At 35.7% G+C, this 576,716-nt stretch overlaps 32 protein-coding genes, 2 long non-coding RNA genes and 1 other non-coding gene across 67 annotated transcripts in view; 22 read left to right on the forward strand and 13 right to left on the reverse strand.

Annotated features, from left to right (window-relative positions):
* Positions 1-2,422: 2,422 nt before the first annotated feature.
* LOC126762452 (zinc finger MIZ domain-containing protein 2) lies at positions 2,423-67,444 on the forward strand. 4 transcript variants are annotated; one of them, XM_050479192.1, is made up of 12 exons: positions 2,423-4,973; positions 52,987-53,434; positions 53,961-54,227; positions 59,225-59,919; positions 60,100-60,218; positions 60,364-60,496; positions 60,568-60,781; positions 60,860-61,194; positions 61,273-61,848; positions 61,919-62,036; positions 62,133-62,474; positions 62,934-67,444. In XM_050479192.1, exons 2-12 carry the CDS (start codon positions 53,000-53,002, stop codon positions 63,063-63,065), a joined length of 3,366 nt encoding a protein of 1,121 aa, XP_050335149.1. In that variant the 5' UTR covers positions 2,423-4,973; positions 52,987-52,999; the 3' UTR covers positions 63,066-67,444. The 4 variants fall into 4 exon arrangements, with proteins under 4 accessions (XP_050335149.1, XP_050335148.1, XP_050335147.1 ...); XM_050479191.1 differs by having other exon boundaries at positions 2,423-4,493; XM_050479190.1 differs by lacking the exon at positions 2,423-4,973 and adding an exon at positions 9,760-10,077.
* Positions 5,765-9,634, forward strand: LOC126762453 (uncharacterized). The gene has a single exon (XM_050479194.1). The coding sequence runs from the start codon at positions 6,098-6,100 to the stop codon at positions 9,284-9,286; it is 3,189 nt and encodes a 1,062-aa protein (XP_050335151.1). The 5' UTR covers positions 5,765-6,097; the 3' UTR covers positions 9,287-9,634.
* A 6-nt stretch (positions 67,445-67,450) lies between the features above and the next one.
* On the reverse strand, positions 67,451-70,478 carry LOC126762455 (ATP-dependent RNA helicase DDX42). The gene is made up of 2 exons (XM_050479196.1): positions 69,052-70,478; positions 67,451-68,988 (listed from the first exon to the last, which is right to left on the reverse strand). Exons 1-2 carry the CDS (start codon positions 70,360-70,362, stop codon positions 67,930-67,932), a joined length of 2,370 nt encoding a protein of 789 aa, XP_050335153.1. The 5' UTR covers positions 70,363-70,478; the 3' UTR covers positions 67,451-67,929.
* An 86-nt stretch (positions 70,479-70,564) lies between these two features.
* Positions 70,565-71,607, forward strand: LOC126762462 (biogenesis of lysosome-related organelles complex 1 subunit 4). The gene is made up of 3 exons (XM_050479213.1): positions 70,565-70,702; positions 70,762-70,833; positions 70,892-71,607. The coding sequence occupies exons 1-3, from the start codon at positions 70,640-70,642 to the stop codon at positions 71,276-71,278; spliced, it is 522 nt and encodes a 173-aa protein (XP_050335170.1). The 5' UTR covers positions 70,565-70,639; the 3' UTR covers positions 71,279-71,607.
* Positions 71,608-72,092: 485 nt separating this feature from the next.
* Positions 72,093-73,818, forward strand: LOC126761582 (uncharacterized). The gene is made up of 4 exons (XM_050477890.1): positions 72,093-72,110; positions 72,232-72,408; positions 72,461-73,575; positions 73,646-73,818. The coding sequence occupies exons 1-4, from the start codon at positions 72,093-72,095 to the stop codon at positions 73,677-73,679; spliced, it is 1,344 nt and encodes a 447-aa protein (XP_050333847.1). The 3' UTR covers positions 73,680-73,818.
* Positions 73,819-74,926: 1,108 nt separating this feature from the next.
* LOC126762461 (selenoprotein F) lies at positions 74,927-75,768 on the forward strand. The gene is made up of 3 exons (XM_050479212.1): positions 74,927-75,047; positions 75,103-75,218; positions 75,278-75,768. The coding sequence occupies exons 1-3, from the start codon at positions 75,009-75,011 to the stop codon at positions 75,654-75,656; spliced, it is 534 nt and encodes a 177-aa protein (XP_050335169.1). The 5' UTR covers positions 74,927-75,008; the 3' UTR covers positions 75,657-75,768.
* A 13,826-nt stretch (positions 75,769-89,594) lies between these two features.
* LOC126762454 (myb-like protein I) lies at positions 89,595-108,148 on the reverse strand. Its single transcript, XM_050479195.1, has 2 exons — positions 107,719-108,148; positions 89,595-97,546 (listed from the first exon to the last, which is right to left on the reverse strand). The coding sequence occupies exon 2, from the start codon at positions 97,361-97,363 to the stop codon at positions 94,661-94,663; it is 2,703 nt and encodes a 900-aa protein (XP_050335152.1). The 5' UTR covers positions 97,364-97,546; positions 107,719-108,148; the 3' UTR covers positions 89,595-94,660.
* Positions 89,595-380,090, reverse strand: LOC126762465 (uncharacterized). 2 transcript variants are annotated; one of them, XR_007667462.1, is made up of 2 exons: positions 380,077-380,090; positions 89,595-93,518 (listed from the first exon to the last, which is right to left on the reverse strand). It is a non-coding gene; the product is annotated as an uncharacterized LOC126762465 (long non-coding RNA). The 2 variants fall into 2 exon arrangements; XR_007667461.1 differs by lacking the exon at positions 380,077-380,090 and adding an exon at positions 167,697-167,710.
* Positions 115,055-146,130, forward strand: LOC126762463 (uncharacterized). The gene is made up of 4 exons (XM_050479214.1): positions 115,055-115,156; positions 118,196-118,379; positions 122,845-122,993; positions 145,705-146,130. The coding sequence occupies exons 2-4, from the start codon at positions 118,211-118,213 to the stop codon at positions 145,885-145,887; spliced, it is 501 nt and encodes a 166-aa protein (XP_050335171.1). The 5' UTR covers positions 115,055-115,156; positions 118,196-118,210; the 3' UTR covers positions 145,888-146,130.
* Positions 162,777-295,338, forward strand: LOC126762456 (uncharacterized). 8 transcript variants are annotated; one of them, XM_050479205.1, is made up of 13 exons: positions 162,777-162,940; positions 165,540-166,753; positions 187,349-187,375; positions 224,227-224,298; positions 255,663-255,762; positions 256,008-256,029; positions 268,318-268,397; positions 275,089-275,233; positions 277,969-278,384; positions 280,072-280,227; positions 280,778-280,984; positions 290,105-290,187; positions 290,221-295,338. In XM_050479205.1, exons 5-13 carry the CDS (start codon positions 255,667-255,669, stop codon positions 291,317-291,319), a joined length of 2,304 nt encoding a protein of 767 aa, XP_050335162.1. In that variant the 5' UTR covers positions 162,777-162,940; positions 165,540-166,753; positions 187,349-187,375; positions 224,227-224,298; positions 255,663-255,666; the 3' UTR covers positions 291,320-295,338. The 8 variants fall into 8 exon arrangements, with proteins under 8 accessions (XP_050335162.1, XP_050335160.1, XP_050335155.1 ...); XM_050479203.1 differs by having other exon boundaries at positions 165,540-165,938; positions 166,512-166,753; positions 290,105-295,338; XM_050479198.1 differs by having other exon boundaries at positions 290,105-295,338.
* On the forward strand, positions 299,252-300,948 carry LOC126762459 (spermine oxidase-like). Its single transcript, XM_050479210.1, has one exon. It carries the CDS (start codon positions 299,381-299,383, stop codon positions 300,809-300,811), a length of 1,431 nt encoding a protein of 476 aa, XP_050335167.1. The 5' UTR covers positions 299,252-299,380; the 3' UTR covers positions 300,812-300,948.
* On the reverse strand, positions 311,970-335,076 carry LOC126762457 (adenosine deaminase 2-like). 2 transcript variants are annotated; one of them, XM_050479206.1, is made up of 4 exons: positions 334,739-335,076; positions 313,928-314,916; positions 313,560-313,742; positions 311,970-313,496 (listed from the first exon to the last, which is right to left on the reverse strand). In XM_050479206.1, exons 2-4 carry the CDS (start codon positions 314,750-314,752, stop codon positions 312,861-312,863), a joined length of 1,644 nt encoding a protein of 547 aa, XP_050335163.1. In that variant the 5' UTR covers positions 314,753-314,916; positions 334,739-335,076; the 3' UTR covers positions 311,970-312,860. The 2 variants fall into 2 exon arrangements, with proteins under 2 accessions (XP_050335163.1, XP_050335165.1); XM_050479208.1 differs by lacking the exon at positions 334,739-335,076 and adding an exon at positions 329,716-329,837.
* LOC126762458 (adenosine deaminase 2-A-like) lies at positions 316,007-318,014 on the reverse strand. The gene is made up of 3 exons (XM_050479209.1): positions 317,039-318,014; positions 316,795-316,977; positions 316,007-316,731 (listed from the first exon to the last, which is right to left on the reverse strand). Exons 1-3 carry the CDS (start codon positions 317,825-317,827, stop codon positions 316,138-316,140), a joined length of 1,566 nt encoding a protein of 521 aa, XP_050335166.1. The 5' UTR covers positions 317,828-318,014; the 3' UTR covers positions 316,007-316,137.
* LOC126762464 (uncharacterized) lies at positions 320,191-323,380 on the forward strand. Its single transcript, XM_050479216.1, has 17 exons — positions 320,191-320,340; positions 320,404-320,508; positions 320,571-320,654; positions 320,750-321,013; positions 321,169-321,222; positions 321,294-321,332; positions 321,400-321,492; positions 321,563-321,628; positions 321,699-321,752; positions 321,956-322,057; positions 322,132-322,167; positions 322,224-322,259; positions 322,334-322,450; positions 322,533-322,575; positions 322,638-322,950; positions 323,009-323,120; positions 323,175-323,380. The coding sequence occupies exons 1-17, from the start codon at positions 320,236-320,238 to the stop codon at positions 323,277-323,279; spliced, it is 1,728 nt and encodes a 575-aa protein (XP_050335173.1). The 5' UTR covers positions 320,191-320,235; the 3' UTR covers positions 323,280-323,380.
* Positions 323,862-327,787, forward strand: LOC126762460 (uncharacterized). Its single transcript, XM_050479211.1, has 8 exons — positions 323,862-324,270; positions 324,339-324,416; positions 324,503-324,613; positions 324,686-324,796; positions 324,880-325,117; positions 325,237-325,534; positions 325,601-325,703; positions 327,585-327,787. Exons 1-8 carry the CDS (start codon positions 324,262-324,264, stop codon positions 327,690-327,692), a joined length of 1,056 nt encoding a protein of 351 aa, XP_050335168.1. The 5' UTR covers positions 323,862-324,261; the 3' UTR covers positions 327,693-327,787.
* A 25,256-nt stretch (positions 380,091-405,346) lies between the features above and the next one.
* LOC126762420 (vanin-like protein 3) lies at positions 405,347-407,297 on the forward strand. Its single transcript, XM_050479141.1, has 4 exons — positions 405,347-405,482; positions 405,575-406,229; positions 406,287-406,998; positions 407,057-407,297. The coding sequence occupies exons 1-4, from the start codon at positions 405,411-405,413 to the stop codon at positions 407,268-407,270; spliced, it is 1,653 nt and encodes a 550-aa protein (XP_050335098.1). The 5' UTR covers positions 405,347-405,410; the 3' UTR covers positions 407,271-407,297.
* A 1,121-nt stretch (positions 407,298-408,418) lies between these two features.
* Positions 408,419-410,501, forward strand: LOC126761584 (elongation of very long chain fatty acids protein 4-like). Its single transcript, XM_050477893.1, has 5 exons — positions 408,419-408,585; positions 408,662-408,824; positions 408,897-409,068; positions 409,196-409,323; positions 410,334-410,501. The coding sequence occupies exons 1-5, from the start codon at positions 408,419-408,421 to the stop codon at positions 410,499-410,501; spliced, it is 798 nt and encodes a 265-aa protein (XP_050333850.1).
* Positions 410,502-414,629: 4,128 nt separating this feature from the next.
* LOC126762918 (telomere length and silencing protein 1 homolog) lies at positions 414,630-416,001 on the reverse strand. Its single transcript, XM_050479955.1, has 4 exons — positions 415,732-416,001; positions 415,559-415,673; positions 415,002-415,500; positions 414,630-414,905 (listed from the first exon to the last, which is right to left on the reverse strand). Exons 1-4 carry the CDS (start codon positions 415,887-415,889, stop codon positions 414,736-414,738), a joined length of 942 nt encoding a protein of 313 aa, XP_050335912.1. The 5' UTR covers positions 415,890-416,001; the 3' UTR covers positions 414,630-414,735.
* Positions 416,002-416,041: 40 nt separating this feature from the next.
* Positions 416,042-416,961, forward strand: LOC126762921 (39S ribosomal protein L12, mitochondrial). Its single transcript, XM_050479964.1, has 2 exons — positions 416,042-416,154; positions 416,216-416,961. The coding sequence occupies exon 2, from the start codon at positions 416,226-416,228 to the stop codon at positions 416,775-416,777; it is 552 nt and encodes a 183-aa protein (XP_050335921.1). The 5' UTR covers positions 416,042-416,154; positions 416,216-416,225; the 3' UTR covers positions 416,778-416,961.
* Positions 416,962-417,334: 373 nt separating this feature from the next.
* LOC126762917 (uncharacterized) lies at positions 417,335-420,287 on the forward strand. 2 transcript variants are annotated; one of them, XM_050479954.1, is made up of 4 exons: positions 417,335-418,782; positions 419,021-419,180; positions 419,245-419,332; positions 419,404-420,287. In XM_050479954.1, the coding sequence occupies exons 2-4, from the start codon at positions 419,054-419,056 to the stop codon at positions 420,185-420,187; spliced, it is 999 nt and encodes a 332-aa protein (XP_050335911.1). In that variant the 5' UTR covers positions 417,335-418,782; positions 419,021-419,053; the 3' UTR covers positions 420,188-420,287. The 2 variants fall into 2 exon arrangements, with proteins under 2 accessions (XP_050335911.1, XP_050335910.1); XM_050479953.1 differs by having other exon boundaries at positions 417,335-418,724.
* On the reverse strand, positions 420,272-423,873 carry LOC126762916 (valine--tRNA ligase). Its single transcript, XM_050479952.1, has 7 exons — positions 423,650-423,873; positions 423,151-423,590; positions 421,821-423,086; positions 421,313-421,762; positions 420,784-421,240; positions 420,533-420,711; positions 420,272-420,475 (listed from the first exon to the last, which is right to left on the reverse strand). Exons 1-7 carry the CDS (start codon positions 423,753-423,755, stop codon positions 420,425-420,427), a joined length of 2,949 nt encoding a protein of 982 aa, XP_050335909.1. The 5' UTR covers positions 423,756-423,873; the 3' UTR covers positions 420,272-420,424.
* A 277-nt stretch (positions 423,874-424,150) lies between these two features.
* On the forward strand, positions 424,151-461,133 carry LOC126762920 (protein boule). 7 transcript variants are annotated; one of them, XM_050479963.1, is made up of 10 exons: positions 428,709-428,854; positions 429,865-430,005; positions 438,653-439,218; positions 439,463-439,616; positions 443,266-443,325; positions 443,809-443,911; positions 444,013-444,095; positions 444,219-444,252; positions 444,725-453,333; positions 453,411-461,133. In XM_050479963.1, the coding sequence occupies exons 3-9, from the start codon at positions 439,103-439,105 to the stop codon at positions 444,739-444,741; spliced, it is 567 nt and encodes a 188-aa protein (XP_050335920.1). In that variant the 5' UTR covers positions 428,709-428,854; positions 429,865-430,005; positions 438,653-439,102; the 3' UTR covers positions 444,742-453,333; positions 453,411-461,133. The 7 variants fall into 7 exon arrangements, with proteins under 7 accessions (XP_050335918.1, XP_050335920.1, XP_050335919.1 ...); XM_050479962.1 differs by having other exon boundaries at positions 428,710-428,854; positions 444,010-444,095; XM_050479956.1 differs by having other exon boundaries at positions 428,711-428,854; positions 443,995-444,095.
* Positions 461,134-463,662: 2,529 nt separating this feature from the next.
* Positions 463,663-464,847, reverse strand: LOC126762641 (uncharacterized). Of its 2 annotated transcripts, none has more exons than XM_050479530.1 (2): positions 464,383-464,847; positions 463,663-464,319 (listed from the first exon to the last, which is right to left on the reverse strand). In XM_050479530.1, the coding sequence occupies exon 1, from the start codon at positions 464,711-464,713 to the stop codon at positions 464,489-464,491; it is 225 nt and encodes a 74-aa protein (XP_050335487.1). In that variant the 5' UTR covers positions 464,714-464,847; the 3' UTR covers positions 463,663-464,319; positions 464,383-464,488. The 2 variants fall into 2 exon arrangements, with proteins under 2 accessions (XP_050335487.1, XP_050335486.1); XM_050479529.1 differs by having other exon boundaries at positions 464,378-464,847.
* Positions 464,848-465,496: 649 nt separating this feature from the next.
* LOC126762642 (uncharacterized) lies at positions 465,497-467,067 on the reverse strand. The gene is made up of 3 exons (XR_007667495.1): positions 466,680-467,067; positions 466,279-466,404; positions 465,497-465,742 (listed from the first exon to the last, which is right to left on the reverse strand). It is a non-coding gene; the product is annotated as an uncharacterized LOC126762642 (long non-coding RNA).
* A 5,190-nt stretch (positions 467,068-472,257) lies between these two features.
* LOC126762640 (uncharacterized) lies at positions 472,258-478,097 on the reverse strand. Its single transcript, XM_050479528.1, has 4 exons — positions 477,621-478,097; positions 473,734-473,844; positions 472,668-473,051; positions 472,258-472,548 (listed from the first exon to the last, which is right to left on the reverse strand). The coding sequence occupies exons 1-4, from the start codon at positions 477,795-477,797 to the stop codon at positions 472,393-472,395; spliced, it is 828 nt and encodes a 275-aa protein (XP_050335485.1). The 5' UTR covers positions 477,798-478,097; the 3' UTR covers positions 472,258-472,392.
* A 957-nt stretch (positions 478,098-479,054) lies between these two features.
* On the reverse strand, positions 479,055-491,479 carry LOC126762636 (uncharacterized). Of its 3 annotated transcripts, XM_050479513.1 has the most exons (19): positions 491,147-491,479; positions 488,724-489,597; positions 487,835-488,023; positions 487,239-487,520; positions 486,942-487,169; positions 486,617-486,880; positions 485,725-485,979; positions 485,400-485,660; positions 484,894-485,340; positions 484,307-484,834; positions 484,055-484,240; positions 483,369-483,782; positions 481,792-482,231; positions 481,610-481,730; positions 480,721-481,112; positions 480,488-480,643; positions 479,635-480,430; positions 479,379-479,555; positions 479,055-479,309 (listed from the first exon to the last, which is right to left on the reverse strand). In XM_050479513.1, exons 1-19 carry the CDS (start codon positions 491,216-491,218, stop codon positions 479,170-479,172), a joined length of 6,222 nt encoding a protein of 2,073 aa, XP_050335470.1. In that variant the 5' UTR covers positions 491,219-491,479; the 3' UTR covers positions 479,055-479,169. The 3 variants fall into 3 exon arrangements, with proteins under 3 accessions (XP_050335470.1, XP_050335468.1, XP_050335469.1); XM_050479511.1 differs by having other exon boundaries at positions 481,792-483,782; XM_050479512.1 differs by lacking the exon at positions 487,835-488,023 and having other exon boundaries at positions 481,792-483,782.
* Positions 483,889-534,199, forward strand: LOC126762637 (arginine kinase). 8 transcript variants are annotated; one of them, XM_050479516.1, is made up of 4 exons: positions 506,070-506,184; positions 509,432-509,480; positions 515,120-515,560; positions 532,746-534,199. In XM_050479516.1, exons 2-4 carry the CDS (start codon positions 509,437-509,439, stop codon positions 533,827-533,829), a joined length of 1,569 nt encoding a protein of 522 aa, XP_050335473.1. In that variant the 5' UTR covers positions 506,070-506,184; positions 509,432-509,436; the 3' UTR covers positions 533,830-534,199. The 8 variants fall into 8 exon arrangements, with proteins under 8 accessions (XP_050335480.1, XP_050335473.1, XP_050335477.1 ...); XM_050479517.1 differs by lacking the exon at positions 506,070-506,184 and adding an exon at positions 506,473-506,768; XM_050479520.1 differs by lacking the exon at positions 515,120-515,560 and having other exon boundaries at positions 506,078-506,184.
* LOC126762639 (cytochrome c oxidase assembly protein COX18, mitochondrial) lies at positions 492,468-494,000 on the reverse strand. The gene is made up of 4 exons (XM_050479527.1): positions 493,408-494,000; positions 493,078-493,353; positions 492,909-493,019; positions 492,468-492,849 (listed from the first exon to the last, which is right to left on the reverse strand). Exons 1-4 carry the CDS (start codon positions 493,945-493,947, stop codon positions 492,622-492,624), a joined length of 1,155 nt encoding a protein of 384 aa, XP_050335484.1. The 5' UTR covers positions 493,948-494,000; the 3' UTR covers positions 492,468-492,621.
* LOC126762638 (F-box only protein 33) lies at positions 495,308-504,327 on the forward strand. Of its 2 annotated transcripts, none has more exons than XM_050479526.1 (10): positions 495,308-495,446; positions 495,740-495,986; positions 496,222-496,377; positions 496,461-496,565; positions 496,629-496,860; positions 496,937-497,209; positions 497,276-497,350; positions 497,408-497,644; positions 497,703-497,873; positions 497,945-504,327. In XM_050479526.1, the coding sequence occupies exons 2-9, from the start codon at positions 495,847-495,849 to the stop codon at positions 497,841-497,843; spliced, it is 1,359 nt and encodes a 452-aa protein (XP_050335483.1). In that variant the 5' UTR covers positions 495,308-495,446; positions 495,740-495,846; the 3' UTR covers positions 497,844-497,873; positions 497,945-504,327. The 2 variants fall into 2 exon arrangements, with proteins under 2 accessions (XP_050335483.1, XP_050335481.1); XM_050479524.1 differs by having other exon boundaries at positions 495,309-495,446; positions 497,934-504,327.
* Positions 534,200-534,952: 753 nt separating the features above from the next.
* On the forward strand, positions 534,953-538,556 carry LOC126761629 (nucleolar protein dao-5). Of its 2 annotated transcripts, XM_050477958.1 has the most exons (5): positions 534,953-535,165; positions 535,231-535,614; positions 535,672-536,751; positions 536,971-537,138; positions 538,155-538,556. In XM_050477958.1, exons 1-5 carry the CDS (start codon positions 535,067-535,069, stop codon positions 538,305-538,307), a joined length of 1,884 nt encoding a protein of 627 aa, XP_050333915.1. In that variant the 5' UTR covers positions 534,953-535,066; the 3' UTR covers positions 538,308-538,556. The 2 variants fall into 2 exon arrangements, with proteins under 2 accessions (XP_050333915.1, XP_050333914.1); XM_050477957.1 differs by lacking the exon at positions 536,971-537,138 and having other exon boundaries at positions 534,954-535,165; positions 537,561-538,198.
* Positions 538,557-544,434: 5,878 nt separating this feature from the next.
* Positions 544,435-557,149, forward strand: LOC126761340 (uncharacterized). Its single transcript, XM_050477405.1, has 5 exons — positions 544,435-544,833; positions 555,743-555,924; positions 555,991-556,148; positions 556,221-556,398; positions 556,746-557,149. The coding sequence occupies exons 1-5, from the start codon at positions 544,798-544,800 to the stop codon at positions 556,927-556,929; spliced, it is 738 nt and encodes a 245-aa protein (XP_050333362.1). The 5' UTR covers positions 544,435-544,797; the 3' UTR covers positions 556,930-557,149.
* A 1,707-nt stretch (positions 557,150-558,856) lies between these two features.
* On the forward strand, positions 558,857-565,155 carry LOC126761127 (serine/arginine repetitive matrix protein 1). 2 transcript variants are annotated; one of them, XM_050477073.1, is made up of 6 exons: positions 558,857-559,182; positions 559,235-559,345; positions 560,235-561,613; positions 562,065-562,562; positions 562,686-563,317; positions 563,374-565,155. In XM_050477073.1, exons 2-6 carry the CDS (start codon positions 559,334-559,336, stop codon positions 564,609-564,611), a joined length of 3,759 nt encoding a protein of 1,252 aa, XP_050333030.1. In that variant the 5' UTR covers positions 558,857-559,182; positions 559,235-559,333; the 3' UTR covers positions 564,612-565,155. The 2 variants fall into 2 exon arrangements, with proteins under 2 accessions (XP_050333030.1, XP_050333029.1); XM_050477072.1 differs by having other exon boundaries at positions 558,857-559,345.
* A 1,159-nt stretch (positions 565,156-566,314) lies between these two features.
* Positions 566,315-567,934, forward strand: LOC126761392 (40S ribosomal protein S4). Its single transcript, XM_050477506.1, has 5 exons — positions 566,315-566,383; positions 566,684-566,942; positions 567,002-567,099; positions 567,358-567,529; positions 567,590-567,934. The coding sequence occupies exons 1-5, from the start codon at positions 566,381-566,383 to the stop codon at positions 567,841-567,843; spliced, it is 786 nt and encodes a 261-aa protein (XP_050333463.1). The 5' UTR covers positions 566,315-566,380; the 3' UTR covers positions 567,844-567,934.
* On the forward strand, positions 567,137-567,281 carry LOC126763837 (small nucleolar RNA psi28S-3327). The gene has a single exon (XR_007667694.1). It is a non-coding gene; the product is annotated as a small nucleolar RNA psi28S-3327 (small nucleolar RNA).
* Positions 567,935-570,620: 2,686 nt separating the features above from the next.
* Positions 570,621-576,716, reverse strand: part of LOC126761586 (mucin-17) — an 8,995-nt gene continuing 2,899 nt past the window's right edge. The window contains exons 3-6 of the mRNA XM_050477895.1: positions 575,054-576,716; positions 573,242-574,897; positions 571,886-572,274; positions 570,621-571,816 (exon numbers count right to left, since the gene is read on the reverse strand). The exon at positions 575,054-576,716 is cut by the window's right edge and continues 767 nt beyond it. Coding sequence (XP_050333852.1) covers positions 571,574-571,816; positions 571,886-572,274; positions 573,242-574,897; positions 575,054-576,716 — 3,951 coding nt within the window. The 3' untranslated portion in view covers positions 570,621-571,573. The remainder of the gene's footprint in view (positions 571,817-571,885; positions 572,275-573,241; positions 574,898-575,053) is intronic.

The raw sequence follows: 576,716 nt of genomic DNA on the forward strand, positions 1-576,716 counted from the left end.
CACACACACACACCATAAGCGCGCGCACGAACCACAAACACACGTACGTGTGGGCATGCCAGTGTGGTTGTTGTAACAAAGTATGAGCGCCATCAAACCAAATGTATAAACCAACAAAGCCAACAACTTACAACACAGCCGAACAAAAAAACACACTAAAAGAACTACAAAAACAACAACGTGAATCAATGAAAAAGTGGCAACAATGTGCCACAAAAATGCTGACGAGAAATTCACCAAAGGTGCTGAGAGGAAGAGCACCATAATAGCACACCCATAGGTGAAGAACGGTCAGGGGAGGAAAGGGGCTGCGCACAGGGCTGGATAAACGTATACATAAATGCCAAAAATAGTAAGCATTACAGCCAAAGAATGCCATTTCAAGAAGAAAAACTGTCGTAATAAAAAAAGAAAATATCGAAAAAAATGAAGAGAGTAGTGGCAAGAGGCGTTCGGCTGGAGGCGCAGCCAGAGAAAATGTATGTGAGAGCCATTTAATGTGTCAAAAATAAAACCCAAACAAATAGACATATGCATGTGTAATTATTACATTAAGCAGAAATGGAAGTGACACGCTGTCGTCGATGAGCGAACGGTAGGGGTTAAACGGCCGAAAAGAGAGCGCGCAGCCAGAGTGTGAGCAGCCGAATTTTTGGAGCGACAGGAAGGCCAGTCGTTGGTAGCGCCGACAGGAGCGGTGACAATTGACAGAGACGATGTACTTACATATAATTTTATGCATGTTTGTGTGTGTACGATTGTAATTACAGTGTGTGTAATGGGGCGACGGATAAGCAACAAAAATTGTACGCAAACACACATATGCACATAAATACAACGAAATGCCGATAAGAAACTTGTCCAAGAGGGGCGCACGGTGGCTTAACACAAATATATACACGTATGTGGTTGTGTGCGAAGGTTTGATGACTGAGTAATGCTGCCGAAACGACGTTCGTGCGACTGAGTGGCTGACTGACTGCTAACGCCGCGCTGACAAAAGCGAAGAAGCAGAGCATAAAATATAAAAAGTCGTAAACAAAAACAACAACACAGGAAAGCATAATATGACGCCAACAACCAAACGTTTTCAAAATAAATCAACACAAGCAGCAAAGCAGAGGCGAACGCGCAGAAGACAAAAGAGCAGAACAAGCAGAAGTCGCGATATGAACAGCAGCAGCACAGCAAAAACAAAAAACCCAACATAGCACTGCGCTAATAAAATTCAACAAACAGCGACACAGCGCTGCCACCAGAAGGCGGCGCGGCGCGGCGCGTAGAGAGAATGTGTGCGCGCTCGTTGACAGCAGCCAGGCAAAAGTGTATGAAATATAAAAACCGAAATAAAAGCATGGCCAACGTAAAAGCCAGCGAAAAGTTATGAGGAGAAAAATGTAAAGCGCGTGTGGCCAGTAGCGGTGCGCTGTTGGGGGAGTGTATGCGCGCAGCAGTAACAGCAACAACGCCAATAATAGTGCCAGCGGCTAGAGGGTGGAAGGCGCTTACAGGTTTGCGACGCGCGCGCAACGCCAACAGCGCGGCAACGACGCAATAGCTATGTGTGCTCGACAACGTTGTGTTGCTCGCGAGTGCCGTCACTAGTGGCGCGGCGCGACGCAAGCATCGAAGTCACCATCGTCACAGGGCCAACGAACATTTAACATGGGAAATGAACATGAACAAGCACACGCACCTATATACATACATAGATATAGATATGCCAACGCAACAGCAGCGCTGACGACAAACACAAACGCATGCACGCGATAGCTGTCTGCGGCTGTATGGGCGCTTTACGCTCGTTAACCGACACACACACATGCTTACGGAATTTCGTTGAGCGCGTATAAAGGTAAACCAGCGGCGCGCGTGTGTGTGCATGAGAGCGCTCGGTATCTGTGAGAGGCGCACATCCAAAGTAAAACTCAAATCGTTTGCAACAACAAGCAGCGCGACGACGTACGCTCTCACAATATTTTTGTATTTTTAATTTTTTGTATTGCTTGTCTTCGCTGACGCTTCATCAAAAGGGGCGCTCAGCGTGCAGAAAGGTGCCAAGGGAGCGCGGTTAGCGGCTGTGACGCGCTGGCAGAGACAAATGTTACATTCAGTGCGCTCACACAGCGTAAAGCACATATAAATCTGTACATACATATGAAATATTATATATGTATGTATACATGAAAGTGTAGCGAGCGCTGCCGAGACGCGCAAACGAGCGAACAGCACCCCACAGCAGGCTACGTCCACACACACTTTCGTACCTTGATGGAGGCAGCTAGCCGTTGCGGCGGCGTAGCGCTGAGGCAGGCAACGAACAAACCGAACCGAACGAACGTACGAGCAAACGAACGTGTAGCGCACGAACGGGCTGCCAGCAGTACTACGGCCAAGCGTTTCATTTAGCAAAAGCAGTTTTTAGTTTCGAGTTTTGTGCTGTCGCTGTTAGTTCGGCCGCAAATTGAAGTTTAGTTCCTTTCTGGCTGCTGTCAAATGTCGTCATGTTTTCTTTAACGTACGCGCGACGCGGCAATAAACAACAAAACATAAAATCCATGCAATAATTTGCAAACAGCAAACAAGTAATTTGTGAAAGACGTGAAAGAGTGAAAAAATATAGAAATTCACAAAACAATAAATTAAATTAATTAATTGAAAAATTTGCAAATATTTGGAACAAACTAATAACAATTAAGTGAAACATTAAGACGCTCTGTCAACGCTAGCACATTGGATTACGGCGTTTGACTGATAAAAAAATAATAAAATAAAATTAACAGCAACAACAATTCAAGCATTGGTTAATTTAATTAAATGCCAAGCGATTTAAAATTAGTTAAGGAATTAATTCCAGCGATGCAAACAGCTGTAAGCAGCATTTCGAGTGAAGCGAGTGATAACGACATATTTTGGAAGCACTAAAAAATTTTCGAAAATTCATAAACTCTAGTGTGCAGTGCAAGGCAATTGAAGCAGAATAAACAAAACTAAATTGTGAAAGTTTTTTATGCACAAAACGGAGGAAAATTAATCCAAATTAAGTGCAAGTGACAAAAAAATTGCAGCAGTCAACAAAATTGTTACAAAAACAAATTAAATTTTTACAGCTAACCGGTTCGTGTTCGAGTGATTTGCACAACAAAACAAAAACGCAGCAACAACAACTGGTGTACTGTTTGTTTGTGTTGCAGCGGTGAAATTTTGTTTGACGAAAGCCAAGAAATCTAACAATAGCAAGAAAGCCAGTTGCCAAAAATTGGAGCAATGCAATAAAAAGTGCTGGCAACGCAACAAAAATATTTCACAAAACAACAGCAAACAGTGTGAAGTAGAAAAATTATTTAAACAAAAATTTTGCAATAATTTTTGCGAAAACATATAAATCAGAAATTATATGAAAAAAAAACACAACAACAACAACGCACAATTTACGCTGATAAGCCGCAATCTCTAACAAGGCACACGCCATACAAAATTAATAAGAATGTTAAGTGATTAAATATGAGCAAAAACTAGGCGAAAGCGAAGACAATTTTTAAACAAAAAATGCGCATAATTGAATTTGTGGCAAAATCAAAAATATTCAAATACAGGCACTAAAATTGTGAGTGAGCGCAAAAAATCGCAAAAGTGTGACAAAATATAATATTTTATACACAAAAACAAAAATTGTGAAAGAAAACAAATTTTCAAAAAATTAAACAAAATTTCTGCGCAAAAAATAAAATTGTGCTAGCAACAATAAAAACTCGTAAATTCGTTGTTGGACCAAGAAGTTGTGCGTGAGCAAAGTAAATGTGCAGCGTTTATGCCTTAAATGCAATTGCTGACTGCTAAAATTCCTCAACGAACGCCAGCACGCACCACAACGCTGAGCGCTCACACACACACACACATGCTCAAGTAGTGACTGTGTGAGCGATAAGTTGCAAGCAACAAAAGAACACGTGCAGCTGACTAGAGCGAGCAGCAACAGCAGCAGATAAGCCATAAAATGTAAACAGCAGCTAAGGCAACAACAAAAACAATAGCAAACAGCATTCGCAAAATAGTCCAGAAAGATTTAAGTGTGTGAATGTGAAAAGATAACGACGAAATCAACCTAAATTCCAAGTTCCTCAACTCAAATGTAATTCGAAAGGATTTTCAACACTTCAACAGTATTATTGCAAAACAAAACAAAACTTAAGTAATTACAACAACACATATTCCTAATAATTAAAAGTGTAAGCGAAAAGAAATTTTGTGCTGAAAACAAATTGCGAACAAAACAAACAAGAAAAGTCAACAGAACACACAGTATCGTCAAAAAATCCAACGACAACAAAGAAGGCAGTGTAAATTGTCGCAGGCATTTTCGGTGTGTTGATTGATTGGTGTAAGCGGCCGCAAGAAAGCCAGTGTTAATGTGTGTTTTTTCGAGCGATGCAACTGATTGTTGACAAAATTCCCATGTTTTCGAAACAAACAACGAAACGCAATTCCAAAAAGTAAGTTTGGCCCAACAAAATTGTTAATAATTTTATTGAATTAAAAATATATGAACGACTATCTATTACTGTGCCGTACGAAATACGAAATAAGTACTAATTCGTAAATCGAAAATAATCGAAATTCGAAAAAAGTATTTAAATACAAACACAAAAATAATAGCAATTGCTTGCAAAGCCGCCCTGAGGCAGCAAAAAATTCGCGCTCTCCATTTCCATGTGTGTGTGTAATTGGTGAAGTGACATTATTTGCACGAAAAGTACCGTAACAATATTTTGCACTTCAGAAACTAGTATGAAATACCAACAATAATAACAAAAGCAACAACAACAACAACTAAAACAACAAATCGTTACAACAACAATAAATTCAAATTTTGGCAATCAGCACAACAACAGCAGCTACTGCCATTTGCACAACAACAAAAACACAATTGCATTGATACTGCTCCTACCACGGATTTGTTAATTGAAATTTAGGTAATACACATTCATTGACTGAATTTGCAAACCTAAATAGCCGTCTTATATTCTTTTGAACTTTCTAAATGTCAGTTAAATTATTTGTTAAATTTAATTAACTTTTGTTGTTGTAATTTTTTAGTAAAATAATTTTTACTGCCTAATTTTTGGATGCTGCCAGATTGTTTTTCAAAATTTTTTTACCAATGAAACATTAAGCGTTTTCGTATAGTTGTTGTTGTGTATGTTTAAATATATCGATATTTCAGTCCTCACCAGTTTTATTAATTCGTTCGAAGTCCTCTACTTATTTGTAAGTAGTAAACTTTTTCATTATCGATTTCTTTATATAAAAATTTTTTGTGTTGTTTTCTTAATCGTGAATTAAAAAAAAACTTATTTATAAAAAAATAATTGTGCAATTTGTTGGAGTGAAGGAAATAAATTTTTACGCCTATTGTTGTTTGTTGTTTATTGATTTTTGTTGTTGTGAATATTATGTTGTAGTTGGCGTGTGTGGAATTTTTAATGAAAATTCAAAGATACATTTTTGTTTATAGGTTATATAAAAGCAAAATTTAAAAAATATCTGACCATGCACTTCTTACCAAATGAAAATTTTTACTTTGCATGAATCTTAACAAAATATTTTAAATATAATATTTTACAAAATATATACACTGAAAATACTTGATATAATTTTTTTATACATAAAAAAAATATTTTAATTTTTTTTTAAATCTTCTAAACTTCCATTGAAGTCTTTAAGAAAATATGCTTCCAAATATCAATAACTACACTCGTACCCCTGCCCACCTCCAATCGTATACATAGATCCCATACTCGCTATAACTGCAAAACACCTGCAAAGATTTTATTAGAATTTTACTAAATCAAATAGACAAAACGATTTGTTTTATTAGTCCTGACAGGTTTCATAAAAAATTCATTTCTTTTTCTCAAATTTAAAAATCAAAATCCTAAATTCTTAAAGGCCAATCACTTTTCATGACAACCCAAAGAACTTAAGCAAAGAAGTGGTGTTCGTGGCAAGAGCAAGAAGTCGAGTTTGTTTGCTTGCAAAATATCTCGAATAAAACGCTGCTCTCTGCAAAAATTACGGCAGTATAAAAAAGCCCACAATGGCGAAGTATTCTTGCCACGACACCCCCTTTCTATGTGAGTATTGTCAGGCGCGCGGTTTAAGCCCAATAAGAGTAGAAAACTCAAAACTAGAACTGTTGCGTGTCAAAGAACGTAAAGTCCTACGTATAAAATCCGAACTTCGCCCTTGTAATCACCCAAATAACAACAGCAAACACAATTTTGATCAAAAGGCAACTCAAACGCACAACAGGCTTAAGAGACCGAAAATCACAGCAAATATCACACATTTTCCGAATGGGAAGTATGAAAAGGAGATAAAGAAGCAAGAAACAGAACAAGAACCATCTACCTTAAAAGCGTATTCATTTAGAGAACGTACGGAACGAAAACAGCGCTATTTGCCAGAACAGGCGACTACGAGTAACAGAAATGAAAGAAATTCACCCAAATTATGGAGGCCTCTAAAGCGCACAGTTTCGAAAATTACTAAAGAGAGCGGCACAGACGATACAAGTAATACAAGAAACCTCCAAACGAGAGAGTCTAGTAAAAAGCGAAAAATAGCAAACCTTCCGGAACAATACCCTGACGAAACACATTTAGATAAAAGATCAGAGAGAGTTTATGTCGTTAATCAGTATGAAACCAATAATTCGACAACAGAAGAAACCACAAGCTCCTCAGAATACTCTCAAGAGCTAACGATATCTGTAATAAATGGAAAGAATGAAGACAGTGAGTTAGAACGCTGGTATAAATATAGAAAGCCTGAATCCAAATCAAAAGAAATAGGCACTAAACCTTCACGGATACCAGTGAGAAAACGTAGGCAAACAAGAAGAACGTCGGCAACAACAACCTCAAGCAGTCGTCAAGATATAGAAACTATTAAACCATTTAAAGAAAGTGCTTCAGAATACAAATTGTTAAGAGTTTCCCAAATAAGTCATTCAACAAGCACAAGTCCAAGTGGTATAGAAGAAAAGCATTCAGAACACGGTTCGGTTCAAGAAATTGAACATTCGAAAGATAGTGAAAAAGCATCACAGACAGACATTAAAGAATACATTTCAAAAACGAAAACTCCACCCCCGATAAAGCCGAAACCAAAACCTAACAAAATGAAAATTGAAGGAAATAAAGAGGACCATGAGAAATGCACTAATTATCCCCCGGGGCTAGAACTTCCCGAAAACATCATAACTAAAACCTCGGATTTCGAACGAAAGCATAGTACTAAAAAATCTATACGTCAGTCGACATTAGAACAATCTCTGAGTACAAGATCAATAATAATTATATCAAATCAAGAGAGTGACATTCATTCGCCGAAACCAGAGCACAGTATAGGAAGCATGAATTCCACTTCATATATATTACAGAGAAAATGTGAACTGTTTGAATCAAGTATCAAAATTAGTGTACCGAATTCTTCACAAGAAACTGCGGCAACACAATTATTCGAAGCACAAGGGCCGGTTAAAGACACTCAAATAACCACCAAATATTCTGACTGCCCTTGCGAAAGTTCTTCTCAAAAATCAGAATCTCTGCAGAAATATGGCATTACCAGAACTTCTGATAGCATTCAGGAGCTCGTCAATGACGAAACTTTGAATGAATGCTCTTATATTCCCATAATAAAAAGCGATTCATTTGAACCAATTCAGCAAGACTGCAGCATTGATATGGATCAAGAACGCTCGCCAGAAGTCGCTGAAAATGTGATAGATCGAGTTAACGGTCATGGCACAAGTATTGAGAGTAATTTATTCGAAGATTTGAAAGGTTATGAACGATTCAGAAACTATACCTCGATACCAAAACTTCGTCATCGGTCAAATGTACCAGTAATAGAAAACTCAGATGACCATCCTTTACCCTTAAAAAGACACGATGAACTAGAGAAACAAGTGTTAATTGAAAATAGTCAACAGCAATTAAGTAAGGTGTTACAAAGCGACAGTAATGAACCACAAGATTCTTTATCAAAGATATTCGAGCAAGCCAAAAAAAAATATAAGGACAGAAAATTGTTGGAAGAAACAGAACTATTTGAACAGAAAATGCAAAGTTTTCGCCTATATGAATATATACCCGATCTGGATGAAAAAAATTACCAATGTGAAGAAAATGGAAGTGGAAGATCTTATAGAAAGAGACCTTCTACATCTCAAAGTTTGAAGTCAATTGAAGGTCATCAAAGGTGCCGAAGTCCGGAGCTGAGTACTAATATTGAAAGTACCAACAATGAACAATTGCAAAATTTAGCACACAAAAGGCAAGAACATCATCAAGAAAGCACTGACTATGAAGCAATAAAGAGTGCTCGAGATGTAGCGAGAGCCACAGAGTTAAATGAATATAGACAAGGCAGTGATTTAGACAATCGACTTTTGAAGCCATTTAAGTATCCGACAAGCATATATGAAAGACAATCTAAATATCAGCCAATGACCGAACCGTCGACCACGCGAACAAAGTCGCTACGATCTAAGGAAACACAAACTTTACCGGAAGTGGAACATGCTCGCTGGGAAAATTTGAAAACAACAACACGTAACAGAGCAACACAAAAACAAAAGTCAATAAATAGTGTATCGGAAGAAAGCGAGCGATCACTAGAGAACATATCTGAAAAACAAAGGAGTTTGGCTGAAAAACAAGATCCATTAAGTGATCCAACTGGTAAGAATAAAACGATTGTAGAAGCGGCAACAGAGAATTTGTTAACAAACGACAATCAACCGTTCGATCTGGTAAGCCCCAAATCATCACAAGATCACACAGAATCTAGAAAAGATCTAGCTTTAAGACTGGAAGATGCGGGCATAAGTTTGGGTTCGCGAAACCGGAGAGAAAGTGTTACTTCAGAAAGCATTAATTTGGGAAACAACGTTACAAAGAAGGAGAGACCAAGTCTATATTGCAGGGATCCACCAAATAAGCTAACCAAAAGCAAAGAAAAGTATAAAAATCAAAAAGAAAACAAGATGCTTGAAAACAAAAAGCAAACCGATTGTGACTGTGTCCTGGAAAAGGCAGTTGAGGAGAGCACATTACTGAATAATGAAATGCGTGCAAAAGAGATGAAGGAAAGCATTGAAAAAGACACCTTGCTAAGAAGAAACAAAAAGAGTCCGTCTTCACGTACGACTAATGAAAAACAGATCGGCAGCAGAAAATTTGATTCGAAGGAAACAGGAAAAGAAGTTAAAAAATAAAACAGAGAACAGTTGCGACGAATGATGAAAAGGTTTGCGTCCAATGAAATACACGGACAATTGAAAAATGGTTTGAGCGAAGAAAATAAAGAGAGGTAGCAGGAATAAATTATAATAAGGAGAGCTATGAACGTTGAAAGAGCAAGCGGGCAAAATTGTATGCAATAACAGTTATCAGAACCAATAAAATGAAAACATAAACAGCTGACTACGAGCGTTCATATTCCTATAAAGAAACTACTGATATATTTAGTCGCTTGAAACTCAAGTACACAACACACAGACATACATTCGTTTGACTGTTCCCTCAAATTTCTTTTGTAGACATTTCGAACTAATTTTTTATTTAGGAAAAATTTGTCTTTCCAAACAACTTTCCTCTGTGAGATGACGACATAAAGTACTCCAAATAACCAAAACAAACTCGCTTAGCTGCTGCAAAGACACAACGTCGCGGTTTCAAATATTTTCGCTTTTGCTCCAAATTTCGAAAACAAAAAATTCGCAGTACCAAAAACACAAGAAAAAAATAAAGAGAGAAGAATTCTAAACCACAATATGCATACAAATTCGGTGACCTACATTGAATATGAAACGACAATAACCGAGTCTTGTTCTTGTACTTGCACTCGCATTGTGGATATGTGCGATGCGGAACTAGCGGCGAAAGGAGAGAAAGTCAAAAGGGCAAAAGGTGGCGCGGAGTTGCTCGAAAGGCGTTCGCGCAGCAAAAAAATTTCAAAGCTTTTCTATGCAACTGGTTTGCGGAAAATTAAAAGTTTATTTACGCGGTGAGTAGTGGGTGCGGAACGAAGGGGGAACTGGAAGGTGTGAACCAAGCGTCAAATCTATTTAAAAATGAAATTTTCATTTGTTATAAATTTTTATTGATGATTCTATTTTTACCCAAACTTGTTTGGCAAAAAAATCTCTATTAACGTTCAGCGCTTCGGCAAATCTATTTAAAAATGTTTTGCTTATGCTATTTACTTGGCCCATGTCATAAAATATTTTCGTACAATAAAAACAAGTCAATTGCTTTCGCGTTTTTCTGCTTTAAAACAAATTGAAAAGTTTCAAAGTTTCAAAGCTTTAATTTTTAAATTTTACTAAACCGAGAGCAAAAATTATTAATGCACATGGAAAAAATTCTATAAAAACGCCAAATTTTTGAGAAATATTTATTCAATAAGTATTGAATTTTTTAGAAAGGCAACCAATAACAATAAAAAAATTAAATATGAATTTCAAAAATACTAAAGGTTTAGTACTTTTAGCTTAATCTGTCAAAACTTAAAATCCTAAAAAATTCAAACTAAAACCCAAATTTGCATAAAATACCTTTTATTCCACGATTTTACAAATATTTCTACAAAAAGTTGTAAAACTTTTTTGTTTTTTTTTACCTCCAAATCGTGGCACGCCACCCACTAGCGTTTATAAATAGTTAACAAATATTTTTGTTTACAACTGTACTTTTTGTTGTTGTAAACGCATGTTGTTTTGCAAACTTTTAATGCACATGTGTATTTCTTTTTATTATTATCCTCAACACACACACACATATATCTATCTATCTACCTGTTACGCTGCCGCGTATTTCAATTGAATTGATAAAAGCAAAAAGTGTCTAAAAAAATCGAAAATTAACTGCCGACCACGCTTATCTACTGAATATTATTTCTTGTTGTCTTTTCACTAGTTTCTGTTTGTTGTTGTACTGTGTGCAAAACAGCGCACTGTGATAACTTTTTAGGTCAAATTTTACCTTCACATGTACCTGTATATAAGCATACGTACACACATAACCGTAAAATTGTTTACAGTTAAATGTGAGTGAGTATCTAACAGCGCTGGTGCGTTGCAAAATGTATGAAAAACGAAAAAGAGTTGAAAACAGAAATTTAATTCACCAGCAAGGGTATTCAGAGCAATAACAACAATTATATATGAATGTAGGTATACAAAACAATAACAATTTGTTGCTAACTTAGATAAAATGCTTTTGTATTTAAAACTATCGAAACATATTTCCTGTTACGCAGCACTGTTTTACGGGCGCCGAGGTGTTCAATGGTGCACGAATGCACGATTTCATTCATAATTGCGAGTTTGGATTAAATAGTTTTCCAAAGCTTGCCAACCTGACGTTACTTTTTGTCGATTTCGGAACATAAATCAAGTTAATGTATATATGGTCCACAGTTTTTGAGATATCGATCTGAAATTTTGTACACTCCCGTTTCTTTTGTCGGATGCTATACAAATTTATCGATCATTTGACATATCTTTACGAACTTCGGCATAGGTCATTGCCTTAAACAACGTTACAATCTCCGATCATATTGCTCAGGTCGCATCACTATATCATATAGCTGCCATACAAACTGATCGATGAAAACCAAATCCTTGTATGGAAAACTTTTACATTTCGCAGGATATCTGCACGAAATTTGTCATTGCTTATTATCTAAGGCAACGGTGCAATATCTGAAGAAATTGTTCCGATCGGTTGTCTATAGCATATAGCTGCCATGCAAATGTAAATATCAAAATCAAGAGTTTGTATGCAAATTTTTCTTGCAACAGCCTAAACAACATTTTCTATTTACATACATACATACGTATCTATTGTAAAAACGTACATCTTTTTATATACTTCAAAAACTGAGAACCCCTAACGGCATTAATTCAAAACTATTTACAAGCACAAACAAATATTCATATACATCTGTGTGTGTGTACAATGAGCTAGTATTCCATAACTTTTGCATTTGCATCAAAAGAGTTCGATTTTCGCTATTTTCACTGCGCAACCATCCAAACACAAAAAACTTAGACTAAAACCGAGTTGAAGAAAATTTCCACTACCCTCATTTCCCTGCGCGTCCGACATGCTCGCATGGTGTGGCAAGTCAGCAAGAATTTCTGCATTTTTCCTCATTCACTTCGAGTGAGTTGAGAGTTGAAAGAATTGTTATGATACTTGTTTTGCTTCTCTTTTGTTTTCCCCCTCTTGTCTCTGTGTTGTTGTTGTTGTATTACATTTCTATTGTAACTTCGCTAGTTGGGCATACTGGCAGCGCAATTCATTTGGCTGGCACTTTCTTTTGGATTTTCTCATGCCTCTGCATCTGTGTGTGGCAGCTGAAGCGGCAAGCGCGCAAACGAAACGACCGATTGGCAGATCATTCACATCACCAGCACCAACACACACACACACATACGCTGGTATTTTCTTAGATTTTCTTGTGTGTGCATTTTCCATGTTTAGGCATCACTGCTGTGCTCCCATGTCGATCAACTGCTATGTTTGTGCACACAAATGTACATCTATGCACGTGTATTTTTGTTTGTAATGCTGCTGTGGCTCACCAGTCGCTTGGGCATCGCTACTCGCGCAGCCATTAGACCATTTTCTTTCGAATGCGCGCCTCCCTTGCTGGAAGAGTTGACGGCTGCATGTGGGCATGCACACAAAGGCATGTCAGCGCATACACGTGTGTGTGTTTGTGCAGCGTCTTTATGCCTTCTCTGGCAGTTTCTTTAAGATGCATGTAATATGTGTTTGTACATATGTATGTGTGCTGCTTGCATTCTTTTTTAGGGCTTCCAAATATATTTTCGTGCATTTCGTTATTCATAGCTTCTTGTTCGATTGAAGAGGCTGCATACAGGCGCATGCATTCCTGTACACATACACACACAGTAGATAAGTGTGTATTTAGAAATGTATCTATGCAGTTGCGGTAACGATCATTCATGTATTTTGTATAATTTTGTAATTTTTTCAACATCTTGCCGCTTTTCGGCGTCTCTCCTTTCTCTCTGCGGCTTCTGGGTGACGCTGCGCTGGCAGTTTGTGTTTTTTGCCTTTTTGCAATTCCATCAAATCCATTGCCTTTCTTGGCTTAAGTACATATTTATGTGCATACCTTTGTACATACATATTTATATATATACATACATACATACATACATATATGTACCCATCAACCGTTTGTGTTTTGGACACTTTGGCCAAATAAAATATTTTTCCCAAGACCCAAAATAAATAAGGTGCATAACAATGAAAATATAGAAGGTAGTGGGTAACCACGAACACTCATGCATACACACATACACATATGTATCTATCTAATGTATCTGCTGTGTGTCGCTGTATTCTGCTTGAAATTGTAGAAAATTTCAACAGTCAGCTATTTCAGTTTTTTCTCAACTTCTTTTTACCTTTTTTTTGTTATTTTTTGGAAGTTTGCCGTTATCTAGGTCTTTGTAAAGACAATGCTCGTGTTGTTTTTGTTTTTGAAATTTTCTATTATTATTCGCTTGTTGGCGCATCTGCTGCTCACTGCCCACACTCATTTTCGTCTTGCTCGCTATTCGCTTCCAGCCAGAAGTAGTTAGATATAGATGTTTGCGTGTGTTTGTATGTATTTCTCTAGCTAGTCGAAACATCTCGTTGTTTGTAGAGCTGGAAGCGCAGCATTGGCATTGCGGTCGTTGTACTGTTATAGTACAATTGTTGCCACTTATTTTTATGTTTTTTCTTGTTTTGAAGCGCTTAAACTTTCATGGTCTAAACGGCTTAAATATTTATACTTTTTTACCAATTAATCTCAAAACAACTTTTTAGTCTCAGCTTTGTGGGTTTTATATGTACCATATATTTGTGCATATTTGCCGATTTAAAGCGATATACTTGTATGAAATCTCATCTAATGACCTTGAGAAATACATATTTGTACTAACACACTTTAATTTACACAGCTGATTTTGAAATAAATAATAAGTGAGAAACTCATAGTATTTTATTCTTACCACTTTATTTACTTTTTCTTCACATAAATACTTCTATAAAAATAGTTGTTGCTAATTTTTTCAAAAACTCACTTTGTAGTAACTAGTTGGGAACTGGTCCGTAAATAACCAGTTGTTAATTTTTTTTTTTTAAATTGGCATAAATGTGCATTTTTAAGATTTTCAACAAATAGCTGATTAGCAACTAGTTTAGTAACTAGTTTGATGATAGACTATGTGTCAATTTTAGTTCACTAACTAGTTTAATTAGTTCTAATATGTATGAAAGTTGTTTCTTAACCCAAAAATTTACTTATAAATGCAGTTTAATTATACAGTTCTACATGGTATGTATTATTGAATGTATACTGTATACACATATGTACATACATACATACACACATATGTAATTTCTGTAAACACATACTAACAGGAAGTTCATGCTGTGCCGCAGATTAGTCATCAATACCCACTAATATGTAAGCAGCCTGAATTTTCCAGAAAATTATCTATTCAAGCTGAGAGAGTTTGCTTCTTCTTCTGCCGCATATTTCTGCTTTCCATTCACTAAACCTCTTGCTGCTGGCATATGCAACAAGCAAAATACAGCTGCGTCTGCATTTTAGCACGTGCGTTCGTAGGCGTAGTGCCGCGATGCATTGGGCAGGCAGGTGAGCTGCCAACGGCACGAAAATGCATTGCTGCATACACACACATATAAATATATAACTTTGTATACATACCTATATAGATATATACATATATATGGTATATACCGTTGGGATATATGCGTGTACCTATTTTCGGGATAAGTAGTCTGTTTGTGGGCTGCTAATTGAGGAAATTATTATTTACACACACAAAATAAATGGGTTCATTTGGTCACGTGTGAGTGTGTGCGTGAATAAGCAGAAGGCAGCTGCAGCTATTCGTGGAGTTTTCGTTGTTTGTTGTATATCAAAGCATGCAGCTAAATAAATTTCGAACATACTTTAGAACACTGAACGAAAAAAATGGGTTTGAAGAAATTTTTCTTATTGAGCCGCTGAAAGTATGCTTCGTTTTAGTGGCAGAGGGATATAATATTTTTAGACTGCAAAGATATCACAATTGTTTGATTTTCTCCAATAAAAAGACAATCTCAAACCCTAAACTAGTGATTATTACAACAAAAAGAAACATTGTATAGGCATATGTGTACTTTGTACCTTTCTGGCTTGACCTCAAATGTCATCGAAAATCAAAATTCGAAAAGTTCTCAACAAATTCACGGCAACTACTGTACTTCCCACCTATCAGCGGTAGCGATCTGAAATTGCTCAGAAGCCGGAATTTCTATCAAAAAACCGAATCACAGCCAATGACTTGACGGAAACAATAGCAAAATGAAATATAAATACAGAAAAATACACTTAACAACAAACCGGCATTTACCAATGGCAACTTGTAGCTTCTTACGCTATTTGAATGCGCACAACAATTATGTGAGAATTATGCGACTTTTTGTCTGCTTATAACACTTAAACCGCTGATTTCTATCGCAAACCTCAGAGCGCGCAAGCACAAAGCAAGAAAGCAGCCAAATGAAGCAAAGTTCACACAGTCCTTTGCGTGTGCACACACAATCAACCACACATTCACACACAAATGTTTGTATGTGCGTTTTTTTATGGTTTCGAAAAGAATACAAAATTGTTTCACCCTTCAATTGAAATTATTTAAATGAAATGTGAAAAAATGCCAACCTTTAAATGTCGTCATGAGCCACTATTTTCATGTGTGCTTGTATATATGTACAATATTATTAAAGACGGAATATCAGAAATGAGAAAAGTACAGCCTCAATTAACTTTGTATGCCTTTAACACACTACAAAGCATTAATATGTATGTATGTGACCGGGGGTAAACAACAGTTTAACACTCATGTATGAACACGCTCACTTATGTAGATTGATATGCTTCAAATCCAATTTACCTGAGCAAGCAAATAAACAAATCATCAGCAGGCATTCAGCACGTCAGTACTGTGCGCGTGAGTGACGGAAACACACAGAACACATGAACATACTTAAAGCAAATGTGTGTTTAGATATTTTTATGAAATCAACTAGTTACACAACTAGTGTAAAATAAACTAGTTGCAAAGTAACTCATTTGGTAGCTAATTTGTAACTAGTTTAAATATTTATATGGCTAAGTTTGTTATTTTTAGCAATTATATTAACTACAGACGTACTTCGAAAAATATCGCTATTGCCAATTAGAACTTATTTGTAGCTGTATACACAGGTACATATTCACATATACATATACATATGTAAACATGCTGTAATCACCAAATTTCAACATCCCCAAATTGGTTGAGTTATCCTTGATCTTCTTTGGCTTTAAAGTGTACCGAGTCGATGATCCCTTTTACCTTCAATTAATTCAACAAAAATATTAACAAATGAAGCGCATAAACGCTCGCTACCTAGCAACACTTCGGCCAAATGCGCACCGCGCACATTTTCATGCGCATGTAACAACAATAGGAACAACAAAACACAGTAAATACCTAACTAGTATTATTAGACAGCCGTAAATATCCGCGAAAAGAAGCCTTCCGAGCACAAATATTGACTTGTTTCACACGGGAATTTCTCGCCAGCGTCACGGCCGAACATTCGTCAATCCACATCACAACCAAACATACATACATACCGATTTGTGAACATAGTACAAACACCGTAACCACCACCACCAACACACAAAAATCACCGTACATCAACCACTAGGCGGCACGGCATCACTTGCCACAAAGTAAGCAACCAGGCAATGACAAGCAGCAAACAACAAAACCATAAAACAGCAACAACAACAACAGCACAATAGCTTATAGCAATAAGAAACCCAACTCAACAATGCGGACAATGTTAACAATTGCCCATAATTCAAGAGAATCCCGGAAATCCCGACTGAGTGGCGGCACAGTCAAGTATTTAGACAACGCGCATTTGCATCGATAATTTTCCTTAAGTCTGTCTTCAGGCTAACAGATACCCATATGCATTTGTACCAAGAGAGTGCTATCATAGGCGGCAGGTACATTTCGAGTACACTTAATGAAACCAATTCTACCTATCGAATGTGTGTGGAAGGGCGCGCATCATACAAAGGCAGGCGTTCAACCCTTAAATATCCGTCAAATATTGTCGGATTGTCAGCTAGCGTCTGATGAGAAGCAGAATTGTATGCAGCGGTGTCGGAGTTAAGCAGCTCAGGCATAAGGGGTGATCTATCAGGAAAGTCGCTTGCAACATAATGCACTGCTCGTCGCTTTGTCTTTGCCACACCGTTAGCAGCACAATTTGTGGCCGCTTCAGGGGCATATCAGCGTGATTTCTGCACTACTCACATATACACTTGTGGAAGTCACTTAGGTTGGTTACAAGCGTTGTTGTCTGTCAGCACCGCTGTCAGGCTCACTGCGCTCACACTCGCGCGCTCTCTGTGCACTTCACTCTCATCAGCACGGAAAAATGTCAACAACTAAACTTCAAATGCGCTCTAATAATAACTAAGCAGTTCACAAGCGCCCGCTCTCACTCTCCATACAATGTCATACCCCCGTCAATATTTCTACTTCAAACCCTAATAATCGTATTTCACTTTTAAATACATTTTGCGTTATGACTATGACTTAAACGAGTGCGTCTGTTTGTATGTATGGATGTATGTTTTAACTTATTAATATGATTTTCAGTTATTATTACTTTTCATGTTTACGAGTGCACCAACTCGCCCAAATTCGCATATTAGTTCCGTCGCTATTGAAATACCGTTTGTAGACACAAAAAGTTCAGCAACAACCCTGTCAACCCCATTAAACTAATACGCTTTTATGTATTTGTATGTGTATACTCGGCGTGCTTAATAAAAACATCAAATAACAAATTTCAACCCTTCAGTCAAGCGTCAAGAAATCGCGCCGTAATGAGGGCGCGCTTCAGCTCTGATGCGTTACATATGTAACACCCTGTAACACCCCATTATTCACTTAGGCAAAAGTAATCGCTGGCGAGTTATTGCGGCTATAAGGGTTAAATATATGCATACTACGCACATACAATTAATAAATACGTAAAATATACATACAAAAACAAAAACAGGCTGGTTAACTTAAATACCTTAATTTCTACCACCTTTACGCCTTTCCTTTGTCCACTGTGTTATTTGTTTTGAAGGAGGACGGCGAGAAATATGTGTATATAATTTACACTCAATCCTCGAGGTAGTTGGAATGCAGCGAATTAATGGAAATGAAATTAATGTTATGAATGCTTGTTAGGGCGTGTTCACACTTGATAAATTAATTTACTTTTGGCATTAACTTTCCCTGTTTTAGTGATTTTTCGTTTAGAGTATACCAATTTATTGTTGAAATACAGCATACTTCCAGACATACATACATATATAAATATTTAAAAGAAAAATCTAAGTGTGAACTGTAAAATTGAAAATTAATTTATTAAGCCTTATTATAGTATAATTTTTTTATTTTCATGGATTATATATGTAGGTGAGAACACACCCTCATTGAACAGTACTTTTTATGTATATGGAAATTCTTCAAGATATACAGAAATAGACACAAAATTTTGAAATGCCTTTTTTGCTAGATGTGTACACACCCTTATGAAGTCTCCAAATTTCTCAACTTAATTAAAACAATTGAAGATTACAACTAACATTTGTTGTACAAATAAAATATTTTCAATAATTTTTTTCAAATCTACGCTTCATTTTTCCCGAGCGTACGTTCAGCCAACATTTGCTGGTTACAATTCCATTTTGAATTAATTAAGAGCGTACATCACGTACTTAAGCAATGAATTTCAGCTGTGGGACTTTTTTCGAGATACAAATACTTTTTTTCGTGAATTAAATGTGCTTTCATGCTGTAATCACTAATTATATTAACACTCGATACGCACACATAAATATATTTGTGCATTTAGTCAAGTGTTCAAAGTGTTTATGACATTTGACAGATTTGACAGTTCGTATTTGATTATGACCAAGATATGGTTGTGCATGCGGATTTCCGGATAGAGCAAAGTCACGTAAAACACAGCTGGATATCAGAAGGGAGATTTGTGGTTAATTTTATGAGCCAAGCCGACTGCTGCCAGCCATTGCCACAGCCATTGAAGAGGCTAAAGTCGAATTTAAATGCTTTGCTTGACTTTTAATTCAAAGACAGTTGCCGCATGACTTTTGAACGCACACATATGTGTACCCATAGACACATGTGTATGGTTTTAATTATATAAGCGTGCGCAAGTCATCAAACCATTAACGTGATTAAAGCGTAATTAAATTAATGATTTGTTTATTAGATGAAATGGGAAATGAACGAATGCCTAGAAGGCATGATTTCCACTTACAAACAGTTGTGCGTAGTATACACGAAAATGCTTAGTGAATATTACAGTTATAGTATATTAGTGAAAGCTTACAAAAATCTAAGTGGAAGTGGCATTGGAGCTTTTATCAGTAACATAGTAAGGTGTTAATATGATGGTTTTTGCCAATCAAATCGATATCGACTGATTTTGTGAAAGCTTCCATGTTTTACATAAGCAAATAAAATCCGTACTTTCATAACTGATTTTGGGGAAGCTTCAGTTTCTTAAGTTTCAATATTTCACATAAGCAATAAAAAGCTTGCTTTCTTAATTCATAAAAGTTTCTCAAAAGCTTTCGGACAATCTATTTCACTTTTATTAATGACTTTCTGAAAGCTTCAAAGTTTCACATAAGTAATAAAAAGTTTGCTTTCTTAACTTATGAAAGTTCTCAAAAGCTTTTGCACAATCTTAAGCTTTTGACTTAGCAGTGAAAGCTATTTAAGCTTAGTTCTTAGTGTTCCAATGTTTGGAGCTATTTGTATAAAAATTGTCTTAATTAAATTTAATTTATCTATAATTTAAAAAAACGTTCAAAGCTAACCCTTCAAACGCGTCAACTGTGTACGCCACGTCTAAGCAAAATTTCTCCAATTTAAGTGATCTGATGAAATGCCAGCCAATCTAATCGCAATCGATAAATAGTTGTTGATCAAATAATCAGCAAACTCTTAGAACCACTCCAAACTGGTTACCCAATCAAGTACGCATATCTATGTGCATTAGCAAGCAACAAAAATAACAAACTAGTAGAATCTGTATATAAAATGTATATTACTTATAATCGTATTAATAAAAATCATATGTCGCCATATAAATTTATTGTAAATATATTTATGAAGTATTACGGCTTTAACTCAATATTTCTATCTATCGATTGCGCGCTATCTAAGCGAAGCGGCCGAGCGCTGTAAGATAAACTTAGGAAAAATAATAAAATTTGATTTACAACTAAGTGATTTGTGCATGTATGCGCAACAACAACTATTCACGACAGGTTAGCCAACGGAAATGTTCGCAAATAGACGCGCACGTAGTGAGCGGCGAGCGTTTTGCGGGAGAAAAATCAGCGCGCGTCACCAATGATAACTAATTTGCACTCGGTGCGTTTGAAGATAGATGTGTGGGTTTGTAGGTAGATAGACAGCTAGAACGCGCCGTCTATTGCGGAAGAAAATGAAATTAACTACACTTGTCGGAATGTATGTAGAACAGATATATAAATATGTAGTATATTAGTTACATATAAATAAGCGCCCGTATAACTATGAATATTTGTGTGTATCGAACGCCCTTCACACTTTCAGCGCCTCCATTGTATTGGCCCAACACATTGCCTTGAAACATTTTCATATCTCCGAAGCAGTTGGTTGTGCCACTGTTAATGGAAAACGTTGCGTTACTAAGTAAATATGGTATATATGTACATACATACATACATACATGTACATATGCAAGTGCATGCAGTCGGTAACCACGTGATAAGCTATGAACTTATTTTAACAACCCAATTAATTACCGTTTTCTGTGCGTTTGTCACGGTATATTAAAGCGCATCGCTGTTTCGTTGGCGTTTATTATGTAAAGCTTATGGGTGTAAATGCAATATGGTATATATAAGTAGCACATAATATTTTCATACATATTTGTTCAAAGCTTTCAGCTTATTTCCCGTTTCAAATTATTTGAGTTAATATTTTGCAACAGTCAATAATAATGAACATAAAAACATAAAAGCTAAGTTTCCAAAGCTTAATGGGTTATGTAAAAGCTTCGAATGTGCTTAAATTATTATTGTGGTTTTTTGTTTTTGGCATATTTGCTGAATTTTCAATTGCGAAAGCGCGTATGTATGCTTTATAACTTGAGAAGATTCGAAAGCTTCAGTGAAAGCTGTACGGTGATAAAGTTTTTGTGCATTAAAAGAGCCGTTTTTTCGTGAGCGAGGTTCAAATACAAGAACATAAAAATTAATGATTTCTCTATTGGTTTCAAAAGCTTTTTCATTCATTAAAACATTCAGCAAGCTTTACAGCTTTCATTTTTATTAGCAAATGATCTCAATGTACTTTATAAAAAAGCACAAAGTAACGAACTTGCCACTAGTCCCAAAAGCTTTTTTACAACACTCGCCCCAAAAGTTTTTTTACAATACATTCAGCAAGCTTTAAAGCTTTTATTTTTATTCGAAAATGATTTTAATAGCGCCTAAACAGATTTGTATTTACTTTTATCAATAGTGGTGAAAGCTTCCCACAAGTCGCATAAAAGGTTTTGTAGCTTTTACTTTACTTTTACTAACCGTAATCAAAAGCTACACATCCTGCCTGCACTAGCTCATCTACTAATGAAAATTCCCATATTACGAATATGCGTAGATAACGGCAAAATAGCAAACATAATAAAACCAGTAAGCAGTTATATGCACACATATGTATACATATATACATACTGAAATGTATGCTAAGTAAATAAATATCAGCAGATAAATAGACTTTTTACATACGAGATAGCAATTTTTGGAATGCGGACACGAAACGTAGACTGCAAACAAATGAAAACATGTTAACGGCAATGGCGGTAACAGAACGAAAAACAAAAATAAAAACAAAAGCAAAATAACTTGGCAAATAAGAAGCCAATAACAAAAACGGAAAAGCTAGAACTATGTTGCAAGGAATATTAGCGACAGCGCAGACAGTCAAGTACAGACACACGGTTAACTAAATAAAGAAATAAACAAAATAAAGCAATGAAAAAGTAATATCAATCAGTTATTGATTGCCTAGAATCGAAGAGCGCGCTACGGAAGTTAGTTGTGGTGGGAGCTTTCCGATAGTTGAGTGCATTGGAGAAATGGTTGCAGAGCGTGTAGTTGGTTGAGGCGACTATAAGCACATTAAAGGGAAATGAATGATTGAATGTTTAAAAAAAAAAAAATTCAATTATTTTTTTATTAAATTTTTATATGAATAATTTTATTTTTTTTAATTTTTTTATAAAATTTTTTTTTATTTTCATTTTTTTTTTTAAATGTTTATAAATTTTTTATTGGAAGTGCTAAAACAAAAACATAAAACTTATAAAATTAATTATTTTTACATACATTTTCACGTCCACTCATACCAATTTTATTCTATGTATGCTCGATTTACAGCCCACTCGTAATCATATGACTGCGAATTCCTCAGCGTTCGCGTCATTTCGATTAGCGTTTGCTTTGTATTCATATTAAATATTGCCACTAATAATAATTATGAAATTGATTTGATAAAGATTTGACACGCTCACTTGTGTCAGCCATTCCCGCACCGGCGACCGTCACATACCCTGCTCATACCTAGATTTATGTACAGTTATGTGTGTGCGCATGCGATAGTAGCTTATTAAGTGTTGTCACTGCCAATTGGCTCTTACATAAAATAAAACTTTGCTAACATACAAACATTCCATACATACAAGCATGAATTTTTACTGATTTTAACCTTCATTAGCTTGGACTAACTGTCGCCTGTTCCAGCGCTTTTGTTATACGCTTTTATTGACAAAGTTCTACCTAATAACTAATAATGTTTTGGTTTTTACGAGCGCTCCCACATGCGCTGTCTCTCTCGCGCACCGGCAGTGCTTTATCTTATCAGCGCCACAAAATATTTGTACAGCCGTGCCGTACGCCATACAAATGGCTGTATATAAACGTTTAGAATTGGTATTATTTGAAAACTTCAGTAATTTTACAGCCCACTTATTTATATAAAAATAGCACAGCAAATAGGCTAATTCGCAGCACAAACTCTATAAATCGCTGAATGTACTATAAGTAGTGCTGCAAGTGCAAACAAGCGCGATTTCGATTGCTTTGTTTTGATTTTCGAATTTTCGGCGCGGTTCATAAAATCCTAGCGCTGCAGTGTTGTCAATAAATCAATATGTCATTATTTAGTAATTGGTTTAGTGGTGGCATACACAGTTATTGCGGCAATTAGCTACCATAAAAACCGGTTCCCACCATTAACCAATAATATTTATGATATTTACATGGGAACTTTGTTCAAAATTTCGGCGAAAATGAAGGCTTGCACAAAATTGTCACACGAATAATTGTTAAAAAGACAAAGCAGTAGCCTTTTCAGAACCACCCTAAATGACAAACTTTAAACTTATGAATAATCGCCATGCATTTCGAGCCACGCTAATCAATAAAGTGTCGTGAAATAAAAAGCACGCAAAAGCATTGAGAATATATTTTTCTTAGCAACAACAGCAATTATAATGCAAATCGCTTGCAGCTAATAATCCGCTATTTGTTTAATTAGTCAATTTTTATTTTTATTTACCTGCGATTGCTTAGCGATTGCGCCTGCAACCACCCGAAAACACCTAGTCATTTCATGTGACATTCACACGCTGCTTTTCCAACGCTTATTCTACATATACATATACATATATTGCATATACTAATACATATCTATTTCTCTATGGTCGAGCATTTTTATTACCCTGCGCCATTTCCAGTAATAATAAATCGCTTTTCGAAGCGAACTTTCTAGTGTGCAAGCGACGAGTGCAAATTATGCCAAGCGCAGCAGCAGTAACAGCCACAACAACAACTGCCAGACACAGTTTTTTTAATTGTTCTAGCCGTATTGTTTAATTTTTGCATTAGCACGCCACTACTACTTATCTAAGCATTGGCTGATAAGCGTCCAATAGACTTTTTATATCCGACATGCGGTTACGTATACGCCGTGGCGCACGTTGCATTTTGCGCTGTAAGTACACACTGCTGTCTGTTTGAGCCAGTCAAGTGACATGCGCTCATCAGTCACAAAGCCAACCAAGCGCACAGCTCATCTCCCACGTAATCAATGCAAGCAAAATGATTGAGTAATAATTTTATTTCATTGTTTACTTACTTACTTTACCAACAATAATACTTGAGCTATTGCGGCGTCAGGAAATAAATAACCGTGAACTAGTTGTTAGCGTTACACAATTAAAAATGCAAAAATTGAAAAAACACAAATTAAAATAAATAAAATTAATATAATACATCAAATAAAGGAATTCTTAGCTAAGGCTGCTGTTGTCGTGTGCAATAGAAACAACTGCACACGCGCGGTGTTTTGAGGAATAGCTCTGTGTCGTTGTTATTCAAATTATTAGATTTGTAGAATTTTTCAAGTCATTGCCAGTACAATAAATATATTTATTGCGAAAAAAGTAAGAGTTCACTAGAATAATTGAGTGAGACAATTGCATTTGTTGACTGCTGGAGCGGCTTGTGTTATCTGTCAATAATGTTTACAAATATAAATTTGGATTACTTCCCGGAATACATGAAATTAAATTACTTGAAATGTTCAGTACTTTTTGCTCATTATTGGAAAAATAATTAGTTGCGAAAACAAAGCCAATATATATTTCTTTGGATGAAAAAGTATAGTGATTAAAAGTTGAGATATATAAAAATCGCATAAAAATATTAATCAAACTTTATTGAGAAAAATATCGATAAATAAACTAATCAATATATCATTTTGCACACTAAATTATCGCTAAAAGTTATCGGTGCAAAAAAAATTAAAAGTAAAAGTTATATAAAATTAGTAACGTTAAACAGTAAGAATCGTTTCTCAGAATAGATGAAAGTAAATGGCTTATATATTTCAACATGAGATAAATGGGTTGCAAAAAAATGTTTTTATGCATGAAGTATGTATGTAGTTATTAAATACCGACAAAAACCAAAAATATTAATTACTTTTTTAATGCAAAATATATACAGACAAAATCAATAAATATAAAAATCGATATATTTAAAAATCGAAATCGTCGATAAAAGTTATCGGTTCAAAAATAAGTTACAGGACTTTTAAAAATAATAACCTTAAATAGTAAAAATATGAAGTTTAGTTACATATTTCACATTAAAAGCGAAATTAACTGTTTCTTCTATTAGTTCTAAACAAACCACAAATTTGTGTGTATGAAAATTATATTTATTAAATATCGATAAAAATGGAACACTATTTTAGTTCGAATTTAAGCGATAAATATTTTTAAAACATCGATAATCATAAAAAATTAATAACGCAAAACAATAAAAATCGATATAATCTTTCAAACTAGAGTTATCGATAAAAGTTATCGGAACTAAAATAATAAAAATAAGCAAACTAAAAAATGAATAACGCCAAAAAATATGGATTTTTCGATATGAATCAGTCTAGAAATCGATAAAAGCTTTCTTAATTATGAATAAATTTTATGGGTTAGGTTAGTCGGTTAGGCTACCAAACTTGATAACTATGTATGAAAAACTTCCAGGAAATTTTAAATACGAAAAAGTTTATTTTTGTGTTGAATTATGCTGCCATGAGGACTTCGAAGAATTATGTTTAATAAAAACACTCACCCTTTACTTTATTAACAACTGAGGCTGACATAACACAAATCACTCGTTAATATCATTGAGAAAAGTATAAAACTGAAATAAAACAACATGTAGTTACGCACATAAATTATGTGAAATAATTAATTCGATAAAATTAAACAATAAATTAATTGTTGAATAATTAAATTTCCCTGAACATAAATTAAATTAAACATATGCATATATATTACACTAATACAGATATACATATATGTAATATATATATAAAATTAAATCATGTAACCATTTTAAGCACACTTACGAACATCTGTGGTCCTTCTTGTAAATTCAATTCAAATTCGCCAGTCAAGCAAGCAGAACATAGCACACAACAACAAAAGTACAAATGAAATGAGACTGCAAGCTACTTACGCAAATTGTTGAAGAATTCGCAAAAACACACATACATATTTACCAATATACTTGCACACTCACCACTTAAGCGCTTACCGCAAATAATGCGTTTAGAATAATGGCACAAATTGAGGCATTTTACATTTTGAGGACAGACATTTCCGCGCAGACCGACACGCAATAAAAGCCAATACAAGTAAATCAGCCAATAATGCTTGTAAATATGTGAGGGTATGAGTGCGCCGCCAAAAAGTGCACACATACAAACAAGGCAGTACACAAAAAGCGGACAAATTGCCTTAAATATGAACAGGGTGATTTGGCGACGAACTCAAAGGAATTATTAGCAGTCCTCGGAAGGCTGGATTCGTGATCAGGGCAAGGGCGTACAAGCAAGGCAACCAAAAAAGAAAGAAATACTGTTTGTAATTCAATATAACAGCGCAGCGATTTGCTTACACACAAACATACATGCGCATGTAATTTATATGTGTGTGTGTGACGCAAAAGGCAACTCATGCTGAAAGCAGTTAGCAACACACACACACACACACAAACATGTAAATAACAACTGTCCTTGCTGTTCGTAGTCACGCCGAAATAGTCGCCCGTTTTTAGGCGCGCAGTTGCTTGCGCATGCAAATGGAAAGCAATGAACGAAAACTGAAAAAATTTGGCTGGAAAAAATGAAATGCACGAAAAAAGCTTTAAAAGACTACAGAAAAATTGTGTATAAAACCAAATGCTGAAAAAATGAAGTGAATGAATGCGCTGCTTCTGGCAGCGTCTACAACACATACATTTGTATATGTTGGTGTTGTAGTATACCAGCATATTGCACTGTGTCTATTTGTTTGCTGAAAAAATCAATGTTCAATATCACTAAAAATTTCAATATTTTCACTCACTGCACTACCAGCAAAAAATATTTTAATTCTTCCATTGCAATCGCATATGCATACCCTTGGCGCGCATTTGTAAATATGCAAAAAGAGTGAACCTAAAGAGTTTTTGCACGAAAAAACGTATGCAGCTCAAACATTTTTCCAACTATTTTCAACCTGCATAATTCACCCCTTCACTTACAACACACGCCAGCGAAAACAAGTTTTTCAAACATTACAAGGGAGTAGGGTGTAACTAGTTTGCAACTAGTTTTACACCTATTTTGTTGTATGAACTTTATTTTGTACAACAAAGCATTTTTGCAAACAAAGTTGTGAACTAGTGTATTTCGGACTAGTTTGTAACTAGTTTTGTGCGAGTATGAAAAACATGATTTGGTAAATTTTACTACATATTTACACGAAAACAGTTAAACGCAAACTTTTTTATATTTTAAATTATATTTTTAATGAATTTAATATATATTTTTTTTAATTTAGGAGTAAATATATTTCATTCTATTTCGCGTACTACTTTTGTTATTCTTCCTACACAATCGTTAGTAAAAGAAAGCTTATGGTATGAATTTATTTTTTTAAATACATATACTGATGTGAAAAGTACTTTTTCACATTTGTACGGATTTTATAATCACATAATTTCAAGTGTACTTCAACTTATACGAATCGTCATCGCCTAAAAATAGTCGAAGATACGAGTAGAGTTCAAATAACTTTCCTATAGACGTAAGCACTTATACATACATATCTACATCCAAATGTTTGTAAAACCTTTATATAATGTATACGAAATGAATATTCAGCCACCTAAGTACCCTTTGTTTATAATGACCTGTTTCGTTTATAAAATAAATAATTTGTTAAATATATATGCATCTAGGTTTATGTATATGTTTGTAATCATTTTGGAGAAAACAAACTAATTTTGAAAAATAATTTTTCATTGAAATACTTTTAACATATGTATATATCAACTATATTAAAAGGCGGAATAAAATAAGATGAAGTATACCTTAAGGCGCAAAACAAGTTTTCTTCTCGCTTTCAACACCAAAATCGCATTGTTGCTGAAACTTCAAAAATTGATATTTTCTGAGCTATACTTTAGTACTGAAAATCACAGTTATTAAAAAATTTTAAATGGAACTGAATGGAACAAGTTGGTTTTTTAATACAGAAAGCTTGTAGCTCATAAGGATGGTTTTCGCATAAATTCCTTTCCGCCAAATTTCCATTAGACAATATTTTTTTCATACCCCAATTCCATTTATTTCCGATATATTCACCTCGATCTAAGGCAAATGCGAAATAAATTCAGGAAACAAATAAAAGCAACAAAAAAGCAATCGAAAAGCGTTGAAAACTTTTCAGGCATTTTTTCAGCGAAAAAAGCAACCGTTGCATCGCATCCCCAATGAGCTGCGAATGAAAGCATTTTTGCGCATTTCGCGCTTTCAACGTAAGGTACAAGTTACTCTACTTCCTCAAAAAAACACACACACAAGCATACACACACATACACGACTATATTAAAAGCACTCAACTCAAACCACTTTGTTTTATGACGAAAGTGGAAAATGGGAATAATAAAAAGCAGCGAAATATGCGCTATTTCTGAACACTTTTTCTACTTTTTTCTACTTACTTACTTCCCTTTTCGCCAAACACAAAACAGCGGAAATTGTCACAAGTCGGCACAAAGCAAAAACAAAACAACACCAACAACAACAGTAAAATGCATGTAACACATAGTGCAGCGCCGCGGGTAAAGTGGTTGCGCCATGCAGCGCAGCTTAAACAACAACAACAACGATAACAGCTAAAGCAATGCAATATGTGCTTGCAATACAAGACCGAACCGAGCATGCCAACCACTCGGCACACGCGAACCGGCAGTGCACCCACCCACCCCACTGCCCAACGCCGATCAGCTCAAACGCAAACCCAACGCGACACAGCTCAGCGCAGCTCAACTCCACTCTACACAACTCAACTCAGCGCAGCGCAACGCAACAACTCAATTGCATCCGGATATGGATTGAACGATTTTTATTTGCATTGTTGCCCCGCCATTGTTAGCCGCTGCCGCGCGAGGGCTGTTTCAACCGCCTGACAGTTGTTGTTGCTGTTGCTATTTCCATTTTTACGATTTTTTTTTCATTTGGCGTGCATAAATTGAAAACTCACACAAAAAAGGCATAATAATAAAGAAAAAAGCAAATATCCTCTGCGAGCCTAGAAAAATCTGCGCTGAAAAAAGGCCGGAGTCGTCAACGATTTCCTTCCCTTAAAATGTCCAAATATGTTGCATGCATCACAGCACGCGGTGTGTATGTGACAAACACTAACATATTGACTACAAGTACACACGCACACAAACAAACAATGGTAATGCATTGTATGAGGCAGAAAGCGACTGCCAAACGCATTTATTGACCAGTTAAAGATTTTCGTTTTGTAAACGAGGACTTTTCTCTATTTGCTTGTGCCACACATATTGCTACACTCACACAACATGCATAAGCGTATTTGCGTTCGTATTCACCACTGTGGACTGTGCAGTGTGCGCCCCCTTTCGCCGCCTCTTGAAATTGGTATATTGCAGCATCATCTTTGCGACTGCTGCTTGTTGTTATTATTGTTGTCGGTTACTGCTAAAGGTCTCTCTACTCTGCTAGTTGTTGCCATTTGCTTTAGTTGTTGTTGCTATTCGTGATTACAATATTTGCAATTTTTTCCGTCAAACTTTTTTGAGTATTTGGTGTTGTTGTTTTCGTTTTAGGGGTAGCTTGCTTCACTAGTTTTGATCGATCACTGCGTTGCTTGATTAGTGTAAGCCGCTGCCGCCCAGCTTCTGGTTGGATTTTCTCTTTCTTTTTGTTGCCATTTTCCGCGAGCAATATTAGATTTATATTTCTGTTGTTGTTTTGCAGTTTCATTTTTTTTAATTTGGCTCAAATTTTGTAAGTAAAGTAATTTGGTGTGAAACTTGAATGAAGTAGCGCAGGTTCGCACCTTTAAGAAATGATCAGTAACTGTATTAAGAGTTGCAATTGTTTAGAGGCAAATTTTCCGATTTAATTAAAATTTAAAAAATATTTAAAAGTATTCTCTAAAATAGAAAATATTAATATAAAAATCTGTAAGTGCTTTCAACTTTATAAAAATCTGAAATATTTTTAAAATTAATCTGGAAAATATAAAATAAAAAATCTAAAAGAGTTTTCAATTATTAGAAATCTTAAAAAGATTTAGAATTAATTTAAAAAATGTGAAATTTTGATAAAAATACCTTTAAAGAAAATTCAAAAATTCAAAAATTTTTAAATTTTTTTTTAATTAATTTTAGTATTTAAATTTAAAACCATAGGGTTTAAAAACATGCAGTGAAAATTGTTTTTAAGTAAAAAATAATAATTAAAAAGATTTAGAAATATTAACAATATATGAAAAAAAATAATTTCAAATTTACTATTTTTTAAAATTCAGTTACGTAAGATTGATTTAAAGGATTTATAAGACGTGATAAGAAATATAGTACAAAGTTCAAAATTCCCCAAAAAAATATGAAGACAAGTATTTTGAAAGTCCACTTTTTCGGAATTTCGAAATTTTTTCTATATATTTTTCATGAAAACTATTTCAAAAATCATTTTTTTTTTAATTTTGAAATTTTTTCTATATTTTCTTTATAACACGCATTTTAAAAGTCCAATTTTCTTTAGAAATCTAATTTTTTTTTGATAAATTTTTAAAAGTAAATTTTTTAAGAACACTGAATATGTTTCTATTCAGTTTCGGGTTTTAAATGAAACATTTAAAGCTTTTCCCGTTAAATTTCGAAAACAAACAACTTTCCTACCTAACAATTGCTTTACAACAACACTTCGTGCTCATATGCATACTAAATATTTATTGCGATGCGACATTGTTGCGCACCAACAAGGCGAAATGCAGTGATGCGACATATTTTTAATTACCCAAACAATTTTTCCATTAAGTTTAAAGGCAAACAAATTAAAAAGGCAACAACAACTAAACGCAAGCAAGTACCTATAGTTGACGTAGAATATACAATTTAATGGAATAATTTACAGCAAAGCGCTAAATCAGTTGTTGTTCGGCAGTTAGCTAAATAGAGAGTAACAGCGGGTGTGTGTGTGTGCGTATGTGTGTGCCGTATGATGTTAGCGTAACGCTGAAATGGGCGATTTTGTTTAGCGCGAAAGTTTTCGCTTTTACGGTTATTATTTTTAATTTGATTTTACGCCGTTTTCAAGTTAAGTTTTTTCCAAACGAATTTTACTAGTTTTTATTAATGAAAACGCGACTCTCCAAATGCTGCAGGTATGCGCATAAAACGGTAATAAAACTTTTGCTTCTCGCTTTAAGCGCTAAACGTTTGCATATGCGGGGTTTGTATGCAAATATTTATATAAGTATGAGTGTATGTAAATATTTAAGTATGTGTGTGCAATTTTTATGCAGCAACAGTTTTTTGGTCTTTTCTGCGCGTTTTTGGCGTTTTGTTGCAGACACACTACAAAATTGTACAACAAAATGCACAGAAATTGTCGGAAAAAATAATTCGGGAAAATATGGCGTTGGCATTGTGTTGGCCGTAAACAAAATACAAAATAAATTTTATAGAAATTCATGTACCAGTGTCAGACATACATACATATGTTTGTGTGTATTTCTGCATGTGGGCTTGTTTTCACGTGTGTATATTTGTTTCCGCAGGCCAACAAACAATATTGCTTTATTTTTTTGTGGTTTTTCTGCGCTTTTATTATTTATGCTTTATTATTTATGTATGAAAAAATATATTTTTTGCAGAAAAAACTGCTAAAATTAAAAATTTGTAAAATATTCGAATTTTTTAATTCGTAAAAGTAAATTTGAATGAACTCGGCGCTTATATAGCGATAAGCCAACAATTTATATTTTAGTAAAGAAATTTTATTGGAAAAAAACAAATGAAGTGACGGCGCTTTGCGGCAGCAAACACATTAATGTCGCATATGTTGTAGCTTTTTCCAACTCACACATATTTTACAAAAATGCTAAACACATAAATTTTCAGCGGAATATGCGAAATGCGCTAATGTCGTGGAGTCCATCAATTTGCTGCATTTTGTATATATAATTTTTTTATTGCGCAACATTTTTGCATATTTAACACGAAAGAACATATTTTCCACATTTTTTAAGTGAAATAATTGCAAAAAGCGTTTAAAATGAAATGAAAAACAATATCCAGCGATTTATTTATTAAAGCGCCACAAAAGGAAGCGAACGGCAATGCGCTCACTCACACTTAAGTGGCTTCGTGTGTGTGTGTTTTCGCATTGTATGTATGTAGATAAACGACTGCATTTCGCGCCAGCTTTCATCAGCCATTGATGCTAAACGCTTGACTTGTCTACTTTTGTGTACACAGAAAATATATACATATGTATTTGGCGCTTTAATTACATTAAACAAACACACCGGACTCACAATGAGCCGGCGCGAAGACTGTCATCATCAGCCACATGCATGCATGCACTTAAGCACATACGCACACGTGCGTCCCTTTATCCGTTTCTGATTCTGTTCGTTTGCTCACCGCTTGGTCATTGCTATTGCCCGCTGTCGCTGACAGGATGACCAAATAAAATATATGTATGGGCGTGCGTGTGTGAGTGTTGACGTGGGTTACCAATAAATATGGGCAGACATTGGAAACGGGAAGCGTACGCGTTAAGCACAAGCGAACAAAAGTCAATGTCACAGACAGTCAGTCGAAGTTAAATGGAAAATTTAAAGGCGAATATTCGCATAAATAAGATTCAACACGCGTGTGCATTAAGGAATTTTTGCGGCATATACACCTACGTATTGAAAATTGTGGTTTATAAAAAGTACTTAAATAAAGGCAAAGGAAAAAATTCTCTGAATGCAACGCTGCTGTATTGTGCAGCTTTAATATTCGCGCTGATTTCACATTTAAAGCGAAATTCCCAAAAACAAGAAATACTTTCGTTTCCTACTAACTAATTTTTGCATAAAAAGCTAGTCCCGAAATTACGGGATTTTTGTATTTCATTTTCGTGATTTCAAATTATTTGTTTTCTTATAAATGATATCGTAAATCAGAATATAACCACGCTCTCAAAATCAATTAACAAACCCAACTAAGAGTTCTTGACGATACTCGTACTGAGATATCTCACCTAATATGCAAATATACATACATACATATGTACATATGTATGTATATACATAGTTCATATTGCTATGAAGCGTTAAAATATTAATTTTCCAACGAGCAAAATCAAATTGTTCAATTGTTGTAATAAACATTAAAATTTACAAACCAAAAAGGTATCACTGCCGAAATTTTCGGGATCTCGAAAAACTTGTGAAATATTAAATATACTGAACGAGCAAAATCAAATTATTAAATTTATTATTAAAAAAATTGCATGCCAAAAATATAATAATCCCGAAATTTTCGGGATCCCGAAAAACTTATAACATGCTAATATTGATACATATATTGAAATAAACAAGAAATTTTAAACATCAAGCAATATAATAATCCCGAAGATTTCGGGATCCCGAATAACTTACAAAGCAAACATTTAAATAAATTTATTGAAAATAAGAAACAAATTTTAAGCAAATGAGTTTCAGTTCACGGAGCATTTGACAATTAATTAATTGAAAAGTAATTTGAACTCCACCGCACTGTTGTGGCGCACTGGCAACTCCAAACAGCCAGCAATGTAGTATATTCACGTACATATATATGTATGTATATATAAATACCTGTGTATTCCACATATGTATAATCCACCACAAATCAGTTGAAACTTGTAAGTTCAATAAATTTTTTCACATTGCTACCAAATATTCGCTTACATACAGAGGCTTAAGCATATGTATGTATGTACATACTATACATACATATGTATGTATGTACATACTATACATACATCTGTATGTATTTATATTGTTTTTGTCGCTGACAATCACTCGCCGCGATCAGAGCTAAGCAAATGATATTAGAAAAAAAAATCGTCAAATACGGCGCTCCACAACACATCAAGGGCGGAAAAATTAATGCGAAAACAATAAAGACAAGCAAATAGACGGACAAGCACGCACACCCTCACACACACAACTACACACACAGGTCAGATCGCATATGCGATATAAAAAGCGAAAAATATTTGTGGACACTGGGGAAAGTATATTTAAATATGCACACACGCAAGCCTAGAAAAATAGTATAACTCGTAAACAAACACACATACACATACGCATACGCACATGCATTTATTCGCAGCCATAAAATCGACTTGCAATGTGAAGGCAGATGAAAATAGCCACACAGAAGCCTACGCATACAAGCATTTATAGAAATTTATAATTTTTTCATCGCAAATATAAAGGCAATGCACACCAACACACATCTATGTGTATATGTGTATGTGTGCGTGCACGGCAGCAGCAAAAACCGACCAACAAAAAACGCTAAGCGGTGGTTTGGGGCGGTTGAGTGGTTACATGGCTGATTGGACGCAAGCAAGGTGGCGCGCAAAACGCTCGACGGACAAGGGCGACAAAGTCCGACTAGTACGTGTGTGAGCGACGCGCATATGTATGTATGTATGTAAGCACGCGTGCAGTTGTTGGCTAACCGTCGTGTTCATTCTCGACTTTTAAAAGCGGTTGGGAGGGTTGTTTGCTGGGTTGGAAGTGCGGAGCTGGAATGTGACACGGCTGGGATGAGATGTTGTTGCTGCTGTTGTTGTCGTTGTTTTTGTTGTTGATGGCAGTGTGCAAATGCGGCACATTATCCGCTCTATAAAATAATTTTTCTACTTTTTTTTGCTTTGTTTTCACATTTGAACGTTTGGGCTAAGCGAGGTTTCGTGTTTTTGTTGTTGTTGCTTTTCTTACTTCTTTTTTTTTGCGCAAATGTTGAGTTGTGCGCTAACGGGGGTTTGACTTTCATTTCGTGCGATGGCGTGAAAGCTGCGAGCAATTGAAGCGGCAAAAGCGTCAAAGCCAACGGCAGCCGGCTAAGCTGATGCGGCTGGTGAGTGCGAGACACCAATCGAGTTGGTGTGGACAAAGAGTGGGTTGGGGCAGCGCTTAAAGCGGAGTTTATGTTCGCATTTGCTTATTTATATTCCGCTGAAATTCATTGTGGGTGCGCAAGCTAAGAAGTAGAAGAAATAAGAAAGCAAAAAATAAATACAACAAAATCAATAACAACCACTAGCAGCCGCATTTAAGTCTTCAACGCTGAGTCTGTGTGCCTTGGCAAAAGTCATCATCATTATCGGCTGCAAATCCGCTTCAATGAACACCACCGCCGCCACCGACACCGACTCCTCAGCAAGCAATTGCACGTCAAATAAACGGTATTCACACAAACATACATACATACATACATTGACACCGACAATTCGAAATTGAAATTGAAATTATAAAGGCGCATAAAAATTCAAACAAACAAAATATCGCATAAAATCATAAAACCCAATACCAACAATTAAGCGCGTTCGTCAAACACTTGGCTGGTTGATGAGGTGAAAGGTGGTCGATCGGTCGGTTGGTCGGTTGGTCGCTCAGCCGTGCCGCTGCTTCTGGTGGTTGCTGGCAAAGTTCGTGATGGCATAACGCCATTCAAGCGCGAAACTGCAACAACAAACAGCACGCAGCGCAGCCAATACAAAACCAACAAAACTGAGCTGTATAAATAAATAAAACTAAAAAGGCATACACGCACACACACATACACACCCATATTTAGTTGCATCAATCATCGCTTTCAAATGTAGCTCATCTTCTTCACTTCGATTGCCGACTTGGAAAGTGGTGAAATGTGAAATATGAATTTGCAATATACAACCACCACCAACAACAACAACAGTGGGCAACAATAATATTGCAAAACCAGTAATGAAGTAGAAAAGAAATTAAAAATTGAATAGCAATGAAACTGAGAGTGTCATTGCCTGCTGCCATCAACGATTTTCACAATTTAATTAAATCGCAAAACGTTGGATTTTTTCTGCTTTTGCTTCGCTTGTTTACGAATAGAAGAAAACCTGGCAAAAAAATATATGTATGTAGAATCATGCATATACAAGTACATATGTAGATATTTGTATGCAAATGACTGGAATTAGATATATCTATAACTGTTTAGTACAAAATTGTTAAAAAAAATATTCTGAAGAGTTTTGAAAAATGTTGAAAATAAAAATTTAAAACAAAAATTTAGAAAAAAAATTGTATGATAAATCTTGGAAATAAAAAAAATTGTCAAATAAATTTAAAAAAATTGAAACAAGTAATTGAAAAAATTGAAAAAAAAAAAATTGAAATATTTTGAAAAAAAAAATAAAAAAAAAAAGTGTTTTGAAGTAAATAAAACAAAAAGTGTTTACTGAAAATTTTTTAACCAACAATTTTGGAAAATAAATGTGGAAATGGAAATAAAAAATTTGAAAATAAATTTTTAAGCTAAAGCTTTGAAAACGAATTTCGAAACAAATATTTTGAAAATATTTTTAAACAAAAATTTTGAAACAAATATTTTCAAAATAAATTTTGAACCAAAAAATTAAAAAAAAAATTTCAAACAAAAATTTCAAAGCAAAAATTTTTAAAATAAATGTTGTACATAAAAAAATATGAAAATAAATTTAATCAAAATTAATAAAAAAATTAAATTAATTAAGGAAAATTAAAAATACACACTTTCTATAAAAATTTTAAAATATTATCTTGAAAAAATCCGCAAAAAGCACGCACACAGCGGGTGTGCAGTACAAGTACGAGGAGACTACCATCATCATAACAATGGCAACGTTATACATCTACCCTATCTTGCTGGCAATCTCATATCGACCAGATCTAAATCGAAAATTATTTGACACGTTTTTGTTTTTCATTAAAAAAATAACTTCCAATCTTTGATCTCTCAAACGCTACGCACAGTGAATTAAATACCGCTTAACAAATGTCAAAGGCTTTACATTTTACAAATGCTAAGCAACAACAACAAACAACCACCGGCATTGCTTGGTAATGATTTTATTTCATTTACACGGATTTACAGCTACATTCATATGTATTTGTGTATATGATTAACAACATTCGGCAAAACGTGCCGAATCGACACCTTGAGGCGCATCTCTCACCCCTTCCAGCCGAAATAATTACAATTACGCACTCACGCCAATGATTGTTTATTAAAAATAGATTTTCAGCTATGTAAGAGAGTTGCCACACGACGGCATTATTTTCATTTTTAATTTTTTTGTACAAAAGTATTTAATGTCACAATAACGGAAATGCGGAATGCAAGCAATATCGAACTGAAAAGTAAAAATCGGAACTCAATCAGCATCAATTCATCGCGTTGGGGATTTTTCCGAACACAAAACGTAAATTGGCAGTTAAAACGCACACGACAAACCGAAGTAAACACAATTAGCAACAATGTATGCATTCACACACACCCACCTTCATACTCAATTGACGGTAGATGTGAGCGCATTTGCAAATGTTTCCGTTATCATTATCTATTTCCTGCCTAAAACCTACATGCGCTACAAAAAGTTTACATACAATCGGCTTCGAGCTCATATGAGTCATTCATGGCAACAATTTAACAATTGCTGAAGAGTGTGGACAAGTTTAAGATAAAAGAAGCTTTGAATAACATAAGTGACTAAGATGTGCTAGCACAAGTGGCAACACAACAAATTCAAGTAAACTCAGTAGGAAATGATATAATGAATTTCCATAATGCTGTTAAACGCCTCGCCCTCTAATTTTCTCCTACATCAAAGCATTCCAACTCTCCCCTCTCTCCGCTGGCAACATGGCTGCTGGTTGCTGGCAGCCACGTGTTTACGCAATTACGCAATAAATGTGTGCTCGGCATTTGCACCCACTCCAGCTGCTTGCTCGCCCTTCCCAGCGTCACTTCCGCCCCGCCCGGTCTGCTACGCTGTCCTTTGCCGCCACTGTCTCCCACATGACGCTTTGTGGTGGGTTTTTAGGCGCGTGTTTGCTTCTTTTTATTTTCTTTTTTATTAAATTTGTTTTGCCATTTTTGCGCACAGTTTGCCGAAGGGATGAAATTTCGCCTGCGCTCGTGTGTAAATTAATTTGATTCTCAAAATATTTGCATATGTCATTATGTTCTTCTGGGTCCGCCGCGCATAAGGGTTGCGCACGCGTTTTGTTTGCTTTCTTTTGCTTTTCGAAAACTTGGCAGCAGCTGAAGTGTTTGTCAAACATATCAAACTTAACGGAGGTTAACTAAAATAAAATCAAATTGCATGTTAATATACTTAAAGTAATTGGCGGCGCCTCGAGTGCCTTAAATCAATATTGTGATAACGCAGGGTTGCTCAAGTGGTGTCTGATGTGATGTTAAACTAGCAGTTCAATTGTCAACTTGACGTGCTCAATTCAATTAAGCAGTAAAAGGAATTATAAAAGCCAAAACAAATCTTATGGTGAACGAGCTTTCTATATAAAAGACTATATAACATATTACATATAAATATTTATTAATTAATACCTGTCATATATGTAGTTTGTAATATACACTCTTCCAGTGTTTCATATGTTTGGTTTATCTGCCATTATCTATGGCAATAACTCAGTATGCATTTTTTTCTATCTGTGATTATACAAAATTTCGTTCAATTTGTTTGATTTGCGTCGCAATTTATCACGCAATATTTTTCCGCTATGCACACACACGCAGATAAATATTTCTGTACACACACGCATACATGCAAAACCCAGTAAAAACAATTAGATATCAAATAGCGCTGCTGCTGCTGTTGCTTCGCTGGGGACAACGGTGCGTATGAGCAACAAAACAATATTAATTTGCTCTGACACGCGTGTTTACAAAATCGACTTATGCTGTTGACTAAATAACAAAATTATTAACGCAATTTGAAAGTAACGATGTGAACATTTTTTGTGGTGACCTAAAAGATTTTTTCCAACAAGTAAATGTTAAATGTCATGAAATTTTGTATAATTAATAATATTATATAATTAGAAGAAAGGGATTGCTTAAAATTAAAACAAAAAAAGTAGTAAAACATTCGGAAACAAATATTAAAATAAAAATTTATTTATTATTTGGAATCTTTTTTCGAAATTTTTTTTTCCCAAAATTTTTAAAAAAATTTATAATTAGTTCTTTTTTGCATATGAAATTAAAAAAATAAATAAATTATTATACAATAAAAAAATATTATTTTTAAATTCTTATAAAATTTTCATAGAAAATCGAAAATTTCAAAATTGAAAAAAAAATAATTGTAGGAAAAAATTGTTGAGGAATTAAAAATAAATCAAAATTACAAATAAAACAAAAAAATATATTTTGTAGATTCAAGTAAAATATAACAATATTTCACCTCAAAATTTGCATTTTTACTCAGTTTCTAAATTGTTGCATCAAAAACTGACGACGGACGAAATTAAAACTTAAGCATTTTAGCAATTAAATTTCTACTATCAGTCTATATAATTTTGAAATAAGCTATTTCATACGATTCTTCTCATTTCAATTTTTATGTGCCTTCGCTTATATAAATATCACACCGGCAATCGGCTGAGCGGGCGCAAAGTGCTAATTGCTAATATTGACTTTGCAGTTATTTATATATTTATTTTGCTAAAATCACAAAATGCTGCAACAACAACTGCAATAAATCTAGCTAGCGACTAACGGCAAAGAAATTACAAAAAATCAAAAAAATATTTTTCATTTGATTTTCGCTTGGCAAAAAAAGCTTGAAATAAGTGAAATGTACATTGAAGCATGCAATATTTTTGTAGCGGCACATGCACAAACACACACGTACAAACGTTAATATATGTGTATATATGTATATACATACATAAAATCACATGTATAAATGCAGATGCACTGCTGTTATATATACATTTATTTGTGTGCGCGCATTCAGGCCACTTGTCGTCATTGCACCTACAGAATTATTTGTTCATGCAATAGATTTCACCTTCATATTAAGTTATCAGCGGGAACAACAGTTTTTTCTACCTTTATAAGCACACGAGTGTAAATATTTTTAATTTTGAATTTCGCTTCACTCATGTTTTCTTCACAACGAATGCTAATATTTGTTCGTCAATGGTTATATTTATAATAACAACCTGTACTAAGCAACCATAACTAGACTCATCTCGCACAAACACACGCATACTTATTTATGTACATATAAATACATTCAAACTTATTTGCAGGTACATTCCCTTATGTATTTATTTGTTTATTTATCTTTGTCGTCGGTTAAAATTTATCTAATCAATGAAGAAATTTATATCTAATCAAAAAAACCGTATGTATGTATGTACCTTCAGCGATGCCAGCTAATAACAACATGCAGGTGTTTGTGTGTGTGTGTGTGTTTTGGCTGTGAACGTCAGCGCGAACACCTTCGTCAGTTTTGCACATGAGCGCGTTACGTCGTCGCCGACGCTGTCATTTGGACTAGTTTAATGCGCCTTGATAGTTGATATAGTGTAAAAAGCCGGAAACTTTCGTGCCTTTTTTGTCGTAGTTGTAGTTTTCATGTTTTCTTTTTAAGTACGTATGAATTGCGCAAATACAGGTGAAAATACACGGGAAAAAAAATTAAGTAGAAAAAAATAAAATTTATTGTTATTGATAAAATGCGTTATTTTCATAAAAAAATAAAATTTTAGAATTTCTGTGCTTGGAAAAAACGCGAAAACGATTTTAAGTTTAAAAAGGACTTACAATTTTCGTAAAAGGGAAAATATTGTTTCTCTAACTAATTTTTTTATTTATGAATTATTTTGCGAAAAATATAAGGAAAAAAATTTAAGTAACAATATTAAAAAATTTCGTAAAAGAAAAGTTTCAGACATTTTTTTTTTACAATTTTAGTTGTTTTTTTTTGTGAAAACTTAAGACTAAAAAGTTTTAGTTAAAAACATTTTATTTTCTTACAAAATTAATAATTTATGAGGTATTCTTGTGAAGAAATAAGAAGCTTATTTTGGTTTAAAAAATTTTGAAATTTTCGTAAAAGCGATTTTATTGGTAAAATGATTAATTTTCTAAAAAAGTTAGTTAAAAGTAATAAAAAATTATTTAAATGAAATTAAAAAAAAAATAAATAAGTAATATAAATAATTAAAAGTTATTCGCACAAATTTTTTTAATTAATTGAAAATAATTAAAAATAATTAAGAGCAAAAAATTTTTAACCAGACTATTTTTTCAGTGTAAAGCGTTCCAGCAGTCTGTGCTAATTTAGCTCTTATCGGCGCATTTACTTTGTAACAAATAATATAATTAAATATATAAAGTAACTTTTTCCAAGAACTTTCTGAGCTACAAACACACCAAAAGCTCTCTTTCAAACACAATTTGGTTAATTCTGCGAATTCTCGACTAAAAGTATATAGCTTATCAAAAAAAGTGCTAACTAAATAAGGTTAGAAGTGCTTGCTTTATCGTACAACAAATATGTATACTTGCCACATTAAAAAAAAATAATTATGGAGTATACGTTTTTCTAGAAAATTTTGCTTCGACTATAAATAAATGGCTTTTTATTCCAAAATTTTTTTATTAAAACAATATTTTTTTTTCAAATAATCTATATTTTTATGTAGTGAATTGTGTGGTCGTAGAAATTTTATTTAGATTTTAAACATTGTTTTGTTTTTAAACATACATATACATATATATAAGCACATGCATATAAATAGCATATATTATATTATAATTGATAAACACAATTCAAACAAAAAATCACGACTTTTTAAGTAGCATATTATTTATACAACAAAAGAGCTTGGCACTATATTTATGTGATTTTTTTGTTGTTGTCTATAAGCTAACTCGCTGTTAATTCGCAAACTTTTTAAAGTTCGCACCTTGTTATATACTGTGTACATAATTATGTTTATATACTTTGATACATAGATAAATATATATGTACATACTCGTTTATATATAAGAGTTATAATTAAGTAAATACGTACAGACATCTGCTGAAATCTATGAACAAGAAAACATTTTGCGTTTTACTCTGCTTATTATTGCTTTCGTTCGCTTAGATTTGACTTTTTGTTGCTTAGTAGATTTTATTTGAGGTGAATTTGTTTATACTTAATAAGACGCAGCGGCGATGAAGTGTGCGATCACGTACACCGCTCGCTCGATCACCCCACCGCGTCACAAACATACAAACGTATAGGCGACCAATGAGAAAATAAAAAAGTACAAAAAGTTACCTCTATAATGATACATATATACATACATATGTATGTATGTAGATATATAAGTATATACATATGTGTGTATTGAGAAATATTAGCAGCTTCGGAGTCAGCGCGCCATTTGACATTGAAGCGCTGACAGCTATTCTACTTAGTCAGTGACTGACTGACTGATTGCTGATCTAACAGCCGCAATCTGCGCACTCGCAAGATCGACTTACATATATGTATATATATACAGCGGTAGACAATAGTCTGTATGTAAGTATGACTGGCTGTGTATTTGAGTCTAACTCACAGCGTTCTCGCGTGTATATTTGTCAAGGCGCTGATTTGTCGGCTTGGCGTTGTGTCAATCGGTGCGATCGTCGCTTTGTTTATGTTAATTATTCGCCAGCAATGATTTCGAATGTAAACACACACAAGCATACAAAAATTCTAAAGGTGTCTGTATGTATTCACACATTCGTATGTGTTATGGTATTTACTTTTTGATTTCTTATTCGCACTTTCAATAAATCAAAATCAAAACAACAACAAGCACTCAAGTACTACGAACATCTCCTAAAATTGATTTATTATTCCGTTTCCCAGGCTGTAGAATACATAACTACAAAAATGTGCGTAAATCAATTAATTTTGATAGCTTATGAATTTATAATTTCATGTCAAATTATTTTATTTGAAAATTGCTTGTGTTAATAACTTCGCATAACAACGCATTACTCAACATAATAGCCTCTACATGAGGTTAAGGTATTTTAGAGCATGTTTTACGAAATTTATTTTGCTTTACATTTTCATACAAGGTTGTTTAGGAGTATGCAACACATTTGAGGCTACACATACACTTCCGCCTAAAAGTTTTCAAAAAGCTAATGTAAAGCCCTTTTTCAAAAATATTGCTTACTTGTTGGTTATATTGTTATTAATACAAACTAAGCTAAGCTTCATATAGTTAGTTCTATTTTAAGCTTAGTGAAAGCTTAGAAGCTTAAAAGCTCTTATTAAATTTTTTTGTGAAAGCTTAGTAACATAAAAGCTCTTATTAAATTTTTGTTACGTTTTTCAATGAAAGCTTAAAATCTCAGGCACAAAAAAGCTTACTTCCTTATAACGTTCAACCAATTTTCTGGCTTAAGTTGGAAAAACACGTGATATAGTGAAAGCTTAAAAGTTTCAAATACACTTATATCAACGCGTAACTTTCATATATTTGCCGCTGGTTAATTCGTTCACAATTTTAAACGCGGTAGCATACGTTAGAGACGTTTTTCCGTGAAAGCTTAAAAGCTCAAAATATTAAAATAAATGAAAATTGCTATATTATTTGAATATACATAGAATACATAGCACAGCTTTTTATGAATAAGCTATTGTAGTGCAAAAACCTAAGAAGTAAAAGTTTAGAAGCTTAAAAGCTTGTAATAATACACTCAAAAATTACAATTACTTTCTCTTTTAATATAAAAATATATGTCATGTATACCGTGCACACTTTAAAAACGCCTTCATCCTAAAAGCGTGCTACGCTAGAGACATCTCTCAACCTAATGCATGCCTTAAGGTTAAGTGGGATGCATAAATGCAGTTAATTATCCATTTCTTAGCAATTGCAACTGCAAAAATGCAAACCAACAACAAAGCGCACAAGTGCAAAACAGCAGTAGCAAATGGCAAAGCAACCACAAATAAGGTCAATCGGCCATATGGCTTGCCATCCAGTCGGATTACTAGTGAAGCAGTCAATCATACATGCAGGCATTTGCATACTAGTGAGTGTATATACATAAGTACATTTGTAGTATATATGTATGTGTGTGCCTTTATTTAATTGAGCAAACTGCGGTTGACCAAATAAAGGCCATATAATTACTTGACAAGTGTGCGCGTACATACATATGTATGGACGTGCATTTATGAGTGCACATATAAAAAATCTTCATAAATAATATAAATAATATTAATTTTCAATTTATTGCAAAGCCAGTAGCATTCTGTTTGCCTAAGGGAGGTCGTTTGAGGCCGCAAGTGACAAGCGCATGCGCGCACACTCACCTCCATTTTAACCCCGGCCAAGCGGCCATTCACTTATGTCGTCTAAATACATATACTTAACATTTACATAGCTGTGTGTACGCATGCATCTACTTACTTATGTACATACATACCGACGTAGGTATGTGGCTTTGTCACAGCACATTTCGTACGTGTTGACTTGTCGACAGCGCAATAATATGGTAATGTATTGCAAAAAACGCTTCGAAAAAATCAAATCGATCACCAAAATGGGCAAACGTACGCAAGTGCCCATATATAAATGAACAATAAGCACACATACACACACGCATGCCAGCTGAAAGTGCTAAGTCACAGCACAGTAAGTGCTTGACAAAATATGTAAATAAGTAAGAACTAATTAGACGATTTGAAAAAGTTAATCTTTGGAAAAATTCTATTTGCTAGAAAATTTCAGAATATAAAAAGTGCTTGCAAATAGACAATTTTAATTTTATAAAATATTAAATTTCAAAATAGTTTTCAAAAAAAATAAAATTTTTTTGTAAATATTAAACATATTTTTATGTAATAATATTCCTTTTGTAAATAAAAAGATTAAGATTTTCTCAAAGTAAAAGTGATTATTTTATTGCATAAAATTTAATACTGTTTTTGTACATACATATGTATGTATTTATATCAAAAATATTTTAAACAACATAAATTCTTTAATGTCAAATATTTATATATTTATATTCACTGGCAGAAAAATTAATTATCTCTGCTATACAAACACATATACATATATATGTATATGTACATACATATACATACATACATACATGTACACGTCTTTATACAAATATAAAGCAAATATTTTTAGAAAAATTTATCTGATTTGAAAGCATTTTTTCATATCTGCAAGCATTTGTAGATAAAATTACGCTTTTGCATATATGTATGTATTGGAAATTTATTACATTTAATTTTATTTAATGTATGTATGTATTTATCTAGCCAAAAATCACAGCGCCATTGCATTTAAAACTATATAAAATCCTTAATTCACCTATGTACACAATCAGAGCTCGCAGTTAATCGATAAAAAAGTGCAACATACACACACATACACATAATAAATAAATATAAATACACAAATCAGTTGAAAGAGCTTATAAATGCCATTAAAGTGTATAAATTGAACGTGATATTTCTTTTGCAAATTTTTGTGCATTTTTAATTTCGCAAATATCTCCTAGAGTACAGAAAAGCACGCCCCAGTATAGATTATCAATTATTCTTTTATATATTTTTTTTTTTAATTTTTATTTTTTTATTAACTTGCTTATTATTTCTTAATTTTATTTAAATTTATTTATTTTTTTTTATAATTACCTCTTATTAATTTTTTAATAATTTATTAAATTATTTTGCGCATTTTCGTGTTTACACTCCGTCTGCCTGCTGATTAGTCATACGCAACGAATCTCGAGCTCTTCGCTATTTCGAGCATTTCAAGCATATCGCTGATTGTTCAACGCACATACGAAAATGCACACATGCATGCATACTTTGTTATAAATATGTATTTCACTTATGCGCCATAATTCAGTTCAATGCAGTTCACAGCAGTGTATTATGGGGCAAATACATTTTCGCCGTCGCCAAACGGCCAATCACTCCGCATTCATGAGATGTACAGCGCACGCATATTGAGCGTTATCGCTGCTTAAGTGCGGGCATGGACCCAACATAACGCCTTACGAGGCAGGCAGGCCAATGGTCTCTGTACACTTGTTGTTGCTGTTGTTGAAAAGCTGTGCTCAGCAATGCAACTTGCCTCACACTGCCCTTATTTGTTGTTGCTTACTGATTTTGCATACGCGTCACTTCGGCAGCCTGCGTGTGTTTGTTGTAATTGTATTGGCATTTGTTGTGTTTGTATTCGCATATAATTACACAGTTAAACGCTCCATTTTCAGCTTTATGGAGCGCACAGCTGCTCTATTTGCGGTTGACTGCTGCCAAAGCGCTTATGAATGCTTGCGCATCTGTATGTGTTTGTCCAATCATAGCTATTGTTGTTGCTGGTTTTCTGCAAATTTTTCTTATTGTTGCCGCTAGTTGCTTCTTTCTTTGCTTTATGGGCTTGCCGCTCACTTACTTACTTATTCCCTTACAGCAAAAATGACTAACTGTTGTTGTTTGTGCTTTCTTCATGTTAAGCGTTAAATAAACTCATATTTGCTTGCATTGCGGCTTACAGTTAGTTTGCCGAAGTCTCTTTTCGCAACACTGTCTTGACTTCAACCTCAACCTCTCCTCCTTCTCTACCTCTACTTCTTCTTCTACTACTTTTTCAAAAGCTTACTGAGTTTTCGCTGTTGTTGTTGCTGTTTTTGTTGTAATCGGTTGTACGCAATGCTTTTGTGCCGTCATTCCACACGCTTTCCGGCCTTATTTATATGTATTTCTTTTGCTATTTCATGGCATCTACATACATACATACATACATATGTATGTATGTGGCTTTTTATGAATGCGTGTGTGTGTGTACATCTAGAAGTATGCCGCCATTGCTTTCATTGTTTTTAATGCCGACTCGAAACAATTGGCAGTTTTATTGTTATTTTTCGTCACCATTTTAGTAGCCGCTTGTTATTGTTGTTGTTGTTGCTGCTTATGCTACAGCGCCGGTGCTCTCATTTGAGTCGTTGCTTTTTGCACACTCACACAAATGCGCATTCTGTTCATAAGCGAGCACAATTTTACATACATACATACAAACAAATACATATGTATGCAAAACGTGTGCAGATACTATGTATGGTTGTATGTCGTGTGCCCATTTCGCGCTCATTGCACAGCGTTTACAAACAGACTTATACATATTTCTCTTTGCTTCATAAAAGTTTTCATTTTTTTCTTTCACATATAATTTTTCTTATTTTTCTCAGTGTTTGGCTTTATGCTGCTACATATTTTTGTTGCAATATACATAAATATGTATTTTTGCACATACTTACAAATGTACCATATAAATATATGTATATGCATATATTCGCCTGCCAGTCTCATTGCTTTTGTTATACTTAATTATTTCTACCTTTGGTTCATACACCAGCCATCAGTGCAAATTTAACATACAAACACAAACTCTAACATACATACATATGTACGTATGTATGTATGTCGGTATTTGCATATGATATGGCGAAATCAGCGCTCAAATTTACTTGTCCGTTTGCGATCGTTTATCGGCTCACCGAACCTCACCACAACCCCATTACTCTCATTCAACACACACCACACAGTTTTCGTTATTGTTGTTGTCGCGTTTATTTATATTTTTGTGTACGTTTACGTTTGCTCGTTATACGTCAAATTAATTCGCCAACCATTTCTATATGTGTGCTTGTGCATTTGTATGTATATTTGCAAATTTATGCCCGCAAGTACTTGCAAGAATATAGTATGTCTTCGGTGTTCTGTGATTTGTTTCGGCTCGTTATCGTCGCCTTTGTCGTGGCGAGATGTGCTAATACATACATATATATTTTACCGTATGTGAGCGCGTTTAATTTTTCGCATTTTTTTATTGTCTTTGCTATTTGGTTAGCCTGCGACATTAAGGCTTTTCGCAGACATTTTTATGAAATAAAATAAGCTTTTGACTGCAATCGTAAATCTTCAATGCGCACATTCACATACATACATACATATACATAAATAAGAGTTTGCGGATTTGTTTGAGTTAAATTTTTGGTAGTGGATTATCTTAAGAGCCTGCTGAAACAATTTATTTTGCATTAATTTGTCTTAATTCCTTTTAAAATATATTGTAGACGGCTGCTCACTTAGTAATAGCAATTTTATAACAAAAACAATTTTTATTGATAATTATTTCTAATAATTTTTTTATTGTATAGCAAAAATTATTGGAATATTTATTTCAAAAAACTTTTCTTCAATAACTGAAGAAAATAATAAACGAAAAATAAAATTCAAACTTTTAAAAAATGTACAAAAAACTATTAGTGCAAAAACTATACAAAAAAATAATTTAAAAAATAATATAACAATAAATCTTAAAAATTCTAAAATAAAATAAATGTATTTCATAAAAAAAAAGGTGCCAAAAATTTATTTAAAAAAAATTTAAAAAAGTAGTTTTTATAACTATTAATATACAAAATAAAAAAAAAATATTTTTTTTCCAATATCGTTACCTTCTTTACCAGATTATACCAGCTAATAGTACTAAAAACTAGGCAGTACTAAATTTCCTCAATGAGAGTTGCATTTAAACATATGTAGGTATGTACATATGTGTGCATGTTGGTATGCAAATTTCACGCTTGACGCAAAGGCAAAGTGGTTTCGAAGTAAACACAGTTATTTTAAACAAAGCTACCAATAAATACTGATGTCAGCCACACACAACGCCATAGAGTACCGTTAAATCGAATGCATACATATGTATGTACATAAGTATATAATATATGTAGATAAATATACGTGCTTAAATTTTGCATATGTATCATTTTTGTTCTTGTTGTTGCCACCCACTCTTCTGCAGCAAACACTGTGCGCTTACTTATGACAGATATTTATGCAGTTATCAGTGGCAGTGCGCTGACTTTTCTGGCTTTCCAAGCATACATACTTATGCATACGCATATACATATATTTACATATGTATGTATTGGTTGTGTGTATGTATTGATGTCTTTATAAAAGTATGAAAATATGGCTACTAATGGCGGTAATACCAGTTGATCATGCTAATAATTACATACACATGTTCGTATACACATTTACAAGGCATATGTATTTTTGTATGTATGTACTTATATGCATACATATGGCACACAACCGCGAACTCAACGCTTTTAGTTTACTTTGCCTTTAATTGATTAATTTTCTTATATGCTGCACTCACACAGAATCACATGCACACACAAACACATATGTATACCACAAATATTTAAATATTTGGAAAATAACGTAATATGGAAATCGAAAGTAAAAATGATTATATTTCACTGGAAAATATAGTTTTAACAGTATTGGTGGCTTTCTGTACAACTTTGCCGTCATATAACTAAGTATTGCAGTTCCAAGCTATTGGCAATCATGAAGACGTTAGCTTTACACAACTGTAATCAATAGAATGCAACAACAATGACAACAGCAATGTCAGCAACGGCAAGCTGTCGGTGTCCTTATGACCTTTGCGACAGCATACGACACAAGCGCCCACAACAAGGCATACCTAAGTATACACAGACACATACATAAGTTGTTGCTGCTGCCACACTTCTATGTGGCGCTGAGCCATTTTTAAATGCCACTTGCCACCTCCTCCCGCTGCCATAATCACACAGTACATATGTTTGTGTATATATTTATGTATATACATACATATATATGTATGTATGTACGAGTATACAGTTTACACAAAAGACACAAATTATGTCAAGGTGGTCTCGCGCCAGCAAACTTTGCCACTGACTGACTGCCTGCCTGACTTTACCGCCCTCCCTCCGCCTGTCTCTCTTTCGCCAGTTAATGGACCCCGCTCACCAAACTAACTGACTATTTAACGGTTCACGTAAAGTGCGCGCTGGCGCCTTGGCTGCCTTGTTGCGCGCCACAAGCAAAATTGAATAAAAATGGAAATTCAAAGTCCGTCAAGCAAGGAGCTTTCTGCTGGCAAACGCCCACCGCCTTAAATAGCCGCGCCGCCGTTGACCTTCTCACCAACACATGCATGCTATGTTTGTGTTTGCTGGTGTTTGTATACTATATACTATGTGCGTATTTGGCATTTATTGTAGCAACGCAATCGACTGCCGTGAAGCTAGTTTAAAGAACGGCGAGCGAAATGCTTGTGGGTGGCAAAACAGCAAATCGAAAAAATAATAATTAAATTTTATGCTGGTGGCACAAAAAGGACTCGCTAAGTGTGTTGCATGCGTAGGTTTGATGGAATGCGTGGCACAAACAAATATAGTATGTTCATGGAAAAATTTATGTCAGATATACATATGTATGTATGTATGTATGTACTATTGTAATATTATTAGTTAAAATGTTTTATTTATACAACTTTGCCTGTACTATAAGTTCGAGAAAAGTTGCTTTGCTGTTGCATTTACTTACAATACGAACTGGTCCATTATGGAGTACCCCGGAACTAGTTGCATTTTCAAATTTAATGTGCGATTTTTAGTTTAATTAATAAATTAAAACACTAAGCACACAAAATCGTAACTAGTTAATTTTTCACTAGTTTGTAACTAGTTACTATTTTAACATTTAAACATTCCAATGCTTGAAATTATCATTTCTTCAAATTTCAAAAAAAAAGTAGCCGTCCAGTATTTTACCGTTAATTTGCGAAAGTTTTAAAGTTATTCATTATACTAACTAAAAATTATGCATTTATGTAGCTATGATTTAAAATTAACACAAAACTACAAATCATCTTCTTTTGCATTACACTTTGCTTTGAAATTATATTAAATTCCAAAAAATAAATATTTCTCACCACAAAGCTTACCAACGCATAATTTTGGGTTCACACAACAAGCAAAAAGCTAAGTTTCGCAGAAAAAACACCTTTTCCTGTAAACCAGACACATCTCTGCAGCTGCCATTTTTTGTTTTCCGTGAAGCAACCGCTTTGTGTGCTGGCGCTGATCCACATGTTTGCATGCTTAAGCCATAAAAGGAGCATGGACTTCCTGTGTGTGCACCTTTGCGCAGTCACTTGTATGCTTAAATATTTATGTATATATTTGTCATAAATAAATAAGTATACATGCATGTAAACGACAGCAGCGAGAATGCCAAAACACAGAAAATATTTCGCTTAGCCGCGAAGCAGATGCACAAGCAGCTCACCAACAGCCATATAGGCCGAATTTATTGCAATATCTAAAATATGTGGATGTACTAAACTGTTGTTGTATGTTTATATACATGTGTGTGTTTAAGTCGCTGTTGTCTCCTTCGCTGCCGCTGCCTCACTTGTTTGCTTTGTCAACAGCCACACGCGCCATTTATGTAGCCACACACAAGTGTCTACATGAGCGCAAGTACGCCTTTATACACCTGTATGTACATACGGACATACAGCTATTTACAAGTACAGCTTACACTCGGGTCTTTTTTTAGTTACTTCATATTTCTGCGCTTTGTTTTTGCTTCTCAATTTGGATACCTGCACCTACTTTCGGCTGTCTTTCGGTTGTCTTTCTGCTGGCTTATTCGTATTCATCCACCTTTGCCTTCTTGCTTCGACAATTTCATGCGATAACTCATCCTTGAGATAAATACCGTATACAGGCCAACAGAAAGGCGACATCAAGAAATTTTATAGCGAAACAAAAACAACAAAAATATATCCTAAACTTATACTCAGATGTCTGCTAATGAATTTTTCATACAAATATGTGTAGTATATCTACTTACATGCTAGTATATAGCATATATACATACATATATAGAAATATGTGTAACTATGTATGCAACATGCAGGAAACCCAGCGAAGGACAGGTGCTGTAGTACAGCCTGCTGGCCGCACGTGTGTGAACGCACCTTTATTTTTGTAGCCACAATTTTTTTATTTTTTTAGGCAGCTACACCTTTATGTATGTGCATAATATGCGTAAAAGCCTCATAAATAAAAAATATTTAATAGCAAGCTTGCTTCAGTTTCAAAATTCTAGACTAAAAAACAAAATTTTAATGAGTTCCAAGATGCATATATTCAAAATACGTCTTTTCAGCCTACAGGAAAATACCCTGTAGGAAACTTCATCCACTGATCTCTTTATCAACTGCTTAGGGTCTTATTTTAAGCATATGAAATGTCTATACTACTATTTTATATAAAAGTAATTTAATATGAAAAAAATTTATAAAATATTTATTATAAAATTTAAAAATATGAATTCTAAATTCAAAATAAACTTTAAAACTCACATGTGAATATTAAATCGAACTATTGTAAAGTTTTTGCGGGAATCAATCCATAAGCAATTGATTTCCTGCTGGGTGGCTACAATTTGGCAGCTATTTAGCAACTCAAATACTTGCTTCCTGTCAATGTCGCATGTCAATGCTAAGTTTTACGTCGTTAACGAATTTGCATAGGCTAAAAATAGAAAGTTTTTTATTCTCTTTACGCGGCTCGGCGGAAATGCGAAGACCTAGAAGTGCACAGCACGAGCAGCTTCGTCATCAACGTCGGTAGTGACAATGAAAACGTAACTCTTATATTGTTTTTAGTGATTTACGTTTTAAAGTTATGCCAAGCCGCATCTAAAAATATTCAAATTACATACATAGGTATTTAAAGTCACTCTCAAATATCGCAAATTTCTAACCTACAACTTCCTCTCCCTTCTTGTTTTGCAGAAAAAATGATGAAATGAACGCCGGCAACGGCTCCTCGAGGGCGCCAGCCTCCGGGAGCCAGATATCACCACAACTACCCGACGTACAAACGCAGCAGCAGCAGCAGCAACAACAACAACAACAACAGCAGCATCAACAGCAAGCGCAACAACAGCAGCTGCAGCATCAGCAACAACAATCTGTACAACAAAATAATAACACATACGGCAACTATCCACCCATATACAACTCGGCGGGCGCACAGAATGGCATCACACCACCAATCGGTCAGTACTCCATGGGTGAGCCCGATACATTGCGCACACTAAAGAATACATTTGGCCCGAATTCGGAATTTACGACAAGCGGCTACGGCAACTATAGTAATATGGTAACGGCTAATGGTGGTGGTCTGCAGCAGCAACAACAGATGGATAATATGAGCGGCATGGCCGGTGGATATGGGCAGGTAAGCAAGGAAGGCGTGGTCAGCCTGTGTGTGTGTGTAGAGAGTAAAAATATGCCAAGCTAAACGACAAGCGAAGGCTATGCTGATAGATTAGTTGACTTTGTTGAAAAGGCGTTGCGTGATTTTAGGCGCACGTGCACGTTAGAAAATAGGTTCTTCAATTCAGGGCAGCTCTATTTATCATTGTGTATAAAATTGTTTTGTATACAAATAGTTATCGTGAAAAATAGTTTAGTAAATATGAGCCTAAAAGTATGCCACCTTTTCGTTTTGTCACATTTCAATATGAAATGCTTGCTTTTAGGCGTTAAAGCTTGTCACAAGCAGGTTATACTATAAATGCAGTTACCGGACGAGGTAGAGCAACATGAAAATTTTAGATTTAATGATTTTACCAAGAAATTTACAAGCATATTTTTAATACTTGTCACCCAGTCAGAAAACATATAAATGAGAAATTACATTTTTAATGCATTTTCACTACTTTATCTCTCACACACAACTCTTTTCTCGCTTCCTCTTACAGATGAGTGCCAATCAAATGCATGGTGGCAATGTGCAAAATCTCTACATGAATGGCAACATCGGTGCAACCGGCAGCGGCAGTCCAAGTGCGACCAATATGAATAGCGCCGGCGGCATTGGCGGTGGCGCTGGTGCCTCCCAAGTGGCTGGCAATCCAAATGTTAACATGAATGCCGGCTCCAACATGCAAATGGGTCACATGAATGCATACAATGGCGGTGGTGGCGGCCCCAATGGCAATCCCAATATAGCGCCATCTAGGCATCAAGTAAGTGAAGTTTTTGCAAAAAAAGTATTGCTTTGACCCTTCCGAGTTTCACGGCCAAATGATTGTGTAGTTTAGCGCCATATTGAAGGCGCATAGGCGCCGGATGTGAGAGTAATAGCCAACCAACTAAGCTGCCAGCGCAGCATGTGGCCCGTAGTGGATGAGTTTAAGGCAGCCGTTTTGCTGTTGTTGTTTTCATTTTAATCTAAGTGGCGCTCTGCTAGACATTTTTATTATCCTTGAATGCGCATCAAAGCATGTGGCCTGCAGTATAATATTATATTAAGGTCACTTTACAATGTGGCCGCCTGAAAATCAATCACTTACTGTAAGCGCCTAAAAGTTGGCTTTTACATGTGGCAAATTCAATCAAAATTAGCGGAAGTGGCGCAATTTTTAATGTAATTTGATCAGTTATGATGCCTTTAAAGGTGAGCAATGATGCGTCAGTGCTAATGTGTGTCAATTCTCTGGTCAAGCGCTTTGCTAGCTTTAAAAAAAATAAAAAAAAATTGAATTTATGTGCAAAATTGTTGTGCATTTAATCATAGTAGATTTATTTGCTGTTTGCAACAACTCATCGCTGGAAGCTTCAACATCTCGGCGCACAATTAAAACGATCAATGACACAATTAATGAAAATAACACGAATATCAAACAGCAAAGCCGCAAGGCATCGCCAGCCAATGCTGTCATAATCCAACAACAATTTAACAAAAAAAAAAGAATAAAAACAAAAATATATTAAAATAGAAATCGAATTGTTCGAATCATTAACTGCTATAATAGATTGTGGCGGCAAATGCGTGATTACGGCCGCCATATGCACACATCACTAGCTAAAAGCGCTTGCATAACCCTTACATAACAGCGATTCCAAATCGATCAGACAATAACACAAGTGTGCGCGTACATTCGTGCTGTAAGTGCATGCACAGCGCGGCGTTGAGCCGAGCATTTCGTTTCCATGCAAATCGCTTCTGAGCACCACAATGCTTAAGGCGCCACAGGCTACGCTTTGGAGATTTGTTGATTTCTTGTTTTGTCTACAATTTGTAGTAAAATTAGTCGAATAATTGCTGTCATTATATTTGTTATATTTAACATTAATATTGTTGACACTCATTTCGACAACCGAAGTGACTGCATGTGCCACAGGCAATCAAACAGCATAATATTCTATATTTGCATGCATTTATGCGTGTGTGTGTGTGTGTGACATGCATTTAATACTGAATGCATTAAGATTTATTTTAAAAATATTGCGCAAACATACATGTTTACTGTCATTATTGCTTCTCACTCGTAAAGTAACGAAGCACACGCGGCAGATTTTCAATTGTTTCGCATTAATAACACGTGAATGCAAAAGTTGAAAAATCATGCTTGTAAAGTAATTTCAATAATAGCTGTAAATACAATCATGCCGTGTGTGTGTGCTGTGCCATAAAATATATATAAATATTTTGAGACTTGTGTAATGAGTGTAAAGATTAGTTGCTACATTTGGTCTTAAAAGGATTTGAGGGCACTAGAGAAGACTGAAGTGCGCGCAGTGAGTGTGGGCTGTGAGTTGAAGTAATATAGATAAAAATTTTATTGATAACATTTTTTTCTACTTTCTATTTTATTTTGTATGTATGTATTCATTTAACTATCATTATTTAAGTTATTTCTATCTTATTTATTTATTTTTAATTACACAGAGCGTAAATATTTTTTATGCCCTTTAGTAAAATTTATATTTTTTTATTTATTGTTTTAACATAATTTTTATTTTTAATAACTTTTTATTAATATTTTGTTTATAAATATATATTTTTTTAATTTTTTATTACATTCAGAAAAAGTTTTTGTGTTTCAAATATATAGTTTATTTATTTTTTACATAGTATTTGAAATTTTTTTTTTAAATTTTAAGTTAAATTAATGTTTTTATATAGTTTCCCATATATCATGTTTAATTATTATTATTTATTTTGCTTAGAAATAATTTTTTTTTCAATTTTTTTTACATAAAAAGCTTTTTAGTGCTTTCTACAATAATTAATTTATTTTACTTAGTTCCCCACAATTTTTTATTTTTAATTATATTATTTTTTTAATTATATTATAGTTAATTTAATTTTTTTTCTTTCTTCTAATTGGCTTTTCATGTATAATTTTTTGAGTTAATTAATTTTTGTATATTTTAATTTTTTCCTTTTTTTATATTAGTTTATTACAACATATTACTTTTTTTATGTACACATTAAAATATTGTATTTATTTCAACATTTTTTTATGTTCAATATTTTATTTTTTTTAATATCTGTTTTTTTATAATTATTATTTTTAAATAAAAAAAAATAATAGTTTTTTATACAACAAAATAATTGTAAAAATTCAGTTTTATTTATAATTTTTTTTATTACAATTATTCTAATTTTTCTTATTAAATTACTATTTTATGTTAAATATTTTTTTTATATAAATTAATGTATATTTTTTAGTTTTTTGTATACTTGTATGTATTTGTATATCTTAATTTTTACTTATATTTGATCTCTTTTTAATACATACATTTAATTTTATTATATATTTAACATTTTATTTTTCATTATTGTTTTTTGTAAATATCATTTTTATAGTTTTTTATGTGACATTAAATTTTTTGATTTCAAATATATAATATTTTATATAAATATATTTTTTTATATAATTTATATGTATGTCTTATATTTTAACACTTCCTCAAAATTTTATTTTATATTTTTTAACTGTGATTTTTTTCTAAATTACTTTATCTGCATTGCTTTTAATAGTTTACAATATTTTTATTTTTTTTTACGTAATTTAATTTTTATTATAATTATATTTTTATATAATTATAATTTTTGGAACTAAAATTATATGCTTTTATTAAATTAAGTTTTACTTATTTATTTTAGTTTCCTTAATTTCTTCTACATTTTAAAAATCTTCTAATTTTCACCACTCTCGCCCACTGTGCTCATCACCTCAACGCCTTGTAGTGCAAATAAACATGTGTACGCACGCACGTATTGGCAGGCAACTGCACTTCTCACCTTCCTATGCCAATATTTACATAGACTACTACTGTCATATTGTCGCATTGTAAAAACGTCCGATGAGTGCGAAGTGCATTTGTCGTAAGTTGAACTTCAGACGTCTCAACATTCCTGCATGCATTTCAACTTGCAAGCACACACACATGCACGCTGGATATGCAAATGACTTGTGTGTGAGCAGCAAAAAGCGCATATTGACTACAACTGCTCATGTAGATTTTTTTGCACCCATAATTGTTTGTGTTTTTGTAATTTTTAAATTTTATTACTAACTGCGTTGTATTGACTGACTGCATTTGAAGCAATGATTACCACCAAATCGCATGTCACAACGGCAATTGCTGTGCAGTGGCAACTTTTCTCAGGCAAACCGATTTGGATATTTCCCCCCCTCCTTTCTGCATATTATTCCCGTTTCGATGATTTTTTGTGCTTTCATTTTTGTTTTTATTTGGTTTTTCTATTCACTTATAATTTCAATAACAGATTTAATTGTTTTAAACGTCATATGCCGGACTGCGGCTGGTGAATGCAGTGACACGCAAGCGCTGGCTGGCCGCTCGCAGCAAGCGAAGATAATTAAATAAAAAGCATTAAATTCATTGCTGGAACAACAACAACAACAGCTTACATGCTTAGAAATATTCATACGAATATGTATATGTGTGTGTGTATATGCACATAATTCAACTTAGAGAAAGCAAAACGACAACGAACGCGTTGCTGGCAGCAAAAACAAAAAATACAACAATAAAAAAGTACAAACAAACTTTATAGCAAATAATCGCAATTAATAAAAGGGAAAATAAATCGCAAATGCTTTTGTTACAATGAAATAAGAGAAAATCGCAAAAAACGTGTGCGCATGCGCAGTTGCTGCGCCTTTGAAGAGCTACTGATGAGCAGCGCGATTTGCGGTGACACATTCGCCGGACAGTGAAGGTTATGTGGGCACTCACTGCAGCTGTCACGCGTTCATATCTATGTACCTTTGAGCCATGTAACGCAAGTACATATGTATCTATGAACCTAGGCAGATATGTAGGTACTTAGCAACGGCTGCTTTATAAATAGATAGTTACATCAGTTACAAAAGTATGCAACAGAAAAACAGTCCTATAATTTGCGCCTTGCTGCTGTGTCTAAGTTAGGCGCTTTCGAAAGCTTGAAATGGCCTCTATGAGGTCAAATTTATGCATTTAATCAATTGGAACAATGTTTTCACTTATCGATGCTGAAATACTTATGCAGAAATCTGCTGATTCAGCTGCTTCAGCAAATTCAGACCCTTGAGGTATTATCTAACCCTATAATAAGGTAGTTCTTCATTACTACTTGAACATTCGTTAAGCATAAACTCATTCTACATAAGTTATTTCAATTTCGAAGTTTTTCTAAGAATATTCACACACAAATATTTCAAGCATAGCATACAATTTGAGGTCGTCATATTTGTGAGTCAAAATTTGAAAGAACGTGCCAAATTTTCTACAATCTGAAATTTATAAGTGCATATTTGTGTTAAACTTTTTTGGAACCCGCAAACGCTTTTCGAGTCAACTTTTATAATGGCCAATGAGGCCGCTAAAATACCAACCGAGGCGCCTGTAAGCCCTCCGGAGGTTTCAGAACCGTTAGATGCTGTGCATGCTGGTCATAATCTGACGGAGATTCTAAGTGAGCCCGTTCCCTTTACTGAAGAATGTGATGGTACACATTGTAGTCACATGCGGCCCTGGTCCTCCGAACTTAACATTCCACTAAATCAGGCCGTTGCTAATGCTCAACCGCAGTACAAACAAATAAACAGTGAACATAGCTTCCGTGTAGGCATCCTTGAAACTAAGCCGCCTGACTTTAGTTCTATAAGATTTCACTGCACTTCATTTAAGTGATTTAAACTAAAATTTAAACTCTTCATTACAGATGAACCCAATGAATCAGATGCAGAACATGAGTATGGGTGGCGGTCCACAGATGACGCCACAGCAGCAGCAGCAGGCCATGAGCGGCCTTGGTCCTATGGCCAAAATGCAAGGCATGGCGAACGGTGGTTATGCGCGACGCAGCACACCATATCCCAGCGCACAAATGCATGCGGCGCAGAAGCGAGCCAGCTACACATCCATGGGTAATCCGTCGATGCAAAATGTTCCTCCGCAAATGAGCATGCAACACTATGGCCAACAGATGCATCCGCAAGCGGGTAGCGGCGTGCCAGTACCTATGCAAGCGGGCGCCTATGCCCGTGGCGGTCCAATGGGTGGCTATGCTCGAGCTAATGCAATGGGTCCAGTCGGTATGGGCCCCGGTGGCATGGGTCCGGGTGGGATGGGTCCAGGTGGTATGGGTCCTGGTGGCATGGGTCCAGGTGGCATGGGTCCCGGTGGCATGGGTCCTGGTGGAATGTGCCCAAGTGTTATGGGTCCAGGCGGTATGGGTCCTGGCGGTGTGAGCGCAATGCAACGTGGCATGCCACAAGGCCCAGGCGGTTATAGTGCCGCTATGGCGCATCAACAGAATCAATACTATCCAGGCGTAAATGGTGCTGGTGGTCCTGGCATGGGTCCGGCTGGTCCGGGCGCCCTAACGAATACCGGTTCCATGTACCAGAATCAAGGGTGAGTACAAATTATTATAATGTGTTATTATTCAATTTCCCTCAATCCTCTGATCCACAACCTTCGTCCCTTCTATATAGTCCAACGTTTAGTTATATGCCAAACTACCAATTCTCCCGCTATCCAGCCATAGCCTTGCAAGTTTATAAAGATTTATTGAATTCTTATTTCCCTGTGTAGTTTCCAGCAAAATTACCAACACAGCCCAGTTCCTGGTAATCCGACGCCGCCATTAACACCTGCCTGCAGCGTTCCATACATCAGTCCGAATCCAGACATCAAACCAATTATGGACAACTGTAAGTCGACAAAAGAAACACAAAGCACGTAGAGAATATTTCTCTAACGCATTTCTATTTCTCTTCACTTTTTTAAATCCTCCTCAAACACACACACACGCTCACTCATACCATCGCACAATCTACAATAATGTTGGATTTGTAGGCGAAGAGATGCGACTGACATTCCCCGTCCGTGATGGCATCATACTTCCACCGTTCCGCTTGCTGCACAATCTCTCCGTCAGCAATCACGTATTTCACTTGAAGCAGAATGTCTACAATACGCTCATGTGTCGGTAAGTCAATCTCCTCTGAACACATAAGCCCGCTTCAGAGCCTAATCGTCTATTTACTTCTTTGTTTTCAGCTCCGATCTTGAGCTGCAGTTGAAATGCTTCCACCAAGATGACCGACAGATGAACACAAATTGGCCGCACACGGTAACAGTATCTGCCAATGCTACGCCCCTCACCATTGAACGCTCCGAGAAGACGGGTCAAGCATTGCGGCCGCTATATCTCAAGGCGGTATGTCAACCCGGACGCAATACTCTGCAATTAACCGCTAGTTCCTGCTGTTGTGTAAGTATTCTACTTCTCCCTTCCAGTTTTTATATATGTTTGATTATATGTCTAATCGCTAATCTTCTTCGTTCACAGTCCCACTTGTTCGTGCTGCAGCTAGTCCATCGACCCTCTGTGCGGCATGTACTCCAAAGTCTGCACAAACGCAACTGCTTACCCGTAGATCATTGTGTGGCCAAAATCAAACGCAACTTCATGGTCTGCTCAACGACCAACGGCCCACTAGAACCCGGCGCTGGCAACATGGAAGCGACCAAATGCACCAAGATCTCATTGAAATGTCCGATCATGAAGTCTCGAATACGCATGCCTGCGCGAGGACACGAGTGCAAGCATATCCAGTGTTTCGATCTGGAGGCATATCTGCTTATGAATTGCGAACGTGGCGCCTGGCGGTGTCCAGAATGCAAGTGAGTATCTCATCATCTCCATCAAATACTTTTACAATTTATATTAGTTCGTTCGCTAAAACTTCATCTCCATTACAGTAAACCTGCGCTAACCGAAAGCTTAGAGATCGATCAGTATGTCTGGGCCATTTTGGATAAACTGAATGGCACGGATGTGGACGAGGTCATTGTCGATTCGAGTGGTAATTGGCGTGCGGCGCAAGGTATTCATCAAGGCTCTCCACTCACTGCGATGTCGGCGCAAATGCCCAGCCCAATGGCAGGACAGATGGTTGGTCAAGTGCCCGGCGGACAAATGCCAGGACAAATGGGCGGCCAGGCACCTAACCAAATGGGTGGACAGATGCCAGGGCAAATGGGCGCACAGATGCCCGGTCAAATGCCAAGTCAGATGCCAGGACAAATGGGTCAGATGGTGGGAAGCCAAATGCCCGGTCAAATGCCTAATCAAATGCCCGGACAAATGGGTGCTCAGATGGTAGGCCAGATGGCCGGTCAGCTGAGTGGCCCCAATGTACCCACCATTAAACAGGAAAACACATTTGACGATCAATCAAAAGTTATGTCACCATGGGACAACTCGCAGGCGATGAGTCCTTACATGCAACACGACATGAATGCGGGCACGCCCAATGTACCCGGCGCTGGTCAAATGTACGTTTCTTTGTTAAACGACTGAGTGTAACGGAGAAATCCTAACTTACAACCACTTTTAATCTTGCAGACGCAGTCCTTTTGATATGTATGGCGGTGGTGACGTTGGCGTCGCCGATCAGCATGCAGGTGACACAGCCAATTCTCTGGACCAGCTTAACGCCATGGAGAAAAGCTTAACAGATCAAGTGAGTATTGTATTGCATAACTATCAATGGAAGACAACAAATCAGTGTACAATAATTCATAACTCGATAACTAAACACTGCTTTCCTCTTACACAGATGCCTCACACGCCGCACACACCAATGCACCCGATGACGCCCGGCGGTCCACCAAGTGTCAGCTCGGCGCATAACGAGCCATCGACACCCAATGCGAATATTTCAAACTCCTCACCACAAACACCTGGCACACCCGGCCAACCCGGCGGCCCTGCATCCAATCGTGCGAATGAATCACACCAACAGCAACAACATTCACAACAGTCAGTCCAGCAATCGCAGCAAGAGCAAATAATAAATTCGCTAATCAACTCACAGCCGAACGGCTTGTCGAATCTCAACGAAACGGATTTGAATGCGGAATTGAATATGGACAACAATGACGGTTCCGGAGACTTGAATGTAAGTGGAATTACTTTCTATAAATAAAGTGCTATTAATGTTTAGATTTGGTAGTTGAGAATAAGTGAGCCTTGGTTCTTCTCACAATTTCGTGATATTTTACTGTGTAAAGGTTTTAAAAGATCTTCAACTATTTGTGTCACATAAAAAAATTTCAACTTGAACAACTTCCAGGAATTAATTAGATATTGAATAGCGTGAGAGTGTGAGAGCATCTGAGAGAGAGATCTGAGTTTAAACTGGCCTTTTTCTTTAAGAAAAGTCAAACCTTGTAAATATAGGCAAACATGACGGCATTAAAGCTGTATATATATAATAGCGATTCAGATATGTTTTACAAATTTTAGCTTAGGAATCTCAAAAATTACTTTCAGAAAGCTTACTTGTCTGTCAGATATATTGAAAAATATGACATTAAAAACAAAATAACTGAAAATCGTCATCTTTCAATACTTTCAGTTGCTGCCGGATGTTGATCCCATGGAAATTCTGTCGTACTTGGATCCACAACCCGATCTGAATACGCCACCATCGAGCGGTTCGAGCAACAACAACAACAATGACGACATACTTTCGACGTTATTCGATTGAGACCATCTACTGAAGGAGCTGTTGTAAACGAAATGTCAAACCGCAACAATCAACTAACAACAACAAAGCGAACTCTCTCGTAAAAGCGTTGAGGTGTGAGAACTTTAGCAACACAAACCACCAATGTGACACGTGTACATACATAAATACATAAGATGCAACAGGGTATCAAAAGAACGGCATAAGTCAATAAATCGGGCGGCAACTCGTCGTAACATTTCCACTTACGAAGAATAACAAAAACATACCTCGGCATACAGTTATACATATTGTACGAGAGTAATAAACAATATTTGGTGTTTCTTCGAAAACAGAGTATAATAAAATGAAAAAATTCAAAGTTTAAAAGTTTAGAGAGAAAAATGCAAAATTTTTTATGAAATTGCCATATTTATTTTTTTGTTTATAAACTTTCAACGAAAATCAAATTTTACCAAAATTAAGTAGAAATGAACTTGCAGTAGTTGCGCTTAGAGCAGTGTTTTATGAAACAACAAACACACCAACAAGCATATAGACGAAAATTACTAAAATGAAATTAAAAATATAGCAATTTCTTTGAAAGCTAACTTTCGAGCTGTATATACTTAGTATTATTAATGTTTTAACACACTTAAATGCAGCAAAAAAGCAATTGCAAAAATGAATATTCACGAACTTTGCGGTGACAAGTCTATAGAACCCTTTAGCGCGCTTTTTTGGTAGGCAACCTTGTACAGTGACTGCACCTTTTCGCCAAAATTTCCCTTAAAAACAATGTTTGCATGAAGTTTGAATTATGAAAGCTCCAATAGTGAAAGCTCCAGGAGTGAAAGCTTTCGATGCATGAATGCTCCAACAGTGAAAGCTTTCGATGCATGAAAGCTTAAAGCTCACTTTGCCTGCTTAAAAAAGAAACAATGCTTTGGTGTGAAAAATGTAAAAAGAAATAATTAAAGTTACAACAAATACACGCATAAATTAATGCTAAAATAATTCAAAAACAATGAAATGTGATTTTAAACCGTAAAAAAAACTACTTCGTTATAAATTTTAAATGTACAAAGTTTCATGCTTTACAAATGACGGATTTACTAAAAAAAAGTTGACAGCGCCTGACAAAAAAATAGTTACTTTGAGCAGGAAAATGTTATTTTACACAAAAGCAACTGTTTTTTTTGCCTGCATTAAGTTTAAATATTTTTTTTTATACACATGTAATTGTTGAACAGTATATACAAATTTGAGTTTTTTATACGCGTGTTTCCAACAAAAATTGCGCTTTTAAATTATTTTTTTACACAAAATCTTTACGTCTTTGACATTCATATAAAATTGCGAACGGAAAATAGTGATGTTTCATGTAAGAAATATGTAAGAATGTGTTAGGGCAAACATTTTTCAATGTTTCCATTGTACAAAGTATTAAAATAAAATAAAATTTAAATAAAGAAATAAATAAAAAGTAACTATTATAAAAAAATATTAATTTACGTGTATATTATAAAAAAAAAAAATAAATTTAAATATAAAATAAATAAAAAATGTGCAGACACTATGCAAGCAGCATAATTACACACATACTTATGTATATACACATTTGTAGGTGTGTGTTTATATATTTAAATAAGCTTAATAACTTTACATTTAACAATTTGCTGTGTGTTAGTGTGAGCGCGTGCGAAAATTGAGAAGCGTGTGTGTCGTAGCGTAGGTGACAAAGTATAAAAGAAACAAAAACAAAAGCAAAAAAGAAAAATTAAAATTCAATTGTTGCATAATTTTAATAAACATTTTTTTAATTAATTGTAGCATTAAAAATTATATACACACATACATGCTTATATAAAAGATAACGCATACATATGTAAATAGTTACTTAAAACGGTAAATAAGTAGTAAGGAGCACATCACTAATTTGTATGTATGTGTGTATCTATGTAAATACTGATATATGCTTCTATATACATCTACACATATACAAACATACATACATATATGATTGCTGAAATTAAAACTCTAAGTGTGCGTATATACATACATAAACAATATGTGCATAAATATATATGTATGCATTTTAGTTTTACTTAAAATCCTAACAATCAAGCAGAATTAAAAACTATCATCTAAGCAAACGGAAAAAATCATAAAATAAAATAAAAAATTTTAAAAATCATAAAATCCCTACAACAACAAAAAGTATGCAAAAGAATATTGAATTTAATTTGTGCTAGACATTAAGCAGCAGAAAATCTTATTCTAATTGATAAGTTACACAAATGTATGTGTGTAAAAAATATAAGCAGTAAGAAATATATATACATACATACATATACATATATGTATATATATATTTAACCTTAAAATCGTAGTGACAAAGTAAAACTATCTAATAAAACTTAAATAATATGCTTAAAGTATTTAAATACATATTATGTGCATGTAGCTATACATACATACATACAGCGGTATTTGATGAAAACATAAATATTGTAAATACATACATAAATAATTTTGCGTGAAAAAATGATGGCATATAAATATATTTAAAAAAAAAAGTGAATTGAAATTGATACAAAGTACACAAAAATAAAAAAGTATTAAAAACAACAACAAATTGTGATTTTTCTTTTCATTTGCACTTATGTTTTAACAACAAATCGGAACAGAAACACTTGACAGGCGGATTTTATACGAGTTATTGCGCGCACTTTTGAAATATTCTTAAATTTTGCTTACAAGCCAAGCAAAACAAATAAAAACAAATTATTTTAGATGAAACAACAATAAAAATGTCCGAAGCAGAACAGCAAAAACACTAAAAGGCCGCGTTGTGGTTGTTGTATGTTGGTCTGGCATAATTCGTATGCTTATAACAACAACACTGATTATTTTTTAGTAGTCCCGCTGTATAATTTTCAGAAAATTTCGAATTTTACTGTATAACTATAAAATTATTAAATTTGCCTGCAAATTTCATTTTTATTCAATATTTAATTTTTCATTTATATTTTTAATTGAAAATCTGACAAATTTCTTCTTTATATGCGAAAACTTACATAATTAATAAAAAAAAGTTTTGGTAAAAGCGAAATATGTATTTTGATATTTTTAAAAACGAATACGTGAACTTTTTAATGAATGAAAAACCGAATTTAGTAAACAAAAAATATTAAAATACCCTTTATTAGTTATTTTTTTAATTATTACTAATTTTCCGATTCTTTAGCGGGCGGCAAATGGTAAAAATAATAATATTTTTGTCATCCAGTTGTTTAAGAAAAAAAATATTTCTTGTAAATAATTTGGTTTTACTTGAACATTCACAAAAACGAAAGATTTCACAGCAAAATAACAAAAAAAAATATGGTAAAATAAATTTAATTAAAAAATAATAATAATGAGAAAGCATACATAATTACTCTTCTCTAGTTAAATGAATCTTAACTTTTCCCTCAAAATGAAAAAAAAAAACTAGTGATTGTGAGCGGAGCATAAAAATAATAATAAATTAAATATATAAAATTATATAATGTTTGAATATATTTAAAATATAAAATCAATAAAAAAAAACTCAACAGAATTACAAAAATACATAAAAAAAGAATCTATTAAAAGTTCACATACAAATTATTAAAAACAGATAAAAAAAATGATAAAAATGCATAAGAAATAATTTCAACAAAAAATTATAATTTCATGAACGTTTAAGAAATCTTAAACACATAATAACACAAAGATATTTAATGAAAATTTAGTAGTGGTTTCAATGTAAAACAAAACTGAAAAACTCAAAAAATGTAATAAGCATAGCAAAAAAATAAGACAAAAATAAAATGAAATTAAATAAAATAAAAAAGTTAAGAAAAAAATTAATTAAAAAATAAAATAATGCTAAATAAATCAAGTAATTTTAGTAACATATAGTTATGCTAAAATCTGCTTGCCACAATCTTAGCACAAGGTTTATTATTTGCTCGGTGAAAAGGATCCATTATATATATGTATGTTTGTTTATAGAAGCAAATTACAATAAAAATGAAAAAGAGAAAAAAAATACAATTCAAAATATTTAAATAAGAATTAAGTAACAAAAATGCGCAAAATGTGATTTTTATTATAAATAAAAATGCACAGAGATTTCGAGCAATATGCCGATTTACAAAATTTATGTTAAAAAATAACAAGAAAGTAATGAGAAAAACAAAACAAAAAATAAACGAATAAGTATTTAAAACATATTTGTGTACATATTAAAAAAACTAAAAATATTTAAATAAATTAAATTTAGCGTAAGCGAGCATATGGTCAGTGGCAGCGTGTTGATTATTGCGCAGAATGCGAGTCGATATATTAAGAATGACATGAGATGAAAATAAAAGAATTACGGAAAAAAGTTATGAACGTATTTTTCTTTTCTCCAAATTTTATTGGCATTACAGCGTAAGGTAGGTAGAAAGTGGTTGCTTATAAATGCACTTAAGCCGAAATCGAACGTGGTAAGCATTTAACGGCATTTATATAAATAAACCTATAGAATATACACACACTCTTATGCACATCCGATGAGTAGTTCACATTTATTCTTTAGTATCAGGATTGACTGTTTACAGCTTGTTGCGTACACATAATTATTATTATGCCAATAGAGAATAAATACATAGAAGACCAAAAGAGTAGGGTGCTGCAACTTTACGCAACCAATAACAGCTATTTTATAGTGAATCATTTTTTATTTGAATGTATTTAGCATTACTTTGCAAAAATGTGAATGTGCAAAATGATTTAAATGTAATACCAGCGGACGCCAACTCTTCAATCAATGTCTTTATGCCAAGTACGAATATTTATATGCAATTGGTGCTTCATCGCTTTCGCACCAGTTTTAGTTCCAACGACTCTTCTTCTTGCGTGGTTTTCCACTGTCATCACCAGCATTAGACGCTGTTGAGTTGCCACTCGACGTTGAGGACGTTGGCTGCATTGAGGGCAACACAGGCGCCGGTGCTGCGAAAACGCCTGCCTCAGGCACAGTCTTTTCCCATGTGCGATCAGTGGAAGCCCGAAATTGCGACATGTATTGTGCTTTGTATGCCTCGCGCATGGCCGCGTACCGATCGGTTGCTGGACCCGCAGCCGATATTGACTTATTTATGGATGCGAACGAGGAGGACTCATTTGCTGAGTTCGATTTTATGCTGCTGGTGCCGCTACTGCGTTCACGATAGCCTAAACCGGTGCCACCAATGGCAATTTTCTTGCCCTTGCCCTGTTTGAAGCGCGAACTGCGGAACCACGAGCTCTTCATGGCCAATTCCATTAAGTCGTCAGGTACTTGTTGATCGGCACCCTCTAGATTGCGCACCAGATGACCGGCGAACTCTTTGTCTTTGTCGGTGACCAAGGTGTAGGCAGTACCTTTTTCACCCGCACGGCCGGTACGACCAATGCGGTGCGTATGTGTGTCGATGTCGCGTGCGATATCATAATTAATAACGTTGCGTATATGTGGTATATCCAAGCCACGTGCAGCCACATCAGTGGCAACTAGTATGTCGCATTCCTTTTTCTTAAATTGTGTTATGACTTTGTTACGATCGGCTTGATCTAGATCACCGTGCAGGAGCAAACAGTTGTATTCTTTTACCATGAGGTTATTGGCCACAGTCTCGGCGTCAGCTTTTTTGGTGACAAACACCAATACACTGCCTTCCGATAGGAACTTAACCAAATGACAGAGCAGCCAGTTCCACTTCTGCAGTGGATTGGGGAACACATACACATACTGCGTAATGTCTTGGTTGGCTTCATTGAGGTCGCCTTGCACAATGCGCACGGGATCGGTGAGTACATCGCGTGCCAAACGTTCGATACGTTTTTTGAATGTGGCCGAGAATAGCAAAGTTTGACGATCAGGACGCACGTGATTGCAGATGGACCGAACCTAGAATAAAAAAGGATGTGCAAATAAAATTTAGACCTTACTTTTTCCAACTTTGTTGCAAACCTGTGGCTCAAAGCCCATGTGGAACATGCGATCTGCCTCATCTAGCACTAGAAATGTTACCCTGCGCAAATTTGTCGCTTTCATTTTTACCATATCGATCATTCGACCAGGCGTAGCCACAACAATCTCGGCGCCCTGCTCAAGTGCTTTACTTTGCTCCCATTTCGAGCCACCACCATAACAACATACCACATTAATATTGTAGACTTTTCCGAACTTTTTAGCTTCATTGTATATTTGAAGCGATAATTCACGCGTGGGTGCTAGAATGAGACCAATGGGACCATCACCTGTGCGCAGCTCACGCTGATCCATTATGTGCACAAGCATAGGCCAAACAAAAGCTGCAGTCTTTCCAGAACCGGTTTTTGCAATGCCTATAATGTCGCGCCCTGCTAGGGCTGTAGGCACTGCCTGCGCTTGTATGGGCGTCGGTTGGGTATATTCTGCTCGGCGAATTGATTTCATTAGGCTTTCATCGAAACCAAAATGCGCAAACGAGGACACTGGTTTTGGTGGTTCTGGCCCAGTCACTTTGACGCCCAACGTTTTCCGCAGCTCTCGGACCTGCTCTTCTGACAGCTTGGAAATTTCTTCATGTTGCGTGTAGAAATTCTTTTCAAATGACTCATATTCAATTTCAGAGTGGTATATAGGTGGTAAAGGATCAATGTCTTTCTTTTTGGGTGGCGCTATTGGATTGCCATCTTCGTCATATTCTATTTCGATATCAGAACCATCATCGCGAAGACCTGCATTAGGATTTTCTTCCATATACCGATAATAACTTTCTTCGTCGTCTTCGTCATCTATATCTCCGCGCACGCCTTTTGCATTTTTTGGTCCGGGAATTTCTTCTACTGGAGAAATTACTGCATGTTCCTTTCGTACTTTTTCCTTCTGTACTTGCTGTTCTATGCCAGCCATAAACTGATCAAGAGGATCTTCATCGGAATCACTTTCTGCCTTGTTTTTATTCACATAGCCGGGTGAGCCTGGTGCAGGAATATAGGCTTGTTCTGGGGTCTGCTCCTCATCATCATCAAAATATTCATCTTCTGTATGTGCTTTGCGTTTACCAATGAGATTTTGAGAAGCTGTGAACTGGCTTATCGAATCCAGTGATGTATAACCGTACTTAGTAGCTCCAGTGGTTCCAGCGACGCCGCGCACTCCCCCACCCCCTCTCTGAGGTCCACGATTATTAAGCGATGAAGGTGGAGGTACTGCATTCATAGATGCTCCAACATTGCGGTTCTGGTTCACTTTATATGGAAAGCCTCCACCGCCAATTCCTCGGTAATTACTCATTATCTTTAGAACAATTTAACTCTTCAAATTTACTTGGCACAAATCAGTTTATGAAAATATATTTTTTTCGCTTAAAATATACACAGCCGTCAAACAAGTCAAATCGATGAGAAATTTAATGTCAAACAAACATTCACGTTTAGATATGTTTAGTGGATAGAATATTGCAATCTGCCGTGTGTGCTAAAGAAACACATCCGCTGTGAAACAGCTGTTTGGTTTTCACTTCGCCTTGCTGATAAGATAAAAATATTTGTTGACAACTAAAAAGGAAATTATGGTTGAACAGGCTGCGGAGGGCTATGCAAAAATTTTGCAAAGCATTAATTTGGAACGAGAGGTGAGCTAAAATATCGTGCATAATGCTTCATCGTAAATTTATATCTCAAAATCCCACAGATTAATCCAATTTGTATGAGTATTGAGGATATGCTAGCACGACTGGACGAATTCGAAACCCTACTTTCTAGTGTAAGTAAATTAAATTGAATGTAATAATGAATATAAAAATTATTGAGTTTATTCACAGGTGCGTGCCGAAAATAACAGCATTTTGGAGAATCACGTCAGTGGCATACTTGCTTTTAGCGATGGTTTTCAGAAACTACGCGAACGCATAGATAAATTGGAACAGTTTGTAGATAAGGTAAACACTAACGTCAATGAGGTGGAAAAGTCACTCGATGTTGCGGAGCTTGAGTTGAATGTTACAGATTATAGTTTAAAGGGTTTACTTATTAAACCACTCCTGGCCAAAGCCAAGTCATCGAGTATTTCTTCTGAGACACCGGAGCAGCCTCAAAGTAATTTAAAAGATGGAGAATTTCAACCGGTACAAGTATTTCAAACAAGTGCACACTTTGATAACAACCAAATTAGTTATAGTGAAGAGGCACAAGAATATGAAGCTAGCTAGTAGTGGCTTAAATCTAAGTTATTAAATGTTAAATACATAAAGTTTTAGTCAATTGGACAATGTGGTTAAATGGAGGCCTCTATATGTACTAGATAGTATAATCATTATTCAAAACACTTTAAAAGTTGCAATATAAAATATTTAATTTGTTATTTTATATATAGTGTCAATGTGTAACAAGTGTAAAGTTATGCCACGGATTATTTAAGAACTCAGAAAATTGTACATGCACTAGTTGCTTTCAAGTCCACATACATAAGAACATATTTTATATATTTATCAGTGGAAAATATTTTAACAATATTAAAGGTCAATGAATTCATTATTAATGTATGTTTTTTATATTATTATTATTATTATAGACGTATTTTATGAGAATTTAGAGTTTCAATTTATATTTACTGTCCGTTAAAAACATTCCTTTTCAGCGCTTCCGAGTAATTATATTTATTAAATTTCTTTATTTTACACTTATTTGTGGTTTTAAAATGTAAACAGTGACATCTTGTTCCTTATCGATTTTATTGTTTTCTCAGCGTCACAATCGTAAACGTCGAACCATTTGGAATAATTTTTTTATCAATTACACACTAATTGGTGATTCATTGCATAACCGATTGTTAAAATGAAGCAAATTCGTAAATACATAAATAGTACACACTTACAAATTAGAGATGAAGATAAATAAGTTGAGCGGCTTGCTAATTTTTTATTTATGGACCGAACAATCCATACAAAACCGGGCGGACGGGTTATCTGTACATTTTTCATTAAAAATAGGTCAAAATGAAAATGTTTGCATTGAGTCGCTAATATGACTATCTGTGATGTGGTGAGGATTCGCATTACTTTCCAAAATATAGCTTAAATTGATAACTGCTCTGTTTTGTGATTCACATTCGCTTTAATTAGCACAAATTATCGAAAAGTTAACAATTCCTGTAAACATTTAGCCGACAGTGCACAAACATTTTCTCACTTCAATCTTCTTTTATTTATTTTTCTCATTTTCAATTTTCCATATTAACTGTGTGTTTATGTATAAAAGCCATAAATATAATGGTTACAAGAGTAGTGTTGGTTCATATTTCAAAGGTTCATGCAGCAAATATAAAACGATGCGACAGATTGTGAGTAAATACATATATTATATAACACCAGGCTAATTATATTTTCTTGAAGATAATATTGGCTAGTTTGGTGGCTTGCTGCGTTGCGGCTCCTACATCACAACTAACTTCTATGGTAGTTAAAGGCCACGATTTACCGCTAGAGCGTCCTAGTCCTATTAATCCGGATGTACCCAGTGATCCTAAGCCTGCTGAAAAGATCACCAAGATCACCGACCCGAAAGAGATTGTGAAACATAAACGTGAAGCTGAGGACAACCCTTATGATCATATAATACGTTTTGCGCCAACTGCGCTACCTGTCAGACAAAACGAAAATAAACATTCACAAGAGTCAAGCGAGCACAGTCTGGAGGCTGATTCGACTCACCATCGTCAAAAGCGAGAAAAGAGGCAAAATAAAGAAACCAGAAAATCTTCAAAAGTATCTGAGCCTACACCTGTACCATCCCGCAAGACCCATCCTGGCCCAGCGCCTGCTCGCGATTTACCCAAATCTCGACAACGTCGTCAAGTAGATCCCCATCTAATTGGAGCATCTACAGTACCAGTGGCACCACTTCTTTATATTGATGAAAAAAATAAATCAACTGAAGAAGAGGTTCAACATGAAACAAATTCTGAAGATCCAGTTTTATCAGAAGTTGGTGACCACACTGAAGCTCACGAATCAGAGAGCGCAGATGTAGCAACACCAGTAAAACGTGATATACCAGTTCCATTAGTGCCAAAATATCACCATCCTGAGGAATCACCAAAGAGCGGTGACAAGACAGAGAAAAAACAGAAAAATAGTAGTGAGGAGGATAGTGAGTCAAAAGAAAGTAGTGAAAGTAATGAAAGCCATGCAGACTCTAAGGAAAAAAAACCAGTGATCCAATCTCAAAATCTGCCCATAGATCATCAGCAAGATCCACATATCCCAGCACAAGCTTCACACACCACGATTAACAAAGAAGAGCTAGAGGAACACACTACACCAGTTTTAGAGCAAAGCAAACCTGCTGAGGTACAAAACATTACATCTGCTATAGAGCATGTAAATGAACCACTCGTGGAACAGCTAGCCGACGTTTTGCCAACTGAGGTCATCGCTTATGAAACTCCTGCTAGCAAAGAGACTGTCACAATTAAACATCCTGTACCTGTTGCAGAGCTGTTTTCAAAGTAATATACAAGATATGCACATATTTGAATATAATTGCAAATTAATAAATATTTTATTTATCTTTTGTAGTCATAAACCGGCACAAACTCACCTTGCTCGCTAAATTTGGAAATTATAATATAATTTATCAAATTCTTTCTTAATTTACACTTTAGTTGTTAACAGTTTTGTTTTTACACTTTAAAACCAATAACACATTTTGTTTATACACGATTATAAATAAAACAGATATTTAACGATTATTACACTTAATTTTCACTTCCGCTGCATCAGGTTCCGAGCTGTTGGCGTTACAAAAATTGAAAGCTTGTCGCATTGATGCTTTATTAAATAAAATAACCCTGGAAATATATATGTATGTATGTATATATGTTTACTCCGATTCTCATTAAGCGCGAACAGCTATGTAGGTCCGTTATTTAAACAAGGTGGCTAAATAACTCATACTATCAATATTTTAATATTTACAGTATTGATACTCTAGTACTTTTATTAACTTGAATAGCATTCATAAAAATAAATAATAGATTAATATGAAATAAATATTTTTATGCGTTCTGAATTCTATGTAGAAAGTGTGGGTTTTATAAACGGATTTAAATTCCCTACGTAATAAATAGTTTCACCCAAAGGAAGGGAGGAGCGGAATTCGCTGTTTCTGCTATTACGCATTTGACCATTTTTTGTAGTTAAGTTGAATATTATATATGTATATTTGAATGTTACATAATAAGTTTGATTATATCTTAAGTGTATTGGATTGTGAATCGGCTTTTACGCGCAGTAAAATAATTTAATATATGTGCATAATTTACTTAGGTATATGGCTCTCTATGCAGCTTGCCTATGAACGTACGTACATATATTCATATATTAAACCACCGAGGCACAGATTAGTATTAACATTTTTATTAGGGTAAGTCCAACAAGTTTTATTTCTATGTATGTAGTAAATATGCACTTATATTAAGCATATTTGAATTGCAAAATAAGCAAACCTAAAAGGTTCGTCCCATACATCTCCCAACTGTCATTTCCGAATTACTCAGAATTTACGAAGGAAATTAATTGCACTGCAGTATCGACAAACCGTTTGTGAATTGTTGGGCATAATAATGGGTTTTGTTATTTAAAAGCTAAATTTGTCTTAAAAATATAAATTCCGAAAAAATGCCTTAAAGTATAAAATATATCTTCAGTGCTCACGTGCAAGTGCATTAATAAGATGCGAATACCGAGTAATCTACCAAAAAATATTTAATTGAAATATAAGGTCTTGCTAGTTTCAATAATTCGGCGCCCTGTGATATTTGCGTAAGTACTGTCAAATGAAAGCTGTGTTTAATAAACATTATTCTACTGCCATAATTTAATAACAAATTGTACGTGTCTTTTATGTTTACTCGGTTAAATACTTACCAAAATTATAGAAATGTTAAAGTATATTGCATTGTTACTGGCTTTATATGTTGTAAGTATTGTTTATTAGCAACAAATATATATTTCAATAATACGAAACATTTCAGTGCGGCATATTTGCTGAGTTCACAGCACAGGACTGCCGAGAACTTGGCTTTAACAAAGCCCAACTAATGTGTTCATCCTGTGAAAAATTAAATGATTTCGGTTTGGATTCGATAAAGTAAGTATATTTTTCCTTATAGGTTTTAAGTCATTGAACTTGTCTACTTTTTCTTAAAGACCACATTGCAAGGAGTGTTGTACGCCTGATAAACAGCCGGCTGCACAACGGCGTTGGCCGAAAGCCATACTCGAAGTATGCACATGCAAATTTCGTGCTTATCCACAAATTGAAGCATTCATAAAGAGTGGTAGACCGGCGAAATATTCGAATTTACAAATTAAATACATGCGTGGCCTTGATCCGACTGTCAAATTACTAGACGCTCGCGGTAATGTGCAGGAGACGTTATCCATAACCAAATGGAATACAGACACCGTCGATGAGTTCTTCGATACGCATTTAGAGAAACCAGCTGGCAAAAATAGCGGCAAATCTGCTTATAGCGTGGTGGAAGAGGAAGACAGTGACGATTACCTTGAAACAAATAGAATTTAGTAGCAACTTGTAACATAGCATATTTAGCAAATTATTCAAATTAATTTGTGTATTAGCTAAGTTAAATGTGTTTATTTTAATAGTTAAGTAAAATTACAAAAATATCTACTTACGTGTACTCGAGTCAAAGTTGAATAGAGCATTATATAGATAATAGGTTCGTACAATGCAATAGAGTCGCCGCTGTAGTAGCAGTGCCAATAGATTTTGTTCTGTGTATTTTTAGAAAATGTAAATGTTTTTAATTATGGATTTTTTTTGTAAACCTTACTCAAATTTCGTGTTTTTTTATTAAATGTCAAATCTATTTCATTTCAAAACCAAAGATTTCTCGTATTTCTAGGGTTTCTCTTTTAAGCCTACTAAATTGAATAAAAGTCAACTTTTTGCTTTGTTGTTTGTAGATTTACATATCTTCAGTTTTTAATATTGCACAGAGCTTTTAAATAAATCCGGTACAAAAGTGATAAAAAAAACTGTTTGTTTGTATAAAAAATATGTTGTTATAAATAAAAAATATGAGAGATTATGAATTGAATTATGGTGTTAATTAACGTATCCCGCACTTACATATGCAAACTCAAGAAATTGCTTATAATCAGCACATAAAAATATTTATTTTATGAGAAAACTTACAATCAAGAGAGGCGCGGCTGTTCAAGGGAAGTGATAACAGTGACTGGTATTTTTATATATGAATATATTAAATTTACAATCTATCAATTTGTTTACTAAAGTACTTTGAAGGCTTTCATTAGGGTGGTTAGAAGTACGTTGAAACTCAGGATGATGTAAATATTTTTGTTTTGAATGAAAAGCTGTCAATTCAGCAGTTTTGCTCAACAAATTCTTACCTAAATATGTATCACTTGTATGAGGTGGTTATATAATTTTGTAGAATAAGCTGGCGTTTTAACTTTATTCGCTGTGTTTTGTATTTATTACCATCCTAACGTGTGCGCATTTACATATTTATTTTCGTCATCTCATTCATGACATGCCATCTATAAACAGTAAATCTATCAGTTCTTATCAGGCAGATAGGCTTTTTGAAAGGAGGCAGGCCTTGCTTTGTGCCGTTGCACCCCACATGGCTACGCCAAATGCACACGGATCATTTGATTTGCGTGGAACAATAAAATCTGCTGATTGTGTGCTACTAACTTTACACATGCTTGTTGTTTTTGTTGTAAATGTGTCCCCGCAGGAGAGATACGCACGTATGAGTACATAAAAATCATTTGTTACAGAGATGAAGGTGTTATAGTAGGTATGTACATATGTACGTTTATTTTAATTGCTGAACTTTCTGCTTCCATTTGTTCTCGAACTTTTTAGTGTGTAATTTCATATTGACAAATTATTTGTATGACATTTCAATATTTGCCAAATGCAAAGTAGCTTGCTAGTTAATCATTGAGCTTTCGATGAGCGGACAATTACAACTTATTTTCATATTGCTAAGTTCAAGACTCTTCATTGGGGATCTACTATGCCATTTGCATACTGGGCTAAGAGCACTGTTAAAAAAAAAATCAAAAAAGGAAAAAAAAAACAATTAATATAACGCTATGACAGATTTTGTTGGAAATACTGTTTACTGAATTTTGCTAAGAAATTAGACGATTTTTCCATAGATGATTACAGTTTTCATTTAAGTTTAGAAGGCTGTCACCAGGGTTTCAAACATTTCATTAAAAAAGTTGAATTTACGTTTAAATTATTATTTTTATTTATAAATCCCGAAAATCTCAATTAAAACTAATTTTAAAAATTTTAATTCCAAATATCTGATCGAAAAAGAATTCAACACAAATATCGAATTGAAAAATAAAAAAATAATATTGATTAAAGTGAAAAAACATTTTTAATTTAAATGTAAGGTTAACATGTTTAAAATTTAATTTTTTCTTAAATAAAAAGCGAAAATCTAATTTTTGTTCCAAAATGTTTGAATTAAAAAATTTGCAACACTGGTTGTAACCAGAAAATTTTTTTCAAATATTCTTTTAATATTTTAGTATGTTACTTTTTTAATGTATAGACTAACAAGATATGCAAAAAAATTTTTTTTTTGGAATTTGACACTAGGTGTGCCCCTTAGGCACTCACTCAAGTCATTTCACTGTTTATATTTCCTGGTAAATGCGCTCATAATTTAACTAATTGATTTTAGACAACAATAATATTGACATAAGTATGTACATATGGTATACATCCATGAGGGGTATTTTCGCATTAATTTAGAAAATATATGTAATTGTGTGTGTATGCATACCTATGCAATTACCCACAAGCCCATAGAACACTGATGAGCTTTACTGTGAATCAATAATCATAATTTGCAGCTTTTCGCACCTAAAATAATATATGAATATATGTATGTATGTACACATATGGACAAAATAATAGGTGTATTACATTTTACCAAAATATCGTGAAATCATATGCAATTAAAACAAATTTTTCTTTAGTAATAAAAGTATTTCTCTTTATTAAACAGAAATACTTTGCAATTTTCTTACTGTAAGCTTTAAAACAAAAAATTCAATTATAAAAACATATTTCCCTGGACAAAATAATAGGTGTAAAAAAGTTTTTTCAAAATAAAAAAAAAAAAATCAGTATATTATTTCCTTAGCCTATAAGTTTTTAATAGCCAGTATATCCTCCCTTGTTTTGGATAAGTTTTGCTATTCTCTTGGGCATAGACTGTACTAGCTTTTGACAAGTCTCCAAGGGAGTTGCATCCCACAATTCCTTAGTTTTTTGCCACAATTGCTCCTTGTTTCGAAAAGAAAAGCCTGCCAATCTCCTTTTGAGGTCACTCCACAAGTTCTCAATCGGATTGAGGTCAGGAGATTGACTTGGCCATTTCATACAGGTTACATTTGAATTTATGAGCCACTCAGATACCAACCTCGAGGTATGCTTCGGATCGTTATCTTGTTGATAACACCAGCGCAGAGGCATATTTTCTTCCGCATATGGTAGCATAATATTTTGTAATATTTCCCTGTACTCAACAGCGGTCATTGTATCCTTTATCCAAAATAATGGACCAACACCTTGCCAGGAGAAACATCCCCACACCATAACATTTCCGCCCCCATGCTTAACTGTCTTTTTGGTGTATCTGGAATCGAATTCCTTGCCTTTCGGACGGCGTACGCTTCTCATGGAATCATTTCCGCAAAGATTTATCTTCACTTCATCACTAAATAAAATATTTCGCCACCTTTTTTCTCCAGTGGGACCACACCAATCTTTATGTTCAGTAGCGAAAGTTTTCCTCTTCTGGATATTGTTCTTTCGTAGCAGAGGAATTTTTCTGGCCGTTCGCCCTGGTAGTTTAGCTTCCACCAAACGACGCTGAATTGTCCGCGAGCTTATATTAAGTCCCACCTCCGCTTCAATTTGTCGCGAAGAGATAAAAGGGTCTTTTTTTGCCATAAGTACTATACGATGGTCATCAATTGGGCAGGTTAATTTTGGACGGCCACGAGTTTCCTTCCCTTTTTTCCTTTTAGAGCATTAGTGACAAAATTTTCTGATCGCTCTAACGTATTGGCTATGAATTTATATGTTTTCCCTTCACCACGTAGTTTTTTAACCAATTGGCGTTCTATTTCGGTGCAGTGTCTCTTGCGACCCATTCTGAAAATTTTTTGTTTGTCAGTTTGTGATATTTAAACTAATATAAATTTGGAAATACTCAAATGCTTACTTTGGTATGGTAAATAGTACGAATTAACAACTTCTTTACGAAAAATATGAACTACACCTATTTTAATGGCCAAGCAAAATTAAATGAACAATGATCACTCGTCACTAAAAAGCAAAATCACCGAATGAGTAATGCAAACTGTTGACACCACCATGCTACTAAAACGCGTCCATCATAAAAACATAGCGGTATTAAAAATAAAAAACAGTTACAACACTTTTTTACAAAAAAATGGCACCACGCATAGGCACACCTATTATTTTGTCCATATGTGTATGTATGTATGTATATGTATACACACACATCCATTCTGCCGCACATATGTAAATACCTTTTGTTTGCACATAACACTTTTGTATTTGCATATGTAATCAATTTATATGGATTCCCAGAACTTAATCACGGTTTCCTTTCGCCCGCGTCCAACGTAGCGCAGCTGCTTTGTTTATCGGCTATCGGCCGGAGCGTTTGCGCATTTTCGCATGCGCTCATATCTATGTTTGAGCCTGCGCAGTGGATTGCATGACAAAGCTGACTCTTTGTGTGCGTTTTGTATATGGATTAGTCGTAGGCTCGATTTCTGGTATTCGCCGCGGCTGTCACGTAATCCCTACTTATTTATAGAATATGGTGCAAAATACTAAGGTGACACGAGGCTGCGTTTGGAACGAAAAGCGTATTTTCTACAGCATTAACAAATTTGGTTTGACAGTATTGTAAAAATTCCCCGAATTAGACCGTTAGTCATCCGAAAACTCAGCACGCCTCAAAAGCCCTAGCAATTCTCAAGAGTTAGTGCGATATCGAAAGCAACAAACAAATTTGTTGTTGCATATTTACTCATCATCGCTGTTCATTGTTGTTGACTTCCTCTAGCACTGTTGTTGCTGTGCACATTTTTTATGGTTGGTTATGCAAATGCTATTTTTTAATATATGTATATGTATGTATGTACATACATATTCATACGTATGTACATATGTGCGTGTGTGTGTGCGAGTGCGCGTAATTTGTTGCTGTGCATTTGCATTCGATTTCTATAATTAGAAAATCAGCGTTGACACACCCATGGAAATGCGCGTATTGCCAAATAATCATCGGTGCGGAGACAAAACAAAATTCGCGAGTAAATTTGTATTAAATATGTATTATTTATATATACTATATATGCACTGATAACTGAGTGCATACGTAGTAAAAGGAAATGTTTAAATTTTTTGGTTTCTGTTTCTCTTCTGCACGGTTGAGTGGAGAGAGAGCAAGCCGAGAGCGAAAATGCTAATGAGAGTACGTAAGTATGTAAGTAACGGCACTGTTTTTTAATTAAAGTATATTTTTAAATGCATTAAAATGTATTAATAAATATCCGCAAAGTGTTTAATATGCATGCCTTAGCATTCCATACACTTCAGAGTAAACTCCATCGTAGCAGCACTCAAATTCCAGAGCTTCTGAAACCTTAATTTTGCGTTTGACATTTGCACATTTACTCACGAACTGTTGATCTACATCGTGAGATAAAAATCGGAAAAAATCGCACACCACGGAAGTGATATTTTCGGAATGACATTCAACTGATAGCTGTACCTGGTCGATATTTTGGGATGGAAAGGAGCAACATAGCGAAGCCGTCATACTTACAGAATAATTGAAAACAAATACATACATATGTATATTTTATACTTAATAATCATAAGTCAATTTTTCGGTTAAACACACTCCAGACAGTGTTGAAGAAGGTTGGAGAATTATACTAGAGAACCTCGATTTGAGGTCAGTTTCGAAAAAAACAATTTTCCTTTTCGGTCGTTCGTCCCTTTTGTCGTTGGGAGGTATTTAGCTAAGGTATGCATTTTTAGTTGGATGTTCGTCGCTCCTCAATAGCACTGCATTCAAATAAGAAGTCTTATCAATTACTTATCGACTTGTCAACCGATCAGTGCAGAGAATTAGCGTGCCTGGGAGCCCCCAAATAGCACAGTCTTCAGCGGAACTAACGGATATTTGGCGCCCCTTGTAATGTGATACAAATAAAAGCCTTATTTGCGTAGCGGGTGCTATGCGCAAGCTGGCCCTACACTCGTGGGTCCAAAATATGAATCAGTATAATAAAAACAGTAAAGAGTTAAAGGAGTCTGGATCTCTTGAAGAAAAAAACCGGAAGAAACTAGTTGTTCCCAGAAAAGAGCGGCTTGTGTTACGCGCTCGAAAGACGGTATAAAAACAGGAGGTAAGCTTGTTCTTAGTGCAAGGTTGGCATGGTCCAGGTCAAGGTACTCGGAACCAAACGCGGTAGCCAAGTATGGCTACAAAGAAGGGAGGGAGAGGAGAAGATGCCAACAGTGTAGCTGCCAGTAGTGCATCTGCCAAAGAATTACCTATTTTAAAGGTCGATGTCTCAGGTGTACGGAGAAGTGTCGTGCCGCCTTCCTGCTCAGTAGGGTACAGCTGCAACCACCAACCAAGCAGGAGCTTACAAAGAAGGATTTCATTGATTGCATGAAAGCGCTTCAACCCAATTTTAAGCTTCAACCGACTGCAATGACTGCCAAGAGGCCCGTTCCCACGACAGTCGGTCCTACGTAATCGGAACGGACCCGGATTTTTATTTGGCCAAGGACTGTCAACTCGGCAGAATTCGGTCGCTACGACAACAACAACTGCTAAGAGACAGAATTAAACAGAAGAAGCTAAGATGTCAACCCAAAGGTCGAAGACAAAGAGTGTGACACCCGCTAAATCATTTGTTGATGTGACCCCGAACCTCATTATCATTAGTATGCTGAATGAAAGAGATCCAGAAGGAAAAATTCCGCGAGGCCAATGGAAATGGGGGTCGTTTTCTGCAAAAAAATTTACAGTTCAGAGTGGCTTAAAAATCGAAATTATTAACAAAAATCTTATGCTTCGATCGCTGTTGTGCGTATATAAAAAGAATCGATTTTTTGAAGTTCACAAGTAGATATATATAACCTCTTGAGGATTATTGGGTGTAAAATATTCCGTGTTACATACAAACGATCTGGGTCAATGGTATACTCTTAATGAGGATGAAGGCAAAAACTATAAAGGAAAAGTTCATAAAGTTGGTGTGGTTCAAGTTCAATTAAGTTCCACACCAAATAAGAGATAGAGAGAGATTTGGCTTGATTCAATTTGAAAGTGGTATCGACCGTTTCGTAAGAAAATTTTACAGAAAGACGTTTTTGAATAACAGATGTAAAGGATGATAAAAGCTTTTGAAACATTTGATTTCTTTTTAGGGTTCCAAACAATATAGGGCTTAGGATAGTATCATCAAGGCTTCATTTGTAATTGAAAAGTTCTCCGAAAATATGGTTTAGACCCCGACTCTAATATAGGTGTGCAGATATTTTCAGACACGGTCGAATTGTAGGCGATAAGTTTTTTAGGTGAAGCGTAGTTTTTCTAACGAAGATACGCTCCTCATTTGAGTGCTGGAAACTTTCACTATTGAAATGGATTCTACAAACAAAAGTCTGAGAAAGTTTTCATGCACTCAGAAAAATCTAATCTCTAATGAATTTTCTAGTACTACTTGCAATAACATGTATAATGTACATATGTATATATAATATATGTATATATATGTATGTGTGCGAGTGTATATGCTCCGGGCCATTAACCAGTGATCCTATTCGAGTACATCTAAAATTCAAAGTGCTTCGCTTGCTATCAACTCATAGTTATTTTTAAATATAATAATTAATATACATATACATATGTATATACATGTATTTATTATTATACTTACATACGCCTTGAAGCGATAATTAAATTACAACGGTAGTACGCGTTATGAATAAATAGTAAATGCCGATTACTCGCAACAATACATAATTATACACTTTGAATGACGACTAAAGTTCATATATGTATATGCTTGTTTATGTATGAGGAAGTTTTTAAAACATATTAGTAGTTTTAAAGTTGCAAAGAACATCACAATAAATATTATTTGTTATTGTAAATTTTATTTTTACACTGAATCAATGTCGCATTTGACAGCAAAAGAAACAAAAACAAAAATATTCTAATTTTCCCCAAGCGAGTCTTTGCTTCAATATGTTAGTTGGTTCCGTTGATCGGCTGGATACTAAATGCGTGTAACCCAGTGCCTCATATTTTCAAGCAATATAATTAGTTTGCTCAGGCGACTATCAAGAAACTATCAATGCCCTGAGGGTCGAAAAATCTCAATCAAATTCCAGCTTTCCCAAATCATTCATCGCTCATGCGAAGAATTGTCCGTTGGTAATTCATTTGAGAGATTGTCAACTAATTGCGACTAGCACCAATATTCGCCTAACGGCACATTATAAAGGCAGGTCATAGACGTCACTGATAAGTGCACGTCTAATTGGTATAAAATTAATGATTTTACTTGTGATTTAAATTATAAACAGCTCATATGTGCACGTATTTCTCGCACAGTGGTCCATTTAAGTCGGTTTGTGTACAAAAATAAAGTTAATTCCTGAAAAAATATTACTTGCTTTAAAATTTCGGTGCATTGAATCTTGGGTGGTTTGTTAGACAGGAACATGCAGCTCTTCAGAAACAATTGTTCTATATTGAAGTGGCTTAAAATATGAAAGAGAGTGAAAATCGTTCGCGACATGAGTAAATATCCAGTTGGGAAGTTTAATTTATCTACCATGTTTTTTTCTTCCTCCAAAGAACAGAAAATGTTTGCCCCCTCAAATCTCAGCGTTCTCTTTCCCGATTTTTTGACTTACCGGGGGCTCTCTCTCTCGAAATATGATAGCTTTTATTTAATAATGTGAAATCTTGATGTGCTTCTTCAAAATAATCAAAATGTTGGTCTGATTATATCTAAAGCGCAGCATCCAGAAGTAATTATAATGAACTTGACTAAATTTTCTCTTCAGCATTCAACTTTAAGTCGAAACCTCTTGGAAAGAACATTTTGAATATTGAGACAATCATTGTACCGATTTCATCGAATTGTACAACTGATTGTTATTGGGGCAGTTGTGTGAGTTGTGTTTGGGTTGGTCGTGCGATTTCAAACGATTTCGCCATTTTATTTCGGCTGTTGAAGAGAGCGCGTCATATATAATAAGTAAAGCAACAACTTCCGAACACATGTTTAAGCAACGAAGTGAATATTCAAAATGAAGTTGGCCTCAAAATTGTATTAAAAGTTGTGTCGCATGTAGCGACAAGGGCAATTTCTAGCCCAACTCAATCAACCAACTAATTGTTGTGTGGATGCCTTCCATAATATCGCTTGTTTACCCATTGTTCTTTAAACAAATTCTTGAAACAGCTGTTTCATTTGCCAACAACTCTCTCTACTTCTCATGCTCTCTTCGATTAGGTCTTTCGGTGAAGGAACTCTTTAGTTGGCAGTTAAGAAACAAAAGCGACAAAAATACAGTAAAAAGTCTTTTAGCTTTGCTTGATCAAAAGATTAGATCTAACTCACTTGAAGTGCTGTTATAGCTAAGATAAATCACCGTGACTGGCATGCTTTCCTCAATTTCGGAATTTCCTAACAGATGATAGTACGGAAGTGTATAGCAGCGCCCGGTACCGATTGGCAGACTCCTCAACACAATTATTGATTCGTAAAAATCGCTAATTATGTATTTGTAATGTGTTGTTTTTGTTTTATATAGTATAGTGTGTTTTCTAGCCCGAACCTTGCCTCGTTGCCTCGTTGTTCGCTTTGAAAAGTGAATCTGTTTTGTTGTTGCCTATATCTTTTTTGGAGTGGTGTGTTTTGATTGCTGAGTGGCTGGAACACCTGTTGTAGTTTGTAGCAGCCGATACAGTGTTATTTCTATATGAAATTGAAGCAACAAAAACACAAAGAATTGTTATTTATGGTTGTGGCCAGCTAAAAATGGAGATTTTAAAAATAAATGAATTAATTTGAAGTGTTTCACCTTTTTAAATACACAGGTCTAATCTACTACGTTAGATAACATGCAAGAAACAGTGAAGAAATTTTCTACTGCGATCATCTTGGAGCCAAAATATAAAAGTGATTGATGGCCAAATATTTCGGGAGTGCTCACTATGCCCCTTAAGAAATACTAAGCTAATCATTGACTTGCGGCTATTTTCCTACTAAAAAAAAGCAGAGAAGCTTCAAGTTCAATGAGGAGCGTTTATTATCATTCGAAAGAAGTTTCTTTGGCAATTATTTTTTAGAGATCACGGATGGTCCATCCGTTGAGTCCAAATTTCTTTGACTCGTTCCAGCATTTGGACTGGTACCTGGTGAACAACACGTGTGATTTTTCGCTCCAAGACCTGAATCGAAGCGGGCTTGTCCGTATAGACTTTAGATTTTACGAATCCCCATAGGAAAAGTTTAACAGTGTTATATCATACGATCCAAAACGTGAAACGAGCTTCAATTTCAGGCATCAAATCGTCGGTTATAATGGCGCGATAACAGCCGTCATTGACGGTTTCGTTATCATCGAAATCATTTTTGAACAGATATGGACCGATGATTCCACCGCACCACAAACCACACAAAATGTAGCTTTTTCTGGATGAAATGGAAGCTGTTGAATCTCTTCAGATTGCTCTTCGTCCCAAATGTGGCAATTTTGTTTCTTTAGTTCTTGCAAACATATATTCTGTACCCTTTGAATTGAAGAAATCGAAGTTAAATGCGTCAAGTCGTTCCATACGTCAGTCTCAGTTGCTGCGAACGGTGTCGAATCGTCTCACGGTCTTCGTCTTCATAGCTGCGGTTGCTATATTTTCTTCACTGCGTACTAGACGTGGTCTATTCGGTCGAATAGTACGCGCAGTAGGACGATTATGTTGACATAAGTTGAGCGAAGCGCGCGAAAGACATTCTTTACCGAACGTCATGATCATGAACTTACACCTATTTATACGAGTATATATACGTTTTTCTTCTCTTTTCACTACTAAGCTCACAATTTATATCTTCTTGAAATCAAAATTGTTGTGCTTCAAAAACCAATTAATGCCCGCTGAGATCCCAAGATCACTGATTTTTAGTTTTTGAATCAAGAAACAAGAAATTATTCTTCTGAAATTACAATCAAGCTCCTATGAAGTTAATAATAAAAAGCGGAAGAAAAATCCAAGTCTTAAGCGCGTTAGTTAGTACAAAATGCATATTACTCTGTGAAATCCGAGCCATATAACATTCAAGCACTTCTCAGGTCCGATCTAGCGGACTGATCACTTTTAATTCTAACTGATTGATACTAATCGAATTTTTAAATATTCCGTATAACTTGAGTAAGATATTTTCTTGACCGCCTTTCCTTAAAGAGGGCTGATATAAGGTCTTTTTGAGCAGATTTTTTTGAGAGCGATTGATTTAAGTTATTTGTCTCGAATATACATAATCTGCTAAAAACACGTGATAAATGAATATTACTGAAAGGAATTCACAACCACCTTTTCTTCTTTGAGTCTAGTTCCACTGACGAATCTCCATCATTCACGTTTGAAGCATAAACACGCGCGACTTTTGCTTTTCAAATTTAATGAGCCACCGCGCCTGGCTGGCAACTGGTTTGAGCGAAGTTCAGCGCTAATTTTTGAGTTTGCTCACTTTTAACTGTACTTAATAGTTATACAACTGGCTTAACGATGATCATCTGCTTGAAACTGTGCTGATTTCAAATCAAATTATTTCGTTTAACCTTTGTCAATGCTTTTATGCTCTTACGCTGAAGCAGAGCGATCTTCAAACTAGTTTTGAATACTCAGTGAACATTTTTACTAGCAATCGCTTGCTTGTGTATATGTTTTATGACATACATGTTTTTGTATAAGCACTTATATGCTTATATAATTATATACTTACATTTTTATAGTTATATGCACCTGATTTCGGCGCGTGAAGAATTCGCAGTTGAAGCTTCATTCAAATTTATTAAGAATTTTTGACGAAGCTTCCACTTTGGTTATAGCGTCTAAGCAGAATTTTAGTGTTTTTTGTACAATATGTGCTATATAATAAAAAGTTTAATATCGTATTTAATGTACATATATGTAAGTAGTAAATATAATCTGGGTGGGCCTATATACCATACATATACAAATGAATATATTGATATACACAAATATAATATTCGAATACTGAAAATATTAAAAAAATTCATAATTAATGTTTTTGCTAATTCAATATGAGACTTCATACACGTACATTTAATTACAGTTATAGATATGTATGCACCCAAATAAATATGCCAATTCTTATTGTTTATCTATGCAGTTAATGTAATTTTCCGCTTCCCTGTTCCTCCCATAGGGCATGACGGTACAAATAAGTATTTTGATTAATTTTCAATTCTTTTGTGTGCTAGTCATAGCTTATAAGCAAAATTCCACATATAACCAGCTGTTTTTGTACGAGTGTGCACAGATTAGTTTTCTAACAACGCCCCCTTCGGCGGATGCGAGGGTAATCGCAAAAATTCAGAAAAATCACGTTTTTGCCCGCTATGGCGCCTCAACACAGATGTCGTTGCATACATATGCATATGTATATGTGTAAATATTTACTTGCTTTTATTACAAATAATAAAATTCTAGCACATTATAACCCTTATGACTCTGGGCCAAGCTTATTCCACAATTTTTTAATTAAACTGGTGGACCATAAAATTCTTGCCTTTTATACCAGCATATCTGTTTATATGTAAGTATATAATAATTTTATACTTTCATTTTATAAATAAATATACGCATCAGCACCCTTTCAAATCTGTCTGGCTGACTACTCTCTTTTATATTCTATCATAACGATGGGTTCAGTTTAAAAAAAATTCATTTAAAAAAAAGTTGGATTAAGATTGATTGCTGTAATATCACAATTTTGTTGATGCCAGCGAAGTATAAGAGTAAATTTTGTATTATTCGCTCACCAATACGGCATTTTTGCTGGCTTACGCCTGGCCGGTGGTCAATATTCCTCACAGCTAACTCTCTAAAAATGTCTTCAACTTCAGCAACGACACCCTATATATGTGTATATTTACTAAAGAAACCCTTTTCAACATATATACAAATATGTAAGAGGTAAACCACATAACTTAAAAAAGTCAACTAAAACCAATAACTATAATTACTCTATTATCTTATACATGTGTGCATATCAGCAAGTTAATTACGCTCATTGTATTGCGGTGGCATTTATTGTGCATTTTTGGTTTTTACAATACACTCGTAAATTAAGTGGGCATTAGCTCAATTCAGAGCGCGAGTGTAGGTTGACTGATTGGGTGCGCGTGGCGTATGAGCAACCAAAAATCGATCGAGTGAAATTATTAACGCCCACTCAGTGTATTAACGCCCACCATGTGAATTAATAAAATAACAATTTAAATAATTAATAAGTGGTATGCACCAGATCTCAGATATCATGCGCACTAGAACGGCGGCTTCTCTGCGCCTAATTGCTCACCTACATATATTTATACATATAAATGACGGTGAAAAATTTAATTACAATTTCATTGTTATCGTCCAACTTACCAAAACCATTGGAAATAAGAGAAGTGAGCACAACTGATTTACATTTAGATTTTTTGTTTAAATATAATTAAAGATTTATTTGAAACAAATAACGGTGTGTTATTACATTTACATTTAAGGGTTTATATCATAAATTTAGACTTTGCTTCTTAAAGAGTTCAGTTTTTTTGTTTAATTTTTAATTTTATAAATTTATTATATATGTATATACATATATATATATCTTTTATTATATACATACGCACATATTTATTTCAAGTATACATATATGCATGTCCATCGACATATGTAAATATATTCAGCATTGGCCCTACTCTTCATTTATTCATTTAACAGATCAGTTTCCATTTAACATTTACACTCACATAACTGTTTTATTTAATTAGCAACACTCACTTTTTATCCGCATACCCAAGCTATGTGCCTTCGGTTTGCGCCACAATTTTACATTAAACATATGTATTTGATTTTTTTGTGAGTCAAAATTTATATTACTATAATTTTTAAGATTTTAAATGTAATTTAATGCTAGGTACATCAATTGATTTGGGTCTCAACTCGTTCTTGCTTCGTTTGTATAATTAATAAAAAAATTTAAAAGTCGCTTATAAGTTTTATATAATTACAATAATGTGTATATGTATATATTAATTAGTCATAAATTAACTTCAGGCTTTCTTAAATTTTATTTTTTTTTGATTTTTTTTAAATTTTTTCTTACATTTTACTTAGAGAAATTGGGTGCAAGCTAAGGTTTGGACAACATATGCCAGCAGTAAATACAAGTATATATAATAAAAGAAATGCAATAAAAAACTCAAAATAAAAAAGCAAAGTGTGTCTTAATAAAGAATTTCCTCCAAAAAAAGTGAATATATAAATATATATGTGACCTGGTCTACGGAAAGGGGGCTTAGGTGTCAAAATTAATGAGATAACGAGAAACTGACGAAACGAGTTGTTTATTTTTAACAGCTGCTTCCCAGAAAACTAGTTTTCGCACGTTAGCTCCCTTTTCGTAGACCAGGTCACATATAGTGATAGAAATAAACATTTTTAGCATAAAAATTTAAAGGCACAGTGGGCCATAATAAAAAATGTTCGCATAAAATTTTAAGGGAACAGTGGGCCATAATAAGGAATTTCGACCCAAAAATAAACCAAACTTAGTAAAACTCACCATTATACGTAGAAAACTGGTTTTAGGACTAGCTTAAATATATATATGACACTTAAAAAAAAACCTTTTTGCCGTATTATTTTCCGCAAAATTTGTGCCTTTATTTTTTATATTTTTTATATGTACTTTTATTATATTGTATTATTATACATTACATAGGACTAGAACGTTCAAAAAATAATTTTTGCATTTTTTGGAGTGAAATTTGAAAAATTTGCTGTAATATTTTAGTGTGAAATTAAATTTTTTTATAATAAAAATTGTTATAAAAAAACTACTATGACAGCTGTCACAGTATAATCGACGAGTGTCAAAGTATGGCTATTTTTATCATTAAACAATTAACAATCTGAATTCAATTAAAATGTGAGTATTAAAAAATAATATTTGCGAAATAATTTCAATTTAAGGAAGGTGAAATTTTACAAAGAAAAATTTATCAATAAAATGAAATTTACAAAATTTTTTCACAATGTCAACTTGGTTCGATTCAAAAAATAGCAATTTTACAAAAACAATAAAAAAATGTTCGCGCTGTCAAATGTTGTTCAAACTTTAGTAAAGTAGTCAAATATGCTTAAAAATTACATTTTCTAAAAATTAGCTTTTTAAACCTATTACTGCATATACATTTTGAATTACACTGTATTAAGTAGTATATTAACTAGTTTATAGAAGAACAAACGAAAAAAATATCGAAAATTGCAACAAAAATACTTCACTACAAAGTTATTTGAGTGAATTCACGCTGTACATGTGTGTGCGTGTGTGTGTGTGACTTAGGAAAATTACTGACCTAACACTTACGCGTGCACTGTATATGACATTTGTGAAATACGAACAATTTTTGCAAAAAGTAATTATTTCATTGTTTGCAACGACATGTTAGACTATATATTTAGTATGCTTAACAAAGATTCCCGTATGTATGTGTGTGAGTGTATACATCTATGCAAGTATGTGTGTATTTGCGCGATTTGGGTACGAAGTTTAACGTCTTTTGCTTTAAATATAAACTCCGTAAGTTTCATTTTATTTTTATTTTTTCTTCTTCTTCTTCTTCCTCTTCTTAATTAAGTGTAGTTAAAACGAAAAGCTTTGGCGCTAAACGCCAACTCACAGTTATTTCCTATTACTTGTTGGTAATTACTTTTTGTTGCTGCATTTTTAGTTGAAATACATACATATGTATAATTGAGCGCGGAGAAGCGGGGAGCAGAGTAGTAGATAGGCACAATAAACATGCTTTAATTAAATGACTTCAATTATTGTAATTATGCAATTAGAATTGTGCACCGATTCGAAATTTATACTCATCAATATGTGTGTGTGTATAGTAGAGGGCATATTTTTACATATTTACTAATAATTATTGTTTTTGTAAGTGCTGGATTTCTTTTTTTGGGTTATTTGCTCAACGGCGAGAGTCTTAAATTGATTTTTTCGTGATATTTGGTAAATATTGTAAGTTCTGATCTGATTTTTACGCTATATATATATTTATATGTACACTTTTTGATACTTGGGTATGCTGTATATGAATTGTTGTTGTCTGTCAGATACATATTTTATTTTGTTTTAACCGCTTTTGAGGTTAGACTTATTGATATTTACTTTCGCATTTTCCGCTTTTCACTTATTCCTCCAGTACAGTTAATTTCACACATTCATTCATGCCACAATTCACCGTTATTTAGCAATTACACTTGTAAGCAATTGATTAATTCAAAAATATTGTGCAATATTTACTTAAACTCTCTTGCGTTTAATGCTTTTTGTTGTTGCATATTCGGAAATACTTAAACTTTGACACTTTAAGTGAATTTCTAGTCAAACAAAAACACTTACGCACTACGCTTGCATTGCTTACACGCACGAAAATGAAAAGTAGAAAAACGAAATTAAATCTAGAAGATAAATGACAATTATTTGTAATCGTAAGTGTACAACGATATATTTTATTGTATTGTGTGTGTGTGTGAAAGGAAGTGTACACCATAAGCGTCGTGTGTTTGTATTGCCCTCAGCAGGCGTCTGCAGTCGTAAAAGTAAAATGGAAACGTAAATCGGCACAGAACAAAATATTATTATTTATTACATAAACTACACTTAAGGGAGCTTGTCGGGAGCATCCGGACGAGTGAGCGGTCGAATTGAGTTGCACGACTAATTGAGTTTCCGGTTTCTTTCATGTGCCTATGCTTCCTTACTTCCCCATCGCCCGTTGTCAGCTGTCACGGCGCGCGTGTATGACAGCCAATTGTTGTGCTCGAACGCATTTGCAACATCCTGCAGCCGGAGCACACACATACACTTGCACATGAGAACACTATACGCATACTAGCCATGTAAGTACTGTTAATTCATGTAAATTTGTTTTGGTGGTTATGTGCGGCTGCTTGGCGAGCCTGCAAGGATGCGTGTGCGCTGGACAATTTCCGCTTTGATTGACGTTTACTTACAACAAAACAACAAAAATTATAATAATTGTGGTAAAACCGAGTGCTTGGTGTTGAGCGTCAATTGGGTGCTTTGTATTAAGATAATTTAGAGCGATCTTTAAGAGCTGACTTCAAAATATTTTCGTTGATGTCGCTGGCTCTAGAGATTTATAAATATAGATTTTTGTTCTCTCTTCGAATCTGAGCGTATATTGGGCGCATTCTTTGAATACACTATAAAAATATTTTTGAGAATTAGCTTCAAAATATTGTTTTTTTCAATACGCTGGCTTTACTCTTGTGTTTTTATTGTTGCAATCATGCAAACTGTCCCGCAGTTCTCTGTGTTTTAGACTTTGACTAATTTAATAAGAAATTTAGACCCAATCAGTACGTTTTTATTACTTAGTGACGAAAGATGTAATAAACTCTTTTGTTGCAGATATTTACGCCAATACGCGTGCCATTATGTTATCCATACCTCTATTTGGAAAATTGCCGCGAAATATTGAGAGATGAAGTAAACGAAAAATGTTTGTTTCTATGCGCGCAACCCTTCAAAGCACTTATTCGAATTCACGAACTTGTTTAATTTTCTATCACCTCAACCTCATACCCATTTGCTAGTAAAAGCTTCAAGTTGACAGCAAACACAACTGACGTGTCACATGTCAAGCGTCAACGCTAAAGAGAATTCGAATGCAACTAATTTAGTCTATAAATTATAACAGTTGTTAGCTTTGACTAGCTAAGTGACAGTTGTGAAAGCTTTGGAATATGTTGACTTTTATGTAAATTGGATTTGAGCGGCAATTAAAACTAAGAACTCTCACAAAATTTTTGAAAAATATATTATGAAATGTTGCTGCAGGCCCCTAACTACTTTGAAATCAACTTTGAACGGTGATCTGGACTGCAGTATCCAAAAAACATTAGGCTTGTTGGTGACCTGAAATGATCTGAACGATTCAGCAGTTATTTTCCAGCTAGTCCGAAGTAGTCACAAACCAACAGCGATCTCACAGTTTTCGTTGAACTCGATTTAAGCGCTTTTAATAGGTGAGAAAGAAAGGAAAACACTTTTGATTCGAAAACGCCAAAATGCCAACTGCTGCTATCTTTATGTTAAAATGTTTGAAGTAATAATTTAATAAAACCGTTAAGTGAGCATAAAAGCCCATTAGGAGCGATAAATGTGTAACACGCAATCAAACGTAGACCGTCTGCGCTACTTCTTAAGCCACTTTAACTTTCAACTTTAAAAAGCAACCACTCCAGCTAAGCAAATAGAATTATGTAACTCAATTTTGTCTACAACTCAATTTGCACTTGCTTTGTCTTCAACAAATGCTCCGCAACCAATATAACTGTTACTTTACATATGTATGTAAACATTCTTTGTTTGTATGTATATGTATATATATATATATTTTTTTTAGGTATTTACGTTTGTATATTTCATTTAAGAGTCCTAACTACTGGTTAGAGATTTAAAAGCTGTTGCTACCACTGTTGCTTGCGCGTGTACTTCAGATCCAACTCGTACAAACATACTGCTGGCTACATAAATATTTCTATGTATGGCTGCTTGTATGTAGGCTTGAGCGTGTTTTGTGTTTAACTGTGTGCGTCATTCCAGCCAACCGCTGACGGCGTCATTTCATGCGAAAGACGCTGAAAACAGTTGTGTTAGTCGGCGCCCCTGCCCACCTTCGTGACGAGCCACCGTCGCTCAAACTAGCGTAATTTAGAAGAAGAAATCCTCCACATCACCATTGTTCTCAACGCTGCCGCCGTCTATGCCCAAGCCAATACCGATACCGAGACCGATACTTATGTTGTCGTCGACATTGTTCAGGTCGTCTTCGACATTCTCTTGGCCGCTTATGTTGAGTGTGATGGGTAGAGTGTTGCTTGCGTCCTCGTCGGTGGTCGCTGTTGCCGTTGCTGTCGTAGCAGTTGCTGTATTTGTGGCTGTGTCGGTTGTGTCGTCCTCTGTTTTGCACTTTGTTGTATCCGCCAGCGGATTGCCCAGTACCTCAGTGACGTCGACTATGGGCCCCAGCGGATCGAAGGAGTCGTCGAGCAGTACGCCGCTCTCAATAGCCGCAACAGCTTCCTCATAGTATCAGTTAAGGTCTTTGCGAAAACTATCCTCGATGCTTGGATCGGCAATCATGATCGAGTTCTGATCCGCTAGCAGATCTAGCGCAGTCTCGTCCATTTGACTCAAATCCAGATCGAGCGAGTCGAAGATCTCACGCGACGAATAGTCGGAGAAGATGATTGCCGGTATATTGGTGTTGGTTGGCGTATTAGCGTGGTTCTGTGCATGGTGATGATGATGCTGTTGATGGTGGTGGTGTTGATGATGTTGTTGCTGGTGGTGTTGCGTCGTCTGCTGATGTTGGTTGTGAAGCGTGGATGCATTATTTGTGCCGTTGCCACCAACATGTGGCGCAGTCGAGACTCCACCCGTCAGCGTTGTTATGCCCGGCGAGGAGGATGACAGTGGGGAGGCATGGTGCGGCGAATGCAGGGGCGAATGGTGCGGTGATGGTTGTGCTGAATGCGAGTGCAGCGACAGCGACAATTGTTGGTGCTGATGATGCGGCGATTGCGCATTTATAGGAATCGGTAAGGGTGAAGACGGTGACGGCAGGCAGCCCAACGGTGAGGGTATGGGTGAAGAGTTCACTTCATTCGCTTGCGTCAGATTCACATTGTTGTTGCTGATGCGACAGGGACCGTTTGTTGTGGCGTTACTATTCGCGTTGCTGCCAGCCCCGGCACCATTGTTATTCAGCATTTGATGTGTGAGTATGCGTGTACCTTGGTGTGTGTTGTTGTTATTGCTGGTGTTGCCGCTGTTGTTGGTGTTACACGAGCCACCTCTACTACTTTGCGTCGTTGCCGTCACCGCTGAGCCGGACTCGCCCGTCAGATCGCTAAAGTCCAATTGTTTGCTCTGTGTTAGGGGCTGTGAATAAGGCGATCCATTGCCGAAGACATCGAAATCTAATGTGGTAAAGCTATTCTGTTGCTGCTGTTGCTGGCGCTGCTGCTGAAAGTGTTGCTGCAACTGCTGCTGCTGCTCAGGAGAGGAATTGCTGTCGCCTAGCGTGAACTGCTCAAAGTGATTATGGAACGAGGAGTTGAGACTGTTGAAGCCAGTATTTTCTGGCGCAGCTCCAGCTATTGCAGGTGAGTAGCGATCGAAGGCCTGCATGTTCTTTTCATTATAGGCCTGCATACTGGATCCGATCATGCCGGCCTGCGGATGCCGAATTGGACTGGCTGGCGCGCTGATGTGTACCACATCATTGCTCGAGACGGACGTTAGCAGACCGGGTGAGGAGCCTGGACTGGGTGGATTCAATGGCTGCCGATATTCGGTAAGATTGCCCGTCGAACTGGCGGCGCCCAGGGTAGGCAGGTTGGTGAATGTACCGGTTTGTGCGGTATTTTGTGTATTGGAGCCGTTGCCGGTTGGTGACTGAACGGCGAGATTTGTGAATGATAAATGCGGCGATGTTTGCGCTGCTGTAGGTGTGTTGGCGGCTGACGTGGGCGAGTGCTGTTGCTGCTGATAAGGCGACGGTGGACCACCGCCTATGCCATTGCCATTGCCACCAGCCGGACTGAAGGGACTTGAGGACTGATCGCGCTCGCGGCCATTGTTGTGCGGTGACAGGATGGGCGAGAGCGTTTGCTGTTGTTGCTGCTGCTGGTGCATTAGTTGTTGTTGTGCGGGCGAGTAATGCAATGACGTTAGGTCCGGCAACGAACCGGTATTGGCGAGCGCCAGTGTTTGCTCTTGCAGCGATTTGAATAGACTATTTATTGGCATATTGCAGTTAGTATATTTGGCATTGAATTGTTGCGGATGTTGCTGTTGGCTAACGCTACTCGCTGGCTGTTGTGCATGGTGCTGCTGGACATGTTGCTGTTGTGCTTGTTGTTGATGCATATGCTGTTGTTGCTGCTGCTGCTGAAAGTGTTGCTGCAACTGTTGATGTTGCTGCTGCAAGTGCAGATGCTGTTGACTGTGGTGCAGGTGTTGTTGCTGCTGCTGCTGCTGTTGCTGCTGATGTAGCATCTGACCTTTCCGTCTTTGTGCTTGTGGACTGAAGCTGCGGCCAATATTTGGCGAATGAGATCGTTGATTGTGGTGCTGGTAATTGGCGTGCAGCGCATTCATATCCCCCATACCGCCCATGCCACCACCCGGCCCGAAACCGCCCTCTGCCGCTACTGCCATATTCAGCGTTTGATGAAGTGCCGAGTCAGAGTTGGAGCGCCGCCAACTGCTATCCATCGGCGGACTAAGATATGCGTTGTTGCTCATGCCCGCATTCATGCCGGTTGCGACGGCAGCACTGCTGCCATATGGCGAACGATCTTGTTTGCGCTCGGAGGGACGTCGCATCGGTCCGACGCCGACGCTGCGACCCCGTGACTCACGCGAATTGCTATTATGTGTGCCGTCCGGAGAGGCTCCACCACTGCCGCTGTTGGTGGTATTTGTTGCGCCGCCGCTATTGCCGGCACCACCGCCGTCCGCAGTGTTACCCACAACGCCTCCTCCACCTCCGCCGCCACTGCCGCCTCCTCCTATACCAGCGCCACTTACCAAACTGGCATTTGTGGCGTGATTGCTGCCGACGTCAGTATTTACCAAACAGCATTCCAATATCTTCTGATTCGCTTGAGTCTCATCCATTTTAGTTGCGTAAACCTCTTTCATAATACGCTCGAACTCAGCGGTGCCCTCTTGCTGGCGCTGCTTCTGTAATGCGATTTTCTCACTAAATTTGCGCGGATTTGCCATGATTTCAGTTCTTCGCTCGCTGCTGATTCGTCGTCGTTGTCTCTTCTGCCGGTGTTAGCTCGGCGGATTTTGTTACTGCAGCTGCTGTTGCTGTTGTTTCGTTACCGCTATGGGACAAACTCGTGCGTGTGTCGTGTGCCGCGTCCCTCTATTGGATTGCGTCTACTTGTCTGCGCTGTTGTACTGCTTGTGAAAACGTCAATACCAGACGTGCGGAAGCCGGCATAACATTCGCCGAATTGAATTTGTTTTGTTACGGTGGCAGCAGGCAGCAGGCGAACAATGACCGAACGACGACGCCGCGAAAACACATCCGTACCGAGCGACAACAACCGACGCATTGATAACAAAAACGACCAAACGGTTCGGTATGCGCGAAGAGTCAATGAAAATTTGCGAAGCACGCAAAGCGGAGAATCCACGAATATCGACGTTGTATTGGTGTGTTAGCGGGAGTTGTGTGCGGGGGCGTCGCCAAATGTATGCGGCGTTGGCGGCGGCATAAATTTTCACCAAACATCCATATGAATATGATTATTGTTTTCATTGGTGTTGTTGTGGTTTGATTTGCATTTCCATTGTTTAATAAATTTTTTATATTCGTCGTTAATATTGCGAAGAGTGTTGATAAAGATGAAAGAGAGAAAACGAAAACAAATAATATTAATAATATTAGACAAAGAATGCAAAAGCTTTTCGTGAATATGGTGATGAAGGGATGGAGGCAAGAGTGATATGAGTAATGCAAGCGATGAATAAAATGTGGAAGCGCAGCGTCAATTAAACCCAATATGGTTGAGGCCGTGTCGGGAATCTTAAATTTTTAATAGGTTACAATACTTATAATTAATTTTCTGTGTCTGTAAAAGGCTTGCGGGGGAGAATGGTGGCGTAATGACATAATTGTGACTATTTTTGGATAATATATGTAAATATATATGACTATTTTGTGATAAAAACGGCAAAGAATATATTCGTGTTTTCATTAAATGACGTTTTAATGAAAAATATTTATTGAAGTCGCGAGTTTTTTCACAAGCCAACATAGTTTGAAACTGGTATCTACGTTATTTGACTGCGTGGTTGTATACACACATAAGTTGTGACAAAAAAGTACACGGAAATTGTAAATAAATACCTCGGATAAATGATATTTCAAAAACACGTACAGACAGAGCTCGATATCTCGCGACTCCGTTCATAAGATTTTGGTGAATATTTTGAGTATGAGACGCGTTCTTGTTCTACTCGTCCCGATAGCGCTGAATTTTTTTCAAAAAGAGTACGATAAACAAGTTTCGTTGGACATGCTTGTTCGTTAGAATTCTGATCCCACATATAATCATAGGATGGAACCCGTTTTCAGTCGACAAAATTCCTAAAAGTATGAAGGCCATCCCAAAAGTGGAATAAAAATTGTTGGCATAATATTTCAATGGGATGACTTTGAAAGCATCATAAGAATTGAAATTAAATATTTTGCGTCTTATTTACAATTGGTCAATGTTTAAAAATTTAAAGCGTTTCGGTTTCTTTAATTTTGATTTTTTTTGTTGATTGTTTTTGTTGGCGTGTGCCCCTGACAATTGGTATCTACGTCGGCGGGTACTATCCATATTCCAAGCGAAGCCAGGTTTCCACTTGGTCCCAACGGGAGGGGAGGTCTTCCTCTCTCTGACTTAATTCGCGTGGTTGTATATTCGCCGTGGCAAATATATAACTATTTTGTGATAAAATACAGGACAAAAATTCGTGTTTTCCTATTAAATGTTGGCACGTTTTAATGAAAAATATTTATTAAGTCACTACCAGACATACACCTAGAGAAAGATATTTCAAAAACATGGTATTTTCTGCAGCTCGATAAATGGTTGTAACAAAAGTTGACAAAAAAACGATTGTGTATTCACGTGTTGTTCAATAAACAGCCGTTTCCACAGTAAATGATATTTCAAAACATGTATTTTGATAAATCTGCTTGCACCTTAATCAGTTTGTTTTGGGCTTTAAACACAATAAGAACGCGATTGAGGAGGCTAATCTCTTTGTTTACTGCAGCTGCTTAAGTTCCATACACCTCAGAGAGCTCGCAATTTTTACAATGGAAAAAAATTCGAAAAAAAACGTCTAATCAAAGAAGTGCCAGGTAGCTCGGAACTTAACCATTTTTCGTAGAATTTTCGAGCATTACCCGTCGCGACTCAGTCAATCAGACATTTGTTTCGTCAAGGCTGAATTTACCGACCGTAGTGCTCACCCTGGCGTTAAAGTCGCCAAGCGATGGCGGGGGCAGCTTCAGATCTTTGAAGCATGCCTCGTTCTAGACGACATTCACCGGAGTGATGCAAATATTAAAAAAGTAAAGAATATGGAAATCGACAGGGAAGTTTTAGAGAGATGGCAAGAAAGCTTGATATTTCGCGACTCCGTTCATAAGATTTTGGTGAATATTTTGAGTATGAGGCGCGCTCTTGTTCTACTCGTCCCGATAGCGCTGAATATTTTCAAAAAGAGTACGATAAACAAGTTTCGTTGGACATGCTTGTTCGTTAGAATTCTGATCCCACATTCATGGAGAGCAGTATAACTGCCGGTGAGACATGGGCTTATGAGTGGAGTGGAACCCGTTTTCAGCCGATCGAAGAGATAAAACAAAATTCGCTGAAGGAGCTGAAGGCCATCCCAAAAAGTGCTTATGAAAAGTGTTTCGAGAATTGGAAAAATTGTTGGCATAACAGTACTACATCAAGTGGGGATTACTGTGAAAGCATCGAAATAAGAATTGAAGAATAATTAAATATTTTGCGTCTTATTTACAATTGTTCAATGTTGAAAAATTTAAAGCGTTTCGGTTTCTTTAATTTTGATTTTTTTTGTTGATTGTTTTTGTTGGAGGTAACCTACGTGTGCCCCTTAATAGTATTAAATATAGTAAGAGAAGTCCGAAATATCTCCATTCGAAATGATCCTTTCTCCCCAGAAGGACCCAAACAATCTCACTTCGTTATCCAACTTCCGAGTTCTTCGCCATTCACTTTCTCCCACAGATTTCAGTGAGTAAAAATAGTTAATGAAAGAAATGGGCAGACATCAGATTTTAAAGAATGAAATTATAGCCTCGAAACTCCGCCACAAAGCAAATGCTTTTAGATACAAACTTGAAAAAGGAAAAAGCAAAAATACAAACCAATCGATTCCTTATTTCTCAACTTCAAATTGTAAAGAACTATACAAATCTATGCATGCATGTATGTATGTATGTATGCGTTGGTGAGCACATAGAATTTACACACAAAAGGTTAGTCAACCCTGTGTAAACTATATTTAGATTTGTGCACATCTTCAAAATTCTAAGTATGCGCTACACACACACACACACCCAAATTCAAAGTAAGGAAAATAAACACACACACATAAGCGCATTTCTCGATCTCTTGAATGGAATTTTCGCCTGCACAGATTTGGCACACATTTGCCGTGTGAGGCACAACTCCCACAACGCCAATGCATTCGCTCTACGCACGCGAGGCCAAAAGCTTTGCGCTGCCTGGGGCTCTGACTATGCCAACGGCTGCGGAAATGGTCGTGGTCATGGGATTGTGTGCGTTGACTATGTCACTGCGGCACTCTGGCCGCCATCGAGCGATCCAACTGGCAGCGCGGCGCATAAATGCCACAAATATTTCGCGTTGCTGAGAAATTCAGACAGCGCAAGTGTTGTCTTCACATTCCTGCTGCCACAATATTTACATACAATCTTATATAATATATTATATATATATATATATATGTGTGTATATGTGTAACGTATATTGAAGAATTGGTTAGAATTTCAGCTGATTGATTTTTTGGATTTTATTTTACTGTATATAATTTCTTTGTTTGCTGTGTGGCAGACAAGTCGGCTGCCGCTTGAGAGCGGAACATTTGCTTGCTGCACAGACATTCACACATTCATGTTTATGTTTATGCATGTGGTGGTATATACATACGTGAAGCTCAAACATTTGACAAATGTGCGCCGTGTTTGTGCAAGGATTAGCTACAAGGTTAATCTTTTCGCAGCTTTTATCATTGAATTGATAAGATTTTACGCTGAGGCTGTATTCCTAATTAAAAGTGTTTGAAAAGCTGTGGCAGTCAAATGCGAAATATACTGAAAATTTGGTTTGATAAGAACGGGTACTCATGTGCCTGCATATTTTTTGTGCGGTTAAAGTGTTCCTAACTAAGCACTGTCTCTTAATTTGCTGCACTCAAAGAGTACTAAGGAATTATTTCATTAATCCAAACCAATTTTAATGGAGTCGTTATAGGAATCCAACGTGTGCTTCCAGTTCCGAGCTACCTTTTGTGAAAGATCGGGTGTGATGGCTTATTAATAAGTTTTACTGAAAGTCCGATTGCCTAGCATCAATATAACTTAATATATATCTCTTGATTTTTGGTGATAAGTATCAGCCGATAATATTTAAGGTCATGATACCGACCTGCACATTGATCGACTGCATGTCAAGAATGGGACCCGCAAATGGATTTGATTCATCATACCAAATGCTTCAGTAATGGATCCATACCTTCTGGAATAGTTGCTTTGAAAAGTGTGAATTTCGTCTTACCTTTATATAAAAAGTCTACGGTCTTAGTAATTTGAAGCTTTTCCATCTACTTACAATAATATTTAATTAAACAATTATCTATACTTTTACCTAAACTTTCCGCAGCGGGTCTAAAACTTAAATATTTTGTTCAATACATAAAATCATAACCGTTGGAGGGTTCTCTTAATCTAATCATTCGACAATGTGATTTCAGATACACTACTTTTCACCTCAGATGTGCAACAAACATACTGATAGATAAACGAGTGTGCTTTGTATACATAAATACTTAGTATATGTATTTCATTTTACTGTTATAATGTCGACTCACTTTGATAAACCGTAACACAGATAAGCAGATGAGTCAAATGGAACAATTAATTAAAGCAAATGCGTATTTTTGGAGGGAAACGTACGAATATCTATACAGATACGAATACTATGTGTGGGCAATGAAATTATTTCCTGGCTTTGTTGTCTAAACTCGATCTTATCATTCGCCTACTGGAGTATTCATATGGGCAACGCTTACATATGAGGCGTATTATATTCGAATATGTACATGTTAGTATAATTTAAGGGCTGTGGCTACTCTAAATAATGTGTGCATCAGTCTATTTCAAGATTTAGTTTTGGAAAATCTGTTTTTTATAGTTTCCAAAGACATTAGAAGCTCTAAGCCAGAATCAAAGGCTTTTACTGAATATCAAAAGTTGAATTATCTGAAAGAAAACACTTTTTGCCAATTTCGGGGTTCCTTGAAGTAATCTACCGTTGGATCTAGAAAATGAGCTGTTTACACAGAATGGGAGCATACAAAAGAATTTCAGATAAGCTGGATTAAGCGACATGCAAAGAGGTGGTTAATATTGGGTAGTCGAAAAAGTCTTTTCGTATTTCTAATCAAACTTCAACTTCTTTTTTTAATAAACAATATTTACAATTTTGGTCGACCACTTTTTGCCATTTTTCCGCTAGAAACATTATTCCATCACTTTTATCAGTGTAAGTCAAAAATTTCGAAATTTTCAGAACGGAATTGAGCGAACCATTGTTGCACTACACGAACTGATACAGCATTGTCTCCGTAAACTTCACAAGTTTCATTGGTGGATCACTTTAGTTTATGGAAGCAAATCTGAGATCTTCGTTTCTAACGACTGCCCTTTTTAGCTTAAAAAAAATACAAGCTTGAAGAGAATTACAAGTCCAGTTTTTTATGCGGAGAGCGGTATGTTATTCATAATTATTTTCATGCATTAAATGTATTTTCTATATTTGATTCTTAAAAAATTTCTTTCCCGACTTCAAACTTTTTCATTATGATATAATTTCTGCCCACTTCTCTTTCTTTCCAACATTTTTGCATTAATTGTATCAAAACAGACTCGCCAATATTTAAATTCCTGGAATTGGAATGAAATATGTGTTTTCAGTCTACAGCGCGCCATTTGCGCTAGATTTACATTTTTAGAAACTGGTTCAGAAATAAGTTTCTACTGAATTACTAAACTTCGGTTGCTAAACAAAAGTTACTGAAGCCAAAATATTAGTAGACACACTCCGCCACCTACAGCAGCACCAAATATCGAATACCATTCAAGAAGTATAAGTAGAAGAAGAAGACGCTTGACGTCATGGAAATAAGCTGTTAAGAAATTCAAATACTTTGCGGCACACTTGTTTGAACTACTATTCCAATGTGCAGACATCAAAGAAAAAATCGAACACAAACGAGACAAATAAGGCAGAATCAAGCGCGGGTACTGTCGAGCACTATACATATAGTGCCGCAATTTAAAATTTGTTGGTATTTTGAACCGATTACAAGGCAGAAGGAAGATATAGATCGATATCTTACAATCGAAATGTGCTAAAAAAAATATCATAGTGAAATATGTTCCATTTTAATCAATATATATGGTATATTGATGGATATCAGTATACTGTATATGGGTGCTGGAGGAGAGGACTATATAGACGTATACTTATGATCAATTTTCAGTATCAAAGCGTCTTCTCATTAATTAACATATATGGTGTAAAATAACCAGGGAAAATCGTATTAGGCATTGAAATCTGAGATATGAGATCTCTTTTAAGAGAGGGAGGTACTACGGCCATTATACAACTTGAGATAGATCGACATTAGAACCTACTGTATGTGCAGTCCAATTTAAAGGTATTGTTTAAACGTAAGGCACTTTACCCTCTCTAACCAAGTTTGATTCTCAAAATTGTAATTGGAGGTCGTGACCACACTCACCTTCCAAAACTTTTGAAACCACATATGACCCTCCTTACTATAACTGCCTGACAGCGCTCTTAATTCGGAATACTTGTGGCGCCTAGCTCTGCAGTTTTTAATTCATTCATTTTTATTAGCAGCAAATATAATAGCAAATATGAAACAACTGCAATAACAACAACAGCATACTTCGAAAAAAAAACAGTTAAAAAGAACAATGGCAACAACAACAAGAGCAATATTATCAGTGTCAAAGTAATTTCATTTAAATAAACACGAAATGGCGCGCGAACGCGATTCAACACTGTGCCGAAAGATCAACGGCGGGCGTCGAGCTGAGCGGAGCAGCGCAACGTTTACATTCCGCTTTTGCCAATGCTGTTGCCCTGTACCTGCATGCCAGCGTGTATATGTACGTATGTATGCGCGGAGTTAAGGCCCTCGGCTGGGCGCGATAAACAAATCGGCGAGAAGCCAATTTTAGTTTTTGCCACAAGCGAGTTAGCTAAATTTAGATAGGCTTGCTATTTGATAGATGGATTTGGGTAAAAATAAGCGCATTACTTTTAGCGAACTCGCTCACTCGTGCCGACTTGATAACGAAAAGAGAAAGGGTGAAGGCGGTAAGCGGTCTGTGCATGGTGAACGGTGTGTAAGAAATCATAAAAATTCTTCTAATTTTGTTGTTGTAAAATGGCTTTTGCTGATTGCACAAATAAAAATGTGTTAAGTACATCAATGCAAACAGGGTGTTTCATAAGGTTGTTTCGCCTTTATTTAATGAAGAGAAACGTTAAGAGGGCTATTTTTGTGGGGGATCCCCAGCTGGCTTCGCAATAGAATCAGATTTACTTAAACTCAAAGATCGTAAAAGTTAATGGCTAATTCGTATAACTGCGGCTCACATAAAGCCACTCAAATAGCTTTAAATTGTGCTGGAATATATGTATCTATTATTGTGCAACGTGACATCGGACCAACAACACAAATAAATTTCTTTTATTTTCAGCTAAACAATTTTCAGAAATTTCCCATTCACACCAAATTATTAGTTTCAGCAGAAATATGGACTGAAATAATGCCACCGTTTGGAAATCCACACTAATAATTACTCTCCTGATCCCGTAATAGCTTTCCGATGCTCACCCTTGTATCTTCGTTTGCTAACATAGTCCAAAGTGAAAATCTACTTCGTTTGACAAGTTTAGTTTTCGAAAAATCTTTCTCTTCAAAAGCTGTTGAAACATAAAGCGATTAATTTCATTCCACGAGGATGATGATGAGTCGCTTTGAAACAACATATACGATATTTTTCACCCAACCGATACATACAATTTATGACGGATATATTTGTTAATCCGTTTTCGAATTTCAATTTGTAAAACTCCTCTCCACAATTTGCACTCCGTGTGATTATTTCATTTATTATTGCGTTTCAAAAGCATTAAATTATAAATTCTAAACAAAAGTACGATCGTTGTAAAAATGGGGGACTTTCATGAGTAAGCTTGCATCAGAGGTTTTAAAGGTACAGAATTCCCGCACTAATATTCTACTGCGTGCGCCATTAAAACTTGATAAGATTTGACACAAAACCACGAGTTCATTACAGTATGAACCTAAATGTTAGCAACAGTAATCCCCAAATATTTTTTCGCGTTACTAATATGTAACGTTTCTTTATTTCGTTGGTTTTGTGGTTTGTTGTTAAAAAAATATCAACCAACCACTTTCGATAGATATTTTATCCCAATTATGACTTGTATGACATTGTTAGACAAATGCCTTGATTCTAGATCGTGATTAGTGCAACCACACACGTTGTGTTTGAACAATTTTTGTTAGGGCTAGTCAAAAACCGATGTTGTTTCAGAATCTACTGAAACTATCATGAATCTATAAATATATTTTGCAAAATTGAGATGGAGACGGTGAGATTATTGTATGTTTCAACATTATTTTCAGTCACATGTGAACTATAGGGTAGAGGACTGGGCTCTTTTAAAGCAGTCAAAAAGTACGACTTTCGAAAAGTGGCCGTAGAAATTTACCGAATGATCAATATACAAATGTATTCAAATAAAAATGTTGCATGTTATATTCAGCTTATAAAAGAACTATCTTGAATTCTTTGATATCTTCGTTTTATAAAAAGTTACAGATCAAGAACAAATCACAATTCAGCCCACTCCGGCTGCTCAGTCAAAGGCTACGAAAATTTCGACATTTTCTACATTAAGAAGAATTCAAGAAGATCTATCGTATTGTCTTAAAAAAATCTCTATAAGACCTATGGCAGAGTATGAATAAAGAACCCATGCAAAAAAAGCTGAAACTAAGTAAAACAACTCGACAGATCTTTCAGCGAACGCCACTTTGTTGTCTATTTTCGGGTTTTTTGGCCGTAGTATATTAGATATGTTAATACCAAGAGCGCTACTTGTATTTCTAAGAAGATTACTGTTTCACCCTGCTTTGCTTCTTAAGGTCCGTATCCAGCTCTTAAGTAATTGCTCCAGAAAAAAAAATCCTTATTTCTTGAGCTGTAGTCAAGTACCTGGTTACGCATTGTGAAGGATTCACATTAGAAGAGCAAGAGGAAATAAACAAAGAAAATAAACTTATATGTGTAAGTATATAAAGATTGGTAAGTTTTATACAAAATTTTCGAAATGAACTGTATTTCTTACTAATGATTTTAAGTAATTTTAGGATGAATTTAATGATAACTTTGAATTTCTTTCAAGAAACAATTGTTGATTTCATGTTTCTTCGCAAAACCAGCATTGCCAAATTCGCATTTTCTTGAAAAAATGTATTAAAAATTAGCACTAGATATCTTGAAAACTGCACACTAGAACCAGAAAATTTTCCGCAGGAAATTTTCTTAACCACTTCTTAAACTTTTTTTTATATGAAGTTTTTACAATACTTGAGAGCTGGGTACTAAGTTTTACTCTGAGAGGCTTCTGAGTTGGAAAGATTTGAGTGGAGTGTACGGTACATACAGAATGAACTGTGCAGTTCCCCAGCTGAGCATTCTTTTGTCACACAAGCTTCAACATTCTGCTACAGCATCTCATGGGCGTGGCTCTCAACCAGCTGCAGAACTTCACCACCATTATTATCAGTTTTTTCCGAATTATCTAACTTTTATATCTTCTCATCGATTTTTATTATCTCCTATTTTTGCCTGTATGTTGACTTTGACTATTAGCACTTTTCAAGGCAAAACTTGAAAAAATGTAAAGAAATGGATCTTTGGAATAAGGCTGAAATTGTAGATCACGTTTTCTGAAATAATATCTGAAGCAGGGTGACTGAGTCATAAAGCGATTGAATGCTTTACTGAGCAATTAGGAAAACACATTTCACTAAGAACAACTAACAAATTAGACGTACGGCTATTGAAATTAATGATGCGTGGGTGAAAAAGCAAAAGCGGGGTGATGACTGCCAAAGCTGTTAATATGCTAACGAATATGTAGTCACACAATAATACTCACATGGAAGCCTTCGACTTCAAAAGCACTGGTACACTTTAAATATGAATATTCTTAGAAGTGTTACTTTTACGGCGATGACAACTGTTGATACGATAAGTTTGTTTTATGCTGGTAGTTAAATATTGAAATTCCGTTGTGTGCTCTCCTTCTTTTCCGTCTTTAATTTTCAAAAAGTTTTTTTTTTCCACAAATTGGCGCGCGCGCTTTTTCCACACCAACGCTTGGCGACACGAACGGCGTCAAAAGGCAAAACGTGCAAAAAATGCGCCGTGCGTATGTGTGTGTGTGTGTGTGCGAAAACACACGTACGCAGTTAAGAAGTAAAACAAACCTAAGCGCAAGCAATAATGTATTTATTAAATATAAGAATCAAATGTTAAGCGACAACACGACACGACGCCGACTGGGTGATACGGAACGCGGCGCGAGGCGTCGAGGCGTTGATATGCGACGCGCTGGAGCGCGCTGTGCTCTAGGGTTGGTGTTGGTGTTAGGTATGGCGCTTTGTATGCGCGCGGGTGTGTGTGTTGCGCTGTTAGGTACTGGTGTGTTTCAATGCGGTATTTGGCGTTTACGCGCGGCACGCGGTAGGTGGACGCGCAGGTGTCGCGGTGCGGTGTGTGGTGACTGATAAAACAAGATTGTTTTCTGCTACTTTTTTCTTGGTATTGTATTTGTATTTTTTATATATTACTTTACATTCGAACTGCTTGTCCGATCACTTGCTTGTTGATTATTATTATTGTTTTAGTTGGTAATATTTATGCTGCTGCTGCGCTATTGTTGTTATTCGTAAGTTGCTGTATTTTTCTGCGCTTCACGGTTACGTGTTCACTTGTTTGTTGTATGCGGTTATTTGTTGGTATGTATGTATGTATGTATGTGTATAAGTAGTTGTTTGATTTGATTCGTGATTTTTCACTTATAATGGCTTATAATAGCAATTGTTGTACTTAGCGGTAATTTGTTGTTTAGTTTTAAATCGTTTATTCATAATCTTCCAAGTATTTTTAGCTGAAAATAAGTGTTTGCTTTAATCATTTCGTTTACAGCAACCGCAAAGACATTTTTCACTTGAATTCTCATGCGCCTTGGTCGCTGATGATGCCTGCGCTTTTGTTGTCAAACCTGCTTTTTATAATTAAATAAAATAAATTAATTTCGATTTCGTTTTAAACTCACTTTCGCGCTGATTTTTTGATGAAAAATTAAACCCTATAACACTTTTAGATGGAAATATTCATAAAAACACAAAATACAAACATAAATAGTTTTTTTTTTAATTTGTTTTTAATATTGCTAGGTGTTGCTGTGGTATTTTTCTGATAACTGTAGGATTTGTATACGATTTTTTTATAAAAATATGTAATTTTATTTTTTTAATCACACATAATCGAATTTACAGAAGCCCTCTTCAACAACTAATCGAAATTTATTCACTTTCTTGAATATTTTTTTAACTTTATTACTTATTAACATTTTAATATATATTTTAATATTTTTTTAATTTTTATTTTAATTTTTTCATTTATTTATTTTTTTATTTGTACAGCGTACTTATTGAAATTTAATTATCGCTAATTTTTATGAAAATTGTTCACCCTTTTGTGTTCAATTTAATTGTTCTTTCGTGATTTTTATTTACATATGCTCATTTGTGTAGCTTAAAATGTTTTGCGCTTTGCCTTTTACACTCTTCTGTGTTATTTATTTATTTTGCTTTTGCGCACTTTTGTGTTTCTCCGTTGCTTTTGTTTCGCTACAATCACTGCTTTGTTTACCAGTTTACCTGTAATAGCAACAATTGTACATTTTCGAATTCTTCTTTGCACTCTATTTGTTACTTTGCACCTGCCCGAGCCATTACAATAACTAACCCGCACTCATACATTAAGCGAGTGTATGTGTGTGCGTGTATGTGTAGTCTTTACAGCACACTTCAAAATTTTTTATGATTTTGAAATTGTCTTCTTTCGCCGAGCCTCATGAACACTTTCGTGTCCGAAAGCTCCTGTGACCTCCTTCTGCCGCAGTGCCGACGATGACGACGCCGCCGTTGACGAAGCTCTCAGCCCGCCACGCAACGAAATACCTATAGCAATGCGTTGCTTCGCACACACTGCAATGCAGCGAAGGAGGAAGGAGAAGACGGCGCAGGAGAAGCAGAAGACAATGCATCTTCTTGCTCTTATACCGAATTTTCGTGGCGACGTAAGCGACGTTAACGCACACGCAGTCGCCTTCATAAATGCAATTGTGGTTGGCGGCGTCGACGCTGACGCAGACGTGACGTTAACGCCACTTGTTCGTCTGTGCGTTCGTGTGCTCGCTCGCCAGTGGGTCGCTGTTTATTGCGTTGCGCCAGAAGACTGCACTTTCATATTTAAAAATGTATAACAGCAACAACAACAACATAACAACTTATTGGCAGCAACAGTGGCGGCGTAATGACAACAACAACAGCAAAGGCAGCAACGATAATAATAATAACAAAAACGAGAAGAATGAAGGCGAAAGACGCAACAAATACAGCAATCGCCAGTGTAATGCGTTCGCTTTTATTAGCGTTGCTGTTGTTGTTGCTGTTCTTGCAGTTGCGTTATTTATAAAAATAACAGCGGGCAGTGGCGCAGACCATCGGAGCGACACGGGCAGCCACTGCGCGACCGGCCGATCACTCCACACGGTCGGCCCGACCCGCCTACCACACGGCCGGGCGAGCGTTTTTGGTCGCGCGTTTGAGCAACAGTGCGTCTAAATGCTAAACGGTGTGGCGACCCCGTTTTTGCCGTTCACACGACACAGCCTAACAGCAGCACATACAGACGCGCACACATACAACGACAGCTTGCTTAGCGTGTGTGTTTGTTTAAAGTGATGTTGACTGCTTTCGCCCGTCGAGTTTGAGTTTTTGTTTTTGGCCCGCGGCTATTGCTGCGGATGGCTATGGCCTGTGCCAACAATTCATGCTTGATTTGGTTGCAGCTACTTGCTGCCTAAATTGTTTTTATTGTAGTTGACTGTGAATGTAATTGTTCTTGCATTCCTCACACGTACAGCCATGCCAAACATATGCGCAGCCACAGAAAGCTACGTGCGCGCGTGTGTTTGTGTGTAATGGGGAATGCACATCCCCATATGCAGGCATACGGCACTTTTCTCGAGCAGAAACTGTTGTCGACGTTTTGTGCTGCTGGCACTGCGGCTGTGCTTCTTCTATCGCCTATTCATCTACCTATACCCACACTTGCACCTCGCCCCCCTTTGCCCTTCTGCCGTTCAATGTGATAACTTTACGACCACTGCAGTTATTCGCTGTTGTTGTTATTGTGTTGCGAGCCCCCAAAACATATTTGCCCCAAACGCGTTTGGCAACGTTCGCCTTGCCGTCGATTATAACGCATTTAACTGTTAATAGTTGAGTTGGAAACTTAGGAAACTAGTTTCACTTGCGTTTTCATATTTTAGAAATTTCAGATATTTATTTTCTTTTACTATTTTTTCTTGCTCTCACTTTGTTTCACTTCACTTCACTTAGTCTCTTGTTCTGGTTGGTCTTGTTCTTCTTCGTGTGCTACTGCTACTTATTTGGTCGACTTCGTTTTCACCGAATTACCTATAGAGGCACTTCTAAATGCTCGCTGGCCAGAACTCTATTTTCTATAATTCACAAATCTTCACATGCACTGCGGATCGTGGTGGAAATTCTTTAGAATTTCTTAACTAACTGCTGTTGCGTTATTTTCCATCGTTTCATTTTTCCTCTTCTCTCGTCACTTATGTCGTATTTTCTTGATTTCTTATGTATTTTTGTGTGTCTTATGCTTTGGAATTCACAGAACACTTCGTTTTTCGATGGGGTACTGAACTAGCACTGCGTCAAAGTGACAGCTCAGTGCTGGCGCCATTGCCGACCGCGCACTGCTTAGTCGACATTATTTGCTTTATCATTGGCTTTATGGCTTTTGCTCCAACTGTTATGGCGCTGTCAGTGGGGAATCCGTTATGCGCTTCCGTTCGGCCATTGAACTGTGTGCGCGCTGAAGTTGGCTGTGCATGTAAACGGTTGTTGTCGCGGCTAATTGACCTGTGAAATCCAATGTAGCGGTTGCGTGATTTGCTAAATTATTGGATATTTTTTTGACATTTTTTATAATTAGCATTTGTGTATATAATTTCGAAAGTGGTTGGGGTAAGATAACACTTTCTGAGAATGAAATGTATTGAATATTATTTGGCAGAGTACATAGACAATTTTTACCCTTTAATTTCAAGCTACCAAATGGAGTAATAATGCGGTTTACATAGTTTAGTCTTACTGATTTTATATTAGAATATTGGTAGAGATAACTAAAGGCGCCTTATTGCTTTATTCATATTTTTTCTCATCAAATGCGTAAAATTTCAAAATATACATATTTAATTTTTCCGCTAGTTTTCTTACTTTTTTGTGCAACAATATAAAATCATAATTAATTTAAATTAATATTTTGGATTTGTATATAATATTGATTTTATTATTCATTTAAATGTCTTTAATAATAAATTTATAACAATTATGTAATATACATATATTTGTGTTTGAATGTATATTAGAGCGGGTCGATTTTTTACTATAAAATCGCATATGCAGGAAATGTTCTACGAGTTATCCTGAACAGTTTTGCCTAAGAGACCAAGGGTCTAAATCGGTTGCGAGCCAGCGAATTTTAAGGCGAAGTTTAAAAAATCTGAATAATCGGTTCTATAAGAGATATGTGATAAAGTTGGGCGATGTTACATTTCGTTGGGATATCTAAACAACGGACGAATACATTTTTGTAAACCCTAAAAACTTTGCCTTAAAAAGCATTGGAAAATGGTTTTAGACCATAGCCCCTAAAGTAGAAGTGCTCAGAATGAACATTTACCGCCCGCAGGCGAGATTTTTTCGTTTCTTGGCTTCCTGTAAATCGACTCACTCCAATATACCTATGTACATATACGATACGTATAATTTGAACTAAACGTTAATGTGCAGTTAGCTATTTCCGGCGCTTTTGGTATAACTATAACTTATACATTGTATTTACTAAATTCACATAATATATATACAAACCCAAACATCAAAAAGCTGTTCACCGATGCCGCTTAAGTCCTTAAATTAGTCTCTATTGCCTATGATCTATGCGGTCAACCAAATTGTATGCCTATATACACATGTCCATGTAAATATATTTGTATATATACATGTGTAGCTCAATGCAAATTATATATTGTGGTTGTAATGAAATATGCTCGCTGTTTTTTACCACGAATGGGCTGACCACAGAAACCATATATATGAATATATATTGATTGTGTTCCCTTCTGCCGCCTGTCATTTATTACTTTTCTCAATTAATGTCAGCATGAAGTATTAATCGATATGACTCTTGGTGGAAGTGTTTAATAACTGTCATTTATCCACAGCGTACTTAATGGGATATATTTTTATCACTAGAGAATTAAAAGAGTATAATTTACCAAGAAAGTATTTATTGAACAATAAGAAAAAAATTAAATTATACAAAATTTATACCTAAAAATAAATATACATTATTTCTTTTTAAGAAAAACTTAAAAATTAGTATATATTTTATTACATTTTATTTGAAATTTTAATTTTTTCAATTTCAATTTTTACTTCGGTCAATTAGTGAGATATTAATTTCGGTCACTTTCCTTTTGTCTTCCCATTATTTGTATTTCTTTTTGTATATAGTACCGTGCTACGGAGGGTATACGTAATATTTCGTTGCATGCTAAGGACTTTACTGGTCACTCATACGCCCTGCTTCACTTTAGTTCCTGGAAACAATAAAAGTTTTTTTTTATCTGAAATGTTGTGTATTAAAATATTTTAGATAACTAATTACACTGGTTAATAAAATTTTAACTTTTTTTAACACATGAAAACTCTTAAAAAATTGTGAATGATTTTATATTTATTTTTTGTCTTCTGGAAGGTCCTTTTTAAGTTCTCAATAATAAACTGTTAATATTCTTGCACCTCATTTCCATTTCATTGACAGCGTTTCTTCATCAAGCTTTCGTCTTGTTAGTCACTCACAGCCCTAATTTTTCACATGAGAGTCTAGCACTAGTATTTTTAAGAAGTTATTATTATGCAAAATTTATTGAAATTGAAAATAATTGTTTCTCGATTATGTCATACCTGTATATAAACGCAATGATACGCCTATTAAACATATATTTTAAAAATTTTCTTAGCAATTGCCTTGTTTTCTAAAATTTTGTATTTTTGGATGGTCGTAATACAATATGTCACAGATACACTTTCAAATAAAGTGTGACCAAAAGCATAAATTATAATTAAAATCCAAGGGTAAATGATATTTCAAAAACAAAATTTGCCATGTTGGTACTGTCCTTAATTACTATGCAAAAAAAGATTGAGATCTGTCAAACAGTTAAGCAGCAGCTACTTAAGATCTCTCGCGAGTCCGTTCGATTAATTTTGGTAGATATACATAATGTTTTGTTTATAGAACGCGCTCTTGCTTGACCCGATAAAGCTGCATTTTTCGTAAACAGATATCTCTGCAGAAGGTTCATCGTGCGAGTTCCGATACCACATTCACGAAGAACATTATAATTGCCGATAGGTCATGGTCTTACGAATTTGGTATGCAAACAAGTCACCAATTATCAGAATGGAGGGAAAAAAATGTGCCGAAATCAAAACCATCATGCGAAATCCGCTCGGATCTCGCTTTTTTATCACAATATGTGTGATAGCTAGGACCTCTCTTTTTTAAATTTTATTTGTAAATTTAATGTATTCCTTAACAAAATCAGTATTCTCCCATAAATAAATGTAAAGATGTGAAAAAAATTTAATAAAATAAAGTGTTATTAGAACAAAATCAGATAATAAGATCAAACAGGGAATTTTAGTAAGGTATTTATATAATTTATAGACACACCCGTTATTATCAACAAATGTATATATCATAGGGAGACACGCGCGGATACACTCTGTCTAATTGCTTTATACTTTCTGCAAACTTAATTTCTTTATACTAGCTCTATGCAATTTTTGGCATTCCATTTAACATATTGTCAACAACAACACGCGCCCAGGGCCATAAGAAGTATTGATCTTTTTTTTGTTTTCGTGCAATGAAGAAGCATGAAATCATATCATTATTACCGCCTAATTGTTATCAGCGTCCGTTGTGTGACTTTGATTGCTATGTTGTCCCTGTGATATACTTAAATTTGTTATTTTTGTTGTAGAAAAACAATTACTTTTCTTGTATAGCGAAGCGAATCGGCCACTCAGTCTGTTAAGTGAAGTTGAAGTAAGTTGATGTTGCCACCAAAAGTCGCGTGAGATTTTTAAAAAGTGCTGAATCTAATTAAGTAATTTACAGTTTCACAAGTAATATAAAAGGTAATGAAAAATATGTAATTGCTTTGTAAAAAATGTTGTCCAAGAAATGTCTGAGTTTTGTGATAAGAAAAATCAGTTGATTGCGTTGTTAACAAATTTGATACACGCTCATAAATAGGCGTTTTTTGTTTTAATTCTAATTTTCTTTAAGGTCAATCAAGTAGCACTGTGTTTTTTTGTGCTATAAAGTCGAAGGTTCCCTCAGCAGGACTTTATTCGAACAATTATTAAATAAATCTTTAAATTAAGAAGCTTCAATGTGTATTAAAACCTTGAGAAATGTAGACCATGATACAACCATGATTATACCTTAAAAAGAACATACTAAAATTTTAAACCAATATCTCAAATAGTTGTTGAGTTACAGCTTATAAAGTGTGGTTTGGCATTTCAATCAGCTCTATCAGTTTCTTTTTAAAGGTGCTTCTTTCGAAACTACATTTTTCAAACTTGCATGAGTATTTACTCGGAAGCAGATGATCCGATCACTATTCGATTTATTTTCAGGTTTTATATAGTTCTCAATGCAATATCTTACCACTTCTTAACCTGATCAAAATCGAGCTTTAGCAAGCCAAACCGAACAAAATTTTGTAAGATTCAACATTTTTACCGCAAGATATAGCTTAAAAGGTCTTGAATGAAAATTATGTGTTCATTTTATTTGTAAAAACGTCTAAAATAATTTTTGAAAAATTTTGGAAAAAAAAAAATTTGGTTTTTTTTTCGTAATACCCATTTTGGAGTTTTGATTTTTACATCAAGTTTGCCACTAAATTTGCAACAGGCAGAAGGAAACGTAGGAGACCTTATAATAAGTAAATAGAAATAATTGGCATGATGAGCTGAGTCGGTTTAGCCATGTACATTTGTCAGCCCGTCCATGCGTCCATGCGAACAATGTAGTCCCACAATTTATGCAACATTGATCTGAAAATTGCTCAAGTCTTTTTCTCTCTAAGAAGCTGCTCATTTGTTGGCTGTGGCTTTGAAGCACCCGGAAATTTTAACTAAACTTCCCGGGTGAATGAAATTTCAAAAATATGTATTTTGTTAAGGTAGGACTATTCTTAATTACTATGCCAAATGGGAGGCGATCTGTCAACCAGTTTGTTTACAGCAGCTGTTAAGGTCGGTACACCTCAGTAGTGCGTTGCGATTTTTACAGTGGATAAAAATATCGAACAAAGAGTCTGTCTCAAATTTTGTATTTCTTGTAAATGTTGGAAAAGGCTTACCATGATTCACTTTTATCAAAAACCGTCCTAAGGTCGAACGATCATTGAAGACAAGCATTTTTCAGGATGATCTTCGACCTCTTCAACTAATGAAAATATTAAAAAAGTTAAGGATATGGTGCTGGAGGGCAAGCCCAAACTCAGGGCTCAGGCAAATATTAAAGAGATGGCAAGTGAGCTCGACATCTCAAAGCGAGTTCATTCGATTGATGTTGGTGACTCGTACCGAAAAGCTGAACTGTTCAAAAAGAATACCGTAATTACCAAAAGCCAAAAATGCAATGAATATCATCGCTCAACCACCGTATTCTCCAGATTTGGCTCCATGTGATTTATTCTTGTTCCCCAAACTGAAATTGGCGCTCCGTGAAACCCGTTTTCAGTCGAGCTGAAGGCCATCCCAGATAGCGCTCATGGAAAATGTTTTGAGGACTGGAAATATCTTTGGCATAAGGGTATTACATCTGGAGGAGATTACTTTGAAGGCGACAAAATAAATAATTATGCATAATTAACTATTTAAGTTTTTATTTACAATTTCCTGCTACTTTTCTACTTCGTAGATTTACCCAAATACCTCAGTGCGTATAAATATATTTACATATATATAACATAAATATGTTGTTTTGCTAGTGAACTGCTTCGGTATTCATTTAATTATAAACAGCTATGCAATTGTCTCTTACATTTATGGAATTTCTGAAAATAACTAATAGCTAATTTTAGGGACAGAACAAGGAAAATAGTCTAGAGCAGAGTTTTCAGGAACAGAGTTCTCCATGGATTGATTTCATTGTGAGAGTCCCTTCTTTAATCATATGATTTATATGTGTATGCACTCTTTTAATATAATTTAATTATTTTTATAATTTATTACAATTTAATTTAATTTAATATAATTCACGGACTACAATGTTATTTACATAACAACATGCGCTCCCATATTGTGTCACAAGCAGTCATGCTGTACGCACTGGCTTTTGTTCTCTGTACCTCTACCTCTACCTCTCACATTCAAACTTCAACTCCTCTCAATTTTCAAACCCTTTAATTCAAATCGAGCTCACGTACATTGACGATTTCACAGTTTTCAAATTGCGTACAATGTTGCATTGCATCCACGAAACGCATGCAAACGAACAACAACAACGACTGCAAGGTAGCAAAAAGCATTTAATCCTTACAATCACTTAGTGAAAGCAAATCAAGTTGCATTGACGTTTCGACGTTGCTGATTACTTGAGAAACGAACGCTTTCATTGCACGGGAACAAATGCGCAGCTCGAAGATTGACTGAGTTTACGTGGAACGGCTACCTTTGCAGGCAATTTCCACGTTGCGAACACCGTTGTTGGCAGGCAGTGATTGTTGTTGGCACAACAATGCCAGTCTGCTCGTTCGATTAGCTGTAATTTCTGAAGAGTAGCACTTGTAGACGCCACTTTAACTGTCGAGGATAATGCGAACGTCAAGGAGCTCAGTGCTTGACACCCGGAAGCTCCATTTTTTTTTTAATAATAATACTAATATTGGTAGAAATGTTTTTCAATTATTATAAAAAATTAATTGAAAAATGCCAGCTCTGCAGCTTCTACGCAATTAAATTCAATCAGTATTTGATTGCAGAAACACATACTTATAAACATGCACTAGATTTCTATATGAAATTTCTTAATTATAAGGCAATTGTTTTAGCATTACGATTTCATTATAAAATGCTTAAATCCGCTTAATTCTAAACGATCGACTTAAATAAAACAAAAAATTGCTCACATTTTGTGTTTTTTTTTCTTTTATGCAGCTAACAACAACCGAAATGTTCACCAAGGTTGCCATACCATCTGCATTATCCTTGCGGTATTTCTTTGCATTCGCTCTACTCGTATTCGTCGCGTCGCCAGCCACACCAGCTAAAATACCGATAGCAGAGAATGACGGGGCTGGGCTGCGAGGTCAAGCCGTCATTGATGCGGTGCCCCTGGCAGGTAAGCGCCGCTGATTCGATGGCATTCAGTTAATCCAATTAAGTGATTTAGAAGTGATTTTGAAATGATTTATTGCGATTAAATATTTATGGAATTTGTTTGGCGTGGAGTCAACGATTGCATGGTGAGAGTAGGTGATGGACAAATTTCGAGAAAGCGTTAGTGTGTGTTGAGAAAAAATGCGTGAGGAATTAATGAAATATTTCGCAGATTACGGTTTAATTTAATTAAATATTTGCATTTATATCATCAATTTCTGGTTTGCTCTAATTATTTTCCTTTCTCTTGTAATGAAAAAATTATGTCATTAGAAATAAAAAAATCTGCAATAATTGATTTTATTGAGCAGAAAGTATTTGTATTGCCACCCAACGAGAAGCAGAAGAAAAGGCTTTTCATTACATTTCTGCTGTGGTATCAGTGAAGCGTGCAATCGCTCAAATGTGGAGCATTTATTTAAAAACTATTTATTTGAAAATGGTTGTTAACAATGTTCTTAGTTTCTACATAAATTTGGGAAGCCGATTGTGTCGTGAAAAAGCATTCTCGTGATGACTATTCGTCTTATAGTAACAATGTTAAGATTTTTCTACTCTTGTAACATGTTGATAGCCGACTATTTGATGCCTGAAATTGTAGCTCGTTATCTCGGCGACATTTGGTTTCAACAAGACGGCACCACTTGCCACACATGGCATCAATGAATGGATTTATTGAGAGAACTCTTCAGTGAGCAGATAATTTAACGTTTTGGGCCAGTCGATTGGTCACCAAGGTCGTATGATATCACACTGACAGACTTTTTCCTGTGGGAATGTGTAAAGTGTAAAGTCTATACGGTTTTGTTCCGTGCCAATCTCCAGTTGCCAGTCAAAATGCTCGAACGAGCCATCGAAATTTTGATTCAAGGAATGGGCCATCAGAGATGTAGCCGCGGCATGTTTTTTCTTTAAATTAGTAGGGAACCTCAAAATGGATCACCCTTTAAGTGAGTCACCTTGATGAAGCCTTGAGAACATTTTGCCATATCAATTGTATCTTGTCTGGGTTAAAAAAATATATATAAACCTTTTATGTGGCTTAGCGCTGAATTAGAACGAAATTGGCCTAAGCCTCATAAACCTATTGTAATGAATTACGACCCCCTGGTTGACGTTTTCCACATCAATTCAATAAGTTAAATTTAGCCTCTTCGGTCGGGTTAATATCACATATTTCACTTAAAGACGTTTTTAATATAATTTAAGCTGTCGCGAACTAAAATATAGCAATAAAACTAAGTCTATGTTTATGGATTTAAATATAAGTCAAGAAGATACCAAATTTGATGGTATTTTTCACGATTTCATAGGATAGTGGATGTCTAACAGTAACAGGCTTTCATTTTGCTGTAAAGTTTTGCCAGCACCTGAAGGAATTTTGCCGGTTTTGATGGATCTAATGAACGAAGAAGACGGTCTTTTATTGGAAACTGCTCACTAATTTGTATTATTGGGAAGCCTTTCGCTATATTTTTGGACGGTTTCCATCCTGATCGGAGAGCTTTCAGTTAGAATTCCTACAACAATTTAAATGTGGCCAAAAAGCGAAGAGTTCACTAGACCTCCTACGATTTACTCTGGGTCAGAAACACATTGCAAATGCAGAACTGTTGGTATCTGACCAATGCTTGCAGAGCTGATCTGAGGCCCCACAGTCCAGTAGTGAACCACAAGACGCCAACGAACTCCTACACGTTTACATTTCGCAGTTATTAAGACTAAGCATTTGTCCTAGCAAGCTCACCAGCCTTACAGTTTCGTGCAATTCCAATGTGGCCGATGGTAGAAGTAAGGATTCTATACATCCTCTCACTTCGTCGCTCTTTCTTTACTTCAACAAATACCCAAATAATAATTAAAATTGTTTAAGCTAAGCAGAATACGAAACTAAAATAATAAAATAAATGGAGCTTTAGATGTCTATCAACGTCGTAGTTGACGTCGAAGCAGAAGATTTATCTATCAAAAATGCTAAAAGTTTCTACGGAGGCGCAGCTCTCTGACGCGGAGAAGTACGCAACTCTTGGCTTGCCGTTATGTCCCCTTGTGTTTTATAGCGGACTTCACTCTGCCTACAGTCAAAAACAGCAACTACCAACACAATTGAGGAATTGCATTTTCCAGTCTCCAAAAAAGAATATGACACGCTCTTCAATGTACTTAGTAATTTAAAAGATTCTTCGCTGAAATACAAATATTTTATTTTCGCTTGAATAGCAACTGTTTTTGCATAAATTTCGAGTGTCGACACTTCAGCGTGCACGGCGAGCAGTTTCCTCACCACTTGTAGCAAGCTTTTAAATCAGTTAAGTTGTATAACGGTTTCTCAACAATTTCAGCGCGTAATAAAATCAACTTGAGCGGCGAAAATTATGCGCGCCGCTTTGCTGCTGAAAATGTACCGTTAATGTTAAAGTCATTAGTGAAAACTGAATTGTCACATCAAACCGTTATGCGAGCTGTCACACTTGAGATGCCATTGTGCGTATCGCAGCCACTACAGCAGCGCGGGCACTAGACAAGCGAAGATGCTAACGATGCGCGATCTTGCAGCGCCTTCCCTGCGCTCGTGCACATTTCAACTCAATCACTTCGGCAACAACAACAAGTTTCATGCTTGCCAACACTTTCGCTCGCGCCGCTGCTTTTACGGCTGTTTGATGGCGGGTCGCACACACACACACACACACATACGTGCTTGTTCTTGCTAACAAAATTATAACGGCAGGAAGCGCGTGCTTCTTTTCACCCAAAACCCTCCCGTCGCACGGCGCTTCTTGATGTCTCACTTTTGCAACATTCAAGTGCAATCCCGCTTCGTGCGGTGGCAGCGGCAGCGGCACCGGCATCACATCTTCAGATTTTATGTCACTGCCGTCAGCAAAATGACACGCCCCACACATTTGACTTGCTTTCGCGCACACATAGCTAGTTGTGAAGCGCGTATGTCAACTCTTCGTGGTTATGGCGCAAACACTCCAACAACAACCACAAACACAAGCACTGTCGATGAACAACTTTTGTTTAGTGTGCCATATGTATTCATATGCAAGTGTTGTTGGTAGAGTGTAGCTACAGTTACAATGTCATCTGTCGGCTGTCAGTCGTGTGTCGTTGCGGTCGTCACGTTGTTGTCAGCATGTGTGGCAAGTGTGGCAAAGTGCAACTATTATTTTTGCCACGCATGTTTATTGCTCATGTTGCACATGTTTTGTCAGCGTCAACAACAGCAGCAACAACAACCGCAACTCAACAAGTTGATGGTTTCTTCTTTCTCTTGTGCGCATCTTCTTCTTCTTTTTCATTTTCAAGCACGAAGAGAATTTATATTTTTACTCAAGTTCACTCTTGGCATCATTACACGAGCAAATTGCCACATATTTCAACACGTTTTGTGCAGTCATTAAAATATTTATATACATCTTCATAGCTTTGCTTCTGAGTTCGCACACACGCCCTATTGGGGTGCGCAGTCAAGAGAAGAAAGTGATTTGTAGCAAAGATTCGTACTTTCTTGGCAGTTTTTAGGTCAAAATATGCTTAAGAGACTTTGAGTGTCCAAAAATAAAAGTTGTTAGTAGTTTGACGGCGTGCCTCAAGAATGGAAGAAGATTTTTTGCTATTCCTAGTTATTATAAGAAAACCATAATAAAGTTTAAAATGATACCTTTTCAGAAAAAAACGTTTCGTTTAAACCACGATTTAAGCCAATTCAAAGACTTTGATTAAAATTTTGAGAGGGATCGCCTTGCTCCCCTGTGCCCTTTTGTACTCTTGTAAGTTAATGTTTAATGTACATATCTCCAAAACTATTCAAGCTATAATAATAAAAAATTTGTAAAAAACTATTAAAAATGTGACACAAAAGGGCTTTATAGAAGCCTAGGTCAAAATGCACTGACCTACTTGTACAATTTCAACCAATTTCGGTACATGCCATTATCTTGACGATTTATGTTACATTGTGCAAACAGGCCCAATAGGACTACAGCCACGCCTACTTCCCATACGAATAATTCTCCCACTTTTGTACAAAGAGTTTATATCTAAAATTTGTCAAAATCGGATCATATGTGTTCAAGGTCCCATAAATCGAATATGACCACCCCACTGCTTGTTACTCTGTGAGATATACTATTGCAATTCGGTGAAAGTCACTTTCCGATAATAGTATGTCTGTATGTCAAATATGGGTTGAATCGGATCAATAATTCCATTAGCACCATATAACTAATGAATGATCTTTGAACTTACTGTTGACTTTATACCGCTTCTATTGGCAAATATGTGAATTATCGTGATAAAATTGAAGAATATCTCCGTAACTAAAAACTGAAACGATTTTCCTAAAAACATTGATTTGTAATTCAGTTAACATATATATTTTCTGTTGATTAAATCAAATCTATATTTATTTTTTGTAGAACGCGCCGCATTCATTCGCTACAATCTGGCTAAGGCAGTGAGTCGTTTTAACTCCACAGATAACAATGCCACCGGCCGCAGTGTCGAACCACGTCTATTTTTGCAACCCAGTGCTTTGCTGAGTCCGACACAATTGCTGGAATTCGAGGTAAGTAGAACAAGTTTCTTGCGTGATATAAAATATTACGCATAAAATTCATTGTCCAGCTTCACCACTTTGCATATATGTACATTAATACCTTTGACAGTCGTACTTATGTAAGTCATTCTGTTCCACTACAAATTTGTACAAGAAAGATGGTTACTTTGGTGCCCCCTGGCGTATACGTAATTTATTGTGCCAATTGAATGCACTAAAGCACTCGCAAATAAGCATCCACTGTCGCTTTTGTATAAGAGGCAGACCTGAGAGGCAGGAAAAAATATTAAAATTTGCATGAAGTAACAAAATGGTTGATTTCAATAACACACACTGCTAACGGCTTTTATCGTAGACAGAGGTAGGGATTATTAAATGACTTGAATAGTTTGAAAAGCAGCAAAGTTTTGTATATTATTCAATTGCGCACAGTTGGAAAATTTTACTAAAAAGTACTAACTACAAGTGTAATCAGTTGAAGTTAATAAATCACTGACACATTTCAAACTGTCTGCGAAAATAGTGCCGAAACTTTACTAAGTCTACGAAGTTTTTCGCTCACAAAGACATAATGTGACAGCAGCCCGCTTTGGCTTTAGGCGCCACTAGTAAGTGAAGGGTAACGAAAATTCACAGTCAAAAATATTTACGAAAATAATTGGGAAACTAGTAAATGGATATTTCTTGTTTTCTTATTACAGGTTTGGCTTTTATATTTTTTTGAATACGTTGGATATATTTATATATTAATATTGGAAGTCGAAAAAAAATGTTGGTATATTTATATTGAACTTTAATGAACTAAATATATACCATTTTGGTCGACTACTTATTGCCATATTTTCGCTAGAGACATTATTGAATCAGTGTAAAACTCTTCTGGTTTCTCGGCGGGAGTTCTGCATTGACCGAAACAAATGGTAGTGCAATGGTGCAAGGTCGGGGCTAAGCTTCCCAGCCAAGCTCTCCCAGTCTTTGGCGAGTCATCAAAGATGTGTGTGGTCTAGCGTTGTCCTGATTGAGGACGAAGCCCTTTCTTCAGTCGATTACTTGCTTCAATCTCATCAATTGTTGACAGCTGGAGCAGCTCATAGCGGGTGATTACTTTCCAATCCTACCAAACACTCAGCATAACCTTTCGAGACGTCAATCCTGGCTTTGCGACCATTTGTTAAGCTTCATCACGCTTGGACCATGATCTTTTTCGCAACTTATTGTCGTATTGGATCCGCTTTTCGTCTCCTGTTACCATTTGCTTCAGAACTCGGTCCATTAAATTTTTCACAGACAATTCATTTGGTACGCAAACGTCGAGCTTCTTTTTGTAGCCAAGTTATTTTAAATGGTTCAAAACCGTTTGATGATGAATGTTAAGTCCCTTAGCGATGTCATGACTGCTGGGACGGTCCTGGTCAATCTTTTCCATAATTTCATCGACTTTTTCAACGATATTGTTGTGCTACTCGAGCTGATACAGCATCGTCTCCGTAAACTCCACAATTTTCATTTTGTGGCTATGCCACCCAAGCCCTTTTTTATAAAAAAAATTCAAAATATAGCGAATTTCTTCATTATTTTCACTCATTTTTGTAAAAGCTGTGACTTTTTTTCAACTTTCCTGAACTAAATTTTTTCTTGGTTATACGAAACATAAGATACAAATAATTTAAAATTTAAGCAAAAGTGTATGAAGAAATGCCTCTTAAAATGCAAAATATTCCTCCATGAAATTTGTATTCCTTCTAAGAAATGTATATTGGTTTTCAACACTGCCGCTGACCATAAAACGGAGGCAATTTGCTTGTCAATTTAGAAAATTGACCATTATGCGCCTAAATGTTGTGCGCAAAAAACGAAATTTATGCAACACCTTTTCAACTGCTTCACACGCATGCTTCTCTGCACGTGTATGTGTGTGAGAGTGATATGCACGAAAAAGCAATTTACTTTCTTCTGTTAGTATATATGCATGTATGTGTGTTGACACTTTCTACGACAGTTTTCTAAAATAAAATGCTTTCTTCAAAACTAATCTTTGACCAATTCTCGAATAACACACTAACACACACACATGTCACGTATTTGTATGTACTATTTGTGTAGTTGTTGAGTTAACATATGTACATTTGTTGCTGGCTGTGTTGTGTCAAACATTGTGGTGGGCGTATGCGCCTTGGATTACACACAGAATACCAAATCAACCAGGCTGACACACACACACACACATACACCTACGTACATACAGTGAGTTCGCCCCAGAAATGTCGCCACGAGCAAGACGCTTAACGTAAGGATACAATTTCACTCAGCGGCTGGCATGCGGCTCTGTCTCCCGGAGACACGTGCAGATTAGCAAAGGCGCCTGACGCAAAACACACTCACACACACACACAAGCACACAAGCCTAAAGCATTGACGCACAAAATTTACATGATGTAGCTACAAGTTATACAAGTTGTATGACAACATCGCCGAAGGAGCGTCCGCCCAAGGGTGCAGACAGGAATCGGTGGCAAACTAAACCAGGCAAGGGGCGGGAAGTGAGGACAGAATTAGCAAAAAGGATATCTCCACATCCTTCGGCCATCATAAAGTTATTGGGCAGCGAGCGCTTGGGTGGAGTCATAAAAGGCTAGACACATAAAATATTGTACGGCGAGCGTGGTCAAGCGCAGTACGAAAGCAAGAGAAAAAGGGCAACCAAAATGTCATAAAAAATGTGCGTGAATTTGCCAAAGCAACACGCTGGTGTGGGAGCACTTTAATTTCCCGTTGCTTTCATAAAATTCACACTTGACCTAAAATTTAAATATTTTTACATTTAGCGGGCGAAACTCCCATAGGCCTCATATACATACGCATATAAGCTTAAACGGCGAAAGAGAGCGCTCATAACGAAAGTGTCAGACTTCGCAGTGGTCAGTGTTGTAAAGTGGAGTTTTAAAGCTCTTGAATGCAGAGTTTCGGTTGATTTGCTGGCCTTCCAGGGTAGGTGTGCACGGTTGCACATTTAAAGTCACTGTAATCTGTTTGGTGTAAAATATAATAAACGACAATCCACAATGACTTCTTACAATGAATTTTTACCAGCGCCACCACTTAAGCTCTCGAAAATGTGTTGTAGCAAACGAGGAAAATAGCAGAAACAATAAAATGCCGTTATTATCACAGCAGTAGGAAGGGGGAAGTAGTTAGCGCTGCTGCAAAGCTGCAAATAAATAATTCACTTAGATAGCAATCAGTTTGCTTTGTAATTGTAGCAAATATTCGCAAAATAATTGCTCTTCTGAAGAAAGTTGCAACAAATAATTTAAATAAAAATTCACACAATGAAAGATTCGAAAAGAAAAGCAAAACTTATTGGATAAAGAGCAGATAAGGGAGGAAATAAATTTAATTTAGAATGCCTTAGGGCTGAATGTAGCGTGTGCTTTATTGAAAGGAGCCTTGTGATTTCGTTCAATAAAGTTAATTAAGAAATATGGGCGAAAGTTTGCATATGAATTTAGCAAAGAAACAAAATTTATTTGCTTATTTTTTTCACGGGAGATGTTGCTTTCAGGGAAATATTGTAAGAAAACAAACAGAAGGTACTCTGTTATTAAAGTTTAATTAAAGTTTACTGGAAAGTCTGCTAAAAGAGCTGATTTAACTCTCAGTTGTGTTCTTAGTTAAAATGTGCTTCAAGTAATCAATACTTTGTGGAAGTATAGTTCTTTTATGTTCATTAAAGTGAAAGAGAAACATTTAATTAGAATTGTCGACATCGCATATAGTCGTGAACGGAACATTTCTTTATTTGAAAAACTGTCTTTTATGATGTTTGTCTTTTATATTTTGGGATTAGAGAACAAAAACAAATAAAGGGGCTTTCAATAGGGACGCTATAAAAGTAGGCCGATAAGGACAACAACAACCCTATATTTCTCTCACTCATTTGACATTCTCTTCAGTAAGATTTGCCATTTTATCATGGAAAGATATACAATTCAACAACGAGTCGAAATGATTAAAATTTACAACAGAAATTCGGAGTCAGTGGCCTCAACTTTAAGAGTTATTTATCATCGAAACTCGCTTTATTATTTTTCAAAATATTCTCCATTTAGATCAATACATTTTTGAATGAGGTTGAACTAATTGTCGCAGTTGTTTTGATACTGATTGAAGTACTCCCTACTCAGTTGCCAAAAAACGCTAACCTTTTAGTTTATTTGCTACGTACGGGAATAAAAAGAAGTCATTTGGTGCCATGTCAAGACTACATGGTGGGTGATGAGTCATAGAATAGACTTTTCAGTGCTCTGAAATGCAATTGTTTGAGTCAATGTGTGAGAGTTCGCTTTGTAGTGTTGAAGATTGATCTGTCTGCTTCGTGCGTGAACAACTTTTTTTGGATTCGGCTCATCTGGAAATACCAATACAATCGACTGCTTTTCTCGCGTTTTATCACGAATCATCACCTATCACAATGTCAAAGACGTGTTTCGAAGCACCGCTATCACATTTCTTAACATTTATCTAAGATGCATGTTTTAAGCTACTGTAAACAACAAATGTCACTCGTGTGCACAAACGTGCTGAGTATGTATAATAACAAAAATGTGAAACTAGTATAAAATGTAATTTACGTATGAAAATATGTGTGTGGCAAAGAATCGCATAGTGACGTCACATATCAACATTATTTCTATACGACGACAATTTGAAGGGCAAAATCTGTGTTTCATTAGAAATAAATAGCTCAAGTCTCAAAAGTAGTTCTTAAAAAGCTAACAGTACATACTTTACCTAATATTATTGAAGGCAATCAGTTCATACTTTCTCCTAAGCAAAGCTTAAAAAAATTTTAAACTCATGCACTCAACAATGCCACAAAGCAGTTTGATGCTAAAAATAGATACTTCCATATAGTACCTTCACGTAGTATTTGCACCGCATCCCCCTCGACACTTTTCGAAAAAAATTCTGAAGCTCCTGCTAAAAATATAAAATGTAGCCTAAAAATATCAGCCCTTAATGTATAATATACTTTCTTAAAAAAGCGCTTACTTAGCTATTCCGTCAAACACACATACATATGTGTATATATATACAACATCCTATTGAAATCTTTTAAGAGGCGACGCGACTGCATTACGCTGATTACCAGTTGCATTTGCTTAAGCCACGGCAGCGGTGTTGTTTTCCGCCGTCAATCCTTATCGCCACGCTTCATCACTCACCGAAGGCAACTGAGCACTGGAGACGTTATGCTTCATTAACAATAGAAGTGATGTGAGCAGAGCGCTCAGTCAATGAAAGTGCTATCATTTAAAATAAGAGGCAGGAATGTATGGGTATGTGTGTATGTGCATGGAAGCTATAGGAAAAATGCCGTCAGCGCAGCGCAATAGTCTGTCGGCGGCAGCATGAAGCGAACTTTAAGGCGTCAATTCTTAGTATCAACACGCTGGGCGTTAGGCATTGTCGCGCTTAGGTGTTGCCTCTTTGTGCCTCTTTCTCACCTTCTTACTAAATCGACTTCTGTTCTGATTTCTCTTCATCTGCTTTATTCTCGATATTTCCTCCTCCAAGCCTGTGTGTGGACTACTTGCCTTCGTTTCTTTTTGTTCTTGGCTACTCTTGCGTAAGATTGTTTTGCCACATCGCCCACTATCGTCTCACACTCGGTGTGCGAACGCTACGATGTGGTTGTGTGCGTGTCTAATATAAGTATTTTTGCCGGTGTGCTCCAACAATGTACTTGCGGCGTTGGTAGTCTTCGAAAAAATCCCCAAATGAATTGCGCAAGACAGCCAACGGTAAGAATAATAATTTCAAAAAAGAAAAGACTCTATATACATATGTATGTATAGTATCAGTATGTATGTCTACTTTGAAGAAAGAGAACAAAAACAAAATACATTTTTGTGCAATCGAGGAGTTTCTCAAGAACATTCATATAGGCGCTTCGAGCCTGCTGAAACAGTACCCCGTCGAAAGAAGCTGGTGTAAAAAAATCAGAATCGCTTAAAATTGCTGCTATGGAGTTACAATTTTGTTTGGCATGAAGATTTTGAAAGAGCCGGTTTTTTCTATTACAGATTATGGTAATTAAAGTTTAAAAAATAATAATTACGTAATTTTTTTGAATGATGGTAATCTTGTTAACTTTTTTGGTTCTGTTTTGTTCAAGATTATAAATGCGCTTGCCGTGTGTTATATTATCTTACTTTTGTCTTTTTTTTTTGCAAAATTATACGACAATGTGCTATATTTCGAAAAAACATAGCTTAACTTTACATATTTTATATAAAGATACTTAAGAATCATAGATTCAGAGTTTTAAAAATAACTGTGGATGTTGCAAGTGAACAATTTACCGTTATTTGGAACGGTGCTCCATTTATCTATCGTTCTATTTCTTAATAAATTATTAAAAAAGTGCTCACATTTTGGAATTACCTTATCGGACATCGACATAACCTCAAAACCATATTTTTTACTTAGGTACATGCAAATTCTTTCAGTTTTGCCTTCCAGCAAAAGTAATCGCACATTATAGCCAACGACTCGGTTGAGTAAAGCTTGTGTAGCGAAGCGACCAATGTTGGCGAAAATCAATGTTGCATAACTGATTACTCGTACCGCCAGGCACGGGCTCTTTCACCGTGGCGCACACTTCAATGTCTGGCAATAGCTTTTCAATTTCGCTAAAAAGCATTGGCACACCGTCAGATTGGCAGACTGACGCGCCAACACACACACTGCCAAGCGTCGTGTGTCTGCATGCATTTACACCTTCGGTGGTTCCGGTTCCCAGCAGAGTGCGCTTTCAAAATATATATTAGAGTGTGTGGCACTTAAGTGCGTCTTCTACATCTTTACCCCATTTAACGCTTAGTCGGCGAGGCATTCATCCCTTTAGCTAGCCGTCTTCGTAAGCTGTCGAGTATTTGTTACTCTTCTGCATTTTTAATCTTTATAAATTTTCCCTTGCAAACCATTTCGGTGCTTTTCATTTAGGATATTTGGGATTTGATTTTTACTGCTGCGTGCTGGCGCGTGCATACGAATGTATATGTGTGTGTGTTTGTGTATATTTGTAATGCCCGAAATAATTTCATTTGCTCTGCTCCCCACCTCACTCACCCGTCGATGGCTTCACTCACACATTTTTAGCTCTTTTTTGCTGGTTCTGCTTTTTTTTCTCAGGTTAAGGTGTTAACGGTTGCTTTTGATATTTTTGGTACGTACGTGCCGCCATTACCGTTTTTGTGATTTTTTACGCGTGTGAATGAAAAATTGCGCCTTAACGAGACACATTTTTCATTTCGCTCAAATTGACAGTGAACTCAAGAGCCGACTGAAGATTTTGAAAGGAACAGTTTGAAAATTGTTATTTTCCCTTAATTGTTTGACTTAGTTAGTGCGAAGCTCGAATGCGAAGAAAATTTTTACCATAGAGAGACTTAACAAGCATACGGGCTGATCGCTTGAGCGGGTGATATATATGCATATAAGGGTCCCTTGCGGTATTGGTTGAGAGTGTAATATTAAGTAGAACTATATTGTCGAGTTTCTTGAACAATTTTATATTTTTACTCGAAACGTTAGACCTTTGTCTTAGTGTAATTCGATTTCATCCATGCCTTGTAACACTGAGGATGTTGTACCTCTCCTCGAAAACCTTAACAAGAATTCAAGAAATCCTTGAACTTCAAATCAGTGAACGAATTCGATGTGTTAAATTAAAAAAATATAAACAGCTTGAGTATTTATATCTATAACATCTAACATAAAAAAAGTTTTGCTCTGACCCCACTGTTCTGTTTACCATAATTCCCTAGCAGAAAAAAAATATTTGCTGAAGCGGTTAACAAGAAAAATGCACATAGAACGGCGTGGAGTGTCCTTACCAGGCCAGTAACCAAGAAAAAATGCGGAAAAATTAAACAGGAACAGTAAAACAACACCAACACACTTAGCAAGACAAATATGAAGCTGTTGAAGAAAAATGCGAATTGCTTGAAATTCTCGTTACGTACTTGCAACATTCGAGCTAAGCTGGCTGAGCAAATAGCAATAACAACATAGCAACACCAATAACAACAGCAACAAACAGAGCAGTGAGTGGCAGAGGAGCAATGGTTTGAGGGCCGACGCTGCTCGCAGCAATGCGTCCGCGTTAGTTGAGCGAATGAACACATTAAGTGGGAAATATGCCAGGAATTTGAGGCATGTAGCACATGCTACACTTTCGCCGCTTGCGCTGTTGCACTGTAACCAAGCGACATGGCAGGGAGAAACGGTTTAAAAATTAATTTGCAAGGCGTACAATTGTTAAGTGTTTGAAGGTCTTGCTGCGAACTTCAATGGGGTGCAGTAGGTCTATGGGTATATGTGCATGTGGTATGTACATATATGTGCTGTGTACACTTGACTGGTAAGCAGCTTGTATTAGATTAAATTACTTAATCATCTTGTGGTATTGTTTTTTCGGTGATATTTTTGTTGTTGTTATATGGCCGCAGATATTGTTTGCTTAGGTTACATTAGCCAAGGAAAAAATAAGGTTTTACAACTGATACCAGTGGATAGTCAGACTTTGAAAATTTTGGAAGTCAAAAATTTCAAGTAATGCGGAATTCCCTATCACAAAACAACAAGCCTTTTTAAATTTCAAGATCACGGTAAGTTCGAATTTATAAATTTTGGAATTTCGGAGCTTAGAAATTTTATTCGGGATTCGGAAATTATTAGTTATTGGTGCACGATACTATAGTATACTGTATTTAATATGTATGGCTGATTTTTCAGTTCAAGCAGTTATATTACAAACATAATTTAATTAAATAGTTATGTTTGGAACCACTTTTATTGGAAACACTCTCTACTTTTGTGGCTGGGTCTGATCTAAACTTCGCCTAGGGTTTCTTCTAAATACATACGCATTTATATGTGTTTGTTTGTGTTTTCCTTCGCGCGGTTTTTCGCTTGTGGCTTCAGGAAGTGTGAAACTGTAAATAAATTGTTGACGCATATTATTTGCTCGCGACTTTTGTTGTTGTTGGTAATAAATGTCGCATAAATGCTAGACTTGAGAAACAAGAAAAATCTGAGAACATTTAATATGTTCATAATATATTTTTTTTATATTCTTGCAACATTTTGTAGTTTTGTTCACCTAACGGTTGTATGTATTATCCAGAACCAAGCAAGATAGATATACATATATATGTGATCAAGATGGTTTGAGATACGGGTGACTGTCTGTCTCTCCGTCCGCTCAAGCTGTAATTAAGATATAAAACTCTGATTTGGTACATGCTATCACTGTAGCAAGGGCACTTGGGGGCAAAAAATTTTGAAAAGTGGTTGTGGCTCCACCCTATAATAGGTTTAATGGTCCTATCTCCTAAATCACTAAAGCTAAAACCACCAAATTTGCTCAGCACAAATATTATAAGAATTCCTACCGACAATGCCAAAATTAATGAAATCGGATGGTAACCCCTCTCACTCCCATATAGTAAAAGCGCGACAAATAATGGTTGACAGGGCTTCAATGGTCCAAACTTCACGATGGGTGTGGCACCGCCCACTTTTCAATGAAAACACATATTTCGAGACCCTCCAGACCGATTTCAACCAAATTGGGTATGTGGCATTCAGGGTTAATTTTTTTAGTATGCAGCATATTAATAGCATGTGGTATTTGCAAAAGTAGATAAAATCGGATCGATACTTTGCCACATCCTGAAGGAATTTTTTTTTCTGACATTTCCTTCCGGGTGTTACACCGTGCTGAGATACTGAGGCTTTCTGCTGGAAACTCTATGAGATCGTCTATTTTTTCGTTGTTTTACATCTCAAACAATAAGCAAATACGACAGCAACACAAAATTAATTAAATGATTAAATCAACTCCAAAAAAATCAAAAAAAAAAAACTGGAGAATACCGTCAGAAAAAAAAATATTTCCACATACATAGTATAAATTGAGAAAGTGTGCCAAGACAACTAGTATATAGTATATTTTTGGAATATAAAATATATTACCGAATTCAGCATTCAAAGCATAAACTCTTAGTCATTTCTGCTGCAACCATTACTCAGAAATCAAAGAGAGGGCAGATATTCTTCTCAGCTACTCAAGCAACGGTTCTTGTTGCTTCTGTCACTGTGATATGTCGGCATTTGTGCCTTATAGCGCTGGTATTTATTATTACCTAACTGTTGCCAACAATGATTACAACACAGCAAGTGCACGAACACTCGCAGCTACTCGTCCTTTGTGAATTTATGGTTGCCAGCGAGCAACTGCAGCAATTTTTATTATTTCCTGATGTTGATGACGTTTTCTGAAGCTCTTGCGTCATTTATGCTGTGCGATAAATTCTCATAAGAAGTGCTTGCTGTGGTTGTTGCCTTTATAACTGTTGCCAAGTTGAATGCAGTGAGCGCTCATAAATACCTACATACATATAAATAAATAGCAAAATACAAATAAAATATTAGGTAAAGTCTGTTGATATTGTTGCTTTGACTGTGAACGCTGCTTCTTCCTTTTTTGGTATGATAGAGCTTGTGAAAATTTTTAATTGTCTTTAGTCAGCGATTTTTTGTGTCACTTCTGGTAATTAATATGTCAAGTTGATAAATTTCCACTTCGCCGATGTTGTGGTTGGAGTATAAGCAAGCTTAAGAACACTATTTTTCTTGTATTATTTTTATTGTTTTCATTTTCGTAAATTCAAAGATAAGCTAAATTGGTTCACTAAGGGTGTCCTTATTTTAATTTAAACAAAGTGTAAATATGAAGACGATGGCTTATATTTGCTTAGAGTGTAAGAGCATAAAACTTACATTTAAACTTTTATTTTGTGTTCATTATTCGAATTGAAATGTATCTGAGGATGTATTCAACAGAAGCTCTAAGTGACTATATTACCGGATGCGGATGATTTTTATATTCCTTATTCGTGACCCAATGCCACCCCTTAAATACCCACAATTGCTTTACTTAAACTACCCACTTTTATTACATTCATACTCCTCTCACCACAATGCACTCAGCCTTATGCCAGTAAACTAGTTTTGATTATTCGCTAGTGCTAGAGCAAAAATCATCACTTAAGCTTGAAGAAAAATTAAAATCTCTTCAAAAAATATTTTTTTTCTACTTATATTTTTTATAAATGCATTTTTAACAGATTTTCAAATCAAAAAGCAGTAAGCATTTTCAGCTCTATTCACCAAAATTGTTGTCTAATACTCGAATAAACTTTTCGAGGGTACTCCAAGCTAAAGTTTGCACACAAAATTGTCCTGAGCGTTTACTTTCGCAGTCGTAATTAAAATATTAACGAATTTTACTCTCGAAAAGTTAAAAAACTATTCGCACACTCATATATCTAATAGGCAAATACTCGCATACATACATATATATCCGGCGACTTTGGCCGACCTGCAATTGCAGCAGACATGTCACATAGCACCGTTGGTCACTTGCCACTCAAGCCAGTCCATAAAAGAGTCGGGGAAGAGGAAGCAGAACAAAGCCCGGCTGCACGCCGCCGTGCCAAATGACCTTTGTGCCGAAGCGCAGTTTACCAACTAATTATGAAAATGACTCAACTTAATTGAAACTTTTATGCAGCAGCGGCACACAACGAAAAAGCGAGAGAAAAAACGAAATGAAATGCCAGAAATGTCAAACAAAACAGAGCGAAAGTCTAATTTGAAAGTTGGCAAATGGCATAAAATCGCAAATAGAGAAGTTACTTGAATGACAAGCGGAAGTGAGTAGTTGTTGGTTATTTCATGACTGCAAAAATGCAGCCGGGAGGTAGTGGAGGAAAATAAAAATGCATAAATGTGCTTCGTACCATAGGTGGGGGTGTGTGTCTGTGTGTAGGAATTATTTGAAAAGAGTTTTTATGAGTTCTCTTTTGCTGCTTTGTTGACTGTGTCAATAATATTTGATAAAGTACGCTGCCTTTTTGTTATTATTGCTGCTTGTTTAATTGTTTGATTGCATGTGATTGCTTGGAAATTATTCGAATAAAGTTGGCAAGAAATGAAACAAATAAAATTGGTGAGTTTGGTAGACAAGTAGGAAAAATATTACATAAAAAATATAAGAAAATTAATATACAAGTATAATGTACGCTTACAGAATGTAAGGTACATTCCAGTAGAACCTCTGAAAAATATAGATTTTGCTCCGTAATTTTTTCTCAAAACTAAAAACGAAACAGTTTTGTTGTTACTGTAGGTGTGCCTGGATCAAAATGCACTGGTTAAAATTTTAAGTTTTGATAAAATGGTGGCTTCTAAGAAAAAAATTCTTTTGGAAAAAAATATACACTCAAAAATAGCTTAAAAAATGGAAATTATAATCAAAAATCTTGTTTCTTCAACTATTATCTTTAATATGTCGTGTTAATACTTCAAATCGATCGGTCAAGCTGGGAATTTTCTTCACCGCCACTTAAAACAGCATTAAAAGATGATTAGATTGGGTAAGTCTGGTAGGCTCCTTAGCCACGCAGAGATCAGTATTCGTCCTTAGCGATGCCAAATGGAGTGCCGTTACGTAGTTCATAAGAAGTAGTCAACACTCAAGATTGAATTTCAATAGGTTCTGCGAACTCACTATCGACACCTGTTCCAGTAAAGGCAACGCCTGGGTTTAGCAATGTCGGTCACGTTATCCGATGACCATTTTTGGCAATCTCATCCACCATCTTGTTGCTATCGAATCTTTGGTAACCTGACATCCAGAGGAAGAGAAATCACTTACTTCTAGCGACACTCTCCACTCATGCCCTGCTTTCCAAGACGCTTCTGGCCAATATGCGATACGTGCCTTGATTGCTGCTTGGTTGCAGTTGTCTGCTAATACATTTGAAGCTTGCTTTGCAGGTTTTAAGAAAACGCGATTTGCCGAATTTAACTTAGTATAATATTCCCAAATTGTATATATGTACATACATATATATGCAAATCAAAAAATCGATTCTTTGAAATTCACAAGAAAGCCAATTTATATTGATGATTCGATGAAATAAAAATTTAAAGTGGAAGAAATAGTTGGAAGAAACTTTCAAAATTTTTTTTGGAATGTCTTCAATTTGGAAAATTCTGTTACACAGTTACCACCTATCAAAAACAAATCTCTTAAAAATATTAAACGTTTCAAATACAAACTAAATTAAAATCGATGGCAAATGTCGAAATGTAGGTTCCATATTTTTTTTATTCCTCGGAATTACCCATATTTCTTGAAAAATATTTCTTGCAGTATTTAAGTTTTTGTGACATTTAATGAAATTATTAAAGAATTCTTTCTTGATAAATTAATTGCTTATTTGTCCATGTGCTGCTTTTAAATGTACCTTTAGCAGAATGAAATGATAACAGCGATCTAATTAACACTTAAAAAGTGTCAGACTTTAAAAAAAACAAATTGGACGTTATCAGTTGGAAAAGCATAATGCAAGCTTCCATTAACATACTTAAATATTTTGAAAGCTATATAAATACCTCTGTACTTGAGCTTTTGCAAACACGCAAGCAAATTTGTGGCACAACAATGTAAGTGTTTGTGTATGTGTGCTCACGTTCTCATAAATTTCTCCACTTTGCACGTAAATTTCACACTCAAGCAGAAATGAACTTAATTAAAATGCAATAAAATGTTTATCGTTGCCAATAACGGTAAAAAAATGTACAAAAATAACAAAAAAAAATTTCTTGGCCAAAATGGTTCGCGGTAACTGTGTGTTTATGAGCAAAACCTGTCCAACTTGATGAAGAGAAAAGTATGGAGCATAAACACATTATGCTAAACAGAAGCCAAGTGGAATACATATATGAAGTGGGGAGAGAGTCCTTTGTATAAAATAATGAATCTTACTTGAACGAGGGTCGTCATTTATACTGTTAATTCCAAATAATGCAAAAGTGTCCAAACTCGATTTGACGAACAAGCTACACACCTCCCAAGCAACTCTATATCTGAATTCCTCGAAAGAAAGAGAGATAAGTAAGTGGGGATGAAGATTCGTCAGGACTTCATTACTATACAAGGTGCATTCTAAAGTAAAAAAGACTTTTTGAATGTCTAACGCCCCTGGTGGTGCCATCTATATGTCGACTGGGGCGTTAGAATCTGCTATCTTTATCGATTGTCCAGTGAGAATTTCATTTCATCGATTGGAAGTGAAGTTATTGCGTTTTAAGTTTCAGTATGTTTGTGTTATCAGTGCGAACATAGAGCCAACATTAAATTTTGTTTTAAAATTGGTAAAACTTTTACCGAAACGTTGCAATTGATGAAACAAGTTTTGGCTTACGAAAGATGTGTGCACGGTTTGTTCCGCACAAATTGACTGACGATGAAAAATTGCTCAGAATCCAACATTCGAAGGACATCATGTGTCCGATTATTTGACCAAAAATCACATTTTAACCATTAACCATTCGCCGTATTCACCTGATATGGCACCGTGCGACTTCTTCCTTTTCGGAAAATGCATTTTCCCATGAAAGGAAAGCGTTATGCAAACGTAGAGGCCATTTAAAAGGCTTGCACTGGCATACTGGCGGCTATACCGGCCAACGAGCTAAAACACTCCTTCGACATGCTTTTGGACCGTGCAAAAAGCTGTATTGAAGCAGAAGGCTACTATTTTGATTAAAATAAATTGATTTTGCCGAAAAAAACATTTTTTCTGTTTTTTTGTCTTGTTTACTTTGGAAAACTTTTTAAAGAAGACTTCTAGGTGTGTTGGACTACATATAGCACTGAACAATGCCGTTCTCTCCTCTGCTGACATTTTTACTTTTCTACTATATATTCCGAACAGGCGTCGCCGAAGGTTTTCAGGTTTGTTCTTCTGGCTCCACAACCCAAAATCTAACTAATAGAGACAAAAATTAGAGAAAGTTAAGATAAAAGAAGTAAGGAAGGGCTAAGTTCGGGTGTCACCGAACATCTTATACTCTCGCATGATAAATTTACATACATTTTTTTTTATTTTGCTGTAAAATTAATTAGATTAGATCAATTTGTGTACTTTGAGCATTGAATTGTATTTTCATTTCCTAATGTATATATTATACAGAGAAGGCATCAGATGGAATTCAAAATAGCGTTATATGGGAAGAAGGCGTGGTTGTAAACCGATTTCACCCATATTTCGTACATGTCATCAGGGTGTTAAGAAAATATTATGTACCGAATTTCATTGAAATCGGTTTAGTAGTTCCTGAGATATGGTTTTTGGTCCATAAGTGGGCGGCGCCACGCCCATTTTCAATTTAAAAAAAAGCCTGAGTGCAGCTTCCTTCTGCCATTTCTTCTGTAAAATTTGGTGTTTCTGACGTTTTTTGTTAGTCGGTTAACGCACTTTTAGTGATTTTCAACATAACCTTTGTATGGGAGGTGGGCGTGGTTATTATCCGATTTCTTCCATTTTTGAACTGTATATTTAAATGCCTGAAGGAAACGACTCTATAGAGTTTGGTTGACATAGCTATAGTAGTTTCTGAGATATGTACAAAAAACTTAGTAGGGGGCGGGGCCACGCCCACTTTTCCAAAAAAATTACTTCCAAATATGTCCCTCCCTAATGCGATCCTTTGTGCCAAATTTCACTTTAATATCTTTATTTATGGCTTAGTTATGACACTTTATAGGTTTTCGGTTTCCGCCATTTTGTGGGCGTGGCAGTGGTCCGATTTTTCCCATCTTCGAACTTGACCTTCTTATGGAGCCAAGGAATACGTGTACCAAGTTTCATCATGATATCTCAATTTTTACTCAAGTTACAGCTTGCACGGACAGACGGACGGACGGACAGACAGACATCCGGATTTTAACTCTACTCGTCACTCTGATCACTTTGGTATATATAACCCTTTAACTGACTCTTTTAGTTTTAGGACTTACAAACAACCGTTATGTGAACAAAACTATAATACTCCCCTTAGCAACTTTGTTGCGAGAGTATAAAAATATATATAATATTGTCATTCAAAATGCAAAATAACGTTACATCACTTTTATTATGTTTACAGGCGAAGGAAAAACAATATAATAGAAACCACTCTAATTGAAACAAGATTTGAGTTTTGGTTATAAAGTGGTTATAAAAAGTTATAAAGTGGTTATATATTGGTTATCATACATTCATATTGAAACAAATTTTTGAGTTTTGGTTATAAAATGGTTATATAATGGTTATTATATCTGACAGCGATTTTCGATATTTCTTGATGATACGTTGTTTTGCATTTTAGGTGACGGTAAAATCATATTTTTACTTAACCATTAATATTAAAACATGAATTATCATTTTAGAAATTATTGCCGTATATTTACTGGAAATTCAGAATGCATAGCCACTTGAGATATTCAGCTTATTTCCAATAGAATAAGAGGAAATCGCTATATACGGGTATGTAGTCTGCTTAACATTATTAGACAATGTCCAGGCCCTAAATTAAATCAATGGCGGCCAATGAAACATGATGTTTCGACGGCGGTGGTAAGAACGTGGTTTGAGTCAACCGGGCACTCGTTGTACCCAGGACATAAATTTTGTGTGTCGGGTGGATTCTGAATAGGTAGAAGTTTTTTCTTGTAGAGAATGAAGAATGAAGTGGTACAAGAGTCACTCTAGAATCGCGAGGCAACTCGAGCTCTTCTTCTGCTGCCGGTGGTGGTTTGACTCCAAGAACGCAATTCATGGGAAATGAGTTGAACGTTTTTTGATGCTCCTCGGAGGCAGCGGCAGCTCCAATTCAAGGAGATAACTGAAAGGATGGTTTCTGTTTTCTGAATCCTTGTAGAAATTGCCAGTCTCATGTCACACAAAAATTTTTCGGAATTTTAGTGCAATCGACAGCAGTATAAAGATCCAGTTTGTACCATACTCCTTCGTTCAGTTTGTGGTTCTTATACAAGGTGTATTAAGACGAAGATTAATGATCAGCGTACAAGCTGAGCCGATTTAGCCATGTCCGTCTGTCTATCCGTCTGTATATACGCAAGCTAGTCCTTCAGTTTCTAAGATATCGATCTGAAATTTTTCACACGATCTTTTCTCTCCAAGAAACTGCCCATATGTCGGACCACTATAACGCATATCTGTCATACAAACTGAACGATCGGAATCAAGTTTCTGTAGGAAATCCGTTGTTTTTCTGTTTTTTGTTTAAGTTTGTATCGTTGATTGACTGATACCTGTTTTTGTATTATACTTACTTGCAATAATGCATTTTCCTGCTAGTTGGCAACTCTATTTATTCTATGACACATAAACATAAATTTTAATTATTTCTAAAAAACTTTGAACTGTGTATCTGCTTTCCACGAATTTACGGCCAAACTCTGGAGGTCGGTGCACATGTTAATGAGATTTTGTTGCAAAAAGTAGATTAATTCTACAAGTACGGATTACTCTCGTATTATAAAAAAAAAAATATTTTAAATACCTATGTGTATATATGTATGTATGTATGTGTATGACAAGCTCAAATGTCGTCGGCTAATTTCCGCATTCGAAATGAGTTCAGCTGAGTGGCTACGTGTCACGATTAACTGTAGCGAACAATTTCCGCATTTCGATTGAACGCCATCAGTGACACTCGTAGTATATGCTCCATGCACATACATATGTCTGTTATAACATTAAAGATATATATATGTATGTATAAATAAACTGAAGGAAGGCAAGCGATTTGTTGTGCGACACATTTCATGATCGAGATTGAACAGTCGTGAGCTATTTCCCAAGAGCGCCATCAAATTTACTTGCAACACATATCGTTTTCGCTCATTACATTACACTCCAGTTATATTGAACTGTCAACTTTATGAATGAAGTCGTGTCGGTAAATTGTCATTATAATCAGCATGACCTCCTGCTCTTCAGATATGTACGTATGTGTGTAGGTATGTATGTATGATTGCGAGTTTCATTGTAGTGCTTGCCTTACTGATGACCTTTGTGCACTTGCCGTCGTTAAGCTTTCGCAAATGGACAAGCGTAGAAATTAAATGTCAACTCAGCGTCGTCAAGCAGTTAAAGAGACCACAGCGTACTTACATATATATGTACCTACATAGCTACCGAGGTATTATTCGCAACCTGTTCAGTTAAGAATTTCATATAATCAGCTTTACTTACTACTTGAGTTATTTGCCGTGAGTTGTTTGCGACGCTTTACACACTTACACACCGGGCCACTTGAGTGGTGCTGCCGCAGTACCGGCAATCATTTGCTGCTCGAGCAATCATGCATCCACGCACACATACTTATAACTAGATATACTATAGATGTGTATATTCACACTTTGATGAGTTCGCGCGCGCAATGTGTCAGCAGTTGCTTTCTTGAATTCCAGCATTCCTGCGGCACCAGCACTCGGTGACATCTGCGTTTTCGTGTTTTTCATGGCATCAGCAGTTACTCCACATTCTCTGCGTATCTGCTCTATTTGTGGCAACATCATCATCCTCCTGGTGATGGCTTCATGCTTCAGCACATTGGCGCCTTCGGTAGTTGCGGATGGCCCTTCACCGCGCCGCAAAAGCTCATTTCGGCACTTGATATCTTTTCATTTTGCTCACCGTCATTATTGTCATCTCGACGTCATCGGCAGCTTCTCCATTGCTACAGCGCCGGAAATGTATCAAATTACGCAGACATTGAGAAATTCCGCTTCCGCTCGATATCTACATGCACACGCAACACGTACACACATATATGTGTGTAAGTATGGCACTGTGATTTTGATGCTGTTGTTATTGTTACTATTGTCATCGCGCTACCGTAGTTAATGATACGCCAGCTTCAGTGCTGCCTTGGCTTCGTCGTACATATGAAGGTGAAAATGCAAGCTTCAGCCATCCCGCACACTGCCTCCTTCTTCCTACGCGACCACTCTCTGCTTTAGCAAGGCTTACTGTTTTATTGCTTGTCGTCAAGCGTCGCATAGCAGGTTGCCATTAAATTGAGAAATTACTCAGCGCTCCTCGCTACCTATGCAACTGTGTCTGTGTGTGAGTATGGGTATGTTTGTGTGTGTGGCATGGCAACGTCTGCCTCGTTTACATCCTCTTCGCTTTCCTGTCTGCGCTGCTTCGCTGCCTTTGTGCGGCAGTGCTCATCTCATAGTTACTCTTAATTGAATTTAATTCTCTGCAATCCCCAGCTACCGTTCAGCAGCCACTTACCTGCCTCGTTTGTTTGTGCGCCTTTGACTGTTAAATGAGCGCGAATTTTGTATTAATGATTTGTTATTCTTCACTTTTGTTCTCAGTGACAACACTTAAGAACACGTGCAAAGCGAATAAATATTAAGGAAACGGAGAGGAATGTTGTTTGTTTTGACTTACGGTACATTTTTGGTAATAAAGTCATTTTATGGATTTAGGTTCACGGGAAAATCAATTATATTCAAAGCATGTGGGCACCTATTAATTTCGGAAGAATTAATTCAAAGGCTCACATAAATCCAATGAAATATATCGAGATATATTTTGGAAATGTATTACATATTCAGTTCGAAAGAACGAAAACCCTAAAATACCTCGGTGTAAGAATGGATAATACATTGACGTAGTGGCATGCTGCTAAAATGTCAGCCAATATGACCATGTCGCTATCAAGACTTATGGAAAATAACGTACTGCCTGCAAATAAAATAAAACTGCTTATGGACACACCACAAATGTGGATCGACTCATTAAACAAGAAACATAAACGGAAAGTACACGCTAAAGCACTAAGAAAAGCAGCTCTGAGAGTCGCCTTGGCGTATCGTATTTTTCCGAATCAGCAGTCCTAGAGATAAATGTCTTCATTCCAATAGATCTAATTGAAAAGGATTATGGAAGAGAACGAAATTTATATTTGACCAAAAGACAATACTAAGGCTTTTTAATTTCAATTTTGTACGAGAACTCATTTGTCGAAATATTTTTTCTATTTTTATATGACTTTCAGTGACATCTATGCCCAATGTCATATCAAAATAGTCATTATTTTGAATTACATAAAGTGTAAGTCATTAAAAGAGGATCGAGATCGCGTTGACTAGGAACCACGTCCAGGACGGCCATCAACATCAAGTGATGATCAACACGTCAATAAATAAATGAATTTGTGCTTAAAAATCGACGATTAGAAGTCATAGATCTTGCTAGTATCGTTGGAATATCGGAAAGATCAGTAAAAACCATTTTGAAAGATTATTTGGGCCTAATAAAAGTGAGAGCACGATTGTTTGTAAAATTACTAAATTTTTTAGAAAAACAACGTCGCGTTAACGTCTGTGAAACAATGCTTTCCGACTAACAGCATATGTTGAAACGTATTATTACTGGCGATGACTCTTGGAAACAGACGATTAATCGGCCGAATAACATGACAAAGGTCAGCTGAAGCCGAAAAAACCATGTCAAAGCAGTTCAAAAATCAAGGTTATGTTTACAGTTTTCTTCGATTAACGAGGTGTGGTACACTCCGATATCCTTTCGACCGGACAAAATGTCAACAAGAAGGGGGAGGGAGACGAAATAGATTTTGAAGAATAAATTAACATTTAGAAAATTTTGAAACATGGATAACAATTTTTTGCTCTGGCACAGTAGGAAACACGATGAGGTAGACTACTACTTAATACAGATGCTCTCCGGTGATGAGTATTTCCGAAAATATCGGTACAACATGGTGAAAGCAGAAAGTTCTGCATATATTTAAAAAGATGAAGCGATAAACCATACCTTTTTCAAGTGCTATCAAAGGAGACATGCTCGGAGAATATTCGAAGACATGTTTGGGTAACTCATTACGGAAGATTTAGTTGAGAAAATTGAGAACCAATGATGAAAATTGGCATCAAATAGCCTTATATATAGAATATATATTATGCATAAAATATAGGGAGATGGAACTCCCTGTCCGGAGAATTCGAGTCATTAGAAGGTGAGTTGACTAGATTGATGCTGGCTGGAAAGCTGTAGGCATCCCTGGACGCAGGGAGAGTAGGAACTGACTTGAAATAGATCCATCTTGGAAACCTTGTCCTGAAGTATTGCGAAAGTGGTTTCAGGGCAAGGGAAAAATCTATGTTAAAGTAGGATAACGGTTTTTGTGGGTTCGAGGGTCTTTTAAACTCTCCTTATGGCCTTAAAAGTGGTGTTCAGTATTATTTTATGAACCGGATACTATTACTAGTTCAAATTTTAATAATTTATATTTGGCTATATAAGTGCCAACCGCCTAAAATAAATAGCCTTCTTCGGGGATTAGTGAAGAATTTTTTGGAAAAAGTGAATATTAAAGCTGATTTCCTCATATTCGATACCTAGTTAATAAGCCCCGATACTAGCCGACAGCTGAGACAATACTCGAAACAGACACAATAAACCTTAAAGGAAGAGTTCCTTTTATTCAGTATTTGTGGACTAGGTAAAGGCATGGTCTACCTTTTTCCATTTCAGTTATCAAATTTATTTATTTTAATGAAAATGTTCTCAATTTTTCATAATGTAGCTCTTCACATTTAGTCGAAATGTAACCGGAAAAATCTAGATATTTAAACTCTGTACAATGAAAATAAATTAGTAAAAATAACTCTCCACAACATTCGGCCGCAGTGTCCCTAATGAAACTGAAAATAAAGGACACTACGATTGCGTATAAAAATGTACTCATATATATATATTAGCACTACATGCCTAACATCTATTACACTCAAACTTTGGTTCGCCATGCCGTATACGTAACTATACGCAATTAACTATAGGGTTCGAGTAGATGGTGCGTAGACGATTTATGCGTTTAACTAACGTGATTTGCGCCACTTCCACATCCAATAAGTAGACATTACCTTTAGCAGTTGATTTGTTGTACTTGTCGCCTCCAACAACAAATGATCTCATAAATATTCATAACCATGCGTGAGCGAAGCCTTCTCCGGCCAATGGATGCCTGTGAAAGGGTGGATGTGTTTGTATATGTAGATATATGTAATATGGATGCGCATTTCAGCAACACGACTTTAATAATCCAAACCTAGGAGACACACATAAAATATATTTGTATTTATGTACGTGTATGTGGAATATTTGCAGGTATGCAGGTGGGTTGGTGCTTAGAATGTCTATACGCCATTTTCGAATTAATCACTTGCTCATTCCTTAACTAATCTACGCCTGCAGCATTTCATAGAGCAATTTAAGTCTGTGATTTATCACGTTTATTTAATTAAATCAACTTCAGAAGCAAGCAATATCTAGCTGGCTGGAGACAGTTATTCATTGACGCGTGTGACAAATGCAAATTAGGCAACTTGATTTTCTAACTTCAATTCTACACACTTTTTATATGCATATTAGATTTCTCTGTTCTTCATATACCATTTGAGTATATTTATAACACATATGTATGTATGATTAAATTAAGAAATGCTTTTGTTGTTTTATTATGTCTGCAAAATTTAAGTTAGTTTCTTACTTTATAATTTGGCGACAAAAACATCAAAAATTTTTCATGACTGTGCTAAAGAGTATGTGTACGTGAATCAAATATATAATTGTTATTTGTCGGCTCAGCAAAATTTTATAATCATCAACGGCTTTCCAATTCATTGCTTTAGCTTTAGCTTTATATAAATAAATTTCTTCTGAATAAAGAATTTTATTTTTATTCGTAGAACATTCCCACCTATCCGGAATTCGGCGAAGATGTATTCTATTGGCTGCGCGATACTCTCGAGGTGACTGAGGATAACTTATACTCACTTTTAAATACTCGCTCTGGAGGGTTTCTATTGTGCACCGAGGATGGTATTTGTTATGACGCACCAAATTTAGGTGCGATCTGCTGCCCTTTCTGAGGAACCCTTTAAGGAGCCAATGAAGGATCAATGGAACCTGGAGGAGAAATGGAAAATGTATGGAATATGACTTGAAAAATTCACAAATAATATAAATAATGCAAAAGAAAATTGTAAAATTAAAATATATATTAAAAACTCTTTGCATTGTAAAACAAAGCGGTCTGGCAACGCCTTGCTTATATATTGCTACTACTTTTATCATAAAATTATAAAATAAAACTTTATCGATCATAACATAATTTCGTTTCATATTAAGCTATAACGCCTAAATGTAGGCTAAATTTCGTAATTTTTAAACCTAAATGTCGGCTGTGTATAGCGTCAGCAGTAATTTAGTGATTACTAAAAAGGAATTTTTTGCTCAGTGCTTACTCAAAAACTGAAACGAAAAGACATTCGTATTCCGTCAAAATATTCAGACAATTGTTTGATTCTGTTAAATTTCAATTTCAGTGGAAAGCTCAATAAAAAAAATATAGTTTTCGGGATTCCAGCGTGCTTACAGTTGTTAACATTTCAAACAGGTTTTTCGTTCTACCGCGTAAACTACTGTTATTGTTGTTTCTGTTTTTCTGCTGCATCACATTGCGGTATTTATGCCCAGTCGGACCGAAGTCACACGCTTCTTTTGGCTGTTTTTGTTTAATTTTGCTTTTGTGCCTGTTCATTGCCACCGCTGTACTATTTACATCATTGCGGTTTACCGATGGCATCAACAGCAAATGACGTATTGCCACCTGACATTTAATGTCCCACACGTAAACACTCCACGCGACGGTCACACCCCACACGCGCCAACCTACCGCGCGCACTCAAATTATTTACGAGCTTTAAGTGATGTGTGATGGACATTTGCATGCGAAGTGTCATTGTATGCGTGCGTGTGAGTGTGTGTAGTAGAAAAACAGTAGCATTTTAGCAAAGCGAAAAAACTTTGCAAATAAAGCGGGGGGAAAAGCTAGGGATGAGTGGCGGAAAAATGCACTACAAAAACAAAAAAAAATATTTAAATGCCAGTTGAGTTTTCAGTGCATTATTTACACACATATATATGTCGGTGTGTGTGCTTTGAGTTTATTTACTTGAGCGTTGCCAAACACTATGTCAAATTAATGCCTCTCAGTTGAAGCTAAATAAGCAATTGCATGTGTGTGTATTGCATAAATGAAATATACATATGTGTGTTTATAGGTGATGTGTTTATTATTACGCTGGGTATTGCTTCTGGTGTCAATGCTAATACTGCGTCTCCATTAGCGGTGAATACGTTATGCTATACGCTGGTGTTTTTATACGCGACAAAGAGTTTATTTTTATTTTTTTCGTTTTAAAAAGTGCGAAATTTTGTGTAATTCTTTAATAACTGTGTACATGAAATATTTACCTTTAGCTTAAATATTCAAAAAACATTATTTTTTATTTTTAAATATTTTTTTTTTTCAAATAAGAATTCATTTTCAATTATTCCAAAAAATTTATGAGGCTTACAAATATTACACGCTTGTTGGACTTAAACTCAAAATCCGATTAATCGCTGACCACTGAACAACAAATAATGAATAATAATAATAAATATAACAAATAGCAAGAATAAAAAACTGAAAGTTCGCTTAAGAACTTATTTTAATAGAGAAGCTTTTATTCAATATTGCTATAAAAAGTAGACGGTTTTTCAAGTTTGTTTATGTTATAATCATTTAAAAATAACATTTTTTATTTAAGAGTTGATTATTGTTTTGGCTTTGGAGAACCATACATCGTTTTTTAGTAGTCTTTTAAGGTATTATATTTAATACCACGCAGATCTGATAATACATATATATTTGAAGTGAACTGTGTGCTTATTCTTCATAAGTTCCACTGCATTGGGATTTTGGTAACGCAGTGCCTTTGAAAATCGCACTTTGCCTTTGATTTGGGTGAACCAGATCTTAGAAAAGGCTCAAGTTAGAGTCAACATGTTGTACAAAATTTAAATTAATGAAAGTACTTCGGAGGACATTTGTATATCAAAACTGGTGATATAACTTTGACATTTAATTACATGAAACTGAAATATATGTATTATATTTTCACTGAGTATTCAATTAGTAAATTGGTTTTCTCTACAAACAAAAAAATAATACCCCCCACTTAGACTCTTTTTCATGGTTTTGGATCTATTTGTTCTGTTTTCCCACGAATCCCTCTTTAAACGCTGCACAAAAAAGGTTGCTTTTGTAACAATTTGTGACTGGTAATAAAAATATTTATCTATTACGCGAACCCTAAATACAAACCAGTAAGTTCGGATGCAATCGAACCAGGGAGTAAGGTATAAAAGAAAACACATATAGTAAAGTCAGCCGGATGTTCAAAAATTCTGATATTAATTACATAGTGCTAGGCCAAATTTTTACTCAAATTTATCTATTTTTAGCACAAAGATACATTGTTTTGAGTAAAACACGCTCTCTTATTTTCATTGGGATAACTCACATATTGGCCGATATGTGCGGAACAAGGTTACCCGGAAGTTTGAAAATCTTATATCAAGTATATGGAGGCTAGGGTAAAAACTGGTCCGATTCCACCCATTTTTTACATACAGACATACCATTATAAGAGAAGGATTATCCATGAATTTCAGACATTGACCGACATTTTCGATCAAAAGCCAACTATAAGTACCGGGACCTAGGAGCTTGAACAGTTTTTATTAGATTTAAACAATTTACAAGGCGGCACACACTAAAAACAGTATTCGTGCAAAGTTTTATCCCGTTATATTAATTGCTTTTTGATTTGTGAACTGGAAGCTGAACGATTCAAGTGGAATTTAAAATTGAGCTATGTGGGAAGTAGGCGTGGTTGTTTTCCGATTTCATCCATTTTCACAATACGACATAAAAATGTATAAAGAATGCCACGTACTAAATGTTGTCGAAATCGAGATATGGGATTTCCTCAAAAAGTGGGCGGTGCCACGTACATCGTCTAATTTCCACACCAACTGTTATAAGACTCTCTCCTACCATCTCGGTAATAAAATGTAATATCTCTGGGTTATTTAGTTATTGATTTATATTGCTTTTATTGTTTTTAACAGTGCCATTATATGGGGAGTGAGCGGGGTTATCTTCCGATTTCATCCATTTTCACGCTATCGGTTGAAGTTCTTAAAAGATTTGTACTCAACAAATTTGGTTGCTGTAGCTTAAGTGGTTTAGAAGATAAGTACACTAAACATATTAGGCGATTTAGGGGCGTGGCAGTTCTCCGATTGCGCCCATCTACGAGTTTAAAATTGTTTTTATACTAAGGAACCCACTTACCAAGTTGCATCAAGATATCTACATTTTTACTCCAGTTACAGCTTGCACGGACGGACGGACAGACAGTCCGTCAAATGGATTTCAACTTTTCTCGTCATCCTGATCATTTATATATTTATAACCCTATATCAATCCTGATTAGTTTTAGGTGAACAAAACTATAATATTTTGTAACAACTGGTTGTTGAAGAAGAATTGTTTTTGTACAAGATAAAAACAAAAAAACCAAAAATTTTAATATTCAAAATTTTCAACTAAAATTTGAGGGAATTATACCCTGAACAGGGTATATTAAGTTTGTCAAGAAGTTTGTAACACCCAGAAGGAAGCGTCGGAGACCCTATAAAGTGTATATATATAAAAGATCAGTATGTTGAGCTCAGTCGATTTAGCCATGTCCGTCTGTCTGTCTGTCCGTCCGTTAGTCTGTCTGTCCATCTATATATATACGAAGTAGTGCCTCAGTTTTTAAGATATCGTTTTGAAATTTTGCAAACGTCAATCTGTCTTCAAGAAGCTGCTCATTTGTCGGAGCTGCCATATAAACTGAACGATCGGAATCAAGTTCTTGTATGGAAAACTTTCACATTTGACAATGTATCTTCACAAAATTCGGTATAGACTATTTTCTAACACAACAATGTAATTTCCGAAGAAATTGTTCAGATCGGTTAACTATAGCATATAGCTGCCATAAAAACTGAATGATCGGAATAAAATGCTTGCATGGGAAACTTCCTCGTTTGACGATATATCTTCACGAAACTTGGTATCAGTTATTGTTCATAGAAGTAATGTAATATCGGAAGAAATTGTTCAGATCGGCTCACTATAGCATATAGCTGCCATACAAACCAAACGATCGGAATCTAGTGCTGGTGTGGAAAACTTTTGCATTTGACGTGGTATCTTCACGAAATTTGACATGGATTACTGCTTAAGATAATAATATAATCTTCGAAAAAATAGTTCATATCGGATTACTATTGTGTATAGCTTCCATACAAACTGAACACATAGTTACTAAAAGAATTGCGCCTGTGAAAGGTATATTAGCTTCGGTGCAGCCGAAGTTAACGTGTTTTCTTGTTTAAAAATAGTGTTAATACAAAATTTTAGTTCTTTTTACTACCTACCACTTTCTCATATAACTTTTTCTCTACGACTAGTAGTTTTGCCTGAAATTAAGCTGTGCTTTTTCCTACAATTATTAAAAATTCTACACGTCCAATCTCTTCTTCTTCCTTACATAAGATGGTCCGTAAACTATTTTTTCCTTAATTTTTCATATTTTATCTTTCATGTCCAATGAGCTTCATACTAATCTAAGTGTTTTTGTGCTTTAAAGAATTATCTTCCCTAGTCTATACTTGTTTATGTATTCAAAATGCTCGTATACACACCAACTTTTTAAAGTAAATATCTCACACACTTACATATTACATAGTTATATAATAAGATTATTAAGTTGACAGTAAGTTGACACTACTGTTTTTCACTCCTTCTTTAAAGAAGGCGTGTGAGGGGAAAGACCAAAGTTCCGAGCGAGCACGTGGTCGATCGCTGAAAACAAAAATGAATATTAAAATAAAACGAGTCGAGCATTAAAGCTGACAGCTAGCTGACAAAAAAGACAGCCCATCAAAGAACCGGCGACTGACGGCCAACTTGTCATGTCAAATAGTTAGCGGTTGATTTGCGTATGGTAAGCTGACACACAGACACACAACCAAGCACAAGTGACAGCGCTGCCAAAAAGTTTCTGACAGCCATTAACCTTAAGCAAATGCCAAACATTAATGCGGACAGATGAAGTGAACCACCTATTTTCCACAAAAGTAAAAACAAAAGCGAAAAAAGCGAAAGAAAAGCAAATAAAACGTTTCAAAATGGCGAAAGGCTAGTCAAAAGTTGGCGAAGCGCAGAAAAGTGTCCAAAGCAGCGCAAGTGTGCAGTGTGTGCGTGTGTAGCGAAAAGGCCAACTGTTGTCTGTCACTTGAAAACAATATGTGGCATTAGAAGCGCAACAACAAAATGGTCGAAAATGGAAAAAAAAGCTGACAGCGCTCTAATGTATACAAATATTTGTCAGTCGTGAGGTTGTCAAAAACCAACGGTCTCGCCCTGTGCACACATACATACATGCGCGCTTGTGCAGACGATGACCTTTTTTGCGACGAAAGAAAGCAAAAAATAAAGGTTTCAAGTTTAACCTTTTTTTGTAGCATGCGCTGCATATTATTTTGCTGGAAGACTCTGTGCTTGGATTCGTGTGACTGTGTGCGCTAGCATTTGCTAACTGCTATTCTATTTTAGCTTTTAGTAATCCAATACAAATATTATGTGCACGCTCGCTTTGTTTTGACTAACATTGGCCACACCGCAAGTAGACACCCCGGCGTATACGTGTTATTTAAAAGTAATGTATTTCCTGGCAACTTCTCTTCGCATGCGTGCATGTATGTGTGCTTGGATGTAAATATGTTAGCGGAGAGCAATCACTTTTTGAGTTTTTCACTTGATGCTGTCATTGCTTACACTTCAGGATGCACACACACACACTCATATAAGATCTCTTATGACAAGGCAGTTGCTGCATGCTTGCCTTTTTCCAAATCATAAGCAAATGCGTATGTATATATGCTCATATACGTACACATTTTTCCAAATCCTTATTTGTCTACATATATATTTATATATATCACTTATCCTTTACATACTAACAAATTGCTAGAAAACAGGATCAGTCACTGGGCATTAAGCAATTTTCTGCTGACATTTTTCGGTTCGCCATCCTTTGGTATTAGTTTATTTTTTCTTTCTGATATTTAAGCTTGTTTATACATGCTTTTTGCTCACTTTGCCCTTTGCGTTTTAAAATGTTTCCCTCTAAAGCTTCTCAGCTGTATTTGTATTAAAATATTTGCTTTGTCTTAATATGTGTGAGGACGGTTTTTGCGTTTTTTTTGTTTTTGACGAGCGTGACCGCTTTAGCAACTACTCTAATAATTTAATATATTAATACGTGCTTGAGGTATGTGAGTATTTTAGTACTACTGACCATTATTGTTTTATTCCATACGATCTTTTATTTATTGAGAATTAGACCATTATAATTTTTAATAAGAATCCGTTGTGCACTAAAATGAAGTTCTCTTTCAGGCCTCAAAAGTGCCTAATCGAGTGAATTTGATCACAGAGCTTGTCTATTTCAGAAGAAACTTCGAAGACCTTTTAAAATATACTTATATATCTAACTGATCATCGGGACGAGCTTAGTCGATTTATCCATGTTCATTTGCCTGTTTGTCTGTCTGTATATACGCGAAATAGTCCTTCAGTTTTTAAGTCATCGAATTTTTTTTCATTTGACGAGATGACTTCACGAAATTTAGGTAAAGCCATATCCGAATAAATTTTTCATATCCGATAATTCATTTTCGAGACACGGAATCAGACGCGACCTTGTTAATGAACTCGGGTTAAGCTGGCACTGCGACCGCGTAAAGGAGACCTTCGAGGTGCTAAACATATATTTTTCTTTCCTTAGTATAAAAGATTGGGCCAGTGCTTCTGTGATCGAAAATCTAATCTCAAACAGGAACACTAGCAGGCTTCTTCTGTAGTATTCCACACACAAAAGGCAAGTAGTTTCAAACTAAATGACCACAAGTCTTTCAGGTCGATATTGTGGGTATAATAGAAGATGCCAAATGGGTTTCTGCTGTAACCAAGAAGTCCATAAACATTCTAGAGAATATCCAAGCGAAAATTAGGGCCATCCGTAGCACCAATACTAAGGGCTCACAGCGTTAGATCATGAATGCAGGCAATAACTAGACTTTGAGCAGGTAACTCGGTTAACATCATTTGGGTACCCGGCCATATAGAATTAGAAGGAAATGCGCAAGCGTACGAGTTGGCCTGCTTGGGAGCTGCTGGAGATTCCGCTAACCAGCATGGGCACTTCGTTCAAGGAATGTTTTAAGCAAGAGACCCTAAATGAACATTCAACACTTGGAACAAAACAGCACAAGCATACCACAAAGTAACTTTGGGATTGTGTTGTTAATGAGCATACAAAAAACTCCTACTTATATGTAAATGGGAGCTTATTAATATCGTAGAGGTCCGCACAGGTTACCTGTCCCTAAGATACCTCCATCAGAAAATATAAAAAGTGATTTCGACGAAATGCAGAACATTTGATGAAGACAATGGGACGCTGGACCATTATGGCCAATGCCCAGCTTTCAGCCGGATGAGAAGGGACATAGTATTCCCCAATACTCCAACTTAAGAGATATTGGGTAGCCGGGATGGTTTTTTTTACCAAATACGCTGAATTTCTGAATACGTCTTAAATTGGTTACCACCGGGGAGTGCAATCGGTCTAATGACGGCTCAAGTTATGCGTACTTCTAACGCAGTAAAAAACACTCCATCCTTTGCTAGTAGAAAAAGAATAAGTTTGTCCTCCTTTCAAAATTTGCTTGAGCCGAAATGTATTTTATTTCGCTTCTTAGGAGATATACTACAAACTAATAAATTGTGTATATAACATTTATGGTAAAACATTCTAGAGTCAATGGATATCTCATTTAAAAATTGATATAAAAATTAAGAAATAAAATAATTTAATATTCAAACATTTAACGCAAATGAAATTGGTTCCAGAATACATATGTCTCATAATTGTTCACGGCAATAAAATGTAATTCCTTTCCTCGATGCGATCTATTTATCCGCTCGTCTTGTGCTCCACCCTCCTCTTAGAACGACATAATGCATGGCTTGGACTTTCTGCTGGCAATGAGGTTCCGGAACTTTATTCATAGCCAATATATATTTATGTTTTCAGCTACTTCACTTACGCACACACACACACATCTACCATATATGGCTGTGTATTGCTTTTTGTATGCTTACACTTTAATTTATTTATTGCATAATCAACATAATCGGATCTAGTGATGACAGCGCGGTTTTACCTGGTCTCAAACAAACAAGTGAATGGGGAAGCAACGGAGCGTATAACCCAAACAACCAGTCAACAACAATTCATGCAACAACTACAACTACAGCAGCTACCAGCGCCAGCAATATGTCCAATCCGCAAGGCAACTGTTAGGTTGAAATGCGAAAAGCAACCGCACACTCGCTGCTGTGGCTAGAAGCAGGCTGCAAGTGGTAGCGTTGAGTTGGCAGCACCGGAAACGAAGAAGTGAAAGCTTTAAAAATAGTTGAGCTGCGTAGCGGCGTACTCGTATAACCGTAGAATATCAAGATGCCAGCATAAGATACTCACAATTGTTGGCATATAAATTTGTTGCCTAGTAAGTGCCTGCATAACTTATGTGTGGCACATTATGCAGCACACACACACACACCCACTTAGATGTATGCTTATGAGGGTATGCATTTAGATGAGTTTATGTATGTGGGTGCAGGTGTTTGCGCTAGTCTATTTGCTGATGCGGTGCGTCAGCGCTCGGTGAGTGAGACACGCAGGCTACCGTCTGCACACACTCTCGTGTGTTCACATGCTGTTTCTCTTACCGTTAGGTGCGTGGGACTCTGCTGCCATCACTATGTACATACATGTGCCTAAGTGTGTGTTTGTAGGTGTACGAGTGTTTGCTTGGCTTGTGTATGTCTGAAATTAAATCACGTATGTTCGTGGCTTTCCTGCCATTCCCTCCGCTTGCAAACCATATCCGTGTGTGGTCATGTGATATGCACAAATCCAAACACTCTCACACATACATTCACAAATATCACACATGCTCACACTTCTTTGGATACCGCTAAAGTTTACGTTCTCCCAACTCTAACGGAAATAATAAACTCGAATTTATGCTAAAAAGTTAATAACAATTTATAAGCGTTGGCGCAAGCAGAAATTCTTTGGTGCGACTCCTAGTTGCATAGTTTTTTGTGGAACTTTATTATATTAGTCGAAAATTTACTTTATGTTAGGTATTAATGAGAGATTATTTGGATAAACACGCGATTTAGCGAAAGATTTACACCTCAACTCTCTTCAGAAGATAGACTGTTTTTTGATGTGAAAGCTCCTGCCAGATCTGTCGCCACTTAGGTATATTACTTTGTATTGAAGAGACATAAAATTGTCACTTAAGTCATGGGTGGGCAGAAAATACTGTTAAACGCACTTGACGGCTTAGAGAAATCAGTTTTCCAAGTCTTTTATGGTTTTCACAGACACACACATACATGACGGTAAAGCTCTTCTCATCTATAAACACATGTGTGAGTGCAACTCTAACGGTACAGCTGAGTCATTTGCCTGCAGAGTTTGCATAAATTTATAGCACTCCTGGGATGCTGCCAAAGCGGCCTTTCAACACAAAAAGTGTGTGGCAAAAAAAGAATGCAAATAAATTGAAGGTGCTCCCAATTCTCCAGTTTATATGTGGTTACATATACATATACAAGTATGTGTATGCGTTAATTTTTAGAACTCTTTATTTTTTTTACTGATTTAGAAAGTACGTATATAATATTTGCAGAAAGATATTCGTGTTTTTGTTCAGGTGTATGTACATATAGGGAGGCTGTGCGAGTACTAAGTACGAGAAGATTTCTTAACATGGCTTCAGGTATTCGATAGTTAAATTTAGGACATGTGTATTGGTCTTGTCTTGGTCCTGGGTGCTGGAATTTTTATTGATATTAGTATTGGTATTGGTATTGATAATGGTGTTGGTATTGGGATTGATATTGATATTGGTATTGTTACTGGGATTAGTATTGGTATTGAAATTGGTACTGGTTTTGGTATTGGCAATGGTGTGGGTATTGGTATTGGTATTTCGTATTGGTACTGGTATTGGCATTGGTAATGGTGTTGGTATTGCTAGTGGTATTGATATTAGTATTGGCCGTTGGAATTTATATTGGTACTGGTAGTGGTATATTTTTTAGTACTGGTATTGGTTTTATTATTGTTCCATTGGTATTGAAGTTGGTACTGGTATTGGCGTTGGTATTGGTAATGGTATTTGTATTGGTAATTACACCCAACTCTTTTTTTACACGGTAGATACGTTCCTCAGAAAACCGTGTAAAAAAAGAGGCGTTTCCTATAGTAAAATGGGATACGTTCCATGTCATCTGAAAACCGTGCAAAATGAAATAAAGAACTATAATTGAAAACTATAAAATTTCAGATATACATACAAATAATATATTTATATGGCATTTTATTGAGCATTAAAACTTAAAATACATAATTAATGCAGGTGAAAAATTGGTAGATTAAGCAAAAAACAAAAGAAATCTGTTAATCCAGAATTAAGAACAGAAAAATTATAATAGAAATAAAGAAAAAAATATTTACATAGCTACATAATTATTCGTCGCTACTTGATAACAAGCGCAATTGTTTGCGACGAACTGGACTAAAGTCGGTATCATCACTGGAGATATCCATTTCAGCAATGTAAATATCATGCGAACAAAATGTGTAGGTAAAAGGTATCGAATAAAGGGATTTCCCAGTCACAACTATATATGTTCATTTCAGCAATGGTGCTAAGTGTGGTAAAAACAAACATAATTACAAGAAAGTGATTTTGAAACTGTACTAGATTAAAACTTTTTTACAAACATTTTTTTTTTCAACCGTGTAACTTCAAATCCGTGTAAAAAGAAACCGTGTAAAAAAAGAGTTGGGTGTTTATTGGTTTTAGAAAACAGATTCAGAACAAACATAACATAGGAAAGCATTTTTTCTAAATTTTCTATAAAACTTCAATACAACGATAATTGATTGAGATTATTTAAAGACAGCTAATATGGCTTTGAAGCTTGGGAACTCATAAGACTATATGAAAAGAAAAATCATGCCTCATGAGAACAGTTTGCCAATAAGTCGAAAAATTCCTAGGAAAAAGCAAAGCTGTGCAGTACCAACGTGACTACCTAAGCATCGATGAGCCAGCAATATTTCGCATCAATAATTTTAGACTCAATAACCAGCATACCTTGACATAAAGGAGCGGGCAGACACACTTGTAGCCATAACCACAATAGACAACTGTACACAGCTGTGCCGCAAAGGCGTTCAATACACATACATACATAGTTTCAGATAGAACTAACCTTACCGGCATAGTCAAATGGGAATTGATGTGGGCGGCCAAGATGGGCTGCTGGTCTGCTGGTCTCGGCTTGTTTACCTGCACACAACTGTTGGCTGCAAAGCAAAATTTGTATGCCTAAGTGACTCAGCACATTTTACAGGCTATTTTACGCAATCAGTAAACGACCTATCACCATCATCATCATCAGCGGCCAATGGGAAATACGTAGAACCGCCGCTCTTACCATGAAGTCCTTAACGAAAGGTGATTGTGCACAGCATACCCTCGGGTTTGTTGTAGTAAACAGTGGTATTGTAATGAAGTTTATGCCACTTTTGTAAGCATAAGTGACCAAAGTGGCCGATACAACCTAACTAGGCCTAAAGAAGCATATTCGAAGGCAGGGACCACTAGTTGTGGAGGGAATTCTGAATGAAGATAAAAGAATGAAAGGTAATTCAAACTTACGCAAACACACTGCAATGATTTTATTTATATTTATTATGACACCTTTTTGAGGGTGACCGTGCGGGGGTCAATTGCCGGGCGAAATGTTTGTCAGGGCACTAATAAATAAATTGAACACTGGCTTGGGTAAAATAATAAATGCGGCGTAATAAAACGAAATCTAGGCAAATAGGCGAGAGCGACGTGTGTGTGTGCATGCAGGGCAGACACAGCAACGCCTTAAATTATGCAATTAAAATGTCTTAAGCAGTTAACGGTTAGTCACTGAAGCTAAATGGGTCCCTAAAGTGATATTTTGTTATTGAACAGTTAAGAACATTATTTTTTCTTTGTAATTGTTGTTATAATGTTATTCTTAATCCAACACAAGCATTAGCTATTTAAGCATGCAATTAACATGCTTTACCACGTTCAGGCGTAACTTCGTGTTAACAGCAGTTAAAGTATACTTTTTGGGACAAACCGGTGTTTGATTGCCGTTATTTAAAAGTTATTCGTTGACACCGGCTCTAAATAGCACAAATTATTACAAATATTAACTTTGTTAAAATGTTAATGAAATATTTGGTTTTATGCAAAAATGCATAATTAATCGCCAAACAAATACCGAGAAAGCTTCGCTTAAATATTTGGCGCATAAAAAGGCCTTTTAATTGAATTGTAAAATCACAGCCCTACAGCATTATGTTCAGAATGGGATTGCCAAATTATTTACATATTTGCTTATACATACGCATATACATATGAATATATATGTATATCAAAATATATGTACATATATTTATATACATATATTAAGGTGGGCCAAAAAAAAATTTTTGTAATATAAGATGAAAAATTGTGGAAATCATTTTTTATAATTTTTTGTTGGACTTTAACTACGAATAACTTTGAATGAGTTGACTCAGCCAAAAAATGTCCTAGACCTTTTATGTAGATCGGCAAATTTCCTATTACATTACATTAAAAATCCAAACAAAAAAACCAAATTACCTGTGTTATTTATATGGGAAATCGAAAATGTCGATGAGGCAAATCTTAATATTAATATTAAGAGCTAAGGTTTTACCAGAACTTGTTTTTAGTCATGTCGGATGAGATTTTCATGGTAACTAAGGAGAACAAAATAAAAACCTTTTTTTGGCCCACCTTAACATATATACAAACGCTTGCCGTTGTTCGTCGCAGCAAAAATATTCAAAATATGCAAGCCGGAAAACCCAATTAAAATATCAATTTTGTTGAGATTAAAAGCAACTAAGTTGGTCGTCGATCACCCGGCATACAACCGGTCGTCGGCTCATGCCAATTAGGCAGCTAACGGTATTGCTGCCCATTGCCATGTGGGCGCTGTATGCGGCTAACAAATCGAATGGGCTGCTCTTTACATTATATTCAATACTTGCTGCAGCTTTCCAAAAAGCTCGGAAGTTGGCCGTTCCGGCTTTTGCACGCTTTTCTCTTGTGAAATACATACATATTTATTATGCCGGAAATTATATAAATACAGACATACATATGCTTACATTAAAAGTATCATTTCACGGTTTCGTCAGCGTACTCTTAACTGTCTCGCCATTTGGTTCAGTGCTGTAAGAAATTTGTAATTAAAATGATCCAAATTTAAATTTAATTTGAATCAAGCTACGAAGTATATTTACGTGCTTCCCCTCCAGCGAGTAGTAATTGGTTAAAGAGAGCTTCATTTTTATATTTTGTACTATGATGGAAAGGAATGTTATATTTATTTTGCTTGGCGGGACTTTTACCCATAAAAAGCAGTAAAAATTGTGAGATTGGCATAAAATTTGGAATAAATTAGATATTCTTCGATACTAAGTATTGACTTTGTGAATGGTTATGTTCAGTTTCAGGTCCAGAACTCATAATTGACACAAATATTTACACAATTTGTGTTAAATATGGTGACTATCTGGTATCAAAAGTATTAAAAATTTAACCGCCCTTCCTTTAATTGAATGAAAATATCTCAAATAGGTTAGCTCAATGAAATTGAATAGTAACATTTAATTTCTCTAAGTCTAGGAATAGAAAATACTACCATTGTAATAAATTTGACTCAGACTGCACAAAAGAAATGAAATTTTATGTTTCCAAAAGAAGTATTTTGGGCCAAAGCCAAACTGCGTTGAAGACACTGAGGGCTATCTCAGCTTATACTTACAAAATTACTGTGGAACGATTTTTTCGACGTTGGCATGCTTATTTTGAAGGCGATAATAATAATTTATAATAATGCAGTTGAAAGTTTATTTTATTATTAGGTTGTAATTCAAAACTGAAAATTTGCTCATATCTCGGTAAGTTTTACTAGCTTTTGATTCTTATAACTAGCGATGGTGTTTAACTTCGATGTAAGGATCATCACTTTTTCTAAATTTTTAATTGATTATTATTTTTTCAGAATTTTCAAAATTTAGATTTTGGATTACATATACTAAATTTTCTTAAAATTTTCAGTAAAATGTTAAATTTTAACAAAAATTGTAATATTTGAAGGATACAACATTCCAGTATTGATTAACGTGCTTTTTTCAAATTCAACAGTAATTGACACTTTTTGCATATCACCCTTTTTCTTTGTCGTATTCGCCCACACACATTCCCTTTAACCAAACGCAAAGACGGACTTGTTAATTAATGCACCGTTAATAACCGAACACCGCAAAGGCAGCTAGCTGTTTGAGTTCAAAGCCAGTGAGTACTTCGTGTGTTTTCTTAATGCTGCGGCCACTTCAGAAAATATCAAATGCAACTCTAATTAAGCGTGGTTTATCCGTTTAGCCAACCTCAGTTGCTGAGTTACGAGTACCTCTGCTGTACTTAGAAGCAAAAAAAAAAATATTGACTCATCACAAAACGTTGCGGTGTGGGCAGGTTTTCAATTACGTAGCCGGTATGTATTAGTAGGTTATGTACGCGTGTGTGTGTAAATCACTTACCAGGAGCAACCTTTTGATGGTAATTGCATAGTAGCTGAAGTAGAGAAGAACAGATCTGCATTTGTTTTTAGTAACATGGTTGAATTGCTGGTACCAGATCTGTCGAGAGAACGTTCTCTGGCCTTCGACAGGCAAAGACTTTAGAATTACATAGAACCAAGCACCAAGTTGAGGCATAAATTGTTAAATATATAACTAAACATAATCAAAATAACACAATGCCGTTAATAGTACTTTGTTATTACACTGCTCAAAAAGAGAATTTGCGAATCATTAGGAGGGGTAAAATTACTTTTACAGTGCCTTGTAAATATTTACTAAGTTCATACCTACATGTCGATATGTATTTCAATTTCCTTGAGACAACAATTCTATTTTTACGATTTCAAAATAAAACACTTAACCCTGAATTGTTTACTTCTCGGACACTTATTTGCTAAATGGATGACCAACTCAATTTGATTTTATTGCCTGCATTAGCTCACTTCAATGACACTTTATCAGATTTCTCATGAGATTTGAAACGGTGAAATAGAAATAAAGAAGTGAAATGAGCAACACATTGTTAGTTTATTAAAAGGCTTACCTGACGGAAAGCTCAACTGGGAAACTAACTGTGATTCATGCATATATGTGGGAATGCATGTGTGTGTTATTGCGGGTGCTTGAGGGACAACAGCAGTACCCTTAAGTTCTCGTCAAGTGCCCGAAGAGGTAAAAATCCACAAGATAGATAACTCACTAAAGCGTTCAAATATCTAAAGAAAAGGTGCCTTTAAGGAGATGGGGAAGTGACGAATGTCGCGCGTAAGCAATGTCAACCGCAGCAGTGACCGATTGGTAACAGTGGTGACGGCATTAGGACGATGTTATTGTTTCTGCTGCTGTTTTGGTAAAACGGAAATGACAATGAAAGTGCCATAATGAGCTTAATGGATTATTGAAGGGATCAATTGGTCGAATGGAGAGGCAGAAAAAAAAATTGTAGTAATGTGTAGTTGTGAACGGAGTAATGAATAAAGTGAATTTAAGTAAGGTTTGGGGGAAGGATATAGCCCTGATTTAATACCAATAAAAAGATATTAATTTTTTTTTCAATAGTTTTTTTAAGCAAGTGACAACTCTTTCTAAATAATTTTTTATATATAAATTTGTATTTCTTTAGTTTCGATGACCATATCAAGATATTAAATTAATTTTATTTATTTGAAATAAAATTTGCAAAAAGTGGCAACACTTCCAAAACACATTTCGAACAAAATGTATTTTATGATGGCGGGATCATAATACTTAATATATTTTATCAATAAAGTTGCATAAAAAAAATTTAAAAAGGTGGCAACATTTATCAAATTTAATTATTATCAGCTGCTTGCTTTCTTACATCTCTTTTCTTTTATTTCTACATGGTAAAAATTATATATATTGAAAACATTCATACAGTTCAAATTTGTAACAGGTGGCAACGCTTTTAAAAAAAATCAATTTTAACTCATTCTGGTTGTTTCAGACTATAGATGGCAGCATTTTATTATTCCTTTCAACATATTTCACTACAAGTTTTTAAACAGGTGGCAACATTGTTTAAATTAGATTCAACATTATAAGTTGGAGCACTGTTGCTTATAGATTATTAACATGATTGAAAATCAGGGACTGAATTATTAATTTTCTATTAATAAAATTATAATTCGAATAAATAACATAAATAAATATTTTACAAATATTTCAAAAGTTTAAAAAATCAACCAAAAATAAAAACAAAAATAAATCAAAATTGACCTAACAACAAAAAATGTTTTGAAGAGAATCACAAAAATCCAAAAATTAAGAGCGCACTCAACCATTGACGCCACAACTCCGAAAGCATTTCGGACTACAGTGAAGCGCCATGCGAAAAGAAAGCTTTTCATTCAACAAATTTCTAAGAAGCTTGGCGCATGCGCAGCAAACGCAAAACATCAACGACTCGGCATGGCACGACTGGCCACTACTTGTAGTGGCGGCAAAATACAACGCTTTCGAAACGGCATGTGGCAGGTTTGTGGCACGGCAAATGAATGCGAATTCAGTTTTGTTTCGACCATCGTGCGGTAAGGAAGTTCTAACGGAAAAACAACTAGTCAAATCTAAAAAAACCAGAAAAGTGTGGTAAACACTTGAAGCAGCTTGAAACTTGTAGCGTGTGTTAAGCAAAGTATAAAAAGATAAAAAACAAAAAAATTTAATATAAAAACAAAAAAAAATTTTCGGTGAAAAAATAAAATGACTCAAATTAAATTATTTAAATATTTTAACAAAACTTAAATTGCGATTATTACTTTAAACAGTTTAAAGCAGCAATGTTGCTCATATATTTAGTGCCATAAAATGCAGTTGGTAATAAAAACGTTTTGTGAGGAATTAGGTTAATTGGCCTATACGCGCCAGCCACTACACTCGCGTATTAAATATAATACACCCAAGTGCAGTTACACGCGCAGGAATCTGTACGCGAGCGCCACTTGACAAGCGCACACAGTCAGCGAGTCAGCGCCACGTGCGGTCTTACTGGAAGTTGTGTGTGTGTGTTTGTGTGTGAGTGCGCGCGTGGGGGCAGGTGGACAACGCAGACTGAGCAGCGCGTGTGCCGCGTAGGACTATTAGCATACGGGGTCCTGCACATTAAATGGACACAAGTGGGCTGCATATGCAAATTAGAGCAGTAATGTGCGCACATATCAAATTAAGTATTCCGTTTTGCATTAAAATGTAGGTGCGCTTATTCGCTAGACTGCGGAGATGAAAGTAGAAAGCGTGTGTGAAAAATAACATTTTTTGCGATGGGCTAACTAATTTATGAAATAATCTTCAGAGACATTTACAGACAGAAAGAGTCTTATGGGTGCTCATATATTTCTCTTGAGCTCAAGATTATCAATAAACCAGAATTTGAAAATCATAGTATTGGGTAGTATTGGGTAGAGGCACTTAACCGCAGAGTTGCCACTAAAAAGTTTTCCAAAATCATGGCTGAGGTTGTCTGAACTCACTTTTGTATATTTTTTTAAGTAAATTGTCTAAATATGTTCATTTCATTTGAGTTATGTACCGCGATTGCAAAAAATTTACTTACTCTTTGAAATTTCACCTTTTATCCGTAATTTAATTATTTATTGAAAATAAAACAGTTGGTTCAAGATTGCATTCAAATTCTGATTCATTAAATTTGAGAATATTTTGACTTCGAAGCTTTAAGTATGAGAAATATTGAGTTTACCCCTAACAGATTTGTAAAAACATGTTATCACTTATTCAATGAAAAATAGTAGAAGAAATCCTTACTGAAAAATAAAATTCAATACATGTGATTTCACTGCGTTTCTCTACACCGATGTTACTCATACGCCCCATGCACTCCATTGCTTTTCCGGTAGGAAAGTATAGAATTATTTTAAATTGTTTACAATAATGAATTTGTTTGCAATAAAAAATGACAAATGACACATTACTTTTAATTTTACATTTGAACACACATATTTTCTAATGCATTTTGGTGATGTGTTGGGCGATTCAATAATGATGGGACTGAAATGACATATTTAGAACACTTTAACAGCAAGTTTAGAAAATGTATTCTAGAGTTTTAAACTAGTTTACGGTGTTTTAAATGTCAGATTATACTTTTGGACAAATATATAATATCGTTTGAATATCGTAGTCACTAAGAATTTTAGGAAAGTTGAGTATGCACCAGTGTCTGCTGAATAAAACATAATGAGAAGCCAGAGAATCAAGAAATTAATAATTGAGCCGAATCTTAGTAACCGTACTCATCACGGCATATATGTTTTGCATTTAATTTTCTTTATTTAATTTGAATTTTTTCTTACCTTCAACTAATTTAGAATATATTTAAATATACAATAAATCTAAACTGAGTCCAACAAACGCAGCGAAGTTAAGAGCTCATCTGAAACTTGTTAAGATTTCTCTGACGTTTGAAACTACGGCTGAGGAGCTTGAACTCAATTTTTACTCGATTTCTTCACTATATAATATAATTTCAATATATATTCTAGTGGTCAAATGTTAGGGAAATATTGGGTTGTCGAAAAAGTAATTTCGTATTTTCACTCATTTTTTAAGAGCTGTAACTTTTTTTCAACTTTCCCGAATTTAATTTTTCTTTGGTTTAATGAAGCTTAAAATCTCACCCAATATATTGTTAGTGCTGAAATCAGTCTTTAGCCCTTAATAGCCGTCGCTTTCATTTTTTAATTAATTTTGGAGTAAAATCGCTTTAAGGTTAGTTGATGAACCGTTTAAGAAGAACGAAGAAATGTATACTGCGTATGTAACAATAAAACGTGGAATATATGGTTGGACTAAAAGCATGGTTAACTCGCGTCAGTTGAATAAAGAAGAAGAGATGAACTGTTAGATACGAAGGTTTCACTTTGAATAATTGTAGAAAAAAATTAAAAAAAAAAAATAAAATTAGTTATTAGTTGCTCTATAGTAAAAAATAACAGCAACTTAAAAAAATTAGTTACATCAGTTTGAAAGAAATCGTTAATATTTAGGTCTAAGATGAGAAACGTTATCGAACACACAAAAGTAGAAAATACTTGAATCGGACGCCTTTCAGATTGCCATTTGAAAGGCCTTAAACCGAATTTTCTATAAAACATAAATAGCACCTATATTTTCCTTTCTGCTGTTCATCTACTATTAAAAAAAGCTTCTTCTTAATAAGCGGAAAATAAACCTAAAACGCGCTAACAATTAAAAAATATAATTTCATATTCTTGCAGTGATAAAAACTAACTGAATGCATGCCTGCATGTAATGAGTTAGAAACTCCAATAAAAAATGAAAGAAACTACTTAAGCGTTAAGTTCGTAATAGCCGCGGGAGGCACACACCTTCCGTATTTAATTCTATTAGCGCTCGGCAATTGAATATTTGCATAAAAGCCTTTTTATGAACACGACGCACAGGAAGTGTGCAAGCAATAAGTAAATGTGCAAAATAAAGAATAATACAAAAACAAGTGCACAAACAAAATAAAACTTTAAAACCGCCGTCAATAAAGTGTTTTCGGGGACGCACACGCTCGTGAAAACTCAACTACATTAAAAATACAAATAAAAAAGTTTATGGCAAAAACAAAAACAACGCAGAGTCGGAGTGTAAAAGCGCGAAGGAGTGACGTAAGCAAAGAAAATAAAGCAAAACACAACGTCAGCCAGTCAGCGTTGCAGGAGTCACGCTCCGGCGCCACGGCCACCCATTAGGCGTGTTAATCCTTCGACAGCGACAGAGCAGCTGAGTTAAGTGACAGAAAGCAGCGGCTTTTAATGGCACGTAAATAATGAAAGAGACCTATGTGTATTTATATAAATGCAAAAGTTAAGCGATAAAAGAATAAAATCCACAAAGCTGCAAGAAGTAAAAAGTTCCGCTCTCCGCAGTAAAAGCGCGCAAATAAAAATGACACAAACAAAATCATATTAAATCCAATAAAAAATTGTAATTTCCCGGAAATAAAATTTACAAAAGCTAAAAGTCACAACAGCATGAGTGCAAACCGTTAATAAATGGTCCGGCTGCGGATTTTCCGTTTTCGCGCGCTTATTTTGTTGGCCGCTGCTCGCAATTAAAAATGGCTTAACACAGCAGTCAGCGCTTGCACGTGTGTGGGTGTGTATGTTGGTGTTTATCGAATTTTCATGTTCGCTGAGCGCCACCCGCTTATTGTGTCTGCTGTTGTAATTATCGAATAGTTTGTGACATTTCGAAAAAGTTGTGAATCATAGACACAAAGTGCTGCGAAAAGCAACAAAAAGTAAACACAAAAACAAAAATATAAAATTACGAAAACAAAACTGCTGTGAATGAAAATGTGAATGCACACAGTGAGAAAGGTGTAAAAATAAAATAAAAAAACTACACAAATGTTGCTCAGCTGTAATCAGTGTAAAAGTTTTTAGTTTCGCAAAAAAGAGACCAGCTGGAAGACACATATGTAAGTAGCACAAGCATTTGTTTAACTTTTCTCTAGTTTTGTCTATGCGGGAAATTATAAATCTGACACGCAAATATTTAAGAAATTTAAGTTCAGTTTATGTTTCATTCAAAAATGCTCGGGAGGTCTGTTAAGATAGCCTCTTATCCATTTGTGAATTTCAAAAAATGTATTATTTTCTATACATAGGTATATAGAGAGTACATATATATGTGAATATGCTACAAAAATTAGAAGTTGACTCAGCAATAGCTCTTAACACAACCTCCGTAGGTTCTTTGTTAAATAATGATCAAACTAGTTTTTAGATGAAAATTTATTTTTTCAGTTCTGAAGAATAATTTTTATTCAGAAAAAAAACGATTTTTTTGGAATCCGCCATTTTGTCAAAAATACTCTGTGATCAAACTGAATTTTGTCCATTTCATCTTCCTCAAAGTAATCCTTCTTCTTCTTCTTTACTGGCGTAGAATCCGCTTACGTGCTTATAGCCGAGTTAACAACAGCGCGCCAGTTGTTTCTTCTTTTCGCAAGGTGGCGCCAATTGGAGATTCCAAGCGATGTCAGGTATTTCTCTACTTGGTCTTTCCAACGGGGTGGAGGTCTTCCTCTTCCTCTGCTTCCTCCGGCGGGTACTGCGTCGAATACTTTCAGGGCTGAAGAGTTTTCGTCCATTCGGACAACATGACATAGCCGTCGTAGCCGCTGTCCTTTAATTCGCTTGACTATGTCAATGTCGTCGTATATCTCATACAGCTCATCGTTCTATCGATTGCGATATTCGCCGTGGCCAACGCACAAAGGACTATAAATCTTTCGCAGAACTCTTCAGATGTTGTCATTTTCCATGCCTCTGCACCATATAGCAGGACGGGAATAATGAGCGACTTATAGAGTTTTGTTTTTGTTCGTCGAGCGAGGACTTTACTTTTCAATTGCCTACTTAGTCCGAAGTAGCTCCTGTTGACAAGAGATATCTTGCGTTGGATTTCGAGGCTGTTATCGTTGTTGGTGTTGATGCTGGTTCTAAGACAGACGAAATTATCCACAACTTCGAAGTTATGACTGTCAACAGCGACGTGGGTGCCTAGTCGCGAGTGCGACGACTGTTTGTTTGATGACAGGAGATATTCCGTCTTGCCCTCATTCACCACTAGACTCATTTTCTTCGCTTCCTTATCCATTCTGGAGAAAGCAGAACTAGCGGTGTGATTGTTAAGGCCAATGCAGCTGTACACTTTTATAGAAGATGGTACCTTCTCTATTTAGCGCTGCAGCTTAAATTATTTGCTCCAAAAGCATGTTGAAGAAGTCACACGAAAGAGAGTCGCCTTGTCTGAAACCTCGTTTGGTATCGAACGGCTCGGAGAGGGTCTTTCCGATCTTGACGGAGCTTTTAGTGTTGCTCAACGTCAGTTTACACAGCCTATTAGTTCTGCGGGGATACCAAATTCAGACATCGCGTAATAAAGGCAGCTCCTTTTCGTACTGTGAAAAGCAGCTTTGAAACCAGTGGAGAGGTGGTGTGTGTCGATTCTCTTTTCACGGGTCTTTTCCAAGAGCACACTTAAATTCCAATCGTTGAGCATGCTTTCGTCCGACCATATTTTACAAAGAAGCTGGTGCATACCCCTCATCAGTTCTTCGCCATCATGTTTGAATAGCTCGGCCGGCAATCCATCGGCCCCCGCCGCTTTGTTGTTCTTCAGACGGGTAACTGCTATTCGAACTTCTTCAAGTTTGGGCAATGGACCATCCGCTCCATCGTGATCGATTGGAAACTGCTCCCTCCGTAATTTTAGTATGCTCACTTTACGTGGCGGGCCCTCAACCTACTTGGGAGGGATGGTTCGCCTTCTGACTTCGGCTCGCCTTCAAACGGATGTTCTTTGGCTACCCAGCGGATACTTGGTCTAATACCGGAAGTCGGGAGCTGCTTGGGCCATAAACGAATAGTTTCTGGCCACTCACAAGTAAATGGCGATGCTACAACGACTCCATCCTCCAATATTTTATTATAAAGGTTTACTTACATCTCAAGGTCTTTGACCTTTTCAAATTGCAAATATATAAAATGTTCGGTTACACCCGTACTTAGCCCTTTTCTTACTTGTTGTTTGTATATTGATTAAAAATAAAATATCTATTCAAAAGAATTAAAAAAATCGCATAAGGTGGATATAACTCCTAATCCAATCTATAAATAGGATAAAAGGCTTAGACGTACCCTTAAGTTTCAAGAGTACCAGCCATGTTTATCCTTTTGTTTATTTATTTTTTTGACAAAAAAGTCGAAAGGTCTAAAAATTCAATTCATTCTAAGAGCTGAATGCAGTGCTCTATACTCATATATTGTATTAATGTACAATACTTATGCAAAAAATATTTTAATGCGCACTCTTAAAAAAGATATAGCAACAATAAATATATTTGATGATAGACAACACACAAAATTTATATTCGAGTTATCTAACTTTTAATAATAAAATAAGACATATCAGTTGCATTTCTTCTTCTTATTTAATTGAGTTAATTTCCAAATATTGCTACTGTTTTATATACCTTTATTTGTAATATGACAACTGTCAGTAATAAAAGTCTCTCTCAAAATTATATAAGCGCCCAAAAGCATACCACTTGCAAGCTTAGTCAATTCCCATGTTGTAAAAAGTTTTAAGAAATACACATTAAATGTAAATATTAAATTTCTATTTTACGTTTCCAATGCACTCATTAAAAATAAAATTTTGAAATGTATAAATTTGATATTTAATACGTAACAACTTTAGCTTTGATAAATTGACGTGAAAAGAACATAACTTCACTAAGGGTTCAAGTATGAAATTATTAGTGTACAAAAATAACGTAAATAAAATGAGCGTGACCCCATTTGCGGTGCTTCACAAAACCAAAAAGCTACGGTGGAGTATGGAACAGAACTGCGGTACACCACTGCGTATGCGGCAGCAAAAGCTCGGTTTTCGTAACTGCACACACATGTATACATTTTAATTGAAGCAAAGGAACGATTTGAGGAGGATATGTGTGTATATATATGCGTAAGAGCAAATATATCTACATATGTACGTATAGAGAGACACATATTGAAGAATTATGTTTCTAATATTATAAAGATATTTTACAGTTATACATATTTATATACTATATTATATATACATATTCATACAAATTTTTGTGAGCAATAATTGCCGGATTCTCCCGCTTGACTTTTTTTAAAAAGTTAATGTGTCTAAATTTGCTTTGCGGCAACGAATTACGTAACATGTGAGTGGAAGGCGCAAAAACCTACAAGCACTTAAGAGCTACCCTGGCTATGTACCGCAGTCGAAGTCCTTATAAACATACGAAAATGTATAAAATTTCGCCAGCTCTCCAATGCCCTGAAGCTAACGCTTTTTACAGCACATATCCGGCTCACACGCCAACACATACATAAATACTTATACACACACACACACTGAAATGCTTGCTTGCACTCTCAGTTTTTTCGTCGTAACCTAATGTGTTCTTTGGTGTGTTGACAAAATGTTATACCATCGCTCCCACACTTGTTTGCCTGCGGTTTGACGAAATTTCTCGCTCAAGGACCCACTTTTCTTTACTAGACATTTTACGCTTTGTGTGCTTTGGAGTGGTGCACAGGAGTGCCAGCTCCGCTTTCCATTGCATTGTTTCACATTTTTTGTTCACATTTAAACGCTTCATGTTTTTCTTTTTCACCCAAATGCTCACATGCACATAAACCAATACAACTGCATGTGTGGTGGTATGAGTGCTCATGTGTTCAGAAGTTTTGTTGGCCGCTGGCGTGTTTTTATGCTGCAGCTGCTCGAGCTGCGGACACATTTAGTGATATAATTGCTCTTAGATTACACCTACATGGATTTGTGAGTATAATATGGATTTCTTTGCGAATTCAAATGAGCGCTCGAGGCAGGAAATTTTATTTCACGATTTTCTCAACAGATACGGAGTAAATTCAGAGCATTAAATTTTTGTTAAAAAATAGATACGTTTAAAGGAAATTCAATAAAATATCTGTCTGGTTGATTTAATCTAATTTTTGACAGGGTGCTTATGATTCAAAAAATAAGTCTGTTTAAGTTATATAAGCTCTGCCAGATAATCGTGACAGATTTGGAAATTTTCACAAGTTTTCCAGTATAATCTGCTTTTAACTGTGATTAATAATAAATTAGTGTATTTTCTGCCTCACAAATATGTAAAGAGCTTTCTAACTTTGATAATATTTTCTGCTAAGCGAATGTAGACAATTTCTTACCCTAAATATCAACGATACTGTAAGAAAAATAGAATTGAGTTTAGTGAGGTTACCGTATGATCACTATACTTTTTTATATTTGTGAATATAATCCTGAGAAAATATTCAAAATTCTCTTTAAATAATGACAACCATAAGAAAGAATGAAGTACGATCTAAATCGGTTTAATGGCCGAATACCTGTTGGTGATTCGTCAAGGTCTATGAAAAAAATATTTCCTTATACTTGAAAAACTCAAAAGAAATTTCAAAATTGAGATACAGAATGTGCCTTAAAAGTATTTTTCTGAAAATGAGAAAATAATATACTTTCACTCACTTATACTCACTTATTTATGTACATATGGACATGTCGAATATTGAACATTTTTAGCAAAATTTATGATTCGCTAAATTCAATAGCCTGTTATTCGAATATTTTTTTAGTTTTATTTATTTAGTTTGAAGCTTAACATTCCTACTCAAGTAAATAACCACTCTAAAGTTATTGTTTATTTGCTTTGTAAAATAGTGTGAAATTTTTTTAAGAAAGGCGTTCAACTCTGGTTAGAATTTCAGCCACACCGAGGTGTCCAGTTGAAAAACCATAATTTTTCAAAGCAAATATTTAATTACCTGTGAGCCCTGCGGCCAACAACTTGGCCAAAACCATTTTGAAAACCAAAACACAAAAAGTAAATTATGAAATAAATAATTACATCAAGGCATACCCTACACAAGCAGATCCCCTCTGTCACTTTGTCGCCCCTCTATCTCACTATAATTTTTGCTTGCTTGCTGCGCTCAAGCTCAAGCTCAAAGTGAGCTACGCGCTCGCTTTGTATGTGCTTAAGTTCATGACAAATTGTGCTTAGTCGACAGTTGGCTCGCTTTGCTTTTTAATTCGATGTTTGTTTTGAACTTCTCTCTTTTCGGTGTGTTGACTCCCCTTCGCCGCTAAACTAATAGCAAATTCCCCAAAAACTATTTTGCCAAAGCAACGCCAGCGCAGTGGGGCAATGTGCGGCTACATGTTGAGAACTGTTTTTGTTTTTGCTTTTGCTTTCTGCGTGGTTTTCGAAAAACTTTCTCAGCATACAGCTGCGGTTGCCGCTTTTAATTGGAAGGAAAAATTCAGCATTTCATTTGTTTGCTGCTTGTGTTGCTAAATAAGCAGAGAATAATATGTGCGGTTATGTGAGTATGTGTGGGTGTGTTGTGTGCATTATCAGGAAACTATGTTCAAATGAACTCTTGCGTTAATAAAACATATATTTGTGTAATTACTTTTTATTCTCAGTGCAATAATGTTTTTGCTACCTACCTATGCTGTGAAACGTATGTATATATTGTAATGAATTTAATTTTCTTGCTCAAAATATGAATCTCACCATTTCCTTTTTTAAGTATGTGTTTTTTCCTCATTATTCATAGCACGTCGAAATTTCTCTCTATCTGCCCCCTGGGCATACTCATTTCCTTCCATTTTCAGACATCTTGCTTTGATCTGCTTCAGCTCTTCCGGCGTTCTTCTTTTCGCTGTTTCACACGCTTGTTTTATTAAAGTTTATGGCATTTCCTTCATGCTTTTTATCCCCATGGAACCAATAGTGTTGTGATTCGAATTATCAAATATATAATTCCGTTCAATTGAATCTATTAAGAATTTTAAAAGTGAGTCTATGGTAGGGTTCAACGTTTAAAAACTATCGATTTGGTGAAATTTTCACAGCTAAGGTTTTGTAGACCTTTTTCCTCTTATAAAAAAGAAGACAGATATTATGTTTAGAAATCCCAGAAATATTTTTATGTAAAATATTATTTGTTAGACTTTTATTAACGCTATATAATATGAAATATAATTTTTATTCAGCGGAATTGTGTTAGCATTTCAATAAGTGTGTACACGAGTATAAATTACTTAGTTCTGCCATAAACTCTGTTTCAAGTTTATGTCGCTTTAAAAATGAAACTGCAATACATTTTATAATAAATTTATTTTTATTAAATAAGACAGTTTTAAGATGAGCGATCTATAAACTTCTATTAGATATGGTAACATTTTAAATTCGCATAAGCACTCAACCGATTCGGGCATTATTCAATAGCAGCACACACAGCTTGTATTGGTATTTACGATGCTGCAGAAACCAAAAATTATTCATAGCTCTTTGTAGCCCTATGGTGTATTCGATAGGCCTCGTTTCCCAACTCTTACCACATACCGTAGTCCAATGGTTCCAAATCAGGACTAATAGACGGCCAATCATTTGCAGCTTCAAATCATCAATATTGCTTTTAAGCCACTGCTGGATGGTTTTTCACCGTGCCATCTAAAACAACTATTGCTCCAGTTTTAACCCCTTTTTTTCACTGGAGTGAACTGGTGTTACACCTTCAAAGGAGACTTTGCTCCAAACCATTAAGCAACTGGATAGTGATTGTTATATGAGATGTATGGGTGGAAAGGAATTTTATCAATATTAGAATTTAAACCAATAGTATTATTTAAACCTATTTGGTGAAGGAATTATAAGTGAACTAGAATTATTTCTAGGCTTAGTAGACCCTTAAAAATATTTGAATAAAACATTACGGCTATTTTGTACACATTGTAAACTTTGTAGCAGTATTTAAGGCCAGACTAAGGCTGAATTTCATGCCCACCTACATGGTGAAAGTTTTCTCAGAACTAAGGGACGTCTCTGCCAAAGAGGATTATAGAAAAATAGATCAAAAGCGTGTTAACATTCTCAAATTGAGAAAACCAGCGATTTTTATATCGAGTAGTCAAAAAAGTATTTCCATATTTTGTCAATAGATGTCGTTGCAGTCGTATATCTCCAGTGCTACCAATCACATTGTGTCATACCATATAGTGTTTAAAAGATGAGATTTTAAGATTCATTAAAAAAAAATTAATTCGTGGAAGTTGAAAAAAAGTTACATAAATTCGTAATATTTTAAAATTTTTGTATAAAAAAGGGAAGAACGCCACGCAAGCCACCAATGAAATTTATGAAAGGTACGGAGATGATCGCACGCTTACGTTCTGGAAATTTCGATGTGAAAGACGCATCTCGCTCTGGTCGACCTGTCGTTGAAAAAGTCTATGAAATTATGGAAAAGATTGACTAGGACCGTTAAATAAGCAGCCATATCATCGATAAGGAACTTAAAATTCATCATCAAACGGTTCTGAACCATTTTCAAAAGGCTGACTACAAAAAGAAACTCGATGTTTGGGTACCACACGAATTGTCCGCGAAAAATTTAATGGACCGAATTAACATATGCGATTCTTTGCTAAAACGAAATGAAATCGAAGCATTTCTGAAACAGATGGTAACAGGAGACAAAGATTGGATTAAATATGACAATAATGTGAGAAAACTATCATGGTCCAAGCGTGGTGAAGCTCAACAAATGGTCGCAAAGCCAGGATTGACGCCTCGAAAGGTTATGCTGAGTGTTTGGTGGGATTGGAAACGAATTATCCACTATGAGCTGCCTCAGCCTGGTGGAACGATTGATTCTACATTTTACTGTCAACAACTGATGAGATTGAAGCAAACAATCGAAAAGAACGGTCAGAACTGATCAACAGAAAGGGCTTCGTCTTCCATCAGGACAAAGCTAGATCACACACATCTTTCATGACTCGACAAAAACTAGGAGAACTCGGCTGGGACGTTTTGATACATCCACCAAATACCTCTGACATAGCACCATCGAACTACCATTTGTTTCGGTCAATGCAGAACTCTCTTAATGGAGTAAAGTTGGCTTCAAGAGAAGCCTGTGAAAATTACTTGTCGCAGTTTTTCGCCGAGAAACCACAAAAGTTCTATATTGATGGATAATGTCTCTAGCAGAAAAATGGAATAAAGTGGTCGACAAAAATGGTATATATTTGGTTCATTAAAATTTAGTAAAAATATAAAAAAAAAGTTTAAGTTAAATACGAAAAGACTTTCTCGACTGCTTACTATAATTTTGCTGAAGTTTAAAATGGTTGAACATAAACCTCCACATCAGGTTGTTATTCGATATCGGAATATAAAGAGAAAATAGATGTTATAAGTAACTTATTGTACTCCTTTTTACGAAGCTTAAATTTTAGGCGTCTAATTGTACTTTAATATAATATTATTTTCAAGGAGACGAGATAGCGAAGAATAATATGACAGGTGTTATTTTGCGTACGAAATGCTCTTTATATTTGACTTTCATTAAAGCTCCTACAACAAGTAAAATTCAGTTTTGCCACTTCTTCATAAAAAAGGCTGCCACAGTCACTAAACAAAATACAAACAAAACAATAATCCGTTGCAACAATGGCAATAAAATGCGACAGTTGCGACAGCACCACAAGGTAACAAGACAAGGTTTGGAGAAGCTCGCAACTCAGCCACAGAGGAAAGGAAATGTAGAAAGCATAAAAAACAATAAAAATAATAAAATAAAGTATTTACACACTTTTATATAAGCATATAAGAAATATTTATAGCCATGCGTATGAAGAAGAGTGGCAGAAGGTGTATGCTGCTTCGAAAAAACTCTCCAGCCAAGGTGCCACCTCTGCATTGTTTGCATGGCGCCTTCGTGCGGTATTGCCTTTGCCACCTTTTCCCTTACAGTTAAGCTTTTTTGAAATTTCATAAATAGTTTAGCAGATATTAAATTTTTCCTCTGAATTTGCAATGCGCGACTTCGCCCTTTTGTATATTCACTGCCGTGTCTCTGGTGGCGTGCTTGTCTCCCAGCGGAATGACACTGAGCCACTGCACAATGCAGCTGTGGCGTAGTTTCCATGCAACTAACTGCCACTACACAATTACAAAAGCGAAGGCGATTACTGCAACTAAATAAGTATAAAGAGGAAATGTCAAGGTAAAAAGTTTTAGCAGCGAATGTGTGGGTCATAAGTGCGGAGGAGTGGGCAGCAAGTGCTGACAGTGTGTCCGATGATGTGAGTTAGCTGAGTAGTCCGCATAATAAAGCTTGACTCGTGTAGGTAATTACTTCATTATATTTTTATGGTTACTAGGTGCTCTTTAGGTGCAGAATTAGCTCTTATACTCCCGGTTGTGGCCTTTGTTCTCTTAGGCATACCAGTTTTAGTCGATATACTGCATTTATACCCTGAATATACCTTAGTATACAGTTTGCCATGAACATCTAGAACGAAACGCCATAGACCCATAAATAAATATACGAAGTATTTTCAAAAATAAGGAGTATTTTTGTTTTTTCTGAAAAAAAGTATTAATTCATTTGTCTACATTAATGCTGTCGCCTTCCGAATAGTCCCCACTCGATTTTATGCACTTATGTCAGAGTTTCTTCCAATCATCGAAACACTTTTGAAATTTCATTTTTAGAATGGCCTTTAGAACTTCTATCTTGTGACAAGAGGGCCGTCGATCTCTTATTTTTGGAAATAGGAAAAAGTCTCATGGTGCCATGTCTTGCGAATTTTGATGTTGAGACATCGTTACAGTATTGGTTTTGACCAAGAATTCATGAACAAGAAACGAAGTGCGTGCCAAGCTCATTAATCCTTAGCGACTGCCACAGGCAAAGTAAGCAATGAATGCAGCTGGAAATGTTGTCAATTGGACTTTCCAAGTCACTGAAATTTTATATTCAAAAATTCCCGTTCCTGAACATACCTCGAATAGAAAATGATCAGCGAGTCAAACCAAACGCGAACTGTTCTCCCTGTACATAAGATATCGATCTGAGATTTTGAATACGTACTCCCTCAAAAAGCTCCTAATTTGATGGAAACGCCGATTTCGGCCACTACAAGATATAGCTGTCATAAAAACTGATTCACGATCAAAATCAAGTATTTGTATGAAAACTTTTCTATTTGTGAAGGCTACTGTAGCTTCGATGCAACCAAAGTTAATCTATTTTCTTGTTTCTATATTCAAGTGTATAGTCAAATCAATATTAAAACCTAGATATCATACCCATATGAGCACTTATATTTTGATTTATCTTCATTACTATTCGTTGAGTCCCCTCCGTTTGCAATTAAACATTTCTTATTTGCTCATAAAGAGAATTTCACATGCTCTAGACGCCCCACCGCGTCACTAATGATGTTGACATGGCTTGGTTGTCACATCACCTGACTGGCTTCACTCTCGGCTAAGGTCGGCTTATAACATCAACATCAACGTCAACAACACAGCCAGCCACTCAGTCTTAAGCAGTCACTGAGGACGTCTCACTTCTAGTTTATAGCGCATGAAATGTAGACTTGGCATTATTGTTGCTTTATTCAGTGTCAGCATTATTATTGTTTTGTCACTGTTGCGGAGATTTACCCAGCTCTTCTGCTGCTAAGCGAAACCATGTCGCTAATTAGTATGTCCTTTCTATGCCTTGCTTATGCGCCTACAGCTATGCTTATGCAGAAATATGTCGAAATGTATTATTAAAGGTGATACACACACACACGCACATTTATACATGGTTATGTGGAACACACCTTCAGCGTCTGTCAAGGCGGTTTGCAGTCTGAATATGAAAGTACCGCTACACACATACATACCTATGCACAGTTATTATGCTGTGTCAGCAAGTCTGTGTGCATGCAACTAAATACAGTTACTTAATGACATACCAAAGTTGACATTTACTGCGCCCTTAGTTGCTAATGATGATGTTGTTACTGTTGTTGCTTTATTAACCGAGACATTTGCGTTGGTGTTGACACCATTGCGCGTTGGGAGAATTTAGTTTTCAAAGCCATCGTCGCTTCTGCTTCGTTGCAACTGCCATATTCGCCCGCAAAGTAGCTACTTTCTTCACCTTCACACACCCACACACGCGCGCATATACAAGCACACAAAATGTCATAATTCTTGCATTTATATTAGCCATGCAGTCGTCGCTTGCTGGTGTGATTGCCCTGCAGGAGCATTTAGTCGGAAATTATAATTAAAATATGCCGCTCGCACTGCAAATATGTGCATGTGTGTGTGCATGTTTTACGTGCTGGTATCCATTAACACTCTAGTGAGTCTCGTATTCCCAAGTAGCTGCGCAGCATTTCAGCAGTCCAAGTGCAACGCCACAGCCACTTCGCATTGTTTTTGCTGAGCATAACTGAGGTGTAAATGCTACACTGCACTCTCGCAAATGAAGCCAAATTAGTGCACTTTGAGTTGTTGTTGTGCATTAAGTACGCTTGTTTGTAATTGCAGCGATTAGTTGACGGCCTTTGGCTGGTTGCCTGAGAAGCCAAGCGTTTTGGTAGCGAAATCTGTCACTTAACTCGGATATCTCTTTGATCGATGTACTTACCTGGAAGTGTGTGTTGTTGCAAGTGGCATGTTACATATTATTGCAAAGCCTTGGTGTTGATTTCAGAGAAGATGAACTGATCTCCCATTAAGCTATTTAATGCGTGTAGTCTTACGGTAATGGAATGTCAATTCAAAGCCAATCCATCCAGCATTACTTGGTCGCGATTAAGACAAACCGTTGCTTTGGATATACGCAACCTAATGTAATTACAGAGATCACATATATGTTAAATATTGAAAAAAGGAATGTAAAAACATAAAAAGTAACAGGTTAAAGTTGAAAAAGTTATTTATAGCGTTGCCACCTATTATTTGTTATCTAATAAAATGTTAACTAAATACAATTTATACAATATTGGCTTACAAAAAAAGAAATTTGTGAAGATATACAGCTCAATACTTTAGAGGATTATAACCTTCTTCTTCGCTTACGTGGTTATAGCCAAGTTAACAACAGCGCGCCAGTTGTTTCTCCTCTTTGCTATGTGACGCCAATTGAAGATTCCAAGCGCATCCAGGTCCTTTTCTACCAGGTCCTTCCAACGGAGTGGAGGTCTTCCTCTTCCTCTGCTTCGTCCGGCGAGTATTGTGTTGAAAACTTTTCAAACTTTCGGACGACCTGACCTAGCCAGCGGAGCCGCTGTCTTTTAATTCGCTGAATTATGTCAAAGTCGTCGTATATCTCATACAGCTTAGCGTATCATCGAATGCGATATTCGCGGTGGTCAATGCACAAAGAACCATAAATATTTCGCAGAACCTTTCTCTCGAAAACTTCTAACGTCGACTCATTAGATGTTGTCATCGCCCAAGCCTCTGCACCATATAGCAGGATGGGAATTATGAGCGACTTATACAGTTTAGCTTTTGTTCGTCGAGAGAGGACTTTACTTCTTAATTGCCTACTCAGCCCTAAGTAGCCCCTGTTGGCAAGAGTTATTCTGCGTTGGATTTCGAGGCCGACATTGTTGTTGGCGTTGATGCTGGTTCCTACATAAATGGACGAAATTATCTTCAACTTCGAAGTTATGACTGTCAACGGTCTTTCCCTCGTTCACTACAAGACCCAGACCAGACCAGAACAAAAATTTATGCAAAATTTTGATGGGGTAAAGTCATCATCAAATATCAATGAACAAGAAATGAAAAAAGACTTCTGTTGGCCAATTTTTGTCAGAATTGCCATCTGCTTCAAAGTTGAAATTAAAATTCAAATATTAAACACCTGTTAACCAAACAAATTTCTGGATTTTCGTAACACAATTTAAATGCATATTGATTCTGCACACACTATTGTAGCACAAAACCATTAAACCCTTGAATTTCTGGTATTTTTCCCATTTTCTCAGCCATGAAATTCACATTTATAATTGTAATTTTTTTATTAAACACACAAAACAAGTACAGTGCCTTCAATTTCTATGCAAGCAATTCACCTCGAAAATGATATCATAATAACGGTGCATTGGCACGTGAGCACGTGTGCGCTTGTGTTTGCCTTTCGCCTCTAGCGATGTGAACTTGCCGCACTATGAAGTCATTTTCAACTTGGCTGAGTGCGCACACACACACACATGCGACTATGTAGACGGAGCGGAACAAAGCACACTCCTCGACAGTTGCGCCATTCAAACACACATGCGCCACTACTCACACACACATACAGTACCGGCACTATTTTGAACCACTTTTATGTATATTTACATGGTTGCATTTTTTGCATTTGTTTTCTTGTAGCAACTACTACAATATTATAAAAGTTATAAAAGTGCAGCGTCGTAAGTAGTTTTAGTTGGGCAAATTCCGCTGCGCCGCTGGCGAATCATCAGCGCGCCAAGACCAAGTTGCCAGCAAAGAAAGAATAATATTAACACACACATGAAGTGCCGCGACGGACATGAATGCGAATGTGTGAGAATGCAATTGAAGCTGGCGCGTTGGCGTTGCGCTGTCGCTGCGCTGCCGTGACAAAGTTTATTGTGTGGAAAAGTTGCACGGCGGCATGCGGCTTCAGCGGCACTGGTGCTTGGTGCTAAGAAAGCCCACAAACACACGCACACACCTACTTGCAGCTGTTGTGTATTATCAAAAGACGTGCGACGCGACGCTGGCTGTTGCTTCTTACAATCGCACAGCGCACACACACAGCTGCGCTTCTGAAATTTTTATACTTCCTTTCACAAGAATGTAAGGTAGAACAATTTCGCTTTGAATAATTTACGCACAGCACGACGCAAGGACTCGTGTCACGAGCGAAAACTTTCATTCAGCATATATTGTGCCAATATATGCTCGTGTGTGTGTGTGTGTCGCCATAATACTGCCACTTTTGCATTGCCGTGCACTGACAGCTGTGTCCTTGCCGCTGTGAAAACAATAAATAAATAAGTGCGCGTGTACGCAAAAGGAAAAGCAGAAGCAAAAAACAATAGCAGCATTTCGGGCGCATAGCCATTTAGTCTATCAGACGCGCGCATTGTCAATTGTCATGAGATTTTTTTATTAACACAGATTTAATAAACTACGAAATTGCATAACTTTAAATTTCCAATAAAGAATTTTCACTATCTCACTATTAATTTATTGCCTTTTTTGCAACATAAATATTTAATATTTGCAATTTTCCGCTTGTTAGCAAATTGCCTGTTATGAAATGCTTCCTAAATTGTTTTTACTTTTTTATGGTAGTGTGTTTGTGTGCGGAATTAAAAATTCCATTGCATATTTTTAGGCGTTCGAACATTGATGAGAGACACGTATAGTTGAGAATTAATATATTTTTTAGTACAAAAGTGAGGAAAATATCACTGAAAATTGCTCGATAGAAACACATAAACTTTTAGTGGAAAAATAATAAAATATTTATACAAAAAAAAATTGTTAGTAAAATTGAAATATAAATATTTATTGTTTCATTTCACAATATGTGTATTTATATTATCTAAGTCACTAACTGCTTTAGTTAATTGCTTTGAATATTTTCTTGAAGTAGAAAAAGAAGTTATGTTTTAAGTCTTTCGTAAAAATCCTTTTGCTTGAGTTTCCTTTGCGTAGTTAACTGGTTCCAGATATTAAAAAAATATTTAAATAAAATAGTAAAATTTTAAAAGTTTAATCTTTTAGTTATATTTTCGTGAAGTTTATCTTAAAAAATTTAAAATTTGTAAGAGAACAAGATGTTCAATAATATTATTTAAAGTATTGTGCATCAGAACCTATGATATTCTTTATCAATCCGTTGCAAAAACGATTTTTTTTTTGTAGTGAGCAAAAAGCATTTATGATGGAAATACCGTTTTCAACACCTCCTTGAATGTCTATTAAGTAGCAAATAATGTCTGCGATTCAAATTAATAGAAATTGTTTATATAATATGTAAGTTGTGGAAAGGGCTCTTACAATAATTGGAAAAAAGTTAATGTATTGCGAATATAAGTAAATGGTTGGATGCTTGAAATATCATAGAAATAGTGCATGCTTAATATATTTTTGGCCAAGGGTTTTCAAAAAATTAGCAACATTTTTGGCAAAAGTAAGTTTTGATTTTCTGGTAAAAGATTGATGAGTTAATTCAGCTATTTCCTTTCACAAGGAGATCAAATTGCATGCAATTACAAATATGGTAACTATATGTATACCAAAGTTTAAAAAAAAATTACTGACTTAGAGTCCATTTTTGGAAACGTTTAAATTTTTTTTTTTAAACGAGAAAATTGAAATTTTGAGTCCGATGAACTCTGCTTCTAACTCTTTGTGCACATATGGGCTAGATTTGCTATTCTACCTTCAGTCTAGTGTTTGCTTTTTTATTTTCGCGCATCGCAATTTAGGTTGTCTGAAATTTGCATTTTTGCACAGACACACAAAAAACAACAAGTTATCATCGAATAGGTGCAAAAAGCAAATGGAAAAAATTCTAACAAATTTTCGGTGTCAGAAAATATTGAATGGAAGCCAAAAATAAATAAAAACAGAAGCCAAATAATACTGGGGTGATCGAATAGCAAAAGTTTTGTATCCATATTCGTTGAAATATTTGCGGCAAAAGGCAAAGCCATTTTTGTTTGTTTTAATTTTATGCTTGTGTGAAAATACTGTTAAAGAGAGTATACTTTTTTCATTTATTGCCATTCATTAAACACCAGTCGACCCACATTTTGTGCTTGGTATTAGTGTGTTTCAATCAATTCCCGCGATGATGAAAATTAGCTTTGTTTTTAATTTTTTATGTAGACATACTTTTACAACACACTGTTAAAACAAAATATGAATGCCTATGTGTGCGCAAATATTTCGCATATTGCGTCTTTTAGTCTGCGCGCAGTCTGCTTTTAGGCGCCGGAATGCATTCAAGCGTTTGATTAAGCTGTTAGCCTTGTTTTATGTTTTATTTTTAGGTGGCTTCTAAAGGAAAACTTATGTATGTGTATTTGAAAACATCACCGGCAGACACAGACAGATTTTCCACGAAAAAATATATTCATCTGCCTCTATTCATGCGCATAAATGGGAATACTTAATACCTCTAAGTTCCAATGAAAAATGCAGCTGATGAAAAAGCGATATTTGCTTTAAAGAATTAGGTATGAGAAAACCGAAAAATAAGTGTTGCGTTACAAAGCTACATATGAGCAAATAACATAATAAATGAAGAAACAAAAACAATGAAGTTAATGAATATATTCACGAAATGCTTATTTGCTTCTTCTGATGAGGTTGTGCTAGGCGCAAGTAGGTGTATAACTCCTGCCACGTTTAGTTCGATAGAAAAGCGGCAGATAATAAATCGTTGCGCCGTGGGAAGCGACATCCAAATATTTGCGGTTAGACAGTAAATTATCGCCATTGCGGCACATGACTACATATATGTATTTTATGCAAGCGTCAGCATACGTTAACATCGCTTCGCTAAAAATTGCTTGGTAAATTACTTAAGTCACTGGGGATTCATGCCTGGTTGGCCTTGATGATAAAGTAGGAAAGTCAGAAAAAATTCATTTGCTTTAAAGATGAAATAAAATACTTACATTTTCTATAGAGTAATATGATAACATTTTTAGACAATAGTAATTTTATTAGTATTTTTTTTTTAGAAAGAGTGGAAATTATCTCCATAAAAACTCTCTCTGGAAGGTTCGGAGCGACAAGTTTTGAAATTTTCATTTCATTTATACCATATCATATCATCACTTAACATAATATGATCGACTTCATAGATTTCAACAAAGTAGGAACTTTTCGTTTTTAAATTGAGGAATCGAATATTGAGCCTTTTTCGCATTTGATATCGAAGTTTTCAAATTTCTAAGTTGGATAGGGGAACTACTTGCTTTAGAGGCTTCAAAAACTCGACTCGAAAAAAGGTGCACAATTGTGCAATTTTTTTAAAATTGGAAAAAGTGGTTTTTGACCAAAAAAAACCTACTTTACTTTAGTTTGTTGTTTAAAAATATGTTCAAACTTGACTTAATGCCAAAGGTAATAAACGACGTTTAGTTTTTTTCCATCCTGCCCGCCAATTATGAAAACTCGTAAAAATGAAAAACCGAGAAATCGCGCGTCAAAGTATTCGCTTTCTGCCCAAGCGCTCATATGTCTGCTAGACGCTCGGTCACTATTTCCCTTTTAGCTTCGACAATATTTCCAATTCCCATCTATAACTTTAGGGACATATTCTAAGATAAATTTTAAAGAGATATGAGCAAAACAAAAAATTTTAATTTTTTGAAGATTCCAAAGCAGCGAAGGAAATGAGTTTTTTCTTTTTAAGTTGTTTAAAACAAATTTATTTATAAACATATGTATGTTTGTAAAAAGTACCTTAAAACTAATAAAACAGTTCCACATTAGCGCTCATTGCACTCACCACTCCTATCCACCGCAAGCGTCGAAAGTGTCACACCTGCGCAACCCACATCACTTCGCCTAACCGACATTGCAATGAGACATCAACATATGTATACCCAATGCGCGTGACCCCAATATGTAAGCGTATTTCCTTTAATTTTAACTTGTCAAATTGGTTTGTCGATAAATCAAAATTAGTTAAAAATAACGCATACGCCGTGGCTGTCCCAAAGCGCACGACGCAGGGCCCAAGCAAATATTATATATACACAACCACGCACATCTGCATAGCCTTTTTTTTTTTTTTTTTTTTTTTTTTTTTTTTTTTTTTTTTTTTTTTTTTTTCGAAGGGGGAATCTTTCATAGATACGCGCGTGTGTACTGTGTGTAATAAATAATATCTAAAGCATTGATACCTTAAACACGTCCCGCCAAGAGGGAGCGAACGGCGCAAGTAAGGGCAAAAGCAAGAACAAAAAGAAAATCAATACAATACAACCACTTATAAAAGTGCGCACTACACTCTCAGTTAACTACATACTCACACATGCATGCAAGAGTGTACGTGTGTTGGTGCTTCTGTTGTTCGTAGGCATTCAAATGCAAAACAATCAACCGCAAGCTTTTAACAATATCGCCAAACAAATAACCGAACGCTCACTTGACTACAAACTAGCTGGCTTTAAGCTTATATACATATATGTATGCTTGCATACAAGTGTGTCTATGTGTGCGTGATGGCATTTTGCTTTTATGGCCTTTCTGAACGCATCAGCGTCGTTATCCTTTCACACAGTGCCTCAATGGGTTTTTATGGCAAATCAAAAAAGCTTTTCAAATCAAGACGCTCAAAGAAATAAAGAAGTGTTGAGTGAATAGCAATTTGAATATGATGATGGCGGCGATGATGATGTAAGGTAGCGAGTTCATATATTATGCGATTGTATGAATAAAATCGATGAAGCCTATTTGGAGCGTGCATTGAGCTCATGGCAAGCGATACCTCACCCTGCCGGCATGTTGTTACATATGCAGCCATAAATACGGTTTGTATATGGATATCAACACATTACCGAAGGCAATAGTTTGGGAAATACATTTACATATTTTAGTAGCATTGTAGACGCGCATAGTGAAAGGAAACCCGCCATTGCTTACAAGCATTTTATTGGCTTCTAAATTGAATGTTTCAATAGTAAAATTGATCAAGCGATTTGTATATCTCTAGGAACAAGAAAACTCTAGCTAGTTTACACGTTTTGAAACTGAGCTTTTACACACTTTTCTTGGATACTTATATTTTTGTAAAAATGTTTTTAAGCTTATGATCCTATCTTGTAGGTATATAATATATGTACACACATACATATTCATTCTTTGAGCTGCTTTTTTGCCACTATAAGCATTTCCAATTTTTATTTTTATTATACCCCGAATAGAGTAGATTAAGTATGCCACGATGTTTGTCCTAAACGGAAACGTCGGAGATCTAATAAAACATATATATGTACAAGTTGTATATATCTAAATGATTACTAATTCGATTCAGCCATATCCCTAAGCCTGTCTTTATATACAAGGTGCTTTCCAAAGTAAACAAGACGCTTTGAATCTAGCGCCTCCTGGTGGCGCCATCTATATGTCAACTGGTGGAATCTGATATCTTTATCGATTGTCTAGTGAGAATTTCATAACATTTCAGCGATTGGAAGTGAAGCTATTGCGTTTTAAGTGTCAGTATGTTTGTGTTATCGATGCAAAAATGAGCTTCGAACAAAGAGCCAACATTAAATTTTGTTTTTAAATTGGTAAAACTTTCACCGAAATGTTTCCAGTAATGAAACAAGTTTATGGCAATGTTTGCCTATTCCGTAGCAGAGTGCACGAGTGATGCACAGTAGGCCAATAAAATCCGTGATCATCGGAGATTCCGTCGAAACTTTGCGTGAATTCATCAAAAATCAGCTGAAGTCATCATTGAAATTCATGGATATGGAATTGAACATCTCCAAAACATCGATTTATCCCATTTTGACCGAACATTTGGGCTTACGAAAGGTGTGTGCACGGTTTGTTCCGCACAAATTTACTGACGACCAAAAATTGCTCAGAATCCAACATTCGAAAATTTATTTGCCAATTAAAGGAAAGCGTTCTACAGACCTAGAGGCCATTCAAAAGGCTTGCACCGGCATACTAGCGAGCATACCGGCCATCGAGCTAAAACACTTGTTCGACATGCTTTTGGACCGTGCTATATTGCTGTATTGAAGCAGGAAGAGACTATTTTGAATAAAATAAATTGATTTTGCCGAAAAAGCCATTTGTACTGTTTTTTTTTAAGTCCTGTTTACTTTGGAACGCCTTTTGTATGTACACGAACTAGTCTCTCTGGTTTTAACATATTGATGTAAGCTTCATCTTCATCTTTATTTTTAACTTTTTCTTTTTTTTTATCTTATACTTATTCTTATTCTTATACTTATACTTTTACATACTTATACTTATACTTATACTTATACTTATACTTATACTTATACTTATACTTATACTTATACTTATACTTATACTTATACTTATACTTATACTTATACTTATACTTATACTTATACTTATACTTATACTTATACTTATACTTATACTTATACTTATACTTATACTTATACTTATACTTATACTTATACTTATACTTATACTTATACTTATACTTATACTTATACTTATACTTATACTTATACTTATACTTATACTTATACTTATACTTATACTTATACTTATACTTATACTTATACTTATACTTATACTTATACTTATACTTATACTTATACTTATACTTATACTTATACTTATACTTATACTTATACTTATACTTATACTTATACTTATACTTATACTTATACTTATACTTATACTTATACTTATACTTATACTTATACTTATACTTATACTTATACTTATACTTATACTTATACTTATACTTATACTTATACTTATACTTATACTTATACTTATACTTATACTTATACTTATACTTTACATATACTTATTTACTTATGGTCTTTATCGTTATTGTCCTATTTTACAAGAGTTTACAACTACTTTTCTTCAAGCCCATTCAATAATTTTTTTTTTCATTTCCAGCTCCTCACTGACGAAGGATAAAAAGAGGTAAGACCACAACGCGTCAATACTATTAGTATTTTCTTGCAATAATTCAAAATTTCTTTAAAGTTTTGCTCTCGCTAGCCTTGAGTAATATATAAATTTAACTTTTTCAAGTTGAAACTAGCCGATTGCTCATCGATACTTTTGATATCGATTGCATTTGAACCGGATGTATGTATGTTCGCATATTAAATCTATGTACAGAACAAATACACACACATAAATATTTGCATAAATAACCGCAAGGCAGCAGCGGTACCAAGCGCCAACTGCCGCGGACTGTCGGTGTTGACTGGCAGACAAGAATCAGTCGTGTTGGCATGTTTACCATTTAAGGATAATGTCGATGTCGACAACATTACCGCATTACGCAAACACCGTCAAGCACACACACACACTCATACACATATGCAAACATGCGATTACCTATTTACATGCAGATGCGGCTATTTGAGCCTACAGCTGTAAGCCTGAGCTTCTGCAACATTTGTATGCAAGCGAGTGTGCTTGTGTGGATTGTGTACTCATATGCAAATTTATGAGGCAATTGCTCCGAACTACCCCGCCAGCCTTTGTAGTTGTTTACAAACCCAAATACATGACATTATACGCACGCGGCCGTGCCACTCTTCTATGTGCGTGTGTGTTTGTGTGCGCCAGTGTTTATGTAGTTGTTAGCCGCAGCCGTTGCGTGTAGCAAATAAAAACAATGAGCGGTACACGAATATACACACACACAAAGTGCATGCACAGTCACATGTGTGGTATCTGCTGCGAGGGCGTGACGGCTTTTTGTGTCTGTCCGAAGCAGACACGTAGGATATTTGTTGCCAAACCAAAGGAATAACAGTAAGTGTGTAGCGAAGAAATTCGGCTGTGTTCGCTCACTTTGTGGGAGTTTATTTGTCTTTTGCAATAATACACATTTGCGTTTAAGTCTATGAGTGCGTATGTGTGCGTGCGTTTATGAAAATGTAGCTATTATCAATAACACACAACAGTTTGTCTACTTTGTATGCAAGTCCCGCGCAGGGAAGCATTTAATATTTGCTCTCGCAGAGTGCAAAGTTATGACGCCAAACATTATTGCAAATTGTGGATGTTTATTTAGTAAAATGGCGTTCCATACTCGTAACTAACTTAGACGAAGCTTTTAAAGACCTGTGTGTTCAGTTAAATAACAAGTGCAAAATTATGGTTTTCATGTAATGGACACGGTTAAATATATTTCGTTATTATATTTCCGAAGACTAGTACTTTCAAACTTTATGTAGATAAGTACAATATTTTGTTTATTTATTGGCGCTATGCCAAAACAAAAAAGAAATCATAGTGGCAGGAACCCCATGGAAGCGGCAAATAAAATAACAGAAATAAAGGAAATTTAAGGGAGATCTGAGTTCGTCAAGAAGATAAGGAACGTGTTTTAATTTGTAAAAGATAAAACGGCTTATCTCGATTACCGGCAAAACATGAATTTTATAGAAAAAGTTATATTGAAAAGTTGTAAGCAATTAAAAAATCTACGACTTTTGCAAAAACAGCTTTTCCACATAACTTCAAAATTTATATGAAATATTCAAAAGTCTACGGTTTTGGTAATTTTATTTTTATCTTCTACAAGAAAGTTCTTTTACGGAGTTTGGTTTAAAGTTACTTTAATATGTCCCAAAAGATTGTATTTTTAATTAAAAATATTAAGGAGTCAACTTTGACTTAAAATCTATGCAAAAATAAAATAATTCCGAGGGGTCACCGGAAATGGCGTCTCAATGGCAGAGTTTAAAATATTTTTTTCCTAAAATTTCAGAATTTCTTTATTAATAGTGTATGTTTGTAACAATAAAAAATTCTAATAAAATATTTAATTTTTTATAAGAAAAAAATGCTGAAAAAAGGCTGTTATTTACCCGAGGAAACTCTTGAAACCTCTTGAAGATACTCAAAACTCCAATGCCTCAAAGCTTTCAAGAGCTGTGAATGTTTCAACTATTTGAAATTTCTCAGTACTGGAATATATAAATATGTAAAGCTCTTGCTTTTTACCTTTTCGCTTACGCTCTAATATTTATTTGACTACTTCTCAGTCACTTGAGGTGCTTTATCCGCTGTTGCAATTGCAGCTGCTGCCGATATAATTACTTTAGACGCTGGATCAATGAAGAAGTATCTAGAACATCACAATTTCAATTTTTTAAATGTATATATGAGTAGCTTAAGCAAATTTATGGCTGTTGATTGACGGTGCATTGTTGGTACCTGAAATAGAAATTTTTTTCTCAACTTCCACAAAATACTTGTTTTGGCGCTGCAAGTGTTCATCTCAACTTAGGAACGAACCAAACAACCTAAATTAGCATCTAATCTCTCATATTGAATGTTGACTTTATAAATTTCGCTAAACTGAAGTTTTTCAAGCGGTTTAGGGAGGGTAATGGATTTGAATAAAAAGAGCGAGCAATATTGAATGTTAGAAGAATATATTAACGCCATAAAATAGGTTTGAAGAATTGAATATTTATGCAGCATTATTAAAATGGTGTAAAGACTAAAAATCTACTTACTTAAATGACAGTTTAAACTAAACTACCTCAACCTAAGTTCTGGAGTATAGCAACTGTGGACATTTATAAGACAAAAAAAGATTATACTAACATGAACCTACAAATAAAGTTTAAATTGGTGTTAACCCTTTGTAATAGAAAAATATTGCAAACTTCAAATCTTGAATACCCGTTTTGCCTATGTAATATAATGTAATTTGTAATTTATGTTTATTTAGAGAGTTTCTATATAATATTCCATCTGAAGATGGCTTCCTTATTCGTTTTTCCTAACCCTGGTTGAAAATCATAGTTGTAGTCACATTTACTCCAATAAACCACCATAAGATAATGTCAGTACCTGTATTGTCATCGTCCACGGAACTTAAAGACTGAAGCAATTTCGAAATAATTGCAATACTATATTCACTTACTTCCAATTTACTTTGGCATTCCACTTTGGCTTTGTTTTACTTACTTTCCTCTTTGCAGATTTCATTTCTGTTAATGTACTTCCAAGTTTCTTCAATTTCCGGTAGATCCGCATATATGTATGCTGGCTAATGCTTGTGCCACTTTAATAATTCGACTACCTTTCCTATTCAACTCTATACTCTGTGCTTCTTTTACGACCTCTATGTTGCACATATAAAGTTTTATGCCACATCTAGCATTTATTTCCTGTTTATTGCACCCACGCGCCCAACTAACAATGTGGACAGCGCAAACCGGAAGTGTCGTACAATGAACTGTACCCCCTCACCTACACACTTCCAAGCAAGTAGCTAGTAGTTCGGACATTCGGGGCGCTCTTGATTCATCATAAAAATATGGAAGTACACCTATATGTATTGGTGTATAAGTGTAAAGCAAAAGTGTGTCTGCAAATTACTTTTCTCGCATCAAAGTATATTATTCGGTCTTTATCACACCAAAGCCCGGCATCATTTTGCATATGTTCCGCATTTACTCCTTTCATTTGCAAACTGTGAATATACCATAAGATCATGTTTATATATACTATGTACATAAATATTTTGGAAATGTATCCTCATTTCCTTCATCTGCTGCTTGCGTCTGGGCTGATACGGTTTGATGAACCCATAAAATTTTTTACACACTGTTGCTTTGCACAGTTTTCTCGCTCATTTCTCAAGCTTTTCGTGCGTTGCCAGTATAACAAATAGTTTGCGAAAATGTTGAAAAATATAAAGCTTTGAAATAGGGTTGCCATGTATCGAATAAAGTAGATTTGGAAAAAAATGGTTCATAATTCTTTCAGGGCGTTTACGAAAGATTTTCATAAAGAAATCGAAACCTTATTTTAAACATATTTTTGAAAATTCTTCTTCTTTATAGTAACTACGCCTTACGTGGGCTTCTAATAAACATAATAGCTTGCGAACTCGTCCTAGATCCCATTTAACTAACATGCCTTATGTTATGTTATGAAGCCTTCCTGGCTTCAATATAAATTAGCATAGGTGTAAGAGTATAAATTATTCGGTTACACCCGAACTTTGCACTTCCTTGCATGTTTTATTTAAAAATTTTCCAAAATATTTTGCCCTCCTGGGTCATTAATTTGTCGCACAGTGTTATTCTTTTGTTTATTGTTTGAGAATTTACACTTTTCTTCGAGGCCGTCTACAAGCGGGATATTCCTTTTCTGCTATTTTGTGGCTACGCGAACGCGTCACTTGCATTCGTTTACACATTAACGGGTTAATGACTCGGAAGTTCTTGCCTCACTTACACTGAATCCCATTGCGTGCCACAACCTCAACCACAAACACAAGCGCACACATGCACACACCTACAAAGGCACAAAGGGCATATGTGTCGTTCAGGAATATTTGCGCATATAAAAGTGGCTTTTACATAAAGTTTCTCCGGCAGGCTTTGCTGTCAACGCATTTGCTACCACGTACATACGTACAAACATACGCATAGGCATATATGTATGTATATTATACGTATATATTTATGTATGGCCGGCTTTGTGTCATGTACGTGTGCTGTGAGGATGTGTTTGTGTCTGTGCAGGTCTTTCCGGCTCGTGTAAATGCGTCGCTTAATCCGCCTTTCGCACATAAATCTTGATTTTCCTTGCACTTCCTTTTCACTTTGGCATATTTACAACAGTTTAAAGGCTTACTAGGCGAAAAGGGCCAAGCCAATGTGCTGGTGATTTGTTGCTTCCGCTTACCCCCGCTCACCTTGCCACTCACCATTGGGCGCTTGTTGGCTCTGTCTACGCTGTCGCTGGCGCTTTGATATTTGGCATTAATTCTTATCGATACATTTATCAATTTTATGTTCGTTTCGGGTGTATTTTTCCTTTCGGCTGCCCGTATCTGTCCTCCGTTGTATTTGTATTTCGCTTTAATGGCTAATTTTTAATTTGTTGCTTTCACTGTGTGTGCGTGCAAATTGTCGCTTGTTGTTGTGTTGGTGTATTGCTGTGTTGTTTGGCGTCTGCAGTGTCAGCCATATCTATTATTTATGTCAATTTACGGTCGACCATGATGAATTGGCAATTTTCAATTGTAGGACGCATTCAACTGGTTGCTTAGCATTTTTATCTGCTTAACGGTACAAGTGGCTGGTTGCTATATAAAATAAATACGTTGCTCAGATAGCAATGAATTGTGTGTTTTCGTTTCCCTGCCACATAAATACTCTACAATTTGTTTGCGGGAGGGCCTTGGCGTATGAGTAACTTTTATGTTTTGAATGAAAGAGTGCGCGTGTGTTGGTGGTAATAAGTGTTTGGAATTCTTTGTAATGAAATAGAGTTTTTTGAAGGAAATGGGTATAAGCTTAAGTAGGTTTGATGAAGAAGCTCTTTTTAAAAGAGATATTCAATAATATTATATTTCCCCATAAGCTCGTTATGGAAATACTAAATTGGGAGCTTTTAATAAATAAGAAACTATGTTGGCATTATAAATTTCCAAAAAAACTAAAATAATCATATCAAACTGAATATATTTCAGAAAGTCTAGAATTGAGAGCAATTTCGGAGGAGTGAGATTGGCTGGCAGCCTAAAAATGTAAATTCATTAAAAGATATTTCATGTAGTATCAATAAGGAACAGTTGCCTAAATAAAGACAAATGAAAAGGTGTATATTACTTTGAAAGTGTGTTGTCATCTATTTGAAATGATTCTGGAATTACAAAAAGCTCAAATTTGTATAAATCGATTTTATTAAAAAAAAATTTTGACTTTAAGCATATTTTGTTTCCATTTTAAACAATTACAGATATTTACTGGCGGAATTTCGATAACTTAATACAAAATAATTTATCGATTAATCGTGTATATCGAATAATTAAAAAATCGATTTCGATTAATCTCGCCAAGCTATTTGTAATATTATAAAAAATATTCAGAAAGCATGAGATGTTTATTCAAATCAATCTCACATGTTGCAAATACATAATTTAGAACGTGTCATTCTCAAATTTTTTAATACCTTTTCTATTCTTCCAATTCTTCTGATTTTCCTTACAGAATAGGATGTATTTTAGAACCCATTTATATTCCCGACATTTATTTCCGCGAAGAACACATGTATTTTTAAGTGCAATTAAGCGGAATTCTGCCAAAATTAGCTATTATATTTCGCCATAGAAAGCGCAGCTGTAATTTAGTAGCTAAAGCGAAACGAATAGCTGTCACCCTCAAGCATTTGTATATAATTAATGATACTCAGCTGTTTTATAATTATATTAAAGTCGTAAAAGCGACAAAATTAGTATCCGTAGCGCACATGTAACTCAATTACTATGAGAAACGAAATAACAAAAAAGGAAATTAAGGAAAAAATCACAGCCACACAAAGACATGACGTGCATCTGTGCCCGAATCAAGCCAAAGCGCGCGCATATCACGCACACAGCCGCAAGCCGGCAACATCACATATGCTAATACTATATATATACACACTCATACATATAAATAAGTATTTGTTTGACTACATAAGCCATCAAAACCACGAGCCACATATCAACGCCTCTCAAATTGTGCGTACGTGTCGGAGCTACTGGCAATAAAAAGGCAACCATCTGCATATGGTAGCAAATAATTAGGTGTATACACATATTTACGCACAAACGGTGTATTTGTTTGTGTGCGAAAGCTAATTTAATTTTTGTGAGCCTATAAAATGTAAGAAAATTTGTGAAATGCGTCAGTGGCGCAGACAAGCTGGCGTGACTTAGTTGTGGGGCACTGCAAGCCTTAAGCAAATGCCACTCGGTGGTGTCGATTAAAACGCTGATGTTCGTTACAAGCTCTTGTTGTTGTTGCGGTTTAGTACATGTGCAACGTGCGAGGAGTTTAGTGACCCTGCGTTGGGGTGATGTGGAATGCTACATACTTCAATCGCCTTTTGGTTTAATTCAGTTCCTTACCACATGTTTGTGATGTTGTTTGTTGTTGTTTTTGTTATTTATTGGGAAGACTGTTGCGGACGCACTGAAGCGTGAGTTCAACTTTAGGTTAATTTGTACGGTGTAGTGGAAGGGCGCCATTACGTATACGCAACCTTTTATATTTTCACTTTAAATTCCACACACTCTGATACGCATATCTATTAATATATACTCATAGAAATTATGTACACTCATATAAAATTTCTTTTATTTGTGGGCATGGCTTTCTTCCCTCTGACATTTTATTTCCACTACTTAATTCGTACAAATTTTTGCGGTTTCTTCTTTTACGCTTCATTGACAATTCAATCGCATTTAGATCTGCCAACACATTTATTCTAACGTCTATGCTCGTACTTTTGAACTTGAGCATTATTTATTTATTTATCGTCTTCGCTTGTTGCTAAGCCCGCTGTGCATTTTACTTATTCCATTTATTTTTGTTTTACTTCGTTTTATTTGAGTTTTATTTGAATGACAGACCGTATAATTTGATTTGATGACAAATCGAAATGTTTCGAGAAAGTGGAATTTATTATCTTTACATGCGCGCAAATTCAGCTGAATATGCGTGTGTGTGTGGTATTGATTTTAGTAGTATTATATATACGACAAATGTAGGGTATCAAAAGGTCATCAGAAAGCTTGCCACGCGCAATGCACATCCAAAATTAAAAACAAAAAAATTAAACAAAACTGAATTTGAAATTGGCTCGTGTCAACTTGACGACTCGAATTGTGTACAACAATTGCATACATTTTTTTGTTTAAATTTTACAAAACAAAATTTTTAATAACTCCAGATTTGAAAAATTTTATCTGTCCTATATCTTATATGGAGAAGTTCACCTACCATATCTTCTCCGATATAATTATAAATAATATATGGTAGTTGAAAAAGTCGTTTCGTATTTCTAATGGAACCTCAAGTTATCGTCTTTATATTTATAATGAACTTTAATAAACTTAATATGTACCATTTTAGTCGACCACTTTTTGCCAATTTTCCGCTAGAGACATTATTACATCAGTGTAAACTTTTGTGGTTTCTTGGCCAAAAACTGCGACAAGTAATTTCTCTTCTCTCTTGAAGCCAACTTTACTCCATTAAGGCAGTTCTGCATTGACCGAAAAAAATGGTAGTCCGATGGTGTAATTTCAGACCAATATGGTGGATGCATCAAAACTTCCCATCTAAACTCTCCGAGTTTTTGCCGGAATATCAAAGATGTGCGTGGTCTAGCGCTGTCCGGATGGAAGACGAAGGCCTTCTTGTTGATCACTTCTAGCCGATTTTTTCGATTACTTGCTTCAATCTCATCAGTTGTTGACAGGAAAATGTAGAATCAATCGTTCCACCAGGCTGAGGCAGCTCATAGTGGATGATTACTTTCCAATCCCACCAAACACTCAGCATAACCTTTCGAGACGTCAATCCTGACTTAACTTTGCTTGAGCTCCACCATGATAGTTTTCGCACATTATTGTCGTATTTAATCCACTTTTCGTCTCCTGTTACCATTTGCTCCAGAAATGGTTCGATTTCATTTCGTTTTTGCAAAGAATCGCATATGTTAATTCGGTCCATTAAATTTTTCACAGACGATTCATTTGGTACACAAACGTCGAGCTTCTTTTTGTATCCAGGCTTTTTAAAATGATCCAAAACCGTTTGATGATTAATGTTAAGTCCTTTAGCGATATCATGACTGCTGGGATGATCCTGGTCAATATTTTTCATAATTCAATCGACTTTTCAACGATAGGTCGACCAGAGCATGCTGCATCTTTCAAATCGAAATTTCCAGAACGGAAACGAGAGAATCATTGTTGTGCTACTCGAGCTAATACAGGATCGTCTCCGTAAACTTCACAATTTTCATTGGTGGCTTACGTGGCGTTCTTCCCTTTCTTATCCAAAACTTCCAAAATAAAGCGAATTTTTTCATTATTTTCACTCATTTTTGAACCGCTGTAACTTTTTTTCAACTTTCCCGAACTAAATTTTTTTTGGTTATATGAAGCATAAGATCTCACCTATCTACCCGTATATGGTATGACACAATGTGGTTGGTAGTATACGACTGCAACGACGTCTATTGACAAAATACGAAAAGACTTTTTCGACTGCCGAATATAATACATATATAGACATTCGTAAATATCCGGTTTGCCAAATATTCTCATCTTCGTAAACAAAAACCGCAGCATAAACCGGAATGCGAAAAAGAAAGAACTAGCCTATATTTAGACACAATTTACTAAAACGTATGAGTAGTGTGTTATGGGATCATGCTTGGAATGTCTGCAAACCTTGACTGGCATTACGTTGGAGCCGAACTATATTTTTGTCCTAGCAAAAAATTAGTCTTTCGCTTTTTGGAAATATTTCCCGTCGAGTTTTGAAAACACCATTTTTAATAATATTGTGCAAGCTCCAAAAAAAATTAAAAATATTTCATGGCAGAGACGCTCTCTTGTTATGTTTTGGATAAATTTGTGAAAAATTTGTAGTTTTCATACTTAATACATATGTACATAGGAAGCTCTACCTCAGATTCTTACAATAATATTTGAGAAAAAAACATTTAATATATGCTTTTATTGAAAATATTTGGTTAAAAACATAGAACACTGGCCTATTGCCTATTGTGGGCGTAAATTGAATGGATAAACATTTTTAATATTCTTATGAAGTTTGATCTCTATATATCGAATATTTCATGTTTTGCAACTATTTGCTTATGGCAGGCAAAGCCTTAACTTTATATTATTAACTGTTGAAAATGTTTCAGAGGAGTTTGGGTAACCCACTTTATCTTAAAAACTAGTATTTCATTGGAACAAAAAATACGGTAAATCTCGTGAAGTCATTCAAAACTTTCCTCTTGCAAGCCGTTTATTAACCTCTACGAGTATTAAGAACGACATCTTCGAAAAATCTATTACTTCTTCAAAATCGTCCTATTAGCATCAGGGAGTTGGCATAGGATCTCAACATCCTTTATAGTTACACTCAAGATGTTTTAGTTAATGTTTTGGGTATGAAGCGTGCCAATGCTAGACTCCTACCAAAATATTTGAAAACAAAAGGTTTTAACTCTTTCAGTGAAATTCAATAAAATTGGCTAGAAATCGGTACAAAGTTCGACGGAATTATTCAGAGATTTTTTTAGGCAGAATTACAAATTTTATTCCCTCGAAATTTAAAGAGAATACGGTCTTCAAATATCAAATATTTTCTTAGATAAAATCCAGAAATATGTTCCATCACCTTCAGTTCCAAATATTAAGTTCAAATAATTCGAAATTTTAATGATCTAATTTCTGAAATAAAGTTCCTATCTCCTATTATTTCTATAATTTAACAAGATTTAGTTGTGTATTAAGGCCAATTCTTATGCAGGTCTTGCTTGCTCTCGAGCGACGTTTTTTTGCAATACATATATAAAAGCAGCACTTCATTCTTCGCTTTATCGCATTTTAACGCAATACAACGCGAGGACACAAGTATCTACAAGAGCCATTGCAGCTGAGTATCGTGCGAATCAATTAAGTATTCAAGGTGCGAAATGTTTGCATTAATTTTCGGTGGTGAAAAATGTCCTTGTATTCCGCTTTGCAAAACCACTGCGTTTAATCTTAGCGCACTTCCGTGTACAGTTAACCGCATTTGTTTCACACTCACACACACACACCACCTTACACATACAAGCACGTTCGTAAGCACACTTTTGCTGCACTCAAGTCGCGATACCGTTATTAAAACAGTGGAAGGACATTTTGCAAATGAAGTGCCGACGACAATGGCGAGTGCCACTCGAATTTGGAATGCAGAAACGGCGCTGGACAAAAACACTTATGAATACATAAACACGTAGCATGTACAAGAGATACAACAACAATGTAAGCATTATATACGAAAAATAAAATTACATTAAAAGCCAGATAAAGAACGGGGAGAAAGAGACGGCAGGAAAGCAGCTGGTTAAGAGGCAAAAGACAAGCATTTATTTTAGGACCAAAGCGGAGCTGCTGCACATATTTATGACCGTGTTGTTAACGGGAATGGCAGTCGTTATAGCACGACGCAAAACGTTCGGAACTGAGCTGGCGAGTCGGAAAGGAAGGGAAATTAAGAGTCTAGTGCCACTAAAGCCACAAATACACCTATTACATGGAAAAGTTGGTTAAAATGTTTTGGCGTTGTCGTTGTTGTTGTTGCTGTAAGACATAACAGCGGCACGCTATGGGTACACTTGCAACGGCACTTAGAGGTGCTTAGCGGCTACAGTTGGCTGGTTGCTGCGTTTTGCCGGTTGCTATTAACCGCAGATGTATGTATGTGTGCGTGTGTAAGTGTATGTGTGCATACTCGTACGCAATTTTATGGCTCGCAACGGCAGCACGGTGTCAAGCGCATTGTACTCTCATGCAGCAACTTAATTAGTTTGTATTTATATATTATTTATGAGTGGTGCCGCACAACAACAACAACAACGAGGACTCGAAGCATGTGCACAAGTATGTGTGAAGCAGGTGGGTTCAGCGCCGGTAATTAAGTGTTAGCTATCTGCAATAATAGCACTTCCATCTATATGTATATCAAGAGTGTGTGTGCGAGAGAGCGAAGTGACCTTCCACCACTCATGGAGTGGTATGCGCCGAATGACAGTTTTTGTTGACTTTCGGGAGAAAAGCAGCTGCAGCATTCACTTATGTAACACCACACTAGTTGCTGAGATGTATGAAATTTTCTTTTTTTCGTAGATTTTGTGACCTTACCAAGCGGAGGGTCAACGAGACACAAACAATAGTATTTTCTGCGAACCTTTTCTGCACACACACGCATAAATTATTTATATGTGCCGCATGTTTGACATGCTTTTGAGAGCTTACAGTTATTTGACTTGCAGTAAGCTTTGTTTGTTTAATTTATCATTTTTGTTTTGTTTTGTTTTGCGACCAAAAAGGACATGCGGCAGTTCACATGAACACACGATCAAAAACGTACTTATATAATAATTTTGTAACTCAGCAGCTGACATTATTCGCACACTTACACTTTTTGTGAATTATACCACAGGTGCGCCATTTATTTCACTTTCATAGGTGAATATAGACATTCAAATGTATAATATGGTATATAATAATTTATTCATACAAGTTTGTATTCGAGTAATTAATTCCATTTCTGGCCTGTAGATTCTCTTCTGGGCGTTTAATTATTTTATTATGAAAGCCCAAGTCCTAACATCTAAGTTTAGAAAAGATCATTACAAATGAAGACAATTCATATATATTGGGTAGTCGAAAAAGTCTTTTCGTATTTTGTCAATAGATGCCGTTGCAGTCGTATCCAGTGCTCCAAACACATTGCGTCATACCATGACATTTTCGACTACCCAATATTTTATTACAGCTACAGATATCGCATGTTGAACGTTTGGAGACATAATATACCTACTCCGAAAGTTAGGAACATTTTAAACCACAATTTAGTTGGAAAATTGTATAACATTTATAATTTGAATGGAATTTCGACACACGGCGATAATATTAGAAGCCATTAGCTGCACAGACCACTGATTTGGTTCAACTTACAAAACCGGAACAAAGTAAGAGTTTCATGGGCTGTTTGGCTTCCTGAACTATACTGTTGGGCTAACACGAATGCCTGAATACTAATTGTGAAGATATAATTCAAATTATAACATATTTTTATTTCTAAATACTACTCTAGATATAATGGGTTGTCAAAAAAGTCGTGCGGCATTTTGATTGAATTTTTTTTTATTGAAATGGAAATGAATTTTTGATGACTCATGCTCAGCTCTTGACCGATACTACGGCTGCTACTATGCCGGTCTCTTTCGACCAATTCAGCGATTTTATCGCAATTTTCGACGACAGGCCTTCCGGAGCGTGGCGCATCTTCGACCACCTCTACACCAGAACGAAAACGTTGAAACCATCGTTGTGCGGTGGAAATGGAAACTGTATCGGGTCCATAAACTGCACAAATTTTATTGGCGGCTTGAGATGCATTTTTTCCTTTATCGTAGTAGTACTATAAAATATGCCGTATTTTCTCTTTATTTTGCTCCATGTTTGCGACGCTATAACTCACGAACGACTTAAAAGAAACGACAATCAATCAAACACGTGTTAACGTGAAATGAGCTTTCCAAAAAGGTATAGCGACGAATAAAACTAGAACTACGCGCTTTCAGCGCCAACCAGCGAAAATACCGCTAGACTTTTTTGACAACCCAATATATAAAGATTCAAGACAATCTTATATTAGAAAGTCGTAAATAATTTTTCTAGTGTTTCCATCACCAATTTTCTTGCATTTATAGATTACATACTTTACCAACAATAAAAACTATTCAAAGGGTCAATGTTAAGTTATGTTAATGACATGAAATCCAAAAAAAATCTATAATACCGTTATTCTTCTAACACTAGTTGTGTTCGCACTTCTACTAAAATCAATTTATAATTTCTTTGCGCTGCTCTGTTTGCTTCTCACGTCTTAAAGGTATTCCCATAGATTTAGCAACCCTAAATAGTTCTTAAGTCAAATAAAAAATAGTTTTTTTTTTCAAGTTTTCCATGAAAAACCATTTAACGGTATTTCTTGTAAACGGTGTTTATGACACCACTTCAGTCAGCCGCTTATAATTCGTGCTCCTTTCACTTTGACGGGAAGCATTTCTCAGCTGGTCTTCTGCCACAAAATCGAAAACTCGCTTATCAATCTTCCGCTCTTTTTCGCATTAATTTTTCATAAATCGAAATTTCACTTTGCAAGCTTGTAAACAATCCGCTGGCAGCGCCGTCAAAACCAAACACCGTGGCCTTCGGTCGCCTATGAAAAATGCATGCAATCAAAAAAGAAGAAGAAGCATGTGAGAAATTAGCAAAAATAACTTGCAACTTAGCGCACAACTTCGGTGTGATTTTTTACGACTTCCCATAGGAAATTGGCGAAAATGTGCATATAAATAATTTCGCAATTCAATTACCGGCTGGTCGTATTCCCCGCTGGATGAAAACCACATTTTTGACGAATTGGTTTTGGAGCATTTTTTATTTGTCACACACACACACACACACTTGCCTGTACTAATATATTTTTGTAGAGCCAGAAAAACCAAAAAAATTGTGTGTATGTGCATACTAACATATGTGGCTGTGTGTGTGTGTGGGAGGCAGATGCTTGTTACCCCCTCACTAAAAGTATTGTCTGAAAGTTTTCGCAGCTGTTGTTGCTGCATTAATATAAAGTTCGCCGCTTAGCCAGTATACTAGCAGCGTGTTGGCAATAGTATAGCAACAACATTTGACTGCGCATAAAGTCCCATTTCATTGTGATTCACCGCAGAAGTTTGGAACAATTCACCAGCAGGAAATATGCGCTGACTTTGGCACCAATGTCGAAAGTACAACTCGCATCCGTATTAATCTATATCATACTGTATATGTGTGTGTTGGTTGATATTTGTGTCGCTCACTGCCAGAGTGTGCGCCGTTGTGCGAGGCAAAGTTGTAGCCAATTTCGTTGTTGCAGCTGATAGAACTCTCGTTGTTAGTTATGTCGTGCGCTTCGTTGGTGTCTGTTAGTTCAACGCTTTCGCTTCGCATTCCAGATTAGCTGCGGTTGCTGGACTCAAGCGAAATATGTTTGAAATTGCAGAAATAACGATGGGTGAGTGGTAATGGATACAACTTTAATGGCAATTTGAGGCAATAGCTTCTTTTTACTCGGCAGTTTCTCTAAATTTTATTTACTGGGCAAAGTGCTTGGTACTTGCAGCAGAAATCTTTATGAAGAGAGTTAAACAGTTTGGTGAATTTAAGTTGGGCCTGATGTTTGAACTATCTTATTGATGAACGTAGTTTTAAATTGTTTGAGAAGCAAATGTTTCTTTCATTAGATGGCTGTAGATTAGAAAGAACTATAGTTGGTCTCTCTATGATGGGTATACTCTCGCTTGGGAAGTATGACATTCAAAATAATGAATATGTAATTTGATCTTTACCATAAATTTTCTAAGAAATATCGCTAAAATTTTTAGAAGGCATGTTATGGCTGCAGGGTAAAGAAAACCTATTCGAGAACAAAATACCTATTTAGTAGGCTAAATTAAGAGTGGTATGAGTTACTTTACTTCAGAGAGTTGGAGATATCGAAAGAGGTCAAATTCCTTGGCCTCACACTAGACTCACCCGTACGGTGGATTAGGCATGTGGATATAGCTCACCATGACATGCAGACGCCTGACCGGCATTTCCTGGGGATGCAAGGTATGCAGGTATCATTAGAGGGCTGTATATCATGATTGTAAGACCAATTGTCACCTCTGGAACGTTTGCTTGGGCTGCCAACGCAATGCAGTCTTCGATGCAGCGCTTGAAGTGATGCTGGAGCTCATCCTGCTATTGTCAGCAGAGAGTTTCGGTAAAGGGAAGATAATTTTGTCTCAACAGATGAAGGCCCTAGGGGAAAGCAGACCACTGGCCCTTCTTCCAACGGACGGCGTTACAAAGAGGAATAACTTCACAAAGAATTTTAGAGTTACTATCGGCAGCAAAACAGAGTGGAATGACGTATCACGCTTGATATACTGCTGAGAGACAGTACTACCCAGTGGTACACTGACGGCTCGAAAACACTGGAAGGAATTGGAGCAGGGATAGTGGGACCACATATGAAGCTATCCATACCAACGGGACATTTTCCAAGCATTTTTCAAGCAGAAATTTTTGCTATTAGTTAGTAGAACTCAATCTCCACCGCATCTATTGCAACCAGCGTATCGCCATTCTTAGCGACAGTCAAAACACACTAAATGCGACCTCAGCATAAGAGATTAAATCGCTTTTAGTAGACGAATGCATAGAAAGGCTGAACCGCCTATCAGTGTGCAACCGGGTACACCTAATCTGGGTGCCAGGGCATAAAGGGGTAGCCGGAAATGGACAAGCCAACGAATTTGCCCGCTCTGCGGCAACGTCCATGATGGCGGGACCAGAATCATGCATCGCAGTAAGGCCCCACACTTTTAAGGAGCTTCGCACGGAGGAGAGAGTGGAGCCCTTTCCAACAGCACTGGCAACAAACAGCAGAAATGCGCCATGCCTGCTTCTAGAAGGGTACAACTTCTCAAGGTATAAGGGAATAAACAACCTCGCGATAAATCCCGGTCCTCGTCGCGCTTTACACAGGGTACTGCAGACCCCGGAAGCACTTGTTCAACATGGACATAGTCTCTTGAGCAAACTGCCGGTTCTGCGACATGGAAGAAATTTTACATTGTAATTGTACTCAAAATATTATTTTTTCCATATAAACGGCTTTTATAATTTTTCAACATGGCAGCACAACCATAAACCAACAAAAACCGGCAGCCTTGCGGTTCAGAGTACATATGTATTCAAATTGCTTCAATGACATGCAATACAGCCACTTCAGAGTTCACAAAGTGATCAATATTTGTCGAACAAGTGCGTACAAGTTTTTATGTCCCGTTGTCCTCCCTGCAACACACACACTTTTACAGAGCGCTTAGCTTATTCGCAAACATATTTATATTTCCAAGAACACTTATAAGCTTGTTAATCAATAGTCTTCACTCCCATCCACAATCTGACGTCTTGCGGCTTTGGCTTGTCATTAGCACTACAAAGCAAGCGATACAACAACAAAAACAAAATGTGAACTTACAATGTTGACAATAACAAGCAAACTGCCAACGAATTTCTCCCAATTTTTCTTCTATTTCACTCTACTTTATTTATTGCGACTTTCTTGGTTTTGTTGTTGTACAAGTTGTCCTTTTATTCCACTTTAGTAGCCATGCAATCTGCCATGAAATGTTCAAAAATTACTTGAAAACTTTTAGGCAGCCGAAAGCGGTGCTTGTGGACCAGAGAGAGCCCACAAGCTCGCACACACTCGCACTCACACTCACACAAGTAGTACAAGTGTCGCAGTGGGAAGTTTTGTCCCGTCATTATCATTAGCATTACAAGCAGAAACAACAACAACAATATCAACGGCAACCACTTTTTCAGCTGGCGACTGAGCAGCGAATGAATTGATTTTATGGTGATTTCATAAACACTGGCTTGTATGTGTGCGTCCGTGTAAGTGTGTATGTGTGCGCACCAAGCACCTAGAAAGTATGGGCCCTTGCTGTTAAATGTGCTAGTGGTTGCCACAGCGTGAATGTGAGGTGAGCGGCATGTGTGTATGTATATATGTGTGTGTGTCGGTGTGTGTCGTTTGAAAAGCGAAAGTTATTCCGACGTCAAGTCAACAGCAGCGAGTCAACCGCAAAGTGATGATGTCAAAGTTCCAGTTACGCTCGCGCAAGCGGTCCGGGTAAATAATTGTGTGAGTGTGCTTGTTGGTGGTTAGATTATTCGAGATTGGTGTATCCATGGCTTGTCTGTGTTTGTGTGTGTGTGTGGGCGACTCTGATTTTCAAAGGCTCACACCAACTTTAGCTAATATTTGCAAATAAATAACGGGCAGTTCAAAGGGAATTTAAATTAGCCATCAACATGCCGCGTTGTAATAACAACAACAACATGAGCACTAAAAACCACGACGTGCGGTTGCTATGCACAGTTATGGTGTGACTATAATTTAAAGAGGATTTGATGTGACTTCGCTTTGAGTAACGATTTTAACTGAGTTGTTAATTTAAATTTGAATTTCAAAGTGTCGCACACACTTTTTTCTTGTTTTATTCACGGCATATTGAGTTGTATGGTTTAAGTTGATATCATTGAATGAATTGACTTAAAAAATTAGTAATGAAATTTTTGAATAATGGGCTAAAGTAAAAATGCGCAAAAACACTGCCAACAAAAAACCATTTTGGCTGCACCAAAGCTATAATACCATACACAGAAACATTTCTTAAAGTATACTTACATATTTTACAGGTAAATTGAAAAGTACCCGGCCTACCATAGTATAACACATTTATTTGGCAAAATTCGTTTTGCTTTTTGTTCAACATAGTTCCCTGCAAGGGTAATACGGCGACACTCCAACTCCAACTTTTCGATAGTATTTTTGAAAAGATGTGGTCAACACACTGAATGCGGAAGCAATTCGAATACCAATTCATGGGTCTTTGTCATCGTCTTGTGACTCGGTGCACTGTTTATTTTTCTTCAAATGCGGCCATTTTGTGGCGATTTCGTCCACCAAACGCTGCAATATGTACGCTATATAATAATCGCTGTTGTCCTTTCTTTTTCAAGGTAGTCAGTAAAAATAATTACAATCTTAACCCAAAATACAAACGCCATAACCTTACTAGACGACTGTTGCGTTTTCCCATGCTTTGGAGTAGGTTCATCGTATGCAATCCCCGCAGATGATTGTCGATTGGACTCCGGAGTGAAACGATGGAGCCATGTTTCATCCATCATCACATATCGATGCAAAACATTGGGTTTATTGCGCTTGAACATCTCCAAACACTGCTCCGAATCATCAACTCGTCGCTGCTTGAGCCACATGTAAAATAATCAGTTCTGGCCACTTCCAAGTAAATGAAAGATCAAAGCCCATCGTCAACAAACTGATTGGACCTTATCAGAGTGTGGCTTTAGACCGGGAAGATCAACAACTGATCAGAAATCTTGGAAAAGATCTATGAATAAAGGATCAACACACGCCACCAGTTCTTCGATTTCAAAGCTGCTTTTGACAGCACGAAAAGGAGCTGCCTTTATGCCACAATGTCTGAATTTGGTATCCCCGCAAAACCAATACGGCTGCGTAAACTAATGTTGAGAAATACCAAAAGCTCCCTCGGGATCAGGAAGGTTCTTTTCGACCCGTTCGATACCAAACGAGGTTTCAAACAAGGCGGCTCCCCTCCGTGCGACTTTTTCAATCTAGAAGGAGAAGGACCTGGCTTCGTTTGAAATCTGCAATTTCCGCCACATAGCAAAACGGAAAAACGATTGGCGCGCTGTTGTTAACTCGGCTATAACCGCGTAAGTGGTGTCTACGCCGATAAAGAAGAAAAAGAAGAACTCGCGTGGCACCCACTTTGCACAGAGCTCTCCCATACTCAAATATTTGTTAATGATGTACACATCCAGTTGATATCTCGAACAACTTCACTTTCATCCAAAATAATTTAGTGGTGTTTTTGGTTTTGTCATCGGTAACAACCTATTGTGGGCGACCACCGTCTTCGGTGCTCGTTTCACCCCGTTTAAACCTAGCATACGAGTCCTTGATGCTTGATTCTCATGAGGACAACTGTATTGTTTCGATCAAAAAGTCATATTTTACGCGCGAAAGTTCTTTTTATCATTGTAGTCTATAGCTGGTAAGCAAACTGGAAAATTTGTAAATATGACGATAACCGGGGTGTTTTAGACAATAAAAATGCGGTGAAGATAAAAGTTTTCAGGAACTGTAGCTCTCGGATTACTGGTTCGATATGCTTCTGGGAAGGTAATTTAAGTACCTGATAATCTAAATATTTGGTTTTCTTATGAAATTATTCATTATTTCTAATTATTTTTCTACAACATTTCTTCGGAAAACTTTAAACGTTAGAAGAAAAAATCATTCTTATATTCGTTTTTATAAATCTACCATACTTTCTAGCTTCGATTTGACTTATCCTAAAAATTTTCAAGTGCTTTGCAGCAAATAAGTTAAAGTAAAATTCCACGAAGCGATTAAAACATAGCAACAACTTATCAGTCATCCATCAGCACATGTACAGCTTTGCCACTTGTTTTAATATCGATCAACTCATGTGTGCTTAAGCAACTTCAGCTACTTAACGAACTTATCTTTCCACTTTACTTGATTCGCTTTCGTTGTTTTTCGCCAAATATACCACACTACACACACAACATCAGCACATCCACGCAGGTATAAGTGTGCATCGCTAATACAGGCTTCAGAAATGTGAATTAAAAATTAAAATAATGGCAGCTAAGCAGCTGAAGATCTTAGACAATGACGTGCTAAAGCACAATAATCCACATTAAATTTCGCACACACTTTAAAGAGTCTGCACGGGAAATGCTAATTATGGTTAAGCAGCATGCGTAAAGTACTAAGAGTGAGAGTGTGTATGTAGCTCATTTTGATTAGACAATTTCGCTTCTCTGACTTCATTTGGCTTTTCAAGTTCATTAATAAAATAAACTAGTGAAGTGAATTTATTTATACACACATACACTGAAACATTTACAGTTTAAGATTAGCTAGCATATACGCCGCTTTTGTCTCAAAAGCTTTTTAAGTATATACGAGCTTTTTAACATTTATATATCCACATATACTATATTATGTAAATATATTTCACACATCCATAAAACAGGATTTTCCCACAGCTATTCTGTGGCTTTTCCTTTCATTGTGGCATGCACGGCATATTAAATGCGCATAAATATCGAGTTTCCTAGATTAAAGCGCACTTTTTGGCATAATCAGTACTCAGTCAGCGAAATTTGGCAAGTCTACTTTTGCTATCGCTTTTATTTTGACCCAGTAGGAATGAAAGTTGTACACCAGAAACTACCCTGCTGGTATTTATCTGGAATGAAGCTTCATATTTTAGTCTGCTCAAAACTCATTGTCATCTAATAATACAAGTAGTTTGGCATAGAATATTTTACGAAAACAAAAATTTTCTTTTGAACTGGAGATGATAACTTATGCACTGCCAAATGTATACTACACTTTAGTGTTATTTATTTTTTATCAATGATTATTTTCGAATAATAAAGTTAAACATTTTTTCAATGAACTTATGATTCATATTTAATAAAAAAATGAATTAATTAAAACATTTAATTAAATGGAAGTTTTTTATAACATAATAATAATTTTTTTCGCTACCCACTCACTTAAAAAACACAAAAGCTTATAATAATAATAATAGCAGACTATTTTCCGTAGACTTAAAATCGAAATATTCTAAACACGTTCGCGAAACACAAATCTCACCACCCTAATGCACAAATGAACTTACTAATCGGCAACACAGCCCCAACTTTCGCGCGCGGCACGCTAATAGCTCCAGCTGAAGTCGATAAAAGGAAAGTAATAATCACCGGCTGAGCTGGTTTACATGAGCATAAAATAGCGGCACAATAGCGGCAGCAACAACAACAGCAATAACCGGCATATTTGTATGTTAAACACTGCGAGAATAGGCAGCAAACTGAGCAACAACAAAACCTGAAATTAGTTTCTAAGTTACTTGGCAGCCAAGTTGCTGGCATTCGCTTTCATTTGCGCCCAAACACCCACTACCCGCGCATACACATACACACGCACACACATACAGAGACGCCTGCACACCCAGCCGCATTTTCCTCGTTGCTTGATAATGACGTCGCCGATTTTAATGTTATTTATGATGATTACTTCTATGCTGTTTTTGTTATTGCTTACTTTCTAGTTGTTCTTGTTGTTATTGCTGTGGCAGTTTTGTTGATGTTTACTGGGTCAATTTGCTTAATTAATAACGATATTAGACGTCGCCGTAGAATTCCCAGGCCGCAACCGCAGCTGCCAACCACGGGCGCCCACAGCTGGTCAGAAAAGTAAACTTGAATTAAGTTTTGTTGTTGTTGATTGAGCGAAAATACCCCGCTGGCTTGCGCAAAGTTACTGACGCATTTGAAATATTTCTGCTTTTGCTTGCGTCCCTCTATACAGACCTTAAGGTCTATATTTCAGCATTTTTCACTTCTCTTTTGCTTTCCACTTTCTTTTCTACTTTTTGGGTAATTTTTTAAGCCCCGTTACACTTTAATACTTCGTTAATTTTATTGATTGCTTTCTCGAGCATGCTTAAGTAGCAAAAGCGTTGAAAAAAAGAAAAAGAAAATCGAAAACAAAAGCTCGAAATGATGTTAACAACACATTAATGGCCAAAGCGTGAGTCATTAATACTTTGCGCAGCATTTTTCCCATTCAGAAGCACTCTAACACCACTTATCTACTTTTAGGCGCCACACCACACACAAAGCAAATTAGAGTGCGTGAACAAAGCTTCATTTACGCATGCTCTTTAATCATTCCCCAAAAAAAATTTATGTATGTGTGTACTTGTGGAGGTTAATGCACGTGTTCGCTGTCGGCTGAAAGGAAATCAAGAAGTTTGCTTAATTAAAATCGCACAATTATTCCATAAAACACTCGCAGCCGGCACTTCACCGCTGATTACTTAATCAATCGCTGTGGCAGTGCGAAGCTCATTGATGATTTGCCGTGCGGAATTATAACTGTATTTATAGATATGTGGAGGTGTGTGTGAGTGGAGGTGAAACTGAGCTGGATCCAATGCGAAATATATAAGTCAATATTAATTAAGCAGCTGCTTAGGTATTTTTGGAAAAGCAATAATCCAAATGTGTTCTATATAGGTATGTATGCGCATATATATTCATAAATGTGATACTAATTAATATTGAATGCTTAATTATAATCACAATGCAGCAGAAAGGAGTTTTTTTTTTTGTTTTGTTTGTTTGTTTATTTAGTTTGGTTGATTTCTAAGAACGCTATATGAGGTTGATTCCTTACAAATCCAGATAATGGCATTTTGCTAGACTATTTCGTGACCTTTTTCTATTTTAAGTCATAGTTAGTTTCTAAGTGTCGTTGTATATTTGCAATCGCTATTCTCGTTTAAACCTCAAGACTCTGCCCTGGTAAGCTGCGGCAATAATTTCAGTTTTGTACAAATCAGACGTTGTTCTTTCTGGAAGCAAAAACAACTGCAATTTCTATGACATCTGTGGACACCATTTAGGACTACTTTCAGTACCAAGAAAAAAGTATTGATCTATGCTTTATTTGGCTTTAGTTTTACTCTTATTCTGCTTGTGTATGTAAATATATTTGTTAACAGTTTTCTTCTCTACGAGCTTTTATGCAAATAGTGGCTATATTGTAATCGTAATACTAAAAAAGTTCAACACATCCAAATCTCCGTGAAGCTCCGAATAAGCTACTATATTATTATATTCTACAATTTACTTTTTAATAGAATGTTATTGAATGCAACCATCCTTATTTGACAGCGGACAGTCTTATTTGGAAACTATCTTAGTAGAGCCGCCGTAGTGTTTTCATTAGCAAGATCTCAATGCTCAATTTCAGGGAAGATTCTGAAATATTCATGTCATTGGGTCATTCACTAAGTATTTTTTTGATGACAAGGGCTAATCTTAGCGAATTTTTTCGCAACCAACTTTACACCTAACTGTTTTGCCGTTATATATTTGAACAGCTGATATAGTAAGGTTTGTTTGTAGACAATTTTCATTAAGTTTTTGAAAAGTTTTTCGTCTGGTGCTGTATCGAAGACGAGATCAAGCAAGTCGAAAATTATGTTCTGGCTAATTTCGATCCTGAGTATACACCACGACCTGAGAGAACTATTGAATCCGATGTGAATAAAGCCATTGGCCGATGCATATCGTCAAATAATCTCGAGCAACTCGAGATTGCTCCAAGATTAAATTTTGCCAAAAAATGTGTTACGCGATAATAAATTGTGTTTAAAATTAACAAAAACAAGAAAAAACGTTAACTTCGGTTGCACCGAAGCTAAATACCCTTCACAGGTGCAGGGTCCGATATCGGCAGTTCCGACAAATGAGCACCTTCTTGAAGAGAAAATTACGTTTGCAAAATTTCAAAAGCATATCTTAGAAACTGAGGGACCAGTTCGTATATATACAGACAGACGGACATGGCTAAATCGACTCAGCTCAACATACTGATCATTTATATAATGTATATACTCTTTAAGGTCTCCGACGCTTCCTTCTGGGTGTTACAGACTTCGTGACAAACTTAATATACCCTGTTCAGGGTATAAAAATTAATACTAGTGCTGAAAGAATAAAATATTTCTTTAGCATCTTCTTATTTTTACTTTTTTATTAAAAAAAAATAATATAGACCAAAACCATCGGGTGCGACCTTTACATTACTAAACTATCTCTAGTTTAAATGACATTTTACTTTCCAAACAAACAAAATTTTTATTGATAAAATGGAATGATTATTATAAAATGTCTTAAACGAAGATTATTACAAAAATTTTATAAATCCTTCAATATACACATTTTAGATTTAATCAATTCGAGTTAAAAAGGGAAAATATTTGGAATATTGGAAAATGAAATATTCAATGAAAATCATGTGTAGTTCACCTTGAAGCATTTAGAAATATTCACATTTTAACCTAAATTCCAATTAAATCGCAATAAAGCGAGCGAGACAAATGGCGCTGCGCCGCGCAAAAATTTGTGCCATTAAAATTGGAGCCAATTAAATATTTATAGTCATTTAAAAGTGTAAATGGACTTGCATAAATATTTAAGGACACGAGTATAAATCATCAAAAATGTTTACGCGCTCCAAACTGCCGACAATTACGGCTGCTGCGCCCAAAAAAATCGCCGAAAAATGCGGAAAAGTAACAAAGTCATAAAAACGAAAAGGCGGAACATAACACGGAACAACAACAACAGAAATACTGCCAACATTAATGACAAGCAAAAGCAAAATAAAATGAAAATTACATCAGGGGATAAAAAAGCGAAAACAGGCGTGTATTATATAATACGCGCTGCTAACTGTTACAAGCGGGCGCGATTTATGGGAAACAGCAAAAATAAAAACATAAACAAATGTAAGATAAAACTGCGTGCAGCACAGTGAAAAGCTGCTAAAGAAGGCAAATCTGCTTAATAGTGATAAGTGGGCGGACATTGGATAAAATTTAAATCTACGAATGCGCTCATGTTTACAGTGCCGTTGGCTCTCAAGTGGTAGTCGTGTCATTCGTTTCCTTCTGTCTCGCACATTGAAGCCAAATTTAAATTTAAATAAATGCGTGGTGTCGCATGCAAAAAATGCTAGAATGAAAAGGCGGTAGAAGAGCGTGTATTTGTGGGCAGAAAGCTAGGCTACTTTATGTAATATTATACTAATTTTGGCATTTTTGTTTTCAACGTAGCCGTGATTTATTACAAAAAAGTGACAGAAATACCTTCATTTGACTAGATTGGATGGTGTCAATGTCTGCTTTTTCTTATATATGTTTAGTGAATTTACGTTTTTTTATTTCGGATTTTATGAGTGGAAGATTATTAGGAAAAAATATGCAAGTATATAGTATATCCCTAATGAAGTGCAGTCTTTGGCATTTGTATCATACTGACGTTATTTGTTTTGACACCTTTTGTGAAATAAATAAACGATTTTTGGCCGAATAATCATCATTTGGAGAAGTATTGATTTTCTTCTATCAGCCAAAGAAATCGGCGACACATCGTGAACTTCAAAAGGGTTACGATCGTTTCGTTTTTTTGGCAGCCGACAAATGCGCAGCTTCTTAGAAGACGCGTGGAAAATTTCAGATCGATAAAACTGAGTGACTACTACCATATATAGACTTAATATACCCAGTTCAGGATATAATTCAAAAATTTATGTTTTTATAATTTTTACATATTTTTTTACATTACAATTTTCGTGTGACTAAATTAAATTCAAAAAGAAATGGAGATCCTCTTAAAGTATCGTTATCGAAGTTTCTAAAAGCGTGTGTTTCATATCATTTGTATGTCTTATACACATCACATTTAAACATAACAACATTTACAGTAACAACTTGTTAACTTTAAGCGCAAACAAAATTCGTTCACCTTCGGCAATGCTGCTCAGCCTCAAATGCTTTAATTTTGACATTGCATTATCCAATTATGAATTCAAAGAGCAGCAAGCATGTTGAATATAAGGATTTTTTCTCCCATACCCTAAAAACAGCAGACAATTCTCTTGATATTCTCGTCTGAAATGTTGTTGCTAATTTCTGCCATTTATATCCTGCTGCACAACGGCGGCCTTTTACTAAAGAAGTCAAATTTTTGTTATTGCCTACCGCATCATACTTTCAGCGCACGTACTATATGCCTGCCTCCGCTGCCCACCCCCTTTTTCCTCTCGTCGGTATCTCCTTACAGATGTCCGCTCATTAAATTCATGTAACACATGGCGGCGCAGAGCAAGAATCACTTGCCGAGCACGTTCTTCACAACAAACTCCAAATTTTTTCTGAGGGCGTTGCGGCCAATGCGAGTTTCCACCATTTCCGCGTGCATTTCCACTTATCCCTCCACCTTTGCTTTTGTTTTTTTTTATTTATTTTTATGTTTATGTTAACACATCGTACACATTTTCATGGTCCGCTGTTCAACACGGCGTATGAGTGCTGTCTAATAGAAAAATCACGCAGCCTCATTGGCACACACAGAAACACGCATACGTGTTTACATACACACACACATCCGTTTGTACGTGCAAACACGCCATACTTGGGGAGCCGGCCGAAGTATGTGTGAAAACAATCAACAGTCGAGAAAACACCTTGCGGCCATTGTAATGAATATAATAAATGTTGTGATGAAGCAACAACAACCACATTGTTAACAGCAAACAGCACACTTCGCGTTCGCATATACGCTGAATTGTGAATAACATTCGCACCCATACAGCTGCTCTTAATTGAGATAATAAAACTATAAAAGATAGTGGCGAAAAAATTTGATTGAAATATTTTTCTCTTCCTGAAAAAATTATGATACGTTACATATTTCACATAGTTTTTTCACTTTTTATAATACGTATATTTATCACGTAATATTTATTGGAGGATGGAGTCATGCGTAGAAGTTCACGCAAGTGGGGAAAGTTCGCCATTCACTTGGGAGTGGCCAGAAACGATTCTTTTCCCCATGGCTCAAGCAGCTCACGACTTCCGGTCTTTGACCAAGTGTTCTAAGAGTAGTCTAAGAACATCCGTTTGAAGGGGAGCTAAAGTGAGAAGGCGAAACATCCCCTCCATAGGGTTAAGCGCTGGGTTTGGGATCGTCATGTAAAACACACAACCAATGAAAAAGCGTAAACAGCCTTTATGAGAGACCCCCCTTTTGATGATGACCATGGCAAACGAAATAAGGACTACGATTTGAGGGCATGCACTTGGAATGTCCGGTCCCTTAATTGGGAAGGTGCCGCTGCCCAGCTGGTTGATGTTCTCGCGAAAATAAAGGCTGACATCACCGCCGCCCAAGAAATGCGATGGACGGGACAAGCACTGAGGCGAGTAGGTCCTTGTGGCATTTACTACAGTGTCCATATAAAGGAGCGCAAATTTGGTGTGGAATTCGTGGTGGGAAAGAGACTCCGTCGCCGAGTACTATCATTCACTCCGGTAAATGAACGTCTAGCCACAATCCGCATCAAAGCGAGGTTCTTCAACATATCGCTGATTTGCGCCAACGCCCCCATGGAAGGGAAGGACGATGTGACCAAAGATGCCTTCTATGAGCGCTTGGAGCGCGCTTATGAGAGCTGCCCCCGCCACAATGTCAAAATCGCGCTTGGCGACTTTAACGCCAGGGTGGGCAAAGAAGGTATATTTGGCACTACGGTCAGTAAATTCAGCCTCCACGACGAAACATCCCCAAATGGGTTGAGGCTGATTGACTTCGCCGGGGCCCGAAATATGGTTATCTGTGGTACTAGATTCCAGCACAAGAAGATACTTCAAGCTACCTGGCTCTCTCCGGATCGAAAAGCCACCAACCAGATCGATCATGTTGTGATAGATGGAAGACACGTCTCCAGTGTTTTAGATGTGCGTGCGCTCCGAGGTCCTAACATCGACTCGGACCACTATCTTGTTGCAGCTAAGATTCGCACTCGCCTCTGTGCAGCAAAAAACGCACGCCAACAAACACAAGGAAGGTTCGACGTCGAGAAGCTGCAATCACAACAGACAGCCGAACGATTTTCTACTCGGCTTGCACTCCTGCTCTCTGAGAGCACTAGTCAACAACTCGGTATAAAGGAACTGTGGGACGGCATTTCAAATTCCTTACGTACAGCTGCAACCGAAACCATTGGTTTTCGGAAAAAGCAAAAGAACAGCTGGTACGACGAGGAGTGCCGTGTCGCAGCGGAGAGAAAACAGGCTGCCTACCTCGCAACGTTACGATCGACCACTACACGTGCGGGACGGGATAGATACCGAGAGTTGAAGAGGAAAGCGAGACGCATTTGCAGACAGAAGAAGAAAGAGGCCAAAATGCCTGAGTACGAAGAACTTGATAAGCTGGCCGACAGGGGTAACGCTCCAAAATTCTACGAAAAAGTGCGGCGGCTTACAGAAGGTTTCAAGACCGGAGCATACTCTTGTAGAACCCCCAAAGTGATCTAGTGACCGATGCCCAGAGCATACTTAGATTATGGAGGGAACACTTCTCCAGCCTGCTGAATGGCAGTGAAAGTACAACGCCAGGAGAAGGTGAACCCGATTCCCCAATCGATGACGATGAAGCAGACGTTCCATTGCCCGACCATGAAGAAGTTCGAATAGCAATTACCCGCCTGAAGAACAACAAAGCAGCGGGGGCGATGGATTGCGGGCCGAGCTATTCAAACACGGCGTCGAAGAATTGATAAGGAGCATGCATCAGCTTCTTTGTAAAATATGGTCGGACGAAATCATGGCCAACGATTGGAATTTAAGTGGACTTTGCCCAATCCATAAAAAGGGAGACCAAGTAATCTGCTTCAACTATCGTGGGATAAGCCTCCTCAACATCGCATATAAGGTTCTATCGAGCGTATTGTGTGAAAGATTAAAGACCACCGTCAACGAACTGATTGGACCTTATCAGTGTGACTTTAGACCTGGCAAATCAACAACCGACCAGATATTCACCATGCCCCAAATCTTTGAAAAGACCGGTGAAAGGAGAAGCGACACACCACCGCTTCGTCGATTTCAAAGCTGCTTTCGACAGTACGAAAATGAGCTACCTTTATTACGAGCTGCAGAACTTAATCTAGCTGGTACAATATTTTATAAGAGTGTACAGTTGCTGGCGTATGCCGAGGATATTGATATCATAAGGCTTGGACCATGATCTTTTTCGCACATTATTGTCGTATTTGATCCACTTGTCTTCTCCTGTTACAATTCATTAAATTTTCACAGCCAATTCATGTGGTACCCAAACATTGAAACCTTTTTTAAATAATTCAAAACTATTTGATTTCCGGAACGGAAGGGAGCGAACCATTGTTGTGATACTGATGCAGTATCATCTCTGTAAATTTCACAAATTTCATTGGTGGCTTGCGTGGTAATTTTCACTTTTTATAAAAAAATTTCAAAATATAGCGAATTTTTTCATTATTTTCACTCGTTTTTGAACAGCTGTTACTTTTGTTCAACTTCGCCGAACTTAATTTTTTTGGTTAAATGAAGCTTAAGATCTCACCTTTCTAATACTATGCCGTATGACACAATGTGATTAGTAGCACTGGAGATATACGACTGCAACGACATCTATTGTCAAAATACGAAAAGACTTTTTCGACTACCCAATATTTATGAACAATGCGTGGTATTGTCGGAGAGAAACTCAAAATAAACGATCACTTTGAAATTCTATCAAACAAGCCACATTACCTTTTTTAGTGACTATCGGCCTTTGAAGTGGTTTAAGCTGGTTCAGCCTTTTAGACCATGATCTCTCACTATTTACTTTCTTGTAAGTAACCCATTTTTTATCGTCAGCAACAATTTGCTTCAAAAATCGATCACTTCATTGACTTTTGATAAACAAATCTCAGACGTTATTGCGACGCAGCAAATTTCGTTCTGTAAAACATGAGCAACCCATATATCAAGCTTCGAAAATGCTGATTTCGATCTTCCATCTTCGAAAGAGCAGAAAACAAAAGTATTTCTAACAAGAAAAAACGTTAACTTCGCCTGCACCGAAGCTAATATACCCTTCACAGGTGAATTTCTTTTAGTAACTATGAGTCCAGTTTGTATGGATGCTATATGCTATAGTAATCCGATCTGAACAATTTTTTCGAAGATTATGTTACTACTTTAAACAGTAATCCTTGTCAAATTTCGTGAAGATACCACGTCAAACGAAGAAGTTTCCCATGCAAGCATTTGATTCCGATACTTCAGTTTAAATGGCAGCTAATGCTATAGTAAGCCGATGTGAACAATTTGTTCGCATATTACATTATTATCTTAGAAAATAACCTGCGCCAACTTTCGTGAAGATACATTGTCAAATGTGAAAGTTTTCCATACAATAACATTAGTCCAATCATTCAGTTTGTATGGCAGCTATATGTTATAGTGGTCTGATATCGGCGGTTACGACAAATGAGCAGCTTCTTGAAGAGAAAATGACGTTAGCAAAATTTCAAAACGATATCTTAAAAACTGAGGGACTAGTTCGTATATATACAGACAGACGGACAGACAGACAGACGGACATGGCTAAATTAACTCAGCTCAACATACTGATCATTTATATACATACTTTAAAAGGTCTCCGACGCTTCCTTCTGAGTGCTACAAACGTCGTGACAAACTTAATATACCCTATTCAGGGTATAATAAAAATTTAAGATTTTTTTTACAAGCAAGCCTTATTAATATCAGCTGTTCAAATATATAATGGCTGTTATATTTAACGGTACAATAAGGTCAGCTGTTGTCATTAAACACAATTACTTAGTGAACGACGCTATATATAAATGATCAGTTTTTAGCTACAAGCCCCAAATCCGAAAAAAGAGTTATTGATCTGAAATTTTGTTCATTCTTTTCTATCCAAAAAGCTAGCCGTTTGTCGGAACCGCCAAATTCAGGCAACTATAATATACAGCTGTCTTACAAACTGATAGATTAAAATCAAAATAAATTTAACTATGTTGAATATTATAGCTTCGGCGAAACCAAGGTTGACATTTATTACGCAAGAAATTTCCAATTTGCTAACAAATTCCAATCCCCAACTACGCTGGCTACAATATTAGATTTATATCAATACATAATATTTAATACCAGAAGTTAAACATATTTACCTAATTCCTTGTTTACTTCATTGCATAAGTTTATTTCCTTACATTATTAATTTATAACCGATTTAAACATTTATGCTTTTCACACTAACCCATATTTCAATAGAATTATTTTATAATCCTCAGCGAACACAAACAAAGCACATGCCACAAATTGTTGTTAGTACATTTAATATTAAACACAGGCCAAAGCTTGCCACATTGACCGCTTAATGACCAATATGACAAAATCTGAACACACAACCGCAAACACGAATTTTCCAATCAATCAGCTTCATTTAGACATAGCAGTTACTTAGGGGGTCTTCCGTGACACACACATACATACTAAGGGAGTTATATGAATATATAGGTGAGCAAAGCAAACAATGGCAAAAATCTATACATATACATAGCAACTAGTTATAGGTGACTCAGCAAAGTGAGCAAGGAGCAACAACAAAGTCAGCAAAAATCTATCGCAAAATATTTAATCAATCGAGCGCAACGGAGAAGCGCAAAAGTGAATGCAAACAAAGGCCCGTGGAAGGGGCGTGGGAGTGAGGGACGTCAAAGTACTCTGAGTGTGAGTGTATGTGTGCATTTAAGTAAATATCGCTTGTTGGTAAGAGTGGCAGATTCGAATTCTTAAATAAAGTTCTGAGCTCTAAAAAGTAAAGAAGAGTTCCCACCTCACTTACATTCACCGTCAGCCCAGCCGCTCCGCAGTCGATTATTAGACAGACAGTTGCCGTGGAGAGAGTGAAATTTAAACTGGTGTTCACTGCTGAAGGTCGCTCCATAAGGTGCAAGTGTGGCTGTGGGTGTGCGAACGGGATGCAACGTGGCAGAGACATTGATAATTATTGGAGCAGAAGTAATTAATGCATACTTTCCGGCGCACTGACACGTAGCACGGCAGCAATGCAGCAATGCAATTATGTAGCAGCAGCAGTTGCTTTTTATTTTATTTAAGAGTTGAAAACATTGCAAGGCAACAACAAAGCGTGAAATATTCAATGCGCTCGGGTTAATATATTAACACCGGCGCCAGCGACAAGACAAGCCAAATCGATTAAGCTAAATAATTTAAAATGAAAGCGAGCACAGGTTGTTGCCGAACTACACGCACACACTAATGCACCTATTTATATATGTATGAGTGTGTTCTGGTTGTTGCATGGGTAATTTATGTGCACGTGTTGCGTAGCAGGAAAGCAATTGCATGTCGAATTATATTAAATAAAGTCTACGCGGGTTAAATGCTGTTCTACGCTATGACCTTTCAGCAGCAGCAGCCGAGCTAAGTGAATTCGCTTGTAGTTATTCACGTAAGTGATTGTGTTTTACTTGAGACAAAGTGCTGCTTATTGTCTTAAGCGAAACTAGGAGAAGAAACAGTTTGGATGCTTAGAAAACAGAGTAGATATATTCCATATAAAAATTTATTTATTTGTTTTTTTTTTTGTGGAGAGAATTTCAGTAAAATATTTTAAATCTCAAAATTTTTTTATTTGAAAATATTCTCAAAAAAGTTTTGAAAACAAAAGCAACAATTAAAAAAAGCGGAACGAAATCCATTTACAAGTGATCTGAGGGTGAGAAAAGGAAGGGAGGTTTGTTGAACGATTAAAAACGGTTTATTTCGATTTCCGGAAAAATTACGAGTCCTAAAGAAATAATTTTATGATAATATTGTAGGTAATGAAAAAAGCTTTTGTTTTAATAAAATGTATGTGAAAACTTAAATAACTCATTTTGGAAGTTTTTATTTTTGTCATAAAAGAAAATATTCTCTTCTATGTTACAAATACACTGTATTTTTATATTTAAAATATTTGTTTTTTTCTCCGTATATCCTAATCCTAATTTTCAATCAAAAAATGAAGACTTAATTAAAAGGCCTCTTAAAAATAGGTCACTTAAAAAAATTAAGATATTTTTGTATTCACAAAATTAGTTTATTTTTCAATAATTTTATCAATATATCTGCTCACAAACTACACTCTCGAGCTTTAAGTAAACACTTCCCAGCCAAAAATTTGCTTAATACATTTTCGAAATGCGCATAAACCTGAGCTAATCTGCTGGCTTACAATTGTGCGCGTATTTGCTGCGTGTAAACCAACAAACTGTTATTTCATTTTATTTATTTTTCAATTACAAAAGAATTACCCATGAAAAAATGCTCACAATAAATAAATAAATAGAAAACGAACTGAACGCCAAAGCGCGCAATTGAATGAGTATTGCTCAACTAGTCGTCTCACTCTTTGCCGGTATGTTGCAACAATAGCTAACGGCACTTGTTTGTGCAGCATTTCAAATCCGCACGCGTGTGGTACAAAACCCCAAACGTGCATTAATAAAAAAAACATACAAAAAAGTATATATTTATATTTATTTCTATGCATGCAGCGCGCAGAACATCGCAGGATGCATTAAACAAAGGATTGCTTTTGTTATAGAACATATACTATACATGTGCTTGCTCCTGTTTGTATGCAACAACTTAAACGTGCGCCATTGTGCACTCAATTGCAGGCACTCGTTCGCATTAGTGCGTGTTTTCTGTATCATCGTTGTTTACTAAGCACTCGAAGAAACATTAATTTACCGCATGTTGCAGTTGCAAGTACAATTGACAGTTTTTTTATTTTATTTTCCAATAAATTTTGTTCATTTCAAGTTTTCTTTGAACGTTTTGTGTAGCATTTGATATTTTCGAGAGCACTTTTTCCAATTCTTATCATTTTTAGTAAATAATTTGTATGCCGAATGCAATTCAACATTAAATTTTAATTTCATACTGCCCAATTTTTGAGAAACTTAGTTATTGGTTTAAGTCATGCGAGTCAGAAAAAAAGCATTTTTCTTAAATTTTTTGTATGCGCAATTCATTTGTTAAAGAAAAACATGCACATTTACAGAATTTAATGTAATTTAGTAATCGGCAATTATTTTGCACAATTTTGGATCACATTATTTCCAAATCCAATATTTAGTAGCAATTCTGAAAGAAGTAGGCGGCGGTGGGGGAATATTTTTCAGCTAAAATTATCTGACATCCAAAAATAAAAAATGGTTTATTATTATAAATGAACACAAGTAAATATGGAAATACTAGTCAAGATTTTGAAGTTTGGCCAAATCGAGGATTTCTAAAAATTAACAAAGAAATTTAGATTGGGGAAAAGCTTAATAAGTCGCAATCATTGTCAAATAAATTATTTCTTCAATCATCGTTTGATAAAAATATCTGAGAGGACAGTGTTAAACTATCAAGTCAAGAAAGTTCAATTATTCAACAAAGAAATTTCATAAATTTTTTTTTTTTTTGGAATCAAATTTCTGGTGCCGAAGCATACATACATAATGGTGAAAAAGGCCCTCGGAGATAATTGTTTTTTACTGATACGTATTTTTGATTGATACGAATTATTCATAGAGGGTCGAGAACGCGTTGACAGCTATCAACATCAACTGTTCATCGACACGTCAATAAAATGAAGGAATTGGTGTTTGATAATCGACGATTAGCACTCAGAAATCTTAATGGCATCTTTCGAATATCGGTAGAATCAGTGAAAAAAGGAATGAAAGCACGATTGGTTCCAAAATCACTTGGTTTTTTCGAAAACAGCGTCGCGTTACCGTCTGCGAAACAATATTTTCCGACTACCAGGATGTCATTATTCTTACTGGTGATAGCTCTATGTGACTTTTGGCTATTCAGGAAAGTCAAAGGACCGTTCCGGGGAAACCATTTTGAGTCAATTGAAGGCATTAAAAGTGAATCGCTTCGCATTGATGACTATTGACATTAACAAGTGTTTCGGGGATTAGAAAAAAAGTTGGCACGAGTGCATGGGAGCCAAGGGGATGACTTTGAATGGGACGACATAAACGCCACTCTTATAGAAAGCTATTGTGGAAAAAATCTTTTTTACAAGCTTTTCTTATGGAAAGTTTTTCATTTGCAAACTCATTGATCATAGACTGCAAGAGATAGTAATCACTTGGTGCCAAGTCTGGTATATAAGGTGGATGCAAAAGAAACTCTCAATCAAGCTTCCGGAAATTCTGGTGAATCACTGACGTTGCATGTGGCCTGATGGAGTACAATTCCTCATTTAATATAAAAAACTGACCGATTCAAGGCGATTGCTACCTTCGGACGGACTAAGTGCGGACAGTAATGGTTGAATTAATTAAGAGTTTAATCGAGCCGCCTATGACTTCTTTTGGATTTCACAAATTTAATAGAAAAACTTTCCTGACGCTTTATCCTGGCTTATCTACAGTATTCTACAGCTTACCATGACCACTAACGTTATCATAAGTAACCCACTCTTCAGTACCAGCAACTATCCGCTTCAGAAAGTGGTCGATTTTCATCTGTGATTTGCAGATTGAAACGCAGTCGTCGAGGTTTTTTCATTACTTATATGGCACCCATATATCGGGCATGATTTTATATCGAATATTATTTACCAAATTGTTTTATGGTCCATATTTAGGTCCAAGGTAATGATAAAGGTGCTTACATGATAGTCATTCGACAATTAGTCTGCCAGAGGGCAGTGCGTCTTAGAAAACTATAGAATATGACGTAATTACTTTTTGCAGGTGCTTATCCTTAACGCATGTTCAATCAATGCTGAATCTAGCAGTCATAAAACAACCTGAAAATTTTCTTAATACGAAATCTTTACTTGCGATTTTGTAACACGATCGCACTTATGACTATAGCGCGAGTTGCAGATTACTAAAGACATATATTAGAAAAACAATTAATTTATTACTAAAAGATATAAAATAATCTAATAACAAACCTTTTTTACTTGAAACTGAGTTGATAGTGTTAGGGTTCGTAAAAATCCAGATTGATGCAGAAACCATAATAGAAACAGAATTAAAGCAGCTTAAGCAGGCTTAATTACTAAGAAACATATTCTCAATAAAATCGTGTGTCTTTAATGACACAATTTGAAATGAATCTATTCTCCTTCAGTTTGCTACTGATGCAATTTGCTGAACTCTAAGTAAATGAATTAAATTATTCTGATATTTTGCAGATAAAGACTTCATTTGAATAAAAGCAAGATTAAAAATATATTTTCAACAATAATACCTGCATGCTAATGCGATAAACCGCTACTGTAGACAAGTCGCTCTCAATTTCATTAAAAATATGTAAATTTGTTGTAACTTTATGCAAAATGATTTCATACCGAAATTAGGGCACTCCATTCAATTTAATCCAACTGAGTAAGGCACCGAGTTAATTTGCCTTAATTCCATTTTGCTAATACATGCGTGAGCTATTTCACACACACACATACACATTTACCGCCAACAAAAGGTTTAAAATTGTATGCAAATGTGTTGTGACTACCGTCCTCTCCGCCATCGAGACAATATTCCACCTCCGCACTTTGTAAAGAAAGACTCATATATCATTTTGATCACACTTACACACACACACATACACACACCGGTGCACCGACTTGAACTCAGCCCTGCCACATCCTTTGACTGTCACAATGCAAAGGTAATGAATGAGATTACAACTTTTCAAATGAATTTTATTATCCTCGCCCATGTTGTGCCATTAAATGTTACATAAAAACTCATTAGTGGGCTTAGAAGATTGCGCATCAGCACACAGCAAGTGGGTGTATCCACACACACATGCAAGCATAAATACTGTTGCATAAATTAAATGCATTGCAGAAATGTGCGGAAATATTCGAATTATCTCTGTTGCATAGTAAGTTTAACATGAACTATTTCAATTTCTATTTTAATCATAAATTGTCGGCATTCCACATCTCCATATAATTACATACTCACTCACCTCTCTTTATCTCTCTCCAATTTTTTCAGCGCTGAGTGTTCAGTCGACTATTCCCATGCAAACTTCATCACGAGGACACCGACTAACGGACAAACTACAACGTAAGTGATAAAACAGCAAAAAGCTATTTATTTAATTATATTTCACGCAGGCTGAATTATATAAAGGCTTACTTAGTTATTTGCCCGTTTGCATTACAAAAACCGTTACATGGAACCATTGCAAAAAACCACAGATTTTATATAAACTGATTAATGCTGGTGGGTCAATAGGATATATGCAAAAAAAGTTTCGTAATAATTAATTCAAAATGCTTTTATAATAATAAAGCGTTTTATAATTTTCTCATTTAATTAAAATAAATAGCCTTAGCGTTTAACAATTAAGGCACATGAAAAGTGTTAGAAAAAGAAGGAAAAAACACAGGCTTCACAGGTGCATCTTTTATAGCATTAAGTTTAAAAAGATCTTTATTTTGATAGGTATATGCCAGTTACATATCTGCTATCAAGGATCCGATCTAAGGAATTTATTCGGATATTAAAGTGATGCATTGAACAAATGTGGACTGAAGTTCTGAGAGGTCTGTGGGGTATTTAAGGTGATCTGATTACAAATTTGAGTCCAAAAATGTTACATCGTCATTTAAGTAAATTGTGATTCTTGACTCGGAAGCATGCCCAACGATTGGAATTTAAGTGTTCTTTGCCCAATCCACAAAAAGAGAGACCCCACAATCTGCATCAACTGATGTGGATCCCAAACATCGCGTATAAGGCTCTATCGAACGTATTGTGTGAAAGATTAATGCCCACCGTCAACAAACTGACTGAACCTTATCAGTGTGGCTTTAGACCTGGAAAATCAACAACCGACTAGGTATTCACCATGCGCCAAACCTTGGAAAAGACCCGTGAAAAGAGAATAGACACACATCATCTCTTTGCCAATTTCAAAGCTGCTTTCGATAGTACGAAAAGGTGCTGCCTGAGCAAAACCAAAAGCTACGTCAGATATTGATATCATTGGCCTCAACAACCGCGCCGTTAGTACTGCTTTCTCCAGGCTGGAAAAGGAAGCACAGAAAATGGGTCTGGCATTGAACGAGGTCAAGACAAAATATCTCCTGTCACCAAATAAACAGTCGACACGTCACTGTTGATAGTCATAACTTTGAAGTGGTAGGTAATTTCGTCTATCTTGAAACCAGCCACCACCTACAACGTCAGCTTCGAAATCCAACGCAGAATAACTTTTGCTAACAGGTGCTACTTTGGTCAAAATAGGCAATTGAGAAGTGAAGTCCTCTCTCGACGAACACAAAACCGAACTCTATAAGTCACTCATAATTCCCCCGTCCTGCTATATGGTGCAGAGGCATGGACGATGACTGCAACTGATGAGTCAACATTGCGAGTTTTAGATAGAATAGTTCTGCGAAAGATTTAAGGTCATTTGCGCGTTGGGCACAACGCAGTACCCGCCGGGGAAGCAGACGCCTACGCGTTGAGAATTTTTACTATATACATACGTAGCAACTTAAAATTAGGGAGAAAAACAGTTTTCAGACGCTGCATAGCTGCAAAATAACTGTAAACTAATATGCGAAATCTAATCCATATATCGTCAATATATCTTTTAAATTAAAATAGTATTCTAACCAAAGGCTTGTGTTCGATTGGCCAGTTTGAATAGTAGCTGCACTCAATTATGATCCGATCTAAGCAATTCTTCGGTGACGGCACTAATATCTTAGATAGTGGTCAGATATCGACGATCACAACGGCAGTGTCTTGCGAAGAAAAGTGCAAAATTTGAGATCAATTTTAAATCGATTCAGCTAGTCATGCTGATCTTATACCCATTTATTTTATAGTGTCTTTCCTTCTGGGTATTACAAAATATTTGGCGAACTTAATATACCTTGTTCAGGGTATAGAAAATCAAATACAAGTACCTATGCAAAAAGAAAAAAAAAAAACAAACACATCGTTGACCACGATTCTGGCCAAGTATCGTTTGCTATTAATTTTAATAAAATAAATTCAATGTAATTTATATAAATAAAAAATTAGAGATTGGTATTTTTGGTTGGCAAACAACCTGTTTTACATATTTTTTTAGGCGCAAAGAGTCTACTTAACGCATGAAAGTAGCACGCTGGTCAGAGTTATGTGTTTGAATCGGAGCTGGCGCAATAATTTTTAGAAAGACTATTCAGTGGTTGTTTATGTGGCAATAAACAGAGTGGGCTGGCAGGTGTACATAGTCGAATAAACAGTAACAAGAAAGTTGTAATGTGACATCCGACACGCGACAAATAAACGAAACAATTTGTGATGGCATCTAACAAATTTCACTTCAATAAAATGCACCTGAGACAGGAGGCTGAAATTTAATTTTGAACTGCACAGAAGTATTTAACCAAGGTGACCAGACTCAACCCCATTGCAAACACGGCATCTTAATGAGTATTGCTACAGAACTTTGGCTTCCCTAACAATGTGACAGGGAAAAGAAAAAATGGATGAACATCGATGTCACAAAACAAGCAAAGTTCTTACATATAGGTATATAGCTATATGCTAACCGGTATCTGATAGCTAGATAGCTCAATATCATTGGAATAATAGAACACAGCAAGTGATCGAATATACATACATTTTTGGGCATAAAACATTTATTTTCAAAAGTACTTTACATTAAAATTTCAATATGATCTTTTTCGTACATTATTCCTATTTGATCCACACAGAAATAGTCCGATTTCATTTCGTTTCAGCAAAGAATCGCAGATGTTAATTCGGTCCAAACCTTTTTTAAATGATTCAAAACCGTTTGATGATTAATGTTAAGTTCCTTAGCGATGTCATGGCTGCTTACGTGACGGTCCTGGTCAGCCTTTTCCATAATTTTATCGACTTTTTCTACGATAGCTCGTCGCGAGATGCATATTTCACATCGAAATTTCCAGAAGGGAACCAAGAGAACCATTGTTGCTACACGAACTGATTCAGGATCGTCTCCGGAAACTTTACAAATTTCATTGGTGGCATTCCTTCCTTTTTTATACAAAAATTTCAAGATATATGATTTTTTTATTGTTTTCACTCATTTTTGAACAGTTGTAACTTTTTTTCAACATCCTAGATTCGGGTTTTTGGTTAAATGAAGCTCAAGACCTCATCTTTCCAAGACTATGTGGTATGACACAATGCGATTAGTAGCATTGGAGATATATGACTGCAACGACATCTATTGACTAAATACGAAAAGATTTTTTCGACTACCATATTATTTTGAATCGAATAACCTGCATTACATATATCGAACTAAAAACACGTGCAACTGTCATATCCAACGTGCTATATGTAAGCATCATAAGCCCAAACTCGCCCTTCATTTACCCCAAAAAATGTTGAACAAACTCAGTACAAATAAGAGCTACAAACCCCAAGTGATTGTGCCCGCCTTGACCATTTATATGAATATAATTAAAGCCTTAACCTCACATTTCTAGACGCTAAATCATAGCGAGCGCACACTCCAAACCACATCTGCATGCCGACTGCAGCTATTTGGTGAAAAAAAATTCGTTTTCATAACAGTTCTCCGTTTGCCGTGCGCGCTCGTTTCACGCTGTTATGCTTCGCAGTGCATTTTACTGTTATTTGCTGGCTGCGGGCCATTAGATTGGCAGGGGCACAGAAAAAATTGCAACTCACGCTTGCATGAGTCCAGCTGACTTTGGGCGCTGCTGTCCGTTTTTTGCCGCCTATCCCGTCCCTTCTCTCAGCTTTTTTCCATTACACACACACACATGCATATGCGTGCATATGCAAATGCCTGCGTTTTTTGTTTACCCCTTCGTCTGTGCACTTGTTTGTTTATTTGCACAATGGTGCTGTTGTTGTTGTTGTTGCTTTTGTGCTTATTTTTATGGTCGCGCTTGTTTGCTTGTTTACTTACATCATTTCAACTCAGTCATTCGTTTCTATTTTTAAACAGCGCCGCAACATGCCACGGCTTTACATGGAATTTGCGTGTGTGCATATGTGTCTGTGTGTCTGTCCAGGCGTGTAGCCATGTGTGTTTATGGCTCAATCTTTTTTCCGTTTCTCGCTATCTCCGCTGCAACATCTGTTGGTAAACATTTTCGTTACGGTATTTCTATTTGTTTAGCTCCGCTTGAGCGCAATGCTGCTATTTGACAAAACAAAAGCAAGACACTCGAATGCCAGCAAAGTGGAAAATAAAAATGTAGCGCATGCTTGGTTTGCGGTGTGCGGCCGACTGGTAATTTCCACACAACTGCATATTTTTACAGATTTCTATCCGCCTAATTTATTTATTTGTGATGCTGTGATATTTTGTAATTGAGTTTCGCTTATCCTTTCGTGCTTTGAGCAAACATTTAACACACCACTGCGGTTCGTTCTGTATTCTAACGGTGTGTTGAGTATAAATACAAATGTACAGCCATATCTGGCGAGCCATTTCTAGCGTGCTTTCAAATTCGTGTGTACCATTTTGTAACTTTCAGCTTAATTTTGCTGTGTGCAGTCTACGATTTCGCCATACGGCTTCTAATTTCATTTCGTCGCGTTGACACTTTTATTTTGCACCCAACGCTGCCACCGCACACACGCGGTATTTCAATGTCACTCATACGTCGTGGCGCACCCTGCGGCTGTACGCACAAATTCACTAAATATCGTGCCATATCGTGCAAGTTAAAATAATTTTTCCTCTTCCCACTCGCATAACAATATCTTCAACTGTTTTTATTGCTTCTGCTGTTAGTTGAGATTTTTTTTCATGTAAAACAACTTTGTTTCGAAAGTGAGCCATAAAATAAAAAAAAATTATTTAGTATTAAATAATTTAAATAATACTCTTGGGCCTCAGTTTAATTTATTAGATATGTTATAAACCTGAGTACCTACTCTCACCCAAAATAACTTTCTCTTAATAGGAATCCGCTTTGGTCAGCCTTGCCAACATTACAAATGTTTTTCCTCCTTGAAAAACTGTAAAATCCATTAGCCCATCGATCAATAAGTCAACACTTCATAACACATCTGAGAAGTATTTCTTTATATTTTCCTTTAAGTTATTCTCCTTTTCAGCTTCTGACCATGATCCACGACCGCGTTTTACCCGTAATGAAGCCGAGGGAACATTTTTTAGTATGTCATGATAATATGTAGTTAATAAAGACAATCGGTTCGATATGTCCCCAACTCCCATATACCAAATATAATGACTTTCGTTTTTCTAGCCAGTGATGAGGTATAGTATATATAAAATTGATTGGACTCCGATCCTCTTGTTGACGTTTTACAACTTAAGGGGGGAGCCTGCTTTAGAAGCTTAAAAAAATCGATTTGGTTTTTTTGCTTAAATCTCTTTAAAAATAATCTAAGAATATGTCCCCAAAATTATAGATTCGAATTCGAAATATTTTCGAAGCTAGAAGGGAAATAGTCTAGCGTCTAGCAGATACATGAGCGCTTGGGCAGAAAATGAAAACTTTGATGTGCAATTTCTCTGTTTTTCATTTTTACGATTCTTCTTAATAGGCGGGCAGGATAGAAAAAAAACTAAATGTATGGAATTGAGGCAAAGCTTATTATCTTTGGAATTAAATTATCTTGTATTTCAACTAAAAAAAACTAAGAAAAGTCAAGTTTGAACATATTTTTAAACAACATAAAATAAAAATTTTTTAGTCAAAAACCACTTTTTTTCAATTTTTAAAAAAATTGTAAAAGTTTACACTTTTTTGTGTTATTTTTTTAGTTTAACTAGAAGATATGTAAATTATTAGAATTTATGAATCTCTTTGAAGTTTCTGTTTCCGATAGAAATTGCGAACTGCATCCTGCCCGCCGTCGGACAAATACACATGCGAGTTACATCGGGCAATTGTTTTCCAAAGGCAGAATCTCAAAGATTTCATATCCAAAAAATTTGTTATTGATGTTTAAATATATATGTAACTATAAGCCCTAGAAATTTCGCTTTTATCAGTTAATTCTTTCTCAACCAAAAAAATCCTCAAAGAAATCGAGTTTTTGAAGCCTCTAAAGCAGACTCCCCCCTTAAGGAATTTCTCTGGCTTTGATTCCTGCAAGTTTCAAGAGTACAAAATTTTCGGTTGCATCCCTTAGTTAGTTGTTTTACTAAGTTTCATGTTTTGGGGAGTCTTCATTTCCACGAACACAAGTCATATATGTAGATAACAGAGGACATCACTTATGGGTCGTCTATTTTTGTTGTTGTAACGGCAGAAAATATTCCTGAAGTACTTGAGCGGATAAAAATTCGTACGTTCCGGTTACTTAGGCCCCACACTTGGACGAAACGGTCTTATGAATTATCTCAACCTTTTCGGTTAATGTCTTGGGTATGAAGAGTGTCAGTGTACTAAAATACATACATAGCTTGTTTTTTGTCATTTCGGGTCACAGTTAATCAGATGGATATAATACCTCCTTTTGGCTTGAACGTCACATAAATATTCATAAACTAAAGGTTTTGAATTCGGTTTGTGAGTTGCACCATCAAGTTATGCTTGAATCAGTGCAAATATTGAAAACAACCTTGAAATCCCACGTAGAATTACATTTACCAGGCATATCAGCAGCTGACCGAATTAAAAGGGAAGGCCTTCAACCTTTATATATATGCTTTGCTTCCTTAATTCAGTACTTTGGCAATTAGTTCAAATTAAATACCTTTATGCAAAATTTTTAGTTCAAAAATAAATTCTTCTTCCTTCGCACGTTGTGCTTTTCGCAATAAAGACCACACACATCAAATTTGCTGAGACAAGCACTTAAAGAAACTTGCTGAATTGGATTAATATTCATATATTCAACAAACTAAAAGTATGCTGTTATCTAAATAAAGTTTCAGTTGAGAAAGCTTTTTCTTAAATTTTAAATCCAAATAAAATTTTCTTCTTGTTTAAAATTCCAATTAACTAATGGCCGAAATAAATCCGCATTTAATTTGCCAAGTAAAATATTTATTAATTATTACAAAATCACCAAAAAATTCCAGAGGCACTTAAAATAATATGCATTGCACTGCAACCTTGCAACAGCAATAATAACAAAAAAAAGTCCGAAAAAAGTCCTTTGAGCAAATTAATTAAAATTGTTTGTGCTAATCCTTGCAAAGGAATGCTGTGGAAAAAAGAAAATATGTAAGCAGAGATTTAAAACCGAAAGCCGCAATAATTTCACGAGGCGAGCAAAAAGCAACAACAAGGAAAAGTAATAAAAAGCAAATACCAATACCTTGCGCTTTTTCGGCATTTAAATTGATCCCGTAATATTTTTTGCAAGTTGATGGTGCCATCAACGCACAGCCACCGAATCGCACTGAGTAATCGAACTCCATACATCATTCACAAATCATTTTCTGCGCCGCGATAAAAGTCCACAGCAATGAACACACAACCGCGGACGTGTATTGGCACGATGAATAGACCTGACAGCGCTGGCAATCAGATAAATATGCATATTGGCAACTACATTGCGCGCATAAATATACATCAAAACCTACACACACATAAATATATAATTGTTGTTGTATTCATCAATAATTTCAGCACAAAAAATATTTCATGATTGCGCATTCATAACTTTGGCTCTGGCTGCGTCTACACAGAAGCGCGTAAGGAACATTTGTGAGCCTGTATATATATATGTGTGTGTATGTGTACACGTGTAGGCGCTTTTGCGCTCCCTGGCTGCCTATAACGCAAGCACATTCGTCAAAGTGAAATCGCTTGCCTCAAGTACTTCATATGGCAGTGAATAATTCACATGCATTACAATACACGCACATACACACACTCACACGCACACTAGGCCGCACAGAAACTCGCGTTTTGATCGCACGCACACACCATCATAAATAAATTGACAATCAATCAATTATTCAAACGCAATAACGAAGGCGCGACACGTCTGCCTCCGGTATAGCGGGCGATTGACTGGTTAAGATGGCGGTCACACGCACAGGCACCCACACAAGCACGCACTTGCCATGTGGCTGGTGGTGGCAAATCGATAAAATCGTCTGTAATAGTAGTTTTATGGAGGAAACTACTGGATGGCAGCAAGAGACGATTGATCAATACAGTGGTGTATATGTATGTTTGTGGGTTAATGGAAGACATCAGTCAGTTGGGACATAATATCTTAAGCCGTTACGTTCAGAACGACGCTTGAGGAATTCTTAAAATTAGGTGATCTTTGCTTGCAATCAATTAGCCTTCATATAAATGATGACCAAAATGTTTCTGCAGAGCTGCATACATATACATACATATCTAGCCCAAAAACTGCTGCTTGCTGAAATCAAAATTCAAAGCATAAAGTTCGACTTGTACAGCGTATCCTACAACAGATTAAACCAAGCCGTAAGCCATGAAGGAATTTAGTCACGAGAAGATGTTGGAGAGCAACTCAGATATCAATTTTTACTTTAGGCTATTTTTAAGCTGTTACTTAGCTGCAACCAAAAATTTTTAGAAGTTGGAAGTTTAAATAAAACAGAGATTTTCATATGTGCAAGTTTGCTTAGGAAGAACATGCAAAAATTGTCGAAAGGTTCCAACGAAACGATGGGTCATTCCACGCCAATTGTATCATGTGGGTATTAATGTATAAATACCAGGTTGTTCGATAAGTTTTATTGTTCGATAAGAGAGGGCGTAGCCACTATTCTTCATATGAACGTATGTGAAGTTTCATTTCAATCTGTTAATTCATTCTTTGTTTACACGCTATTTAGTGTTGCAGTGGCACATTATTTTTTTTTATTATTTTTACAATGGAAAAAATTGAAAATCATGTACTGATAAAATTCTTATTTTTAGAAGGTGTAGTAATAAAAGGTATTCACGAACGAATGTCAAAAGTGTATAATGATTGTTCACCTACAATTAGAACAGTAGAAAGATAGGTTGCTGAATTTAAACGTAGTCGTACAAGCCTTGAAGACGATTCACGTGAAGGCAACACCAGAAATCATAGCCAAAATACAGGACATGGTTTTGGAAGATCGTCGATTGACTGAGAGAGATTTAGTATAGACTCTACACATCTCATTAGGCAGTGAGTGCCATATTTTAGTTGAAATTTTGAGTTTTAGAAAGCTGTGTGCACATTTGGTGCCGCATTCGCTGAAAATACATTCGAATGCGACTTTGTCAGCAACATTTGGAGCGTTTTAAAAAGGATAAGGTGGATTTTGTGCAACGTTTCATTATTATGGATGAGACTTGGATCTATCACAATGATATTGAGTCAAAAAAAGAGACTAAAGAGAGGTGTGGACGAGTTCGTGTCCGGATTTTGGCCAAGAAGCTTATGGCATCAGTTTTTTGGGATGTGAGAGAAATTTTGTTAATGGATTACTTGATAACTGGTAAAACAATTAATTCTGAATATTATTTCAACCTTTTGGATCAGTTGAAGGAAAAAATTAATGAAAAAATACCCGATTTGCAGAAGAATAAAATCCTCTTTCAACAGGACAATGTACCGTCTCACAAGAGCATTTTGATAATGGCTAAAATCCAGGAATTAAAGTTCGAATTGTTGGAGCATCTATCGTAGTCACCAGATTCGACCAGCGACTTCTATTTATTTTCAGAACGCAAAAAATTTATGCGTGGCAAGCGTTTTTCATCAAATGAAAAGGTCATAACGGCTGTTGAAGCCATCATATTTTGCAGACCTTCCGGAATCTCACTTCAGGGATGGAGTCCACAGATTGGTGGGCCGTTGGGGCAAGTGTATTAATTTCAAGAAGATTATACTGAATAACAAAGTGTATTTTGAAACATATATAAAATCATGTTTTATCAAACTTATCAAACGACAAACTATATTCAACAACCTGGTAAAAGAACATATATTTTGACTACTAAAAAAAGTATTTCAAACATATATTAAATAAATACAATATTATTTATAAATATATCTTTGTCACCTGCAAAGCAAATAAACTATTTTTAACAATATGATTTTGCATTTCCGTCTCAATTTGCCTAGCATAACCCTTAAGAGCACACCAAATGACTGATTGGGCTTCAGATAGGAAACGGCTTTCAACTTGGTAGCTGCAGCCATTAAAGGAACCTCTTAAAAGTCTTTAAGCACATGTGTGTGTATGTATACGCGTGATTGTGCCATATAATGGTACTGTGCTACCAATACAAGCATACGCAAACGAGTGGTGTATGGCGAAACTTTTGTCAACGAATTGATGCCAACAACAGACTTCTTCGGCACGACAAATGAAGATTGAGCGTTTCCAAGTTTCAACTCCAACAGTCAGTTACTTCCTTTTCACTTTCTAAGGCAAAGGACATTATTGCCTTGCCTACGGGGTGGAGACTCGAGCTCCCACAACAACACAACGCCTACCCGAACTTCGGCAACTCGCATTTATTTTCACTTCAGCACAGTCTAGCTTCGCTCATGATGAGGTTATTCATATGCCCTCGATGTCAGCGCTCACTTAACCCTTTACAATGTATTCACACTCTGTGTTTTTATAGATATATGTGTGTGTGCAAATAGGTGTGTTTGTATATGGGAGGGGAATGCGTGAAAAAATGAAAAATTATGCGAAATATTGAGAGTTCATTAAATGCGAAGGTGAGGATATTTGAGTAAATTAAACGCTTACAAGTTATCAAGCCACCGCACACACGCACATAACTACACGTGAAACTTAATCAACACATTCCGGCACACGCTAATTCGTATTAAAAGGCTTTCGCTGCTGTTACAAAAGCCACTCGAAGGCAAATTGAACGTGGACTTTCAAGTACTCTCCAAGTATGTATATGTATGCATGTGCGCGCCTGTATGTGTGCGACGAGTTTGAAGAGCTGTGCGGCGACGGTGGCACATGAGGCGGCACTTCAACTCGCACACACACACACACATACACTTTTGCATAGCTACAAGCATGTGTGTCAAATGCTTGGCTTTTCATTAGAAGAAAGAAAATGAAGTGGCGGGCAACCACACACACACTCACTCACGCACATACATTCGGAGCCGATAGCAGTTTTATTGCTTTGCTTTGATCGGAATGCGGAAGAAGTGCTACTCAAAGCTAATACGCGCCGCTACATGCTCGCATATGGAAAGTTATTGCATTGGCTTGTAGTTGTTGTAGTTGCTGTAGTTGCTGTCGTTCTTAATGCCAAGCGAGACTGCTGACTGCTGATTGAGTGTGGTTAGTGGGTGGATGAAGGGTTGGATTTGCTGAACGGCTCTTAAGCGTTTGAAGTGGCGCCTGAATTGACAAAGCTGACAAAGTCAAGTGGCACATTGAGGTCGATTTTATGCGAAATGAAATGCAATGCAGAGCACGACGTAGAGGGGCGACTAATCATTGAGAGAAAAATTACACAAAGCCAATTGATTAAAGTGAGCTCTTTTGATTGGAAATCGCATTCGCATGCCAAAATGAGCATGATCGGCATATGTGCAGAAATAGAAAAATGTATGTGTGTGTATGTGTCTGCTGGAAAATAATAAATAAGGGAGTGAATTCTCCAGATTGCACATGACGAAACTGAGTCGAGATGTGTACAGCTATTTGTTTATTTTGTATATAGTACTGAAACCTGGCCAATGATCACTAGATAATTGTTTATACTTATGTATATAGTATATATTCCTCTCTTTAGTTAATGTTGAACCTTCTGAAATATTGTTTTCTTCTCTTTGCTTAATTAGTTGAAAGCAGGCATTACCATATGTTTGAAAATTGACTTAAAGTAAAAGAAATTAAGAAAGCTTACAGTAGAAAGCACTTTGAGAAGAATTACTAGTTGCAAAATGAACCTCTAGCTAAAGATTTTTAGTAGGGCTTAAAGTTCAATTGGAGCGTTGAGAGCAGCGTTGCCATTTTGTTTTATAATTTAAAAAAATCAGTGAAGCAATATAAAATACACAATAGAAAGGGTTGATTCATCGTGAGAAAAAAAAACCGGAAAAATCACGTATGCGGGAAATGCTCGAGGGCTCAACCTGAGCAATTTTGGCTAAGAAATTATGGGTCTAAAACCGGTTTCGAGTCAGCAATTTTTAAGGTGAAAATTTTCAGGGATCATTAAACTTTTCTCATGAGATATTAAACTTAATAGAAAGGAAACGCTTAAAACATTTTGGGACCTCATGATATGATACATTTAAAAAGGCATCATTATTCAGGCCACAGAACACACAAGCCTTTGAATGGCTCAAAACAGTCAGTAGAAGTCGTGAAGTCATAAAAACTTTCCTCATGCGAGTTGTCCATCAACCTCTATTAATGAAATTAACTTAGAAACGATTACAGAAATTGTACTTGGAAATTTCCGTGTTGGCATCAGAGTAATGGCAGATAATCGCAATACCCCACATAGATCGATACCACACATATATTGGCGAGGAGACGTAGATTTATGAATACGGCATTGATATTGTACAACAATGCTCCAAAAATGAGCACAGAGCAGAAAAGATTGTATTAAAATATGAGAAGTTTTAGTTTTTTATAAGAAGTCTGGCTAAATTTTGACACAAAGCTTTACAATTATTTTCAAACAAGCGGAAACTATTGTCCATTGTATCAATTTTATAAAAGTAAATCCTCAACGGCTTGTGTGTATTTTTCACATATGTTTATTTTAATTAGCGCCCAAATTTTGTAGTAAATAAAATTAAATTATTATTAATTAATTATTATTTTTTTAAATTTTTTTTATTATTTTTTTATATATTTATTCACTCGGCCGCATTAATGTTGGCGGTTTAAAAAAATCCCCATTCGATATTAGTCACTTACGACAGCGTTTTTTCCAATCGTGAGAAGACTTCTCAGACTTTTCCAGCGATATTCATCTATCTTGTGGAACAAGAGCTGTTCATAATTCACTTTAATATTGGAAAGAGCAAAAAATAATACGGACTTCGTTTCAGTTTTGTTTTTGGCCTATAATGCACGAACAAGCAACGAAATGTATTAACAAAATTAAAACACTTCTAACCTAGCGACTGCTACAGACCAAGTACAACCGGTAATTCTATCGTATTTCAGGGCATGTAGTAGATCAAGAACATAATTAGTTACAGCGAAAGCTATAATACGCTTCACAAATACAAGAGATTCCTCACAAGAACTTGATACCGATCTTTTAGCTTGTATTGCTACAAGCAGTAGTTATCCACTCTGAATAATTTCTTTGAAAATTGCACCACTGTATTAAACAATAATCGATGCAAAATTTCGAGGAGAAATCTCGTCAAATGTCATAGCCTCTTCTTGAGAAAAAAAGATGTGTGCAAAAATTCAGATCAATAGCTTAAGAATTGAAGAGCCAGTTCGCATATATACAGACAGTTGGGCAGACGAGCGGACAGGCAGACAGTCGAGCATGCCAAATCCTACTCAGCTCTTCATGTTAATCATTTGTAAATATGTTTAGGATTATATGTATAGGGTCTCCTTTTGGATGTTACAAACTTAATCTAAAACTTAGTAATATACCTACCATGCTCAAGACATTAAAATATTGCAAATTGGACTCACTAAACTTTCGAAATTTTGTATTTAAAAAATTCCTTTATTTTCAGCCCACTTTTCGTTTGTATCTGCGTATACAAAATTCAATTGAAGGACACCATTTTATAATTTTTGCCATTCTTTCTCTATTTTATTTCACCTTATTAAAAAAAGTCGATTTTGATGATATTTAACTGTTTTAAATTCGCTGACAAAATATTAGCATTTTAGAACATTGTTAATTTGCTAATAGACACTAAATACGGACGGATCTTCAAATACTTTGCACATTGGCACATCACAAACAAAAAATAAAACACAACAAAAAAGCAATAATTAAGCGCTCACCAAAAGGTCAACCGAAAGTGTCAACAGAAAAAGGACAAAAGAAATATTCACCATACCACTGTTAACTGGTAGGGACTACTGAAAAGATAAACACCGAAAACATTAAATGAAAACAGTGTAATTAAGTATTTTTTCCTTCTCCATTTTTGGCTCAACTCTGCTTATTTGTATCGGGTGATTTTTTAAGAGCTTGATAACTTTTTTTTAAAAAAAAACGCATAAAGTTTGCAAAATCTCATCGGTTCTTTATTTGAAACGTTAGATTGGTTCATGACATTTACTTTTTAAAGATAATTTCATTTAAATGCTTATTTGTATTAGTAAACTGTCGCATTTTTGGTAAGCTTAATAGTTGCTGGCATTTCCTTTAGGTCTAAAGGCGTTAAATCGGGATCTTGGTGGCCAACTTACGGGTCCATTTCTTGAGATGAATTGTTCTCCGAAGTTTTCCCTCAAAATGGCCATAGAATCGCGAGCTGTGTGGCATGTAGCGCCATCTTGTTGAAACCACATGTCAACCAAGTTCAGTTCTTCCATTTTTGGCAACAAAAAGTTTGTTAGCATCGAACGATAGCGATCGCCATTCACCGTAACGTTTGATTGCCATGATTCCACCAGCGTTTTGGACACCAAACAGTGCATTTTTCGCGACTTGAACTCACTTCACACACACATTCAACAGATTTGAACCGATAAAAAAGCGGATTTTCGCCAACTTTCGGGTTCACAGTTGTGGCAGATCGTTCGGCTTCAGTTCTTGCAACATTTTATACGGTTTTACATCTTTGTCTTCCATGTGGTCGCACAAACCCAATTGTTGCGAACGGCGACGAATCGACATTTCACGGTCTTCAGCCACACTTCACACGCACTGTACGCATTCGTGTGGTTGGTTTAATGTCCAATAAAGTAAACTGAGTGCGAAACTTGGTCACAATCGCATTAATTGTTTGCTAAAATTCAATGATTTGCAAGCGTTGCTCGTTAGTTTGTTGGAGCATCTTTCTCTTTGACACCATGTCTGAAATTGAGAATCAGAAAATCGATATTAGTAATGTCGAGGCCAATGGGTCGAATACTGCTGGCGATTACGGCTTCGGCAAAGCCTTGTGCTCACGCGACCCTCAGCGTTTGATTGCCATCCTTTTGGACGTGTTGCGCGACTTCTCACTCACACACACATACAGATTTGAACCACACGCCATTTCGCGTTCACAGACTGCCTTGAACACATGTCTCGCCCACCAAACGGCACAAAGCACCTTGACGGCTATCCTTTTCGTTGTTGGCTGTCGGCTTGTCTGTCTGTTTGTTGGAGCACCTTGAGAATCAGTCGGAGGCCAAAGTATAGTCTGAAAATTAACATGCACTGTAGCAAACACCTACACATGCATTACATATTGATTGCGTGTTGGCGTCACTGCCTCTTTGTTAACAGGCTAAGGTTGTATGTATAGAATGCATTTTTAAATACGTTTTAATGCTCAATCTATTTGTTCAGAATTTTTTAACTCCCCTCGTTCAATATACTGAGTTTGTATATAAAATCTTATATGTATATATGACCTTCATATATAGTTACATGTATATGTAGTAGATGGCACTTGCTCACCTGTCAGACACAGTGACTTTAATTGGCGAAGAATGCCAGAAAGCCGTTATTGTGTCGTTGCCATGGCACTTGCCGAAAAAGCTGCCAATACACAAAGAAAAGTTCGGAAAAATTAAAAAAACCAAAAAAGTTGGAATGTAACAAAAGGCTGCAACAATTAAACATTTTCAAGCGAACAAAGGGCCAGCGAACTCGTTTGGCGGCACACAGCCTACAATGTAGGTCAATTATTGGACACCAATAAAGTCCCAAAAGTTGAAGGCGACAAGAGCAAAACCCTGCAAAGTTAAAAACAGTGAAATTGCAATGAAAAACAACAACAGCAATATGCAGGTGTGAAGAAAGAGCAAGTGTCCACTTTCAACAGTTAGATAATTGAAATTGATGACAATTTCCGATCATTTCAACACAAGGCCATTAAGGGAATAAATGAAATGTGAAATAAAAATTTCAATTCACAAAATATTTTTAAAATACTTTTACTAAAATGCTACAGAGTTCTTTAACTAATTTCGAATTTTTATTGCATAACGGTATAATCACATTAGCGTCCTAATTTCTTACTTAATTGAAAACAAAGTGGTGCAGCGCCTACAAATAGGCAATATTTTTTTCGGCTGCATTACTTACTTCGCTTAACTTGAGCAACGGTTAAAAATGTAGCACAAAAATCACTCAGAACACTTTTGCCTTGCTTAACTGAAAAATCTTAACCCAAAAAATATTTTACCACTTGAGGGCAAGTAACAGTTTTATAGATTAAAAGGTTAACTGTTTGTTTATGTTTTGCTTACGTTCAAGTATCCTGTTCGCAAAGTTCAAAAAGTTCATAACAATAACTGCAAATATGTTTGTATGTGTGTGTGTGTGTGGAGACTCAAAAATGCTTTCTATTGACCCAAATTCTGCTTGCGCTCTGAAAAGTAAACCGCAAGAATTGTGCGCATACCTTTTGCGGTGGCTTGCGGTTTTGCTCCTTTAAATATATATTCATCTCAATTTTTTGCACTTTTTAATCTTTTCGTTCTTTTGGTATTTTCTACTTGCGACTCGCTAATAACAGCTTCCACTGATGATGATAAATTGCGCAGAGTTCTGTCAAATTTTAATATGTTCTTGCAAATGATTAATCATCTGCAGAAATGAATGTGTTTATGAAGTCTGAAAAAAATTTTGAAAAATCGGAGTTTACTAATGATGTGATTATTTTGCAATTGCCGAAAATTTTAAAAGAAGAATATGGTTTTAGAGCCTTTCCTTAATTTCTAAAAATAAATATTAAACTAAATAAAATATGCACTTCGATTTAACGTTAGTCTCCTATCAGTTTTAATTTATTTTACCACAATTTAAAAAAATATATACATGTATAAAATTTATTAATATTTCAAACAAATGTGACTCTTGAGGGAATAAGTAGTCATAAAAATTAAATAAAAGAGCTGAAGTTAGATCGGAATAGACATTATTTCTCATAGAGTTACGATCTTGCAGAAGAACTGCAATTGTAAAAAAAGAGATCTGAGATAGCCCTCCAGTAAGTATTCGAGGAATTCTTAAGCGGATATGGTAGTCTAGAGGCCCGAATTTGGAGGTTTTGGATAGAAAAAAGCATTTAACATTTTCACTCTCCATTTTCGTTCTTTACTTATATTTAAAGGATACACATAAAATAAATTATGAAAATAAACCTTTTTTCTTTGAGTTAAGCGTATGCCTTGAAGTAGAAAAATTTGCAAAAGGTCATGTTTTCGTCGCTATTATTTCTACTCTAGTGGTCATCTGAAAAATAAAACAATGGTGGATTACTGATTAGTACAAATGAGGATATCACAAGAAGCTGCAAAACTGAAAAAAAAAATTTATAAAATAAAAAAATCAGGCAGATGTTTTCACACATTGTGTCTTTAACTTTGTCGAACTTTTAAAAATATTACAAATTTCAAATTTTCATTTTTTGTTGCTTAATGTGATAGAGAGATATGTAAAGGATATTCATGATATATTTGAAGTAAGTCGGCTGATTAGAACTTGAGATAACACAAGGACCGATTCAAAAAAGTTGTTCTAAGTTTCGTCCATAACTCAAAGCGGTTCACAAATGGTTTTGAATATTACTAAAAAATTAGGAGATATAGAGAATATGTACAAAATAAGTATAAAAAATTCAAAGCGTTCATAATATTCGAGAGTCAACGGTATCTGATTTAAAACTGAATTTGATTTGAGAAAAATGCGTTTAAAAATAAAGCAATAAAGCTAATTGAACTGAGCGGCTTCATTTTGCAATGCTGTAACTAAAACATATTTGAAATATTCGTTTAAAATTTTAATAAATTTAGTTTAAAAGTATTTATAGACTATCGAAAAATGAGAAAAACTTCCGTTTTTAAAATTTAGAGACTTGAACACCCACTTAATTAAAACTTATTCTCGCACAGAAAATACAAATTTTGGTTTATTCTTCAAAAGGCATCAAAATAATTAAAAAATAAAATATGAAAAGATGTTATGAATATTTCCCCAAATTATTTCTAGCTTAGACACTGGTTATTTTGGCTTGATTATACTACAGTGTTCAGATTTACGCCCAGTTTTGAAATATTGAACAAATTTGCGACAACTGCAGACCTTATTTTCCTTCACTTCTACCTGCATATAGAACATATGTATATTCGTTAAAATATATTCCGTAAAATAATTGTGTTCTGCTGCTTAGCCAAATGTGATGTAGCTTCCAATACAGATCCAGAAACTGGTACTACAGTCATCGAGCTTTTGTAAAAGAATTTTGGTTTAGATGTTATTTATTTTTACAAATGATAAAATATTCTTAACGTATTTTGTATACCCCGATACAATACAAATCCTGTGGGAGCGTCTGTCAACCGCCGGGCATGTGTGTGACATAAAGCCTTATTTAAAGCCTAACAAATTTATATTTCACTTTTATTTTTACGTTCAACTGATAATGGCAAATAAGCCTTCGTGGCTTTTAAGGACTTAAAGCTCATATATATTCGTGTGTACACAAAAACTGAAAAGTCAAAATTTAGCCGCCAGCAACTGAGTGTGAGTGTATATGATTTATCTGAAAAGATCTAAGCATGCTTACAGACACTCACAAAACCGTGAACTTTTATATTTCCGTATAAGTTTGTATTGTGCCTTTAAAATCAGCTTGTATTGAGCTGTTTTGTTCAAGTGTTTGCACTATATTTTTATTTTTTAGTAAGCCACTTAAAGTGGAACATAAATTTCCTGCATCCGCCGTGAACACTTTGATTTTTCGCGCATGTAGATATGTATACGCGCGGGTGTTTCCGTCGCTCTTTCGTTCCATTGCGTAACTTTTTATGCATTTTGCACAAAAATATTTGAGTAAAGGCGACGAAAAAGGCAAGACAAGCAGTTATTGAAACCGCAGGAGGCTTAAAATAGCGGCGAGGCAAATCTTAGTCGAATATTTTTCGAAGCTGGCATATCGCTTATTTACGTAATTTTTTTTAGAAATTTTTACGCTTGTTGTTGTTAATTTAAATCTACGAATAACAATATTGACAGCATTCAAATAGATCTAAATTAATTTGAAAATAAAAAAAAATCTTAAAGACTTAAAGCAAATTTAAAAAAGCGAACCAAATTTTAACTAAAAATCGAATCATTATATATTTCAATAAAAAAAGATATATAATTAATGTAAAATTGAAATATAATAACAAATTTTTCATACTATTTATCCTTATTTTCACATAGCATTAATCTTATTTCACACAAATACAAACAACTTTAACATTTTCCCAACACAACACTGAAAAATCCAACAAAATTCACGAAACACAAAAAAACCCTGCGTACTTTAAGGCGTGCTCGTCCTCAAGCGCACGCATACAAACATGCACACACTTCAGCCCTCACATACTTGTGTGTCGCGCTCGCACGCAAGCATACATATTTCAATATTGGCATAACGGGACTATGCGACTATGCTTTATGGTCGCTACACATGACTTAAAAGCCACGAGAGGGAAAAAAGTGATGAAAAAATGTGAAATCGGCAAAAAAATTCTATCAGAGCCAGCGCACTGCTACCGAAATTGGCAAGCGGGCATTCGCAGAGGCAAGCACAAAAAGGAGATAATAAAAAGCAAAAGTAAACTCCGCACACAGTTGCCCATTTGCAGCCAAAATAAGCATAAAATACATTTCAATTTCTATTTAATACGGGTTTACGCTTAGTGATTTAGAAGGGAGCGGGGGCAAACAAGGGTCAAATATGAAGTGAAATAAAAATGTGCGGAAAATAAATTTAAGGTAAGCTGCACACACACACATGTACAAGAGCGGAAAGATATGTTCTACAAATTTGTGAGCCACGACCAAGATGTAAATCGACAAAATACAAATCCTTGTTATCCTCGATGCTAACGCCGGCAACGATCATAGTTGGCTTTCGGTCGCTCATGAGTGCAGTTTCTGTTCGCGATTTATTGCTTCGACTATTTTTGTTTGCTTTTCTTTCTCGGTTACCAAACATACTTGAAATATTTGACTATTCAAATATAAATAAATAAATCGTAGAAAAAGTCGAAGTCAAGAAGGGAGTCAAATATATTAGCTTAAGAGGAAAGCGCAAATATCGAAAAAAATTCTTTAATTTTAAAGTGGATTCCTCAAGTAGTGAAGTTTATTGAAATCCACAAGGAAACATGTTGTTTCTAGGGGGAATATTTGTAAAGCAAACTTTCTCCGTTATCTTATTAACTTCCATAAACGTCGCTCCTGCGGGGCGTCAGGGGCTTTTTGGTAATTTAACCTCGAAAATGAAAGTTAGTGATCATGACACTTCGAAAGCCAAAGTCTCAAAAATTCGATTGTGTTCTTAGCTGAAAAGGCTCCTCTTTCGGGAAATTTTAATTTATTTTGTTTTTGAGAACCGATTTATCCATTGAAAAACTAGTTTTTTTGACTTATTGGTGTATATTTTTGTGGAGTAGCACCTAAAATAGTCTTTTGGACTCAGAAAATGTTTTGTAACGTAATCTAACGGTACACTTTTCAACATGAACGATTATTACTCGTCGTAGTTTGTGCTAACATTCGCTAGAGTTTATTTTTGGTGTGCAGGAAAGGTAAATAATCGCTTTCTTTTTATCTGCATGGTTTTAACTCTGCTAATGCTAAGTATAGTACCATATAATCAAAAACAAAAGAACCAAACCACCAAGCTCATAGTGACCGTGTGACCGAGCTCATGGTGATACTTACCACGTTAGTCAAGGAAAACGATAATCATCACTTTTTTTTTATTTTTGACCGACTTTGAGTTGGTTTTTCTATTCGCTAGATTGTTGGATAGTTTTGACGTGATATTCATAAACCCACTCTTATTACCAGCAATGAAACGTTTCAAGAATGATTGTCGCACATCTCTTTTCCGAATTGTACTCCACATCGCTTTCGCTAAAGAGTCAAGTATTCAGCCTTAACTCAAACAAACACCGCAACATTAACCAAAACATGTTGAGTCGATCCATAAAATATACGTAAGAGTTGAGGTTCTTACTGTTTCTTTAACTGTTCCAATGAATGGATCAGCGAATCGAATGAGGCCAGATTTCGATGACTTCATGACCTTCATTGAATGCTTTGTTCAACTCAAAAACTCTCTAAAATACTTCTGTAACATTGTCTGTAATTCTGTAGCCGAGATTCCCATGGGAACGAGGAATCCAACAATCTCTTTGTTAAACTTATTTTTATAGTAAGAGTTGAAGTTTCTTATTCATAACTAGGTTTGTTGAATCATAACCCAGACTAGACATATCTTAGAAACAATTTGAACCGGTGCCGGCGGTTGAATAATTTGTATTTCATATGTATTTAATGTCTACATTAATTGAATTTAAGGTTTATTATAAATGGTAATTATAAAAAATATAAATTTATATTTGGAGACGATGGCGGCATACGGAGAGTAGTGGATGTAAGTCGCAACCCGGACCGTTGAGTGATCAGAGTGTGCCGAGATGGGTCTCAAATCCCAGCGCGCAAGATCGCTTGACATGGCACCGTGTAGAATTGAAAATATGAAGCGCGCTTGATCGCTATCGGATGGAAAAGGGTTGCGATATCATGCCGATCGATATACAGCAATGATGTTTTCCAATTTGTTCCCAAGTGTGGTGTATTCTTGATCCTGGTGTATGGCGGTACATATTACTCAGAGTGTGCCGTTTTCATGCCCGAAAGGCTGTATTTTGAGGGAAACTTAATTCATTTACACAGTGATATTTATGGCATCAATGTCGCTAAACTTTGCAAACGGAAGAAGCTTCGCTTCAGTAAGCCCCTCACATCTTAGAGCAACTTGAAAGGAGTTTGGATGGAAATCAAATTTCGCTTAAAGAGTCAACATCCTTCCTCAATCCACTAAAGATTTCCTTTCCAAGTCTAATTTTATTGCTTACTAAGAATTCATTGATCATTTAAGATACGATTCTTAACATTACTTATATGCAAAAGTTCCACTAAATTAGTAGCCAAATACACCATAAGCAAATGTAGGAAATAAATATCAACAATATGTTATATGACTGAAGTCATTTATACGAATTAAATTGTTTGCATAAACACATAAATACCTAAACATAAATATGCAACAAGCATCGGCAAGTGCGAATATTATGTAATCACACATAAATTACATGCATTTGTGAATTTATGTTACAAAACTGTAATCAAAAAGTAATTAAGGAAAGTGCATCAAGTGTGCAACTGTTGTAGAATGGAGTGCCTTAAAGACAGTGATACATAGTGTACATATAGTACATAGTGTGGGTTAAGTGTGTATATTAATATGCCAAGTGCTGCTTTCGTTAACATTATGCTGCTCAGCAACTACTCAGCTAGATATACTTAGGCGAATATAATATGAAGAGCAATGCAAATAAAAGTAATTAATACATTGAGGCTTGCGCACAAACGCAAGTGTATCCGAGCAACAAGTAAAGCAATTTATTTGCCATTGAAAGTAGAGACGCGCTGTTGTAATAATATCTAGATTTCAGTAATCAAACATCGCACAAATATAAGCAAGTATAATTACATCTGTATGTGTGCAATTATTTGCTCGAAATTTGTATTTTAATGATCATTCGATTATTTACGCTCAAAGTGTGGAAAAGTGCAACAATAACAACAGCAACCATAGCAAGTTGCTTGAATTCGCTTTGCTTATGGGTATTATGGAAGCATGTGTGTATTTGTGCAACAAATGTATAATGTGAGAGTGTGTATGTGTATATTGGTGGGTGTGATGTGTGTATGAGTGGATTTGGTTGTACCCAGCAAACACTGAAATAAAATATACGTATCTTTATGCATACGTTATCTTTATCGCATTGCTATTTTTGGAGGATCGCTCTCCAGGTTTAAGGGAGATTCTAAACTAGAAATGAAAAAAGAACTTTTTATATTTTCAAAGCTTAATTCTTTATGAATATGTCTATAAGAGAATTTTTCCATATTAAAATTGTTCTCAGAGAGATATGTAAGTATTTGGCTGATCTGGCATTCAAACTGGTTCGACCGAAACTAAAATTATAAACGCGATTTTTCGACACTGTCTTTTTCAAAAGGATACCCACGATTTCTAGGGGCCTACCACACTGATTTATCTGAAAGCTTTAGATAGTTTTTTCTTTCGACTTGTCTATGTTTGGAACTATTCATAGCCATAATGTTCAATTACCTTTTTTTTAATTTCAAACAGTCAAGAAAAGTAGTACAAAATTTTTATTTTCAGTTTCACATTGCTAGAAGGTTTGACATCGTATGTAAATATGGTTACGTGCCAATTTTTTTGAGATCCCCACTTTATGAACTGCTAATTTTTTTAAATTTTAACTTTTTTTATTTTTTGATTTTTTCGTGTTTTGTGTTAAACATTGACAAATGAAATAAAAACTTTTTTCCATAAGTCATCCATCTAGTGCAAATGGCATTGATACTAAAATCTTTGTGCGAAATATCATCTCCGTCGTGATTTTCCAGTCATCATAGCACTTGGAAATATCCTCCGTCGTGATGGCCATCACGCCTTCTTCGATCCAGCTTCTATTTCCTCAATTGAGTCGAAACGGTGTCCTCGGAGTGGTCATCTTAATTTGCTGAATAGCCAGAAGTTAAGCGAATGCGGTGGTTGCGGAACGATATTAGTTGAAAATGTGGCGAAATGATCACGACTAGCCAATGCAGTATGAGATGGTGCATTATCGCACATCTTTGTTCAATAAAATTAGACAAAGTAAAAATCGAATTAATTTTTAGAACCTCACAAAACGACGCGTATCTCAAATGCTAATGAATATTTTGACATGAAATATACCATAGATGTCACTAACAGTACTACCAACATTCGGAATAAAAATTTACCAATTCGAAAAACAGGCGAAGTAAAAATTAAAAATTCACCTTTCAATTTGATCACAGTAGTAGAGGTCTTATGACAGCATTTGAGTAGAGAACCAAGGCTCTTCCGAACCATATGTTGAATGACTCCACATTGAATTAGTCTGTTTGAAGTTTGGCACGCATTTATCAATCAAATGTATTCATGGAATATTATTTTCAAGCCTTAAAGCTTTTATTTAGTTATAGTTGTAGAGTCAAGCATTTGATAATATCGCCGTGAGCAAAATATCTGTTATAAGCTGCATTATAAATTTGTAAATTCACTCATTTTCCAATAACACATTTTCAAATCATTTCGTGAGTTTGTTAACTGGGTATTTGCTTACAGACCCACAATATATTTATTTGCGAATATTTACACATACTGTATATTGCATTAATTTTTAGCGTGCTCGAAATCGTAAAATCATTAATTTTAATGAGTCACCACGACAGACATTGACAGCGAGGGAATGTACGCTAAAGACTGTGAGCAGCGCAGATGGCCGACGGCATTAATGCCAGATTTAATGTTGTAAAGCTTTTCATTGCAGTTCAGCCCGGCAGTTCGGTTCGTTTTCATGTCGAACAAGCGCGTCTTTTCATAGCCTTTAGACAAATATCTGCATGTCGCGCGTGATTATATTTTTTCACTTCATCTCTCGGTGCCGGAAGCGGCTGTGCGCTAACGAAAACCTCGCGGCCACAGCAGCTGTCATTGGTCGCCAAGCCATTAGTCAATGAAACTAGAGGCAAAACAGAAACAAAAACAGAAAAACAAAATGCATATAAAAAGTACATTACCAAAGCAAAGCAGCGGCGGGGGAGTGCAAGTCAAGGGGCATTCGATGGCAACCTACGCCTAGTGGCGACTCATTACGCCAACAGCCACAAAGCGCTGAGCATGAGAAGGAACCAAGTAAACAAGTGAAGAGGAAGAAAAGCGAAAATAGTTGTATAATATAACTGTTTGCAAAACGACTATGAATGTATATGTTTTTGTACGTGTGTGTGTGTGTGTACATGTAACTATTTGAAGCGCCGCTAAGCCATTTGCTTTAAATAGCGCAGCAAACAGCAATAAACAAAGTCTCCCTTTGCAGCACAGCTTCACACAAATATCTAGCGATATTATATTTCCCGTTGTTGCCTTTCTTGAATATATGCTGAAGAGCTTAGCAAGACATGAAAAGCGTTAATATTGATGTTGCCACTGCAGCAGCTCACAATGACAGACAATTACAACTACAACCATTCACCGAGTTGTAATTATAGTTCGTAAGCATTCTTCGCCACACACAAATAAACAGACATAATAGCGGTTAAACAATAAGAACAACAACACTAGCCATACTGAGCAGCTCATATAAAAATTACCACATTTTTCCATGCTAAAAAACTCGAAAAAAGTGGAAAAGGAAGGAAGAGTAAACACTCATAACGATGATAGTAGTGGATAACAATTAACTTTACTGGCGCAGCTGTGCCGCACGCTCCACTGGCAAGTTGATTAAAAAACACTCATCCGCAATGGTGCACCCCACAAAGCGAGCGAGCACTTGTTGGAGGAAATGAATTGTGCTGGCAGCAAAAAATGCTGAGTGAATGCACATACAAAGGGAATTTGTTTACCTTAAATGGTTTATAGTTTTTTAAACTGCAATTAGTGGTGATTTCAGTTAATGAAAAAATACATACAACTGTATGTGTATCGGTAGTTTTCACATTTGCATTTGAACCTCTTTGTTTGCGAGAATGCAAATTGTATGTGACGGGTCTTTGATTGCCAAAATTTTTACGTGTTTACATTGTGTTAACAATTTAAGGAATGTTGAACTTAAAAAGTAACTAAGGAGCACACAAATTTGTCTATATATTTTTTGAAAAAAATATAGAGTATACATATTGTTTTAAAATTTTAATTTAGGAACACACAATTCATTTTCTATTGAAAAAAATTTAATGCTTTAACAAGTTACACGCAATCAACGCCGGGGCCAAAAGAAAGGTGTTACATTGATGCAGTGATTCGCGCCTTCTCCGAGGATGAAACCTAAAAACATTCTTTCCATTGTTCTTTATTGTTCGTAATGACCAGTTGTCGAAAAAAATCAAAAATTGGCAAAATGAAGGCGTAAAAAACTATAATCTTACCCAAAATTTTGATAGTTTTTAGCCTAACATCCATGATCAGATCAAAAAACTGGTGCGCCATTGAATGAAGAAATTTTCGAACCTAAAGAAAACATATGATAGTGGTCGGAATTTTTTCTGAATAATGACTCCAGCCAATTTGACAAAAATTGTTACTAAAAAAGCTCATTTGAAGATCATCAGATGGAGCTGATTCAACTTACCGGTTACATTTTAGAAAGCTATAACTCAAAAACTATTTGAGATATTCAACAAAAACTTTTCAAAAAATTTTAAAAAATAATTTTTTCAAAAATTTAAATAATAATTTTTTTCAAAATTTTCCAAAAAAATTAATTTTTCAAAAATATTTAAAGAATTAATTTTTCAAAAATTTTTCAAAGAATAAAATAATTAATTATTTTTTTTGAAATTTTCAAAAAATTAAAAAAAAATTTCAACATTTTTCAAAAAAATTAAGAAACTATTTATTCTAAAATTTTGAAATTATTAGTTTTTCAAAATTTCACGCTCAGGTTTCCCCTTAAAGTGAAATTCTTAAACATTCTTTTTCAAATCACATATTCACATATTCCTTGTTTACATTATTTCATTATTTTCGCATTACTTGTACCAAACGTAGACTGACTCAGTCAAACTCAATTGCAGAATTTAATTTATTTTATTATTTTAACAAATTCTCTTTGCGCAGTCAGAAATAGCACTTTGAGTCTTTAAATTAACGCCTGATTTGCTAAAAGGCACATAAAACAGGTAAAAATCCTCAAATAGCAGATGGGAAATCTCTGATAAATATTAAAAGAATTTACTGATAAATGTTAAAAATCTAATGTTAGATTAAAAATGTTGCCTACAGTTAGGAGCAAACTGAGGAAGCTAGTGAGCTATGGTCAATGACCAAATTTTCAACGCTTCTTAAACCGCGTAAAATGCATTTTGTCTATCACAATATGATCAATTTGATTATGGGATTCTTCTCCCAAAATCTGGTGCTACAAACAACCACCTTTGCAATGAGATAATAGACAAGACATTAAATTACAGAAGTATATGCGAGCACATACTTCAAATTCATATATAAACGCAAATCATCAGCTCATGAAGTCATATGCTTAAGTTCGCCAAACAATTTGCGGAAGCCCATATTTAGGATCCTTATAAATGCCACTGAAAGGCAAAAGCCCCACAATTGCACGCGAAGAGTGAAGCATTTGTTATGAGCGCAGTAATTGCGGTAATTTGCGTCAACAGACTGACAATTACGGCGCACTTTTTCGTTAAACTCATTTCACATGACGACGTTAACGCGCTGCTGCAGGTGGACTTGTAATTTAACAGTTATCAACAACAACAGTGAACATTTGCTTTTGTGTGTGTTGAGTGCTTGTTGGCTACGTTCATTTCATGTAATTATTTTTTAAATACTTTGTTAACTCGGCGCAATTATTTATTGACAACTGTACATATGGACTCTGGCTGGTACTTTTGCGCTTAATTATGAATGTGCGTGTCGATGAAGTATGCTCTCAATAGCATTTAAATGAGCACCAGAGTGGAGCATTTATTGAAGGGACTATATATATTAAGAGTGCGTTTGAGACACAAAGACATTGAATATAAAAAGTGTATAAAAAGAACACTTCTGAAAGTTTTCGTTTCAGCTTTCTAATGATCATTCGAAGTGAGGAGCAGAAACAAATTTTTTTCAGGAAAATGACAGTATTTGAAATTATATTATGGAAATATTGAGTAGTCAAAAAAGACTTTTCGTATTTCTAATGAAACCTCAACTTATTTTTTTATTTATAATTAACTTTAATGAACCAAATATGTACTATTTTGTTCGACCACTTTTTGCCATTTTTCCGCTAGAGCCATTATGCCATCGGTGTAAAACTTTTCTTGTTTCTCGGCGAAAAACTGCGACAACTAATCTTCACAGGTTTCTCTTGAAGTCAACTTTACACCATTAAAGGAGTTCTGCATCGATCGAAACAAATGATAGTCCAATGGTGCAAGGTCAGAGCATCAAAACTTCCCAGCCAAGCTCTGCCAGTTTTTTCCGAGTCATCAAAGATGTGTGTGGTCTAGCGTTGTCCTGATGGAAGACGAAAGCTTTCCTGTTGATCACTTCCGGCCGATTTTTCGATTACTCGCTTCAATCTCATCAGTTGTTGACAGGAAAATGTACAATCAATCGTTCGACCAGGCTGGAGCAGCTCTTAGTGGATAATTCCTTTCCAACCCCACCAAACACTCAGCATAACCTTCCAAAGCGTCAATCCTGGCTTTGCGACCATTTGTTGAGCTTCACCACGTTTAGGCCATGATCTTTTTCTCACATTATTGTCGTATTTGATCTACTTTTTATCTCCTGTTACTATTCGCATTAGAAATTCATGTGTGTTTTGTAGCACGGACATACTGAAGACATTTCCCTTATTTTTACTACTACTTTAAACTCAAAGCCAATTAAAACCTAAGCTTAAATTAAATCCAGGTATTAAAAACGCGAAGATCTAACCCTTAATTTCCCTCTCTCTTCTTTACTCAGAAGTAAATTTCAACTTTTGAAGAAAAACAAAAGAATTGCTTCACCATTTCTGCTCTCTCATAAAGCTTTGTGAAAAGCTTCTAAGATATTTATATTAATATAAGCAATTATGTATATTAAATCAAAGCTTTATAAAAATTTTCCACGAAAAATAACAACGTGCACCACAAAGAGCTCTACTACAAAATGTCAAACCGGACACCCGGGCGTATGAGTAACATGGCGGATGAGCAAAGCATGCCGTTTACACACTGAACTTTCCACGTCATCCAACCAATGATTGCAGCAACTCTTTTACGCATAACAGCTGATAGACCAAAAAATATTACTATTTTATTATTGCGCAGACGGATCCTATTTATATACATATGCATATATATCATATGCACAGTTGTGTGTAAAAGCTCTCAATCGACCAGCCAACACATTCACATCGAAAATGTAATTACTGCCTGTGTTCATATGCAATTAACAACCAAAGTACCAGGACGTGGTCCTTCATGCATTGCAGACCATACCACGCCAATAACGGTTCAATTAATTTTCGTTCAACACACACATATATATATATATATGCTTGTTTTTGCAGTGCTTTCCACGAGACAATTAAATAAAAATTGCATATTAAATTCCTTTAAAGAACCTTTTTCGCTCACAATGGAAATATCTGTAAGCGCTTACAAAAACAATGTTGTGGATGAAGCGTGTGTTTATGGAATTCGCGTTGCGTGGAATTTTCATACTTAAAAAACGATCGGCAGCGAATGTGTAATGTTGCGGTTAAGCATTGATGCCCAAACCAAGGAGAATATTTTTATGAAATTTCTGCAAAATGACTTAAAGCAGCGCTGGGAAACGAGCAGCCTGCGCATATTATGCCTTTTATGCTTTTAATGTTTTTTCGGTTTTCACGCGTGCCTGAGCTTCTGCTTCCGCTATTGAATTCTTGCTTCGTCTTCTTCTTCTTTTGCCAACAACATGCCAACTTGCAAGAGTGTAGAGGCCAATAAATGTTTCAGCGCCATGATGAAAAAAGGCACGCAAAACCCTTTAATAAAGTTGAAAGGCAATGTCAGTATGACAAAACGAGGTCGAAAAGTCCGCACAAAGGCCAACCGAGAAAGGGCAAATGGGCTTTATGGCAGCAGAGAAAAGCGCCGAAGCGTTTTAGTACTTTTGTTGCAGCTGTCAAAGAATATCATAATAAGCGTTATTATTGTTTTTATTATTTTTTATTTCTTATTTTTGCACATTTATTATTATGGCGGTTGTTGGGCGCTTGTTTGCGTTTAAAATCTTAATTTGTTTTCAGTGCTGGCCTTTAGTGAAGCTTTCCTTTTTAATAAATATATTAATTTTGGATTAAAAAACGGGTTAACCCGAACAAGACAAACCCTTTCAAGCGAAAAAGATTAAATTTGAAAATACAACATTTGTTAAAAGCAGTCAGCATAGCAGAGCTTTTATAAATAAATGATGCTTCGTTTTAAAAAAAATCGGGAAATTGATTCCGTTATCACTACTAAAAGTATTACTATAGTCAACAGGAATTACTGTAGGAACTTGATAAGACTCTTCACAACTAAAGAGTGAGGACGTTGTCCCAGATCTTCAGTATTGACAGGAGACCAGCAACTTCATTACTTAGGACCTAGGTTTCGCTAATTATAAGAATAGTTAGCTAGAAGCATAGTTGGAATATAGCGAGAGCCACCAGTAAAGTCAGACCAGATAATTTCATTAAGACTGAAAGCAAGAATCTTGAAAAATACATTAAAAAACTTTTACTTCGGTTGCTTCGAGACTACAATACGCTTCACAAAAAAAATCCTTCCAATAATTGTGATCTGTTGTTGAGCTTCACCACACTTGAACCATGATCTTTTTCACACATTATTGTCGTATTTGATCCACTTTTCATCTCCTGTTAGCATTCGCTTCAAAAATGGTTCGATTGCGCGAACTGATTCAGCATCGTCTCCGTAAACTTCACAAATTTTATTGGAGGCTTGCGTGGCATTCTTCCCTTTTTTGTACAAAAATTTCTTCATTATTTTAATTCATTTTTGAAAAGCTGCAACTTTTTTTCAATTTCCTTTTTTTAGCCAAATGAAGCTTAAATTCTCACCTTTCCAACACTATATGGTATGACACAAAATACGAAAAAACTTTTTCGACTACCCAATTTACAAATTAAGACCGATAATAAAAAACAGTCACGACCTCGGAAATATATGCAGACAATAAAAACTGCTCTTTCCAAACAAATATAACAGACATAGGCAACTCCACCATAAATAATTTTTTCACTCAATGTCTGAAAATGTCAAAACGCACGCACACATACATACACTCACATTTATACACCTGGGCAGACACTAAAATTGCCTTAATTTAATACACAATATAAATAAATTGCAACAAAAAACAAAAATGTGCAACAAAAACCATTGAAGAAATGTGTTTAACTTTTTCACACCCCACCGACATGACATTAGCAAAAAAATAACATTTTACGAGCGCAACACAAAGGTTGGCTTGACCCTTTTCGCCCAACACTGACACAATAACAAGCGGCGACTAAATGATTCACCTGCTTGCCACACACGCCACCTGACAGACATACACAGACACATTTTTTATTGCTGCACATTATATTTATATGCGAACACACTCACACACTCACACACATTTATTTGTACATAACGGTTGCAATTTTTTCACTGGAATTTCCGTTTTTGCTTGTGTTTTAGGAAAATGCTGATATTGCTGCCGCTGTTGGGTGTGTTGTTCAACGGTCTCACAACAGCGCATGTTGAGGCGAATTTAAGCTTGGAATTTAAGGCTACAAAGGTGAGTCAGCAAGCAAATTTTATTCACTTCCGCATGAAATTTGTGCCACAAAAAGTAAATTATGTAAAGAAATACGAAGGGAGCAGTGCTGAAAAAACGCTTGGTTGTGTGTGTGTGTTTGAGTGATGTTTATTATGGCCTAATAAGTTACAAAGTCAGCTTTTATAAAAATAAATGTACTAATTTACTCTTTTTTTCATTTTATACGCTGCTTTCACTCGGTGCTTTGGGAATTTTCAACGCAGCTTTTGAGGCAACACAATCCTGGTAAGTCACGAAAATTATTATATATTCATATATACATATTTATGGTACTTATATATTTATTTATTTGTTTATGAAACACTTGCTGCATATATATTTTCATATTTAATAATCAAAGGATTAACTCAAGAGTAAAACAAAAATTATGAGTAATTTATTAGTTTGCAGATTATAACTTGAAACTAATCCAGCTTAACGCAAATGAATATATTATATAGAAAAAAATATAGGCTAGGTTAGGTTAGTCTGGTAGAAATGTCAGATGGAGTGCCGTTACATAGCTCATGAGAAGTAGCCATCATTTAGAATGTCAGCGCTTGGCGTGAGTTTCAATGTTCGAAGTTTTTCATACCTGGCCCCTCAATGCCTTGCTAATGCAAAGCAAGTGCACAAGAGATGCTTTATTGTTTCCCTGATAATTTTTTTTTGATATTTCCTACAGTTTTCTCGATCTCTCAGAACTATTCTGAATTCTTGAATTTTGATTTCAATCAAGTTCTTACAACACTTAATTTCAAAAATGAGCAAAACTTTTCACATTTTTGGCCTACCGCTTTCCATTTTAACCTTTCTTGATGACGTGGCACTCAGTAGAATTAAAGTCGCTTGTTCCTGGCGACACTATCCATTGCTGTCCTGCTTCCAAAGGCTCTTCTAGCTGATGTTGGAAACGAGGTTATGGACTTGATTGCTGCTTGGTTACTTACGTAGATGTTAAGGTGCTGGTCCCACTATCAGTATAATAGTTGCGGGTGGATACTCCTCTCTCCAATGTGTTCTACTACTGGATAGGCAGTGAGCTCTTTACTCTTAGTATAGGCCCTTGCCCTATCTGACATATACGCTAAAATTCCGGTAAATCACTTAATAAATATATTTGACCCACAATAGTCACCTCTCAAAAAGATAAATAGTCAAGTGGATTTGATAAGCTCTTCTCCGAGCCTTCGCTTTCTTTCCCACTTCCGTCATTCCCCTAGACATATTGATTTAGCTAAACAACTCAACACCAGCGCATAGACATTCCAAGAGCACCAATAATGGCACTCAATGCCAATGTAATTCACTTCACTTCAACATACTCGTATTCATATTCCGCATCCGCATATTTTGGATAGTTGCACACGAAAAGTTTTCGGCATCATTTTTACTTTTTAGAAGGCGATGCAAAACATAGAAACTAAATATAACAGTGAGCTAGGCAACCATCAACAGCCCTGCCGTGGTATATATTTATTTTTTTGGTAGCAAATATACAGCAACAATCAGCGTTGCTTTCAGCTAGAGATTTAGACTTGAGCCTTGACCTGAATTGAGAGTGTACGCGAGCTGAGCAACAGCCCACCGGAAGGGGAACGCCGTTACCCGGCTCGAGCGCTCGAGTATCGTGTACATAAATTCAAATATTTTCAGGCAAAGTAAATGCAATTCAACTTGCTTAGTTGCATTTGATGTTTGAGGAAGTTTTTGGGGAAAAACTTTCCAATTTCGGTTATGTAAACTTGGTACGCGCTCACTGCACATACAAAGCCAGGTATGTGAGGTATGAAATACTAACATTATAAATATGGAAATCTAAGATTTTGTTTTGCTAAATTCGTGTAATTTCAGCAACATTTGGTATAATCCACATGTGTGTAGTTGCGTAATGAGTAGTTATGAGCTTAATTGGCTTTGCTTTTGCTAGGTTAGATGCTTCGTCAGACATCCACTCTACCTACTTACCCAGTAGTTTATTTGAGTGTGTGTTAGTTCATAGGAGGAAACTATTTTGTTGGTATTTGCGATGTTTTAGATGTTTTGGTTCTTTGAGTATACATGTGTAAATAGGTAAATCCCCAAAGGTCGCCGTAAGTACAGCTAAAATGTTACTCATACGCCCCAGTGGTCATAAATTTTGCTAAATTATAAGTACTTAAATTCGGCACGAGTATCATATTTATGTTTTACAGAAAACATTCATAGCAGTAGAATAGTTGGAATTTCTTTATTTTTTGTTTTAGAAATATTTTATTAAACTACACAATTTTAAACTCAACTGGCAAAATTTTTTCGTTTAAAAAAATAATAATATAATATTTATAACATAACACACATTAAAACTATTAAAGTTAGTAATAAAACAACATAACACCGCGATACTTAAAATCTAAACCGCCCACAATCAGTGTCATGTATCAACAAATAAATGGCAAATAAATGAAAATAGTTGACGAGCCAGCCATAATTTTATTATAGCCGCTAACAGTGCTCGTATAAATATTTATGACATTTATGATGGAGAAAAACAGCAATAAATCACGTTTTATTATAACAAATATAAATATTTACGGCTTCTCGCTCGTCAGCGAATTTATATAATAATAAAAGCCATATAAGTTCTGCCCGTGGTTGCAACAAAGTTCTTTTACTGCCGCAGAAACCAAGCATATTGCAACTTTAGTGCCAGTTATAATTTCAAATATTTGTTTTGGCGAGAAATGTGCCCACACGTGTGAGGTCTGCGAGAATAATCATATCTGGTTTATTTGAGACAGAGAAGCTATCAAATTTTTGTACTGTTATAATTTGGAAACGGCTTTGCGAAAGCCAAATCAGTGAAAGCACGGTTTCTGAATGTAAATATCGTTATTGAAATTCAAGTCTATAGACAAATGTGTGTTGAAAACCAATTTAATTACATTTATAGTTTATAAGATATATTTATAACTTATTTGTTTTCGATGGCCTTTAAAATATATCTAAGTTTTCTCTGTGCTAATTCATGCTATTTGCAATGGAGTTCTTTAGACTAATATATTCCGATTTACATTTTTCCTGTTTGGCTTCACTGTCGCGTATATTTGTCTAGTTAACTTTCGAATTCTTAAACGCATGACTAGACATGGCATTACCGTTATTTGCATATGAGACAACTTCCAAAAGTATATACTTAAATATTTTTTCATTCCTCTTCACATCTTTGTCTCAACTTGTCAGCACCGCTTCAGCATTTTGCGGATTTTTTTCATTCTTCGAATGTACTGTACGTTGACGAGTTTTTTCGATATTCATTTTCCACTTCCTTTATTTCTTTATATTCCCATTCTACTTGATTACTCCCACGTTCGGTGTAGTAATGCAGACTTAGATTTGTACACTAACTTTTTTCTTTACATACTATACTTCGCAGTAACTTGTGTCTTGGTTGTCAAATAATTTCCAATTCCATAAAAGATCAGCTATAAATGCAGAAGAGAACACTGAGTATAGTCTATACACATGTGTCTATCTAACAGTTATATTTTCACCGTTATATACAAGCCTTTATAATTTTTTATTAAACAATTATATATTTCATTCGGAGAATATGAAGATTTCTCACTACGACACAAAATATACAAAACGATCCATCAAACTCAAGTCCTTGTATGGAAAACTTTTTTATTTAACGAAATTTTGCAAGGATTATTATTCAAGGCAACTATACAGTTTCCGAATCATTTGTTAAGATCGACCACTACTGCATATAGTTGCCATAAAACTGAGAGCGCAAAGTCAAAGAAGTATAAACTTCAACCTAAAATAAATCCAGTTGCATAACGATTAAAGCCTTGCACCTCCACACAGTCAGTATGTAAATTCTAAATTTCAGATCACCCTAATTGTATGTAACTATGTGTAAGAGCTACATATTCAAATAAATCATTCTGCTGTCCAACTCAATTAATTACGCAAAATTAATGCATAAGTACAACAGAAATCTCTTCAAAAATCACCAGTAATCCATCCATGTATCATCAAACAAAATTCCTATTAATTCAGTGTATATCATTTAAATCTTATTGAGTATCCTTGAAATCAATGCCAATCAAATATATACAAAATCATCTTGACTTCGCGAGTGTGTTGACATTTGCGAAGAGGATTATGATTGTAATCGCTTTTCACCAATACATACGCAAGCTTGTCTAACTGCGACAGCAAATGTACTTTCATGCAAAATGCAGAGTGTGTAGATGTGAGTGTTGAAAGACGAACAGACGGATTAAGTCATCTGCTGACCACGAGTTGTCCGCAGGCAATAAGAACTGACGTCGTTAAGCAGCACAGAGATCAAACACAGTCAAGTGTATGGATTGAGAATAGCACAAGTGAAAGAATAATATTATCTTTCTTTGAAATTTTCATAAATAATTTGATTTCAAGAGCTGCAGAGTTCAGCAACCGAAGGTGGGGAGAGAGTGTAAGAAGGAAAAGCAGCTCGATGTTTTGCATATAAGGAAAATAATAATATTAATAAAGCTCTTGACAGTAAGACGAATATGCTGAAGATATTGGAAAATAAGTATAAGTATATTATGCAATAAGTGTATGTTTGTGTATGCTTATGCTAGAAATTGTAAAGGTCAAGTAATCGAATTGAATATGGAAAATGCTGAGCTGCGCAGTACTACTCAATGCATCTGCAAATATTAAAATGTACAAACAAATACACCCTCTACTGAATCCCTGTACTTATGTCTCCCTTTGGATCCCCAGCAATATTTACTTATGCTGATAGCAACAAAGTGATTTAAAACTGACTTGACTTGACTAGCGCAAACAGTTATAAATATTTACATTTCAACAAAATTTTGATTTGGGTCCAGTAAGTTCAGTTTGATAGTCTGGCAGCGGCAGCAGCAGCTAAGCAAGCAGCCAAGATAAGCCATTGCAAAATGCATAAATTAAAATGCAAAGTCGCAATGGAAAATTGTCGAATTAGCTAAGCAAAACAGAACATAATTCTTCCCCAACCTAAAGTGAAATACGTGCATCCTAGAAGTATGCTACGCCAGCAAGACAGAACACGCAGACGGTAGTTGCAAGTTGTTGCTTAGTTCGTCTTGCTTGGTTGTTGTTGCTCTGTGCTAGTGAAGCAAAGTGAAGAGTAATGAAAATACATAATTTATTTGCTGAATATTTTATTGCAACAACACAGAAAGGGTCAGATGTTTACTCTACCGCACTTAGAGAGGAAGCAAGCAGTGAATTAGAAGGGAGGGCATTGTATAAACGTGATAACAGCAGATCTTTCACGTGCGCCTGTGTATGGGGTTAAATGTTGTTTCATTTAAGAAAAATATTTACGAGATTTTAGTTGGCTACAATAGTTAACGCATGTGTGTAAAATAGCTGCCGTGTTTGCCGATAACCATCCTACTGTTAAGTCAAACAGTTTGGCCAAAGGTCAATTCATGATTTCGTTTTTCTTAAAAAGTTAAAGTTTCAAACTTGTAAAAAATATACAGTTATGCAAATTTTCTTAAATGTAATCAAATCTCAGTCACGGGTGCAACCTTTTAATTTGTTTTTTTTTGTTTGTGTAATCCCAAATACCTTGATTAAAAATCCCAGTTACCGGTTAAAATGTTAAAAATAAATTTTTTGTTCAAATACCGGATTGAAATAATGTGTCCCAAATTAGCCATAAAACAACTTTCAATTTCAATTTTCAAAAATTTCAATTTTTTTACTAAATCAGAATTAAAAATCGAAAATTTTATTTTTAATCCAAAACTGTTCAAGTAAAAAATTCGCAACCCTGTCTCCAAATTTCGAAATTGAGATTTTCTTAATTAATTCCAAATATTTTTTTCAAAATTAAAAAGAGAATTTTTATTCCCAAAAATTTGTCTCATTTTTACGACTTAAACTTTCAGAAAGAAACAATTTTTTCAACGCAAAAGTCGAAAATAAATTAAATTATAAATTTAAACTCTTCCGAAAAACATAAAATTTTAAATTCTTTCCAAATAACGGTTTGAAAAAATAAAAAAAAAGAATTCTGTACATAAATTAAATTTTTAATTAAAGTTTTTTCTTAAATCGTATTTAAAATCATCATAGTTAAAAATATTTAATCCCGATTAATTTAGTGCAAAGTTTTTAAGATAATAAATTTGCAACCCACATCTCAACTGGAGACAATAATTTACTTTAAACTTTTAGGACCCTAAATGAAGGCAATGTTTTGTTATATTTTTGTAACAACCAGAAACAACAACTATATCTCGAAGCAATTGGCTCTGTACAATGTCTTCAGGGTCACATATTCTCTCAAATTCGTTTTTTTTTTTGCTTACTTTCACTCTAAAGATTATACGTGCAAAGAACACTCAGTTTAATTCCAAACTAGTCCAATCCCATCAGAGATAGTTATGCAAAGTAGCAATTCCTTGACGACTCACATGAATTTCCTTTGCAATTTTTACCCTAAAGCACTGAGAACACTTTCAAATATTCTTTTCCCCATATTCTATGCACACGTTCTTCCACAACTTTTAGCAAGAAATGTTTGAAAGAATAACTTTTGGTCACACAAATAATATTTCTGGCGCACATCTACTCGGTCATCATCATCGTCATGGTCATGAATGTACCGTAAACCACAAAATTCTAAATAATATTAATAACAACTTTCATAAATTGTCTAAGTTAAAAGTCAAATTGTAAAGTGCACTTTTTAGTGTCCAGGCGCACGTGACCGAAGAAGCAGCTGCGAAAGCATGTAATGGAAAAGTTTGTGAGAACAATTGAAACTGCGGAGCATCGGTGCAATAAGCGGCGCCCAGCAACAATGCTACGGATGCGAATATGCAAGCACATGAGCACAACACATACAGAGACACATAAACAAACACACTCACTCACGCACTGTGTGTGTACGAGTATGTGACTTCATAAGAAGACACGCATGAATACCTTTGAGGCGCAAAACTTTCGTGCTCCAGCAGGAAGGCGCTTGTTAAAGTTGACGGAATTTGTTGAACAATTTCATGTGATATTATAGAAATATATAAATGTGTATCGAAATATTTAATTTTAATAGATTTGGAATGTTAAAATATAGAAATTAAATTAAAGCTTAGTAAATGGAAATATTACTAAAACTCAGATTTGTGACATTTAAGAAATTATAAAACCAAATTTTTTGGCAGTTGATAGGACCATTAACGTACTGCATAATATTTTGCATATTTTTCTAATTACTTAAGTTCGATTAGGAGTATTGAAGCGTTAAAAGATATTCCGCTTACGTAGATTCTAGTGAAACTGATACATCAAACTTGTGTATAAGATATTTTGGAAGTTAAGTTCTGTGATTTATCTCAAAGCTGCCCCAAATATTCCTTTCTTTAGCATCAAGTCATTTAAGATCGTTATACATATAAACCATGTTACCTCGAAATTTTTCTGATAAATTTAACGGAAATATTTGTTTTATGAATCTTAACCCATCAACCATTTAATGTATGTGTATTTTATAAGTATTCCACACTCTAAAATAAGTAAGAAGCAACAATTTATTTTCAAAGTTACTCATACGCACTGCACCCACATGTTAACGTATAGCCAGCAAAACGCGTTCAGGCGTTGGCTTATTTAAAAGTACTCGTGACTTATTTACACAAAAGCAAGACCGTTATTTTTAAACGCCTTGCATATTTCGAAGTGTTTTTGAGGGCCACTAAGTACTGCCGAAACTTTAAGCAAAATATTTATATATAACTAGGCAGCTATTTGCTGGCGCATATGTAAAAAAGACCTACATCTACATACATTAATATTAAGTTGTGAATATATGTGTACCCACATAAACACACATAAATAACTGTGCTTTTAAAATACTGCTTTTTGCACCGGATATATGCGGCAGCACATGACCCAACCATTCGAGGCTCGAGTGGTTGAATATTTTCCTTTCTTTTTTCGTTCATTTTCTCTTTTTTTTTTGTTTTGTACTTGCACAGTTACCTCAATGTACTCACCACTCATGATGGGCATGACATGTCAATGTCAACGGAAGTCTATTTGTGTAATAGTGTAAGTGGCAGCCAGCCAAGCAGGCAGTAAGTCAACTAGCCAGAACAAGTAGTGAACTAAAGCTTAGACAAAAAGCGAAGGGAAAAAATCAACTCGAAAACTTATGTGAGCCTGCATGCACGCCACGAGTGGAATAGAGAAAGATGGAAATTGTTAAGAAAAAAATATGAAATGCCAATAAGGTAATGGTTGAGTGAAGCCACGAGTATGAGGAACTCGTAAGGAGCACATATTTCTCACATATTTCTGTCTGCTTGGGCAAACAGCAGAAAAAGGGAAGGTAGCATGCCGTGTCTGCAGGCAATTATACTTGTATGTGTGTGTTATGTGTTAGGATGGATGTGAGTCGAAAAGGATAATGGCTTTGCTTGGTGTAAAGTTAAAAGGGTTTTCTACTTAATACTTAAAACTACGGTGTTTTCACTTTGGGCTTATAAAAGCAAATAGTGAGTGTAATGCTAGCTGTAATAATAATAATGCGAGTTTGGTTTGGCACATTTATTGTTAGAATACAAGTATTCCTTTCTAAAATAATGAAAATAGTAGCTGGTTGGCTTGGAGGTGTAACATTAAAAAAAAAAAATAAATTATTATAAATGTAAAAATATAAACTGAACATAAGTAATTATTGTTATTATTGTTATTATTACTCTATATTTTTGAAAAAAAATTTTTCTTGTGTTGCGTTAATAATCACAAAAATAAATTTTTTTGGAAAAAAAAATTTTGTTCATAATTGAATTTTGGAAATTAAAGTCACAATTTATTATACTAACACATTCTCTTTTTTTGTGCACTAAACATCTCTAAGCAGCTCTAAAGTTCAATAGAATAAAAGATATTTCGCGCAAAACAGCCTACAATTTCCTATGGATCCTTTGAATTCAGAATCCTTTACCGGCCTCTCACGCTCTCTAAAGCACTACTAAGTACAATCTCATATCAATCTCATATTTTTACTTAAAACCAAATGCATATAGATTTCTAAGTAATAATATTTTACCTTGACATATTGCCAACCATATACACAGATAATGCACATATGTGTATGTGTGCGGTGTGTCTGTGAAAGCAACGCAAATGGTAGAAAGAAGGGGAAATAGAACAAAACCGACTAAAATAAGAAAAGTGAAAGTAATTGGTTAGAAAAGACCTTTGGCATGCATTTGGAAAATTGCACATTTGTTGAAGTAAGCATTAAGCCATGCCGTTGCACACACTCACACACCCATGTGCGCTTCTTAATGTCTCTGTGTTTGTGTGGAAATGTGCGAAGCGTGTGGAAGAGCAATGAGCTGGCGAAGGTGTCGGCAAATGTCGCTTTGACCGGCAATGACAAGCGCATGCGAGAATATTGCAGATTGCGCAATGTAAGTGCTTGCACGCGCACACATACACACACATGTGAGTGAGGGAATGTGTATGTGTATAGAGTTGCATGTACTTGATGCTGCACATTAGTTACGCATACGCCGTGTCGACTGCTGAAATGGCAAACCAAATTTATGGGCATTAGTGTAATGAGATTTTCAGCTATTCAATTTCGCAAAGCATAACGGTAAAATGGCAAATTATTGATTATACGTGCAAAATGACAAATGTACAGAGTCTGACCTGGTGGTGTCGTGTCATATGACAAACGTTATGCTCATAGAGATGGATAGGTATACAAAAGTGATTTCATTTTAAGTGTTTTTTTTTTAATTTTTGGCTTGTTTTATGTATTAGCTATGCATAAGTTTAAACTATTTTTTTTTATATTAGATATTTATTTGAATGATTTTTTCCGGAATAAGTGACATAATTTTGAAAATTTTTCGAAAATTTAGCAAAATATCAAAAATTCGTCGAGGTACTGTATTCGTCAGCTTTCGAATCGAGTAATTACCTTCCAACTTTGCTTTATATACTTTTTCCTCTGAACTTGCTGCACTCAAAGTCAACGCTATGAAATTAAAAAAATCACAGGCTGTAGTTACAACTAACAACAATTTTTTCAGTTTCTGCTTCAAAAGCAACACATAATTTTTAAACATTTCTTGTTTTTTTTTTTTCAAAACACTAGTTGACTGTGTACATAAAGTGACAGGGTACTTAAAAAGTATTTAGTGCGACTTACACTTGTGCTTAATTAAACGCGCATTAAACTTTGGCTAAAACAGAACAAAAACACAAACACAAAAGGCAGAAAAGGCAGAAAAGCAGAAAGGGTGAATGCAGCGCAAGCTGAACAGGCACACAACTTAAAGTCGCACATGTGTGTGTGTGTTACAGAAACACAGTTAAGCACTTGTACAGTACAAGCTCGAAAAGTTTCAAACAGATTATAGCTAAATACGTTTGCTTACCGTTACACTTGTTTAATTCTACAACTCTAAATAGATTTAGCTGCTAATAAGTAAGCTAACTAACTATGTACCGAATGGATGGTTATTGCGTGCAGTATCAGGCTTTAAACAGCAATCAGGCTCAACAACGGCACAGAGGATTTGAAGTTAACAGAGTAGCATTTATCTTAAGCATTTATTTTCTGCAGATTATATAATTAAAACATAATTGTTTGAAAAAGAAATAATAATTCTACTAGGAAGTCAGAGAGACCTGTCCATAGTATCAATTTCATCCAATTTGCCGGGTACGCAAAAAATATGGAAACAGAACAGCTTCAACCAGCAATCGGCGCGATGTGAGCCTTGCTAGCAGCTTGTAGCTCGATAGACCTTTTACGTTTCATTCTAAGCCAGCAGGCTTTCGTTTGCAGAGCTCGCGCGAGGCCCATAGATCCAGCGGCCGTATGCATGAAGACAGAGAAACAGCTGCTCGTTCCCATCGTGGCGGATGCATTTTCTGGCAAGCTCATCGGCTTAAAAATTTTCGACGACTCCGCTGTAGCCAGGCACCCAATGAAGTCTAATATGGAAGTAGCTTGATATCACTGCTAGTGAGAACATTCACACCGCTGACAGTGAGCTCAAAGCTTTCCTAGGTATGTCAATTTGAAACAAGATTTCATTGAGATCTTCCAACAGAATATTCTCCCTCCAAGCTTTCCTTAAGCTTCAATCCATCCATAAAAAAGTTCAATGCGCCTCTTCTCCAACGGCTGCGCCCTACCCACTTATGGTATCTGTTGGAGGTATATGCGCGGATAAGATGCCGCCAGGAGTAGATACCGCCGTCCAAGTTTTCAGGGATGTAGTCGAAGTGAGAACCAGAAACTAAAAATGTCTTGCCAAGTAGATAGAATAAATGTTGACGAACAATACAAATAAAATTAGATTAATTTATATCCTTATAAAATTACAAAAACAAGTTCCACAGTTTTTAAGATATTGTTCTTAAATTTTTTATACGCCCTTTGTCCCCAAGAAACTTCTCATTTGTCAAAACCTCTAAATTCGGATCAATCAGCTTCAGCTTCATACAAACTGAGCAATCCAAATCAAAATAAAAATCATTTTTAGCCATCATTGCTGTGAGAACTGCACCTGCGAAGGATATTATAGCTTCGGTGCAGTCGAAGTTAAGGTTTTTTCTTATTTATTGGTTAAAATTTTATTAATTTCGGAAAGGAAACATCGCATTAATAGTTTTAAATAACTTTGTGCCTTATGCTTAATACTAAGTAGTACAAGGGTATGTACGTATTTAAAGTAAAATATTCCAAAATGTGCCACTTAATGTGGCTAAAGTGTTGCACTGCCACAGTCTTCTGTGTACTGAGTACACAAATAAATAGAGAACTTTTTACTTACATACAAAGCTTAGACATCCACAAAAATAAATACTATATACATACATATGTATATCTAATTCCTCTTACAACTCTATTTTACTAAAAATACTAACATTTGAGCGCTAAAACTAATACAAACTCGTTCCACGACTCCCTTGGCAGGGCGATGTGATAAATAATGGACCACCGCTTGTGGGGCTCCAAGCCATGCGCAGCCAACTTGGATAAATAAAGTAGCAGTGCAACAAAAACAACTGCCATACAATTTCAATTCATTTCGTTTCATTTGAGTTTAGCAACAAAGCAACAACACAACAACAATGCAGCAACAGTGGCCAACAGCTATTTACGTTGTTTTGTCGATTCCTCTGTTGGCTTATGTTATCAAACATGCTGGCAGCACTGTAAACATAGTAAAGTTGTAAATCGAGCAAAATGCACACAAAACCCAAAAGCAAAAACAACAATATTTTCAATTGCATATATCTTCATTTGGTGTTATAAATTTCCTCAATTTTCTCTCTTCTTCTCTTTTTTGCATTCTCCCACTCAACAACTCGCCTGAACCGCCTGAACTGTGCCGCCCGCAACGCAATCGCATCAACGTCATCAACATATCAACACCATTTTTGCTGGCAACAATCAACCGGCAACCCGACTTGTGGCCAACCCGTGTTTGTTGCAACATCTGTGCAACACTGCTGCAGCTAACTGTACAGTTGGCAATACAACATATGCACATGGACAGACATTTAAATTGGATTGTAAAACACAATGTGTCTGTGAGGTAAGTTGACAAAAAGAAGAGGTGGCGTAAGTGTACCAGAAAGATGAGCGGGTTAAGCGCTCTGATGCAGTTGTAGTTGTAGTTGTACGACAAAGAGTTGTTGCACGTGCCAATTTGGCCGCACCTACACATGCTTAGTCGAGGGATTTGAGCAAATTTATATATTTGTCTATTTGTATTCAAACCTACTCCAGCACACATTCATACATAAACATATGCAATGTCATTGTGGCCCTCTCCCTTCATCCGGTATTATTGTTGGCACTTTTATTATTTCAATGGCACAATTTCTACACTTCTTTCCATTTACTTCTGCTTTTTCTTGTTTTGATTATTCTGTCTCTGATTTTTTCTCTATCAATTTCCTCTTTAAATAGATATGTATTTTTCTATTTGGTGTGTAGTTTGTAAGGGCCCTCTAGGAAAAATCAACAGCCTCTAAAGAAGTATTTACACACTGAATTAGTTATACGTATTTAACCTACTAAGGTTTTATATACTCTTATTCTTTGTAAAAAAGATTTCCGAAGTTGTTTTATATACCCTGAACGAGGTACATGATTGCGCCTCGAAATTTGTAACACCCAGAAGGAAACCTGGGAGACCCGATAATTATAAATAAAACTCAAATATTTAATTATTCATCTACTTTTATTTGACCGCCTTCAAAGTAAACCCTACCAGATGTAATACACTTACAACGATCCTCAGTCCTCAAAACTCTTTCCATAAGCACTTTTTTGGGTGACCTTCAGCTCCTTCAACTAATTTTGTTTTATCTCTTCGATCGACTGAAAACAGGAGTGACAATTTTAGTTTTTGGAGCAAGAAAAAATTATACGGAACCAAATCTGGTGAATACAGTGGTTGATTTCACTGTGTTTTTGTCTTTAAATTTGGTCAAAATCGGACTGTTTTTGCTGTTTTTGTATCCACCAAAATCCTTGGAACGAACTCGCGAGAGATATCTTGGCATCACTCTAACAGTTGTCTGACAATTTTCAAGCAGCATATCCTTCACTTTTGTAATATTTTCTCCTGTTGAAGATGTCGAAGGTAATCCAGAACGAGGTATGTCTTCAACGATCTCTCGATTGTCTTTGAAGGTTTTGTATACCTCGTAGGCTTGTGTTTTTGATTAAACTGAATCACTGTAACCATTTTCCAAAATTCGAAATTTTGCACTTGTCTCTTTCTCACCAAGAAGCTGCTCATTTGCGGGAACGACCAATGTGAAAGCATTATAGCATAAAGCTGTCATACAAACTGAACAATCGGAATCAAGTGCTTGTATGGAAAACTTTTTCAATTGAAGAGATATCTTCACAAAATTTGACGCGAGTTGATGTCTAAGACAATAATGCAATGTCCAAAGAAATTGTTTAGATCGGATCAATATAACATATAGCTGTCGGTCGGAATCAAGTTCGTGTAAGAATTTGTTTGTATTTGTGTAAGAGATTCCCGTCGACGCTTTATTAATTATTACACAATTTTTTACGTAATAACTGCCAGAATTATTGTGATTGGTCTGGGTCGTCATATAAGCCTACTTTTACAAAATCCTGTCAATATATCCGCTATGAACACATAAAAAGATTTAATTTAATTTAATTTTGTGAAAATTAAATAAAAATAAAATATAAATTTATAAATTCTATTATGACTTCGGTTAACGGAAATATGATCGGCTATCCTACATATCGCCTGTTTTCAAACCCTATCTCTAAATCAAGGATCCTATTAAAGTGGAAAATGTCAGCCGCTACCTACGAAATCTTGTCCAAATAGGACCGTTCTATGAGAACTACAACTAATTTCCCACTATATTCATACATACATACATATTCGAACTTAAACGAATAACGAAAGTGTACACGATTGTATATTTATATGTACATACATACCTGTATGTGAAGTACTTTATGCCACATCGTCAATGCAACAAATGCCAAAGCGTATTAGAGTAAATTGAATTTATGTGGCAATAGGATTTGCCTGGCATGATGAGATGAGGTGTTCGAGGCACCGCTTGGCTAGAAAAAATGCAGGCGAGTATTACAGGTGTATAACGGTACATGGAAAATAAAATTGTATTCAATTGAGAAATGGTTAAATTCTATCAGGGTAATGAAAAAATACCAAGCTAGCGCTATATGTCCTTGGCATTTGTGTTGCCTTTGAGTGGCAATTTGAGCAGGCAACACGTTTCTAAATTGTCAAGCAATATTGCAACACGTGCGACAAGCAACGAAGTAACTGCATTTAATAAATAAGAATCACAACGGTGTATTCGCTTATTTGAATAAACATTTGAAAGCCCGTGTGCATGTGTATGTATGCATGCATATTCATGAGCTTGTTTCTAGGAATTGCCACACATTAGACGGCTTGTCATTTAGCATTAGCAGCGGCACTTCCAGTGTCAGATCGCTGTCAACACACTCAGCCTTGCTGAAGTAAGGCCCCGTGGCCACTATATTATAATGGGCGGTGGTTGTAGTTGTTGTTGCTCGTGAACAGACATTTTCAATTAACTCGGAATTATATTTTGCCAACTGATTGCAAATTTCGATTAGCCACTCTAGGCTGACCAATGACATCCAGCACTTATGCAGACACACATACATGCATTTGTACATATGTGTATGCCTTACTTAAGCCTACAAAGATAAAAAAAACGTATTTGAATTCAGAGATGTCCTTAATTATTACAATTTTTAATTGTGTACGATTTTTAACTGGTACGACTACCTGTTGACTAACAGATAGATGTCAAGCGTTTTGTGTCATGTCCGTAAACAAGATTTCTTAATTAAAAATCTTTGCATGCGAAACAACTGCTCTGAGCTTCTGAGTTCTTTTCTAAAAATGTTGAAAAGTGTTTTTGTAAACAACTTTCTTTTTTTTTTACTAAAATGCAATAAATCTGCTTCTTTCTACGATAAGCTCAATTTGTGTGGCATTGCTGTCAGGAAAAGTTCTTATGAACCAATTTTTTCTATCGAATCAATGGAAGAAAAAATATTTCAATGAGCCTAGAAATCTTTCTTTAGTTTCTGAATGTCTGGATTTTCCTTCCTCTTTCACTTTTGCTATTCCATTTCCAAAGTTTAATACTAATTATAGGTAGGTAGGTAGGAGTGCTGCACTCAAACCATTGGCGCTCTCAAAGAAACTTCTTATGTCCGCTATGCTTTTTATGGGCAGCCATTCCAGGTATGGTACTTGATATATTTCAAGTCTTCTATATTTATCTAATATTTATAGCGAGTTACTAACTATGTAAAACAACTGGATAACTGACCTGTAAGCACCGATATCCACATAATGGAAATCGTAGTCAACATGAATGATTTAAATTTTTTAACTTACCTATTTTAAATTAACTAACAACATTGTTCAAAACTTAGGTTCAAGGTTGCCTCTCGGCTACAACGTTCGTTTGGAGCCATATACTACTGTGATCAAATTGAGAGGTGAATCATTTATACTTCGCGTGTTTTTCAAATCGGTAATTTTTATACTCTCGCAACAATGTTGCTAAGGAGGGTATTATAGTTTTGTTCACATAACGGTTGTTTGTAAAACTAAAAGAGTCAGATATAGGGTTATATCTACCAAAGTGATCAGGGCGACGAGTAGAGTCGAAATCCGGATGTCTGTCGTCTGTCCGTCCGTCCGTCTGTCCGTCCGTCCGTCCGTCCGTCCGTGCAAGCTGTAACTTGAGTAAAAATTGAGATATCATGATCAAACTTGGTACACGTATTCCTTGGCTCCATAAGAAGGTTAAGTTCGAAAATGGGCAAAATCGGCCTACTGCCACGCCCACAAAATGGCGGAAACCGAAAACCTATAAAGTGTCATAACTAAGCCATAAATAAAGATATTAAAGTGAAATTTGGCATAAAGGATCGCATTAGGGAGGGACATATTTGGACGCAACTGTTTTGGAAAAGTGGGAGTGGCCCCGCCCCTACTAAGTTTTTTGTACATATCTCGGAAACTACTATAGCTATGTCAACCAAACTCTACAGAGTCGTTTTCTTCAGGCATTTCCATATACAGTTCAAAAATGGAAGAAATCGGATAATAACCACGCCCACCTCCCATACAAAGGTTATGTTGAAAATCACTAAAAGTGCGTTAACGGACTAACAAAAAACGTCAGAAACACTAAATTTTACGGAAGAAATTGCAGAAGAAAGCTGCACCCAGGCTTTTTTTAAAAATGGAAAATGGGCGTGGCCTCGCCCACTTATGGACCAAAAACCATATCTCAGGAACTACTCAACCGATTTCAATGAAATTCGATATATAATATTTTCTTAACACCCTGATGACATGTACGAAATATAGATGAAATCGGTTCACAACCACGCATTCTTCCAATATAACGCTATTTTGAATTCCATCTGATGCCTTCTCTGTATAATATATAGTACATTAGGAACCAATGATGTTAGCGGAATAAAACTTTACACAAATACGGTATTTGAAAAATATGTAAATGACGTATAATGAAATCTCGATTATCACTTTATCATGCGAGAGTATAAAATGTTCGGTGACACCCGAACTTAGCCCTTCCTTACTTGTTTTCTGTAAGTTTGTAGTACTGTTAGTGGCATCTATGCTAAATTTTGATATTCATTAGTATTTGAGCTATGCGTCGTTTTGTGAGGTTCTAAAAGTGAATTCTTCGATTTTTAGTATCTCTGAAGTTATGAACAAAGAAGTGTGATAATGCACCATCTCATACTGCATTGGTTATTCGTAACATTTCGCTACATTTTCAATTAATATCATGCCGCAAATTCTCATGACCATTCCGATGACAGCGTTTTGACTCATTTGAGGATATAAAAGCAGAATCGAAGAAGGCGTGATGGCTATCACGACGGAGGATTTTTCCAAGTGCTATGATGACTGGAAAGTTCGTTCGGGACGGGATTACTTTGAAGGAGATGAAATGGACAAAATGGACAAAATTCACCTTTCAATTTGATCACAGTAGTAAAATAGGGGTGTAAGTTAAAGGAGGTTACATACCAAATTTTCGATGCACGCCCTTATACAAATTGTTCACCAAAATGATATTATTTTCTTCGCAGATAATTACAAAGTCGACAGAAAAGCAGAATGTAAAGCTAATGCTGTTTTGCACCCCAACACATAAAGGGTCGACCATCATGTTAAAACGAAATGGAACACAAAGTTGTATCACAATGAGTCTTGTGTTTTTTTGTTTTTGTTACACAGATCAATTTAAGCCATTTATGACTTCAACAAAATGTCGGCCAAATGTCCACTACCGCTTCGTTTTCATATCTCCACCTGTTTTCACCAACTTTCGATGACTCAAAGCAGCATTTCCGGTATAGCACGCTGAATGTTATCTCAAGATCCTCGAGCATTACTGGTTGATCGGCGTAAAGTTTTCATTTAACATTCCCTCAGATAAAATAATCTAGAGACGTTAAAGTTCATGATCTTGCCAGCCAATTAACTTAACAATTTTTCGAAGTTAAAGAGAATTTGACTCATCTCAATATCAAACATTTTTTTGACGAAGACATTAAGCTAAAAATGGGTCTCACATTAGTAAACCATGTTTTGCGCGAAGATCTCTTACAGTAGCTGCCGAAGAACGTGAAATTGCACAATAGTTTTGGACAGTGTTTCTAGTTGTATCAAAATGAAACGTAACATTATGAATATCAACCTTTTCCCAAATATATGTATATGTAGATATTCGAATAATGCACACAATCTTTTGTGTTCTGACCGGATTACAGCTTCATGCGGTTAACTGGAGTATCAGATAAAAATATGATGAGCATAATTAGGTCATGTCATTGAAATACGCTCATTTCTTCATCAATTATTTTTTTAAATAAAGCATAAAAACTTATTTGAGGTGTACAAATTTTAGTAATTGAAGCAAAGCTCTAGATAGTAAAGTAATTTCAAAAAATCGCTTCTAATCAATGTTTAATGCTAACTCCGTCAAGAAAAGAATATCACCATATAATCATTTTTATTGTTAAAACCACGCAACTGAAATGTCGTTAACGCCTTCCCGTTCACATTAAATTATTTATTATGCAATTTTTACATATTAACCGCACAACCAAACGCACTTATTGCAGTTCCCATATGTTTACCCGCTTTTACGCAATTCGTTATTTATTTTGCCGAAGCTGTTTGCATTGTCTGTTAATTTGCGTTTGTGGCAGCCACCGCACTTTCCTCTTAATTCTCTGGTGACTTTAACCCCCGCTGGCAATGCAGAATTTATATTTTTGTTATAAATTTCCTACTTACACGTCATACACGACTTATTTTCCATTTTTTCGCATTACACAAAGAACATACTCCCACACACACATACACAAACACATACGTTGCTTTTGTGCGCGCGTCCATTGCGAAATTTCTTTGTTTCAGCGCAAAGAGAATTTATTTATTTGACTATCCCTTGTTACATGCATTACCCGCACTCGTAACCTTGGTTCTTGGCTCTTTTTTCCACTGCGCTTTTTCAACATTTCACTATTTTCTCATTACTGCCTGCGTGAGATAATTATTGTGTTTCCTTATTATTATTATTTCTCTTTGTTTTACATCCTGCAATTGCTTTCGTTCGTCTGCAGACTTTAAGAGCTTCCGTTGTTTTCCACTTTTGCAGAACGGACGTCATGCCTGCTCGTCGCTCTGTCCGAAGGAGCAATTGCCAGCGCCGGAGGACACGATTTCCTGCAGATCGCCTCGCCTGGTGGAGGTGCCGGGACACTGCTGCAAAATGTGGCTGTGTGAGAATCCCACAGCTGATGGTAAGAACTTTGTGGACTGTGAAGGCAATGTTCATGGAAGGTGGTACACTGTAAAAATGCTCTTTAGCTGTGTTTGAAAATTAATCTGTTTTTAAAATGGAAGCAATGAAATAAGTTTGTTTTGACAAGCAGAGAGGAATAACTGACGAATTCGCCCTAAACTTTATATTCGAGGTTCAGATAGTCAGCTATATGCAGAAAAAAGTATTTTAAATGTTATACGAGTATACGCATATTTTAAACCGGTAATTTATACAAGCAAGAAACAAAGCGAAAACCAATTCAGGAACATCAAAAAACGAAATTGATCCCAACAAACCTCAAGACAGCTAGAACAATTTTTCTGAAAAAAACTTTTTAATCAAAATTGCTAAAGCAGTGTTCATATTTTGGTCATATGTATATCAATGAGTAAATTCTCAGAATAATGTCTTAGGAAACTTCCGCCAGGTGTAAGAAAAGTGAAAATAGCTCCGTAAATATAATAGAGACCGGACTTTATTGTTTATTTAAGCAATATTTTAGCATAGGTTAGGTAAGGTTAAAAGAAGGACTCTATTACAATCTCCAACAGCGACCTGACCCGAATAGCCTAGGATAGCCCGAACCATTGTTATGCCTAAACCTCCCCTATAATAATTATAAAAACCCTTATAACTCGACAAAGCTCTTTAAGCGTCTTACAAACTTCTTGAGACGGCTAATATCAGTTTCGGCTATCTCTCCTTGGTTCGCATAATATGTGACTGCCGAGATGTTTTAACTTCAGTCTTGAAAAGGCTAGGCAATGTTTTTTGCATTACAGTCCTTAAGTCTATAAATTCCCGGAAAAACATGTGTACTTTAAATTTAGTCAACTTCAGCACTTTTAACAGAACTGCATATCTTATATAGTTACATATTGAAAAAAGAGAGCATATTAATAGCAAATTCGAGAAATATTATCCACCTTTTTTTGAACTTGGTGATATTAGCCTCTTATCAAACTTACTTGTATGTATAGGCAAACCTTCTTCCAAAACCTCACCAAACACAGTCTTCACATATACGTAGTACCTCACCAAGTATTATAGTGCCTATTTCTGTCATTCCCCACTAATCAGTTTTGGCGATATTCAACAATTTCTCCCAGTATAAATCATATTTACTTGCATAAGTGGTGATTACATTCAACGCGGCACGTGCCTTTGCGTCGTGCTCCGGCTTTTCGGCAAGCAAACGCACTTGTACAAATAAAAGAAACAAGAGGGACAGCGAGAAGAACGTACTCAGCCTTGTCTGCAGTCTGGTAATATTCATTTGCCATGACCATTGGCTAAGTAAACGCCAAGGCATTTCCCATTGTGGGCGCAACAGAAACACAGCAGCGTAGCCGAGAGCTTGAGGCAGGCTACTGGCCGGCCACAGTCGGATGGGCGGCATGTTGACCAAGGTGCCAGGGCTGTGGCTGTGGCAGTGCCTGCGGCTGTGAAACTTAATGATTTTTAAGGCGAATTAACAAGAAATATTTATGAGCACAAGGCACATGCAAGCAATTTTCGGCAAGACAAAGCGGCTCACGTTGGCAGTGCCCGTGTGTGGTAGTGGGTGAGCGTGTGTAGGATGGCCGAGACAATGATAAAGGAGACGTAATTACTCATGCAAGGATAAGGCAATGAAACATTGCCTTGTGATAAAAGTAGGAAAGAAACGAAAGAAGTAGGAATTATTAAAGGCATAAGAGTGAAATATGGTTGTGAAGTGCATGGTCAATAGCTTCTTTGCTTGCCACTTAGAATGTGACGTTTTAAATTTTTTAAAAGGGGTCTTACTTTGACCAACTTGCGGCATTGCTTAATGGTCCTGATAAAGATAAATTTTGGGCATGGAATTTATGCTGCATTCGGTTATAAAGCATAAGGTCGTAGATATATGGAAGGTAGCACATAATGTAATTTTCAGTGTTAGATATAAATATTCCTTTGCCCAAATGTCAGTGTGTATGGAAATATTATAATAAACTCAGAAGATTTCAAGAGTATTTAGAACTATCGAATTCTTAAAAATAATTTCTAGGAGAATACATTATCACTCAGTACATTGGATTGGTCAAATAGAGCTTGGAAGTGTATTTTATTCTATAATCTCAACTTAAGACAAGTTCTAGATAGTGCTGGACAGAGGCATTGGGGGTGTTACAGCGTCTCTCTCATGCCTATTTCTTTGAACATTCTGCATGTATTGTCCTTACTTATAGCCATCTGGCACGCATGTACCGCCAATAGGTTGTGGACTGTCAAGAGGCCAATAACCGTCCGGCAATCCTTTCGAGGGTTGTGTGAGTAGAAAGCATACGATCTTTCCTAAGGTGCTCTTGCACATTTTCTTATGGAATTCCCTCTCGTCCCGATCCGACAAAGCAAAGACACTTACCAGCACGCAACTGACCTCAGCTAGATTTTTTACAAGCTCTAAAATGAGAAAGAATCATTCCTTAAATAGTTTCGAGGGTCCGAATAGCAGAACTAATCAAGCCCTCAGCAAAATTATAATAAACCTGCTCGTTCGCATTGAATTTTCATTGTACATTAAAATCGTATAACCTGGTACTCATAAACTTGTACGCTGCAAAATGCTAGTTAAACAGTGAGCCTTCCTACGCTGCCGCTTAATGACTAAATTAAATTTAATTACATTGTACTTAAAGACTTATTTTGTTGCTATTTTATTTTTTGTTTTTGCATATTTCTTTGCAGTATACGCCACCTGCCACAATGCCTCGACCAGCCCGTGGACGCCGTGCTCGCAGCCCTGTGGCCTTGGCATTTCGACGCGCTTCGCCAGCACGAACGCTGGCTGCCGGCAATTGAGCAGCTTGCGATTGTGTGAAAATCGCAAATGTGATCAGGACAATAACAATGGCAACATCAACAACAAAAACTATTTACTACCGCCACAAGAGGCGCAGCAGTTGGTGCAAAAAGCCACAGCACAACAGCAGCAACAACAACTGCCGCCAAAGCATGCGCACGCAGAGCAGCAACAGCAACAAAAACAATTAATTAGCCATAATGTGGCAAACAATTTAGTTGTAAGTGAGCCTAAGGACATTAAGGATATAACAGATTACCATGCCACATTGTTCGCGGCGCATGAAGAGCATCGAATACGCGTAAGTTGCGAAACAATGAGCTGGAAGTGGCTTTGATTAGTTTGCTTTCAAAAAGTGTTGCGAACATAAAAAAACAGTTTTATTAACCGTAAAGAAAAGTAAATAATATATATTTTCATTTTTTGTGGTTTCTTTATATAATCTGCATCAGTCGCCAGTGTTTCAAACTTTCGCTTGATTGTTTTCAACTTTCCCCCTGTTCCCTAGTTTTTTATTTATTTGTTTTTTTTTTTTTAATTTATAACTAAACTTGCAAATTCAAACAAACAAACACCAACAATAATAAGAATAACAAAGGAAACCGCAAACTAACGACCCAAAGCAGACAATTGAATTTCTTAACTTAACCGAAAAGAGACAAATAGTACTTACATACTTACAAACATACATTTATTATATGTTTACGAGCACTTCCGCTTCCGCATTAATCCCGGCACAGCAGTGCGCCTCGGCTGCAGCGTGTCATTGTTCTACTTGCCACTCACCAACAGCTTAAAAATCTCAAAATCTTTCCACTTTATTACCAGCAAACATATTTGCACACAGATATATGTATGTATATTTACTAGATTCTTTGGATGGCTTTAGACTTATGTATATATACATACATATGCATATTTGTAGATGTTTGTGTGCTTTAAGCTTTGATGAAAGTTTTATATTCTCCCTCTGCAGGAATAAAGTTTATCCCTCTGCGAAAAGAAAGTGGTTTAAGCAGCCACATCTTGTCTGTTGTAGTCTTGCGTTTCCGGTTTTCTTCTTCTTAAAAATAGCTTTAAAGTAAATTAGTATTTTAAAGCTGAAAGTATTTTCCCTTCGTCTCTAAATAAAATTCCCTGTAAAAACTTCAGCTTTTTTGCTGCCGTCCCGTGCTTCATTCCCGTACCGCAGATATTTCCAAAGGTCCCGAACACTCATGAACCTAGCAGAAGCTCCCCTCTTCGTGATAGCGATTCCGCCTCGCACATCATCCCTACTTACATTGTGAGTTTCTTCGTTTCTCCCGACTCCCACTGGTTTACCATCCACTTGCAGTAGCCGAGATTTCCAAAGGGTTTTTTACTATCTTTAGCGGAGGACGATTTCGGTGCCCCAGTCAATGACTCACCCAACACTGTCAGTTTTTGAGATCGGTTTGAACCAAATTCTACCCACGTCCGTTTCATTGTAATGATTTATATTTTAAGGGTACTCATTTATTGCCCTTATCCATCCCGCGGAAGGTAATCGCCTTTAATGGTCTTAAGGTTATCTCTGTTAAGAAATATTGCCCTTATACGGCTAAATGCTCAGAGCTGACCAACTCAAAAAGGGAATCCTCTTAACCGACATCTACAACGATAATCAAAGCCTGTCATCGTTTCAAGGAGACGGAAGCAGTCTTGACCTTAACTCACCAGCCATTACTGCATGGTGTCATCCTTGCTCACTCCTGTGGCAGTATACATAGACTACTAGCCCAATGTTCATAATTTCATTCTTAAGCATATTCCGTGTCAAATGCGAGATAACATAGTCACACTGGAACTTTTTCGCTAATTTATAGGGTCTTAGAGAAAACTCACCATTCCATCTTGCCAGGAGCCAGAAGTTCTTTCAATTATTATCAAGAACTCCAAATATGAATGAATAATTTAAAGGTTTTCAGAAATTTCCAATTAGTTTACTTAAAAACTTTGATTCACAGAAAGGACACGAGTGCCGCAGCTTACAGCGCCTCGGACCGGCACGCATACGTTTGGGCGCTTGCATTTCACGAAAGCTTTATCGACCGAAGCTATGTGGACTTTGTCATCAGCATTCTGGCAAATGCTGTCGGCCATCGGTCTCAACAACTATACAGGTATGTAAACACATTTAACTATGCTTGATCTCATAATGTGCCAGGGGTTCTCAACTGCTTGCTAGCAATCTTGAATGTTCAATAGAACTGCAACAAGAGTTTGAAGAAACTAATGGCACTCATTTATACATAAATGAAATTAAATTACTATTAGGTAGACTAATTTTTTAAAAGCGCCATATATGAACTTTACAAAACGGTGGAACACAACAAAAGTCATTACCATTAGCATTGCTAGATGGTATAAAAAACAAACTGTCTAACCAAACTTTTCAAATTAAATAGTCGTCTAAATAATGTCCATTAATATAGTCGATGATTTTAACTAAAACTACAGGAAAAAACAAAAACAACTTCCACCTACATAAACACACATTGGCTCTAAAACTTTAGCAATCAATTCATTACGTAATGCATTTGCATTTGCTCTTAGCCATTAGGGGCGCACAAAGTGAAAAACTTTCGTTTGCAAAAATTTACAACAAACTTTTAATAAAACATGGAAAAAATGTAAAAAATAAAATCGCTTTTGCTTTATTTGCTTTCACAGGTGGAACTGCTGTGTCCATTGAACGCTGAGGATCCCATCAGCATTGCCGAACAACAGCAGCCGCCGAAAGGGCGAGCGCCACTGCAACTCTGGGACACTGTGTCGCTGGAGCCAATCGATCAGGAATTCCTGCAATCACATCAAATACAAATCGAAAATAAATTCATTGCAGTCGAATGGATTCTAAAGTGCGAGTGCGGCAAATATGTGAGTAGAAAATGTGACAAGCAGTGTCCTTTTATACACATTTCTTTTGGATTTGATTTCACAAAATTCGCTAGTGAGTTCTTCAGTTGGCTATATCGACCATTTTAGGCAATTTAATACTCGTAGCAGCTGAGTGATATAGTAAAATGAAATATCCAGAGTCATGCTTTCTTACAAATTTTGAACTAAAATTCTATATAAATTTATGGTCAAGATATCAGTAATTAATTTTGGAAAAATTTTTCTCCCTCAATTTGGTGAAATTCCCTTTGTTGTTTTTAATATTGCATAAAACGTATTGTATTACTAACTTAAAGTTATATATTAATTAGAGTTTAGAACCATCGCAGATGAAGTCATCACTTCAAAATGAGTCCAAAAAGCTTCATCTCTGAAAAGATTCCATACGACTCTTATTCGCTATTTTAGAAGAGCATGTTAGACTTTTCTTCATTGTAAAGATCAACGTTATCTATCTTTGGTATCGTAGAAGAGATCATGTTTTAGAAAACTTAACTTTTGCAATGAGTTCCAAGATTAACGTTGCTGTCGACTAGACCGAATACCCTTAACGAATTCATTCCGTATAAATTTGTTACATGGAAAGGTGTAAAAAGATCGTATATTTGTTTGACAGCTAAATGCGTAAAAAACTTCAGAGATTGTACAATTAGGATTGCCTTGTACAATAATCTCCGCCGAGTTTCGGGAAGTCACTTTTGTCAAATAAAACATTTTCATACAAACACTTGTTTCCGATCGTTCACTTTGTATGGCCACCATATGCTTTAGTGATCTGATCTGAATAGTTTCTATGGAGATTCCATTATTGCCTTAGCCAAAAACACATGCCAAATTTTTTTGAAGATACCTCGTCAAATAAGAATAGTTTTCCTTACACGTACCTTATTTTGATCGTTTGTTTGATAGCTATATGCCATAGTGGTTCGATATTGCGGTTCTGTCAAATAAGTAGCGTCTTGGGAAGAAAATGAAATGCTGATCAATTATAAACTACTGTGATTAAATTTAAAAGTGAATTTTTAATTTTTACTTCGCGTGTTTTTCTAATCGGTATTTTTTTCTGTAAGTTGGTAGTACTGTTAGTGGCATCTATTCCAAATTTCACGTCAAAATATTACTTAGTATTTGATATACGAGTCATTTGTGAGGTTCTAAAAGGAAATTCTTCAATTTTCACAATGTCTGAATTTATGGAACAAAGAAGTGCGATAATGGACCATCTCATACCGCATTGGTTAGCCGTGATCATTTCTCCACATTTTCAACTAATATCGTTCCGCAACCATCACATTCGCCTGATTTACTTACGTGTAACTTCTGGCTATTCAGCAAATTCAGATGACCATTCCGAGGACACCGTTTTGACTCAATTGAGGATATAGAAGCTGTATCGAAGAAGGCGACGGAGGATTTTTCCAAGTGCTATGATGACTGGAAAATTCGTTGGCATAAGTGTGTTGGGAGGAGATTACTTTGAAGGAGATTAAATGGACAAAATTCACCTTTCAATTTGATCACAGTAGTATATATATATATATTTTCGCTTGGAATATCCAATTGGCGCCACGTAGCAGAAAGAAGAAACGACTGGCGCACTGTTGTTAACTCCGCTATAATTGCGTATAATTGCGTAAGCGGTGTCTACGCTAGTAAAGAAGAAGAAGAAGAAGTATGTATATATATTATAGGGTCTCGCTGTTTAAGTTAGTTCTAAACTTGTATGACAATTATATAAAATAACAGTTGGGTCCTCAAAAAATATATATCATCTGTCTCATGAACGTGGTCGAGAAATGTTCAACATCAATGAAGTAACCGGAAAATGTAGATTCTGCCATATTTCTATTTCTTAGTTTCGAAGGTATATGAATTTCGATTTCGGAAGCTTACATCGTAAAGGTCACTTTGCCACATAGTGTAATTGCAGGATTCAGTAATATCTGAGGAACAGGATTAAGGGAAATCTGAATCAAATAACTATTGTCATTCCCTAGAACAGTTAGTCTTTCTTAAGCGACAGCCTCCATTTTAAGCATAACTAAGGACATTAGCTTCGTCAAACACCAGTGATTCAGGTAAGAATAGAGCAATCACTAACAGCAATATCCCACTAATAAACATGTAGTCTCAAACCGATTGAAATTTGTTATTAAGATTAATTTGCAACATTAAAAACAGCATTACACCAAATGCTCCATAAAAGGACAATACAATGACATCACCGCAGCTTAATTGCCATATTTATTGCACATTAAAATTCCGTAAAAAGCATAAAAATCGCAAAATTATGAAAGCAGGTTGAAGACATACGAACACTAAGACATTAAACGAAGCAACAACAGCAACGAGAAATGACCGTTGGAACATTCTTGATTAAGCATAATAAATTTTAATAAAAAGAAAGAACACTGAAAAGAAACACATAAAACAAATTGCCACAAGATCAATGAAACCTCAATAAAAAATTGCCAACATAAATAAAATGACCGTCTACACCCACTAGAAAGTGCAAATTAATATGCATATGAATGATTGTGTAGTATATATAAATGTGTATGTATGTGAGCGACAGCAGTGGTTTATAAGAACCTCATAAAAATCACTTTCTCAGACCTCTAACCACATGTTCGCCGGCTTCTTAAGGGTCTTCGTGGCGACTGACGAAACTTAGGCAGTACCGTTAAGGCTTTGCGAGGACAAAGGCTTGCTGCCTGTGTAAAAATTCAATCTTGGCAACTGCAATAAAATTAAAATGAGATAAAAAAGGAAACAACAAAAATGCATGAAAAACAAATAACCACAACAAAAAAAGGAAAACATGTAATAACGGTAAAAAATCCCTTGCCATACTTATTAGAGAAGCAGGCAAGTAAAATGAAAATCTCATCAATTCAAACACAAATCGGCAAATCGGCAAAAGCAATACAATTTCGCATTGTTTAGAGCAATTCAAGGTATTGTATGGAAATGTTGAAAGTTCAATTGAATGGACGCGTATGGATGGAGGAATTTCCAAGGAGAAAGCATTGCTTGCATAAGAGAGGGTCAAGTAAATGCGATTAAAATGACAAGTGAAAACAATTTCCGTTACAATGCTTGAATAAAGGAGGATATGAGGCCACACTCAAGGATGTTACGTACTATACAGACGTACTTACTTAAACTGCTCGCTATACTGAAAGCAATAGCAACGAAGGAGAAGAGGCAAAACGTTAAGGAAATTGCTAAGAAGCAGTTTGTAAATGAATGAATAAACATTTGTGAAAGCCGAGAGAAGAGTCATCAGTAAATTGAAAAGCGCAGACAAACATACACATAATACATTGATTTAAGTGATAGATATGTTTGTTTTGGTGGGCAATTACAGCCATAATCGCTGGCATTGGAAAGCAGAGGGTCTTCGAAAAACCTACCGAAATGATTTTTTGTCGAAATTGATTTGTAGATGCCGCTTTATTAAATTTATACTTTGAAATGCAGTATTTGGTTAGAAAATTTACGGAATCGAACTCGGTATCGGTTCGAATCAGGTCTAATTTCCACACAAAACAATTTCAAATTCCATCAGATTCTTTTATTCCAAAAATCAGTAAAGATATTGGAATACAACTTATCACAAAAGTGCTTCTAATACACGCCAACTTTTAACCAAAAATTAACGGAATCCGACTACCATATTTGATTATTTTGAAGTTGCCAGCCAGTATTATGACCTCAGTGGCTATGCCTAACATTACAGCGAAAATATCGGTTAATTTTTGATATATTTAAATGCAAGTAAGTGGAAAAAATGTATTGAACTAGTTCTTAGTGAACTTATTATAATAGTTTTCGTTATTTAGGTTGACTTTATAACATATATAGTGGAGAGTATATAAGAAATCTTAAGAAAAATTAGTAAACCTAAATACCTACGTACATACTGTTGTTTAATCCCACAAACGGGGTAAATCGGAATGTGAGTAATTCCATATAAGAACCTCCCAGTTGACCTCATGCTGAATATATATCAATGTGTGATGTGATTACTTCCAAAAGGAGACGAAATTTGTACACACCATTTCCTTATTAATACTTACGAAAACGTCAATCGAGTCGAATCTACAATCAACAATTTTACCGTCTCTTTACAGTAATATCACGTATGTATGTATATGAAGGTATAACAATAAATTGATAATCGATTTCAAAACAAATTACGTCTTCATTATAATATTCCAGGAATTTATTGCTCTCGCAAATTCCAGCAAAAATTCTCTTCAAATGTGCAAACACAGAAAGACAAAAGCAATTTTCTACAAGTAATAATTGGCAAGAACCAGTTATTTAGCTCTATTTGTAACTAAGCTCATCAAGCTTTCAAAATATTCTGGTGAAAGTGAAATTAATTGCACAACCAATAATATTTAATAAACGAACGCTCATACTTGTATGTTTATTCCAGTCAAATATTAATGGGAATATTACACAAATTTAGTTAGTCACATTGCACAGGTTTTTTCTGAAGAGTTTGTTTTTTTTTATTTATGTGAACTATATAAGGTCCTCTTTGAATGTCTTTAGCACATAAACATAATCTAAAACAAAATTTTATATAAAGCAATATAGAACTAGTTGCGGATTAGTTAAATATTAGTTCAGAAATATTTTCGGACTGCTATGCTCTTAACTACTTAGGACTACCTGAGTCCTAGCTGAGGATATAAAATATATTAGTCAGAACATAGTTCACTCAGTATACATATGTGCATATGTTGCCTTTTATATTTTGTGATCTGGCAGCCTTAGTGTTGCAATCTGGCGACTCACAAGTTTATCTTATAGTTAGACATTTTCCATGTTATACACACTCAGAACGCTTTGACGGACGAGCGCTATTTGTGCTGTTCACAGTAACCTAAAATATTCTTCTGAACATATCAGGGAATTAAATAGCGAACATTTTAGCGCGATTTTTTTACGCATTATGGATTATGTCAGCAACAATGCATAGATGAACTTAATTCAATTTTTGACGATGAAACTTCTTCAAAGACCAGTGTGTGTATCTCGATGGTATAGTGAATGCAATCGAGGCCACATCAAAACGAATTTCGTGAAAGTCGTTCAAAATCAGTTGTTGTTGTTCCGGAAACTTTTGATGCTGTGTACAAACTAATATTGCATAATCGGCACGTGACCTATGCTGAGGTAGAGACAACTATAGGTATTAATCGGACCAGCGTAAATTCAATGTTGCAAAAACATTTGACTATAAAAAACTATTGTCCACGCAGGATCCCAGGCAGTAAGTCAATCACTCAAAACAAGGCTATTGTCGATTGGTAAACAGAAATGCTAAAAAAAGTACCGTCCGGTGCTTCGAAGCCCAAAAATTAATAGCAGTCGACGACAGTTGTTCGCACACGAAGCACTTCCAACCCAATGGTTGCCTATTTTTTATTTGGAAATACTGGACATGTCGCAACCATACATTTAGAGTATACACAACCATTTCTTTGTCGAGCCGGATCACTTTTCACCACGACAATGAGAGCTTTCATATATCGACTAAAAGAACTGCATTTTTGAGCATACAAAACATCGATTTGAAGAGTCAGCCACTATGACTCATCTTGACGTGGCATCGAACGACTTCTTTTTATTCTCATTTTTAAAAAATAAGCACAGAGGTCAACGTTTTTCGGGAAGCGGTTAATGCATTCAGAACGCATGTTTCGGAGATACTTCAATCAGAGTCTCAACAGTCTTCGACAATTGATTCAATCGCATGCCAAAGTGTGTAGATCTAAATGGAGATTATTTTGAAAAACAATAAATCGATTTTCGGTGAATAATATTGTTCTCTAATGCTAAGTACTAATCCCCAACATCGAAACTCAAATAATGTTGAGCACTTGGATGCTTACAAAAACACTCGAATGAATAGAAGCCGAAAGGTCAAAATTTATGCGCTTCTTTGTTATTGTGTATGATTATATGTAAATATCTCAGCTCTCACCACACACAGACACAACTTATTGCAAATTTAATACAGTTTTGTATTTGTACACATTTATATGAGTGGCACGTTCACTACATATGAGCAGACGGCAAAGGCGAGAGCGTTTCAGGAAATTGTAAATCTGCTGTCATTCATTAGTTGATCCGTTGCAAATTACAAAATGTTGCTAATTTGCAAAATCCCACAGATTTATGAGCTGCATAATTCGACTGCTAATCACACCGAAGATAACTAAATTAACAGGATTTCAAAGTGTGGAGAGTCATGTGGTTGCAACCACATACATATGTACATACATACATATGTATATATGTGTATATGTGTTCTCATCAAGTCAGAGCAAACAAATGTGCATGCAAATTAGTAAATCTGGATTTTGATTGAATATACGCACACCAACACACAAATGTACATTTGCATGTGTGCGGAATGTTATCAGCATGCAGACAGTACGGAAGTAATTAATATTAATTTTGAGGATCATTTGCGATTACTCTTACGTGTAACAATATGTTGAGCTTTCAATTCTAATTCAGTCAAAGTTTGTTTTGCAAATACTCACAAGTTCAATTTAATGCAGGTGATATAATCTTCTTAATATGCGCACAATTAGGAACGTACACATATACAAAGCCTAACCTGGTCTTAATGAAAATGTATTGTAATGCACTGGTAAATGTAATTAAAAGATTCGGTTAACCTTACCACAAATGTTGTTGAATTTATCACTGCAAAGATTCTTCTGAACGTTTCAGTCAATTTCTTCGAATTATTGATTGACGCTGTCAAATTGTAAGAGTCTACTTATTTGTAAAGGTGAAGGTGTGTTGGTAGATAATGTATCCACTATAAGTGTACACCAGAAACTAAATTTAAATAAGTTCAACAATGGTACGAATCGACAGCTTAATTGGAACTTCGCATTTTTTTTTAGAAAGTACTTAGTAGATTATTAGTATGATCGTATTCTGCTGAAAAAAACTTTGTTCATATTAATGACAGCCAATCTAATCAAAAATACAAAATATGACAAAAAAGTAAGACTTTCCTAAGAAGTCAGATTACAGTAGAGGCCCGCTAATCCGGACATGGCCTAATCCGGATTCCACTGTAATCCGGACAGGGTTAAAAAACTCAAAATTTCTATTATGTCCCTTGTAATCCGGACCGACATTCTCTATCCGTATTCTCTAGTCCGGATCACATGTTTATTATTCACTATATTCGCTTTAATGCTTTATTGGTTTAAGTTTTTTTTGTTTTTTTGGAACATGTGTATTATTTGTTATAATAAACAAACAGAAATTTATAAATATTTTTTCATAACACATAGTTCTGATATGTCTTTGATAATCCGGATTTCCTTATATTCCGGGTAGGGGCCGGTTTTAATTGATCCGGATTATCGGGCCTCTACTGTACTACAATTCTTAATTGCATTTTTAAAAGTCCACTTCCACCTACCGTATGCCAAATATATTTTCTCTCGATACTTTGAATATCATGTCTGTTCTCAATCCCATAGCGGAGCACTGTTAGAAGTACAATAGTATATATATTCTTCACTACCGTGTCAAAAATCGAAGGAATAATTAATAAGTAGATACTATGAGTAAAAATAGTAAGACTTTGTCATAATTTTAAAATCATCACCCTTAAAATAATCCCCCTTGGCCCCAATACACTTGTGCCAACATTTTCTTCCAATCCCCGAAACAGTTGTTATGGGGTTACATGGGTTGCCTCGGATAAAAAACAGCATTTTTTCAACAATGTTTTTACATATAAAAAATTAAATATTTTATTTGAATTTTATATTGTTACTATCATACATTATTAACAAAGAAATTCTGAAATTTTTGGAAAAAATATTTTGAACTCGGCCATTGGGACGCCATTTCCAGAGATCCCTCGTAAAACAGATTGGCCTGCGTTGGCAAGATATCTTCTTATAAAATCATCTAAAATTAAAAAAAAATACGACTCTTCGTTAAAATCTTAACTTAGAACTTGGAGACGGTTTCCCTAAAGCGGGCGATTGAGTTTGCTGAATAGCCAGAAGTCAAATTTGGTGAAAAACTCACGAAGACTCAATGCAGTATGGGACGGTGCATTATCTTTTTTGACATTTTGGCCGGTCGGAAGGAATTCGGAGTGCATTACCCAAACCTGTCAACTCAACCTTGATTTTTAACCGGTTTTGACGTATTTTTTTCGACTTCGACTCATCGTTAGTTTCATGACATCCTGATAACCGAAGAGCATTGTTTCGCAATTGTTAACGAGATTCTCTTTTCCGAAAAACTTGAGTGATTTTGGAACCAATCATTTTTCCAACTTTCTTAGGCCCAATCGATCTTTCAAAATGGTTTTTACTGATCCTTCCGATATTCAACAAATGGGCTTTAGCGCAAAATTTAAATTAAAAAGTCTTATTATTTTTTGCCAGCTAAAAATTATATACAATATCGATAGTCTTTTAGATTTTATATATATACATATGTATAGAAGCATAACGAATTACATGACAAAAAAAATTTAGAATTTCAACGCGGCGTGTCAAAAGAAGCCTTTGCAATTGACAACAATTATCAATATTTGAGTCAAACAATATTATTTACGAATCCAGTCAGCAGCGAACTGGTTTCAAAAGTCATAAAATGGCAAATCCTTTACCCCTTTAATACTTAAAAACAAGAAGGACAAATGCTTATAGCAAAAAACAAGACTATAAAGCGCTTTGGACTTCCTATTCTTCCCGCCTAGTCTCAAATTTTACGGCCAATCAATTTTTATGATTAATATTAATGACAGAAAAAGCCAAATAGAGCAAGTACATATTAAAACCCACTGATATAAGTACACATATACGTATATATGTACACACAGGCATATATATTCGATTGTATTTGCTGACGAAAATTATTTAGTCGATTTAGCCGATTGAAGCTATAAAAATGTTATTCTCCTTTTTTCGATTACTCGCTGCTGAAATTAAACACAATGGCAAACACAATTTTAACTGTCTATTCTCTCTTTCTTCTCTTCTTCTCTTCATTGCCGCCCATTGTTGCCACAATTCGGTTGAATAGGAAAATTGCAACAACCTGCACAAATACACGACAACAATGCACAATGGCACCAGCAATAGCCACAAAAGCGCACAACAAGGCAGCAGCAGCAGCAGCAGCAGCAACAACAATAGCGACAGCAGCAACAGAAATACCGTTAATAGCTGGCGCGCAAGTGCCACTCTTAGTGACCGCAAAAATAATAAAAATGTGGCGACAAATATTATCAGTGAAACGGCACGCAATAACAATGACTATGCGTACAACAGCAACAACAATAATGGCAATAACAAGAGCAACAACAAGAATAACAATGCCAACGTAAGTGGCGGTGGCAATAACATGGGAAACATGGCAAACAGCGACGAGCAAAACATTGCGACGGACAATGACAGTGATAATCGCTATGTACAACAACAACAACAACAAGAGAAACTACAGCAACAAAAGAAACAGCAGGAAGAGGAAGAAACCCCCCAACAAGGGCATTTATTGTCGTCGTCGGGTGAACTGCAACCAGACATTATACCGTATCCGGCCATGTTGCCGCCACACCGCAGCAATCCAGTGGAAAAAAGCGGCCAGAGAGACGATGCGAACAATAACAACAATAGCAATGACATTAACAGCAACTATGCAGAGGGACAGGGTGGGGAGGGCGGCAATATGGACACAATTGACAGCAAGCGTGCGAACAGTGAACTCAACAGCAACAACAATGACAATATGCGAGTTGCGGAAAGTGTTGCTGGACCGAATAAAAGTAAAGCTGTTGCCGGTTTTGGTTTTTATAGCCGTGACGACGATGGAAGCGACGATAATAGTGCCGTTATTCAGAGTAAGCGCGTCGAAAAGCCGAACGAGCGCGATGTAGAGCAACAGAACGCACTTCGAGAGGAGCAACAACAAGAAGATCAACAACTGATGCAGTGGAAGTTTGAGAAAAATTTGCATTATCAGCAGCGGCAGTTTACAGTGCCAACAGAGCCAGACGCACATTGGTCACCACATTACACACATCATCACCACCAACCGAACCATCGTCAGCATCATCACCATCACCATCACCATCAGCATCAACACCAACATCATCTGCACCATCAGCAGCATCATCAACAGCAGGAGACGCATTCGCAGCCCCAGCTGCAGCAACATCTTTGGCTGGAACAGCTGGGCGAACAGCAGCACCAACAACAACAACCGGAGTTGCACAAGCTACGCCAACGCAGCACATAACAACGCAGACGAGCACCACAAATGCACCGTCAACGGTGGCCGCCACGCAAAGGACGCGGCAAGAGGAAAAAGGCCAACCAGGGAGCGAAACGACGCAGCCACAGCGGGACAATAACGGCGAGGGATGTAGCTGGTGGTGTGCTTGCGATGGGCACACAAGTGGGCACTTCATAAATAAATTGCGGCGGCAAACTGATAAACCGGTGTAAAAACAACAAAATTATGCGACGCGTTGCAAGCAAAAAGTGCTGGAGACTCTTTACAGCAAATGAATGAAAAAACAACAACAACAAATAAGCAATGAAATATGGGAGCGTTTGTATGTGGGTGTGTATGTGACACGAATATCGAACGAAAGGCACATAAAGGACGAAGGGGCAACAAAAGCACCAACAGCACGCACCAGCCAACAACCGGTGAGTTAGTAGAGTGCATTGGCAGGATAAAGCGAGCAAAGAACGCATACCGACAGACAGACAGACTGTGATACAGCGACGCACCGGCGGATGAACACTCAAAGCGACCGGCAACAACCGTTGCAATTTTCGCATATCACAAAGCAAATAAATTTTTAATTTCCCGCGCCTCACCAAAAAAATGGCATGCAATTTTTTTCGGAAAAAGTGTAAAAACCCAGTTGCAGCAACAATAATAACAAACAGTTTTGGAAAAGAGAGAGAAGTAAAACGAAAGGGAACAAGTTATCGTGTAAAAGTTGTCGCAACAACGGACAGACAACACAACCGAACACCAAAGCAAATAAATTGACGAAATCACAGAAAAAAGAGCGAGAAGTAAGCCGTGTGCTCAGCGTTAAGTTTACATCTGTTCTTTGTCACCTCTTTTTCTGTTTTAAACTTTCAGTGTTTTATGAAGTTCGTTTTGTGTTGTAGAACGACATATATATTTATTATAAAAAAATTGTGGAAAGCGGGAATTTCGGAGATTACATAGCAAATTGATAGAGGGTTACCAAAATATCCATAAGCCAAAAAGCCACAGCGTCGTTCTAGTGGTAATATTAATATCATGAACACGGATATAAATCTGACATCTATCAGCTCAGCACACATTCCATTTAGCGAACTAAAACATCTAAAATAAAATCTAGTTCTAGGACTATGCAACCCCGTCAGCATCGAATATGTTGAGCATATCTTAAATGAGTGATGGAATTAGTTTCCATCTTAGACTTGTGAATACTCAGCGAGTTTTGAGTTTTGGTAAAAAATATCACAAACTTTAGTCACCAACTTTTTCTTTCCACTTCCGTTTCCTTCTTACACAGTCTGTAATTATATTCTTCATTCGACCTCAATAAGAAACATATCCTCCACCAAAAGCAGAAACTTACATATCTTAACTGCTAACTGTGAGTTTTTTTATACAAATTACATTTATAGAAAATTATATGTACTTTTTTCTTTTAACTTATGAGTAATATTATGGCAATTTTCTTCCGCGTTATACATTGTGACATAAAAAGAACCCGGAAATTGTAAATAAAACACAAAATATTTAATTATTCATCATTATTTACTTTTCTGCCCTAAACTTAATCCCCACCAGATGTAATACACTTATGCCAACGATTTTACCATTCCTCGAACCACCTTCCATAAGCACTTTTCAGGATGGCTCTCTGCTCCTTTAGCGAACTTTGTTTTACATCTTCGATCGACTGAAGACGGATTCGATTCCGCAGATTGCTGACTTGTTTACACGTCGAACTCAGAAACCCATGTCTCATCAGCAGTTGTAATGCTCTCCATGAACGTGAGATTGGAATTCGCACGATCAAGCATATCCAAAGAGACATGTTTACTGTACTCTCGTAGGTTTGTGTTTTTGATAAAACTGAATCACCGTAAGACCTTTCCAACATTTGCAAGGTTTCCATAATCGAAATTTGGTTAGAAATGCAAAATTTGAGGTAATTTCTTGGCTCGATATTTTTTTCCATTGTAAAAATTACATCGCACTACTAAGGAGTACCGACTTAAGCAGCTGCTGTAAACTAACTGGTTAACAGATCGCACTCATATTTGGCATAATAATATTTTTTGAATTAACATTTACCCGGTGAATTCCATTATAATTTCCGGGTGCTTATTTGTCTCAATGTAAATGGAGAGGCCTTTAAAGACAGAGAGAGAGAGAGATAAAGAGACATGAATATGAGCGAAACCTTGAAATAATACATTTTAAGTCTCTAAAAAGGTTGGTTTTCAACTCGGATATTGTAGTTTTTTGTGATCATAAACGCTGATCAAAAAATAATCACACTACGTTGCTTGTTCGTAAATTCTTGTCCAAAACCAATACTGTAACGATGCCACAGCCTCTATACAGTCAGACTTGGCGCCGTGTGACTTTTTCTATTTTCAAAATTAAAGAGAACCTTAAAGGGCCGTCGTTTCACACGATAGATGAAAATCGCTGAACAGCTGAAGACTATCCCAAAGTGTTTCTACGATTGGAAAAAGCTCTATCATAAATGCATAATATGTATCGAACGGGCACTATTTGAAGGCGGCAACATTAATTTAAACGAAGAAATTTTTTTTTTAAGAAAACTCCCGTAATATTTTAAACACACCTCTTATGTTATATATACAGAAGCATTTCGAGTATATGCGCTCTCCCGCGACATGCGACAGAATGTGCTCATCCTGTTTTTTCATGAATTAAGCGCAAAATGAGGAAATGATTCATTGTTGGATCTGAATATATATAGAATGAAAGCAGAAATCGGTTGGGTGAATATGAAAATAAGCTAATTTACTACAAATACACAAATAACTGTATTTTGTTACACATGTGTGTACGTGATAATTCGAAAATTTATATAAAAACATAAGTGCTAAGCGAAGATGTATAAACATTAATTGAAAAAAAATTAAAAAATTATGAAAGAAAGTAATATTATTTTTAAGTGGAAAAGCAACTAAAAAACTAAAAAATAATAATAAAATGCACAAAACAACTAAAAAAGAAGTAAATATTTTTGCGAGCAAGCCTATACATAAACAATTGAAACACTAACAACACTAAGCTAATTAAATTAATATAAGCAAAACAAATAAATCCAAAAGCAGCAAATTTAAAATAACGTCAAAATAAGAAAAAAACTAAAGCAAAATTATGTAGTTGCAAGTTAAGAAATAAATCTAAGATAACTGTAAAAATGAGTAGTGATAAGTGAGAATATTGAAAACTAAAATTTAATTAGATTCGGTAAACACACACACATCAATTAGAAAAGGAGAAACCAAATGGAATTTTCTCTTAGAACCAGCCGAGAGTTGTTGGCCTGCAATTTGAGCGTAAACTGATCTAAATTGTCTAAACGAAAATTGTAAATGCATTATAAGAGCAACAACAATTGCTATTGAATATGAATTGTATAAACGTTAATTATATATTTGTATGTATGTATAAGCATTATATGTATTTATATTGTACATGTATTGGCAATGTATTCAACGTATACACTTACATACATAGGCAACTGAATTTGCGAAGCTGCTGCTTGTGGTCAAACAGAAAGAAAGTGAGAATTTTCAAAATCATGTAACCAAAAGACGGAAATGGCGAATAGGCAAAACAAAAAAAAAATTGAATTTGAAAACAAAACCGGGCACTCCAGTGTGTATTTTTTGCGGTTGTCCACGCAGCTGCTTATGCCGAATGAAATCTAAACTACTACATATCTACATATACATATTCTATATCTGTGTATCTATGTGTACTAATAGGATGCCTGGCATCCGCAAAACGATTAGCAAGTGCTTAGTTGTAAGCATTTATTATTAGTTTTTCGGTTTCGAAACTCAAATAATTCCTTCAGTGCAGCGTCTTAGTTCACTCATCAACTTTATTGATGAAGCGTATTTGTGTAGCACACATATCAGCTTTTCCTTTTAACCGTTATTCACTAAGTCTTTACGTTCGATATAACGCAAAATATTGTTCAATTCAATAAAAGGCGAATGTATATTTTAAACAAAAAACGTGGACATTTTGTTTTCATTGAATAATATGTACATATGTTCAAATGTAAGTATTTATGATTATACATGTTGGAATAAAGATTTAACGAATTTACAGCAGGACACATTTCCAGAAATTCATCGTAAGTATTCAGTTCCTTTAAAGAGTTCTAGAGGGTGTTTACAAAAGAACGGTACAAAAATAGACCGATAGTGACAGCGAACGATGCCATGTTTTTTCTCCCTCTTTTGACATTTCTCTTAAGTAAGGTTTGCATTTTATCATGGAAATATATGCGATCCAACAACGAGTTCTAGATTATCAAAATTTACTACCGAAATTCGGAATCAGTGGCCACAGCTTTAAGAGCGCTACGTCCAATCTATGGTTGTCATAATCGTCCCGCCAGATCAACCATTGAGTGTCTAGTGGAAAAATTTGAAATCACATTCACAGTAAAAATTGTCGAGAATATTGCTGCTGCTAGCGCATCGATTGAGAAAGACCCAAATCAGTCTCTCACTCGTCGTTCTCAAGGGTTCATCATCTCTGTGACGTCGTTGTGGCAAATTTTGCGAAAAGTCTACATCCTTAGAAGATGAAATTAACGCATGAACTGAAGTCGCTTGACCACCAGCATCGTTATATGTTCGTGAATTGGGCTGAGCAACAACTTGAAAATGACCCGGGTTTTCATCGAAAAATCATCTTTAGCGTCTAGGATAATTTTTGAATGCCTTCATCAATAAGCAAAATATTGGTCAGGCAACAATCCACACGTACTCCATGAGTCACCATTGCATCACGAATAAATTACAGTTAAGCGTGGTTTATGGGCTTCTTCCGGGTACTTCTACCGTGATGATCAAGACCGGCACGTTACTGTGAATAGGAATCGCTAACGCTCAGCGTGCCCGTGGTGGCCATGCAAAAGAAGTCGAGTTCCATACATAATGGCATCGAATGTACTTTTACAGGAATAAAGAATTTCATTGATATCCCAAACCGTTTTATTTAAAAAAAAAACTTTTGTAGAGCTCTTATTGAAAAACCCGTTATTAGTACCACTAGAGTGGGGTCATTCTTATTCGAAGGGACTGTATGTTTAATAACTAATACGATAGCAGCATTTGACGAGACTTATGGAAGCAAAGGATATTTTGAAATGGCAAATATAATCATCATCTCATCAAATTTGACCTCAACTCGAATTTAGGAGGAAAAGTTGATGGCAGAATTTGCTGTAAAGTTATCTCCTTTAGTCTTAGCTTTAGGCTATCGAACCACTGTAATATTTTTCAGGCAGAAGTGGCTGCTATTAAGATGGAGGTAAACATACCAACGCTAAGCTTGCTAACTGTGTACTCAAAGCTAGTCAGGTGGTGTCTGTCATCACTAGATTCAGCATCAATCTACTTCATCATCAGACTTGTTTGAGTGCCTCGTCATAGCGAAATTGCTGACAGCTGCAAATTTTATTAACTAGACAGAGTAGGCACCCCTGCCCCGCCAACATCGAAATGGGATCGCTTGGATCGTCATTAGGCGATTCTAGTCGATGACTGTCTCACGTTTTTTGGTCGCAACCTGGAAGATACTTTCAGCCTAGCAGTGAACTACTTGCCCTTAGCAAAGTTCATCTTGCCGCAATCGCTAATTGCCAACATTGTGTGGAGGAGGATGGGGTGGAAATTTCCATTAAATTTCTTCTACTTTGTCCAGCATTTGCAAGATTGAGGTTGAAACATAATCCTATATATAACAATAAACAGTTTTAGATACCACTACGGAACGGCGCTCTAAGCTGTCCAAGAATGATCCCTATTAGGATCGACCTCTTAACTTAACCCCAACCTAACCTCGACTGGGCCTTCATAGTAGGCCCTTGAGCCAATGCAAGCATGCCAACACTTACTTACTAAACCTCATCTGGGCAGCCTTCAGCGAATTTTGGTTAATTTCACTTTAGGTTATTTTTTTGGAGCACCATTCCTTAGATTGTTTGACAGTTTCGACGTCATATTCATAAGCAAACGTCTTGTCAACAGTAATGGTGCGAATGACGAGTGTACGGTCCTCAGCTACGTTGTCAAGCACTTGTTTGGAGACCTCTACTCTAAGTGGATTTTGCAAAAGATTTGGGTATTTTATTGAGTTTCTCGGCCATCTTTCTGATCCCAACAAGACGATTTTCAAGTACTGTTTCTTTAACTATTTCGATGTTATCGCCATCAACAGAGGTGGTTGGACTCGCATGAGACAAGTTTTTGACGACTTCCCGAACTCCATTGAATGCTTTGTGCCACTCAAATAGTAAAGCTAAGTACTTTTGTTATAAATACTTCTACAGTCATTTGCTAACAATGAATTATTCCCCGAAAAACTCTAATCTTCCTGCCTCCTCATCTAAATTGAATTCTTCCCTTCATTTTCCCTTCAATTAAATGCATTTGGAATAATGCTAATAATTTCTATATTTCTTTCTGAATAACCTTCTCATATTTCGTTCTTTTCTCTAATTTAATTCGTATTTGCTTTGCTCTATGTATGTACTATATGTCACGTATATACTCACAGTGCGTTGACCGACGGCTTCGCCGAATGTCTGTGATAATTTCTTGTCAAAACTCATGAATTATTAACAGCCTTATGGCTTTGTTCCTGCTTCGTCCACCTGCCCGCCACTACGGGCCATCAACAAGCATTTTGTCGTTGCGCTTGTCAATCATTTGCCATCTTCTGTGTCTTCTGTTATTATTCACTTGAACAACCTTAACGTCCACATCCTTTGTGTCAACTCAGCTCTGTCTGGCTATCTGCTGGTATCTAATCATTTTTGTCGGTAAATCATTTCACTACACACTTATGACATTTACATTTAAGTGGCTGTGTGTGTGCATTCCTTCACCAGCTGACTCTTGTCATTGAGTGGGTAAATAAAATCCTTGGAATTGTTGATTCAGGAAAAATTCGAGTATTTGTCGACGTAGCTGCTTATTTGACCCTCGTATGACCATCGCTCGCATAGTAACTGTATATTTGTATGTATGTACGCTACGCTGAGTGACAGCCGGAAAGTGGGTTTATTGAGTGAATGATTGTGACATGCATGACAGCCAATGCAGCAAGTGATTATGGTAGTAGTTGCAGCAACGTCCGCTTTCCTCCATTATTCTCGAGTTTCTGCAGCGATCCATCAAAGCATACGCACTCGCTGTTATTAATACTCGATCAGTCATTCATTTGCTTACTCTGCTTTGGCAGGTTTACATATCATTGTTTGCTAATAAAATCAGCACATCTTCAAATGATTTTTCATTAACTCGTGGAGGCTGTTGGGTTTAGCTAATATAACCTCAAAATTTCAGAGGAAAAATCGAAGTTTTTTATTTTTGATTTTATATACGGCTTTAAATTCCTTGATTTAAATGCTGAAAACTCATGTTGACAAAATCTCAAAAATATGAACCTTCTTACAAATATATTTGAATATTTAAAAATGAAATTACTCATCATCACTCTGACCCTGAGTGAGAGAATGAAAGCCATCGGAAACCAAAGATTACTTAACTATTTTGACTTTAGGTGTTTTGATTGAAAATTAATGACCACTTCATTACCTACAACTTTGCCGGAGTGTATGGCATATTTACATAGTACATACTGAAGAGAGTTGCCAGTTAAATAAACAAATTACCGTTGCAAGTTTTTATATCAATTTTTAAACTAAATATTAAACTAATTTATATATATTATTCCTTATCAGCCATTTTTACACACATTCAAGCATAGGTATTTACTAGTAATTCTCTCACGATCTCTCACACTATAAGTGGCGAGCTAAAACAAATCATTACCACCCCGATATTCATTATCAAAGTACGACAAGCGTTAAGGTGACTACTTCAACAACTGAACAGCGTCGCCTAAAGTTAGTTGTTCAGTGGGTGCTGAACTGAAAGCGCGTGAATTGAAACCATCAGTGTAGCTCGTTACCTCCTAAGTTCCATAATCGTATAACGATCGGTTTTAACGGTAACAAACGGTAGGTCAACGAAAACGAAAGTTATGAAATCCAAGCGTATTGTGATTATCGGTGCAGGCGCAGCTGGCATAGCTGCAGCTACACGCCTCTTGGAGTCCGGCTTCGAAAATGTTTTGCTGCTTGAGGCTGAGAATCGTTTTGGTGGGCGCATACACACCGTGCCCTTTGCGGACAATGTCGTGGATTTGGGCGCACAGTGGTGTCACGGCGAGCAGGGCAATGCAATCTACGAGCTAACGCGCGATTTGGATATGCTGCAGCCCACGGATGAAATTGAAGGAGGCTTCGAGTGCATACGCTCCAATAAAGAAGTAGTCGCCCATGCTGTGATCGATAGACTCAGAGCAGTTGTCTCCAATTTAGAGCCAGCACAACAAGTGGGCTTGAAAGATTATGAGGGTTCACTAGGCGCGTACGTCACGGATGCATTTTGGCGCAATCTGCAGACGATGCCTGATATCGACAGGGTAATAGCGCGTGAATTTTTTGAGAACTGCAAGAAAAAGCTAAGTTCAATGGATGGTGCCGATCATCTGTTCGAGGTATCCGGTAAGGGTCAACACGAGTATCGGGATTGTGAGGGCGATCTACATCTAAATTGGAAAGATAAAGGTTTTTGCAGCTTTCTGCGTTTCTTAATGAAAGCGGATCGGGAAGACGCATCCGATCTAGGACTCTTAAATGAACGTATACAATACAACGCGCGCGTTGAACACATTCAATGGCAGTCATCGACAAGCGAAATCCGCATACGCCTTTGGAATGGCGAACTCATCTTAGCGAATCATGTCATCTGCACCGTTTCGTTGGGTGTGCTCAAGGAGATCCATCATAAGTTATTCACACCAGCACTGCCACTGGCTAAATGTCGAGCAATTGACGGCCTCAAACTGGGTACAGTGAACAAAATTTACCTCGAGTTCAAAGAACCATTCGTACCGCTAGATTGGCCTGGTTTCTCGCTGCTGTGGCGTGAGGAAGATTTGGCGGAGCTACGTAATACGGAGTACCATTGGCTCGAGGGTATCATTAACTTTCATCGCGTTTCGTGTCAACCTCGCCTACTGCAAGGTTGGATAATTGGTCAACATGCACGACACATGGAAACTCTACCCGAAACTGAGGTGTTCGACGCTTTACTGTGGCTTTTTAAGAAATTCTTAAAACCGGAAGTGCCTACACCGATAAGATTTCTGCGCACACGCTGGCACAGTAACCCCAATTTTCGTGGCAGTTATTCCTTCCGCTCCGTGTATACTGACGAAGTAAGAACTAGCAGCTCGGACTTGGCGACGCCAATCCTCGATGAAAGAGACGGCAAGCCGCTATTGCAATTCGCCGGCGAAGCAACGCATCCACACTTTTATTCGACGGTTCATGGTGCGGTAGAGAGCGGTTGGCGAGAGGCGCAACGCTTGATTGCGCACTATCTGGAACACAACCCGCTCTTGTGAAAATAGTTTGATAGCCCTGAAAGCACGTGCAGGGGCTACCGTAGCGATAGTTTAGATGGCGAGTGCGATAATTATTATGATTGCTATTGTAATCAATAAGCTGATAAATAGTTGCTCAATAGTGATAAGTAGTTTCTATTTTCAAAGAGAAATTATTTACTTTGGTCAATAGTTTTGATAATTCTGAAAATTATTGTCAACATTGAGACCAAAATCAGTTTCTTATCTTGTTCGATTATAAAACTACTTTGTTAAAAAACATTTTTTTACGTTTATTTATGTCTATGCCCAGTCACAGCGGATTCACCGGAAACTGCAAAGTTTATGAACCTGCTAGGAAGGGTACCCTTGCCCTATTTTCATCCGATTGGAAACGTGTCGGTCTTCCGATCTCCTCTTGCGTTCTGGCGTTGAACTTTTGGACATCTACGGAGCTCAGCTCGCGCTAGTCAACAACCAGTATTTGTGCGACTGTGAGATCCTTATGTCTGAGAGTAAACCTTAAGAGGTGCTTCGAACGATTGACTCTTAGCGAAGACAATCTCGCCTCATTCATAAGCGGTCTGACTATTTAATAGGTTTACCCACAGTGCAGCTGAATATTCTGTTGGACGCTCTTCTTGATATAGCTTTAGCAATAATATGGAGAAAGGCGAGGTGGAATCATTTTGTCACTTCCTCCTGGCTTTTGCCAAACTGAGATTGAAATTTCTCACCTTGGCGAACCTATTGAGCTCGTTGATATCAACCGCTTCAATAAATTTGTGTTTAGCTCAAACCGCTTCGTCGCTTCGTGAGGATCGTGATGGTAAGAGTTTATGAGCAACGCAAAGGACGATATCTGTCCAAGCGAGATCCATAGATTTTGGATCAATCCTACAACTTATCCCAACCTAACCTTGCGTAGTAACTAAAAAACTGGGACACAGGTTCGGAACTGTAAAACTTCAAAGCTTTCACAGCAGAAAATTTAATTAAGTTAAATTCTCTTGTGACTAATGAAACACAATTGCATCGCCAAAAATTTACCGTTTGGTGCGGATTGGAGGCCTTATTATTAAATTGGACAGGAAATGCCGCAACTTCCAATATCGAGCGTTTTTATATTGATTGATTTTTTTCCTCAGAAAATGAATTTGATGAAATCAACGCGGACAAACTCTATTTACACCGCCTCATGTTTCACGTCTAAATAAGTACATATTGCTCTCAAAGTTTGGCGCCTTGTTTATTTTAAGAGATGGTGCAGTAAAATGGACGCCGAGATCACGTGAGATAACGTCTCAAGAGTAGTTTCCCTGAGGTTATGTTAAATCAAAGGTTCACGCCAATCAACCAGCAACGCTGGAGGAGCTCGAAGACAACATTCAATGCGCTACAGTCGAAGTGGTGCACTGGGTCATCGAAAATTGGAATAGACGGGTGGAGATATGCAATTGGAGCGATGGTGGACACTTGACCGACGTTTTGTTCGGCATTAGAACAAAAGAAAAAGACAACACATGTTGATAAAATTTTAGTGTTTTCTTTCACATCATAATTTTCTTATTGGTAGGTTGTTTATATAGATGATTTACAAAAAAATCACGAAAATTTTATTGCCCGCTTCCTCGCTTTGACCTGTAACTTTTGTTAACATGTTATGCAATAGCAATGAGTGAGGTATGGAAGGATCCATACTAAAATCTTAAAGTAATATGTTGGCATTCTAACGGCCGCCCGTATGGGTGAATTTACAGATTTTTTGATAGAAGGTTATCCCTAACAACCGGTTGGTATTATTGGGATTTAATTTGATCGAAATTTGTATTTATTTCTTTTTAAAGTGAAAGGAAAACAGTTTTAATACACAGGAAAAACTGCAACAAATAACTTGAAGGGAAGTAAAGGTGATATTTCATCAAACAACTCATTATTTTCTAGCATCGTACTTTTGTGCGATCACTCCTTCAAGCATTTACTTGTTAGCTTCCAAATCAAGCATGTAATCATTAAATCGTAAACAGAAAATAAAGGTAAAATCAATAAATGCACAAAGTACAATCAAATAAAAATTAGTCATCAAAAATGCATGACCTCCATCATTAAAAAGGTGTACACAAGTAGTGCTCTGGGGCCTCAAATATTGGTGCTTCAGCGATGAATGAATGACTGCACATAACGAGTGTTGAAATGTCATAAAAATAAAGAGCAAAGTATAAATAATAATAACCGGTTTGTTTGGGGTCATTTTCCGCCTGATAAGTGCCACAATCATTGGGCCACTAAATATCAAGAGAGCCATATAATTTGTTGCAGCGTTTATTTGCTTTTTCGTTCGCTGCTGCTACACACATACTCGTACATACATGCGGGTACATTTCTGGCATTTCGATTTAAGCGTCTGCCACACACATACACACAGACATTAATGTCGCGAACATTAAATCAGCCATTCGGCTGCAAAGTGCGGCGCACATAAAGCTCAACATTGGCGGAAGCAGGCAAACAACGAAGCGGACATGCAACAGCAAACGGAAACCGACGAAAGTGCGACAGTACATGCGGTTTTTATGGAGAAATCTACATACAGGCATGCGTTGGTGAGCCGGTTTTACGACAAACGAGAAATTTATGTACAAATGCATGAGCAACAGCTGCGTCGTAGCAGCACCCTGTTGAGGAACAAACATAAAATTGCGGCTGTGAAAGCACGTCGCCTCCAGTGGTTTTCACTTCCGCCTCAGAGAGTTTGGAGATAAGGCTGCAACGAATAATTTGGTGAATTTCGGGCCTCTCACACTTCGAGCAGGTGCAGTTTGGAATTTTAAAGAGATCATAGGAAGAGCCGATTGGATAATTCTGTGTGGAAACTATTGGTCACTGGAGGACTTTTTGTTCATGGCAAAGTTCGGAGATTAATACATTTCTGTTGAACTCAAACAATTTTCCTGAGATCCGTCAGAGAATGATTTATGTGGATGAAGCTTAGTATTCCTGGTGTCAATGCCCTCAGAGGAACAAGAGCGCACATCTATATTCAGTTCCTAATTGTAATATCTTTTTGTGAGTCCTATGTTCCTAGCGCAAAGAAATCTCGTCTAGACTTACTAAAGAACTAATTTACTAAAGTTTATGAAACTTGGCTGGATTTAACGGATTATAATACAGTTTAAAGCTGAAACTATCGGAGGCAGCCAAATATAATATTTCGTATCCGTTAATCGTAATCCGCTAGCGTTCAATTTTTTTTCAAATGCTACCTCATATCAACCAGAACCATTCTGAAACACAATTTCTTTCTTGTTTTTGATGACCTCATTAATAGCAGCGCTAGATAATCAAGCCATACTCATTAAGTCGCTCAAATATTTGCGTTTAAATACGCGAAGTGTCAAACAAACAGCATTAGCGCTTCAATTTCAGATTTTGTTTACATTCTGGCTAATTCGTTTACAATTATTGGTAATTTTTATGTTTGGAAACAACAATTTGTATGACATTAAATTTATTAGCCAAATAAAAGAGGAGAAGAAAAGCAAACTGAAATTATATACACACCATCATAAACAACAGTTAAGCGCAATTCACCTGACCAAGGCATATTTATGTCCATCATTAGTGTCAACAAAACAGCTGCCACTGATACGCTCCTTCCTCCCCATTCGCTCACGCTTTTCGATTTTCATTCTGGCATTCATTGGCTTTCGCAGGAAATCCGCTCTGCCATGACATTTGCTCATTTGACACCCTCAGTGTCTACGCTTCGGCGACATTCGCGGACTGTAAATTTGAAATATCCAACGACCATTAGGCACAGTGGGCAAAAATGGCCGACAACTAGCTGAAATAGGTTTTGACCTATGCAGGAATTAAATACAGCGCCTTCTATTGCTTTCATAGGGAAGCTTGTTGGCCCGAGCACACTGTTTATTGCCGTCGTCTAACGGTTTTTACAAGCGCCGCCGCGTCTCGCCAAACGCTGTGTACTTAAATTACCGGAATTGAGCGTGGCATTTACACGCCAGTTGACATTGCGATGCGGCATCATTATTTGCTCTACGCAATCGACAGCGCTGGTTGGCGTTACTGTTGTTTTTCGGCTACTGGTTATGTGCGTGAATTCAATTACAGCGCTACATTTGTGTATAGAGATTTGCACTTGCAGTCAATGACGCCACATTTGTCCCGAAATGTCAGCAGTCAACATTATGTATTTTGGGTTTGCCACATCACATTCCATTGCTGTTGCCATTCTCGATAATGGAAGTCATTGCCAATAAATCCCTCTGGAAACTCTTGGCATTTTGAAATAGTAGTTCACTGTTGAGCGCATTAATGAAGGTCATTTATCCATTTCAGAACATTCGGTGTAAATTTTCAAAGTGTAATGTGAAAGCTAAGTCGATTTCGACGTTTATCCTCCGAAAGACCTACATTGTAGGCGTGGTAATAGCATCTACTTGTTACCCATGATTCCACATCGAATTAGCGTATGAAGTGAGCGTTAAGATACAAATGTGTTGGTAGGAGGCATTTTGTTTTGAACGAGCCCTATTTTTTATGTTGGGTTGGCTTGTCATCTGTCAAACATAGTCAATAAATTTTGTCATTGAGCAAACATCATCATATTTTTTCATTGTGTTGAAAATGTCAAATTTTGTGTCGAAAAGTGATGATTTGCGGAAAGCATTAATTTTTTGTTTCCATTTGAAGAAAAGTGCTGCAGAGTCGCATCGAATGCTTGTCGAGGCATATGTTGATCATGTTCTATCTGAAACAACATGCAAAATATGGTTTTATCGGTTCAGAGATAATGACTTTGATGTGAAAATGAAGAATGTTGAAGACCAGAAAAAAGTTTGAAGACGCCGAACTGCAAGCAATATTGGATGAAGATGATACTTTGAGTCAAAAGTAAATGGCAGCAATGTTAAATGTTGCACAACAAACAATTTCAAACCGTTTGAAAACTATGCTGAAGAAGCATTAAAAATCGCTGCCAAATAAATTGAATGAAATACAAATGAAAACCCGAAAGAAAACTTGTGACTTCAAAGACACGAAAGAAAATCAGTTTTACATCGAATTGTTGCTTGGGATGAAAATTGATTTATTTTAAGAACCTTAAACAGAGCAAAATCATGGGTTAATCCGGGGCAACCAACAACATCGACTGCAAAAATAGATCTATTCGGTAAGAAGGCAATGCTCTGTGTATGGTGCGATCAGAAGGCTGTGGTATATCATGAACTTCTAAAAACTGGTGAAGCTATTAGTACCAATCGCTACAGACAATAAATGATCAATTTGAATCATGCTCTGATCGAAAAACTACCACAAGAAGCCAGAAGACTCGGCAAAATAGTTTTGTTACAGGACAATACAACTGCACACAAAGCAAAATCGATTGAGGAACAATCAAAGTACTTACCTGGGAGCTGCTACCCCACCGGCGGTATTCACCAGTTTTGACCCTTTCTTTTTACCATTTGTTTACATTGGTGGGTCACCCATTGGCTGAGCAGCACTCCAATCCCAACGCTGAAGTCAAAAATTGGGTGTCTGATTTGTTTGCTATTACACCAAAAATGTATATATCTTAACAAAATATATTTTAATTAATAATACATGTATAGATTTGGTAGTCGAAAATGTCTCTTCGTATTTCTAATCAAACTTCAACTTATTTTTTTTATATACGAGTATGTACTAATAAATAAATAAACTAATATGTACCATTTTGGTCGACCACTTTTTGCTATTTTTCCGTTAGAGACATTATTCCATCAGTGTAAATCGAGATTTCCAGAGCGGAAGAGAGGGAACCATTGTTGTGCTATACAAACTGATACAGCATCGTCTCCGTAAACTTCACAAATTTCATTGGCTTGCCTGACGTTCTTCCTGTTTTATACAAAAATTTAAAAATATAGCGAATCATTATTTTCACACATTTTTGAACAGCTGTAACTTTTTTTCAACTTCCCGGCATTTTTTTTTTGGTCAAATGAAGCTTAAAATCTCATCTTTCCATCAATATATAGTATGACACACACTGGAGATATACGACTGCAACTACATCTAATGACAAAATACGAAAAGACTTTTTCGACTACCATAAAGGTGTTATAAAGTGTCTCTATAAATATATATATTTCATATTTATAAGTTAAACACAGAATTATCTCAAATATAAAATTCCATATATGCGCATATGCAATAAATTTGGTTCACACAACAACCAAACATCCGTGTAACGGAGCACATATCAGTTGAACTTCACTGATTGACAGTGATATGCAACACTTAAATACGGTAATTTTATCATCGACAACATTATTATCATTACCGAGCACATTAAAATAATGATTAACCAATGCAGCGCAGGCTTACGACCTTCCCATACGCACATAGACACACACACACTTACATGGAAAAATCATGGAGTTGCGTTTATGGCTTCACGCATGATTTACAACATTGTTATTGCACGCACGTGGGCCTGTGCGACACCAAAAGCGATTCCATGATGCGATAAACGTAAAATCGTTCGTAGCGGTTTAATTAAACCGCGATTAAATGACAGTTCGGTAATGATCGTTGTCACAGACGATGCGTCCAATGAATGGATTGATGTAACCCAATTAAGCATGCAGGCACATTAGGGTGCTGCGGTTTGTAATGAGTTTAATAATCTCAAGATCTAAAGGAATTTTGGATTTCTAAAGCGTTGAAGGAAATTTTCATATCAAAAAATATTATAGTATTTGAGCAGCAATATACAGGTGTTATACTCGTATATAAATTTCTATTGGAAAATAAATGTTTAATTAAAAACTTTGTATTTAGTCTTCCCGTGTTTAATGTTATACTCGTATATAAATTTCTATTGGAAAATAAATGTTTAATTAAAAACTTTGTATTTAGTATTTTAGTATATTAAACATAATATCGTTATGAATGGGGTTTGAAATCTGAATTAATTTAATCTGAAAACATTTCTTTACTTTTCTGAAAACATTTGCATAAAATATTTTTCTTTCGTTTTTACTTAAAATGTGCTTACCCTAATGTTCAAATATTTAAGCAGTATTAATTATTGCGTAAAATGCAAAGGCGTTATGGTTGCATAAAAGGTAGTACAGAAGCTTTGAATTCATTTTAGCGGGCGTGTATACAAATATGTATATAAATATGTATATAAATATGTATATAGGAATTAAATATGTATACTGGTTTCAAAATATTACGTATACGCCGTGGCACTTTGTCAAATAAATGTAATCTGAAGTTATTAATCGCAGTTAATTTGTAAATATTTAAAATCATAATTCAGAATTAAAGCATTTGATGTGTATTTAAAAAAATTTCCTCTTTTTTTCTAAACTAATAGTTATAATAATATGCATTTTTTAACAGAGCGCCTAATCCAAAGGTAATTTATCAGCACAGAAAGTGCAATCAACGCATGGAGGATATTCTCTTGAATAAAAAGAACGCATCAGCAAGAGTATATATACATAAGTGGATATCCAAAGGAGCTTAAATCTCTTCATCTGGCTTATAATCAACATTTACTTGTTATAGGACATAATCAGAAAGATAATTAATTTTTCTTTCATTATTTAAAAAAATAAACTTTACCACGATTGTTTCCTGACAGAATTTGAAAGTTTAAGAGTATTTTTAGAAGGGAAATTGTATTATTAACAGAAAGGTAGTCGTTTTTATTTTTATTAATTAATAGTAGTATTTCTGCATAAAACTGCAAATAACAGAAATAAAACAGAATAACTTAGAAACAGAAAACTACCAAATTCTGTTTCATTAGAAACAGAATTGCGATTTCGGTTTTTGTTGTAAGCATTTCATATGAATGTTTATGCATAATTAAAAATAAAACCTGTCAGCACAATTATGGACTCTATTGCTCAGTTAAATTGATTATCCGAAATAATTTCACTCCTAACTTCAATTCCGATTTCTTATCAACGTACTTGATAAACAGAATGGTCTATGTGTTCTACTTAATTTATGCAAATGCTTTATAGCTAGAAACCTAAATGAGTTGAGATTTCATAGCAACTATGTCACCCTAATAGATTCTGCCCCCGGTCAGTTAATGGAATTTCATATTCTCCAAAATGTATATCATCCAATTGGTTGGAAATGTTTCACTTCAAATAAACTCAAGTATAATTGCAAACTGAACTAAAAAACTAGCTACTTTACCGTAATTCACCCCAGAAACCGCATTGACCAATTGAAATGTGATTAATATTGCAAATAGAAAACAGAAAAAATTATCTGATCTCCCAATAATTTTTCGAATTTCACAGAACTTTGAAATATTTTCATTTTTCCCCACAGTCAAACGCATCCGCATCTCTGAGTATGGAAGAGGCAGTGGTTCAGCTGTTCAGCTAAGTTTAGATAGAAATTTTAAATAACCAAATGAATTTCAGCACATTCTCCTACACACACAAGCATACATAAAAAAGGTATATGTGCATGTGTATAGGTTGTTACATAAGTAATAGTAGACGCTTCGCATTTATCGTTCACATGGCATATGGACTTAAAGGCAGAACCATCACGACGTCTCGTTGACTTCCAATGTCGAATGCTTGAAAATGCCTCCATATGTGTGATAGCGATACATAAATATATGTGTATGTTGATTATATGTACAGTTAAGTGTTGGCAAAATAGTCGCCTGAAGATACCAGCATTTTGCATATCAAACACTTTTCCCCACACACACACACACTAGTAAATATTTTTCTTTGCTTGCACGCAGACCAGCCGAAATTTGCACTCTCGATCCGGCCGAGCTCCATTTATTTTCCTACCGGTAGAAAAGCTGTCAGTAACACAACATTTGCCATCGGCGGGACTTTAGTTCAGCTTTCTCAATTACAATAAATATGCCTACGGTATATTGAAAAGTTGAACAAATAATTATATAAATACAAACTGGCTCACTTTAGTCAATTGCCTCAACAACTAAAGGTGAGAAAGCAGCGAAAAAATCAGTAAAATCATATTAAGTAGAAAAATTTTTAAACTGTAGATTTTTCCTACCGGTACACATGCACATCTACAGCTGAGGAGTGCGGCTACTCGTTCAAAAAGTGTAAATAAGTCGGACAAGTACTCACCACAGCTGTGTGGTCAATCGGCCGCAACGACTCGACTACTTCCCAGCTCAAAGGCCATGCCAAACGATGGAGAGGTCAATGTTGAAAATTTTGAGGAAGGAAAGCAAAACTGCTAATTCCTTCAGAGCGCTTAAGTGCTGCTGTGCGTGTGGGCAGAAATTGCAATTTATGGATTTTCGTTGTCGAATGCATTCAATTAAATTGCTTCGAAGCCGATGCAAGGTTCCTCTTAAGTAGCAACCGAAAGATAGTTACTTCTGACGATTAAACACATAGAAATATTTGAAAATTGTATAAATAATTTACAATAGGCGGAAAAAGAAAAAAAATATAAAAAAACACGTGGAAACAATCTTAATATGCTCGTTGCTAAGTAAATAATCAATATTGCAAGCATTTACAGGCTTAATTGCTGATAACATTTATATAGTAAATTTATAATCGTTATTTTCTATTTAATATGTATAATCCCCTGCAAAGTTCCTCCAATATGTCGCCACTAAATCTCTAAATCAGTATTTGCTAATCAGCTTATCAACAGCTGTTGGCCTTTTCGAAATAAAAAGTAGACTCCTTGAATGTGAGATAAGACTGGCTGATTTACGGCTATTACCATTGTGACAATTATATATGCCTATATACAATATAACTAGATTTACTACAAGTTTAGCCTCTCATATTTGCTGTAAAATTTTCGTAGAAAATTTCTGTCTCAAATTTACAACAAAAACTACTAGAGTTTCACTACCGGATATACAGCTGTAGATAAGCTTTCAGTGGACGAAAAGAGTTTCCTCTCTTTTCCTCTTAAAAAAGTTATATCGACTAATCGAATTGGCATCACTTTTCAAAACGATGAATGAAGTGGTAGATTAAATATAGTATTACATTTTTTGTTTCCCCTATTTTCTTATAGAGTTTCAATTAGCTTAGTTGAATTCCTTTGTCTCAAGATAAACGTATTAAATTCCGAACATCATTGATTCCTAGCAAGTTGAGAAAACCTCTTAATTGCGAAATCTACAGCGGTCGCTTTCACTAACTGAGTGAAACTACTCAAAATTTAATCGAACATATAGAGAACAGCGTTAACCGACTCCGCCTATAAATAACTCGAAAACAATCTGCATTACATCGTTTGAACACATTCTTTATTCTATATACGATTGCAAAACAAAGGACTGAGATTAGAAATTATTTTCAAAATTAATTGTTGGCAACAGATGCCAACTTCCTTCTGAATGTTTCTTATGTTCCATCAATCCTTGAGATCTTGTTAAAACTCCTGCTTAAATATAATTAATCTTCCCTGAACAGGGTATATCAAGTTTGTCACGATGTTTGTAATACCCATAAGGAAACGTGGAAACCCTCTAAAATATATATTGGGTAGTCGAAAAAGTCTTTTCGTATTTCTAATCAAACTTCAACTAATTTTTTTTTTGTTTATACTAATAAATAAATAAACAAATATAATATGTACCATTTTATCGACCTCTTTTAGCCATTTCTCCGATAGAGACATTATTACATCAGGGTAAAACTTTCATGAGTGTAAATCGAAATTTCCAGAACGGAAGCGAGCGAACCATTGTTGTGCTACACGAACTGATACAGCATCGTCTCCGTTAACTTCACAAGTTTCATTGGTGGCTTGCGTGGCATTCTTCCTTTTTTAGACAAAAATTTCAAAATGGGCGTATTTCTTCATTATTTTCACTCATTTTAGAATAGCTGTAACTACTTTCAACTTCCCCAAATTTAATTTTGGAGACATAGTATGACTGCAACGACATATATTGACAAAATACGAAAAGACTTTACATAAATTATCAGCGGGACGAGATGAGTCGATTTAGCCCTATCCGTCGATCTGTCCGTATATATCGGACCACTATAGCATCTTGTAAACAAAACTTTTTTAATTTAATAAGATATCTTCACAAAATTAGAGTAAGCCAACTGATTTCGAAACTCGACTTGTTTCAATCAATAAAAGAAAGAAACACAAATAGTTTAATTTCAATTCTAAAATATATTTTTATTAAATGTATGATTGTGAGTTCCCTGTTAGGATCGGACTCCTAACCTATGATTGTCTTAAACTACATGTACATATACCATGCAATCTAACTTTAATTTTATGAGTTTTTATTCACTATTTTAAAAAACTCTACTATTGAAAAATATATATATATGTATGCGGAAATGCTGTGAAAGGCACCCATTGTCAATATATAATATTTATAAATAATTATAATACAATATTATTTTTCTAATCAAGAAAATAAAAATGTCAATACTTATAAAAATGCTTAGCTTAATATACTTTACAATTAACTTTTACGCTTTCTTAATTTTAACTCCCTGTTCATAGTTGAAAATCTTTAAATAATGCAAAGCTCGCTAGCAAATTAAAAATTTTAAGTGTATACAGACTATCTACAGCTAACTGCTTTCCCTAATAACGTATAGTATATATAAGTATATATAGAAATAATTATTTTCATTGGAATGTCACCCTAATACTCAACGCTTTAACTTTTGTAATGTTTCCAAGCTTCGAGGCCACGAGTTCCATGCAAATAAAAAACTAACTAACTTGAACAGCAGTCCCCGATATCAGACATAATGCCTTTGTGCTAAATCTAAATTTTGTAACGCTTTAGAATCTCTTCATGACTTAAAAATAATTACTTTGCAATAAACATACACATGTATATGAATATATACACACATGTTTAAGAACCGACTGACGTTATTGTTACCACTACACATGCGCTTCACTTTCCTCATCATTCTGTCACTCTTCTTTGCCGCTCAACATACGACAAATCTTACAGCCGACCCATCAAACGCATGCGCACAGCGGGCAACAATATGAACGCCGCCACCACCCGTGCTAGTCAATCGATCCGATTCGTCTGCAACCGACCAGCAGCGCCATCGGTATCGCCCTGGATGATCTTCTCAATGAATTCATCCCATTGCAATTGCCACTTCTGTAGCGCTACCTCTTTTTGCTGCTCACTTAAGGCGCTATACACCAGCGAGTTAATCGCCAATTTCTTTAGTAAACGCATGTCAGCATGCGCCGACGCGATACCTAGGAAGGCAATATAGAAATCGTGCGAGAGTGGTGTGGCACGCCAAAATGATGGATCATCTGAGGAGATTACAACGGTAAAGTTGTCAGAAAACAAATGTGAGCAGGGATGATTGCGATAGTCGCTGACCAGTTGCAAGACTTGATTGGATATGGGGTTGATCTCGACGGGAATGTTGCGCTCCTTTAGCGCTTGCAAGACGAGCGGATGTTTGGTGAGCGCGAAGCCGTGTCCAATACGTTTAGTACCCAGTAAGACAGCGTCAATTAGGTTTTCATCAACGGCAGAACCATACCAGTTCGTTTCTCCGGCGTGGAAGTAGAAATCAATATCGGCCGGCACGCTAAGTAATTGCGGTATGAAGTCTTTTAGTGGGCGGCCGAGCTCTTCTTGACCAACTAAATCGAAGCCAGCTACGAAATCGGGATACGTGGCCTAAAAGTGACGAGATTTTTTCTTTTTAATTTATAAAAAGTGAAAAGGTTCCAAGAGTCTTACCTTGATCTCGACGCAGATGCGAATATATTGCTCAACCGTTTCGGGACTTACATTTCTTATGGGCGCATATATCATTTTCGAGCCGATGAAGTCCGGATATTCCTTCATAAATTTTTCCAACGTTTCTTTGTAGATGCGCACTGTGTCGAGTTCAGTATATTCTCCGCCATCTAGATCATAAAGCTGTTAAACAAAACATTGTAAAAAGCATTATTAGATCAGAGTTTAATGAAATAGATAAGCTATATATTACTTTAATTAATACGAACTACTCAAAGAAATACTTGGTTATCATAAGTTTTCATAAAAAATAACCAAAATTCTATTCTTCTGTCGAATCGGAGACAATCTTGCAAATAAACACAAACCTGTGGCAGTGTGCTGCGGAATTCCAGGTATTGCACGCCGTCCGCACGAAATTCCTTCAACGCATTATAGTAGTAATCCGCCCAAACCGGGGCATAAGTAATCATATTATCCACCAAGGAAAATATCTCCGTAAAACTCGCCCATGCCTCATTATTGTCCAAGAACTTCTCTTTCGGGTACAGAGTGAGATGTTCGCGCAAAAAGTCGTCCACCGCTGCAGCGCCATGCCTAGCACGTATCTCTGCTAACAGCGTCCAAACACAATCCGAACCGTCGACCGCAAGTGTCGGCTTAGTTTTGGCAAAACGCAAAGACACCACCTCCAAACTGCCGCTACTTTCACAAGCCCACAAATTCTCACGATACGTGAGCGTGATCAAAAAATCTGTGCTGCACAAAGCTGTATCGTGTGCATGTAGCACACCTCCTTTCGGCATCGCCTGCAGGTACCCAAATAGCGGTGTCTTAGCTATGTCCTCCAATACACTGAAGAAGTGTTTGGAGGGTTTGAAGAGATGTGGCGTCACAATTCCTTCTTCATACTCGTATGTCTTGGCTGCCATAATGACTTGATTGGCAAGCAGTTCGCGATCATTCAACTCAATCTCTGCTCCCAGTCCCCTAGACTCTTCATAGCGGAAGAATGTGTTGCGTTCAGCATTGTAAGCCTCTGGTGTCGGACGATTATTGCGTGTATTGCCGTCAGGCCTATAAGCATAGGCTGCCATATGCGAGGCGGCCAATTGGCTGCGAGTATGGAAGCGCGCCAAAACGACGCTACAGAGACACACGACAAGCGCTAAGCGCAAACAAATTCGAAACATCGCGACAGCTGGCCTCAAATAAAACTGCTACAAGGCCAGTCAATTGTTTTATGGAGCACTTCCCGTAATTGACGTCCACGTTGCACGTCTTTCGAACACGTACTGAGAAGTTATCGCCAAGGGCGCTAGTAATTTAAGACGTCCGTTTGAAGTACGACGGTAATCTATAAATGAAAGAATTTAGGTAGTTTTTTAGTTCAGGTTTATGCAGGCTTATCGGCCAGTTTACATATATATGTGTATATATATGTGTGTACACTTTTGAAAACTACTTCGAGGGTCGATGATAAATACTGGTAGGCAAAGCAGAATATATTACTTGTCGATAAGATAAACATTGCTGTAATAAGTACTTTCTTATGTATTAAGTAAGCTTATATAACAAGATTAGATTGTGGCTAATAAGCCTTTCAGCCAAAAGTTCGACGAAAAATGTCCCCAAGAAAGAAATTTTCATTGATGAGCTTTATTTTGATGAATTAGTTGATTTGGCAACAATTTGGCTTTATCAATACTGTAACTATTAGGGAAGTCACACAATTTTAGAGAGGGTCAAACGGTTATGACTTAATCACATCACTAAAAATATTTTATTTCGGCTATTTTTAAAACAAAAACAATACCTACAAAATAATTTTGGTATTATATAAAATTATATACATATAATATTTGATTGCTTTGTAAAATATAGCACCTATGAACTGATAAACACGTGAGAAAAATATCAACTCCTAAAATTTGATTCGATAAATTCCATAATCAATGGTTTAGTTAAGTATTAGATCATAAGATGCGACTTCATTTAGCAATATAGTTTTCCCACAATATCTTTAATCACATCAAACCATTTGCAATAATTTTTATACCATCATGTGATAACACATCATTATATAATGTGTCTTTATAAGTACATCACATCAAAAAATCGGAAAATATTATCAGAGGCATTATAGATAGCACATTTCCATCACACCATATGGGTAATTCAGAAATTATAATTATATGTATTTTCTAACGTCAAATATTGAAAAGTCACTAGATACCAAAAAATACAGCCAATATGTAATGGCACATATGAGATTAACAACATATACAGCATTACAACGAACAGCAAAATACTAAGTGACGCCATATTCTCACATCCTAATCATATCAAGTTATTTGTATCACATAATGTTAAATCACATCACCTTATAAGATATTGAAACATCGCATTACGCTATATAATATCTATTGAATGAAAAAACACAACACTTAGCATATAAGACCCAAAAGAGCCAAGTGGCTCGGTCAAAATCTCACCACTTCATTTTTATTTTTTGTCACCACGAACATTTACGATTTTTCAATTTTTACATAACAAATTTTACTAATACATCCACTCATTAAAATTGCGAATTTATATCGTCAATCCAATGGTTCCAACGCTTATACCATTTTTCGAAAGCTGCCTCGCGCTCACTGCCACTGAAGGCACCGTAAGTAATCGAGTTCGAAGCTAGCTGTTTCAACAGGCCAAGGTCTGCTTTTCGCGACGCGATGACCATAAACGCCATATAAAAATCGTGTGTCAGCGGAGTGGCTTTCCAAAATGAGGGATCATCTGAGGCAATGACCACAGGATAATTAACGGCAAAGAGCACAGCGGCGGGATGTGTGCGCAAATCGCCAATGTATTGCAGTACTTGATTGGATATTGGATTTATTTCAATTGCAATGTTTCGTAAACGCGCCAATTGCAATACTTCGGGATGCTTGAGCAGCGCCAAACCATGTCCAATGCGTTTCGTGCCGAGAAGTACGGCGTCGAGCAGATTTTCATCGGTGTTGGTACCATACCAATTCGTTTCGCCGGCATGAAAATAAAAATTGATTTCGTCTTGCAGAGCAAGCAGCTCGCGAGTGTAGTCATGTAAGGGGCGACCCTCATCTTCCCAACCCACCAAATCGAAGCCAGCGAAGTAATCGGGGAAGTGGGACTACGGAGAAGCAAAGTAAAGCGCTTAAATAGCGATGTGGCGTTAAAAATGTATATTCCCTACCTTCAGCAGCAACGCATTGCCCAAATATTCTACGAAACGAGCATCGGACACTTTTCTTGTCGGTGCGTAAATCAGGCGTGAACCAATCCAGTCTGGATACGAAGCGCGAAATCGCAAATCAGCATCGCGCATTGCACGTGTCGTATTCAAAAGGGTGTAGTTACCGCCACTCAAGTCATACAGCTGATGAGAGAAAACAAAAGCTACATAGAAGCAGTAAAGCGATTAACGGTAACACACTCACTATCGGCAAGACGGAACGAATTTCCAAATATTGCACGCCATCTGCATAGAACTCCTCCAACGCTTTATAAATGTAGTCGCCCCACACTGGCGCATATGTCAGCAGCCCCACCACAAGCCGAAATATGCTACGGAAACGCTTCCAGACCCCATCCTCGCTTGGAAAATGCTCTAGCGGAAACATAGTCAACTGCGCCAGCAACTTCTTATCGACAACATCGCTGAGCACACTTTTTCGCAATTCGCTCAGCAATGACCAGTCGCACGACTCTTCGTTCTGCGGCTGCAGCAAAGAGAAGCGTAACATCTTATACTCTTGCGTCTCACTCTTTGCAACACAAATCCACAAATGCTCACGATAGGTCAACGATAGCAGATACTGACTGCTACACAACGCCATATCATGCGCATGCAAGACGCCACCTTTTGGCATCGTTTTAAGGTAACGAAAGAGCGTCGTATTGCCAATTTTCTCAAATGAGCGGAAAAAATGCTGCGCCACCTGAAAGTGGCTTATGTTTTTCAAACCCAACTCCAGTTCGTGCTGCTTCTCCAGCATGATCAACTCATTGACGACGCGTTCATTGGCGTTGAGCAACACGCGTCCGCCAAGTTGATTATTTGACTCCTTCTCCAAGATATTGGCGCGCATCGTTTCATAGATGCGCACTCGTTCGGCAAGTTGCGCGTAGCCATGCAAAGCCGGCAAGTCCAGCAACAGCGCGAACACCAAAAAATTGCTCAGTATGAGGAATATGGCGAGATTTCTAATCCACCGCAAGTTCGCCATGGTCACAGTTGCTCAAACGATGCTCACAAACTAACTGAGTTTCGGCGAATGAGTTGAGTTTGCCGCGTAAGCTCACTCTTATAACTTTGGCTAGTGCGCTAGTTCGTTTACTTAAACTCTCACTAATCAGACCGAGCTCAAATTTAAAACAAATGTTGTTGTCACTGATAAGTGGAAGCAGAGCTATGCTATTTAATGCGCAACATTTAAATTCACAATATTTTTTTTTTTGTTTTAAACGACTTATAATTTCCTTTCTTTAATTTTTAATTTTTTTTCGATAAATTTTCTCGTATTTCTTGCAGAATGAATTAAATTACATTTGAAAAGACCTTTGATGACAGCGAAAACAATGTGTACATCATTTCATTTTTTAGACGTGGGGAAATTGTAAGAGACTGACACGGTCAAACGTTGCATAAGTAGTTATAAGTGCTATAACAACGTAGTAAACAGAATACCATGATATCTTTACTATGGTATTGTTACTACATGACTGTCACGGGTATAATGGGGATTGTGATGCAATTCCAGGGTAAAATCGACTTTGGGATTTGTAAAGAGTGACACACAGAAACTTCAAGTTCAATGGGGAATGTTTATTATCATTCGAAAGAACATTCTTTGGGAATTATTTTTTGAAGATTATCTCTTACAAATGTTGGTCACGGCTACGTCTTAGATGGTGCATCCGTTGAGTTAAATTTTTGATGACTTGTTCCAGCATTTCGACTGGTAACTGGCGAATGACACGCGTAATGTTTGTCAACAAGGCCTGAATCGAAGCGGTATTGACCTTAAACTTTACATATCCCCGCAGAAAAAAGTTTAATACTATATTCGGACCGGCAACGAAAACATGTGTTCGTGGGAAAAACTGGTTTTTGGAAGACGGGATTCTCTTTGTTTACATTCCATATACAAAGCATATTAGCGGGATTCTCTTGCTTTTGCAAAACCTTGCACGGTGCAGAAATCGCAGGATTTTCCTCTTGTTGCAACGGCACAACAACAAACACACGCAGACAATTATTTGCAATGGCTGTAAAATATGTCAGACAAGAACCCATGTTTATTTTCGTGCCAGATTCTGCAATGGGTGCTCTCTTGGCCTTGCATATTTCGGTATAGGATTTTTGCATTTTGTGTCATCATGCAATCTTGCAAGAGCAAAAGAATGCCGCTATTGATAGTTGTCAGTGAAAACTCATCGAAAACACACATTGTCGGTCCGAACGACTTAGATTCCACAACATACAAATGTGTTTTCAAAATATTTTCAATGTCAGTCCCAACATAGTATAACGGTATGATATCACACGATCTTGGTAGCCATCGACCGATATATCAGCAGCTTCTATGGCTTCCAATTATAGAAAACATCGCCATGGTATATATGGCAAACTGCTAGCTTAATTCTATGACAACCTACTGAGGAATACAATAGCTAGTCGCAGATATTAAAGTAATTTGTACTGAAGGATACTCAAATTCTATTGATATCTTTCATTCAGGTGCTATTTTTTTAATATGTATCTCGAATGTAAATATATTCTAAAATATTCTTAAAAGATCTGAAGCTTAACTGGAAAATAGTTTTGAAGATATGAGCGTATTGGTAAGAATTTTTTAACTAAGTGCAAACTTTACTTAGAATGCTTTTCTCGAAAAGCTGTTTTGAGAGTAGGTAAGGAAAATGTTCAGAAAGGGCTTGACCGATCGTCTGGAACCATATGACTTTCTTATACATATTTGTCAAGTACAGAGCGAAGAAATAAGAATTTTGAAAGAAGTTTTGTTTTTTTTCCAAGCCAGTACAAAGTTTAAATGAATGAAATCATATATAATATTTGTTTTGGTTTCTGTGTTTGAGGTATAGAGACATATCAATTGACCTAAGCTCCATGACATCTCGAAATCAATAACCAAGGATTAAATCATAGAAATGTACTGGACGATATCTAAGTAATGAGTGACCTTTACCTGGCAATCCAACTTAAATTACGTCTATCTCTCTTCAAACCACGATTCACATTCTGGACTAGAACGTAAACTTTCTCAAGCTATTTCAAACCAATTTACATTATTTAAATCCCGTACGAACCCAACAATTTGTAGAAATATTACACGAAAGAGAAGTTGCAATAGTAAAAAATATACACTGACAGTGAAATTTACATTTCAATTTTTTTTTTAAATAAACGTTATTTTCACAAAATATAAACGCCTTTCGAAAACTTTTATATATTTTTATAATCGAACATTTTATCACATTTCCACCCACACCGGCTTCGAAACTTCAGTTTTAGATTGATTTAAGGGCATTTATAAAATAACACGTTTTTATAAAATCCTCGGCTAGAATTGTTTTCAAAGAGTGCTAGTGAAACCACAAACAACGAAGGCGCATGCGACGTACTCCGCAGCAACGAGAATTACAGGCTTTAGATCTGAACACGTACAATATGAACGTTGGTACACAACATCAACAACAACCACAACAACTTGACAAGGTTGAAATTTGAATTTGGAGTATGAGTGGAGCGATAAATATTTTTTTCCAACGTCTTTGACAGTATTCAGTCACACCGAACCAGAGGCCGGGAAAACCAACCGTCACAGGCTTACAGCAAATGGCGATGACGAGAACTCAACCAATGACACTAGAAAAACCAAACTCGGTAAAAAGAAAAAATATGCATGCAAATATGATATTAAATGCAAAATATTTTTGCTTTATTAGAGTTCCGAGCAAAGCATGAATCAGGGCCTTACTCGAAGTTTGAGCATGGTTGATTTGCCTTCGCAGCGTGGGAAGCTGTTGAGGGTATTTTTTATACTTAAAATTATAAAATTCTCTACTTTTCTTAAAGTAAAATTTCGTGAATATAATTAAAATAATTAAAACCATTTGAATTTCAGCTGCGCGCTGGTTATGATCATTTGAACGGCGAAGAGGATGAATTGAAAAAATTTTGTGAATCGGTGGATCCAAATATAGTTTTCGATGAACTGCAGCCGGAGCCACCGCGTCCAACGCAGCGGCAAACAGCTCGCTTGCGCGCTGGTTCACCAAACAATTACTCGTGTCCGCCGCCAACACCTTGTCCTTGTCCCGACTCTTTCAACAGACAGACAGAGCAATCATCGCGGATACAGAATTTTTCGTCATTCTGTCCGCCAGGGGTGAGCTCAATACCTCAATATCTCCTCTGAATTTTTCACGATCTTGAAGATTGTTAGCGCGACAAAACTCTTCATAAATCTCTAATGGGACTTATAGGAACGTGAAAATTTCAAAAATTCGAATCGTAACTTTTTTTACCTTTTTCCATATACAGCATAATACCGGTGTTACGAGTAGCCCATATTCACAGTCAACACGATGTCGTTCGGTAAATGATTCATAGAATTTAACTTATAGAAAACTGCGAATTTTTCTCATATTTATATTTATAAATTTCAGTCTTATGATGAGTACCCCAGCATACCGTCACGCCACCAGGTAACCACATATATTACTAATAAAACACTTACTGACGCCATTTCTGCAATACATAATATTTCTTTAGACAACCAGGGATCCGACAATGTCAATGTGGTCGCCGCCGATACCGCAGCCATCACCAATGAGGCAGTCCACCAGGCCATCGACATCGACTAGGGTATGTATCTTCGGCATTTGTTGTGGCTTAATTAATATGTAGGTGTGACTCAATTCATGCGTCTTTATAGTACTCACAAGATACATCTAAAGTGCTGTACGAATCCCCGCGACGCAGCCACTATTCACCAACAAATGTGAGTGTTTTAATTTTGGACTTAATTTCAAATACAAATGCTCCCACAAATACCCTTCTAAATCTTCCAGCGAATGAACAGCACACCCTACATGGGCCTGGCAGGACAACCCTTCAATGTAACGGTAATTTAAAACAATACTGCAAACTGTAATCTAAATAGCACTACAAGCTCTAAGCTGTCCTCGATTCGCCATTTGTCTAATCGCTATCTTTGCGCGTTATAGTATGTTCGATTCACTACTCTGCAAAGCTTGGCGAATCGGAGACAGCTAGGAACAGATATGCTGAATATTTCATTGTGTATTAAATATTACTGATCGCCTAGAGACAGCCGCAAATGATGGCCACGAAATGGATTACGCCACCGGGCCGCATGCCGTCGTCTTTCATGCAAGATTCCACACTAAATCACTCCGCGCTGCCAACGGTATGTAAGATAAAGATTTTCAATATAAAAAAATCATGAAATAATTTCCCCTTCTAACCATATAAATTACCCAGATGCGAGAAGCTTGGACACCGCCATCATGTCCAACGGTATTTTCAATTTATTGAGTAATTTTATTAGAAAGTTCAATTTTTTTTATTTTTAGGATATTGATGATTCACTCATATGCCACACGGCGGAGGTAAAAAAATTGTTTCTACATTTAAAAAGCTTACATTCATTTTTCTGGTTTTATTATCATTTTTGTATTCATAGACCACCGATGAATGTCCCAATAAAATGAAGAATATTCCCTGTGAGGGTTGTGAAACTAACGAGAAGACTTATCCGCCGCCACCGCGCTGCAAGCCATTACACCCGGATATAGCTAAGGTGAACGGGTGCTTTGTTTGATGGAGTTGCCAGCATGTCGGTACAATTTAATTTTTAAATTTCTGCACACTCTTTTTTCTAGAAATTATGCGGTGACTTGCCACTTTTTAAAATACCACGACGCAGTAATTATTCGCTGATTGCATTACATTAACCACAATTACACGCTAAACAAGTTTATTTGCAGTGGAGGACGATTTCATTTGCATTAAACGCCGCGAGCAATGGGAACAACTGGTCAGGGATCAAACTTGTCCGGGCGCCATACAGTCGACAATCGATGGTTCGGTTGATTTCAATGCGCTCGCTTTTAATATATTCTTCGGCGAGCAACGCTTGCCCGACTGCTTGCCGCGCATTGAGCCGATCACGCTGCTCGAGGCGTTCTTTATAAGAGTCAATTACGAGCGTTGCCAGATAAAGAAGTTGGAGGACTTAACATATGCCAGGGACCACCCAGAGGAAGAGGAGACACATGCACCGCCGCCACCGAGTGATGAGTGCGTTTGTCATGCTTAGTTCATTAATTTAAACAATATTTAATATCTATCACGCTAGTTGTACGCTAATTGAAAAATGCTTCAAACGCAAATTCGACACCGATCTGAATGCGGCATTGGAGAAGCTCTTCAAAGCAGAAAAGGGTTTCACGTTCCTATCCCCACAGGCGGTAAAGAAATGATAAAATATTGACTTAAATATATTTAAGCTCTTTTTTTCGCAGGAACAACCACTAATGAGTATGACAATGGAAAGCACAAGTACCGATTTGCCGGGCATACCAATCTCCATAAAGGCCTTCACAGGCACAACCAAGCCAAGAGAATGAGCTCATATGTTCGAAGAATGACACAGAGAACCGATAAGAAATGTAATAGATGCTCAATTTATGAATATGTAAACTTATTTACATAAATAAATAAAATAGAATTATTGTATCCAATCTTAAAAGTCGACAAAACGCCTTAAGACCAAAGCAAATCTGCTTAACCCACCAGCTCAGTGGAATAACTGAAAATGTGAACTTTCTAAAATTGAAGTATAGATCTCACAGGGGTGGGATAATCAAGAAACAGGTGTTAGGCTGTTACCACCTCTGCGACTGTCATACGATAAGATTTTCAACCTTACAGTTTGGACTCCGAAACGGCAGCGACCTGTTAGAGCACCCTTAACTAGGGAGAGGCTAACTTTTTTGAGAGCAAAAATCTTACGGGATCTCTTACTATCGACCTTGGACCAAAAGAATTTTTAGACAGCGAAAGAACCGATGGACGCCGATACGGTAGCGACCTATTAAAGCACCCACAGCTAAGGAGGGGCTAGCCTTTCTGCGAACTAAAATATCACTGGATCTCTTACAATCAAGCTTTGGCCCAAAAGATTTGGAGAGCGAAAGAACCGATGATATCCCAGCGCTAATCAAGCTCCCGCGAAGGCCAACTATACAGTAGTAAAACACACGAAGAAACCGAAGCCCATTGCCATTCTATTTTTAGGGAGCTAGGGTGCTCTTCTTTGCCAGCTCGTCAGTTCTACGGTTAGCTGCGGTTCCGCAAACTCCTCGATACTCCTCAAAATTCTTCATTCAAATCACATAACTTGAAGACAAAAACTTCTCACAAATTCAAATTTTTTATACAGTTCTCAACACTTTTCAAAAAATTTCGAAAATGCAAATTAAATAAACACTTTCCAAAACATGTTTGACATATACATAATTATGTAAATAAGTAAAACAACAATAGTTTAATGAAATTTTTGTGGAATAAAAGGCGAAAATTCAAACAAAATTCTAAATTCCAAGTAGAATGGTGGAAGTAAGTGTAGAACTTAGTGAACACAGCTGCAAAAGCCGATTAAATATACCGTTTTAATATTGCACTAGAATTACTTCAATACAGGAAGCTCAAGTCGGAGTTTCCGAAGCAACAGCAGTCAGCGAGGATTTGATTGCAGACCCCAGGTACGTGATGTATGTGTACGCACCAGTACACCTTACGGCATACATACATATACATGTATTTAAATTTGCCACCTTCTCTTCCACAGTTCCGACAGCAAAAGTCAGCATCACTACGAAACAGCTGTGAACCCTCCACATCAGCGGCGGCGGCGGCCGTACGTGCGAGCTACGACAACTGCGGCTGCCCGACCCGCAAGGTGAGTGCGTGTCACAACGCATAATCAGTACACTTGATTATCAATCCGCTTTAATACCGTACACGCACACAGCTATCAAACTCAGCCTCCTCATCGCCGACACGTTTCAACGCGAGCACAATGCCGAAAATATGCTCGAACGACTTGGACACCGGCGCAGGCATGCTATCATCAACGCCACAGGTGAGCTAGAAACAACAAAAAAACACGCTTTGCAAATATGAGCAGCAATCTTGACAAAGCAATGAACCCTTCCTTAAACTTAGTCTGCATACGGGATGTCTCGCAACAGCTGTGGCCATTCGGCTGCATCCCTGGTACAAGATTCTTGCAACAATCTAAGCAAAGCTTCAACTGCATCGTGTTGTTGCTGTTGCCCACATTGCGGCAAACCGCAGGACCCAACGCAAACAACAACGGCCACAACAGCAACATGTCCGCCACCCAAGCCCCCACTGCCATGCAGGCCGAAGCCGCAACCGCCGAAGGAGGAGACGCCATCACGTAAGTTGCTACTACATAGACTGATACATGAGTGTGTGGGTGCTGTGGTTAATTAGTCCACAAACATATTTCCACATCTGTATGTGTGCTGGTACGTATCTTTGGTGTTTGTTTTGCAGCCGAGGTGGAGTTCAAATGTCGCATGCGGAAATTGCAGTTGGAAAATTTGGTTAAAGATCAGTACTGCCCAGGTGCCATACAGAGTACAATTGACTGTGAGCAGGACTTCAATGAAGCGTCCTTTCGTCTGGTATTCGGTTGTGATCCATTGCCCTGCACGCTACCCACCGTGGAGCCCATCTCACTTTTGGAAGCGTTTGCAATGCGTGTTGAGTTGGAGCGTTGTCTTCTCGCCGAGGAAACAAACTATGCCGAGCAGAGAAGGTCATCGCGACGTGGTTCAAACGAGTTGGACGAGTGAGTGTTGAACTTGTTTAAGAACAAATAATGTTGCTCATGCGTTTCTGGCTATTTTTTATACAGAGTCGACGAATATTTCGGTAAAAAGTACAAGACGGCGCTTAACGAAGCGCTGGCGAGCTTCTTGAAGGCGGAGAGGTGTTACTATCTGGAGAATCCAGATATGGTGAGAGTACTTATTCTCCTTTTAAAACTATCATGTTGCAGTGACAAAAAAATATTGTCCCCTAACGGTTTCTTGTGAAATCTGAAATTAGTGCAGATAAAGATTTGTTGGTCCGTCCATCCATACATCTGCCATGAAACTTGCTGAACCTCTTTAACCAATTGAAATTTCAGAATTAGCCCTGAAGGTGCGAAAAGTATGGGTAGTTTTGTAATTAATTAAGGGTTGCTGCAACTCCAAGCAGATTGAAGGAACTAATCGTATAAACTATCAAAATTATCTGATCAAAAATTAATAGGATCATTGGCTTCACATCCACCCTCTTAATGACGGTATTAGTGTTGCAATCTGTCAATTCTCAGATATATCGTAAATATGACATTTTTAGTTTTATACAGGGTTTGTCCGGAAAGTAATAGGACTGATTTCCCTCCGCTGTGACTCTACTTCGGTGCGTGCGCGCACCGACTGAATTCGGTAGAGGGCGTTCTTACCTAACGAACGAGCGGCTAGTCAATTATCTCCGAGCACCTGAAGAGTCAGGACAAATATTTTCGGGCGACGTGTTTCTGTGAGTGCAAGCCGTAAAGGCAACGTTCGTTAGAGCAGAAGCACGCGATTAAATTCTGTTTGAAAGGCGGTAAATCTGCGAGTTTAATATGATCAAGCAGGCTTACCCAGATGTTGCTTTAGCAAGAAGTGGTGCGTTTCGTTGGCACCAGGTCTTTTTGGAGGGCAGGGAAGAGGTCGCTGATGAAGACCGTGCTGGGAGACCTGCGACTTCGACAAACCGAAAATGTGACTCGTGTGCGCAAAGTCTTAAACTCAGACCGTCGGCTAAGTACTCGTTTAATTGTCCAGATGTTAAATTTATCAAAATCTGTGGTTCATGATATTGTGAAGGAGCACTTGACTATGCGCTGGGTGTGCGCGAAGATGGTGCCAAAAGTGCTCACTGACAACCAGAAATTTGCGGCGAGTGGAAGAGTGCCAAGAAAATTTGAACACGTGTGAAAGTGACCCCTAATTTTTGAATAACGTAATCAGAGGGGAAGAGTCATGAATTTTGAGTATCCTCGTTTGAAAATGCCGATGAAAGGCAAGCATTTTGAGACGACAGAGGGGATCCAAGCAACATGCCCTTCGGCTCTCAAGACTATTCCAGATAATGCCTTCCGTGGCGCTTTCAATGCTTGGACATGGCGCTGGCAGCGCTGCATATACGCTGAAGGAACATATTTTGAAAGTTTTTAAAAAATTGGAACGATTGGTTAAACATTTTTTTAAATCGACTCTGTCCTACTACTTTCCGGACAAACCCTAAGAAGGTTTGACATACGAGCACACTAAAGAGGCGGTTGATGCATTCAGAACGCATGTTTTGGAGAAACCTCATTCAGAGTGGCAAAAGTCTTCGACACTTGGTTCAAACGCATGCATTTTGAAAAATAATAAATCGATTTTCGATGATTAATCCCTTTTCGCTTTTGTTCTCTTTACTCAAAATACGAAAGACAACTCTCGTATTATTAGCATGACACTAAATTGATATATTCTTAACATCGCATTAAAACCATATCTTCAATCCATAGAATTTCTTTTTGAATGGCACTTTGTAATAGATAGCTCAAGCAATAATCCAGATGTCGAAACTCAACTCATAACAAATGGTAGTCTATGAAATGTAACAACTCTGTTCTAAAAACTCTAAGAGAAATCCATTCCCATTTACCAAAATAAAGGCTTTCGTTTCCCAATAGTACTGAAAATAATTTTTCTTCCTCACTGACTTTATATTCAATATATTATTAAGTGGCGGAGTTTACAATACTGATGAAGTATTTGGATATAATATTTTAATTTAAGTGACTCTCATTACAGAACGCGCTCAGCATGGATGCACAAATCAATAAGACCTGCACGTGCCTGCCAAGCAGTTCTTTCAAAATTACCGCCTACACGGGGAATACGAGACCCAATATGCAGTAGAATGCTATCATTTTCTTTTTGTGTTAATTGAGAAATATGTATTGAATATTGAAAATTCTTATTTGTTGTAAAATTTTATGTATGAAATAATAAAAGGCGTGAGCAATACGAAAACAGCCAGAATTCCTTTTGAAAGATTAAACTGAAGATAACAAAAGACAACATGACGTGATCTATTCACCATATGCCCGACATCATGCAAATATAAAGATATCTAAGGACAGCAAGATATTTCTAAAAACTATATGTATTAGAAGCCTACAATAAAAATGATTGAAAATAACAAAAATGGGTTGTAAAAGGCGCTTGGAAATATTGCAAAAGGTTTAGCGAACAAACGACCACCAAGCGAGCTCGTGCACTGAAATCAACAATTATGCGATACAACTACCAATATAGTATATGGTATACAGAGTCATAATCTGCGCCTTGTATGCACCGTTATGTAGACGAAGCGAATTGAATTTAAATTTGCCATCGCTTATAACTCATTGATTTACGGGCGGCTTGACGACCAGCTGTTGATCGGTTTAATTGCGTGTGAAATTGCTGTTCGTCACCGCAGTCGCATACAATAACAACAAACATAACATTTCCAATCATTTGACCAGAGCAAATAAATAAATAGCACACCTATACATGCACACATACATATGCACATATGTGTGTATGTATGTACATGAAACGGAAAAATATGAGCATAACAATAAATAACTGTATGAGCGACGGCGTGTGTGCTGGTAGGTGCAATTTTAAATTTGCATAAAAAAATTGGAAATATTTCCATGCATTAACAGGTTTCAATTATAGTACAAAAAATTTTATGATAATTGTTATTTTTTATTATTGTCAAGTGCAATTAATATTAATTACAAGAATCTACAAAATGGTGACTTTTATGAGTTATAAATTTTTACTTCAATCGTGCTACAGTGGGCGGTCTTAAAGCTAAGTGCTTAAAAATATGTATAAATCATTTTTGTTCAAAGCACATACAACAACAACAACAACATCTCGAATAATCCGCGGTATAGAGGGATATCGAGAATAAATTCATTTCATTATTTTCCTCATTTTTATATCGAATTACAATATTTTATTTGCTGCTGATTAGAAAGCAAAACGAGCTGTAAGGGTAGAATCACGAACGGCCTCATTACATAGTACGCTGCTAATAACGCTGGAACAATAAGCATCGGTTATGAAAACAAGAAAAAACGCTAACTTCGTTTGCACCGAAACTTTAATAATATCGTTCACAAATACAAGAGATTCCTACACGAAGTTGGTCAGCTTGTGTGCCAACTATTTGCAATAAAGGCTCGATTGAACAAATTCTTCGAAGATTGCACTGTTGCTTTAGACAATTACCAAAGCCAAATTTGGTGAAGATACCTCATCAAATGAAAAAGTTCTCCATACATGTACTTGATTCCGATCGTTTTGTCTAACAGCTAAGTATATGCTATAGTGGTCCGATATAGATTTTTCAGACAAATGATTCTTAGAGATTAAAAGTCGTGGTCAAAATTACGGGCCGATATCTCAAAAATTGAGAGACAGATAGACGGGCATGTCTAAATCGACTAAGCCGGGGTTTTCATGATGAGATTGTATGAAAATAATTTCCCAAAGCGACATTAAAAAGAATTCACATGTGTACATATGTATATGCTTCGGAGCGTTTCTCAAGTTAAATACGTTTTTTGAGTTTGGGTCATTCTGGAAATCGAGTGTTATTTAGTGATACAAAGTAATCAGGTACCGTTTTAAGCTTCAACTAAAATTATGTAACACTGATTTTTTAGTTCATCCAACACTTTTCCTCGTCGATCCATTGCTTTTCATAAACACTGTGTTATCGCGTATTTCCCATAAATCAGAGCATAGTATAGCGTTACTGTTATCTAATAATTTCATTTATATTTATGCTATACGTATGTATATGGAACCGTTTCTACTTTCGCATTAAACCACATATTTTTTTGTGAACCCGCTTTTACTGGAAACACACCATACTCACTCATACTTAGTGGTATATGACTCAATTACGTTATATTATGACTTCAACTCAGTTCTTCACCAGTACTCATTTCACCATTGCGTATACATATGTACATATACACAAATTATATGTCCATCATTTTAATATTTATGACTTGACCTTTAATCTCATAACAAACCACCAATAAAAAGTCTCATTCCAAACTGTTGATGTGAATCCCAAAAATACAATTTCATTTAATGAATAAGAGTATCTTTGCTTTTATACTTTCTCTATGATTTAATGCATTCAATCAGCCAAATAATTGTTATTATCGGTTCATGCACTTACCTTATCAATGTTAAATACACACAAAAACAAAAGCAAATACATTGTATTTTCAGTTGAGTGTGTGTCTGAAGTATACATTTGTTACGAAGCACTTCAGTTGATAAAGAAAAATTACACGCAATAAATCTAAGCGCACTAATATCACTGCAATTTATTTTATATTTATATTTTATAGCATTCAGCTCGATTTATGAAGCAAGCGACAAATTTGATTATCGTTACACGCGTCTAGACAATTGATTTTATAACTGCTACCTCAACTACATATGTAAGTACTACAGTACTATATATACGTTTCAATTCAGTATGTTGTAATATAGATCAATTGAGTCCCAAAAAACTTGGAAAATACAAACACAAAATTAAATCATACTATTGGAATAGTAGACAAACCCAAAAACGGTATGAAACCGATTTCGAGGCAATAATTTTGAAGGCCAATTTTTTCAGTGATTATAAACATTTCTTCGTCAGCTTTTGAGATATCCCAATGAAATTTAATTTAATACGCAGGTGCATTTTGATATACTATTGATCATTTTGAGAAATCGGTCGGATCATACAGCGATAACATATTTATACATCCCATACAAGCGACAATTCAGAGTATTTATACTTTTGCCTTAAAAATCACCGACTCGAAGCGGTTTTAGACCCATGGTCTCTTAAGCAAAGTTGTAAAACATATTCCGCATACTCGCTTTTATAGAAAAAGTCGGCCCGCTCTAATATATATGTATATATCAAATATTAAAACAGATCAAAGCGGTCATATCACAAGAAAAGTATTTTTTGTCATATTCTGAATATAGGGCCATTTAGCCATACGAACATTCTTCTGGTTTCCAAAAGCTTACAAAAAAACAGAATATAGCATAATTGCTTTATAACATATGTATATGCAAATCAAAATACTAACCTTATAATAAAAGAAAAAATAGAAATAAATATTTTTGATTAAAAATCCAACAACTTTTTCAAAACTTTATTCTTGTCATCTAGTGATTAATAAGAATTCACTGAACGCTTTAAATTAGCTAATAATTTATAAAAAAATTTTGTTTTGCATTTTTGTAAAGCTCTAAATAATTGGCATTCAACAAGTGAAAGCAAATTTGAAAAATGTTTTTACGGCTTAGGTAGATACTCATATAAGCAATAAAATATAGCTCAGACTGGTCGTGAGGACAGAAATGACGATCAACATGTAAGCCAATCAAAATTCCATCGAAACTGTGCGTGAATTCATCAAAAATCAGCCGCAATCGTCATTGAAATTCATGAAATGGGAATTGAACATCTCCAAAACATTGATTTATCGCATTTTGACAGAACATTTGGGCTTACGAAAGGTGTGTGAACGATTTGTTCCGCACAAATTGACTGACGACCAAAAATTGCTCAGAATCCGTCTCATCGATCGACGCTTGTGACCGATTATTTGACCAAAAATCACACTTTAACCATTAACCACTCTCCGTATTCTCCTGATATGGCACCGTGCGGCTTTTTCCTTTTCGGAAAAATGCATTTGCCCATGAAAGGAAAGCGTTATGCAGACGTAGAGTCCATTCAAAAGGCTTGCATCTGCATACTGGCGGTCATACCGGCCAATGAGCTAAAACAATCGTTCGACATGCTTTTGGACAGTGCAAAAAGCTGTATTCAAGCAGAAGGAGACTATTTTGAATAAAATAAATTGATTTCGTCGAAAAAACCATTTGTTCTGCTTTATTTTAAAACTCGTGTTTACTTTGGTACATACCTTGTATATTAAAAACAATTCTGCTATTTTTATAGTCGAAATCACATTTGATTTATCACTCATAACTCCAACCATTTCATATAAGCTTAGTATATGTCTATAGAGAGTGCGTACAACGCACATGTGCATATATGCATGTATGTATATGTGTATGTTCAACCGCCAAACCACTTGATTATTTGTCCATTTTAAACCGGCCAGAAGTGTTATAAATATTTATCTATACAGTTATGTACATAAGCAGATCGGTATATTTGTTAAGACGCACACATACACACGAATGTGCACTTAAAAAATTAACACCTATACTTGTAGACAATTATATTTTCATTGATAATAAATGTGGAATAGTTAACAAGTGGTTCACTGCTCGCGATGAACAGTTTGAGGAGGAGTAAGAGGAAAACGTAAAAGAGCGCTTAACAACAAGGCGGTAAATGACTGATTAACTCGGTCTACAAAAGCCCATTAATCACTTTACATACTTGCAGTGCGAGATTATTTGGGACCATATTTAATGGAATTTACAATTGTGCTATATGGGAAGTAGGCGTGGTTGTTGTCCGACTTCTACCATTTGTGCACTCTTACTTAAGAATATAAAAAGAATTCCACGTACTAAGTTTTGTCGAATTGACCGAAACAAATGGTAGCCCGATGCATCAAAACTTCCCAGCCAAACTCTCACAGTTTTGGCCTAGCGTTGTCCTGATGGAAGAGGAAGCCCTTTTGTTGATCAGTTCTGGCTGTTTTTATTCGATTGCTTGCTTCAACAACAGATGAGTGTTGACAGTAAAATGTAGAATCAATCGTTCGACCAGGCTGGAGCAGCCAAAGAATCGAAGATGTTAATTCGGTCTATTAATTTTTTCACAGAGTATCCAAACATCGAGCTTCTTTTTGTAGCCAGCCTATTTTAAATTATTCAAAACCATTTGATGATGAATGTTAAGTTCCTTAGCGATGTCATGGCTGCTTATGTGACAGTCCAGGTTAATCTTTTCCAATATTTCATCGACTTTTGCAACGAGATCGTCTAGAGCAAGGTGCATCTTTCTCATCGAAATTTCCAGAGCGAAAGCGAGCGTACCATTGTTGTGCTAAATATGTAGGTATACGAACTGATAAAGCATACCCAACCCAACATACATACATACATATATACATATTTACTTTATAGGGTCCCTTTTTCTTCTGAATGTTACAAAATTCGTGGCAAATTATCAAGTTTGTGGTTATAGAGGCAGAGAACCATCCCCCAATAATTAGAATAATGTTACCGGACTCTTGGTGTGGTTCAATTCCAAATTAATTCCGGTTACACAGACCTGACTGATAGACCCTGTGATAAAAGACACTTGACCTGATAAATAAGTCTACGAATTGTACTGTGGTACGAATAAAAGTACCTATACAAGTAAAAATTCGGAGTTAAAATATCAGAATGAATATTAATATTTTACGAAGCATGGTGCTGATATATATCTACCACACCTACAAATATCATTGTTGAAGTTGAGACCTCACAGAGAAAAAGCAAACCAACTAAATTTCAATTACTCTACAGACAAGTAAAAAATCGATGAAAACAGAAATAAAGCACACATGGTCATACTACTACTACAGGCAGATAATACTATATTAAAGTAAAAGAAACTGTGGCAAATGCAACATGAGTATGCCACACAATTCAAGCACTCGCTTGCAAATGCACTGCACCGATGAAGTGTATATGCTATACACACATATGACTCAATGCAGCGTTTTTGTTTTTGCTTCTTTATCAACCGCCAACAGCTGTTGTTGATAAAAAAACGAGCAATGCAAAGCAGCAACAGAGAACACAAATACGAAGTTCATTGTTCAACTGACTGATTATTGAAGACATGATTAAACACACCAATATCTACATACGGAACAATCAACAAAGAGAAGCAACTTTGAGGGCTAACGAAACAAAGAGAGACACAGAATTAAAAGTGAATATGTGTGTATGTGTGGTAAGGAAGCCAAATAGCAATTTTGAGCGCTAATACCTTCAGCCAGCTGAAGAACCAAGCAGCTTGCGGGAGAACATTTCAAAAATCTTTTTGCGAACTTGAAATACTAGATCAACACCCAGTCACACATACATAACTATACATATGGTATGTACAGTATGTATACATTACATACATACTATATATTGTACATATGAGCGAGCGTTATCAGCCATAAACAACACATTTCGAATGTTATAAACAAGGTACATATGTATATACAAATTGTAGCATTTCAATATTTTAAAACACACACAGACAATTTCATAATTTTTAGTTAATATTTTGCGTTTTTAAGTGTTAACAATTTAGAAAAAATAACAAAAACAAAGTGAAACATTTATAAATAGTCCGAAGCCAGTTCGAACGCTGTGCACTGAAGCGTTGAAGCGCGTAATAATTTTTGCTGAGCAATGTGTGTTTGTTTTTGCTTTTGCTAACTAAGGCAAATAATTGTTGGCAAACTTTTGTTTTTAACCGTTAATACACTGTTAGTTGCATGTTTTTTTTGGTAGGAAAAGTGTACGATTTATGTATATTAATTATTTTTCTGAGTATATATGTATAATGTTATATATACATACATACATATAACAGCTGGTATATCTAGGGGATACATATTTGCACTTTTTAATTAAAATTAACTTTTTAATTTTCCTTTTATTTTAAATTAATATTTTACAAAGTCTTTCGTGCAGGCGTGCTAACGGAGTCGATTTTAAGCTTACCAAAAGCTGTGCAAACAATATCTTTTTTTTTTTTAATTTTTAAACAAATTTAATAAATAGACACATAAATACATATATACATAAAATATTTGTATAAACATAATGAAAGCATTTTAAAGTTTTTTTTTAAATATAATTTTTATATCCATTATTATTTTCCAACAAACTACCCAACTTACTCTCAAACTCGTTCTTCTTAATTAATTTTTTTTTTGTTATATTTTCAGTATCACAGACTATTTCAAAAAACCACTTTTAACAATAATATATATATTAAGTTCTTGTGTCGCTTTGTTGTTGCTTTTAATTTCATTTGTTTGTCATTAACAGCCGCTTTTATTTAAATTGTATTATGTTATGTTTTTTCAGTTACGCCACATATACACATGCATTCATCTACACACAATGTTTTGTTGTGATCGGCAACGATTTGGTTTCTTTCTTTCTTTTCAAAAGAACGGAATTCTAGCGCCAAGGCGATCGCGCAAAACACATTTTCATGCTCAGAAGTCAGCAGTAAAACTGAAAGTGACTGACTGTGAAACCAGCGACGCCACTTAGCCGCGCTCGTTGTGGCTGCAATGTCAGAATATCTGCAGATGCACTGAGAGAAATATGTGGAAATATTCAAACAAAACCCCAGTTTTTTATAATATCATAAAAAAATATCGCAAAAGCACCAAACATTCGAACGTGTCTAGGAAAAAGGTAGGTATAAGGTGACCTTCATTTCTTAGAACACTTTAATGGAAAAATCTGCAAAATAAGAATTCTTCACAAATTTTAAAATAGATAATCAGATATCCAGCGACAACCCGGAAATTATGTACTAAATATCAAAAGGATGGGTGGAGTAAAATGGGAGTTATGAAAACATGAGTTATGGATAACGCTTTGAAGTTTTCTGCACTAAAAAATCGAATGTAAAAATTACAGAAATTACAAAAATTCGCCCCTCATAAATTATGCTCCATCTGATTTGAATAGAATGTTCTGAAAATATCACAAATTCAATTAATTATTTAATCAAAATAGAAAAAACACAAATAATAAAATGATAAAGGGAGCCGTCGCATTGACAGCCGATGTTCTTACAGTACAGGAATCATAAGAAGTAAAAAAGAAAAACTACGTGTTAAATTAAGACCATAAACTAGGCATTGGACAAAGGAAAAAGGGAAAATGGTTTTCTTGGCACATGCAAAAAAAATATTCCTGCGTCAAGACCTTTCATTACGATCGTTTGAGTAGTTCGCGACAAATCTTGAAAAACGAGTTTGGAAAGTTAAGATACCACCTTAGTCCCTGGTCTAGAAGCATGAATTTCAGGTAATTTTTAAAGTGTCGTATAAAAAACGCAATTAATATTTTTACCATCCACTTTTTTATTAGTTATTTGTTAATTTTAGAATAGTACAGAAAAAAACTAAAAACTTAAAGAAGTAAAAAATTTCAAAAATGATGAGCTGACGAAGTGGGGGGTCTCTAAAAAATTCCACGTGACCATACCCATGATTTCAACCCTCCTAGTTATCTGAAACCAAAAAAAAAAATTATTAATCTAGAATAATGTCGCAATGGCCGGAACTACCGAAAAGTGGGAAACGTTTTTTTGGATCACTTTTCTGACTATTTCGAATTTTTTTAAAAATAATAAAAATAAAAATTTGGGGATGGGGCTAGTTCCAACCATAGACAAGCCTATTTCAAGTAAATCGGTCAAATAGAACCTGAGAAATCGTGAGTATCGTTCCGAAAAAGTCAGTTTTGAGAAAAAAGCGTTTAAAGTTTAGGAGACAATTCTAGTGAACACGGACGCCACGTCCGGCTGTATCTCCGAAAAATAAGTCGAATTTTGAAAAATCCTTCCAAGGTCATATTTTTGGAAGTGCATTAAGAGCACTTGAGCATTAAGAACAGTAATCTAAAGATATTATGGAATTAAATAAGACCATAAATCGATTAAATCGTTTTTTTGAAGCCGTGAAACCCATATAAGCTCTTAAATTTTCTTGCTCTCATTTTAAATATTACAACAAATTTTACCGTGTATTTATCTGATGAGCCAGTCTCTTCTAAATTAAAAAGTCGCGATCATTTGGCTGTGTGTTCTCCACGCTCTATACAAAATCGAAAATACACACACACCCATACTATAAATGTACACCCATATGTTTCATCTACATTATGATGCCAGAAACAGCAGCAAAAACAGCAAATTCGACGTCACACAACAAAGTTCCCCAATTAATTGATTAATGCTAATAGAATGATTTGTCGTGACACACATAAAAATATGCGCTTGAATAGATGTTTGCTATGCAGGCACTGGTACATTTTTTCAGTTCAACATACAGCTATCTGCTTGGATACTATGTACATATTAATTTAAGGTGTGCGAAACCATTCACGTTATTTATGTACATTCTACTTATGCGAATGTGTATGTATGTAATGAGTTCTGCTGTCAAAGTGATGGCACGCGCCGCGATCACTTGCCCGCCACACAGATTCTAAAAGCCAACAAGCTTACAAACATATGTATGTATACGAATAGAAGCATACAGACACACACACACACACACAACCATTAACACTTTTAGAGAGAGTGCAGTAGAGAGCCCCTTATTCAAATTAACAATCTCAGAGAATGCCTTTAGTAGTGGCTCTCTGATAATTAAGTGAGATAAGCAATAAAGAGAAATCGGACGCAAATCAGACAAACATACGAACATACAAATATACATAAATATCAACTTTTTTTGTTGTGTTCAATAGTATCTTTTGTTTGTTTTAATTTTGACAAGTAGTCGCGAGTTGAACTCCATTTGCTTATAATGCATTTTTTGCTATTGGAAGAAATTTAATGCATTCAACGCAAATACTTTTCGATGCATACGTGTGTGTGTGTATGAACCCAAAGTGGCCCGCATGTGCATATCCATATTTGTATACAGACATTTATGAGAGTACGGTAAATGAAATAATTGTATTTATTGAAAGTAGTCAAGTCTTCGATTTTTTATCTTTTTCGTTATCTATTTATTTATATTTTGATGAAGGGCCTTGTAACTAGCAAAGCTCAAAGCCAGGGCTGTAATAACTTCAGGTGCTGAAAAAACTTGGAAACAACCGAGAAAAAACGTTAACTTAACAGCAATAACAATGTCAGCCTCGAAATCCAACGCAGTATAACTCTTGCCAACAGGTTAACTTCGGCACTGAGTAGGCAATTGATGAATTAAAGTCCTCTCTCGATCGAATAAAAACCTCCTGTCATCAAACTCTAGATAAGTCGCTCATAACAATCCCTTCTGCTATATGGTGCAGAGGCTTGGGCGATGACAGCAACCGATGAGTCGACGTTGCGAGTATTCGAGAGAAAAGGGTCTGCGGAAGATTTATGGTGCTTTGCGCGTTGGCCACGGCGAATATTGCATTCGATGGAACGATGACCTGTATGAGATATCCAACGACATTGACATAGTTCAGCGAATTAAGAGATAGCGGCTGCGCTGGCTAGGTCATGTCGTACGTATGAACGAAGTCACTCCAGCTCTGAAAATATTCGTCGCAATACCGGCCAGGGGAAGTAGAGGAAGAGGAAGACCTCCATTCCGTTGGAAAGGTCAGGTGACGAAGGGCCTGACTTCGCTTGGAATTTTGAATTGGCGCCACGTTGCGACAAAAAGAAACGACTGACGATAATAATAATAATTTTATATTTTTTTGAATTTGAGATAATTTAAGCAGACAAATCTTCCTCACTATCAGACACCTTTTTCCGGAAATCCTCCAGGAGATGAGTACTAGATCAAAAGAATCCAAAGTTTTTTCAACACGAATCATCGATTATTAAAATACATTAATTTTTGTAAAGGTGCTTTTGTTTTGTTTATTTATAAAAAATAATGCTTCTAAGAAAAAAGTTCACAAAAATACTATTTATTTGCTGACTTACGAGTGGACGCAATCTTCCACTGTTATCCAGTTCGGTTATAGTATAACCTCTTGAATAACCGACGCTAGCAAGTCAATTTGTGGTTACATTATTCCGTTATGATTAGTAACTGTATAACTATATATTATTATGTGTGTGTGTGTATGTGTCTCCTGACTCTAATACAATTATACGACTAGAATATCGAGTTTCAAACATTTTGATGAGGGCACCGATGTTAATGGTGCACGCACCTCCTTTCTTGTGTAATAAGCTAAATTAGCGATTGACGGCGTACGCACAAATACATACACACAGCCATTATTATGTTCGCCGGCGATGGCTGTGTGTTAGAGATAACTGCCAATTTTAACTAAATGTCATGTATCGACGATGCACCAGCAAAGCCACAAAACCAGCAACAACAACACATAATACACACGTAGCGGTAAGCGGCGCTGACATTTGACACTTATTCTTGTATGTATGTGTGTGTGCTTGTTCATGGATGCTGATAATTTCGATTTGTTGACAATTGAAGGATTTTCACATTAATTGCTTTCATAATTAAATTGTAACCAAATGTTGTGTATTTGCAACAAACAACAACAACAAGAACAGCAAATGAGTAAGTTTTGGCGCAATTACAAAATGCAATGTCAGTAACACAATTGTATCGTCATTACGCGCAACAATGTTAATAATGCCTAGAATTATTGCAACAACAATAACAAACGGGGCTTCTGCCTAAATACACCCAATTAGACATTGGCAAACATGCAAATCGCCAAATTGCAATATTCGTGTAAACACGATTATATATACTTATGTACTTGTGTCGGCTGCATATCACTCAACCGCATCTGCATCTAATTATACCGCAAATGCATAAATCGACGCCTGATTGAGCCACTTCCATGTGTGCATGTCTACGCACATATTTGCTTTGAAATATATGCGCAAATAAATTTGTGAATTTATCGGATAACAAGGGTATGAAATACAGATTAAATGGAGCTTCCTAAAACAAAGTAATAATGTGCATATTTCTTTACCAAAATACCCCAGTCTCCCTTTTATATGATGACTTGATTGGGATGTTAAGAGTACAAAGCGATGATTGGCCAATTGGACTTTGGTGAGATCTCAGAATATCCATTTGCTGTCTTCCCAAAAAATATCTCCCGAAATTAACGCTCAGTACCTGAGAAACATTCGACATTGTCCGATAGATATCCACGCGGTAAGGCTTAAAGTATGCAAATTGGTAAAGTTGTTAGGAAGAAGGGAAGGTAGAAACATTCAATCACATTCTTTTCAATTATAAGCTTTTGCAAGAAGGAAACTAAAACATCTCGGCAGTCATACTCTCGACGAACTGGAAGAGATGGTCGAAAGTGATATTAACCGCCTCCAGAAATTTGCGATAGGCTCAAAGCCCTTTGTCGAATTATTAGGGTCTTTATGATCATTATATGGGAGTTTTAGGCACCACAACGGAGCGACATTCTACGTTATTCAGATAACATCTCTGGTTAGCATTTGTAGCATAAGCGGCCTTTTAGTCTAACCTAACCTCAATTGTTAGACATTTTTCATTCGCACATTTATTCTTACATCCACAAAAAACGCAAAACTCGTGGTCAGGTCAGTAGTTCTTATCATACCGATAGCTTCTTGATATTCGCTGAAACCAAATGGTTTTGTCAGCATTGCAGCTCATACAGCCGGAAGTTAAACTTATCTTATTTAGTGGTAGTAATATTGCAAACATCACTCTCAGAGGACCCACTAACGGGCTTTTTGGTATTACTAGACTTATGAAACATTAGCCGGCAAAACAAAGACAACCAACCCGAGGTCGGGTCTATGTATTCTGTTTATCATAAAAACCAAGCGTTACTTTAACTTTTTACGACATCTAGTTATATACGTAATGACCCATATCGGTTGCAATATTTTTTGTATCTAATGGAATCCTTTCAACGGATGTTCAATATCCAACGACCTATGTTATTAATTCTAGTCCAGTGGCCAAAGGCTATCCAGGCGCAGAAATATATGAGGCGTCGTTATTGGCATATAAGGTTGTCAAATATCTCCCTTCCGCTTTTTTGCTCTTTATTCAATGCTTTATAAAAAGTGTTACAGTGATCGGATTTAGTTCAAATATGCGTCGTTTCGTTTCCCCCCCTCATAATACTCCTCTCGTAGAAGCCCCCCTCTTTATTTGCGAAGAACTCCGACAGCCACTTTTCACAAGCCTCTTTTGAGTTCAACTTTACATCAATAAGGGCGTTCGCCATGGACAGGAACAGGTAGTAATCACTTGTCGCTATTTCCGGGTTATATGGTGGATGCAATAAAACCTCCCATCCGAGCTCCCGTAGCTTTTGACGAGTCATCAATGAAGTGTGTGGTCTGACGTTGTCCTAGTTGAACACTACACCCTTCCTGTTGGCCAATTCTGGACGCTTCTGGTCGATCGCCTGCTTCAAGCGGTCCAGTTGTTCACAGTTCTTGTAGATAGTAGAATGAAGCGTCTGGCTATATGGAAGCAGCTTATAGTGGATGATCCCCTTTCAATCCCACTAAACACACAGCAAAACCTTCCTGGTCGTCAATCCCGGCTTGGCCACTGTTTGGGACAATTCACCGGCCTTCGACCACAACCGTTTTCGCTTGATATTGTCGTATGTGATCCATCGTCACCAGTTACCATCCGCATCGAAAATGGGTCGAGTTCGTTCCGTTTCAGCAGCATATCGCAGGCGTTGATTCGGTCCATAATGTTTTTTTGCGTAAAATCATGGGGCACCCAAACATCAAGCTTTTTTGTGTATCCAGCCTTCTGCAGATGCTTTAAAATGGTTTGGTGACTAACTCCCATCTTCTGGTCGATGTTACGAGATGTCACATGCCGATCTAACTGGATGTTTTCTATGATTTGATCGGTATGCGTAGTTACAAGTCTTCCGCCGGCCTCGTTTATCCATGGTGTCGTTTTCACCCGCTCTGAATCTTCGAAACCATTCCTCCGCAGTTCGAAGTGATTGAGTACCATCAAATTTCGGCGTTAGTGAGCTCCATGTTTACACGTCTATAACTGTTGAACGCAATATCCAAACTAATCATGCAAAGCGTCGTTTTGTCGGTTATGTCAAGACCTTTCGAAGATGTACATATATTATTGCCAGATACGAGCTCTGTAGCGTTTTATACATAGCCGCGAAATTCAAAAGACAAAAAGGAGGAAGGAAGATATATGATCCCAACGTTATTCAATTTCATTGCTCATAGAAACTAATTAAAATGGTTTTGAAGAACCAAAGGTGCCAAAGACACACGTAAATATGGCACACACTTTTTCCAGAATATTGAGTCATAGTTAAGAGTATGGAATTTTCGAATTTAGCAAACAAATTTTATTAATAATTAGCAAATAATTCTGTATTAGAGCGAATACTTTAAATGTTACACATTTATATCTCGATTTGATAGCTGCTTCTTAGCTCAATTTAAAGGCAGACACTAGCGGCCTTGTACAACATTAGTATCCTAAACCAAATAGATGTATGTAGTCCTTTTCTTATAGCTCTGTCATCGTCAGCTTGGTCTGAAAGGTCCACATTTGGTAAGCTCAATACGACTTCATACATAAATACTGTTTACACCACCTGAACTTGAAACCATTTCATTCTTTTATTATGACTCAAAGATTCGAAGGAATTCAACCATCTGTCTGTATTACAAAATAAATATCAATTTCTTAATATTTCTCAAACATTTAGTTCAATGTGGATTTCTTTGATAAAATAAATGGCAAGCTTAATGTCAATGCATCAATATAATTGATTAACACGTATCAATGTTTACTCCTGTCTAAAATCGATATGGAGCAATGTAATACTCTGCAGACCAAACAAATGAGAAATAACTGGAATAGCTTCTACAAATGCGGGAGTATTTTGATTTTATGCAAAATCTATATGTGAGACACATATGTGCATGTGTGTGTATATTGTTTTCATGAATAAATTACATCAATATGTTGAATTTATTTGAATTCATAGAAATTTAAGTGCGTCAGTATATTATTGGCTTGCGGTTAAATAAATTAGCATTGCAATGTTTTGAGCTTTTATCTCATGAGACCATTTCATCAACTTTGGCAATTATCGGATTGTCAAACTGTTGTCATTTCAATTGACTGCTAATTTACCATAAATTGCTTATTATTTATGAATAAGCCAATATGCACGTGCGATATTTTGTGGAATACAAAAGAGTGTCCTTTTGGCAGTTGACTGCTGATTACTAATGAGTTTGTAATGAAATTATTATTTACTTATAGTCACACACACATATACACATACACGTGATATATGAGAAGATGTTAGTGCTCTTACGGGAAAAGGTGAGGCAACAGTTAATTGTTAGTGATTTCGAAATCGCAGATGCAAATTTAATTAATTTGATTATTATTCGAAATAATTAAGGTTCATTAATACGACACCTCTTTTAAAAGAGCAAGCAAAGAGTCAAAAGAGGTATTACTTTTAAATTTACTATTAAAACAAGGAAAAATGTTATCTTCGGCTGCTATCAAAACGAAGTTATAAAACCGTTTACAAATAAAAAAATTTTCTTTAGAAGAACGTGATTTTAATCGATCAGCTTGTATGACAGCTATATGCTATAGTGGTTCAATATCTGCAATTTCGACAAATGAGTAACATTTTGGAGAGAAAATGACATATGCAAAACGTCAGATCGAAATCTCAAAAACGGACTGTTTAGTTTGCGTTTGTGCAGACAGTTTATAAATATATTTACAGGGTTTGTCCGGGAAGTAATAAGACTGATTTTCTTCCGTCGCGACTGCACTTCGGAGCGTGCGCGCACAGACTGTATTCGGCAGAGGGCGTTCCTAGCTAACGAACAAGCAGCTTATCTCCGAGCACCTTGAGAATCCGGAGAAACATTTTTCCGCTATGCGTTTCTGTGAGTGATGCAAGCCGAAAATGCAGCGTTCGTTAGAGCAAAGGTACGCGTTTAAATTCTGAGTGAAACTCCTTAAATCTGTGTTAGAGACGTTTCATATGATCAAGCAGGCTTGCCCAGATGTTGCTTTAGCAAGAAGTGGTGTGTTTCGGTGGCACCAGGCCTTTTTGGAGGGCCGGGAGGTCGCTGATGAAGAGACCTGCGACTTCGACAAGCACCGACAATGTGACTCTTGTACGCAAAGTTTTGAAATCAGACTATCGACTAAGTATTCGTTTAATTGCCCAGATTTGATATTTGAAGATACGCAAGGTATGCGCGAAGATGGTCCCAAAAGTGCTTACTGCCGACCAGAAATTGTGGCGAGTGGAAGTGTCCCAGAAAATTTGAACATGTGAGAAAGTGACCCCCAAATTTGAATAACGTAATCACAGGTGACGAGTCATGGATCTTTGAAGATAGCCGAGACAAAGAGGAAATCTTCCGACGACAGAGGGGATCCAAGTAGCATGCACCTTCCGTGACGGCTTCAATGCTTGGAAATCGCTCTAGAAGCACTGCAACGACGAAGAAGTATAGAAAGTTTTTAAAGAATTGTACCGATTGGTTCAATAAATTGTTTTAAATCGATTCAGTCTTATTATTTTCTATACAAACCCTGTATATGGGCTCCGGCGTTACTTTATTAATGTTACGAACATCATGGCAAATTATATTAAAATCATGATAATAGTATTATTTTATCAACAGCATAGTAAAAGTATTAGCTCTAGCTGCGCAAGCTCCGCTCATCTCCACTTTTTTCCCAATAAACTCCGCTCGGTACTCTTTAGGCGCCGGTAATGTGATGTATGGTGTGTGTTGTGTGGAGGCTACTAGTTTTATTTCTAGTTCCATTAGACTCACTGAAAATATATTTATTGATGGATTAATATTTGACAAGTAGAAGCCCAGGAACTCATCTGATAATCAGCGGCTGCCCTTTACTCTGCATTGATCATAAGCCCTGTAAATTTCAAAGTCCTCTTGTGAAGTACTTTTTCCTAAAACAGCATTTTTTTCTGGCAGAAAACGATTGGTAAAGCTTAACACTGTGGATGAAGTCAGAAAAATTTTTAAAAAGTGTATTGCCAGTCATTTCATGCTTCGGCCTTCGTATTCTTTTAGCAACCTTTACCATACACAATTTTGTACCATTTTCTCAAAGCCTCCTAACCTAAAAACAATTTTCATCAACCATTTCAAAATTCTACTAACACAGTTCGGCACACATGCATAAACGTATGCTGCACAGCTCCGAATTGCGGCCAACAAAGGCCAACTAATGAAATTATAAACGTAAAAGCATATTTGTCCGAACTGCATCCTTTCCGACTCATCAGCGCAGCCCGCATCGAGCCACTGCAAAACAATTGCGTAACAAAAGCAACAAAAACAAACCTTTCTAATGCACTTTCCCCACATTGTCCAGCACAGATGGAACACGTGTGTGGTAATTGAGTAAATAGAGTAGTGATTTGCGCACAAAAGCGTAAATTATAAGCGGCAAAAACCAATATTCGTAAGCGCCAGCCTGCACACACACACTCACATATAGAAACTAATCAATTTGAATGTGTGAAACACACTAAAAGTGAGGTGGTAGAAAGCTATAGCACAACCACATGTGCATATGTATGCTGTGGCGCATTGGCAGCACACTATTATTCACATGCAATAATGTTACTCATACGCCTCGTTGATTCGGTAATAGCCCTTCAGCTCGTTACGTTAAGTGAAATATGCATTTGCGCACTGATTTTCGCAAAAATTTCAATTTGCCAGGCTTAGTTGTACTCAACTCACACTCAATTTATATTCTAGCTGGAAATTGATTTCTATCGTTTATAATAATTTATAGTGTAATGAATTACACACGTAATTGTTTCGTAATAGAAATCGCAGATAACGGGTATAAGAAATTAAAAAAATATATATAAAGTATTTTTACGCTGCATACATTTGATATGGAAATCTCTCAAATCAAAATTCTTGTTTACCACAAAATATATTTTGAATTAATTGTAATATTTTAGTGGAAAATTTTCGCTTTTATATACAAATCATCGTTGATAACCACAACACCGCAAAATAAACATATTTTGGCTAAAATTTAGAATTTAATTAAATTTGAAGCAAATAAATGTTAAAAAAACATTGAAAATAAAGTAAAAAAATTGTTTACGAACTGTTGTATGTATTTATACATAAAAATATTTGTGGGGAAAAGAGCAACTCGCGCAAATTGTTTGTTTATTCTTTATTATTATAAGCTAATAGACAGTTGTGAACACATGAATGTTTGTTTTTGATTTATATTCTCCAAACTAACACGCGAATGTTAGATGTTAATAAAAGCCAAAATAAATCACTAATCTATTGCTGTTTGCTATGAAAAAATGAATATTTTTATTAACTTGTAGCCAATTTGACACACGTATGGAAAATACGTATGACAAATATTTATAAAATTAAGTTTCCGCGTTGTTGTAAAATCAATGTGACGTTGTCACTAAGTTGTGGTCCCTTATACAGGAAAAACCAAAATACAATTATAAGAAGCTGTATCCGAGCGAGTCAAAACATCAAATTTCGCCTGTTCAACTCATCATCTAGAGGATATTTAGAATTGTATTCCCGAATCTGCATTCAAAAAGCAATGTGGGGCTCGACCGGGGTTAAAGTCCCCTCACGCTGTTATGAGCTCTCTGAACCACCCTGTGCTTCCTGATGAAGATCATCAATGCAAAATGCTGTATATGAGAAACTTCCGAGACATCCGTTATTTGCTATTATTTTCATATAGGAAGCCTTCGCATAAAATATGGTGTGTCTGCCAATTAAACAATGACTAACTAGAGTTATAATGTCAATGCTTTTGAATTTCAATAGTCGTCACGAGCCGTTTAGCTAGTTACGGATTAATGGATGCAGCAGCAGAAAACATTCCTGTAATAATTTCAAGGAATTGTACCGAGTTGACAGTCCTTCGCCGCATAAAAATCTGGGTCTGTACCGGTTACTTAGACCCGACTCTCGAACGGATGAAGGCATTCTTTCACTATCCTTGATGAAACCCCAAGAGACTTTCGTGATTTCAAAGCCGCGGGGTAGGTATGCTAGCTATGCGTAACACTCTAATCTTCTATACTGGCGGCTCGAAAATGGAGGATGGAGTTGGTGCGGGAATATACTTTCCAGAAATAGGTATAAGGCAACCACAGGATTATATTTCAAACTGAGGTCTTTGAAACCTATGCATTGTCTATATGACGATCTTGACAGAAGCAAGATCTGAGTCTGTTAAAACTCGCGTCAAGCGCAGAGATACTTTTCTTTGACCCAGGAACTGAACTCCATCTGGTATCGCAACAAAAATTGGTATATGCGTGGCTTATTGATCTACCAGTTTAACTTAACCAAAAGCCGCTAAAACTACATATATGACTTAACTTTATAAGGGTGATTTTAGACCTGGCAATTATATGTATATTTACTTGATCTAGGTCTCACCATACGAGAAAACTTTCCATTTACTTGAAAGAGGAAAGGCGAGTATTTGAAAAATGGGTTGAAAGATATCTCAGAACCATTTGATATAATGATAGGTTTCAGAAAGTCGTTGTGGAAAATGGTTCCGCTCTCTTTGAACTACATTCAGCTGTTTTCTTTCAAAAACAGCACACAAACTGGGAGTTTTAGGCTATTTCGTACATTTCAGTCTTGAAAACCAACGTAGACTTGCTTTTGCCTAGCTTTCACTTACTAAAAAGACCAGTCTAAGTTCGATTATTAAACAATAAAACAAAACTTAATATCAGTAATTTCAAAACGAAGAGAGAAATTAACAAACAAGCAAGCAAAATTAAATATCTCAGTTAAACGTAAGGCACATACATACAAGTAGATAGAATTTACATGTATAAATGCATATGTATTTTTTGAAATTCCGATATTTATACCTATGAACGAATATATGTTTACCTTTTACCTTTAGTTACATAATTTAAATCTCTTTGTTGCGGCATAAAGCTCTTATCAATATTTGTTCGGCGTGTTTGATTTTAGAATTAGCAAGAGTGGCAACAAACACACTACAATAATAAATGCAAATACATGTGCGCATTAATTAATTCGGGATAATTTATGTAAATTTATGCCATAATTTCCGGTGATATTTGAATAGTGATTTTATCATTTCGCATTTAATTCGTATCAACAAACCGTTTGTTTGATTGGACACACAGAAATTTGCATATTCTCGCCATTTCAGATTAAAAAAGGAAAACAATAACCGAGAGTAGCAATGAAAGCGAAAACACAATGTTGACGTTTGACAGGATAAACTGAAAACAAAACAATAATGGCTTCATTATCCCTGTTCATGTTTGACAAATAAAAAGTGAACACAATAAAGTTCATTTAATTACTTTAAAAATTCCTTCAATATGTTTGTGTCGAATTAATTAGTACGTATTACGTAATTGTAACCTGCCAAAGGGGCAAGCAACAATTAAAGTGTAATTAAGTTGTCGACAATGTAAAGGAAACGATAAATTTTTCATATTTTAAGTGATTTACGCGTTCATTAATATTCGTGTAAGCATTTTTTTATTTGATATAATCTAAGCGTGTCTGTTACTTTAGATATCTTCTGTGCAACATTTAAAGTGAATATATTATAACTTGTAATCTAAGCTATAAGCAATATCTCGTATTTTGTTCATTTTTAAAACTCAAAATGTATAAAATAGAAAAAATATATATTTCTCCAGTAAGAAAAGTCACCACTATGCTAATAGTAGTAAAAAAAATTGCGTCATTTCAAGACACAACATGTCAAAGGACTAATGAAGTAGTACCCAAGCCTAGAGTAAATGTATCACATATTTTCTTCATATACTGGTGCAACGAAAAAATTAAATTTGGGCTTCTTTACTTCGCAGGTAATATTTTTTTAACGGATTTTTTTAGTTTCACTGATCTTATCTCCCGTATATCGCGAACAATGTGGGCTTACAACTGGTTTTTCATTCAAAACCGCAAAAAGTAGTCTAACGAGGTCAAATATTATGATCTAGATGACCTATTGTCAGTCCCCTGTCTAAAGAGACACCAAAACTTCATCCCGATAAGCTGATTGTTCCAGACGCATAAAATATGTGCTTTGGACGGCTATCAATTACATGACGGGTGATCAGAAAAATCGCGAACCGGATACCTTTAGAGCCAGCTGTTATTGATCTTTATGAAAGTGATCTGAGGAAATCCCGGGCCACCTCTCAAGTGCGAAACTGCCGGTTGCCACCAAGGCCTTCACAAGGTGATAAGGTTGACGAACGGACGCCAGCCTCTCATAAGGAAGCTGTATCAATGCTGGGGGAAATTTGAAAGGGAACTAGAATAGAGACAGTGGCTAAAGTGGATCTACCACTACGTAAGGAGAACAGGCTAGAGGACGATGCTGAAGAACTCTGGCTGATATCAGTGGCGCCACCTCCAGAGACTCTAAGAAGAGCTCTGGCAAAATAAAGCCAACTAAATAATTGGATCGGATTTATGCGCTGGCCCCTCGGTCTGGAGAAGCCCGGTCAATTTTTTATTTTATTTATAGTGGGGATCTACTTAATTTAAGGAAGGGAGACTGCCCCACTTTTGTAACCGCGGGCAGGGAGGGAGTCCTTGATCTCACTATAGCCTCAAAAGAATTGTCACCCTTGATCTAGAACTGGAGGGTTGTGAGCGACCACTATTTCTCTGGTCGTAGGTATATCTACTTCCAGTTCCTTGTTTTCATTTACTTTTCAAGCGTTGCCTCAATGTGAGCCTTTTGCACGATAGTTAGGTAAGAATACCTAATCAAAACACAATTATATAAATAAATAATATAAATAAAGAAAATAAGATAAAAAAGCATATAACTCCTGTATAACTTAGTGAAGAAATTACCGTATTTATAGTTATTTAAGTGTTCCATAACGGTTTTGCTAAAGGCTATCCAACCTACTCTCTCCCAAATTGATATAACTCCCAATAGAAAATAAATTTTAAAATATATTCGCAAGACTCTATTTAAATTATTATTTTTTTACATAAAATGAAGAGCTGGGGTTTTTTTGTTAAATTTAAAAGATACAGGATTTTTCAAGAGGCAAGGAAGCGCAGTATTGTATTTGAAAAATGTCACGCGTCGGCTTATCTATGAATACATTAAAACTGCTCATAACGGAGCCAAATGTTGTAGAGCACAGAAATAAAACTTGAACTCCGAACTTCTGCAAAGCCGAAATTGTCTCTCCCATTAATGCAGAACACAAAATTTGCAGTTTTGGAAGCGTAGTCAAGCAACTTAGCAACAACAAATCGACAACGACAACCAAATATAGAAAAAGAATACTTAAAAAGAATGCGAAACAAATATTGTACACTCTCCATGACATGCAGTGCTCTGTTGTTTCTGCTGTTGGTGTTTTAAATACGCGTATTTTGCATAACACCCCTTTGTTTGCTCATTTGCATCACCAGCACAAGGACCACTCTCCGCCACAGCGCACCGCGGCTTTTTATTTGTTTACATTTTGGTGCTGCCTTGACGCGGATCCATGTCAATGATGCCTACCAACTGCTATTTTTCCAAGCGCGCACTGATCCGCTCCCAACAGCTCGTACCATGGACCCATGGACGTGGGGTGGGTGTGGATGGGCGAAGGGAATTAGCGTTGAGGGTTGGCTGCGCGGCCATGGGGAGGGGAAGCACTCCTCCTATTTATTATGCATGTAAATTTTCCAACACACGCAGTTACAAAAAGCATCCTACTAATGTGCGAGCCTTTGCCTGGCTCCGAGGGTCGAGCTGTTCATAGAAAGCAGGTCCAAAGCGGTGTCGGCGTGGGTTTTAGCAGCTTGTAATGAGATGTTAATTTTTCTGTGTTGTCGCGCGTAATTGTGTAATTTTGTATCACTCTATGTTGTTGTTGTTGTTGTTGTTTGATATTGTTGTGCTCAGCGCTGCCATTGATGCCTCTGCTTTGACGCACACACGCACTTGCACCAACACAAATGCACTTTGTTGATTACCGCATCGTCAACATGCGTGTTACCTGTCTGAGTAAATGACCCTGTACCGACTGAGTTGTCAAATGCGCACTCTTACCCGCTTATATATGAAACATAAGGCGTGCTCTAAATTATTACTGCAGGAAAATTTGCAACATATATAAGAACGGATATCAGTTCAGAAAGTAACAGAGGCCCTAGAGATTCGAATATAATAGGAAAATATGAATTCAAAATTATTTCAAAATTGTACTTCGTGACACTTTTCCCAAACACATTAAAAATAAGATATCAAGAAAGAAAGAATTTTTCTCATCTGACGCCTTTCTTTGAGATTGTGATAAAATTTATTGTTCATCGATCTGATGCATTTTTGAAATGAAAAAGTGCATGACAAAATATAAAGATATCTGAGTGACTTATTCAAAATCCTTAAGCGTAGCTTGTTTGTCATCAAAAAGCGTTAAAAAAATCTTCGAAACAATAACCACCTTAATACTAATACATATGTATGCTTGTGTGACGATAGTTTAATTGGCGCTTTTGAAATGTTGAATAGCGGACAAATTAATGCTAATTAAACGCGTTCAAAAGTTCAAACTACCACACACATGAAAGAGCGAGCGTCCATGGCACGTCCATTCTATATATTCGCTTTCAGCGCTGCACTTTGTTACTGTTACACATGCGGTCATTTTCAAGTTTTTCTTGCTTTTGACGTGCACGAGGGTGCTGTGACTAAGTTTCGGGGTTTGTGCTTGATTCCTACTGTTGGCTCATTAAATATTTAAATACCGTAATACTGTATTTACATATGATATCTATTCAAAATGTATTACATAGGTGCATACAAATGTAATATGCTTCTAATTCCTTGATCTACGATGATTTCTTGTTCTTATTTTAATGATTTTTAGACTATCTAGACTCTTTGTCAAACTTAATGGATGTTGACCATCTGCTCCGAAATATAGGCAATATTTGTTATAAAGTATACGAAATAAATCATATTATTTCATCAACACACACTACCTAGTCTTTGAAGCCGACCCCAAAAAACAAACTTTCCATTTTAACATTAATTTCAGTACGAATTTTTCAAATCGGACGTTTTAGACTCTATCAAATTGTGAAAAACAAAATTCGTGACTATCGTGATAATAACCGATACCTTTCGTTAAGCTAACTCATACAAAACCGCCTGTACAGGACTTTATAATCCAAGTATGCATGCGCCACGAGCTAAAACTATCCTTATTCATTCCTACTTTGCTGTGCTTTGCATAAAGCAGCGAAAGCTCGAATGCACGTTGCTTCATTTTCGATGAATTAACACTTGTCCTGTTCAACAATGACAGAGTTTTCCCATTAAAATCAAACTTTATGAATTCCCAACGAAAGAAGTACTACTCAGAGTAGCCAACTTAACTTGTTTCCGTTATCAAGTGGACTCTTTCGGCTTTTGATTAAGGAAACTCAGGAAAATTTGAATGTCTGTTGCAACTAGAGCTCGTGAAAAATAAATATCATTGCGCACAGCTGATCAGATAAGAAAACACAAAAAGGTTGAAGGCGAAAAGGAAGAAAAATGTAAACAAAGACAATTACAAGAACAACAAAGAATCGTACTGACGACTACTTGGAAAGTGTTAAGAAACAACGGTAGTAATCTTTGGACAAGTTGAATTAATATAGAGCACAACGGAAGCGCGAGTGATAAAAGGTAAAGAAGTATAAAAATTTCAATGACTTATCAGTTCATACTAACTAACCGGAACGTAACCTCGCGACCTCCAAGGAACTTGCGAACTCCTGGTGTATCCTGGCGATATTGCATGGGTATGTGACGCAAACAAAGTATCAATCCGATTTCAAAATTAATAATAATTAAAGCACTCAGAGCTTCTCTCACTAATTCCGGTTAGGAATCGGAGTGACCCATAGTAAACCAAAGAATATACAAGGTGCGTTCGAAAGTAAACAGGACTTGAAAAAAAAAACAGAACAAATGGTTTTTTCGACAAAATCAATTCATTTTATTCAAAATAGTCTCCTTCTGCTTCAATACAGCTTTTTGCACGGTCCAAAACCATGTCGAACGCGTCCGAAAACGAGTTGGCCGGTATGGCCGCCAGTATGCCGGTGTAAGCTTTTGAATGGTCTCTACGTCTGTATAACGCTTTCCTTTCATGGGCAAATGCATTTTCCGAAAAGGGAGAAGTCGTACGGTACCATACGAATTTGCAACTACTCGAACGATTATTCCTACTCGGTTTAGTCGCCGGATTTTATTCGTTGTTTGTTATCTACGTTCACATTACCCACGTCTATCATTGTTTTTATTGTAGCGGCAGAAAACCTTCCTGAAGTAATAAGTATCGAGTTGACAATCTTTGGAAGGATAAAAATCCGGTTCCGTTGGTCCCGACTGTCATTTGAATGGATGTATATTATTCACATTTTACACTCAGACAGAACTTTATTTACCAATAGAGTATTTAGTGCAATTTACACCTTTCAGTTCTCCAAATTAGATTTGAAGACAGATAGTATTATCAGCTTTTGTGCTGATTCCAGAATTTTATCTGTTCCTTCGCACATATGACACTTTACAATGACTTGTGAGCATTTGAAATAGGGTTATGTCATCATGAGATAGCTCTCCTGCCAATGACCTTTTTTAAAGAAGAAAGAGTATCAATAGTTCGTGTTGAAAAATTTATGTACTACTTTACTTACAGTTCCATGGCCTACTGAGAGAGTGGAGTAACAAAGGAGTGGAAGAGAGTTTGGTTGGTTGGTTGGTTCAGTTCAGATCCAGTATAGGAGAACAAAACCAAACTATTCGAGTAGTTGTAGATTTAATTACATATCAAGGAACCAGGTTTACGTTAAAACCCTCAAATAGAGTGTACAATACTGACATCCAACCAACCCACCAACACCAAGATATTGGATTTTTGAACAATCTTTTAGTTAACTGGGTTCTCTTAAGTGCATTAAATTCTGCGCACAGTTGTTGTATTTGTATATTTCTGACTCAATTGTCTCTACTTGTAAGCGAGTTGCAGTATTTATTGCACGCCTTGTGCTCGCATTTGTTTGTTGTGGCACAGCCAACAAATGTGCAGAGCGAAATGTAAAGGAGAATAAGTAGTATTTTACACACATAATAAAATGAAGAGGCTTTGCATTGTAAGCATGGAATTTCTTTACACGCAAATAACAGGCACACACACACATTTGTCTTCGTACTTACGCACGAGTATAGGCATGTAGTAAGTACACTTGCAACATATGAAAAAAGTTTCAAAGTCAGTTTCTTTGAATTGCTTAGTTGGTGGCAGAACAACTCTTCTGTTGTCTATTTTCTCTTTTATGCTTGTTTTGTGGGCGGCAAAGTACCAGCTCAAGGAGCTACGGCAAGCTAAAAGCTAGAAGACTACTATCACAGCCCGCTAACAACCATGTACAACTGATAACGGCACAAATTTGTTTTGCTTACGCTCCTCTCATTCTTTTCTTTTTCTTGTTTTTTGCAACAAACTTTATTCATTTTGCATTTCTTACCAAATTTCTATTTTCTATTCTTGTTTAGGTAGCAGTTGCTTGCGGCGGAAGAAGAAGCAGCCGACTCCGAGCCAAAACTTACACCTGTTACGTAAGCAAAGTAGGGAAAAGAATGATGCTAAGAAGCATTGTGAGTTGAGTTTGTGCTTAAAGCAGATTATTGTGCGCACAACAAACAGTGTAACGGAATTAAAGACAACTATAGTTGAAAGCAAAATCTAATATATCTATCTAATAATCTCACTTGTTCGAATGTTGTGTTTGAATTTCGAACTCAGTCTAATATGTGTGTACAAAAGTATATATTTTATGGCATTGTGTTCGCCAAAGTTGCATGGAACATACCTTTTTATTTGTTATATTATATATTATACCGTTATCTAGCCTACCTTGCCTCTTCTGGCAAGGAATGGCGACGATGTGGGGTCTGAAATGTGAGTGTACTAGAATTTTTTGCTGCGAATGCCTGTGTTAGTTTTGAAAGGCCTAAATTGACAGAAATACTGATTCTTTTTTAGACTTCCAGATTACTGCTCTAACTCCTCCGCATTCAATGGCAAATAGACAAAAACAAGTCGATACTTTCCTTATTGTGTTCCGAAGTTATCCTCAAGGCCGTTTGAAGACAGTTTTAAGACCTATCGAAGCCGAACCTTGAAAGATATGGAGTAATGTTTCTCCGCCGAAACTAGTCTGATAAGTCCTCCTCTACGAAGTTAAATTTTTATTCAAATTTAACAGATGTCGCTCCGTACATTTTTAATAATTTACTACTCTTCAGAGGTAAAAACAGCTTATAGATAACAAACCAAAGAAAATAGTCTCATGTACATAGTTACATGATTTTCCATCAGTCAAATGTCTACTACTAAAGCCTTAGATGCCGTGAAAGGGCAGCCGTTACGAGTACAATCCTCAGCTGGATACAAATGTAGGCTTTTCTTTCTACTTATATTATGAAAATGAATTTCATCATACTTATTTCGAAGAGCTAACGAAATTGGATGGTATGTTGTAATGTTGTCCTAAAAGTTCATAAGAGTTTATTTTTGACTTCCACACACTTAGGGTCTCTGAAAATTTATCTATGCAACGTTGGCAACTTTACGCACTACAACAAATATTCAGTTTAATTTTCCTATGAGCTAAGCTTCGCATTTTCATTTAATTTCACTCACACCTGAAGACTTGCAATGAACGCTCAGAACTCGCTGCGCAGACGCATTTCGCTGGCGAACTTTGTAATGTTTTTCTAAGCAAATTTAAATGCAGCAGTAACTGTAATTGCCGGTTTGCAACTTATTTGCATGCGCGAATTTTCTTGCCATTTGCAATTTATCAGCGCAAAACTTTTCTCATGTTTGCACAAGTGGCAGTGGCAGAGAAGCGCCTCCGGGCGTATGAGTAACCGCTAATTGCGTTAGTTAGCGGAATGCATGCCGCGCCATGGCGCTACTTGCCACACTTACTACATGCGCTTGCAACAAAGCATTGCGCGAGTACGTGTCTTGCGGCAAAAGTAACTGCTTTTCTATGCGCACCGGACTGTTATTCGTTGAAGTTTAAGGAAGCGAACATTTCGAAGCAGTCAATGCTACCCTTTGGCCGCCAGTAAAATGTAGAATGGTGTGTGCGTTCGGAGTGCAAAAGCAACCGGTGCCGCGAGCCTTTCACAATAAGATTACTACGAAACTAGTTAACCACATAGCCTTCTTGCTGCGTGGAGCGTTTGCAACATTTCGTGTAGAAAAACATTTGCATTTTAAAATCTCACGAGACTGCAGAAGTAATAAAATGGAGTTTAACTAAGGTGGCGAAGATTGTGGCATGCCACATGTGTGAGTGTGAGTATGTAAGTGTGAGTATGTGTGTATTGCAAACTTTGATTATCGCCATGTGGCTAGACGCTGTAACTGCCACAAAAAAGTATAAAAGCAACACCCCATAGAAGGCTTACATAACACTTTGAGTTGCAACGGTATATATATATTTATGTTCAATTATACGCATACTTACCTACTTATATATTTATATATATGTATATATAGTAAAAGCAAATGACAAATACTGCTTACTTTCCTTTATATTTGCATTTGAAACTAAACTGAGCTTCGTTTGTATGACTCAGCCGGCGAAAAGATTGCATTCAGCTGTAAATAGTATGTAAGTAAAAATACACTTTGCATGCAAACGAGTGCATAAATTTGTACGAGTATACAAGGTTAACAGTAAACATTTTTGGAAAAGGAAGAATTTTCGAAGAGGCTCAAAATCCTTATTTCAATAAAAAAGACAGTTTCTTAATAGAAATTAATTTAAAAAAAAATTCAAATATAGTCTTTAGTTGCAAAAGAGTGCTAGTGGACTGAGTTTAGTGAATAAATTTAAAGACATTTTTTCATATTTCCTTAAACGTTTCTTTATCTATATATATACTATATACATATATATAAATTTAAAGTTGGCAAGTGAACATACCCGCGATATCAATTCTCCTCGAATTCAGAAGCAATCAAAACAGAATTGTTAATCTAGAATAATCGGTCCAGTAGAATCTGAAGAATTGTGGACATCTTTTTCAAAAGGATAGTTTCGAAAAAAATACGTTTAAAGTTTTAATTCCGACCGAATCAATTTGGATGCCAGATCACTAAAGTACCTATGTTAAAACTCCAAAAATAACATGTTAAACCTATTCTTGGATAGCTAGACTTATATAAAAATTATATAAAAAATAACTGATTTTTTTACTGCTAGTAAACTGGAATACCCCCACAAAAATTAAATATATTTTTAATATAAAAGAAATAGAATTTTATATGATATCCAATGCTGATGGATTACTGCATTAAACTCTTTAAGAATTACCTGATCCACTCCGTGGTGAACTTTTGATTTTCCAGCCTTTTTTTAGTTAGAAACAATGCGACAAATCAGAAAGGGAAACAAAATAATTGCCTACATTTCGGCGTAATCCAATTAAAGCCATATTTCCAAAGTTAAAATTTGATTTTATTTTCCTTATAAATAATTTTAGAACTAAATTATGACTAGCATACGTTGAATACTTTTGAGGATAGCAATATTTTCATATGTTTCTATGACGCTATTATCACCTGTTAGGTTTGAGTTTAGCCCGTTAGAAGAGAAATAGAACGTCTTAAACAGGTACAACGCGCAGATCTGAGTAAAGTAATAACAGTACTCAACAAATCTGAAGGAAAAATTTGCAACTGATGTGCCATGAGGTATGTATGTGAGCTATTTTAGGTGTCCAGATTACGAATTTAAGTTCAAAATTTTTGCAACACGTACAGCTATTTTTGTCATTTTGGTCAATGGTGATGATTTGACGACTACATCTCTTGACTAAAGACAAAAAATCCGACGTGTTAGGAAATTTTTAGTATCATTTTCGGTTTCAGCAACCCAAAATTAGAAAGCAACAGCCGCTAACATCACAGTCGCAAAATGACTGAAAACTAGTGTAATTTGAAGTTAATTCTAAAAGTTTAGGAATGATGTAAATAATGATTAAATTTCCCTGCAAATAAAACTCTGATGTAATTCGTTCCGGAAACTCCACTATGCCAGACAGAAATAAGAAATATAAAATATCCACGCCACTGCAAGTATAGTTTTAAAGAAAAACATGCCACAAATACCTAAGCTCACACCTTTTACCTCACTCTCATAAATATACTGGAATATATTGGTTATATATGTATTCTCATGTAAAACATTTAAAGAATGATATATACTCGTTGATATGAATACTTGTGTGTGTGTGTGTGTGTGCGTAAAAAGGTGCGCTTTTTCAAATTTAAATGCAAATTTGTAATTTTCTTCCAACTCACACTCAATTTGCACTATTGTTCTTTAGCTTTTTATACTCTCGACAATGAAATAACATAACGGTTGTTTGTAAATAAAAGAGTAAAATATATATAATATCAGGGCGACGCCACTGCAAGTATAGTTTTAGATATCATGATGAAATTGGTACACGTATTCCTTGGCTCCATAAGAAGGTTAAGTTCAAGATGGGCAAAATACCTCTGCCACGCCCACAAAATGGCGCAACCGAAAAACCTTAAAGTACCTCACACTCATAAAGATATAAAGTGAAATTTGGCTGCATTAATATATTTTTTTGGTTATATATGCATTTTTTTGTACATATCTCATTATAGTAAAAAACATTTAAAGAAAAATGATATATAACCACGCCCACCTCCCATACAAAGTTATGTTCAAAATCACTAAAAGAACCGACTAACAAAAACGTTGTGTGTGTGTGTGTGAGTATAAAATATAATGGTGACATGCTTTTTCAAATTTAAATGCAAATTTGTAATTTTCTTCCAACGTCACACTCAATTTGCACTTCGTTATTGCTCTTTAGCTTTTTTTGTGTGTGTGTGAGTGTTGAATGGCGAGGAAAAGAACAAAATTCTGCTAGAAGTCAATGTCTCTTGCATGCCGAAAATCCACTGCACCTTCTAATATTTATCGCCGCATAAGCGAGCGATCAACGAACAAACTTTCACAAGTGGTTAGGTGCCGGATTTGTAAGCGTTTATATATATGGTGTGTGTGTATGTAAGTATTTGTAACTGCAGCTAAACCGCCCAGAAGCCAGAGTCTTTCACTTTAGTTGCCATGAAAGGCGCGCCTGCCGTGTTTTTGTTAGTGTAATGAGGCTTTTGTAGCCACTGACGTTACACAATAGCCTTCACACACTGCACTGATGCCTAAATACAAAAGGCACTAAGTTAATTTTATGCGGCGCACACACACCGGCACATCTACACCTACGTAAATACGGTAAGTTAAGCTTAGTACCCTTTCACAATGCCGTTATAAGACTACATACATATCTACAAAAATAATTTGAAGTACTTGCGAGGGGAGGCCAAAAATATTTTTGATCTGGGCATTTTTATAGCAGAATACATAGTAAATTTATTACTTATTACATATTTATGGAATATGGCAACAGAAAAACTGCTTCGCTAGGATATCAGATTTACTCTCTGGCTCTGATATAACGGTCATCTTGTATTCGATATTTCACTGTTGTTTTGTTTTTTGAGCTCTGCTGTCAAAAACTGTACATACCAAATCAACAACAAAGTGAGCTATATGAAACCGATATGGAAGATTGCTAGAGAATGCTAACAAGTTGTTTTGAGATTTTAAACTATTGTGATTGATTTAAACGTCAAATATTTATCAAAAATTACAATCATTTTTTGATGGTTCAAAAAACTTAAGATTTGAGTTAAAATATAATTATATTTTGAGTAATGAGGTATCTACATCACAGACCAATAATCCTGCATTATTATATTAATACTATTTTTCCCAAAAACCATAATGAAATAATTGTTCAATTCGCCACTCGCTATTGCTCTGATATGTATAAGTTGTCATCTTCTCTAACCAATCTTAAGCTTCGGGAGTTAATATTGCGAAAGGTACCGTTATATGACTACAATTTAGTAAAAACAGATTTAGTTGACAATCCGCAGGCCTAAGTTAAGTCTGACTTAACACAATCTGCTGGTTGCAGTTTAAATGCCGGTTTAAGAAAAAATAAGCCTCTTTACTTTTCTTCCTCTAAATCACTTTTCTAAGCCCTTCCGAATGCAACCTCATTTTTGACCTCCCTTTCATATTACTACTATATGCTAAATGTGTTTTTTTGCCAAATTTCTTGCTTTCTCTGCGCGTGTTTGCATTTTGTTTGCGCTTTTCCATGTAATGCAAAGCGCTCTTCATTCTTATGTACTTTAATCACGCGATAATATCGTCATACCTGACTCGTGTTCCTGCATTTATTCCTTCATTCGTTCATTCTTGGCGTGTGCACGTAAATCAGAGTCATAATTCCGAAAATTCTCAGAGGTTGACTAAACTTTACTCGTAAGTCTTTCCAGTTGAAAGTGTTTAAAGCGAACCAATTTGCGTGCAAATCGATATGTGCCTTCTAAATTACAATAACACGAAGGAAACAACATGCACAAATATGATTGAGATTATGGAAATTCATTTGCATTTAAATACAGTTTTAATGTTGTGTTTAGTTATTGGGATAGTAAGAGGAGTAATTTCGGTAGCTTCCAACGAGATTGTATTAAAAAATATGAGCGAAAATGAAATGGTAAGTGTAGAGAAAGTAACGGTTTAATTTTGTTTCTGGAATAATATTAAAAAATAATTTCATCAAATAATGTTGCTAATAGACTGCGGCCGAGGGCAACACAAAACACTTAGCGGTCTTTACTGAAATAGTCGGTTTTGATATCCGAGTTTTATACCGCTTTAATACCCATTAGAAATATGCTCTTCTAGTCCTCAGCCTAAATTCTAAATATTGTTTAGATTGAATGTTTTATTAGGTCTAGAAAATGAAATCGGAGCTGACTGTATTTACAACATTTATTTTAGATGCAACAAGCCAAGTAACACTAATTTATAGTAATTTGTAGATCTGTGTGGATGTTTGAGACTGTTCTTTGCTAATTTTGGATTGCTAACCCAAAAATGATACTAAAAATTTGATAACACGTAGGATTTTTTGTGTTGTGGTCAAGGAGTGAAACATCAAACAACCATCATTTTGAAGTCAAAGTCGTAATCTGGACACCTCAAATACCCCACAGACCTCTTGGCATATCAGTCGCAATTTTTTCCTTTAGATTTGTTAAGTAACGTAATTTCTAAGTACGGGTGGTAACTTTGGCGAACAAATTGATAAAATTCTCTCTTTTTTTTACTTAAGGGGTTCGTCTACCTTCGCGCTCAAACATTTGGCCTATTTTTGGCGATAATTCTTAAACTTGCTCTTGAGTCGTTCTTGATTGTACCACTGCCAGTGTGACATTATCGACTTCATGGTAATAGATGTCAGCTTCAGAACCTCGAAACGAAAAACAAAAATTCTTACTTAATTTTCCGAGCTATATGCAGGCACTGGACTTTTTGAATATTTGAAAATCTCTGGTGAGATTTAAAGCTTCATTTAACCAAAAAAAAAAATCGGGGAAGGTGAAAAAAGTTACAGCTGTTCAATAATGAGTTAAAATAACGAAGAATTTCGCTATATTCTGAAATTTCTGTATAAATAAGGGAAGAATACCACGCAAGCCACCAATGAATTTTGTGAAATTTACGGAGACGATGCTGTATCAGTTCGTGTAGCACAACAGTGGCTCGCTCACTTTCGTTCTGGAAATTTCGAAATTTCGATTTTCACTGATGAAAGTTTTACGCTGATGGAATAATGTCTCTAACAGAAAAATGGCAAAAGTGGTAAATCAAAATGGTACATATTCGTTTATTTATTTATTATTATAAATAAAAATAAAAAAATAAGTTGAAGTTTGTTTAGAAATACGAAACGACTTTTTCGACTACCCATTAATCGCCTTCTTCAAAAACTAAAATATTCCCAAAAGCGGGAGACTTCACATACTTAATTTCTTAAAAACCAGATCTTGTAAAAGTCTCGGTTGAAATGTTCCTCTAAAGTAATTGTTAAGCTATTTAACCAATTGCCTACTTTATCCCCCAATTTGAGACGTATTTTAATATACGCGACGCTACTTTCCAGTTCCGTCAAAATGTAGGCCACGCCTTCTTATCTAAATAATTTGCATTTATGTCGTTTATTCAACTATCGCAAAAAATGAAGCATGCGGAATTAAGAAAGAACACAAACATGAATTAAAAATGTGGATTATAAATTGAAATAAAACTCAACTTCATTAAATGAAAATAAAAACCTCAATAAGAGGAGTTCAAATAAAATCTTTTCCATAGCGGAAATTATTATTGAAACTGATTTAATTTTTAAATAAATACAAACTTTAGTGAATAAAAGCGTTGTGAAAAGTATTTTAGCATAAATTCGCTTTTTAACGAATCTCATACAGCCTCTGGGTCAGAAGTTATCACTTATTTATGCAGTTATGTACAACCTTGGCCGCTTTGGCAAATAACTGTAAAAAGTTTTTGCGAATTTTCGAATCGATTTTTTGCGCCAATTACACTCGAAAAGTTGAGCAAACAGAGTCTAGATACGGATTTTCAGTATCAAACTGTTTGCTTTTGCTGCGCGGAGAAAATTCTGCACGAAGTATTTCTGCCATCTGCCGTTTACCGTTATGTTCGTATACACTTATAGGTATGACTGTAGGCACATATTCAAATTGTGATTGCGCCAAACTATTAAAATATTATCATTACAATTTGACCTTCGAAATTTCCATCGACACAAAAGCATAACTCAAAGCCAAATGAACTTTTAAATAGCAACAAAAACGCCGCAAATTGCAATGCAAAACCAAAATAACAGTCATTACGAACAAACGGCCAAGCAAATTCAAATATACAGACAACCATGGAAACTCCGCATACACAGATATTGGGAAGAGTGAAAAATAAATGGCCCAAAATATGGAAAATAAATTGAGAGCAAATGTCTACAGCCATAAAATTTCCTCAAAAGATGCTCGAAACGGTTCAATGCGCCAACGTAGTGAGAGGGAGACGCACGGTATCTGCGGCTAACACTGTCACATTTCACTTTGCATTCCACGCGTAATCGGCATAACGGGGATATTTGCACAAATATTGGCTCCTGCTGCGCGCTGCCACACAATTACATGTTTCTGCACACATCTTCGTGGATGTAAATGGCGAAATTAGTTCATTTGTATGTATGTTACGGTACCGAAATCGGTTGTAATGTGCGGCATTTTGAGCACAGCCGATTGAAAATCACATAAAAAGCATAACATCAGCTAAACAGTATGACATAAAAGTGGCCAGATGGTGTGAGCGTTGTGCGGCATTGAGAGAATTTGAATAAGAGCAATTTATGAAAGATGTCGAAAAATGGCGAATAATAGCAAGAAAATATCACAGGCTTGGGTATGGCAACAATAGAAGTGTTATTCGCCAAATTGGCCTCGTACAAATATGCTTCCTTTCTCGGTATGACGAGTTTGTATGCAAGAGCACGGCTGATGAACATTCAATAATATATTAGATTTAAAGGTATCAGCGCAAATAATAATGTAAAAGTTTCCATATTTTCAGGGCGTATAAAAGAGTAACAAATTTCGCTAGAGTACGAAAACGAGCTCGTCAAATGTTTGAGGTCCAACACTGTTATTGGCTATATATGTAACTATATTTTTAGGTTTGAAATGAAATGTCCTTGTGCGTCTTTTCCAGCATTTAGCCATTCATTTGAAGCTTCAACAACAATATCTTTTCACTCCAATATGTGTTATTCGGAAAATATGAGTGGTTTTCGTCTGATTTCAAGTGAGCGAGTTTATAATCCGTACAGAGTGAGTAGGCTTGCCAATCAGCCATGAGCGAATTTGGTTATTATAACGGCGATGCTACAAAAGTAGACCTATAGAGACAGGAAACGACGCCATATTTTTTCCCACTCTTTTGACATTACTCTTCAGTAAGGTTGGCCATTTTGTCATGGAAAGATACACAATCCAAGAACGAGTCGAAATGATTAAACTTTACTACCAAATTCGGAGTCAATGGCCTTAATTTTAAGAGCGCTACAACTAATTTATGGTCGTCATAATCATCCTGTCAGATCAACAATTAAGCTTCTAGTGGAAAAATTTGAATCCACAGACACAGTACAATATATTCCCATGCCAGTGAGACAAAGAAGTGCCCGTAGTGTCAAGAATATATCTTCATTGAGAAAGCCCCAAATCCGTGTGAGAGCGTAGTTCTCAAGCGTTGGGCATCTCTGTGACGTCAATTTTGCAAATTTTGTGAAAAGATCTTGACCTATATCTTTATAAGATCAAATTGACACAAGAACTGAAGCCGCTTGACCACCAAAATCGGGATATGTTCGTGAATTAGGCTGAGCAACTACTTGAAAATGATCCAGATTTTCATCGAAAAATCATTTTCAGCGATGAGGCTGAAATCTGGCTGAATGGCTCAATAAGCAAAATATGTCAACATTGCATCCCGAAAAAACCACTCACACTTCTTTGGAGATGATCAAGACCGGCTCGTTACTGTGAATGGGAATCGCTTACGCTAAACTATTTCCTGTGGAGCAATGGCAAGTATATGGTCTACGCCAACATCCCAGCGACGATTAATGAACTTCGTATATCGAACGTGAAATTTCACATGTAACGGGGTTCAGACATAGGACCGATTACGGCCATCTACAATATCAACCCACAATGGATGCCAAGGAATATGTACATATACTAAGTTTCCTCAAGATATCTCGATTTCTATAGGACGGATAAACGGACAGTCACTCGAAATTCAACTTATCTCGTCATCCTGATCTTTTGTATACCATATACATACATATATAACTCCATATATACGTCGATTAATTTTAGATGATACAAACAACCGTTATATGAAGAAAACTGTGTAGCAAAATGTTGCAAGAGTATAAAATATCCCTTTTATCGAGTAATAATACCTTCTACATTACAATCAGCCCCAAAAATTCTTTTAAAATATTTACAACTACATTCCAGGCTCTTATTTGCTCGCACAGCCTTACATACCATACATATGTGCTTATATGTATATGTATAATGCATACACGAATACTGGCAAGTAAATGAATGCGAATAAGAACATTTATGGCAACAGCTGCAGAAGAGCATTCCGTTTTGAATAACTTGTTTGCGACACAAAGGCGACAACTGCATATAAGCCGTTTAGAATTGTAAGTACTTGCTTATGCGCGCACACACACACACACGAACGCATTTTGCTTGTTGACATTGATATTTGGCATTTTCTTGTAAACAAATTGTCGCCACAAAGTGCAACTGTTAATGCAACGAAATATACAACTCATGACATCAACATCTCATGAATCCTTAAATGCAACATCAACAACAAACAGCAACAAGAGTGAATGCAACAGGAAAATTTTGAATTCAAAACAGAGACGCAACATCTTCAAGTGACGCAGCATCAAGTGGGTGTAGCGGCAGTGCCAGGAGGCAATGACGGGAGGGGTAAAGGAAACTAACAATTCACGTTGCTGCAAACTGCTGTGCTGTAAGATCTTCATTCTACCGTTTTCTTCACCTGTAACTTTGTGCCCCTTCCCTTTTTTGGTTAGAAATTTGCATAGTACACCTACCATCGCACGGCAATATAACTAATTCGGGTGATTTTGCACAAACTCACCAAATTGTATGCGCCGCAGCGACAAATGAGTGTGGAATACTTCGCGGTTGCCGTGATTTGCATGATTTTACGAGTACACCGCTGGTAAGAAATCCCAATTGCTGTTGTATCGTCAACCCAACATGTCGTCAACAAAGCTCTCACGCTGTGAAAACTATTCAAAGCACATTCTTTATTATAATCGCGCACTTAAAATTACTTCCACTCTTAAATAATAGCGTCTCAGAAATTGTCATTCCTATATATGGTACGTACAATATTTGAATTTGAGAAATACCAGGGACTACGTAGCACAATGTATTATGCTATTAGAGACATTCCTTCTTCTTTACTCGCGTAGACACCGTGCGCGATTATAGCCGAGTTAACGGCAGCGCGCCAGTCTTTTCTTCTTTTCGCTACGTGGCGCCAACTATAGATTCCAACCGAAGCCAATTCCTTCTTCACCTAGTCTTTCCAACAGGGTGGAGGTCTTCTTCTTCCTCTGCTTCTTGCGGCGAGTACTGCGTCGAATACTTTCAGAGCTGGAGTGTTTTCGTCTATTCGGAGAACATGATCTAGCCAGCGTAGCCGCTGTCTTTTAATTCACTATGCCAATGTCGTCGTATATCTCATACAGCTCATCGTTTCATGCAATGCGATATTTGCCGTGGCCAACGCGCAACCTTTCTCTCGAAAACTCGTACTTCTCAATTACCTACTCAGTCCGAAGTAGCACCTGTTGGCAAGAGTTATTCTGCGTTCGGTTGCCAGCCTGGAGCATTGTTGGTGGTGTTGATACTGGTTCCAAGATAGGCGAAATTATCTGCGACTTCAAAGTTATGACTGTCGACAGTGACGTGAGAGCCAACTCGCGAGTCACGACGACTGTTTGTTTGATCACAGGAGATATTTCGTCTTGCCCTCGTTCACCACCACACCCATTTGCTTTGCTTCCTTACACTATTGTAGAAGATTGTACCTGCTCGATTAAGTTCTGCAGCTCAAATTATGAGCTAAAAACGTTACAATAAAACAGTTTCAATATGAAACCTCTCTGGGCAGGTTTTAATTTTGTGAGCTAAAAGTAACCGTTGGGAACCTCAAACCTCAGTCTTATCGCAACATTGTCCGCTTATAACATAAATACAGAAATAATTCGTTTTCTACTTAGTACATTTGAAAGTGATACCATCTCATCAAGGTTGATTAAGAAACTTCAAAGTTGACTTTAAACTATGTGCAAAAAGCTTGTGAAGTCATCGATCACAATAGCAGCGATAAAGTTAAGAAATCAATGCTTGAAAATCATTATGGAAGATTTTGGTTAATTTTTTGGGTTTGAAGCGGGTCGATGCCAAACTCGCCCAAAATAAATGATTTTTTTTTTTGCAAAAAATGACGTCGAGTAGAGGTGTCATAAGAGATGCTTGACAACGTAGCGAAGACCCCACTCACCAAATGCATTATTAGTAATGACAAGACGTGTAGTAAGTTTATGAAGATCGGTTTCAAAGTGCGGATTTTTGACGAAAATAATATCATCAATATAATCAATCTTCACATACGATGAGTAACGTCAACGTTTTAAAGGCTTCATTTGAAGACTTGAAGAGTTACTAGTGTCCAAACATCAGCGCATATCAACTCGAATTTCGCCCACAGAATAAAAAACCTCTTGGGATGATTAAGAGCACACAGTGTGGATATCTCAACCACCTCAAAGTTGTTTCATCTTGCACACATGTACAGTTATTCGTGCATAAAAGAGCTCATTCACAGTGCGTAAAACGGTAGGCGTTCTATGTGAGCAAAAAAATGCGCGCTGAAGAGTTTTCGCAAAATCCCGCTGCACGCGCACACACATACACACAAAGCGATTAAAGAAAGTTGCAACGTGAATTCGCCAAGTGCAGCAATGAATATGAAAAACACATCGCAATTTCGGTGTAAGCAAAGTGCCTCCGAGCAGAAGATAGATGCCGCCAGCATCTGCAACTTATGACTTTCTGCTCTGCTCGTATGCGTCGCACCCGCTCACCCGCACGCAAATGTGGCAATGATGCGTATGCGGCATGTGAGTTGCACGCGCGAGGAGATCGCCGTAAGCCACCGCTAATGGCAGCATCAGCGGCACGAAGACACTAATTAGCGCACAAGGCGCACAAAGCCCCCACACACACGCACAAAGGCTTTGCAACTCGCGCAAACTCACTCCTACTTTTGCACGCGTTTCATGCAACTTTTGTCGAGCTTTTACTTTCACTTGCCACACGCCCCGCACTCCCCACACCCAATGCCGTCATTTAAATTTGTTGGCAAATATGAAAATTGCGAATTTTTCAAACAACAGCAAGGATTTCTTGTGCTGCAATTTCGAAACTAAAAAGTGCTGAAAAAATTGTGTGAATAAGACAAACTGCGCTCATAACTTACTACCCACCTTCCTCCCCTCAAAGAAAACTTCGCCAAGCACACAATTCGCACTCATGACTTTTTCCAACTCGTGATTCCTTTTTTGTCGCATATTTGTTTGCAAATTTGTCATTCGCTGCCGCAGAGTTCTCAGCAATCTCTCACTCGACACCCCACCAACGCGCTTCCACCAGTTAGCTACCTTTTTGCGCTTAGTTCGCTTGCCAGCGTCATTTTGCGGTTCACGTACTTCCACTTCCCCCCTTAGCTGTCACTGGCACCAACCAGATCCGCTTCGGCCGCTACTTGCACTTGTAGTCGCAAGCGGCGCTTTGGCTTCTGTCGCGCATGCGCATGACTGCTTTCATGCTTTTCGCTGCACACATTCTTACTAATAAGTAAATTATGTGATTTATGCATGTGTGTGTGGGAGTATGTGCATAGGTGGGGATGCGTGTGTGTGTGCTGGGCACATTCATCACTCGAGCTGCAACTGGTTGTTTTCGCATCTGTTTTCCGTTGTGCGCCACAACTTTGATCCTTTAAGTTGATGTGCGCACTTTGCATTGCCCTGCCTGGTCTCTTGATCCCATTGCTCCGCACACCGAAAATTGCTTTGCTACTTAATGCGCGCACTTTGCGAGCGTTTTTACTGATTTGCGTGGCGTTAGAAAAATACATTTTTTATATTTCACATTTTCCATTTGTAAAATTACAGAATGCTACTACTATTTCACTGCGTTTCTTACTTATTTTTGGTGTATACTACATATTTGGGAGGCAAAGAAGCGTAGCGCTCTAGTTTCTATTTTTACATATTTTTATAAAAATCTAAATTTTGTTTTAAAATTTCGCCAAAATGATTGCTTTGTGCAGCAACCCTCCTAACTTACCCCAAATGCAAAATGTATAATAGTCCATGTGTGAACTGTGTGGCTTGGAAATGTTAGCTGCCGAGGTCAAGTAATATATAGAATGCATTACTTTTCGCTTGGATCAATGGGCAGAAAATTTAAGATGGCGGAACAAACCTCGGATTCATTAAGAAAAACGAACTGTTCCATAAAGTTCATACTTAGATCTCGTTTGATCGAAATGTGTGCTTTCAAATTACAGAATTGGATATGCTCTTTCCATAGAATTGCTGCTCAAAAATGATTTTAAATGTTCCAAGAATAATTAAGAGTCATTAAAAATAAATTACAATTTTGATCATGTTTTTTTTTTCAAAATAAAAAATACTATAAAAATTAAAAAAGCTATAAAAATCCAAAATAATGCGCTCTCCAAAAATGTTTTTTAATGAATTTATTGTTTCATTCAGGAATAATGCCCAACTCCTCTCTCACTGGAAGTGAGAGAACAATTGCTAAACGTCAAAACCGCCTAAACTTTGACAGTTGACTGGATTGGGGAGGTTTTGACGTTTAGCAATTGGAAACGACCGATGGCCAGATTGAAATCTTACCAAAAAAATATATAAATGGAGGGATTCGTTGCATCGTTCAAGACCGCTTATCAAAAATGCAAAACAATGAAAATTAAATAAATTTGTGAAATTTAAAGGTATTTGATGAAATGTTTTGTAATTTGAAACATCATAGTATTATTTTCACTTGAAAATTATTAAAAACTTTTAATGATTGAGAGCTAACAACCTTAAATCCTATTATTGGGTATTGAAAGGACAAAAGTCAGTTGTTATAATATTCTTTAAAAAGATTTAAATAGTTTCTCCATATAATAAATAACCACTGTTTAGTAATTTATATTCGTACTAAATGTTGGGTATTGGGTTAATAAATGCCCAAAAATTGTTATTTTGTTTGATCTGGCCATAATGGAAAATGTTATAAAAAACGCTTATTTTGAGGCGCTCTCACACTGGAATAAGTTGGGCATCCCATTATTCCTGGTTTCATTGCTGTATGACATATAGCACCGTCAGAGATAAAGAGATGTTTAACTCCTCTCTCACTGGAAGTGAGAGAACAATTGCTAAACGTCAAAACCACCTGAACTTTGACAGTTGATTGAGTTCAGGTGCTTTTGACGTTTAGCAATTGGAAACGAGCGATGGCCAGATTGAAATCTTACCAAAAAAATATGTAAACGGAGGGATTTGTTGCATCGTTCAAGACCACTTATAAAAATGAAAATTAAATGAATTTGTGAAATTTAAAGGTATTTGATGAAAGGTTTTGTAATTTGAAGCATCATAGTATATTTTCAATGGAAAATGATTAAAAACATTTAATGATTGAGAGCTAACAAGCTTAAATCCTATTATTGGGTATTGAAAGGACAAAAGTCAGTTGTTATAATATACTTTAAAAAGATTTAAATAGTTTCTCCATATAATAAATAACCACTATATAGTCATTTATATTCATACTAAATGTTGAAAGTTTTAATTTAAATGCCCAAAAATTATTATTTTGTTCAATCTGGCCATAATGGAAAATGTTATAAAAAACGCTAATTTTTAGGCGCTCTCACACTGGAATAAGTTTAACATCCCTTTATTCCTGGCACCGTCTTGTTGGAAACAAAAGTCGTCCACATAAACATTCTCCAATTCAGGCACGAAAAACTCTTAAACTCTGTAACCCATGAAAAATTGGCGATAAACTATCGAAAAAGCAAAAACAAAAAAACAAAATTCGATTTTTTTAAATTTCGCACTGGCATAGCCCCTTAATCATGCCTCTATATCGTTCCCCATTGACAGTAACATTATGGCCGGCTTCAAGAAATATGCAAATAGCAAATAGCATAGAGCACACCAAGCAGTGTTTTTGAGTATGTAATAGCTTGTTGATTATCATCATACCAAATGTGACGCAATAATTATCATAATTTGTTTATTTACGTACTAATTCCACCTAAGCATAGCTTCAGTGAAGATGTTCTGTATTAAGTCTGTTCGTTACGAAATGGCAAAACAAACTGAGTATAAATCATGTTAAAGCTGTTAAACAGTCCAACCGGATAAAGTAATGTGTCATTGAAAACCAGACGTTTAAAAACACACCTGTTATGTTTGGATTGAAAGGAGACGACGCCTCTAAGGCAGTTGTCCAACGTGACTGTGTGCACGTTATGCTTGTGTTGGTTATTCTAGCGTCAACTGATCGCAAAATTCTGCTTTGCTTGCCTACGAAGTTGAATACAGTAGCACAATCGTGCTTTCACAGACACTTGTCGCGACATGTTGGTGTGAGGAGTCTGGCACTGTCCGTGCGCTATTGTGCGCATAGGCCGTGGACAACGCTGCTCTAAGGCAATGACAACGTCGAAAACACTAAGTGTGGAAAGCGCTTGCGTAGCATTTTTTTTATTATTTATATCTGAAACGCTAAATAATTAGTCCTTCTAGTTCCTCAGTCTCGTTCATAGATACTAAGCAGCTGTACAAGTCGACTTACAGCGTGTCTCAAGTCATGAGTTCGTTTAACATAGCACTGCAATGTTTTGTTTTCAACGAGCAAATCAATTCATGTGAGCACTCAGAGCAGCAAATGCATTAACATGCATGACAATTTTCTTTAAAAGCATTGTTGTTTCAAAACAAAACTGCAGGAGAAGGCAAAGGCAAATCAAGTCATATGACAATGAGTGCAACAAGACCTTTTCCATATTCCTGTAATATATTTGTGCGTAGTGTTATTATTAATTATTAGCTTTATTTTCATACTCAAGTTCAGGATATCTAATTTTATAAAAAATTACATCGTAAGAATCATTTTACACACTCGCTACAAATATATTATAAAATTTTTGGTAATAGATTCACTCGTTATGAATATATCATTTTTATCGGCATTTTATATTAGAAATACCATTTCTTGGATGTCTGTGTTATTATGAATATAACACTACTTGCTCAAAACAGTGCTATGTACTTAATAAATTTTAATTATACTCTTATTACATATTATAGTTTTGAATAAAAACTTATTCGATTATAAAAATGTAAATCGAAATGATTTTTTAACATTTTCTTTCTAAATTTTCATATTTACAGCACGCGTTTTTAACAGCAAGTGCATGATGCACTTGTTGCTTATGATCTAGACAATAAAGGAAATCTTTTACATTGCATTGCCTCTCAAGTATGTACTGTTTGCTTTGTTGAGAGAACCGAACGTGTTATGTTTGTTTGTGTCTTTTGCCTTCGTTGCTATTCAAGTTCACCACCTACATTGCTGTAAATGCCATCAAACAATGTTAAAGCAATAGGCCACTCGTTGCTTCGGTGATTTCAAGTGCACCTCTGCAGTAGTCTAATAGGTACCATACTTTTACACAAAGAAACAATATTCTCTATGGGTCCAGAGTTAAAATACATACTATAATGTAATTGTAACCTTAACTGTTAGCAGTTTCATATTGCACAAATCCTCAACAAAATGTTTAAGGGGACTCACATATTGTGGTTATTTTTCAACAGGTTGCGTTGCTCTACAGTAAAAAAGCTTCCATGATATGCTTCCCCCCAAAGAGTTTATTTCAGTTTTCCTTCATACCCCGCTTTCTATTCTTAATTTACTTTTACAAAATATGGAAGTGGCAATAACACAATTAACTCATTTGCCCCAATGCGATGCTTGTAACAAATTAAAACACAAATTACAAGTGTGAAGCCAAAGTTTTAAGGCGAGCTGCTTGCCGAGCTCGTTTTGTGGAATGTGGCACGGCTACAGGCCATAGAAATAAAAACCTTTGTAGATTTGTATTACGAAAAAGAAACAAATGTGTTGAGGAAATTTCAAAGGATAATATCTTTGCAACGACAAACGCAGGCAAAGACGACCGAGCCAAGTGGCAAACGCGCGGCGGCAAATGACGCGAACTTAATACGGAGCATTCATACATATATGTATATTTGTTATGACTGCTTTATTACTATTTCTTCGGTTGTAGCTTTACAAATTTTTAATGGTGAGCGGTATAACACTCGTCATACATACATACATTCTCAAGCTAAATTATAGCAAATGTGTTTTCTATTTTTCGAAGAGGCTAAAGTTTTTTATCTTATTATATATTTACAATGCGAAAAAATAATATTTTTTAAAAATCACTCAGTATTAAGCGACTAAATAATTTTTTTTTTCATCAACAGTAATGCCGTAACTCCAAATGGAATAAAATTATTCTATGGCAGCCTCTTGCCCTTCAATTTTCTCCAAATATAAAGTGAGTTGCTTACCAAATATGCAATAAGATTGAGGAAGCCTTTGTGGCAGCTGACGGTTGATGGACGGAAATAGATATTTTGAAACGTTAACAGTAACGAAGCAACACAATTTGATTTTAAATAGGAAAAAAGCAGAAAAAATTCAAAAAGAAATAAAAACTTACAATGAACCTATGCCATACTTTTACACATGAGTGTATATGCATGTACGTACAAATTTACAGCAATTAAAAAAAAAAAATATTTTTCGCGTGAATATTGCGAACGACAGCAGACAAATATTTTTCTTGCTAAACCCTGAAGATAAACATTTTCGCAAATGAATTTCGAATTAAGTGCGAGTAGCTGTGGTGAAAGCAAAATATCGTTACAGTGAATCGGAAGGAAAAAATGGTGTTTTAATACAGTTGAAAGGGCTGTAGACTTTAATTATTGCATGTGTGCGTATAATGTAAGCATATGTATGAATATACACATACATCTACACACACATATTTAGGGAGCTCACACCAGCACAGAAATGTTTTCGCTTCGTACAAGCGAAGAATCACCCCACCTTTGTTACCTGTGTGTAATTAAGAAGTATTGTAGCACCACAAGCCCAACAGAGCCCCTAGTGCTCGTTGCCACTAATACCCGGGCCATGCTTCCACCGCAGCCCCTAATATAAAAAGCTACAAATCAAATTTATTACAAAACCGTTATGAAAATATTAACTCGAGGAACTCCGCTCAGTTCAAAGGTCTTTGTTTTCGGCATGCAAATGTACAACAACAACTGACACAAAATAAAACAATTGTTGTTTTGGCAAGAATAACGAGTAAATAGAAATACGGCAAGTTACTTAGCAAGCAGGGAAGGCATTGGTAGGCAAAAGTTTTGCGCTGCATTGTACTTGTTATTGCATTGTCGGCGAATACGAGGACTAAGTAGTGAGTTCGTACGTAAACACGCCAACTGCGTAACTATAGCAAAGCGTCAAGTACAGTGGTAGCTAAAACAATGTGTGGAAAGTTGCGCTTCCGAGAGAAATATTTATGAAGCCTACCAAGATGGTGGACTCTAATTTAATGAACCTTCGAAACCATTCCAATTAAAACTCTGGGCTCGCTAAAACTAATAAAAGCAAAGGAAAGAACATTAGAGGAATTCAATAGGAAATTAGTGTGATAATTTCAGTACCGCAACTATCGGGGGAATCTTTACTTTAGATAGAAGTTCATTTTTGAAATCAAACCAATTATTTAAAATATATTCGACTTGCGGGATAAAATATTTTACGGCTAAATATCATGGAACTGTTGTTATTTTAAGAAGTTTTGAAAATAAAGCATAAAATATTTTCCTCCTAACTGTAGCACCCAGCAACAATTCCCACACTGCTTGCATGAACAACCCTCCAATTACATTTAGTATGTAGTTTGTGTGTTCTTGCCACAACAGCAGACACAAAAGAGACCACGGCGTCCAAATGCGAACAGCAACACTAACAACAACCAAAGTAAAATAACAATAACAGTAACAATATCGCAAAATAAATAGGCATTGCGTAGCAAAACTTTTCATTCAGAGCACAGAATTCCGTGAACACTCTCCGTCAGCACTACCAACAGCAACAACACCAACACCATCAAATCACCGGCAGTGAAAAGCAACTCGGCAAAAGTGAACTTTATTAAAAAGTACTCAAAGCGTCAAGTAATAAAGTGCATAGCTGTTGGCAGCAACAACAAATGCCAGTTGCGCAAAAACAGTAGCAACAGCAAGAGCTCTGAGTCAATGTGCGAGTATTGTAAGCAAGCAAAGTTTTATAAATTATGACACGGCAAATAATTTACGAAAAAAACGTAAAAAATTAAATGAAAGCACGGCCATTGGTAGGCTGTGAAAGTACGCTGGATTTGAAATATTTATTACCTGGACATGGGTAATAACCAATTTACATGTAGCATTCAGCATACGGTTGGTCCATCTAACACAAAATAATTTTAAAACCTATTTTTTTTAAGTTATTATCGGCAAGACTTGACAAAACATAAATGTTGCAGTAACTGTTTCAAAATCGTATTATAATAAGGTAAATATAGTAAAACTTACAATACTTTACCACAAATCGATTACGTTTGAGTTAATGTTACTCATCCGCCCTGTGCACCCCAAACACAATTCGACTACTGCAATATTGTTAAATGCATCACTCTTTTTTGAGAAATCAATATTTTTTCTTTGTCTCGCTATTTCTTAAACGCTAAGGGGCAGAACTGGTTTTGCTGCCTGGCTGTGAGATCTTATACATATCCTTAAAAATCGTATTTGCTCTCATCTTTAATTGCTTTCAGCATTACTTAAACTGTCTAAGTATATATTTATGTATATTACAAAATCAATTCTTGTATATTTTTGCATTGAACTAAGTGAATCGGCAGTTGCAAGTATTTTACCTGAGTCTCTCACTTAACATCATTGAAACGCATTAACGACAACATTTCAGCGATATTCTCAAGGACAGATCTTGCAGCACGTATATGAAAACGCATTACGCAAATGACACTTTCTAGTATCTACTACGGTTCTAGTATCTACTATTCCTACTAGATGCATTTGAATAACAACAACAAATTAAATCTTAAAGCACGAATTCAAGGAAAATTTCTGGACGAGTAAGAACAGCCAAAAGCATAGATAGTAAATTACCACAATGAATTTACTCAATTCATAAAAACAAACTTTTATCATTAAAAAATTTACATTTCTGTTTGGGATTAAAAGGCAATTTTATGTAAACTTTCTTATATGTAGTTGTTAACCAGTGAAGGCATCTAGATACGAAAGGTGCTTATTTATGTGTTAAGAGAGACAGTCTACAAAAATTCGATTTCGATTCGATAAAAAGAACTAATATGTCAATTGTTTCAAAATTTTAAGGATATTTTTATATAAATTTTAAGAACACAGTAAGTAAAATTATAAAAAATATATTTTTTGACTTACACGCGATATATGACGGCGCTAAACAGAAGTCCTCCATTGCAGTAATAATTCCGGACTTCTCCATGAATGAGATGAGTCCTAAAAAAATCTCACTACAAGATATTGTTCGTACAATAAGCTATGGTAAAATTGAAAAAAAAAAAATCAAAAAAGTAGAATTATGCCAAAAATCTTTGTTTTGTGGCTTGTCAGAACAAAAAGCTGACAGATGATGGTATGAAAAACTACAGAAATACAGAAAATGTTTATAGTGATCGAATCATTTGGCTAGGAGTATTCAACAAATTAGCAAAATTCTATACCGAGGAAGCGCGTTTATAAATATCTGAGCGGTTACATTAATTTAAAACTAATATTTGAGATATAAATCTAAAATTGGCATATTATTTTTAAAGCTAAAGCTATAGAAATATGAACAAAAGGACATCATTTTTTTTTAATATTTCACACAAGGCGTGCCTTTAAGGGGCTATACCAGTGTGACACTTTCAAACAAAAAATTTTTTTTTTTGCTTTTTTCGATAGCTTATATATTCAAAAATATCGGCGAGGTCGTATCTTAAACCGTTTTTGAATGGCAGCGTTCTAAATAGCGACCGCTCAGAGGTGCAAACATATATATGTAAGTGAAACTTTAAACGCGTTTTTCTCGAAACGACATTTTTCAAATTTGCTGACATTATAACTCAACGAGAAAATAACCGATCGACTTCAAATTAAAATTGGATATAGTTGAATACATTTGCTATACAATAGACTACGATCTTTTTGATTGGCTGAAAATTATCAATTTGGCATTAAAAAAACGACAATTTTTTTCGTAAGAAACGATTTTTTTTTTCAAAATGGCGCCATTTTCTTAATTTTTGATATTTTTCAAAGATCGTAGTCCATTGTATAGAAAATATATTTAAGTTTAAAAAACATTTTGAATTTTTTTGTTTCAGCTACTCAATCGCAGTTGAGGCACTTTTTTTTTTGGCACTTCCGCAGACAGCACATTACTCCGTTATTTTTCAATATTTTTGTAAAATTTTTTTTTTTTTAATATAGCTAAAAATATACTTTATTACGTCCATAGAACGTCGAAACATTCAATCTAGTACTTTCTTTTAAAAAAATTCACGAAAATCGCCTAATTTTTCATGCGTCACACTGGTATAGCCCCTTAAGCCCTTAAGCATTCAGCATTCCTTTACACTATTATTATTATTTTACTCGTTTTCGTAATAAATACAATAAATATTTTAATATATATGGACTTCTGTTTTTTTCTTGTCATCCCACATTTCCAAATACCAGTACCACTACCAGCACTAGTTTCTTTAGTTTAACTTAAATTTGTTTAAAATTCTTTATTGGACGACAATATATCATCTTGCTCAGAGTATTCAGTTGGTAATATAAAATAATTATGCATACAACTACAATGCGCCATTTCAGTTTCACTTTTCATATTTTACTCACGTTTCTAAAGCTAGAACTATTTGGCAGGCAGGTAGGTAAGAGTGCTGCACCTTTGGGCTCAATTAGCGCGAGATGCGTCATTTTGATACCCTATTCACCTTTAGATATTGCTATCTCGTTTCATTGTTAGGTTTTCAATGAAACTACTTATCTCTGTTATGCTTTTTGATGATAGACATTGCAGGTTTGTTATCTGATGGATTCCACAAGTTCGATGTCAGATTTGTGATAGAGCTGGGCACTCACAGAGGACGTATAGAACCATTTCCTTACTCCTTTCGTATTTTTAGCTACGGCAGTTATTGTTATAGGGTATTCTCACGCATATTTCCCGTTATGGTAGCTATAGGTATATATATACATTCCACGGATCAATTTTATAAGTTTTTATTTAATGCCTTGTTATATTTTGACTATGTCTGCTTCGGTATCTCGCATTTGGTTATAGATTCCATCTGCTCGGAACTATTTGTTCAAATTGAGTCTTTAGCTTCCTCTTGATCATTCCTAATACGGTATTTTCTCCGCCTTGAATTCTCCTAAAGAGACTACTGACTTGGCCAACTCATCCTCTTTTTCGATGTGGACAATTTTCTTATACGACCGGGAACCAAATTATGAATAAATGGAGTTAACTTGACAGTGAGCCTAAAGTTTTTCTACATTTGTTAATCCAGCTATCCTCATCATAGTTATTCAGTAGAACTCCACAGACCTTCTCTATGCCTGGTAGACGGATGGAGAGAAGGAGATATCAAGATCCTCGGAGTATTATAGAACTATTTTGGAGATATATATGTACAGTATATATGTATATCTATAAATACAAAACATACGAACACAACCTAAAGCTTCACTTTGCGATTCCAGATATTTACGATATAATCAAATCGAGTCTAAAAGTGTTATTAAACAGTTATTAAGAACTAATTGTTTTCATTAAAGTCGATCTCTTTTACCCAACAGTAAAATATTTCTGTGCTATTAATTAATTAAAACGGCATAATAACAAAATAGCACGTAATGAACTTACTTACTTATGTATGTGTCTCATTTCACTTTAAGTATCACTAAAATTATTTTTTATTTTATAGTATTATTTAATGAACAATTTACCCCATTTAAATTCCGGCGCACGTTTCCATGGCTTCACCACAAAGAGCGCCGCATTAGTGCTGTTTTTCTATTTTCTCTCACGAAAACCATCGCCTAAGTGCAAAAGTTAAATTAACACCGTTAAGAGCCAATTAAAATATTTTGTCTTTTTAATTAAAACCGTTAAGTTTATTAAAAATTTTCATTTAATCTGAAATGACAGCGACGATAAAAATGCGGAAAGTACTTAAGCAATCGTATTAAGGAAATCAATGTGTATGAACACGTTTAGCATACCGATACACGAGTGTGCGGCAACTACAGAGCATTTGCATAGATACATTCTTGCAGGAGCACACTCAGCTGCGTATGTGTGTGTGTATGTGGATGCCTTGGAAGTGAGCGAAGAACGCCATGTGAATAAACTTTGTATGACTACTATTATGGCGCACCGTGCATTACGTAAGCACTTTCCTGACGATATTACAATAAACAACACGCGGAGATTAAAACACCGTTATAAGCGCAAAGAGTTTCGCTTACCTATATGGAGCGATAGCAAGTAAATATATACGAGTACATACATATGTACATACAAGCACAAACTTATAAACAGGTGTATGCTGAAGGTCTGCAGCCATGTGGGCATGTTTGCCTAGTAGAAAAGCAAGAAACGTTCTCCAACCAGTGCAGGTGCACTAAGTGCGGGTTGAGACAACTGCCCTGGCACATAATCCCATTAAAACCCAATTCAGCATGAAAATTTACTTAGCGCTTCAGTTTAGCCCACAGAAACGAGGACGAGAGGCGAATTTATTTACGGACTATGTTGAAATTTGTAGTATTTTTTACTTTTAAAAATTTCGCTGGTTGAAAATTGGCATATAACGGTGTTTATTTAATTTTTATTAATGCGAAAAAATCGTATTGTGCATAAAGTAAAACCGTGGATAAAAACAGAGAAGCAATACCCGCAGAGGCACTTGATAAAGAGATGTTTGAGAAAACTGAGATTTTATTTTAATACTTTTAAATTTGTTGGCTCTGTTGGTGATGGTGGGTATATATGATTTATGCTTAATATGGACATTTGTGACATTTTTGAATTTGAGTAGTAGGTTCTTGCAAATACCATCATCGTGAAGATATCTTCAGTCGTTTCTTCTTTTCGCTATATGGCGCCCGTTTGAGATACCAAGTGCAGCCTTCTCATCCTGATCTCTCTCATGGAGTGGAGGTCTTCTTCTTTCTTTGCTTTCCCCGGCGGGTACTGCATCGAATACTTTCAGAGCTGGAGTGTTTTCGTTCACTAAACATGACCTAGCCAGCGAAGCCGCTGTCTCTTAATTCACTGAACTATATAGCCTACTCGTATATTACGTACAGCTCATCGTACCATCGAATGCGATACTCGAGACTCATCAGATGCTGTCATCGTGCATGCCTCTGCAGCATATAGCAGGGACAGGAATAATGAGTGAATTTGGGCTTTGTTCGTCGAGAGAGAACTTTACTTCCCAAATTCCTACTTAGTCCGAAGTAGCACCTGTAGGCAAAAGTGAGTCTGCTTTGGGTTTCAAGGCGGATATTGTAGTTGGTGTTAATGCTGGTTCCAAAGTAACACAAATTATCTTCCACTGTTATGACTGTCAACAGTAACATGCGATCCAAATTGCGAATGTGACGACTGTTTGTCTTATGACAGGAGGTATTTCGTCTTTCCCTCGTTCACCACCAGACCCATTTGCTTCGCTTCCAATCCATTTTGAAGAAAGCAGAACTAACGGCGTGGTTGTCGAGGCCAATGATATCATTATCATCAACGTACCCAAGTAGCTGTACACTCTAATAGAGTATTGTACCTTCTCTATTTAGCTCTGCAGCTCGAATTATTTTCTCCAAGAGTAGATTAAAGAAGTCATACGAAAAGGAGTCGCCTTGTCTGAAACCTCTTTTAGTATCGAGAGATCTTTCTCGATCCTAACGGAACTTTTGGTGTTGCTCAACTTCAGCTTACTTCGCCGTATTAGCTTTGCGGGGATACCAAGTTCAGACATAGCGGCATAGATGCAGTTCCTTTTCTAATTCTGACCGAAAGTAGATTTTCCAGGTCCATGCCACACTGATAAGATCAGTCAGTTTGTATACGATGGCCTTCAGTCTTTTACGCACTACGCTCCATAGGAACTTAAATTCAATATTAAGGACGCTTATCCCACGGTAATTAGCGGTGATTTTGGGGCCCCCCTATTTGTGCAGAGAACAGCTAGGTTCCAATCGTCGGGCATGCTTTCATCCGGCCACATCTCGCAAAGAAGCTGTTCAATGCATCTTGTCAGAGGTTCGCCGCCATTTTTGAATAGCTCGGTTGGTAATCTATCGGCCTTACAGCTTTGTTGTTCTTCAAGCGAGTAAAGGTTATTCGAGCCTCATCATAGTCGAGCAATGGAACATCTATTCTATCCCCATCGATTGAGGAATCGGGTTCGCCATTTCCAGTTGTTACGCTGTCACTGCCGTTCAGCCGGCTCAAGAAGTGTCCCCTACATAAATTCAGTACGCTCTGACTAACAGCCACTAAATCACACCTCTGGGACCTACAGACCAAATCTCGGTATCCATCCCACCCCGCTCGCATTGTGGTCGATCGCAACAGTGCCCGGTAGCCTGCGCAATTTCTCTCCATTGCGACACGACAGCCCTCATCGTACCAATTGTGCTTTGGACCTTTCTAAAAACCAATGATCTCGCTTGCAGCTGTACGTAAGCACCTTGCTGAGTGCTCTCAGAGAGCAGTAGAGTAAGTCGGGTAAAAAACCGTTTATTTATCGGTTGTGACGTCGTACCTTCCCTGTGTTTGTTAAAAAGTGTGCTTTGCTGTAGATATCCCGTAAATTTTTTCACAAACGATCTTGATTTTGAGCGGTCAGTTTGTTTGGCAGCTATAAGCTATAATGGTTCAAAATCGGTGATTCCGACAATTGAACAGCTTCTTGGAAGGAAAAGGAAGTGTGCCAAGTTTCAGATTAATATCTGAAAACTCTGGCTCTTACTCTGTTCAGAGTAGAAAATCCTTGAAGAAGATGGAAGCACATATGTACGTATTTGTATTCAAACGCTTTCATCAATTTGCACCAGCTTTTAATGAGCTTTAACAATACCAGTTAACACGGATATATGTGTCTATCTTTGTGTGTATGTAATTGCTGGTTCTTAACGAATTTTCAGCTCTTCCAACTTTACACATTATTAAAATATAAAAACAACACAAGCGTACACAAATATACGCGTGTAATCTGTGAGAATTTAATAAATACCTGTGGTTATAAAGCTTGTAAGCTCTTTACCGCGTAGCACTGTATTTACAGGTGACGCAAATGCCATAAAATATATTGAATGCTTGCATACATGCACACATTGCTGCCACCAACACCTATGCATGTGTATGTAGCATCAAATATACATTTATATATGTATGTATTTGCATTTAAACTGAGGAATATGTGCATTCATATGCATTTATGCCGCCAGCGCGGAGTGGCAGCAACAAAGGCAGCAGCAGACATATATTTTTGCCTCTGAAATATTCGAAAATGTTTGCTCAGACACACCTACACGCAAGCAAGCGCATGAATGAATAGTCTATGCATATGCATATGTATGTGTGTACGTAAAATACCAAAAGCAGCCGATGGCGAAAATATTTATTTCAATGTATTCCGAAAAATGCAAATAACAGTACCGGAATATGCGCAATGTCAAATGGTGCCGTGGGAAATACACAATGAAAACAACAACGACAACAAGCACACACCAGACTCAGTCCCATCGACAAGCAATGCGAATTGCACAAATATGCTGCTATATAATAAATGTATATACGTGTGTTTTTATGCATGTGTGCATGTATGAAAATGAATTCCACAAAAGCGAGCAAGTAAATGATTGAGTGACCAATAAGCATATTCGTATTCTATGTCCAACTATGCCATAATGAAATTGTCAATATGCCAACATATTTAAATGCAAATAATTAAAATATCGATAACACAAACACATGGCAACACGGCGAGCGGCTAAATTACTAACACGAAGTCATGAAATTATATTGGCATGTTTATTAGCTCAGCTTGAATGCCAACGAAATAATTTAACGGAAATTGCTTCAATTTCATTTTAATTCATAAATGAATGAGCATAATAAATTTTATATATATTAAATTGGAAGCTCTTAAAGAATGAGGTTAGGTAGAACAGAGAAAATTTTGTTTCCAAATGTTTTCATTATATTAAATTTAGATTGTGTTCCATACTATTACAGAGTTCAAGGATATCTAGGGAACATGAAGAGTATGAAAGATGCTTATTCTGAGAGTCAACTCTTCTTTCGCAACCTTATTAATCTTGGTAAGTGGTCCCCCGCCGGGGGAAAGCAGAGGAAGAGGCAGAGATAAGGTGGAGAAGGACCTGGCTGCACTTTGTATCTCGCATTGGCGCCAAATTGCTGAAACAAGAAGCGATTGGCGCTCTGTTGTTAACTCGACTATAACCGCGTAAGCGGTGTCTACGCCATTAAAGAAGAAGAAGAAGTTTTATGATTTTTACAATGAAGTCAAAGAAGTAAGTAAGTACTAAGTAGAATATAGCAATAAAAGGAATTGTACGAAGAATATGTTTATGTGGCTACACGTAAGGTTTATCATAAGCAAGACAAGCGGTTCGAAGTAAAATATTAAGGAGGTTAATATAATGTGAGATGCCTTATAGTGTTGTAACGACTACCATTGGAAATCAAAAGTAATTTTTTGAAACCATTAAATCTATTCCAACTATCGCCCTCAACGCCGTTCGGAATGTTGGATGCAGATTTATGACAGACCAAGGTCTATATATCATCTGATCAAATTTGAGTCGGACTGATCCATATAAACTGCACGCCCAATCCGAATTGATACAAATGTTATTTTTTTTTTGTTCGTATGAAGTTTGACCTCCATATGTGAATCAATGTGATTTTGTTGTTGTTTGCGACGTAAAAGATTTTTTTTTATTATTGCCAAGAAAAATTGCAAAAAAGCTAAAATTTAATGTTTTCAATGGAGTCGCAGTTTTGGAATCGTCGAAATTGTTGCAGAAGTGTTCTGGTGAGTGCATGTATGAGCACAAGTATTTGAGTGACACAAAGCCTTCAGTGAAGATGGTGAATTGTCGATCTACCTCTGTTAATGACATCGAAAAGTGAACGAAACAGTGCTTGAAAATTCTTATGTCGACATTCGGGAGATAGCAGAGGATCTCAATATCTGTCATAAATACTTGTAGACTCAACACATTTTAGTTAATGTTTTGTTTATGAAATATGTCAATGCGAGACTCGTACCAAAAGTCCCGAATGTTTTGCAACTTCGGTTAGAGATCGCAAGGCCATACATCCATCAAACACATCCCTACTAGTAACGAGACATCTTTTTATGAATATGACGACAAAATTATCCAACAATCTATGTATGGCGCTCCTAAACTGAGCCAAAGCCAGAAAGTCCAAAGTCATTAAAGGCACTAAAAGCCTTCCCAAACGAGGTTAAAACTAGTGTATGGAAAATTCTTGGCATGCTTGAAATGTCTCAAAAGCAAACTATTTTGTTAGTGATGGTAGAGATTTGTATTTAGATACTTGAAAAAGCTTCTGCTATTTCCAGTCCGAGTCAAATATGATCAGATGCTTAGTGCTGGTTGACTTCGCTTCAGAAATTAAAACATCACAAAGGGAATGATTGAAGTATATAAGTCTCAGTAACTCAACAAAACATTTTCCCGAATTAATTATGTGTTTAAAACAGAAATTTCGACTAAAGAAAAAGGCAGAATCAAACAGTCTGATTTTTTAAGGTCTTTTATTTCACTTCGAACAAATTATTTACATATTAATCATGTGATGATCATGAGGCCGGTCACTTTTCAGAGTAAACCGAAACCTGATCGGCGAACGTAACATACATATATCATATGTCCTATATGTTAAGTAAAAGCCTCTCTGGTTATTTGGATTGTGCAACTATTTTTATATTCAGCTTCGGAATATAATCAATCTTTATGCATAAATGTTTTAAAAGTAAGCTTTTTAAAAATTCGGAAATATATTCCATTCGCAATCTTAAACTGCGGTTTTGTGAGTCAGTGGCTTCGCGAGGGGATTCATGTATAAGAAATAGATAAACATCACGAATTACACTCGACTATTACTTATTGTACACAATGTGGCTTCTTACATTTAGAACAAGCGTAACAGCAACAACTTCCATCACCTTATCCACCACCATAATATTACAGAGATTTCAACTACAAAATTCTAGCCCTCTTCGCCGCATTGTCTAAGGCAACAATCTGACACGATGTCCTTTTAACCCATAATACACAAGACATAAGACACAAAGTAATAATGTGTCAAAACTGCAATTCACCAATTGCTGGCATTGTGTACAAAGACCTCTGGCCTCGATCCGGTCGATGTGAACGACAGGAGCGCCACAGAGTGAAGCTCAATTACATTGTACTCGCTTGTTATCGCCGATTTGTGATCCTTACTGCATATATGTATACGCACTCGACTCACACACACATCTGCCCGCTACTTGCACTCGCTGCACTTTGGATGACAATGATGAAGATGTTATCTCCTGCGTACAACAAAAGAGAGTGCAGTGAAAAATTATACTTTAGCAGCCAACAGCTTTCTCTTTAGCATGATGCATACTTTATTTATTTCTTCACTTTTTCTTTTTTTAGATGAACCTAAGCGTACAGGTGCTTGGTCTTTGTCCCCACAAGATGGCAGCCGTTGCGGGCGAAGCTTAGTGGCAGCTGTTGTCTGATCTGCATCGTGTTGCAGTTGTTTTTGTCTTCGATATTTTGCTTTGTTTCTGTATCTGCTTATCTGCTCCATTTGTTGTTGCTGTGGTTACTTGACTACATTACCCTATAATCAAGTCATTGGTCCGGCCGATGCTGACATGGCCTTTTGGTGCAGCAGATTGACAGCTTCGCGCAATATTTTCTCCAGCATATGCTTTATCGCTTCTTGTAAGTGGGGAGAGGGATGCGCTTTTCAATCTGCATAAATTTATCGCCGTCAGCACCTTTTATTTTTAATTTTCTTTTCTAAGCGACATAAAGAGATTTAGTGCAGCTAAGTGAGCGATAGCTTAAGTCCAAGACAATATTCTATGAGATATTTATTAGAAAAAGATACAGAAGTAGAGCTAATTCAATTACTTTGGAAATTAATTTAGTGAATAAAATACAATTGTTGTTGTTATTCAAAGATACCAGGAGCAATAGTCTCTTCCGTCGCCAACTACGAATTAATCGGCATCATATTTTACTACAAGAATAAAAAAATAGCACATACGAATATTTAACTAAAAATCGATTGCCAACGACTATGGGATAAGCCTGCTCAACATCCCATATAAGGTATTATCGAGTGTATTGTGTGAAAGTTAAAGCCCACCGTAGACGAACTCATTGAGCCTTATCAGTGTGGCTTAAGGCCTGGAAAATCAACAACTGACCAGATATTCACCATGCGCCTAATCTTATAAAATGCCCATTAAAAGAGCTGCTGCTCTTCACAGCACTAAAAAGAGCTGCCTTATGCTGCTATGTCTAAATTCGTTATCCCCGCAAAGCTAATACGGCTGTGTAAGCTGACATTAAGCAATACCAAAAGCTCCCTCAGTATCGAGAAGGACCTCTTGAGCCCTTCGATTTCAGACAAGACGACTCCCTACCGTGCGATTTCATCAATCTACTGCTGGAGAAAATAATTCGAGCTGCAGAGCTGAATCGAGAAGGAACAATATTTTATAAGACTGTACAGTTGCTGGCGGACGCCGATGATATTGATATCATTGCAAGCAAGTGAGTCTGGCAGTGAACGAGAGCAAGATGAAATATCTCCTGTCATGAAACAAACAGTCGTTGCACTCGTGACTTAGCTGCCACGTCACTGTTAACAGTCATAAATTCGAAGTCGTAGATAATTTCGTCTATCTTGAAACCACTATTAACACCAACAAAAATGTCAGCCTCGAAATCCAACGCAGAATAATTCTTGCCAGCAGGTGCTACTTCGGACTGAGTAAGCAATTGAGAAGTAAAGTTCTCTCTCGACGAACAAAGACCAAACTCTGTAAGTCGCTCATTATTTCCGTCCTGCCTTATGGTGCAGGGGCATGGACAATGACAACATCTGATGAGTCCACGTTAGGAGTTTTGTAGAGAAAGGTTCTGCGAAAGACTTATGGTCCTTTGCGCGTTGGCCACGGCGAATATCGCAATCGATAAAACCATGAACTGTATGAGATAATGGGTTGTCAAAAAAGTCTTGCGGTATTTTTATTGAATTTTTTTTTTTATTGAAATTGAAATGAATTTTTGATGACTCATGCCCAGCTCTTGACCGATGCAACGGCTGCTACTATGCCGGTCTCCTTCGACCAATTCAGCGATTTTATCGCAATTTTCGACGACAGGCCTTCCGGAGCGTGGCGCATCTTCGACCACCTCTACACCAGAACGAAAACTTTGAAACCATCGTTGTGTGGTGGAAATGGAAACTGTATCGGGTCCATAAACTTCACAAATTTTATTAGCGGCTTGAGATGCATTTTTGCCTTTATCGTAGTAGTACTGTAAAATATGCCGTATTTTCACTAAATTTTGCTCCATGTTTGCGACGCTATAACTCACGAACGACTTAAAAGAAACGACAATCAATCAAACACGTGTTAGCGAGTGAAATGAGCTTTCCAAAAAGGTATAGCATGACCCGATGCGACGAATAAAACTAGAACTACGCGCTTTCAGCGCCAACTAGCGGAAATACAGCAAGACTTTTTTGACAACCTAATATATGTATGACGACATTGACACAGTTTAGCGAATTAAAGACAGTGGCTACACTGACTAGATCATGTTGTCCGAATTGACAAAAACACTCTGAAAGTATTCGACGAATTACCGGACTGCACTTGGTATCTCGAATCGGCGCCAAATTGCGAAAAGAAGAAACGACTATAAACGTAAGCGGTGTCTATGCCAGTAAAGAAGAAGAAAAAGAATATATATGTATGTATATGTAAACTTTTCGTTTATATATAAATCTTTCAATCATGACATTAGCATATGCTTTTTGCTACTGCCTTTGAGTTAACAACTTGATTAATGACTGTGCGTTCAACATCATTAGTGAGCAACCATTGGATATGAAGTCTTTATTTTTTTGATTTCTTTCACCGCACAGTTCCGTAGCATTTTTCACTAAGCGTTTACATTCAAAAGTCAATGTGACATTTTTTACCCCAACTCAAAAAGCTCTGAGGATTACGAATTCTTAGCGGTTACTATGTATATTCTGCATGAAGATGCAGATAAAAAGGATAGTAATAAAAAGTCGCAGTATAAATCACCTGCAATTGTTAAGTATATTTTCAAATGATGAATTTCGAAAGTAGCTTAAACTGAGTAAAAACTGACATATTTTTGGAAGCATTTCGAGGAAAGCCCTTAAAAGTGCCAGTACCTTGTGACTCTTTAACATACTCTACTGCGCTAGTACGTCTTTTTCAGTAGATGCCATTCAAGCCAAATATATCCCAAATATGTCCAACTTTGTGCCTCAAAAAATACTTTCGTCGTCAATACTTTAATACGAAGAAAACCTCTGCCGAAAATCATCGAACGTGCCAAAAGCGATTTGCATGATTTAAAAGTGATGATTTTGGCTTGGAAGGTAAAACAGGTCCACCAAAAAAGTTTGAAGATGAGGAACTGGAAGCATTACTCGATGAAGCCAAACACAAAAAACATTTACAAAGCAATTACATTGGGGGCCAAATGAATTGAAGCAAAGAAGCGTTGAAAGATATTTTTACCGGCAGAATCAAAAATGCAGGTTGTACACCAAACAGAGAAGTCGTTTCCATGAGGTTGTGACTAGTGATGAAAAATGGTGCTATCTGAAATGCCGAAAATTATATGTAAGACCTAGCCAACAATCCAAGATCGCATTAAAACAAAAGGGAAAACAACGGCTGAAAAGTTTTGTTTCACCTGCCTCATACTCGTAGACCTTGGCCCATTACATTATTACCTTAAGCAGTAATTCATGCCAAATTTCGTGAAGATACCACGTCAAATGTGAAAGTTTTTCATACAAGAACTTGATTCCGACCGTTCAGTTTGTATGGCAGCTATATGTTATAGTGGTACGATATCGGCAGTTCCGACAAGGGAACAGCTTCTTGAAGAGAAAATGACGTTTGCAAAATTTCTAAATGATATCTTAGAAACTAAGGGACTAGTTCGTATATATACAGACAGACGGACGGACAGACAGACAGATGGACATGGCTAAATCGACTCAGCTCAACATACTGATCATTTAAAGATATACTTTATAGGGTCTCCGACGCTTCCTTCTGGGTGTTCCAAACTTCGTGGCAACCTTAATATACCCTGTTTAGGGTATAATTAGACTTCTGAGTAGATCATGCAACTTAATTAAACATTTAAGGTTCCTGATCTATATATAATCTCTTTCCAATCAAGAATTCTATTCCTACAAAATTATTTAATCCAATTTCTTTCTTATTAGACAGTCTTCTCTCTCTCTCTATTCAGGCATATAGTACAGTAAGAGGAAATGGAAAAATTAACTTATCAAGAGCACGTTAAATTGCGCAGCAGGTGAGCGTGTGGCTGCGATGCGCCGCACATACACTTAATAAAAAGCCAGTTGAGAGTTGAAAGGTAAATATAAACTAATTTTAACTTTAGCAAACAATTTGTCGACAAAAATCTACTTACTTACATACTTAATGCAGAAAATAAACTCAATGAATGTAATAAGAGTAAACTTGACAACGGATGCAGAACTGCCGCCTGGTAGAATGGAAGGTTCGCGGACTGTTGGAAGTGTCGTCGGAGGCTGATGGTGCAATTTGACATTTCCTACAAATAAGCACTCCCAGAGCTTCTTTGTTATATTCGTTAACTTTTAAGCTGTCAAGCAAGCACGATAGCAAACATACACTCGCAAGCACCAGAAAATGTAATCTACACACACATACATATGCGTATGTGAAGAGTTATACATACCAAGGACTTGAACATTGTCAGCATATTTCTGTGTCAAAGTGTTTGCAAATTTTTCACCAAAATGCCACTCGCCAAATTGCCAACATTCCCCAGCGTCAACACCAAGCCATTCACCCCCCTCCCCGACCAACAACTCACTCACCCACTCACGCTGCCGAAGTTCAAAAGCAGACAATGCCCGAAAAATGCGGCAAGTAAACTTTGCTTCAAGTAAATTGCAGTGACCAGCTTTAGCAAAGAAAATGCTTACATTGCATTGAGGAACAAGTGGAAGACACTGAAAGAAGTTAACTAGCGAAGCTGTGGCGCGCACACGCTTCACAAAGCGGACGGTCCACTGGCGAGTTGCACACCAGCTGCCACTCGCACGGCGCGTCTATTTGCTATTCGCATCTTTCAAGAATTTTCCGCTTACTTTACTTTCAGCTGTTCGACAAAACTGGCAATCTTTCTTCGTTTAAAGTGTCTGCTTATTTAGCCGACTCCGTTCCTGCCGTCTCTCCTGCCTAGCAGTCGAGCTGCCCGGTACCGCCAACGGTGTCGCATTCATGTCATACTTACTGTGTAGCTAGGCACCGGTTGACAAGCTTTCAACACTTTCACACCCCAGGGGTTCATACTTGCTCCATCACTTGACAGTTGTTGCTGCGGTCGGTCTCGGCTTCCCATCCTCGTTTGTCTTTTGTGGCCAAACAAAGCTTGTTGAAAATGACACTCCAACATCTTACTTCCATTTCACTCCGTCTGATTTCGTGCGCTTCCTTCTTCTTCGCCATGTTAAAACTTTCATAAACTGTCTCCATTTCGTCTTCGTCATAAAGCGCGCAGAGCTTCTGAAGCAACGTCATTCCTCCCCGTCGTGGGTATTTCTAAAAGTGGTAACAAAATGGCGCATCAAAATATGATATCAGCGGGATGCTTGCAACGAAGTTAAGTGAATGAAATGGAGTAGGAAGCCGGAAATGTGAGCCGTGGATTGGAAGATGCAGTGCACCACATTTACAGCTCTTCTTATAGAAACATTGCAGGCTAGTGCATTCGTGGGGATTACTCTATTCCCAGTACTAATGAAACGAAATGTAGTTTAGAAAAATATTTAATTTTGATTAGAATACATTTTTTATTGGCGCTATAAGTATTGGATCAATCAGAGTTCTTATTTAAGAGATCAGATTTTGATGGTGCATTCGTAATTCTTCGCTTGTTTGTAAGTGAATAATAAGAAAGGATTGAAATTCAGGGTCTCAAGAGAAGTGCTCCTCGCGTCCGCCAATGCTATGTATATATTTATTCTACTACAGCTGACCCCGCAAGCGTTGTCCTGCGTGAAATTGTGTGTTTTGAAATGAAAAGAAAGTTGAATTTACGTTGTGTTAAAAATCATTTATTTTCGATTTTTCTAAATTTTTTTCAATGTAACGCAGTTTGATAAACAACATTTTTTGGTTTCTATTCCGGTGCGAAAATGTACAGAAAAGATGGTTTTCCAACTCGGGAACACGCCACGTATAACTGACGCGCACTCATGCAATCGTAGTTACTTTGGCCAATGTTGGCATAAACATTCGTGATGACTTCATATTTCGTTGAACCGAAATTTGCCTATTTCCAAATCTTATCGAATACGATGTTAAATGTCTTCGGCAATGTAATTTTCTTATACATATATAGATTTTCCAAGCAAAAAATGTTTTGATACTCCATAAGCTAATGCTATTTCAATTAAAGAAAATCAACCTGATTTTGGATATTGTACCAATAATAACTTCTAATACTGACTGCTATTATCAGAAACTTTCATAACAAGAGTATTACTCTTTTGGATATCAGAAATCCGCTGGTATTCCTTACAAGCTTTAAAAGATCGTTAATAAGACCATAAGGTTATTACACATACAAGGTGCGTTCCAAAGTAAACAAAATAGTATCTGCTTCAATACAGCTTTTTGCACGGTCCAAAAGCATGTCGAACGAGTGTTTTAGCTCGTTGGCCGGTATGGCCGCCAGTATGCCGGTGCAAACCTTTTGAATGGCCTCTACGTCTGCATAACGCTTTCCTTTTATGAGCAAATGCATTTTTCCTCAAAGGAAGAAGTCGTACGGTGCCATATCAGGTGAATACGGGGAGTGGTTAATGGTTAAAATGTGATTTTTGGTCAAATAATCGGTCACATGATGTCCTTCGAATGTTGGATTCTGAGCAATTTTTCATCATCAGTCAATTTGTGCGGAAAAAACCGTGCGCACACCTTTCGTAAGCCCAAATGTTCGGTCGAAATGCGATAAATCGATCTTTTGGAGATGTTCAATTCCATTTCCATGAATTTCATTGATGATTTCGGCTGATTTTTGATTAATTCACGCACAGTTTAGTTGGAATTTCCGGTGATCACGGATTTTGATCGTCATTTATGTCCTCACGACCACTCTGAAAACGTTGAAACCACTCGTGCACTCTGCTACGGGATAGGTAATCATCGCCATAAACTTGTTTCATCAATTGATAAAAGTTTTCCAATTTTAAAACAAAATTTAATGTTGGCTCTTTGTTCGAAGCTCATTTTCACACCGATAACACAAACATACTGACACTTAAATCGCAATAACTTCACTTCCAATCAATGAAATGTCATGAAATTCTCACAGGACAATCGATAAAGATAGCAGATTCTATCGCACTAGTCCACATATAGATGGCGCCACCAGTGGGGCTAGATTCAAAAAGTCCTGTCTGCTTTGGAATGCACCTTGTATGTTATAAATATTTCAGCGAGTTCGAATTGCCTTAGTTTACACTCCAGATAGACAAAAGCTATACTATAAGACGTTTGATTGTAGCCAATTTTTTCATTTCTGATGTACAACGTGATCTTACAGAGTGGATGCTTAAGAACCTCCTGGCATTGTCCTAAATTCCTCTCCTTGTCGTGAAGGCTTTCTTGAGACGGTCCAATTGAAGATATCACAGGTCCAAATTACGAGTTTTGCGGCAGGGAAGCAGCTCATAGTAGATTCACTGCCTATCCAATCAAACACTTTTTCACTTGACCTTGTCGTAAGTGATTCACTTTTTACCGTCAATAAACCTTCGCTTCAGAAATGGATCGTTTTTTTTTTTTTGCTATTCAGCAGCGATTCGAAGATGAAAACTCTGTCCAAGAAATTTTCTTGTGGCATCCTTACTTCCAGCCTTATTTAGATGATTCCATACAAAACTGTGTGAGAATTTTTTTATTAAATATTGTCTTCTAACATCATAAAGCGATCGCACTTACACAATGCGACAACTAAAGTCATCTATTGGCAAGGAATGGATTTCTTCCTATAATCTAAGATAATATAATCTACTGTAGACAAAGTTTGTGGTATCTCACTCCACAAAACACACCTTTGTTTTTTTTCTACAAAACTATTACTAGAAATATGTTTAAAGCAGGTCTTTGGAATACTAAAAATTAATGACATCACGTCCTTATTAGTCCGCAGTTAATCCACAGGAAAACATACAGTTTGGATTAAAAGCATGAAATTAGGAAAACACCACATTTTCGAATTAAATTCGCAAAAAGGATCAAATATAACAAATATATTTGGAACATTCTCCCAGCCAAAGACATGTCAAATTGTGTTCTGTAATTAAGTGTATGTGGGTTTATGGGAAATACACACACACACACACATTGCGCCTTGTTTGATAGGTGACAGTCAAAAGTGATGACGGCAATCATTGAGCGCCCACAATCAGCGTGGAGCTGTGGTATCTGGATAGATTACACTGCTGCAAAATATTAGCATAACTTTAGCACGCCACACGATGATGTGGCAGCCACAAATGGACTCGCAAAAACGCAGCAGTGCTGGCAAAGCACACTAAAACCAACAACATATTCGGAAGTTGGAAAACCAACTCATATAAGCAAATAGAGTGGTGCTAGGCAAACCGATACTGCGCCATATACTGTTATAACTACGACTACTCCAACTACAACAAAGTACACATGATATGATACTCATTTGTATTATAAAGTCTGTGGCATACGCAAACACAAACAAACCGAGGCAAATACGCACAATTACACACACACACGCGCGTACTGGTGTTAGTGAAAAAGGTCAAAGCTGCCTTATTATTGTTGATACATGTATGTTTGCATGTCAGTGGGAGTACGCAAATAAATGGCGGCACATAGTTAATAGGCAAATACATAGATGCATATGGATATCCAAATAGTCGAGCAAGATGATTTTGCAAACACATATGTTGAGTGGAGCCAAACCGCAAATTCATTTAATTTGCAGTCCCGCCGTGTAGGCAATCCTCCGCCATACCACTCAGCCCAGCACCATGCAACACATAGCATATTCAACATCCAATACAACAACAGCAAAGCTCAACTGCTGAAGCTGATTATTATTATTATTACAAGCAGACCACTTTGTATTAAATGCCGTTACATGTGTATATCCATACGGCTGTGAGGGCGCGCGTTGTTAGTCGTATCATCACGAGCTTAGGGCCATGCCCACCGTACGCTTCTCGCGCCAATGAGCTGACTATGCGTTGAGGCATGCCACATTGCCTGCTGCTATTTTACGCTTGATGATAAGCAAATCCAAGCGGTTAACCACTAGCACGATGAGGCGACCGAACTACGATACATACATACATACATACATACATACACATCTGCACAGTAACGCAATTAGAGAGATGTGCATGAGAGAAAGCCTGTGATCCAGTAAGCCAAATATTTCATGTGCTTTTATAATGGATGCAATGTCAACTGAACTGCGTTATGAAAAGAATCAGAGTAAGTCCAAATATTCTATAATACTTAAAACCTGCACCAGTTCAGGGGGTTCGTATCGCAATCTGTATTCCCCAATAGGTGTGGGTCCACATACCATAAACAAATTATTTGGAGAGGGAGAGAGGTAGGGCGATAAGCATTGGCAGCGAACGTCTGGATTGCGCCGAGCTACGGAGATAATTCAACCTCAAAAAATTCAAAAAAAATGAGCCTCCGACACAAATTCATGCACTTTGTCTCAATATGTATCCGTCACCGAAGACTTAAGAAACATCTATGTGTATAATATGGTCACAATCTCATCTGCAATGTGTCGATTCTATGACATGAAGCATGAAATTCTGAAGCATCTTCTTTACTGGCGTAGACACCGCTTACGCGATTATAACCGAGTTAACAACAGTCGCATGTCGTTTCTTCTTTTCGCCACGTGGCGCCCATTGGAAATGCCAAGCGAAGCCAGATCCTTCTCCACCTGGTCTTTCCAACGGGGTGGAGATCTTCCTCTTCCTCTGCTTCCCCCGGCGGGTATTGCGTCGAATACTTGCAGAGCTGGAGTGTTTTCGTGCATACGTATGAACATGACCTAGCCAGCGTGGCCGCTGTTTTTTAATTCACTATGTCAATGTCGTCGTATATCTCATACAGCTCATCGTCCATTCGCGGTATAGCAGGACGGGAACAATGAGTGACTTAAAGAGTTTGGTCTTTGTTCGTCGAGAGAGGACTTTACTTCTGAATTGCCTACTCAGTCCAACAGGTGCTACTGTTGGCAAGAGTTATTCTGCGTTGGATTTGCAAGCTGTCATTCTTGTTGCAGTTAATTCTGGTTCCAAGATAGACGAAATATCGAGAACTTGGAAGTTATGCCTGTCAGCAATGACGTGGGGACCTAGTCGCGAGTGCGAAGATTGTTTGTTTGATGACAGGAGATGCTGTCGAATAGTTTTCATTGATAGCGTTTTTCACGTGCCGGATCTTAAACCCAGCGCACAAGCCTAGTTCAACGTAGCCTACACGATCCTTGAATTTATAAGGGTGCTGGACCTATGTCAGTTGTTATGAAAGTAGGGAGGGCACAATAAACCATGAGGTCGCAGCGCATAGCTCAAATTCTTGCTATTATATTATTTATTCCAAAGGGAGTATTGTTTTTTATTTTTATAGAAAACACGTCAGCAAAAACAAAGGCATCTAAGCTTCTGAAGCTTCAATTCGCACCAACACAAGGGGTTGTTTTAGACGGAGCGAAAGCGTTCCTACAGAAACTCTACTCTTTATAATTGAAAGTGGAGGTGAATTTGTAGAATGGTTCATTGGGTAGTCGAAACTTCAGCAGCAATATCAGTAACACCATCAGCAAGCACCAATGTTGGTTTTGTTATTGGTGCAAGGTTTGTATATTTGCGCTTAGTTATCCGTATATGTATGTATGTATGTATGTGTGTGTGAACTAAGTAAAAGTGTATTTACATATTCCCTTTAATAATTGTAAGCAAGCATATTTGCTTTTACTGCACTCTAATGTCACCAACATATGTATACACAAACACATACGCATAGGAAGAAGCTCTATTAAAAGCAAGCAAACTCAATTAAGGAAGGTTATGTTTTTAATTTTCAGTATGTAATTTGAATTTAATTTTATGTCACGGTCACACCAAAGAAATTTCGGCAAACAAACACATATAAGTGTATAAATATATGTATGTATTAATAAAAGGTACTTAGATACGCATATGAGTATACAGACGCACACATAACTGCGTGAAGCGGTTAGCCACCCAATTCTAACGGACCGTAGCCACCCCTCTGCACAGTTTTGGTTTCTCCAAACATTTGAAATCGGAATGCCTTTTTGATTTTCATTGTTGTTGGGAGCTCATTTTATTTGCCATTCCTTGGTCTGCTCGGACGGGTGTGTTAAATCTAAGCTTTTATGAATTCACCAGCTTGAATCGAGGAATTTGCTGCATAAGGCACATTTGCATATGAATGAATTGAGGTGTAGCAATGAGTGTTCAACCAAAGTCTATCGTAAGTCACACACAGAGTTAATTCGTTGAAGTTTTGTGGAATGTTTCTTGGAAACTGGGTAACTGGTGTAGAGCGCTTCTTGGTAATTGGTTCAATTACACAAAGTTGACAAACAAATGGCTGTTTCTGGCGAAATATTTGAAACGAAATATGCATGCAGTGATTTTATTGCATTACTGATAAATTACTGAAAGCTAAAGGTGTTTCTAAGAAAAAAAAATAAATGTTTATAAAGTCTCTTAAAAAATCTCGAAATGATTGGGTCGATTCCGTTCCCCTAATTTTGGTGTAAAAGAGGCACTACGCTTGGGAAGGCCGAAAGTCAATCATTTAAGCACGGTTTCGACTGCCCAGAAGCTAAATGTTGCGCAAAAAAATGTCTCGAACCACCCTTATTTAAGCTGGATAAAAAATAATCCTTATGTATGGCTGCCAGGTGAGCTATCGCAAAAAACCGGTGCAAAGAGTGGCCAAACGAGAAAATTTTTGCAAATTGTTTGGAGGATTGACTTAAAATCATCTACTATGAGCTGCTAACCTACGGCCAAACTCTTAATTCCGAATTCGACTACATCAGGACAACGCCAGACCATACACATCAACAAACGGTGACTGCGGACCTGGCACCAAAAAAGGGACGAGGATTTCTGTTAGATCTCGCCATTAAGCGAAAACCAACAAAGTGCTATAACTAACCACCAAAACAAGATATAGAGTTGTAATTTGGCACAAAGGATTGCTGTACTGTGGCCTGAAAATTTTGAAAAAGTGGCTGTGGCCCCGCTTTATGATAAAGGTACTGTTAAAATATTCCAAAAATGGTACGACAGGGATTTATAGGAGAGAATATTTTCGTAATAATAGTATTTAATTGGTGTGTGAAAAATGGTTTGAATCGGGACAATACTTTCCTTCGCCCCCAAATACCTAATATAAAGATTTTCAAACTTCCAGGTGAATTTATACCGCATGTATCGGCCATTATGTGAGTTATCTTAATAAAATTGAGAGAGTGGGTTTTTCTAATAACGGTGCAGTTTTGTGCTAAGAATGAATGAAATCAGGTGAAAACCCGTTCTATATCCCATATAGCTAACAAGCCTTATGCAAGTTGCAAAAGTATGAAATGTTCGGTTATACCCGAACCCTTCCTTAATTGTTCTATTTCTTTTCACTAGACCTATTAAAGTGTGTGTGAAGATTATACGTAGGGAAATTTTTAAATTCCGTTCACTCGATAGCTGAATCGAATATCTCAATCAAAGTCACGAAGACTGCCAATGAACTAACTTTTGTTGTTTAACCAGTTTTTGGCCTCCTTCTAGGGGTAAGTTAGGTATTATCATTGACATCATATAATGGTCTGTTCAGAAGGAAAGCAGTACCGATGGCTATAGGGAAAGGAATGCTACTTTGAATGGACAGGCAAGGAGGCATTTAAAGCACCATCCTCTCAAAGAGAGTATAAGAAGGAATTAGAGCTTCTCTCGTTGATATATTATCAGCGTATGAAAGGAAAGTCAACATACGAAGGTCTATAAATTCGAGGAACTCGTTTAAATCAATTTTGGATAGTAATCTAAGGTAATAGATATTAATTCGATTATATCTTAAACCTTTTTCGCCTAGAGGTTTTTTCATTCTTTTGTTGCAGACGCTGGCATATATTTTCAGTAAAAAGCAAAACAAATAAGATAAGTTGTTTAGCGATATTCTTCGTTACATAATACGTACACACGCCCACACTAATCCGGTAAATCAACGGGGCAACAAGCCAACCCATTACATATTTAATCCGTTACACGACTTTCCAACTCACCAACTCCAGCTAAATTAAACGACCGCCAACTTTTGCCCTTTTGCACTACCAGATTGAAGCTAAACTTGAAGCAACATCCTCAGATACGCACGTAAATACATATCTACACACGTATGTAGATTGGTGAGTTTGTAAGTAAATGCTGTGTGGAATTACTAATGCATTGAATTAATTTGTATGCGGACAAAAACTTACTTACCGAGAACTTTTCAACTGAATATTAAATCAAATAATTACAAAGTAAAATCTACCACTAAACGATTTAAATGCGACAGACCAAACAACAGCCAAGGATTCGAGTTGCAGAAAAAATAAAATGAAACGAAAAATACTATGAAATGCGAAATCACAACTTAAGAGCGCGTGAAAGCCCGCGAAAGCTACAGTTTTCGGAGTAAAGAGAGCAAAAGAAAAGAGAGAGAGCGCTTACGCTTTTGGGAGAATATCTCGTGTCCGACCAATTCGCACGACTACAAACAAACGAAATGTGCTAATAGGAAAAGTTGTAGCTGCGCCTGCAAACAATAAAAGAATCAACAGTCAGACGAAGTTGGCGTACGCAAAGGCTGGCGGAAGCCGCATACAAAGGCGGTAACAACAAATTACAAACACGAAAACAGCAACAAACAAATAAAGGAATGGAAGACGCATACGCACGGCAATAAAGGGCAAAAGCCGAAAAATCCCTACATTTAGACAGGCTAATACCGGCTGACAACGATTGTGATTGTTGCACGCTGTCGCTGTCATTGCTGCCACCAAACCGTTTCACACTGCTTGAATGGACGCCAATCGGCTTTGGCTTTTTGCTTGCTCGCCAAGTGTTTCGTGGCTGTGTGTCGCTTGGCCAGCACCTCGAATTCGATATCCCGGCAATGGTTTTGGCAGCAGGATGGCGGTTACGAGGAATCATGCAGCTGCCAGACGCATTTGGTGGACGCACACACGCGCCGCCATTGTTTGGGCACACACTCTTACTCACCAAGTTCACCAGCTTGTATGTTGACAATCGAGCTGTTTGTAAACCTGCACGATGTTTGTTCCTTTGAGTGGCAATAGCGAGCAATAAATAAATAAATTAACTGCAGCTACGTGATATGTCCGCCATCAGCTAACTGGCAGCCTTAACTCTGCATACAAAACACAGAACTGCGTACATATGTAATTATAAATAGAAATGGTGGCAAAAGGAAAAGGTACTCTTTTTCCGAACTTTTAGCTGATGACATGTGCCTACACCCACACACGCAAAACGCGCGGCTGATCGACGTTCAAATGTTTGCCTACAAATAGGCTAAAATTTAAATGGTGAATTGTGACGCGTACCACACCTGCATAGGGAAGGGTGGATGAGTGCTTTTGTCTGCAGTAATTGTATCTTTTGGATTATATTTGGAGATTATTCTAATACACATTTTTATTTCTAACATGAGTTACTTATTTATAGTATTTTTTGTTTCAAAAAAAATCAAATTTAAACTGCGGGTGGTTCGGTGTCAAATCTTGTTTGTAAACTGAAGAAACAAAATAATCTCTTTCGATTTGGCAGTATAAAACTGTGACAGGAAGTTAAATCCTCTGGATACATAATTAATTGTCTTTAAACTCAAGTCGCCGAGATCTGTTGGCATTATACCAACGTGACTTCAGCGGACGACCATATTCGGAGCGCTTGGAAACAAGTAAGATGACGTTCACCTCGAACACCAGTAGGAGCCCTCAAGTCGCTGTAGAAGAGACGAAGTGAGCTTTTTCAACGATGGATCGAAGTTGAAGAGGAAGGTTGGCGAGCCCCGAGCACTCAATCAGCTCTTGTTTCTGACTGGCAGGCCACTATAGTGTATATGTATAGAAGCAGATATGCTTCTCTGAAGTGTGGCTTATTTTAGGAAGTTGTGCATGACCTCACTAGCAGTAGGATGAAGCTCCCTCTATATTAAACTTGCCTGGGTGCCTGGCCACAGCGAAATCGTCGGAAATTGTAGAGCCGATGAGCTTGCGAGAAAAGGCATCCATACTCAAACTCCATCAGAATGGAAACAAGCACTTTACTTTACTTTACCTAGCCTAAACTTTTAGGTAGAGATATTTTGGTAGAAAAGTATTAAATTACGAATGAATATGAAAATGTCATCTTTAAAAAACTCTGTGACATTGTTCCTTGAGCATACTGTCAACTGTATCTTAGTCTCCATTTATACCATCACCATCCATGTAGCGGAGTAAATGAAGAAATTTTGAAGGTTGTCTCACATAAATTAAAAATTAAATCCCATTTCCATTACAATTTTCCCCCTTAAATTGCCGTGTTTACACAAAACTGGCCGACTTAATAGCTCTATGCATTTTCAATTAAATTTTCTACTTTTCAGCCTTGATTATGGTACACTTTTTGGCACAAAAACAAATGGCAGCATGTACATATGTTGTTGTTGGTTGCACGCACTAATATTTAGGCACTAAAAATTCAATTCAATTAACGCAATTAAGCCTAAAGTAAATTTGTGGGCTTTTTGGTATTTCGGAGTTTTGTTATTTTTTTAATTAATTGAATTTTAATTGACTTTGTACATACTGAGGCTTTATGTTGGTCATTTATTGCGTTTACTTTCGGCAAACTCGCGTCTACTTGGAGAAAAATTACGTTGTATATGCATATAAATCTAAGTAAGTGCCTGTGTAGTTTACGAGGCTGTGGGGGGGGAGGGGGGTTTCTTTGAAAAAGTAAAGTAAGTAAGGCTACCGGTGACTATATCAAATATGCTGTATTTCGAAACGCAGAATCATGGGCTATACCTATGCCGCCGCTAGTATCAAAAAGACAAAACACAAGAAAAAACGTTAACCGAAGCTAATATACCCTTCACAGGTGCATTTCTTTTAGTAACTATGTGTTTAAATAAATCCAAAGACGTAACCGGCCAGTGGTTTTCATTGAAAAGAAAACATTTTACTAGTTCTTTTTAGCCAGGTTTCTTGCTAGAAACATTAAGGTTATTTAATAAAGAAATTGGATCTATTAGACGTATGGCATTGTTATCCGACCTGCAAAATTTCTTCAACTATTGTAGTGTTGCCTTAGGGAATAAATCACGACTAATTTGCAGAATATATCTCGTTAACTCAAAAGGTCTCCAATGCAAGCATTTGACTCCGATCGTTCAGTTTGTATACAGTGGTTCGATATCGGCAGTTCCGACAAATGAGCAGCTTCTTGAAGAGAAAATGGCGTTTTCAAAATTTCAAAACGATATCTTAAAAACTGAGGGACTACTTGGTATATATACAGACAGACAAACAGTCGGACATGAATGACGGACTCAGCTCAACATACTGATCACTTAAAGATATACTTTATAGGGTCTCCGACGCTTCCTTCTGGGTGTTACAAACTTGTGCGCAGATCACATATGCTCTAGCGGAAGTCGCCTAATTTCTTAAGGTGTAAAAACCCTGGTTTGTTCCCTGGTACTTCAGAGAGGTTTACCTAATCAAAGAAATTTATTTGGATATTTAATTTATAGCCCAGGAGTGGTAAGAGAGAACTGTAATGAAGACCAGTGAATGGCATCGAGCAATACTAGAATACTTTTGTAGAGTTCAGCTGTTCATTGCAAGTCGAACTTCGCTTCTCTGTTATCATAGACTTTGATCACCATCACTCATTCCTCTTTAAATCGGCGCTCATTCTCTAGATCGCATTTCAGGCTCCCTAGCTACATGCCATAACTATTGTGTAAATTTTTAACAACTTCAACTACTATAACAACAACCACCACGTCTATCTTTGCTGCTGTTTCGTACATTTTTAAACAATTTTCTTTCATTTTTGCACTTTCTTTTTCTTATTACGAATTTCGCGTCTGACAGCTTTGCCAAATTGGCAAATATTTTTCTAATTTTCCAAAGGCACATCGCTTCCTACTATCAGCCGGTACTTGCGTGCACAGATACACATCTGCAAATAGCACTCGGTATATAAAAGAGTTTATGGAAACATTGGTACTCGCTGCCTTGACGAGTACATCTTTTCGCCTGCATTTTTATTTTTATTGCGAATGGCAGACGCAGCTGTGCTTGCTGCAAAAGTAAATACTGCCTCAAAATGTAGCAATTTTGTATGGTGTTTCATGATTGCCTTTGGCAAACGTTGAAACTACACTCGCACACAGCTGACAGCTAGCAATGAAGATTTGGCGAAAGAGTGGCAAAAACAGAATTCAAGGAAAACTTAAAGTCGAAAGGTAAAAAAGAAAAAAGTTGCTGAGAAGGTGTTTTATAGGAAATGGCCTTGGCATTATAACGGTAATTAATGCCTATAAGGAAGCTTTCTCAGAGCTTTCATCAGTTAAAGGGTGTATAATTGCAAATTTCGGGTGATAAATGAGTTGCGTGTTACTCATAAAGCGATTATTATTTCTTTAAACCTTTTTAATGGCAACCCTATCGCACATAATAGCGCTAAAATCCCCAGTGATCCCGCTTTCTTCGGCGCGCTTTCCAACACTTTGTTTGCCCTTTTAACTACTCTATACACGCTTGCCAAATTATCCTGCAGGAATTGAGATGCTGCGCTTAACTCCGCCGTAGCTGTTGCTATTTATACTCTTTTCGCCGATTTTCCTTCCTCTCTTGCCAGCTTATGTGCCGTTATTTATTCATAGATGTGTATGTATGTGCGTTATTTTTTGCATGGTTTACGGATAGTTTCGAATTTCTTTTCAAGCGTAAAAACATTTTAACCACTTCATTGATTTACGAGCCGCAAACAAAGTTACAAAAAATTGCGAAGCTGCTGCGTGCATAAAAATTATGTAAACTGCTGGAGATACATATGTATGTACCGAAGAGTAGGTGTTTATGTTTGCTAGATTTAACAAAACAAGAAAAGAACGTTGACTTCGGTTGCATCGAAACTATAAAATCTTTCACAAATAAAAGAAATACATTTCTTGAATATGATTTTGATCGGTAAATTTTCATGACAGCTTTATGCTATAGTTCGGAGATTGTGCCGTTGGCTTGGACAATAATCGTTCCCTTCTAGATGTTACAAACGTGGTGGCAAACTGAATAGACCCTGGTCAAAGTACAAAAAATGTGGTTGTTACTTCCGACTGGGACGAAGTAGTCGAAGTTATTCGAAGAGGTACCGCGAGGGTATTACCTTGCTTTGCTTTAGTTTACAAAAACTTTCTCCACAAAGAAATTTTTATACTGGAATCCTTTAAAATGATATAAATTGTTTAACATATATGGTATATACCACAAATCGGAATTGCTATGAAGAACACATTATATAGGTTTTGTCGAGATAATGTAAGACTTGTATCGTACAAGCCGCTTATTCATCTCTGCTGTGAAGGAAAGAGTTCTCGTAACGTTATGGATCAACTCGACACTATTGTTTTAAGGTTTTTGGTATGAAATGTGTCACCCTGTCGGCTCATACACAAAAACACCTTCCAATCTCTTTGAGGTGTAAGTAGTCAAATTAAATTTTTCTAAGACTAAATCCCCTCAAAACTAATACGCCTTTGTAAACTGATGTTGAGCAATATCAGGATCGGAAAGGATCTCCCTTTCATGCGACTTCTTCAATATACTCTTGGAGAAAATAATTCCAGCTGCAGAAGTAAATAGAGAAGGTACTCTTTTCTACAAGAGTGTATAGCTGCAGGCGTACGCCGTTGATATTAATATCATTGGCCTTAGCAACCGTGCCGTTGGTTCTGCTTTTTCCAGAATGGATAGGAGGCGTCTGGTGGTGAACGAGCGCAAGACGAAATATCTCCTGTTATCAAACAAACAGTCGTCGCACTCGGAACTGTGCTCCCACGTCACTGTTGATAGTCATAATTTCGAAGTTGTAGATAATTTCGTCTTGGGACCAGTATGAACAGCAACAACAAAGTCAGCCATAAAATTCAAAGCAGAAAAACTCTTACCAACAGGTGCTACTTCGGACTGAGTAAGCAATTGAGAAGTAAAGCCCTCTCTCGACGAACAAAAGCCAAACTCTATACGTCGCCCGTCCTGCTATATGGTGCAGAGGCTTGGACGATGACATCAACTGATGAGTCGACGTTGAGAGTTTTCGAAATAAAAGTTCTGCGAAAGATTTATGGTTCTTTGCGCATTGGCCACGGCGAATATTACATTCAACGGAATGATAAGCTGTATGAGAAATACGACATTGACATACTTCAGCAAATTAAAAGACAGCGGCTACGCTGGCTAGGTCTTGTCATCCGAATGGACAAAAACACTCCAGCTCTGAAAGTATTCGACGCAGTACCTGCCGGAGAAAGCGGAGGAAGAGGAAGACCTCGTCTCCGTTGGAAAGACCAGGTGGAGAAGGACCTGGCTTCGCTGGGAAACTCCAATTGCCGCCAAGCAGCGAAAAGGAAGAACAACCTGCGCGCTATTGTAAACTCGGCTAAACCGCGTATGCAGTGTCAACCTGCGCGCTATTTTTTCATCGTATTTGCCAGCTTTCACTTTGAATAATAATCCTAATTAATTTGAGTTGCATACCTTACACTATGTACTCGTATTTCTTTTTCGAAACGATAGAAAAGTTGAAAAACAAGTTGTACAGGTTTGTACTTTTTGTAGTTATGAAAACTACTGGGTAGTTCTAAAAGCTTTACCAGCCCCGTCGAGCTTCTTAAGAAGACGTCTCACATATTGCAGCATAATATTTAGATAAGTTTAAGTTAATTATTCGCCGTTAGAAACTGATTTCTGAAAAACAAAAGTATTTATTATCAAGAAAGTAGTTATGCAAACATAAAGATTAGAACCTAATCATTATAACATCAATTACTATCGCACTATAAAAATGAAGAGATCTCAGGTAACAAAAGTAAAAGAGCGTGAAAGAGAGCGAAATAGAGGGAAAGAGAAAATAAGTAAATAAAAGTAATTAAATCTAGACACTTCGCAGAGCAAGTAAATGCTACGGAAGTGGTGTGATGGGATTAGTAGTTTGACAGCCGGCATCGTGACAATTGGTTGGAATATTCCACAAAACATGGGGCCATTGTTCGTAAATATTTTCCTTAACTGTTTGCTAGGCATTGCGCTTCAAGCAGTTGGTAGTCAGGTAAGAACGACTTTCATCCAATTTTCTGACTGTCTGCTGTAGCAAGTCGTAAAGATAAGATAAATATTAGGCTTAAAAAACACCTCTTATAGGCCTCAGACATCAACGATTCCCACTTTATTGCTGGCGTAGTGGAATTTCGACCAGACTTTATTGGCCTAACGACCGAGCAATTGATTGCCAAACACACAGAGGCATACATAGAGATACTCTCATCACCTGAGGCGCTAGAGACTGATATTGTAGTCTTTCCGGAGAGCACACTTAACAATGAATTTAATACGACCTATGTACCAGCACCTGAGGAAGTTGTCATACCATGTTTGCTGGCTAATCAAAGCAGTCGCTATGAGCCCTATTTGATCGCGCTTTCCTGTGCAGCCCGAGACAATCGCAAATATGTGATCATTAATTTGACGGAGAAGGAAGATTGCGCAGCCAACGCAGCCGTCGATCCACGGCCTTGTGCCACAAATGGCTTAAATATATACAATTCGAATGTGGTATTCGATCGAGAGGGACGCGTCATATCGCGTTATCGCAAGGTGAATATCTATGTAGAGCGTAAAAATACCACTTATCAGCCAGAATTCGCAATATTCGATACGGATTTCGGCGTGCGTTTTGCACACTTCATATGCTTCGATTTGCTCTTTTATACACCGGCCGAGGAATTGGTGGCTAAATATGGCATTAGGAATATCATACTCACCAGTATGTTCGCCTCCGAAACGCCATTTCTAACAGGTGAGCACTGATTAATTGCCACAACTTGAATTTAGATATAAACTAATTACATTTCAGCCGTTCAGCTGCAGCAGTCGTGGGCTTGGGGCAACAATGTCACCTTACTCGCCGCCGGCGGCAGTTATCCCCAGTCAGGCGCCACGGGTTCAGGTATCTATGCCGGTAGTAATGGTAGCTTAGTATCAGCTATGATCGGCAACACCGGCGTTCGCCAAATCTATGTGGCGAAAGTGCCGAAATTTGCTGGAAAAAGCCTGTATACCTCTACACCAGAAACACACACTACAGCTGCAGCGCAACCCCAAACCGGAGTTAGATTACTGCGCGATCCACAGTTGGATAACTTCAATTCACAGCTACTGCAGTTAAATGCTTCTTCCGCGATTTCAGTCGAGCTCTGTGCCGAAACGCTCTGCTGTAGTCTGATTGCCGAAACAACAACTACAGAAAATTCTTACGGTAATGGCACTACCTCTGATGCTTACCAATACCGCTTTGGCGTCTTCACTGGGACGCGTTCGTATGAGAAGGAGCAGTACAGCGATGTAGCCATTTGTGCTATATATGCTTGTACCGATGGCACAGTCTCGAGCTGTGGTCTCTTATTCCCTGCAAATACGACCATAATGCCGAAGTTTGCTTTCAAACGTTTACAAATTGAGGGGAGCTTTCAAAAGACCGAACGTTTGTTGATTATGCCAAATACACTTGATTTGAGCTTTTATTCCCTGCAACCAGCTCAGGTGGCTTGGAACCTCGCCAATGAAAGGTATATTTTTCCATTTTTGTTAAGTGTTGTCTTTTTATATACCCATTTAATTTTTCAGCAAATCATATGAGGCTGCAATAGAGTTAAAAGCCTCTGCTGACAATCTTCTGGCTTTTGGCATTTACGCCAATTACTATGACAGTTCATCGGGGGCACACAAATATGGCAGCTCTGTGTTAATATTGTCAACAAGTGTTCTACTTTGGATTGGCGCCTATGTCACAGATCTTTATATATACGATATTTTAATTCTGTTTAAATGGATTAAATAAATACATACGAAGAAGTTAGTAATACAATTGAGTAATCTATATTGCTACTTAAATTCATCTTACCGGTCTTTTCCGGTAAGCTACGTGCAAAACCCGATTCAACTGACCCCTCCAAGTTTCGATTAGGGATTCCAGATGAATTTCTTATTGTCTTGTACAAAAAACTTTGGAAACTTATGTTGCTAACAGTTACACTTAGAATACAGTTACCATCAATCGAAAGAAGGAAACTGAAAAAATAAAGAAGTCTTCCAGAATTTATTCAAAAAACTTTCATTTTAAACATATTTTGAGTTATAGTTGCCTCATGCTAGAAACATTATCGTTAGAAAAATATTACGAACTGCGTAAAACACTGCAGAAGATGGAGGATATTTCAAGATTTAGACTCCCTATCAGATAAAACTAAACTTGGGAACCTAATAATGCTTATGTAAGACCTCCTACCGATTAAACAGATTAAGGCTTAAATTCGTGTGTTCTATTTTATGAAGGGTTGTAAGGACAAGAAGCAACTTTGGCTTCGTCAAAATTACTTTTGAGGCTAGTATAACATTTATTAAAAATAAAACCTAACGGTGCTTCGAAATAGACCACTAACCGATAATTGTGCTCGTTAGCGTTAATTACAGTGAACATAAAATTTTTAATTTGTTTTATTAGTTAGATTTGACATGACTTATTGCAAGGTAGAGGCGCTCGCTCCATAGTTTTGTAATATTTTTAATAATTTACGCATCGTTGCATTCAATACTGACCAACCGCATTTTGGGTATCGATTATTGTATCTTTCATTTAATTCGGCTGCTATGCATGTTAATATGTATGCCATTTTGGTCAAGGTCAAGGGCGTTGTTGTAACTTAAATGCTCTGCTTCTTTCGAAACGAAAAGCAGACTAAAATTTAAAATTTCATCCGAAGGTTACGAAGGCCGATACGCAAGACTGAATACAAATGTCTCGACTTTAAAAAGAAATGGTTAACATTAGAGAAATGTGAGCACTATAAAAGCACGCTACAAATATTGGCAGATATTTAATACAAGATAGTTTCTACATGCGAGCATTTCATGTGGCAGTGACGGAATAAGAAAAAAAATCAAAACAAAAATATTTAAATAAATAAAAATTAAAATCAACTGAGAAGCATGTTATTGCTCCGACTCTTCAATTTGAACGACATAAGTTTTCCCTACTCCCACCTGGCGGACAAGCGCACACAAAAGTGGCTTTTGGTGGAATCATTCGCTGACGTCTTGGCGCTGCTGACCTTGTACCTGCTCCTGGTGCGCTATCTGCCGCAATGGATGCAAAGGTGGCACAAACACAAACTAGCAAAAGAACGCAGCACAAATACAACAACACTTTAATCACTTTAATCATTTTCGCAGACGCAAACCCCTTCAGCTCAGGCCACTGCTTCTGCTCTACAACTTTCTCTTGGCTCTGCTGAATGCGCACATTTTCAAGGAGCTGCTCATCAATGGCGCGCGCTTGAAATACAACTTCTGGTGTCAACCGTGTCGCGAGCTATACTCCAAAGAGGAGCTGAGGGTGTGTTAAATGTGTTTGCATGAAATTACTGTTATTGTACTGTTTTCCATCCCCGTCGTTTGTCTTGCACAGATTGCTGCTGCCGTTTGGTGGTTCTATGTATCCAAGCTGCTGGAGTTCGCCGACACTATTTTCTTCATTTTACGCAAAAAGCAGACACAACTGACATTCCTTCATGTTTATCATCACAGCACCATGTTTCCACTTTGGTGGATCGCTATCAAGTGGGTACCCACCGGTTCGAGTAAGTGCAAGTGTCCCCTCTCTCTCTCAATTGTTAGTGGTAATGTGTTATCATTAATATGAAAGTAATTTAATCTCGAGCAACAACAAATTTGAATGTGTCCATATTTGTCTTTAATTTCCCATAGCAATAGTGCCGTCGATGATTAATTCTTTCATACATGTCATTATGTACAGTTATTATGGTCTAAGCGCACTTGGTCCCAACGTGCAAAAGTTTTTATGGTGGAAAAAATATCTAACGACTCTGCAATTGGTAAGTTTAGCAACTATATTGGTACTATACGAGTATGTATACTCGTATTAAATGTCGACTAAGGACTTCGGATATCTTCGGCAGTGGCGAAGTTCGTCTATAAGCATCAGAATTTGTTTGTAGGGCGCCATATCTTAATGTTCGCATAGTCGACCGCCTAATTAGAGTGATCTTAAACTTAAATTATTCCTTTGGCCCGACCCCGTCGGATCATCACGTTTCTTGAGCCTCCCGTTAGATGACGTCGACAACAACCTAGATAATCCTTGTCATCCCAACGGGGATTATATAACCGTTAGAACAACAACAACAGTGATCTTAAACTCAGCGTATGATTTCATACTTTTGATAAAAAACGTGATCGGTTCATTTTAGAATAACTATTTGCTTTTACTTCTCATTAGCTCTCGTTCTATAAACTCTATAACATCTTTTGGCTTATACCTATTTAAATTAAAGGGTACCTTGAATTGGATTTGGAATTTTAAATATGACCTCCATGAAATCTTTGCCATGGTTTTGGAGAACTCCTCCGTAACGTTGAGCGTTAGGATATTGGAGTTTTTCTCTGCATGTAAAAGGAAATAGCTAAGTAGGAACTATGCTCCAAATCAAAGCACAAAATAGAAAATAGAACCACCAATCACTAGAAACTTTAGAACGATATTTTTTTTTTGGAATCCATAAACTCGAAAATGGTGTTAACTTTAGTGCCTGCGCATTAGGTTCAAAGCGTTTACTTTTGGACTTCTGAGTTCCATTAAATTTGTACCTACATGCCACATATTCCATCTCTACACGGTCAAGCAATTTTTATGAGAAGCCTTTTCAAGTTTTAAATAATTTAGAAGCTATCCTGATGCCTGTAGAGTGACGAGTGCTTATAAGAAGACACTGCTTGATATTTGTTGAAACTGTAAGCGATTTCAGGTGCTGTTTAGTAGTAGTTTGCATCTATAGTTACACTTACACTCTATAGAAAAAAAATTTCAAAAAATTTCATTTTCCAGGTGCAATTTGTTTTCGGTGCCGCATGGTCCACACAAGCCATCGCCAGAGGCTGCAACTTTCCCGCATGGATTAATTACATAACCATCCTCTATATGGCCAGCTTACTTTCTCTGTTTGGACAATTTTATGTGAAAACATATCAAACAAAAAGAAATAAACATAATTAAATATCTAACGCATCACTTGTTCTCAATTTCCTTCAACACAACCCGCACCGATCACACTTCTGTACACACGAACACCCTTACAGGCTTAACATAAGAACTTCGACACCCAAAAGTGTGAACGTGTTTTATTGCCATTGAGACGCCCAACGAGAGCGCAGCACAATGTCTAGCGTCGAAAGTGTTTCCCAGCAACGTTAAGGAGCCAAGGAAGCCAGAATTGAAGGCGTTGAAAAATAATGGTGATGACGTTGGCGCAAATGAAGTTACAACAATGATTGCAGCTTAACAAAAATCTAATTAGCTGCGCTTTGACCTTCGTTGGCGCACGAAGCACTACAACGACAATCATATAGCACATTTATACTTATGTAGACGCGTTAGACTACGAGGCTTGTGGCTCCCTGCTCGCCCCAATTTTAGCAAGCTAAGTAAGAAGAATTATAAGAAAATCAAATCAGCACAAATCAGCAGAAATTCGTTCTCCACGCGCAGAGTTTGGCCAGCAACAAGAGATTGCAGTGCGAAGCAGAGAAATGGGTAGTCGACTGTCTAGCCGCATGCATCTACAGACGCTCCTTTAATTTTCTCGAAAACACAATTTATTTTAATATTTTCACGCTTGTAATGTTCATCTGCTTAGCAAAAATATTGGATCTTGGTACATATGTACCTTGTGTCTATTGGAAGTGAAAGAATTTTCAAAACCGTTAGTCTTCATAGGGTACATTAAATCAGACACTATATTAAAAAAAAAAAATTCAAAACCGTTAGTCTTCGTAGGGTACATTAAATGAGACACTATATTGCAACCTTAGAATTAAGGCATCGATGAGCTTTTACAGTCCAGAATAACTTTTGCTGCCATAGGATGAAGTTCGAATTGAACATTGGTAAAAGAAGAATAACAGAAGTGCACAGCTTCTAGCGTTCGCCGATGATTTTGATATCATTGGCCTCAACATCCGCGCCGCTAGTTCTGCTTTCCCAAGACTGGATAAGGAAGCTAAGCGTATGGGTTTGGTTGTAAACGAGGACAAGACGAAATATATCCTGTCATTAAACAAAAAGTCATCGCATTCGCGACGTGGATCGCACGTCACTGTTGACAGTCAAAACTTTGCCGTTGTAAATAATTTCCTCTATCTTGAAACCAGCATTAACAGCAACAACAATGTCAGCCTCGAAATCTAACGCAGAATAACTCTTGCCAACAGGTGCTACTTCGGACTGAGTAGGCAATTCAGAAGTTAAGTCCTCTCTCGACGAACAAAAACCAAACTCTATAAGTTAATCATTATTCTCGTCCTGCTATATGATGCAAAGACATGCACGTTGACAACATCTGATAAGTCGACGTTACGAGTTTTCGAGAGAAAGGTTCTGCGGAAGATTTATGGTCCTTTGCGCAATGGCTACGGCGAATATCGCATTCGATGGAACGATGAGCTGTATGAGATATATACATAGTTAAGCGAATTAAAAGACAGCGGCTACGCTTGCTAGGTCATGCTATCCGAATGGGCGAAAACACTCCAGCTCTGAAAGTATTCGACGCAGTACCCACCGGCGGAAGCAGGGTAAGGACCACTCAGTTGGAAAGACCAGCTGAAGAAGGACCCAGCTTCGGTTGGAATCTCCAATTGGCGACACTTTGCGAAATGAAGAAGCTGGCCGCTGAAAGTATACACTTATCTTCACTTGACTTATGTAAATAACGGAGAAGTTAGGGCCTTCTCCTTCAAGTCCTTAATTGAGGTTTCTGTAAAGCTAACTAATTTTTACAGCGTTTTTTTTTTAAATCAAAGACGGCTAAGCAATAAACTTGTGTTCTCTTGTAAAGGTCGCCTTCTATCTATTACTCGTAATAGTAAGCACGATTTCCCCTTCTAAATTTAATCTCCAATAGAAAACATATGCTTCAATTGCAAATTGTTATCTTTCTACTTAGAGAGGAGTACCGCACTGATCAGTTTGGGAAGAAGACTTGTTCAAGCGATACTTAATATGTTACACAAAGCATTTCGTACGAATTTTGCCGGTTACCTCTTTTTCCATATTCTAATCTACGAAATCAAACCGGAGATGAATTTATATCCGCGCAAGAGCTTTCGACTCAGCTGTTGATCTTAAATCTGGGTGATAAAAGTTTTATAATACTGTAGCAATCACAACACTGAAACAATTGTATCGACGGACGCAGTTTGAGGATGATTTGTTCGATTTTCGAAAAGAAGCGCCTTGCTCGAAAGATCTGAAAACTGTTCCCATTACAGTCAGGTCTAAGTAGCCGAACCCCTATTTTTATCCGGCCAAGGACTGACAACTCGGCACCATACCTCGAAATTACTCTAGGAATGTTTTCTGCCGCTGGAACAACAACAACAAAGAGCTGAAATAAAATCCCACAACTGTCGGTTCTACGATACTAGAATTGTAATAAAAGATCTGGTAATTAATTGGGGAGACTGAGTATATTCAGACAAAAAACCAATTTCCTTTCACCTTTATTTTATCAGCTCACTAACTGTTAGTCCAGTCCAGTCCAGCAAACCAAAATTGCTGGCCCATTACTTAATAATATTATTGTAGTGGCTGATACGTGCAAATATTTAGGCCTTCTGCGCCCTCTAAAAAATAACTGAGAAAAGCATCACAACCTAAATTTCATGGTGTAGGATATTTAAGCCCCAGGATCCTTTTCTAACCATAAATTAAAAACGTAATTTATTGGCAGCAAATTAGATGCAAAAACAGACGAAAAGCACACCAATACTAAATGGTGTGGAAGTATGGGGGTGTGTGTGTACATGTAGCCAAGCAATTCGAATTTGAAATTCCAGCAAACCTTCGTTAATTAGTTGCCAAACTGTTACGAAATGTTGATGAGACGAGCAGCGCAATGATGTCCGTTTATTTGTATGCCAAAGCAAGGACTCCGGGTGCGCCTCCTGCCATTTGCACCGAACATTAGGTTGATTTTTATTTTAGTACTTTCGTTGTTGTTATTTTATTTGTATTTACATTAGTTGCTGTTTAATGGCTTTGGCGAGCGTCGCATTTGAGTCACGTACTTAATTCGATTTGTGGCACGAATTGGTAATGCTTGAATAACTTATTAAGCCGCATCGTTTGAACACTATGAACTGGGTAAATGCACTGCTGGTGGCGGAGGTGTGGAACGCAGACGGAACTGCGACCACGAGTGTGGTTGTGTATGTGACAGCGACGTTGCGATACATACCATATTTAAATATAAAGCAAATTATATTGCTCAGACGTTGGAGTGTTTTGATGGCCCGATGATTTGTCGTTAACATTAAATTATACGTGTGACCATTTATATGTACGTGTATAGTGTTGGAGTAAATAGAGTAAATATAAATGTGGAATGGATTAAAAAACCTAAATATTTGAACAGGATTAAGGAAGTAAAAAGCTTGCAACTTCGAACTTAAATTTTAGCTGGTGTTCAAAGTTCATTATACTTCAGTACAGAATAATTATATACTGTTAGTTTAACACAGTCGACGCAAAATAGTTTGAACATTGTGATTGAAATTAATTTCAAGAATGTTTTGGGTAGAGTATGTTCGGAGTTAGAGTATAGATATAATAAGCTGTTGAATAGGATATTGAATGTAATAGAGAATTTAAACAGTCTAAATCCTTCTTAGAACAGGTATTTAAAAAAAATATCTACATCTAAAATCTACGTAGATCCATTATTGAACCCGCATTCAACAGATAATAGAAGTAAGGTAGGTGGTAAGGAGCAGGAAATGTTGATATTGTCTACAAAATATCTATAAGACTTAATATAAATAACCATATAGTAAGTATACATATGTATTTATAATATAACAAAAATAAGACAGTCGTCGCCCTTTTGTACCCTTACATCGAATATTGATTTGTTAGAGAATCGCTTTAACACTAGATTGCCTAAGCAAGTCATTTTGACTGCTTTCGAATTTCAATTAAAAAAATAGTGATTTAAATAACGACATATGTATGTAGCTTCTAATAATTTTGTGACTTCTCTACAACATATAAATGGATTAATTAATCATTGTTTTTGCCCCCTCCTTCACTTCCAATATACAGAGCTTCCATTAAATATTAAATGAGTATGTTTGTATATGTTCCTTGAAAGGCGTTGCCACATTTATTAGTTGAGGAGCATTTATTGTTTAATATTTTTACTAAAATTAATGCTAATATAAAGTGATCTTATCTAATAACGGCGAAATTGTTTCTTAAATTTATCATAATGGTAATCATCTGTGGCACGCTTGACGCCATTTACTACGCCGCCTTGAGGATGTGATTGCTGTTGTTGTTGTTGTGTATTTTGGGCAATATAATCACGTTTGCGACGTTTCTGTTCGCTATCTTCTATGTTAACTGCAAAATATATATTAATTTAATTATAAATTAAATAAATAAAATGAGCATGGTGTGTAATTATATTATATGTATATATATAATATATAGACTTACATCTATTATGTTGCATAAAGTTTACAGCCATATTCGTCGGCACGAACTGTGATGGACCATCTTTTTTATTCTTTTGATCCTGAAGTAGTTTTTGTTTGGCTTCCTCAGTCGCTTCAATATTTTTAATTTTCGCTTCAATGCCTAAATCGACTTCGGGTATACCGTTTAACATTTGATTGGACAACATTTCCTCGGAGCGATTGGAGGAGGAATGACGCAGGTGATCGGGTAATGCGAGCAAGGCTGCTTCTTCCGGCGTTAAATACTTATTTGGATCACCTTCTTCATTTTCAGCATTTGTTTTGGCTAAACCTTTTCTTTTTTGCAATTCCTGTTCAATATATTTCATCATTTCTTCGTCTTCATCACGTTTATTTGTTTCTGCTGAAAATTGTGTTCCAATGCCTACGTCATAGGCATCTTCTGGTTCTTTCAGTTTTCCAGACTTTAGCGCCTGCATATTCACTAGCCCGCCAGTTTTTACATTAAATGGATCTTTCTGAAATGTTAATAAAAAACTGTTATTACACAACTTTTTTACAAAACCAAAAACTTACTATGGTGATTTCTTCTTCTGGTGCCAATTTCTTGCCTAACGCCAGCCCTATGACACTCACCCCATGGGGACGTTGGCGCAACTTTTGACGCTCCTTAATTTCTTCCAGAACAGCGCTAGAAATTGAAGAATTAAATAGTTTGGGGTTTAAATATATAAAATCGACATACATACATATCTTCTTCAGGTTTATCTTCCTCATCAGAATTCGAGGGCTTCCTTTGTCGCAGATTCTTCCGTGGTTTCTTTTTAAAAAGTAATTTCCCACTCTCTGCTTCAACATTCGATTTTTCCTCGATTTTTTCCAACTTTACCTCTACCTCTTCAGACATGTCGTATATATTAATATAATTTTATTACTAAAAATCTATATTTTAACGAAATATATGCTTTACAAATTTTGTTCACTTAATCCGACAGTAATTTATGTTGACAAATTTACCTTTTGTTTTGTTAACTCATTCGTCTAAATATACCATTCACAATTGAAAGAACATCTATTGTGAACAATTGGTACGAAAACACGGCTGGAATATATTTGACAGCTGAAAAAACCGACGATCATATAACAGGCACGTTGTGATAACATACATTTTTGTGAGTTCTAAATGTGTTTTAATTAATAACATACTTTATTAAAGTTGTTTACGTATTTCAGAATTGGCAATATGAACTTCACACGTGTCGCTTTGCGTCAATTCACCCGTCACGGCAGCCGTGCACGCATGTACTCGGCTGAAGCAGCACCTGCTGCCGCTGGTGCCCCTGAAAAATTGGTACCCCCGCCTCCAGAGGGTGCTGCCAAGCCACCGAACCCAAAATTGGACAGCCTTGTCAACAGTATTGCGGCACTCAACTTACTTGAAGTTTCTGAGCTTAGTGCGTTGCTTAAAAAGAAATTAAATTTGCCTGAAACATCATTCGTGCCACAATTTGCTGCCGGCCCAGCACGTCCAGCTTCTGCTGAAGAAGAAGAGGAAGCAGCCGCTCCGAAGAAGGTACAGACCGCATTCAAAGTGAAGTTACTGAAATTCGACGAGAAACAAAAGGTTGCGCTAATCAAGGAGGTAAAGAATCTCTTGGAGGGCATGAATTTGGTGCAGGCTAAGAAATTCGTTGAAAGTGCGCCAACTATTGTTAAAGAAGATTTACCCAAAGATGAAGCAGAAAAACTCAAAGAAGCTTTAAGCAAAGCTGGCGCTGTCGTTGAAATTGAATAGATTTGTTGCATTACCTGAGTTTTAAATGTGCAGTTAGAGGAGCTGTATTATATGCAGCACCCGTTATTCTTAAATACAAACATAGTTTTACACACGTTTATTTGTGCCTACAAAAAAAAGCTCATTGTTTTATTTTCAACTTTAGTTACCAAAAATGTAATAAATATTAATCTATTATCTCTAATACACACTTTCTGTAATACATTTATATTCATTATATATTGATATTAAGTAAAAATTAAGAATTAATAATGCCGCCACCATTAATATGGCTTTGTTCGAAATTAAAAATCAAACCTGCGAAAAGTGGTTTCTTCCAAATTTCAAGAACAATCAAACCAACCAGGTGACTTGTGACTAACTGTCCATATTTCGTTCATTTAAATTTATTTTTGAGAAACGTAAGAAATTCCACCATAAATGGATATTTACTTTCACGATATTTAAGAATAAATGTTATAATCAACTTGTCATACCTCTTTGATAAAGCAAGTGAATTTAAAACCGTTACGCAAATAAGAGTTTAGCATAGCATACATTGTAGCTAACACGATTTCAGGCATAGCCTAAAAGATAAATACATCAAATTTTTTGTGCAGTGAATATAGGCAACAACAAAATAAGTGAAAATTTCATCACGATTGTGTTAAAAGCAAAATATCAACAAACATTCGTGTTGAACTACATATATTAATATTCTGACCGATCAATCGCGGTCAATTTCTACCATCAACCAACCAATGAAGTAACTGAACTTCCCATAAGTTTACTCATGCACACACACACAAACGCTACAGAGCGTGATCAATTGTAATTAGCACCTTTGCGACAGCAGCAAAAGAAGTTTGGATGCCAGCACTCTGTGCAGCGCCAAATTCTTGCAGGCACATCATATCTGCTTCACCAATGCTGGAGTAGGCATTTACTTTCGAGAATTCTTGCAGAACACACATTCGGTTTAGTCGTTCTCTCGGCTTTGTTAGTGATTTTGTGGCTATAAGTGCACAAAAGAATATAACATTGAAAAAAATATTAACATTTGCGAACTGTGTAAAATATATACCAAAACGAAGTGATAAAACAATTATTCATTTAAAATTTTAGTATATTTTGCAAAAATGACGTTCGTCTCTGTAATCGCCGGAGTGATAACGCTGGGCATTATCGGTTATGTTATATGTAAGGATATTGATGAGTATCCCAGAGAATTATCATTTCAAAATTCATTAGAGACACCAGTTGAAACATTGATGTCCACCAATGAAATACTTCAAAATCATTCACATTCGAGATCTCCTAGATGTGAGTATGTGTACGCGAGTGTTAACCAGTACCATTCGTTTCTAAAGCCAGCTCACGCATGTAAAATACATACACAAATTCATTTGCATAGATTTACAATTCACTTTATTATATAATTTACAAACGCTGCATTCATCATCCTCATCCTGTGTAACATTAGTCTAAATGCATATATGTACATACATATATATCCATTAACATATTAAGTTTTCCTATAAATTTAAAAAACTCTTCCAAAAACTGTTGTCAGTTGAACATTATCTCCTCTTGTGGTCATTACTCCATTTCCGGTCATTCCATGTACAGCCTCTCCCGTGTGTGAGAGTACATATGGTGCATATGTATATGTAAATTATGCGCAATTCATCCAGAAGTGCTAACTACATACCATAAGTGTGACCTAATTTTACTTTTTTTAGATCAGCATGTATTTATAACAATTATTATCCCACGCATTGACAATTAATTAAACAAACAAATGTGTACATACCTACTTAAGTGTCAAAATATAGCGGTTTTAAACTGTGCAACAGTTTTTAAAACATAAAAGTGAAATGTTCCCTGTCGCATACTATAAGGAACCAGAGCGCATGCCTACATCAATAACATTATGAAATCAGGAAACAGTTTTCAGTGAATTATTTGGTAATTTTTGCAAGTTACAGTGTACGGCATACTTTTAGGATTTTTCAATTAGATATTGGTAAAATCCGTTTGGTCATGTACATATACAAATGCATACATACTTGTATAACCTCTCGTCATAACTTGTTTTTGGTAGTTTATAAACACGGTTTAAAATTTGTTTAAATAAAATTATTCATTTATTGTTAGGAGATCAACATAATAGTTTGTACTTACATTCTTAAGTCAAGTTTTTAAATATAACTGTTTAATCCAATTTCATTACACTTGCTCCCTTCAAAATCTTTTCCAATCAGGGTTTCCCTTCTACACAATTGGACGCTTTCCCAATGATGGTCTGCGTGGGCGCCAATCAGCTGGCTGGCACCTGTGTGGTGCGAGGCGAATGCAGTGATAACGGTGGTGTGGCGGCTGGCACTTGCAGCACCATTACAACACAAGCTGTGTGTTGTATATGTAAGTATTAAGTCCTAAAAGCCAAAATAAAAAAAAAAATGGCAAACTGAATTACAATCTACAGATCAACTGGGTTGCGGCTCCTCAACAAGTTACAACAATACATATTTCTACAATTCCGGTTACCCAGGCACTTACGCCGGTGGCGGACGGTAAGGCTGCTTACGCTTTCAAACTGAAATATATACATATTAAACAAATTTTCTTCATGCCCCCCATACAGTTGCACAATTGTTGTCTCGAAATGCGATAGTAACATCTGTCAACTACGCATTGACTTCCTGTCGCTGTCGATTGCGCCGCCGAACGGTGATGGTTATTGTCTAACGGACACCCTAACTATAACGGGTGGATCGAGGGTGCCCACAATCTGTGGTGAGAATAGTGGCCAGCATGTGTATGTGGATTTCAATGGCGACTCGCCGATCACTATTTCCGTCGCCACATCCGGTGACTACACATTCAATCGCCAATGGCAATTTCAAATCGCACAACTCGCCTGCGCATCTGCCACTCAAGCGCCGTCGGGTTGTCTGCAATACTACATGGATTCCAGTGGAACAGTGTCGAGCTTCAATTACGACTCAGCTGCTAACTCGCTCGCAAATTCAATTGGTGTGGCAGGCACGCGGCAAATCGCCAATCAGCAGTATGGCATTTGTGTGCGCATGGGTGCAGGTATTTGTTCAATTACGTGGAGTCAAGTGAGCTCCGATGCATATTCGTTTACGTTAACCAATGATGTGGGCGTTATTGATCCATCGCTGCTCGGCACATCAACGGTACAAAGTCAAGACTGTACAACTGATTTCATTATCATACCAAATCCGACGCAAAACGGGGCGGCACTGGCTAGCGATCGTTTCTGCGGACTCGGTTTGGTGAGTACAACCAGCGCGACGAAACCTTTTGTGCTTTACTCGGTGACGGACGGAAATGAGGATTTGGATATGTCGAATCGAGGCTTTCATTTATCATACTCTCAAAATTCGTGCCCTGTAGTTTAACGCCACTAAGCACAACTTACTAAACTTAAGGCTTAAATTAAAATTACTTAGGAATATCTACGAGAATAAATGTGTGATTTATAATTCAGTGTTTTATCAATCGTTTTCTTTTTTTACATTTATTTAATAGATAGTTATGTACAATTCCGATTTTTAAAGCTCCGTACATAGTAAGGCAACAACAAAAAGTTTAACTTAACAAAGCCTTATACATTTTGCTAACTTTTTTAACATATTTTAACTGGTCAAATTTCGAATATTTTTTATTTCTAATTCTAATTGTTGAATCTGAAAGAAAGCAGTTTTAATGGACATTCACTGAGAAATACTGAGGCACATAAATACCTTTTGGTTGTGTCGCTTTTGCACTTGTTCACTAGCCGAGCGCAGGAAGCCTTCGTCATTGATTCTCATGCGGTAGCGTTCCACTTCTGCTTGCAGGCGATCCAGTTTCTTTTGGTTCAGTTCATGACTGGGTTTAACTACTTTTCTCGTTTGCTCATAAATTCTATTTACTTGCAAACCTAAAATCAACACAATCAATGAAATAAGTGTTAATATTTGTGGCCGAGGAATTTTTTATAAAAATTAACTACCGAAAGAGCAGTGATGTCCCGCAGTTGAGAAGAACTGAAACGACTGCCTGCGCAGCTTCAGTTCATTCGGTGTTAGATGTTCCACAAACACCTCTGTGGTTGATGTCAGTGCGCTTATTGGTTTCAAATGCAATTCAAGCTCAGCAAGAGCCTTTGGATCAGGGACGAATATAAACAGGCATGGTTCATGCTTTTTCGATATTTTATTTTGGCTCTTCAGCTGCCGCACGGCTTGACATATTGTCAATATCACCTCAATTTCTGCCTCCACATCAGCATTGAAATACCTACTTAAGTGCAGATGTATGCCGCGTGGCAAATATTTCAGCAACTCCTCGACGATAAATGGCGTAAACACTGACATTGCTTGAAGGCCCCAGCTTAGACAAGTCGCCAATGTAGCACAACTAATGTAACCATTTGCCGTACCTTCATTAATTGCTGGTTTTGTGGTTTCCTGCAAATCAAAAGTGTTATTAGAGCGGAAATGCTTTTAAAATCACTCCAACGATTTGAAACGCATGCGCACCAGATATACGTCGCACAGGTTATTATAAAAGAATTGTTTAAGCGCAGCTGTGGCCAAGTGGAAGTCGTGTTTCTCAATACTTTGACTAACTGTTGTTAAAGTGTCTGCCAAACGACTGAGTATCCAGCGATCCCATTTGCTTAATGGGCAATTTCCCATAGTCTCGATACCGGTAAGAGATAAATTCAGCTTTTCAGCCGCACCAATGGTGTATCTAGTTGCCTGCCAGATTTTATTAAGAAATAGTTTGTTCGTATAACACTCGGCCACGTCGAAGTTAACAAAATGATTTTTGATATTGTGACTGCATAGAGTGAAACGAAGTGCGTCGGTGCCGCATTGTTGTATGCCTTGTGGAAACATTTTTTGCAACCCTCTAAGCGATTTTTTCAATTCAACTTCACTTAGTATGCCCGCATCATAAGAAGTCTGTATCTCTTTTTGCAGCTCCTGTTAAAAAAATTAAAGTAGTTTTATAAAAATATAAAACCTTTTTAATGGCAATTACCTCTAAACTGGCGCCTTGTACAACTTGGTTTGGAGTTACTACATTACCCAGACTTTTCGACATTTTTCGACCATGCGCATCGCACACAATGCAATTTAAGAGCACTCTCTTAAATGGCGCTTCACCTGTTAGCTTTACTCCCATCATTACCATACGAGCCACCCAGAAAAATAGAATATCATGTCCTGTGGCCATTAAGTCCAATGGGTAACGACTTTTATACTCCGACGAGGGCCAGTTGGATACGGAGAAAGGCAGCAGTGATGAGGAAAACCATGTATCCAACACATCCGGATCTCGTTCCACACTCCGAAGCTCTGCATTTAATTTCGTTTTAGCAAGTTTTGTAGCTTCTTCTGTGTTCAGTGCAGCTACCCAGCAAGTGTTGCCCTCAATGTCTGTAGCCAAGTAAGCGGGAATTTGATGTCCCCACCACAATTGACGAGAAATACACCAATCACGACATGCTTCAAGCCATCGATACCAATCAATCTCGAAGTTTTCAGGTTGAATTTTCATTCGACCACTTCGTACTTCGGAGATGGCAGCCTCCGCCAAGGGTTTACAATGCAAAAACCACTGAGGTCGCAACATGTACTCGACTACATCTTTTGAACGCGAGCAGATGGGTAATACCATGGCATGTGGTTTGGCAGCTCCTAACAGCTGAAGGTTTGAGAGTTCATCCAAAACGCGCTCGCGTGCTACGAATCTAGGCAAACCCTTAAATACTTCAAATTTATCTGTAATAGTCCCTTGTTCTGTGAATACTTGTATGGGTTCCAGAAGATGTTGTTTAGCTATTTCATAATCAATACGATCGTGGGCGGGAGTGATTTTGACGGCACCAGTGCCAAAGTTCTGGTCTACTTTGACATCGAAAACAAGAGGAATCTGTTCGTTGCGAAAAGGATGGTTGAGAGAAACTTGCTCTTGATTGCGATATTTTTCATATCTTGGATCTTGTGGGTGTACAGCTACTGCAACATCGCCCAGCACAGTTTCTGGCCTCGTTGTCGAAACTGTAATTTCATCATTTGAATTGCATACACGATATTTAATATCGTACAATCTTCCAAATTCAACACTGGCTTTATGACCTGGCACAGTTAGTGCAGTGGGTCCACTTAGCTCTAATAAATCCACTTCGATGTCGGAGATAGCAGACTCTAGCGCACAAGACCAATTGACTAGCGATTTGTGTCGTTGGATGAGACCTTCATCGAACAGACGAATGAATGCTGTATTGACAGCTCGTGATTGTTTCTGCCAACGTAAATAATAAACATTTTAAAATTTCCATTTACAATTGGAAAATAAAAATATATACCTCATCCATTGTAAAGTATTCGCTATCCCATTCTAGCGTGCATCCTAGTTTACGAAGATCTTCTATGATCCTATCACCTTTTTTTCGTTTCCATTTCCATACCTCTAATAAAAATGGTGTGCGCCCGAGTTGGTGTCGTGTAATACCACGTTCCTTAAACAAATTTTTTTCCACAATCACTTGTGTAGCAATGCCCGCATGATCTGTGCCCGGGATCCATTCTACTTCATATCCCAATTGTCGTTGCTGACGGCATATAACGTCTTGTAAAGTCGCATTCAATGCATGTCCTAAGTGCAGATTTCCTGTTACATTCGGTGGAGGAAGGAGCATCCGATATGGACCGTGTTTACTACCACAATGTTTTTGTGTTTTTTGAAATACATATTTGTCTTGCTCCACAGATGCTGGATTATATCCTGTAGCTAACGGCGGAAGCGCTAGAACGAATCATTACTTTCAAAATTTAAATTGTCTATGAAAACTAATATGACAGTACCCGCAAATGTGTGTTTCTGATAAAATGAAAACTTATTTTCATATCTGCTGCTTAAAAAATGCAATCCTTTATTTGTAACACGTGAAATTTTTAGTTTTGATTGCATTTTACATTTAAAAATGTATAATGTGAAAAAATATAAGTCTTCAATTACAAAAGTCTAAAAGCAGCTGATAAATAGGGTGATGCACACTCCTCTAAATCGTTGTAAAGGTAACATGAGATCTACATATTGGATAGGTCACTAAATTTTTTGAGATATTTATTAAATTAGAAATTATATGCAAAACAAGACCAAAACGATGTAGCAAAATACATTGAATAGTTATTATAGTAATGAACTGGTCGTCAAATATTAAAAAAGAAATTAAGTGAAATTCACAATAAATAGTACAATTGGCGAAATCATTGCATAACACCCGTGTAAAAGTGGCAACACAATTTTGGGTAAATGTCAAAAGTACAGAAACAAAGGGAAAATACTGAAGAGGTAAAGAATTAAGCAAAAGTGTACAATACGAGATCATAACATAACTTGCTGCTCCAATTATAATTGTGTTTTCAGAAGAAAAAAATTGAGCATCCTAGGATTTATTGAAGATATTTTCTAATAAAAGCTTGACAACCATTGTGCGTAATAAATTTTCCAACAAACACAGGAAGAAACTATAAATACTTATACATTCAGAATTCCGTGGTAAGTGGTCACATGCAGGGAAATTATTTAATTTACTTGACGTTTTTCTGGTTGTGTTACAAACTTATTAATGAAATTAACGTAAAATTGAGAAATTTGCAAAACGGGCGTTAAATTTTTCATAACTATAAGCATAACTAAAGTTGCTGTGAAGAAAATGTTGTCCGAGAAAACCAGTAATCGAATCTCGAATTAGGTCACTATGTCAAGCTGGTGGCGTAAGTCGGCGTGATTGTTGTTTTTGCTAACGTTCTTCTTTGCCTTGTTTCGCCTACCATCTACGTAGAAGTTATTGTTGTTTTCTTGGTAAATTGTGTAAAAGTTGCGTTTATAGTTCTGTATTTGGTTTCCAGGATATGTATAAGATAATAGCTATGCTAAAGAATTGAATATTCATATTTAATGTGACATGAAGAAGAATTGCATTTCTTTTTTTTTTTCAAATTGTTAATATAACTATTGTGTAGAAGAGAAATTGATTCCTGGTAAGCTCGATTCGGTTTCGGTTGCATTAATAATTTGCGATTTCGTTTTTTTATGCAGTTCATCTTACACCGGCGGTTTTCAAGCTAAGTACCGGCATCCTAATTTATTGCTTGAGTAGTAAAAATAATGTGTGATACATTTTGATTATAAAGCTACTAAAGGAATTAAAATATCGAACATATATGGTATCAGTTAACGTTTGTTATTCCAGCAAGCGATTCTGTAATATAGATATGTAGGTATTTAGCCTATAATAAATTATGTTTTCAAATTAACATCAGTTTTCTTAAGTTTCCAGGAGAAGAAAAGGAACGATATAAAATGTAAACTACTTATATTGAAACAAAATTTGAATTTTGGTTATATCTTGGTTATATCTGATTAATCTGATGCAGCCAATCGTAGTTTTTATATTAAGTATTTTGCATCTTATGTAACTTGTGGTATCTTAATTGATGGAGTTCTTTCTTCTATACAATCGTTTGTACGTAGATAATTTGGAAGCATTTACGTCTGGATATAGGTCGTGAAGATTTTTTAAAATTAACTATAAAACTAGTTACTTAAAAAATATTTAATATGGTAAAATTTTGAAATATTAATTTATTTAATGATAATAGATACTTATTCTGATTTTCTTCCTGTATAAATGAAAAGTGTCATTCAAAATTGCACATTTACGCACTCACATATACAAACATATTGTATGAAAGTATCAGAAGTGTTCCTTTGAATTGTTGATGGAGCAATTCAAATACACATGATACAGGTTTGTATAAAGTTAGTTGATAACCAGCACACGAACCGCCGAGTAAATTGTCAACCAGACACGCGAACTGTCCAATCTCTATTCCGTGTCATTAGGTTGGTAGTTTACTGGATTACTGTGCTAAGAGATCGAAGAGAAACAGTAATAATTTGCTATTTTAAGTGGGAGGATTTGATATTGGTGATGCAATGACAGGGATGACCAAAGAGCGCTGTTAAAGAGAATACTTATACCCGGGAGTACGGACTAGTTACATGCATGTGTTTTCATGTTGGTTGTAATTCTGATACTTTTTTCTGTAGAGACTCCAATTGTATACATACATACATATATAAGTTTATATTTTGGCGTAGAGCTTTGAAGATGTTAGGAGAAGCTTGCATGTATTGGCGGAAACTGTGCAAAATATATGCATGCTATGTATAAGTATACTATGTAGTATGAGAAAGTGAGCGAAAGGGAAATTTTTACTTTTAGCTGCGAAAGCTATTAAAAAGAAAGAAATCCGATATACACTTGAACATAAGAACTTTTGCTTAAAGGGTTCTATGTTCGTTAATTAGCAGTCGCAAAATGCTGATCGAAGTTTTTATATAATTATTTAATAAATATTATTAAATTCAGAGCGTTACGTGATATTTAGGAGACTGCGTTTCTTAAAATATCAAGTTTTTTACTTTGTAGTGAAACTAGTCTTTAATTTGAATAGGTCTGATACGCATATTTCAATACCGTCTTACGAACTAAAAGTTGGTACTCCTCATAATTTCAAAACTACTTCATCTATCCCTTTGGAAATTTGAACGTTATTTCTGTAATTTTGGGGGTAACACCGGAGAGTTATTTTCAAACTTCCTGATTTATTTTAGAATATTTTCAAATTTATTTTTGCAAAAAAATCATTCAAAGTCGTCCAAAAAACGATAAAGTGATCTCCGTTAAAGAATCTTTTTGCATATTGTAATTTATGATATGTATGGAATAGAACTCTTGGTCTCAGTGCAATCTTCACACCAGTTTTATGTAGTTTTCAACATAATATCTATTTATTAGTTTCGACTGTGTTGGAAAAGTCGTCCATTATCCATACATATATATATTTCTTGGAATTAATAAATATTTAACACCACTATAACAGTATGCATTACTGCGTGTACTCTATCTTACGGAGCTTTGAAACCAGCTACATAAACCTTTTCGTCTCATGGTTACCAGTTAAACTTGTCTAGTAAATATTCTACATGGATATCCGAACTTGTCCTAAATTTTCGTGAAAAGTAGTATATATGATACAAACATATTCATATGCACTTGTGTATTTGTATGTACTATGTAATAATACACACATACATACATATGTATATATTTGGGGTTTTTTCAGATTTGCTGTTTTCACTCTATTTAATGGCTTTAAATATTTAAATGTATAAGTGTGCATGCCTAAGTATTTATATATGTATTGTATTGCAGGCCTTAGTTCAAGTGGGAATGTTGGATTATTTGATTACCTCAAACTTAAATTACATACATACATATATATGTACATATATTTAGAAAATAGGTTTAACACATCGGCCAAAAATACATATGTATATTTAATATGGCAAATACACACATTTTAATAGATATAAGCTTATATGCGACGCACAGGCTATTATTGCACATGCTTTAAGTAAAAAGATAATAAAACTTTTAGTTTATTAAGTCAATTCTCAGCTCACATCATGGCTATGCACTACTTATATATATAGAAGTGTGTCTACACACGTGTATGCAGCGCTTAGCAGCCACACTCATTTACAACTCTCTCATGATTATTCAATGTTTTCCTGCCGGTGAGATTGAATTGGTGAGCAGCAACGAATTTGATATTAGGTTAACAAAACGTAGTGCTACTCTAGAAGCTAACTAATGTGAAACACATGTTTCCACATACATACATACATATGTACAATATATCTAGCTCTGTATTTTAGTATATTTACTCAAAAATATAAACGTACATGTGCAGGTTCTTTTGAAATACGCTAACCGAGTTTTGAAAAGCCAGTAAAAGAGCATTCGCTTCGAGCAGAGTGGCTGCATGCGGCGTACTACACTTGACTTTTATTGTTTTCGTTCACATCAACCCGTTGGGTACTCCAGTTGGGACTACATGCATGCCAGCTTCAGTTATTATTATTCATATTCTAGCTCATTTGCCTTGCCATCTCCGTATCACAATGAAAAGTGAATTTATACTGCTATCACTGGGTCAGGGGTTGCTCATACATATGTACATACGTACATATATATGTACAACACACATTGAGGTTTGGAAATATTTACATAGATGTACATATGAATGTATGTACAAATGCTTGTAGGCGTATTGTCATACCCACAAGGCCAGTAGAAAATCATTTTTTGCATATTTTTATAAAGTAAGCATGCATGTATGTAGATATGTATGTGCGCTTATATGTAGGCATTTAAGGTAATATTCATTTATACATATGATACTGCCAATGTTTTCAATTATTATTTTCATGCAAAAACAAAACTTTGGCATTTCGGTTTGCGCCTCCCACACTGATAGGTAGTTTATCCCAGCTTTTGGCTTGCGGAAAAGCGTACACACAGTCGCGCATACACACATCAATACCATACAAATATACGTACTTTCAGACATTGCGACACCCATATATTATAACTAACAAAGCCGCCTATACGACCAGAGACTTGCCGAGATTGTGAGATACCCGTATTATGAGTTTGTTCTCCCACTATGTAGTAGCCAGAAAATTGTCGTGAAAATGAGTAGCGCCCTGCTCCAATGTACACATGTGTGTGCGCATGTAGGTACGAGTTGGATTTTCGGCGAGAGCAAACCACAAAAAATGTTGTTCTTTACCGTGAGCAATATTGTTTGAGAATTGCCTTTCTTGCTTGACGCTCTGCACCGCTTTTCGACACAGGAGCATTAAGTCGAACAAGCGTGCACACAAGTGTACATGTGAAAGCTAGAAATAGAAATTTTCGCTGTCTGTTAACTGCCTCAACGCCGTCAGCTCTCACGGCAGGTTAGTTCGCTTGGTTGCTGGCTGCGTATATGCTCTCACCCGATTGAGTCGTTGTTCTACTGTCGATTGCAACACTTCTGTGCCAGTTTGTTGTTAGTTATTATTTTGCCTTAGCTTTAGTAGCCAAAAGTAATATATACAAAATATATAAAAAATATACAAAATACCAAATAAAAAGTGAAATAAGAAAAGTACGGAAATACAGAATGTGGCAAACAAAATCACATTTATTACATACGATTATTTTTTGTTTTGCAATTCAACAGTCGAATTGTGACCGTTAAAAATAACAATAACAACAAGCAAATCACAATCAAAAAGAAATATATTGAATTGTTGTAAGAATCGCATAGGTTTTGCGCGAATTGTGTCAAATTTCAAAAAAAATCCGTTCCTTGTATATTGTGTATGTGACAGCACAGTGCGCTAATGGGATTTTGTGTATACTGATTAGTAGTGTATATCAAGAGGACAAGAGCGTGCCTACATATAGACATGTGGATGCGAGGGAGGAGTTTTGGCAGGATGAAGTGTGTACATACATACCTATATGGCGTGCCAAAGGAGAATGTATCCTTCAGCTTTTTTCCTTTTTTTTTTGGCAGGACGGCATAATAACTGTTACCAGCCCTGCAAAAGCGCAATTGTGCCATACAACTTTCAAAGTAAATACCTTGTTTGCTTTTGACGCGTTGGTTTAATAGTTTCCCCTAAAGAAGCAAGTTATGAAATTCATTTGACGAAATTTCGCATGCTATGCAAATTGAAAACCTCGTTTTTCCTGCCTCCTTTTTGCATACTCATACACAAGTAGATACAAATTCTGTTGGGCGTCTGCGCCAAGGCGTACTTGATTGTCAATACTTGGCAATTCCCATAGATGAACTTAGTATATGGCTCATACATACATACATATACATATATAAATATATGCTCATATTAGGGCAAATGTATCTGCAATTGCAACTGCACCTTTTTATGGACGTCGCAAGCACCTGGAGCAAGTGCATCCCCATATTATTCTTGCCCACATACCGAGACACTACTACGCTGTTGTTATTGTTATTATTGCACTCTTTAAATGACAAATACTCGAAATAATCAAAACCATTAAAATAATCAAGTATTTCTCTTCCATGCACCAACTACAATAATAATAAACACGAACTTAAAAATTAAAATTGCAATTGAATTGAAGCAGCAAGGCGCTCCGCTTTTATAACGAAACAAAGTGAGATTCAGTGGTTTCGTCCGTTTCGCGTGTGTGACTCTGTGCTTTCAGCCAAGTGTTTGGTCTGGTCACCAGGCGATCAGCGTCTATCTTACGGATACATTTCACAAGGTACTATAAAAATTCAATTTAAGACACTCACACATATGTATATACATATTATATATTTATATGTGAGTAAACATGCATTAGTGCATTTAATTTCCATTTCACATAAATTTCTAAATTTTTTCGCTATACTTTAAAGAAAAACCTTGCTTCTACATACATACGCACATAATTATATATCAAGATATGATACATAAATATATATGTACATGTGCATATGCATAGATGCACTATACGTATAATAAAGTACAAAAAGGTAACAAAACGAAATGCATTAAATACGTGTACTAAAGTACAAATCTACATACAGACACAGGCATGAAAAAATGCTCGGCCAACGATCGCTCGAACCCCATCGATCGTCACATGTGTGAAATGCGCTTGAGTTCTGAGCATGTGTACGTGTGTGTTTTTTTGGTGCATTTAAATGCACATCGTGAGGTTTGAAGATCTGTCCGTGGGGTGTACGTGTGAAGTATGTACTAAAGTGTTATAAATAAATTGCCATTTTCGAGATAATTCATTTTTTATGTTCATCGCATTCAAAAAAGCATCCGCTGAGTGAGTAGCGTGTTCGCAATGTGGTTGTGGTGACATATAGGAAGCAACAATTGCGTACACTTGTACTAATAATCATATATGTACATATGTATATACTTAGATGCTATGGATGTTCGATGGCCTATTGGAGATTGGTATCATCTTAATGCATCCTTGTATTTTAGTAAATTAAAATTGCAAGCTTAAAAAGTGATTATCTATCTGCATTCAGTCTCACTTTCGATATGTGGGGCTTTAACGGAGCTCCTTATATCTGTTAAACGACTTGTGACGCTTTATTGCATTGCAGGTTTAACATTTGTTGTATTGTAAATTATTGTAAACGATAGTCAGTATATGTAAATCATGCACCTAATAAAGAAAGTTTTTATTATCATTTCCACGTGTACTGGATTCTCGATTTCAGTTGAAATTCAAAGTCTTATCTGACACGCTCTGGTTTGTCGAATACTCCTAATGCACTCTTGATAGCCTGAATAATTGTTCGTAATTACAATTAATTATTGTTTTACAGGTTCGCAACGAAGAGTATTATCTGGATATTATTGAATTAAAATTTAAAAATTTACTTATTAGTGGTTACATTCTGGTCTTGTCGCCTCTGTCGCCTGTTTCTAAAATGTCAATCTCTAAAATCTCAAATATAAATACATACGCATATGTATCTAAGATTTCCTGCATTCCATAAAGACATTATATCCACTTGTGAATTTCAGTTTATTTTAAACTTATCGAATTTACTTATATTTGAAAATAATATTTGAAATTTTGAAGTAGATTCAACAAATATGTTAGTTTCATAGATATGGGCTTCCAAAACTTTAGACTCGCGATCTCGCAAACCTTTTTTGATAGTCGGTTAGGAAAATTTCTCCGAAATGGTAACCGTAATAATATACATTACGGATTTGAGTCAAAATACACCCTATATTACATATAACTTTTCCGGATTTGAATGCAGCTATATTGAAATTTACAGCAAAATCGTGTTTAGGGAATTTGTATTCTATGTATACATACACCCACCAACTTTCATCAATGGATATGGAAAGGAATATAAACTCCTAATGACTTTGCTCTGTTTATATCAGGACATATGTAGAATATCTTCTTACATTATTAAACGTGTTATGTAATATAATTTGTTGTGGTTATAAAAATTAATAAAATCGGTTTCTATCTTTCCCTACCGAATGATTTCTATATATCGGTTGACCATATCCGAAAGTATATTAGATGGATTACAACGTGCTTTGGTACAAAACCAGAAGGGCATCCTTCAAAACGTCCTTTTATTTTGATTATCATCCCTTTGCTTGACTATACTGTAAATATCGGTCAGAGTGTAAACTACCATAACAAAAGTTGATGAGGATTACCACTCGGTATAGTATGATTTTGTACCGAAGGTGAAAAAATGGGAATAGAACCTTGCAGGGCCTCCTGACATCATAGGTTGTGTTAAAAAAGCTGCAAATTTCTATATCTTCATGTATAGATACATATGTGTTTATGTAAATGTTAATTTTATATACATATTTAGTATATTTAAACACTTTCACGCCAAATCGTATAGATTACAATTTCCCGAACAAAATTTAGTTTTGTAATCAAGTAGTTTTATATAAAAGTACTCCATAAAATTAAGTAAGTACTGATAACAAAACTAATGTGCTCATTTTACAACTGCTACCATTAACAAAATAGAAGAGAAACTTCCGTATGATTTACTCACGAGTCCTTGTAGCTTGTTATCATGGCCAAACGACTGTGAGCGACTCGCGCTCTTTATGTCCTAGTAGTGGGGTACTAGTCATATATGCAGAAGAGAGTTTAGATGCAAACTCTCTTATTTCTTTCATAACTTGCTCTTACACTTCGCAAGAGGAGTTTTAAGAGCAGTTAGTGAAAACTTAAATTAATTGTTTTGTTTTTTTAATAGTTGTCCAAAAAAGTGCGGTATATAGGAGGAATACTTGCTGCGATTGTGTGTGTGCATTACCTAATCGAATAAAGGGTGTATGCTTGCACATAGCGGGCTATAAAATTCAAGCAAACCGCTAATGGGACACTGGATTCCTTCATTATTAATATACCCGGAGGTTTGACATTGTCTGCAATGGTCCAACAATGTTGAAATTGCCTTTTTTGTCGCGGTTTGTATTTGAAACCTCAACTCCACTTCGCGGTCGCCTGACTGTAGGCAACGTTTTACTTTTTATGTGTGTATACGTTTTTCAAGAGCGTGCTCAACCGTAAACTAAAAGCAAAAGTTACCGATATTAAGGTTAATGCTGAATGAAGTTAGCAATAACAACTGCTATAAAATTCATTTTAAATAAAAAATCGTTTGAAAGACAATTTACAATAAAAACAACAAAACACGTTAACCATGGCTATAATACCCTTCACAAATAAAAAAGTAAATAATTTGTTTTTGATCGTTATATGCCATAGTTGCCCAGTCTGAGTAATTTGTTCGGAGTTTGTACCACTGATTTATATCATAATAATGTTGCCAAATTATAAAACTTTATAATACATGCGAGTACTTGATTTTGATCCGTGTAGGGCACTATACGCTAAAGTGGTCCAAAATCGGCAGTTCCGACAAATAAGCAGCTTCTCGTTGGGAAAGAAGCACCCAGCAAAATTTCCGCTCGACATCTCAAAAACCGGGTGACTAGTTTGCATATATACAGATGGAGGGACGTGGCTAAATCAAATGGGCTCACCACGCTGATCATTTATAGATATGGTACACTTTGTACGGCCTCCGACGTTGCTTTCTGCGTGTTATTAACTTCATGTTTGGAGAAAAAGTTTGTTACATTTCCACTCTTTTATCACTTAAATAAAATAAATAAAGATATTAGTAATAAAATTTGAAATAGGAACATAAAAGCCTATAAAAATGGCTGAACAAAATAACAAGTACATCAGGTATCTGTGACTGAAAAATTTATTCGTTCAGTTCAGTTTTCTGTGCCCTATTTGAGTTTTTCATCAGTATCTTGTATATCCGCCACTAGTTTAGTTACATTTGAAATTCGTTTTGGCATGCTGCAGATAAGTTTGCGGCACGTATCAATTGAAGTCTCCCACCAGGCTTTAAAACAAAAATACTTTGGAGTGATTGCTTTCCAATCCGGGGGACTGACTTGGCAAATTAAGAGAACTTACACCTTTGTCCTGAAACCAAGATCTTACCAATTTCGAAGTATGTTTAGGATCGTTATCCTGCTGCAATGTCCATATTAGTGGCATACATTCCTTAGCATATGGCAGCATCGTGTTCTGCAATTTCTATTGGAATATATTCATAGTGTCATTAGTCATACACCATACCAGACCATTATTTTGCCATATCATGTTAAACGGTCTTTTTTGTATACCGTGAAATTAATTTTTTTTCGCTATCCTGCCAGGTAAATTTGCTCGTTGTAGTTGTCGGGAAGATATTATCTTACCAATATCGCCTGAAATCACTCTTGAAGATATGAATGCGTCCTTTTTAGCGAGACAAGACGATACGGTTGTCTGCTGTTATTGAAATATTTTTTGGTCGACCACGAGTTTCGACGTTCTTTTTAATCTTTATGGCATGCTGCACGAAATGCAATGAACACCCTAAATTTTTAGCGATATTTCAAAGAACTTGACCTTCTTCGTAGAGGTTTGAAACGATTTTCTCTTACTCCGCTCTACAATGCTTATTTCTACCTGTCCATAAAAGTTTTAAGATTTAATTGCACTTTAAAGAGAAAGCGAAAGAAGGAACCATTTGCTGAAAATCTAAGAAAATTAAAAACCCATTTATTATTTTGACCTTTTAAAAAACGAACTTCAACTTACTTCAATGAGCGGATTCACCATTTTCTCTTCACTCTAAAAAGTATTGTCATCGAATTTATTCAAACTGACCTAGATTTGCATTTTTACTTCACATTCAAAATTTAATCACGATTGCACGTGTTTATATCTAGTCATGACTTGGAATCAAGTCCAAATTGACCTTCACACACCACAAAAATCAAAAATATTAGGTATTATTCAATAATAGATATGGATTTTAACGAAATGGCATGAATCACAATAGGAGGAATTATTTTAGTGGTTAATGAAAAATAATTTTTTTCAACCTTAGTTTATTTTTCTTTCTGACTAATTGTGGTTAATTCACGTGTAAATCAAATTTTATACCCGCCAAGTTTCACATCTTCCGGTGCACATTCTTACATTGATTCTATATCATGCCATTTGAAAATGTTCGTGGTAAACTGAGTTAGTTTAGGACTAATTCGCTGGTTCTCAATCTATTTTAATATTCCGACGACCTACGAAGTGGCCATTGTCTCACCTACACTTCAACACGTGTCTGTAAATTGCTGTAAATTGTGAACTCATTTAAGGAATCGCAGCTATGTTAGCGCAGATGTGAGGATAAACTGTCCCACATTTGATTCGTTTTGCAACTGTTTTGAGATAGTTACAAAATTTGTAGTGCGGAACTAGAACTAACGGTTGTCATCTTTTCTATCTCTATCTTTTTTACCGCAGTATTGAAATATTTCAAAGTAAAAAAAATTAAGTTCGAGTATAACCGAATTTAAAGCCAGGGAAGTACATGAGGCTTGTTTTTTCATCCAATTTTACTGCTATAAGAAAAATATATAGATATATTGTAAATAGGCGTGGTGGTACCTTTTTGCATTTAGTCGATATATGTGATTTCACCAAAAAGTGTGCGGTGCCACTCCGTCTCTGTCGTATTTAGTTATTGATTTATCGCTTTTAGTAATTTTAGCAGTACCGCTATATGTGGGCGTGGCAGTGGTCCGATTACGCCCATTAACGCAGTCGTATTTTTTTTGTCTCAGCTTTTACTTAAGTTACTATATGCACTGACTAACGGACGGACAGACAAACAAACAGTCACCCGGATTTCAACTCACCCGTCATCCCTTATATATATCTCGGTTAGTTTTAGGTGATACGCACGACCGTTAGTTGAACAAAAATATAATACCCTGTAGTAACATGTTGCAGGAGTGTAAAAAAATATTTGCTTAATTCAAAAACTTCTATTTGGATAAACTATTTTAGATTGACTACATAAAATACTTGTGTGTATACATATGTGTACTATGTATGTATGTATGTTGTGCATAGATCACTTAACGGCAGTAATATACATATGAACTAACTAACCTTATTTGGCTCGATGCGGCTATTTCTAAAGAATGGAGTGCAATTATTGTTCAGAACATTTTTCCACGGTTCAATGATTCTATATACAAGTACTTTACGGTTTGTTTTCATTTCGATTGGAGTTACGGCTATTTAGTTTCAAAAGTGCACATATCTACCACGATGTGATTTTCATTCTAGATATATGTACATATGTATGTACAAATATATTTTCTGATCACTGAATATACTATAGCTACTATAGCTAGAGCTGCATACATACATACTTATGTATATAGACATACCGATGCATAAGTTGCGTACATAAATTTATTCGTACATTTGTTTATGATCATTATGGCCGCTGAAGTTTCACGATTTTCACTTTCATATAGAAAATTACAAGCCCAATCGGCGACACGCATGAAAGGAGCTCGTTAAAAAATATTCACCGAAGCCCAGAATTCAATGCTTTTGTCTATATGCCTATGTATAAAAGCTTATGTACATATATACATATGTATTTTTGTGTGTTGAATAGAATAGAAGAAAGAGACATCTATGTTTTGTTATTGTGCAATACCAGAATGTTTTGGTTTTCAGTTTTTGTAGAATCGCCAAAGGTGAATTTTTAGAATGCAGACAGTCTCATACGATTTGTAAGTGTATTGGGCATGTTTCAAGCAACACATACTAAAAATCACTCGCAGTCGTATATAAAACTCTTAAATATGTACATATGTATGTATGTATGTTTATTCATAAACACACAAACATATGTAGTTGTGTACAAGCGATGTCTTGCGACGTATTTTCTTCCGACCATATGTCGCAGCAAGCCAAAAATAGCCTATTGGAATATATACTCGTGCACCGAATTTTCCTAACAAATAATGGCGAAGTGAGGAGTGAGAATCGGTGTACAAGAATAATTTCGTCCGACGATTTTGATTAGCACGATTGTCCTTAGGTATTATATTGTAGTTTCGCTAAGTAATTTTGAAAACAACTTACATACTTACATACGTCGTCATTCGTGGAAGTGATCACATTTGCAGATCTGTGAATAACGTTGACTAAACAATGGTCACGCTGCATTTAAACAAACCAAATATATATACATATGTATCATATATAGTTGTTAAACGAATTATTTTTTAATAAATGTCATTATTGTTACTCCTCTTGACGTTCAGCAAACTAAAATTGCTAAAACTTCTGTGTGGAAGTTGTCACAGTTTCTGCTAATCCCTCCTATTTAATGCGTCGAAAAATTTCATGACAATGTCTATAAAATAAAAGCTGTTTTTCAAATTAAGGGCACGTTTGTCAGTAGTGGATGAGTGCTCTGCTAGAACAAATAATTTCCACGTGATTAGTATTTCGAATAATTTGAGGTCTAAATTAGTTTTAGCAATTATTTTCAATATAGGCCTGGAAAATTATTATTTTCTTCGATGTAACCATTACACATGATAATATGGCCGACAATATTCCTGATGAAATTTCGAGGATTAATGCTCAGTTGACAGTCCCTGGCTGGGTAAAAATCCGAGTCCGTTCCGGTTGCTTAGACCCGATTGTTGTGGGAACGGAGAATGATTCTGCATGAGATTAGTATTACATGGTAAAACATTTTATTGATAAATATATGTATGATTTATTTATTTCACGTAAAAAACTTAAAAGTTGATGTGAGTACCTCTCAATTAGAATTCGGTTGATCTTCGGTTTTTTGTTTTTGTTTTTTTTTATTTTTATTTATTTTTTTAATTTATATATTTTTTCGTGTATAGTACGTACATTTTTGTATATTTGTAGATGGGAATGTAGCACCTAGACCGGCAAATCATTAGTGTTTTCTGTCACTATGTCCCCTGTTGGCGTGTGAGAATACAGTTCGTGCATACATTTTTTCCGTTTATTTATAGGCTAAAAATGGTTTTCAAAAACAACCATACAAAAAATAACATGAAGCAGCAGAAAAATCCACATTTTCATGCAAACATCCATATATATGTATCTACTTATAACAGAAATCAAATCGGCTACGTTTTTAGATCTTTTGTATTTAAGAATATTCTGAATATGTGCAGAGGTTTTTTGTATAATAGAACGTAGTCTTAGATATTTTGTGTAATAATATACATAGTATATGTACAATATATAAAAATATATTTACCTCTTTTATGCATTGTATTTGTTGTAAATAATTATGTGCTCGACCAGTCACATGCGACAGAGTATAGCGAGCGCTCTTCACATCTTTCAAATGATTTGCAGTAATATATACATATATGTATATATATTTTAGATGGTTAATTTTTAAATTATTTGGGGCTTATTAAAGAGTTTTTGGTTCGAATGCCACACTATTATTTACCAGAAAAAAATTAATTTGCAGCCGAAAAATTTTTATATTATACAAAACCATGCTCTTCTTAATTTATTTATCTTCACTACCATTAATTCAGGTCGGCCTGTAGCAGATTTTTACCTTCAAAATCAAAAAGTATTCATTATTGTCCCTTTATATTGGAGAGGATTTATATCATATAACCCTGTAATCTCATAAATTTGGCGACATGCCCGTTTAATTTGACTGCAATCTTCCTCAGGCTTATTGGGCTTTGGACATATCTAGAAGCTACCACGCTACTGCATATATTCTTTATGCTCCGTACCCTTATGCACGCTCTCTGCTGCTAATAAATAATAAAACACATACTTTTTATATACTCCTCTATAATAGATGTAGACTACATTTTTGAAACCCTTGTTGAAACGTAAATTTTCTGACACTAACAGAAAATAATAAACGAGCATATTGACTTGTGGAAAATAAATTTTTTTCTGTCATACAACATATAATTGCTAATTTTTTATTTGTGTATTTCAGAATTTGTAATAAAAGAGATCATAGATCCGATTTGGTGTTAATCGAGAAATAAAGCCGGCTTTTCATTAACCCAGGACAAATACACAAAATATTTTAAGCAAAGCGTCAACCGCACACTCCAACGCCGAACAAGCTCAAAGCAGCCACAAGCCTTGGCCCACGTACTTAGAAGAGAATATAGTCGCATAGTCAAATAAATAGCGCGAACTGATTCATTCAAAAAAGCAATTTATAGCGAATAAACTGCGAGTGATTATACAGGTTGTCGCACTCTAGATATTAGTGTATACTAAAACAAAAAACCATAAGAAAACAAAAAACAAAAAAAAAAAAAACAAAAAGAAACGCAAGTCATACGCATAAATCCAAAGGATATTCTGAGCCCAAAGGTAGTGATTAAAAACCGCCAAAATTCTTCCCTTTGCAAATTTTAAAATACAACCACAGCCAATGCACAAGATGGCAGCACCGGCCGGAGCAGCGCCGACGGCGGCACTTGAGGCCCCACTATCCGCCCCAAAGTATGGCACGCTTATACCAAACAGAATTTTCGTTGGCGGCATAAGGTGAGTGTGACAACAACACCAACATACATATATGTATATGTGGATAGTATCTTTGTATACATACATATGTACATATATATTTATCTTTATTTATATGCATTTTTGCTCATAAAATTTATTTTATTATGGCTTTCTCACATATTTCACTTTATTATGCACTTAATTTGGACCATCGCCCACAACAAACAATATGCATTAACAAAAAATAAAAAATACTAACAATTAAAAACTCTTTTTAAAATAGTGGCGACACAACGGAGTCGGATTTGTGCCGCGTCTTTTCCGCTTATGGCAATGTGAAGTCTACCAAGATCATCGTGGATCGTGCTGGAGTCAGCAAGGGTTACGGTTTCGTCACTTTCGAGACAGAACAAGAGGCTCAAAGGCTGCAGACTGATGTAAGTAGTTTTGGCTTGCAATCTGCATTTAATATTAATAATATTATATATACAAAATATAGAACTTATTTCGTATTTATGGCACATTTACTGCTTTAACATCTTAGTTTTGTTTTTTTGTCATACAGATAAAGAGCAACACTTGCAAGACAAAGTAAATTTTAAAATTAAAATTAACAACCAATTTAAACTACTTTGTGCTGTATTAAAGTATTGAGGATACTTACTAATTGTCAATATAATTATAATTTAGGTTTAAATAGGGTTTATTCTGTTGTTCGTTTCTCGATAGCAAAATTGTCCAAAAGTTTTGAAATGATTTACCTATATTAATTGCGTATTTATTTTTTTATGGTTATATACTTTCATCTTATATAGGCATATTCATGATGAAATGATAATAAGGCGGTTCATCTTTGCGTTTGATTGTGGTGATCTAACTTGCCCAATTGTGCAAATCCATTTGACTGTTTGTGCACAAAATTTGTGCAAGCTAAACAAAATGGAACGAAAAGTTAAAAAATAAAGCCTTACTTCGAACAAGTGCGCTTGCGTGTTGCAATCTGTAAGCGTTGAGCTGCTAAATCGTTGACTGTGAGGCATTTGATAGACACAAAAGTTGCTCTGAAACGAGAGAAATTCGTAAACGCAAATAAAGAAAATAAAAATATAAATAGGGTGCTGATGCTGCTGCGGCTCCTTGGCGATCGTAACGTTGCCTCTCGTAGGTGTCTTACGTAATATATTACGACGTGATTTATGAACGATTTTTATCAGTAAATACGTAACGACTAAATATACATACATATACATGTAATATGTAACGATATTTGCAACACCATTCTGCCTACTAGCGCCACTACTACCACAACACTGCTATTTAAACATTAAACTACTACTGCTACTGCTCTTCTATGAACTGTGTTCAATGCCCAGGGAAGAACCAAATATATCTTGATAATTTTGTTTGTTGAGTTTGTTTTTGGAATTGACAGTTTTTCTTATTCAATAATTACTGTACTCAAGTTTAAGCTATTTTGAATAAATAATCACCAACGCTGCAGCAGTTTGTTCCATTTAAAAAACGTTAAATAATAAATAAACCAATTTTTAAACATACAACCTTTTAACTCACAATTTATAAATTTAGTTTGCAAATAAAACTTTGTTCAACATTTTCACATTATAAAAAAATTTCATGCACATATAGCAATCCAGTTCTGCATTTGCCTGGATATAAATTCAAATTAATACATATATACATATATAAAGCGATTTTCGTACTAAGTAAATTTTAGCAATCCTTAGAGGCAATTTTATAGTCGGATTTGCAAAATACTACATACATTCTTTGTTTATGATGGCCAAACAATTAGATAGTGCTTCGTTTTGTTCACTTGTCGTTCTTACGATTGTATTACTTTAGCAAAAAAGCAGTTCCAGCTAACAATTTATTGTACAGTTGTTAATATATTTCAGTATTATTATTATTTCATTCTATTTGATTTAGTAATCCGACAAATTATGCATTGTGTGTATTATATTTCGAACTGAAAGTTGATTTTGTACAAATTTGTATTTAATTTAAATAATTACAATTTAGTTTTGTAATTTTAAATGTGCTTATTATTGTACATATGTACATGTACGCGACGAAAAGTGTAGGGGAGTGAACCATAAACAGAACTTTTGCAAATAATTTATTTTTTTGCTTTGACGCGATGTAATTAATATGCAATTTTTTTTGTTTTTATAATTGTCAGACCTAAAAATTGACAACAAGCTATAAACAAGCAATGAGAATAAAAATTTTATGGTCATTATGAGTTTAGCCGTACTTTTAAAGTGTCTTCTGCCTCCTCCTGCTTTTATTAATAAATAAATATATTTAGATAAATATTAAATTAAATATCTTTATTAAACAAATAAAAATATTTCAATTAGTTATGAGTAAAAACTTCACAATGATTTTAGAATTTACATAATTTCGTTGGATAAAATCTCAGAGCTTTCAACAGGCAGTAAAAAAACTCCAAAACATATCGTCTTCATTTTTTTAGAGGAGATATACAAATATGTTGACAAAAGGACCATTTTTCTTTTAGATAAATTGATTTTTAGAAGATAAACAATTACTTCGCAAAATTACATTTCAATAAATTTACTTAAGACTATGCGCATGTACTATGTATATATGCACGAGTAAAGGTTGATCAAAAAAACGAAAGGCACTTATGAAAGTGAAAATTTCTTTGGAAATTTGAAAAATTTCGAATATAACTGTAAAAAATTAGCTACTATCGATCATTTTAAATTATTTATTTTTTTGGGAATATATTTCACACATTCAAAAAATAAATATTTTATTTAAACGCAAGTCTGGAAGCTTCATAACTTATCTTAATTATGAGCATTAGCAAAAATTAATTGCATATAAAATACAAAGCTACTTCAGTGAAGTATTTGCATTAAAAAGTCATTCAAAGTGTCCTGTACATGTGTATAAGCACACAATTCTATAACAAAAAAATTGAAAAGTTAAGCAAAGTTTTCATTTTATAACACGAAATTGAAATTTTGTAGGCACTAGGCGCTAGCAATCAGTTTATGCTCTTTTTGAAAATCAACAACATTTTTACTTTCTTAAAAATAAATATAATCAAAATTGAATATACATATATTTTTCTCAACTCCATAAATATGCAATTTAAAGGCTAACTGTTGCTGTGGTCTATCGCAAGCGTGTTTTGATTTATTTTTCATGATTTACTTGAGTAAAAGTTGCCGTTTTTGGTTGAGTCACATACAGCGTGTGTGTGTGCGTCCGTGTATAGTGTAAATTAGCAGGAACTGTCTTTTACTTCTGCAGTGTCTCCTTCAGCGTTTTTACCGCCTAGTAGTGTGTCTTTAAAGAGTTTATTGTTTCTACTGCTAATTTGTTACAACTTCAATGATTTTTTTCTATTAAAAAATTGTTTTCGTTTATAATTTCGTTCATTTTACATACATTTATATATGTTTTAACGTATATAATTGTATTTAATTTCATTAACCATTAAATTACTGTTGTCGATTTTTTAATTAATTCTCGTTGTACATTTGCCGAGTTTTTAAGTGCGTTTCAGATTTATTTATTTGAGTTAAATATTGTTACGTTTGATTTCATTTTGCAGCCAATTGTGCTTGTGCGTTACATAATTTAATTGATTTAATGGAAAACAATAAAATTGAATATATTGGTGCTAAATGAGTATTAATTAAAAAAAATGTAAACGATATGAAAATTTGGTTTCGTTACTTCACATAATCGACGTTCAAAAATCTGCTGTGTTTTTAAACAAATATTCGTATGTTCGTATATTTTTCAAATACTGTATTAGTTGTTATATTTTTAAGAGCTTTTCCTATTAATATTTTAGTAATATTTTTTTTTTTTAATTTATCCGTTATGAAAGACATAAAAATTGAAAAAATTAAATTGTTTCAAGAGTTTGTTTGTTAAAGAAGCTAAAGCATTTTTTCTAAAACGTTTTGTATTGAGCTGCCTTGAAATGTTTTCACGTTTAGAAATGCAATTGAATTTTATTTTTTCGTTTTTTCTCTCCTTCTTGTTTCGTTTTTTGCTTTCACCACGTTTTCATATCTACAGGGTGAATGTGTCGTGCTAAGGGATCGAAAACTGAATATAGCTCCAGCTATCAAGAAACAAGTGAGTATGCCGAATATTTTCACATACATATATACTAGTATTAATTAATACATAGACTTTATTTATAACTTACTTTATTTTGTAAAAAAACTAAATTTGGATCAAAACTTATATTTTATAAATTTATTATGTTTCGCCTAAATGTAGGCAACCACTTCACGACATTCGAATAGTAAAATATAACCTAGATTGTGTCTACGATTGTAAGCAATTTACTTTCGAAAAGCTAAAGTCAAAGCAATTTTAGTATTATTTTGGTTTTAACGTAAGTCACGGCAACGCTTTCCAATAAACTTTTCTTAATAATGGAATTTTTATTTTATTTATTTTCAAAATATATTCAAGCAACGTTTTCCAATGTAATAAACTGTATCAAAATACTTTTTATTTTTGCAAATTAATTAGAAACTTCGTTAATGGTCGTTTTTATAACTCTTTTCCATTCGAATAGTAAAACATATAATTTTTGTTTTAATATTTTAGTCGATCGTTGCAACGAATGGTGCTGTCTATTATACAACAACACCACCGGCCCCAATTAGCAATATGCCCATTGATCAATTCGCCGCCACGGTTTATCCGCCAGGTAACTCGCAATTTATGATATTGAACCACTTTAAACTATAAAGATCAGATCAGTTATAATTAGCATAACCTCTTAACAAACAGTTACTGATTTTACAGCAGCCGGCGTGCCAACAATTTACCCACCTTCAATGCAATATCAACCATTTTATCAGTACTATAGTGTGCCAATGGTCAGTGCGGCGGTAAGTTAAACATCAATCGTACATTACTTGAATTTAACGAACTAATATTCTTTACTTAATTCCTCCTAATCCATTTTCGTGATGCTGTGCATATAAATAAATGATCCGAACTCGAATCAACAGAATGTACCCACCATTTGGCCACAGAATTATCAAGGTAATTAGAAGGCAAAGTTTGCTTTATATGCTCCCTTAGATACAATAAATGTATGTGCACAACTATACGAATCAACACCACTTGCCACACCTCTACATTTGCAATTTATACGAGTATAAGTTGGTTTAAATACAAAAGTATATTTGGTTGCTTTTAAGAAAATGTTGTTCGCAGTCGCTTAACAGTCAAATTTTGTTAGCAATTATTTTCGCATACAAATTATTTATGATTATTTTTGGTTTTTATTGTTGTTGTGCATATGAATTATAATATTTGTGTACAATGTCGCTTTGATATATACATACATACATAATAATATACGTACATACGTAGGCTTATGTATAACATATTTTGTACAATGGTAGCTTAATTTAATTCACTGTTACATCTGTCTGTAAATATGTAAATGTATATATTTATATGTATATGTATATAAGAGTGACCAACTTCCAACTTGCTATCTACTTTTTAGGTATTTATCCATGTTAATTTTGAGGGTACTAACGACAGCATCCATACCCACAACTATGATCACACGACTACAATAAACAACAAGAACAACAGCAACATTGATGCTACTACATTTTATGCGTATAAATATTTGTAAAGATGAATATTTAATGTTTCTTGGTGACAGCCAAACAAATTCACAAATTGTAAGAGACACAACAACAAAGACACAACTTTATAACAATAGCTTCCTTTACTACTACTACAACTACAACTACAACAATATCTACGAGTTCGAAAACCGAGAAATTATGAGAAGAACAAAATAGCAAAAACAAAAAAGGCGACATAAAACAATAATTTATTTGCGGCAAGAAGAAATTGTTCGCTTTTTAAACACAAAAAAATGAAGACGGTGGTGCAAAATGTCGAACCGTTACACCGATCAATGCATAGATGGTAGGACACTAAAAAGTGCACTAGCAGCGGCAAAGAGGCGATAATAGTCGAGAGTCAGAAATAGTCGATGGGATCAGGTCCAAGCAAGGATGTTTTCTAACCATAGTAAAGGCTGCTTTAGTCATTAAATAATTCAACGTAAAAAAACATGGACTGAAATCAGGGCCGCCGTTTATTAAGAGAATGATTTAAAATACGCGCACATACACACAAATACATACATTACAAAACATACAAACCTTTAAAGTACGACACAAACTCTTATTTTATTTGTGTACATTAACATGAAAACGTACAGTTTAGATATAGAAAAGTATTGATAATTGAAAATTATGGAGAAGTTAAATGAGCAAGTACGCGAACGTAATAGAAGAAGATGGAAAGAAATACTAAATTTTAAACCCAGTGAAACTAAGTAGTCTTACGTAATGCTACAAATCGTATGTATGTACATATATGGAAAGATATTTAACTGCTACGTATAGCGCCAGTAATTGTTTATTGTTTTCGAAAACAATGTACGTATATGTTAGTATTTTCGAATTTCGAAAGTATACAAATACCAAAACGGTTTTGCCGTACCATAACGAATCGTAGTTAGTTATAGAAAGCGGAGAAAGACAAGTTGGCATGTTCGTAGTTTGTAGTGGAAATATGAAGGAATGGTGAATATATGAATTATTAGAACAAACAAAGAAAACGAAACTTGTTATAATGCGAAGCAACAACAAAAACCTAAATTATAACTAAATAAGAAAAAAATATATATTATTTATTGATTTCAATTATTACTATAATAAATATTATACACAACTCTATATATTGATAATGACAAAAGTATATATTATTACTATTATATACTTATATAAAATATATATCTATATATATATATATATATATATATATATATATACATTAGACAAATTATATTTAAAGAATTTAAAATAAGATACGACGAATTAAAAACACCGGCTGGGCCTGTGAACCGGCAAACCCAAAAGCTGAACATTTAAAAAACAACAAATTACAGATTACAAAAAATTCAAAAAAAAAATATATATATATATATTAGTATAACTTTTATTAGTATAAGACATGAATTATATAGTAGAAGAGTCACTCTTAAACACAAGCAACACAAAACGATATTGAACTTAAAACAGGATTCGAAACTGTAACAAAAACAAAAATAACTTAGAACATCAAAAACTAGTATGTATTTAATAAAAACAATAAACAAACAAATATTGAATAAAATAACTAAAAGATTAGTTCTTCTCAAAAATCTTATATTGAACTAAGTAATAAATTATAGTATGAGAAAAACAATAAATTCGAAGAAACTAAGTTATATCGTATTCATACGTATAAGCATATAGGCAAAGAATCTGAGTAGAATTATATACACAATATTACAAAGTGAAAAACAAAAAAAAACAAAAACAAATAAATATTAAAGAAAAGCAAAAGTACATATACCTAAATATACATATACAATACATATTTTAAGTGAGCAAAATACACGTATATAAATATTGATATTGATAATTATTAAAATAATATACTTACAACGCATATTCAAATATTGATAGACGATAACCCATGAATGTAGAATGATAAACAAGTACACACTAAAAATATTGGAAAGAAAATACAAATAAAAATACACTTAAAAGCAAATGTAGGTATAAACGCCACAACAAACAAACAAAATAAGCAATATAAGCATATTGGATGTGAAATAATAAATAACAAAAGCTAATTGAAAATGCAATAATCGATTAAAATTCTATTGTTAAGCATTTAAAAATATAAAAAATTAATAACAGAATTGTGAAAGCCAACTAATTGAGTAGTTCGGTCGCCTATGACTTGTTAACCAAACCATGCAATATGATTTCTAAAATTCTTTGAAATAAAATTTATAAAAAAGACAATATAGGCAAATAAATGCTCACTAATATTTGAACGAGAAGTCAACGGACCACCTAAGAGTGAAAAGCCCTTCCGAAAAGAGCGCTTAATTGTTTGTAAACCAAAAAATGTGAGACGAAAGTGAAATAATAGCAAAAAAGAAAAAAGATGCGCAACTTAGAATAATAATTTACAACTTCCTACGGCAATAATTTGCAAACTAATTTATTTATGTAAAGCCGTAAAGCTTTTGCTTTTATAATAACATAAAATTTTCGAGTTGTATTGTGTGAGCGACACACCCACACACACAGAAGCATTGACGTTGTAATCATTTGAATTATAGGAATTGATAGTAAACTGAAAGTCATTTAGTTTATAAGAAAGTTTTTTTGTCTTATTAAATGTTGTTTTCTGTTTTTTTTTTTGAAATCATTACAAACAGTAACATCGCATACTTATGCAAGATAAAAATGTGAAAAAATATTCATATGAAAAGACTCGGGGGGGTGTTTATGTTACAACTTCATAAAAAAACATGAATTAAATTTTTTTTGAAATTTTTAGTTTGCTTAATTATTATGTTTACTTGTAGTTCTTTTTTTCTTTTTTGCAACATCAACTTTTTTATTTCATTTTGTAAAACTTTAAAACACACATAGATTGTTCCTCAAACTCCGAAGAGTGTCTTTGAACGTTAACAAAACTTAAGCTTTCCTCAGTTGTAAATTCAGGCGTCTGACAACCATTTGATGAATTCTATATCCTTATTAGTAGAAGAAAAAATATGTGTATTACTTGAAAATCTCAGAAAATATTTATTAAGAACAAGCGAATGCTGTAACATAAACAATTCCTCAAAAACACATAGTAAAGTATCCTAAGTGCCAGAATTGTAACAGCTATGATATCAAAAACAAGAAGATCGTAATTAAAAAGAAGGTATTAATTGGCAATGTTTCAATTGCGAGCAAATTTCATTAATTTTGCCCAAATTTCAAAATAATGCACTTGAAATGAGTTGCCACCGCTGTCGAGGTCAAAAGTACCAAGCGACCAATTTTCAAGATTTTCATTCTCTTGTCAATTACCAAGTGTAGTACTGAAAAATTGCCGTTAATTTTATATAGTCTTTTGATTAATACAAATAAGGGTGGTTCAAAAGCAACTAAAGAAGTAAAGCCAAATCTTGGGAATCTTTCTACTAACAGCATCGAAAATAAAATTCATTCGACTGAAAAGCCGAAGCGGAACAACAATTCGACATAGTTGCGCAACTCATAGCAATACTTTGATATTCGATCTTCGCTGTGGATCGAAAACGCTACTTATAGTAGCGCTAAGAGCGGTAATACGTACTTACATAGCATTCAAAAGCAATAAATAGGAGATGTTCGATCAAGCAGATATTGCGATACTGTTGTTTTTCTGCAGATACTCAGTTGATTCATCAAATTTTTGCGTCGAATATGATGCCTTCCTATACTCTCTTGAGACTCGAAGTTCGCCACACTTTAGAAAACTAATTATAGCTTGTTGACACTTCTCCCATTTTTAACTAAAATCTATTAAATTGTCATAGTTTACCAAGCGTTGAAAACTAAATATTGATACTATTCACACCATACATATTTTAAATTTGAAATGAATTCCTGGCAGTTCTGGTACATTTACCATTTATATCATTTTGATTTTGAGTTATTTTTGTAATGTAATGAATTAATTTTTTTTCTGTTATTTTATTATAATTATTATTTTTTTTTTAATTTGTTTATTATTTTTGTTTTTAATTTCCATCATTTCATTTTTTGTTCGTTCATGCGTTGGGGTGTTAGAGGCCATTGCTCATTGTCATTATTGCAATATACCACAAACACATACGCATACATACATATACATACATACACATTATAATTTGTAAGTAAGTTGTTTCCATGTCGTGAATTTTAAACGCATACTGCAAACATTTACTTAGAAACTTAACTAGCGAAGTTCTCAAAGTGCAATTGTGGTAGGTAAGCAATGCGGCTACATAATATCAAATGCTTAATGATTAATAAATCAGAGGTTTCAAAATACCTGTGGCGTACCTAACTGCGTTTAAATAAAATCAAAATCATGCTTCATTAAAGATCATCGAACGTTCTCATTGACGAAAACTCGAAAAGCCGGAATCGTGCTGGTGTTAAACACTCCAATGTTATATGTATGTATTTGAATATGTTTACCCATTGAAAGAAAATATGAAATTGCAATGAATGACATTTTAAGCAATTTAGTTGTTGAAGAAGTCTATTGTTAAATTATGCTTGTTATATGCATACACACACGTAAATAATGTATCTATCTAAAATAAGATGTGGCAATTAATTGTAAGCCGAAAAACAGAAAAACATACAATATTTTGTGAAAAAATGCGTGATCATCATCATATAGAAGAAATTTATAACGAAATAATTTATAACAATTACAAAACAAAAATTTAAATTAAATAAAGTAAAAGGAAAAACTATTTATAAACGAAAAAGTAAATCAAAGCAATAAATAAGGAAAGTCTTAGTCTTTAGCAGAAAAGGTTGTAGTGAAAAGTGCAAAACGAAGCTAAGAAGCAAATGTGTAAACAGCGGTGAAGAAATTGTAAGCTGAAGTTGAACGGCGGCAATTGAAATTGATTTGATTTGTTTGTAGATGTATTATGTAATTGACATGCGTGTACATACATAATCAATTCTCTCAACTGAATGCACATTGTCAAAATATGCGCCTGTGCATTTTTCTGCAACGAAAGGTCATTGATAATCGAATTGAAAATTTAGTTAGAGAACGAGAGAGAGGAGGGAGCAATAAAAAAGTAGAATTGTGTAAAAGTATAAGCATCACATTACAGTTAATTATATACATATGTAGCTCCATAATTGGAGAGCCGGCTTAAATAATCGGTTTTGAGAGTAAAAAAAAACAAACTGGCGATGCGAAAATTATAGTACATTCGTGATATTTTTAAAAGCAAAAATAATTTAGACTATATAAAACCAAATATTGCTGATAAAACTATTTGCAAAGCAGGTTTAGATAAACTCATTATTATCGCAGCTGTGCATTTTTCGTAAGCTATTTAAAGAAAAAACATAAACAAACAAATGCGAAAATAAGCGAACAAACGAACATTTGCCTACTTATAGAACGTACATACACATGCACATTCACACACACTCAAAAATAAGTTGTAATGCGGCGCAGCCGTTTGCTTTTGTAAGTCAAATTTGTAATTCATGCCAATTAGCAGGCAAACGCTGAAGCTATTTACACATACAACAAACTTATACACACGAACATGCAAGGCAAATTAGAGAAAAAAAACAAAAAATACGAATAAATTTTGCCAAACGCGCCAAGTTTTCCTATTTTGCTTTTCTGTTTCAGTTTGGTCGGGAGTAAATTCCTGGTGCAACAAATGATTTATATACATACATACATATGTGCTCATAGGCTACAGCAACTTATCATACATAAGTGTAATTGCACAACTGTACATGCAAATGCATGCATGAAGAACATACTTAGTGAGAAAATAAATATGAGTAATGAAATACTGAATAAAATGGATAATGAGAATAAATACAAAAATAAAATCTAAAAACTTAATAATTAACTTGTATAAATATACATAAGTATATATTTATATGATTATGTGTATACGTACATACAGACATACATATATTATATATACATAAGCATCTATGGTATTGCAACAGAATAAACACAGACAAGAGATGAAATTAGATAAATTTATCAAAAGCAAAAAGCTAAGCAAAAACACCTATCTTATCCTTCCTGTTGACTTTAGCAGTATACTTGTACAAGTAACAAACAAACCTACATACATGCATACAATACGAAGAACGTAATTCTCAACAAAAAGTAAAGAAATATGAAATTTATAAATTATAACCCTACTGAAATTATCTACTGTTACCTAGACTACTCTGTACTATGTAGTTAATAATTGATAATTTATTAATACCATAGACTAATATTATTTATAATAGAATTAACAAAGAAGCGACTAAGAAAGAAGACTTCTAAGTGACTTAACACACAAAACTCATAAGCGACATGCACGTTAGAAAAATCAGTAAAAAATACAAAATAAAAACTAAAAAACCTAAGATAACATAAAATTTAATGAAAACAATAAAAAAACTGAATGGAGAGAGAGACATTCAAGCGAATAAAAAATAGTTCTCTTTTTGCATATGAGGTACAATAAATATTGGATTTCGGCATTGTTGTAGTGATTAAAATTATATTCTTCATCTTCTATGACCAGTTTTGTATTGAGCGTATTTAAATCGATAACAGGCATTGAATATACTTTTATCATAAAAAGGCGTTTAAAATGCTTTTATGCGCCGAGAACTGTGCCTCACCCTTTCTGAAACTACTTCCAAAAGAGTTCTTCTTATATATGGAATTTCAATCCCAGCAAGAGATGACTGTTGGCTTCAGTTTGAAGCGTTTGTGACTAAAATATCGGAATTAAGGTCAATATGCCAGCAGTATAATATTGAGGCTATAGCTCGTTCCAAAATAATGTTATTAGTTGCAGCTGAAAAACACTGCAATGGGGTTTAATTCAACCGATATGGTAGCACTGCTGATATCGCGTCACCTGCGAGTTGCATACTTATAGGCAGTCACTATTTAGCAATAGGAAATGCAATTCTGTATGGTCGAATTCCTTATCCGCCAGAACAACAGAGTGACAAAACGAGACATTTTCGACAGAGTTGTATTTAGCTGCAAGTCGCTCTACATTTTTAACCGTTATTTGTTTACACACACACACTTACGTAGTTAAGTAGTGGTAATGCCTATGTGAGTAAGTAGTAGAGTAGTTTTGTTTTAAGAAAATCTCTTGAACCTTTCAATATTTCAAAGAACGCATTATTTCTCCGCAGATATTTAAAGTAAACAGCAAACTATCAAACGAACAATATGTGTGGATCAGCGTATGTTAGCTGAAGAGATGGAGAAGAATTCGGAGCGGTATTATTAAACCTAAAAATAACAACCAGAATAAGAATAGTGTTAACTGATTATAACGTGATGTGATCGCTACCAAGTAGCGAGAGCTCGTGGGGACAAACAACGAAATTTGTCGTTTGGTTCGTATATATAAAGCCGAAGATGCTTCCATAAACTGAGTGGCATTTGCAAACTGCACGTACATACGAGACACAGAGGCTTTTAAATATTTTTTGTTACTTTTAATTTTATTTAGAATATTAGGCCTGACAAAGCAATATTTTCTAAGCAAGCATTTAAACCAAGGTAGGACAACATGGTTGATTGCATAACTATTTTTCTCTTTCTGATTTTCCGACGGTACTACTCAGAATATTTCCCATTCCTCTCAAAACTCATTATGTTTGTGACAAATTACTAAAGAAACAACAGCATAAACTTAGCGAAAATATATATAAGTCCCAGCATAATTAAGAGCAGCACATCAACACTAACTGCTGAAATCTCTATACTACCTATTTCTTACATTACCTTCGTTTGATATTGATTTTTTATTATATTTTCATATTTTCAATTAGACTCTTTACATGTGTAGTATGATAAACAAAAATTGCATTTAAATTTCGATTTGAAGTAACCAACACTTTTTTAAATTATGAAAAGAAAACCCACCCTTCAAATTTTTTGATTGTAATTTAATTATGCATTAACTACTTTATTGATTATTTTGCTTGCATTACATAAATTCGATTTGGTCAAGTAAAAATAACATTATCACATTCTCCTTAACCTTACAATCGGCATTTCATACAAATTGTATTATGTACTAGTACGTTTTGTGATCTCCATGATGAGTATTGGTTAATTGAAATTTCTTTTAACATTTGAATTTGTGTCATATTTCTGTATCGGAAAATGTATGATGATTTAAAAAACAAAAAACACTGAAACTAAATAATAATACACATAAATAAAAAACTAAACTAATGCAAAAACAACTGTTAATCGACGCTGAATAAATGAAATAAATAATGTAACCATTTGAAGTTCTCATTTCACGTCTGTACAAATAAATCGGATCGGGTGTCAATTCGCATTATAATTACATGTGTATATGTAACCTTACCTGAAAAATATGACTAAAGATGAGCCTACATTTATTTCACCAATAGCATCGATTCTCTGCTATTTCCTTAGCGTTATAGTGTCGCCTTTTTACATTATTTGCGGGTTGTCAGATTTCCATGATGACATTCTGACACCTATTTTTGCGCCATGTGGTTGTTTGACAGATCATAACGGTGAAGCTATAATGTCTAATATAGAAAAAGTTCTTCGTTTCCAATTCGCATTCGATTTGTTCTCGCTGCTTTGCTTTCTCTCCCCATCGTGCACCGAAGCAAAGCTTCATCCCCAACTTTTTATAAAAAAAATGTAAACATTTTCGGAATAATGGTCCAAATTCAGCGATTTTCTGTCAATGAGTGGTCCAATTGTGACTTAAATTCAGCTTTTTTACTTATTAAAGTCATTCAATATCTGGTAATCGACCGATTTTAAATATTACACGGTCGCAAGACATATATTCCAGCTTAGAATATAATCTACAATTTTGGAACTATTTTCGAACACACAGGAAGTATAATGGCTTGGGCTTTAGAAAGAATATTAAGACCCCCGTGATGTGATTAGGATTTATTTAGTTTGCTGCTACATTAATTATTGAGAGAAATGTTTTCGACGCTTTACACTTTGGTACCAGCAAGGAGCGAGAGCTCTTATAACTTCGAAGAAAGTTTAATATTTTTATTCATATTTAAATCTTAATAAGATAAAGCGAAAATACCATAGCGATCTAAATTTTTTATTGTCGTGTTCATCAATTTTCGTATATATCTGTTTCTGATAGTCTGATTTTGAGCGTCGCGACCCTTTTTGACTAATGATTATGAATTTGAAAATATTATACTGGATAACGAAAGTGAAAGTATGAACAAAGTTCTGAAACGTATTTAGGAATTAACATTCCTCTATTTTACATACATTTCCAGCGATTTCGAACATTACAGGGAAAGGGTCCTGCGTAGTGTATATGGTACGAGTACAGTGACAGTGACAGGCAGTAATAAAGCACGAATTGAATGATTGGCCTGTGGAAAAGACTTCAACTGTAATTTTAAGAATTTCCACTCCATGAGATATCAATTAGGCAAATAAAACTTGAGTACCAAGTACCCGTAAATAAGCAGAGGTTAGGATGAAACACATGTGAATTGCACAAAAGGCATTTTTAGGTTTGGAAAAGTTGCACACGATGTTTTTTTCGAACTGCTAAAAACACGTACACTAATTAATATACATACATATATGTATATGAAATATATATAAAATGTAAATGCAAATAAAGAAACTAAATGTAATTACACGAAAGCGTAGAAGTTCATGAAATACTGAATTATATACATACATTTACGGTTGTGTCAAATTATATAAATAATTACGTACAGACTACATGTATAAGCATACATACATAGATTCATAAATACTTGTATGTAGGATGCTAACGTAACAAATATAGGATATTATATTATACATATGTATATTGTATATTTTTTAAATAAGTGGTATATATTGAACAAAAACGAAAACACAAAACAAACTCTATACAAATCTCGATGTGGTCTATTTATCCTAACAAAACATTGTTTGACGCCCTCAATATACTTACATATGTATGTATATATAAGTGCGTGTACGTTTGTGCAGCCGTGTGTAAGTATACGAATTTGTTAAAGTTGTAAAGCAAATATGCAATATTAAGTAATATGTAATATTATAGTAACACAATAAATAGTTTAACTTAATTATACAAATTGAACATAACTTTTGGCCTAGTAAATGAACATACAGCAAATATTAGCTGCAACTATTTATTATTTTACAAAAAAAAAAAATTATAAAAAACTATAAAAAAAAATCCTAGACACTACTTAGAAAATTAATGAATACTATAAAGTAATGAAAGACACTTGAAAATCTTGAATGAAATCAACAAAAACCGTTAGAGCTCAATTACTCGTATAAGTAATCAAGTAATCGCATGCTTACATAACCTGCCATATTTAATTTTATATTTTTAAAATGTTTAAAACAATTCGCAGATTTACCGCAACATAAAAATTTAAAGAAGCTAAGCTTTCTTTGAAGGTTTATTTAAAATTTTCATTAACAATATTTTTATGTATTCATTAGGGTACCTTATTCACAGTATCTAAAGCAAAACATTAAACGTTTTGTTTGGCCCACCTTAATAGTTATACACATTACAAATCAGAAGAGAAACTTCATGTCTGACCACATTCTGATATACAGTTTGAAAACATAAATTAAATTCTGAGAATATATTTCGTATTTTCAAAATCTTTTAAAAATAAAGTTTGTAGAAGAAGAGTGAAAATAATAGGAAAAAATTTTACCGAGAAATGGTAGGCACTATGAAATATACTATATATTTATAACAAATAAGTTCTGAGTCAGCAAACCCAAAAAGTGTGATATTTCTGTAATAATTCAACGATGGCCACAACCTTTGGAGTTTACACGATTAATATCAAACGTAGATTAGACTCCATGTCTTCTTTCTGAATAGAGAAAGCTTTGTCGCAGAACTTACCACAAAGTATCTCCAACTCAGACTAACCTAACTTTTTTGAAAAGCTTATCAGACAGAGCACTTGGTAATAAACAATCTCCATATTTTGAAAACTGTTTGGCGCTGGTTGAAAAATCTGAGATTGAGAGTTTTTCGAGATTCGAACACTTCAAAGACACTGTTTACCCCGTTTAAGAGTACTCTAAGTAAAGTTTCAATGCATTTGCATATTATATTATATTTGTGTTATGTGATTGTGTGTAAGCATGCGGTTGCCAATTATTATTTAAGCTGATTTAGCTGTCTTCAAAAATGCTCCAAATATGTAGGCAAAAAGAACGTTGAATCTATAAAACGAAATTGAAATAGAAAAAAACTCTTGTTGGCGACACTAATCGAAACTATTTGTGAAATTATAATTTGCATAAATCAATTATTTAGGAATATACTTAAAAAAGTAAGAATTATAATTAAATAATACTAAAGTACATGAATACAATAATTATATGCAACGAAGATTTATGTAAAATTATTGTGTAGATAGATTAAGCGAGCAAGGGCTGTTTAAATATGAATTTAATTTTCCATACCACAAATCATACAAACTGAAGTATTAAACTCATATTAACCGTTGTTTTCATTATTTATAATTTTATTCTGAGGAATCCAGTAACTCGAAAATTATTATATTTGTTAAAGTTATACGAGTATTTCACTACGAGGGTGACAAGTGACAACTAGTTACAGCATTCATTGATTCTTTGTCTATATAAATATGATTTTATACAGACACAGAATCTGCATTGAGATAAGTCCTGAGGTTGCGCCTGTTCCTCTGAAGCTGCTTCACTGGTAGCATCTCTGGCGAGACATTGACACAGTCGATGCCAAAGTCGAGACCTGCTCAAAAGCGTCTTAGAAAGTTAGTATTTCAGTCATCGCAACTAGAAGAACTAGTTTTCAAAAAGCAGACTTCAAGCAGCGAACTTCCATATGTACCTATTTCTTAAGCTACTTGAATAAAAGTATCTCTCACAAGTTAAATATCGCCAGAAGTGGATGTTGTATTTTAACAATTTTTATTCGTACAAGCAGAGGCTTTTTGGAAAAATATGATATTTTTTGGCTGCAAGAGTGATTGCTAATTTGAAGTATGGTCAATGTCAAACCGAAAGATTCCAATATATACAAATGTAGATCATTGGAAAAAGAAGATAAGTCTAATTATCAACAGTTTGGTTTAGTTAAAAGATTGCAGCTAAGAAGGATCTCACCCAACATTATCAGCAACAGTTACTTTTAGCCAATTTTTGTAATGTGGTTCAAAATGTATACGTATACATTTTTTATATTCGACCTTTGAAACTTTTTAAGGCCAATGCAATAAAAAGCTGTAAAAGAAAAGTTGTGAGGTTCATTGTTGTCTCTCTGTGAAAATTATAATTATTTTCCTTATATGTAGTTTTCAAATAATTCTAAAATTAAATGATTTATTTTCTCCTTTGTAAATACAGTAAATTCTACTCATTACTTATTCATTTAATAACATAATATATATAATAGTTATATACATTTATATGACTTTGTTATCATTGAAAATGCATAAAGCGCTCTCTTTTATAAAAGTGTACAAATTGTATGTATGTAATTGTTTAAAAACGTACATATACACCACAACTGTAAGATATTTACGAGAAAATGATCATCATATACAAACAACTCTATTTTGATGCGTTTTATTATAGTGAACAAATGTAAGATTTGATTTTTTGAAACACATACATATATACTAACTGCAATACAAGTATTGATTAACTAAATTATAAAGTAAAATTATTTCCGTACCCATTATCCAGATTTATTAAGAGTAATGACTATATTCCGGCAAAAAATCGTAGTAAATGTAACAGAGATATGTATATGTAAGTAAGCCACCGATTTTCGCCAACGAGATTTGATTACCGAAGTCATTAAGAAAATCTACTGGAACAATATTATATGTTGTTGTTGCATTTTGCTGGCACATACTTAAGTACTCGTATGTGTATAAAACCATATGTGTATGAAAAGGTATTTATTTTCATAGCAGTTAACAGCAGAAATCAAAATTAAGCACCCACATGTATGCATGTGTAAATTAGATTTGCATGAGACGAAAAGTGTTTATATCATTTGGAAATTGGTTTTCAAAATTGTTAAGAATTCAAATGAAATTGTAGCGCAAAATGGTTTCACCGAAATTGTTGAGTATTTTTTACTATATGTGTACGATATTTACTTAGTACATATGTATGTGCATATGTGTTTACATATGACAAAAACGATTTATTATTATTCGTGCATCCGCATATAGATGTGCTTATATATATACAAATACCCGTTTATATACTAAATGCAATCAAATGCCAGTCAACGGATCGCCCGTCGAAGCATCGAAATACATTATTCGATGGCATGAAAATATTCCCAACTTCCTCTTCATATAATTTCTTATTTATTCTTCCCATCTGGTACACATAATTAGCGCTGGCCCTTTTTTGTATTTGTATTAAGGAATGCTAATATTAACTTCTAGTTAAATTTGACAATGGAAAAGGAAAACTTTTTCAGCCTCATACTATGTCAAACCAATGGTAGCTTCATGTCTTATGTGCTATGGAACAATTTCTGCTTTTCATCGTGGCTTTATCTGCGCTAATTTACTTTCTTGTTTTATAAATACTTTCCTGAAACAGAATTTAAACTACTTCTAATAAAACAATTTTCATATACATATGTATGTAAATATGTTATATCTTGCATTTTCAATTCAAATTGTCTTTCATTTCTATTATAATCACTTTGGTCGCACTTTGCAGACACATCATAAGTAAGCCTATCTGAGACATATTCGAAGTACTTAACTGTTTATTTTAAAATAATTTTCCATATCTGAGCCAGCATCCAACTTAAAACCGACGCATACTAAATTCTGTTTACTCCCGACTTCCACGTTATTGTGAATTTCCTCAAACGAATTATGTGCATAGGACGGTTGGGAAACCTTCGACAGTTTTTCTCTTATAGTGGAACCCAAAACTTGTCTTTATTATGTCAGTCGCAAAAAGTTTAGACATTATAAGAAGTCAAATCAAATTACAGATTCTTCCCAATTTTTTATTCTTTATGACTGTCAAGTTAACAGGCGAAGTATTAATATGCTGTTGAGTATAAATATTATGAGACATGCTAGTCGTAAAAAAGGCTTATGGATTTCCGTATCGATCGAATAAGTAAAAGCGGTTGCATGAGAGGTCTCCCCTGAATGTCGCAGCAATTTTACGATTTGTCAATAATCCCAAAATTTGTTGTGTTATGCCTCGTTTATACTTTGCCTTTTTATGAAGAATTTGTAATACTTGTTAACATAACTGCAATTAACTAAAGAAAAGCCAATCTAAATAAGATTTTTTTTTGTATTCAAAAAAGCATACAAAACAATATGAGAATGCATTGGTTTGACATGGCACACTCTGTATTTCAATAAAATTCTTTTATTTATGAATTCACTGTTATTTTCTGAATTTATAAAACTTCCAATGTCTCCATTCCATTCCTTCAAATAAAAAATTAATATTCAAAATTTTGTGAATTGGGTTAATCCGTAGCGATCACGTCTTCACTGTTATTTATATGATAATTGTTATACATAAGTATATACATATATACTACATGCGATCTTGTCGAAAACTACAAAAATAATTAATTAATAATTTATTATATTGAAAAGTGTAAATGCTGATCTCTACTGTGTTCTATCTGATTAACGATAAAAAAATAAGTGAGAAAAATTTATCGAATCAAAAAATTACAAATATGGCATCAAGTTCAACTCATAAAAACCAACACGATTATTGCAAATAAAATAAAAAAGTGTAATAAAACAAATATATATACATGCAAACATAAATATATACATAGCCATAAATATAGAGGTACATATATTTTCTCTTTTGAGACGAGATAGTTTTAAAATTGAGACAATGAATATTAAAATTGTATAATATGAAGCAGCAAACCAAATATTGTATTGTATCGTATTATATGTACGAATATACCATTATTAAAATGATTGTTGAAATGTGAGAAATTATTGTAATTTAAACAAATAAATATACTGAATATATATAAAGTAATAACAAACATGAAATGTGTCTTCATAACATTAACAATGCATGACATACATACATACATACATGCATGCATGCATATGAACTTCTAAATTATGTTAAATGTACTTGTCGCATTTTTCAATTGAAACGATAAAACAGCGGCGATTGAATTTTGAAAAATCAAACACATTTATCTACGAGTACTAACGGTACAATGCTGCACATGTTCATATACATACATATATGTAGTAATATATACTTGCATATGTGTGCATTATAGTGGTACAACCAATCTGTGCAGACTTCACTTGCAACGAACCCGATTTTCACACTTCACGCACACACACACACATTCACTCACTCAAAATGCCTATGTCCCTAAGTATCAAGGAGCATGCGCGTTGAAAGTGCAGAACTCAACTCGTCTACACACATTTGAACTAAGTATCCAATAAAGAAAATCGAAAGCAAAAAAATAAAATAAAAAACAAAAAACAAGAAAAAACAGTTACAAATAAATATACAACTTATTTAGATGAAGTATACAGTACATACAAATATTTCCAGTAAATATGGTAAATGTGTCAGAAATTAACAAAATTAACAGAATTAATATATCAAATAAACTAATACTCACACAAGTGGCAAAACCTAACAGATATTTGACAGTCACACATACACACTTACAACAAAGGTAAAACCAATACACAGATACATATGAATGTGCGATATTTGGAAGCACAAACTTGAAACGGAAATAGTAGAAAGGAAATGCACGCAATACTCGTACGTATGTATGTGTGTAGTACAACGCGAATTCACGAATTCATTTCCGGCGCAAGGAAATCGGTAAACGAGAAGACGAGTACGAGTGTGGCATGAACAGTGGGCGCGCTGATGAAGCGATAAAGAAATTCATAAAAATATATATACATATATATATAAAGTGTAATTATAAAGGCTGTAATTTTAAGTAAATACAATTAAATAAATTCGACACAAGAAGATAATGTTGAAAATAAAACGTAAATAAATAAATATAAATATACTGAACACGTAAAATACTGAAAAGAGATACATTTCACCCACTCAAAGAAATTACCTAAAATTAATCTTACAATAAATATACATATACTAAATATTTATGACAACTCTATGTATGTAATAATAAAATATAAAAAAGATAATAAACTAACACTAAATAAATATTCGTAAAATCATCTGAAATGCTTGTGTTTTAATTAGAAACGTAGCCCACTTGCAAACGAATGAACTCCATCTCCATACTCCATCGAGAATGATTTTTAATAGAAAGAACTCGTTACCGTGATACAAGTATTGTGTGTAGCACCAATAAGGATACAGACGTAAAATCATGTGGTAGGCCAGTAAACACAGTGCATATGCTCTCTGCAACCTAGTAATAAGTGGTTTCCGAATTATATCAAGCGATGCTAATAAAGTTCTAGCTAGTATGCCACCCATTGACATCCAGGGAGAATTCGCGCGATTGGACCTGCATCAGAACCGCCTACAGGCAAAAAATAACAGGAGAGAACCAAGGGCCTTACAATCATTATGTCGTTAGTCCGTATTGTCCGACGTGTACAGAGTGCATAGAAGACTCTGAACATTTATTTTTTCACTGCCACCATTTTATATACTCTTGCAACATCTTGCTACATCGTATAAGATGCAGAGTTTTGTTCAACTAATGGTTGTTTGTGTCACCTAAAACAAACCAGGATAAAGAGACGAGTTCAAATCCGAGTGACTGTCTGTCTGTCATCCGTCAATCCGTCCGTGCAAGGTGTATTGAAGCTTGGTACACATGTTTCTCGGCCCATAAGGCGCTTGGTATTGTAGATGGACGTAATCGAACCAGTGCCACGGCTACAAAACGCTGTTAATCGAAATTATATAAAGTGCCATAACTAAGCACTAAAAAAAACAAAATTGAAACAGGGGATCGTAGTAACAAGAGGCACCTCTGGGCTAAAAATTTAACAAAAGTGGGTATAGCCCCGCTCTCTAATTGATTTAGTGTAAATATCTCCTAAACTACTTAAGCTACAAAAACCGAATTCATTTGAGTACAAATGCCTTAAGCATCTACTGATACTGTATACATAAATAATCGGAATGATTTCGGAAGATAACACCGTTCTCTCTCCATTTAACGGTACTGTTTAAAACTACTAAAACTGCGATAAATCAACAACTAAATAAGTATGGCTGAGACATACGATTTTACACCCGAGATGATATGAGAAGGTTTATTAGGAGGCTGGGTAAAAGGTATTCCTTAGGATTGGTAATATTTTAACACGACAACTGAATTAATACATTTGTATGTTTGATGCTCTAAAGCACTGGCAAACTTTAACCTAGGCAGGCTTTAAATTAGAAGTATCGTGTGTTCAAGAAAAACTTTTTTTCTTAAAATGTGCTACTGACAGCAAACTGTTCTTCACGTTCTGGGTATATTGCGATGATATAATCTGTTATCCTTGAAAATCCATCTTCAAAGTGGATGTTCAAGCGAAAACATAAGTAAGCATCTACATGATTTTATTTAACCTTTAAAAGCAGTTAATCGGGATTTGACAATCTGAAGACGTCAAAAGAACCTATGTATTGAACAAAGGTAGTTCATAAAATTTGTTTATGCCAAAGTTCTCTGACCAAATCAACAAAAAAGAAATTAACCAGGCAGTGTTTGAAGTTGAAGTGCTTGAAATAGAATCAAAATTTGCGTCAATGTACGAGAATGAATGAAACATAGTTCCATCTTATAAGTTTTAACTCCAAATGATTAGTTATACTATAACTTCGAATATTATGCACTATATTACTTGTTATTTGCAACTCGGTCATATTTTATTGATTTCTATCACGTTTCCTCGACAGACTTTTAAATAGAAAGGAATTAGCATTCAGTGCAATAAATGTTCCTTTCATCCATAATAATCGATCAAAGTTTTACTAAATAAATTTTCTCACGTTCTGCCTATTTGAATATTTCATAGAAATTGCTTTCAACGCACTTTTGGTCATTTAAAATGCAATTGCAATACTGTTTTAATTTCTCATTTCCAGAAACATGTGTATTGTAGTTTTTTTCTTATTGAAGTGGCAATCACGTCAATGTCTTTGGCTCATTTCCAAAATGCCCATTAATCGACGACTAGCCTTCGCCAATTGAAATTTATTTCTGTGTAAATTACATACAAGTACTATATAATAGATTGAATAAAATATTAATATGCATTTATAATTTTCAGTGGAAATAAATAAGTTGCTGAAATTGGAAAATTTTATTCTTCGCTTCATAAAACTTTAGTGTAACGCTGCCTTTCTTAAAGGCTATTCAATAATTTCTAAAAGTAAGCATTGTGACATTAAAGAACTATGAACCGCTGCCACCATCTGAGGCTCAATTAGCGCTGGATGCATCACTTTGATGCACTATCGTAGGACCTTATAATCTTGGTAATCCGTTTCATTGCTGCGCTAAAACCATTTGGTTCTCACAATGAAACCACTTGTTACCGATTTGCTTTTTGTGGACAACCATTCAAGGTTTAGTGTCTGAAGGGTTTCAAGTATTTTATGTCGTGTTTGTGATAAAGCTGGGACTATGGACCATGTCTACTAGTGATATGAGAATACGAGTGAGCCCAACCTCTACGTTAAGGAAGATTAGGTGCAAAAGGAACATCATAATTGAATTATATTCAGTAAAAGAATAAATAATATGAGAGAAGAAATATTTATTTTTTGAAGGAAAATAAGGAAGCTACATTATTCTCAGTCTCATTTTTAAATATTAATGGTATAAGTTGAAAAGAACCCTTTGAAAAAGTTACTATTATATGATGAGACCAAACCTCAACGCGAATAGCCATATCGCGCTTAAGCTCCTTACAAGGTGCAAGCCTGTCCGCAATCTCGAGCTAGAAGTGGTATAGTTGTATTAAGAATTAGTAGGCTATAACCGCATTGATCCGGCGTTGAAATTCACACATTTTCTTAATCTTTCATTAGTACGTGGGAGCTTGACGTCACATAATGTTCCACATACACAAAGTATGATTGACAGAGATTATTGAAACACCAAGTGTTTATGTATGTTAATATGTGTCAATTGGCATTAGAGTGAATATGGGCTTAAGTACTTTGAACGTAGTGACTTCCATTGGCCTACAATCCAAATCACACCATGAGCATGTGCAAGGTGTACGCACACACAGGCGGCGTTATTGCTGCTCATTAGTTGGCGATTAAATGAATTGAAGTGTTTCGTATGGACATTTACATGAAGCGTGCGCGTACTTTAACACATGCACCCACACAATGAAATATATCAACATGGTTGAGTTTGTGTTGTAGTTGCGCATTATGTCGTTTTATCTGTACCAAAACAAAAACAAACCAATAAATAAATACGAAAATATTTCAGTGTTAATACTTTACTAATTAACTAATTGAGTTGCGACATTAATAACTAAAAGAAGAACACAAGCGCACATCTTATACTAAATTCGTAGTCTAAAAATTCGTTTTTTTTGTTCGGCCGAGATCAATGTGCTCCATCCGTTGATGTCCAGAAGTTTTTATTGTAATACTGCATGCGAATTTTGGCGGGCAGGTTCTGTACTTTGTCGAATTCACAGTTTTTATGTATTTTCACCATTCGTCCATCAGTTCCGGGCATTGTGCGCCAATAAACTGTCTGCATTGCATTTCGGCCGGCGATGTAGCGTGTGGTGGCACCGACAAGTGAATTCACATTTTTCGCAGACATTTTCGGAAAACTTTTTGTTTTTAATTTTAAATATGTTTTTGTTCTAAATAAAATTACTTAGTGCGACTAAAGTAAATTGAGTGCTAATATTCTTGCGTCTTGCTTTCAATGTTCACGACAATCTGCTGAATACCCGAGCTGGTACAATCTTTATATAGTCAGTCACTTAAGTGCCAAAGTCTTAGTTCTCAACTGTCGCTTTGTTTTATTGTTGGTTTTTACTAGTGATTCGAGCAGCAATCAGCTGGTGGCCTGTTAGCTCTTATCAATTTTCACTTCGTTTGCAAGTGTATGCGTGTAGTTTGCAGTTTTTTTGTGATTTCAAATAAACGTTTATGGTGTTATTGAATTAATGTGTAAGTTTGTAGTTTCTAGAGATATCACTTTTTTTAAAGTGCTCGTACAAGTGGTTTCAATAAGAGCATTCACTTGAATTATTGTTATTTTTTGTTTTTTTGAAAAACAATTTGACTCAAATTACTGTTATAAACTATTTTTGTATATTTTGAAATACCACTAGTTTTGAAATCGCAAAAATTGTACTTTTATTTTTTAAGTAAGCACTAATTCAGAAGCCCGACTAAAAGTGGTCAGAGCTTCACAATTCTATAGAATGCATAAATTGTTAAATTGGCCTTAATTAGATGGTGCTCCAAACTTTGAATTTAAAATAAATTTTAGTTAAAATGACACATAACATAACTTGCTTTGAAAATGTTAATAAACAAAATTTCAAAAAATTTTTGATAATAATTTCAAATTTTTAAACCAATTCAAGCTTAAAAATTTTTCACAAAAAACTACTATTTTATGAAACTCACCGTTTTTGTAAAAAATCAAAATTTTACTAGTCCTTATTCACCTATGGCTATAGTATTTTTTTTTTATTTTTGTATTTTATACAATTTCAAACATAAATATATTCATCACCGAAGGGTACCTTCTTTCGGATGTTCTCCTGACGATCTTCTACGGAATCAACGGAATCCATAATTTGTCAAAATTAATCGCCGATTATTAAAGTTAATTCTGTAAATGTACATACATTATTATAATTTTTATATTTAATAAAATTTCTATTAAAAAATTCACAAAACAACGTGCTTTTTCTGGCGTTCAGTGGATATATGTATGTATGTATGTATGTACATAACTGCTTAATGACGACTTAACTTACTTTTAAATTAATATACATACATACTTATGTACATAAGTATGCTTTATATAAGTATGTAGACATATTATGTAGTAATACTCGATAGCAACATTGTATTACTTCAAAGGTGAATATCTTATGTACATACATACATACTTATGTCACGCGTTATAAATATTTTATTTTGTAAATATCACCATCACTTAAGTTACATCATCCAGGATGTAGACTAGGAGGTAGAATTGTGAAAGCTTGCGTCATCCTGTGCTCATATACATATACTTGTATTTATATAACGGCAAACCGTTATCTATTAAACAATGAGCTTAAAATATATGCACTTACATACACACCTAGGTACAAAGTACATTGTATATACATATGTATATGTAGAACAATGTTCACTTACACGAATTTACAATGAATTATTTACTGCGCTTAATACGCATTGGATCGCCATTTCATTCGCAAACGTAAACCATGTTTTGTTTAATCGCAATCATCGATTACGTCAAAGGCTTCTTGGGCGCGTGTTCTATCGATATACCGTTGAAAAATATTTATTAAAAAATATACTTATGTATATACGTTAAATGACTTAAAAACAACAGTAAACAAGAATCAGAGATGCAAATAAATAAATATATTTTATTAGTAGCCACAGATAAAATACTGCGTTTTACGGCTTGCCTTATTAGTATTGGCGCATGCGTAGTAGTAATTCAATCCAGCATTCATTTAATGCTATACTTACATACTTATGTATGTATGTTTGTAATTTATTTAAACAGATATCGGCGCTTGACTCACCAGCTTTTCATACGTAGTGTAATGAGTGATAACAGTGTTGAACGGCAAGTCTATTGATGATACTCGTATGATGTTACTTACAATTTTTTAAGCCTGTACTTAAGATCTTTCTATTTGATTGCGCCGTTATCAAAATGGTACTTTCAGTAAGTTGTTAAATTGCGTGACAGTTGAGGTTTTCGGGATTTCGGTTTTAAGGAAGTCACATGCCCAATAAAATACATTGATATTCTAAAAGTTCTAACAAAAGACGAAGAATCTAAGTATAATAAGATAATATTTTATCATGGACGTTGAAATCAAAATTTTCCATTAAATAAAAGGTATTCTGAACCTACAATAAGAAAAAAGAAATTTTGTCAGAGTTGTGTGGTTAAAATCATACAAAAACTGACTTGCAATACCGTTTGCAAAATCTGCTTCCTATCATCGTCGTTTGCAATATCTACTCGACTAAAGCCAACAATTGAAAATATTTTCTGATACCAAAAACAGCAAGGTTGTGAATTTACTGGAGGTTTGAGAGTTCAAATCTCGATTGAAGTCAAATCTAAAAGGTTAGGAATAGGTTACTTCTAATAAGTTTCCTCTCTAGAAGAAATGCTTCTAGACAAATCCTATTGTAGAAAGCCATACAAACTTTTAGAACCACAAGACGATCACATGATTTCATCAATTGGGTGAACTAGTGCTGGATTTGTTCAAGCAAAATTGTAGGCATAAATGATTAAAATATGTATCTTTCTACGTGTCGACTTTTAATTGCGATCTTCTTATTATTAAACGGTTGTAAGTGCCCGTTCCGCTGAAGTGGTGAGGTATTAATTTTATAACACCCACTTCAGAATACTCCTTTAAAAAATGTTTTGTTTTACTTATTGTTGTTGTAACTTAAAAAAAAGTCGCTTAACGCTCTAAATATATCTGTCACAAATAGAAGTACAAGTATTATTTAATTTGTAAACAAATAATGGAAACAAGTTCAAGGGTTTGCTATGCACGGACTTGCACGCCCCTCGCACATGCTTATCGCCGAAGATTTAGCATGTCTGCGAGCTTATCAAACAATTAACTGTGACTTCCATTGGGAACACCTCGCATTTATTTGCTTGTTATTACTAATCGCACTTGAGGTTGTCAATGTATAAAGTGCTTTTTCTTCATCAGTCAAAACTGATAAAATTCCAATACATTGACACCTACGAGTACATGTGTATATCAGTATTATGAAATGTTATATGTATGTATGTAGGAAGTGTTATAATATAAACGTAATAAATTATACCCAATGCACCACTATTTGCGGTGATATATAATTAATATTAAATTGTAAATTTTGTGGCCATATGGAAGAATAGCTTAAGTGCAATTAAGAGAGGTATGCTATACTCGTATTAGTAATTTTTGGCTTTGTAATTCGCTTCAAATAAAATCTGCTTCAATTTTAAGTTCAGTTTAAAGTTTATTTTTCAATACTTGTCTTTACATTTTGCATATGAAACTGGAACAAATTTGTTTTAATGTGTTTATGAATCACTTACTGGCTTACTGAATAGGCTTATCAACATGTAAATTAAGAAAAATATTAATTCATTATAACAAGAGTTTAGCAAATCTTTGCTCCATTTTAATATTTGAAGAGTAATAAAAACTAATTAAGTAGAAAAAAAGTAAATCACCATAATGTGCGTTGGGTTCAAAATATTTGCCTTGAAAATAATTAGGACAATGTGGTATATATTATTGCCAAAAATCATCACGGTGCCACATGGGCTACCCAATAAACAGAGTACTTGAGAATATATTGGCTTAGAGCGTAAATCGATTAAAATTAAAATTAATTTCAGTCAAAGAAGTTGTGATATTGAACCTTATTATTCACGATATTCTAAGAACCCAAAAAAAAAATAAAAAAACGTAGGAAATTAATATTCTATGAAATATTTATCAAATGATGTAAAAGAAATAAATAATAAGAAAATTTCGTCCTATTAGTTTTTTGAAGTGACTTTGACAGAAAGTACGTTGGTTCGTGACGTCAATAATGAATGAAAGAGAGGGTTTAAAGTTAATTATTAAGAATACAAAAATAGAAGTCTAGACGATACTGTAGAGAAATTAAATAGCTTGTTCTAATTTGCTTCGGATTTGTTTCAGCTATTTTGAAGTGAAATTGATTTCGGGTGAAAATCGCAATTAGTGCAAACTTTTAAATTCGCGCTGTGTACAATTTTCCGAATTCTTTTGCCCAGTACGGTAGACGTTCGCGGAATATTTTTAAAATAACTTATCATAAAATGATTAGATTATGGCTATGTTATTGTAAATAAACAATAAACATAAATGGAGGAATGCAAACGAAAGTTAGACAGTTGCTATGCAGTCTAACCAGTGCGAGGAACTTTTTCGATTTAAAGAGATCGGCATAATTATCTACTTAAGCAAATTTAGTGAAATGTGTATAGAAATGTGATGATTTCAATAAAGCCTATTACTGCAATTTTTTTATACTCTTGCAACATGTTGCTACAGAGTATAATAGTTTTGTTCAACTAACGGTGTTAGGCATCACCTAAAACTAAGCGAGATGGATATAGGATTATATATTGATAAATGATCAGGATTACGAGACGAGTTGAAATCCGGGTGACTGTCTTTCTGTCCGTCCGTCCGCGCAAGCTACAACTTGGGTAAAACTTGAGATATCTTGATGAATGTACGTTTCTAGGCAAAAAAAATATGAGTTTGTAGATTGCCATAATCGGATCACTGCCACGCTCATAAAACGTCAATAACTGAAAACCTATAAAGACCACAACTAAGCACTAAATGAAGTAATGGAACTGTAATTTGGTGCAGGGGATCACAGTAGGAGGCACCTACGGGTAAAACATTTTGGAAAAGTAGGTATGGCCCCGCCCATTAATTATTTTATATATACATATATCTTAAACCACCTAAGCTACAACTACCAAATTCACTACAAAATACTATAAGAACTCTTAACGACGGAGTCTAAAAGAATGAAATCAGATGATAACCCAGCTCCATCCACATATAACGGTACTGTTAAAAACTACTTAAAGAGCAATAAATCAATAGCTAAATATGCTAGAGACATTAAATTTTGCCCGCGAGATGGTATGATAAGGCTTTAATGTACCCGGATTAAAATTGGACGTTGGACGTGACACCACCCACTTTTAGGTGAAACAAATATCTCGAAACCCCCCAAACGATTTCAACTAAATTTTTGTATGTGTTCCACTGACACTTTTATGTTACAGTGTGAAAATGGGTGAAATCGGACTACAGCCATAACACAATTTTAAACTTCATTTGAAGCTTTCACTTTCCAGTACACAAATCAAGAATGATGTGATGTGCCATCTTATGACGAAAAAGTACCTAATTCGAACCAAAACTTCTCAAGCCCCTGGGCACTGAATATGTGGACTCAGTACTTTTATGACTTTTTACCGAAAATAACTGTAAATGTGTAGGATAAATGTATAATTGAAATTCCGATAGGATCCTTTCTTTATAGTAGTATATCTATGTGTCAAAAATGCGTTGAGTCGGGTCAATACTTTCCTTAGCCCCAATATAGCTAATATAAAAATTTTCTAATTTCCGGGGGACTTTATACAGCATACATCAGCCAATATGTGAGTTATCTTAATAGAATTAAGAGAGCGTGTTTTCTATTAACGGTGAATTTTTTTGCTTAGAATGATTAAAAATTCACCCTAGACCCCATATAACTAACAAGTCTCATGTACCTGAAAGTATTACGCCGGCTTTAATCCTTGCAAGTTGCAAGAGTAGGAAATATTCGGTTATACCCGAACTTAGCTCTTCCTTACTTGTTAAATTATAAGGTTAAAATATACATTGTGGGCATATAAATATCACTATCATAATCAACCAAATTTTGCAACTAAATGCATCTACCCAAATGTCGCTTATAAAATTTGATTATGGCGAAAACTAACTATACCTTACCTTGACCAAAAAATTAAAATTAAATGCTCCAAAAATTGATAATTTAAATATATAATTTAAATACAAATAAATTATTTATTTCAGATGTAGATAGGTAGGAATATTTTTGACGTCAATGGACATAGTCCACTTAAGGCTCATGCTCTAGTCATTTAAAATGCCGCTGATTAAACAATATAAAAATTTGTTACTGTTAGATAATACAAAGAAAAGACCCAACCAGACATCATATTTTGGATTTTGGATATATTATAGATAATAAAGAAATTATTTTAAGCTCGGAATATTTTTTTAATTGATGGAAGAGAATTGTTTATTTTATAAATTTACAGTTATTAGAAATTATTCAACCCTGTCATTTGTTTCTCGTTTATATTAAATGGTTTTATATCTGAATTTATTATAATTTACTTATAACACTCTTAATCATATGTATGTATTTATATTCAAGTTTTATTACTTAATTGGGAATAAAATCAATAAACGGGTTCTCTTATGCTTTCTTCAAACTTGAGTGGACGAACTGAAGTCATTTCGTGTGTAATTAATTTCCGAATTGAATCGTAATAGCTTTTATTTTTATGCGGCACATCGCTTCTTATATGCTGCCTGACTATGATCATAGCCTTAGGCCAGAAGCATAGTACAGTGGCGGCAAGGTTATCTGCAATTCTGTCTATATTTAGGATTCATTAATAAAGACGTTGTACCACAAGAAAATTAAGCCCAATACATAAATTAGATGCTTCTGAATAGAAAAATATTTGTTCATATGAAGAAAAGTTTAGCTAGATACTTATTTGTCGATAAGAGTGTGTGAAATATAAAAGCATAATTTAATTATTTTCAGTAAGAAACAGTATGTTTTCTCAATGTGTTTAGTTTATCCATTCAAAAATTTAACATTAGACCCTAGATGCTTATTAATTGCTAAGTAACCACATTAACTTCATATCTTGACGGGCTTATAGATAGTTACATCTCTCAGATATGGGTCAAAAGCCAAATTGTTACAAGTTTCGTGAACTCTTTTCAGGTTATGAACTTTATTCCGCGCAATTAAGATATTATGAAATACACAGTTTTTTCGCTACCACTAGTGACCGCTAGACTTTCTGTCGTCACTCAGTTAAGCTCCACACACACATTGATTACGTAAGAGGAAATTATTGTTTGTATTACTTAATGAGCCTCAGTCTGTACGCTTATCCAATCTTAGAGGGACATAAATGCTGCATTATGTAGTTGTTGTTGTAATCTTAACTTAATTAGTTGCACAAATAATTTAATTAGACGCAACGTACGCCTACACACATCTCTCGCTGTAATTTATATGTGTGTATGTGATCAGTTGCTTTCTCATCGCTTCCTACTCTGTCTGACACTGGAGTTTACGATAGCTAATTTAATTGAATTGAATTTAATTGGCCACAATTCGAAAAGACTTTGTATGCTGTCAAAAATTCATGTTGTGGTCAGTGTGTGCATGTGTGTATGTATACACAGAAATATACATAAATATGTACTTATGTACATACATCTGCTACTATTAAAAAAAAGCGAAAACATATAGTTAATGGGTTTTAGGAAATGTATTTCAAATCAATTAGCTGTACAAGTATAAAGATTATTGCATGAATTTAGGCGCTAAGAATGGGAGAGATATCAAACTTCGAAAATACTTAAAATTCAATTATAATTTCAATGATTAGTAATAGAATTTAAGCATAGCAAATACTCCAAGTAGTGTTAAATAAGAAATATGCATTATCGCCGGACTCGAAGCCGCCGAACTGCACACCTTTCGAATCGTCTCCGTGTGTAAGCCGCGTCTCGACAGTAGATTTCGAATGCTACGCAGTTCCTGTAAGCAAATAAATTATTTATATACGTAAATTGTGAGATACAATTTTGCAATAAAATCTGTAATCATACACGCATTTTTTTCTTGAAATTACTAAATTCATACTATTGCATACACACCTCTATACTTAGACCCTTTTCCGTTCGACTAAGGACCAGCGTGTATATGGAACTGGACATATCGTTGCCGCAAAATGTCAATACCAAATGGTCATTAACGGCTTTCACCACCTGCACAGTGCCTGTAAATTGATTATAGGAGTTGAGCGCCACTAGTGAGCCCCGCTGTTCCCCTATATTGGTCCATAGACCTGGACTTCTTTCCGTGTAATTGAACATGTACTCCAGGTTCTTTTCACTTTCGCTCCAAATTAGTCGGAGGTAGCGTGCTGAGTTGCGTTCGTTGTTTGCGTTTTGTATATGCTGTTGTTGTTGTTGACCGTTTTGTGTACGTCGTTGATTATATTGTTGAGTGTATTGTTGATTATTATAATGATTGCGCATCTGTAAATCAGCGGCATGTCAATACTCATATTTGTTGTTGTAATAAACTATATAAATAATAATAATACAATAACAATCAAATGAAGTGTTTACAAATATGTCATAGGGCTGGGCTTTGATTGATATGAAACTGTAATTGCCGCCACGGCACATGTCTTTTTCACTTGGAAGAAAGTCCTCACCATAATAACAGTTTTCAAAAACAAAATCTTTTTTAATTATAAAGTCTTTGTACTAATTATAACATAATAACTTATCGAAACATACAAAAAAAAATCGGATTTCTGTTCCAAGATAAAACATACAAATGAACAAAGGCTTGCTGTAACATAACTCATACGCTCCGGTGCACCTTTAAAGCACGCTTTGGTATATCGAAGGACAAAAAAGATAAAAAAAATGTGAGGTCTTGTTGACCTTTTTGATGAAAAAACGAATGCTGATTTCAAAAAGTGGCAACCCTTCTTTGGTGGCCAAATGTGCATCGAGAAAATGAATCTATTGAATGTACAAAAAAATAAAATAAATATGCTAAGCATGATTTTACTCTACGAAAAATGACAAATTTGTTTTTTTCGGAAGTCATCGTTATAACTGAAGTCTATTTGAAAAAAATACAATCGAACTTAGAGGAAAAAAAATATTTATTAATTTATAAAAAAAAAATCTTTCGGCTACTCACCTGTTCTGTTATATCATTTAGATGAATTATTACGCAACTGTCATACTCGTATATACCGGGTATATCCTGTGTATGAATAATGATCTCGCTGCCATACCACATGCCGGTGATCTGCAAAAATACAAAAACAACAGGCAATGTATGGGTTAGTTCTTGTGACGCAATATAAGAAAAGATTTTCTCTATATACACAGTCTCTTAAATACATACATATATATATGGTAAATGGCGGTGCATTCACTTCCACTCATTCTTTTTGCTAGATATGATCAATGGACTCTTCGTCAATTGTATTATTAAATTTGTGTAACCTTTTGTTGACTTCTGTCAGAGCATTTCAGCATATGAGCGCCAGAAAAGAAACCAAATGTAAACGTATGTATCGTATGTAATTGGCATAAGTATATGTAGATACGTATGTACTCAAATAACTTTTCACGCATTGTTACGTATATGTATTTAATTTTGAAATTTGGTGCAGTTACATTTCGGAAATAAAAAATTTACAATTCAAGACTTAATTCACTGACAACAAACAGCCCTGGAAACCAACTCTGGTTGGCAATTTAGTACTTTTAACTATTCTTTATTAAAATATTTGTTCTAAATTTTTGGCTTTTCTAAAATGATGTTTATTTACGCAACATACGGAAAATGGCAGCACTCACTGATATAAGAATTGGTAATTGGAACAGGAAATGTTATGGACATAGCGAAATTCTGAACTATGCTAGCACGGAAGTTATCTAAATAAATCGGAGTACATCCTCCTAAGTTTGGACTTCAATATTGAGTCCTACCCTCTAAACGTGAATGGAGAAGAGGTTTAGTCGGGGAGGAGAATACTACCTCAATCTGAACCGATGAGTCCAAAATGGTGTAGGGACAGGGGTAGACTCCGAATATCTTGATATCTCTTAATTTTTAGTATCTTTAAGCGGAAATATTAGGCAGAGAAAAGGCCTGTGGAGTTCTACTGAAAAACTACGGAAGAAGAAAGCAACAGATTTCACAGCTAGCCTTGTCATCCTCAAAGATCAACTCCACATTATTAAACAAAGCAAAGAAGGTTTTAAGCTTACTCGTCACAAGAACATTTTCTGCAACGAAAAAGCAGACGAGTTGAGTAAGTCAGTAGCCTCTATAGGCGAAACCGAGGCGGAGACAATACCATGTTAACTAGAAACGATCCGGAGAGAGCTCAATACGCAATTTGAACAAATCTACAACAGAATATAGGATAGCGAATCAAATACGGGCAAATTTTTACAAAACAAAAACTAAAGATTTATTACATAGGTCCAAAAGAAGTATATACAGTTGCCATAACAGAGCATTGGTCATTTGGGTCTATCACAAATCTGGCATCGAACTTTTGGAATCAATCACCTTGAATGTCTATCTACAAAAAGCATAACGGAAAGGAGAGGTTCCATTGAGGGCAGCAAATGGTATAAACACAACAATAAAAAGTAATATCAAGCTATAAAGTCTTACGATAATGTATCAAACTGTCGCTTCCAGTGCTAATTGAGCCAGAAAGTGCAGCACTCCTACCTCTCTATAAGTTAACCACGTCATATAAAAGCACAACACCCACAATGTCTATGGAATAGATATTTAAAATATAGCTTGATAACTGAATAAAACATACCCTAACATTTGAGATTAGAATCGTTCTTTATACTTGTATATTCAAGTTGTCGTTCCACTGAAAAAGTAATTACTCTAATTACAACTGATTCCGCATATTTCCACGTACGCTGAATTCTTATCGACACAACTCTGCTAAGCCTTGTAGCTTACAAGCACGTCGTTGTAGAATATGCCCCTAGTAGAACAGTGATTTATAATTCGCAAAATTTAAATAATTTTCAACCTGATTATTATACAGTCTCTGCAATAAATATAGTACCGTACATACTATACCAAATCATTAGTTAATTGTTTTTCTAACAATAAGAACAAGTAAGAAAGAGCTAAGTTCATTTTGTACTCTTGCAACTTGCAGGAATCAAGGCCAGGAAAATACCATAAGACGTCAACCAGAGAATGAGGATATAGATACACTATATATAACTTATACACTGACCAATATATTCGGCATTCGATTTGTTAGAAAAATCAAAATCATTCTACGTAGTCATTGTACAAAATCAGCCGGTTGTTCGAAATTCCTGGTATTAATTATATGGGCGCTAGGTCAAGAATTCCCAATGATATATGTATGTTAGAAGTAAAATATATTCTGAAATTTTCATTGATATAATTCATATATTGGTCGATATATCCAGCATAAAGTCACCAGGAAGTTCGAAAATGTTTATATTAAGTGTATAGGAACTCAGGAAAGTATTGACCATTCAAGCCATTTTTGATACACACAGAATTACAATTGTCAGGAAAGGATTCTGGCTGAATTTCAGTTATATATCTCACACATTGACCGCTATTTTTTTTTGTCAAAAATCAACTAAATATGTATACTGGGTTCCACATATTCGGTACCTAAGATCTTGAACAGTTTTGGTTGGATTTGGTAGTCCGATTTTGACCATCTTCACACTGTGATATAAAGATGTGAAAAGTACTAAATTTAGTCGAAATCAGTCGTTGAGGTCCCGAGATATGGGATTTCACCAAAAAGTGGACGGTGCCACGCCCATCATGCAAGTTACACACCGGCTCTCATAAAGTTCTCTCATGCTATCTCGGAAATTTAGTGTCTCTGGCGTATTTACTTATTGATTAATTGCGCTTTTAGTAGTTTTGAACAGTACCGTTATATGGAGAGTTAGCGGGGTTATCTTCCGATTTCATCAATTTTCATACTTACAGTAGAAGTTCTTAGAATATTCGAGCTTTGCAAATTTGGTTGTTGTAGCTTTAGTGGTTTATGAGAGAGGCACATTATACTGGCAGTGGTCCGATTACGCTCATCAACTTTCATTCAAATATCTCACTTTTTACTCAAGTTATAGCTTGCACAGACAGACAAACGGACAGACAGTCACCCGTATTTTAACTTTTATTTATATTTATAACCTCATATCTATATCGATTAGTTTAAAGTGATACATACAACCGTTAGGTGAACAAAACTATAATACTCTGCAGCAACAGGTCGCTAGATTATAAATATTAATCTGAACAGATATTGAACAAACAAGTACTGAGCAAAAGGTAATGGTTATAACCAAAAAAAATAAAAGATAAAATAGTAAAATTTTTTAAAGGTGGTACCATCACCAAGGGCCGAATATGTACATATAGTGCACCATACATTTTGAATACATAAGTTTATACTCATATAACTATACTTCGCTCCTCTAAATTGAACAATAGAGTTAAGATTTTCGAATCCTAACAATTTTAATTCGTTTAGTAGTAATATAAATTTGACATATGTATACCTCGGTAAGCCCTTCACTTATACATGTCCTAATATAGTAAGTAGCATTTAAGTGATAATACTTTGGAGCAAACTTTAGATGATTTGTAAAATCATAAACAAAAAGTTACAATAATTTTATGCCATAGAATACTTAGTACCTGCTTAATATTTTGAATATATATTTTTTATTTCGATCTAGTAACTATTTAGGTAATATGGTACTATTTGGGCCGGCAGCTACTGTAGATGTTATCAGATGCTTTTATTTCTAATTTCATTTAACGCGAATCAACTTAGTACAAATGTGTTTGTTGATATTATTGCAAATATATTGATTAGTTTGAAAATATATAATAAATAGTTGTGGGTAAACTTTTTAGATGTGACACGGGCTTAAAATTTGTAATTTTCATAATTCCATTACAGAGTTCGTTTTTACCCACAAAAAATTAATTCAAACTATTAATTTAAATTTATCTTTTCATTGACCCACCTGTCCTATATCCACAGAGTGTTGAGGCTTAATATCCATGCACAGTAGTGAATTTGTGTAGAAATTTCGATCCGTGCTTGAGGGCACATCATCGTAGCTTTGATATTGGTTTATGGCGAAACAGCCAAGTATGCTGAATTGAAACACAAGAAAACGCATACAAATTTGCAAGTGCATTTTAAAAATTCATATAAATATTTTTTTAAATAAATTCAGTTGTAACACTTTATTAACGTAATAGTTTGTAGTTATTCCGACTTCTTGTTATTCGAGCATAACACAGCGCGCACAACGTTAAAGCTCGCAACACAGTTTCCAACTGGAGAGGGCGGCTCATCACCATTAAGCAGATCAGGAGCGATAAGCGATATTTTCTCCAGTAGCACTCAACATTATTGCCGATTTGTTGCTATTCATTGTTGTTGCAATGCTCATTCTTCTTAATTTTACTAGCTATTGACATTAATAAAGAGGATGGGAGCTACTGTTATTCCATTCCAACAACGGTACGTGCACACGCTCTCACAGCTCGCTTTCGGAAAGCACGGATCAGTTTAGAAGCACAATTCGCTTTTCACAGTTATATGTATTTACGAACACATACGTATTACCAGATCGTAGCATGAATGGTATAAGTATATTTGAATGTAACACTTTGTATTTTCTACATATGCATAAGGTGTGTTTATGTGTGTGTGGTTGGTTTGAGTGGGTCGAAATGTTATGAAAACTGCATACCAATATAGTAAATTGGCAGCGCCGCAAATGGTGAGCGAAGAGAGAATTCTTGAACGCCTCCACTGAATTGAAATTTATCAATTAATGCTGTGAGTTCGCCAAGGGGGCCTGATGTTTGCCCTTTATACGAGTACCGCTATAAATGGCGTTGACCGTAAATGCTCTACTCATATGGTCCAATTTGTTGAAGATTATGGTATGAATCATGCTGAGGCAACGAGCAATCACCAATGTATTTTCGTACAAGTATGACATTCAATTGCAAATTTATTTCATTTTATTTTTCAATTTCGTTCAAGAATATCTGGTCCATAGTATAAATGCTGCAAGCTTTTTGAGTATTCTTTACTTTGGCTCAGTATGTTGTATGAAGAGTCATGACGATTAGATGTTCTAAAGACTAACGATGCAACACAATGCTGTAGTCAGGGATTTTAGGGGTTCTGCATTTATACTATACTATCTACTATTTAAATAAATATTTATATGTATAACAGAAACTCATACGATCGAGATGAACACGGTCTGGATTCGGAATATTTTTTGCTGCTCTGTGGAGCCTGTGTTCTTACAAATTTCATAACGAAATTCAATAGAACAACCTTCCCCGTTCCCAAAACAGCCAATTTATACAACCGGAATTTGACCGGTAAGTAACAAAGTATTAACATTTGCTTCATTGAAATCCACAGATAGTTAAATGTTGGAATAACTAAACATTCCCCTTTATTTTACAAATCTATTCAAGCATTTCTAAGCTAATAAGTATATATGTATGTATAACGATATACAAATTTTAAATTTCTCTATTTTACAATTTATTTTGAATGGAAATATTGATTTTTTCCAAAATCCAATCAACGTATTTCTCCACACGCACATAAACGCCGGGCTTATTTGCATAACCACAGTGTTGGCCCCATGAGATTATACCATACAATGTTTCACCATCTAGAAGAGAGTAAAAATGTAATTTTTTGGTTAAATAAATTTCATATATTGTGCAATTGCACTACATGCCTTCATCGTGACAAATCAGCGGACCTCCAGAGTCACCATCGCAGGCATCCGAGCTCTCGTCCATATAACCGGCGCAAAACATACCCTCTGTGAGAGATGCGCCGTAGACATGTTTTTGCTTACAAACTTCATCGGACAAAATTGGCAGTTCCGCGGCACGAAGGATATTTGAGGGCGCTAAATATGTGTTTTTTTGAAAGAGAAATGAACTATTGTTTTTAGTATTTTTAACTCTTATTTGGAAAATGCAACGTACTCGAAACACCAGACTTTATAGAGCCCCAACCGGATATTGTGCACAAACGATTCTCTGCCAGTGCCGCACCCTTGTTCGGCAGACATACCGGTTGAATGTAATCGTTGAATCTCACCGGCGTCTTCAGCACAATCACGGCAATATCATTATTCATATGGGAGCCATCACGAAACTTCTCGTGTACATACCAGTTCTCAATGAACGAATCAACTTCCGAAGATTCCGCTATGTTTGCATAGTGATCGCCCATGCGCACAAGGTAGGCGCCTTTTGGATAGCCAGCAAGACAATGTGCAGCAGTTAACAAATGTCTGGAGGAAATTAGTACGGCGCCACACCAATGGCTCGATATGCCGCCCCTGCCTCGTGTGCGTATCGTGGCCTGCCAAGGATGATGACCACGCTTCGCAATGCTACCGTTCACAACACGCTCCTCCGGATGTGCAAACTCATCGAGTAGATTGTTTTTGAATTGGCCGCAACGTCTTTGATCGCCCACCGCCTTGCTCTTACGTTCCCATTGTTCGGAGTATAAGCCAATATCTTCTAACTGTTGTTGTGTGTCATCCAACTCTCTCTGTGTGTTTTCATAATCATTCAACTGTGGCGACGAGATCTCCTTTCGTGGCGGCGCGCCCTGTGTACACTTTAAGCCAACATCCTCAGTGTGATTGCAATTATGTTCGCCCCATGTAAAATGACCACACTGGTCGAGTGTGGTCTCATTGCCATAGCAAGATACCTGATCCAACCAAATGGGTCCGCTACCAGATCCATATTTGTTCTTAACAATAGTCTGGAAAATAAAAAGTTCATTCATTGTTCATTGAACACAAAAAATATATTTTCACACCGGTGTTCCGTAGAAACCCATTGAGTTGCACATAACTCGAGCCTCCTTCAAACCGAAATCATCATCGCATACAGTACCCCACTCACCACGATATCGTACTTCGAGCCGTCCCTCATTCGGGCTACGCCCACCCTCCAGCCGATATTTTATGGGAGACTGCAAAACAAATACAAATACAAATTAACATTTGAACATAGAGGTTTTATAAAATGTGGTTCCCACTGATTTCGTACATTGCAAACAGTCTCACTTTCATCGGATTTATCAGCACAATCTGGAGTATTGTCGCACACGAATGCCGGTGGTATGCACTCTTGTGAGGTACTGCACAGCCAATAGTTGTTGGGACATTTAAGTTGCGGTACCTTACAAACTACACCGACTACTTCGTCCGGTCCACAATTGCTAACTCCCCAACCTTTAAAGTTGCATTCTTTAAGAGATGTTTCATTTCCGCGACATTCGACTTCGTCCATCGCAAATGATACATCCACCGTTGTTGGTGGGTAATATGAAAAGCCACGCACTTCGCTTGCTCCCAATTTGAAGCCCAGTTCTCGGCACACCACTTCAGCATCACTTAGACCAAACTTGTCATCACACACGTATCCCCATTTTCCAAGAACTGCCAAAAGTAAAAGTATACGTAACGTAATATCCGAAATGAATTATTGAAAATATGATAAGGTAAGGTAATCTTGTTCTATTTGCTTAAGCAGAATCGATTTAAAACTCGGCAGAACCTAAGACAGAATTCAAGTTTTTCTTGAATCTATTTATTCTCTCTCCAACGCTTTTTTAACAAAGATCTACTCTTTACCTTTACCTGTCGAAAGGATCAACAAACATCCGAAACACTGCATATATTTTTTAAAAATCGAAAGTAAATTCCTGATAAAGCTATTGATGTCTGCATAGTTCGAAACCTTAGCAACGAACTGAAGATCAAATATGACAAGATAAGAAATTTAGACGAATCTGTATCAAAAATCAAACGTCCTTGAATAAGAGTTCCAACCATCTGAATGTGATCTGGGTGTTTAGTCATTGTCGTAACATCTAAAGCCCGTATCTATTGAGGAACATAACGGCACCAAATTGTTATTTGCAAAGTATACTTACCTTTAACCTCAATACGCCCCATGTTTGAACTTTCGCCACCAGCCAGACGCACTTCGTAACCCAAATGTTTGCAATCCTCTTCATCCTTTCGATTGCCACAATTATTAACACCGTTACAAACCTAAGGGAAAATATTGTTCACCCATTACGGAAATTATAATGATGGGTTTACTGATACTCACCTCATGAGACTTTACACAATTGCCATTTCCACAATCAAACTGACAATTAATATCTTCTCTCCTCACATCGATCCTGGGTCTCACACTGAATGGAGTCGTGTTCTCTGCATGTGGATTTGGTAGGTTATTATTACTCAACTCAAAATTGGTTGTGGTCTGTGGTGCTTCGGGTGTTATAAACGGATTTGGTATTTCGGGGTGTCTCTGGTGATACGCCCTATTATGATTGTGTCGATGATGTGTATGAGTACTTGTGTGGTCGTCCTCATTAAAGGGGTCAAGTAAATTTGGATGTTTACGGTGAAATTCGCGACTATGTCCGTGATTGTGCCAATTGGAATTAGTCTTCGACTCTTGTCTTGTATTTTTCGAATAAAGCTCAGTACGTGTTTCGTGAGTGCTATTCTGGGTTGGGACTGTGGTCAAACTATGTTGTTCACCTGCAAGTATAAGTTCAACCTCCTTTTCATTTTCAGCACCAACCGGCGAGTTTTTGATAGTTTTATCTGTTGATGAAGTTATGACGGATGTGTGTGAAGTAAGTTTGGGTGAGAGTTTCATTATGTGACCCTCGACATTATCGGCATTTTCTTCCGAAATTGTGCCGCTACGATTAAAATAGGGACGCAAAAGTAGACGTAAAGCATCAGCCATAAGTAAATCTTCAGAAGCCTGTACGTCTTCAAAATCGACAGACTTTGGTGGACTTGCATGCGCAACATTTGAATATGAACCACTATAGTGAGGATCTTTAGGGAACATTGCTATTGTTGTATTCTCTAGCACGTTGTGTACAGGCTTTAAACGAGTCGAAGCCGTCGAATATGATCTAGTTGCAGTTGCAGCTGCAGGTGTAGGCAATGCAGGCGGCTGAAGGTAAGTCGCAGGTGTACTCATGACAATGTCAGTTTTATAAACATTTATGCTTGAAGGAAGAGAAAGCAAATGCGGTTTTCCCCGAGCATTAGTGCTGAAACCTCGGATAGGTTCGATTTCGTCTAGGGATCTACCCGAGGGGCCACCTTTAGTTGGACTTGATGGCTCAAACTTGAGAACAGGATTTGAAGCATGCGACAAAAGACTTTGAGGGATTGTGGGAGCTGGTGGCGGTGGCGGTGGTGGTTGCAAGCCGCCATAGAGATTAGAAGAGTCAAATTTGTTTTGCGGTACAAATGTCGAACTGTCCGCCGTAGAACTATGAGCATGTCCGGGTGCAGGTGTAATATAAGATGCTGGAGTAAAGATATTTTGTGGTGGAAAATCTTGTTCTTCAGTTTGCGGCTCAGGAGTGCGCTTCGGTGGCAAAAGCTCTTGATTCGGTATTGGAATCCATTTGTTCGAAGTTTGTGCAACATTAAATTCATTTTTATTAAATGGCAAATGGTTTGAAGATTGTGTAGGTATTCTGGAATCGTCAAATACTTCCTCAGTGTTTTCTTCAGACCCAACAGGTTGTGCATAGTAAATGTTTGTTGTCTCATTCGTAAATGTATTACTATTAACTGATGTAGCAGGTACGGACTCAGGTTTGAAAGGTGCTAGAGGAGTTGTATATGTGCTGAAAGTATTATAATTACGATTTGGTTGCAGCGAGCCTTCTTCGTAGATGACGCTTTGTGTGGGCGTTTGCCGATCAATTGCAGAGCCGGAAGCGATCCAATTATTTGAACTGCCATGCTGTTGTAATTCTCTGCCGTGCATAGGTAGACGTTGTTGTCGATCGCCACTATATACACCGCCGTAAGTTATGTCACTAGCTATAGGGCGTTGCACATCCATGTTAGACCAACGATCTCCATAACTGCCCGTTTGAGTAGATGTCGGTGGCACACCGTTTCCATAAGCTTGTCTATCGTTAGCAGTTCTTTGAGAAGAACTACCATGCTCATGGTGTTGCTGCCTCCAGCCGATTTGTGTTGAATCCCGGTAGTTCGATCGTGTTGTCGGAGGCTGATAGTTTGCGTTAGGATTACTTTCAGGGACGTTGTGAACTGAAACGAAATAATTTGGCTTTTTAGCATAAGAGGTTGTACATTAAAACTATTTCTGAATCCAAAAGTGTTTTTCAAAATCAATGCAAATTAATTGAAGGGTTGGAAATTGTGACAGATTTAGAAAAAATTAGGGCAATATGTCCAAAAACACAACAGATTAATTTCTTTATATTTCAAATGCAAACAATTTTCTTCAGAGGTAATTACCACACATTGCCATTATAATAATATTTTCGAACTTTTTGAGGAACCTTGCTCATGGCACTTACTATCTGAACAATCGACATTCTTTATAAAGTCGCAAGTTTCCAGTTTTGCATTCCAGGCAGTACCGGGGCCGCAATCTTGTATATTAGTTATGCCATTATCGCAATTAAGAAACTTTCTGCAATCCGAAGGATGGGGATATATACCAGTGGCTCCCTCAGGACATGTGATGCGGTGAATGCTAGGACCTGTATGAGGTTTTCGGAAAGCATTACATTACATAGCGAAGAAATCTTTCATAGATCAAATTTCACCTCTGTCATGGCCCAAAGCTACATTATTAAGGTCCATATTATACGAGCAGTCAACTTTTTCTGTAAAATCACACACCTCGAGCGCAGCATTAAAAGCTGTACCAGGACCACAATCCATTACATAAGTGATACCATTGGCACATCGCAAATATTTCGTGCAGTCCGTTGGATGAGGGTAAAGACCTGAAGCGCCAGATGGACATGATGCTGTTTGAACGGTATGTTCAAGACTGAGGGTGTGAGTACCAGCACCTGTCATATCTACAGTCCCCCACTCACGGTTGTGATCGTAGACGCCAAAACTATTATCACCAACCTGACCAACTGAACTTAACCACAAATGGTCGGTGTCTCTTCCCTCAGTAGAGGGTATACAAATCTTATTTGATAAGCTGAAGAACGTATTCGGTGCACAGTTCTGTATGTTTGTATGACCGGCCTTGCATTCAATAAATAGTAAGCCGTCAAAAGGATAAATGAAGTAACCAAGTGCGTGTGCCGGACAGACGACGTAATTATTGTGCAGGGCTGTAAGGTTATCAAGCTTTAGCTCAACTGTGATATTTGTTTTCTGTAGAAGTACTCACTTATATCCGTCAAATACTCTTGAACGCACATTACATGATCCAAGGTATTGACTTGCTCTTCGGAAAGACATAATCTCTTTGAAATACTGAACACACTTCCCGGTGGACAGCTTTGTAAGTTAGTTTCGCCATTTCTACACTCAATGTATTGATAAGCATTAAATGGCTGTAAGAATAAACCATTTGCATTAGATGGACATGCCACCTTATCCTCTGTAAATGTGCTCTTAGCGGTTGTATGTAGCTTCGTGCGTCCCGTGCAATTCACATTTTTCTCAAAGTCACACACTTCCATCTCAACACTCCACGCAGTACCTGGACCACAGTCCTTGATATCAACTATCCCATTGGCACACGAAAGAAATTTTCTGCAATCTTGTGGATGTGGATACATTCCCACAGAATTTGGAAGGCATGCAATTTGCGCACCCACGTTCTCGTCCACATCTAATAAAATGTTTGTTGTGAGTATTTGGACGACACTTCAAAGAAAGAGACAAACTTACTTTTACCCTCCCTTATTACATGTGTGGTGCCTTGAACCCAGTGGTCTTTATTGAATGTATCATAATCATTTTTGCCACTGTCATATTCGTAAACTTTCGGCTCATAGTCGCAGTATTTTCTGGCTTTACTGAAAATCATTCCACTTATGCAATTCTCAACGGTAGCCCGCCCATTTACACATTTTATATACTTCGTTTTATCATTCTGATATGGATAGAGTCCGTCAGCACCCAAAGAACAGTTTGGCACATACAATTGATCTAAGAAGATCAAGATACATGATATTTATTTATTTCGATTTCGCCAAAAAATGTGTGAACTCACTTTTAGTTGCCTCCAGTTCTGTTGAGAATTCGTTCGGAACCTCACTGAAATATTCCACGCGATCATATGCCTCTACCAGATTACGATTTATACATTCTCTAGCCGATATACTGAATACTTTATCAGAAATGCAGTTCTCTATTTGCCCTTGACCATCACGACAATACAAGTATTTAGTACAATCGAAGGGATATAAAAAGAAGCCGCTTACATCTTGCGGACAAAGTAATTGTATGCCTCCGAGATTATTATTAACTGTTTGCGAAAGAGCATGTATAAATTGAATCTTTATCTCATCTAAATATATGTGTTTGTAAACATGAACCCGGTTTAATGATATTAGAAGCCAAAAATATTATGGGTAACTTTCTTTTCCTACATTCTCACCCACTAACCTGTTTTATTTCATACCAGCCAAACTTAATGATGATCAGTCATCAACATTATCAACTCTTAGAGGTCTAGGGCACATTAAGGTACGTTTCTTTCTAGTTATTGAAGTGCTGATTGGTCATTGACCTAAAGATACTTCTACAGAAAAGACTGCGAATATTTAATTCCACACCGTCGAAATTTTCTGGAACATTGCAGGGAGAGCCGTCATGCTCTTGCGAGAGAAATTTCTCAAATTTTTCAAGTGTAATCTCCGGATTAATAATCAGCTATTAAAACCTAACCTATATTTTAAGTTAAAAAACTAATTACTTTGTAGATACATAAGAAAGATTTGTTGAATTGCGCTGTCTACAAGTTTAAAACGAGGTCTCGACAACTACCTTGAAAAAAGTATAGGTCTAACAATTTTATTGTTTGCATTACAATATAGTTTAAGGAGCAAAGATCCGGGAATCATGGATACAAACACATATACCCAATTACTCAAACCACTCACAGTAATCGTAATCCCCTTCAGATGTGCTAATCTGGTCAACATCAAACGATAGTGGAACCTGTTCAGAATTGCCAACCAAATCTTTTGGATCACAGTGTTTTGAGGACAAACTGAAAACATAGCCCGAATCGCAGGTCTCTATAGACAGCCTACCGTCAAGGCATTGCAGATATTTTTTACAATCAAAAGGGTATGGATAGAGGCTAGAGTGGCCTTGAGGGCATTCGGGCAACTCATTCATATAGTTTAGTGCTGCATTCCTGGCTAAGGTCGAGTTGGAAGGACATTTTAAAGAAAGTGATAATTTTCATTACTCCAAACTTACTCTCAGTTGATTCGACGTTGTGTCGTAGCTCCCAAGCATTTCGTACACGATCGGCGATATTCACTTGAGTTTCGGGCAGACATCCTCTGCGAGATATACTAAATACATATTTCGGTGCACACGCGACGATGCTCATGTGTTCTTGTTGGCAGCTTATGTATTTAGTAAAATCATAAGGGTATAAATGTAGGCCATCCGTGGATGGTGGACAACTGACAATGGTCAGAGCTATTTAAATTACGAGATTTGTGAGTTTAAGCAGAAAATTCGTATAGGAGACTTCTACTGCGCACTTACAATATTCATAACGTACTTCGGACACTATGTAAGCAACGTGATCTGTGAGCGGCACATTCTCCTTGGATTCACAGTAATTCCTCGATATGCTGTACGCAGTGTTCGGCACACAGTTTTGTATCGCCGTGTTGCCATTTTTACAGTTTATGAATTTGGTGTAATCGAAGGGATATGGAAAGTGTCCAGACACGCCGGGTGGGCAGAATATATCGCCTTCTTCTTTTTCCTCACCTCTTCCCAATGCGTTCTGTTTAACATTTGTGTCCACATAGTTTAAATTGGCTTAAAAGGCAATCGATTGTATTTGATGAATATTTTATTATGCTTAGATATATACAATATTAAGTAATAAGTAATTATGTAAATATTTTATTTCTAAGAGGAAGCAAAAGCCGGCGTAAATGGATGATAAGCAATGATTGTTTCATTTCTTAAAAAAAAAATATTATAATTTAAGTGACTCATATGGAAACTGTTTTTGATGGCATGCATTCGAAACGTTTATATGTATGCTTTTTTGTTGTTGTTAGTAATGGAGCAGCGCAATGCGTTCAATCGCAGAGATGGATAAGCGAGCACCAATCATTTAAACTCACATTTGGCTTTAATTGTTGTTGTACAGTCAACATTTTGCACGTAGTCGCATATCAACTTTACTCGATCAAATGCTGTACCAGGACCACAGGATTGTACCACCATCTGACCGTGTGCACAATTGAGGAATCGAGCGCAATCGTAAGGATGTGGGTATAAGCCACTCGCGCCCGAAGGACAAAACACTTCATCTACATAATCTTACATTAGTTTTATGAACTTACTTGTATGTAAATACCCTTAACCTATCTACACATACATTTTTGGTATAATTTTATCTCGAAATAGGTCACAATATACTAAATTTCATTAAAAGTGATGTCAAGAAGCCATCGTATATCCATTTAATCGAAAAGGTTAAAGAAAATCGTCGTTTTGGCCTCAGAGAGATAGCAGAAGATCTCAATATCTCTTATGGATCGACTGAACACATTTTTGATAATGTGAAGCATGTCAAAAGATATACCAAAGACCTGAATCCTTTATAAAAGCGATGTAAAAAGAGGCAAATATCTCAACTTGAAACAATATTTCGAAAAAGTTAGCTGCACCTACGGACTTGTAATCTTAAATGCAACCCTAAATCATTTTAAAAGGTATTCCAAAATCTTAATAAGTTCAATAGTATTTATGGTATTTAAATTTATCATAACTGACTAAATCAAGTCGGTAAGAGAAGTTAAGAATATGCCACAGACCAACTTAAAATAACAGTATTTAAAGATGTACAATAATGTAATGGAATTTCGTTAACCTCATAATGTCTTCCGGTTAAAAGTATATGTAATAGGCAAGTAGAAGGGTATTGTACAACAATAGTATACTTTCTTGGTGTATTAAGTCTACTACAAGTATAATGAATGTAAAACTCGAAAGCGTGCAAGTACATACCATACTGACGGCTATCACGGTTGTTCACTGCTCTATAAGCCGACTCCTCGCGATCACCGCAATCAACTTTTTCCTTAAAATCGCACACCTTCTTCGAAGCGCTGAACGCAGTACCGGGACCGCAGTTCTGTACGTGAGTATTGCCATTAGCGCAATTCAAGAATTTCGTGCAATCATTTGGATGAGGCGCCAATCCACTGAAACCGTTGGGGCAAAGATCTCTCACGCTATCTGTGCTTGCGTCTATTAAACGCCCAACGCGATTTTTGTTATGCTGCGGTGCGTTATGCAAAGTTATTTGCTGCTCTCTACGCTCACCATTTGTAAGCGCAGTACCACAAACAACTTTGTCAGGTCGGTCGCATTCAAGAGTTTCTGGATTAAAGACCGTACCGGGACCACAGCTCTGTATGTGACCGCGTCCATGCCAGCAGTTGACAAAACGCCGGCAATCATAAGCATACGGCACCGGCCCTGTATGCTGTGGCGGACAACCACTGCCAAAGTCTGGTATCGTGCTCTCTACGCCGCTCAAAACGCTCTCTCTGCGCTCCGAGCGCTGTGTTGGCGGTGAGTGACGCACGTGTGCATTGCGATTAAATAGCGGTAATTCGCGTTGCTGATAAGAGGCCATTTGTTGTGCGGTTTGTGTTTGATGTTGGTGACTGTGTGAGGGCTGTTGTTCAGTGCGAGGCCCATCATAGTCTTGGTATGAATTAGTTGGTGATAACCTCACTGAACCGGCATTGTAATTACTATTGGAAGTGGGTCTGGGTTCATACGACTGCGCATTGGTATATGGCTCGTGCTCAGCATTTGGATAAGTTCGATGGTAGTTTCTTGTCTTTATACCAGTAAGAGCTGGGTCGTAGGTCTGTAAAATGAAATTTAATATTTTTTTTATAAAATTAGAAATAGTTAAAGAAATGCATTTGAGCCAGCAACGTGTACAAAATGTAAAGATGAAATCAGTGCTTTCGCCTGTAATTTGCGATGTACCTTAAATTTCAAAACCCAGATACTGAAACATAGCTGAAAATCGCATTTAACTCTTTAGAACTTCGAATGATTTTCAATAAAATATTTTTTAAGCCCTACTTACATATTTAGTTAGAGAATAAAATAGTGCGGCGCGCTACAGTTGCAGTAAAGAAAAACCAATTGAATCATGCCGGCGAAGAATTAACAACACAGCATATCTCTGCCGCTTGCTGTGACTCAAATACTTAGAATCCAAAAACCGATAATATTGCGTGCAAACGCTATGGGCTGAATGGGCGTTTGAAAAGTAAATTAATCTCCCGGCCCATGAAACTCCCACGCTACTCGTTTTACTTACTCATCATATGCAGTGCATGATAAAAGAGCTTAGACGACATTAGCATTCTAAAGGAAGGAAGTGTTTTGCATATTTAGGCTCTGCGTACCAATACTACATACATATGTATGTATGTATATACGCATGCAGACACATCCATCGCAAGCAAATTAGGAGCAAAAAACAAAGCATACATTAAGGCTTCGCTTAATGTGACGAAAACTTCCATAAATTTGGCAAGAGATTTAACAGTAATTAGTCTAATTTCCACATATATGAAGGCAATAGAACTCCCGTTTTTCTACAAGCCGCTTTGCATCCAACCAATGCACAGTTTGGTGTAGACATTGAACGTACAAAAACAAATCGGCTAGAATGGTGATAAGAGATTTCACTTGACCCAAATCTAACCTTGTGCAGGCAACATAGACAAATTCATGCAATTTATCTCAGAGACGCCTAAAAGTCAATATAATTGATGTCAACGCTCAATCCAAACTTAAATAGTACTATTTAAAGAATATATGGATGTAGATCCTAGAAGTATCAGTTCGCATCGAATCTCCTGCAGAGGAATATGCAGCCCTTGCATATATATTCGCGTGGAGATATGTATATATAACTATAACAAGTAAAGAAATATTATGTACACTTCTTAAACCCAAATCTACATACACATATATTTATTTGAAGAAATTAATGTTTAATTTTTTGTTAACTCCGATTATGTTCAGCGCATATTTATTAAAAAAAAACTACAACCACAAATATATGTACACATATTACATTTATAGTATATGTATGTATATGTACATATGTGCATATCGTCACCTAAAATGTAAAATAACATAACATCACTTTTCAAAAGTTTTCAGGAGAAGAAACACGGTATAAAACGGAGTCTTCATATTGAAAAAAAATTAAATTTGGTTATAACTTCGTTATATGTATGTATATGATGGCATAGACTAATAATATATTATGCTGAATCCTAATCAATAAAAACTCAATTTTCAATTTTTTTAATTATACGTTGTTTTGCACTTTAAGTGACGATATATATGTACATGTACATGTATGTACTTATATAAAAACAAGTACTTACACCCTTAATGATAACGATGTGAGTCGCGCAAATAAGAAGCCACAGCTTCGGAATCATTTTCACTTCAATCATAAAGACTTTCTCTTCCAAATTTAGTCCTTTTTCTCTTATGAACACTTCTTCATAGTATTTCAAAAATTTTTCACAAATATTTTGCACTTCTTTTCGATAAGAAACTGAATTAATTCACAATTTTTTCTAATTATTTACAAAGACAAAGATCTTTAAGGGCACTTGTACGCAAAAAGTTGATCCACTAGTCCTTTATTAATTAAATTAAACTGACACAGCACATAGCCACGCACATATTTATATCATACAAATATATGTACATATAATATATTTATATAGTAAATTTTCCAAGTAACTTTTGGTAAAATCGCACAATATTTTTCAAGACAGAAGCACGAAAAATCCCATGTACTTTTAGGCAATTAAGTTCGTGTTTTCCCAGCCGACAGTATTTGCGTTTTAAAAGCAAACAAACGGTTTCAATTTCAATTAAGCTTCCGCTGCCAGTATCTCGTGGTAGAGACAATTAAAACTGCGCCAGCGAAATGAGAGCAAATTTTGAATCATCTGGATGTCCAATGGATTCGTAGAGAATGAGCGTTATGAATGTATGTATGTATATGCATCTATACAAGTATATTTTTTGGTTGTAAGTATGGGTGTGCATATAATTATGTGTTTGGGATCGCAAGGCAGGAGCGCATAAAAGCATTATGCTCTTCTGCCTATAAAGAATTATAAGTCGTTGGGAATGTTACTCATTTTATATGCGAAACTTAGAAGATTTTATATAGACAAATAAACAAAAACCTTTTGTATAAGCTACAATGTTTTGACTTCAACTAATCAGCATCGATTATCGCCAGTGGCAATCTCTAGACCTTTCTGCTATACATACGAATGCACATATATATACATAAGTGTTCTTATCAGAGACATTGAAGATTTATGTAAATGCATAGAGCTAAATAAGTCGCTTCTTTCATCCGATAGCAAAATATGTAAGTATGTATGTATTCACTTATTTATACATCTGCTTAGATTGGTTTGAGTGTTATAGCAGTGTAATATATTTATATGTAACAGGCGAATATTTCTTAATGAATTTATATTTAATTAACTAACAGACGAATTGCATACATTTTCACCACTGTTGCAAAAAACAAAAATAATAAACAAAACAGAAGCTAATATTTAAAAGAATATACTATCTAAGCATTTATATTTCCTTAGACCTTTTCAAATATTTATTAGCGTGCATGTGTATGCATGTGTGCATACTTCTTGATCTAATTCAAATGCGCTAAAGTTAATTTCAAGATTTGTACCTTTTATGATGTTTATTTCTATCAAACTCAAAAATTAGAATTTGTTTTACATCGTACAATAATTTTTTTCTTACACATATAATTAAAAGTAAAACCAACACTGCGGAAAATTTCCCTTTTGTTAACCAAATAAATCTATCTCGACTTAGTCTCATTTCGTGTTACATTTGTATTTTTTTCCTCAGCTTTTTGATCGCTTTTTGATGTTAGTGCTTTCATCCTTAGCCATATTCTTTCACACGGATTCACTATTTCTGAATTCGTATGCGGAATACCAACTGAACGTCGTACAATAGGTGCAGTGAGCAGCAGATTTTGCGTTAAACTATAACTACTTGAAGCAACCCAGTATAGACAAAGAGCCTAAAATAAAATTGGCACAGTTGATATTTAAATTATATTCCGAAATCGCAATATTTTACCGATGGTACAGAACAGGCAACAGGAACCATTGCTACGGTCAATACTCGAAAAACATTAGTCGCATATTTTTGCAAGCGGGTAGTGGGACGGTTTCGTAGAACAGTTTGCATCTGAAATAAAATTTCACTTTTGAGACTTTTATATGTATGAAGCAATAAAATCACTTACTTCTATTATGGCCAAATTTATTACACCTAAGGTGACAGGCAAAATATATGAACTGTCAACTTCTGTTAAATTCGGTATCCAACCAAAACCTCCGATAGTCATCTCTGTATAAATAATTTGTGCCTGTAATGTTGTTGGGTCAGGCATCATATGAACAAGATTTCTTAATGCTACCGATTGACATATCCATAACGGTATTTGACCCCATAGCACGATAAATGTTTTTGCTGGATGACAATTGTCCCGCACTACCAATGCATTCCACTGTTTTTTCAACTGAAAAAATTTAACTCAAATTACAAATTCATGCATGATTTTTAACTTACGCACCGACCGATTATAAACAAGTCTGGTTTGTTTCTCAGTCCAATTGAATTTTTTCATGGCTACTGCCGCCTCTTTTTTTAGTTCGGCCACAATTGCCGGCATTTCCAAAGCCAACAGCTCTAATCGCGCCATAATTTTATGTTGATATATTGCCAATGGAAGTGTTATTAAGGTGCGAAATAGTATTGTGGATACGACAATGGAGGCCCACCAGGTCAATCCGCTGTAATCATGGATCGTTGTCAGTGTATCCTGTATATATGCTACTGGTGTACTTTGTGAAAGTGTATGCCAAATTCCTGTGAACGGTGAATGCACTTGTGTCGCAGCTATAGTAGGCGCACTTGTAACTTCCGAGAGACTGCGGTGTTGTAGCAGCATCAAACATGTTCTTGGTGAAATGCTATTTGTTTCCCTGAACAAATTTTTTGAAAAACTACTGCTTGATCCAAAATACGATAATGTACGCCCACATATAGAATATTGACGGTTGTGGCGAAGACATGGTTTTATTTCCCTTTGCAAACTTCTAAAAGGTAACATATTTTATTATAACTAAACAGTCGAATTTACTATTATACTATAATATACGAAAATAGAATCAAAATATAAAACAGCTGATAGGTTGGGGCCACAGATGTCAATGAAAAAAGTATTGGAAAACGTCGCTTAATTGTGAATGTACCTTCAGACTGTAAAACTGAACAATCACGGTATCTCGAAGTTAATAATTTTAAATTATCGCAGAATTTTGTATATTATCGTATACAAGACAGAGGATATCGGCTGAAACCAATTTATATGATATATTTGTAAAATTTATAAAACGTATAGTACTATTATAAATTATCTTAAATAAATTAAATTGACATCATTTATCTCGACAGACATTGTTCATTGCTAGCAATCTGTCCAATACATTGCCAATGACGTTGACAACGATAGGCACGTACGTGTTAAAATGAAAATCGCGCTACCAAACCACCAAAATAACAGTACATTGCTAGCAATGAATGGCATGAAATCTATTTAAGTATCAATTTCTAAACATTGGCAAAATGCTTTCTCCAATCGCAATTGCGAACCCCCTTAAAGGGTCACTCGACAGGCAATTTGAGATTGCTAAAAATCTGAATTGCTAATAATATTGCATATACATATGTATGGTGTGTAACAATCATTGCTCATATTAATATATATACATTTGTACAATAAAAATTTATTTCCACTTTTTGTGATCCTCATTAAAATTTTATCAGTTTCAGTTATCATTTTTGACCTACTTAAACGACGGCATTTCGAAAATGATTATTTATTGATATCAAATGCCCACACAAGAACATTGCCAACTTCAATGGCAATGTATTTGACAGATTGCTAAAAAGGACATTGCCAGTGAAGATGCGGCATTACGGTTGAAACCGTCTGTAGATGGAGGCAAAATGAAAACGTACTTTCGAAATGGTAAGATTAAATGTTCAAATATTTTTCCTGTACGTAGACCTTCATTTAATTATAAAAGGTTGGGTCGAGCCCAAAAAAAAAGAACAACTTGTCAAAAGTAATTAGATTCATATTGTCGAAACCAGACGTATGGTTTTGTTCTTCTGTTTTAAAATTAATTTTTTCAAAGATTTCAACCATTGAAATTGCGTTTTTTGAGTGACAACTGAATATAAGATTGTAATAAACGCAAAAATATCAAAATGTAATCAGAAAACTTATGAGAAAAACAAAAATTACCGATTTTGACATTATGAATACAAGTACTTTTTCGTAAGAGCAAGCACGCTCGGTATAAACATAACCTTTTACCATATTACTGAATCATGGTGTAGACGAAGCATTATTTTATAAATAGCCTGGCAATATTGTGTTTATTTTGTTGAATATGAGTTGATGTAAAATGAAAAATAGCTCATAAGCAAATCTAATGCAGAAAAATAAAAAGGTATTTCGCAAAAGACGCATTAGGAAAGTCGTTTCAGCACAAATTTAATAAAGACAAATTTTGAAAGGCGAAAAAGGTTGAAATACAAACGGTAAGCTAACTTTCTTGAATTGAATACAATTCAAATGAAGTAAAAGAAGATTGAAACTCGAAATATTTATTGATTATCAAAATTTTTAGTTTTCAATTTTTGAGCAATTCATTTTTGCGTCGTTATTTGTGTGTCGTTTTGCAAAAAAAAAAATACAAAACTATTGAAAATATAATACACAAAAACCAATTTAAATCCGTTGCATAGAAAAATAACGTTTAATAAAATAATATTCAATAAACGGTAGATAGTTGGCAAATGTGACGAAATATTGAACCCCTTTTTTGTTGTAGTTGGAGCTGCGAAAACAGACGTGTAGAAATTGAAGCGACAGCTACGCACTTAAAGGCAAAAAGTGAGACTACAATACACTCAATTAGTGCTGAGTTTGGTCCTAGTCATGAACCGCTGTGTCTTACCAGCATGGGATCAGTTACCCTTTGTCGTGTTGGGTAAAATATATAACTACCTGGAACCACAAGATCGATTAAACGCGTCGCAAACGTGTCGTCTCTGGCGTGGGGTGCTTTTCCAAAAGAGGTGTGTATCGCAAATATAAGCAAAATATAGATATCAAATATTCGTAAAACTTGTTTACAAAGTTGGCAAAAATAAGATACAAGTTACCTTACCTGCAAATTTTTTAGTATATAATCGTATACACTTTATTGTTCATATGTATTTAAAGCTTATTCGTAAAAGTTTTTTCTACTATACTATTTCATAAATAACAGTTTTTCAGACTAATTTTTTACACTCGTAAATGCATTTTCAGATTTTTCAGCAACTTTAAGTTTACATTACAAATAAACAATGAACGACAATACACGTTTTTTCGGCAAACCCTTTGTAATTTGGCAACTGAAGTTACCATTAATTTTGACTTTATGAACGTTTTCCATATCGAGAAAGTAAGAAAAATCCTATACAGGTACGTACCAATATAAAATCGATGTTCGATTGATGATATTGTTTCTCTAGCGAATATTTTCTTTATACTATATATATTTATAGGATCGCACGTTGTAATAATCTGCGAGGTTTACATTTCTCCACAAGTAATATGGGCATAATCGCTCCTGGGATTAAAAATAAGGAAAAACTTATCGATATTGAACAGTAGGAAAACACGACATATTTCAACGATCGAATTTGATAACATTATTGTATTTATATTTACAGATGTTTCATAGAGCCTCTGAAAATGTTTTTAAATCGTAAAAATTATCCATGTAAAATATTGGACTTAGGTGCGATTGAAGCTTTAACCTACTATGGCTTTGAAATACTAAAATCCTTAGGCAAACCTGACGCATTGCTCCAGTTAACTCTGGCTTCAATTAAGTTCGACTCCTGTAATTATGCCATACCTACCATAGAGCCTTCGTTGTTACAAAAATGTTCTTCACTGCAGGTGACTTTTTTGTTTTAGAGAAATTATCTAAATTATTTAATCAATATTGAAATCGTGTTATCTATTTACTTTTTAGGCTTTATCGCTTGATTACGATTGTTTAAATGAGAATCTATTGCATGCCATGGAAATACTACCATTGAAAAAGCTTTTAATCTGTGTTCACAATGTAAATCGTCAACATCCTGGTATATCCAATAAATCTTGGGCTCGATTTGGAGCTACTTTTCCCAATATCGATTTAATTGTGTCATTGGTATACGCATTTGAAGCGGTTGAAGTGCTGCAAGTACGCATACTACGACGTAGTATGCCTATAACACATTTGCGCGTGCTATTTTGTGACATTGTAAGATAATGATGGTTTAAAATTTTTTTCTATGTAGACATAAAACAAGTTCATATATTTTTTCAGATGAACGCAGAGGCCTTAGATTGGATGTCTATCAATAATAGCAGCACGCTGAAGAGTATACAGTGGATAGATTCAGTAAGAAATTAATAAAAATAACAAATTTATTTTGTAAAAATATATATTTAAAAATAGGCATACAAACATTCCAATAAAAATGTGATGGACTTGTTTATACGATCCGGTCAAGATCCCTTCGTTATGATGGCTTGGCGTTGCAAAAATTTGGAGGAAATCGTAATACATGGCTATGTAATAGATCCTCATAATATTGTTGGTATGTCACGTCTGCGCGGCAAATCCCTTAAGCGCCTAGAAATTTCAATGATTGACCAAACCCCAACAGAAGCAAGCATGGACTCGTTCATAGATGTAAATCCATATTTTTATTTTATAAGCAATAAATTATATATTTCGATTTTTTTTAAAGGAAATAAATACCTTGCTTGGCCACAAATGGGAACCCATACCCCCAAATAAATTACATCCAGCACTAGGTTATATGCCAGTGACAGATGATGTACGTGATAAATACGTCTTCGATCTCATGCGCAGTGATATGGGCTATTAAGATTAATTGCAACCACTTAAGCGAATTTAGGTGAGTTCATCTTTTGTTTCCGGTTATACATAGCAAGTAAAAGCATAATCATGATTTTAGGTTAACTATAGATTTATAACGAACATAAAAAATATGTAAAGTAATAATACATATTCATTAAAACCAACATATGAGCGCAAAAACGTCGTGCATAGCGAAAATACCTTAGCAAGCTCCACAGAGACAAAAACCACAACCAAAGTAAAAGTAAAAGTTGAAATATAAAAGCATTGCAGTGATACTTTTTTCAATAACTTTAAATCACATATAGTATGTTAATGCGAAAGAGAGAATATTGGTAAATTCAAACAACTATCAATTGAAAAGCAAGATTTAGTATAAAAAATCACAAAAAACGAAAAATGTGGAAGCATCAAAACTCAATTACCTACATATTCATTACTATATAAATATATATCTATAGGCGATTATAGTTTAAGAAAAAACAATAACAACCACTCTTGTACTAAAAGAGGGAAAAATTAATTTGTAATTAAATATATGACATTGACATTGACTCAAATGAAACACAAACCTAACAAAGATAAAGATCCTTATAAAATCACAAATCGCTCCCGGAGAAAACAATTTATTGGCAATGGAAACCACAAAGAAAACATCGACCAAAAACGGTGTCGGAATGCCACAACATCTAATATGAGCCATGGAAGTCTAACAACAAGCCGGACTTATCTTCAGATGTTATACTCCATATTACTCAAAGCATTCTAATTGTTTATTTATAGTACGAATAGTACACCGGAATATTGTAACAACAAGAACAATGTATTGTAGATTTCACTAAAGCAGCGAAAGTAATTATTTCATAATTTTTATATAGACCTACATATACACACATAAACTAATAAGCATTGTGTTATATATGAAAAGCTCAGATATATTCCATATTATTTTATTTCTTTGTTTTATAAAAAAATAACTATAAAGAAAATAATTTTACTTCACTTGTACGTTTCTATAATTGGGTCACTAAATAACAGAAAAGAATAACAGTTGCACATAACCTAAAATTGACGTTAATTTATTGCCAATAACGGAATTATTTAATACTTATTTATGTTCATCCTCACAATTTAGGGCTTATTAGCTGCAGGAATAATTACAATTACATTCGAAAATTTTGATTTCAAAACTAAAAAAAATATAAAATTGTGCTAGTTAATATTAGTTATTTCGAAAAATGTAAATTTTGCAAACGATAAACATGAAAAAGGATAGAATGTAAATATATAAATAACATCGAATATATAAAAAGAAATCAAAAAAGTAGCAACATATTAGGCAAAGGTGCCGACTTACAACTCCCAAAGGCACCCGTAGAAAAATAAAAATTGAAATATGTATTTATATTTTTGTGAATCTTTATATAATTAATGCAAATGCATAATATTTCTTAACCGCATTTTTGTTCACAATACACTTACTACTGCAACAATTATTATAGACATAATTTAATAGAACACTGCACTGTAAACAACAAAATAAGCAGGTGCATTTGATGACAACTAAACGCATTCAAAAGTATATTTTACACATGAAAAAATTGTTTGAAATTAAACGCTTATTTGTATGTAATTTGTTCAGCGACAAATGGGTGTTAAACTTTTGTTTTAAGAAAACTGTATATTTATGTAACTGTGTGTAACCATTCTACAAGTGTAAACGAGATTCAAAAGACTTAAGACCATTATGAATGTTATGATGAAGAACGAGCGAACGTTAATTTAAAGTTAATATGACGAAATTCATGAAATTCGAATTGAAGTGAATGGAAATCTCTTAGAAAAACAAACTGAACAAATATTGAAAAACAAACAACAACAACATTAATATTTTGTTTAATGTGAAACAAAGCTGTGATTTTATGCAAGCCAGCATACGTTAAGAATGCAACAACAACAAAAAAACGACAAACAACAACAACAACAAAATCCATTGTAAGATGAAGAACATATATTATAATTAAAATGTTTAGATTAGTTAAGTAAAATTTGTTGACAGCAATTAATAAACAAATATCGATATGTATGTGCGTACAGTGGGCAGAGAGCTAAATTTTACAACAACATGTGTTAAACTATTTTAAAGCCTAAAGAACAAAAGTCTCATACCGCAAACAGAATACACTTTTACAAATAAACAATGAAATGGTCATGAATAATATTCGAATAATCCAAAACATATCTTTAGAAAGGAAAACATTTAATTATAACAGTCAAATTTAAGCTCAGCACTGACATACATATGTACATACATATATGCATGTGTTTCGAACAACTTTTAAGTACATATAATGTGCCTGATAAATTTTGAAATTATATTTATTTGACTTATGTGTTAATTTAATAGCATTCCAAATCTTTTTATAAGCCTAAGAGCATTTTACAAAAACTATATACATATACATTTTTATATTAGCCAGAATTAGAAAAAAATCCTTGAATACTACAATTTTTGATGATTATAAATACGTGCTGTTTGGATTATATAAGCCGATCTTGTCATTACCAAATTTTAATTTTTTTATGATTATAAAAATATCTTTAAAGGGCACAACAATGAACACATGTATTTTTTTTATATGTAACTTACAAACGTCACCTTTACCTGTGTACTGTTATTTACCATTTACAAAATAAGATCATCTAAATTAGTATTATTACAATTGTAATTTATTTTAATTAAAGCTCTCTGCTCAATCCAGCAGAAAATATGTTAGTTACCTTTACATAATAAGCTCAAATGTCAACAATGCTCAAAAGATGCTGGTAAAGTGTGCACATTTGTTTGAAAGTAGACCACATAAAGTGTTAGAAGTGTATATAAAACCAAATTTAACAGCATGAACCTGTTTTTAAGAACCTAACGTGGTACAAACTTAGAAAAAATTCCAACTACTCAGTACCAAAATGCACGAACAAACAAAAACACATACACAAAAGCAGAGTATGCATTATGAAAAGCAAAAAACAAAACATAAACAACCAACAACCAACAAATTGTGATGCAAAGTATAATTATGAATATATCAACCAAGTAATTTAGCGAGGAGAGAATTGAAAGACAAACAACAAATTTATTAACAGCTTCTGTATGTCAATAAAATAAGAACAAATGCAGCCAGGGCAAATGGTAAATATTATATGTATATTATAGTACGTACACAACACAATTGTACCAATGTACTCGTATATGTATGTATGGGCAAACAAATGTACATGCATATGTATTATGCAATTTAAATGATATGTGATATGCGTCCGCCATAACAACAATAAGTTAGCGGCAAGCAACAACCTACTACAAAAACAAGCAAACGCAACATCTAAACAAAGAGTGTTTTAAGTGATATTAACTATTTAATAAAAAAAAAACAACGTGAACAACAACAACAACAACAATTATAGTAATAGCATTGTAAATTGTAAAATGGCAAAAGAGCTTTTAATATAGCTTTTAAAGAAGAACAGAATTAAAAACAAACAGAAAGGCAGTATGTGAAGTTTGCCAAATCGATAAATAAACAACATTGTGCTATAGAAAGTGTTAAGAGAAGCAGCAATCAATAAATCAATGTGATCCTTAATGATTATAACTTGAAATCAAACTGCTTAAGACATAAGAAAAGAGCATTTCATTTACTAGTGTTCCACAAACAACAAACAAAAACTGAAACAGAGCAGCCAAAAAGATTTGTGAATCTATGTATATTCTTATTATTTTTGGAAGCATTAACCCTGACTAGCCATAAAAAGCGCATTGACATTCTCTTTTAACATTTTCGTAATTTTGTGCCATAGCAAATTGTTAAGAATATACTTTGGGATTATCTTTAAAAAAATAATTGATGATGGTATTCTTGTACATAGTAATTGCTCTACTCATTTGAATCCTAAGATTTCGTTCCATTTCAAAAAGGCAGTATTACATTCTAAATGTTTCAATAATATAATAAAGTTGTGCCGTTAGCACAAAAACCACAATTTGGCATCTAGCTAACACTCATAATGTCGAAATTAAATATTTCATCCATTCGCGTTGAATACGAATATATTACAACAGATTCAAAATCAGCAAAATGTAAACAAAAAATACTTGAGAATACAAGTAAAATAAAAAGATAATTTGACAGTAAAGATTAAAAGAAATTTTCGTAGAAGAAACACATTTTCTAGCTCATGACATTCAGCAAATAAGTCAGTTGACAGCTTTGTATTTCACCATTCTTCAGTTGAAACATTGTTAGAGCAAGAGATACGTAAAAATTTTCAAAAAATTTAATAGAAATTAAGAAGATTATAGATTCACAATATTTTTGGTTTTTAAAGTTGAGCGAGCTGCACAAATATTTTGTGAAACTTTTACATATATGTATCCAATATTTTGGTCAACGTTTGATTTCAATGATTAGGTTAAAATTTTTGGTATTATTAGAAAACTGTTCAATACTATATAAATGTGTACTAAAGTGATATCTTTCAATAGAAAAACAATGAATATTTACGAAAATTTTTTCTTGAAAAAAGTTACTCTAATTTTTTTATTTAGTGTTATATTTTGTCATTCTCTAATTAATGAATTATTTCATAATATGAATTGAACAATTTGATATGATTTGATACTTAAAAAAGTATTAAATAAATTTCTAAATTAATATACTTATGTAAGTTCGGAATTTTATTACTTTTTTTTTAATTTTTTTATTCTTTTTGGTTTTCCCTTTTTTCTTTCAATATGAGAACTTTTGGTTAGAAGGGTTGACATCTTGTTGACCTGATTAATATTTGATAATATATCCAGAATTTTGTATTGAAACAATGGCGAAACACAGTACAGTACAGGCAAAGACATAAAACACTATAATCGAAACTTCAGTTCTAATTCAAAGGCGGCAAGAAGACGTCATATAAAATACATATGTATATGTAATTAAAAAGCCGTTACGATAGCTGTAGAGTAAAAGAAATCTCTTTCTTAGTCTTTTATTGAACAATCCACGTTTCATTCCTATTCGAAATCATACTTAAGTGGGGAGGAGGTTATAGACTTTTTGGTATGGTCGTGCTGCTAGATTATTATAAGGAAAACCAAACGATTTTTTCTTTTCATGATTCTAGATTTCTGTTGAAAGATATCGTTTAAATGCATCATTTCAATGGAGAGCTATGTACTTCTGAAATTGAATGTGAGTATTAGTAGCAAAGGTCGTTAAGACATACAACATACGCTTATAAGAAAATCAATTTAAGCAAATAAAAATATTAACAACAAATATTAACGACACCGATATACTATGTATGTATATACACAAACACTTACATCCTTATACATACATATATATATATATATATATATATATATATATACTTAATGTAGGTACATATAAAATTGTTATAACAACAACATGAATGATAAGAAATGATAAAATCATTAAGAGGAGCTGTGATAATCAAATTAAACGGAGAAATGATAAACAACATCCGAAAAATTAAGATTTGAAATAAAAATAAGCAAAAGACCCCAGAAAATAACTGAATTATACGAGAGCATTAGCATGAACGTTACAAATGCTCAGCTCGAATTACCATACACCTTAACTGTTAATCGCAATTACATACATATATAAAATGGCGATAGTTGAGTATTAGAGAAAGAAATAATCACATTACGTGCAATTTAAAAAGAGAATATGAAAACAAAATCACAATAAATCGTTATTTATTATTTATAACTATTATTGTATAAGAAACCAGAATTGTCAAAAATTGTAAAGATAAAGAAGATAAAGTAAACAAAATTTAGTCAAATGGAAGTTTTAAACAAATATTTGCCTACTAGCGGCCGTAAAGATACGTTTCGATATGCGTAAAATATGAATATGTGGCAAACCCATTAGTCTTTTTCTTGATTAATCCGAGTACTTTTGTATGTACATATGTATTAGTTCACCTGCACCTGCCTTAATTTTTTAAGTTTTTCTCCTTTAAGCATTGTCCAGTTTTGCATTACATATGTATATCATAAAAACTTAAAACGAAATCACAAACAAATATCTTAAAAGTATTTAAATAATTTATTACCATTATGAAAATAGTTATTTTTGAAAAAGTAATTTTTATTACAATTTGGAGAAGTTAATGTGAAAATCGCAGTAAAGGATTTAAGATACTGCTAACTCTAGCTTTACGGTCGCTAGTGCTTAGGATTAAACGACACCGCCATTTTTAATTTAATAATTTTCTGTAATATTTTACGATTATCTGAAGGCCGTAATAACCCAAAGCTCTTACTGAAAATTTTAAAATTTTAATTTTGATTAATTATTTCAATGTTCGATTTCTCTAACTGCGATCAGAGCAGCTTATTCCAAGATCGACCTGTGTTCTGCGCATTGTCCATATGAATTTAAATAAAATGTAATTTGCGATAATAATTATAAAGTGTTTCCTTTAATTATGTAATTTTGTGTAAATAAAAATTTAGTTTTATTTCCATTTAAAAAACCTCATTTTCGTAAATCTAGAAATGCATAAACCTATTATACTCGTTTGCAGTAATTGATCGGAGCTGGTGGTTAACTCAGTAAGTATTTAGTGGAGTAAATACTATATATTTCTGAAAGTTTGACAAATTGATTCGTTCGAGTTAGTATTTTTATTCTCTCAAACCATAAATGGAATTCTTCCTAAACAAATTTTAAATGAACTATTCAGGAGTGCTGTGGAATCTGATAGTTCTCGGAATCAGAATTCAAACCGATCAATAAAAGTAGTAGGTGTCATGAATTCAGATATTTTTGGTTTGATGTTCGAAACAGAATTTGTATCGGTTTTGGGTGTCACGCAAACCAATTTTATCGGTTTTGCTATCAGAAACAAAGCAAGAAGATAGTCGCTCACAGATTTGAAATGTAAGTTAAGAAATCAAGTTATTTTATTACATCGAATAAATTTATCTTTATTTCTTTAGGGGAAAACATAAGTATAAAACACGAAATGTCTTAATTATTGAGTTTTAGGAAAAAAAATGTAACACCCATTTACCTTTATTCATTCGATAAATGTTATCTCTTAAAAGCTTTCTTTAATTCGGAACTCATTATAAACTTTAATAGGATTGCTTCCAAATGTATTCATTTGCAAGTTTTGTCACATTAGTAAACAGCTGATTGATTCGAATCTTGGTGACGACACCATTGAAAATCAGAACTGGTTTTCAATTCTGACAGCTAAGCAATTCTGTCTTGGATTCCACAATACCCCTGATTATCATCTTGCCAATTTAGTTGTTTTGCCAAAAATCCCATTACACAAAAAAGCTCTAAATAGTGGTGGGATTATTTAGACTTTTTTGCTTATTTCTTACTAAATATTTTTTTATATGGAAAGAAGCTAAGTAAAGTTTAACCGAAAAACAATTTATGAAAGATATATAAATTTAAAGTTTTGGCACAAAAGCGTGAATCTATTGGATGAATATGACTAAGCACTTAACAGAGAAAGGAGATTAGTTTTGGGATCTCATCAGCGAAACCGTATTCTATATAAATTCATCGATGTTACTCGCATCAAAACCGTAACAATGACCTTTCATTTGTTACCTCACCCTCCAAAATCGATCTGATAACAAGAAAGTCAGTAGAAAATGTGCGTATTGATTAAGAGCAAGGAAAAGGGGTTTATGACATTGTCCTCTCCCACTATTTATCTCTTTCGCCTAAAGGTATGCTTGCTCACACCTTATTTGTTTTTTACTTGCTTTTACTCTCATCGATAAATGACAGTTACTCATACGCACTCTGCACTCGCGGTGACAGCTTAAATTAACGCCAATGTTTACATTACCGCTAAGCGAAAAGAGTCTTTTAACCAAAACACATTGGATAGCACATAAGTGAACACATACATATTCGCATAAACAGTTTATTATTCGTCACTCATGCTCAATTCTGCAGCAATTTTGTAAAGAGAAAAGTTCTTCATTGAACTCATTTTGTTTGGGTTATGTCATCCGAAATGTGAACGAATTCACGTACAAAAGCTGCACATTCTTCCTGAGCACGATATACGGCTATGTGTATAGATATGTATATGCTTGTAGATACAGATAGTCAGTATGTGTCCTCTGAGTAGTGGAACCGCGAATCAGTGAGTTGGTGAGCTCTTAAGTAACCGGTGAATAATTGAAACTGAAAATCTGTACGTCTCATTTGGCTGCCGTTGAGCGAAGAAAACGCGAGCACGAAATTTTGTGATAAATTGAAATCTTGAAAATTGGTCAAGTGAAGCAGGTAAATTATTCGTAAAAATTTTATCGCAAAATTTCTATTTATTTTAAACGACAATAAGAGCATTAAACTCGGTGTGAAACGTAAATAGCTGCAAGTCGTCCCCCTACTGCATGTGGAATTGAGCAAATTATTGTGTTTAGTGCTAATATCTAATGTACAATTGATATATGTATGTATGTATATATGTACCTACATATGTATGTACATATGTACATAAGAATACATCACATGCAATTCGGTGATCAATAGAAAACATTTCCACTAAGCGTTCAATATTGCACTCGAACAGTATATATATGTACATACATATTTATATAGTTTACAGCGATTTGTGTTGGTAAAGTGTTAAAGAAGTATCGTGTTATATCAATTAACGCCTTAAAAGATAAAAGTTACAAGGAGCGTCAAACGCAACGAAAAACCGAAGAATTTCTAACAAAGCGTTATTTCTGCTAATGAAAAAAGTCAATATAGAACACAAATAAGCATAAGGAAAACAATAATAATAATAATAATAAAGAGCGCTAGATTTTAAGAGTCTACAAAAATATTTGATTATAGTAAAATTTGTTGAGAGAAAACAGGTGAGTGCAATTTGGATACACATGACAGTTAGCGCTTTATATATATCCACACACATTGTTATATATATACATACATACATATGTACAGCTGTAAGTATTATGCTTCGGGCAGAATTACTCACGCTTTTTCCCATGCTTTGATGACGTAACAGTGCACAATGTTTTTTGATAACAAACGCCGAAATGTTTAACTAATGGGACGGGACAGGCATACTTTGTCGGCAAAAAAATGTCACTTGTATACCGTGCACAAGTCGGTCGAATTTATCTGATTGACATTTGTGAATGAAATTGTTGAAAAATCGAAAAATGTTTATATATTTACATATATCTCTGCATTTGGGTATGTTTATGCCATGATAAATATGCGCTTCAGGCTAGATGTGAAGTTCTGGCTAATTTTCGACATACATAAGTACCCTGCGAGAAATTTGAAACAAACACTGCCGAATATTTTATTTTTCTAAGCAACCAAAGCAAAAATTCCATACTGCTATTAGCGCAGGTGTATTATCTCAACTTCACATTGCTTTCCACTTGATATTTCAAACCCAAAATGTAGCTCTTTCTTCCGTCATTTTGAATTTTGATACCTTTTTATTAATTTTTAATCAAATAAACGCAAAAATGTAACGTTTCGTTATACTCTTGCAACATGTTGTTACAGAGGATAATAGTTTCGGTGAAGCCACCGTTTACGCGGTTATAGCGACTTCCACCTAAAACCTCCTATCACCTAAAACTAATCGATGTAGATATAGAGCTATGTACATATATATGTATGTACATATGTATATAAAAAATGATCAAGATGACGAAACGAGTTGAAATCCGGGTGGATGTCTGTCTGTCCGCCCGTCCGTGCAAGCTTGAACTTGATTAAAAATTGAGATATCTTGATGAAACTTAGTTGGCAAAAAAAATAAGAACGAGTTCGTAGATGATTGTAAGCGGACCACTGCCACGCCCACAAAACGCCATTAATCGAAAACGTCAGAGGGCTATAACTAAACACTAAAATAAGATATAGAACTGTACTTTGGTACGGGAGATGGCAGAAGCAAGGGACACCTTTAGGCACAAAATTTTGAAAAGTGGGCGTGGCCCCGCTCTCTAATAAGTTTAATGTACATATCTCCTAAACCACTTAAGCTATAACAGCCAAATTCACCTAGCGCAAATACTGTTAAGAACTCCCACCGACAAAATGATGGAATTGGATGATAACCCCGCTCATTCTCCATATAACGGTATTGTTCAAAACTACCAAAAGCACGATAAATCAATAACTAAATAATCCAGAGACATTAAATTTAACCTCCGCGATGATGTGAGGGAGCTTTAAAGGAGCCAGTTTATAAATTGGACGATGGGCGTTGCACTGCCCACTTTTACGTGATATCACATATCTCGAGAACCTAAACTAAATTTAGTACGTGGCATTCCTCTGAGATTTTTATGATACAGTGTGAATATATTTTAAATTCCATTTAAAGCTTTCACTTTCCAGTACATAAATCAAGAATTATTCAATATATTAGGATAATAGTAGCTTCGAGAATAATTTTTTAGTCAAAGTAATTTATGCTACCTTAACTCAAAGCTTAAGAATCACACTTTGTTGAATCTCTCTAAAATCGTAAAAGAATAAAACTAGACAGATTTTCGAGATGTTCTAATGGTAAACTTCTTATATATGTACATATATGTATGTACATATATCTATACCTTGGCGGGGGTACTTCTTCTAATTGAGGAGTGTTTGAGAAAATTAAGGGCTTTAGGCCTTCGTTCAGATGAAATTGCTAACCGCTGTTGAAAATTCGAATAAAAATGCATTGAAGATTAAAAAGATAATTTAAAAAAGTTTTTTTATAACTGTGAAATTTGTTTTATGGCTTATTTTAAGTATTAGTTAATGTATAACTGTAATTTATATAAGAATGTGTGTCTATACGCAAAATGCGCAATGGCAATTACGTGCATTCACCTGTCTATTTCGTTATAGACTTTCTACGACCGCTCAACGAAAATTGCTTTCGGCGGCTTTATTTCAAATTTTATCAGAGAAATGTGTTCATATAAATATATGCATGTGACTGTGGCTGAGTTAGCAAAGCTGTCGCACCGGTAACTTTGTACTACACAAATCTTTTAGATTTCCTGTACTCGTACGTGAGCTATAAATACACAGTATGAGCAAATATAAGGTGCCCGCATGACTACCCCACTTCTGTACACACAATGGTCATGCTGGCAATGGAGGAATTCATTATCCATCAATGCGGTTCAAAGTTCTAGTAAAATTAGTAAAATCTCGAAAAATCGGGCTTGAATTCCATTTTTTTTTTTATTTTTGTTTTGCGAAGTGACTGATCAGTTTCATTGTAAATATTAAAAATGTTCATTGTTAATCGAAAGAATGAGAAATTTCGACTAATAAGCACCCGAATTTTTCTTGAATGACTCACGGATTGTGTCTCCGACCTCTAGCTGCTAACGACGAAACCACAAAATGTTGCAATTTTTTATTTTATCTAAAATACCAGCTTTATGATCTAAACGAGAATAGATAGCTGAAAAAGTGTCATATTAGAAAGTTACATAGATTCTTATTTGCTCTGTCGTTATAAATATTTAAACAATTTATTCTTATTTTTCAGAAAAAATGTTTGCTTTGTGGTACTTATCGTTCGCCATCGATGAAATAAGGTGAGTAACGGAAATCAATATATAAGTAAGTTAAAACTAAAAAACGCATCAACTATGAATCCGAAGCAGCTAATCTCTCGAAATATTTTATTTCCTGCATGCACTTGCAAGAAACTCTCTTTCGACTTTGATTTTTGTATCGAGAAAAAATTCGTTGACACAAATGCTTTTTATAAAAATGTACTGCGCATTCAAAAATAATTTGGCGTGAATTTTATTTAATTAAATTAGCAATATTCAAGCTTATGCATAAGTATACAAACATGTGTTTATATGTAGATATTGATTTGATAGCTTTTAAGCATTAATTGCATACTTTTAGGCGGTTTCTAACTAAGTGTTTGCTCCCATGCACATTTGTTCGCCATTGAAAAAGTTTACGTTGCGCTTTTGTGAATAAGCTTTGGAGCTTTGAATGTGTCATTGTGTTGCCATATTCTTTCAATTTGTTTTCCTTAAAAATATAACTAATTGAAAACAATAGGGGGATTCTCTTGCTCTTGCAAAATTGCAGATTGCAAAAATCCTATACCGAAATATACAAGAGCACAGATTGCAGAATCTAGTGATATATGAACGGCTGATTCGGTCAATTTATTGTAAATGACTATTGTGCATGACTATTGTGAATTGGCGCACCTTTAAATAGAAATTATAAAATCTATTTAAAATTTACCTTCCTCAACAATTTAACGTCAAAATATGTATTTTAGTAAAATGACAGCTAGCACAGGGTTTGCAATTATTTTTTTACGTGTCATTACACGAGAATAAACATGGGTTTTGGGCTGACATATTTCACAGGCATTGCAAATAATTTTCTGCGTGTGTTTGTTGTTGTGCCGATACACCAAGAGGCAATATCTGCAATTCGTGCACCGTGCAAGGGTTTTGAAAGAGCCCTAATGTATTTTGTTTAAGAAGATATATTCTTGTCACCGATTTTTCGCATTACGAAATTACGAAAAAGAGTAACGGGTTTCTGTTATAATCAAGAGGGGAAGATCTGAACAACGGCCAGACAGACACACAAAAGTAAATTTGAAGAGTGATCTTGATGATTTAGATGTATAAAAACTGAAATATACATACATACATACATATGTATGTATGTATGTATGTACATATATCTCGATTGAGTCGTCTCACATACGACAATTATGTGCTAATTATTGAATTCGTGTCATTACATAACATGTTTTTTTAATTCCGTGTGTCATCCTACGAGTATAATGATCAAAAGCTAATTTCCATCCAACCAATTAAGTTTTCTCCTCTTCATGCAGCACATACAAGTATTGCTATGTAGTAAAATACCTCAAAGAAACTGGATGCAAAATTAATTAAAATCTGGTCAATTTCATTGGTGACCTCTCATAAAAAAATGTGATTCCCGTCACTTATTTTCAAACCCTCAAAAGAATATATTAATTTTGCCACGATGCTTGTAACACCCCGAATAAACCGTCAGAGACCCTACAAAATATACATATATACAGTTGGACTTCCTTAACTTGAACTTTTATAAATCGAAGTTCTCCATAACTCGAATTCTTAAATTAGTAAAATTTCGTACAGATTTCAGTCCATAACTCGAAGTCTCTCTAACTCGAAGGTTTTTCGTGGATTAGGGTGATTAGAGTTAGGGAAGTTTTACTGTATATGGTAAATGAACAGCGTGACGAGCTGAATCGCTTTGGCTATGCCTGTTTGTTTGTCCTTCTGTTCGTGCGTCTGTCTGTATATACACGAATTAGTCCCTCAATTTATGAGATATCGATCAGAAATTGTGTACACGTCCTTTACTCCTTAAGAAGCTGCAGATTTGTTGGAAATGAACGAACAAAATTAAGTTCTTGTATGGAAAACTTTTTTATTTGAAAAGATATCTTTACAAAATTTTACGTGGACTATTGCATGATTGCAACTCCAAGTCAACAATACATTCTCCGAAGAACTATATATCTATACCCCGAAGACCACTATATCATCTAGCTGCCATCCAAACTGACCCCACCAAATCAAATTTTTTCAAGAAAACTTGAACTTTTGAAGTGTTTGGTTTGGGATTGGGTTAAAGAGTTTATATTAACATCGAGTTATGGCCACTCATATGTATGTATGTATGTATGGATGTGTGATGAAGGTGGGGTTGGGTCGATTTACAAGTTCTACTGGTCTGAAACCGGTTTCGAACCAACGATTTTTATAGTGAAGTTTGTTAGTTTTTATAAAATTTTGTTCGTCTCAGATGCACAAGATTCTGAATTGCCCTATTCTATTGATCATTTGTCAGAATCGGTCAGATCGGACAACTACGTACATATGTAAGTATATCACATATCTCCCATACAACCGATTATTCAGATTTTTTAAATCTTCATATTTGCGCGAAAGCAATCCGTTACATATGTACATACATACATACATAAGCAGGCCTACTCTCCAAACTAACAAATTGCACTGTTATGTTATCCATAGAATCATTAAACCGTTATGCAACCTGCCCCAATGGCTTAACCGGCACAATTGTTTGCAATAGCTACATATGGATGTGTGTGTGTTTATACATTTTTGTGTATTTAAATCCACAAAGCTAGATAAACACAAATAAGTGCAAACGTTTGCAATTTTTTGATTGCACACACATATGTATATAAGTATATACAAACAAACATGATTGTATGTACGTATACAACCACCTACGCCGATCGCCGATTTGCAGAGTTGATAGGCTCGGCCTGTGCAGGAAAGATTCCCCTGTACACCACCGTTGTCACGTACGCGGTTCTTTGCTTGGCCAAAGAAGCGAAGCCGAATAAAAAAGGAAACAAAAATAACTTTGTTTCAAATTTCCAGAAGTTCCTTTTTGACGTGAAATCTCATTCCTTCAATACTCCCTTATCATCGCCACTATCTTCAATTCAATTAACACTTTTATAAATGACAAATGATTACTTAACTAATTTTAAACAAATTTTGTTACTGTGCTAATTTGTATAGTCAACAATCGCTCAATGCGCTTGTATGTATGCATGTGTATACGAATAAAGAACTCTGCATATACCTAGTGCAACCCAGTTAGCAAAACGCTGACCAATCGGTTGGAAAGAGTCTGAAATGAAACTGTAATTTATGCCAAGGAGCGGCAAAGTTGTCAGAACCGCCAATATCGAACATTTTTGGTAGCATATAGTTGTCATACCGATCAAAATCAAGTTCTTGTATGGAACACTTTCTTATTTGAAAAATATATTCACGAAATTCGGCATAGATTATCGCCCAAGCCAGCGATCATATTATTCGGATCGGACTACTATATAGCCCTGACAGACGAGCAAAATTATTGCGCCTTAAGTAACGCTAATGCGCGTTGAAATTTTATGGTGACAGCGGGAGAGTTGTGCATTTAGACCGCTGATAGTGAAATTTGTTTATTTATTAAAAAAAAAGAGTGAAATAAAAGTGTGCGAAAAAGTTAAGAATATTGGAAAAATGGATAGCAAACTGTGCGTTGTTTATTTTCTGCCATCTAAAAATATTCAAATTTGTTTTTGTTAATATATGTATGTACTGATGCTGATGCTGTAAACGCAAAGGAGGCAGTAGACTTCAAGCGACATCTGTCAAAAAATAGCAAAAATCGGCCATTTTTGAGCAGTGTTGCCTACTCAAATTTGGTAAATTCAGTTAAATGCACGAAATTCTTGTGCATTACAAATTTGCATTAACATGGCTCAAATGCGCAAGTAAATGTAAATTAAGCCCGCTAATGCATATTAGCGCTTTCGTCTGTCAGGGCTAATAGACAGAAGGACACGGCTATATCACTGGCGTGACCCCTGATCATTTATACATATATTATGCTGAATATACATATGTTCATATGGCTCCACCGTTTCCTTCTGGGTGTTAGGATATCCAAATATCGCATCTCCTTTGGTAATTTGGTGCAAGATCCATTCAAGGATTAACCTTTAAATGTTGACAGCTATACATATATTTTCATTATTAGCTACTACCTCTTTCTTCATATTATGGTTTTCCATAAGTAGAACTATTAAACGTAATTTTGTTTGTGGTTATCGAACTCTCGAAACTGCTTGGTGCTGGTGCGGAAGCTTGAGTGTTTACCAGGTGCTCGTTATTAATCATCAAACCGGCATAATGGCTAGGCACATGATATATTCATATCAAACTGTGTTTATCTTCAATTGCTATTTGATTTTTATGAGTGTGTGTGTGTGTTTGCGTGCACAATCTGTCCGATTAACTGTCATGGTGAGTGATTGCAATTCTGTATATTGCCAGTCCATCAGCACAGCAAGTGGACATACACACATACATACTTACATACTTTTATTTGCATTGCATATGGCATACAATAGATTTCTGCGAACGCGAGTATATACTTACATACTTACCATAATAAGACTAAAAGTATATAGAAAAATGTAGATCGCTAACAAGTGGTTAATTGCTCAACGGTGAAAAGGTATGCACCATAGGTGTACATACATATGTATGTATGTTTATAGATTTGTATAAAAAATCGGTTTGCTATATCATGTGACAAAATTAGCTTTGCATTTTTGCCACAGGTTGGAAACAACATCATCCGAACAGTACTTTTCTTTAATCTAATGTTTGTCTACCCATTTGAATGTAATTTTGTTTTTGTTTCCTTTATTCGTGTATTTAACTAATTTTATGTGAAAGCAACAGGAAAAAGGTGTGACTACGGCAGATGCTTGCGCCCATTTTCCATTCACTTTTATATAATCGACTTCTGAAAGCGAAAATACTTACATATGTATGTACATATGTATGTATATTTATGTGTGTATGTGTACTTACTTATGTATGTCCATGTATGCATATACATATGTACATACATATGTACATATGTAGATATGTAGAGTTATATGCACTTGAAAGAAATCGCTTAATTTCCGTTGCTTTCCAAAAGGCGGAGTAATTACCGATTTATGAATTACCAACCGCTTAAGCTTTTCGTTCAATTTCAATTTACATATGTACATATGTATGTATATATGTACATACGTACATATGTATGAAGCTTAAGGAATATGAATATTTCAACAAGCTTAATGGAATTAGCAGCTTACTATTTATTTATTTTTCGGTAAAGTAAATTTTCTATTATTTGCGAATGCTTCTTCTTATTATTATCATTTTATATGTACGTACATACATATGTATGCATTTTCCTTAATTTATGCACATTTTGTTATTTAAAATAAAAATGGCAGTGCCTATTTGTTTGCAAATTTGTTTACATTTTGTGAAGTAAAAAAAAATTGTTAAAATAAACGCTTAACGTGAAACTACAGATAATTCGCATATTAGCACACTTCTCCACATGTGCCGCTCAAAATATTAAAAATAACCAACAACTAAGCACTATTAATTACTAGGAGGCATTTAAAACAAATTTAAATTTGTTTAGAAACGCCTAAGTTTACTCTATCTTCTATTATGCGTCATTTCGACTTAGATTTTTTTTGTTATTCCTACATTTAAACATTTAAAATTTTATTTTTTTAATTTATTATTAATTTTCTTTATCTTATATTACGTTTTTGTTTTCTCTTCTTTTTCCACTTTTATTTTTTTAGAAAACACTTTGGTTGGTTTTTCGCTAATATAAAAATAAAGGGTGCTAATAAAGCTATAGAGAATAAGCAGCCACCTGCGCCTCAATCACAACCAACTCCAGCTGTAGCCCCAAAAATTGCAGAAACTAAACCGGCGCCTGCTCCAAAACCAGCGCAACCGGTGCCAAAACCCGTTGTCGCTCCCACCCCAGCACCAAGTCCACCGAAGCCAATTGAAAAACCGGCGCCAGCAACACCTCCAACGACACCAACAACAAGTCCATCCATAAAACCAACACCAAGTCCTACTACTTTCAGAAAAGAATTAGTGCCTGATGCCTTAGATAAAAAGTTAAAAGAAGCTAGCAAGCCTTTCGAAAATGGAAATGAAAAACTTAAAGCTAACTTGAAGGATGCCACAACTGGATTCTTAGTAAGCGAATCACAAAAGGAACCAGAAAGGTATACAATAGATGGTTAAGAAATAATTAGTAGTCACGTGCCTAATACAAATATAATAAATAAAATATAAATAAATAATATAGAAATACCTAGTTATCTACTTTTAAATGAATGAGATCCCTTTGTCTTATTGTCATAAAGGCATTGCCAGGGCTGACCCGTCTATATAGGCTAATGAAGCAATTGCCTTGGTTGCAAGTATTTTAGGTTGCCATTTTGGCTAACTTTCTTTTCAAGTTTATAACCTGAACAAGTTGTTAAAGAAAAATATGCTTAAAGGCTTACCAAAATTGCAAAAGTGGGCGACTTTCTTTCAACACTATTTGAAATAAACGACTTAAATTGGGAACATCCTTTAACAACAATAATTAAGCAGCTCTGAATCATGAGTATATAATACATACATACATACATACTTACATATATGCTATGTACATATAAGTAGATGTATAATAACAATATTGTTCAGTTACTAAACAAATCGTGAGCAGCCCTATATAGCATGTTCTCATCTTTTCGTAATCTTACAAAAGTGGTTTATGCGGTTTCCATGAACGTTTTAAAATATGTCATTGGTCTCAACACCTATTAATAACGGCACTTTCTGAGAAAGTGACAAACATTTTGTGGCATAATATTTATTTTATGCGCAATACCTCATAAATTCCCCGTTGTTTAATATTTATTATATAAAAGTTAAATAAAGTTTAAGAAGCTGCTGCAGCTAAAGCGTTAAACGTTGATTAAATTCTCAGGTTTTTTAAGTTGTACAGTTATTCGCTAAAAAACTTCATCTCTGTGTTCATGTTCTCAATTATAAACAAATTATTATCCAATTTTTGGAAACAATATAGATATAATTATTTGTATAGTATCCACATACATACATATGTATATGTATGTATGTATGTACATTTTGTATGCTTGAGGTGAGGTGAGGACCCAGTCTCTAAAGATTTTTGAAACTTGCACACATTTCAATTTACCAATTAAAGTCTATTATCTCATAATTTAAAAGAAATTAAATTTACCAAGCATAGAATTTGTCAGCGTGACAAAAAAGAAATTATTTAGCTAAAAAGTGTAATATATTTTTGCCTCCCATGTATTTTTACCGTTTCCTGTGCAAAATTACGTAAAAGTTTTGTGTGAATATTGCCAAAAACTGGCCACTTGTTTGTTCAACAATAACTTGGCATCAAGTCAAAAATTTTAAGCAAAAGGCGCGTTCTGCAGTTGCACCTACATGAATCTGCGTGCGTACATATGTCTGTATGTGTTCAACGAGTTTTTGCCATCATAATATATTTAATTTATTTCAAAAGAAGAAAATGATAGACTAAAATTCATTTTGAAACTTAAATGACGTGGTAAATGTAAGAAAATCTGGGAACTTTTACACGATATTTATCCCGAACAGCTTACACACGACCGGGCAGCCTACGAACCTACACATACTTACATACGTACTTATGTACATACTTACATATGTATGTACGTATAGAGCAGCGGCACCAGTGCATCTAAGATGCATGCATATGTATGTATTTCATTACGTGTTGTCAGGCGAAGAATGCAAAGAGAATTTATTAAGAAATTGTTGGATTTCCTAATGATATGTGCAAAACTTTTATTATTATGCTTTTCTGTACTAAACCACCATACACCAAGCCTTTTATTCATTTAATTGGGCCGAAATAAATAATTCTCACACCAACAATACTAATTTTCTATTGCCTCGCTAAGAATTTTATGTTATGTGATTTAGTCTGTGTAACCTTTTGAAAGGGACCTTGAAAGAATATGTACATATTTATGTATGTCTGTACATAAACTACTTATGTACGCAGATTTTATGTTAACTTTTTAAATATGAGTATATTCATATTAATGTATGTATATACTTACAAAATTGGCATATGCACATGTGTATGTATGTTTGTATTTTACCTCAGAAAAATATCTTAACTCCAATATACATATGTACGAGCTTAAGTCATAACTCATTAGGGAAAAATATAAAGTATTATATTCAAAAATATATGTACATACATACATACATATGTTTAATCATACAAAATGTTCAAACGGGAAACTAATTTACTGAAACAAAATAAAAAGTACGAGCTGTTGATTACGATTAAAAATCAATTACTCAACAATGTTCAAGTAATTCATGACCAGACACAAGTAGAAAAAGTTTTCAACCAAACAGTAGTCTCTGCCCAATTGGTTAAGCAGGACCAAACATTGTATGTACATATGTATGTACATACTATGTACTATGTATGTAGATGTATATGTACATATACACTAATTTACTACAATTATTTGTTGTACTAAGAATTTTATTTAATACACAAGTCAACATGATTTTAGTTATTTGTTCTGCTTAAAGGATTAACTGACTAAGAACAAATATTAATATTCTTAAACAAATATAATATGAAAAATTCCCAAAAAATTAAAGATAAAAACATTCTTAAAATAATAAAACTATCTTGGTACAATAAATTGTATTTTAGCTTTTTTCACGGTATTATTATACTGACACAACTTGTAGCGCGGAGTATAATTGTTTTGTTCATCAACACTAAAACTATTCAGGTTAGATATAAAATCTTAAATGTGAAAATTTTCATAATGACGCCATATATTGGACTAAATGGTATTACCAGGAAAAACGAAAATAACAATGCCAATACTACTGATCAAAATTAATAAAAAAACCGTGAATACAAGTATAACGAAATATTCATAATTTCGACAATTGCATTTTATTTCGTTGCAAAACTGTTTTAACTTGATCGTCAACTTGCCCCAAGGCTTGAATAGAAAAATTGATATCTAGACTGCGTTCAAGTTCTAAAAGTGAGTGTATTACAACTAAAAAACAATTTCTTGATCGTGTAGCGCCCGGGTAAGAGCGGGGTCTAAGTAAACTGTTTTGAACCAAAACTGAGGGCCTAAAAATGGATTCACAATTCAAAAATTGCTTTTACATCCACAATTTGGTTGCACCCGACCTCAGCTCCTCCTTAACTGTTTTTTCTATGATAGCTGTGTAAGCCACAAATCTACATTTAATTTATATTAGAACGTCGCTTTTGTAGAAAAATTCAAAACGAATCGGCCGACACTTTTTGACACATAACATACCATACATGCATATACAATATGTACATATGTACATATGTATGTATGTATGTATGGAATTTGTGAATACACTGATGATGATAAACGTATTTATTACTCAATACATTCTCATTTATTTATGTATGGATGTGCTTTTTGAACACACAGTGACAGCAACAAAAACAAGGCAGTGAAATGAAAAAAAGTAGGAAAAATACTATATCTGAAAACGAAAGCCCGAAACAACAATAAAAATAGCTCAGCACCATTCTGCTTAGATGAAAATGAAATGAAAACACATTCAGACTCTTATACTATAGTCGTGTTGAGATACTTATGTACATACATACATACATATGTGTGTATTTTATAGATATACGTGCGCTGGATCCAAATATAAACTTTGTGGGGGAGATCATGTGACTTGACTCCGGACAGGCTGGCTAGATGGTTCGCTTCTGTAAGAAGTTACTGTGGGTAAATGAGCGAAAAGTGACTAACGTGAAGATACAAATTTCTTACAAGGAAAAATTCACACATTCATACAAGCATATGTTTCCTTTAGTAAATTTACATATGTACATGCAAATTATAAATATGTATATACATAAGTATGTACTCATGAATCCACGCTAACTAGAACAACTAGACATCTTCTATCCCCCGGATTTTTGGTGACACGATGTCGTGAAGAAGCTAAAACTTATGTAAATCTCTCCCAGCATTGGAAATTACCAAAAGTAATGATTCACTGAAGAAAATCGGGCTTACAATTCACTATTTAGACAATCACTGTTTTAACAGGCAAAAGTTAAAGGTAGCATGTTGCATAATCTTGACCATACACAATCGAATAAGGGTCTAAAATATTACAAGGGATACGGATATAGGCTCAAAACACAAACATACATACATATGTACATACATAAATATCTACTTATAATATTTTCTTGAATCCATTTACATACATATGTACATACATACATAACTGCCTTTAAAAGTATCTATAATTATTTTGTTGTATTTTTAGCAGATTTTAGGTACTTATACTAAAATTATTTGTTTATATATGTACATATGTATAAATGTCTGTACTTACATATGTGGAATTACTTACATACATACATACTTAGGTATTACAATATAATAAGTGAAAGAAACAACATATGCCAATTATTTATTTTTCTCATACGCACGATTGTACTATTATTAACCTAACAGACTATTATTGATTATTGCACGAACCATCTGTTACTATTCCTTAAAGAAATAGTTATACATATGGAAGCCCTGACTTATCTGTGTTCCATCAATATATACATATGTATGTATGTACATATGTACATATGTATGTAAGAAAGATATAATAAATCGTATTAAAATGTATACTTAGATATAAACGGTATACAAGCAGTTATCGTCAAGAGTAAGGTAGGTTAGGTTAAACTAGGCCAAACAGTACGGTATCCGAACAAGGTGATGACATCACAGATGAAAAGGATTCAATTGAGGAATTACATGTATGTACATACATACATACGTACTTATGTATTTGATTTTCCACCTTTTCTAATAACGTTTTACAACAAACGAAGTCTTTATGAAATTTTTTATAATTATATACATACATACATACTTATGTACATTCATTTATACTTGTGATCATACGTAAGTATATTACTACATATGTATGTATGTACATACATATATTATATTGCTTATTTGGCATCGTTTCAATTTTTTAGGGACAAATAAAAACATGCAAAAGACTTCAAGTTCAAGAATTTCAGATGTCAACTAGAAAGTGAAATATTTATGTATGTACATACTTATGTATGTACATATGAATGTATGTATACACATACAATATTTTTGCATGTTTAATCTATACATTTTCATTTATGTACATACATACATATGTATGTATGTATACGCATACACATGAATTGTATAACATCTTGGCTGTTGTTTTCCACAATTTGGAAAAAATAAAAATTTCAAGTTCAAGATTCTACATTGAAGTATGTGCATACATACATACATACATATGTACATACATGTCAACAATTATAGCATAAATGGTATTTAATTATGTATTATACTATTTTTTTTTTTTTATTTACAAAAATTTAACTGATTTACAACAAGCGAAATCCTTAAGCAATAAGTGCGGAAACGAAAAGTCTTCGAATTATAATTAAAAATAAAAAAACTTGTTAGGATTCCATAATTTTAATTAATAATATTTGTATTTACTTATATTTACTAACAAAGTAATTTCTCTGGAAAGAGTGAAGAACTTTAGTTTAAACTCATATTGCATACATACATAAGTAGTACTCGCCTCAAAAAATACCCTTCCATATATACAATATTTATACATACTTATGTGCATATATGTATGTATATTAACAAAAAGGGGAAAATTTAACAGGAGCAGTGGTGTTATACATACATACATATGTACATATTTATTACTTGCACATCAAGAAAAGCTTTAAGGCTCTTCACAATACATACACATAACATACATTTATGCATGTATGTATGTATACATATACAGATATTATGCAAGTGAGAACAGACATTCTTACATACAAGTAAGTACATACATATATCTTAAACTAACAAATCCGAGCAAAGACTTTTATGTGGGAGGCTAAGTTTGTATGTATTTATGTGAATACATACATATGTATATAGTGCATATGCGCTTGCAGCAACATGCATACATACGTAGGACCCGTCTATTGGCAGGCGCATTGTGCAAGGCGCGATATTGTTGTGAACTTGGGTATCACATCCCAACAAGCCAAATCGATAACGTAAAAGCATCATTAAATTATTAAAAAATATGGTTATACTATTGGAAAACCAATTAGAGAGATTCTTTATCATTAAATTACAAATTAGAGACCTCCTCTAAATATATTTTTGACTATATTTTTTTCGGATTATTTCGGATTTAATTCATTAAAGGTAGATAAAACGATTTTTTTTTTTTATGATGACGATGAGCTGTACGAGATATACGACGACATCGACATAGTTCAGCGAATTAAAAGACAGCGGCTACGCTGGCTAGGTCATGTTCTCCGAATGGACGAAAACACTCCAGCTCTGAAAGTATTCGACGCAGTACCCGCCGGGGAAGCAGAGGAAGAGGAAGAGGAAGACCTCCACTCCGTTGGAAGGACCAAGTGGAGAAGGACCTGGCTTCGCTTGGAATATCCAATTGGCGCCACGTAGCGAAAAGAAGAAACGACTGGCGCGCTGTTGTTAACTCGGCTATAATCGCGTAAGCGGTGTCTACGCCAATTAAGAAGAAGAAGATAAAACGAATGAAAATTAGACTTATGTTTATAGAAAAAAATGTTATATAGAAAAATTCGCGAAAAGAAAATTCGTTATAAGGAGAGCAAAAAATACTAAAAACTTAACGAAATCAGTGTTATGGAAATTATTTCGCTATAAGGAAAACTTAGTTGTACAGAAGTTCGTATCAAAGAAATTCGACTGTAGTTTTATATGTATATTTGTACAACATCTTAAATATTAGGGGATTCTCTTGCTCTTGCAAGATTGCAGATTGCAAAAATCCTATACCGAAATATACAAGGGCACGAGAGCACCCATTGCAGAATCTAGTGATATATGAACGGCTGATTCGGTCAATTTATTGTAAATGACTATTGTGCATGACTATTGTGAATTGGCGCACCTTCTGCATTCATTCTTAACAAAAAAACTGTAACAAATCTTTAGAATTTAAATAGAAATTATAAAATCTATTTAAAATTTACCTTCCTCAACAATTTAACGTCAAAATATGTATTTTAGTAAAATGACAGCTAGCACAGGGTTTGCAATTATTTTTTTACGTGTCATTGCACGAGAATAAACATGGGTTTTGGTCTGACATACATATGTATTTCACAGCCATTGCAAATAATTTTCTGAGTGTGTTTGTTGTTGTGCCGGTGCACCAAAAAGAAATATCTGCGATTCGTGCACCGTGCAAGGGTTTTGCAAGAGCAAGAGAATACCCCTATTGTAAATATACGTCGTTAACATATAGGTCCAGAAAGTTTAAACTTTTCAAAATGTGTGAATTTAAAACTCCAACTCGTACTTATTAATTTTGTGGTTTAGTTGTTAAAATATAGCTCACTGGGTTATATAGGAGGAGTGCATGTTAAACCTGTATATTACTTACATATATTAATATAGGTATGTATGTATATGTTCTGCCATATACTATAATATATATACATACATTTGTACGTACTTTAATTATTGTGCCGCCTCTCTATGAACCGACTACATTTCAGTTATGTATATACATATGTATGTATGTACGTAACAGCTCACGCAATGTACCCTTGCGGCAGAGAATGTCGAGGAACGTCGAGCCCCCAACAAATAGTTGCATTGCATGGATAAATACGCTAAACAGATATCTATGTATGTACATAAAGCTTTTACATTTTCAAATATTCTTATACATATATATATAAATATATATATGTAGGTATATTTGTTTGTATGTATGGAGTTGATCATTGCCGCTTGACGTTGTCACGGCTCGCTTGTGTACGCCGATGTGCATAGGTATGAGTTTCGTTTTTCGTTGCACCGTTATATATTAACGAAGCCGTAAAAATGTGTGAGTGACGCTCCGACGTTAGCTTGAAAGCAGACGAATGTTTGCCGGTGGCAATTGTTGTTGTTCTTGCAAATTCTCTGGTAACACGATTTGACTAGGCAGAGCGCGAAAGCAACGCTAGCGGGGATATTGTGGGAAAGTGCGCGTTTTCAATTGAACAAAAACGAATTGAATAAAAAGCTGAAGAAGTGCTACAGTTGCGGATAGCAAAATAATTTTGATCATTGTTAAGTTGGTCGTTGGATACTACGGTTGAAAAAGGTGAGCGCTCTTCCCAAATCGTTAAATTTTGTGAAAATATAGGAAGAAAATATAAGAAATTCAAGTGCTTTGATAAACCATGAAGTAAATTAAGCTTTCATGCATTTCAAATGTTCAGAGGAAAAATGAAAAGTTTTGGTAGTGTTTATTTCGGAAATGTGAAAATTTGCTTAACGTTTCTACGTTACGCAACACTTCAAAATTTTCCCTTAATTTTTGGGATATAAATTTTTATGGTTGGATGGTAAATTGTGTTAAAATATTTGGTTAAAACTTGCGAAAAGTTCGCAAATGAGTGTGAGTCAGCATTTAGTTGTTTTGTGTTTTCATTACTTTTCGCTTTATTTCTACCAAACCGGTTACCGGCATTTTTGGCGTTATTATTTATCATCCTTTGTGTTTGATGAAGCATTCGTGGTAAAATACTCCATTTTTTATTTCTTTCGTTCAACGAATATAACAAAGTGAAGTGCGCTAAGTTAACTACTCTTTTTGCTTGCAGTTGAATCCGAAAATGTGACATGAAAATGTTCGTTAAATCTTTTTTTTTTTTTTTTTACTTTCAAATTTTATTTTCATAAATTACTGCTCGTTGGTCACGTAGGCGAATTGTACCTTAGGGCTGAGAAAATAATTTGAGTATACATACATACATATGTATATGTATGTACATAAATACATAGCCGAAGTGATCGTGACACTAAATACAAGTAGTTAAATATTTAATTTATTGTGTGTATTTTAAGATCGTTAATTGTAAGTATACAGTTAAAGGTTTAATTGATTTTTGGGATATATGGTAGTATATAGGGTATTTTTGAAAAGCCATCTATTAATTTGTTTATTCGTATACATACATATGTACGAACGAACTTCTAAAATGTTCGTAGGATATATGTAAACGTCATTGCTTATGCATACATATGTATATAGGTGTATGTATTATGTTCGTTAATTTTTAAAAGTTACTGACTTCTCATTCACCTGAAAGCCGATAACTTGTTTATTATTCTTGATCATATGATGCCAAAATTGAATTGAGTATTGTACAATAACTCGGAACACTTGCGCTGCTTATTCTCCCATCTTTCCTAATTTGTAAAAAATATCAATTTTAAAACAAACATATACGAGTCAAAGGGAGAGAATTGTTGTAATGAATGGTTTAGATTGCAATTTTTCACGATTACTGTAGATATTAAATAAACACAGGATTTCAGCGCACTTGAAATGAAGCAATTATTATAAATATGGTTTATTTTATTTTTTGGCAAAAATAGTTTCTATTGTAGTTTTTTCTTTTAATTTTCTGTAAAAAATTTTGTCCCTACGAAATATCTATATGTATATGTACATACCTTCCTAAAAATAACTTATTTTTGAAAATTGTGGGGAACTTCAAGTAATCTCTATTTAACTCTCTATCAAATATACATACATCATTAAAATAAGAGTATAAGGCGGAGCCGTGTCTAATTTTAGATTAGTTGAACAAATACACCATAATCTTTTTATATTAACGCCTCTTCCTGATGAAAATATATACACAGAATTTATATATTATTTTGTTTGATTTATGAAAAGTTAATATTGTCACATATGCATATGAATGTCCATAATTATTACCAGGAATAAAACAATCAATCGAATATACATACATACATATACATACACTGTATATTTTTGTATAAGTAAAATTTGCTTAAAAACTGAATAACTAGATAAGCAATCGCTGGTGATGTCTTAATCAAAAGCCTTATGTCCACAATTTAATTTTACAAACTAAATATGGCTGTATGTTCATATGTAGTGTGGTGTGCTTAAACGGTCGTTTGTTCACGTTCATATTTCAATATTTTCAGTACAAACACATACGATCATCCATCAATATACATACATATGTATGTATGTAAATAACAGCCGGCATTCTGGTTAACGTTTACTTGTTCACTTTCCTTTCATTAACTCGCGCTATGAGTAACTACGATAGGCACATAAGTCCATAGCTACTGTATATAAAGAGCTGTGTACATATTTTAGAAATTACTCACAGTTGAATGAAAAACATTGCAAAGTTTGACAATTGTTCAATTAAGTCTATTAAATTTATGTGAATTGTCTGGCCAGCATCACGATCACCATTATTGCCCCTCACTTCCAACTTTTCTTATATTCTGGACATTCGTTAATGATGTTGCTCATTCAATTGCGACGATCTAACGCGCACAGAAGCTGAAAAATATCCAGTGCAATTTTTTTTGTTTATAACTAGAAATCGAGAAATTATTTTACGAGCGTTTTATAAGGGGAAAAAATTGGACATATGTATGTAGATTTGTAGTTATAAGCATAGGTATAAAAACGAAGAAAGTAATCATATCATATAACGTTTTACTTAAATACTATGTAGTGTTTGCCACAATGAAATGCAAAAATCCATACAAGTTTCCATTTAAAAGTTGTTCCTTTAATTATACTAAAAACAAAAAGAATCCCATTGAATCCAATCAGAGCCACAACAAAGTAAATGTCAGTGCACACATTCTTATACACATAGATGTATAAATTAAAGTAGTAGATGTTTGCGTAATCAACATTTAACCCGGATAGTACAAAGAAATCGAGGGGGGGGTGCAGGCAACTTTTTAACTTTCTATGTACGTATGTTTATCTGTAAATATGTGTGCAAATACAGATGTTGTGAAACTGCAGTTAATGTAAATAAAAGTGATATATGTTTGTAGGTAGTGCATATTATATAACCGTACTTAGGTTATGCAACGTTGACCCAGTTGGCGTTAGTTAAAAGCACGAAAGTTGAGCTTCCGTTACAGGGGAAATGAGGCTGGAAGCTTTTAACAGCAATGCTACGATTAACAGTGAAATGTTAATTTCTCCATACTCGACAGCAGTGAATTTTCTTTTTTTTTACAGGGAATTCAATTTTAACAGCTGATTTACCTTTTAATACCTTTTAAATAGATACATACATATGTATGTGTAGTGCATACTATATACATTATATAGTAAGTGGAATTGCATTAGAGAGATTTTTTTTACATTTTAATTATTTAACTTTTTCAAATTATTGTTATTCCTATTTCTTAACATTTATTAATCATTTTAATTTATAATTTGATTGTGATGAAGTATTTAATAAAATGAAAGTCACAGGTAGAGAAAGATTACACTTCAATATGTATTCTAAATATATGTATATACATTAGTGCAATTTCTCAATCTTTATTAATTCTTCTGTACCCTTGAATTTGTTGTACACTTATGTATATAAAAAATTGTAGATATGTTGCATACATAGAATATGCTATGTACATATGTATATGTACATATGCACATACATACACATATGTACATATCTACATGCAACCCCTTTTTAAATTGGGGAACTTTATATGAGATAATGACATGCTTTATTGCTGCTCCAGACAATCTTAAATTGCCAACATCCGTTTTTTTTGTTATGTATGACTAAAGCGAGTTTTTTTAAGAAAAATACATCAATACATATATATTCAGACGAAGGAAAAAATTATTCAGCGTTTGCAAATAGAATTTGTTTTATCGCTTTACTTCAAGCAGGATCAAAAAAACTTCTAAAAAAATTAGATTTATTAAAATCGTATTTGTAGGTGAATGAGTAACAATAAATTCTCTAAAAAAATTTAACTTATCTTAATAAGATACTATACACCTTTATTTATATTATTTTTTAATATCATTTCCTCATGAGCTCCGTTGGTACACCGTAGACCTTTCAATGCTGACAATTATTATTAAAATTAAGAAGCTCTTGAAAGCTATCAATTTATTCGCACTAAACAATTTTACTAAATTCATGTGTATGTATGTATATACAAAGATACAACTTGATTATTGCTCTAACTTTTATTTGACATATTTATTTCACTAATTATTCACTTAGCAATCGTGTGGGTACATACATACATACATATATTTGACTATACATATTCGTACCGGTGTGTGTATGCTGGGCGACACTTTTAAGTGCACTCTTGAAAGTTACTTATCAAATAACAGGCGAAAAAAATTAGTGGGTGATTCAGATGTCAAGCAAAAATTCATATCTACTCAGATAACTTTTACGATTGAGTTTATAATTAAATCTGTACAATTCGAAATGAGCAAACACACCTTTACCTTTTCACCAGCATTCGTTGTTAATAAAGCGGTCGCGTAACAACGTTTATAATAGTCGGCGGTTAATTAATTTAGTACATATGAACCTGTTGTTGACTCTGAAGTATTTTAAACATTACTGATTTGTTTTAATCATTATTTTCAAATGTGTTGAACCTAAGTAATGTAAAATTTGAAAGAACAGTTGTGAAAGAAACAAAAACAGTTTTTAATGAATATTTAATTCGGATGTTAATCAATAATTTGTAAAATGTGATATAAATTAATGTTCATATACAGCTACACACATTTATAGATCATACCAATAACCTTGACTGGTTTAAACATTTCCAGTTATTTTAATTTTTGACGTGCGTTTTCAATATTATTTCTCACAGTTGACTGCACTTGGAATTTACATTAGGGATGTAAAGTATAAAATAACGAACTGATAACATACATAGTTTCAATTACAGGAAGGATATTGAAAACTGATCACGATTTTTAAATATGATTAGAGTGCAAGTCTTTGCGTGGTAATTTTTGAAATATACCGACATATGTTTTTACTTTAAAAGTTGATTTGATATCTATATCTTAAGGAAATTCTATATTAAAAAAAAATATGTATGTAAATACTCTATATTGCATGTTCTTTTACTTTTCGGAAAATACCTCTTGTTTACGTCTGACTCCAAGAGCTGATGCACTTAACTCGTTGTTATCGTTTTTGTAAATTTTCCAACAATCAAGATGTTGGACATTAATTAAACACAAGTGAAAATGTGTACATATGTATGTATGTATGTATGTATGTGCTTACGTGAGTCCATTTATATGCACATTTTAATTATTATCACACTAACATTTCCCACTGCTTGTGAAGACGGCCAAAGCAAAAATTTCCGTACCTTATCAGCATTTAGTTTCTATTGCCGCTGATAGCAATTATATTTCTTTATCAAATTCCATTATATTATTTTACTTCACCTATTTGTGGGACTTATTTAGATAGCCGAATTAGCAAATTCAATGAATGCAAATTTCACCTGTATGTGTGTGAAAAAAACCGCAAGCGCGAATATTAGCAAACATAAAAAAATAGTTTGAGTAAAGACATTTACACCTGCTTACCTGTAAATGTTAATTAGCGTATATTATATTGAGATTTCCACCATGCACATCCTAAGCGTTTCGTTAAGGCTATATTAACATTTTTAATCCAAATGAATTTTGCAGTACTTATTATATGTACCCGAAAATGTACAATAATTTCCTGTAATGTGATCAGGAGGAAAGAACAATTGGCAAGGATAGTCGTACAATAGTTCATTACTGTTAATGAAAAGTTTCAAAGTCAGGGATTTAGAGCGAAATACTGGAGTATACATATATTCTTGGCTGCAGAGAGAACCCCGGGGCCTGGCCATGATTATAGAGAATGATTGGAAAAAATATATGCAAAACATTTTTCAATAATATTCTCCTCTGAGAATTCCGGGTCCGGGATGAATTGTCCCCTCTCTTCTGATCTGAATATATCTCATATAGGATCAGGGATGGAATGGGACTTAACGATAAAAATAGGTATTGCATTTAAATAATTTATGAAATCACAAATGATTATTTTAGCGTTGCATTCATTTCATATGACAACATAATTAATGGTGATTTTATAAGACGGTCAAATTTTATTGTAAGTCAACTTAGAATTACCATTTTAATACCAAACGCTATAATAATATTCATTAGTATGTTGTATGTCAATGTAATTACATACATATCTATTCGAGCACGTTTACGTTATGGCAATACAAACTATAATTATGGGCTTGTCGGGAGTATTAAATCTTAGAATGAGCACATTCTTTCACACCTTTTGAATGCGCAAGCGTCAACATATGCAACACTATTTAACTAAATGATTGTCGTAGAAATATTACTAAAAATTTACTAAACACTTAACGTGCAATTGAAAAATATTATTACATTGTTCCATTGATTTCATAAAATCACAATTTTATGCATTCAATTGCCATTATGTGAACAACAATATCCTTTTCCATCCCCCGCCGAAAAATGCACACACACATATACACGTGTGTACCAATTCGCTCTCCAATCTCTCCGGTTACTCTTCATTCAGCTTTTAGTCAAATAGCTGACATGCATGCATCGTCTGCCTGTTGAACAACAACAACATACTTCTGCTGCCGTTAACCACAAAATATCCACCGTTCACCGGGTAGAAGTGCCATTTAAAAAGTCCACCTCTGCATAGCTGATTCCTGAATCTAAAATTTAGTTCCTTTAAAATTTCCGATTGCGTTCGTTTGTTGTCGGCAAATCACTAGGTAGCTAGCGGTCAGCTTCTCGCGTACGCTTGCAAAGCTACCAAATCAAATTACCAAAATCATAGCTGTACACAGGATAACTGAAGTATACTTTTGGGCGCGGCGGCCACAAATAAACGAATTTTTCATTAAGCGACGACGTTTAGCTTAGTACGAACGCGAACGTGTAGTTTTTTGTAATAAAAATAGTTTTGTCTAAAATATTTGTACATTTCAAATTACAATCAAATGTATTAAATGCGTTTTGAAAAAAGTTTCCCATAGAAAAAATAGAAATATAAAAAATAGATTAACTTACATTGTACAGCGTGGAAAACGTGCAAGCTCCAAAGAAATTCTGTTGAGCATATGACGGTTAAATTAACTTGCTCGTATTGCTAAACAACTGGTGAAAAAATACCATATTTAATTAACAAACATCAAAAATCAACAAATACGCACAAACTTTGTGAAATCAAAATCTTGTGGAAGAAATTTCGAGGAATTTTAAGAATTTTACAAAGTTAATACGATTTTTAATGAATATCTAAGTCAGACGTCCTTTTGCCAATAAGCAACGAAATCAAAGACACTTAAAATAAAATAACTTCTTTTACACAATATAATATATACTAAAACTCCACAACTAACCCACCATCATCTCACAAGCAAGTAACTAAAAGGAGTCGACAAGTGGAAAGTAGAAAATCAGCTATAGAAATTTCAATCAACAACGACAATTGCGAAAATTAAAAAATTGTGTACACATATACATACATACATATTTACTTCAAAGGGGTTACACCTTTTTTTGGTCTAATGAAATCATTTATTTAGTTTCAAGCGTTAGTATGCAAACTTAAGCAATAGTTAAAGTAAAACGAATTCTCTTAACAAATTTTTATGTACAAAATATACATACATACACATATACGAAGTATATCAAAACTACATAAAGTAGATAAGTATAATCAAACGCCCACTTTGTAAGTTTTTGAGCAAATTACTAACCTCAAAATAACGCTGATATACCAACATTTTGCATTTTGGACCAAAGTGAATCATATTGAAACAAACGAAAACTGTGTGATTTAACATTAAGATAAAGGCCCTTCAAAAGTAGAGTAGGAGGGAGGAAAAACAAGTACCCAGTATTGTAGGATATTTATTGAATTCTGCACGTCAAAAATTAAGGATTATCTATACGCGTAGAGTCGAAGTAGAGAAGATATAGAAAAACAAATAGACGAAAAATCCCACTGCTGTACAAAGTATTAACAAATCAAACAAAAAGACAGTCTGCGATATGGGTGGTTGTGCTTCAAAAGATAAAAAGGACACAGTGGTCGACGGGGATGCGGCTGCCGCAGACAAGGCGGGCACCGCCGAAAATGTAGAGGACGGTGCAACTAACACAACTGCAGACCCTTCGGCCACTACTGCGAATGGCGACGCGATCAACAACGAAGGGTGTGTATTGCTTAATATTTGCAAATATGCATGATTTTAGCAAATGGAACAAAAGCAACAAAAGTTGACAATAATATATATATGTAATATATTATTTATATGTAATTTATATTTGAAATATATTCGTTTCGCTTTTTTGCAGCCATTTGTTTATAAGTTTAATATTATCTACATTTTTGAATTGTGTCTTTATGGTTTTTCTTGTTTTAATTTAAGTTGCAAATGGTCAATAGTTGAGTTTTGATCAAAAATCGTGTTTTAAGCTTAATTAAAAAAAAAATAAAATGTTCCTCAAAATGTAATTGATATAAGTATGTACATGGAATCCACGAGGATATCTACGCATATACATACATCAGTACATATGTGTATACATACGCTTGCTACCGCGGTGTCGTCGCGGAAACAACGCCCGCTAAAAAGGATCTATTAAATTATTACATCTGTTGGATGCCACAGTAAAATGAGTCACACATTTCAGGTCTCAAAATTTTTACAGTTTTTTTTGGGTGGAGACAATGTGAATTCCGGAACTGTCATATACTGTATGTACATACATATGTATTTTGAATGTTTGTATAATATACCGAATTGGGGTAACTTAAAATAAAATAGTAGAGAAAATAGATACACATCGCATTTTCCTCTTAACCGCCCTTAATTTGGATCGCATGCGTGACAACTACTCATGACATTAAGTCGGTTTGAGGCAGGACAAAAGCCGGTCTCGTGTAATGTTTTTTTTTTCATTTTTGTGAGTACTCCACATTCTACACATATGCATAGTGCGCTCGAGCACTTTCTGTTTAGTTTAGTGGATTTTAGTAAACGGAACCACTATATTAGTTAAAATATCTAAAGCAATTTATTAGAAATGTTAATATTAATATTTTGACATTTTTTTTTTCCTTTTTTTCAATAAATGATTGATTCATTTAAAATATTTATTTTTGATTATATCGTTAACAAAATTTCATATAAAAGCTGAGAAAATGCGCTTGCTCATCAATCTTCGACCCTTAATACTCCGCGGATTGCGTGTTGAGCAAGTTTCTCATGCCTGCTATACAGACTGGTGCAAGTAATTGACATATTTTTACTTAAATTAATGCAATTTCTTTCAAAAATATTAATTTCTTTTCAACGTTCTATCTAATTGCAGAAAATTAAACATCATGGTTGACGCTGCAGTTCTTGCTAAATTGGAAGAGGGCTACGCCAAGTTGGCTGCCTCTGACTCCAAGTCATTGCTGAAGAAATACTTGACTAAGGAAGTGTTCGACAGCTTGAAGAACAAGAAGACCCCAACATTCGGCTCATCTTTATTGGATGTTATTCAATCCGGCTTGGCCAATCACGATTCTGGTGTTGGTATTTACGCTCCCGATGCTGAGGCATACACCGTCTTTTCTGACTTGTTCGACCCAATCATTGAGGATTACCATGGTGGTTTCAAGAAGACCGATAAACATCCACCAAAGGACTTTGGTGATGTAAGCACTTTTGGAAATTTGGATCCCAACAATGAATTCGTTATTTCCACCCGTGTGCGTTGCGGTCGCTCCCTTGAAGGCTATCCATTCAACCCATGTCTCACCGAAGCCCAGTACAAGGAAATGGAAGAGAAGGTTTCATCTACTTTGTCTGGTTTGGAAGGCGAATTGAAGGGCAAATTCTACCCCTTGACCGGCATGGAGAAATCAGTTCAACAGCAATTGATTGATGATCACTTCTTGTTCAAGGAAGGTGATCGTTTCTTGCAAGCCGCCAATGCTTGCCGTTACTGGCCATCTGGACGTGGTATCTACCACAACGACAACAAGACTTTCCTGGTGTGGTGCAATGAGGAAGATCATTTGCGTATCATTTCCATGCAAATGGGCGGTGATTTGGGTGAAGTTTTCCGTCGTCTAACAAACGCAGTAAATGAAATTGAGAAGCGTATTCCATTCAGCCATGATGACCGTTTGGGCTTCTTGACTTTCTGCCCCACCAACTTGGGTACCACCATCCGTGCGTCTGTGCACATTAAATTGCCAAAATTGGCTGCCAACCTTGCTAAATTGGAGGAAGTTGCTGGCAAATATAACTTGCAGGTACGCGGTACTCGTGGTGAACACACTGAAGCTGAGGGTGGTATCTATGATATTTCCAACAAACGCCGTATGGGTCTGACCGAATACCAGGCCGTTAAGGAAATGTACGATGGCATCACTGAACTCATCAAGATCGAAAAGAGCATGTAAATTGCTACAATTTAAGTGTAGCGAACGTTTATTTGTAGTCAAACAAAGCAGGTGTTGTGAAGTTTAGTATGTACTAAGTGAAAGAGGGTGCAACAGTGACAGGTCCCGGCATTTTCAATAGATCCTATTGGGAAGCTGTCTTTGCTGCGTTCATATGAAATGCCTTCCTGGAGAAGAACAACAACACCATCTACAACACTGCTACCACCAATAAAACCTAACAATGAAAACACTTATCCTTAAAAAAGAAGACGTCAAATGTTTGGACTTTTTGTGAAACTGAAAATAAAACACAAATAATTTATAATTTTAAGTCTTAAGTTTATAAAAAAAAAACATTTAAAATAAAACTTAAAACAAAACCAAAATATGGAATGACTTTGTATATAAAAGAAATCTATCTATGTATTATATTAGATGAATTATGCTTTGTCAAAAACAGTAATTTTTACTTTCATATGTCTACGTTTAAGGGAAATGTTGGATGAACTGAAAAATTGTATAAGTTATTTGGGGTTAGACGATCAGTTGTGGATTAGAGGAAAAACGAATTTCAATGTGGAACATTCATGAATGATTTGTTAAAGCCATTCTAAAACATATCACACACCTTAACGTCCCGCATGAACACCACTTCGTGTTTTTTTTGTAGTTGTTACAGGCGTCACTTTAATTTGAGCGCTTCATTTTATAAATCGCAGAAAATCTAGGATATAATATCAAACTTGGTTGGTAGATGAATATTATATATTGATTTGAAAATTGAAAGTATATAGCGAAATGTTATTAATGAATACATAAAATGATATAAAAATTAGCAACTGTGCTATCCATTTCTATAAAATCTGACAAAATAATTTTTTTCCCCAGTTCTGGACTTTTCCAAATCAACCTGCATATAAACATATTTTCAATACATGAAACATTTTTTGTTCATAGTTTTATTTAAATCTCTTTTCTTAATATCTCTTTTGCAGAGAACGAAAATTATGGTATACTACGTCCTTTGTCATGTGTTTCGTTTTTATAATGTGGCACCGCTATGAACCACATTTTTCTTAAATGCATCTCTGCGATTATAATTTTTCTTTCCGATATTTCGATAAACGTTCTTCTGGTATTCTGATATTCTGCCCCTTTGCTATTTCGACTGTGCTAGCACGTGTTGGTTGTAGTTCCACGTTTATTTTCATATAGCTTTTCTATAATTAATTGAAATATAAGTGATTAAAAAATAATGGCTACAAATGAGCAATTAATATCCGCACTCGTGCTAGAGTATTTAAAGAAAAGAGATAAGAATTTAGCTAAAGTGTTTCAACAGAAAACAAATGCGGTATGTATTTGGTACAGTACTTTTTATTGTAGGACGGTTTTTAAGTAAAGCTGAATTATTTTCAGGGTACCGTCGGTAAAGGTTTTCCAAAGTTGGAGCAAATTATTGAAAGCTATCAACAAAGTAACAAGAAGAAGGTGCCCGTGATCAAATCGATTGCAGGCGACTCAAGTGATGAGGACAGTTCTTCAGAAGAAGAAACAGCAGCACCACAGACTAAAAAACCTAACGTTGCTTTAACCAATGGTAAGGCTGTTGCATCGAAAGGTAAAGCGAAAGAATCTAGCTCCGATGATAGTAGTTCCGAAGAAGAGGCTGCTCCAGTAGTTAAAAAACCAGAATCTAAAGCAAAGAAGGATGAATCTTCAAGTGAAGACAGTTCTGACAACGACGAGAAACCCGCAGTAAAAAATAATGTGAGCAAACCGGTGACACAACAGACGAAAGAGGTAAAAAAAAATTATAATTTGGAATTAGTATGTGATTTTAATGGGTTTACTTTACAGAGTTCTTCTAGTGAAGATAGTTCTGATGACGAACCTCAAGCCAAAGCACCTGTCAAACCTGTTGCCGCAAATAAAGTGCAACAGAAACAAAAGCAACAGTCAAGCAGTGAGGAATCTGATAGTGAAGAAGAAACTAAACCATCAAAAACACCTGTAGTTAAAAATGTTGCAAAGAAAGGTGACACTGAAGACAGTTCGGATGACAGTGATAGTGAAGAAGAAAAGGCTAAACCCGCACAGAAGCCGGTACCTGCCAAAGCTGTTGCCGCACAGAAAAAAGATGACTCTGACAGTTCCTCCGAAGAAAGTGAAGAAGATGATAAATCCCCCAGGGTTGCCCCCGCTAAAGCCAAGGCAGGTGTTAAAGCAGCCAGTTCTTCTGACTCAGATTCGGACAGTGAAGACGAAAAACCTAAAGTTGCCGCTGCAAAGAAGACCGTAGTTAAAGCTGCGGTTACAAAGAAAGCTGACTCATCTAGTGAGGACAGCTCCGACGAAGATTCCAAACCAGATGCCAAGAAGGTAGCAGCAAAGAAAGAATCCAGTTCAGAAAACAGCTCTAGTGATGAAGAAACTCCCGCTGTTTTACCGGCTGTAAAAAAGAATGTTGTCCCGAACAAAACTAAAAAAGATTCAAGTAGTTCCGAAGACAGTTCATCCGATGATGAAGAGCCTCCAGCGAAGAAAGCAGCACCTGCAAAAGCTGCTGCACCAACTAAAAAGAAAGATTCTAGCTCTGACGATTCATCCTCTGATGATGAACCACCAGCAAAAAAACAAGCTGTAGGGGCTGTTAAGGCTGTGGCTGTAAGCAAGAAAGCTGAATCATCCAGTGACGACAGTGATTCTGATGACAGCGAAAACGAGAAAGCGAAGCCTAAGCCAAAAGTTTTAGCACCAGCAAAGGCACAAAAGAAAGAGGAAAGCAGCTCTGATGATGACGACGACGACGAGGACAATGACGAAGAAGAGAAGCCCAAACCAAAAGTTGGAGAAAAGCGAAAATTTGATGATTCTGCTGCTGGAAAAAATCAGTCTAACAATAAATATAATAATTTCGTTAAAAGCGGCGAAGGCAAGGTACGTAAAAAAATATAAATTAATTGAACATAAGTTAGGTAAAGTTAACAACAAAAATTATTATGGAAGGAAAATTTATGTCATTAAATTCCAAACCTCGGCAGAAAATTGTTTTTCCTACAAATAGAATATAAAGTGTTCAATTTAAGCGAAGCTATTTAAAATATATTAAAAAACTTGTAGCTGCTTTTTAATACATATCATTCAAAATTTCTAAAGCCACAACAAAAAGGTTTTGCCTCTACACCAAATTTTAATGGTAAAGCAAAGTTTAATGATCAAAGAAAATCGAATGGTGAAGTGAGGAAAAATACACCCTTTAGAAGAGTGCGTGAAGAGGAGGTAGAAATAGATGCACGGGTAAAAGATATGTCATTCGAAGCCAAGGTAAGTGCCTCAAATGGTGTTTATTAAGTGGGTGAAATGTACGACGAAATTGTTACATTATGTCAATATCGCAGCTGAAAATGGAATTCACAAATTATTAAATTTATGTTTGAGGCACTTACTTATTTGTAACGGATTTATGCCTTAGGCATAATGCTCTTAATGCTTTTCCTAAATATCTACACTTTTCAAACGGTCTTATCGCAAACTCTATGAATTTTTCATAAAATGTAAAACATTATGAAGACATTTTTCACAAGGGGTTAGCGACAAAGCCGATTATTATTTCGAACATCTGTTTTACAATAAGTAATTTTGATTTGAAATTCTTCAAAAATAAAATAATTTGTGTTTCCTTTTTCATGTGCTGTTATCCTAACTATTGCCAACCGATTCACAAAACAATTATGTGATCATATTAGAGTGAAGGTGGAGACTTTAATAATAGAAGAGGCTTTGGCGGTCGCGGAGGCGGCAGAGGAGGAAGAGGTGGTGGTGCTGGCGGTGACGGAAATGGCGGCTTCCAAAAGTTTGGAGATAGGAAATCATTTGGTGGCTTTGAAAACGGCGGTGACGGACGTGGCGGTGGTCGTGGACGTGGTGGTCGAGGTGGATTCGGAGCTGGTGATCGCGGTCGGGGTGGATTCGGAGGTGGTGATCGTGGTCGGGGTGGATTCGGAGGTGGTGACCGTGGTCGCGGTGGATTTGGTGGTGGCGATCGTGGTCGTGGTGGATTTGGTGGCGGTGATCGCGGTCGCGGTGGCTTTGGTGGACGTGGCCGTGGTTTTGGGCGCGGAAACTTCGGTGGAGCGAATAAACCCTTTAATAAATCATTCGATTCATCAGGGTCTAACAAAAAGATCACCTTTGATGATTAGACTATGATAACGAGTGCAAAATATTTTAGAAACACACAACATAACAATTTCGTTAACATTTCACCGACTATTTTAAATACGCTTGTGTTATTTGTGTGTTGTGATGATTACGAAAACCTTAATTTTATTGCTTTACAGAGAAATGCATCTGGTTCGTGGGGTGAACGAGCGAACAAAGATTTGAAATATACACGTGGAAAGTCATTTAAACATGAAAAAACCAAGAAGAAGCGTGGAAGTTATCGTGGGGGTCAAATTGACATGGGTGTTAACTCAATTAAATTTGAATAACAATTTTAAAATTCGCTCTATATATAACTTGCATTAGTATCAATGCTAATTAATGTAAAAGATTAAGAAATTTAGTTATAGTGTAGTTTAAGTAATCTGAATACATCTGCATTGTATATAATTTTACAATATGTATGTGTGTTTCCGATGTGAGAACTAAATATTCTTGAAACAAAGAAATAAAGTCATAAACATCCTTTTTCACCTATGTGAATGAATGGTATTTATAAAACTAATATTAAATAACAATTGGAGTTTTATAATTTTTATTTATAAAGAATGCTTTTTAAAGATTCCAAATGCATTCTATATAAATATGAATGTATAAGTGTACTGGGAAGGTAATTAATCGTACATATTTATTTAGCAAAATCAACAAGATATACTTTTTGTTGTTATGGAGTAATGGATACGCCTAATTTAATCGAGTGAACCGTTTAAACGTGTTGCACATTTACTGAAACCACAGTAAATGTGTTTTTAGCAGTTGCGGTTTTATATAGCGAAAGGAAATATTGCCAGCACTTGACTAGGAACAATCGGATGTAGACTAAAATGTATGCCAATAAAAAAATCATTAGTTCACCCTTATATGGTTGACTACCCTATAAGAAATACTTGTGTACTTATGTGGCAGTGTAATATAAAAAAATGGTAATTTGTACGGTCAGTTTTGGTCATTTGCCAAAGATAAAACGTTGGAACTTGTTCAGTTACTTTCGCTGAACGACTTGGCTGCGCATGCGTTTTGTATTTATTGCTTCAAAATGTCATTTGTTGTTGTTTGTGCAAATGGTTTGTTTTGTGTATTGTAGATGTTTTAAAATTTTGATTCATTTTGATTACTTTTCTAAATGTGTACGTACTGAATGCAAGCGTTGTTGTGCTTCAGCATTTGAAAATCGTTATAATTTCAGTGTAGCGGATTTCTTGATGACAATCGGACACTGCTTAATGACGCCAATTGCTGTCGCATCCATCAAAGTACGAGCTGGCATGTAGTATAATATACAATTGTATTTATAAGTGCATGTATATATGTATGTACGTGCGTGCATACTCACCGGTCTAAGCCAAATTTGTAACAGTGATTTTAGCTGTTAACTTTTAGCGAGGGAAACTAAGCGCTCGTAATGCTATCAACAAAATATGTGCAGCATAACAAAAGAAAAGTTGTAAAACGTGTTGAAATAACAGTTGACGTGAATAGATATAGACTTGTATGTAGCACATAAATATCATATCGTTTGCGTTAATTTGCTGTACTAATAAGTATTTTATTCAATTTGCTTGCAAATAAAGCTATAAAAAGTGTGGAGTATAATTACGTTGGAACAACAGCAACTTTCTCATCATTCATACAGCTGGTTGACAATTGTAGCACAAATAATTACAAACGTTTTTATGTGTCTCGCATGCGCACAATTTATGTATTTGTAACGATAGACATACATACATACATTTTTCTTCACACATTTGTAATATTTGCGGAAAATATTTAAATAATTGAATTATCATTTAATAGTTTTGTTAATTAATAATCTTTACACTTATGTACATACTTTTTTAAATAGAGCGTGACTTACTTGTGTACATATGTATGTTGTACGGATATAGAGTATCCAATATTAGCGTTCATATGTTAACTAGATACTATTTCAATTCAACATAGGCTTATATTTAAAATATGTGCTAAAGCTAATTTAAAAAAAAATACTACTGTTCAATTGTTCAAAGTTTGGCAAATTAGTTTTCCATGAATTTAGGTGCAACATTTAATGACTTAAGTGTAAAATTGTCTCAGGTATAAGAGTTGAGACTTCGTATTTTGGAGATTTAAGAATGTAGTCTCGAAATGACACTGTTCGATTGAAGTTAATAGATTAGAATAGATAGTTGGTAATAAAAATAAAAATAAAATACAAAATTTAACTACTTTTGTAAAACATTCCAGTATTTTATTACTGAATATACATGTGTACATATGTATGAAGCTATAGCTACCTTTACCTTGTCTGCTATGGTTTCGGCTGTATCACAGTAATAATACTCAAAAAACAACTTCGAACTAAAAATACAAATTTACTAATCGTTTACATATATACATATATGTACATACATAAATATATTGGAATAAGCATATAGATACATTCTTTTGATATATTGAATTATAGCCACAAATGTTAAACAATATATCGTACACTTACTGCGGTCGCATAGCGTATACTTAGCAGCGTGTGCATGCGTCAATTATAATGATCAGTTGCAGCGTTTTCTGTCAGTTAATTTGTATACAGTTATGTAACAGCCCACACCATTGTTAATCATCTTCACTTTCCATTCCCAGCATCCACTACCAAAACGAGTAAAATTTAACAAAATTACGTCTAAATCGAAATCGATATGAGTTATTTTTCTCCCTAACGTCAACAAATCATTTCGCCATGCATTATGCTTACACCTCTTTCACACGCTCTTTGCCCACCGTGTGCAGCCGCATTATAACATATAATAGTTATTTTTTCCGTTTTCACAATTAATTCAATTAGTAATAATGTAGTTAGCATAAAAATGTCATGCTTTGGCTATTATATAGGAACTCGTCTTCGTTGATTTTAACTTACACCTGTCCAATTCCCAATTGTCAAATAAGCAACGCTTTCCGTTTCAATGCTCTGCTTTATAATGTCTTTGCTAAATAAGAAATTGTTAAAAATGTCGCGTACAAGGTGAAATTTTTTGAATAAAAACGCATGCCCGCCAGTACGTTGGATTACCCAGCAGACAATTTGGATTTAGAAGAAGTTAGAAACTTTTTTTCAATTACGAAAAATTAATTGTAAACACCTAACAGCACCTGAGAATTAAACTAATGGTGAAGGCGTAAATACTAATGAAGATAACAATAACGCTACGAGAGAAGACGTTACCATTAAGGATTTTTCGATTGAGTATAATCTGCTAACATTTGTGCTCCCTCCATCCTTTAAAGTCTCTTTCTGAACGGTTAAATTAGTTTTAATAATTTAAATCAATTTAATGGCTGATGGTGGTTGAGTTTATGTTGGATATGGTTTCTTAAAATGCTCTAGAATTAAAAGATCACTAATCTTGAAACTATTTTTCATCGAAGCAGCCGCTGCTTGAGTAAAAGACCTTGGCTAAAGCAGGTAATACCTAGGACAGATGTTATGCTGAGGGCCAATGAGTATTCTATATCTTAGAAAAAGGTTAACGGGTGTAGGTGAAAAGGAATATTATTAATATTTTGCACTTAAAGGAACTATTACTTATATATCAACAAAATCACAACCCAATGAAAAAGAAAATAATTGTGTGATTTCTTGGCATTGTTTCTACTGCTGATGATGATGATGATGTTAAAAACTGTGATTTGTGTGGTAAAAAATCAATTTCGGGAAAAGAAACTATTTGAAAACAGTTACCATTTTGGGCTAAGAGAAGGTGTAATAAATTGAATTATATATCTATTAAATGGAAGCTCTATTAAGCGGAGATCTGTATTAACTGGACAGAAAAGCTGGTAACCAATCATTGAGAAAGCAGCCTTAAATTTGTTATATTTTCCAATGAAATTAATTTGTATGACCATATTCAAAATTGAACCTCAAGTACAATCCCTTGGATTCTTATACCGACCAAAACGTGTTCGCCTTTATTCGAAAATAAAATTTTCACTGTATTAAATAGTTTATTATGTGAATAATAGTATAAATTGTATACCACAGCAACGCGTGGCCGGATCCACTAGTATACTACTGTGATCAAATTGAAAGGTGAATTTTGTCCATTTCATCTTCTTCAATATACTTATGCCAACGAATTATCTCGTCATCATAGCACTAGGAAAAATGCTCCGTCGTGAGGGCCATCAGAGCCTTCTCGATTCAGCTTTTATATCCTCATTTGAGTCAAAACATTGTTATATCTTTTGGCTTATATCTTTCTTAAAAATAGTAGGCAAAATAGGCAAAAATTCCTGCAAATTGTGTCAAAAGTGTACAAGATATAGGGCGAAAATGGGTTTTTTCTATGGCTTTTAATAAGATGTCTTGTAAATTTACTATCGATTTCCTCAAAAACCGTATTGTGAGAATTTTGGAACTTCAGAATTTGGGTGGCTTCTAGTTCCTAAATTTTATATACTTAAAATCGAAGATATTTTGTAAAAATTCACTTTTGTTCGAACCACCTCATGAAACTTGTAGGTAGGTAGATAAAGGGGGGCAGCAGAACATCCTTGGCCCCGGGCGCTCGAAGTTGTAGTTACGCTACTGATTAAAGCATACTGAGCTAGTTTTAAATCTACTTCTTCTAGCTTGGGAAAAAAATAATGACTATTGTACGTGGGTTATAGGCTATATATATTTCTGGCCTAATAATATTTATCAACGAAAATGTTTTTTTTTTTTGTCGATTGCTGTTTTGTTTCGGGATCATACGCATAGATTCATTATTCGTCACCTGTGTGACGATCTTATAAACGTCTTTTGAAGCACCGCGATCGTATTTTTTCAGCATTTCTTTACACTAATCCACACGAGCCTTTTTTTGAGCGATTGTCAAATTGTGCGGGATCCAACGAGAACAAACCTTTTTTACGGCCAGGCGTTCATGCAATATCGAATGTATGCTGGTGGGAGAAATGCATCGGCATGTCTCTATCTGAAGGTATGTTACATGACGGTCTTGCATTATCAGTGCACGTACGGCATCGATGTTTTCTGGCACAACGGATGTTTTTGGACGACCTTCACGGAATTCGTCTTTGAGCGAGCGTCGGCCACGATTGAATTCGTTGTACCAGTTTTTCACAGTGCTATAGGATGGTGCTTCATAGCCATACAAAGATTTTGGTTCATCGATGCACTCTTGTCGTGATAATCTACGTCGAAAGTTGTGAAAAATGATCGCACGAAAATGTTCACGAGTTAATTCCATTTTTGGCCGAGATGAATTTTTTAATTCCCTGTAAATAAAACAATTCACGATTAAATGACAAAACGTTCTGAGTGATGTTATGCTAAAAAATGTCAAACTTTCCAATGGAAATGTCAGATTGCACCTGGCAACACTTAGTGTTGCCCTAGGCCAGAATATATATAGCAGCCCTCGTATTATATACATATAAGTAACAGAGTATTTAACTTTGGAGCAACAATTAACACTTGGCTAGTAGGTCGTTTATTGATCGAAAGGGGGGTGGAATAGTTGTCTGCCCTTTCCAAGTCCCGCTTTAGCCATCGTTGCACTCATTGTGCTCCAATAAGAGTTTATTATGTAAATCTTTTTGTCATAGAATCAGTGTTTCTCAGAGCTTTCTAAAAGGAATTCATTTCTAATTAAAAAATTAATTGCGCACTTTATACACAACATTGTTTGCAATAAACTGTTTGTAGTTTTTTCTGTCATACATAAGATGTTGACTTGAGATTGTCAGCTTAAAAAGAAGGGTTTAAAATTCACATATTTCTACGAAAATGTCATATTCATTTGTAAGGAGTACTTGCAATTTTTACCTCTACTCAGGTACTTAAATATCATAGCATCACTCATTGTCTCATTATTAAGCTACTTAAATAAAATGTTCCATTATTATTATTATTATTATTATTACTATTATTCAGCGATTACGTATGTAAGTCTGGCTTTTTGATATGTTTAGTTGAAAAATAACAAAAATTAATTTAAAGGCATGGTCGCGCTATCAAGGCAAACGGAATGGGAAAATGAAGCGCGAGAAATTTTCAGCTTCATCACACACATACTTATTTATACACCTGTACATATATATATGTATGCCTGCATGTGTGTGTGTGGATATAACCGCGAAGAAATTCGTATAGCGTGAGGTGCAGTGGTGTGTGTGGTAAAAGAAGAAAACACAGTTCCTGTGGCAGAGAAAGAGCGCAAGCACAAAAACCTGCTAAGTCAACCAAGCGACCAAATCATTAAGCTGGGGGACTGCTCGCTAGCAACGCCAAGCAGCTGTTGGACAAGAACTGGCTCCAAATCACAGGCGAACGCTTAAGAAATCGTAAAAGATATTTTAACCGTCAGTCTAAGGTGAGCGCTCGACTAGTTCGGTTCGTGTATTGTAAAGCAAACGTTCGTAATTGCCATTCGCTGATCGCTGCCGTCGTTCCTTACGCGTTTCAAACGGAATTCCGCTTAATATTTTTACCATTAACTCAAACCTTGGCTCAAAAGAGAAAATAAACATATAATTAAGAATTCAAAAAAGTCACACACATGCACACGTACATATGATTTAAGTGATCGATAAGTGAAAAGTGAATTGAGATTTCTTTTTATGTAAATGTGCACATTTTTTGAATTGTTTACATTTATAATATAAAGGCAATTTGAGAAAAGCATTCGTGGAGAGCTGCCCCTTCGGTTGTAACGTTGTGTTCTGTCTTCTTGGAAATAGCTATCTGCTGTACAACAAATACGCGCATTACCCAAAATGGCATACCGGTGCTTTTGGAGAAGCATAACCAATGTAAGTGACCCCATTAAAAAACGAACAGGGAGAAAATCGTGTAGAAAATGGATGTTGTTGATTCTCTGCTCACCGCTTATTGCTCATTGCAGCAGCATGTTGGTGTTGTATTGGTGCATGGCTATTATGGCCATGAACGTCTTGAATTCTGTTACTGCTGTTCCCGACTTCGGTTTCTTCTTCGCTGGCAAACCAGTATCGTCTTCTACAATTTTGTCTGCTTACTGTTTTATTTATGTATTATGCATCTCTACATAAGAATGTAAAATATATAAGTGTAGATTAATACATATTTAGGCAACTATGCGGGATTTTGTATGTTAAAAAAGTCAGCTTAACAAAAAGTTTTTCAAAGGATCAACATTGTCGATATGAATAAAGAAAATCGCAGAAATATACTCTAAAGTACTGTTCAGAAGTCACTTTATTTACACACATGTATGTATATATGTACTATATTCATATTGATGCTGGCAAGACTCATGTATTTAAGTTTCCAACGCTTTCTTTAAAAGCAGGTGAAGGTGGTTTCTGTTTTTTTTTCAGTTGTCTGGCCACTTAGTTTCCTAACAATTCTGTGAGCAGTTTGCGGTTTGCGCATAAAAATATTAATTAAGAAATTTAATCATGAAAGAGCTCTTTTTATTCTCTGGCAAAGTGTTGCTACAGAGTATAATAGTTTTGTTCATATAACGGTTGTACGTTCGCCTAAAACTAATCGAGATAGATATGGTGTTATATATATATTTATAAACTATCAGGATGTCTAGACGATCGTAGTAGCAAGGGGAACCTGCGTCCAAAAAAATTTGAAAAAGTGGGATTGGTCTCGCCTTTAATAAGTTTAATGTCTAGCACAAATAATATAAGAACTTCAACCGACAGTGTGAAAATGGATGAAATCAGAAGCTAACCCAGCTCATTCCTTATATAACGGTACTGTCCTAAATTGGACGATTGGCGAGGCTTCGCCCACTTTTTGGTGAAATCACATATCTCGCGTCCCGACCAATCGATTCTTCTCATATTCCTTTGCCACAGTGTAAAAATGGGCGAAATCGGACTACAACCACGCCTACTTCCCATATGGCACAATTTTAAATCCCTTTTGATTCCTGTACACAAAATCAAGAAGTAAGTAATATAATGGAATATATGGATATGTTGACTCCAGTTAGAGAGAGACCTTTCCTAACAATAGGAACTTTTGGCGTTAAAAAATTTGTTGAATCGGGTTAATACTTCCCTGAGCCACCATACATTTAATATAAAGATTTTGTAACTTCCGGGTGATTTTATGCTGCATATATCGGCCAATATTTGAGCTATATTAATGATAATTACAGAACGTGTTTTACTTATAACTGTGTCTGTATGACTAAAATAGATAAAATTGGGTAAAAACTTGACCTTGGCCGCTAATATTAGGATTATCGAACATCCGGCTGACTTTACTCCATATCTTTGGTGATGGTATGTGAGGTATCTTAATGAAACCCAGGGACCATTTTTTTAGTATGTGGCACCAAAAGAGTTAATAGATAAAATCGCGTCGAAACTACCCCAACTCCCATATATGTACTAAATGTAATGATTTTCGTTTTTCTGACAAACCTTATGCCGAATAAGTCGGCCACTGTATGATTTATATATAGTATACGTGTGTATAAAATTGCTTGGATTCCGATTGTGCCAAAAGAGAGCATCAGCCAGAATATTTGTTTGTTATACGCTGATGAGGGTATATTAAGATCGTAACTCCCCGAGGGATACGTCTAAGACCTAATAAAATATATATACAAGTATATAGTAATAATGAACAGCGTGACGATCATAGTCGATTTAGCTTCATCCGTCTGCCGGTCTGTCGGTATATGTACGAGCTACTCCTGCTTTGAGATATCGATCTAAGAATTTTTATTCCCAAGATGCATATAGTTGCAAACTGAACGATAGAAATCAAGTTTTTGTATGGAATCTTTTTTATATTTTTTTTTCGCTTCAATATCATTTTCTTCAAATCCTTTTGTAGTTTATACGTATTAATTTATACACATATATATAACTACATAAAGTTGCCACAATTGATGAATGGTAACACATTTCATAGAAATAATATTGAGTCGTTTGGAAGATATACATATGTATGTATGCATATATAATCATATATAGTATTTGAAGGGAGGCTTTAAAGTCAACCAAACCAACGAAATCAGCGTATCGATCATATTTAGGTAGGGAAATGTTTGCTTCGTATTTATACGCTGTTGCAATTAAACCAATTTAAACCAAACAAAATATACTTTCCGCTTCGACAATATGGTTTTAATGGTTAAAGCACGAGTTTTAGGTAAAAATCGAGGAGTATATCAGCAGAATGCTACTCGCTGAAGGATGATTTGGCAAAGTTTTTTAAAAACAAATATTGTAGGGTAATCTGAGCTATATATATACCATGAGTGTATTATAAAAGATTGTCAATAGGGGAGAATATCGAATTTAAGCCTCTTTACTAATGCAATTTTCGAAAGACTTTTCACAGAGCCAATGCGATAATATTTCAAATTAATTTAAAACAGTAAATACATATAATAAAATAATAACTTTGCAAGTGAAATTTCATGCGTTGCTGTTTCCAATTGAATTCAATCAAAATATACTGCTTTATTGAAATGATCTTAATGCTGATAATGAGAACATTATCACACATACATATTTTTGCGTACAACCGTATGATGAGCGAGATAATTTTTCGAATGATTCATTTCGAATAAATGTGATTGCGAGGAGAGTAAGAAACTAGGTTAAGCATATTCATGGAGAAAGAGCAATGGAAGCCCGCAGTCGAATTAACATATTTACATACACATACATTTACTGTAAGTACATACGATATTATAAAAAATATTAAAATATTCAAGCGTAGTGGCGTGAAGCCCAACCCATTAACAGCGTCTTTCGAGTGTTTTTTTTGGTGAAAAAACACGTATTTTGGGTCAAACATTTTTTGGTGCTGAAGCGGTTGCAGAGATTTCAGAAAATTTGGTGTCAAATGGCAGTAATTACTGGCGTAGTGCCAATGTCGAGTACCGCTTCGAGACTTTCGTTTTGATACGAACGCACAAGTTGGCGGGTTATTCTTGTTGTTGTTGTGGAAATGTGATGGAAAATGAACATTAGCCTCCTCCGTCATCACATCATACACATAACGAACAGCATTCAACATCAATCTTAACTGCTCAATGTACATAATACCTGTGTATGCTTACACTTTGAGAATACTCGCAGGTAAGTGTGTGTGTGTGTGTGTGTGTGTGTGTATATGCGGCTTTGGGGAAATAACTATTATGCACAAGTGAAATTCCTGCTTAAGGCGTTTGTAAAAGTAACTGGTTACTGGTTGGAGAATTCCCACGACCATAGGAGTCAACGGTAAATGGAAGCATCCAAATATTTGAACATTTTGTCTTCAAAGCACTGTGCATATTGCTATAATATTGAGTGTAACCGTTAATAACCATAGTCAATGGTATAAGGCACTCATTCAAATCAACCATAAAATGGGAAATTTAAAAATTTTATTAGTTACTGTGCGGGGTATTTTTTAACAGGAACATTTCTGTGAATTTGGTAGAGAATAACAATATTCCCTCATTTCACACAACATTATTGAGTTTTTATCATCTCTTATTTAGTTGCTAGAGCGTAGAGAATTATGCTTTATTTCTCCATACCTGACAACTATATACTCTTCTAACGTTATTTTGCAACCCTCTCTGGGTATATTATTTCTTAAAGCAGCAATGTCACGAGGCTCCTATCCGCATTCGCTTCTTTCTGCATAATAGAGAGTTGACCACCAACGGGTATTGAAAAATTACACCATTTATGAGGTCGTACATTTTATATGTCTGTTCTTCTTCTCTAAAGTTTCAGTAGCAAATTTTATATTTCTGTTGACTGGTTTTACAAATTACTTAAGCGTTATGCAGTCATCTTCGATGCCATCACTTTAAACGTTAGGCGACACAAACCGGTACTGTGATGGATTTCAAGCGTAAAAGTGCTAAATGACTAGAAAATGTATGTGAGTGCAGACATGTTGAAGTGTCTGGTGGACTGTAAAGAAGTTTGTGGGTTGTTTATTTAGCCGGAAGCCATTACAGAAGATGGGACAACTCAAAACGGTATTAAAACTGCTCAAAAGTATTATAGATGGAAGTGCGCTAAACTTTTGGCAGCCAGCGGAGGTAGCGTTATTTTCAATAATTATTGCATGTAATATTTGAATATTAATAAGATTGCTTATCGAGTAAATGTTGGCTGTTCTTCACATCTTATTCATTAACTTGTCCACATTTGTTTGCAATAGTTTATTATTGTTGTGATAAGCTTTTATCAGTCGGTGGAAAAGTTAGCTGGCGAGATATTCAAAAGACTTAAGAAACGAACTTGAACTGGTGCAGCTGGAGCGAGGTAGCGAAGATTACTAAAAGAGAAGAAAACACGGTAACTTCTTGTGTAGAATGGGACGTGTGCAAAACTGCAGATCGGTAACTCAAAAACTAAAAGACTAGTACGCGTATTTATAGATAGACGGACCGACGGACAGACAGAGATGCCTAATACATACATATATACTTTATAAGGTCTCCAATGTTTCCATCAAGGTGTTAAAAATTTCATGGCATACTTAATATAGTCTGTTGAGGGTATATTAAATTACGTAGGTTGCCTTATATATTTTGGAATTTAGAAACCCTATTGCTGCAATCGGGCAACTCACAACCTTAACGTAAAGTTTAACATTTTTGGTAGTATATACACTCGGAACGTTTTGACATACGAGCGCCTTGTGTTGTTTACAGTAACTTGAAATATTCATTTCGGCCCCAAAATGGAATTAAATTATTATTATACTAAATGAAGTAGCGAAGCTTTATCCATTGTAAAATATTATGTGTTCAACTGCTGATTTGAGGAAAAATGATTTAAACTATAGCTCAACGGAAACTTAATATCCTAATCAATCACTTATAATATTTTTAATGGAGCTATATATAGTCCTTCTGAAATGATTATCTAAAAAGTTAGATATATAATCGATTAAAATATTCTTCAAAGCTTGAATTGGAACTAACCAGAGCTTAGGAATTGCACTCGTGTATCAAGAAATTCGATTGATTGTGGTTGAAATAATTCGTATAGTTCAAATGAACTCCGAAGCTAACGAAGGAAGCTTTAAGGTTTACAGACAGGCATAGTGTTAAATTTGTATTGATAACTTTTAAAGTCTGAAAACCAAGTTTACCTTATTTTTTGTCTCATAAAACTTACATAAAAAAGCTAGCACACCTTATCAACGATTTTTTGTTTATTTTATATTAACATGTCAAACGGAAAAGCAGCAAAACCAAGAAAAAACGTCATTATCAGTAGTCTACTTTCAATCCAAATTACATTTCCTTACTGAAATGTGTTGCGGAAATGCTAAAACAAACATATGGTACATATACAGCTGCAAAGCCACATTTATTTAGTAGAGTTCGTAACAAGCGACAAGCGATCACCAAGAGGCTTCGATACTAATAGCTGTTAATGGATTTAATTGCAAGCAAACACATTCATTATTACCCACGCACACACACAAACACTTAAGTGCGCGGATGTAGAATAGAGATCACTATGCTCTTCCGTTGTTCAACATAAGCTTTAAGAACTCCTCTGAATACAGGTATATATACACACATACACTGAACTGCATATATGTATAATACATACAAATATACTTGTTATCGTTATTTGGTATTTATTTCTGACCGAACAGTAGCCGTGAGTATTTAATTTTGATCGCCAATACAATTTTTACTTCCACTTGACCATATATGGGTCATCGACCTCAATCTAACGGTGTTTGTCATTTTCTATATACCACATTGTGCCAGTATCTTTGGTGCGTATGCGTATATTTCTAAACATACTGCATGCGGTCACCACTTGGTGTCGTCAATCCCGAAAGCTTTCAGAGAGGCAGAAAAATCGCACCTCTATCTGCTTTGAACCTAGAGAATCGAAAAATATAATTTTTTGGTACTCAGTTGTCAATCAACTGTCGCGAATAAAACAATCGGAATACCAACAACAGCTTTTTTCTCTATTGTTAGGAGCAGCTAATAATCAGGAAATACTTATGTAATAAATTCCCAAAACTCCCAAAAGGAACCAAATGATGAAAAAGTAACAGAAATGGGGAAAAAATATCAACAGAATGTCAAAAAAGTAATTGCCAATACCATTCAATTTAATGAAAACAAATAATCAATTAACCAATTCTTATAATAAAAGATTCTGCAAAATTTTTGCATTGAATTATGCTCTTTTTCATATATATTGGTTTGAATATTCTGAAGCAAATATGATATATTCCAAAGGACTTTATTGAGAGTCTTAATATTATTTGAAAATAATTATTATTTGAAAATATTTGTAAATAATTATACTTAGTTGCTAACTGAGATTTCTTATAGCCTGTAAAAGTCAGCTTATCATTAGACTCAATAGCGATCCCGAACCAAACATGCCACAGCTCTCGGGTTTTACAGAAATAGCTTAAGCCGTTCTTTGTTCTGTCTATTTGTTTTGTTTGTTCTTATGCTCTGTAGTGTTAGTTAGTTTAGTTCTGTTGTGTTTTCTTTCTATGGAATGTTAGATGTGTGTGACCAGCAAAAAGCTTAGAAGTACAACAATGTCTTCGCACTTTTCATGGCAACAATAGATAGCCCGAATAGAACAGAGTGATTGTTAACAGACGCGCGCGCGTGTTGATTTTTGCTCGTGCGGATATATGTATGGTATGTAAGTATGGGGGTATGTTTGTACAATGTGCCATCGTGTTGACGGAAAGACCTTCCATGGATCAAAGCATAAGTCTTTCATTCGCTGCTTAAGAAAACTGATCAAACGAAAGCCAATGAAAAAGTTACACCCATTTATGGATCAGTATTTATATGCAATACGAAATTATTAAATGGTAAATAAATGACCGAAGCAATTTGTATGTATGTATAATGGTGATATGTAAGAAGCCAAGAAATGAATTAATTTGATTGCGGTTTAACCAATTGTGTTATATGATACCAGGTCAGTGTGTAAAAACGAAAGTGCCTGTTTTGATTATTCTGTTCGTATTATTATTTAGATGTCGATATTTATTCAGTTGCGTTGGAAAGGGAAATTATAATTTCATGTAAGTAAAACAGCGTCGATTATCTATTCGAAAAGTTTATCAGAGTTGAGGTTAACGCAGCCACCTTTCAGATATTTTATTGTAACTAAGAAAAGTAAGGAAATTTCATAAGGTTTTTTGGAGTAATTCAGGTTTAGGGCTCGTTTTTATTTGAAAATTATGCTGGAAGTGTTTTTTTTTTATCAACGGTTTATTTTTCGTCGCTGTTTTGCAGTAACAGTCATTTTGGCAATTTTATTGACAACCAAATGCCTTTTGACTTTATTCAGGATGCCTAAAGGCTTAAAGTTATGCGAACAATCTCTTTATGATTCAGACCATCAAGATAAATTTTTAATAAGTAGTTTCGCTTTTAATCACAACTTTTGTCATGCTATACGTGTAATTGAGATCCTGTTCAAAGTAAGCGCTTCCTTCGTTTAATTTTATTTTAAACCTTTCAACAACTTATATAATGTTATTATAAAGTCTTGAAGCTTACTAGTCAGCTCCAATTAATATATCTCAGTATTCAAAAGTAAAATTACCAGGGGTTCAGTACCTATAATGAAAAACAGCTTTTCGCCAAAAACACGCATTGTCATGAAAAACGAAACCCTTTTGAGCATTAATAGTTTTCGAAAGTTGTTCAATAAACATGAATTTGGTAAAACAGAGTTTTTATTACTGCTCTTTCTTTTATTTTCTTTTATTAAATCTCAAAACATAGCTTTTCTTTTTAACATTGCCGTTAGTGTGTGGCATTAACGGCATTTCATTGTATAACTTTAATGCCTTTAAACCATGTAATAGCCGAAGAAAAAAGATTTTGACTTCGTAACTGATAATTATGACGATGACGATTGACTAAAGTAGAAAGTCTCATTTGGTAGACTCGAGCAATAAAACATACGGTAACATTGGTTGGTCATCTTAGATATTAAAAAAACCAAAAACAAAGCAAAGAATAAAAAATTTGCTTGACAAGCTATTAATTCAATGACAACAAATGTCATTGCCCTTCATCGCAGGCTATTTACCTAAGCGGCTCTGCATAAGTATGTACTCACCTGCAATGTTCAAGTAAGCATATATTTATATGCATAAGTAATTACATGTAAAAGACTATTGCATTAAATAGTGTTTACATTTTAATCGAGTTGAAAAACTTGTACATTTACTACAGTAAAAAAGCGAAGAAGAAGAGAATCATCGAAAAATAACGTGCCGTTATGAGTCGTACCGTAGGCAGTGAGATGAAAGTGCCGGGTGTTGGCGAGAGTGATTCACACGGTAGGCCATTAAGTCATACAAATGTACATACCAACGGGTATTTACGAAGCATGTGCGTGTATGTGCGGTAGCTAGTACTATAGCCACTAAATCATATAGACACGGCAGACTAACGACTCTGCATGCCGCGCGTACATTTGCATGTATACATATATGTTTGTATGTATGTAGAGGCGGTAGTTTGATGGGCGAATGTAATAGCAAACTTGATCGTCTTCTTCATTAAGGCGACGGCTCGGCCATATAAAGAATTGAATAATAGAATTTCGCTTTCGTTTCTCGGGGCAAATGAAACTTAAACTACAAACAACTACAAATAAAGTGCAAATAAAAATTCAAGCAAATTTAGCAATTATATGATTTTCCCTTCATTATTTTACCAAACATGTACAGTTGAGAGAAATTGGAATAGTAGGAAAAAATTTAAAATATAAAATCAAAAGTAATGAATGGACATTCGCCGCCACTGCGTACGTTTTTGAGAAGAAAAGAAAGTTTGTCACTTGAGTCTTTCGTTGTATTCGCATGCTCAAGCCTTACTGCATGCCGATCACTTGTCAGTTCACAGAGTTTCTATGTATGTACATATGTATACGTGGGTATATTATACCAGCCAATATTATCGTATCATTTGCATTCTATAAACACTCTAAGCTTATGGAGGTTAGTGGGGCGGCATGCAGCAAATATTCACCGGCGCTGATTGAGTTCTCGGTTCATAAAAGTAATTAATTTGCTCCTCTTTACTTTTACACTCTATGCATAGATCGACTACTTATGCAGAATTTTCGATACATATGGCGAAAAAGAAATTTATTTCAATCATAACAGAATATTTTATTTCCCTTGATTTTTATCCAAAAGGAGACTGTAATCAGTGGGCGCATCAGCAGCACGTCACGCGAATTACAAACTTAAATATATGAATATACCATACACACACATGTGTACATGGACACATGTTTTGCTCTTCGCATAAAATCGTAATTAACAACTTCTAAAAGAGGAAGTTTGTAGTGAAAGTGAATGAGCTTATACACTCACTAACTTGGCTTGACCTATAAAGTTTAAAGAAGTCTCAAATTGATCGCCATATATAATCAAAAAATCGCGAAACAAGTCCACTCTCTTCATTTATATGTATGTAGCTACCTGTGTACATATGTCTATGTATTGTGTTTGTATGTATGGATAAAATTTCGCGTTTTAACTTTCACACCAACTATTTCTTAGACAATGAACGAACTAACGAAAAGTAAAACAAAATTGAATGTTAATAAAACGAGCTACAATAAATAAATTTATACACATATTTACACTTAATATACATACATATGCATACAGTTTTATAGCAAAGTGTTAACAGTATCTAAAGAAGAGCAAAGCGCTGTAAGCAAACGAAAGTGAATTCTTGACTCGGAGCTCGGTTTATGCCACTTAAGAGTTACAGAAGTCAAAAAACTCATAACAATTTTTATAATTTAAAAGGCATTTAGTTCTGCATATAAGCACAATTAAACACTTTATATAGTATGTGTGATTTTCGATATAGAGTTAAAAAATGGCGAGGCATAATTGATTTTATGATTTTTTAAGCAAATATTTCACTGCTAAAATACTAAGATGTTTCGCTGGTGAGCGTAAGTAATAACTTTATTCAGGTTGCAGCAGGCAGACAGAAAATTAATTTATTGAAATAAATAAAAACCTGGAAAGCCCCTTAATCCGAAGTTATAATATTCTTCACAGGTGTATTTTTATAGCATCTTCTTCTTCTTTACTCGCGTAGACACCGCTTACGCGATTATAGCCGAGTTAACAACAGCGCGCCAGTCGTTTCTTCTTTTCGCTACGTGGCGCCAGTTGGATATTCCAAGCGAAGCCAGGTCCTTCTCCACCTCCTCCTTCCAACAGAGTGGAGGTCATCCACTTCCACTGCTTCCCCCGGTGGGTACTGCATCGAATACTTTCAGAGCTGGAGCGTTTTCGTCCATACGTACGACATGACCTGGTCAGCCCAGCCGCTGTCTTTTAATTCGCTGAACTACTCGCAAAAGACCATACATCTTTCGCAGAAAAGGTTTTTGTGATCAATAAATATTTGAAAAATATTTTAAAAATTTCCAAAATAATGGCGTCTTTATGTACGTAATTACTCGGAAAAACCTCACACTTTTTGTAACTTAACCCCAATCTCTATCAGCTAACATGTTTGTGTTTTGTCACAATATTGGGTATTATTTTAGAATTGATCTAATAATGTGCAGCTAAAACTACCTCATAAAAACGAAACTAGATTTCAATTTAGTTCCTCATACATCCTTTTAATTATTTTCTCATTCCTGTTTCAACTTAACTGTATAATTGATATTAAATTTTTTTCTATTACAGATGAAGTTGGCTATTGTTATAATTGCTTTAAGCATGCACGTTGCAAGTGCGGCACTTTGGTCAAATTACGATTCTGAAAAGGCCGAGAAATGTACTGGCGGTGCGGGGTTAAAATATTTGTCCGGCGATGCGTTAATTGATTCTCCCAATTGTCTGGGGCCGAACAACTCGCCCTATCCAAGGTAAAATAAGAAAAGCGGTTAGGCTTAAAAAAAAGTAATTATTAATAATTTCCTTTTTCTCATCAGTGCGGCTGTGGCACGAACCTTCTCGAATTGGAACGGTAACTCCAGGCGTGGGCGTCAAAGTAAATTCCCCTCAACGCTGGATCCTGCGATAACAACGAATGCTTTACTACGTGCCTATGACGAAGTCAATAATGATCTTCCCACCAACAACCGTTTTGGTGAGCTATTTCAATCAGTTTGATACCTGGCAACTTTTATAAATCTTTGTTAAATTTTTATAAATCACATAGGTCGCTCTTTGTCAAATGCACCTGTCAGTCAATGCAGAGAAACACCATCTAGGCTGTGCAAAACACGCTACAATACGACGGCGCCAATGTATGGAGTCAGTTTGACATCTGGACAGCCTGTTACCATTGTTCAAAAGTTCCCTGATCTGTTACAACAAGTCGTATTCGAAGTTTGCGAGTAAGTCGGTTTCATAAGAAAGAAAAAAGATGTGTGTTGAAAATGTGTCGCAAAATTCAATAAGAAACGATATTTTTTTAAAAGCTTAGTAGTTGTAGCAATTAATTTCCTAACTCTTGATCCATCATGAGTTTTAAGATGATTCCGTAACTTTAATATTTTTCTAATTTACACTTCTAGTATCTTTCAAGCGAGTTTAGCTCTTAGGCTGAAAAAAGCTGTGTTCTGAATAGATGTATTTAAGAGTTTTGAAAAATAGCGCGTCAGAGCTTATTTGTTTTGCAACTCTCCATAACTCCAATTGATATATTTTAATACTTTAATAATTCATTTATTATTCTCCCCAGATCGGGTGAATGTGACGTTGTACGTGGTGAATGCACTCAGACATATGTGCCGTATCTGTTTCTTGTAATTCCGTTGGGTCCAGTCACACTGACTGGTCAGGACTACGTATTGGTTGAGAGCGGGTGTGTATGCAAACCCAAATATTCTACGGGGGCAGCGCAGGAGCCAAATATGATACCTTAGTTTATTTCCAGAACCAAATAAAAGTTTAATTTGTTAATATCTGATATACTGCTACACAACTACATATAAAGTAAACTGTTTAAAATGGACATTTGTACGCATAAATGATGTAACTTTTCGCTGTATTATATTTGCTACGAATGCCCATTTTTACTCTAAATACGATCGATTCAACAAGTTTTCTCTGTTGAATTTACAGTTATTAATATACAAACATATTTAGTCGTAAAATATTTATTATTATAAATATACATATTTATGAATTCATATTGAGATAAATATGCGTAAATATATTTCTCTAGGATAGTTGTATGTTGTTTACAAATAATTTAATTGAAGAGCAAATTACTTGAATATCTATCATAACTTTAAAAATCTAAAATTATGTAAGTGGTTAAAGAAAATATATGAGTGTCGCCATTCTAATAACGAAAGCAATACAATTATTTTTCGATATACAAGGTTTTCTTTCAAAATATTCTTTTTAAAGTATTGTATTTCCATATATACACATATCTGTCTGTTTGCAAGGTGTTTTGGTTCAAAACAATGTAAACAGGATAAAAAAACATACAGACATATAATAAAAGTACATACAAGCTAAATTAAATACGATATTTTGATCGCATAGATTTGTTATTAGGGGTTTCGTTATAAGTCAAATGTATGTATGACTCTCTGTAACAGTATATCAGAAATAATTAAATATACGAACAAAAGCTTAGGTTTAAGATTGCCTATTTATTGATTGCTTAAAAGTTTTCTCTATTAAATTATATTTAATTTGTTTTATGCTAATGACATATATGCAAATAAATACAAATATCTATCATAAATGAAAATAATATGTTATGTGTTAAGCTAGCGTTAATATTCTTGTATGTACACTCGTACCAAACGTACTCGCAAGTGCGGATTTGTTTTTTGCAAATGAAATAAAAAACTATGAATGTATGTAGTATAAGAATTAAGGAGGAAAACTGAATATTGCATTTACGTATGTATGCATGTATTTGTAACATTTGTAATAAATAAATGATTTTAATAAACCATAATATCAACAAACATTAGTCTACTTCTGAAGCGTTTTTAATAAATAACAATTTAATATATTTTTATAGTCTATTATTTACATTTATGATTTGGAAACGGATATGGTGTGGTAATGAGAGGCAGACTCATATGTATTCCTATCAAGACGATAGACTTGTCAATCGTAATTTATAGAGGTAAATTAATTAAATAAGGCAAGTTCTGGGAAACAGTTTCACACTTCATTTAAATAATCTCAATTATATTATTCGTATTAATACTTAAAATAGCTTAAAACACCTCTGTAGTAAGTTGTATTTAGTAAAGAATTATAGTAACTTACTGTGACGAGGCAAAGTGTTACATTGGTATATTATTGTTGTATTGTGTATTGTATCTTCAACTAGATTTGCGCTTAAACTTCCTGTTCCTTCCTGTTTGACGTATTCGTTTGACATTCTTCTTTAGCTTCGGCTGAAAATATATGTATGTATTTACAGAGAAGCTTAAAACTCTCAACACATAACTTTAAGGGAATAAAAATGAAATGCTTCTACACAATTATGGTTTTAATTTTATCAACATTTAATATTAGTCCATTTGAAAAAATATGACACAAGATTTTGAAATGAATGCATTAATTATAAGATGATCCTCAATACCGATGTCTTGAATTATAATAATAATTGTAGAATACTTTAAATAAGCACTTTTTGCATATAAACTTAAATAAATATCAAATATATATAATTTTATTAAAGTTCAAAGGTATTGTATGGATTTTACAAAACTGTAGTTATTTTTAGCCAGCAGCTATTGTGAATTCTTCGTTTTGTAATTACTTTTGTATTAATTTTCCTTCATGAATATGGCAGCTCTGATTTCGTTGAATTTTTCGTTGCGTCGTCTCCATTTTGCAGTGCAGCAGGCCGCATTGAAAAATTTTTAATGTGCGAAAAAAGTTTATTACTGCTATAATAAAGTAAAAATATGTGGAGTTTTAGAATAAACGTTGTGGAAATATATTAAATAAGTTTATTATACTGAGTTGATAACGTTTGAGGTTAGTTTGTGTGCTAAAATAACGAATGTGGTTACTTACCCCCGCCTCCTGTTTTTTCTGTTCAAAACGCTGAATTTTACGCTTGCCGCCGTGTGCGTATCTGAAGCCCCAGTTGCCGGGCGCAACTTTTTCCGTGTGGCAGAAACAACTAATTGAGAGTAATTAAGAACAAGGTATATAACTACTATAACTGAACCAAATCCATTAAAGGAAGATTTTTTGAAACACTGTCATGACGTGAAGGTGCTCATTTGTGGATATCTATAAAATTGTAAGCCACTCGCAACTGTTAAAAAAAACTGCTTGAAAATGATGTTCACGGTAAGTAGTGTGATTACTTTTAAATATATAAGATTGAAATTAATATTACATCACTTCCTTTAATCAAATAATTAAATGTATACAATTTTTAGAAGTGATTTTTGTCATCTCAAAACATCATCTATTAAACATAAAAAAACGTAGGAAATTGAAAATATGAACGAACTTATGTTAAGAGAAAAATGCGTTTCACACCTTATCGTATTTTTAATCTAATATGTTTTACAGAGACATATTAAATATATTTCTGCGAATAAGTTATCCCAGAGGTTGATTACGCGTCTATTGCTATGCGAGTTAAAACTATAAACAAATAATATGAAAAATTAGGTTATGTCTTTAAATGCATGTTAAGACATTTTTGGATGTGAAGTTAAATTATTAAATAGTTACCACTATTTAAAAATAGTTTCATATTTTATGAGATAATTTAATTTACTTAAGGTTCATCACTTTCTAGTAAATTACACAAGCAACGTTAATTTAAGCGAAAAGAATCGCTGGTGATCGTGATGGAGTAATGTGCAAATATTTATCCTAAGCATTAGATTACTTAAAAGTCAATGTAAAACTTCCAATAATGATTTTGGTTGCTATCTGTCGTAACATATAAATTCCCAGTGTTTTGAATTGGTTAAATACGCACATTTATAAAAATATTCATAAGATTATCACTAATTTGCACTTAGATTTTTATTTGGGAAAAAGTGAAAATCATTCTTTTGTAATAAAGAATGTCAAAATGTCAAAGAATTTTTTTCTGGAATAAAGTAAAGGGATGTGACAGGATGTGTTGAAATATGTATTATTTTTTTTTTAATTTTGAGACTACATACATATATTCTGTTTCGTTAAAATTAACTTATTCGGTAACAATAAATATTTCCAGGGCACCACCCAACAGCAAGACACTCGCTTCAGCGACAAGGAGAAGAAATTAATGAAGCAAATGAAGTTTGGAGACTGCTTAAATAAACGTGTGGATATGTCAAAGGTGAAACTAGATGTGTTGCGCCCATGGATTAGCAAAAAAATCACGGATATTTTACACATCGAAGACGATGTTGTGGTTGAATTTGTTTACAATCAGTTGGAGGAAGAAAAATTTCCTTGCCCAAAGAAGATGCAAATAAATATGACAGGATTTCTAAATGGAAAAAATGCACGACAGTTTATGGGTGAATTATGGTCTTTGTTACTATCTGCACAAGAGAGCGAAAGTGGAATCCCTGCCGAGTTTATTCAGCAAAAGAAAGATGAGATACTTAAGAGGGAAGAGCAACAACGTCAAAATGATCGTTCGCGTTCACGAGATAGGGATAGAGACAGGGATCGCGATAGGGATAATGAACGCGATCGGGATCGCGATCGTGACAGACGCACCGGTAGAGATCGCTCTAACGATGGACAACGTGATGAAATGAGTCAACGTGAGCAGCAGTTACCACCAAGTACATTGAGCGCTATCGAGCAGGTTAGGTCACAATTATCAGCTAAATCTAGATCGAATTCGGCTGAAGAAACTAATTTAGGTAATGTTTCCCAAAGCAAGCAATTTGAGGGGGGTAATTCAGCCGGTGTGAATGCTGCGGCAGCAGCAGCTGCAGCTTTACTGCGTGATCGTTCCAGGTCACCAAATGCTAGTGCAAGATCTGCAGCAGCAGAAGCGGCCGCATCAAAAATACGCAATCGATCACCACGAAAACGCTCCAGAGATAGATCAGTGGTGCGAAAATCATCTCGTGAGCGCAATTCGTCACCGCAAAGACGCCGCAATTCTCCAAGAGATAGAAGGCGACTATCGCGTTCACCGAGGCGAAGATCATCTGGCGGAGATCGTCGTCGTCGTCGCAGCACTCGTAGTCGTTCCAGGGATCGTAGTGTTAGACGGCCACCAAGTAAGAAACGTCAGATTTCACGTTCTAATTCGCCTCAAAAACGTCAAAGTCCGAAATCGAAAAGTCGTCGTTCGAAAGATAGACGATCGAGATCAAGATCACGTTCAAAATCACCTGTAAAGCGAAAGTCATCCCCAGCGGCAGTAAGAAATTCCAAAAACACAACTTCATCTCCCTATCGGAAGCGTTCAAGCTCGCGACACTCTAATCCACATACACCTGTCAATGGGCATGAAGACAATGGACCTGCTAAAAAGCGCGACACTAAAAAGCGTACTCCCTCCCCGAATCATAGTGAAAGCTCTCGTGTATCTGATGGTGACAAAAAGTCCACGGCACGCAAATCATCTAAAGACCGTTCTCGTTCAAGGTAATATATATAAAATCTTTGGTATAAAGTAACTACACATATTTAATTTAAAATGTTAGAACAATATTTTATAGTTAATATGTTTTTAGTTTTACATTGATACCGAAAAACAAAATAATCTGGTATATCCTGAACTACATGTGTATACGTATAATACGTTTTGACAACAAACATTTTTGGGATACACTATTTGAAGCTTTTATATATACATAAATTGTTCTTATATTTCCAAAAATAAGGGAAAAACAATTTTGAAAAATATAACAATTTATAAAGTAATATTTAAAAGTAAGTATATTCTGTGAATAAAGGAAAAACTATTTAAAAATAAACTTTAAGGTTCTTGTTTTAAACTTACATATGTATGTATCTTAATACAAATTCTAATTATACATACATTTATATCATAAAATGGCTTTAAGTTATGTAATATAATTTATAATTTTGATAGGTCCGCCAGTAAAAGATCAGTAAGAGGTGCTGTGTCTTCACGTTCACGTTCACGTTCAAGATCTTCTTCCCGTTCGTCAAGAGCTTCTGAACGTTTAAACAAAAAAGCCGTACGTCGATCTAGCTCACGAAACACCAGTCTTTCGCCATCGCCTGAGCGAAAAGAGGACTTCGAGATACGACGCAACAAGAACAGCGTTCAAAAGAAGCGACATTACCGGCATAATCGTGATTCTTCAGCGAGCTCCATGGATAGGGAACGTGACCGTGAGCGCGATCGAGACGGTGGGCGAAGAATGATGGCGGACAATAGAGGCAGACGAGGAGACATGCCTGGTCGACGATTCTCACCACATAACCGAAGTCCGCGAAATGATGGTGGTGGCGGCGGTGGACGCAATCAACGTTCTCGATCTCGTCGCCGTTCAAAATCTCGTAATCGTTCTAGATCACGAAATCGATCACGTTCTCCTATGCGACGTTCGCGTTCACCCCGACGGTGAGTAATATTTTGAATACAGCAATATATTTTGTTTGATATACATACATATGTACATATATATGAATGTATATTTCGAAAAATATATACATATTTGCTTATGGCAATTTTTTTATATTACAGTTTTAATCGACGCCGCTCTCCAATGATGCACTTTCGTGGTCGAGGTGGAGGAAATAATCGTGGTCGTATGAACTTCTGGCGCCGCAGTCCGAGCAGAGGTCGCGGGGGCGGAGGAGGAGGTATAGGTGGTCCTGGAGGACGCTTTGATCGTCGTTTCTCACCACAGCGCAGATACTCGCGCGAACGTGATCGCGATCGCCGTATGTCACCGATGCAAAATCAATTCCGCAAATTTTCTCCGCAGCGGCGATTCTCTCCTCCCCAAAATATGCAGTACCAAAGAAGGTCAAGAGAACGAAGATTTAGTCCAGCTCCACGTGATCGCCGACCATCCTCTCCAATGCGTGACAACTCTCGTGATCGAGGTGGAGGAAACAATTTCGGTCGGTGGGATCAAAATAACCGCAATGTTCAAAAACCAAAAGCCAGAGCCTCATCAGAGAGTTCGAATTGGGAGGTAGACGATGAACCTGTCAAAGAATCAGCGAATCGTCAGCCCAGCACAACTAAACAAACTAGTCCAATTAAAAACAACGGAGACCGTTCAAGAAGTCTCATACGGTCCCGCGATAGAAGCGGTCGGGACTCCAGTCAGTCTTCGGAAAAAACTTCAAAAGCTCGTGAAAATTCAGGTAACTATGCACATTAGAAAAATTTGACCAAATTTTTTAAATTATAATCCATTCAGGACGACGATCATCTGTTGAATATGCAGGTCCCTCGGTCAAAACCATTGACTTATCCAAAGAAGAACGTGGTGAAAATCGTAAAGCAAAGGTGGATTCAAATCAAAGTGAATCTCACCAAGTAAAGAAGCAAGCTCCGCTGGCTGTAGCCGCTGTCGCTACTACTGGTTCAACTTTACGCAACGAGAAGTTACGTGATCGATACAGTTCGAGTTTGTCTCGCACACCGTCACCATTTTTGAAGCCTCACGAACGTGAAAAACTTCAGAAAAATGCGCTAAAGAAATCGCAAGAGAAGAAGCCACAAAAGAACCGTAAAGAAAGTTATTCCTCGTCTTCAGATAGCTCCGGCGATAGTGATGACAGTGAAGATGACGAGGAGCGTAATGCAGTTGAAAAAACAAGAGTGTCAAGGATGAAAAATTCTGAATTGCGTACCAAATCTAAAAGACGAAAGTCAGTAACAAGTGACGACGAATCTGACGATGATAGTGACGATGAACAAGCTAAGAAAAAGTCGAATTCTAAAGGATCAAGCAAAGGTCAGATATCGGCAGAATTACCATCAAGTGGCAAGGCTGGGCGCAAAGAAAAGAATACACACACAGAAGAAAATCGAGAAGAGCGGAATTCTGTTGATGTGCAAAGCAACCGCGGTAAAGGCAAATATCTAAACGAAGTACCAGAAGTAGCGGTTCAAAGTAGTTCGAAAGCACATAAAAAGATAGTAGTCGAGAAACATGCTCCAAGGGATAACGATTCATCCAATTCAAGCGATGATTCTGAGAAAGAACAGTCAGAAAGCAAAACAGCTAGCTCGAAATCGAAACAAACCGCTTCTCGTAAACGTGCAGTTTCTATTTCTGGTTTGAAAAAATCCAAGCGCGAGTCATCGGATTCAGATGATGAACAAGTTTCAAAGAAGAAACGAAAGAAGGCAAAGAAAACATCAAAACGTAATTCAGACGATGATAGTTCTTCGGATTCCGAAGCTGAGGCAATGTCGAAAAAGAAAAAGCATAAGAAGCATAAAAAACACACCAAGAAGAGTAAGAAACACAAGAAACATAAGAAGAAGAACAAAAAGGCTGATAGCTCTTCAAGCAGTGACGAGGAGGATGAAGTCCGCGAACGTACCGGCAAGTCTACATCAGCATCTTTACTTCTAGGAGGAGTAAATGAAGACTTAGAGAAGCAGTTGCGTGAAAGGGCTTTAAAATCAATGAAAAAGAACGAGTAAAGACCTGAATTAACAATGGTAGACAGACATGTGCAGAAACGACTGGATAATGTGTATGCTCCACATTTTATCATTTCCCCTGAATTATTTTTTTGTACTCCACAGAATAATTTAGTTTGTAGCCCACACAATTATTAATACTATAACTTTAGGTAAGTAGGACTTTTGGAGACACCACCCCCAATGAGATCTAATTTTCAAAACGAATCCTACTTGCGTTAAACATCTTGAAATTTGTTTTGAAAATATTTATCATCGCATGCTAAGAAATTTGTAACATACATACATGCCTACTTTTAAAATAGCTACAGAATGAGCAATTGGAAAAGATTTGGGTATAATTGCTGAACAGAAACAGCAAACAATACAATATTTAATTGCTACATACAAGATTCTACATTCTGTTGAGAGTTGTCAACATTTAATTGATTGATTTGAAGTTTAGGTTCTATTATTTAAGTAGATTATATATTATATAATGCATTCACGTTTGTCAACTCAAAGAAACAAACAAATAAACATAACTACTACGGAAAAATTTGTATACATTATATTTTCCTTAATGGAGCAAAAAGGGGAGTCAACAATTTGGCAAAATTGTAATTATTCATCAGGTTGATCGGAGATGGAGACAGACACAGACTCTTTAAAATCGTAAGTCTGTCTCTAAATATATGTACAAGTATATATGTATGTCCATACAACTAACGTGTTTCGACCGTCATTTAGCTACAAGTTTTAAGCTGCTGAGTAGATTATCTCACTAATCTACTGGATTAAGCAAGATTATGGTATACAAAAATATAAACAAACACCTGGCAATTGACTTACCAAATCAAGAAATGCTTTCATAACAAAGTGCGACATACAATGTTTCCTTTTTATAAATACTGGTGAGGACAGTCGAGATTAATGAACAGATTAAATGTAGTCAAATCACTTCAAATTAAAAATTTACTTGACTTAACAATAATCTTATGAAATCCTAAAATCCTGATTAAGAAACGGGGTTTCGAAAAGAAAACAAGCAGAAAGTGTATGTAGCAAAAACAATAAAAAAAATTTAAAAATACATTTAATAAGATTCGTTTCATTCCAGAAAATTTAAACAAAAGGTAAAATTATTTGTGTATTTGAAAAAAAAAGTTTTCCGTTGAAAATGTAAAATAACGTTTTTTACTTCAATCAGCTCTTTGGAGCGTCATCTTTCGCGCAATAGTAATAATAGGTACACCGGGTTTCTTCATTTCTTCTCTAAATAACGCTGAATAGTTCTCAAAGTGTGTTTTTTGAAGTTCCTAATGCAAAGCCACAATTTAAAACATAATCGTTTAATATTTGCGCTTTCTATATTTATTAACATTCTCTAATATACATATGCTTATTGTATCTGTGGAATGATTCTATTCCTTTAGAAATGTGGCGAATGTCTTTGAGGATGAAAACAAAATTTAAATAACTAAAATTAATTAACTAATTGCAGATACATAAAATATTGAATGTCTCCTATTTTTAAGTTGCTATGCTTGAAGCTAATTCATAAATCCATTTAATTTCAAATAAAGAATATATAAAATATAAAATAAATATACTTCACCCTATGAAAAACACGAAATCTAGGTGTCGCTTTATATCCATATTGGCCGGAGAAAATACTCTCCACTCCACTGAACTGTCACCGCATAATCACAACAAAGCGAACTGTCAAAAAGTCGATTAACATCCGGCTGCGTTGCCGTCTTCCTTTCCTTTTCACGTATTTTGACAAGATGGTAGGTGGTGTAAAAGTTGCCGGGGAAATTCACTGCCATCGTACGTTTTAAATATACCAATTTATTGAATAATTTACAAAGTGTTGCTGAACATTCTGCCTTAATGTATATGTTAATATTTCAAAGTTTAATGTACGGGTTCGTGCAGTTAACCAATAGTTTGTTGTCGCTATTTGTTGTTTGATACTTGAGTGAAATGGCGAACTATTGGTGCTTTGGTAGTGAAACTCGCAGCTGGCTAATGATTATATTTAAAAGGATAGTGAGATGTGACAATGTATCAGTGTGTTTTGATTACAGGCGCGAGGTCCCAAGAAGCATTTGAAGCGTTTAGCAGCACCCAAGGCATGGATGTTGGACAAATTGGGAGGAGTGTTTGCTCCTCGTCCCTCCAGTGGCCCACACAAATTGCGGGAGTCATTGCCCTTGATGATTTTCTTGAGAAATCGTCTAAAGTATGCGCTGAATGGTGCTGAGGTGACCAAAATTGTTATGCAGCGTCTGATCAAGGTTGACGGCAAAGTCCGTACCGACCCAACATATCCAGCTGGTTTCATGGGTAATGTTTTTCAAATTTGTTAATATTGTATATCATTATATTGAAATCTTTTATTACAGATGTCATCACCATTGAAAAAACTGGTGAATTCTTCCGTTTGGTGTACGACGTTAAGGGCCGCTTCACCATTCACCGCATTTCTGCCGAGGAAGCCAAGGTATGTTTCATACTCATTGCTTTAGTAAGATTCAAATAAATTGGCTTGATCGAAGACCATATAGTTATGATTCCACACATATATGTGGTTCAAAAGTAAGCCAAAAGCAATTTTTGTTACGACGGTCACTGAATGTCTTGATTTTTGTGATACTTTGGTAACACTTACGTGCAATTACAAAATTACTCGACGAACTATGGAGATTCATGTTAGTTCTAAAAACATAGCAAATAATTTCTATTTCACTTTTCTCTACAGTACAAATTGTGCAAAGTCAAGAAGACACAGCTCGGTGCCAAGGGTGTTCCATTCGTGGTTACACACGACGGCCGAACCATCCGTTACCCCGATCCCCTCATCAAGGCCAACGATACTGTTCAGGTAGACATTGCCACCGGTAAAATCACTGACTACATCAAATTCGACTCAGGTAAATACCATGTGCTAAATCAATTAAAAGGCCGGTAGATTCATATGTTGATTGTTTTAGGAAATCTTTGCATGATCACTGGAGGTAGAAATTTGGGTCGTGTCGGTACTGTTGTCAACCGTGAGAGACATCCCGGTTCCTTCGATATCGTTCACGTAAAGGACTCGCAAGGACATGTGTTTGCCACCAGATTGACAAATGTTTTCATCATCGGCAAGGGCAATAAACCCTACATTTCTTTGCCAAAGGGCAAGGGTGTTAAATTGAGCATTGCTGAGGAACGCGACAAGCGTTTAGCTGCTAAAACTCATTAAGTAGTTATTTAAGACCGGTTTCTAATTTAGCGAAAGATGGAAAATTCATAATAAATAGAAATCACTGTAGAATAACTCGGAAAACATATAATTTGAATAAGTTAATTTTTTAAGGTTATAAGCTATACTTTCCCGTTGCAGTAAGAGAATTCAGTAGCGCGGTTTATTTTATTGTACAGACGTAATAGATGTAATTTGGCAATAAGTTGTGAATGAGCGAATTTACATACGTATATACAGTATATAGTATGTGTGAATAAGTCTAGCCAGAAACAGGTACAGGGAGGTATATAAATTTTGTAAAATGTGTTGTTTTGAAGAAAAATAATTCTGATGGATATATTAGGTTGTCAAAAAAGTCTTGCGGTATTTTCGCTAGTTTGCGCTGAAAACGCGTAGTTTTAGTTTTATTCGTCGCATCGGGTCATGCTATACGTTTTTGGAAAGCTCATTTCACGCGCTAACACGTGTTTGATTGATTGTCGTTTCTTTTAAGTCGTTCGTGAGTTACAGCGTCGCAAACATGGAGCAAAATAAATAGAAAATACGGCATATTTTACAGTACTACTACGATAAAGGCAAAAATGCATCTCAAGCTGCTAATAAAATTTGTGCAGTTTATGGACCCGATACAGTTTCCATTTCCACCGCACAACGATGGTTTCAACGTTTTCGTTCTGGTGTAGAGGTGGTCGAAGATGCGCCACGCTCCGGAAGGCCTGTCGTCGAAAATTGCGATAAAATCGCTGAATTGGTCGAAAGAGACCGGCATAGTAGCAGCCGTAGCATCGGTCAAGAGCTGGGCAGGAGTCATCAAAAATTCATTTCAATTTCAAGAAAAAAAACTCAATAAAAATACCGCAAGACTTTTTTGACAACCCATTATTTCGATGCTTTAAAAATGGTTAAAATTTTCGGTAAAGTCTCAAAACAAGGAATGAAAGGTTTTATGAACCCAAAAACGATCAATGCATAGAAAGTTTTTGTAAAGAAATCGCTTGCTACAAAACCTTGAATAGCACCGACGCTTAGAGTACATTCGAGCAGTGGACACTGCACGCTCCCTCTGGAGCTGCACAGCTGCATTTGCCAAGCAAGTTAATTACAACACAGCCATATCTTGTCCAACTGCAGGGGACAAATAACTGCACCAATGTTGCGACACTTGTTTTTCTGCAGATAATTAGCTGATACATATACTTTTTATTCACATTTTAGCGTCGAATATAATGCCTTGCAATATATTTGCGACTGGAACATCCCAGTACTTTGGTGGCCAGATAATTGGAAACGATTTGGCTTTGCAAGTTTTGACTATTTAATATTGTTTTTTGCTTTGTTGGTTAAGGTTTTAATTTTTGCACAAGATTTATAAGAAGTAAGAGAAAACGTTATCTTCGGTTTCACTGAAGCTGGAATATCCTTGACAAATAAAAAGTTTCCATACAAGAACTTGTTTTTGATCAGTCAATTTGTATGGCCGATATTTGCTCTTGTATTGTATAAGGCGGGTGGATGTGGTTTTCAGAACAAGAATTGTTGAAAGAAAGAAAGGGTCAGGTAGCATCCAACTAGGAAGGACGAAAGGGAGTGCTGTCATTTTTGCAGGGAAGCCGCATGGATTAGCTCTGGATCTGCTAACCTACAATGGCATCCGCTGCCAAGGTTATGCGGACGACATTGTCATTATAGCAAGAAAAAAATTTGACAGCACATTGGGTGATATCATCTACAGAGGATTCATCCTAGCAAAAAGATGGTGAATAAACGTTGGGCTTAAAATAAACCCATCAGAAACGACCATCGTTCAATTCCCACGAGGGAATTCTCTTTCATCCCTGAGAACGCTAACGTCCATTCCATTGAACGACAATTGGCCAGGGTTGATGAAATAAAATATCGAGGGCTGGTAGTTAGATTCAAAACAACTTAGGTGAAAAAAGCACGTGGATTCCACGATTGCGATAGCTACCAGAGCACCAATGGTGTGCGAACGTCTAGCTGGCAGACTGGATGTACACAATGATAGTCGGATCAATGACCGCGTAAAGGGCGTTAAGAGTCTCGCTCACAATGGTTAAGAAACAGTTGACAAAAATACCGAAGCTGGCATGCACTTGTATCAAGCATGCTTTGGTTACGGGCTCAATATCTGCACTTGAGGTGATTCTTGTCCTCACTTCGCTCCATATCGGCGTGGAGATGTCAGGAAAAAGGTCAATTTTAGCCCTACAATAAGCGCTCAAAAACGGAGCGCCATTGAAGAGAATTTACCATTGGCACCTTTTCCTAAAAACGATATTACTTAGAAAAGGTTGAAGAGTCCCTGAGCAGCAAAAATAAAGGACTTTACCCTTAAAGAGTACCTTCATAGTACCACAATGCAGCGTATACAGACGGTTCGAAAACGGCACATGGAATTGGGGTTGATATAGTAGGACCATCTACCAAAATATCAGTTTTCAAGCTGAGGCCCATGATATACATACATATATAGATAGAGATCCTTCTGCAAAACGATAAGTCGTTCTCGGTGATAGGCAGTCTCGTCGGTTGAAATCCAATCATTAATGGTACTGGAGTGCAAAAAATGCTTAGCTGGGCTGTCACTGAAAACAATATGAGCTAGCAGATCTCCTTGCAAATGAAGCTGATACAAACAGCCGGATAGTACCAGACGCTCTTCCCAAAAACAAATTACAGCAGCTTGTGGAATTTTACACATACTCTTTCACGGATCAATGCCGCTTTTGCAATCCGCGAGCAATGACATCCGGAGATATAACACATAACAATGGTTGTATTAACCTAGGAGCTGAAAACTCTTCAATATGACTGGGTTAAACGAATTGTTGAAACAATACGAGAGACCACTATAGATCACTGACATATGGCAGCTACATATGTATGTATATCCGGTAAAATTTCAGGTCCTTATCTCAAAACTTAGAAGCTAGTTCGCATACATGTATGTGTGTATATAGACAAACGAACGATGTACGAACATTGCAAAATCGACTCAGCTCGTTTATATAGTGATTTTATAGTCCCCGGCCTTTCTTTCTGGGTGTTAAAAACTTCGTGGAAAATTTAATATACCTTGTACAGGGCTTAATAAAACAAAGTTTAAAAATAGGTTTTCAAATTCAATCGCAAATCAATCTTCGAGAAATTTCTGAACATTTAAACTAGAAAACCGCATCTCGACAAAATTCCAGATGTAAGAAAAACATTACATTCTAACTTATACGTATTTATTTTATTATTTACAACGATCTTTATCAGCTGAAAAATGGAGGGTCTTGATTTATTTGTGAAAAGTCGCGATTCGTCAATATAAAAGAGAATTATTTTAAAAATATTTACATGCATATGTAATATAGAGTATATCTCTAGCTGCTGGGATGATGCCACGCTATTCATACATACAAAGATATGTTTTTTAAACAAACAAAACAAAAATGGTGGCAAGTTATGTCATAAGGTCTTGGACCAAACTTGTTGTGTGTTTTCGGATTACATAACACGACTAAAGGGAAAAGTATACGAGTAAAATGACGATAAATATCTGGTTTTATATATGTATGTACATATGTCATGAATATGTAAATGCTATGCGTTGCAAAGTCCTTTCATATTTCCTTTAAACTAACTACAAATACGTAAAAGATGATACAAAATGATGATGAGTGTATTTAACTAAATTTCATTCATTTATCTTAACAATTATTCACGATTTCGGTGAACTCCGTTTTGTGACTAATTTTGCGGAATCTCGACTATTAATGACTTCAGCATGGAATCCAGTCTCCCAATCGGCATAGTATTTGACTGTACGAACATTGCCATCGGGTTCCACCAGAGAGTATTCACCTTTTACAACATCACCGTCACGCTCTTCCTTTTGATGTTTGATATCGCCGGTATAAGGATCGTTGACACCATACTCGAAGGCGTATCTTGCATGATCACTCTGAAAAATGTATGAAAAGAGATGGTATTGTATTACAAAATCTACATATTTTCTCACTGTGGTACACACATAATGTTCGTAGTGCTTTTCTGGAATCGTTTTAATAACAGCTGGTTGTATTTTGAGTATCGGTTGGGCTTTTAAGTACGCTGTGGGACTGGCGCTCTGCGTCAGTAGAGGCGATACTGATGGTGCATATCTGTAGAGTCCACCGCCTAACGGTCCAATGCCGCCAATTCCATGTGCATAGCCATTAAGTATTTCTCCTTGGCTCTTTAAAAGTGGCAAGGCTGGTTGGGTTCCTAATTTCAATGTCGAAATACCTAAATTACCCCCGAGTCCATGCAAAGCACTTGGTCCCGAACCATCTAGTTTCAAAATTGGTGATAGACCGCTGTGTCCTAAAGCGATCGCTCCATAGTATGAACCATGCGCTATGGGAGCGGGGGAATAGCCAACTGATGAATAAAAATACTTATTAATTTACAGTTTCGAAAATGGATTAAAAAAAATATTTTTTTGACACACATTTTGAGTTGGCCGATCTTGCACTCATCCGTTGATATATGTATGTATTACAAAAAAAAAATAATATTTTTATAAATAAAGCGGGAAGGTCATAACAGAATTAGCGGTTCGGGTGTTTAATACGGTTGTTGTGCAAAAATTCGTTCTTGTAATTGTGTACGGAACTATAAGCATAGTGAATTTCTGACTTCATTTTGAATAATTCAATTTAGCCTTGATACATATAGCGATATATTTTCAGCCCATCACAAATTTACCAGGGCAATTGATTTCGATTCCTGCTAGTTTGCCTCACCAAAGATATGAGATCCGAGGTATGAGCTTTAGTCTCTCAGGGGTGGGAAAGACGAAACGTTTAGCCCCATGAATGCCAAGGCTAGAACAACTGTAACTTGGCGAACCTTAGAACAAGGCGTTTACTGAAACTTATGTATTTTAAATAATCTTATAATTTTAACTTCATCGACATAAAAGAGCAATTATAAGGAGCTCAAGCAATCTGAAAGCTCATCAATAACATGCTTGCCCATATGAGGCTATAGTTAGTTCGAAGGTTTTATGTTACTTACTATATATGTATATCTTGCTGAATTTATAATATATAGGTACAGGTACAAATAGTTTAAAGAAACTCGGATATGTTGTTCAAACCCGTAAGAGGTATTTGCATAAATAATAAAGCATTTGGATTATATTTGGAGATATTACTACATTAGCATATACATCACCTTTTTATTTTTCAAACAGGATTTATGTATTCTATTAGTAGGACAATAAAGAACTATGACAGGTGGATTAGGTTTGAGGATTTCATATTTAGGTCACGGTCACCGGTTAAACAAATATAAGGAGGCAAGGATAATCGCAAGGATAATCAAATACATTTTATATTATTACTTGAGCTAAGCGGTGTTAAAGCGGAATAACGGTAGCTAGATTTGCCAGAAAGCGAATGTGCCAAACTGGTTGCGATTGGAATTTGCTGCTGTTGTAGGACCACGCCATTGGATAAATATTTACCCAAACCTAAATCCGGTGAAGTTAGGGTTAGTCCAGCTATACCTGTTTTGGAAGATATACCGGAGTATTGAGTGGATGTCGCACCACTTGTGGATAATCCACCTAAGCCGGTACTTGTATGGATCGTTGATGTTAAGGCAGGTGCGGCATAAGTTGCTACTTTAGTTATCGCAGGACTAGTTACCACTGTCGCGGTGGAGGGTGCTGTGTATGCGTTAACGTTGCTTATCGTGACGCTGGACCCCGATTGTAGTATGGGTTGTCTGGAGACGTATTGTTGTGAAAATGAGCCGCTGGAGCCATATTTTGCAAAACCAGTACTTGATTGGATAGAGGTTATGCCAGGAGCTGGATATGCTGATGGTTTTGTTATACTGAGTGCAGGCGCGAGATAACCTTTAGCTGGGGTTGTCAATGTTGCAGCTTGTGTGGCGAACAGCAGAGATTGTGCCGGCTTTGAAACTTGTTGGTGTGAAATAGCGCCTCCATTAGCGTAGTTTAGAGATTGTGAACCCGACTGTATCGATTTAATAGACGGACTGGCAAGTTGTATGGTTGCAGCTGCGGGAGCCGTGCCGTAGCTGTAGCCAGCTTGTGATACTCCTAATCCAGAAGAATATTGGGTAATTGCAGGTGAAGCGTAAACGCCTACCTTTGCAACGGAGGGAACAGCAACTGCTGCTACTTTTGCCACGGGTGCTGGTCCATAACTTACAACAGGTTTCGACACGTACTGGTGAGAAACTGCGCCACCACTTGCATATTTGACGGACTGTGAACCTGAGCCTGAAGAATATTGGGTAAGAGCTGGCGTAACTATAGGCGCTACGGCGGCGTCTTTAGTTATTGCTGGGGACGCATAAGTCAAGGGTTGTGACACAGCTCCACTTGTTATACCGAGACCGGTTGAATATTGCGTGATAGTAGGTGCGCTGTAGACTCCAACCTTTCCTACGGCAGGTATAGCAATGGCAGGAGCAGCGACTGCAGCTACTTTCGCCACAGGTGCTGACGCATAACCTACAGTTTTCACAGGCTGGGATACATACTGATGTGAAACTGCACCACCACTTGCGTATTTCACTGACTGTAATCCCGAATGTACAGACGTTAAGCCTGACCCTGAAGAGTATTGGGTGAGTGCTGGGCTTATAATAGGTGCCACGGCGGCGACTTTAGTTATTGCTGGGCTTGCATATGTCAGCGGTTGCAGGGGCTTGGAAACATGTTGATGTGAAATAGCTCCACTAGAGATTCCGAGACCTGAAGAATATTGCGTAGTAGCAGGTGCGGCGTAGACTCCCACTTTTGCAACGGCAGGTATAGCAATGGCAGGGGCAGCAACCGTCGCTATTTTTGCCACAGGTGCTGACGCATAACCTACAGTTTTCACAGGCTGGGATACATACTGATGTGAAACTGCACCACCACTTGCGTATTTCACTGACTGTAATCCCGAATGTACAGACGTTAAGCCCGACCCGGAAGTGTATTGGGTGAGAGTCGGCGCTACAACAGGCGCCACGGCAGCAACTTTAGTCAGCGATGGAACTGAATATGTTAAAGGCGTCGATACATGCTGCTGTGATATAGCTCCTCCTGAGGAAATCGAAGGAATGGCTGGGACTGTAGCGTAGGTACCATGTTGCGAAATTGAACCACTACTTCCATATTTAATGGATTGCAAACCGGAACTTAAAGATGTTAGGCCAGAGCCCGAAGGGTATTGGGCCACAATAGGAGTAACAGATGATATCCCGGTAGCAACCTTTGAAATAGCTGGAGCAGAATACGTTAATGGTTGAATGGGTTTCGAAACGTATTGATGTGAAATAGCGCCGCTTGATATGCCATGGCCTGATGAGTATTGTGTTACGGCAGGAGTCGCATAAGTGGCCACTTTAGCTAATGCTGGAACGGCAAGCGTAGGTACTTTTGCAATTGGAGCAGGTGCATAGCTCACTGTTTGCACTGGTTTGGATACATATTGATGTGAGACAGCGCCACCACTTTCGTATTTGACCGATTGTGAACCTGTGTGTACTGAAGTTAATCCAGGGCCCGAAGCATATTGTGTTAAGACAGGTGTTACAACTGGTGCCGCTGCAGAGATCTTAGTTATTGAAGGAGCTGAATAAGTAACTGATTGTACAGGCTTGGAAACGTGCTGGTGCGATACAGCACCGGACGAACCGTAAGAAGCATAACTGCCACCGCTAATAGATGTTACAGCTGGAGTTGCATAGTTAATAGATTTCGACAAGCCTTGACTAGATGAATATTGGGTGAGAGAGGGGACGGCAATAGCCGGAACCGCTACCGGCGGCACTTTAGCTACTGGCGTTGCGACGTAATTTACAGTATTTAATGGCTTCGAAACATATTGGTGCGAAACCGCACCACTGTTTTCATACTTGACAGATTGAGCGCCCGTAGGAATAGAAGTTAGTGCTGGTTGTAAAATAGGTTTAATGACAGAAACTTTGGGTGCTGCAGGTGCGGTGTAAGTTAGTGTTTGCACCGGTCTAATGACTTCTTGATGAGAGATGGCGCCACTAGAAAGTCCGTGACCTGAAGAAATCTGAGAAATAGTGGGTGCTGCATAGCTGCCATATTTGGAAACTCCCAAACCAGACGTATACTGAGTAATAGAGGGCGAGGCATAAGTTTCAACTTTACTGAGAACCGGAATGCTAGCAGTCGGGATTTTAGCAATTGGTGCAGCAGCATAGCTCACTGTCTGTACAGGTTTCGAGACATACTGATGCGAAACTGCGCCACCACCGGAATATTTTACAGATTGTGATCCTGAATGTATAGATGATAAACCGGAGCCTGTTGAGTATTGTGTAACAGCCGGTGTAACGACTGGTGCCACCAAGGCAACTTTTGAGATCGCCGGAGCTGAGTAAGTAAGTGGCTGTAAAGGTTTAGAAACTTGCTGATGGGAAATTGCACCGCTAGAAATTCCATGACCTGAAGTATATTGTGTAATAGTAGAGGCTCCATAACCGCCAAGTTTAGAAATTCCAATTCTAGAAGGATATTTTGTTACTGTGGGTGCAGCGTAAGCTTCGACTTTTGATAGAGCTGGAATAGCAACAGTGCCAACTGTGGCTATAGGTGCGGCCTGGTTGCTTACTATTTGTAACGGTTTTGAAACATATTGGTGCGAAACTGCGCCACCACTTGCATACTTTACAGACTGAGATCCTGAATGAATGGATGAAATGGATGGGGTTGCGTAACCTATCGACGTTACTGCCGGCGCTACTAACGGTGTTGCTGGTGCGCCTATTCCTGTCACATACGATGTAGATTGCACTGGCTGTGAGATCTGTTGATGCGAATA

This window comes from Bactrocera neohumeralis, chromosome 6, assembly GCF_024586455.1.
Source record: "Bactrocera neohumeralis isolate Rockhampton chromosome 6, APGP_CSIRO_Bneo_wtdbg2-racon-allhic-juicebox.fasta_v2, whole genome shotgun sequence".
Lineage (NCBI taxonomy): Eukaryota > Metazoa > Arthropoda > Insecta > Diptera > Tephritidae > Bactrocera > Bactrocera neohumeralis.

Excerpts from the sequence above, each read along its gene's own strand:
- LOC126762460 (XM_050479211.1), top strand. Across the intron at positions 325,118-325,236 it reads GAAGGAGGAGACGCCATCAC|CCGAGGTGGAGTTCAAATGT; the intron begins GTAAGTTGCTAC and ends TTTGTTTTGCAG. Across the intron at positions 325,535-325,600 it reads GGTTCAAACGAGTTGGACGA|AGTCGACGAATATTTCGGTA; the intron begins GTGAGTGTTGAA and ends TTTTTTATACAG.
- LOC126761584 (XM_050477893.1), top strand. The coding sequence starts at position 408,419 with ATGTTATTGCTCCGACTCTTCAATTTGAACGACATAAGTTTTCCCTAC. Across the intron at positions 408,586-408,661 it reads CTGCCGCAATGGATGCAAAG|ACGCAAACCCCTTCAGCTCA; the intron begins GTGGCACAAACA and ends TCATTTTCGCAG. Across the intron at positions 409,324-410,333 it reads ATCTAACGACTCTGCAATTG|GTGCAATTTGTTTTCGGTGC; the intron begins GTAAGTTTAGCA and ends TTCATTTTCCAG.
- LOC126762420 (XM_050479141.1), top strand. The coding sequence starts at position 405,411 with ATGGGGCCATTGTTCGTAAATATTTTCCTTAACTGTTTGCTAGGCATT. Across the intron at positions 405,483-405,574 it reads TTCAAGCAGTTGGTAGTCAG|GCCTCAGACATCAACGATTC; the intron begins GTAAGAACGACT and ends CACCTCTTATAG. Across the intron at positions 406,230-406,286 it reads CGAAACGCCATTTCTAACAG|CCGTTCAGCTGCAGCAGTCG; the intron begins GTGAGCACTGAT and ends ATTACATTTCAG.
- LOC126762639 (XM_050479527.1), bottom strand. The coding sequence starts at position 493,947 with ATGTTACCTTTTAGAAGTTTGCAAAGGGAAATAAAACCATGTCTTCGC. Across the intron at positions 493,354-493,407 it reads GACTTGTTTATAATCGGTCG|TTGAAAAAACAGTGGAATGC; the intron begins GTGCGTAAGTTA and ends AAATTTTTTCAG. Across the intron at positions 492,850-492,908 it reads TTGCCTGTTCTGTACCATCG|GCTCTTTGTCTATACTGGGT; the intron begins GTAAAATATTGC and ends ATTTTATTTTAG.
- LOC126762918 (XM_050479955.1), bottom strand. The coding sequence starts at position 415,889 with ATGTCTGAAGAGGTAGAGGTAAAGTTGGAAAAAATCGAGGAAAAATCG. Across the intron at positions 415,674-415,731 it reads GATAAACCTGAAGAAGATAT|CGCTGTTCTGGAAGAAATTA; the intron begins GTATGTATGTCG and ends TTCAATTTCTAG. Across the intron at positions 415,501-415,558 it reads CAGAAGAAGAAATCACCATA|AAAGATCCATTTAATGTAAA; the intron begins GTAAGTTTTTGG and ends TTAACATTTCAG.
- LOC126762463 (XM_050479214.1), top strand. The coding sequence starts at position 118,211 with ATGTTCACCAAGGTTGCCATACCATCTGCATTATCCTTGCGGTATTTC. Across the intron at positions 118,380-122,844 it reads TGATGCGGTGCCCCTGGCAG|AACGCGCCGCATTCATTCGC; the intron begins GTAAGCGCCGCT and ends TATTTTTTGTAG. Across the intron at positions 122,994-145,704 it reads CACAATTGCTGGAATTCGAG|AACATTCCCACCTATCCGGA; the intron begins GTAAGTAGAACA and ends TTTTATTCGTAG.
- LOC126762452 (XM_050479190.1), top strand. The coding sequence starts at position 9,845 with ATGCATACAAATTCGGTGACCTACATTGAATATGAAACGACAATAACC. Across the intron at positions 53,435-53,960 it reads TGGCCGGTGGATATGGGCAG|ATGAGTGCCAATCAAATGCA; the intron begins GTAAGCAAGGAA and ends TTCCTCTTACAG. Across the intron at positions 54,228-59,224 it reads TAGCGCCATCTAGGCATCAA|ATGAACCCAATGAATCAGAT; the intron begins GTAAGTGAAGTT and ends TCTTCATTACAG.
- LOC126762459 (XM_050479210.1), top strand. The coding sequence starts at position 299,381 with ATGAAATCCAAGCGTATTGTGATTATCGGTGCAGGCGCAGCTGGCATA.
- LOC126762917 (XM_050479954.1), top strand. The coding sequence starts at position 419,054 with ATGATGGTCTGCGTGGGCGCCAATCAGCTGGCTGGCACCTGTGTGGTG. Across the intron at positions 419,181-419,244 it reads ACAAGCTGTGTGTTGTATAT|ATCAACTGGGTTGCGGCTCC; the intron begins GTAAGTATTAAG and ends TACAATCTACAG. Across the intron at positions 419,333-419,403 it reads ACTTACGCCGGTGGCGGACG|TTGCACAATTGTTGTCTCGA; the intron begins GTAAGGCTGCTT and ends CCCCCCATACAG.
- LOC126762457 (XM_050479206.1), bottom strand. The coding sequence starts at position 314,752 with ATGTTTCGAATTTGTTTGCGCTTAGCGCTTGTCGTGTGTCTCTGTAGC. Across the intron at positions 313,743-313,927 it reads TCCGCAGCACACTGCCACAG|CTTTATGATCTAGATGGCGG; the intron begins GTTTGTGTTTAT and ends TTTGTTTAACAG. Across the intron at positions 313,497-313,559 it reads GCATCTGCGTCGAGATCAAG|GCCACGTATCCCGATTTCGT; the intron begins GTAAGACTCTTG and ends CGTCACTTTTAG.
- LOC126762640 (XM_050479528.1), bottom strand. The coding sequence starts at position 477,797 with ATGCACTTGCAAATTTGTATGCGTTTTCTTGTGTTTCAATTCAGCATA. Across the intron at positions 473,845-477,620 it reads ACTCTGTGGATATAGGACAG|ATCACCGGCATGTGGTATGG; the intron begins GTGGGTCAATGA and ends GTATTTTTGCAG. Across the intron at positions 473,052-473,733 it reads TAAATGATATAACAGAACAG|ATGCGCAATCATTATAATAA; the intron begins GTGAGTAGCCGA and ends GCTGATTTACAG.
- LOC126762641 (XM_050479530.1), bottom strand. The coding sequence starts at position 464,713 with ATGTCTGCGAAAAATGTGAATTCACTTGTCGGTGCCACCACACGCTAC.
- LOC126761127 (XM_050477072.1), top strand. Across the intron at positions 561,614-562,064 it reads AAAGACCGTTCTCGTTCAAG|GTCCGCCAGTAAAAGATCAG; the intron begins GTAATATATATA and ends TAATTTTGATAG. Across the intron at positions 563,318-563,373 it reads AAAAGCTCGTGAAAATTCAG|GACGACGATCATCTGTTGAA; the intron begins GTAACTATGCAC and ends TAATCCATTCAG.
- LOC126762454 (XM_050479195.1), bottom strand. The coding sequence starts at position 97,363 with ATGGCAAATCCGCGCAAATTTAGTGAGAAAATCGCATTACAGAAGCAG.
- LOC126761582 (XM_050477890.1), top strand. Across the intron at positions 72,409-72,460 it reads ATAAAACGATGCGACAGATT|ATAATATTGGCTAGTTTGGT; the intron begins GTGAGTAAATAC and ends ATTTTCTTGAAG. Across the intron at positions 73,576-73,645 it reads GTTGCAGAGCTGTTTTCAAA|TCATAAACCGGCACAAACTC; the intron begins GTAATATACAAG and ends TATCTTTTGTAG.
- LOC126762921 (XM_050479964.1), top strand. The coding sequence starts at position 416,226 with ATGAACTTCACACGTGTCGCTTTGCGTCAATTCACCCGTCACGGCAGC.
- LOC126762456 (XM_050479198.1), top strand. The coding sequence starts at position 255,667 with ATGCTGATATTGCTGCCGCTGTTGGGTGTGTTGTTCAACGGTCTCACA. Across the intron at positions 255,763-256,007 it reads TGGAATTTAAGGCTACAAAG|CTTTTGAGGCAACACAATCC; the intron begins GTGAGTCAGCAA and ends TTTTCAACGCAG. Across the intron at positions 268,398-275,088 it reads AAACACAATGTGTCTGTGAG|AACGGACGTCATGCCTGCTC; the intron begins GTAAGTTGACAA and ends CCACTTTTGCAG.
- LOC126762453 (XM_050479194.1), top strand. The coding sequence starts at position 6,098 with ATGGCGAAGTATTCTTGCCACGACACCCCCTTTCTATGTGAGTATTGT.
- LOC126762637 (XM_050479516.1), top strand. The coding sequence starts at position 509,437 with ATGTTTGCTTTGTGGTACTTATCGTTCGCCATCGATGAAATAAG. Across the intron at positions 509,481-515,119 it reads TTCGCCATCGATGAAATAAG|AAAACACTTTGGTTGGTTTT; the intron begins GTGAGTAACGGA and ends TTATTTTTTTAG. Across the intron at positions 515,561-532,745 it reads TCACAAAAGGAACCAGAAAG|AAAATTAAACATCATGGTTG; the intron begins GTATACAATAGA and ends ATCTAATTGCAG.
- LOC126762464 (XM_050479216.1), top strand. The coding sequence starts at position 320,236 with ATGCGACGTACTCCGCAGCAACGAGAATTACAGGCTTTAGATCTGAAC. Across the intron at positions 321,014-321,168 it reads CGTCATTCTGTCCGCCAGGG|CATAATACCGGTGTTACGAG; the intron begins GTGAGCTCAATA and ends TTCCATATACAG. Across the intron at positions 323,121-323,174 it reads CGTTCCTATCCCCACAGGCG|GAACAACCACTAATGAGTAT; the intron begins GTAAAGAAATGA and ends TTTTTTTCGCAG.
- LOC126761629 (XM_050477957.1), top strand. The coding sequence starts at position 535,067 with ATGGCTACAAATGAGCAATTAATATCCGCACTCGTGCTAGAGTATTTA. Across the intron at positions 535,615-535,671 it reads TGACACAACAGACGAAAGAG|AGTTCTTCTAGTGAAGATAG; the intron begins GTAAAAAAAAAT and ends TTTACTTTACAG. Across the intron at positions 536,752-537,560 it reads TTAAAAGCGGCGAAGGCAAG|AGTGAAGGTGGAGACTTTAA; the intron begins GTACGTAAAAAA and ends TGATCATATTAG.
- LOC126762461 (XM_050479212.1), top strand. The coding sequence starts at position 75,009 with ATGTTAAAGTATATTGCATTGTTACTGGCTTTATATGTT. Across the intron at positions 75,048-75,102 it reads TGTTACTGGCTTTATATGTT|TGCGGCATATTTGCTGAGTT; the intron begins GTAAGTATTGTT and ends GAAACATTTCAG. Across the intron at positions 75,219-75,277 it reads TTCGGTTTGGATTCGATAAA|ACCACATTGCAAGGAGTGTT; the intron begins GTAAGTATATTT and ends TTTTTCTTAAAG.
- LOC126761340 (XM_050477405.1), top strand. The coding sequence starts at position 544,798 with ATGGCATACCGGTGCTTTTGGAGAAGCATAACCAAT. Across the intron at positions 555,925-555,990 it reads AACAACTCGCCCTATCCAAG|TGCGGCTGTGGCACGAACCT; the intron begins GTAAAATAAGAA and ends TTTTCTCATCAG. Across the intron at positions 556,149-556,220 it reads TCCCACCAACAACCGTTTTG|GTCGCTCTTTGTCAAATGCA; the intron begins GTGAGCTATTTC and ends TAAATCACATAG.
- LOC126762458 (XM_050479209.1), bottom strand. The coding sequence starts at position 317,827 with ATGGCGAACTTGCGGTGGATTAGAAATCTCGCCATATTCCTCATACTG. Across the intron at positions 316,978-317,038 it reads TTCGTTCCGTCTTGCCGATA|CTGTATGACTTGAGTGGCGG; the intron begins GTGAGTGTGTTA and ends TTCTCTCATCAG. Across the intron at positions 316,732-316,794 it reads GCAATGCGTTGCTGCTGAAG|TCCCACTTCCCCGATTACTT; the intron begins GTAGGGAATATA and ends GCTTCTCCGTAG.
- LOC126762636 (XM_050479511.1), bottom strand. The coding sequence starts at position 491,218 with ATGATTGAAGTGAAAATGATTCCGAAGCTGTGGCTTCTTATTTGCGCG. Across the intron at positions 485,661-485,724 it reads AGAACTGGAGGCAACTAAAA|ATCAATTGTATGTGCCAAAC; the intron begins GTGAGTTCACAC and ends TGATCTTCTTAG. Across the intron at positions 480,431-480,487 it reads TGGGTTTCTACGGAACACCG|ACTATTGTTAAGAACAAATA; the intron begins GTGTGAAAATAT and ends TTTATTTTCCAG.
- LOC126761392 (XM_050477506.1), top strand. Across the intron at positions 566,943-567,001 it reads ATATCCAGCTGGTTTCATGG|ATGTCATCACCATTGAAAAA; the intron begins GTAATGTTTTTC and ends CTTTTATTACAG. Across the intron at positions 567,530-567,589 it reads CTACATCAAATTCGACTCAG|GAAATCTTTGCATGATCACT; the intron begins GTAAATACCATG and ends TGATTGTTTTAG.
- LOC126762920 (XM_050479961.1), top strand. The coding sequence starts at position 439,103 with ATGCACAAGATGGCAGCACCGGCCGGAGCAGCGCCGACGGCGGCACTT. Across the intron at positions 443,326-443,808 it reads CTCCAGCTATCAAGAAACAA|TCGATCGTTGCAACGAATGG; the intron begins GTGAGTATGCCG and ends TTAATATTTTAG. Across the intron at positions 444,096-444,218 it reads TGCCAATGGTCAGTGCGGCG|AATGTACCCACCATTTGGCC; the intron begins GTAAGTTAAACA and ends TCGAATCAACAG.
- LOC126762462 (XM_050479213.1), top strand. The coding sequence starts at position 70,640 with ATGGTTGAACAGGCTGCGGAGGGCTATGCAAAAATTTTGCAAAGCATT. Across the intron at positions 70,703-70,761 it reads GCATTAATTTGGAACGAGAG|ATTAATCCAATTTGTATGAG; the intron begins GTGAGCTAAAAT and ends AAAATCCCACAG. Across the intron at positions 70,834-70,891 it reads TCGAAACCCTACTTTCTAGT|GTGCGTGCCGAAAATAACAG; the intron begins GTAAGTAAATTA and ends GTTTATTCACAG.
- LOC126762638 (XM_050479526.1), top strand. The coding sequence starts at position 495,847 with ATGAACCGCTGTGTCTTACCAGCATGGGATCAGTTACCCTTTGTCGTG. Across the intron at positions 497,210-497,275 it reads GCGTGCTATTTTGTGACATT|ATGAACGCAGAGGCCTTAGA; the intron begins GTAAGATAATGA and ends ATATTTTTTCAG. Across the intron at positions 497,645-497,702 it reads GCATGGACTCGTTCATAGAT|GAAATAAATACCTTGCTTGG; the intron begins GTAAATCCATAT and ends TTTTTTTTAAAG.
- LOC126762916 (XM_050479952.1), bottom strand. The coding sequence starts at position 423,755 with ATGCAATCAAAACTAAAAATTTCACGTGTTACAAATAAAGGATTGCAT. Across the intron at positions 423,087-423,150 it reads AATACTTTACAATGGATGAG|AAACAATCACGAGCTGTCAA; the intron begins GTATATATTTTT and ends TTACGTTGGCAG. Across the intron at positions 421,763-421,820 it reads TACAAGGCGCCAGTTTAGAG|GAGCTGCAAAAAGAGATACA; the intron begins GTAATTGCCATT and ends TTTTTTTAACAG.
- LOC126762455 (XM_050479196.1), bottom strand. The coding sequence starts at position 70,362 with ATGAGTAATTACCGAGGAATTGGCGGTGGAGGCTTTCCATATAAAGTG. Across the intron at positions 68,989-69,051 it reads ACATGGGCTTTGAGCCACAG|GTTCGGTCCATCTGCAATCA; the intron begins GTTTGCAACAAA and ends TTTTTATTCTAG.